General features: G+C 39.2%; 3 protein-coding genes and 1 pseudogene across 6 annotated transcripts; 1 reads left to right on the forward strand and 3 right to left on the reverse strand.

The window, feature by feature from the left end:
- Positions 1 to 43427: 43427 nt before the first annotated feature.
- On the reverse strand, positions 43428 to 287576 carry SPG11 (SPG11 vesicle trafficking associated, spatacsin). 3 transcript variants are annotated; one of them, XM_053718473.1, is made up of 41 exons: positions 287471 to 287576; positions 273087 to 273287; positions 254274 to 254461; positions 252485 to 252712; positions 241425 to 241599; positions 229134 to 229265; positions 215657 to 216009; positions 215340 to 215485; positions 212084 to 212207; positions 201200 to 201355; positions 198640 to 198812; positions 196011 to 196187; positions 194282 to 194353; positions 194082 to 194209; positions 193816 to 193976; positions 193490 to 193700; positions 178280 to 178483; positions 177924 to 178030; positions 177614 to 177759; positions 177351 to 177518; positions 176548 to 176614; positions 176298 to 176463; positions 175520 to 175728; positions 173737 to 173836; positions 139414 to 139558; positions 138519 to 138758; positions 137808 to 138008; positions 137522 to 137629; positions 137018 to 137183; positions 136723 to 136937; positions 135839 to 136589; positions 116873 to 117006; positions 113600 to 113798; positions 112060 to 112197; positions 95661 to 95794; positions 95366 to 95473; positions 95101 to 95269; positions 67915 to 68003; positions 56456 to 56611; positions 56209 to 56360; positions 43428 to 43978 (listed from the first exon to the last, which is right to left on the reverse strand). In XM_053718473.1, exons 2-41 carry the CDS (start codon positions 273278 to 273280, stop codon positions 43798 to 43800), a joined length of 7071 nt encoding a protein of 2356 aa, XP_053574448.1. In that variant the 5' UTR covers positions 273281 to 273287; positions 287471 to 287576; the 3' UTR covers positions 43428 to 43797. The 3 variants fall into 3 exon arrangements, with proteins under 3 accessions (XP_053574448.1, XP_053574446.1, XP_053574447.1); XM_053718471.1 differs by having other exon boundaries at positions 287457 to 287567; XM_053718472.1 differs by having other exon boundaries at positions 287445 to 287551.
- Positions 150996 to 151102, reverse strand: LOC128665321 (uncharacterized; annotated as a pseudogene).
- Positions 287577 to 287628: 52 nt separating the features above from the next.
- Positions 287629 to 338135, forward strand: CIAO2A (cytosolic iron-sulfur assembly component 2A). Its single transcript, XM_053718474.1, has 5 exons — positions 287629 to 287755; positions 290412 to 290576; positions 324400 to 324449; positions 336624 to 336669; positions 337016 to 338135. Exons 1-5 carry the CDS (start codon positions 287659 to 287661, stop codon positions 337111 to 337113), a joined length of 456 nt encoding a protein of 151 aa, XP_053574449.1. The 5' UTR covers positions 287629 to 287658; the 3' UTR covers positions 337114 to 338135.
- Positions 338136 to 351843: 13708 nt separating this feature from the next.
- ADAMTS7 (ADAM metallopeptidase with thrombospondin type 1 motif 7) lies at positions 351844 to 515387 on the reverse strand. Of its 2 annotated transcripts, XM_053718475.1 has the most exons (24): positions 514991 to 515387; positions 493968 to 494323; positions 490533 to 490689; positions 490216 to 490412; positions 483876 to 483959; positions 483244 to 483368; positions 482879 to 483028; positions 482657 to 482800; positions 478052 to 478196; positions 462115 to 462207; positions 456646 to 456791; positions 420922 to 421091; positions 417885 to 418018; positions 417472 to 417592; positions 417112 to 417356; positions 416845 to 416986; positions 416041 to 416167; positions 415634 to 415847; positions 411316 to 413025; positions 410900 to 411052; positions 407835 to 408008; positions 400463 to 400609; positions 400077 to 400236; positions 351844 to 353765 (listed from the first exon to the last, which is right to left on the reverse strand). In XM_053718475.1, the coding sequence occupies exons 1-24, from the start codon at positions 515085 to 515087 to the stop codon at positions 353602 to 353604; spliced, it is 5355 nt and encodes a 1784-aa protein (XP_053574450.1). In that variant the 5' UTR covers positions 515088 to 515387; the 3' UTR covers positions 351844 to 353601. The 2 variants fall into 2 exon arrangements, with proteins under 2 accessions (XP_053574450.1, XP_053574451.1); XM_053718476.1 differs by lacking the exon at positions 400077 to 400236.
- Positions 515388 to 576716: the final 61329 nt, after the last annotated feature.

Raw genomic sequence — 576716 nt, forward strand, 5'->3', positions numbered from 1 at the left:
AAGGGTCCCCTGAATTCTAATTGTTGTTCCTTTCGTAACTTTAAGGGACAGAAGTCTTCCTCTTCCAAGTTGGATCAATCCAAGTCTTCTTGGAGGTCCAGTCAGCCTTGGAATAGGGGGAAGCAAGCTAAGAATCCTTCTGTTGATTCTAAATACACATGAAGGGGCCGCCCCGATCATGTAGTGGATCAAGTGTGGGGGGGGGGGTAGGCTTTCTTTTTTTCAGCAGGCTTGGATATGGGATGTTCCAGATCCCTGGGCCATAGATATAGTATCCCACGGTTACAGAATAGGATTCAAATCTTGTCCTCCCAGGGGCAGGTTCCACCTGTCAAGGTTATCTGTGAATCAGATAAACAGAGAGGCCTTCTTAAACTGCGTAAAGGACCTATCATCCCTGGGAGTGATTGTTCCAGTTCCTCTAGAGGAACAGGGTCTAAGATTCTATTCAAATCTATTTGTAGTTCCCAAGAAGGAGGGCACTTTTCGTCCCATTCTGGACTTAAAGTGTCTCAATCAATTCCTCAGGGTTCCATCCTTCAAGATGGAGACCATCCATTCTATTCTTCCTTTGGTCCAAAAGGGTCAGTTCATAACAATCATAGATCTGAAGGACGCGTATCTTCATGTTCCTATTCACAGGGACGTCAGAAAATCCAAGCTTCATGTTTCTTGCCTGTCTCTCCAGTCTGCTATTCATCCATCTGTGGCTCAATGCATGGAGGTGATTGGACTGATGGTTGCCTCCATGGACATCATTCCTTTTGCTCGGTTCCATCTGCAGCAATGCATACTCAGTCAATGGAAGAGGGACCACTCAGATCTCGCACAGAAGATCAATTTGGATTCCCCAACAAGAGTCTCACTCTCATGGTGGGTTTCACAGGACCATCTGTCTTGGGGCACATGCTTACTGAGGCCTTCCTGGGTGATTGTGACCACGGACGCCAGCCTGTTAGGCTGGGGAGCAGTTTTTTTTTTAAAGACACAGGGTCTGTGGATTCCAGAGTCGTCGTCTCTTCCAATAAACATCTTGGAGTTGAGAGCAATTTTCTATGCTTTAATAGCTTGGCCTCAACTAGCTTTGGTCCGATTTATCAGATTTCAGTCAGACAACATTACCTCGGTGGCCTTCATCAGTCACTAGGGAGGAACTTGGAGTTCTTTGGCAATGAAGGAGGTGTCTCACATTCTCCAGTGGGTGGAGTCTCACGATTGCCATCTCTCTGCCATCCACATACCAGGGGTGGACAACTGGGAGGCGGATTTTCTTAGCAGGCAGACTTTTCATCCCGGAGAGCGGGTTCTCCACCCAGAGGTTTTCACAATGATAACTCTCAGGTGGGGGGTTCCGGAGTTGGATCTGATGTTGTCTCGACAAAACACCAAGCTTCCAAAGTACAGTCCAAGGTCAAGAAATCCTCAAGCCGTTCTGGTAGATGCTCTAGTTGTTCCTTGGAGCTTCAATCTAGCATACCTGTTTCCTTTGTTTGCGTTGCTTCTACGAGTAATTGCTCGCATCAAACAGGAGAGAGCTTCTGTGATTTTAATAGCTCCTGCATGGCCTCGCAGGATCTGGTTTGCGGATCTGGTGACGATGTAATCTCTTCCGCCGTGGAGGTTACCTTTCAGGAAGGACCTTCTATTTCAGGGTCCCTTTCTTCATCCAAATCTGGTTTCTCTGAAGCTGACTGCTTGGAGATTAAACGTATAAGTTTGGCTATACGTGGCTTCTCTGAGAAAGTTATAGATACTATATTTCAGACTCGTAACCGGTTAATCGCAGAATTTACCATAGGGTATGGTGTAAATACCTTCATTGCTGTGATTCAAAAGGTTTTTCTTGCAACAAATAAGGGTTCCTCAAATTTTGGCTTTTCTTCAGGTGGGCCTGGAGATGGGTTTGTCAGTCAGTACTTTGAAGGGTCAGATTTCTGTTCTGTCTATTCTTCTGCATAAAAGTCTGGCAGTTCAGGCCTTGGTCAGCATCAGGCCTGTGTTTAAATCTGTTGCTCCTCCTTGGAGTCTTAACCTTGTTCTTAAAGTTTTGCAGCAGGCTCCGTTTGAGCCAATGCATTCTGTTAGTATTAAATTACTATCTTCGAAGGTTTTGTTTCTTCTTGCTATTTCTTCTGCTCGCAGAGTTTCCGAACTTTCGGCTCTGCAGTGTGATTCCCTTTACCTTATTTTTCATGCTAATAAGGCGGTCCTTCGTACTAAGCTGGGGTTTCTCCCTAAGGTAGTTTCGGATTGCAATATTAATCAGGAAATTGTTGTTCCTTCTTTTTGTCCTAACCCTTGTTCCCAGAAGGAACGTCTTTTGCATAACTTGGATGTTGTGCGTGCTATTAAATTTTACCTTCAAGCAACTAAAGATTTTTGGCAGACTTCTGCCCTGTTTATTGTTTTCTCTGGTAAGCGTAGGGGTCAGAAGGCCACTTCTACCACTCTTTCTCTCTGGTTGAGAAATGTTATCAGTTTAGCTTATGAGACAGCTGGACAGTAGCCTCCTGAGAGAATTACGGCTCATTCCACTAGAGCTGTTTCATCTTCATGGGCTTTCAAAAATGAAGCTTCTGTGGAGCAAACCTGTAAGGCGGCAACTTGGTCCTCTATTCATACTTTTTCCAAATTCTACAAATTTGATACTTTTGCCTCAGCTGAGGCTTCTTTTGGGAGAAAGGTTCTTCAAGCTGTGGTGCTTTCAGTTTAGGTCCGCCTGTCTTGTTTTCCCTCCCTATTCATTCTGTGTCCTCTAGCTTGGGTATTGGTTCCCACTAGTAATTAGAATGTTTCGTAGACTCTCCATGCCATAGGAAAGAAAACAAAATGTATGCTTACCTGATTAAATGTATTTCTTTCCGGCATGTCCACGACCCACCCTTATTCAAATTAAGTTTTTTTGTCTAGTCCTCAGGCACCTCTATACCCTTATGTTATCTTCTTTATCCGTTTCCCTTTGGTCAAATGACTGGGGGTTATGGGTAAGGGAAGTGATACTTAACAGCTCTGCAGGGGTGCTCTTTGCCTCCTCCTGCTGGCCAGGAGTGAATATCCCACTAGTAATTAGAATGTTTTGTGGACTCTCCATGCCCGGAAATAAATAAATTGATCAGGTAAGCACACATTTTGTATTTTTTTTTAGCAAAGAGCCATATTCCACTTATTATTACATTGTCTATTTTTGTGCTAGCAATACATGTGGCCCCTTATTTGATGCGGCTTGGTGTGTACATTCTAGAAATATTTGGTTTATATACTATATGCATCGTCAGTGAAGGGAATTAGAGTCTGAATTCATAGAAAACTCAGCTGCTTCCTCAGCACTGAGAAGCTTAGCCATAGTTATTTTGACAAAATAAATAGATATTTTTAAAGGAATTATGTTGCTAAAAAAATATATAATTTTTATTTAAAAAAATAAGCTTCTTTGAATTAAAAATACAGAAGTTTTGAAAGATGGAGAGAGCTGCGTAAAGAGAGTGTTTTACTCTTCTCCCACGCTAACTAAAAGACTGATTATAAAAATATATAAATAGCATTCCTCTACCATTTATTAATTTTTAACCACATTATCCAGGTAATCATGGGATTACAAATATAACATCGGTCCGTATTGTAAAAGGGAATGCATCATTTCTCAGCTAGGTGATCACTGCGGTAATGCTGGTTACCACGATGATCATTTAGCTATAATAAATAAACTGATATTTATTTTTCAAAAATAAAGTTTATTTTTTCATAAACTGTATTTTGGGGTCTCTAGGCAATTTGATCTTTATTTATGTGCCTTTAGAGACCCCCAAATCCTTTTTTTTCCCTATGGCATAGAGAGTACACGACGTCATTCCAATTACTAGTGGGATATTCAACTCCTGGCCAGCAGGAGGAGGCAAAGAGCACCCCAGCAAAGCTGTTAAGTGTAACTTCCCTTACCCATAATCCCCAGTCATTATCTTTGCCTCTGTCAATGGAGGATGTGCGAAGTTGGTGTCTGAAGATATTTAATCCTTTTATGAGTACTTTTCCCTGGAAGCAAGGATTGGGGTCTAGCTGTGTCCACGTCGATCTCTTTAGTAAGAGTAGTGGTGGATTTTAACAGTTAAAAGTCGACAAGGTAGTCTTTGCTTTACTTTTAATACTTTGCACCCCTTGGTTACTCTGTTCTTTCCTTTCCTACAGGTCCATGACAGGGAGTGGAGTGCCTGTCACACCTATGTAGTGGTTATCTGTCCTGCAGGATCTAAGGTAAGTGCCTTTGCCTTCAAGGTACTGAAGGACAGCAGCACTTAAGAGGTTAATCCTCATATGGATTAATTGTGTGGCAAAGTTCTCCTTTTTAGTTAAAGATACATTTTATGGACAGATTTATTTACATAAAAATAAAGAGTCACAGTAAGAGACATTTTCTGTATTGTTGGAACATAGGAAATGGAACCGAGACCATTCTCATATAATAGGCATTGGTTTTGACATGTTTGGAGATATCAGTTTAGAGAGACTATAATAACGGTTTTGCTTTGAGCCGTTTTTACTATTTTCGTGGTGCAGTTCTTTATTGATCCGCTCACGTGACGCCCGCACTTCCGCTGTATCACCTGAAGAATTCCCCACTCCCGAGGGATGCAAAAAAGATGGAAGCAATTCATCAATTTGTCATCAAATTATTAAATGATCAAGTAATTCAAAGAGTTCCCGTTTATTGCCAGAATCAGGGGTTTTACTCTTCCTGATAAAAAAAGGAGACCAATTCTAGATCTTCGGAAGCTAAATTATTTTCTAGTAACCCAGACTTTCAGGATGGAGACTGCCATTTCTGTTATTAACCTTTTGCCTCTAGGGACATTTCTTCAGTCTGTGGATTTCAAGGATGCTTATTTCCACATTCCTATTGCAGACACACAAAGAAAATATCTAAGGTTTGCAGCGTGTACTCAAGACTTTCAGCTTGCAGCACTGCCCTTTAAGATATCAAGATACAAAGAGTATTCACCAAGGTTCTTGTTCCTCTTGTGGCAGATTTACGTCTAAAGGGCTTGTTTGTCATCTATTACTTAGACAACATTCTTCTCATTGCTGATTCTCTTTATCAAGCAAACGTTCACAGATAAATTTTGATTCGATTTCTTCAGGCTCATGGATGGATCATACATTTTAAAGAGTCATTTAACTCCTTGTGAGAATTTAGTGTTCCTGGGAACTCACTGCAACACCATCAAATGGATAGCATCTCTTCCTCAGCCACGGATTCAGTTACTGAAAAAGTATTTTCTGGGTTTTTGACAAATGAGGTATCTGTCATCTTGCCAGTGGACAAAGTTATTGGGTCACATGGCCTCAGTTATTCATGCTGTCAAATGGGCAAGATGGAGACTGTGTCCTTTTGAAAGTAATTGCCTGAGTAATTTCAGGAAGATATCCAGCCTGTCTCTTCGAATTCCGTTTCCAGAAACCTTAAGAGAGTCTCTTTATTAGTGGGTTCAGAATCTGCAACGGAGCTTTCGCCCAGGGCTTTTGGGGAAGACACATTCAGTCCCTTCCATCCAATCTTTTGTAAAGAAGAGCTATTTACCTTCCACTTCTGCATTTTCAAAGCCAATTAAAGGGGAAATTAATGAAGATTTTGTCAGACATAAGAACTGCAACAGCATACATCCAGTTCCAGGAAGGAACAAGAAGTCAGTCTGTCCTGAAGGAAGTGGCTCAGATATTTGTTTGGGCTCAGCGCAATGTCCAGGGCATAGCAGCCGTTCATGTTCCAGGTCAGGAGAACATAATTGCGGACTTTCTAAGCAAACAGAAAATATCTTCAACAGAGTGGCAACTCAACATTTGGTTATTTTAAATAATCACCAAGAGATGGGGGATGCTGGACATAGACGTTATGGCTTCCAAAGACAACAATCAAGTAGCCAGGTTTTTCAGCCGACAGCCAAAACCGCAAGCATATGGGGTGGATGCCCTTCTTTAGGATTGGTCATTCAACCTGATTTATGTTTTTTCCTCCAATCCCTCTGATTTCTTAGTTATTGAAGAGAATTTGAAGGTAAAAGCAACTTTCATCCTAGTCCTAGCTTTTTTCGCCACTTAGACCATGGTTTCATCTGGTGCAGAGAATGGATATTCTTTCTCCTTGGCACCTTCCAGTTTCTCGGGATATGCTATGTCAGGGTCCAGTTCGCCATTCAAGACCTCAAGAGTTCCATTTAAAGGCATGGTTGCTGAAATAGCCAGATTACGTCAAATTAATATTTCATCCTCTGTTATTGAGACTTTATTGCAGGCCAGGAAAGGCTCCACTTCTAAGATTTACTATATAATCTGGTATACTTTCTCTACCATGATGATCAAGCCTCTACAGCTTCAATTCAACTTTCTCATTTGCTTGAATTTCTTCATGATGGATTTCTTTGAAAACTTAGTTCTCGAACTCTGAAGGTTCAGGTTTCGGCAATCTCTGCAATTTCTGGGATCAAGTTGTTTCAAGATCCTTTGAACATTTTTTCAGGCCTTGGCACATATACAAAATTCTACTAAAACAAATTTTTCACCCAAAATATAGTAACTTCTATATCTTGGCCCATATCCCTGGGTAATACCTACCATGCTCCCTCACAATTTTTTCCTAGACCACCTTTTGGCTGGACATCTCTAGGAGGAGGAGGGGGTACTGTCTGGAAGTCACCTATATAGAGTTAACTAGGGAGTGGTCGGTTCTGTCCATGCCCCTTAGGGGAGGGGTTCTTACTGGTAGTTATTACCCAGGGATATGGGCCAAGATATAGAAATTACTATATTTTGGGTGAAAATTTTTAGTTTTTGCTTCTCTTTAGATTGTGCATAGGTTTTTGCCTTATCAAGGTTGCTCCCAGAAGGTGCCATATGAACTTTCTCTGAAATGTAAGGAATATATTCACAATATTAATGAAGTGTTAGCGGTTATTGGGAGGTGATTCTTCGTTAACCTTTAACTCATCAGAAACTTCCCTTAGGAGTGACCCCCTCTAAGGTAGCCATTGATGTTAGGGGTGTTTGTGACTTCTTCTTCTGAGTATGGTCTTTCTGATACTCAGGACCCTGCTGCTGTGGCAGAAGGCATGTCCTTTAATTTCAGGCTTGAACATATTCATGCTTTGTTATGGGACGTTTTAATTGCTTATGAAGTAGAGGTTATTCCTGCAACAGTTAAGCAACCAGTTAAAATTATTGATAATGTTTTAATGCAGCTCCTAAATAGCCTTTTTCTTCTCCCGTGCCTGATTCAGTTTCTGAACTAATTTCTAAAGAATGGCAAAAACCAGGTATTCTTTTTGTTCTGCCTAAGTTTAAATCTTTGTTTCCTCTTGTAAAGTGGACACAGCTATTTACACTTTTGCTGGGTGTACTACTATTCATTTGGGAGGTTAGTTCCTGTTTTAAGGATCCTTTTGATAGAAAACTTGAGGGTTTTCATAGACAATCCTTTAAGCTTGCAGGTTTTATGTTTAGGCCTGCTGTAAGTGTTCCTTGTGCAGCTGCTGCTAATTCTGTTTGGTGTAAAAACCTTTCAGAACTTGTTTCTGGGCAAACTACTCTATATATAGAAATATGTATTTAAAAATAATAAATCATTTTCCTGTATGTAAAGAACATTGGAATGTGAAACCATAAAACACATTATTAAATAACTAGGCGATAAGCCTGCCCAGAGATTTGCCCCAATTAGTTCTTTATTTAAATAATAATATTTTAATTGTATTTTTCTGAATTTTATGTATTTGAAGGTGTATAGATGCCGGCATCATATCTATTTTGTTTAATATAGATTATCTTGTATTAAATTTGTACATCGCAAACTTTGAGTTTCACTTTTCAGACAGCTCTCTCAGGAGCGCCCGTTTCCTTGTTATGACAAAAATAGTGCAAAAAAAAAGAGCAAGCCTAGTCAGAACAAGAGGAGAGAGACTGGAACCGACACTAGGTTAATTGCAAGGCATGTTAGATGGTCATAAGACAATGATCTATGACGCAGGTGTGTGAGTAAGCAAATTAAAGGGAACTTACACATTCTAAGAAGCTTGGTTAGTGGATGTCATTTAAAGATAGTGAATGCATAGATAGGCTACATGAGCAACTTACTTGTGCAACAGAGATTGTACTGTTTCATGTTTTCCATTTTGATGTTTTGAGGTTTGTGAGCATCCTGCATTAAAACTAAATCAAAGTGTGGGATATCTATCTCAGATAATAGCCTTAGGAAGGGATATACAAATAGCCAAGACAGCAACTAGCATGAAATTGAAAAATAATGTAATATAGTAATATATATACATGACAAGATGTTGAATTCTGATGTGCCCCAAATAAGCCTGACTGCTGATAATACCATTTAAGAACACAAGCAAAGCACTAGGCTTCAAGATAGAGTAAGTGCGCCGTTAGACTAAAAGTATACACACCAGATAGAATTTTTTTTACAAATTTAATAAGAACAGATTCGTACAATATATAAAAAAACTTGTATAGGGACGTCTCCCTGTAAATGCAGATAAAAAATTAAAAAGTAAAATCTAATCTACTCGCTAAGTACAACACGGGCTGGATCCTCAAAATACAATGTGCAATAAGGTGTCATATAATACAATATAATAACGATGGAATATGCATCAAATTGAGGAGTAACCCTCTAAAAAAGATAACATATAAAAAAAAAAAGGATAACATATAAAAACTGTATGGCACAAAGGAGATTATGTAACCGTATGTGACAAATAATAAAGTCTTAAAAAGTTCAGGCTTAAATAGCGGAGAGTTCAAATGTTAGACTGAACTCCTACGGCTATCTGCACTGCAAACAAGTGTATGAAATGACAGCTCAGTTCAGCTTGCTGTAAACATGCTCCACAATAACTTAGCAATATTACTATACCGTGAGTCCAGAGGGTGTTACCAGAAAGTGTGTCCCTTCCGTCAAAACTTGGACCCTAAATGCAACCACCGCCGCTCCTGGGGATAGAGTTGTACAGACCTCTGCACATGTGAGTCGGCGTCTGACGTCACAGATTCCCCGTATGTTCTTCTCAATCCGATGTTCTGACAGCGTAGAGGCAAACAGCTGATCGTTTTGTCTGTATATCAACTTTGTTGATTTATCAGACTTGCCAGCTGTAGGTGTACTCTTTATTCCAATGGAGAGGTTGGGATTCTTCCTCACCCTTAAGTGTGTAGCAATAAAATTAACCTGGGTTAAAAATACAGATAAGACTGCAATACGTTGTCCTTCATTCAAAGTCACAGTGTCACAGGTGCAAGCGATGCGTTTCGCCCTCCCTTGGGCTTTATCAAGATTGATAAAGCCCAAGGGAGGGCTTTTTAGATTTTACTTTTTAATTTTTTATCTGCATTTACAGGGAGACGTCCCTATATAAGTTTTTTATATATTGTACAAATCTGTTCTTATTAAATTTGTAAAAAAAAATTCTATCTGGTGTGTATACTTTTAGCCTAATGGCGCACTTACTCTATCTTGAAGCCTAGTGCTTTGCTTGTGTTCTTAACTAGTATCTGATACATCACAGGGATTGTATCTTTAGAGCAGTGTTTAGTATTACAATCCTGTAGCGCACACTAATCCCTTTTAATTACACATGCTGATAATACCATGTCACCACTGCATAAGTTCCCATTCTTGGTGTTTAGATAAAGCCTTTGCAACTGTGAAAAAATGTAGGATATCCATAGCAACCAGGTTGGACTGCATCCTGAGTAGCTGGTATACCATACTAAACTGCGTAGATGTCGAGGAAGTCACAGTCTCTAGAAAATATTTTATCTTGAACAGACAAATAATGTATATTTATGACAACCTAAGGTAAAAAAAAGTGCATTCTTCAGTAAAAAGTACTATGGCTATCATGAGGTTTAAGGAAAATGTATTGCAGGTAAATGCTTTTGTAAATGTTAAAAATATGCAACAGAATGCCACTTATGTATTCAGAAAAGAATAAAAAAGAGCTGTGGACATACAGGCTCAGTATATTAATTTGCTAATAAAATGTATTTCTAATTGTAATGAGAGTCCACAAGTCCTTATTCTTGGAATTACATCACCTGACCACCAGGAGGAAGCAAAGACAGCCTACACCAAAGCTCTCAAGTATACCTTCAATGGAATGTTCCTGGAAGAGAGGGTTCAGGAAAGTACTGCTAGAGCATTATAATTCTCTTCCCTAGAGTTTTGCTCACAAGCAGGCCATAGGTGTCGCGAGGAAGTTCCTAAGCCGCCTCCTGTATGGCCAGGTGTATGTACTTTCCCAGTAAAGGCTCCTATACTGTAAGAAACAGGACATATTTTCCCTGTTCTGAGACTGTCTTAGCAGAGCGGTGAAGTGGGACTTATTGGTAAGGTAGTACCCAGGATTGTGCTATCCCACTGGATGTGTGAGGGTACTTGTTGGCCATTCACAGGACATACTGTGAGAATCTGGTCCCATTTCAGAGGGAGGTTTGGCAGTTTGTGCACATAGTATAGGTTTGTGTACAAAGTGATAACATGACCAACTGTGTATATATACTGTATATAACTTTTTTTTATTTATTGGGGATTTTCTCTCTTCCATCCTATGTGGGTATAGGGTACCTTACACTTATATGTAATGTGTTTGGTATGGTATAGTAAAATAGGGGTATGGCCCTTCAAATCCTCCTCTTTGTTTGGTACCTCAAGACTCCGGGGCAAGGATAGACCTTCCGGCACACTGAGGAAGCGGTGGTCACTCTGGCTGCTGTCCTTAGCACTCAAGGGTAAGAACCTATTTGGACATGGTATGGATTAAATTATTTCTAAAGTGACAGGGGGCAAGGTTGCCTTTTTCCTCAGGACAAAAAAATCTAGACCTAAGAGTTAATCTGGTGCCCATTTTCATTCCATTCACAAGAACAAGAATCCAAGCTCTTCATCTTCGCAGAAGAATGAGTCATTTAAGCCTACCTGGAGACCAAATCCGGTTTGGAGCAAATCCAAACAACCCAAGAAATCCTCCTCTGGTTCCAAGAACGCATTAAGGTGCAGCCCTGGTTTCTGGTGGGAGGAGCTGACCACGAGCAGAGCACGCCAATCCTTGGCATGGTGCATCGACAGCCTGTGAACCATCCTGTCCTCCCTGCCATCTCTCCCGTTGTTGGTGCGGTTTTTTGCATCCTAGGGAGCTGGGCAGTTACATCAAGAACCCAAGCAGGAAACCTGTGAGAGCTTAATACAGGCTCCGTCGCCAGAGCCACAAGTGGCCACATCACAAGGAAGCGCATTTCATTGGAACTGATCTTCTAACTGTTTACAATAGAGGGTCGCGGTCCTTTACCTACTTACCGCTGACATCTAGGCAGTGTTACCTATCTCATCCCTGCTGTCTCGCATGAGGGAGAACTCGCCTTGCTGTGGAAAACATCAAACATATTTAAAACTGCCCGTCTTACTATTGTATCGGTCCTGTTGTGGGATGGTATTAACCCTAGGGCCCGGTAATCTCTCAATCTATACACTAGTGAGCCGGATCTACTTCGATGGACAAACAGAGCACGGTAGGACACCAGCAGCTTTAACACCGTGTGCATTGGTGTTCCCTGTATAAAGTCATTATTGCCTGATCTCGACAGCTGCTACTCCTAGTATCCAGGTGACAGCCGTTCTAGCTCCATACAGGGACATCCGACGGGTTGATCATAGCAGTGGATCTGGTTAAGTCCATCTTGGCTGAATTCGTTACAACTCAGGATCTGGAAAGCACAAGTATCTGTGTTCCCCTACGGGGGCTTGCTATATAACTGCTCACAATACCTTTTCTCTTCTGCAAGAGATCTGTGTCTACGTTATCATCACATGTTTATAGCTCCACGGATTTAACTCAGTCTAAACAAGCCGTTACAACATGTGGAATTTACACTACCCTATTTAGTACTGCTATTGTCTGCCTTGGTTCATATTTTCTGTAACCAGTACTTTCTTCTGCTCTACGTACTATTTAGACTTGTGCAAAGAGGGCAATATAACATCCAGATAAACTGAATAAAGGCACTGGAATTAGTATGTTGGACTGGTAAGCAGTGGGCTTTACTTTTTGTAATATGTGTTGCCCAGGCATTAAAGATCTGCTTATCAAACTCGAAAGTCTCCTACTGCAGCCTGCGTTATGAAAAATCTGTCTTGTTACTTTCCTAGCGCACAACCAGCAACTTCAGCTCACATCCAGTACTTATCTATTGCTATATACTCCTGTATCCCACAGTCTTATAATTGTAATATTTATTCCTCTGTTCATATAATTGTTTGGTAATTAGATAACTCCTGCTTGTCTAGGAATTTTGGTTATGTGACTGTCTATGTACTAACGTTAATTTCTCTGAGGGACATCCAACAAGTTACAAATTTGTCAAAGATATTCTCCAAACTGATTCTGAAGTAATAATTTCTTAAAAATACTTATTGGGTCAGCTGTTGAATTTACTTTATATGATACATTACGCTTACATTACTTTTCTGTCTCCTCTAGAATATAGATATCTGATGTATCTTTGCACTACGTCTCTGACCGTTATGGTATAGCTCCTATAGCATTATATACAAATCTTGTTCTAAAAAACTGCATATATAAATACTCCCTTTTCCCCATTACATTTTATTCACGGTATACCCACCTATTTAATTTATTCACACCTGTAAATTATTCACACCTGTAACCTCACTTTCTCTACGTGTGCATATGTGTATGTATGTGTGTATATATATATACATATGCGTGTACATACGCTTATTTAGCAGCTAGGCGCTTTAATCATTTTCTAATTATACTTCTCTTTTTTGTTGTGCTGCTTCACAGCCGCAATAGCTGATTTTTCACACATTCGCTGCTCCTTTTTATTGTATTTCTTTTTCACTTTGTATCTCACTCTCTTTTTTGGTAGAGTGCGCACTAAGGGAAAAAGATAGTGTTATATATGGACAGATATATCTCGACTTCTAAATTTAACTCGCCAACCATGCCAGTTAAACAAAGAGACAAAAAGAATCGTGTCTCAGACACTCTGCCTGAAATAGTAAAGGAGACCCCATCCTCTAAAACTGATATTCAACCATTAGTAAATCAGCTATCAGAAATTTTTCTACCTCAATTTGAGCTGTTGCAGTCCCAGATGGGTCAGCCTTACAGCTGAGATTAGACAATTTTCAAATAGACTCAATGAGGTTGAAAACAGAGTTTCTGAAACAGAGGATGTTCTAAATGGTCAAACAACCCAACTGTCAGATCATTCTAAATATATCAAAATTCTACAAGATCGCGTAACAGATCTTGAGGACCGTTCTCGTCGTAACAATTTAAAGATAGTAGGATTACCAGAGTCTAGCGAGTTTACTGATCTATTACATTTTTCTTCTATATGTCTTCCGCAAATATTAGGTCTACAACAACATAACACTCCCTTATTGATTGAAAGAGCACATAGAATAGGCCCTCAGAGGAAAACATTGAAGGGGACAACTTACCATAGAGCGGTTATGATTAAATTCCAAAATTACCAAGACAAAATGTCACTCTTGCGACTCTATAGGAAAATGAACTTAGTGCAGGTAGGGGATGCCAAAATCCTGATTTTTCAGGATTACTCTAGTGAAACTTCTCAAAGAAGGAAAATCATGGCCCCCTTCTGCACTAAGTTAATTAACGCAGGACACAAGGCCAGGTTAATTTACCCAGCCAAAATAATAATAGAAGATAAGGATACTACACATACCCTGCTAAATGAACAAGAAGCTAAACAATTCTGTAATGACTTGAATATTACGTTATAAGATAAGGAAGCTAATTAAAATTAGCAAACATATCATTGGGTCTCTTGTGATGTTGGCACTTGATAGACAAAATTTTATTTTTAGTGTTTTGTTTTTCTCTTCTTTTTTCCCTCTCTTCCCCTTCTCCTTTTTTTTTTCTCTCCCTCCGCCTTGCATCCCTCTCCACTTCTGATTTAAATATAGAGAATAGGAGCTATTTTTAAGTGTGTTTCGTGGAACATTGGGGGAATAACCTCCCCTATTAAAAGGAAGTTGATCCTCAAACAATTAGGTAAACACAATCCTGATCTTGCTTTTTTGCAAGAAACACATCTTAAACCTACAGAGGTAAATAAACTAAAAATGAAATGGGTCGGCCATGTAATTGCATCTACATGTCATAAAAGGAAAAGAGGAGTGGCCATTTTGTTTAACAGAAATTTGTCCTATAAAATACTGAAACAAACCTCGGATTAAGATGACAGGTGGTTGCTGGTTGAGATTGAGATAGGGAATATTAGATACATTTTCTGTAACATATATGGTCCAAACCAAGTAGATGTGGAATTCTGGAATAAACTCATTATGCATCTATCTCAGTACATTGGACAAAACCTGATTCTTGTAGGAGATTTTAATTTAATGCCAACCCCATTGTTAGATAGACCTTCTCCAAATAATTCTCAATTTTCTAATGTGAAGGCCAAAGTATTCCGTCAGATCTGTAACAATTTAAAAGTCCATGATATATGGCGTATCAAATATCCGGACTCCAAAATATTTTCCTGCGAGTCTAAGTCATATAGAGCATTTTCCAGAATAGATTTCTTCTTGATTTCTAGCCCTATGTTAGCAATGAATACTGATGTTCAAATCGCCGATATAGTTATATCTGATCATGCTATTATTTCTTTAAGCATATTTACTCGAAATATAACTGTTAACCCAACAAGTAATTTTTACTTTCCTAACTATCTTTTCCAAGATCAAAAGTTTTCTGACTGGTTAGGTCAGAAGTGGCGAGACTATCAAGACTTTAACAAGGAGTACTTAGAGAAAGTAGAGATATACTGGGAAGCCACCAAAGCGTATCTTAAAGGTGAAATCAAGGCATATATGATAAAAAGGAAAAAAACAATTCAATGCACGGGAAATACAGCTGGCTAACCAACTTAGTAATTCTTACAAAAATTATATTAGTAATACTTCTAGAACTCTCTGGAATAAATACCAAAAGGCTAAACAGGAGCGTGATTTTTTTTAAAAGAGAAAACGTTACGGGAAGACATTAGAATTAACGCAAAGTATAGTAGACAATTTGGCAGATCAGCCAAATTTTTGGCTAGATTAAATAAGGCCAGGAAAAATAATAATATTATTGAAGCTATTAGGGATGGCCAAGAAAGGTATACGGATCCACTAGAGATAAAATAAATGTTTTAAAAGTATTTCCAGAATATTTATGAGGCGGATGAGATTAACTTTGAAAATAAGAATAGTTTCTGGAATAGAGTTAAAATTCCAAAAATCTCCCCACCTTTTCGAGAAGCTTTAAATAGTCCCATAACTTTGCAAGAAGTGGCCGAGGTGATAGATCATGCCAAAACCAACAAAGCCCCCGGCCCTGACCAGCTTCCATCAGAGTTTTATAAGATGATGCGCAGTGAAGTGCTCCCTATCCTGGTCAAATTGTTTAATGAATATTTTATAGCAGGGAAACTTATGTCTGGATATTTCTCGGCGTCGGCTGTTACATTAATACTCAAGAAAGGCAAAGACCCTCTTGAGCCAGCTTCTTATAGACCCATATCACTTTTGAATGTAGATTATAAACTACTTACCTCTATAATGGCAAAAAGGCTTAAATCAGGTATAGAACGAATAATACATGAGGACCAATCCGGCTTTATGCCTGGGAGATCCTCCATTAGAAATATACGTCGTGTTACCACTATACTAGAATATTTTTGGACTAATATGCAAGAGAGCAAACAAGGCATAAAACAAGATTATGCGTTGTTAACAGCCGATGCCGAGAAAGCTTTTGACTCAGTGACTTGGGACCATCTATATACTGCTCTTGATAAATTTGGTTTTAATGGGAACTTCTTATCACAGACTAGGTCTATTTATAATTCACCTACTTCTTATATTCTAGTTAATGGTGTTCCAACTTCTAGGTTTCATATCCATAAAGGGACGAGACAGGGATGCCCCCTCTCTCCCCTCCTATTTAACATTGCTATAGAGCCTCTCGCTATTTTATTAACGAATTGTTCTATCACTTTATGCGGACGATTTATTATTATTCCTACAAAACACTAAAGTAAGTATCCCTCTTGTCCTAAATATATTTAAACAATTTAGTTCTTTCTCGGGATATAAATTAAATCTGAGTAAATCTGAAATTTTATGGATTCATAAAAACAAAGATAGTCGTAAGGAACATCTTTTTCAGGTTACAGAGAATGTAAAGTATCTAGGTATTAATTTACACAGAAATCCTAATTTCTGGTATAACAATAACTTTTCTACCTTTTTTTAAATACATCTGAGAAACTGAGTAGATGGACTTTATTCCCTATCTCTCTCTCGGCCAGAATTATGTTAATTAAGTCTATTCTCCTCCCACAATTAATATACCTTCTTCAAAACCTCCCTCTCTTTATTTCTAATAAAGACTTAAGGCTTTTTAATAAAAACTGCTCATCTTTTGTGTGGAGTAGGAAAAGGCATTTTTTATAGCGAGCTAAATTGTATCAACTACCAGAATTTGGAGGTTTCGCCCTCCCCAATATAAAATTGGTATAATATTTCTATATTAGCACGCTTTTGCCCTTGACTGGATTACAGACACTAACTATTTTACAAATTCTTTAATTGAAAGACAACTGGCCACTCCTTTTTCACTCAAAACTATTATCCATTGCCCAGTTACACAACTACCAATACATATTAAAAAATTATCGGTAATTCGTAATGTGGTTTCAGCGTGGCAAAAGTTATGCGTTGCCCTAGATATAGACCATCGAATATCTTCATACCTCCCTATTAGAGGTAATAATATATTCCTGCCTGGTCTGACTTCTGAAATTTTCATAAAATGGGAAGAGAAGGGGTTAATCTATATATCGCAAGTCCTTGATAATGAGTGCAAAGTAAGAACATTTGAATCTATTCTCCAAGAATATAACCTATCAAATCAAATTTTGTTTGCGTATCCTCAAATTAGACATTTCATAAATGGACTACATAATATCAGACAAGATTATAGAAATTTTGGCGATCTTAGAGATTATATTACTCTACATAAAAATGGCATCCATACTATCTTGCTAATCTATAACATTCTAATGTCGAAACAAGGGCAACTGGGACTAGAATCTTTAGCTGGTATTTGGAGGCCCCACTTCCAAGAAATAACATTAGAAAAAATTAAATTTAGTATTAAACGGGTAAGAGAGGCCAAAATTCCTACTTCCTGGAAAGAATCTCACATTAAATTAATCAATAACTCATACATCACACCGAGAATACTAGCTAAATGGACAGGTAATAAACTAGGTGATTGTTGTAAATGTAAGAAAGCCGATGCTGACCTCTTACACTGTTTTTGGTTTTGTCCTAAAATCAGACAGTTTTGGCTTGAAATATTTTATTGGTCTTCTAAGGCTTTACATGAGAACTTTACATTAGATATATATAGTTTTCTTTTTAACTAACGAAACTACCACTAAAAACTTCAAAACTGTAGATACATTAATTCTGCTAGGTCGTAATTTAATCCTTAGGCATTGGAAAAAGAAGACTGCCCCACCAATTACATTATTTAAACAAGCAGTCTACTCACAAATGATGTTTGAACAACTAAACACTAATTCATTATTACATAACCAGATTCAAGGATTTTTTGATAAATGGCTTACTCTAATCCTAGATCAGCCCAGTAACCTACAATATTCACTAACAAAATGTTTTCACAAATCGGATTTTTTTGGAACCCTGGTCCTGAATAATATCTTTCCTTCTGCCTGGTATTAACAAGGTTCCTGTACCCAGATAAAGAGAGAAGGTTGTGATGTGGAGTTGGAGATAGTGGATTTCTCTCTCCCCTTCCCCCCTTTTTTTTTTTGTTCTTTTTTATTTTAGGTTAATAGAAAACAGCAGCACAATTGTACAATAATAAAAACCTAATAAAAGATTATGGAATCAAATATTGAACTAATAATCGTATTAATGTATTGTATAGAAATTATGATTCTAGGAAGAATTTACCTACTGATTTTCTTTGTTCCTTAGAAAGATAGCCTTGCTTGATGTTAAGGAATTTTTTCAGGTGATAAATATTTGTTTGCTGAAATGTATTTTGTGCTTGGAGATAAATAAATGATTTAAAAAAAGAAAAAGAAAAAAAAAAGGTGCAGCCCTGATCTGGACTCTTCTCCGGTAGGGGGCAGACTAAGCCTTTCTCATGAGGCATGGGCTAGGTCTGTTCAGGATCCTTGGGTAATGGAAATAGTTTTGCAGGAGTACAGTATAGGATTAAGATCTTGGCCTCCACGTGGGAGGTTCATGCTGTCTCACATTTTCAGAAGGACAGAAAAGAGAGTGGCTTTTCTTCCCGTCCCAATCGCAGAGCATAGAAAAGGGTTTTATTCAAACTTATTCATTATTCCAAAAAAGGAGGGGACATTCAGACCAATATTGGATCTAAATACATTTAACAAGTTTTTAGGGGTAACATCTTTCAAAATGGAGACCATCAGGTCGATTCTACCTTTAATACGTAAGGGTCAGTTTATGTCTACAGTAGACCTGAAGGATGCATATCTTCCCATCCCTTTCAATCTAGATAATCATCAGTTCCAACATTTTGCCTCTCTGGACAGGCATTACAAGTTCACTGCTCTACTCTTTGGTTTAGCTACTGCTCGCAGAATTTTTACAAAGGTCCTCGGTGCTCTCCTGTCAGTGATTTGGGCTCAGTAGTGGCTCCTTAACTGGACGATATCTTGGTTCAGGCACCATCTTTACCTTTAGCAACTGCCAACAGCCATAAGTTACTCTGATTTCTTTAGTCATGGTTGGAAGGTGAATGTGGCCAAAATCTCTAACTCCTCAAACAAGTGTAAGTTTTTTGGGAGTATCATAGATTCAGTAACTATGAAACTTTTCCTCACAGACCAACGCAAGCTCAAGCTTCAGCCAGCTTGTCAGAATCTTCAGCTTCTTCCTTATCGCTCTTTGGCCCAGTGCTTGGAGGTAGTAGGTCTCATGGTGGTGATGTCAGACGCCATACCATTTGGAAGGTTTTGTTTATGTCCTCTTATTGTGCACGCTCATACAATGGAATGGAGACAACTCCAATCTGTCTCAGTTGGTGCGCTTAGACCCATCCACCAGACAATCTTTTGGCCTCCAGGCCGGTATCTCTGGGCATGAGGTTCAACCGTACAGTGTGGGAAATAATTACCATGGATGCCAGTCTGTCTGGGTGGGCCTTCAGAGGGTGCAGGAAGTTTGGTTGCCTAATGAAGCAACTCTACCCATCAATGTCTTGGAACTCAGAGCAATAACAATTTAATGTCAACAGTATGCATAGGCTCAAACTGAGCCTGCTGCAAAACACGAAGAATAAGATTGAGGCTCCAAGGCGGAGCCCCAGATCTAAACACAAGTCTGATCCTAGTCAAAGCCTTAACAAAGGACTGCACATCTGGAAGCTCAGCCAATCTCTTGTGCAGTAACACCGACAGGGCGGATATCTGTCCCTTCAGGGAACTAGCAGATAGACCCTTCTCCAGTCCATCCTGTAGAAAAACATAATTTATGTAAGAACTTACCTGATAAATTAATTTCTTTCATATTGGCAAGAGTCCATGAGCTAGTGATGTATGGGATATACATTCCTACCAGGAGGGGGCAAAGTTTCCCAAACCTCAAAATGCCTATAAATACACCCCTCACCACACCCACCAATTCAGTTTAACAAATAGCCAAGAAGTGGGGTGATAAGAAAGTAGCGAAAGCATCAACAAGGAATTGTAATAATTGTGCTTTATACAAAAAAAATCATAACCACCACAAAAAAGGATCTCATGGACTCTTGCCAATATGAAAGAAATGAATTTATCAGGTAAGTTCTTACATAAATTATGTTTTCTTTCATGTAATTGGCAAGAGTCCATGAGCTAGTGACGTATGGGATAGCAAATACCCAAGATGTGGAACTCCACGCAAGAGTCACTAGAGAGGGAGGGATAAAATAAAGACAGCCAATTCCGCTGAAAAAACAATCCACAACCCAAATCAAAAGTTTTAATCTTTATAATGAAAAAAAATGAAATTATAAGCAGAAAAATCAGACTGAAAACAGCTGCCTGAAGTACTTTTCTACCAAAAAACTGCTTCTGAAGAAGAAAAAACATCAAAATGGTAGAATTTAGTAAAAGTATGCAAAGAAGACCAAGTTGCTTGCTTTGCAAATCTGATCAACAGAAGCTTCATTCTTAAAAGCCCAGGAAGTAGAAACTGACCTAGTAGAATGAGCCGTAATCCTTTGAGGCGGGGATTTACCCGACTCCACATAAGCATGATGAATCAAAAGCTTTAACCAAGACGCCAAAGAAATGGCAGAAGCCTTCTGACCTTTCCTAAAACCAGAAAAGATAACAAATAGACTAGAAGTCTTACTGAAATCTTAGTAGCTTCAACATAATATTTCAAAACTCTGACCACATCCAAAGAATGTAAGGATATTTCCAAAGAATTCTTAGGATTTAGGACACAAGGAAGGAACAATAATTCCTCTATTAATGTTGTTAGAATTCACAACTTGAGGTAAAAATTTAAATAAAGACAGCAAAAACCGCCTTATCCTGATGAAAAATCAGAAAAGGAGACTCACAAGAAAGAGCAGATAATTCAAAAACTATTCTAGCAGAAGAGATGGCCAAAAGGAACAATACTTTCCATGAAAGTAATTTAATGTCCAAAGAATGCATATGCTCAAATGGAAGAGCCTGTTATGCCCTCAGAACCAAATTAAGACTCCAAGGAGGAGAAATTGGCTTAATGACATTCTTGATACGAACCAAAGCCTGAACAAAACAATGAATATCAGAAAGATTAGCAATATTTTCTGTGAAACAGCACAGAAAGAGCAGAGATTTGTCCTTTCAAAGAGCTTGCAGACAAAACCTTATGAAGAAACTATAAAATCCTAGGAATTCTAAAAGAATGCCAAGAGAAATTATGAGAAGAGCATCATAAGATGTAAGTCTTCCAAACTCGATAATAAATCTTTCTAGACCCAGATTTACGAACCTGCAACATAGTATTAATCACTGAGTCAGAGAAACCTCTATGACTAAGCACTAAGCATTTTAATTTCCATACCATCAAATTTAATAATTTGATTTCCTGACGGAAAAAAACGAATCTTAAGGTCTGGCATAAAAGGAAGTGACCAAGGTTGGAAACTGGACATCCGAATAAGAACCATATACCAAAACCTGAGCGGCCATGCTGGAGCCACCAGCAGCACAAACGATTGCTCCATGATGATTTTGAAAATCACTCTTAAAAAGAAGAACCAGAAGGAGCCAAAAATATAGGCAGATTGATAACTCCAAGGAAGTGTCAATGGATACACTGCTTCCGCCTGAGGTTCCCCGAACCTGAATAGGTCCCTGGGAAGTTTTCTTGTTTAGATGAGATGCCATCAGAACTATTACTGGAAACCCTCACATCGGAACAATTTGAAAAAACACATCTGGGTAAAGAGACCATTCTCCCGGATGTAAAGCTTGATTGACAGAGATAATCCGCTTCCCAATTGTCTAAACCTGGGATATGGACCGCAGAAATTAGACAGGAGCTGGATTTAGCCCAAGCAAGTATCCGAGATACTTCTTTCACAGCCTAAGGACTGAGAGTCCCACCCTGATGATTGACATACGCCACAGTTGTGACATTGTCTGTCTGAAAAACAATAACGTCTCTCTCTTCAAAAAGAAGCCAAAACTGACGAACTCTGAGAATGCACGGAGTTCCAAAATATTGAATGGTAATCTTGCCTCCTGATATTTCCAAACCCCTTGTGCTGACAGAGATCCCCAGACAGCCTCCCAACCTAAAAGACTCGCATCTGTAGTGATCAAGGTCCAGGTTGGATGAATCGAAGAGACCCGTAGAACTAAATGATGGTGATCTAACCACCAAGTCAAAGATAGTTGAACATTGGAATTCAAAGATATTAAAAATGATATCCTAGAATCCCTGCACCATTAATTCAGCATAAAAAATCTGGAAAGGTTTCATATGAAAATGAGCAAAGGGAATCGAATCCAATGCTGCAGCCATGAGACCTAAAACTTCCATGCATATAGCTACTGAAGGAAATAATAGAGATTGAAGGTTCCGACAAACTAAACCCAATATAATTGTCTCCTGTCTGTTAGAGACAAAGACATTGACACAATCTATCTGGAACCTAAAAAAGGTGACCTTGTCTGAGCAACCAAGGATCTTTTGATAAAAAGATCCTCCAACCATGTCTTAGAAGAAACAACCAAAAGTTGAATCGTATGAGATTCTGGAGAACGAAAAGACTGAGCCAGTACCACGAGATCGTCCAAATAAGCAAACACTGAGAACCTTGAAAAGATTCTCAGAGCTGTCGCTAGACCAGAAGGAAAAGCAACAAATTGGTAATGCTTGTTAAAAAAAGAGAATCTCAGAAAATGAAAATAATCTGAATGAAAACAGAAGAAGAAGATATGCATCTATTGTATCTATTGTAAACAAATAATGTCCTTACTGACCAAAAAGGCAGAATAGACCATATAAACACCCATTCTGAAAGAAGGAACTCTTATATGACAAATCAAAAAGATTTTCTATCCTTTGGGACAATGAATAGTTTTGAACAAAACCCCAAAACCCTGTTCCTGAAATGGAACTGGTATGAATACCCCAGATAACTCCAGGTCTGAGCAACGCCTTGAGACCCCAACGGGTAACCAGCCGCGCCTCACAAGTACCCAACACATACAGATCTGAAACATACTCAGAAAAGTGTGAGCCTTTACTGGAATAGCTGGAATATGCTAGAGAGAAAAAAACTTCTCACAGGCGGTTTTACTCTGAATCTTATTCAGTACCCCAATCTAAGAAGTTTGGACCAAATTGAACCAAACAAATTTAAAAAAAGTCTTAACCTGCCCCTTACCAGCTAAGCTGGAATAAAAAAAAAAACCGCACCTACATGCAAATTTGGGGGCTGACTTTGATCTTTTTAAATAGCTTAAATTCATTCCATGTTGAAGAAAGCTTCCAATTATAAACATGTTACTTGGGGAAGAATTAGGATTATGTTCCTTATTAAGAACAAACTAATATAAGCTTAAGATTTACTCTTAGAACTCAATCTAGAAGCAACAAAAAAACTCCCTTCCCCAGAGTAACAGTTTGAAAAAATTGAATCCAATTGTGAACCAAATAATTGATTACCTTGGAAAAAAAGAAATATGGATTTTAGAAATCAAATTAGCATTCCAAGATTAAGTCACAAAGTTCTTCTAGCCTAAAAATAGCTAAAGACATGATTTAACCTCAATTGTGAAAATATCAAAAAAATGACGACACAAATGAAATTATTAGCATGTTGATCAACTTAACAATGCTAAAACAAATCATAATCCGATACTTGTTGCACTAAAGTATCCAACCAGAAAGTTGAAGCATTTGCAACATCAGCCAAATAAATTGCAGGCCTAAGAAAAGGACCTGAAATAAAATATTTTTCCTTAAATAAGATACAAGTTTCCCATCTGAAGGAAAAAAATAAATACTATTTTCTATAGGAATAGTAGTATGTTTAGCAAGAGTAGAGATAGCCCCATTAACTTTGGGGATCTTTCCTCAAAACTTTTTAAATCTAACTGCCCGGCAAAGGATACAAATTTAAAAACCTTAAAGAAGGAATAAAAGAAGTCCCAGGCCTATTCCATTCCCTAGTATCATGAACTGGGAAAAAAAAACTCTGAAAAAACCACAGGAGTTAATGAGCAGAATTTAAATGTTAGCTAGTCTTAAATCAAAAGAACTAGACCTCCTCAATATCCAATATAATCAACACCTTTCAACAACAAATGTACTCTATTTAAAAATAAAAAAGTAGATTTGTTAGTGTCAAATATCTGATGAAGTATATTCTAAATGAGAAAAAACATCATCAGAGAAGGATAATTTAGTATGTTGTCGGTCATTTGAAAAATTCATCAACTAAATGAGAAGTTTAAAAAAGACCTATAAATTTTATTAGAAGGCGGGGATGTCAGACAAAGCCTTTAGGATAGAATCAGAAAAACATTCTCATAGATTCCAAGTTATATCTTGTACATTAGATGTAAAAAGAATAGCAATAGATAATGCATAAATACTAATGGACTCTGCATGCAAAAATTTTATCATGAAAACTTATTACAAACCATAGCTAAAGATAAAATTTATAACATTAAAATAAATGAACTTAGCTTTGGTAGGTCTGATATCAGTCATCAGGAATCCAACAGTATTTTCTGATCCAGGAACAGTTTTTGGAATATCTTGCAATATGTAATAGAAAAACAACATATAAAGCAAAATTATCAAATTCCTTAAATGACAGTTTCAGGAATGGGAAAAATGCAAACAGAACAAGCCTCTAGAAACCAGAAGCAACTAAAAAGTGAGACTTAAATAATGTAAAAAAATTGGCGCCAAGTATGACGCCCACATATTTTTTGGCGCCAAAAATGTCCGTAACAAACACGCAACTACGTGAAAACTTCGTCGTAGTTGATGCCGGAAATGACGTAATTGACGTCAGACAAACGTCAATCTGGCGCCAAAAAAGTCTCGCGCCAAAAATGACGCAATAAATTCTAGCATTTTTTGCACCCGCGAGCCCTAACAGCCGCAGTTTTAAAGGAAAAAAGTCAATTGAAAATTTTAGGTAAGAAAAATCTTTCATTCATATGCATTTTCCCAAAAAATGAAACTGACAGTCTGAAAGAAGGAAAATAAACTGATTGACCCTGAATCATGGCAAATATAAGTATAAAACATATATTTAGAACTTTACATATAAAGTGCCAAACCATAGCTGAGAGTGTCATAAATAAAATAAGACTTACTTACCCAAAGACACTCATCTGCATAAAGTAGCCAAACCAGTACTGAAACGAGAATCAGTAGAGGTAATGGTATATAAGAGTATATCGTTCGATCTGAAAAGGGAGGTAGGAGAAAAAATCTCTACGACCGATAACAGAGAACCTATGAAATAGATCCCCTAGAGGAAGACCATGGTATTCAAATAGGCAATACTCTCTTCACATTCCCTCTGACATTCACTGCACTCTGAGAGGAAAACCGGGCTTCAGCCTGCTGCGAAGCGCATATCAACGTAGAAATCTAGCACAAACTTACTTCACCACCTCCATGGGAGGCAAAGTTTGTAAAACTGAATTGTGGGTGTGGTGAGGGGTGTATTTTATGGGCATTTTGAGGTTTGGGAAACTTTTGCCCCTACTGGTAGGAATGTATATCCCATACGTCACTGCCAATTACATGAAAGAAAGATATAATTCTGGCGACCTTAACCTTTATGCCAGGAAAGCCACGCTCTTCACACCACTACAAGTAAGTCCTCCACACTTTATTGTAGATACGACAAGTCAGTTGACTTACAAGCTTGAATCAGGAGTGTCGATAACACTCTCAGAAAAACCCTCTCTTGGGCTAAGAACTAAGCGTTTAATCTCCACGCAGTCAGCCTCAGAGAATCTAGATTTTGATGAATGAAGGGACCCTGTATCAGCAGATCTCTATGAAAAGGGTAACCTCCACTGAGGCGATGAGGACATCCCCACCAGATCCGCAAACCACATCCTTCGCGGCCACGATGGAGCAATCAGAATCACTGATGCCTCGCTCCTGCTTAATACGAGCCACCCACACGAGGGAGAAGCGGTAATGGAGGAAAAAGATATGAGTCTGAACCTCTATGGTACTGACAGGGCATCAGTTCCACCTGAGGATCCCTTAACTTCGACCCGTACCTGGATAGCTTGGTATTAAGGCGGGATGCCATGAGATGTATCTCGGGCATCCCCCACTCGCTGCATATCTTTGCAAACACCTCGGGTGGAGAGACCATTCAAATGCAAATGATGCGTGAGCGGCCGCTTCAAGCTCTCTAGTCGGCGTCCAGTTGCTGGCTCAGACGGATGACGTCACAAGCATTACCGTAATCCGCCACTGCGGTTACGGTAACACTTGTGACGTCATCCGTCTGATATATCTACAGCAGGCAGATGAACTTACTAAGAGACTGATTGTTAGAGGTTATGATCCAATTAAATTGGAGAAAACAGGAATTGGAAATCAGCAAATAAAAAATAAGCACAGAGTTGAAAAAGACCACGTCTCTGGCAATTTGATGATAGCATTGTTTTTAACAACTGAATATACCAATCAATTTCTGATATTGTAAGAATATTAAAGAAAAACCTCCCAATACTTGGAGAGGATCAAATCTTGCAGAACTATGTTTCAAGTTGTAGATTTGTATCTAAGAAACCTGTAACATTGGCTGTGAAGCTAGCTCCCAGTTTGGTTTCCAAATTGGGTGACAAATAGAGGGGATACTTGGCTAAGGAAAAAAAGGATGTTATAAGTGTGGAGCAAGAACATGTTTAACATGTAGCATGATGGAAATTACTAATACATTCAGGTCAACTGTGGATGAGAAAGAATATCATATTTCCTTTTATGCTAACTGCAAAACTAAATTTGCAGTGTATTTATTGGAGTGCAATTTTTGTAAAATCCAATATGTAGGAAAGACAACCAGAGAGGTCAATGTGAGAGTAAGGGAACATGTTAATGATATTAAGAACTATGCAAAGATTCCACAGTAGCCAGACATTTCAATCTCACACATTTTACCAATGAAGGCAAATTCAAGGTGAAAATAATTGATATAGCCAAGGTCCCTTTAAGAGGTGGTAATAGGTATAAAATTCTAGATAGGAAAGAATTATACTGGATTTACAAACTAAAAACCAGAATACCCAATGGCCTTAATCTAGAATGGACATAAGCTATTTTGTGTAGATAATTAAATACACATTCATTGAATGACCATGAAACATATCATATCAGTGTCAAACTATGATTTGAAGTGGTCTATTAAATAGCACGTTTATTTTTACTCCAAAATTGATGGTTATAGAGTCCTAGAATTAGGGCTTATTTCATTCCCAGTATTAGACAATATTGTAAATTGTAGGATATAGAGAATAAAGGTACACTTATTTGTGGTGCTATATTTGGGATTAGTATGTTATGAGTTGCTACATAGTTACATAATTTCCATTATTGGAGTATTAAGCAGTTTAATATGTGCATTTAGTATTAACCTTATTCCATCAAGTGCCAATTGTTATTTTACAGTAGTTTAAAAAATGTGATTTGTTTTTTCAAAATTTCTTTCCCTTCTTTCCTTATTATGCTGTAATTAGGAGAGCAGAAGACATATATACTGTGGCATATTTTATGTTTACATATACTTTTAATGTTTTGAAGATGTTTGTGTGTAGTATGACATTAAAGGGTTAAACATGTATCCGCCCATGACCTGAGTATAAGAGGGCCATGGTTAGAACACCTGTAGTCTCTGATGAAACGCCACTAGGGTGGTGTGAAACGCGTCAGACGTTTACTCCAAGTTATACCTGTATGCCTCAAGTGAAGAATAAAGTTTTCTGATTTTTATTGCTATGTGCTTCCAGATCCTTTTTTAACATGGAGAGACCATTCCCCTGGTGAAAGGAATGCCTGCTGAGGAAGTCCGCTTCCCAGTTTGTCCACACCCGGAATGTGGATCACTGACAGCGAACATCTGTTAATCCTCTGCCCATTCTAGTATCTGAGATACTTCTCTCATCGCCAAGTGACTTCTCGTTCCCCCCTGATGGTTGATGTAGGCAACCAAGGTTATATTGTCTGATTGGGAATCTGATAAACTGGGGACGAACCCAGAAGGGACCAAGCCTTCAAGCATTGAAGATTTCCCGGAGGTTCCAATATATTGAGTTCACAGCCCTTGTGTCTTCTTGGCACCCCAAACAGCTCACCAGCCACATAAGCTTGCTTCCATTGTCCACAATCTCCAGGACGGTCTCAAGAAGCAGGTGTCTTGGGACAGATGATCTGGACAGAGCCACAAAGAGAGCGAGTCTCTCGACAGGTTGTCCAGCACGATCTGTTGAGACAGATCTGAATGTAGCCATTTCATTATCTCAGCATGCATAGTTGTAAGGGTCTGAGATGGAATCTGGCAAAGGGAATGATGTCCATACAGGACACCATGAGTCCAATCACCTCCATGCAATGGGCCACTGAGGGTCTCAAGGAGGCCTGGAGGGGTAAGACATGCAGTAGTTAGCTTGCAACGTCTCTGATCTGTGAGAAATATTCTCATGGATATGGAGTCTATTATTGTCCCCAGGAAATTCACCCTTGTACTTGGAGTAAGAGAACTCTTTTCCAAGTTTTATCTTCCATCCATGTGATCGAAGAAGATTGAGAAGGGACTCTGAATGTTCTTCTGCTAGACAAAAAAAATGGTGCCTGTACCAAGATATCATCCAGGTAAGGCGGCTACTGCAATACCTTGTGTTCTGGCAATGGCTAGAAGTGCCCCCAGAACCCTCAAAAAATATCCTTGGAGCAGTTGCTAGGCCAAACAGAAGAGCTATGAACTGGTCCAGAAGGAAAACCTCAGGAACTGAAAATGGTTCCCTGTGTATCGGGACAGGAAGGTATGCATCCTTCAGGTCTATGGTGGTCATAATCTGTCCTTCTTGAACCAGAGGAAGAATTCACCAAATTGTCTCCCATCTTTAAAGAGGGGACACTCAGAAACTTGTTTAGGCACTTTAAAGTCCAGAATTGGATGAAAAAGTTCCCCTCCTTTTTTGGAACCACGAAAAGGTGTGAATAAAAACCCAGACCTCTTTCTGCTGTAGGTACCTGGACAATTACTCCTAGAGAGGACAGATCCTGTACGCAACCTAAGGAAAGTGGAAGACCTATTTAGGGATGTAACAAGTTAAGGGGGTAATTTTTTGTAAGGAAGGAAAAAGCTGGTAAAGGGTTAAAAAGAAAAGGAAGTGTTCCCTGCAGGGCAGGGGGGAGGGGAGCTTTTAGAGGGTGGGGGATTCAGAGCTAACAATAGAGCTGCAGAACTGAAAGTAAAACCACTAACCTGTTTTTTGTCTTGCAGGTTACATCATGGAGAGGTCCAAGCGTTCTGCGAAGGTTCCACGTAGATTGGTTGAAGAGGAGAATGTCCCTGCAAGGAAGAAAAAGACTGTGGTTACTTCCAGTGGTGACATTTCTCTTTCTTCTGTTGTCATTCCTGTAGTTTCTGATCTTTCTGTCTCTCTGCCTGTTTCTGTGCCTGTGTGCCCTGTTTTTGCTTCTTCTGCTTTTATCCCTGTTTATTCTATTTCCCTCCCTGTCTCCTCTGCTCCTGTTTTTCTCACTAATGTAGCTGTGTCTGCCTCTTCCCCCCTGTTACCCCCTCAATTTTCTTCCTCATTTCCCCCTTCATCCGTTCGTTTTTCTGTCCCTAATGCGGCCACTCTGTCCTGATCTAGTTCCTCTCAGGCAGGGGGTTTCGTGGGGCAGCCGGTTCCTAGCTGGAACCCGGCTGTTGTTCCCCAATCTGTAGCGGACGTTCTGCTGTACTCCCCGGAGATGCGTTTTTCTCCGGGGAGCAGGAGTGAGTCACCATCCCCCTCTTTCGTCTCCGGACATTCGTAGAGGCGCCTCATAGTCATGCTGGGAGTGGAGTTACTCTTCTGCGCGTGTCCGTTCGGGCTCCGCCCACCGCACTTCCGGTCGCCATCTTGGGACCTGCCGCGCAACCCATTGAAGTTGCGGCGATGGAAGGAGCAGGAGCGGTTGCGAGTAGCTCCAGGCCCATGGGACATCAGGTCCCTGCGGCCAGTACTAGGCAGGTAGGTGGAGCCACAGGGGGGAACAAGAGGTTCGGAGGGCCTGTCACTCGAGGGACAAAGGGCTCAAAGAAGGGGAATATTAATAAAGGCAGAAATAAGCCTAGTAGGAGTTCTGGTAGGATTCAGGCGGCAAATAAAGGGCCATTAGGGCCCGGTTTGTACTCCCGGTACATGGGAGATCAGTTAGAAAAGTGGGCATATGGATTTATTGCAAGTTTAAGAAAAAGGCTGATATCAAGGCATTTGTCAGGGGGGCAGGCTGCAGGATCTGTGGGATTGAGAGGTGCGACTGGGGGGCTCCCTGGGCAGCTTGTTTCTCCCACTTTTCATTTTGTTCCACAGGTTGCCATTAATGTGGATAAAGCACAGGAGATTGGAGTGGCTGGTGGCAGTGCGGCACAAGGCGGACCGAGAGCAGAGGGAGTATCGACAACAGGAGAGAAGGTGGTTGAAGGTTCCTCTGGATCCACTCCAGACCGGGATGGCAAGTGGAGTGGTAGCAGCATCTGGAAAGGGTGAGCCTGCAATTACACAACACATGGGGGTGGATGATTCATCTAGCTCAAGGGGACTCAGACAGCTCCACGGGACTGAAGGATGAGGGCATCGCAAATTGTTTAGAAAAATAAGAAAGTTGGGTTGATAGAAAAACTAGAAACGTGGGGGTGCGCAGCGTAGGAACTGGCAGTAAAGAGATAGCGGACCCTGGGGCAGTTGCAGTCCTTGGGGGAGGTAGAAAAGGGAAGAAAGGCAGCGTAGCTAGTACAGCTGACACATATCCTTGCATAGTGCATTCTCTGCATTCACATTTAAAACCCAGGATTGCGAGAAAAATCAGGGAAGGGTGCTACGTTAAGATTTTCGAGTTGTCGAGGGCTGCGTATCAGGTTAGGGAAATGGCGGAAGATGGTACAGGGGGATAAGAAGGTAAATAGGCGAGAAACCTTTCAAGAATGGATGAGGGTGCTTTAGGGTCCTTGCATCTTGTTACATAGAAGCCAATCAGATCAGGCAGTTACATCCTTAAGTACATGGAGGTCATTGACGACATCCATGAAAGAGGGAAAGGTACCGCGTGGCGACAGTAGGATGCACAATTTAGGAGAATGTTGGAAGCGAACACGGTTTTAACCTTTGGGATGAAAGAAATGGACCTATGGTCCAATCTTGATCTCTTAGACAATACGGGGCGGGGCCGATGAAAACATTTAGTCCTGGTAAGCAGAACCGATCATTCGAAAGAAAGGGGGCAGGGAATGCTGGCGATTCCAGGAGAAGCTATGCGACAGGGGTACTCAATGCCTCTTTAGGCATGTGTGCATTTACTGCAGTGGTACCCATGCTGGGAATGACTGCAGCAGAAAAGGGACAGTTATACGGGTAAGCAACAATTTATGCAGGGCCCTGCTGGGAAGAATGCACGTGCCGATGAAGCGCGGGGGTCAGCTTTAGGCAATTAGTGAGGGTCTCGGATGAGTGACAGCGGTGGTTTTGCAGGCGGGTTTAATTTATAGTTTAGAAGTTCAGTTGGGAAAGTTGTTGTTCCTTATTCGCAGTTCTTGTTTGAAAACCGGCGTCTCAATTTCAGGTCGCCTTGCAGGAGTAGGTGGATAAGTAGTTAGATTAAGTGGAATGACGGTTCCCCTTTTGGACCTCCGCTGGCCAATGGTGTGGTGTCCCCATTGGGCATTGTGGCCAAGAGGGATTCAGTGAAGTTCGGACTCAGTCCGCATTTGTCGGTGCCCGATAGGGAGTTCAGGGAGGTTGCAGTCGATAGGATTGACATGTCAGTAGACTATCAATTCTTTGAGTTGGCATTGGCCATGTTACAGAGTTTAGGATTAGTACAATGTATTGCGTTAAGGGTTCGCCTACGTGCTTACCGGGCTCTACGTTAGTTCTCCGCCGGGGGAGAATGTTTTAAGGCGGTTAATGCTTGGGGTTTTAGGCACAGTTTCGGTTTAGTTATAAGTTATGGTCTAGGGGTTCAGATTGAGAATGATGTCGCTTTATCGCGGTTTAAAAGGGGGCTAATTTTGAGAGCTAGCACCAAAGGTGGAGGTTTACGGTAACGGGTGTCCAACATATTTCTGACAGGTGGTGAGTTCTGGGGAGCTGCCTTAAGGCTGCTGAGAGGTTCGCTAGCACCTAGGACTTGGCAGGCATACGGTGTGGCTTGGTGTGAGTGGGGTACATTTTTACAGTCTTTTGCTACCACATGGAGTACACCTTCTGTGCAGTTCTTTATTATGTGGTTGGGCTCCTTAGAAAGGCAGGTTTATTCCCCTGGCGCTATAGGTGGTAAGGCAGTGGCATTTTTCTCTAAACTATAATGGGTGGAGGATGTCACTAAGGGCTTTTTGGCTAGGGCTGCGTTAAAGGGGGTACGCAGGTTAGGGGTTAAGAGAAAAGATGCAAGGGAACCAATCACTAGGTGTCGACTAGCACAGCTGATCCAACAGCTTAGGATGGTATGTGACTCTAGTTTTGAGGTACTGTTGTTTTCCGCTAGCATTTTCGGATTGCGTACTTTGCAGCTCTCAGGATTAGTGAATTAGGTAGCGCGATCCAAAACTTCTACGGGAATGGGTTTATTGAATGAACATGTTAGATTAGTGGATCAGGCGGTCCTAGAGTTTGTGGCTAGGTCAAAAACGGATCAGGTAGGAAAGGGTAGATGGCTCAATTTGCTATCACAGTGGAGCCATCGATATGTCCAGTTTTGCTTTGCAAAAAATTTAGGCAAATCAGGCCAGGAGTAGAGGGGCTGTTTTTGGTGCACGAGGACGGGTCCTTTTTATCTCAGTTTCAGTTTAGAGCTGTATTGCGAAAGGTGGTTTGTAGTGTGGGGTGGGATCCAGCGGTGGTAGTTCCTCATTCTTTTCGCATCGGGTCTGCCACCGATGCAGCCAAGGCTATGGGGCCGTTGGTCTTCTGGGCAGTATAAGAAATACATCAGGCCCCTGAAGCAGTGGTAGGTTAGAGAGCATGCTGTTTGTTTGTTCTATGGTTAGTGGATGTGTTTTTTGGTTTTTCTTTGGGAAGCCAGGACCTTTATATTGTTGGTTGATGTTTTTTCAGGTCAGGACACGGGATGCCGAAGAATTTGGATAGTTGGCCATTCATATGTTCATTGGGTGGCCATACGGGCAGCATCCCAGGCGGGAGGTCAGCAGTTGGATTGCCGGCTAACAAAGTGTCAATTAGGTGGCTTGGTAGGGAGGGGCATGTTGTGATCCCATCTGCCCGAACAGATTGGGTGTAGCCAGAAAGAGATGGGGTAGACCTCATGTGATTCTAATTCATTTAGGAGGGAATGATGTGGGAACTATGCCGATGGGAGACCTTGCTGACATCATGGTTTCAGATATTAGGTGGCTGAGGACACAGTTTAAGGGAGTGACCATATATGGTCAAATATTATATCCAGGAACATATGGGAGGCATATTGCTACTAGGAAGGCTGGTTTTCGTGTTAAAGAGGAAGCTAAATACGGATGTCTGTAAAGAGGTTTTGGCTTCAGGTGGGAAGGTAGTGTTGCATGACAATATTCGTATTGATTATGCGGGACTAATTTAGGAAGGATCAGGTACATTTGTCCGATAAAGGTAATGATTTGTTCCTGGCGAATATTCGGCAGGTCCTTGGCTTCTAGCTATGTTTAGTGGGGCAAGAGTACCTTGTCCTCTTTGTGGTGTGGAAAGGGGTGTGGCATAACAATTTAATTGGCCGGTAACATCATAGAAGGAAAGTACAGTGGGCGTGTAGGACCCTAGGTCGCCGAGGGGCTAGGGATAGGTCGGCTCGCTGGTCAATCTTCCTTGGGCGGAGACGTAGGCGGGAATGAGGGCGTCCTCATTTCCAGGGCGGCCACACCCCTTAGAGGGTTAATTAGGACAAGGTCTTCTTGCCAGCTTGGTGGTTTATTCAGTAACTAAAAATGTAACCCCTTAGGAAAGTGGAAGACCTATTTAGGGATGTAACAAGTTAAGGGGTAATTTTTTGTAAGGAAGGAAAAAGCTGGTAAAGGGTTAAAAAGAAAGGAAGTGTTCCCTGCAGGGAAGGGGGAGGGAGCTTTAGAGGGTGGGGATTCAGAGCTAATAATAGAGCTGCAGAACTGAAAGTAAAACCACTAACCTGTTTTTTGTCTTCCCTCCCAGCCCTCCCTGTTTGGCAGTTGTTTGTTATCTAATTTTTTACAGGTCCGGTAGCGGATGGAGGAGTTCAGTTCATAAGCAGCTGGCTTAGTTTCCTTTGGCGGGGGGCTACATAGTCATGTGGACCTTTGTAAGCCCAAAGGCGTTAATTGGTAGTATGGGGTCTCCCTTCGGGACTAACAGTCTTTTGGCTGGGGGACCATTGACTATCCAGTATTGGAGACTCCTTTAACCCTAAATTGACAGGTGGGGTTTGCATGGCGGCATGCTTTCCCAAGTGTGGTGGAAAGGGGTGTGGCATAACAATCTAATTGGCCGGTAACATCATAGAAGGAAAGTACAGTGGGTGTGTAGGACCCTAGTCGCCGAGGAGCTAGGGATAGGTCGGCTCGCTGGTCGATCTTCCTTGGGCGGAGACGTAGGCGGAATGAGGGTGTCCTCATTTCCAGGGTGGCCACACCACTTAGAGGGTTAATTAGGACAAGATCTTCTTGCCAGCTTGGTGGTTATTCAGTATTAAAGTTATTTATTTAATAAAGCAACCCCTCCCCCTGTTGGGGAGGCGTTTTTTCTCCCAACCCTGAGTGTTGTGTTTTTATTGCATATATATATATAAGTTGGTATTGGTAGGGTTGGTGCTATGTTGACTGAATGTAACTAAAAAATTTAACCCCTTAAAAGAGGCAGTCCTCTTTTCTGGTCTTGAAGAGTAGAAATCTGCCCCTGGGTGGATGAGATTTGAATCCTATTTGGTATCCCTGAGATACAACCTCCAGAACCCAAGGATCCTGTATATCCTGGAACCAAACGTCTGAAAAAAGAGACAGTCTGCCCCCTGACCGAGAATAATTTTTGAAAAGTAGACGAGGGGGAATAAGAAGTTCCTATTCTTTCCCATTCGTTACTAATAATGTTTGCCATCTTAACTTGCACAGGAAAAGTCAGAGGGACCTTCCTGTCTTCATAAATCCTGTCTAATTTAGAGATCTTTAGGTTGCTCAGGGAGTTCAGCCTCTGGAACCTCTAGCGTAGACAGAACCTCCGTTAATAAAAAAACGCAGATGCTCAATTTTAAATCTAAAGGAGGGTTCCTCCGCTGAAGGAGATTTAGAAACAGAACTCTCTGACTCAGAAGCTACGGAGGTTAACTCAATCCTCGGATAGCTGGGATATAGTAGCTAAATCCGACAAATATTTAGATGACTCTAGGTCAGGAGAACTATGTTTAACTTTTCTATTACATTTACTAGAAGAAGGTAAGGCACTTAGGGCTGCAGACACTGCTGATTGTAACTGAGCGGTAAAAGTCCACAGGAAAAAAGTCCCTTCCAGATGGAGGATTAGTTGAGCCGTGGGAAACTGCATGTGGAGCGGGTAGTGTAGAAAGGATAGTAATCTCTCGGGACACAGATTCCTGAGAGGTAGATGGCTAATAGTGCTATGAGTATTAGCAGGCTTGTCTCCCTTCTTAGAATTTAGAACTGTGATTAGGCAAATGGAACAAAATTGAGCAGGCGGGTAATCCATGGCGTCCTCACAATATAAACAGGAATTATTAATCAGTACAGAAGGAGCAGAACCTTCTAATTTAGTATCAGAGTCCTCCATAGCTAAGTATATATCCACAGAAGGACAGGCAAAAAAACACTTATAAAAAAAAAAAGGCACCTTTATAATCCCAATAGCTGGGGCACTAACCACCTCCTTGACACACACTCTCCTTAGGAGTGATGTCCGTAGCAGGATCGTAGGAAAATGAAAAACTGCACCCGGTCACGTGGTGTGTAGGACAGGACTTCCCCTGCTATGAAAAAGGCGCTAAGCTATTATGAGCTGCACAACACTCAAAAAAGAAAGTAAAACCTGTTTGTTCCAAGCCAAAAGCACACAGTCTATGAGCCCAAAAACTCTCATTAAAGCAGTTATAAATAACCCCTAGCTGTTAAAATAATCTCCCTGAAGGAGATATTAACCCTTGATCCTATCGAGGCATAAAGGAGCCACACTGTGACCTTGTATAGCAAAATTGTATATATAAAACAATCTAACCCTCCAGGATCCATGCTGTGGAACAGGCACAGCCTCTCAAGTGTGACAGTCTTGCAGTGACGCTCTGACATGGACCTGAGCAATCGTCAACACTGATTGCTCAGGAGCCGTTAGGCGACAGTCTGGATGGGTTCGCAAAAAAACATTCCCTACATTTCCAGACTCTAACTTTCATCAATACTCTCACTGAGAGGTTGACATGATTACTTAAAACTCCAGTCCTTCTTGAAGGGAACATACCCATTCAGGACTATCTAAATCTTCTGACACGTCTCTGCCACCTCCTATAGTGACAAAAGGCAAAGAATGACTGGGGGATAGGGGAAAATGGAGGGATATTTGGCTGGGGTGTCTCTGCCTCCTCCTGGTGGCAAGATGTTTTATTTCCCAACAGTAAGGAATGAAGTTGTGGACTCTCCCTGTCTTATGAAAGGAAATATATCTAAGGTATTGGCATTCACTACCTCCTCAGGTAATGAGTTCCACAATTTTATTGCTCTTAAAGTGAAAAAAACACATTTCCATTGCAGATTAAAGAGACACTAAACCCAATTTTTTCTTTCATGATTCAGATAGAGAATGCAATTTTAAGCAAATTTCTAATTTACTCCTATTATCAATTTTCTTCGTTCTCTTGCTATCTTTATTTGAAGTAATGTGATGCATAGGAGTCGGCCCATTTTTGGTAGAGAACCTGGGTTATGCTTGCTTATTGGTGGGTAAATGTAAGCCTCCAATAAGCAAGTGCTATCCATGGTGCTGAACCTAAAATGGGCTGGCTGCTAAGATTTACATTCCTACTTTTAAAATAAAGATAGCAAGAGAACAAAGAAAAATTGATAATAGGAGTAAATTAGAAATTGCTTAAAATGTCATGCTCTATCTGAATCTGATAGACTGGACAGAACGTGTAGGAAATCCTACAAACTAATATACCTAAAAGCCAAGCAAAATCCTTCACGACTTTTCTCTTGACCACAACCTAACAGACAGTTGGCGCTCGCTTAACAAAGGCATTCGTGATTATACTTACTAATCCCCAATGCATAAAACTCACTTCAGAATCGACTATATATTACTGAGTCAAATCCTAATACCCCTATTGACTAAGGCCACAATTTTGAACTGTTCCTGGTCAGACCACTCCATAGTAGAAATTACCCTAGCGGGTCTGATCAACCCACAGAGATCTAAATCTTGGACATTAAACATAAGTTTACTTCAAGATAGTGTCATTTGAGATAACAAATCAAAATATTGAAGAGTTTATCGCAATTAACAAAAATTCCACTCCCATTCCGATTCATGAATGGGGGGGCCCTGAAGGCTTATGTAAGGTGTCTTATGATGGCGGAATCAAGTAAACAACGCAAACTCCGAGATGCTAAACTGATCGATTTAAAATCAGAGATAAATCTGCTGCGGCTACAGTCCATACAAAACCCGACATTCGCAATAACTAAGCAACTAAAAGCCAAAAATGAGGAATTAGACACACTCTTAAATAAAGAAGCGATTAGATCGATACGAGCAATAGACACACAATATTACATTTACGGTAATAAACCTGATAGGATGCTTGCCAATAAATTAAGACATCACAAAACTCCCGACAGTACCAGTTACAGACCCCAGACAATAAGACCACTAACGACCCTCTAGCTATTGCAAACTTGTTTGCAGATTACTACACTAAATTATACAACTTACCGACAGCTAATAGAGGCATGGACAAAACTTCTGAACTACTAGCTTTTCTAGGTGATAGCACACTGCCGACCATAATAGCGGAAGAACTTGGTTCATTAAATAGCCCCATAACTCATTATTGCAACCCCTATTATTCACCAAAATATTAGAGAATCGTCTTAACCCCCTTCTTATCAAATTAATACACCCAGATCAGGTAGAACTTATAATGAATAGAGAGGTCCCGGATAATACACGTAAAGTTATAGATTTAATTAATATTGCCTCAGTAGGAGGAACGCCTTCTCTGTTCCTTTCCCGGGATGCAGAGAAGGCATTCGAAAGAATTAATTGGGACTTCATGTTTGCGGTGCTAAAGGGAGTGGGCATTACAGGAACTTTCTATGATACCCTCAGATCGATATATTCTTCTCCTACAGCCCTTCTTAAATTATCTGGATATCAGTCCAGACCTATACATATTAATAATGGCACACGACAGGGATGTCCGCTTTCTCCATTGCCATTTGCGTTAAGAATAGAGCCACTTGCAATCAAAATTAGAGATAACGAAGACATATTGGGAATCAGAGTAGGGCAATCAGAGCATAAACTTTCTCAATTCGCAGACGATATAATTCTGACACTAACTAAGCCATTGTTTTCCCTCCCTCCACTCTACTCATTGATACAGCAGTTTGGGACCCTATCAGGGTATAAAATTAATGAAGATAAATGTGAGGCTTTAAGCGTCAAATTACCACACCATACTAAAAAGTAACTGGAACTAAATTTTTCGTTTAAATGGCCAAAAAAATCCACTAAACACCTAGGGATCTTCCCAACAATATCTATTCTCTGTATCAGACAAACTATGTACCCATGTTCAAGCTTATTAGAGGTCTAATAGCGAAATGGATAAAACTTAAAATATCCCTTTATGGGAGAATTATATCCACCAAAATGTCCTTACTTCCCAAACTGCTGTATGTCTTCAGATCCTTACCTATAACAATCCCACTTTCAGAGTTACACAAACTCCAAAAAGATATTTTAAATTTTATATAACAGGGCAAAAGAGCCAGAGTCAACAAAAGAGAGGGGGGAGTAGGTCTTCCGAATCTAATTCCATATTATTACTCGGCCCGAATAGCACAAACTCGCAATGGGTTCATATTGAATCAAGTGTCATGGACACTATACCATTATCTAACTTGCTATGGACTCCAGACACTTCCACAACCCCCGAAAATGCAACTATATTGCAATCCAATACACCCTACACCTATGGAAAAGGCTAAACTCTAAATTCCCCCTAGTTCAAAAGAGATCTGGGATAACTCCTCTGGTAGCCCACACCTCCTCTATTGATTATTATTAGTTATTTGTAGAGTGCCAACAGATTCCGCAGTGCTATAAACAAAGGGGAGTACAACAAAACAATTATAGGGATCAAATGTGTAGAGGGCCCTGCGAAGAGTTGCACTGTTGTAGTCAGCTCTTAAGAAGGTGATCTACAAACAGCTGGATACTTAGGCTTACATGCTAAGGGGGTTCAGGGGATAGCAATGGAGGAGTGGAACTGGTATAAAGTAAGGTTGGCATAGGTTGTATGCATCCCTGAACAGTAGAGTCTTTAGGGAGCACTTGAATCTAACAAAACTAGGGGAGAGTCTTGTGGAGCGAGGCAGAGAGTTCCACAAGATGGGAGCCAGTCTGGAGAAGTTCTGTAAACGGGAGTGCGATGAGGTAACCAGAGAGGAGGAGAGTAGGAGGTCATGAGCAGAGCGAAGGGGACGGGAGGGAGAGTATCTGGAGACAAAGTCTGAGATATAGGGGGAGCAGTGCAGTTGAGGGCTTTGTATGTCAGAGTGAGAATGTTGTGTTTGATCCTAGAGGCAAAAGGAAGCCAGTGAAGGGATTGGCAGAGAGGTGCAGCAGATGAAGAGCGATGTGTAAGGAAGATGAGTCTGGCAGAGGCATTCATTATGGATTGTAAAGGAGCTAGGCAGCAGGTGGAGAGACCAGAGAGGACAGGAAAGAATGAGAGAGTGGATTAAAATCTTAGTTGTGTCTTGTGTAAGGAAGTGTCTAATTTTAGAGATGTTTTTAAGGTGGAAGCGACAGGCTTTAGCCAAGGACTAAATGTGAGGAGTGAAAGATCTGAGTCAATTGTGACTCTGAGACATCAGGCATGCGGGGTAGGGGTAATGATGGAGTTGTCTACAGTTATAGAGATTGGGGTGGAGATTTTGGAAGAAGGGGGGGGAATGAGGAGCTCAGTTTTGGAGAGATTTAGCTTGAGGTAGTGAGAGGACATCCAGGAAGAGATGTGAGAAAGAAAGTTAGTGACACGGGTTAGCAAGGAAGGAGATAGGTCTGGTGCAGAGAAGTAGATTGGAAACCGTGGGACTTTATTAGGGAAACTAGTGATGACGTGTAGATTGAGAAGAGAAGGGGACCAAGGACAGAACCTTGCGGTACTCCGACAGAAAGTGGTGACGGGGCAGAGGAGGCCCCAGAGAAGGCTACACTAAAGGTACGGTTTGACAGGTAGGAAGAGAGCCACGAAAGGGCTGTGTCACAGATGCTGAAGGATTGGAGGGTTTTGGAGCAAAAGAGGGGTGGTCAACAGTGTCAAAGGCTGCGGACAGATCAAAGAGGATAAGCAGAGAGAAGTGGCCTTTTGATTTTGCTCGTTGGTAACCTTAACAATAGCTGTTTCTGTGGAGTGATGGTGACGAAATCCAGATTGCAGTGGGTCAAGAAGGGAGTTTAACGTAAGGAAATGGGATAGGCGTGCATATACTAGTTTTTCGAGAAGCTTTGAGGCAAGAGGGAGGAGGGGAAATCGGGGTGGTAGTTGGATGGGGAGGTAGGATCAAGGGATGGTTTTTGAGGATAGGTGTGACCAGTGCATGTTTCAGTGATGAGGGAAATATACCGGTGCTGAGGGAGAGGTTGAAATTGTGTGTTAGTATAGGGGTAAGGGTAGCAGAGAGGGAGGGGGTAGCTGTGAGGGGATAGGGTCAAGGGGACAGGTAGTGAGGTGAGAGCGCAGTATAAGTGCCGAAACTTCTTCCTCAGTAACAGGGGAGAATGAGCTAAGTCTAAGGTTATGTGGGTTGTAGTTGAGTGAGAGCATTTGAGGGGAAGAGAGAATGGAATTATGATTGAGAGCTGATTTCATTTCTGATGAAGTCGATTTTGTTATTGAAGTGGCTGACAAAGTCTTGAGCTGACAGAGAAGTTGTATTAGGAGGTGGGGGAGGTCGGAGGAGAGTATTGAAAGTGGAGAACAGACGTTTTGGGTTTGAAGAAAGATTAGAGATAAGAGTAGAGAAGTAGTGTTGCTTATGGAGATTAAGGGCAGAATAGTAGGAGTTCAACATGAATTTGTAATGAAGAAAATCAGCTGAACTCCGAGATTTTCTCCAGTGCCGCTCAGCAGTACGGGAACATTTGAGTAGGTACCGTGTCAGAGGAGTATGCCAGGGCTGAGGATGAGTGTGTGATTTCCGAGCTATGGCAAGAGGGGCGAGATTGTCAAGGACGGATATAAGGGTGGAATTAAAGTGGCAGGGCCGGAAAATGAGGAGAAGGATGAGGATGAGAGGAAAGGCTTGAGGGAATTAGCAAGCTGTTGCTGATCTAATGACATAATGCTTCTGTGAAGTTTGGTGTGAGGAGTAGAAGGAGGGAGAGTTGCTAAAAGAATACAACAAAAATGGCTCAACAATGGACTTTACAGAATAGCAGACATCTATAAAGAGGGCAAAATAATATCCTATGAACAATATCAAGCATTAGACTGTGAAGATAAGAACATCTGGTATCACTACTTGCAATTAAAATCTAGAGAACAGGAAATCATAGGCAATGAGATTGTCCCCCCCAAACACAACTTTAGAGACGCTATGTCTCTCTGATCGCCATATTCGTGGAGGGATATCTATTCTATACACTATCTTCAATCGACCCCCAATAGAAAGCAAATCTCAACTTATGACAAAATGGGAACACGACACTGGTAAAACGTCGTCAATTGAGACTTGGACAAAAAAAATCTTGCTAATGGTTTAACCTTCTCACAAAATGCAACACTTAAGGAAAATTTCATTAAGGTAGCTTTCAGATGGGGGGGGGGGGGGGCGGGAGAGCCATTGACCAGATACTGCTACAGAGGATGTGGTGAGACCGGGACATACCCACACATGTGGTGGGAGTGTGGAAAAATTAGGGAGACCTGGAAACACACATCTAACCAATTGAATGCAATATTTCAAAAGAGAGTTACATTGACAATAGAACAAGCGCTGTTACATTTCACGATTCCGGCGCTCACTAAACAAAATAACAAATTAGCTATATGGATTTGCACGATAGTTAGACTAGGCAGAGCCCAATTCTGGAGCGGTACACCTCCTATTTAGAAATAATACAGCAAAAGATGGCATACCACTATGGCAAGGCGAGTGAAGCAGCTGAATTTCTAAACAACAGAGAGGCTTTCTTGTTACAGTGGGAGCCATATATTCTAAACCATGAGGCCTCCTTGAAAGGGGGTGTAGTAGCTAGCTAAGCTAAGTTCTAAGAGTGCGGGAGGGGAGCCGGGGCCCGTATGACAATAGATCAGCGGAAATTTGATAGAGTTAAGTGTCGAGTGACATAATGAATGTCTATCGTATGTTACACACCAACTTGATATGAACTGCTGAAGTAAACTTGAAGACTAGTATTTGACTGTGTATTGATGGAATGTTTGATTTTTGTATAATTCTTTTGTAAAAAATAAATAAAAATTATTTCAACTTTATTGAGAGACAAGATGTCTGTTGGGATACTAGGCTTAGACTGAGACCTTTTTTTGAAGAAGTGGAAATGCCTTATAGAGAGACTGCCCAAAAACAAATTCTTACACCTTTTGCGCATCATGAGATAATGCTGGAGGGGGTCCTGCGAGGAGACTGGACAGGTTTGTCTCTTGGGGAATCCTCCCAAAATAGAGATGGTAACTCAGCTAATTCTGATTGAAGCCTTCTTTTGACCCTTTGTCCTCCCCCCCCCTTTTTTTTTTTTTTTCTTCCGCCCTCACCCTTCTCCAGCGCGTTTACATATATATATACAGGATGCGATAATAACGGGCCCAAATGGACATCACTAAGATATAGAATCTAGTTTGCAGTGTAGTTAGTTGAGTTTATACTAGTTTATAAGGTTAAGTTGATTTATAGGATTATCATAAAATATTGAGGGATACGTGCAAGTTTCCTGCTGTAAGTTAATTACCCCTATTGTCATGTATATCTGGCAGATCTACAGTGCAGCCAGCACATAGGCTCAGACCACATGTTGAATCACTGAAAATACCAATGAATGCATGTAAATATTCTACTTGCTAACTATGTATATATTACTTTCTAAGTATGTTAAACTATTGGCTGTACCTGTGGATTTTGTGACAATTTGTTGTATCCTCAATAATAAAAACGAATTTAAAAAAAAAAAAAAAAAAAAATTATTTCAACATAAAATGACAGTCACAGTTTAAGTGCTAAGCTGCACAATCATTAATTAACCCTGAACAAATTTGGACACCAAGGGTCAGAGACACGGCACTGTGGAATAAGAACAGTTAAATGTGAGAGTAGTAATATAAACAAATATCTTTAATCAGCAGACATGTACAGACACAGGTTATTTGTACAAATGTTGCCGATTTAGTGATCCATCATTGACCATTTTAAGAACAGAAATGTCCCTCCTGCCCCAGTCCTCTATAAAAGATTTTTAAGATGGCTTGATGAAGATGTTTAGGATTCTGTAAGGCATCAAAGAACTGTTTATTGGTCTGGTAAAAGACATATGCAATACCAGTCTACAGTCTCAAACTTTGAAAAGTGCTTTTTGTTCTCGTTGGCTATAAATATTCATAAATGGTAAAATACAAATATATTTTACAACCCCGATGCTGGACCAGAGATATCACTGGGAGTCCTAGTGTCACAATATCAGTTTATCCTAGCGAGAAAGCATATCCGTAAGACAGCAGCGTGTCTGAGAGTCTCTCATAAGAACATCAGTAATGTCATAGAACTGATTCTCAAGGGCCAGTTTGTAACGCATATATGTGTTCTCACAATAACCAATCAATCGCTTTAGATTCTGGAGTCCAGTAGTTCCTGGAGGCTGCAACTTACACCTGAAAAATACAAGTTACATCAGAGTCATGGTTTGTGGCTCTGGGTAGAATACATGCTTGATGAAAGGTACTTGTACAATTATTATAATTTGTAATTAAATTTGCATGCAGTGAACACAAGTTAACATGGACTGTGATCTCTAATGTGGTATGGAATGAACACAATACCTGCTTGGTAAGGTGTGCATTTAATGACAGCTTTGTTTGAGATGATATACACTGAACATAATTGGCTTAATATGTGCATTAGAGTTCTGATATAACACCATAGCATACATTGATTGTGAATTCTGGGCAACATGGCATTCACTTAACATGGCCTCTAAGTAACATCACAAGCAGTCTGGGCATGACCTCTAGGTAACATAGCAAGCAGTCTGGACATGACCACTGGGTAACATTGCAAGCAGTCTGGACATGACCACTGGGCAACATCGCAAGCAGTCTGGACATGACCACTGGGCAACATCGCAAGCAGTCTGGACATGACCTCTAGGTAACATCGCAAGCAGTCTGGGCATGACCTCTAGGTAACATCGCAAGCAGTCTGGGCATGACCTCTAGGTAACATAGCAAGCAGTCTGGACATGACCACTGGGTAACATTGCAAGCAGTCTGGACATGACCACTGGGTAACATTGCAAGCAGTCTGGACATGACCTCTAGGTAACATCGCAAGCAGTCTGGGCATTATCTCTAGGTAACATCGCAAGCAGTCTGGACATGACCTCTAGGTAACATTGCAAGCAGTCTGGGCATGACCTCTAGGTAACATGGGCATGCCCTCTAGGTAACATTGCAAGCAGTCTGGGCATGACCTTTAGGTAACATTGCAAGCAGTCTGGACATGACCTCTAGGTAGCATTGCAAGCAGTCTGGGCATGACCTCTAGGTAACATTACAAGCAGTCTAGACATAACCTCTAGGTAACAAGCCAAGCAGTCTGGGCATGAATTTTGTTTATTGTGCCGTGGACTGAACATAACCTGTGTGTAACTTGAATTGCATTGGAAGTGACTGCTGTTTAACACTGCATGCACTGTGCACAAGCTGTTTATTATATGATGGTCTGAATGTGATCTTATTCAATTATTTTTTGTGTGTCTTGAACTAGGCATGCACCGTTTTATATGGTATACACTAAAAGTCTGTTATGAGTATAATCATTTTATTATTGCATACACTGAATGTGATCTTAGCTGCAGCAAGCAATATTAAATATGAAACACTGTATGCTCTGTTTTTAAGCCATGCATTAAAGAAGGTTGTTTATTATGGAATGCACTGAAAACCAGCTTTATTTCATATGGTATGCACTGATCATGTTCTCTAATATGACCACAATGAACATAAGCCTTTTGTTAATGCATGCAGTAAAAAAAAAAAAAGATTGAATGGACATTAAACTGCTGGGTACAGTTTGTAGGTACAGCCTTGCAGTTGTCTTTAAAACTATTTACTTATTTTAAACTTTTAAATACATAAATTATGCTTACCTGATAATTTAATTTCCATCTGTGGGAGAGTCCACTGCTTCATTCATCACTTGTGGGAAAATAAGAACCTAGCCACCAGGAGGAGGCAAAGACACCCCAGCCAAAGGCTTACATACCTCCCCCACTCCCCTCATCCCCCAGTCATTCTGCCAAGGGAACAAGGAACAGTATCAGAAATATCAGGTTATAAATGGTGCCAAAAGATTAAAAATAAATTTAGGTCCACCCCCCGGAGAACGGGCGGGTGCAGTGGACTCTCCTCCCACAGATAGAAATGAAATTATCAGGTAAGCATAATTTATGTTTTCCATCGTAATGGGAGGAGAGTCCACTGCTTCATTCATCATTTGTGGGAACAAATACCCAAGCTCTAGAGGACACTGAATGAAGAAAACGGGAGGGTAAAGGAGGCGGACCCTATACTGAGGGCACCACAGCCTGCAGAACCTTTATCCCTAAAGCTGCTTCCACCGAAGAAAAAATTTCAAATTTATACAATTTTGCAAAAGTATGTAAGGATGACCAGGTGGCCGCCTTACAAATCTGCTCCATGGAAGCCTCATTCTTAAAGGCCCAAGAAGAGGCCACAGCTCTAGTCGAGTAACCCGTAATCCTCTAAGAAGGCTTTTGTCCCGCTGTCTCATATGCCAGACGGATCATACTCCTCAACCAAAAAGATAGCGAAGTTGCAGAGGCCCTTTGCCCACTGCGCCTTCAAGAATACACAACAAATAAGGACAACGTCTGTCTGAATTCCTTTGTGGCTTGAAGATAAAACTTCAAGGCCCGAACCACATGCAGATTATGAAGTAACCTCTAATTTCAAAGAAGAAGGGTTAGGACACAAGGAAGTAACTACTATTTCCTGATTAATGTTATGACTCAACACTACCTTGGGAAGGAATCCCAAACTAGTGCGAAGAACAGCCTTATCAGCATGAAAAACTAAGTAGGGAGGCTTACATTGCAAGGCCGCCAACTCAGAGACTCTGCGTGCCGATGCAATAGCCAATAACAACAGGACCTTCCATGAGAGAATCTTAATGTCAAGGGCATGCATAGGCTCAAACGGAGCCCTCTGCAAAACCTTAAGAACCAAGTTTAAGCTCCAAGGAGGAGCCGGATTCCTGAAAACCGGTCTGATCCTAACCAGAGCCTGAACAAAGGACTGAATGTCAGGAAGCTCCACAAGCTTCTTATGCAACAGTACAGTTAAAGCCGAGATCAGTCTCCTTAGGGAACTGGTGGCAAGATCCTTATCTAGACTGTCCTGAAGAAAGGCCAAAATCCTGTATACTCTGACCTTATGCCATGGGTATCCTCGTTCCTCACACCAGGACAAGTAGGTTCTCCACACCTTGTGGTAGATGCGTCTAGTGACCGGCTTCCTGGCCTGACGAGAGTGTCAATCACTCTCTCTAAAAATCCTCTCTTGGCTAAGACTAGGCGTTCAATCTCCATGCAGTCAGCCTCAGAGAAGCTTGCCCCTAGCAAAGTAGTCATTTCAAAAGTGAGAAAAAGGAAATCCTCTAACCAATCAGTTTATAGAAGAAATGGTACTTATATATGTGGAGTTAAAATATGTTTTATGTGTAAACATATTACACATAGCTGCACATCCCTCATATCACATGCGACAGGTGAAAAATTTAGAATAAAGGGGAGATTATAATGTAATTCCAATTTTGTAATATATGTTTTAACCTGTGACTGTGGCATGCAATACATAGGCCATACCTCTAGAAAGGTACGTATCAGGTGGAGTGAACACCTTAGAAACGAACAAATTACTTAAACACCCTGTATGTCCAGGCATATTATCAAAGAACACAACAGTGGAAACTGCAAACTCAAAATCACACCTATAGAGAGTATACCACCTAACCTGAGTCACAATAGATATACCAAACTGAGACAATGTGAGACCTACTGGATCTATAGATTCCAATCTCTATTTCCATTAGGTCTCAATGAGGTTATTGACTTGGCTGTGTTTAGTTAGTTAGCTTTGTGGTTCATAGATCAGTATACATAGCTAGTTTGTTTTATTTCACAGTTGACTGTAGTTGTATTTATGCCTTATATATATTAGGGGTTTATTAAAACATTAATACAATTATATTATGTACCTGCACTTATGCACTCTTTATACATCTCATGCTTTCTATATACGTGTATTATAGGTTGTTTAGTTATTTAGATAGTTATATACTTTTGCATTTAGACAATACAGCGTAATAGATAGCTAGAAGTCTTTCACTTATTCACCTTGTATATCGTATATCATTTTATTATTTTCTTTCACAATTATAAGTTACAATACATACTTTCCCACCTTCTGGAGGAATTTAGTACACCCCATGTACATATATATATTATTTTTAAAGGGACAGTCAAGTCCAAAAAAACCTTTCATGATTTAAATAGGGTATGCAATTTTAAACAACTTCCCAATTTACTTTTATCACCAATTTTGCTTTGTTCTCTTGGTATTCTTAGTTGAAAGCTAAAACTAGGAGGTTCATATGCTAATTTCTTAGACCTTGAAGACTGCCTCTAATCTGAATACATTTTGACCACTAGAGGGCATTAGTTGACATATTTCATATAGATAACATTGAGCTCATGCACGTAAACTGACCTAGGACTGAGCACTGATTGGCTAAACTGCATGTCTATCAAAAGAACTGAAATAAGGAGGCAGTCAGCAGAAGCTTAGATACAAGATAATTACAGAGGTAAAAAGTATATTAATATAACTGTGTTGGTTGTGCAAAACTGGGGAATGGGTAATAAAGGGATTATCTTTCTTTTTAAACAACAAAAATTCTGGTGTTGACTGTCCCTTTAAGTAACTTCACATCAAGTATTTGCATATTTTATTCTTCAATATACATATTTTTATATATTTTTTACACAAATCCCCTCTAAGGGGTCTCTTTATTCTTGAGTTAGTTTGTACCACACTAGTATCACAACATTATTATTTGGTTAATTTTAACCTTGTTTTGGCAGTTCCCCTTTTTATATATATTTGTCTTTTGACATATATTCAACGCACACACATCTATTTCTCTCTCGTTTAGGGGTAACTTATTTTTATTCATTTTCACTCTTTTATCATAGGTCTTTCTTATAATAGAGATTCTCTAGTCCACTCACACTATATCTTTTTTTACACCGTAGTGTATATTCACGTTCACATAACGCATCTTTAAGGGTCACTTTTGTATTACACTTCTATTGCTTTGACACTCCAATATATGTTATTGGTTACAAGTGTTTATGACGACTTATTATACGCCCACTTTATACAGATATTACCTGTAAAGAATAACAGCTACACGCCACCATATTAGTGATTCCTTTTATTGCAGCCTCTTCTCTACATAGTAGCACATATTCACGTTCATGTATGGCCCTCCTATGGTCTCTTTTGGAGTACCTGATTGGTTTAGAGATACTAGTAATGTAGCCAGACACACCCTCATACCAACAAACATAACATTATTGGCTGCAAGTAGATATGATGCACTCTAGTATACGCCCATATTTTTGTATGACTCCAAGTTTACTGAAACTTCTCAGGTGAATCAATCACAACACTGAGACACTAAGAGTATGGATTGGTTAGGTTACTCCAGCCCTGGGGGAAGGGCTATCTCTCACCCGATAGGTAGTGTAGCCCTATTTAAGGAATAACCAGATATGTCTGATGAAACAGCCTTAGAGCTGAGAAACGCGTTGCATCTTTTTTGAAGCCTGTACACACAGTTGGTATTTAATGTGTTTGGATTTTACCTGTTTTATCTTGCTGTTTTAATTTTGTTTTTTAAAACAAATACTATAAGATTTTTTTACAAAACACCAGAACTACTGTGTTGATCAACTTAAAACTATGCTACCTTGTCTTTATCTCTCCGGACTGAAGAGACCATAGAAAGCCTTATATTGCTCAGTTCGAGCACAGCGAGCTGGGCTGCTGTTGAAGGACCAGCCTGCACTACTTGTAACATTTGGGTGCCGCTACCTTTGTGAGTACCCAGCATTTGTGCTTATTTCATATGCATCTTTTATTAGATTGATACACACATGTGGTTTGTTTTATTTGTGTCCCCCCCTTATGTACTACCAACACATGAGAATTGGGAGACCCTGGTCTAAGAAGTCAGCGGGCTAGGCTGCTGAAAAAGGTCCAGCCTGTCTCTATTGGCACAAGTGAGTGCCGATAGCACATGTGAGTAATCGGAGCAATCAGAATAGCTGAGGCTTGCTCCTGCTTGATGCAGACCCCTACTCGAGGTAGAAAAGGCAACAGTGAAAATATGTAAATTAGGTTGAAGTCCCAGGGTACTGCCAAGCGTCTGGATCGCGACCCGTATCTGGATGCCATGAGATCTATTTCCGGCGTCCCCCCATCTGCTGCAGATCTCCGCAAACATCTCGGGGTTGAGAGACCATTCCCCTGGATGAAACGTCTGTCTACTCAGAAAATCCACTTCCCAGTTGTCCCCACCCGGAATGTGGATCGCTGAGAGCGAACAATTGTGAGTCTCTGCCCATTCAAGAATCCGAGATACTTCCCTCATTGCTAGGGAGCTTCTCGTCCCTCTCTGGTGGTTAATGTAAGCCACCAAAGTAATGTTGTCCGAATGGAATCTGATGTATTGGGATGACCCCAGAGGGGGCCAAGCCCTCAGTGTGTTGAATATCACTCGAAGTTCCAAAATATTTATAGGTAGACACGATTCCTCTCGAGTCCATCTGCCTTGCGCCTTTCTGGCACCCCAAACGGCTCCCCATCCTGATAGACTTGCATTCCTGGTTACAAACTCCCAGGATGGTCTCAGGAAGGATGTCCCCAGAGACAACTGCCCCGGTCGGGTCCACCAAGACAGGGACTCCCTCACCGGTCTGTCTAGAGATATCTGTTGGGACAAATCTGAATGATTGCCATTCCATTGTCTCAACATGCACAGCTGAAGAGGTCTGAGATGGATCCTGGCGAATGGAATGACATCTATGCTGGATACCATGAGCCCGATTACCTCCATACACCTGGCCACAGATGTCCTTAAGAATGTCTGCAGGGCTAGACAGTTGGACGCAAGCTTGCAACGTCCCTGGTCTGTCAAAAATATCTTCATTGCTGAAGAATCTATTATCGTACCCAGGAACTCCACCCTGTTGCTGGGGACCAATGAACTCTTTCCTTCGTTTATCTTCCACCCGTGGGACCGAAGGAGAAGAGCTCTCGAGTGACCCTCCACCAGACTGTAGGATGGAGCCTGGACCAGGATATCGTCCAGATACGGTGCCGCTGCAATACCTCTGGCTCTCGCTACTACGAGAAGAGCTCCCATAGCCTTTGTAAAGAGTCTTGGGGCAGTTGCCAGACTAAACGGAAGGGCCACAAACTGGAAGTGCTGGTCCAGGAAGGCAAACCTTAGAAATTTGAAGTGATTCTTGTGGATTGGAACATGAAGGTAAGCATCCTTCAGGTCTATAGTCGTCATGAATTGCCCCTCTTGAACCAGGGGCAAAATTGACCTGATTGTCTCCATCTTGAACGATGGAACTGACAGAAACTTGTTTAGGGCCTTTAAAGCCAGAATTGGATGAAACGTGCCCTCCTTCTTTGGGACCACAAAAAAGTTTGAATAATATCCCAGAGCTCTTTCTGCCGGAGGGACTGGGACGATTACTCTGAGAGATGAGAGATCCCTCACACACCCCAGGAAGGCGTTTCTCTTTTCTGGTCTTGAAGAGATGTTTGAAAGGAGGAACCTGCCTTTGGGTGGATACGTTTTGAAACCTATCCTGTACCCCTGGGCGACGACCTCCAGGACCCAAGGGTCTGTAACGTCTCTCCTCCAAGCCTCCGCAAAAAGAGATAGTCTGCCCCCTCCCTGGTCCAATGACGGGTCGGGGGCCGCCCCTTCATGCCGACTTTGACTCGGCGGGTTTCTTGTTCTGGATGGACTTGTTCCAAGAGTTTGCTGGCTTCCAAGATCCCTTGGACTGCTCAGAATTTGCGGAAGGCTGCTGGCGCTGAGACTTGTCCACACAAAAGGGAAGAAAAGTAGATCCCTTAGGTTTAGCTTTCTTATCCTTAAATAAGAAGGCACCCTTGCCACCTGTGACTGTAGATATGATAGAATCCAGGCCCGGGCCAAACAAAACCTTCCCCTTGAATGGCAAGCGAGACTTAGATGTCATGTCAGCAGACCACGATTTTAGCCACAGAGCCTTGTCGGCTAAAACAGAAAACCCTGATGTCTTAGCATTCAGGCGAATAATGTGCATGTTAGCATCACAAATGAACGAATGTGCACTACCCTTAGGGCTTTGATTCAATCCAGAATCTCATTGAGGGGGGTCTCCACCTCGACCATTGCTGATAGTGCGTCACACCAGTAGGTAGCCGCACCAGCCACCGCAGCGACTGCTGCCGCCGGTTGGAAAATGAACCCCGTCATTTGGAACATCTTCCGCAACATGGACTCGATCTTTTTATCCATGGGTTCCTTAAAAAAGGAGCTATCCTCAAGCGGAATGGTCGTTCTCTTAGCGAGTGTGGAGATAGCACCATCCACCTTAGGGACGGTTCCCCGCAGTTCAGTTCAAGCTGTGCGTCCGGAACGGGAAAAAGCTTCTTAAAAGAAAACGAGGGAGAGAAGGGTGAACCCAGTTTCTCCCATTCATTCTTAATAATGTTCGCCATTTTGATAGGAACCAAGAAGGCCTGGGGCACTTCCTGTCCTCGTAAACCCAGTCCAGTTTAGGGATCGAAGGTTCCTCCGGGAGTTTCAGTTCCCGAATCTCCAGCGTAGCAAGCACTTCCTTCAGCAGAAAACGCAAATGCTCCATCTTAAATTTGAAATTTGGTTCCTCCGCGGATGGAGGCCTAGAACTAGCCGATTCCGACCCAAAAGCGCCATCCTCCGAAAAGTCAGAGTTGTCCTCCTCAGCGGAAAATCTGTCTGAGACATCCAGCGGAGTCGAAGACCCCTGAGACGGATAGCAGTGCCGTATCGTCCACTTGTGCTTAGTATGACGAGGCATCGCATTTATGACTGCAGAAATTGCTGTCTACAACTGATCAGCGAAGTCTGGAGGCCAAAGGGCCCCTCTCTTGTAGGGAACGCACCACGCGGGGCGGAGAACCCTCAGAGGTGGAAGGTTCAGTGGTGCTAAATACTTTATTCTTTTTTGATATAGCAATATTGTCAAAGCATGTGGAACAGAGTTATGCCGGTGGTTTGACCAGAACCTCCTCACAGGAGGTTTAGATAACGAGGGAGTATCCTCTAACATATCAGAGTCCTCCATAGCTTGCGCCTTTATTACGGACTTGATCAAATTATTAAATGGCACCTTTATATCCCAATGGCCGGGGCACTCACCACCTCCTATGACCTGGACTACAATAAACAGCTTTCGTCTCCTCCGAACACAGGTCGAGAAAGAGGATGTTACAGAGGCCACACCCGGTCACATGGAGTGCCATGCAGGACCGCCCCTGTACTCGAGAGAGATACGCGCAAAAAAAGCGTGCCTCAATCTCTCTCTAACTGTTTCACACTGACAGAGTCTCATCTCAAACAAGTGCAGCATAAACACAATAAACAATATTATGCATAATAAAATCCCCCCTGTTCCATAACCCCCTTCCGAGGGTATTACCCTAGATTCTATACAGATAAAAGGAGTCACACTGTGACCCTGTCTTGCGTTATCACATATATTATACATATATATAATGAAACGATCTTACCAGAATCAACGCCGTGGAACAGGAACACGGCCCTTCAAGTGTGACAGGTTAGTAGCGTCGCTCCTGACATGGACTTCAGAGAAGAAAAGCAGGAAGTGAAACTCGTCAATGCTAATTGCTTAAGGAGCTGTTAAACATGAGTCAGGATGGTTTTGCAGAAAGACTCTCCCTTCATCTCCGTACTCTAACATTCACCCATGCTCTCACTGAGAGGCTGACAGGACTACTTAAAACTCCAGTCCCATTTCGAAGAGTACTACCCTCCATAAGAGACTACGCTGAATCTTCCGACACTTCTCTGCCAACCTCCTGTGACGAAAGGCAAAGAATGACTGAGTGATGAGGAGAGTGGGGGAGGTATTTAAGCCTTTGGCTGGGGTGTCTTTGCCTCTTCCTGGTGGCCAGGTTCTTATTTTCCCACAAGTGATGAATGAAGTAGTGGACTCTCCTCCCTTTAAGATGGAACATGCTGGTTAGTGATGTTGTCATGTTTATGCATTAAAACACAATATATAGACAGCAATATTTATGTTCACAGTAGTTGTTAAAATTTTATGTGTTAACTTGCTGTTTCTTTATTACAGTGGTTATTAAGACGTGTGGTGCAGGAGGGGTTGGCAGTTTGTTTAGTTAGTAGTTTTTCTGTCATGTCATGTTAAATGGCAGCTGTCGGTAAAGAAGCTCAATAAAGGAGGATTATTCTAAAGCAGTTTGTTAGAAGTTATTTTTAGATCAACAAGTGATGTTCTGCATATTCACACTGGGCGCTACCATCTTGGAATTTAAGTGTGACAGAGGAAGTGCACATTCACATTCAATGATAATTTTGTATTCTTGACAAGCAGTATCATATACTTCAGTTTTGTGTGCACAATATGGTGGGAGCTGTATATTTTTGTAATGGCTGTATTGTCCTATATTATTCCTGAGGGCTTTTTTATATTTGTTAAGTAAATTTGCAAAAGTGTAAGTCTTCTGCTTTCTATTGTGCTAACTAATCCAAAGTGCTCGGTACAGCTGTCAAAACATCACTGATCTGTGAAAGCTCACTGCTTCTGTCACAGAATGCAACAATACGTGTGTACTTAGATGAATAATAAATAGGCTCAGTAGCTGCTGCCTCGTGTGATTGGCTAACCCATGTGCATTCTATTTCTTCTACAAATGATATATATAAAGAATGAAGCAAATTTGATAATAGAAGTACATTGGAATGTTGTTTAAAATTGTATCCTCAATCTGAATCATAAAACAAATATATTGATTTTCATGTTCCTTTAAATACTTTATGCATTGAAAATACAATTTTAGCATGTTTGTATAATGATCGTTCCAATGAAAGCAGTCTTCTTCAAGCAGAAAGGGAGAAGGAAGAGTCAACTGAAAGGGGGGGATATCTGTTAAACAGTTTGCTTGACGTTTCTTTCTTTCTTTAAGTGGGCAACTTACTATTAAACCCAATGTTTGAGAATCACCCTCTGCTTAATCGGAAGTCAAAATAAGCATGCACGATTCTAGGCCCTCTCCCATTCTTGGCTGTTAATTAAAGGGACATGAAACAATTTTTTTCTCCTTTCTGGATTCAGATTTTACACTACAGTACTTTCCAATGTAATTCTATCTTGAAATCCTTTGCTGAAGAAGCAGCAATGCACTACTGAGAGTTAGCTGAACACAACTAGTCAGCCAATCACAAGTGCAGGCACCAATCACCAGCTAGCCCCCACTAGCGTAGGATATGTACATATTCTTTTTTAAGAATGGATACCAAGAGAACTAAGTACAGGTGGCCCTCGGTTTACGCCGGTTCAATTTGCGCCGTTTTAGAATAACAACCTTTTTTGTTTCAATCATGTGCACTAATTAAAATAGCCAGTAGGTGGAGCTGTCCGCTTGTTTTGCAGCAAAGTTATGTAACTTATCATCCTGAAATTGCTCCTCCCTCTCTAAGTACACAGATCAGACCAGACTTATCGAGCCCCAAGTTTTAGCAGGCACTTCCCTATTATCTTCCTGTCCAACAGCTTCAGGTGAGGTTAACTGCTTAATCACTGCAGATTGAAATGCATAGAATAGGTGCAGACCCAATATTATCTAACATGCTTACAATGCAGAGAACTGATTGCAGAAAAATGCAAGTAAAAAACGTTTTTGTTAATTAAACTTAGTTTGATGATGATGCAGTCTGTTGTGCGATTATTTAATTAGGTGATGTTTAGCAAATGTTTTTGTTCATTAAACTTAGTTTGATGATGATGCAGTCTGTTGTGTGCTTATTTAATTAGGTGATGTTTAGCAAATGTTTTTGTTCATTAAACTTAGTTTGATGATGATACAATCTATATTATTAGGGTTATAATACTTTTTAGCATTTAAAGTCTTCATTTCAAAGCTTTAAAAATAATGTATTAGGTGTTACTTATGACAATTTTGAGAGGGGCCTGGAACCTAACTCCCTCACTTCCCATTGACTTACATTATAAACTGGGTTTCAATTTACAACAGTTTTAATTTACAACCATTCCTCCTGGAACCTAACCCCGGCGTAAACTGAGGGCTACCTGTACATTTAAAAAGGTCTTAAAATGACATGCTCAACCTGAATCATGTCAGTTTAATTTTGCCTTTTGTGTCCCTTTAAGTTCCTTATATCCGAGTAAGCTCTGTGGTCAAACCTTTCCTCCAGCACATAATAGTAATGATATCATACACAAGAATACAGGCTATATCTGGGCATGGTTAGGATCTTGACATTGAAGGCAGTTATGGGAGGCATAGAAATAATTTGTATTGCATTAAAGATATATGCTGAAAGATTTTTAGTTTTATTAATCATGCTATGGACTTTTCTTGTTAAGGTTATGATGCCTCTATGTCCTCTCTTCATACAGTAAATCGCTGTACTATTCTTAACTGATATTCATACTGTTATTTTCTCCCTCCTCCATATATCTTACCTTTGCGATATCTGCTCAAATATTCCTCCCTGCAGTAGCCGACGTTGTTTGAACTCTTCTAGATAATGAAAATCACCTCCAATAATGACCTTTTTATATAGAATCTCAGCCCAGTCTGGGAGTAGGTCATAGGCTTCAGTTACAATTACAGCCTGCATAGGATGAGGGAAAGAGAAGTAAAATAGTTAAGGTTAGAGCACACAAATGAATCATTCATTCAAGTGCAGAAAGAATGTAAAATAAGTACTTGGTAGAAACGTGGCAAAGCAACAAGGGGTTCCACCAGACTCTCTCTATCCAGATTAATGAGCCTGGTTTGGTGGCCACTGTTCAACAGATGAAGCTGAAGTGTCAGGAGGCGGGTGAGACGGGCACAGCGCAAAGACTGGCGTACACAAGAATCCTACAAATTAAGTTAGAAAAATACATCAGCCCTCAAAAATACAGACATGTAATACACAGACATCTTGGTGTTTGTGGAAGCTAATAAGCTATTGTTTGTATGTGACATAAAAAGGCTTGTGTGTATGGCAGCTGAACATGTTAGTAATACCACTGTTTGTCAAACAGGCTACATTACCTTAAAGGGACATAAAACCCAATTGTTTTCTTTCATAATTTCGATAGAACATACAATTTTAAACAACTTTCAAATTTACTTCTGTTATCTGCTCCAGAAAGGGAGCTTTTGATATTCTAAACCTCGATTCAGGCAAAATAACCCTTTACGGTGAACACAGCAGTACCGACCTTTGAGGCGGGTCTTGGAAGTTTAGTTTTGCAAGATCAATACTAAACCCGTAAAAGAATACTGCATTGTGTCACCGGGTTTCTAGCCGAATCCTATTTACAGCTTAGCACCCCTGCCCAACATCTAACCCGTACTTTCTGTGGGTGGTCCATGGCACGATCGGTGCTTTGCATATTGGAAGCCGGCTCCTGTTTACTAATATGTGAGTACGGATATACATTTGCTATTTCCAATTGATAACACACTAAGAGGAGTCTCTGTCCGTAGGAGCACAATGTCATCTGTAACGACCAATCGGACGGCTCCATTAAATTTCATGCACTTCCATATAGAGACCGCTAGATTTACATATGTAACAAGTTGAATAAGACTGCCACATTGTAATACAGCCTCGACACAAACTTTTAGGCTCTACGAGGGTATTTTACATCTACTATTTTTGGGATACAAGCCCCAAAAATATACAAAAGATATTTTCAAAGAACTTTTATACCATTATTGTTTTTTAAATATTGTATCTGTATTGTGTATTTAAACTGCAATAGGTCGACCTATATATAATATAATTGTTTATGTAATTAAAACTTTTACATTTTATGTTTTAGTATTCATATATTTTGTTATTACTGTTTTGAATAAATTTGTCTTTGTAACCGGCATCTTCATAGTGGTTATTATTGTTGTGTTTAATCCTGTGTCCACTTTTGTGGTTAATCTTCTGCGCTTGTGAGATATAGGTTTACTCTTAACATTTGATATTTTGAATTTAAATTTATATGTGTCCTATTTAGTTATACTCTTTAGCTCCTGTTGAGCGCTCCCTAGTATTTTTTAGTCACATGTTGGAATCTTTTATAGGCTTTTAGAGGGTGTCCTATTTTCTAGTTGGAGTTTGTAGTATCTTAATTTTGGCGCTGGTCACTATAACTTTTGTTCTATTGACTGTCTGCTTATACAACAGACTGAAAAATGTAAATGTGAGTGGTGCCCTGACTAAAAAAAACAACTCTGTTTGAATGTGTCACATGTCCTAGCACAGTTAAAGGGGCAGTTTACCTAAACATTTTCTCCCCTTTAATGTGTTCCTAATGATCCATTTTACCTGCTGGAGTGTATTAAATTGTTTACAAGTGTGTTTACCCTTATTTATGCATTTGAAATATCTAACTTAGCCTGTGGTATCCCCACCTATACTGAAAGTATCCCTTGTTGAAAAAGAATTACGCACATATCCTACACTAGTGAGAGCTAGCTGCTGATTGGTGCCTGCACACATTTGTCTCTTGTGATTGGCTAACTAGATGTGTTCAGTTAGCTGCCAGTAGTGCAATGCTGTTCCTTTAGCAAAGGATAACAATTGAATGAAATAAATGTGATAATAGAAGTAAATTGAAAAGTTGTTTAAAATTGTATGTTCTATCCAAATCATGAAATAAAGATAACTTATTAAATTATCATTTTCCGTTGTTCTCTCTAAGTACTGAGCTTTGGTTTACAGAAAAATATAAGATAAGGAAGCATGTGTGTGTACACAAAGTGATAACATAATAAGATCTTAAATTATATTCAAGCTCAGCCCATTGTAATAGGCTATGGTTTCATAGCACAAAACCATCTATCTAAATTACACAAATAAACCTGAAAATCCAATTTCTCATACATTTTATACTCTGCAGCTGGTATAACAAGTCATTGGTAATACATTAAGGGATAAACAATTTAACATTATACTGTCCCTAATAGAAGGTAAAAGACAGCAAAAAAAAATGAGGGACAACCATTGTCACCCAATGTCCTAAAGCAGACAGGACAACATTATAGAAAACTACCACAAGACCCAAACCCAGTGCACAAGGATCAGGCAAAATGTGCGATGTTAAAGGAACAGTAAAGTAAAAATTAAACATAAAGGGATATAAAACAGTCTGTTTCATTGTTGAAATAAAAAAAGCACTAAGCAATTGGTTATACCTAATAAAAATCCTTGCAATATTTATTACTATAAAAGCATTTTACCTTTTATTTATTGTTTAAACTTTACGTTTCTAGGGTTCATTATTTCCTGTCACAGCCCACAAGGGGGCAGGGGTCTCTACAGGAAGGCATATATAGCTTGATGGCAAAAATCTTCTAGCGCAACATGATCTGGCTTACTGTTTAGTGAATGATGAGAGAAACAGGAAGTCCGTTTCTTATCAATGCCCAGTAGAGGCAGAATGCATCTTAAAGGAAGATTCCAGCCACAATTGGAATCCACATAGATGCATTTTATTTAGGATATAAGCATTTTGGTAATATACATGATTACCAAAAATGCTTCTAATAAAAGGTATAGCTGTTAAAAAAGTGTATTTAAGTATGCACCGTGCACCAGCATCCATGCAGCCTAAGGTCCTTGTACAATCTGGTAATGACTCAATTTGTTAATTGCTGGCATGATACAAGCCCTATTGGCACACTGAACAGCTGCAGTATTTAAAATGCTGGTGCACTGCAAATCTCTAGCAAATCTCTAGCTATGCTTTACATGCACGTACAGAGACAAATATTGATGATAAAACAGTGATTGCTTTTACTAGAAGCATTTTTGCCAATACATGTATATTGCAAATATGTTTCTATTAATTTATGTGCATTTAAATTGGCCCCGAATGTCCCTTTAATTTAGCAGCATGTCAGCTCCCTTATATCTTATTACTATAAGCAGTGGCTACACTGAGAATTTCTAAGTGCCCATTTTGCAAGAGAACAAGTAAGTTTTTTGCTGCTTTTTAACACAATCTGTTTCTTTTTATGTTTACTTTGATTTAATATTTTTTTTACTAAAGGAGAACTGTTTCATATACCTTTAAATTGACTGGATAGAGCATAATATTTTAAACAAATTTCAAATGATTTTTTGCTTAGTTCTCTTGGCATTCTTTGTTAAAAAGTAATTCTATATAAGCTCAGGATCATGCATATGTCTTTAGCCATCTAACAGTAGTGTTTGCAACAATGTTATACCTAATTGCAAACACTGCTGCCATAGACAGCTAAAAATGCATGCAATCTCCTAAACTCCTATCAGCCTCCCTGGCAATTTGACAATACAAGTAAACTGGAATGTTGTTTAAAATGATATGTTCTATTTGAATCATGAAAGAAACATGTTGAGTTTCATACCCCTTTAAGGGACTGGGGATATCTGATACTGTTAGCTCATGGATAGATAACTGGATAAAACACAGGGAGCAACAAGTTGTAGTTAATGGATCATACTCAGATTGGAGAAAACTAACTAGTGGGGTCCCCCAAGGATCAGTACTGGGCCCTGTTCTTTTTAATATTTTTTATAAATGACTTGGAGGAAGGATTAAATAGCAACATTTATGCAGATGATAGAAGTTATGTAAAGGGATTAGGTTGGAGCAGGATGTAATTGCTCTGCAAGGGGATTTATACAATTTGGCAGAATGGGCTGGTAAATGGCACATGAGGCGTATTACTGGTATATGTAAGTTTCTATATTTTGAAAGTAAAAATATGCAGGCGTCTAAGACAAATAAGATACCTGCATGTATTGAAAGAGGCGTATATACAAAGGAAGAAAGCAGGATTATGTTGCTATATAAATCCCTAGTAAGACCTCACCTTGAGTATGGAGTGCAGTTCTGGGGGACCGATTTAAAAAAAGGACATTGCAGAATTAGAAAAAATTAATAAAAAGGCCACAAAACTCTAGAAAAAGGCACTTGAGAGGTGATATGATTACTTTATACAAATATATTCAAGGGCCATATACATAGTTGGCAGAGGTTTTTTTTTATTCCAAGGCAAATGTTTGCAGCAAGAGGTTACATTTAAGGGAAGAGGAAAACAGAATTTATGCTTACCTGATAAATTTCTTTCTCTTGTGATGTATCGAGTCCACGGATTCATCCATACTTATGGGATATTCTCCTTCCCTACAGGAAGTGGCCGAGAGAGCACCCACAGCAGAGCTGTCCATATAGCTCCTCCCTTAGCTCCACCCCCCAGTCATTTGACCGAAGGATAGGAAGAAAAAGGAGAAACTATAGGGTGCAGTGGTGACTGAAGTTTTTTAAATAAAAATATACTACCTGTCTTAAATAGACAGGGCGGGCCGTGGACTCGATACATCACAAGAGAAAGACATTTATCAGGTAAGCATAAATTCTGTTTTCTCTTCTAAGATGTATCGAGTCCACGGATTCATCCATACTTATGGGATACCAATACCAAAGCTTTAGGACACGGATGATGGGAGGGACAATACAGGTACCTTAAACGGAAGGCACCACTGCTTGTAGAACCTTTCTCCCAAAAATAGCCTCCGAAGAAGCAAAAGTATCAAATTTGTAAAATTTGGAAAAAGTATGAAGCGAAGACCAAGTCGTCGCCTTACAAATCTGTTCAACAGAAGCCTCATTTTTAAAAGCCCATGTGGAAGCCACTGCTCTAGTAGAATGAGCAGTAATTCTTTCCGGAGGCTGCTGGCCAGCAGTCTCATAAGCCAAACGGATGAAGCTTTTCAGCAAAAAGGAAAGAGAGGTAGCCGTAGCCTTTTGACCTCTCCGTTTACCAGAATAAACAACAAACAATGAAGATGTTTGACGGAAATCTTTAGTTGCTTGTAAGTTGAACTTTAAAGCATGAACCACATCAAGATTGTGTAACAGACGTTCCTTCTTTGATGAAGGATTAGGACACAGAGAAGGAACAACAATCTCCTTATTGATATTCCTATTAGAAACAACCTTAGGAAGAAACCCAGGTTTGGTATGCAAAACCACCTTATCTGCATGGAAAACTAGGTAAGGTGAGTCACACTGTAAAGCAGATAACTCAGAAACTCTTCGAGCCGAAGAGATAGCTACTAACAACAAAACTTTCCAAGATAGAAGCTTAATATCTATGGAATGCATAGGTTCAAACGGAACCCCTTGAAGAACTTTAAGAACCAAGTTTAGGCTCCATGGCGGAGCAACAGGTTTAAATACAGGCTTGATCCTGACCAAGGCCTGACTAAATGCTTGAATGACTGGAACATCTGCCAGACGTTTGTGTAAAAGAATAGATAAAGCAGATATTTGTCCCTTTAAGGAACTAGCTGATAATCCCTTCTCCAATCCTTCTTGGGGAAAGGACAAAATTCTAGGAATCCTAATCTTACTCCATGAGTAACCCTTGGATTCACACCAACAAAGATATTTGCGCCAAATCTTATAATAGATTTTCCTGGTAACAGGCTTTCTAGCCTGAATCAGGGTATCAATGACTGACTCAGAGAAACCACGCTTTGATAAAATCAGGTGTTCAATCTCCAAGCAGTCAGACGCAGAGAAATTAGATTTGGATGCTTGAACGGACCTTGGATTAGAAGGTCCTGCCTCATTGGCAGAGTCCACGGTGGAACAGATGACCTGTCCACCAGGTCTGCATACCAAGTCCTGCGTGGCCACGCAGGCGATATCAGAATCACCGAAGCTCTCTCCTGCTTTATTCTGGCAACCAGACGTGGGAGGAGAGGAAACGGTGGAAATACATAAGCCAGATTGAAGGACCAGGGCACTGCTAGAGCATCTATCAGTACCGCCTGAGGATCCCGGGACCTGGACCCGTAACGAGGAAGATTGGCGTTCTGACGGGACGCCATCAGATCCAATTCTGGTGTGCCCCATAGCTGAGTCAGCTGGGCAAATACCTCCGGATGGAGCTCCCACTCCCCCGGATGAAAAGTCTGACGACTTAGGAAATCCGCCTACCAGTTCTCTACCCCTGGGATATGGATTGATGAGAGATGGCAAGAGTGATCCTCAGCCCATCGGATTATTTTGGTTACCTCCATCATCGCTAGAGAACTCTGTGTTCCTCCTTGATGATTAATATAGGTTACAGTCGTGATGTTGTCCGACTGAAATCTGATGAATTTGGCCACAGCTAGCTGAGGCCACGCCTGAAGCGCATCGAATATCACTCTCAGTTCTAGAATGTTTATCGGGAGGAGAGATTCCTCCCGAGACCATAAGCCCTGTGCTTTCAGGGATTTCCAGACTGCACCCCAGCCTAGCAGGCTGGCATCTGTCGTTACTATGAGCCACTCTGGCCTGCGGAAACACATTCCCTAAGACAGGTGGTCCTGAGACAATCACCAGAGAAGAGAATCTCTGGTCTCTTGATGCAGTTGAGGAGATAAATCTGCATAATCCCCATTCCACTGTTTGAGCATGCATAGTTTCAGTGGTCTGAGGTGTAGGCGGGCATAAGGAACTATGTCCATTGCCGCTACCATGAGTCCGATTACCTCCATACACTGAGCCACTGATGGCCGAGGAATGGAATGAAGAGCTCGGCAAGTGATTAAAAGTTTTGATTTTCTGACCTCCGTCAGAAATATTTTCATTTCTACCGAGTCTATCAGAGTCCCTAGGAAGGAAACTCTTGTGAGAGGGACGAGAGAACTCTTTTTTATGTTCACCTTCCACCCGTGAGATCTCAGAAAAGCCAACATGATGTCCGTGTGAGACTTGGCTAGCTGGAAAATCGACGCCTGAATTAAGATGTCGTCTAGATAAGGCGCCACTGCTATACCCCGCGGTCTTAGAACCGCCAAAAGGGACCCTAGCACCTTTGTGAAAATTCTGGGAGCCGTGGCCAACCCGAAGGGAAGGGCCACAAACTGGTAATGCCTGTCCAGAAAGGCTAATCTGAGGAATTGATGATGATCTCTGTGAAAAGGAATGTGTAGATACGCATCCTTTAAGTCCAAATAGTCTCCATCTTGAAAGATGGTACTCTGAGGAATTTGTTTAGAATTTTGAGATCCAAGATTGGTCTGAAAGTTCCCTCTTTTTTTGGGAACCACAAATAGGTTGGAGTAAAAACCTAGCCTTTGTTCCGCTCTTGGAACTGGGCAGATCACTCCCATGGTATGTAGGTCTTCTACACAGCGTAAGAACGCCTCTCTCTTTGTCTGGTTTGCAGACAATTGAGAAATGTGAAATCTCCCCCCGGGGGGGGGGGGGGGGGGAGTCTTTGAAGTCCAGAAGATATCCTTGGGACACAATTTCTAAAGCCCAGGAATCGTGAACATCTCTTGCCCAAGCCTGAGCAAAGAGAAAGAGTCTGCCCCCTACTAGATCCTGTCCCGGATCGGGGGCTACACCTTCATGCTGTCTTAGAGGCAGCAGCAGGCTTCTTGGCCTGTTTACCTTTGTTCCAAGCCTGGTTAGGTCTCCAGACTGACTTGGATTGGACAGAATTCCCCTCTTGTTTTGCTGCAGGGGAAGCTGAAGCGGGACCACCCTTGAAGTTCCGAAAGGAATGAAAATTATTTTGTTTGGTCCTCATCTTATTTGTTTTATCCTGAGGGAGGGCATAGCCTTTCCCTCCAGTGATGTCTGAAATAATTTCTTTCAGTGCAGGCCCGAATAGGGTCTTTCCTTTGAAAGGGATGTTCAACAATTTAGATTTTGATGACACATCAGCAGACCAGGACTTAAGCCATAACGCCCTGCATGCTAAAATGGAAAAACCTGAATTCTTTGCCACTAATTTAGATTTGGAAAGCGGCATCTGTAATGAAAGAATTAGCCAACTTAAGGGCCTCCACCTGGAGAGCCTCAAACCAGAAAGCAGCTGCAGTAGTTACAGGAACAATGCATGCAATAGGTTGGAGAAGAAAACCTTGATGAACAAAAATTTTCTTTAGGAGACCCTCTAATTTTTTATCCATAGGATCTTTGAAAGCACAACTGTCTTCGATAGGTATAGTTGTACGCTTAGCAAGAGTAGAAATAGCTCCCTCCACCTTAGGAACAGTCTGCCACGAGTCCTGTATGGTGTCAGATATGGGAAACATTTTCTTAAAAACAGGAGTGGGAGCGGAGTACCTGGTCTATCCCACTCCTTGGTAACAATAGTCACAATCCTCTTAGGGACTGGAAAAACATCAGTGTAAACAGGAACCTCTAAGTATCTGTCCATTTTACACAATTTCTCTGGGACCACTATAGGGTCACAATCGTCTAGAGTAGCTAATACCTCCTTGAGCAATAAGCGGAGGTGTTCAAGCTTAAATTTAAAGGCCGTCATATCAGAATCTGTCTGAGGGAGCGTCTTTTCTGAATCAGAAATCTCTCCCTCAGATAACAAATCCCTTACCCCTACTTCAGAACATTGTGAGGGTATATCGGATACGGCTACTAAAGTGTCAGATGGCTCAGCATTTGTTCTTAACCCAGAGCTGTCATGCTTTCCTTGTAAACCAGGCAGTTTAGAGAAAACCTCTGTGAGGGTTTTATTCATAACTGTGGCCATGTCTTGTAAAGTAAATGAATTAGACGCACTAGAGTACTTGGCGTCACTTGTGCGGGCGTTACTGGTTGTGACACTTGGGGAGAGCTAGATGCTAAACCCTCATTTCCTTCTAACTGAGAATCATCTATTGCAATATTTTTAAGTGCTAAAATATGCTCTTTATAATTTATAGACATATCAGTGCAAGTGGGACACATTCTAAGAGGGGTTTCCACAATGGCTTCTAAACACATAGAACAAGGATTTTCCTTGGTGTCAGACATGTTAAACAGGCTAGTAATGAAAGCACTTTAATCAAAAAACACTTTAATCAAAGAAAATAACACTTTAAACAAAAACTGTACTGTCCCTTTAAGAGAAAAAAAGCAGCACAAACTCTGCAAAACAGTGTAAAAAAAGCAGTAAACAAAAGGAAATTTTTACAGTAGCATCATAAAGCCTTAGTAACTTTGCACCACTATGCAAATAAACAATTAACCCCTTAATGTAAAAACCGGATCGAAAAAACTTCAAAACCGGTAAAATAACGTTCAGCACCTTGCCACAGCTCTGCTGTGGCGCCTTCCTGCCCTTTAGGAACGATTTGTGGGGAAAAAAAAAACCTCTTTACAGCCCTCAAATACAGCAGGAATCTCTGGAGAAGTAGCTGGATGCTTCTGAGGTAAATAAACTGTGCATCTGAAAATAGGCCCCTCCCACCTCACTCGATGTTATGGGGCCTAAAAAACACCACAGAGTGTTTCTTAAACTAGCCATGTGGGTTAATAACCCTTAAACAAGCCACAAAGACCCCTTAAAGTCCCTCAAAAAACGTTTTATTTGTAATTAAACCAAAACGTTTTTTCCTATTAGTGTCACCAGTAACTATGAGCCCTTTACGCAAGCTTGGATTCCTCTTTTACTGAATACAGCTTACCTTTCCCTCATGGGGATATTACCAGCCTTTTCTAGAAATAACACAGTCTGTCTAGAAAAAAATAGACTGAACATACCTTAATGCAGTTTAGCCTGCAAACTGTTCCCCCAACTGAAGTGTTCCTGTACTCTTCAGCCCTTGTGAGAACAGCAGTGGATCTTAGTTACAAAATGCTAAGATCATCATCCTTCTTGCAGAAATCTTCATCCCTTTTCTGCCAGAGAGTAAATAGTACACACCGGTACCATTTAAAATAACAAACTTTTGCTTGAGAAAATAAAAACTAACATTTTTGTCACCACACTCCCTTTGCCCTTCCTAGCAGTTAAGCAGGCAGAGAGAATGACTGGGGGGTGGAGCTAAGGGAGGAGCTATATGGACAGCTCTGCTGTGGGTGCTCTCTCTGCCACTTCCTGTAGGGAAGGAGAATATCCCATAAGTATGGATGAATCCGTGGACTCGATACATCTAACAAGAGAAAGGAAATTTAATCTCCATCAATGCAAACACTTTTTTTTTACTGGAAGAGCAATTAAATTGTGGACTTCCTTTTCTAAGGAGGCAGTGAATACCAATATCTTTTAATTTAATTTAAAAATGGGCCGCATACATTTTTGGCTGAAAACGAAATTAACAATCTTGCATACATTTGCCTGTAGCTGTCACAAATATACCACAATGAAAGACATGGATACATGCATGTGTCTCTGAGGTCTTGCTTAGAAATGCCAAGCATAGGAGAAAGAGATTTCCTAGTTTCCCAGCAGCAGCCTTCCGTTTGAGAAAGCCAGGAAGTGGTGAAACATGTCAGGGGACAGGGTGGAATTTAGTAGCTTTTAACTAGCAAGGAGAAGCTGGTAATTTAGCAGATATAAGCCGGAAACAAGAGATATAATTACGAAGGACATTCTGCAAATATATGTGCGTGTCCATTAACCTATAACTATTATTATTTTTCCAGCTTGTACACATTTATTGTGGGCATTATCATATATCCGGGGAGGTTCATATAGGCTGTCTGAGTCATACCATTTGGTGTGAGTATCACTATATTAGCCTGAGTAGCACTTTATTCATAATTATACAGGAGATAACACCTGTTATAATAGACTAATATAAATAACAGCACCAGAACAGTAAAATTTACAATGAATATTTTCATTTATAGTTACTTTGACAGCTCTAATTAAGGGGACCGCAGTATATCCAAACACTAGAACCGCACACCGCTTAGTGAGTATAGGTTTATCTCCTTGTATAAACAGTGCTATTATCACATTTTTTGTAAGTATACTCTGCCTGACCTGCATTTAATAATATGTATGTACAGGTTATGGATTAATACCTACATCCTAGGTCTGTATCGTATATGTATTGAAGCACCATCCCTGCCATATATGTGGGTTCATCTACCATTATTTCTTAACAGCAAAAACTCACTTGTGTTTTTAAGGTGTGTGTGTGTATGTTTTTTCATTTTCCCTTTGTATTTTAATTACTGGAAAATTCTGATTAGGTGGCAAAAACATCTCTGAATAACAAATATTTCTGATTAAAAATATAATCATACCTCCTAATTTAACAAAAAATAAGGCTATCCTACTGCAGCTTTTCCAGGCAAGAGAACAGGACCAAACAACCAAGTGAAATAGTTGAACATATTCAGAAGCAGATATTTTGAGTGGGGAACATACAAGTGTGAAAGGTGAGAGGTTACCTTTGAGTAGCTCTCTGCTGCATCAATCAGAAGAGTCAATGCTTTCATTATAGCAGACCTCAACTCAGCCATTTCAGATAACCAGTATTCTGTAAAGGATAGGAAAATAATTCAATCTTTTTATTAATATATTATTTGAAATCTCTTTTTACTCATAAACATATAATTATATATTTAACAAAAAAATTTCTTAATTTAGAATGGTTTCATATATGTTTCTGTCATGGTGGTGAGAGTCCATGAGCCATTAATCCTGTGATTTAACTCATGGCCACTAGGAGGCAAAAATTCACAAAACTCAAAGAGTACTTAATCTCTCCCACCTCTCTGGTAAGCTAATCTTATCTTTGCCTCCCAGGAGGAAGTTGAAGAACTGAGGTGATCCAGAGACTTCATTGAGAGGGGTCCTCAGACTGATTTAAAACAATTTTCCCCTCAGAGAGCTGCTACTGAGAGACAGAAGGGATATTGGAGTATTGGGTAGTGAAACTCACATAGCCCGCAGGCTATCAGCTGGTACACCATTCAATAGATACAATATAACCAGGAGACATTGTTATATACAGACATGCCACTTTACACACTAAACTATTTCTTAAGCAGTCTAGTTTGTTAATGTGAAACTTTGTCTGGGCTATAGTAGATCCTAACAAACAAAAAGTCCCAAGGCTTAACCACAGGTAAAATTCCAAGGTTTATTTTTACCACATAGGTCAGCAGTAAAAAATAAATTAAAAAAAAAACAAAATGTATCCTTACCTGATAAATTTCTTTCTTTTGCGATGTACCGAGCCCACGGATTCATCCTAACTTGTGGGATATTGTCCTTCCTGACAGGAAGTAGCAAAGAGAGCACCACAGCAGAGCTGTCTATACAGGGAGTGCAGAATTATTAGGCAAATGAGTATTTTGACCACATCATCCTCTTTATGCATGTTGTCTTACTCCAAGCTGTATAGGCTTGAAAGCCTACTACCAATTAAGCATATTAGGTGATGTGCATCTCTGTAAAGAGAAGGGGTGTGGTCTAATGACATCAACACCCTTTATCAGGTGTGCATAATTATTAGGCAACTTCCTTTCCTTTGGCAAAATGGGTCAAAAGAAAGACTTGACAGGCTCAGAAAAGTCAAAAATAGTGAGATATCTTGCAGAGGGATGCAGCACTCTTAAAATTGCAAAGCTGGGGGCGGAGCCAGCAACCACAGTGCAAAGACGTGCAGACGCTGAGCTCCTCTACATAAAAACCTAAAACAAAGTTTATATTTATCTTGCTTCGGCAATCCTAGTATAAAACTTAGGGTAACATAAACTAGAAGCCGGCTATTATCATTTGGGGCTAGAATCTATTGATTTTGAGGGACCTGACTGAGTTTTTTTTTACATCGGGCTGGCCACACGCTAGTTTGCCGCCCGCAACACTGAGACTGAGTTTGCCCGCGTTCTGGAGGGTTGGGGCTCCACTCCAGAACGTCAACACGCCATCTCCCCCTTGCTGAACTTAGTCCGGGGAGGCTGTGAGGAGCCGAGAGAAGTCCGCGAGACCAAAAAAAAAGAAAAAGTGTTGCCAGCAGGACAGACCTATCCAAGAGGACACCGACAGAGGACACCTGCAGCTGTTGCTGTGAACCCTGCTTTAAGTGCCGCGGCTGCGGTGGTTCCTGGTCTCCGGAGGGTCGGGGCTCCGCTCCGGACACTTGACTACACCCCTACCAACTTGCCAAGGAAAAGCTGCTTGCCCCTGGGGCCACATTGGTAAACAGTGACTCCCGGCCTAACACCGACCGGAGCTGGACTGCTACCCGGGTTGCTGATCGGGCCCCTCTGGCCGCCCTGGACTGCTGGAGTGAGACAGCGGAGCTGCTGGAGAGCAGGGAGACCCGACAGGTCAAGCCTCTATATCCCCCTTGTTGCGCGGCTCAGAAGCGAGGGCGCGAAAGTTAGCCATCTTGCTGAGTCCGGATCGTCTTCAGGAGTGCTGGGCGGCCGTGGTACGGTGAGTTGTGTTTTGGCCCCTGACCACCTCAGACCTCTTTCACATACACGGCTAGCCTGAGAGACTCATTAGAGGAGGGGAGAACTACAGGGAGTTGAGGCTTTCCCTAGTCTGTGAGTAGGCCTCACCCACGTGGGAGACTGAGGTATTGGCCTCTCAAAATATTATATAAAGGTCCTTGTCAAAACAGACTAGCATTTAACTACATAGGAAGCAGGCAAGGATTTTCTGCATATAGTTTCAATCCGGTCAATTAGGCAGAGACTGCCAGTCCTTTACACACAAATTTACCCTAGCATACAAGACTGTGCACATCTGAATTGCCAAGTCACATAGGAGAACCTTTTTTTTTTTTCTTCTCTGGGAACTCATAAACCCTCAGGACATACTTGATGGACTGAAAATCAGTGTCTGCAGGTTGTTGTGTTTTAAGCTGCTGTGCCAGCATTATTGTCTTTGGGCTTGCGCCCAAAGTGGAGTGTATATTTGCAATGCCTGTTTCATAACGTTCTCGCTTTCTCCCTATAGGATCAGGTGTATAACAGCATTCATAGTGGCCCTGCACACCAATTCTACTGTAAAGGTTTGACCCTTTTTGCCACTACATGCTAGGTATTAACAACTGTAAAATGTGTTGTGTTAACCTTTTACTGCATTTCTAACCATTTATCTTTTGCAGGCATTTGCTATAGCAGTTATTTAAGTTGCAATTTAGACGAGTGTGTACCAATTAATGCGAATTTGTACAAGCTAACCTACTGTGCTTTATGCTTCAGGCCCTATCTTTGTAGTGTGAGAGTAGAGGCCTTTTTGACCTGGTACTAGAAATCGTGGGCTATTGACTTAATCTAGGTGAGGCTTCTTGGCCTCACCATTTTAACATAGCTTGGTGATTGCTGACAGTTTTTTTTTTTCTTTTTTATACTAAAGGCTGCTGCGTCAGCGCAAGTGTCTTAGAGCTCAGAGCCCAAAGTGGAGTGTCATCTCAATTTATGTTTCATAAGTGTATGCCTAATACTTTTTGACTATCCCTACAGGTATAATGGTCCTGTAATTGACACACCTGTTCTAGATCTGAGTACAATTTTTGGGTTGCCCCTAAAAAATTTTTTCATTACAACCTTGTCTTCCCTAACTTGCTGCAGTTTATCTTGGGGGGCCTAGATATATGTCCTCTGGTTATAAAGGGTGTTGAACTGATCTTTGTTAAGTTTGCATATTTAACATTAACCTTATTTCCAGGTTCTAGGTGTGCCCTCTCCTCCCTTTCCCGCCAGGTGGCTACTGGCGGGTCATAACCCCTTTCCTTTTCCCCATCTCGTCCTATGGTGACAACTTCCCCAGGAGAGGGTCGCATATTAATATAAAGATACAGCAGCATACCCCCTAGGGGGGCTTAACCCCCAGTATAGTGGTAGACAAAACTAATACCTCCAGACCTTCTGCAGACCCGGGGATCCCTCCCCTTGAGGGAGACTACATGCCTGCTATACATTGATTTGTGCACCCAAAGTTAGTCAGACACCATTATGTCGGTTTAAAAAGGGCCCTGGAAGCCCCCCCCCCCTTCTCACATAATACAGATTGACAACATCTATATACCAGTTATAGCAGTGACCGGTTTGGTAAGGAAAGACCTAACAACTATGTCGCAGCAAGCGAAGAAGAAACTGAAAGGCAACCTTGGCCCTAAGAAGACGGTGATGGATCACTTCCATCCGAGAGGACAAAGAGATTCAGTCAGATCCGAAGATGAGTTATCTAATACCTCAGATATGCCGGAGGACCACCCCGAGAGCAGACTCTCCACTTCAAATACCCCAGGTAGATTTAAGGGAGACACTCTACCTTTACCACTTGAATCCATCCAGCGCATGTTCGAGACCCAAAATCAGACCCTCAGCAGACGGTTTGACAAGCTGGAAAGAACATTTGAGGATCTGAGACAAGATATCTCCTCTATCAGTGAAAGAACTGATACTATTGAAAGGAAACAGGAAGATCTCATGGTGGACCATACTAATTGGGTGGGCCAAACGCAAAGCCTGATGGATCAAGTATCTTCATTGGAGGCGAAGGTGGCGGATTTAGAGGATAGATCTAGGCGAAATAATGTGAGACTCAGAGGAATCCCAGAGTCGGTTCTCCCGCAAGACTTAGAAGATTATGCACATCGTCTTTTCCAGTCAATCCTCGGTTCAGCTGCTGGAGACATGCATAGAATAGATCGCATCCATCGTACGGCGAGACCTAGAAATCTTCCTCCTGGCAAACCCAGAGACACTATAGCCCGTTTACATTACTACTCATACAAAGATAAATTGATGAGAGCAATGCTGCGCTCCCCCCAGCTTAATGGACAATTCAGAGAGGTCACGCTGTTTCCAGATCTCTCCTCCTACACATTGGCTCAAAGGAGAAGTTTTGCAGAGGTCACCAGAGTCTTGAGAAGTAACCAAGTTCGATATAGATGGGGCTTTCCAACCAAACTAATAGCTACCAAAGATGGAACTCAGCATATCATATTGACTCCCCAACAGGGGCAGGAGCTCCTCAGGACATGGCAATTGCCACGGCAGGCTGGGTCACCGTCAGCCTCCCCGGGGAGACCCCCCATAGAACGTAACCTACCAGCACGTCCACCCAGAAGGAGTCCGGAGCTGAGAGCACATGCCCAAGAATGGAATCCTGGTAGCCCATAGTCTTGAGACTAATTCTGTGCCTGTTAGGGTCTGCATGGGTCTGGCTAGGTTGTGTCCACTTAGAAGTGCACTAGTGGGTATCAACTATGTCATGAAAACTAGTAAAAGTATAAGCTTTGAATGCCACTAGCCTCAGTGAATGTCTATATGTTTCTTAGAAATTGCTGTTTAATGTCAAAGTGGATTTAAATTTTACTGATGTTGAAGGCTTATCAGGCCTGTGTTAAGTCACTGCTGTCCTTATGCACGGTTATAAACTTGTTGATGTTGTCTTAATTTTATATGTCTCTATAGTTACAGGTTTGGGGGGGGGGGGCTATGGGTCTGTTGTTGGCTCCGCCCCCCTCCATTTCTTTTTTGTTTTCTTTTCTTTCCACTTTTCATTTCTCATTTTACATTTTTCATCCTTCACCCTTCACCCCTCACCTATCACTTTTCATATTCCATCTCTCATCCTCTATCCCTCACCCTCCATCTTCCATTCCGCATCCATTACCTCCTTCTCCCATATCTCGCCCCCCCACCCCTCACCATACATCCCCCAACCCTCACCCTCCACTTTTCGCCCTTCATTCTCTGTTTTACACTGTGCACTGCACACCTATCGGCTCATCACAATCTTCTTTCCCCTTCGCCTCTCTACCTAGCCCCCCCCCCATCTTCCAACTTTCGTCCTCTGTCCTTCCACCACATAGTTCCCATCTTACCCCTCCATCTTATAACTCCCTTCCCCCGCTCCCTTCCCATTGTGTCCCATACTAGTTTCTTTGCCTCTCCCGTCCCATCTCGACTATCCCATCCCGTCGTGCTTCTCACTCATTCCTTCTGCCCACTCCTGTTTCCTGTCCCACGCCCCATCCCTCCCCACTTCCCCTCCCCCCCCTGCCCTACCAACACTACCTCACTCCATCTATCCCTGCCCCTATCCTTTCCACCCCAACGCTTCACTCCTCTACATATCACAGTATTTTACATCACTGCTCCCCAACCCGTGAAACATAGGATTCATATGCGGATAGGGGACACTTGGCCCCCCGCATACACCTGGCGGAGTAGAGGACTCTCTGCTAATTCGGGGAGGTGGGGCGTCTGGGGAGGTTGGATCAGCATTCCGAAAACTCTTATTCTATAACTCTCATCCCTCCCTCTCTCCTCTACCCCCTTCCCCCCCCTTTTTTTTTTTTCTTTCTCCCTCTTTCTCTTCTTACACCTAAGGGCCCCCCTCATAGATGCGAGACATGAAACTATGCACTTTAAATACCAGAGGCCTGAACTCTCCGACTAAACGGAGCTTGCTCACTAAATTTCTGAAAAAACACCATATTGACATAGCTCTCCTCCAAGAGACCCACTGGACGGAAGATATAGCCGCCAGATTCAAATCCATACACTACCCAATTTGTATTACATCCACATTTCACAAGAAGGCAAGGGGTGTGACGATACTGATAGGGGATCAAATAGCGTACGAACCTATATACACTGAATGCGATGCTGCAGGGAGGTACGTAATTTGTGTATGCCGGCTTGATTGTATTCTGTATACATTGGTGGCTATATATGTACCCAACACCAATCAAGCTAGCTTCCTTAAGAATCTCCTCCGGAAATTAGATAAAGTGAAACAAGGCCACACCCTACTAGCTGGAGATTTCAACATGATCTGGGACCCAGAGAAAGATAGAAGGGGGAACACTAAACTGTCAGGAGATAGGAATAGAGACTATACCTCTCAAAAATTTAGGGAACTGTCTGCCCAATATGACCTCCATGATGTCTGGAGGGCTCTCCACCCTGACTCCTGTGATCATACCTTCTTCTCGGCTCCCCACTCATCCTTCTCCAGATTAGACTACTTCTTCTGTGACCCTTGGGCACTGAGGAGGGTACAAAGATCTGTTATAATGCCATGCACATGGTCGGATCATGATGCGGTGGTGGTTGCCTTAGAGGCAGGAGGTGCCCGAGAAGGGCCCAGGAGATGGCGCATGCCTGATCATTTATTCCAAGATACTTACATGCCCGAATGGACCAGAGAAACCATAGAATTTCTAAGGGTCAACAACACAGGGGAGACTTCAGTCCCCATAGTCTGGTTGGCACTAAAAGCCTACATGAGGGGGCTCCTTATAAAAAAGGAATCACAGCAGAGAAAACGGAGAAATGAATCCCTGGCACAGTTATACTGCAAGCTGGGAGCATTTAGGAAGAGAGCTGAGAACAGGGCCTCCCCTCTGGATGTTACTAAGTGGCAAGAAATCAAGGCACAAATCCAAAAATTGGAGCTTGAGCAAACGCAAAGAACGCTCAGATATCTGAAAATGAAATTCTACCATAGTGGAAACAAGGCCGACCGCATGCTCGCGAATAAACTTCGCCAAAAAACAATGGCGAACAGAATCTCCTATATCCAGACGGAGGAGGGGAGGTGTTATTCGCCGAGAGCCATAGGCGAAGCATTTGTGGAGTATTATAGCAAGCTCTACCAGATATCCGCATCGGAGGGAAAGCCAAGCCTCCCTAGAGAGGATATAGTGAACTTTCTGCATACCCTCAACCTGCCCAAGGTTCCGAAGGAAGCTGAGGAATCGTTGTCAGCTCTTATTACTGTTTCTGAGGTGACCCAGGCTATAAAGGGGCTGAAACTGCACAAGGCCCCGGGTCCAGATGGATTTTCATCTATCTTCTACAAGAAACTCTCGGGGGAGGTTAGTCCCATCCTAATTTCTGTCTTTAATGCAGCCTTCCAGACTGGGTGTTTTCCCAGAGAATACTTGGAAGCAGAAATTGTGACCATCCCAAAACCGGATAAAGATCCGCGCAGATGTGCAAGTTATAGACCTATATCCTTAATAAATGTGGATATAAAACTTTACTCGAAAATCCTGGCCAACAGACTAGCCAAAATACTCCCCTCCCTGATCCATCTGGACCAGGTGGGGTTTGTCCGGGGCCGTCAGGGTTCGGACAATACGCGCCGCCTTCTGGACATTTTTGCTGAATCTAAGTCTCTGGGGCTCCCACTTGTTGCCCTGTCGTTGGACGCAGAAAAGGCCTTCGACAGGGTGCGGTGGGAGTATATGGAGGAAGTGTTGAGGGCCTTTGGGCTTCCGGTCTGTCTAATTAGTGCGATCATGGCACTGTACTCGGGCCCTTCAGCCAGAATCCGAGGAAAGGGGTTCTGCTCCGATCCCTTTGAGATCAGAAATGGGACTAGGCAGGGGTGCCCGTTGTCTCCACTGCTCTTTGTGCTGTCTATTGAGCCTCTGGCGGCCATGATTAGAAAAACTGCTGGAATTCAGGGAATGTTGATTCATGATACTATGCAGAAACTCGCACTTTTTGCAGACGACCTCACCCTGTTCATCACGGAACCTGAGACCTCATTGCCGGTAGTCTTTGAATGTTTACGGACATTTGGTACGATATCATACTATAAGCTCAACTTTACTAAGACAGAGGCGTTGGTAATAAACCTGCCTACGGAGCAACTTAAGGGGATCAAGGAGACTTACCCATTTGCTTGGTCCACAACTGAATTGAAACATTTGGGGGTTATCCTTTCCCCGGACCCGAAGATAGTAATTCGGGCAAATTACGACCCTCTACTAAAAGAATTTGATTCTCTTACTGCGAAATGGGTTAAATATGAGATATCATGGATCGGGAGAATACAGTCGGTAAAGATGTCCCTTCTCCCCAAGGTCACATACCTCTTTAGGTGTATACCATTGGCTGTCCCGCAATATATTCTTAGTCGTTTCCAGACTATCATAAACAGGTTTATCTGGCAGGGTAAACCCTCGAGGATAGCCATGCAACAATTACAACGGCCTGTTCTACATGGAGGATTGGCAGCACCCAGCAAAGGCAAGTATTATAAGGCGGCTATGCTCTCCCACGTGACTGCGTGGGGGGCCCCAGCTGAAGACACCAGGTGGGGACAGCTTGAGCAAGCTGTGCTCCCCTCAGGTCTGTTGCTAGAAGACCTTATATGGGTCCCTCAACATGCAGATACACTTTTGGGGGTTGAGAATCCTGTCATTAAAGCAGGCATTAAAATATGGAGAGAACTTAGTGGCTTGACCGGAGTGGCTCCGCACCCATCCCCAATCCATTCAATCAGGGCTCTGCTATCCTGCCTGCCGGAATCCCATGCGCAGCTGTGGTCTGGCTGGGGCATCAGGTATGTCAGAGATCTCTATACACCCCGAGGGTTGGCGATCCAAGCTTCGGACTTGTCGGACATAGATATTCCCAAAAAGTTCCACTTTGAGTATTTCAGGCTTATATCATTGTTGATATCCTGGAAGTTCCAAAAGGAGAAACCCAGAGAATTGACACAATGGGAAAAAAGATGGCTAGTGGTCAAGCCCCTACGCAAGGCGTTGACAATACACTATCAACTCCTATTAGATTCCGAAAGATTTACCAAAACCTTCCGCATTGTGGAATGGGAGAGGGATATGAGGAAGGAACACGAGGGGTTGGAGTGGCAACAGGCAGTTCAATACACAAGAGCAGCAATCCACTGTGTCTCATTATATGAGCTTTACATAAAACTAGTCCTACGCTGGCATAGAGTACCAGTCAGCCTCAATAAGATGTTCCCACAGACTTCGGACAGATGCTGGAGGGGGTGTGGCCAAAGGGGTTCTCACTACCATATCTGGTGGAGCTGTGCGGGAGTCAAGGTAATCTGGGACCAAATAGAGGTAATGTTAGATCAATTGGGGTTACTACACAGACTGACACCTGATACTGCCCTGTTCCATTTGGGACTAGGAAAACTGGCACAACCTGAGAGAATGCTTTGTATCACTATACTCTTAGCTACGAAACTAGCAATCGCAAGATGCTGGTTGGGAAAAACACAGGTCACACTTTACATGATACGAGATATCATCGAATATATCCGTTCTATGGAGGAATTCTCTTTGAGATCCATGGGCAGAGTTGGATTACATGGGCAAGTTTGGGCACTCTGGGAAGTAGGAGTCAACAAATAGAAAGACATTTAAAATACAATGGCCTCGAGAGTGGAGACCACAGGAACAGTGTAGAAGATAGCCACCCGCTGTTGGGACTTGGGTCCCCCTCCCCCCCCCCTTTTTTTCTCTTTCCCCTCGCTTCCTCTTTCCCCTCTCTCCCCCCTTCCTCACTCTCTTACTCCTTTCTACACACCCGGACGCCCTGCCGCCCGGGTACATTCTCAACCTTTTTACTGTTGAACAAGGTATAGCCTGCCTGGGTCTAGTTAACTGGGTATTCCATATACACTTTATCTTATATTAGTTAAATCTAGAGGAGGGGCCATGCCCCAGGCAAGGCATGTATGGAACTTCAGTTACTGTTTTGCTTGGTCTATGTTATCTTAACTAAAACTATGATCTCTGAACTGAGCATTGACAGGGATAAGCCTTCAGGTACTAACCACCTCTGTGAGATTATAGGCTTACAGTAGATAACTCAGATGCATGTACTATTCGCTGTCTGTGAATATGAAGTTATGTAAAAAGAGGTATCACTCATGGCTAAGGAACGTCCTCTTTGGATAGCTCGCCAGAACTTTACATAATTCTAATGACATGTCTGTTTTATTGTTCACTTATGTTTGCTTTCTTGATGTGTGTCATATGGACATGTTGCCATGATCCCCTTATGTAAATGTACTGTTTTATTTATGACTTTACCTCAATAAAAAGTATTCTTTAAAAAAAAAAAAAAAAGTAGAACCTATTATGATTGTATATAATGGGTGCAAAAATGCAATTTGTTCTCTATCTCTGTACCAATAAACTTCATTAGACCTTTTCATAGAATTCTCTCCTAAAAAAAAATAAAAAATAAATTGCAAAGCTTCTGAAGCGTGATCATCGAACAATCAAGCGTTTCATTCAAAATAGTCAACAGGGTCGCAAGAAGCGTGTGGAAAAACCAAGGCGCAAAATAACTGCCCATGAACTGAGAAAAGTCAAGCGTGCAGCTGCCAAGATGCCACTTGCCACCAGTTTGGCCATATTTCAGAGCTGCAACATCACTGGAGTGCCCAAAAGCACAAGGTGTGCAATACTCAGAGACATGGCCAAGGTAAGAAAGGCTGAAACAAGACACACAAGCTGAAACGTCAAGACTGGGCCAAGAAATATCTCAAGACTGATTTTTCTAAGGTTTTATGGACTGATGAAATGTGAGTGAGTCTTGATGGGCCAGATGGATGGGCCCGTGGCTGGATTGGTAAAGGGCAGAGAGCTCCAGTCCGACTCAGACGCCAGCAAGGTGGAGGTGGAGTACTGGTTTGGGCTGGTATCATCAAAGATGAGCTTGTGGGGCCTTTTTGGGTTGAGGATGGAGTCAAGCTCAACTCCCAGTCCTACTGCCAGTTTCTGGAAGACACCTTCTTCAAGCAGTGGTACAGGAAGAAGTCTGCATCCTTCAAGAAAAACATGATTTTCATGCAGGACAATGCTCCATCACACGCGTCCAAGTACTCCACAGCGTGGCTGGCAAGAAAGGGTATAAAAGAAGAAAATCTAATGACATGGCCTCCTTGTTCACCTGATCTGAACCCCATTGAGAACCTGTGGTCCATCATCAAATGTGAGATTTACAAGGAGGGAAAACAGTACACCTCTCTGAACAGTGTCTGGGAGGCTGTGGTTGCTGCTGCACGCAATGTTGATGGTGAACAGATCAAAACACTGACAGAATCCATGGATGGCAGGCTTTTGAGTGTCCTTGCAAAGAAAGGTGGCTATATTGGTCACTGATTTGTTTTTGTTTTGAATGTCAGAAATGTATATTTGTGAATGTTGAGATGTTATATTGGTTTCACTGTTAAAAATAAATAATTAAAATGGGTATATATTTGTTTGTTGTTAAGTTGCCTAATAATTATGCACAGTAATAGTCACCTGCACACACAGATATCCCCCTAAAATAGCTATAACTAAAAACAAACTAAAAACTACTTCCAAAACTATTCAGCTTTGATATTAATGAGTTTTTTGGGTTCATTGAGAACATGGTTGTTGTTCAATAATAAAATTAATCCTCAAAAATACAACTTGCCTAATAATTCTGCACTCCCTGTATAGCTCCCCCTTAACTCCACCCCCAGTCATTCTCTTTGCTGGCTCTAAGCAGGAAGAGTAAAGAGAAGAGGTGTTAAACTGTTTTATTTTATCTTCAATCAAGTGTTTGTTATTTTTAAATGGTACCGGTGTTGTACTATTTACTCTCAGGCAGGACATAGATGAAGATTTCTGCCTGGAGGATGATGATCTTAGCATTTGTAACTAAGGTCCATTGCTGTTCCCACAGAAGCTGAGGAGTACAGGAAAACTTCAGTGTGAGGAATGGTTTCTTGCTATGCAGCAATGAGGTATGTTCAGTCATATTTTCTGCAGAGACTGTGTTAACTCAGAAAGGCTGACAGTGTCCCCTTTAGGGGAAGGGTAAGCAGTAATCCTAGTGTTATCAGAGGTTTTTACTAGCTTGCATAAAGGGTTATTTTTTTGTGGGCACTCAGTTTGTTATGTGAATTTGGGACAAACGTTTTTGTGTCTGGGAGTAACGTTTTCTGTTTTATGGGACATTTGCTTGAGGGTTCTTTGGGGTTGTTTATAACCCACATGGCTTTCAGGCAGGGTTTGTTAGTTTTGTGTAGGCCCCAGCAACATCGAGTGAGGTGGGCGGGGCCTACATTTACAAGCAGCAAGCAACTTCTCCTGAGGTCCTGATAGTCTTCTGAGGGACTAATTGAAGCTTTAAACCCCATATTATCGCTTCCTAAGGGCAGGTAGGGCCACAGCAGAGCTGTGGCAAGGTGCTTTAGGGGTTTTTAACCGGTTTTAGACATATTTCAATCCATTTTTTTTTCATTTGGGGGTTTATTGCTTATTAACTTGTGGTGCAATCCTTCTAAAGTACACTGTTAAAATTTCAGAAAAATTGAAGCAATTTTAACCTGTTTTGCAGTTTGTGTATGCCTTTTTTTCTCTTAAAGGTACAGTACCGTTTTTGCAAATTTTGTTTTTTTCATTAAATAAAGTGTTTTCCAAGCTTGCTTGCTTTATTACTAGTCTGTTAAACATGTCTGACACTGAGAAAACTCATTGTTCAATTTGTTTAGAAGCCAATGTTGTATGAAGGACAATATCCCACAAGTTAGGATTAATCCGTGGACTCGGTACATCATGCAAAAGATATATATATATATATATATATATATATATATATATATATATATATATATATATATATATATATATATATATATATATAGTAGATCCTATATTTGTGATATTTTTCTTTCCCAAAAAGTCTATAACGTTATTTTTATGTTTGCAATTTTCATAGCCCAGTTTTTACTTTGGTCGCTCCAGTTATTTTACCTCATTTTATACTTAGTCCTCATTATTTTAAATAGATATTTATTTATTTAGTTTAAGTTAGCAGTGCGGCGGGAAAAGATTACTGACCACTCTGCCTATTTTTCTGAAGTAACGGTCTCTGCACTCTTGGCGGCCATCTCTGCTCTAAATTGCTGTGTGGAAGGGGTACGATTTCCATTCTATATAGATAATTATAATTTTATTTAATTTGCTCACACTTTATAAAAAAGTTTCTGGGTCTTTACTGTTCAGGATTCAAATGCTTTTTCTCTCACGGTCTCCATATATTTATTTGTTCTTATGGTATTTTTTTTCTATTTGTATTACTTTTATTATTTTGGATCATTCTGGAACTGTCACCAATAACATATCTTTAACCCTTTAGAGGGGAGATTCTCTGATCACTTATCTACCCATTTTAAGTGTATTTATTGCAAACGTGTAGCTGTAGTCCCTCCAGCTCAGCTTTGCAATTCTTATATGGATCACTTTATGTATGCTAACCAATCTACTGCTGCTCTTGCCTCTAAAGGACTCTATTCTCCCTCTGTCTGTTCTGTAGGGAGTTCTTCATATTTTGGTTCAGGATTTAAAGATTTTGTGCTTTCCTCCAATTAAGTGGAAAAGGACTGCGTGTGTCTGACGCACAACTTAAAGTTAATCTAGCAGCCCTAAATCCCAAAGGTTTAGATCAGCTAAATACTTTCTTATTAATTCAAACTCTGACTCTTTAGATTTGTCTTCTGAAAGTGAAATAATTTCAGATGATAAGAGTTCGATAATTTTCAAGTTTGAACATCTTTGCTCTCCACTAAAAGAGGTTTTATGTACTTTAGGTGTACAGGATTCTAAACCTTAGAAGGAAAAGTCTATCAAAAAACTGGACTTAATTTTCAAACCTTCTGCTGAGATTCCAGAAGTTTTTACAGGTTCATTAAGCTATTACAGAAATAATTACTAAGGAATGGTTCAAACCATGTATTCTTTATAAATCAGCTTCAAATTTTAAAAGGATGTTTCCTTTATCAGCTTCTAGTTTTCAGCTTTGGGGAAATAATCCTAAGGTGGATAGGGCTATCTTCAATTTAGCTAAATGCACTACTATTCCATTAGAGGAAAGTACTTCTTTTAATGATCCAATGTACTGGAAATTAGAGTATTTTCATAGAAAGGCTTTTGAACAAGCAAGTTTTCTGTTCAGACCAGCAATCACTTGTGTGGCTGCAGAGGAAGATTGTCAACATAAATTGAAACTTTTTTCAAGATTATAGCTATAAATATGACATTATCTGTTCTGAAGGGCCTTGGTTGGTTGAAATCATGGTCAGCTGACATGGTTTGCAACACTAGACCTTTATCTCTCCCTTTTCAGGGAAAAATATTTTTGGGCCTGGTCTAGATGCAATCATTTCTAATTTTACTAGAGGAAATGGAGCCTTCCTCCCCTCAGGACGAAAAGGGAAAGAATAGAACATTCTGTTGTTTTTGTTCCTTTCGTAAATCAAGGAACCAAAAGTCATCTTCCTCATCACAGAAACATGGAAGTCCAATCCTAATGGAACAAGGCCAAACAGTCCAAAAAGTCTATTTCCTCTTCCAAATCTGAATTAAGGTGCGGCCCACGATCCAGATCTTCTTCTTGTAGGGGGCAAATTACACCTTTTTCAGGATGCTTGGTCTCAATCTGTTCAGGTTCCTTGGGTTCTAAATATAGTTTCCCTCTGGTAAAGAATAGGTCTCAAATCAAGACCTCTCAGAAGAAGGTTTCTTTTAAGCAAATGCCTTTTTTCAAAGCGTTTCAGTCCTGGAAGTCATGGGACCCTGTGTTGGAAATAGGCCAAAGGTTTTACTTAAGCTTATTTATTGTTCTTAAGAACGAAGGAACTTACAGGCCTATTTTAGTTTTCAAAACTCTAAACAAGTTTGTTGTCACAGTTCCCACTATCAAGATGGAAACAATTCAGACCATTCTCCCTCTGGTATAGCAGAGTTAAAGGGACATGAAACCCAACATTTTTCTTTCATGATTCAGATAGAGAATACAATTTTAAACAACTTTCTAATTTACTTCTATTATTTAATTTGCTTCCTGCTCTTGTTATCCTTTGCTGAACGGTTTATCTTGGCAACCTCAGGAGCAGCAAAGAAGCTAGGTTCTAGCTGCTGATTGGTCACTGCATATATATACCGATTGTCATTGGCTCACCATGTCTTCAGTTAGACACTCGTAGTGCATTGCAGCCCCTTCAACAAATGATACCAAGAGAATTAAACAAATTAGATAATAGAAGTAAATTAGAAAGTTGTTTAAAATTGTATTCTCTATCTGAATCATGAAAACATAATTTATGCTTACCTGATAAATTTATTTCTCTTGTAGTGTGTTCAGTCCACGGGTCATCCATTACTTATGGGATATATTCTCCTTCCCAACAGGAAGTTGCAAGAGGATCACCCAAGCAGAGATGCTATATAGCTCCTCCCCTCACATGTCATATCCAGTCATTCGACCGAAACAAGACGAGAAAGGAGAAACTATAAGGTGCAGTGGTGACTGGAGTTATAATTTTAAAATTTAGAACCTGCCTTAAAAAGACAGGGCGGGCCGTGGACTGAACACACTACAAGAGAAATAAATTTATCAGGTAAGCATAAATTATGTTTTCTCTTGTTAAGTGTGTTCAGTCTACGGGTCATCCATTACTTATGGGATACCCATACCAAAGCTAAGTACACGGATGAAGGGAGGGACAAGGCAGGAACATTAAACAGAAGGAACCACTGCCTGTAGAACCTTTCTCCCAAAACCAGCCTCCGAAGAAGCGAAAGTGTCAAATTTGTAAAATTTGGAAAAAGTATGAAGTGAAGACCAAGTTGCAGCCTTGCAAATCTGTTCAACAGAGGCCTCATTCTTAAAGGCCCAGGTGGAAGCCACAGCTCTAGTGGAATGAGCTGTAATTCTTTCAGGAGGCTGCTGTCCAGCAGTCTCATAGGCTAAACGTATTATGCTACAAAGCCAAAAAGAGAGAGAGGTAGCCGAAGCCTTTTGACCTCTCCTCTGTCCAGAGTAAACGACAAACAGAGAAGAAGTTTGTCTAAAATCTTTAGTTGCCTGTAAGTAGAACTTCAGAGCACGGACCACGTCCAGATTATGCAAAAGACGTTCCTTCTTTGAAGAAGGATTAGGACATAATGATGGAACAACAATCTCTTGATTGATATTCCTGTTAGAAACAACCTTAGGTAAAAACCCAGGTTTAGTACGCAGTACTACCTTGTCTGAATGAAAGATCAGATAAGGAGAATCACAATGTAAGGCAGATAACTCAGAGACTCTTCGAGCCGAGGAAATAGCCATCAAAAACAAAACTTTCCAAGATAAAAGCTTAATATCAATGGAATGAAGGGGTTCAAACGGAACACCCTGAAGAACTTTAAGAACCAAGTTTAAGCTCCATGGAGGAGCAACAGCTTTAAACACAGGCTTAATTCTAGCCAAAGCCTGACAAAAGGCCTGGACGTCTGGATTCTCTGCCAGAAGTTTGTGTAAAAGAATAGACAGAGCTGAAATCTGTCCCTTTAGCGAACTAGCGGACAAACCTTTTTCTAAACCCTCTTGTAGAAAAGCCAATATCCTAGGAATCCTAACCTTACTCCATGAGTAACTCTTGGATTCGCACCAATATAAATATTTACGCCATATCTTATGGTAAATCTTTCTGGTCACAGGTTTCCGAGCCTGTATTAATGTATCAATAACCGAATCCGAAAACCCCCGCTTAGATAGAATCAAGCGTTCAATTTCCAGGCAGTCAGCCTCAGAGAAATTAGGTTTGGATGGTTGAAAGGACCCTGAATTAGAAGGTCCTGCCTCAGAGGAAGAGACCATGGTGGACAGGACGACATGTCCACTAGGTCTGCATACCAGGTCCTGCGTGGCCACGCAGGTGCTATCAGAATTACCGATGCCCTCTCCTGTTTGATCCTGGCAATCAGTCGAGGTAGCAACGGAAATGGTGGAAACACATAAGCTATGTTGAAAACCCAAGGGGCTGCTAATGCATCTACCAGCACCGCTCCCGGGTCCCTGGACCTGGATCAGTAACAAGGAAGCTTCAAGTTCTGGCGAGATGCCATGAGATCCAGATCCGGTTTGCCCCAACGACGAATCAGTTGAGCAAATACCTCCGGGTGAAGTTCCCACTCTCCTGGATGAAAAGTCTGGCGACTTAGGAAATCCGCCTCCCAGTTCTCTACGCCTGGGATGTAAATCGCTGACAGGTGGCAAGAGTGAGACTCTGCCCAGCGAATTATCTTCGAGACTTCCAACATCGCTAGGGAACTCCTGGTTCCCCCTTGATGATTGATGTAAGCCACAGTCGTGATATTGTCCGACTGAAATCTGATGAACTTCAGTCTTGCTAACTGAGGCCAAGCTAGAAGAGCATTGAATATTGCTCTTAATTCCAGAATGTTTATTGGAAGGAGTCTCTCCTCCTGAGTCCACGAACCCTGAGCCTTCAGGGAATTCCAGACTGCTCCCCAGCCTAGAAGGCTGGCATCCGTTGTTACAATCGTCCAATCTGGTCTGCGAAAGGTCATTCCTTTGGACAGATGAACCGGTGACAACCACCAGAGAAGAGAATCTCTGGTCTCCTGGTCCAGATTTAGCAAAGGGGACAGATCTGAGTAATCCCCGTTCCATTGACTGAGCATGCATAGTTGCAGCGGTCTGAGATGCAGGCGCGCAAATGGCACTATGTCCATTGCCGCGACCATTAAGCCGATTACCTCCATGCGCTGAGCTACTGATGGGCTTGGAATGGAATGAAGGACACGGCAAGCATTGAGAAACTTTGATAACCTGGACTCCGTCAGGTAAATCTTCATCTCTACAGAATCTATAAGAGTCCCTAGAAAAGGAACCCTTGTGAGTGGTAACAGAGAACTCTTTTCCACGTTCACTTTCCACCCATGCGACCTCAGAAATGCAAGAACTATCTCTGTATGAGACTTTACATTCTGAAAACTTGACGCTTGTATCAGAATGTCGTCTAGGTACGGAGCCACCGCTATGCCTCGTGGTCTTAGTACCGCCAGAAGTGAGCCCAGAACCTTCGTAAAAATTCTCGGGGCCGTGGCTAACCCAAAGGGAAGAGCCACAAACTGGTAATGCCTGTCTAGAAAGGCAAACCTTAGGTACCGATAATGATCTTTGTGAATCGGTATGTGAAGGTAAGCATCCTTTAAGTCCACTGTGGTCATATATTGACCCTCTTGGATCATGGGTAGGATGGTTCGAATGGTTTCAATCTTGAACGATGGTACCCTTAGGAATTTGTTTAAGATCTTTAAGTCCAAGATTGGTCTGAAGGTTCCCTCTTTTTTGGGAACCACAAATAGATTTGAGTAAAATCCTTGTCCCTGTTCCGATCGCGGAACTGAGTGGATCACTCCCATGATTAAGAGGTCTTGTACACATTGTAGAAATGCCTCTCTCTTTACTAGGTTTGTTGATAACCTCGAAAGATGGAACCTCCCTTGTGGTGGAGAGGTTTTGAAATCCAGAAGGTATCCCTGAGATATAATCTTCAACGTCCAGGGATCCTGCACATCTCTTGCCCAAGCCTGGGCGAAGAGAGAAAGTCTGCCCCCCACTAAATCCGTCTCCGGATAGGGGGCCCTGTCTTCATGCTGTCTTAGGGGCGGAAGTAGGCTTTCTTGCCTGCTTGCCCTTGTTCCATGACTGGTTGCCTTTCCAACCCTGTCTGTAACGAGCAGTAGTTCCTTCCTGTTTTGGAGCGGAGGAAGTTGATGCTGCTCCTGCCTTGAAGTTACGAAAGGCACGAAAATTAGACTGTTTGGCCTTCGGTTTGGCCCTGTCCTGAGGAAGGGCGTGGCCCTTACCTCCCGTAATGTCAGCAATAATTTCCTTCAAGCCGGGCCCGAATAAGGTCTGCCCTTTGAAAGGAATGTTAAGTAGCTTAGACTTGGAAGTTACATCCGCTCACCAGGATTTAAGCCAGAGCGCTCTGCGCGCCTGTATGGCGAATCCGGAATTTTTAGCCGTAAGTTTGGTTAGATGTACTACGGCATCTGAAACAAACGCATTAGCTTGCTTAAGGGTTCTAACTTTGCTCAAAGCCTCATCCAATGGCTCTGTGCGAATCGCCTCTTCCAGAGACTCAAACCAGAATGCCGCTGCAGCCGTGACAGGCGCAATGCATGCAAGTGGCTGCAAAATAAAACCCTGTTGAACAAACATTTTCTTAAGATAACCCTCTAATTTTTTATCCATTGGATCTGAGAAAGCACAGCTATCCTCCACCGGGATAGTGGTACGCTTGGCTAAAGTAGAAACTGCTCCCTCCACCTTAGGGACCGTCTGCCATAAGTCTCGTGTGGTGGCGTCTATAGGAAACATTTTTCTGAATATCGGGGGAGGGGAAAAAGGCACACCGGGTCTACCCCACTCCTTACTAATAATTTCTGTAAGTCTTTTTGGTATAGGAAAGACGTCAGTACACACCGGTACCGCATAGTATCTATCCAACCTACACAATTTCTCTGGGATTGCCACCGTGTCGCAATCATTCAGAGCCGCTAATACCTCCCCTAGTAACACACGGAGGTTCTCAAGCTTAAATTTAAAATTTGAAATTTCTGAATCCGGTCTCCCCGGATCAGAACCGTCACCGACAGAATGAAGCTCACCGTCCTCATGTTCTGCACATTGTGACGCAGTATCAGACATGGCTCTCGTGTCATCAGCGCGCTCTGTCCTTAACCCAGAGCTATCGCGCTTGCCCCTCAATTCGGGCATATTATATAATACTTCTTTCATAACATTAGCCATATCATGTAAAGTGATTTGTAAGGGCCTAGATGTACTTGGCGTCTCAATCCTACGCATCTCCCGAGCGGGAGACGCAGGTACTGACACGTGAGGAGAGTTAGGCGGCATAACTTCCCCCTCGTTGTCTGGTGATAGTTTCTCTATCGGTACAGATTGACTTTTATTCAAAGCAATATCAATACAATTGGTACACATCGTTCTATTGGGCTCCACATTGGCTTTTGAACATGATGAACAAACAGTTTCCTCTGAATCAGACATGTTTAAACAGATGTAGCAATGAAACTAGCAAGCTTGGAAATCACTTTCAATAAGTTTACAAGCAATATAAAAAATGCTGCAGCGCTTCAAAAATACAGATATAATTAAACAATTCTTAACAAGAAGTGTAATATTAGCAGAGGATTGCACCCATTAGCAAAAGGATGATTAACCCCTCAATACCCAAAACGGATAAAACGGATATCAATTAAGATTTAACGCTTTTAATCACAGTCAAGCACACTGTCACAGATCTGCTGTGACTGATTACCTCCCTCAAAAATGAATTTTGCAGACCCCTGAGCTCTCTAGAGACGTCCTGGATCAAGGAGGAAGAAGCAGGAAGACTGTGCTTGAATTATAACTGCGCAACAAGGCGCTAAAACAAGGTCCCTCCCACTCCTATCACAACAGTGGGAGCCCTGATATAACGGTTTCCATGCAGAAAATATATGTCAGCCATGTGGAAAAAAATCATGCCCAAAGAGATTTATCACCAAAGTACCTCACAAAAACGAATAACATGCCAGTAAACGTTTTATTAAAAAATAACATTTTCCAATGTCATGCAAAGTTATCACTAAGCCTGCTACCAGTCGCTACCACTACAGATAAGGCTTAAGTATTATTTCAGTTTTAACAGTATTTTCTCAGTCAAATTCTAGTCCCTAGAAAATAACTTGACTGCGCATACATTTATCAGCCTGATACCAGTTACCACTACTGCATTTAAGGCTGTACTTACATCATACGGTAACAGCAGTATTTTCTTAGTCAATTCCATTCCCAGAAAATAATGTACCGCACATACCTCATTTGCGGAGGACCCCGCATGCTATTCCCATTTTCTGAAGTTACCCCACTCCTCAGAATGTCGAGAACAGCCAGTGGATCTTAGTTACGCCTGCTAAGATCATAGAAAAAAACGCAGGCAGTTTCTTCTTCCAAATACTGCCTGAGATAGAAAAACAGCACACTCCGGTGCCATTTAAAATAACAAACTTTTGATTGAAGAATAGTTAAGTAAAAACTCCAGCTCCTCTCGCGACCTCCTTCTTTGTTGAGGGTTGCAAGAGAATGACTGGATATGACATGTGAGGGGAGGAGCTATATAGCAGCTCTGCTTGGGTGATCCTCTTGCAACTTCCTGTTGGGAAGGAGAATATATCCCATAAGTAATGGATGACCCGTGGACTGAACACACTTAACAAGAGAAAGAACATTTTTGGGTTTCATGTCCCTTTAATATACAGGGAGTGCAGAATTATTAGGCAAGTTGTATTTTTGAGGATTAATTTTATTATTGAACAACAACCATGTTCTCAATGAACCCAAAAAACTCATTAATATCAAAGCTGAATAGTTTTGGAAGTAGTTTTTAGTTTGTTTTTAGTTATAGCTATTTTAGGGGGATATCTGTGTGTGCAGGTGACTATTACTGTGCATAATTATTAGGCAACTTAACAAAAAACAAATATATACCCATTTCAATTATTTATTTTTTACCAGTGAAACCAATATAACATCTCAACATTCACAAATATACATTTCTGGCATTCAAAAACAAAACAAAAACAAATCAGTGACCAATATAGCCACCTTTCTTTGCAAGGACACTCAAAAGCCTGCCATCCATGGATTCTGTCAGTGTTTTGATCTGTTCACCATCAACATTGCGTGCAGCAGCAACAACAGCCTCCCAGACACTGTTCAGAGAGGTGTACTGTTTTCCCTCCTTGTAAATCTCACATTTGATGATGGACCACAGGTTCTCAATGGGGTTCAGATCAGGTGAACAAGGAGGCCATGTTATTAGATTTTCTTCTTTTATACCCTTTCTTGCCAGCCACGCTGTGGAGTACTTGGACGCGTGTGATGGAGCATTGTCCTGCATGAAAATCATGTTTTTCTTGAAGGATGCAGACTTCTTCCTGTACCACTGCTTGAAGAAGGTGTCTTCCAGAAACTGGCAGTAGGACTGGGAGTTGAGCTTGACTCCATCCTCAACCCGAAAAGGCCCCACAAGCTCATCTTTGATGATACCAGCCCAAACCAGTACTCCACCTCCACCTTGCTGGCGTCTGAGTCGGACTGGAGCTCTCTGCCCTTTACCAATCCAGCCACGGGCCCATCCATCTGGCCCATCAAGACTCACTCTCATTTCATCAGTACATAAAACCTTAGAAAAATCAGTCTTGAGATATTTCTTGGCCCAGTCTTGACGTTTCAGCTTGTGTGTCTTGTTCTGTGGTGGTCGTCTTTCAGCCTTTCTTACCTTGGCCATGTCTCTGAGTATTGCACACCTTGTGCTTTTGGGCACTCCAGTGATGTTGCAGCTCTGAAATATGGCCAAACTGGTGGCAAGTGGCATCTTGGCAGCTGCACGCTTGACTTTTCTCAGTTCATGGGCAGTTATTTTGCACCTTGGTTTTTCCACACGCTTCTTGCGACCCTGTTGACTATTTTGAATGAAACGCTTGATTGTTCGATGATCACGCTTCAGAAGCTTTGCAATTTTAAGAGTGCTGCATCCCTCTGCTAGATATCTCACTATTTTTGACTTTTCTGAGCCTGTCAAGTCCTTCTTTTGACCCATTTTGCCAAAGGAAAGGAAGTTGCCTAATAATTATGCACACCTGATATAGGGTGTTGATGTCATTAGACCACCCCCTTCTCATTACAGAGATGCACATCACCTAATATGCTTAATTGGTAGTAGGCTTTCGAGCCTATACAGCTTGGAGTAAGACAACATGCATAAAGAGGATGATGTGGTCAAAATACTCATTTGCCTAATAATTCTGCACTCCCTGTATGTCCATGATAGATTTGAAGAATGCTTACCTTCATATCTCTATTCACGAAGACCAATTTTTAAGGTTTGCGTTCAAGACCTGCACTCATTTTGTCGCTCTTCTATTTGGTCTAGCTACAACTCTTAGAATTTTTACCAAAGTCCTGGGAACTCTCCTGTCTGTAATACGGGCTCAAGGTATTTTGGTGGCTCCATACCTGGACGTTATCTTTGTTTAGGTTTCATCATTACCTTAAAGGGGCACTGAACAAACATTTTTTATTTCGTGATTCAGATAGAGCATGCAATTTTAAGCAACTTTCTAATTTACTCCTATTAACAATTTTTCTTCGTTCTCTTGCTATCTTTATTTTTATTGGTGGATTAGCAAGAACAACCCAGGTTGTTCACCAAAAATGGGCTGGCATCTTAAAGGATTACTTTTTGTTATAATTTTTAAGCCAAACAACTAACATATTAAAGTTAATAAACATTAATTAAAACCTACTGACCTATATTTTCTCCAAAACGAAGTTTCATAACGTTATAAAAGTTATATCTTTTATTCCCCGATGATGTCACATTATCCTGCCCACTATTTTCAGCACTGTGTGTTCAAAATACTTAAACCAATGAAATTGTGTTTAAAGCGCCATTTTGAAACCTAGGTATTGTAAACGGATTGGTACAGAGCAAAGGATACCCACAGAGTGGGTTTGGAAAACAATTAAATTTGCAGACAAGATTTCTGATATACGGTAGAGATATGTTAATGTAATGCTATTGATAAAAAGCGTATTTGGGGTAGTTAGTTAGTAACAGGCATAGAAAATATTTACTTACAGTGGCCCTTTAACTTACATTTTTGCATTTCAAATAAAGATACCAAGAGAATGAAGAAAATTTGATAATAGGAGTAAATTAGAAAGTTGCTTAAAATTTCATGCTCTACCTGAATCACTAAAGAAAAAAATTGGGTTCAGTGTCCCTTTAAGTTGTTCCTCATTCAAAAAAACTTTTGTTGTTTCTGCGAAGGCAGAGTTGGGGAATCAACGTTCCAAAGAGTTATATTTCACCACAGATCAGGGTCTCTTTTCTAGGAGTCATTATCGACTCGATTTCTCTTAGACTTTCCTAATGGATAAAATGAGATAAAAGCTTCAGCCTGTGTCCCTCATAAGTCTCTTTCTAATTCTACAGTAGCTCTGTGCATAGAAGTGTTACGTCTGATGATGATAGCATCAGGTGATATTATTTTTCCATGTTTCACTTGAGAACTCTTCAACTCTGCATGTACGTCTATGGTGCAAGGACTATACATAGCTTTCTCATAGAATCTGCTTGTATTTCAAAGTGAGACAGTCTCTGTCCTGGTGGAAAAATCACCAGTTCTTTTCTCTGGGGGCATCCTTTGTACGCCCAACCTGAACTATAGTCACTAAAGATGCAAGTCTCTTGAGTGGGGTTGTAGTATGGGGGACCAGGAGAGCACAAGGAGTTTGGTCTCCTCAGGATGTGAGGTCTACCAGATTGTAAATCTAAGGGGTCTACCAGAGATAGACCTAATGGCTTCTTGTTTGAACAATACACTTCCCAGATACTTTGCAAGATCCAGGAATCCACAGGCAGAGTTAATAGATGCTCTAGAAGCTCACTGGTCTTTAATCTTGCTTACATTTTTCCTCCAAATGTCCTACTATGAAACAAGCTCTCTTCTATATCCCGACAAAATGCATTACAGTCCATTCGACTAGATCAGTTTCCATTTCCTGGGCTTTCAATGTTAGGCTTCTATTAAACAAATTTGCAAGGCAGCAACATGGTCATCCTTACATACCTTTACTAGATTCCACCACTTAGATGTTTTTACTTCTTCTAAAGGGGCCTTTTGATAGGAAAATCCTCCAGACAGCAATGTCTGGAAATTAGGTTCCTGCCTTTTAAAAAAATGTTTTGTCCTGCCCAAATTACTTGTGGACTCCACAGCTTGGGTATTAGTTCACAGGAGGAATGGCTCGTAGAGTCTCACCACATTATGAAAAAAAAACCTAAATTAATGCTTACATGATAAACTCATTTCTTTCCACGAGACCCACCCATTTTCTATAAATGTATGTAATTTTTTTCTGGCGGAAGTTCTAGCTTGCACCTCTTTTTACCTGCTTTTTCCTTTCCTACCTTTATACTTATCCTTCTTGGCTATACATAAGAGTAGCATTAAAAAGAGAATGGAGGGATTCAAGTGATGGTAAATTCACTTAAGTAATTTTGCATATTTTGAAAGTATTTTTAATCATAAGCATATTGATGTGCTTATTTATGTCCCCCTTTTATTCAGCTCCGTTACCTGCTTCAATTCTGCCTCTATCTCACAATTTCTTATACTTCCGTTTGACAGGCAGATGTTGCAGCCAATAGGAGCTGCACCATACACCCTATGTAAGCTACTGCCAGCACGCTCCCGTGCTGGTAACTTGAAGCTGACTCAGCCGTGAAGTAGAACTGCGCAACTCCTATTGGTTGCAGCAGCTGCCTGTCAAACGAAAGTATAAGAAATTGTTAGACAGAGGCAGCATTGAAGCAGGTAACAGAGCCAAATAAAAAGGGGAATAAAATGAAGGTTCTGGAGTGGACATCTCAGTCTCCTGACCTCAATATCATTGAGCCACTCTGGGGAGATCTCAAACGTGCAATTCATGCAAGACAGCCCAAGAATTTACAGAAACTGGAGGCTTTTTGCCAGGAAGAATGAGCAGCTTTACCATATGAGAAGATAAAGAGCCAAAGTCCAAAAAACTTTCATGATTTCAATAGGGAATGCAATTTTAAACAACTTTCCAATTTACTTTTATCACCAATTTTGCTTTGTTCTCTTGGTATTCTTAGTTGAAAGCTAAACCTAGGCGGTTCATATGCTAATTTCTTAGACCTTGAAGACTGCCTCTAATCTAAATGCATTTTGACCACTAGAGGGTATTAGTTCATGTGTTTCATATAGATAACATTGAGCTCATGCACGTGAAGTTACCCTGGAGTGAGCAGTGATTGGCTAAAATGCAAGTCTGTTAGAACAACTGAAACAAGGGGGCAGTTTGCAGAGGCCGAGATCCAAGGTAATCACAGAGGTAAAAAGTGTATTTCTATAACAGTGTTGGTTATGCAAAACTGGGGAACGGGTAATAAAGGGATTATCTTTCTTTTTAAACAACAAAAATTCTGGTGTTGACTGTCCCTTTAAGAACTGGGTATGTAAACTTTTGATCAGGGTCATTTGGGTAGTTTCTGTTGTAATTATGATTTAAAAAGAGTAAACACAGTTGATTGATAATACATGGCTTCAGCCAAACACTTATCATGAGTGAAAGAAAAGTTTTTGTGTTATCATTCATATTCTCTGAAAAATGGCCAAGAAATCATAAATTCTGTCAGGGTATGTAAACTTATGAGCACAATTGTACATAAGCACATTGATATGCTTATAATTAAAAGTACTTTGAAAATATGCAAAATTTCTTAGATGAATTTACCATCACTTTAAATAGTCTTGGGAATCTTTACCTCCTTCTAGTGGCCAGGAGTTAAATCTCAGGAGTAACGGCTCATGGACTCTCAACACCATAAAATAATTTATCAGGTAAGCATACATTTTGTTTTGTATTTTTATACAAATTTTCAACTACTTATACATCAGATAAGCTTGAATCTTCATTATCTAGTGCCAATACATTTGTTGTTTTATTGCAGAGATATTCATAATATTATTGTGGATAATTCTTTAGATATCTGGTAATCTAGCTTTATCATGTTTTTCATATTTTAGCAACAAAGATGTTATGACAAATGCGTATGGATATTTATTAGCTACAGACATATACCACTCATTTCTACACATCTTTTTCTTTCTCAAGCTTCAATCTATCAACCTGATCTACGGTCTCTGTAAAAGAAGCCAAAAGTACTAATTATTTCCAATACCACAAACAGAATATACTAATCACTCACTGTTGTAAAGGGTCAAAGGTTTTATACTTGTCTGTTCATCAAAACAGCAATTTACTCTTTCAGGCCACAACTGCAGTCAATCCTGTTCTGCGCCACTAGCACAATTTGCATTTACAACTCCCACTATGTAAGTGTCTTCCCTCTGTGACTACAGGCACATACAATATTCTCACACTCACCCCAGGGCTGAGACTGTATAAGTCTAAGTTGGATAAGTGCAGCATGCTCATGATTGTGGCCAATGTCACGGTGTAAACTGAAGCATAGTGCTGTCATGTTGTGCTTCTCACTATCCCCTGGGTGACAGCGCTTAATGTACTCCAGGAGTGCAGTTTGTAGGCCCCCTTTCTGTAAGGACACAGAATGTATAATGGATAGATATCCTAAATGGAAAGGAGTGACAAAATTGGTATGAAAGAATCATTACATGGCATCACAACATACTGTATCAAGCTGTTTCCTCAACAGAGCTTCAAAGTGCTGGTTTTTGTGCAGAATATCAAACACGTAAACCATGTCATTATACCGACCAATGCCAGAAAGCAGCCGAACCTAGAAATAGACAGAGAAAAAAAAAACGATTGCTGTGAGAGAAAGACCACACAGATTTCAATAACATGGTAGTGAGGGAAGAAAAATGGGCAGATCATCAAAATGGGAACTCGGTATGAAACAATCAAATACTGGGAAGGTAGGTAAGAAATTAAATGGGAAAGAATGGAAAAGTTGGCTTTCACACCATAAGTCTGTATTCTTGGTTGGGTGCCAAATGCATCTCAGTTAGGTGGCGACAAGCCTGCAGAACACGGCGAATACCTTCCATGTGGCAAGTTAGACTAAAGCAATCGTGGGCAGATATCAAAAGTTCAATTACTGAAAAACAAAAGAATGTTACAAAATGTAAAAGTTGTGATAAAAAAACATAATTTATGTAAGAATTTACCTGATAAATTAATTTCTTTCATATTGGCAAGAGTCCATGAGCTAGTGACGTATGGGATATACAATCCTACCAGGAGGGGCAAAGTTTCCCAAACCTCAAAATGCCTATAAATACACCCCTCACCACACCCACAATTCAGTTTAACGAATAGCCAAGAAGTGGAGTGATAAAGAAAGGAGTAAAAAGCATCAACAAAAGAATTTGGAAATAATTGTGCTTTATACAAAAAAATCATAACCACCATAAAAAATGGTGGGCCTTATGGAATCTTGCCAATATGAAAGAAATGAATTTATCAGGTAAGTTCTTATATAAATTATGTTTTCTTTCATGTAATTGGCAAGAGTCCATGAGCTAGTGATGTATGGGATAGCAATACCCAAGATGTGGAACTCCACGCAAGAGTCACTAGAGAGGGAGGGACAAAATAAAAACAGCCATTTCGCTGAAAAAAATAAATCCACAACACAAATATAAGTTTATTCTCAAAAAAGAAAAAGAAAAACTTAAATCATAAGCAGAAGAATCAAACTGAAACAGCTGCCTGAAGAACTTTCCTACCAAAAACTGCTTCCGAAGAAGCAAACACATCAAAATGGTAGAATTCAGTAAATGTATGCAAAAAGACCAAGTTGCTGCTTTGCAAATCTGATCAACTTCTTAAAAGCCCAAGAAGTGGAAACTGATCTAGTAGAATGAGCTGTAATTCTCTCAGGTGGGGCTTTACCCAACTCCAGATAAGCTTGATGAATCAAAAGCTTTAACAACGATGCCAAAGAAACGGCAGAAGCCTTCTGACCTTTCCTGGAACCAGAAAAGATAACAAATAGACTAGAAGTCTTCCTGAAATCTTTAGTGGCTTCAACGTAATATTTCAGAGCTCTCACCACATCCAAAGAATGTAAAGATCTCTCCAAAGAATTCTTAGGATTAGGACACAAAGAAGGGACAACAATTTCTCTATTAATGTTGTTAGAATTCACAACCTTAGGTAAGAATTTAAATGAAGTCCGCAAAACTGCCTTATCCTGATGAAAAATCAGAAAAGGAGATTCACACGAGAGCAGATAATTCAGAAACTCTTCTAGCAGAAGAGATGGCCAAAAGGAACAACACTTTCCAGGAAAGTAGTTTAATGTCCAAAGAATGCATAGGCTCAAATGGAGGAGACTGTAAAGCCTTCAAAACCAAATTAAGACTCCAAGGAGGAGAGATTGATTTAATGACAGGCTTGATACGAACCAACGCCTGAACAAAACAATGAATATCGCATATTACTACATAAAGACATTCCGTTCAAACATATACAAACAAACAGAGATCAGGAGGGTAGGTTCCTGGGAGTGTTTGGCTTATTGTATGGCATCCCGACAACACTAGTTAACCTATATGCACCAAATACCAAACAACTACAGTTCTTTAGGAAATCCTTCAATAGAATACTAGATATCACAAAGGGAATACTATTGGTGGGGGCGACTTTAATTTACCGCTAAATCCTCCAATGGACACCTCGAATCTGAGTAAAAATACCACCAAAAAAAACATTAGGTATTTAGGAAAGATGATAAGGGACTGTAATCTTCATGATATCTGGAGATTTATGCACCCAAATAGAAGAGACTATACCTTCTTTTCTCACCCACACCATACATACAGCAGGCTTGACTATTTACTCGCAAATGCAGATGGCCTATCACTCACGCAGACAACCAGAATCTCTCACACTAGTTGGTCTGATCATTCAGCGATAATTACACAATTCAAATGGCCTAATACACCTCTGCACCCCTATATCTGGAAACTAGATGATACCCTGTTAGAATCGCCCATCCTATTAGAACAGGCTGCAAAAGCCCTAACCGAATACTTCACCTTTAATTCTTTAGAAGAATGTGACCCTTACACGGTATGGGAAGCACATAAATGCTTTATGAGGGGGGAATTCATCAAGACGAAATCACAAATTAAAAAGAAAGCCAGACACCAATATATAACCCTATCCCAATCCCTAGCAACCGCAGAATTTAAACACAAACAGAACCCAAAGGACCAGCAACTGTACCTACAATTACACAAGACCAGAAAAGAGCTGCAAGACCTATTGCTTAGAGAGCATAATCTGATAGCTCAACGTACCAAACAAAAATTTCACTTCGAAAGCAATAGAGCAGGAAAAATGTTAGCACAAACATTGAAGCTAAAAAAAAAACTTAAAACCGTCATACATAGTATTAAAACAAAGACCAATACGCTAGTACACACTACCCCAGACATAATGCACCAATTTGAAGCTTATTACAAAGGTCTGTATAATATCAAAAACAAATAACATTACACATTACCCCCACTGGATTTAACCGCATACCTTGAGACCATGAATCTACCTCAACTAACTAAGGAACAAAAAGATTCAATAGACAGCCCCATCTCGGAGTCTAATATTAAGATAGCCATTACCCTAATGAACACTGGTAAAAGTCCTGGACCGGACGGTTTTACAGTAAAATATTATAAAAAACTCCAACACATATTGATACCTCACTTAAAAACAATCTTAAATAAAATTGACAACCAGACTCAAATTCCCCACACGATCCTGGAAGCCCAAATCTCGGTTTTACCAAAGCCGGGGAAGCCACCTGACACAACTCCAAATTTCAGACCAATTTCACTATTAAATGTTGATATACGCTAGAATCATTGCAACACGCATTAATAGAATACTACCACAACTAATTTACTTTAACCAAGTGGGCTTTGTACCACACCAGGAAGCCACAACACCCTTAAAGGTACTTCAATTACTAGACTTTGCGCAAACAAGTAAAATACCAACTGCCCTGCTGGCAATAGATGCTGAAAAAGCCTTTGACCGGCTGAACTGGTCTTTTCTAAAAGCTACTCTTGATAGGTTTGGAAACATAACGATCAACAGAATATTGGCATTATATTCCAACCCTACGGCGCGCATAAAACTTAATGATTCACTATCGGATAAAATAACTAAGGCAAAATGACGACATACAAGGATTGGCGATAGGCACCAAGCAATATAAAATGTCCCTTTATGCGGATGATGTACTACTAACGCTAACATCCCCAATAAGCTCCCTAGAAGCCCTTAAAATTGAATGCGACCTGTATGGTTCTCTGTCATATTATAAAATTAACACCACTAAATCAGAACTCCTAAGCATAGCAATACCAGAGTCTGAACTCCGACAGATTAAAAACACATATCACTTTTCCATCCAGCAGAATTCCATCAAATACTTAGGGATCCAGATAGCGAAAACCTCACAAGAATTATTCACACTAAAGTATAAAAAATTACTCAAAGACCTACAGACGGATTTCCAGAATTGGAGCCTGAAACCTTTCTCTTGGCTCGGATGTATTCACGCCTTTAAAACGACCATGCTACCCAAAATCCTCTACCTCTTCCAAACGTTACCTATACAGGTTCCAGAGACATATATCAAATCTTTACAAAATCTATCCTTTGGGTTTATATGGCATAATAAGCAGCCCAGATTAGCAAAACTTCATATGTTCCGGGATCGAGATAATGGTGGCCTAGGGGTACCAAACCTCTCTTACTACAGGATAGCAGTCCATCTTACAAGAATAATAGACTGGAGTAAACATATAGATCATAAAGAATGGGTGGGACTAGAACATACTTTAACAGAATGTCTGAGCCTAAGTAGTACCTGCTGGATTCATAAAATGAAACGTCAACTCTCCCCTCTAACCTCGAAAATCACTCTAGAAACCCTTAATATGTGGGACAAACTACTCAGAGGGAAAAAGGAGATATCTAGTGTAACTTCTCCGTTAACACCACTATTGTTTAACCCAGACATCCCAGCATTACAGACAAAACACAAACCCACTACAGCAAACATTTATGCACATATTCCAGTATATGCAATACTGAATAATGGGAAACTATTACCAGAGTCAGAGATTAGGGATAAAATCCCATTTATAGCGCAGAATTGGTACATATTTAATAAATTGCTCACGTTATACAAAGCAACACGAATAAACAAGACCTAACTAGACCATTAATGCCTTTCGAGATTCTTTGTCATTCCCCGGGACCCTCTAAAAAGGGCTTATCTCTATCCTATAGAATATTGTTAGAACTCCAATCAAAACCCCTACCAAAATACACTAAAGCCTGGGAAAAAGAACTCAACATCACAATACCCCCCAAAGAGTGGCAAATTATATTTAAACATATGGGAAAATCACCCTCCTCGATGAGCATCACAGAGACCAACATGAAACTACTAACCAGATGGTATTTATATCAAGAGAGGTTAAGTAAAATGTTCCCACACACTAGCAAATTGTGCTGGAGGGGATGCGGGCAAGATGGTACACTGGCACATGTATGGTGGAGCTGCCCACATGTTGTTAAATATTGGGAAGCTGTGAGTAAAGAAATATCAATAGTAGTAGCACAGAATTTAGATTTAGACCCAAAGATATTCATATTCAATAAACCACCAAAGCTTACATGACACTATAGACTGGCCTTATTGTATATAATGATTAGTGGGGCTAAGCAGTTAATACCTAGGCTATGGAAGACACCACAAATACCAACAATCTCGGAATGGAGACAAAATGTCACTAGACTCCTTTCATTAGACAAATATCACTTTCAACAAACTAACCGGCTCAACTTTTATAATCTCATGGTATTCTATTGGGATGAATATATAGCTACCCTAGAGGCGCCCTAACGTCTCCAAATTTACCAACTGATACCTTACACTTGGAACACTAGCCAATACACACAAATAATGAGGCGTAGGGGATTAATGATAAGTAAGCTAAGCGGATACCTTGAAGGCATAAACATTATATATACGAAGTAATACGTATGGGATGCAGGCAAAAATGGACTATAGAGGATGACCCAGAAGCAGCACACTTGAATATATATATTTTTCATGTAACTAGCGTATGTGACAACTGAGTGACGACCTTATATAATTTTGATTGTATTGTTTTACAATTTTTGTTTTCTTGATTTATTTTCAGTTGGTTTAAACTGTATTGTATCATTCTACTTTCAAATAAAGCTTTTGAAAAACGAAAAAAAAAAAATGAATATCAGGAAGTTTAGCAATTTTCCTGTGGAATAAAACAGAAAGAGCAGAGATTTGTCCTTTTAAGGAACTTGCAGACAAACCTTTATCCAAACCATCCTGAAGAAACTGTAAAATTCTAGGAATTCTAAAAGAATGCCAAGAGAATTTATGAGAAGAACACCATGAAATGTAAGTCTTCCAAACTCGATAATAAATCTTTCTAGAAACAGATTTACGAGCCTATGACTAAGCACTAAGTGTTCAATTTCCATACCTTCAAATTTAATGATTTGAGATCCTGATGGAAAAATGGACCTTGAAATAGAAGGTCTGGCCTTAATGGAAGTGGCCAAGGTTGGCAACTGGACATCCGAACAAGATCCGCATACCAAAACCTGTGAGGCCATGCTGGAGCCATCAGCAGCACAAACGATTGCTCCATGATGATTTTGGAGATCATTTTTGGAAGAAGAACTAGAGGCGGAAAAATATAAGCCGGTTGATAACACCAAGGAAGTTTCAACGTATCCACTGCTTCCGCTTGAGGATCCCTGGACCTGGACAGGCACCTGGGAAGTTTTTTGTTTAGATGAGAAGCCATCAGATCTATTTCTGGAAGCCCCCACATCTGAACAATTTGAGAAAACACATCTGGATGGAGAAACCATTCTCCCGGATGTAAAGTCTGACGACTGAGATAATCCGCTTCCCAATTGTCTATACTTGGGATATGAAACGCAGAAATTAGACAGGAGCTGGATTCCGCCCAAACAAGTATCCGAGATACTTCTTTCATAGCTTGAGGACTGTGAGTCCCACCCTGATGATTGACATATGCTACAGTTGTGATATTGTCTGTCTGAAAACAAATGAACGGTTCTCTCTTCAACAGAGGCCAAAACTGAAGAGCCCTGAGAATTGTACGGCGTTCCAAAATATTGATTGGTAATCTCGCCTCTTGAGATTTTTAAACCCCTTGTGCTGTCAGAGATCCCCAAACAGCTCCCCAACCTGAAAGACTTGCATCTGTTGTGATAACAGTCCAGGCTGGACGAACGAAAGAGGCCCCTAAAATTATACGATGGTGATCTAACCACCAAGTCAGAGAAAGTCAAACATTGGGATTTCAGGATATCAATTGTGACATCCTTGTATAATCCCTGCACCATTGGTTCAGCATACAAAGCTGAAGAGGTCTCGTGAAAACGAGCAAAGGGGATCGCGTCCGATGCTGCAGTCATGAGACCTAAAACTTCCATGCACATAGCTACTGAAGGGATTGACTGAGACTGAAGGTTCCGACTGGCTGCAACCAATTTTAAACGTCTCTTGTCTGTTAGAGACAAAGTAATGGACACTGAATCTATCTGGAAACCTAAAAAGGTTACCCTTGTCTGAGGAATCAAATAACTTTTTGGTAAACTGATCCTCCAACCATGACTTTGAAGAAACAACACTAGTTGATTCATGTGAGATTCTGCAGAACGTAAAGACTGAGGGAGTACAAAGATATCGTCCAAATAAGGAAACACTGCAATACCCCGCTCTCTGATTACAGAGAGTAGGCCACCGAGAACCTTTGAAAAGATTCTTGGAGCTGTTGCCAGGCCAAAAGGAAGAGCAACAAATTGGTCATGCTTGTCTAGAAAAGAGAATCTCAGGAACTGATAGTGATCCGGATGAATCGGAATGTGAAGATATGCATCCTGTAAGTCTATTGTGGACATATAATGCCCTTGCTGAACAAAAGGCAGAATAGTCCTTATAGTCACCATCTTGAAAGTTGGTACTCTTACATATCGATTGAAAATCTTTAGATCCAAAACTGGTCTGAATGAATTTTCTTTCTTTGGAACAATGAATAGATTTGAATAAAACCCCAGGCCCTGTTCCTGAAACGGAACTGGCATGATTACCCCTGATAACTCCAGGTCTGAAACACACTTCAGGAAAGCCTGAGCCTTTACTGGGTTCGCCGGAATGCGTGAGAGAAAAAATCTTCTCACAGGTGGTCTTACTAAGAATCCTATTCTGTACCCCTGAGAGACAATACTCTGAATCCAATGATTTTGGACCGCATTGATCCAAACATCTTTGAAGAATTTTAATCTGCCCCCTACCAGCTGAGCTGGAATGAACCTTCATGCGGATTTGGGGGCTGGCTTTGATCTCTTAAAAGGCTTGGATTTATTCCAATTTGAGGAAGGCTTCCAATTGGAAACAGATTCCTTTGGGGAAGGATTAGATTTCTGTTCCTTATTATGTCGAAAGGAACAAAATTGGTTAGAAGCTTTAGATTTACCTTTAGGTTTTTTTATCCTGAGGCAAAAAAACTCCCTTCCCCCCAGTTACAGTTGAAATTATTGAATCCAACTGAGAATCAAATAATTTATTACCTTAGAAAGAAAGAGAAAGCAATCTGGACTTAGAAGTCATATCAGCATTCCAAGATTTGAGCCACAAAGCTCTTCTAGCTAAAATAGCTAAAACAAAATTTATGCTTACCTGATAAATTCATTTCTCCTGTAGTGTGGTCAGTCCACGGGTCATCATTACTTCTGGGATATTATCTCCTCCCCTACAGGAAGTGCAAGAGGATTCACCCAGCAGAGCTGCTATATAGCTCCTCCCCTCTACGTCACCTCCAGTCATTCGACCAAAGGACCAACGAGAAAGGAGAAGCCCAAGGGTGTAGTGGTGACTGGAGTATAATCCAAAAAATTTTTTAGCCTGCCATAAAAAACAGGGCGGGCCGTGGACTGACCACACTACAGGAGAAATGAATTTATCAGGTAAGCATAAATTTTGTTTTCTCCTGTTAAGTGTGGTCAGTCCACGGGTCATCATTACTTCTGGGATACCAATACCAAAGCAAAAGTACACGGATGACGGGAGGGACAGGCAGGCTCTTTATACGGAGGGAACCACTGCCTGAAGAACCTTTCTCCCAAAAACAGCCTCCGAAGAAGCAAAAGTGTCAAATTTGTAAAATTTGGAAAAAGTATGAAGAGAAGACCAAGTTGCAGCCTTGCAAATCTGTTCAACAGAAGCCTCATTCTTAAAGGCCCAAGTGGAAGCCACAGCTCTAGTAGAATGAGCTGTAATTCTTTCAGGAGGCTGCTGTCCAGCAGTCTCATAGGCTAATCGTATTATGCTACGAAGCCAAAAAGAGAGAGAGGTAGCCAAAGCTTTTTGACCTCTCCTCTGACCAGAATAAACGACAAACAGGGAAGACGTTTGACGAAAATCCTTAGTTGCCTGTAGATAAAATTTCAGGGCACGGACTACATCTAGATTGTGTAGCAGACGTTCCTTCTTCGAGGAAGGATTAGGACACAAAGATGGAACAACAATCTCTTGATTGATATTCCTGTTAGTGACCACCTTAGGTAGGAACCCAGGTTTAGTACGCAGAACTACCTTGTCTGAATGAAAAATCAGATAAGGAGAATCACAATGTAAGGCAGATAACTCAGAAACTCTTCGAGCCGAGGAAATAGCCATTAAAAACAGAACTTTCCAAGATAACAACTTGATATCAATGGAATGAAGGGGTTCAAACGGAACACCCTGTAAAACATTAAGAACTAAGTTCAAACTCCATGGCGGAGCAACAGTTTTAAACACAGGCTTGATCCTAGCTAAAGCCTGACAAAAAGCTTGAACGTCCGGAACTTCTGACAGACGTTTGTGTAAAAGAATGGACAGAGCTGAAATCTATCCCTTTAAAGAACTAGCGGATAACCCCTTTTCTAAACCTTCTTGTAGAAAAGACAATATCCTTGGAATCCTAACCTTACTCCATGAGTAACTCTTGGATTCGCACCAATATAAGTATTTACGCCATATTTTATGGTAAATCCTTCTGGTAACAGGCTTCCTAGCCTGTATTAAGGTATCAATAACTGGCTCAGAAAAACCACGTTTTGATAAAATCAAGCGTTCAATTTCCAAGCAGTCAGCTTCAGAGAAGTTAGATTTTGATGTTTGAATGGACCCTGGATCAGAAGGTCCTGTTTCAGAGGTAGAGACCAAGGCGGACAGGATGACATGTCCACTAGATCTGCATACCAAGTCCTGCGTGGCCATGCAGGTGCTATTAGAATCACTGATGCTCTCTCCTGTTTGATTCTGGCAATCAATCGAGGAAGCATCGGGAAGGGTGGAAACACATAAGCCATCCCGAAGGTCCAAGGTGCTGTCAAAGCATCTATCAGAACCGCTCCCGGATCCCTGGATCTGGACCCGTAGCGAGGAAGCTTGGCGTTCTGACGAGACGCCATGAGATTTATCTCTGGTTTGCCCCAACGTCGAAGTATCTGGGCAAAGACCTCCGGATGAAGTTCCCACTCCCCCGGATGAAAAGTCTGACGACTTAAGAAATCCGCCTCCCAGTTCTCCACTCCCGGGATGTGGATTGCAGACAGGTGGCAAGAGTGAGACTCTGCCCAGCGAATTATCTTTGATACTTCCATCATTGCTAGGGAGCTTCTTGTCCCTCCCTGATGGTTGATGTAAGCTACAGTCGTGATGTTGTCCGACTGAAACCTGATGAACCCCCGAGTTGTTAACTGGGGCCAAGCCAGAAGGGCATTGAGAACTGCTCTCAATTCCAGAATGTTTATTGGAAGGAGACTCTCCTCCTGATTCCATAGTCCCTGAGCCTTCAGAGAATTCCAGACAGCGCCCCAACCTAGTAGGCTGGCGTCTGTTGTTACAATTGTCCAGTCTGGCCTGCTGAATGGCATCCCCCTGGACAGGTGTGGCCGATAAAGCCACCATAGAAGAGAATTTCTGGTCTCTTGATTCAGATTCAGAGTGGGGGACAAATCTGAGTAATCCCCATTCCACTGACTTAGCATGCACAATTGCAGCGGTCTGAGATGTAGGCGTGCAAAAGGTACTATGTCCATTGCCGCTACCATTAAGCCGATCACCTCCATGCATTGAGCTACTGACGGGTGTTGAATGGAATGAAGGACACGGCATGCATTTTGAAGCTTTGTTAACCTGTCTTCTGTCAGGTAAATCTTCATTTCTACAAAATCTATCAGAGTCCCTAAGAAGGGAACTCTTGTGAGTGGAAAGAGAGAACTCTTCTTTTCGTTCACCTTCCATCCATGCGACCTTAGAAATGCCAGTACTAACTCTGTATGAGACTTGGCAGTTTGAAAGCTTGAAGTTTGTATCAGAATGTCGTCTAGGTACGGAGCTACCGAAATTCCTCGCGGTCTTAGTACCGCCAGAAGAGTACCCAGAACCTTTGTGAAGATTCTTGGAACCGTAGCCAATCCGAATGGAAGAGCTACAAACTGGTAATGCCTGTCTAGAAAGGCAAACCTTAGATACCGGTAATGATTTCTGTGAATCGGTATGTGAAGGTAAGCATCCTTTAAATCCACTGTGGTCATGTACTGACCCTCTTGGATCATGGGCAAAATTGTTCGAATAGTTTCCATCTTGAACGATGGAACTCTTAGGAATTTGTTTAGGATCTTTAAATCCAAGATTGGCCTGAAAGTTCCCTCTTTTTTGGGAACTACAAACAGATTTGAGTAAAACCCTTGTCCTTGTTCCGACCGCGGAACTGGATGGATCACTCCCATTAATAAAAGATCTTGTACGCAGCGTAGGAACGCTTCTTTCTTTATTTGGTTTGTTGACAACCTTGACAGATGAAATCTCCCTCTTGGGGGAGAGGATTTGAAGTCCAGAAGGTATCCCTGAGATATGATCTCTAACGCCCAGGGATCCTGAACATCTCTTGCCCAAGCCTGGGCGAAGAGAGAAAGTCTGCCCCCTACTAGAACCGGTCCCGGATCGGGGGCCCTCGATTCATGCTGTCTTAGGGGCAGCAGCAGGTTTCCTGGCCTGCTTGCCCTTGTTCCAGGACTGGTTAGGTTTCCAGCCTTGTCTGTAGCGAGCAACAGCTCCTTCCTGTTTTGGTGCAGAGGAAGTTGATGCTGTTCCTGCTTTGAAATTACGAAAGGAACGAAAATTAGACTGTCTAGCCCTAGGTTTGGCTTTGTCCTGAGGCAGGGCATGGCCTTTACCTCCTGTAATGTCAGCGATAATCTCTTTCAACCCGGGCCCGAATAAGGTCTGCCCTTTGAAAGGTATATTAAGCAATTTAGATTTAGAAGTAACATCAGCTGACCAGGATTTTAGCCACAGTGCTCTGCGTGCCTGAATGGCAAATCCGGAATTCTTAGCCGTAAGTTTAGTTAAATGTACTACGGCATCTGAAATAAATGAGTTAGCTAACTTAAGGGCTTTAAGTTTGTGTGTAATCTCATCTAGTGTAGATGATTGAAGTGTCTCTTCCAGAGACTCAAACCAAAATGCTGCTGCAGCCGTGACAGGCGCAATACATGCAAGAGGTTGCAATATAAAACCTTGTTGAACAAACATTTTCTTAAGGTAACCCTCTAATTTCTTATCCATTGGATCTGAAAAAGCACAGCTATCCTCCACCGGGATAGTGGTACGCTTAGCTAAAGTAGAAACTGCTCCCTCCACCTTAGGGACCGTTTGCCATAAGTCCCGTGTGGTGGCGTCTATTGGAAACATTTTTCTAAATATCGGAGGAGGTGAGAACGGCACACCGGGCCTATCCCACTCCTTAGTAACAATTTCAGTAAGTCTCTTAGGTATAGGAAAAACATCAGTACTCGCCGGTACTGCAAAATATTTATCCAACCTACACATTTTCTCTGGTATTGCAACTGTGTTACAATCATTCAGAGCCGCTAACACCTCCCCTAGTAATACACAGAGGTTTTCCAGCTTAAATTTAAAATTTGAAATATCTGAATCCAGTCTGTTTGGATCAGAACCGTCACCCACAGAATGAAGTTCTCCGTCCTCATGTTCTGCCACCTGTGACGCAGTGTCTGACATGGCCCTAATATTATCAGCGCACTCTGTTCTCACCCCAGAGTGATCACGCTTGCCTCTAAGTTCTGGTAATTTAGCCAAAACTTCAGTCATAACAGTAGCCATATCCTGTAATGTGATTTGAAATGGCCGCCCAGATGTACTCGGCGCTACAATATCACGCACCTCCCGAGCGGGAGATGCAGGTACTGACACGTGAGGCGAGTTAGTCGGCATAACTCTCCCCTCGTTGTTAGGTGAAATATGTTCAGTTTGTACAGATTGACTTTTATTTAAAGTAACATCAATACAATTAGTACATAAATTTCTATTGGGCTCCACTTTGGCATTAGCACATATAGCACATGTATCTTTCTCTGAATCAGACATGTTTAACACACTAGCAATAAACTAGCAACTTGGAAATGCTTTTCAAGTAATTTACAATAATATGAAAACGAACTGTGCCTAAAAGAAGCACAGAAAAAATTATGACAGTTGAAAATAAATAAGTTATAGCATCAAATCTTTGTAAGAAATATACAATTTTAGCAAAGGATTGTTCCCATTATCAAAGGATAACTAACCCTGACAGCAGAAAAAATACACAAATAAACGTTTTTTATCACAGTCAACTACAATCTTCACAGCTCTGCTGTGAATGATTACCTCCCTCAAAACAAGCTTTGGAGATCCCTGAGTTCTGTAGAGATGAACCGGATCATGCAGGAAGAAAATGAACTTCTGACTGAGTTTTTTGATGCGTAGTAAAAGCGCCAAAAATGGCCCCTCCCCCTCACACATAACAGTGAGAGAGATCAGTAAACTGCTTTAATTTAAACAAAACTATTGCCAAGTGGAAAAAATAGTGCCCAAAACATTTTTTCACCCAGTACCTCAGAGAAATAAACGATTTTACATGCCAGCAAAAAAAAAACGTTTAACCTCAATAAATTAATTGTTATTTAAAACCTATTGCAAGTCCCTGCAAATTAGGTTAAGTCTATGCATACAGTATAAATCCAGTGAAGTACCATTCCCCAGAATACTGAAGTGTAAAATATACATACATGACAGCCTGATACCAGCTACATCTACTGCATTTAAGGCTGAGTTTACATTATAACGGTATGGCAGGATTTTCTCATCAATTCCATGTCAGAAAATAATAAACTGCTACATACCTCTTTGCAGATTAATCTGCCCGCTGTCCCCTGATCTGAAGTTTACCTCTCCTCAGATGGCCGAGAAACAGCAATATGATCTTAACTACTCCGGCTAAAATCATAGAAAAAACTCAGGTAGATTCTTCTTCAAATTCTACCAGAGAATGAATAACACACTCCGGTGCTATTATAAAATAACAAACTTTTGATTGAAGGTAATAAACTAATTAAAATCACCACAGTCCTCTCACACATCCTATCTATTCGTTGGGTGCAAGAGAATGACTGGAGGTGACGTAGAGGGGAGGAGCTATATAGCAGCTCTGCTGGGTGAATCCTCTTGCACTTCCTGTAGGGGAGGAGAAAATATCCCAGAAGTAATGATGACCCGTGGACTGACCACACTTAACAGGAGAAAGACATATATCTAACATCAATTTTGAGAATATAAAAAATGGCATCACAAATGACATTATTAGCATGTTGAATCAACTTAACAATGCTAGACAAATCATGATCCGATACTTGTTGCGGTAAAGTTTCCAACCAAAAAGTTGAAGCAGCTGTAACATCAGCCAAAGAAATTGCAGGCCTAAGAAGATGACCTGAATATAAATAAGCCTTCCTTAGATAATATTCAAGTTCCCTATCTAAAGGATCTTTAAAAGACGTACTATCTTCCGTAGGAATAGTAGTTCGTTTAGTAAGAGTAGAGAAAGCCCCATCAACTTTGGGGATCTTTTCCCAAAACTCCAATCTAACTGCTGGCAAAGGATACAATTTTTTAAACCTTGAAGAAGGAATAAAAGAAGTACCAGGCCTATTCCATTCTTTAGAAATCATATCAGAAATAACATCAGGAACTGGAAAAACCTCTGGAATAACCACAGGAGGTTTATAAACAGAATTTAAACGTTTACTAGGTTTAATATCAAGAGGACTAGTTTCCTCCATATCCAATGTAATCAACACTTCTTTTAATAAAGAATGAATATACTCCATTTTAAATAAATAAGAGGATTTGTCAGTGTCAATAACTGAGGCAGGATCTTCTGAATCAGACAGATCCTCATCAGAGAAGGATAAATCAGTATGTTGCCGGTCATTTGAAATTTCATCAACTCTATGAGATGTTTTTAAAGACCTTTTACGTTTATTAGAAGGCGGGATGGCAGACAAAGCTTTCTGAATAGAATCAGAAATAAATTCTTTTAAATTTACAGTTATATCTTGTGCATTAGATGTTGAGGGAACAGCAATAGGTAATGAACTACTACTGATGGATACATTTTCTGCATGTAAAAGTTTATCATGACAACTATTACAAACCACAGCAGGAGGTATTGGGGCATATGTATCAAGCTCCGAATGGAGCTTGATGCCCCGTGTTTCTGGCGAGTCATCAGACTCGCCAGAAACAGCAGTTATGAAGCAGCGGTCACAAAGACCGCTGCTCCATAACCTGTCCGCCTGCTCTGAGCAGGCGGACAGACATCGCCACAATACAACCCGATCGAGTAAAGGAAGCTTACTATGAAATCTCATGACAGTTAAGTCAAATCTCATGAGATCACAGTAAGAGTTCATGACCTCAGCACTGCTGATGCTGATTGGCTGCTGTTCATTTCTTCATTTTTTTTTATTTTTACCTGCAGCTGGGAGTAGGTGAAGTATAACTTTTTACACAGAACTCACTCTGCTGAGCTGAGGAAATTGTGAGGTAAAATATCTTCCTTTTTTACATAGAGATGCTCAGGTAATATTTTCCTGTCAGCTTTTTACAGTTATACTGCATCAGTTTCAAGCGATTTAGCATATGAGTATTATGTCCCTTTAAGTAATTTATTATTATTATTATTCTTTATTTATAAAGCGCCAACAGATTCCGCAGTGCTGCCCATGGGTACAAGGATAACAGTACAAAGGGGAAACAATACGATAAAAGACAACATTTTACTGACAAAATACAGGGGGAATTGAAGGCCCTATTCCCGTGGGAACTTACAATCTAAATGGGTAGGAGGATGGGAAACAGGAGGTGGGGACTGCAAAGGTGAAAATGATATTAGTGAGGAGATAATGAAAACATACTTACCAAAAAGACACCCATCCACATATAGCAGATAGCCAAACCAGTACTGAAACGGTTATCAGTAGAGGTAATGGAATATGAGAGTATATCGTTGATCTGAAAAGGGAGGTAGGTGATGAATCTCTACGACCGATAACAGAGAACCTATGAAATAGATCCCAGTGAGGAAAACCATTGCATTCAATAGGCGATACTCCCTTCACATCCCTCTGACATTCACTGTACTCTGAGAGGAATCTGGCTTAAAAAATGCTGAGAAGCGCATATCAACGTAGAAATCTTAGCACAAACTTACTTCACCACCTCCATAGGAGGCAAAGTTTGTAAAACTGAATTGTGGGTGTGGTGAGGGGTGTATTTATAGGCATTTTGAGGTTTGGGAAACTTTGCCCCTCCTGGTAGGATTGTATATCCCATACGTCACTAGCTCATGGACTCTTGCCAATTACATGAAAGAAAGAAGAGCCGCTGAAAGAGAATAAATGTATTGGAAGAGGCGGTATAAATGCTTATTTAAAAGACAGGGAAGAAGAAAAGCACTTAAGTCCTAGAAAGAGAGGAAGAATAACATAGATAGCTAAAGAACCTTCATTCTATGTCTAGTTATTGGACCAATCTGTTTTTCATCTTTAAAGGACAACACACATTCTGACCTTTATATTTAATTTAAAAAAATAAATAAATATTCAGCTCATTTTCATTATAAGAAAAGTTATTGATATGACATTTAAAAAAAAAAGATGGCCAGAATAAAATCAGTAAAGGGGATAACGAAAGAAAAGCAAGGTAGAAATACGATGTAAGAAAAAAGAAGAGAGGAAAATGAATTAAAACAAGTAGGCAAGTTTGGAGAATAGAGAACTGTTGAAATAAAAGATAAGAGAAATAGGAATTATAAGATGTATGGGTAAAGAGCATAAGGAAAAGGAAAGTAAAGAGATAGTACTCACTGCACTGCAGATTGGTAAGGGGTACACTCTCCAAATGGTCCAACAGTGTTAAACCAACCAGAGTTGGATCTGGGCAAAGCTTTGCAAGCTGCAAGAAGTTATTTCTCATCTCAGAAATATTATTCATCTCGGCTAGTCCTGTACACCCCACAAAAAAAATAAAAAAATTAGCTACACAGCTTTTTTGTTATGTATATATACAATAATTACACAATTATATATATACTGTGTATATATATATATATATACATACACACATATGTGCGTGTGTATGTATGAATGTATGTATGTGTGTGTATATATATATATATATATATATATATACATACACACATACATACATACACACACACACACACACACACACACACACACATATATATATATATATATATATATATATATATATACACACACATAAGCTATGTTTTTGCAAAATTTGTTATTCAGATATTCATATGAATTCCGAATATGGCTGCGGGTAGCAACATTTGGCTATTTTCGGTGCTGGATATATTAGTGTTAAAATGCAGCATACAGCGATCTGGATTTGCACAGATCTTTGTTTGTTACACTTAAACACTAATACACAAATTTTGCACATACCTAACACACTATATAGCCAAAAGTATTTAGACACCTGACCATCATACCTAAAAAATCTTGTTGGACATACCATTATTAATTAAGAATTGTTTTAAATTCTCAATTAAAAACAAGACACGTGTTTCTTGAATTCAAGCCTGAGGAAACAACTTATATGGTCTGATAGGCTTACAGGATTCCAATCTGACCAGCCTGCTCATATAGAACTTTTTTAGATAGGTTTAGATAGGTGCAAGATCATTGTATTATTCCATTTGTTTGTGTGTTGTGCTCATTAACACTTGAGGTACTGTGTAAAGGTCTTTCTGTTTTCTATCTCTTCTAAACAGATCGGGAACGGAGGATCAGTCAGCTGGTCCTTGTCTGCCAATCAGTCACAGAAGTTTTAAGGGGCTTCCGAAGAAGTTGACTGTCTTTCCTTCTCTCTTTTCCAATTTGGGACTTCACATTTTGGGATGTTTTTCTACTAATAATTTATTGCCTAAATGGTATATATATATATATATATATATATATATTGCCCCCACCACCTTTAGTGTATCTAGTATAAGACATATTGCAAGAAGGAATTGTCCTCTCCCTTTTTAAGATTTTTCTTGTCTGTAAATAAACACCCTTTAACACCCAGTGTGCCCACTCTGAGTTTGTGTGGTTTACCACTTCATGATTGGAATATTGTTGCTCCTAGATGCTTTCATTTCACAATAATAAAACTTACAATTGACCAGGACCTATCTAGTAGGGCAGACATTTCATCAACTGACTTGTGGCATCCTATGACCATGTCACATTCAAAAGCTACTGAGCTCTTCAATATGACCCATTGTACTTCCAATGTTTGTGTAAGTTGATTTCATGGCTATGTGCTGGATTTAATGCACCTGTCAACAGTTGGTGTGGCTGAAACAACAAATACACCCGCTCTTGAGTTTACCTTTGTCTTCACCCAGTGTCATCCAGCTTTTTAATCCTTCCTCAGACACAATCTGTGCTACTGTATGTGGGGGAATTGAATGTGAGCTGATGACTGCTTGTGCTCTGTCACTAAGCTCATGGCGATGACAAGAAAGCAGAGACCGTAGAATATCTCCTGCATCTCGAGAGGATACCTCTGAGAATGAACATCCTAAATCCTGCAAATAAGAAAGTGATAACAGTAAATGAGAGGGAGTGTGTGGAGGTGTGAATGGTGCAGCCTGTAGACACACTTATGTGACTAAAACTGTACATAAACCTCTTTTCTTTCATACAGGTGATGAGAGTCCACGATCCATTACACTTGGGAAATTACTCTTCAAGCCGGAGTCTCAGCGTCCCTCCACATGGGACGCTGAGATGAACATGAAGCTATTCTCGGGATCGGCTGAAACCAGAGGGGCTGGCCCGGGAACTCCTGGTAGATCCCTGACATTTTCTTCCTCAGGAGAAAAAATCTAAATGGAAATACAAAGCTTCTAATCGTTTTCGTTTCTTTCTTCAGAGTAAGGAACAAAAAGTTGACTTATCTGTTCAAAAGATTAAGCCTTTTTCAGGGGGCTCGGTTTCAGTCTGTTCCAGTCCCCTTGGTTCTGAATATAGTTTCTCAGGGATATTGAACAGGTTTCAGAACAAGGCCTCCCAGAGGAAGGTTTTTTCTATCCAATGTTCCAAGGAAAACTGTAAAAGCTTAAGCTTTTTTCCAGTCTGTCTCAGATCTGGAAGCTATGGGAGTAATTGTACCAGTTCCTTTGCAGGAACAGGGGACGGGATTTTATTTAAATCTCTTCATTCTTCATATATGGGTTGTGTGTTTAATTACTCAGTGAAAAAATATATTCTTAAAATCCCTCCCTTTATGTTATTACTCGTGGACTCCACCATCTTGAGTATTAGTTCCCAAGAGTAATGGATAATGGACTCTCACCACCTGTATGAAATTAAAGAAAACATAATTTATGCTTACCTGATAAATTCAGTTCTTTCATGGTGGTGAGAGTCCAGAAGACATCACCCTTATGTTTTTTTTTTGTTTTGTTTTTTTTGGGGGGGGGGGGATAGTTTTTTTCTTTAGCACATCTTTTTACCCCTGCTCCTTTTATGGCTCTTATTCCTTTTTTTACCTCACTTTGCTTGGCTATACGTTAGACTAAGGTATGTGTGAGGGGTTTTATAGAGCTCTTGGGGTTTGGGAATCTCTGCTTCCTCCTAGTGGTAGAGAAGAGTAATTCCCAAGAGTAATGGATTGTGGACTCTCACCATTATGAAAGAAATTAATTTATCAGGTAAGCATAAATTATGTTTTTACATGGTTCACTGCACACACACACACAAACACTTAAAATAGCTTGTATACAACACTTGCATAAGACAAATTACATATAAACAAACACTTCCCACATACATGCATTTATTGATGTTACTGAACCACTGTACACACACATATAAACGCACTACACAAACTTTTATTAAACAGCTTAAAATGATGAGTTGTTGGAATAAAATAAGAACTACATATGACACGTTAGATGCACACCAAGTGCACGTCTCAGAGTCAATTCCTAGCATAAAAGTAGTTAAAGTAACATGGAAGTCAAAATTAAAAACTTTCATGACTCAGATATAGCAAGACATTTTTAAGAAACTTTCCAATTTACTTCCATTAAAAGACTGTATACAGTCTTGTTATGTGCACACTCTGCTGAACCTGTTCTTACAGAGAATGTGCAAGAGTTCACAGTGTCTACACATAAGAATCTATGATTGGCTGATGGCTGTCACATGATGCAGGGGACAGGGAAATGAAAGAAAAATTAGATTTGTCAGAAAAAAAATCTACTGCTCATTTGAAGTTCAAAGTAAATGTTATTGCATGCATTATTAATTATGCAAATCTACTGTATTTAATGGTCCTTTAAAATAAATGAGCCTAGTCATATAAGAAAATTCCAATGATTAACGGTTTCAAACCTTTTAATCATCTCCTAATAATGTAAAGGACCATATAAGATGCATATAAAGCTATTAATGGATTTAATAAAAATTTTTATTTTATATTCTATTATAAAGCACCTATCACATAAAGTCTAATCTCAATATATAATACGGAAACTGTTCTGTTCAGTTGGGCTTAATGTTAATAAAGGATATAACAAAGCATATATTGCAGGGTATGGAATAATGATTAATTTGGTAAATGATAAAACTATTAAACCATTAGTCCCTATTTGTAAAAAGCAACAGGCTGAAAAGAGGCAAGGGAATTTGGAGAAAAATATAGCTCTCATTGATACTTATTTATATATTTGTAATTGCAAATGTAACATGTTATATAAACAATTCAATTATAATTTCGTTAGCGAACCTGTTGTGTTCGTTTTAGAGCAGACCATGGACATAATTCTTAAAGGGATATTAAACAGTAAATAAAAGCTAGAAATATTGATGTATTCCAAGCAAATATTAGCAAAGCTGTTAGAATAAGATGCATAATTTTACAATTATATTAATTGTTTCAATATTGAAAGTATAAGTGTAAAGGTTTAGAGGTCAATTTATCAAGCTGCGGTGGACAGGGGCGCATATACGCGCCCCTGTCCACCGCATCTCCCCTCTGGCGAGCTAAATTCCCCTGGCGGAATTCAGCATTGCACACTAGCGCTATTTTGCGCTCGCGTGCAATCCCGCCCCCTGCCCGCGTACAGCGATTCATGCACAGGCAGGAGCTGTCAATCTCTCCTGTCGGACGAAACCCAGTAGATTGAAATTCTCCATCTAAGAGGTGGCGAAAGGGTAGGGAAGTAGGCAAAAGCCTGACGAAGAGGATGATAAATCGACCCCTTAGTTTCTATAAAGTACTTTAGGTTTCTATAAAGAAATTGGCACCACCATGATTTAACTAGTTTTCTATTTATCTTAGCTTGTGCAAACAAAGCTGTGTGGAATCCCTTCTTTTATTGCCTGTATCTGTCCCTAATTGTTTTCAGCAGGGAGAAACAGATAAGGAGCCACTCAAGTACAAACATGGCGGCCCCCATTACTTTACAGAAACTCAGTGGAATTTAGAAAACCAACAACTTTCAGAGTTAAATTACAGGAAAAGGGGACAAAATAAATATATATTGAAAGTATATTGCAAACTTTGTAGTAGTTTTTTAATATACACGATTAACTGTTTTTGGGAAATGTAATAGCATAAACACAAATTTATCTGGCTCATTCTATCACTTACCTGACTCAGCTCATACACACACAGCAGTTGTCGACAGAAAGTCTTTCCATGAGTGCACTCATTCTTCAGAATCTCCAGGTCTGTGAGAACACGATCAGTGGGTAGTTGGGAAGATCTACTTTCCAGGCTGGAGGCTGATATCAAAATTAAGAAAGAGTTAGGGCACTGTCAGCTGTGGCAATGACTGTGTGTTATGCTTAATATGCAGCTTTATTCTATATACTTTATAAAGAACTGTCAAATATTTATTCTTCTGTGTCCTAAAAAACAAAATTTATGCTTACGTGATAAATTTATTTATTTCCGGGCATGGAGAGTCCACAACGTCATTCCAATTACTAGTGGGATATTCAACTCCTGGCCAGCAGGAGGAGGCAAAGAGGACCATGATACCCAAATGTTGAAACACTTGAAAGTGATGCAGCATAGCTGTAAAAAGCTGACTAGAAAATATCACCTGAACATCTCTATGTAAAAAAGAAAGATATTTTACCTCAAAAATTCCTCAGTAGCCACATCCCATTGTAAAGGACTTCTAAGCAGCAAATCAGTATGTCTGTCCAGGGACAGCTAAGGGAGTGAGCTTATGTGCACACTCATCTTATTTCCCTATCCAGTTTAAGGAAGTTTACTATGAAATTTCATGAGAGTTAAGTCAAATCTCATGAGATCACAGTAAAAGAGTTCATGACCTCACCACTGTTAATGCTGATTGGCTGCTGTTCATTTCTTAATTTACTTATTTTTTACCTGCAGCTGGCCAGCAGCTGAGTATAACTTTTTACACAGAACTTACTCTGCTGAGCTGAGGAGATTGTGAGGTACAATATCTTCCTTTTTTACATAGAGATGCTCAGGTGATATTTTCCTGTCAGCTTTTTACAGTTATACTGCATCAGTTTCAAGTGATTTAGCATATGAGTATTATGTCCCTTTAAGTGTAACTTCCCTTACCCATAATCCCCAGTCATTCAGCCAAAGGAAAATGGAAAAAGAAGAAACACAAAGTTGAAAAAGGTGCCTGAGGTTTACTCAAAAAAACCTGCTGAATTTTAATTAAAAAACAGGGCGGGTCGTGGATTCTCCATGCCAGGAAAGAAAGAATTTTATCAGGTAAGCATACATTTTGTTTTCTTTTCTATGGCATGGAGAGTCCACAACGTCATTCCAATTACTAGTGGAAACCAATACCCAAGCTAGAGGACATGGAATGAAAAGGGAGGGAAAATAAGGCAGGAGGACCTAAACAGAAGGCACCACCGCTTGAAGAACCTTTCTCCCAAGTGGAATGAGCCGTAATTCTCTCAGGAGGCTGCTGTCCAGCAGGCTCATAATCAAAACTAATCACACTTCTTAACCAGAGGGAAAGAGTAGTAGAAGTGGCCTTCTGACCCTTACACTTTCCAGAGAAAACAACAAACAGGGCAGAAGATTGCCGAAAATCCTTAGTAGCTTGTAAGTAAAATTTTAGAGCACGCACAACATCCAAGTTATGCAAAAGACGTTCCTTATGAGAAGGAGGATTAGGACAGAAAGAAGGAACAGCAATTTCCTGATTAATGTTTCGATCCGACACCACTTTAGGGAGTGTAATAACTGTATAACTGGAAAATCACATTTTGCTATAGTAAGAAAAGCTGAACCCTTTTGAATAAACTACTTTCCAAAGAGATAATATCAAGCAACTAAACCCCCAAGACCTGTACAGAAGGATCAAAGGCTACCATCCAATGTAGATAAGACAGGTGAGAACTGCTCTCCTTCCTGAGGACAGAAACACAAATGTCATAAAGCTTCAAAGGACACAGGACAGGACAAGGGGGTCATAAATCTTCAAAAGATAAGGTTAGTCCTGGGATGGGTCACTAAGGTCAGATGGCATTAGGAAAACTCATTTCCTGGACAACAGCAACATCAACAGGCAGTTAACTCAACAGAAGAATTGTTATAAAACAGATGATGAATGGATTTTATTGGCTGGGACTAACTTCATGGTGTGGCTGTTTGGTTATAAATATGTTTTGAGAAGCAGCTAGGAAAAAAGAAAAAGAAAGGATAAAATAAAAGAGACAGACTTCATCTTTCTTTGCATGCACACACTAACAGTCATTAGTCTATAGTGTGGATAGATTAGAAGAATAAAGCCTTGTATGTTAGACGCTTCTCTCACCACTCATGTATAGAGCTGTAATTTAATAAATTCATCTTTTTACAAGACTGGTGTAAGTATCTTTCTTTAAATAAGGTAAATGGTATATAAAGGAAAAGCCTGACACAGATTTTAGTCACTGACTCAATATTAGAAAAGGGGCTTTTTCACAGGGAGAAATCCCAATTTAAGTTACGGGGAATCCCACTGCAGAGCTGTAAGCTCAGAAACTCTGCGAGCGGAAGAAATAGCAAGTAGAAACAAAACCTTCCAAGATAATAATTTTATATCAACAACGTGCATTGGCTCAAACAGAGCCTGCTGCAAAACTTTAAGAACTAGGTTAAGGCTCCAAGGAGGAGCAACAGGTTTAAACACAGCCCTGATACTTACCAAGGCCTGAGCAAAATCTTAAACATCTGGTAATTCTGCCAGACGTTTGTGCAAAAGGATAGACAGAGCAGAAATCTGACCTTCAGAGTACTAACTGACAAACCCTTCTCCAGGCCATCCTAAAGAAAAGATAAAATTTGAGGAATCCTCACCCGACTCCAAGAAAAACCTTTAGCGTCACACCAAAAAAGGTATTTACGCCATATCTTATGTTAAATCTTACGAGTAACAGGTTTACGAGCCTGAAGCATAGTATCAATGACTGCCTCCAAAAAACTGCGCTTAGACAGGAATAGGCGTTCAATCTCAGACACTCTCTCCTGCTTGATACGAGCAATGACTCGTGGAAGGAGAGCAAATGGAGGAAACTCTATCAGAGACGCCATCAGATCTAACTCCGGAAACCCCCACATGAGGATTATACTGGAGAACACTTCCCGATGGAGAGCGCACTCCCCGGGATGAAAAGTCTGTCTGCTCAGAAAATTCCATCCACTGCAGTATGCGAGTCACCTCCTTCAGGGCCAAGGAACTGCGAGTTCCTCCCTGGTGGTTGATGTAAGCCACTGAGGTGATGTTGTTTGACTGGAATCTGATAAACCGGACTAAAGATAATTGAGGCCAAGCTGTCAAGGCATTGAATATTGCTCTTAATTTCCAAGATGTTTATGGGAAGAGAAGACTCTTCCTGAGACCACAGGACCTGAGCCTTCAGAGAACCCCAAACAGCTCCCCAGCCTGACGTCCATAGTCAAAATCACCCAGGAAAGTCTCAGGAAGCAAGTGCCCAAAACAGATTTTCCTGAGAAATAAACCACAAAAAAAGAGTCTCTTGTTAGGGGGTCCAGATTTATCCTCTGCGATAAATCTGAATGGTGTCCATTCCATTGACAGAGCAAGCAAAGCTGCAGCGGTCGCAGATGTAACTGAGCAAAATGAATGATGTCCATGGAAGCCACCATTAGACCAATCACCTTGATGCATAAACAAATTGATGGACTAAAGGCAGACTGGAGGGAAAGGCAAGAAGAAAGAAGTTTGGATTTTCTGACGTCCATCAGGAAAATCTTCATGGACAGAGAATCTATGGTTGACCCTAGGAAAATCACTGTTTTAGTTGGAACTAGAGAAGTCTTCTCTAGATTCATTTTCCACCCGTGGGAACGTAGAAAAGACAACAACATCTCTGTATGAGATTTTGCTAGTTGAAAAGATGACGCCTAGATATCACTGCCAATAGAGCTCCCAGAACCTTTGTGAATACTCTGGGAGCTGTGGCAAGACAAAACGTAAGTGCAATAAACTGGAAATGCTTGTCCAGAAAGGCAAACCTTAGAAACTGGTAATGATCCCTGTGAATGGGAACGTGTAAGTAGGCGTCTTTCAGGTCTATGGTCGTCATGCACTGACCTTCCTGAAACAATGGAAGAATGGAACAAATAGTTTCCATCTTGAAGGATGGAACCCTGAGAAATTTGTTGAGGCACTTTAGATCTAGGATAGGGCAAAAAGCTCACTCCTTTTCGGGAACCACAAATAGATTTGAATAGAATACTAGACCCTGTTCCTCTAGAGGGACTGGTACGATTACTCCCAGGGAGGATAGGTCCTTTATGCAATTTAAGAAGGCCTCCCTCTTTACCTGGTTTGAGGATAGTCTTGACAGGAGAAATCTGGCCCTTAGAGGGCAAGACTTGAATCCTATTTTGCAACTCTGGTATACTATGTCCACAGCCCATGAATCTGGGACATCGTGTATCCAAGCCTCTCGAAAAAGAGAAAGACTGCCCCCCACCTGATCTAAAATTGGATCGGGGCAGACCCTTCATGCTGTGTGTGACATGCCTCAGCTTTCTCCTCAAATGTCCCAAGCCTTGATGGTTTCCCATACTGTGCCTTCTGTGTCCTCTCAACCTCCTGCGGGTGTTTATTTACCTGGGGATTTTGCCGTTCAGATCACTTCTGCAGTATTGGCGGCTTTGTCAGCTTTCCCTTCTTTGGGTAAGCATAAGAGAAAATCTAAACATTTGTCCGCTAGTAAGACTTCTGACTCCTCTAATTCTGCGCTGGTCAACCTTTCTCAATTGTCTGATGAGGAGAATACTTCAATAGCTTCTGAAGGTAAAATTTCAGACTGTGACACTTTGGGGGCAAAATCTTCAGAATCTGAAGAGGTTGATTTGAATAGCCAATAGAATTTCAGTAGTTCTCATCCTATTGGCTGATTTGAACAGCCAATAGGATTTCAGTAGCTCTCATCCTATTGGCTGATTTGAATTTCCAAAATCAAATCAGTCAATAGGAATGCAAAGGACGCTATTTTAAATTGTGTATCTTGCATTGAATATTCAGTATATGGCAGCGACCGTATGAAGAGGATGCTCCGCACCGGATGTCTTCAGGATGGACCCGCTCCGCGCGCCGGGATGAAGATAGAAGACGCCGCCGGGATGAAGATAGATGATGGAGGCACCTGCCGCCTGGATGAAGATGGAGACACCTGGGTGAAGATTGTGCCGCCGGGAAGAAGATCCTTCAAGCGGGACTTCAGCAACTGTAAGTGGATCTTCGGGGGTTAGTGTTAGGATTTTTGAAACTTTTTTGGGTGGGTTTTTTTTTAGTTTAGGGTTTGGGCTTTTCGTAAAAGAACTAAATGCCCTTTTCAGGGCAATGCAAAAGAGCTAAATGCCCTTTTAAAGGCAATGCCCATACAAATGCCCTTTTCAGGACAATGGGTAGATTAGGTTTTTTTTATTATTTTTTTTTTATTTTGTTTGTGTGTGTGGGGGGGGTCTTTGTAATTTTTTTCAGGTAAAAGAGCTGTTTAACTTAGGGCAATGTCCTACAAAAGGCCCTTGGTAGTTTTTTTATAGATTAGTTTTTTATTTTGGGGTGTTTTTTTTTTTTTAAAATGGGTATTAGAATAGGAATAATTGTTATTATTTTTGATAATTCGTTTGTTATTTTGTGTAATGCTTTTTTTTTTCGTTTTGGGGTGGGTTTTTCTTTTTAGAATAGCCATTTTTTATTTTTAATGGGCAGCAAAAGAGCTGAATGCTCTTTTAAGGGCAATGCCCATACAAATGCCCTTTCAGGGCAATGGGCAGATTAGGTTTTACTTTAATTTTATTTTGTGGGTTTGGGGGGTGGGGGTCTGTATACTGTTAGGGGGTGTTTAATTTTCTTTTTTTAGCAAAAGAGCTGTTAACTTTAGGGCAATGCCCTACAAAAGGCCCTTTTAAGGGCCCTTGGTAGTTAATTATAGATTAGGGTTTTTTATTTTGGGGTGTTTTTTTTAAAGGGTATTAGAATAGAAATAATTTTTATTGTTTTGGATACTTTCGTTTGTTATTTTTTGTAATGGTATTTTTTTTTATTTTTTTGTAATTTTAGTGTTTTTTATTTTTTGTAATGTTAGGTTTTAGTGTAAGGCAGCTTAGGTTTTATTTCACAGGTAAGTTTATTTAGTTACTAAATAGTTAATAACTATTTACTAACTAGTCTACCTAGTTAAAATAAATACAAACTTACCTGTGAAATAAAAATAAAACATAAGCTATTAGTTATATTGTAGCTAGCTTAGGTTTTATTTCACAGGTAAGTATGTATTTGGTTTATTTAGTTAATAATTGTAACTTTAATTTATCTCTATTTTAATTATGTTAAAGTTAGGGGGTGTTAGGGTTAGGGTTACTTAATTATAAAAATATAATCTGTCTTAAATTGACAGGGCGGGCCGTGGACTCGTTGTATCTTAGAAGAAATCAATTTATCAGGTAAGCAGAAATTTCCTTTTCTTCTACAAGATACGACAAGTCCGCGGATTCATCCTTTACTTGTGGGATACAATACCAAAGCTACAGGACACGGATGAACGGGAGGGACAAGACATATACCTAAACAGAAGGCACCACTGCTTGAAGAACATTTCTCCCAAAAATAGCCTCAGAAGAAGCAAAAGTATATAATTTGGAAAATTTGGAAAAGGTATGAAGGGAAGACCAAGTCGCAGCCTTACAAATCTGTTCAACAGAAGCATCAATTTTAAAAGCCCATGTGGAAGCCACCGCTCTAGTAGAATGAGCTGTAATCTTTTCAGGAGGCTGCTGTCCAGCAGTCTCGTATGCCAAACGGATGATGCTTTTCAGCCAAAAAGAGAGGTAGCCGTAGCTTTTTGACCTCTACGTTTTCCAGAATAGACAACAAACAGAGAAGATGTTTGACGGAAATCCTTGGTCGCTTGCAAGTAAAACTTCAAGGCACGATCCACGTCCAAGTTATGTAACAGACGCTCCTTCTTAGAAGAAGGGTTAGGACACAGAGAAGGAACAACAATTTCCTGAGGAAGGAAATACAGGTTTAGTGCGCAAATTGACCTAATCAGAATGGAATATAAGATAAGGTGAGTCGCATTGTAACGCAAATAGCTCAGAAACTCTTCGAGCAGAAGAGATAGCAACTAAAAACAGAACTTTCCAAGATAGAATTTTAATATCTATGGAATGCATAGGTTCAAACGGAACCCCTTGAAGAACATTATTAACTAAATTTAAACTCCATGGCGGAGCAACAGGTTTAAACACAGGCTTAATTCTAACCAAAGTCTGACAAAACGACTGAACGTCTGGGAGATCTGCCAGACGCTTGTGTAGTAAGATTGACAAAGCAGAAATCTGTCCCTTTAAGGAACTACCTGACAACCGCATCTCCAATCCTTCTCGGAGAAAGGACAAAATCCTAGGAATCCTGATCTTACTCCATGAGTAGCCTTTGGATTTGCACCAATAAAGATATTTACGCCATATCATATGGTAAATTTTCCTAGTGACAGGCTTTCGAGCCTGAATCAAGGTATCAATGACCGACTCAAAGAATCCCCGCTTAGATAAAATCAAACGTTCAATCTGCAGGCAATCAGTTGCAGAGAAATTAGATTTGGATGCTGGAACGGACCCTGAATGAGAAGGTCCTGTCTCAGTGGCAGTTTCCACGGTGGCAGAGATGACATCTCCACCAGGTCTGCATACCAAGTCCTGCGTGGCCACGCAGGCACTATCAAGATTACCGAAGCCCTCTCCTGTTTGATTCTGGCAATCAGACGAGGAAGAAGAGGAAAAGGCGGAAACACATAAGCCAGGTTGAACGAGAGCATCTATCAGTACTGCTTGAGGATCCCTTGATCTGGACCCGTAACAAGGAAGTTTGGCATTCTGACGAGATGCCATCAGATCCAATTCCGGTGTGCCCCATTGATGAATCAATTGTGCAAACACCTCCGGATGGAGCTCCTACTCCCCCGGATGAAAAGTCTGACGACTTAGAAAATCTGCTTCCCAGTTCTCCACTCCTGGGATATATATTGCTGATAGATGGCAAGAGTGAGTCTCTGCTCATCGAATTATTTTGGAAACCTCTATCATCGCTAGAGAACTCTTTGTTCCCCCTTGATGATTGATATATGCTACAGTCGTGATATTGTCCGACTGGAATCTTATGAATTTGGCCGAAACCAGCTCAGGCCACGCTTGAAGCGCATTGAATATCGCTCTCAGTTCCAGAATATTTATTGGTAGTAGGGACTCCTCCTGAGTCCACACACCCTGAGCCTTCAGGGAATTCCAGACTGCACCCCAGCCCAAGAGGCTGGCGTCTGTCGTCACTATGACCCATGCTGGCCTGCGGAAGCACATTCCCTGGGACAGATGATCCTGTGACAACCACCAATGAAGAGAGTCTCTGGTCTCTAGATTCAGATTTATCCACAGAGATAAATCCGCATAATCCCCATTCCACTGTCTGAGAATGCACAGCTGCAGTGGTCTGAGATGTAAGCCGGCAAACGGAACTATGTCTATTGCCGCTACCATTAATCCAATTACCTCCATACACTAAGCCACTGACGGCCGAGGAATGGAATGAAGTGCTCGGCAAGTAGTTAAGATCTTTGATTTTCTGACCTCCGTCAGAAAAATCTTCATGTCTATCAAGTCTATCAGAGTTCCTAGGAATGGAACTCTTGTCAGAGGAACAAGTGAACTCTTTTTTATGTTCACCTTCCACCCGTGAGTTCTTAGAAAAACCAACACAATGTCCATGTGGGATTTGGCTAGATGGTAAGTTGATGCCTGAATCAAGATATCGTCCAGATAGGGCGTCACTGCTATGCCCCGCGGCCTTAGAACTGCCAGAAGGGACCCTAGCACCTTTGTGAAAATTCTGGGAGCTGTGGCCAACCAGAAAGAAAGGGCCACAAACTGGAAATGTTTGTTCAGAAAAGCGAAGCTGAAGACCTGGTGATGATCTTTGTGGATACTAATGTGAAGATACACATCCTTCAAATCCACGGTGGTCACACAGGTATACCCCACTTTACAGCGCTTCGCTAATACAGCGCTTTGTGGAGCTGAAGTTAATCCTTCAAGGATTTTGAAACAGTACTGTAATCATCGTGAGATTGCGAGAAAAGTGACTGGCACCATTTTGTTATGCTAAGTTCACTCTGTTTACAGCATTACAGTGCAATCTGTGTCTCAGTGCTATAATCCAGCAAATTTTACTATAGTCATTGTCACTATTTTACAGGTACAGTATTTATTGAATACTAATTGAATACTGTGCTGTGCTAGTGTTAAACTAAACATAGCATTATTGTACCCCTAATATATGTTAGTTCAAACATGTTTTCAAGTTTTTAAACACACTGGCAAGTGAAAAGAAAGCTAAAACTACCTTGTTTCACTTTAAGGCGGTTTTCACTTTACAGCGGGACTCTGGTCCCTAACCCGCTGTATGAGCGGGGTATACCTGTATATTGACCCTCCTGGATCATTGGTAAGATTGTTCGAATGGTCTCCATCTTGAACGATGGGACTCTGAGAAATTTGTTTAGACTTTTGAGATCTGGGCAGATTACACCCATGGTATATAGGTCTTCTACACAGCGTAAGAATGCCTCTCTTTTTGTCTGGTCTACAGATAAACGTGAAAGATTAAATCTCCCCCTTGGGAGAGAATCCTTGATTTTTAGACGATACCCCTGGGTCACTATTTCTAATGCCCAGGAATCCTGAACGTCTCTTGCCCAAGCCTGAGCGAAGAGAGAAAGTCTGCCCCCTACTAGATCCGGTCCTGGATCGGGGGCTGCCCCTTCATTCTTGGTAGCAGCAGCGGGCTTCTTGGCCTGTTTACCTTTATTCCAGGTCTGGTTAGGTCTCCAGACTGACTTGGATTGAGCAAAGTTCCCCTCCTGCTTGGAGGCGGATGAGGAAGTAGAGGGACCGCCTTTAAAGTTTCAAAAGGAACGAAAATTATTCTGTTTGGTCCTCATTTTAACCGTCTTGTCCTGAGGAAGGGCATGACCTTTACCTCCAGTAATGTCAGAAATAATCTCCTTTAGTTCAGGCCCGAATAGGGTCTTACCCTTAAAGGGAATAGCTAAAAGCTTGGATTTAGATGACACATCAGCAGACCACGACTTAAGCCATAACGCTCTACGTCCTAAAATGGCAAAGACTGCATTCTTTGCCGCTAATTTAGCCATTTGGAAAGCGGCATCTGTAATAAAAGAATTAGCTAGCTTGAGAGCCTTAATTCTATCCAAAATATCATCTAATGGGGTCTCAACCTTGAGAGACTCCTCTAGAGCCTCGAACCAAAAAGCTGCTGCAGTAGTTACTGGAACAATGCACGCTATAGGTTGTAGAAGAAAACCCTGATGAATAAACAATTTCTTTAGAAGCCCCTCTAATTTTTTATCCATAGGATCTTTGAAAGCACAACTGTCCTCAATAGGTATAGTTGTACACTTAGCCAGGGTAGAAAACATAATTTATGCTTACCTGATAAATTTATTTCTCTTGTAGTGTAGTCAGTCCACGGGTCATCCATTACTTATGGGATTATATCTCCTTCCCAACAGGAAGTTGCAAGAGGATCACCCAAGCAGAGCTGCTACATAGCTCCTCCCCTCACATGTCATATCCAGTCATTCGACCGAAACAAGACAAGAAAGGAGAAACCATAGGGTGCAGTGGTGACTGGAGTTTAATTAAAAATTAGATCTGCCTTAAAGACAGGGCGGGCCGTGGACTGAACACACTACAAGAGAAATAAATTTATCAGGTAAGCATAAATTGTGTTTTCTCTTGTTAAGTGTAGTCAGTCCACGGGTCATCCATTACTTGGATACCAATACCAAAGCTAAAGTACACGGATGATGGGAGGGACAAGGCAGGAACTTTAAACGGAAGGAACCACTGCCTGAAGAACCTTTCTCCCAAAAATAGCCTCCGAAGAAGCAAAAGTGTCAAATTTGTAAAATTTCGAAAAAGTGTGAAGTGAAGACCAAGTTGCAGCCTTGCAAATCTGTTCAACAGAGGCCTCATTCTTAAAGGCCCAGGTGGAAGCCACAGCTCTAGTGGAATGAGCTGTAATTCTTTCAGGAGGCTGCTGTCCAGCAGTCTCATAGGCTAAACGTATTATGCTACGAAGCCAAAAGGAGAGAGAGGTAGCCGAAGCCTTTTGACCTCTCCTCTGTCCAGAGTAAACGACAAACAGAGAAGAAGTTTGACGAAAATCTTTAGTTGCCTGCAAATAGAACTTCAGGGCACGGACTACGACCAGTTTATGCAAAAGTCGTTCCTTCTTTGAAGAAGGGTTAGGACACAAAGATGGAACAACAATCTCTTGATTGATATTCCTGTTAGAAACTACCTTAGGTAAGAACCCAGGTTTAGTACGCAGAACTACCTTGTCTGAATGAAAAATTAGATAAGGAGAATCACAATGTAAGGCAGATAACTCAGAGACTCTTCGAGCCGAGGAAATAGCCATCAAAAACAGAACTTTCCAAGATAACAGCTTGATATCAATGGAATGAAGGGGTTCAAATGGAACACCTTGCAAAACGTTAAGAACTAAGTTTAAGCTCCACGGCGGAGCAACAGTCTTAAACACAGGCTTAATCCTAGCCAAAGCCTGACAAAAAGCCTGAACATCTGGAACTTCTGCCAAACGTTTGTGTAGAAGAATAGACAGAGCCGAAATCTGTCCCTTTAACGAACTAGCAGATAAGCCCTTTTCTAAACCCTCTTGTAGAAAAGACAATATCCTAGGAATCCTAACCTTACTCCATGAGTAACTCTTGGATTCGCACCAATATAAATATTTACGCCATATATTATGGTAAATTTTTCTGGTAACAGGTTTCCGAGCCTGTATTAAGGTATCAATAACCGACTCCGAGAAGCCACGCTTTGATAGAATCAAGCGTTCAATCTCCATGCAGTCAGCCTCAGAGAAATTAGATTTGGATGGTTGAAAGGACCCTGAATTTGAAGGTCCTGCCTCAGAGGCAGAGACCATGGTGGACAGGACGACATGTCCACTAGGTCTGCATACCAGGTCCTGCGTGGCCACGCAGGCGCTATCAAAATCACCGATGCTCTCTCCTGTTTGATCTTGGCAATCAGTCGAGGCAGCATCGGAAATGGTGGAAACACATAAGCCATGTTGAAGACCCAAGGGGCTGTCAGAGCATCTATCAGCACCGCTCCCGGGTCCCTGGATCTGGATCCGTAACAAGGAAGCTTGGCGTTCTGGCGAGACGCCATGAGATCCAGATCTGGTTTGCCCCAACGATGAATCAGTTGAGCGAAGACCTCCGGATGAAGTTCCCACTCCCCCGGATGAAAAGACTGGCGACTTAGAAAATCCGCCTCCCAGTTCTCCACGCCTGGGATGTAGATCGCTGACAGGTGGCAAGAGTGGGACTCTGCCCAGCGAATTATCTTTGAGACTTCCAACATCGCTAGGGAACTCCTGGTTCCCCCTTGATGGTTGATGTAAGCCACAGTCGTGATGTTGTCCGACTGAAATCTGATGAACCTCAGAGTTGCTAACTGAGGCCAAGCTAGAAGAGCATTGAATATTGCTCTTAACTCCAGAATATTTATTGGGAGGAGTTTCTCCTCCTGAGTCCATGATCCCTGAGCCTTCAGGGAATTCCAGACTGCGCCCCAAACTAAAAGGCTGGCGTCTGTTGTTACAATCGTCCAATCTGGCCTGCGAAAGGTCATCCCCTTGAACAGATGGGGCAGAGAAAGACACCATAGAAGAGAATCTCTGGTCTCTTGATCCAGATTTAGTAGAGGGGACAAATCTGAGTAATCCCCATTCCACTGACTGAGCATGCACAATTGCAGTGGTCTGAGATGCAGGCGCGCAAATGGTACTATGTCCATTGCCGCTACCATTAAGCCGATTACTTCCATGCACTGAGCTACTGACGGGTGTGGAATGGAATGAAGGGCACGGCAAGTATTTTGAAGCTTTAATAACCTGGACTCCGTCAGGTAAATTTTCATCTCTATAGAATCTATAAGAGTCCCTAGGAAGGGAACCCTTGTGAGTGGTAATAGAGAACTCTTTTCCACGTTCACCTTCCACCTATGCGACCTCAGAAATGCCAGAACTATCTCTGTATGAGACTTGGCAATTTGAAAACTTGACGCTTGTATCAGAATGTCGTCTAGGTACGGAGCCACCGCTATGCCTCGCGGTCTTAGTACCGCCAGAAGAGAGCCCAGAACCTTTGTAAAAATTCTCGGGGCCGTACCTAAGCCGAAGGGAAGAGCTACAAACTGGTAATGCCTGTCTAGGAAGGCAAATCTTAGGTACCGATAATGATCTTTGTGAATCGGTATGTGAAGGTAGGCATCCTTTAAGTCCACTGTGGTCATGTATTGACCCTCTTGGATCATGGGTAGGATGGTTCAAATAGTTTCCATTTTGAATGATGGAACTCTTAGGAATTTGTTTAAGATTTTTAGGTCCAAGATTGGTCTGAAAGTTCCCTCTTTCTTGGGGACCACAAACAGATTTGAGTAAAATCCTTGCCCTTGTTCCGTCCGCGGAACTGGGTGGATCACCCCCATTAATAAGAGGTCTTGGACACAGCGTAGAAACGCCTCTTTCTTTATTTGGTTTGCTGATAACCTTGAAAGATGAAATCTCCCTTGTGGAGGAGAAGCTTTGAAGTCCAGAAGGTATCCCTGAGATATGATCTCCAACGCCCAGGGATCCTGGACATCTCTTGCCCAAGCCTGGGCGAAGAGAGATAGTCTGCCCCCCACTAGATCCGTTTCCGGATAGGGGGCCCTCTCTTCATGCTGTCTTAGGGGCAGAAGCAGGTTTTCTGGCCTGCTTGCCCTTGTTCCAGGACTGGTTAGTTTCCCAGCCCTGTCTGTAACGAGCAACAGTTCCTTCCTGTTTTGGAGTGGAGGAAGTTGATGCTGCTCCTGTCTTGAAGTTACGAAAGGCACGAAAATTAGACTGTTTGGCCTTTGATTTGGCCTTGTCCTGAGGAAGAGTATGACCCTTACCTCCAGTAATGTCAGCAATAATTTCTTTCAAGCCGGGCCCGAATAAGGTCTGCCCTTTGAAAGGAATATTAAGCAATTTAGATTTAGAAGTCACGTCAGCTGACCATGATTTAAGCCATAGCGCTCTGCGCGCTTGGATGGCGAATCCAGAGTTCTTAGCCGTTAGTTTGGTTAAATGTACAACAGCATCAGAAACAAATGCGTTAGCTAGCTTAAGTGCTTTAAGCTTGTTCATAATCTCATCCAATGGAGCTGTGCGAATGGCCTCTTCCAGAGACTCCAACCAGAATCCCGCACAGCAGTGACAGGCGCAATGCATGCAAGGGGCTGTAAGATAAAACCTTGTTGAACAAACATTTTCTTAAGGTAACCTTCTAATTTTTTATCCATTGGATCTGAAAAAGCACAACTATCCTCCACCGGGATAGTGGTACGCTTAGCCAAAGTAGAAACTGCTCCCTCCACCTTAGGGACCGTCTGCCATAAGTCCCGTGTGGTGGCGTCTATTGGAAACATTTTCCTAAATATAGGAGGGGGGGAAAAGGGCACACCGGGCCTATCCCACTCCTTGCTAATAATCTCTGTAAGCCTCTTAGGTATAGGAAAAACGTCAGTACACACCGGTACCGCATAGTATCTATCCAGCCTACATAATTTCTCTGGAATTGCAACCGTGTTACAATCATTCAGAGCCGCTAATACCTCCCCTAGCAATACGCGGAGGTTCTCAAGCTTAAATTTAAAATTAGAAATCTCTGAATCCAATCTCCCTGGATCAGATCCGTCACCCACAGAATGAAGCTCTCCGTCCTCATGTTCTGCAAATTGTGACGCAGTATCGGACATGGCTCTCCCATCATCAGCGCGCTCTGTCCTTAACCCAGAGCAATCGCGCTTGCCTCTCAATTCTGGCAATTTAGATAATACTTCTGTCATAACAGTAGCCATGTCTTGCAAAGTGATTTGTATGGGCCTCTCTGATGTACTTGGCGCCACAATATCACGCACCTCCTGAGCGGGAGGCAAAGGTACTGACAACACGTGAGGAGAGTTAGTCGGCATAACTTCCCCCTCGTTGTCTGGTGATAATTTCTTTACATGTAAAGATTGACTTTTATTTAAAGTGACATCAATGCATTTAGTACACAAATTTCTATGGGGCTCCACATTGGCCTTCAAACATAGTGAACAAACAGATTCATCTGTGTCAGACATGTTTAAACAGACTAGCAATGAGACTAGCAAGCTTGGAAAATACTTTCAAATAAATTTACAAGCAATATAAAAAAACGCTACTGCGCCTTTAAGAAGCACAAAAAGCTGTCACAGTTGAAATAACAATGAACCAAATTAGTTATAGCAACCAAATTTTCACAGTAAATGTATTAAGTTAGCAAAGGATTGCACCCAACAGCAAATGGATGATTAACCCCTTAATACCCAAAAACGGATATCAATTTAACAAATAACGTTTTTATCACAGTCAAACACACTGTCACAGGTCTGCTGTGACTGATTACCTCCCTCAAAATGAATTTTGAAGACCCCTGAGCTCTCTAGAGACGTCCTGGATCATGGAGGATGAAGTAGGAAGACTGTGACTGAATTTTTACTGCACAAAAAAGCGCTAAAATAGGCCCCTCCCACTCATATTACAACAGTGGGAAATCTCAGTTAACTGTTTCTATGCAGAAATAAACGTTAGCCATGTGGAAAAATCATGCCCCAATAAGTTTTATCACCAAGTACCTCACAAAAAAAAAAAGATTAACATGCCAGTAAACGTTTTGAACATTTTAAAGATTATGAAGTGTTATTAATAAGCCTGCTACCAGTTGCTTTTACTGCAGTTAAGGCTCATACATTACTTCAGTATTAACAGTATTTTCTTAGTCAAATTCCATTCCCTAGAAAAATACTTCAGTGCACGTACACTCATCAGCCTAATACCAGTCGCTACCACTGCATTTAAGGCTGTACTTACATTACATTGGTATCAGCAGTATTTTCTAGTCAATTCCATTCCTTAGAAAAATAATTTACTGCACATACCTCGTTTGCAGGGGGCCCCCGCATGCTATTCCCCTTTCTGAAGTTACCTCACTCCTCAGAATGAGCGAGAAACAGCCAGTGGATCTTAGTTACTTCTGCTAAGATCATAGAAAACGCAGGCAGATTCTTCTTCTAATACTGCCTGAGAACAAACAGCACACTCCGGTGCCATTTAAAATAACAAACTTTTGATTGAATAAATAAACTAAGTTTAAAAAACACCACAGACCTCTCACAACGACCTATCTAGTTGAGTTGCAAGAGAATGACTGGATATGACATGTGAGGGGAGGAGCTATGTAGCAGCTCTGCTTGGGTGATCCTCTTGCAACTTCCTGTTGGGAAGGAGATATAATCCCATAAGTAATGGATGACCCGTGGACTGACTACACTTAACAAGAGAAATAGCTCCCTCCACCTTAGGGACCGTCTGCCACGAATCCCGAATGGTGTCAGATATGGGAAACATTTTCTTAAAAGTAGGAGGGGGAGAGAACGGAATGCCTGGTCTATCCCATTCCTTAGTAACAATGTCCGAAATTCTTGTAGGGACTGGAAAAACATTAGTGTAAGTTGGGACCTCTAGATATTTATCCATTTTACACAGTTTCTCTGGTGGTATGACAATAGGGTCACAATCATCCAGAGTCGCTAAGACCTCCCTGAGTAACAAGCGGAGGTGTTCAAGCTTAAACTTAAAGGCTGTCACATCTGAGTCTGTTTGAGGAAACATCTTTCCTGAATCAGAAAGCTCTCCCTCAGACAGCAATTCCCCCACCCCTAGATCAGAACACTGTGAGGGTACATCGGAGATGGCCAATAAATCATCAGAGGGCTCAGCATTTATTCTAATGCCTGACCTGCTGCACTTACCCTGTAAACCTGGCAGTTTAGATAATACCTCTGTAAGGGTAGTAGACATAACTGCAGCCATATCTTGCAGGGTGAAAGAAGTACATGGCGTCGCTTGGGCGGGCGTTAAAGGTTGCGACACTTGGGGAGAAGCAGATGGCATAACCTGATTCTCTTCTGACTGAGAATCATCCTGAGACATACTTTTATCAGCTAAAATATGTGATTTGCAATGTAAGGCCCTTTCAGTACATGAGGGACACATTTGAAGTGGGGGTTCCACAATGGCTTCTAAACACATGGAACATTGGCTTTCCTCAATGTCAGACATGTTAAACAGGCTAGTAATAACCACAAACAAGCTTGAAAACACTTTATTTAGTGAAAAAAATAACAATCTGAAAAAACGGTACTGCGCCTTTAAGAGAAAAAAACATACCATTTTTCCAAAACTGCTTCAAAATGATAAAATTATCTCAATTTTATGATATATATATCCTAACTTGCCAGCTAAGATTGCACCACAAGAAAAGGATCACTTAACTCTTATGTATTAAAACGTTATGATCAGTCAAAAAAAACCCCTGCACCTCGCCACAGCCCTGCTGTGGCGCCTACCTGCCCTCGGGCGTCTGCAAAATCGGATTAACTTTTCGATTAGGCCCAAACTTTCTTGAAGGGCCCACCGGAGCTGGAGCTTGCTGCTTGCATGGGGAATACAACTGCGCAACTGAGGCGCGAAAATAGGCCCCGCCCATCTACTCGATGTCTCACAGCCTTGCAAAAGAACCGCTCCAAAGCGGTCTAAAAATCTAGCCATGTGGGTTCATATACCCAAGTCTAACTGAAGCCATGTGTACCCTCCATTGCCAATAAAAATGAAAACGTTTGTCACAAAAAACGTTAATTTATCTCCCAACATATAATCGTTTGCCCACAAACATTATGTTATCAGTGTCAACCATTTTTTTACAGCCCAACATACAGGTCCAGTAATACCCTTCTTTTTCACAATAGGATTTCTGCTTACCCCTTCCCTCATGGGGATACTGTCAGCCAATTCTGAAATAACATTCTCTCCAGAAAAAAATGACTGAACATACCTCAATGCTTGTAGCATGAAAACCGTTCCTCACACTGAAGTTTCTTAAGTACTCCTCAGCTATTCTGTGGGAACTACTCTGGATCTTAGTAACAACTGCTAAGATCATCAGTCTCCAGGCAGAAATCTTCATACATTTGCTGCCTGGGAAAAAATAGCACTCACCGGTACCATTTAAAATAAAAAAGTCTTGCTTGAAGAAAATAAAAACTAACATTTTATCACCTCTTTCACTTTACCCTTCCTATTACTTAGTATAGGCAAAGAGAATGACTGGGGGGTGGAGTCAAGGGAGGAGCTATATAGACATCTCTGCTGTGGTGTTCTTTGCCACTTCCTGTTAGCAGGAGGATAATATCCCACAAGTAAAGGATGAATCCGTGGACTCGTCGTATCTTGTAGAAGAAACATATATTATTGAATGTCTGTTTGTGCCGCTTATCCTTATAAGTCACTAAAACAGAACAACAGTGCGACAAAAATTAATCAAGAAAGACTATGAATCAAAAGTTTCAAGTTCAAAGATTTCATATTGCAACATTTCTGCATAACATTTACTTTACTCTGCACTGAAATAAATATATAAAAAGCTGTTCAGCTGTCTTTTATATGGGACATTATTAGGGCTGCAACAACAACCAATCGGTAAGATTGGTCATAATTACAGATTAGTTGTTGCAGCCCTAGACATTATTATAACTTGAAATTCAAATACATCAAACAGAGAGAGAAAACAAAAACTAACGTTATATACTGCATTATTGTGTCATGTTTCGCTTTTGCTCTCTCTACATGTTTTGGATTCCATTGATCTGAATGGGAACTAAATCTGTAAAATGTTGTACATGTCTCTTGATTAATTTTTATGCACTACTATTAACTGTGTTTTATACATTATTTGAAAACTCTGCACAAACGTGAGAGACTTCAAACTTAGAATAGACAACCTACAGAAAACAATGGTCTGGTATAAGCTTGTGATAATGTCAGGGGTTGTGTGATCTTTGTGGTAATTGTAAATTGTCTGTCAAACTCACAGCTGTGAAGCCGTTTTCTCCGGTTCAGTATATTCTCTTGCATTTCTCTATTTCCTTTAAGAATGGCTTGTATATCTGGATGTAGCTGATCTTGCGCTGTCTCCCCTGTTGCTAGACTCCTGCAGTTCAGAACCAACCATAGATCATGATGGGGCAGCTGAAAGTATCTACACACCCTGCTTGCCTCATGCACACGGCTCTCATCTAGAAGTTGGTCTATTAGGGAGCTCAGTGCTGAGGATTCCTCTGTATCCAGCATCCCACTTGTGCCATGGAGTGGGGGCAGACTGGAGACATCAAGAAGTGCTGGAGGGTTTAGTACAGGCAGAGAAGAAAAAGAGAATTGTGAGGCAAGATTAGTAAAAGAAGGAATAGTGACACTGAGGTGAGAGAAGCAGGGGTGACATATTCTCCCACCAGTCCTACTTCTAACCCTTTGTAAAATACGGCATTTCCAGATTTGCTGCTCCAGCTCTTCCAACGACTTCAACTGTACAGAATCACTGAGAGATAACCAGTGCCCAGCAAGGGTTAGCAGCAGTTCCTTTTCTGCCATATCCTCAGCTTCTTCTCCATCTAAGGTCCCAGATGATGAGGAGCCACTAGCCTGAGAGAGGAAAAAGTCTGATGCTACCTCTGAGGATAAATCGTTGTTGTTAAACATCTGGTGACATTTCCTCCAGTATTGCGCTCGGCTCTGTATACTCTGCCACTGTCCAATCTCCTGCAGGAGACGCTGGTCTTGCAGCACCTGTAATGCAAAAAGGATATTATTTCTTATATCTCGCCACACAACAAATCACAGGTTACAGTCATTATACATAAACACTTTTCTAGGAGGCTTTAAATTATTATTATTTCAGTTGACAGTGGATAAGATTTACCTCTTCAACTACCAGGTTGTCTGTCTGCAGCTCTCCAAGTTCTGCTACTTTCCGTGCTAAGGAGAAGTGCCCGCCATTTTGTAGTATCTGCACCAGCCGCTGGCACTCGCTGTGCAATGCAGAAGGACTGTACTCACACAGTAGGTCCTTGCTGATGCAGATAGGGTGATCCTGCAGTAACTGAGTGAGGACACTCAGTTTATGAACATCTGTGTCTGGAAGATCAGATAGGAGATAAGGATAAGACTTAACATTAAGAGGCTTTTTAGTGGTTTAGCAATTTTTTTTATCATACCTCCAGATATGTGCTGGCTTTCAGTTTCACAAAAAAGCTGCAATACTTTTCTTAACTCGTACAGCGTCTTACTCTGCACAAGGAGAAATCGTAGAAGCTGAGATGCCCGATCTTGTATCCAGCTGACTGAAGGGAATGAAGAGAAAGAGGCCTCCTCAGACTTAAGCTGTGAAACAAAGATGAATGTATATTTATTTATTATACTACTGTTTATGATACAAACATGTACATGAAATAGGCACCACTATATGTAGAACAATGTGTTCTGGAAGTATTACGAGCACAAACACTGAAGAAAATGCAGAATTCCTAGAATAAATTAAATGCTATCTAGAGTAATATTTAGGACTAAGCCTCAAAGGTAGATAAAATAAAAAATAACTAAATTAGACAGCAGGTAATTCATAACTATGTTTTACGGTGTACCCAGACCTCCTTGATAACCCGATTTTTCACACATGGTAATATCATGGTATTTTCAAGGTCACATCACAAATAACTTACACTCAAAAAAGTGCTCAGAAAATCTTGCATCTTCTGCTTGGCCATCTCGTAATTTTTTTGTTGCAAACACAGCAGATACACATCAAGTAGAAGCAGTAGAGGGCAGTCCTACAAATAAACAGAAGACATTGTAAAGTCACTCAGGATCCAGATACACCTGTTTCTCTTCCTTTATTCTTCCCACTTGATCCCCATATCCCTCAGTCCATTTGCATATTCCATCATGTTGTGACTCTAAAGCCACAAACCCATATAGTTATTCCCCCCAGGATGCTTCATGATATACCTCAATAAAAATGCTAAATGCTTTGTGAAGGGTTCTGCTGTCCTCCTTCTCAAGTAGCATGCCCCAGATACATGTTAGATCTTTCAAGTCCCACTGATGTTCTGAAGAAGCCGATAATGAGTGTGTGATTTCCGCGTAGGTCACAGGATCCACAGAGGTGACAATCCATGCACACAGGCAGGAAACACAATCTGTATCTTGCTATGAAGACAAAACAGCTGGCTTAGATGCAAGGATTAAAGAATATTCATGTACACTCAATTTTACTAAAAGGGATACAAAACCCACATTTTTTCTTTCATGATTCAGATAGCAATTTACAGCAACTTTCTGATTTACTCCTATTAATAATTGTTCTTTGTTCTCTTGCTATCTTTATTTGAAAAAACAGGAATGTGAGCATTGGAGCCGGCCCATTCTTGGTTCAGCACCTGGGTAGCACCTGCTGATTGGATGCTAAATCTAGCCACTAATCAGGAAGCACTACCCAGGTGCTGAATCAAAAATGGGTCAGCTCCAATAATTACATTCCTGCTTTTTCAAATAAAGATAGCAAAAGAACAAAGAAAAATTTATAATAGGAGTAAATTAGAAAGTTGCTTAAAATTGCCTGCTCTATCTGAACCACAAAAGAAAAAAAGTGGGTTTTATGTCCCTTTAACTATCTTGCACAAGACACCAATAGAGCTTTCACTCTTTCTGATCACTCACTTGCAAGCAAGCAGCCAGCACACTTAGCAGTGGAACTCTGTATCTCACACACACTTTCAAGAGAGCTAATTCCGGCTGCTCCATTTTTTGACACTGGAGTAACACGTGATGCAGACTGTAAGGATCCAAATCACTGCTTGTAATAATGCCATCAAGCTGAGAGTCTGGGGGTACATTCTGTAAAGCCAAAGCCATGTGGCTTCTCAATGCTGGTTCCAAATCTTCAAGGACAGAAGCAACCTGAAAACAGTAGCGCAAGAGACACTTAAAAAAAAGAAAACATTTAAACTTAAAAATTAATTTTCCCATTGAGCGTAACAACATATTTTAACAGATCCATACAGAAAGAGATATTTGGTTCTTGCTTGCTTGGGAAAGTACAGATCATAATTTTTGGCTTCTCCTTTTCCATACTGCATCTTATCTCATGAGTTTATTTTGTTTGTTGAAGCTATAGGAGAATGAAAAGAGACGCACAAAGGTCCAATATAAAACATGAGAAACGGCATTTGCACAAAGGTAAACCTCTTTAACTTGGTGGGATCCCATGTACTTTGGCTATAAAGAAACAGATTTAGAACTGGAATCAATAAGGGAATGAGAATGCGGAAGGGACAGAGACAGAAAATGTGTTTAATGTCTCTGACTAGCATGAAACTGATAACTAGAACAGTAATTACTTACTTCCGTGTTATTACAAAACAATATAAGAGTATAGCAAATAAAAAAGCAACAGAAAAGTAGCAATAGAAAAACCCATGACTTACATGAGTTCAATTACTGTTTACTTTATCAGCTATTTAGTAGCACAGCAACCAATAACCAGTTGCGCTAAATTAGACTAAATAATGTAAGCAAATAGGAAATGAAGAGAGAGTTATAATTGTACACTGACCTGCTCCTGAGTGTGAGTGTACACAAGCAACTGCAGCCAGTCCTGGTTCTGAGCACAGTTCCTCAGATATGTGGTGCTCAGGGGAATAGAGTGCAGAAGACAGAACTGCAGGACAGGAATCCACAAGGAAGTGAAAAGACTTGAGCTGTAGGTAGAATAAGGAAAGTCTACTTGTCTATTAGAACATCAGCACCAAAGTTCTTTATTTCATAGACATATATTTTGTAATATGGGATTTATATCAAATGAAACTTCATGAGTTAATCAGAAATTTACTTTGTGGATTCACTAAACTGCTTGAAACTCAATCAAAACAATTGACTTTGAAGAGTTTTAATTAAAAAAAAAAAAGCTACAGGAAGTGCATATTACATATCCATTGTCTCTGCTGTTTGGGAAGAGCTTTTCTCTCTGAGAAAGGTGGAAAGCCAGACAACATTATCTACACTCGGTACAGACAAAAAAAAAAGTTTAAAATGAAAGTCACAGTCCAAAGATAATAAACTAAATTTATGCTTACCTGATAAATTTCTTTCTTTCGGGGTATGGTGAGTCCACGGCGTCCTCAATTACTGTTGGTAATATCACTCTTGGCCAGCAGGAGGAGGCAAAGAGCACCACAGCAAAGCTGTTAAAGGGCCATTATACACTCATTTTTTCTTTTTATAAATGTTTTGTAGATGATCTATTTATAAAGCCCATAAAGTTAGTTTTTTAAAAAAAAATGTATATTTTTGCTTATTTTTAAATAACATTGCTCTGATTTTCAGACTCCTAACCAAGCCCCAAAGTTTTATTTGAATACCGTCAGCTACCTTCTCCAGCTTGCTCCTGTTTGTGTAAAGGGTCTTTTCATATGCAAAAGAAGGGGGAGGGGGGAGTGTCTTATTTACCACTTGCAGTGGGCTTTCCAACAGAGCTAAACTGAAAGCTTCTAAGTAAGTTTTTAAACCATTTTATACTGGATTTATATATCAGTATCTGTGCATCTTATTCTTTATAGTAGTGTCTATTACATGCAGTTATATGAAAATGAGTGTATACTGTCCCTTTAAGTATCACTCCCCTTCCTACAAACCCCAGTCATTCGACCGAAGGAAAAAGGAGAAAAGGAGTAACACAAGGTGTAGAGGTGCCTAAGGTTTAATAAAAAAAACTGTCTTAGATAAAGGGTGGGGCCGTGGACTAACCATATCCGGAAAGAAATACATTTATTAGGTAAGCATACGTACGTTTTCTTTCCTAAGATATGGTGAGTCCACGGCATCCTCAATTACTGTTGGGAATCAATATCCAAGTTAAAAGGACAAGGAGGACTAGGGAGGGACAAGACAGGTGGACCTAAACAGAAGGCACCACTGCTTGAAGAACCGTTCTCCTAAAAGAAGCCTCAGCTGAGGCAAAAGTATCAAATTTAGAAAAAGTATGCAAAGAGGACCAAGTTGCAGGCTTGCAAATCTGTTCCACAAAAGCTTCATTTTTGAAAACCCAAGAAGAAGAGACATTCCTAGTGGAATGAGCTGTGATTATCTCAGGAGGCTGCTGTCTAGCAGTCTCATATGCCAAACGAATAATACTTCTCAACTACAGAGAAAGAGAAGTAGCAGTAGCTTTCTGATCTTTACGTCTCCCAGAAAAACAAACAAACAATGCAGAAGAATTTAAGATCACACACAACATCTAGGTTGTGAAACAAATGTTCTTTATGAGAAGAAGGATTAGGACAGAGGGAAGGAACAACAATTTCCTGAATAATATTTCTATTTGAAACAACCTTAGGAAGAAACCCAAACTTGGTACGAAGAACTGCCTTATCTGCATGAAAGATGAGATAAGGCAAATTGCACTGCAAAGCGAATAGATCCGAAACTCTCAGAGCAGAAGAAATAACAATAGGAAAGAAAACCTTCCAAGATAACAACTTAATATCTAAGGAATGCATTGGCTCAAACGGAGCCTGTTGCAAAACTTTAAGAACAAGGTTAAGGCTCCAAGGTGAAGCAACAGACAGGCCTGATTCTGACCACGGCCTGACAAAAAGATTGCACATCCGCCAGACGCTTGTGCAGCATAATAGATAGAGCAGAAATCTGAAACTTCAGGGTACTGACAGATAATCCCCTTCTCCAGACCTTCCTGGAGAAAAGGCAAAATTCTTGTAATCCTGACCCTACTCCAAGAGTAGCCCTTGGATTCACACCAATAAAGATATTTACGCCATATCTTATGGTAAATCTTTCAAGTAACAGGCTTACGAGCCTGAATCATGGTCTCAATGACCAACTCAGAAAAAGAACGCTTAGACAGAATTAAGAGTTCAATCTCCAAGCCGTCAGCTTCAGAGAAACGAGATTTGGATGAAGGAAGGGACCTTGAAGTAGAAGGTCCTTCCTCAGGGGTAGTCTCCACAGTGGCAGAGACAACATTTACACTAGGTCTGCATACTAGATCCTGCGAGGCCCCGCCGGAGCTATTAGAATCACTGATGCTCGCTCCTGCTTGATACGAGCAATGACTTGTGGAAGGAGAGCAAATGGAGGAGATAGGTATGCCATCCTGAAGTTCCAAGGAACTGCCAGAGCATATATCAGGAAGGCCTGAGGATACCTTGACCTTTCACCGTACTTTGGAAGCTTGGCGTTCTGTCAAGACGCCATCAGATCCAACTCCGGTACCCCCATTTGATGGTTAACCTGGAGAATACCTTCGGATGGAGTTCCCACTCCCCGGGATGAAAAGTCTGTCTGCTCAGGAAATCCGCTTCCCAGTTGTCCACTACTGGAATGTGGATGGCAGAAAGTCAGCAATTGTGAGCTTCCGCCCACTGAATGATCCGAGCCACCTCCTTCATGGCTAAGGAACTCCCTAGTGGTTGATGTAAGCCACTGAGGTTATGTTGTCTGACTGGAACCTGATAAACCGGGGTTAAGGCCAGCTGAGGCCAAGCCATCAAGGCATTGAAGATCGCTCTCAACTCCAATATGTTTATGGGGAGAGCAGATTCCTCCTGAGACCAAAGTCCCTGCGCCTTCAACGAGTCCCAAACTGCTCCCCAGCACATCAGGCTGGCGTCTGTGGTCACAATCAGCCAGGAGGGTCTCCGGAAACATGTCCCCTGAGACAGATGTTCCTGAGACAGCCACAACGGAAGAGAGTTTCTCGTTGACTGATCTAGAACTATCTTCTGAGACATATCTGCATAATCCCCATTCCATTGACTGAGCATGCATAACTGTAGAGCTCTCAGATGGAATCGAGCAAAGGGCACTATGCCCATGGAAGCCACCATCAAACCAATTACCTCCATACATTGGGCCACTGATGGCCGTACCGCAGACTGTTGAGATAGGCAAGAGGAAAGAATCTTGGCTCTTCTGACTTCCGTCAGAAATATTTTCATTGATAGAGAATTTATAATGGTTTCTAAGAAGATCACCCTTGTAGCAGAAACAAGGGAACTCTTTTCCAAATTCACCTTCCATCCGTTGGGAACAAAGAAAAGACAACAAGATCTCTGTGTGAGGATTTTGCTAGTTGAAAAGATGGCGCCTGAACCAGAATGTCGTCCAGATAAGGTGCCGCTGTAATTCCCTGTGACCGAATCACTGTCAAAAGAGCCCCCAGGACCTTTGAGAAAATTCTGGGAGCTGTGGCCAGGCCAAATGGAAGAGCCACAAACTAAAAGTGTTTGTCCAGAAAGGCAAATCTCAGAAACCTATGATGATCCCTGTGAATGGGAACATGGAGGTACACATTCTTCAGGTCTATGGTCATCATGAACTGACCCTCTTGCACTAATAGAAGAATGGAACGTATAGTTTCCATTTTGAAGGACGGCACTCTGTGAAACTTGTTTAAAAACTTTAGATCTAGAATAGGTCTGAAAGTTTCCTCTTTTTTGGGAACCACAAACACATTGGAATAGAACCCTAGACCCTGTTCCTGTACTGGGACTGGAACTATCACTCCCAGGAGGGAAAGATCCTAAACACATTTCAAGAACTCTCTTTTTATCTGGTCTGCAGATAATCTTGAGAGGTGGAACCTGCCCCTGGGAGGAAAGGTCTTGATTTCTAATTTGTAACCCTGGAATACTATGTCCAGGGCCCACGGATCTGGGACATCTCATATCCATGCTTGAGAAAACTGAGAAAGTCTGCCCCCCACTTGATCCGATCCCAATCTTATTCCAAGACTGACTGTCCTAGATTTAGAGTTGGGCGGTAGCCGTCAAAACCAGCGTTAGAGGCTCCTAACACTGGTTTTGGGCTACCGCCGGTATTTGGAGTCAGTCAGGAAAGGGTCTAACGCTCACTTTCCAGCCGCGACTTTTCCATACCGCAGATCCCCTTACGTCAATTGCGTATCCTATCTTTTCAATGGGATCTTTCTAACGCCGGTATTTAGAGTCGTGGCTGAAGTGAGCGTTAGAAATCTAACGACAAAACTCCAGCCGCAGAAAAAAGTCATTAGTTAAGAGCTTTCTGGGCTAACGCCGGTTTATAAAGCTCTTAACTACTGTGCTCTAAAGTACACTAACACCCATAAACTACCTATGTACCCCTAAACCGAGGTCCCCCCACATCGCCGCCACTATATTTAAATTTTTTAACCCCTAATCTTCCGCTCCGTACACTGCCGCCAACTACGTTATCCCTATGTACCCCTAATCTGCTGCCCCTAACACCGCCGACCCCTATATTATATTTATTAACCCCTAATCTGCGCCCCTCAACGTCGCCTCCACCTGCCAACACTTATTAACCCCTAATCTGCCGAGCGGACCGCACCGCTACTATAATAAAGTTATTAACCCCTAATCCGCCTCACTCCCGCCTCAATAACCCTATAATAAATAGTATTAACCCCTAATCTGCCCTCCCTAACATCGCCGACACCTAACTTCAATTAGTAACCCCTAATCTGCCGACCGAATCTCGCCGCTACTGTAATAAATGGATTAACCCCTAAAGCTAAGTCTAACCCTAACACCCCCCTAAATTAAATATAATTTAAATCTAACGAAATAAATTAACTCTTATTAAATAAATTATTCCTATTTAAAGCTAAATACTTACCTGTAAAATAAACCCTAATATAGCTACAATATAAATTATAATTATATTATAGCTATTTTAGGATTTATATTTATTTTACAGGTAACTTTGTATTTATTTTAACCAGGTACAATAGCTATTAAATAGTTAAGAACTATTTAATAGCTAAAATAGTTAAAATAATTACAAAATTACCTGTAAAATAAATCCTAACCTAAGTTACAATTAAACCTAACACTACACTATCAATAAATTAATTAATTAAATAAAATACCTACAATTACCTACAATTAAACCTAACACTACACTATCAATACATTAATTGAATACAATACCTACAAATAAATACAATGAAATAACTAAAGTACAAAAAATAAAAAAGAACTAAGTTACAAAAAATAAAAAAATATTTACAAACATCAGAAAAATATTACAACAATTTTAAACTAATTACACCTACTCTAAGCCCCCTAATAAAATAACAAAGCCCCCCAAAATAAAAAAATGCCCTACCCTATTCTAAATTAAAAAAGTTCAAAGATCTTTTACCTTACCAGCCCTTAAAAGGACCTTTTGTGGGGCATGCCCCAAAGAATTCAGCTCTTTTGCCTGTAAAAAAAAACATACAATACCCCCCCCCAACATTACAACCCACCACCCACATACCCCTAATCTAACCTAAACCCCCCTTAAATAAACCTAACACTAAGCCCCTGAAGATCTTCCTACCTTATCTTCACCTCGCCGGGTATCACCGATCGGTCCTGGCTCCAAAATCTTCATCCAACCCAAGCGGGGGCTAGACATCCATAATCCTGCGGCTGAAGAGGTCCAGAAGAGGCTCCAAAGTCTTCATCCTATCTGGGAAGAAGAGGCGATCCAAACCGGCAACCATCTTGAAGATAGAAGATGCCGCTTGGATCAAGATGGTTGCCGGTCTGGATCGCCTCTTCTTCCCGGATAGGATGAAGATTTTGGAGCCTCTTCTGGACCTCTTCAGCCGCAGGATTATGGATCGCCAGCCCCCGCTTGGGTTGGATGAAGATATCGGAGCCAGGACCGATCCGTGATACCCGGCAAGGTGAAGATAAGGTAGGGAGATCTTCAGGGGCTTAGTGTTAGGTTTATTTAAGGGGGGTTTGGGTTAGATTAGGGGTATGTGGGTGGTGGGTTGCAATGTTGGGGGGGGTATTGTATGTTTTTTTTTACAGGCAAAAGAGCTGAATTTCTTGGGGCATGCCCCACAAAAGGTCCTTTTAAGGGCTGGTAAGGTAAAAGAGCTTTGAACTTTTTTAATTTAGAATAGGGTAGGGCATTTTTTTATTTTGGGGGGCTTTGTAATTTTATTAGGGGGCTTAGAGTAGGTGTAATTAGTTTTAAATTGTTGTAATATTTTTCTAATGTTTGTAAATATTTTTTTATTTTTTGTAACTTAGTTCTTTTTTATTTTTTGTACTTTAGTTAGTTTATTTAATTGTAGTTATTTGTAGGTATTGTATTTAATTAATGTATTGATAGTGTAGTGTTAGGTTTAATTGTAGGTAATTGTAGGTATTTTATTTAATTTATTTATTGATAGTGTAGTGTTAGGTTTAATTGTAACTTAGGTTAGGATTTATTTTACAGGTAATTTTGTAATTATTTTAACTATTTTAGCTATTAAATAGTTCTTAACTATTTAATAGCTATTGTACCTGGTTAAAATAAATACAAAGTTACCTGTAAAATAAATATAAATCCTAAAATAGCTATAATATAATTATAATTTATATTGTAGCTATATATTAGGGTTTATTTTACAGGTAAGTATTTAGCTTTAAATAGGAATAATTTATTTAATAAGAGTTAATTTATTTCGTTAGATTTAAATTATATTTAAGTTAGGGGGGTGTTAGGGTTAGACTTAGCTTTAGGGGTTAATCCATTTATTACAGTAGCGGCGAGATTCGGTCGGCAGATTAGGGGTTAATAATTGAAGTTAGATGTCGGCAATGTTAGGGAGGGCAGATTAGGGGTTAATACTATTTATTATAGGGTTATTGAGGCGGGAGTGAGGCGGATTAGGGGTTAATACATTTATTATAGTAGCGCTCAGGTCCGGTCGGCAGATTAGGGGTTAATAAGTGTAGTTAGGTGGAGGCGACGTTGGGGGCGGCAGATTAGGGGTTAATAAATATAATATAGGGGTCGGCGATGTTAGGGCAGCAGATTAGGGGTACATAGCTATAATGTAGGTGGCGGGGGTGTACGGAGCGGCAGATTAGGGGTTAAAAATAATATGCAGGGGTCAGCGATAGCGGGAGCGGCAGATTAAGGGTAAATAAGTGTAAGGTTAGGGGTGTTTAGACTCGGGGTACATGTTAGAGTGTTAGGTGCAGACGTAGGAAGTGTTTCCCCATAGAAAACAATGGGGCTGCGTTAGGAGCTGAACGCGGCTTTTTTGCAGGTGTTAGGGTTTTTTTCAGCTCAAATGGCCCCATTGTTTTCTATGGGGATATCGTGCACGAGCACGTTTTTGAAGCTGGCCGCGTCCGTAAGCACCGCTGGTATCCAGAGTTGCAGTGGCGTTAAATTATGCTCTACGCTCCCTTTTTGGAGCCTAACGCACTGAAAACCCAGCCATTCTGTGAACTCTAAATACCAGCGGTATTTAAAAGGTGCGTGGGAAAAAAAGCAAGCGTAGCTAACGCACCCCTTTGGCCGCAGAACTCTAAATCTAGGCGACTGGGTTTCCAAGAAGGTTTGGACTGTTCCTGCTTGGCAGAGGAGGGGGAAGACTTACCTCTGAAGTTACAAAAGAAAATGAAAATTACTCTGATGTCCTTTCGGCCTATTATTCTTATCTTGTGGTAGAAAAGATCCTTTACCACCCGTGATATCGGAAATCATTTCTGCCAAACCCGGTCCAAACATGGTCTTACCCTTGTAATGACTCGCCAAAAGCTTAGACTTAAATTAAACATCTACTGACCAAGATTTCAGTCATACCACTCTATGCGCCAAAATCGCGAAACCAGATATTTTGGCTCCCAACTTAATGACCTGTAATGAGGCGTCAGTAATAAAGGAACTGGCTAACTTAAGTGCCATAATCCTATCCTGGATCTCCTCCAAAGGAGTCTCTTCTTGAAGCGACTCAGACAATGCGTCAAACCAATAAGCTTCTGCACTTGTCATGGTAGCGATACACACCGCAGGTTGCCATTGGAGACCTTGATGAATATACATCTTTTTCAAGTAAGCCTCCAGCTTCTTGTCCATTGGATCTTTGAAAGAGCAGCTATCCTCAAAAGGAGTAGTAGTTCTTTGAGCCAAAGTAGAAACCGCCCCTTCCACCTTGGGCACCGTCTGCCATGACTCCTTAATGGAGTCAGCCACCAGAAACATCTTTCTAAAAACCGCGAACGGGGAAGAAGGAATTCCGGGTCTCTCCCATTCCCGGGCAATAATCTCCGTAGCACGGTCTGGCACAGGAAACACCTCCACAGTGGAGGGAACATCAAAGTATCTATTTAATTTGCTAGATTTCTTAGGGCTGACAACGACAGGAGTGTCGGAGTCATCCAGGGTAGCCAAAACCTTCATTAACAAAACACGAAGGTGTTCAAACTTTAATCTGAAGAATACAACTTCAGCATCAGAAGAAGGAATTAAACTATCCGAATTTGAGATCTCACCCTCAGAAGCTACCAATGTATCTTCCTCTTCAGATTTATGAGAAAGAGCAACTTGGTTAGTTGGGACTGGATTATAAACCTTATTATCTGAATCTTTATGTTTCCTCTTGTCTTCCCTGTAGCATGGGAATGGCAGCTAATGTCTCAGATACCACCGAGGATACCTGGGCAGCAATTTCTGCATGCAAAAAGAGACTCCTCCAGGAGATTGTGAGGAACCGCAGTGCACTCTATGTGATGTTGTCAGGGCTTGGGACGTTTGAGGAGAAAGCTGCGGCATTGCCTGACCAGCATCAACAAGTCTATCTTTATACATTAATGTTTTTTCAATACAAGAAGAACAAAAGGGCAAAGGAGGTTCTACTTGGGTATCTAGACAAAGCTTGCATTCAGCAGAAGGCACCAACTCTTGGTTCATATTGCAATAAAATTGACAGATCAAAACAACAAAACACAAAAAAAACTTTTTTTTTTTAACACTGTCCCTTTAAGAACATTTGTTCCCAAAACAATTAAAGACAGTCAGAAAGGGCTATGAAATAAACTTTAAGATGCCCAATATTTTCAAGACAAATTAAATGCCAATACCTCCCTCTATTAAGCACCTCTACACCTCAGCGTAATTACGGAGGTGCCTAACTGTCCCCTCTGCACTCCGGAATAATAAACAACTCTCTGCTCTGCATGCAGCAGCTCCGGATAATCTCTGCAGAGGAATAAGGTGATTCACTACAAGCTGCGCCACAATCAGTGAAATTTGCGGGCTTTTAGCCAGAAATACCGCCTCAGAGAAGTATCCGCATCCTAACATATGTCAGAGGCGGTCCCAGCGGCCATTAAACTATCCATCGGAACTCTGTTCCGTTAATTGATAGAAGATATTATTCACACAATGAGATACAAAATTCACCCATACATTTTCTAAACAGAATCCCAGTGAAAAACATATAACCTACTGAGCCACCAGTGATTCTAACCCAAACTCTGTTCGTAACTGAATCACCTCTCTAAGTCACAGTGCTCCATGCCATTATGAGTCCTGTTCATTAAGACAGGAATGTAGTCCCAAAAAAAGTGCGGTTTAATCTGTATTAGTGCCAGTGTTCTTTTTCCCATAAAAAACAGAAAATGGCACTTACCGGCACCTCTGGCTATCCGGCAGGAGGACAGCTCACCCGGCATGAGAGGAAGCCACTCCTCACAGAGACCTGTGAAAACACGAAAGGACAGAGTAAACTTACTCTGGCTTTCTATACAAGGGCAGCAACCTGTTAGGAAATCGCAGTGAGGCCCACCTCACAAGTTCCTAACTGCTTAAAAGCTACCACTGCCCTACCGAAGAGACTAACATGGAGTACAGCTAGATCCAATCTTTATAGAAAAGATCAGAGCAAACCTACTCTGGCTTTCAAAATAATAAAATCTTGATTGAAGAAAAATCTTTTACAGATATCAAACTTCACCTCCTCCTTGCACTGAAGGCAAAGAGAATGACTGGGGTTTGTAGTAAGGGGAGTGATACTTAACAACTTTGCTGTGGTGCTCTTTGCCTCCTCCTGCTGGCCAGGAGTAATATTCTCAACAGTAATTGAGGACACCGTGGACTCACCATATCTTAGGAAAGAAATACGTTTAATGAATACAGATTCTTATTTTATAATTGAATCTGATGAAAATGTTATTAATATTGCAAATCAATTTAAATGTACATAAAATTTACCTACATTTGAATTTTAAAGTAATGCTAGAAATCTACAATTGATTGTTTGTTAACAATTATGGCAATAAATAAATTATACAAGTGTTACTAATTCTATGAAATAAAGTAATGGTGTACAAATTAAAGGGACATGAAACACGATCGTTGAAGCACATGAAAGTGATGCAGCATAGCTGTAAATAGCTGACTAGAAAATATTACCTGAACATCTCTATGTAAGAAAGGAAGATTTTACCTCACATTTCCTAAGTATTCACATTCCACTGTAAAGGGACTCCTGGCCAGCAGGTGGAGGCAAAGAGCACCCCAGCAAAACTGTTAAATGTAACTTTTCTTACCCATAATCCCCAGTCATTAAGCCGAAGGAAAATAGAAAAAGAAGAAACACAAGGGTATAGAGGTGCCTGAGGTTTACTCAAAAAAACTGCCAAATTTTATTAAAAAGAGGGCGGGGGAATGGACTCTCCATGCCCGGAAAGAAAGAAATTTATCAGGTAAGCATACATTTTGTTTTCTTTCCTATGGCATACCAATACCCAAGCTAGAGGACATAGAATGAAAAGAGAGGGAGAACAAGGCAGGTGGACCTAAACAGAAGGCACCACTGCTTGAAGAACCTTTCTCCCAAAAGAGGCCTTAGTTGAGGCAAAAGTATCAAATTTGTAAAATTTGGAAAAAGTATGCAAAGAGGACCATGTTGCTGCCTTGCAAATCTGCTCGACAGAAGCTTCATTTTTTAAAGCCCATGATGAGGAGACAGTCCAAATGGAATGAGCCATAATTCTCTCAGGAGGCTGCTGCCCAGCTGTCTCATAACTTGCCAGAGAGAACCACAAACAGGGCAGAAAATCTGTAGATGCTTGGATGTAAAATTTTAGAGCACACACAACATCCTGGTTATGCAATAGACGTTCTTTCTGAAAAGAAGGATTAGGTAAAAAGAAGGAACAACAATTTCCTGATTAATGTTTCGATCCGACACAACCTGGATTGAAGAAAAAAGCAATAAACCAGAAAATTTTATTTTTTTGACATTTAAATTTTCGTCCCCAAAAAGCATGGTACGGATGCCACTGGAGTCTCTCTTGATAGGCCTTACCTGGGAATGAACCCAGGACTCCATTTTTCAGTTCTACGGAATAGAACCTTTAAAAATTGGCAAAAACTCATGGTTGCTCCTCTCCACGGAAATCTTTAGAAAAAGATTTATACGATCTGATGAGAGACCAGAGAATATTACCAAAGACTAAGGATGACCAAAGGGACAAGTCCTTCAAGAAAAACAGCCCAAAGGTTGAACAAAATTTCCAGGTCCCACTGGAGATAGGGATTGAAGAGGGTTCACTTGAAAGTCAGAAAATAATCCTGATAAAGGAATCTCTCCATAAGAGATAAATAGCATCTCTTCAGAAAGGATAACAAACCCGCCATGACATGGGTTTGTGAAAACAATCAGAGAATCTGTAAAACATGTTCAAGATAGAGAATTCGGCAAAATATTACAATTACTCACTGGTAATAGTAATAAGCTACAGAATTTAAGAAGAATCCCTAAGCATAACGTACCTGGAGTTCCCAAGCGGTCCCCATTCAGGAACTGACCAGGCCAGGCCCTGCTTAGCTTCCGAGATAAAACTTGATCGGGTGTATTCAGGGCAGAGTGTCGGTAGACAGCAAGAAATTCCCCTAAATATAAGAAATAGATAGAGCCAAACAGACAGGGTGATATAAACTGAAAGGACATCAGATGTCAGCCAAGTACACATAAAGGACATGAAGACCTGAGCTAAAAATCATCTCATCTCTCTTAAACAATAACATACAAATATCCTCATTGGAGAAATAAAGTACTATTGCACAGCAATATATACAGATAAAGAAAGCGGATCACAAGAATCCCTTTTTTTTTAATCATATTAGAGAAATCACCTCAGAATGAGAGAAATCCCAATCTGGTCATATATCTAAAAAAAGGAACACGAGGAAAACATTCAAGTTCCATGCTTACTAAGACTACATGCATGGGGCATAGAAAAACGACCGAAATCGCAGGCCCTAGCCGTACAAACCTTAATAAGGAATATAATAACAGAATTTATGCTTACCTGATAAATTACTTTCTCCAACGGTGTGTCCGGTCCACGGCGTCATCCATAATTTGTGGGATATTCTCCTCCCCTACAGGGAATGGCAAGGAGAGCACACAGCAAGAGTTGTCCATATAGCCCCTCCCAGGCTCCGCCCCCCCAGTCATTCGACCGACGGTTAGGAGAAAAAAAGGAGAAACTATAGGGTGCCGTGGTGACTGTAGTGTATAGAGAAAGAAATTTTTAAACCTGATTAAAAAACCAGGGCGGGCCGTGGACCGGACACACCGTTGGAGAAAGTAATTTATCAGGTAAGCATAAATTCTGTTTTCTCCAACATTGGTGTGTCCGGTCCACGGCGTCATCCATAACTTGTGGGAACCAATACCAAAGCTTTAGGACACGGATGAAGGGAGGGAGCAAATCAGGTTACCTAAACAGAAGGCACCACGGCTTGCAAAACCTTTCTCCCAAAAATAGCCTCCGAAGAAGCATAAGTATCAAATTTGTAGAATTTGGCAAAAGTGTGCAGAGAAGACCCAGTCGCTGCCTTACATATCTGATCAACAGAAGCCTCGTTCTTGAAGGCCCGTGTGGAAGCCACAGCCCTAGTAGAGTGAGCTGTGATACGTTCAGGAGGCTGCCGTCCGGCAGTATCATAAGCCAATCGGATGATGCTTTTCAGCCAGAAAGAGAGGTAGCAGTAGCCTTTTGTCCTCTCCTCTTACCAGAATAAACGACAAACAAAGAAGAAGTTTGTCTGAAATCCTTTGTTGCTTCTAAATAGAACTCTAAAGCACGGACTACATCTAAATTGTGTAACAAACGTTCCTTCTTTGAAACTGGAAGGAACAACTATTTCCTGGTTAATATTCTTGTTGAAAACAACTTTTGGAAGAAAACCAGGTTTGGTACACAAAACAACCTTATCTGAATGGAACACCAGATAGGGTAAATCACACTGCAAAGCAGATAATTCAGAAACTCTTCTAGCAGAAGAGATGGCAACCAAAAACAGAACTTTCCAAGATAGTAACTTGATATCTATGGAATGTAAAGGTTCAAACGGAACCCCTTGAAGAACTGAAAGAACTAAATTTAGACTCCAGGGAGGAGTCAAGGGTCTGTAAACAGGCTTGATTCTGACCAAAGCCTGTACAAAAGCTTGTACATCTGGCACAGCTGCCAGTCGTTTGTATAACAAGACAGATAAAGCAGAAATCTGCCCTTTAAAAGAACTCGCTGACAATCCCTTATCCAAACCTTCTTGGAGAAAGGAGAGGATCTTAGGAATTTTAATCTTATTCCAGGAGAATCTTTTGGATTCACACCAACAGATATATCTTTTCCATATTTTATGGTAAATCTTTCTAGTCACAGTTTTTGTGGCTTGGACCAGAGTGTCTATCACTGAATCTGAAAAACCCACGTTTGGATAAAATCAAACGTTCAATTTCCAAGCAGTCAGCTGCAGAGAAACTAGATTTGGATGTTCGAATGGACCTTGTACTAGAAGATCCTGTCTCAAAGGTAGCTTCCATGGTGGAGCCGATGACATATTCACCAGGTCTGCATACCAAGTCCTGCGCGGCCACGCAGGAGTTATAAGAATCACTGAGGCCTTCTCCTGTTTGATCCTGGCTACAAGCCTGGGAAGGAGAGGGAACGGTGGAAACGCATAAGCTAGGTTGAACGACCAAGGCGCAACTAATGCATCCACTAGAGTCGCCTTGGGATCCCTGGATCTGGACCCGTAGCAAGGAACCTTGAAGTTCTGACGAGACGCCATCAGATCCATGTCTGGAATGCCCCATAAGTGAGTCAACTGGGCAAAAACCTCCAGGTGGAGTTCCCACTCCCCCGGATGGAAAGTCTGACGACTCAGATAATCCGCCTCCCAGTTGTCTACTCCTGGGATGTGAATTGCAGATAGGTGGCAGGAGTGATCCTCCGCCCATTTGATGATTTTGGATACCTCTCTCATAGCCAAGGAACTCCTTGTTCCCCCATGATGGTTGATGTAAGCTACAGTCGTCATGTTGTCTGACTGGAATCTTATGAATCCGGCCTTCGCTAGTTGAGGCCAAGCCCGGAGAGCATTGAATATCGCTCTCAGTTCCAGCATGTTTATCGGGAGAAGAGACTCTTCCCGAGACCATAGACCCTGAGCTTTCAGGGAATTCCAGACCGCGCCCCAGCCTAATAGACTGGCGTCGGTCGTGACAATGACCCACTCTGGCCTGCGGAAACTCATTCCCTGAGACAGGTGATCCTGGGACAACCACCAACGGAGTGAGTCTCTGGTCATCTGGTCTACTTGAATCTTTGGAGACAAGTCTGTATAGTCCCCATTCCACTGCTTGAGCATGCACAGTTGTAATGGTAGAAGAAAGGGGGAAGTAATACAAAGATTCTACACTCAGACTCCTTGCTGATCCCGAAGGTGGTGTAACCTCTAAACAAACACTGACACCTAAATGTAATATAGAAGAAAGAGAAGGGGGGTTGGGATAGCGCTTAAACAGCTTGAGTCTTGTGAAATAAGTGAAAGTATGTGATCTTAGATGAGTCAGTGACTACAGAAATGAGGGTATCCCTGATTTTTATTCTCGATTGTGAGGCTAGCTGCCTAGGTATATTAAATGGGAGTATCTGTTTATTTTGTGGTTTTTTTGTCATGTGACCAGAGTTTATGCAGATAGTTCTTATATCTCAGATAGTGCCTATATCTCAAAAAATGTAAACTAACCTTATATCTTACGATTTTATATCATACATATGTGGTAAACTATATTTATAGTATTGTGTTTTTATAAAAAACCAAAGAGAGGAGTATTGTATTTACAAATAAGTTTTATTCTAATACAGATGAGAGTCCTAACGTAAATAGAGAAACAATAAAATCTAACACTTGGATGCCGGCATCTGATTCTATTTCTTAAAACATCGCTAAAATTACAGTAGCATTAAAAATAAATTAAATTCCTATATATATAAAAAATTGCTGCTATTCTCTGGCAACAATTACAATTTCTAAGAAGCGACTTATGCTTGTATACAAATCTTATGGTTACTTTATCTAGTACACATGTATCATAAGATCTTAATTGTATCTTTCTATCGGTATCCTTTGTATATCGTTACGGATACAGGTTAGCAATAACATAATTTATGCTTACCTGATAAATTCCTTTCTTCTGTAGTGTGATCAGTCCACGGGTCATCATTACTTGTGGGATATTAACTGCTCCCCTACAGGAAGTGCAAGAGGATTCACCCAGCAGAGTTGCTATATAGCTCCTCTCCTCTACGTCACCTCCAGTCATTCGACCAAGGACCAACGAGAAAGGAGAAGCCAAGGGTGTAGTGGTGACTGGAGTATAATTTAAAAAATATTTACCTGCCTTAAAAAACAGGGCGGGCCGTGGACTGATCACACTACAGAAGAAAGGAATTTATCAGGTAAGCATAAATTATGTTTTCTTCTGTTAAGTGTGATCAGTCCACGGGTCATCATTACTTGTGGGATACCAATACCAAAGCAAAAGTACACGGATGACGGGAGGGATAGGCAGGCTCTTTATACAGAAGGAACCACTGCCTGAAGAACCTTTCTCCCAAAAATAGCCTCCGAGGAAGCAAAAGTGTCAAATTTGTAAAATTTGGAAAAAGTATGAAGCGAAGACCAAGTTGCAGCCTTGCAAATCTGTTCAACAGAGGCCTCATTCTTAAAGGCCCAAGTGGAAGCCACAGCTCTAGTGGAATGAGCTGTAATTCTTTCAGGAGGCTGCTGTCCAGCAGTCTCATAAGCTAAACGAATTATGCTACGAAGCCAAAAAGAGAGAGAGATAGCAGAAGCTTTTTGACCTCTCCTCTGACCAGAGTAAACGACAAACAGGGAAGACGTTTGTCGAAAATCTTTAGTTGCCTGTAAATAAAATTTAAGGGCACGAACTACATCCAGATTGTGCAAAAGACGTTCCTTCCTCGAAGAAGGATTTGGGCACAAGGATGGAACAACAATCTCCTGATTGATATTCCTGTTAGTGACTACCTTAGGTAAGAACCCAGGCTTAGTACGCAGAACTACCTTATCCGAGTGAAAAATCAAATAAGTAGAATCACAATGTAAGGCTGATAACTCAGAGACTCTTCGAGCCGAGGAAATAGCCATTAAAAATAGAACTTTCCAAGATAACAACTTTATATCAATGGAATGAAGGGGTTCAAACGGAACACCCTGTAAAACGTTAAGAACAAGGTTTAAACTCCATGGTGGATCCACAGCTTTAAACACAGGTTTAATCCTGGCCAAAGCCTGACAAAAAGCCTGAACATCTGGAACTTCTGACAGACGCTTGTGTAACAGAATGGACAGAGCTGAGATCTGTCCCTTTAAGGAACTAGCGGATAACCCCTTTTCTAAACCTTCTTGTAGAAAAGACAATATCCTAGGAATCCTAACCTTACTCCAAGAGTAACCTTTGGATTCGCACCAATATAGGTATTTACGCCATATTTTATGGTAAATCTTTCTGGTGACAGGCTTCCTAGCCTGTATTAAGGTATCAATAACTGACTCAGAAAAACCACGCTTTGATAAGATCAAGCGTTCAATTTCCAAGCAGTCAGCTTCAGAGAAGTTAGATTTTGATGTTTGAAAGGACCCTGAATCAGAAGGTCCTGTTTCAGAGGTAACGACCAAGGTGGACAGAATGACATGTCCACCAGATCTGTATACCAAGTCCTGCGTGGCCATGCAGGCGCTATTAGAATCACTGATGCTTTCTCCTGTTTGATTCTGGCAATCAATCGAGGAAGCATCGGGAAAGGTGGAAACACATAAGCCATCCTGAAGGTCCATGGTGCTGTCAAGGCATCTATCAGGACCGCTCCCGGATCCCTGGATCTGGACCCGTAGCGCGGAAGCTTGGCGTTCTGTCGAGACGTCATGAGATCTATCTCTGGTTTGCCCCAACGTGGAAGTATTTGGGCAAAGACCTCTGGATGAAGTTCCCACTCCCCCGGATGAAAAGTCTGACGACTTAAGAAATCCGCCTCCCAGTTCTCCACTCCCGGGATGTGGATTGCAGACAGGTGGCAAGAGTGAGACTCTGCCCAGCGAATTATCTTCGATACTTCCATCATTGCTAGGGAGCTTCTTGTCCCTCCCTGATGGTTGATATAAGCTACAGTCGTGATGTTGTCCGACTGGAACCTGATGAACCCCCGAGTTGCTAACTGGGGCCAAGCCAGAAGAGCATTGAGGACTGCTCTCAATTCCAGAATGTTTATTGGAAGAAGACTCTCCTCCTGATTCCATAGTCCCTGAGCCTTCAGAGAATTCCAGACAGCACCCCAACCTAGTAGGCTGGCGTCTGTTGTTACAATTGACCAGTCTGGCCTGCTGAATGGCATTCCCCTGGACAGATGTGGCCGATAAAGCCACCATAGAAGAGAATTTCTGGTCTCTTGAATGGAATGAAGGACACGGCATGCATTTTGAAGTTTTGTTAACCTGTCCTCTGTCAGGTAAATCTTCATTTCTACAGAATCTATCAGAGTCCCCAGGAAGGGAACTCTTGTGAGTGGAAAGAGAGAACTTTTCTCTTCGTTCACTTTCCATCCATGCGACCTTAGAAATGCCAGTACTATCTCTGTATGAGATTTGGCAGTTTGAAAGCTTGAAGCTTGTATCAGTATGTCGTCTAAGTACGGAGCTACTGAAATTCCTCGCGGTCTTAGTACCGCCAGAAGAGTGCCCAGAACCTTTGTGAAGATTCTTGGAGCCGTAGCCAGTCCGAATGGAAGAGCTACAAACTGGTAATGCCTGTCTAAAAAGGCAAACCTTAGATACCGGTAATGACTTCTGTGAATCGGTATGTGAAGGTAAGCATCCTTTAAATCCACTGTGGTCAAGTACTGACCCTCTTGGATCATGGGCAAAATTGTTCGAATAGTTTCCATCTTGAACGATGGAACTCTTAGGAATTTGTTTAGGATCTTTAAATCCAAGATTGGCCTGAAGGTTCCCTCTTTTTTGGGAACTACAAACAGATTTGAGTAAAACCCTTGTCCTTGTTCCAACCGCGGAACTGGATGGATCACTCCCATTAATAAAAGATCTTGTACGCAGCGTAGAAACGCTTCCTTCTTTGTTAGGTTTGTTGACAACCTTGACAGATGAAATCTCCCTCTTGGGGGAGAGGATTTGAAGTCCAGAAGGTATCCCTGAGATATGATCTCTAACGCCCAGGGATCCTGAACATCTCTTGCCCAAGCCTGGGCGAAGAGGGAAAGTCTGCCCCCCACTAGATCCGGTCCCGGATCGGGGGCCCTCAATTCATGCTGTCTTAGGGGCAGCAGCAGGTTTTCTGGCCTGTTTGCCCCTGTTCCAGGACTGGTTAGGTTTCCAGCCTTGTCTGTAGCGAGCAACAGCTCCTTCCTGTTTTGGTGCAGAGGAAGTTGATGCTGCTCCTGCTTGAAATTACGAAAGGAACGAAAATTGGACTGTCTAGCCTTGGCTTTGGCCTTGTCCTGAGGCAGGGCATGACCTTTACCTCCTGTAATGTCATCAATAATCTCTTTCAAGCCGGGCCCGAATAAGGTCTGCCCTTTGAAAGGAATATTAAGCAATTTAGATTTAGACGTAACATCAGCTGACCAGGATTTTAGCCACAGAGCTCTGCGTGCCTGAATGGCGAATCCTGAATTTTTAGCCGCAAGTTTAGTTAAATGTACTACGGCATCTGAAATAAATGAATTAGCTAACTTAAGGAATTTAAGTTTGTGTGTGATGTCATCTAGTGTGGATGATTGAAGTGTCTCTTCCAGAGACTCAAACCAAAATGCTGCTGCAGCCGTGACAGGCGCAATACATGCAAGAGGTTGCAATATAAACCCTTGTTGAACAAACATTTTCTTAAGGTAACCCTCTAATTTTTTATCCATTGGATCTGAAAAAGCACAGCTATCCTCCACTGGGATAGTGGTACGCTTAGCTAAAGTAGAAACTGCTCCCTCCACCTTAGGGACCATTTGCCATAAGTCCCGTGTGGCGGCGTCTATTGGAAACATTTTTCTGAATATAGGAGGGGGTGAGAAAGGCACACCGGGTCTATCCCACTCCTTAGTAACAATGTCAGTAAGTCTCTTAGGTATAGGAAAAACGTCAGTACTCGTCGGTACCGCAAAATATTTATCCAACCTACACATTTTTTCTGGGATTGCAACTGTGTTACAATCATTCAGAGCCGCTAATACCTCCCCTAGTAACACACGGAGGTTCTCAAGCTTAAATTTAAAATTTGAAATGTCTGAGTCCAGTTTATTTGGATCAGAACCGTCACCCACAGAATGAAGCTCTCCGTCTTCACGTTCTGCAAACTGTGACGCAGTATCAGACATGGCCCTTGCATTATCAGCGCACTCTGTTCTCATCCCAGAGTGATCACGTTTACCTCTTAGTTCTGGTAGTTTAGCCAAAACTTCAGTCATAACAGTAGCCATATCTTGTAATGTGATTTGTAATGGCCGCCCAGATGCACTCGGCGCTACAATATCACGCACCTCCTGAGCGGGAGATGCAGGTACTGACACGTGAGGCGAGTTAGTCGGCATAACTCTCCCCTCGTTGTTTGGTGAAATATGTTCAATTTGTACAGATTGACTATTTTTTAAAGTAGCATCAATACATTTAGTACATAAATTTCTATTGGGCTCCACTTTGGCATTAACACATATAGCACAGAGATATTCCTCTGAATCAGACATGTTTAACACACTAGCAAATAAACAGCAACTTGGAAATACTTTTCAAAGTAATTTACAAATAATATGAAAACGAACTGTGCCTTTAAGAAGCACAGAAAATATTATAACAGATAAAATAATTAAGTTATAGCATCAATCTTTGTCAGAATATACAGTTTTAGCAAAGGATTGTTCCCCTCAGCAAATGATAACTAACCCAGGCAGCAGAAAAAAAATACACAAATAAACGTTTTTTTATATCACAGTCAATACAATCAGCACAGCTCTGCTGTAATGATTACTTCCCTCAAAAAAGACTCTTGAGATCCCTGAACTCTGTAGAGATGAACCGGATCATGCAGGAAGAAAATGAACCTCTGACTGAGTTTTTCTGATGCATAGTAAAAGTGCCAAAAATGGCCCCTCCCCCACACACATAACAGTGAGAGGGATCAGTGAACTGCTCTAATTTAAATCAAAACTATTGCCAAGTGGAAAAAAAGTGCCCAAAACATTTTTTCACCCAGTACCTCAGAGAAAAAAACGTTTTTACATGCCAGCAAAAAAACGTTTTACCTCAATAATTAATTGTCATTTAAAACCTATTGCAAGTCCCTGCAAAATTGGTTAAGTCTATGTATACAGTTTAAAAGCCAGAGAAGTACCATTTCCCAGAAAACTGAAGTGTAAAATATACATACATGACAGCCTGATATCAGCTACATCTACTGCATTCAAGGCTGAGTTTACATTATAACGGTATGGCAGGATTTTCTCATCAATTCCATGTCAGAAAATAATAAACTGCTACATACCTCTTTGCAGATTAATCTGCCTGCTGTCCCCTGATCTGAAGTTTACCTCTCCTCAGATGGCCGAGAAACAGCAATATGATCTTAACTACTCCGGCTAAAATCATAGAAAAACTCAGGTAGATTCTTCTTCAAATTCTACCAGAGAAGGAATAACACACTCCGGTGCTATTATAAAATAACAAACTTTTGATTGAAGATATAAAAACTAAATATATCACCATAGTCCTCTCACACATCCTATCTAGTCGTTGGGTGCAAGAGAATGACTGGAGGTGACGTAGAGGGGAGGAGCTATATAGCAACTCTGCTGGGTGAATCCTCTTGCACTTCCTGTAGGGGAGCAGTTAATATCCCACAAGTAATGATGACCCGTGGACTGATCACACTTAACAGAAGAAATATTTGCTTGGTGTATATTTGTGCTCATAACATAGATGTTCCAGGTCTACGGTGGTTATCACAGTTGCAAATAGTTGTGAAAAAAAGAGTGTCTCTTATTTTAAAAAAGTGTCTCTTATTATAAAAACCTTGATTTATTGTCCATATTCTGGGTTCCTCATTAAAGTGGTGACCGGCCGGTCTTTTGTTTGTGAAGTGGTTCCTTGTATTCTCCTTTGCTGTTTTTCTCAGGGTTTTAGATCCGGGTCCTTAAAGTTTTCCAGAAATGTTGTTGTAATTCTCTTCTTGTCTATGTAACCCTTAGCTAGGTGATTGGGGCTGGAACGACTACTGGGTCCTGGGGCAGGGATTAAACATATAGAGTCTGTCCCTGAGAAGTGGGATATGGCTCAATGTACCTGACCTAGCCAGTTCGAACTCAAAAGAAGCCTCTCAACCTGCTGGGTTCTGGTTCTTGTATATCCAGTAAGGACCCGGATCTAAAACCCTGAGAAAAACAGCAAAGGAGAATACAAGGAACCACTTCACAAACAAAAGACCGTCCGGTCACCACTTTAATGAGGAACCCAGAATATGGACAATAAATCAAGGTTTTTATAATAAGAGACACTTTTTTAAAATAAGAGACACTCTTTTTTTCACAACTATTTGCAACTGTGATAACCACCGTAGACCTGGAACATCTATGTTATGAGCACAAATATACACCAAGCAAATATATTGCTAACCTGTATCCGTAACGATATACAAAGGATACCGATAGAAAGATACAATTAAGATCTTATGATACATGTGTACTAGATAAAGTAACCATAAGATTTGTATACAAGCATAAGTCGCTTCTTAGAAATTGTAATTGTTGCCAGAGAATAGCAGCAATTTTTTATATATATATAGGAATTTAATTTATTTTTAATGCTACTGTAATTTTAGCGATGTTTTAAGAAATAGAATCAGATGCCGGCATCCAAGTGTTAGATTTTATTGTTTCTCTATTTACGTTAGGACTCTCATCTGTATTAGAATAAAACTTATTTGTAAATACAATACTCCTCTCTTTGGTTTTTTATAAAAACACAATACTATAAATATAGTTTACCACATATGTATGATATAAAATCGTAAGATATAAGGTTAGTTTACATTTTTTGAGATATAGGCACTATCTGAGATATAAGAACTATCTGCATAAACTCTGGTCACATGACAAAAAAACCACAAAATAAACAGATACTCCCATTTAATATACCTAGGCAGCTAGCCTCACAATCGAGAATAAAAATCAGGGATACCCTCATTTCTGTAGTCACTGACTCATCTAAGATCACATACTTTCACTTATTTCACAAGACTCAAGCTGTTTAAGCGCTATCCCAACCCCCCTTCTCTTTCTTCTATATCACAGTTGTAATGGTCTTAGATGAATTCGAGCAAAAGGAACTATGTCCATTGCTGCAACCATCAACCCTACTGCTTCCATGCACTGAGCTATGGAAGGCTGCAGAATAGAGAGAAGAACTTGACAAGCGTTTAGAAGCTTTGACTTTCTGACCTCTGTTAAGAAGATCTTCATTTCTAAAGAATCTATTATTGTTCCCAAAAAGGGAACTCTTGTCGACGGAGACAGGGAACTCTTTTCTACGTTCACCTTCCACCCGTGAGATCTTAGAAAGGCTAGAACAATGTCTGTATGAGCCTTTGCCTTGGAAAGAGATGACGCTTGAATTAGAATGTCGTCCAGATAAGGTGCCACTGCAATACCCCTTGGTCTTAGAACCGCTAGAAGGGACCCGAGCACCTTTGTGAAAATTCTGGGAGCAGTGGCTAGCCCGAATGGGAAAGCCACGAACTGATAATGTTTGTCCAGAAGGCGAACCTTAGGAACTGATGATGATCTTTGTGGATAGGAATATGTAGATATGCATCCTTTAAATCCACGGTAGTCATATATTGACCCTCCTGGATTGTAGGTAAAATTGTTCGAATGGTTTCCATTTTGAACGATGGAACTCTGAGAAATTTGTTTAGAATTTTTAAATCCAGAATTGGTCTGAAAGTTCCCTCTTTTTTGGGAACTACAAACAGATTTCAGTAAAACCCCTGACCTTGTTCCACAGATGGAACTGGGTGTATCACTCCCATCTTTAACAGGTCTTATACACAATGTAAGAATGCCTGTCTCTTTATTTAGTTTGAAGATAAGTGAGACATGTGGAACCTTCCCCATGGGGGTAGTTCCTTGAATTCTAGAAGATAACCCTGAGAGACTATTTCTAGTGCCCAGGGATCCTGAACATCTCTTGCCCAAGCCTGAGCAAAGAGAGAGTCTGCCCCCTACTAGATCCGGTCCCGGATCGGGGGCTACCCCTTCATGCTGTTTTGGTAACAGCAGCAGGCTTCTTGGCCTGTTTACCCTTGTTCCAGCCTTGCATTGGTTTCCAAGCTGGTTTAGTCTGGGAAGCGTTACCCTCTTGTCTAGAGGCTGCAGAGTTGGAAGCCGGTCCGTTCCTGAAATTGCGAAAGGAACGAATATTGGACTTATTCTTAACCTTAAAAGGTCTATCTTGTGGGAGGGCATGGCCCTTTCCCCCAGTGATGTCTGAAATAATCTCTTTCAATTCTGGCCCAAAAAGGGTCTTACCTTTGAAAGGGATATTAAGCAATTTTGTCTTGGAAGATACGTCCGCCGACCAAGACTTTAGCCAGAGCGCTCTGCACGGCACAATTGCAAACCCTGAATTTTTCGCCGCTAACCTCGCTAACTGCAAGCGGCGTCTAAAATAAAGGAATTAGCTAACTTAAGTGCGTGAATTCTGTCCATGACTTCCTCATACGGAGTCTCCTTACTGAGCGACTTTTCCAGTTCCTCGAACCAGAACCACGCCGCTGTAGTGACAGGAATAATGCACGAAATAGGTTGAAGGAGGTAACCTTGCTGTACAAAAAACTTTTTAAGCAAACCCTCCAACGTTTTATCCATAGGATCTTTGAAAGCACAATTGTCCTCAATGGGAATGTTCGTGCGTTTTGGCTAGTGTAGAAACCGCCCCCTCGACCTTAGAGACTGTTTTTCCTTCCTGGGGTCGACCATAGGGAACAATTTCTTAAATATAGGAGGAGGGACAAAAGGTATGCCTGGCTTCTCCCACTCCTTATTCACTATGTCCGCCACCCGTTTAGGTATCGGAAATGCATCAGGGTGCACCGGGACCTCTAGGAATTTGTCCATCTTGCACAATTTTTCTGGAATGACCAAAGAGTCACAATCATCCAGCGTAGTTAGTACCTCCTTAAGTAATGCGCGGAGATGCTCTAACTTAAATTTAAATGTCACAACATCAGGTTCTGCCTGCTGAGAAATTCTCCCTGTATCAGAAATTTCTCCATCTGACAAACCCTCCCTCACTGCCACTTCAGACTGGTGTGAGGGTATGACAGAAAAAATATCATCAGCGCCCTCCTGCTCTACAGTGTTTAAAACAGAGCAATCGCGCTTTCTCTGAAATGCTGGCATTTTGGATAAAATATTAGCTATGGAGTTATCCATTACTGCCGTCAATTGTTGCATAGTAACAAGCATTGGCGCGCTAGAAGTACTAGGGGTCGCCTGCGCGGGCATAACTGGTATAGACAGAGAAGGAGAGGATGTAGAACTATCTCTACTTCCTTCATCTGAGGAATCATCCAGGGCAACTTTACTATTTGTGACAGTACTTACTATGTTTGGACGCTATGGCACAATTATCACATATATTTGAATGAGGAACCACATTGGCTACCATACATACAGAACATGATCTATCTGAAGTTACAGACATATTAAACAGGTTTAAACTGGTTAATAAAGCACAAAAACCGTTTTAAAACAAAACCGTTACTGTCTCTTTAAATGTTAAACAGGGCACACTTTATTACTGAATATGTGAAAAACTTTGAAGGAATTATCCAATCTTTACCAAAGTGTCTTAATACATTCAAAGTATTGCACCCCAATTTTCAAGCTGTTAACCCTTAATGTGGAAACCGGAGCCATTTGCAATTTTAACCCCACTACACTCCCAGCCACAGCCTTTGTTGCGACTTCATCTATCCCAGGGGGGTTCTAGGAAAGTTTTCAGTGGATACCAGACCCTCACACATGCAGCTGCATGCACTGCACTCAAAAGAAACTGCGCAATAATGGCGCGAAAATGAGGCTCTGCCTACTAAAGTGAAAGGCCCTTCCTGACTGGAAAGGTGTCTTAACTAGTGCCTGGCGATAAAAACGTTCCCCAAACAATAAAAGTGTGAAAACCATTTCAAACTTTAAAAAACAACTTAAATAAACAATCGATTTAGCCCTTAAGAGTGTCCACCAGTTAATAGCCCATAATAAGCCCTTTATTCTTTCTGAGTCTAAGAAAATGGCTTACCGATCCCCATGAGGGAAAATGACAGCCTTCCAGCATTACACAGTCTTGTTAGAAAAATGGCTAGTCATACCTTGAGCAGAAAAGTCTGCAAACTGTTCCCCCCAACTGAAGTTCTCTCAGCTCAACAGTCCTGCGTGGGAACAGCAACTGATTTTAGTTACTGCTGCTAAAATCATACTCCTCTTTTAAACAGAACTCTTCATCTCTTTCTGTTTCAGAGTAAATAGTACATACCAGTACTATTTCAAAATAACAAACTCTTCATAGAAGAAATAAAAAACTACAACTAAACACCACATACTCTTCACCATCCCCGTGGAGATGCTACTTGTTCAGAGCGGCAAGGAGAATGACTGGGGGGGCGGAGCCTGGGAGGGGCTATATGGACAACTCTTGCTGTGTGCTCTCCTTGCCATTCCCTGTAGGGGAGGAGAATATCCCACAAGTTATGGATGACGCTGTGGACCGGACACACCAATGTTGGAGAAAAAAACCTATTAATGTCCTAAGACCAATAAAAAAAATTGTGTCTCAAGATCACCAATAAATAGATATATGATAGGAATGGAAAACATGACGTCACAGACATAAGACCATAGTTTAGCCCTTATACATAAAATAGGGTAACAAAAATAAATATATTAATGTCTTAAGAGCATTAAGAAAATAGTATGTATTACACCCTGGAGAAAACCCGGTGACAGACATAAGGAGAAGTTATCTCAGCATGAGAAACTATAGCGTTGATTCATATACAAAATTATAAAGATAATCCTTAATCCTTAGGGTCTTATGTAAGGAATATATATATATATATATATATACACACACACTGTATATTCATAGAAAAAATATGACTATGTGAGAGGGCACAGATCATCTCAATATAAAAGAGATTGCACTCATGAGCCCACATAAAAAAGGGAGGCACATAACAATACCAAACTAAAGTCCCAAGATCTTTGTATTATATAAGATCTATAGGATTACACGAGGAGCCCTCAAAAAATCCAGAAATCACCACATTTCATTAAAGTGAAAGTAAATCCTAGCGTTGTACAAATGCTAGGATTTACTATTGAAACAAATAAAGGGGACTTTCATTCATGAAGTATAAGATACTTCATGTAGAAATCTCCTTTATTTGATTCAATCGATCGCTACTCTTAGCTGCTACAGCAGCCCACGGCTAAATAATTTTTTGGCTGAGAGGTGACGTTTTCACCTCTTAGCCAATAGCAGTGCGGTAAATCCGGCTTGGCACCCATGGGATTTACTTTCACTTTAAAAGGAAAAAAATAAAATGTATACCTGATAAATGTATTTCTTATTTAAAAACGATGAGTCCACGGATCATCTTAATTACTAATGGGATATTCACCTCCTGGTCAGCAGGAGGCGGCAAAGAGCACCACAGCAAAGCTGTTAAATAGCTCCTCCCTTCCCTCCCACTCTAGTCATTCGACCAAAGTTATTAAGGAAAGAAAGGAAAAACCAAGGTGCAGAGGTGTCTGAAGTTTAAAATAACCAACAACCTGTCTTACAAGAACAGGGCGGGCCGTGGACTCATCGTGTCAAAAAAGAAATAAATTTATCAGGTAAGCATAAATTTTCTTTTCTTTTTAATGACACGTATCATCTGTGTACTCTACCCAAGCTAGAGTACACAGATGATACGGGAGGGACAAGACAGGGAACCTAAACGGAAGGCACCACTGCTTGAAGAACCTTTCTCCCAAAAGCGGCCTCAGCCGAGGAAAAAGTGTCAAATTTGTAGAATTTTGAAAAAGTGTGAAGAGAGGACCAAGTTGCAGCCTTGCAAATCTGTTCCACAGAAGCTTCATTTTTGAATGCCCATGAGGAAGCAACAGCCCTTGTGGAATGAGCCGTAACACTCTCAGGAGGCTGCTGTCCAGCAGTCTCATATGCAAAACTTTAAAGCACGGACCACGTCCAAATTAAGCAAAAGTCGTTCTTTCTGAGAAGGATTAGGACACAAAGAAGGAACAACAATCTCCTGATTAATGTTGCGATCAGAAACAACTTTAGGAAGAAATCCCAATTTGGTATGCAAAACTACCTTATCTGAATGGAAAAATCAGATAAGGAGACTCAAACTGTAACGCTGAGAGCTCTGACACTCTCCAAGCGGAAGAAATGGCAACAAGAAATAAAACTTTCCAAGATAACTTAATATCTAAGGAATGCATAGGCTCAAATGGAGCCCCTTGAAGAACTTTGAGAACTAAATTAAGACTCCACGGAGGAGTAACTGGTTTGAACACAGGCCTGATCCTGACCAAGGCCTGACAAAATCATTGCACATCTGGGACATCCGCCAGACGTTTGTGTAACAAAATAGATAAGGCCAAGATTTGACCCTTTAGGGAACATGTCGATAATCCTTTCTCCAAACCCTCTTGGAGAAAGGACAAAATTCTAGGAATCCTAACTCTACTCCATGAGTAGCCCTTGGATTCGCACCGATATATTTACGCCAAATCTTATGATAAATCTTTCTAGTTACAGGCTTACGAGCCTGAATCATGGTCTCTATGAACGAGTCAGAAAACCCCCACTTGGATAAAATTAAGCGTTCAATCTCCAAGCAGTCAGCTTCAGAGAAACTAGATTTGGGTGAAGGAAGGGCCCCTGAATCAGAAGGTCCTCCCTCAACGGAAGTCTCCAAGGTGGCACAGATGCCATCTCCACCAGATATGCATACCAAATCCTGCGAGGCCAGGCCGGTGCTATGAGAATCCCTGAGGCCCTCTCCTGTTTGATTCGAGCAATTACCCGAGGAAGAAGAGCAAACAGAGTAAATATGTATGCTAGACGGAAGTTCCAAGGGACCGCCAGAGCATCTATCAGTTCCGCCTGGGGGTCCCTGGACCCCGACCCGTATCTCAGGAGCTTGGCATTCTGTCGAGATGCCATGAGATCCAATTCTGGTTGACCCCACTTGAGAATCAAGTTGGAGAACACTTCCGGATGGAGTTCCCACTCCCCCGGATGAAAGGTCTGCCTGCTCAAGAAATCCGCTTCCCAATTGTCCACCCCTGGGAAGTGGATCGCCGACAGCAAGAGTGGGATTCTGCCCACTGGATTATTTTGGTTACTTTGGTCATTGCTCAGGAACTCCTTGTTCCTCCCTGATGATTGATGTAAGCCGGACCGTGGCTAACTGGGGCCAGGCCAGGAGAGCATTGAAAATCGCTCTCAGTTCCAAAATGTTTATAGGAAGAGCAGATTCTGACCGAGTCCAAACTCCCTGAGCTTTTAGGGAGCCCCAGACTGCCCCCCACCCTTCGAAGGCTGTCGTCTGTTGTCACAATCACCCAAGATGGTCTGAGAAAGCAAGTTCCCTGGGAGAGATGATCTAGAGACAACCACCATTGGATAGAATCCCTTGTCTCCTGACCCAGTAGTATTCGAGGAGACAAGTCCGCATAATCTCCATTCCATTGTCTGAGCATGCTTAACTGCAGAGGTCTGAGATGGAAGCGAGCAAACGGGATGATGTCCATTGCCGCCACCATCAGCCCGATTAACTCCATGCACTGAGCCACTGATGGCCGAGGAGTGGACTGAAGGACTAGACAAGTATTGATAATCTTTAATTTCCTGACTTCTGTCAGAAAAATCTTCATAGACAGGGAGTCTATTATGGTTCCTAAGAAAGTTACTCTTGTATTTGGAACTGAGAAACTCTTTTCCAAATTTACCTTCCACCTGTGAGATCATAGGAAGGACAACACCAAGTCTGTGTGGGATCTTGTTAGTTGAAAAGATGGCGCCTGGACTAGGATGTCATCCAGATAGGGCGCCACTGCAATTCCACGTGATCGAAGCAATGCCAACAGAGATCCCAGAACCGTTGTGAAAATTCTAGGAGCTGTGGCAAGACTGAAAGGAAGAGCCACAAACTGGAAGCGTTTGTCCAGAAAGGCAAACCTTAGAAACTTGTGATGATCCCTGTGAATGGGAACATGTAGGTGCGCGTTCTTTAAATCCAATGTTGTCATAAATTCACCCTTTTGGATCAAGGGAAGAAGGGAACGAATAGTTTCCATCTTGAAGGACGGTACCCTGAGAAATTTGTTTAGACTCTTGAGGTCTAAAATTGGTCTGAAGGTTCCCTCCTTTTTGGGAACCACGAACAGAATAAAACCCCAGACCCTGTTCCTGTACTGGAACGGGAACAATCACTCCCAGGGCGGAGAGGTCTCCTACGCAGTGTAAGAACGCCTCTCTCTTTGTCTGGTCTGCAGATAATCTTGAAAGTAGAAACCTGCCTCTGGGAGGAAAATTTTTGAACTCCAGTTTGTATCCCTGAGACACTATTTCTATTGCCCAGGGATCCTGAACATCCCGAACCCAAGCTTGAACAAAGAAGGAAAGTCTGCCCCCTACCAGATCCGGTCCCGGATCGGGGGCATGCCCTTCATGCTGTCTTGGATTCACTAGTAGGCTTCTTGGATTGCTTTCCCTTATTCCAAGACTGGTTGGGTCTCCATGCAGTTTTAGATTGTCCCTGCTTAGAGGAGGAAGAGGAAGAATTTCCCTTGAAATTTCGAAAGAAACGAAAATTACTCTGTCGTCATTTTTGTTTGTTTCTCTTATCTTGAGGGAGGAGATGACCCTTACCTCCCGTGATAGAGATAATTTCCGTCAGGCCAGGTCCAAACAAGGTCTTCCCCTTGTAAGGAATAGCTAGAAGCTAAGACTTAGATGACACATCCGCAGACCAAGGCTTTAACCATAAGGCCCTGCGAGCTAGAATAGAGAAACCCAAAACCTTAGCTCCCAGCTTGATAACTTGAAGGGAAGCGTCCGAAATAAAGGCATTAGCTGGTTTAAGAGCCTTTATCTTATCTTGGATCTCATCCAAAGAACCCATAAAAGGATTAAATATCTTCAGACACCGTCTTCACACATCCTCCATTGACAAAGACAAAGAGAATGACTGGGTATTATGGGTAAGGGAAGTTACACTTAACAGCTTTGCTGGGGTGCTCTTTGCCTCCTCCTGCTATCCCACTAGTAACTGTAGTACATTGGTGAGCTGAAGAAATTGTGATTTAAATATTTTCCATTCTTAAATAGAGATGTTCAGGTAATAGTTTCTAGTCAGCTTTTGAGTTATGCTGCATCACTTTCAAGTGATTTAGCATATGAGTATTATCTCCCTTTAAAGATCAGCTACCACGTAATAATGGGTTGTTTAACAGTGTCTCAAATTAAAAGAACAACAACATATTTTGAAAAATGCTTAAGATTAATGAGAGCAACATAAGATTAGTAAAATGCAATGTAATCACTTAATGAATACAATGGTGAAATCTAGTGGACATAATGAGTACCACACATTCAAAAAAATAAAGGCAAAGTGGTACTGTCCCTGCAATTCAAGGGACAGTAAAGTGAAAATTAAATTGTCATAATTTTCCAGTTTATTTCTATTATCTAATTTGTTCTTTTGGTATCCTTTGTTGAAAAGCATATCTAAGTAGGCTCAGGAACATCAGTAAACTACAGGGAGGTTTGCTACTGATTGATGGCTGTCTCTTATCATTTGCTTCCTGATGGGTTCAGCTAGCTTCCAGTAGTGCATTGCTGCTCCTTCCACAAAGAATACCAAGAGAAGGAAGCAAAATTGATCATAGACGAACATTTGAAAGCTGTGTACACTATCTGAATCATAAAAAAATGTGGGTTTCATGTCCATTTATGTTTTTGTAGCACATTTTAAACAGCATAGACTCTAGATACAGTTTTAAGGACATTGCATGCTGGTGTGTTATAAAGGTATTTATGGGAATTTAATCCTCAGACATGAAATTATCACTACAAGTCCATGAGACAAATTAAAATGGGCTCCCCTTCTCTTTAGTAGTCCAAACTCTTATATTTTCCCCCACAAAACCCCTCCCTTCCATGCTTCCTGACCTAAAACAGTCAGGTATAATAGGTCTCATCTTTCCTTGCCCATTTCCTAGATTTAACTTAAAATAAAAATGGTATACAGACTATTGAGGTGTAAATACTACTTATGGTACTGAAATGCCGTCTGCATGACAGGCTTATTAATACTCAACTGCAACTGGCTTCAGGGGCTTAAATACAGGGGTCTCAGAGGTCCACAGCTTTAGGGGGCCCATATGGTCCTACAATCAGGAGTGTCGTCACTGTCGGGGGCATGGTAGGCCTTAAGCTCCACCTGCATCATGCCTGACCTCTCTGGGTTCACAGTTTATAGAAAGGGTTTGGATTTGCCTTTATAAAATGTGGTAGTAGGGTTTACAAGATGGCTGCCACAATGTTTAAAAAGTGCATATCCTCTGGCATGGACACACCAAGGTAGAAGTAACATAGTAACATAGTAACATAGTAGATAAGGTTGAAAAAAGACTGAGGTCCATCGAGTTCAACCTATACAAATCTAAAATACTTACAAAAAGCTCCAGTTAAGCTTAAATAACCCCATTAAAATGTGACCCATTTAATACTAGCAATCATATCCATGAATTTTGTTTATATACAGAAATTTATCCAGACTATTTTTAAATGAATCTATGGTATTGGCATTCACTACCTCCTTTGGTAAGGAGTTCCACAATTTTATTGCTCTTACAGTGAAAAAACGTTTCCGTTGCAGGAGATTAAATCTCCTTTCCTCCAACCTTAAATTATGACCTCTTGTCAGAAACAATTTTCTTGGAATAAAAAGAGCTTCTGCCATCTCTGTATATGGGCCTTGAATATATTTATATAAAGTAATCATGTCACCTCTCAAGCGCCTTTTTTCTAAAGAGAACAGACCCAGTTTGGCTAGCCTCTCCTCATAGGTTAATTTCTCCAATCCCCTTATTAGCTTTGTGGCCCTTCTCTGAACTTTTTCTAGTTCTGCAATATCTTTTTTAGCAATCGGTCCCCAGAACTGCACTCCAAACTCAAGGTGAGGTCTTACCAGGGCTTTATATAATGACAGAATTATGCTTTCCTCCCTTGAATCAATGCCTCTTTTAATACATGCTAGTATCTTATTAGCCTTAGAAGCCGCTGCCCTGCATTGTGCACTCATCTTTAGCTTGTTATCTATTACTACTCCCAAATCCCTTTCCTCCTGTGTTTGGCTAAGTCTTGTCCCATTTAAAAAATACGTAGCCTGCTTATTTTTACTTCCAAAATGTAGAACCTTACATTTTTCCGTATTAAATCTCATTTTCCATTCACTTGCCCATAGTTCTAATTTTAGCAAATCCCTTTGTAAAGAGAGTTCGTCCTGCTCTGACCTAATGACCTTACTTAACTTAGTATCATCTGCAAAAATAGAGATGTCGCTATTTAATCCTTGCTCCAAGTCATTTATAAAAATATTAAAAAGAACAGGGCCCAGCTTCTTTTCACAATCCGAGAAAAGAAGCTCCTCTTGCTCCTATGTTGCTGTCAGCTTAAGACAAATGAAACAGCCTTTGCCCAGGGGCCAGTGAGGTTCAGTTATGCCCCTGACTGGCTTGTAAACAAATGTCACACCCAGTATTTGTTTTTATGTATATTCCACATATAACTGGGGTTTAATTGATATCACTTGTACAATGCACCTTTCTTTTTTTGTGCAATGTTCTTCTCAAAGGGACATGAAACCAAAAAAATATTTCATGATTCAGATAGAACATACAATTTTAAACAACTTTCCAATTTAATTCTATTATTTCTTTTGCTTCCTTCTCTTGTTATCATTTGCTGAAAAGTTGATCATGGAAAGCTCAGGAGAAGCAAATAACTTAGGTTCTAGCTGCTGATTGGTGGCTGCAAATACATGCCTATTGTCATTGGCTCACCCATGTGGTCAGTTAGTAACCAGTAGTGCATTGCTGCTCCTTTAACAAAGCATACCAAGAGAACAAAGAAAAAATGAAAATATAAGAGTAAATTAGAAAGTTACTTAAAATTCCACCTTACGTGTCATTCTACACTAATTCATCAACTTTCAAATTTTCCCTCCTCTCTTCCCTCAGTAAGGGTTCGATTTTCTAAAGCTATCTAGTCTAGTTAGATTATCGAAGAGGTCTTGCTCGTACTGCAAGGCCCCTTAACGTATTTTAGACTGGCAAATTTTAACTTGAGAACTTTTTATCTCACTATGCAGGGTTCTTGATTGGAAAGAGTGACACCAACATTACAATTTAATGCACCTCAAAAACCCCAACATTTTTTTACTGATTTCACTTCATGCGAGCAAATGTTTAAAACCAGGCCATAAGTTACTGTATTCTTTTACTCACCCTTCTTACTGTGCCCTGTCTCTCACCTGTATCACTGGGCACTCATCCTTCTACACTCACCCATATGCATTCCTGTTCTACTTTCACTTGTCTTTTTCGGCCACTTGTACACTCACCCATTTTCTTTTTCTCTCTCTAGAGTTGCTTCCTCCAGGGTCAAAAGAAGATCTCTTGCTGCCTCTGCCTCATTGTCTACCAGCCTGGACAGTTTCTGGGCTGAAAAAAAGAGAAAACGATTAAAAATAAGCACACACAAACGTACTGCAACCCAGTCTGTAAAATTTACTAGAAGGCCTTTCTAGACTCTCCAGCATCAGTACCATGTTATATAAAAAAAAATGTATTATTCTTTATTTGAGTTTAGTAAATACAAAAACAAAACAAAATAAACAATACAGAGTTGTAGGTTCACTCCCCGACATATATATTAAGATCAAATAAAACATATTAGGAGCATCAACAATCAAGCAAATGATCAGTCTGAGTTTTGACGATTCTCTTATTCATGAAATGTTCAATGGTAAGAACCTGGACCAAAACCAAAGTTCACACCTATAAAGTTCAACAATTGAAATAAAAAGTCAGTTTGTATCTGAGATTGCACTCTCTCATGACCTTATAGTCCAGTTCTATAAATATAAATTATCAAATAATAAAATCTCCTTTCTCCTAACATATAAAGGTCAACCTGTGTAATGACTCTAACTCTCAACACATATAACAGAACTATGCAACCAATTGGATGAAACAAAACATAATACAATTCCTGTCACTAAAGTACCAATCTTGAACATAGGAAATATTTTTGGTTTATAATCTAGTTTAACCGCTCATTTGAGCAAAAGCCAGATACTGACTTCTTAGGATATAAGTTGGGTGAATGGGAACAGAGTTTCCTTGAAAATTCGGAGCTTGGTGCGAACCTTGTGCTATTTAAAAGGTACATAGATGACATAGTGTTTATATGGAAGGGTAATGAGGAATCTTTAATTGAATTTCTTCTGTCTATGAATAATAATGATAGAGGGATCAATTTTACTTACCATTATAGTCGTAATAACATCACTTTTTAGATTTGGATATTAAGGTGGAATCCAACCAGCTTGAGACTAGTACACACTTCAAACCGGTGGATTCCAATAACTTAATACATGCCTCAAGTTGCCCTTTTTATAAATGGAAGGAAAATATACCAGTAGGATAATGTCTTAGGGTAAGGAAAAATTGTTCCAAATATGAAGATTTTGAAACCCAGATTGCTATAATACAAGGAAGGTTTAAAGAACGAGGCTATAAACCAGAAATTATAGACACAGCTATAAATAGAGCAAAACACACAGAAAGAAAGGAACTACTCAAACCTAAAACAAGAATAAATACTAGAAAATTTAATGAGTATGATATACCCTTTACCAATGACTATAGTCAAGACCATGATATAATGAGAAAGATATTGCGTAAACACTGGCATTTAATCAAAAGTGACCCAATTATAGGAGACAAAGTACAACCCTACCCTAGAATGCTATTTAGAAAAGCTAGAAATCTCAAGACTATACTAGCCCCAAGTGAATTCAAATCTAAACAGAAGAAGTTAATAGAGAAAGATTTGATGGGTTGTAATGTAAAAGGGTTATTTCCCTGTCTCCTCTGTCGAGCATGTCAATACAGCTCAAAAAAGAAATCTATTGCAATCCCCGGGCAAAAAGATAACTTTATAATTCCTAGCAATAATCTCTGTAGCCCGATCAGGTACAGGGAAAATCTCCAACATGGAAGGTACATCAAAATACTTGTTTAGCTTGCTAGACTTCTTAGGATTGACTATGACCGTAGAGTTGGAGTCGTCCAAGGTAGCCAAAACCTGCACACAGTAACAACAATAATATGTTAACTTACCCAATGATTGTGTTTGACACCCATGTATCACATCCTCCTGCATAAATTCTTTGTGGTTCAAGATCAAGTTTGCAATGTTCACATCTATACGGAGTTTGTGGCTGCTAAGACCAAGTAACTCAAGGAAGATGACACAGGAAGCAACTACTGAGGAGACGTGGAAACATGACAGCGCCAAGGAGTATACTTCATCAGCAGTCTGTTGAATTCTACAGTAGGGAAAATGACATCATACAAAGGAAACTAGGAAATCTTATAAAAGAGCAGATGTCTATAATCTAAGTATGGAGAGAAACAGGGGGAAGTATATATTAAAAGGAGGCCAAAAAAATAAAAGTGCACTGAATGGGGGGTTTAAGAAATACAAATTAAACTGAATACATGTTGGAGAAGGGTAAAATATCAATTAACTGGAAAGAGAAGAAAAGGATAAAAAATATAAAAGACTGCGGCTAAAATGTTGATGGGATAGCAGATACTGTACTCAAATTTGATAAATGTAAAGTTAATCACTGGTGAGAGATATTAAACAGTAAATACATTCTAGGCATCATTATGTAGTCTTAGAATAATATGTAGATGTATTTTTACCTTTATAGAAACTAAACTTATATTTTCAATATTTAAATAACTAATATAAAGTACTCTAGCTTCTATAAAGTAATTAAACATTTTATATTACCATCTCATTCTGTTTAATATCCTTTTAAGAGTGTGACAGATTAAGGAAATGTTTGCAAATAATGCAGAGTAAAATCTTGCATTAATCCTGACTTACAGAAGTTGGGGTGCTTTGCTTTTCATGAGCTGCTGAACCACAAATGTTGCAAAAGCAACTGCTGGCCGCCCACTGCGCAGTAGGAACCAGACATCTAGATACTCTCTAGCTGATATTTTGTTCACCAACCATGGACAAGAGCAGTGTGGAAGCTCCAATCTGTTGTCTGGGAGTAAAACAGAAACTTACTGCAAATTCTTGTTTGGAATAATCAGGGAAATTCCCTTTGTTACACTCCGAGATTACTCACCTCCTGAAACTAAAGTGTTTGCAATCTGCCAGGTGAAGAAACGCGTTGGATGGAATGGGGTCAGAGACTAAAAGTAAGTGATAAAGAAGGACATTAGTTAAAGATCATGTATTTGAAGTGTAACAGTGCAACTGTTGGGCAATTGACATTTACTTAAGTTGGATGAGTAAAAAAGACACTAGCATTCATTGTGACAGCACATTATGAAATTACAGCAGTAATTTGGACAGGTAGAAAAATTCATGAGAATGTTAGGCCCCTTCCTTTTAAATGATATGACTTATTTATTCTGGGTATCCTGGTGTAGGAGTGGAAGCATGTGAAACATATCTCAAAAACCGGTGATTGATATTTAATTAGTATGACTTGAAATTCAGTCCAAGAAGGCTTGTCCATATTCCCATAGTAATTTGAGTGGCTTTGATACCATTTCCCCCCCACACACACACACAATTTTTCAAGTGAAGAACAAAAAAAAGAATGTTTTACTTAAGAACTCTCGCCATATTAGAGAGGGCACTCTTTTGACGTTTTAAGCATTTGGGAATGATGAATGGATATAAAGTTTGTAAGTCATAGTTGCTGTTTTCAGCACAAGGTTATAATCTAATTGAATTATTTAACTAATTTATGTAAATGGTATAGTTTTTTTTTAAAGCATTGTTGGTATAAATCTCCAATGCTGATAAGCAAAATCACTAGGCAAAACCCCCCCATATATAAATAGAATGTTACTGTATTACCAGCGAGCAACATTTGAGACCTTATACGTATTTATGATGTGCGAAACTTTCTTCAGGTACCTGCAAGAGATGATATAGGGAGATGTCAGAGGGGATAGGTCCTGAGGAAGATGGGTGCTGACTAAAGAGAGCTGCCTTGAGCTTGGGGTATGGAGCCAAAGCCATCTTCAGAAGCTGGGGGTCCACATTCCTGTTACAGGGGGCTGTCTCATCACGCTGCTCTAATACCTTGGGAAAAGACACAAAAAAGGCAAAGGGAGAAATTGATCCAGAGAGAAAGAAACTGACAAATATGGAAATGTAAGTTATAGTTGAAAAGTTACCTTATCAATACCACCTGGTGCATACATATTCGTTGCGAGAGCAAGTAGAGTATGCCCCTCCAACAACATGTTACTCACACTAGGCTGGTACCCTGGCATTACCATGTGGGAATTGGATAGACTGGCATAAAACATCTGTTTGTAATCTGAAGTAGAAAGTTTAAACACATTGGACAGGCAGTAACTACAGAAGGTTGGAAGAATATCATGGTAAGCACAGCAGACAAACTTGAGAGCTCAATAAAATAATGGTATAACCAGCACAGTGGTTTGTTAGCATCGGTCCCATGAAGAGTTCAGCTCCACTTACCCTCTGGGTTTGCTTCAATTTGTCTCATTTGAACCAAAAATCCAAACCAGGGCTTAGTTTCATGAAGAGCAGTATTGGCCAGAATAGGACAAATCTCAGGGTGCAATCTTAAAAAGGGAGAAAATGTAGAGGTCAATTCTTCTTTTCGAGCCAATTAAGGGTATTCTTGCTACGTACAGTCCCAACTATGCACAACATTCACCTCTACAGAAGTCCACAACTGAGCCAAAACTTTATTGACCTTCAAACCTGCCTCATACACACACATCAATCTAAGGCCCCCACAATATTGTAAACAAATTATTACTGTCCTCATCCTCACTTACAAATGCATCATCTGTATTATTGGATGGTACCTGTGATAATCTAGGTAAGTGTACAGCAGGTAGTGTAGATAACGGTCTGCACACAACTGCACAAACTGGGTATGATGCTCCGTATCTTCAGAGTCACAGCTCTGTAGACGATGATGATTCAGTGGCATAAGCCCCCTGCTAACTGCCAACCGCTCAATATGTCTTTCAAAATCCTTTATCTCAGATGGTACAAAGACTCCAACACTACAAGAGACAAAACTTGTTATTGGGCACAAAGGAAAAAAAAAGGCTAAATGTCTATATTAATATTGACTTCCTTTGCCATTCATTCACAGAATTTTTATTTTTATAAGTTATTACTGTACATACACCAGAGAGACAGTAATATTCTCTTTGTTTTAGTTTTTCAATTGTAAAAGGGGGCATTTTAAAATGTATTTCATTTTTTTATTTTTTTAAATGTTCATATGACCCCATCTACCAACAGAACTATTAGTGGTGAGTTTTCTCAAATAAGCTTGTTCCCATTGGTTTCATCAGATCTGTCTGCAGTTGAATGTTACTCTTATACAAACACTGAGCTTTAGCTAACTTAAAGGGACATTCTAGTGTAAAACTGAAATCCTCTATTTAAGTCTAACAATTTAATGAATTCCCCTTTCTTACTGTGTGTCAAACCCTGCAAAGGAGTAAAATACATAGTCAAAGACATAAACGATGCACTCCCAGTGCTGCTCCAAATAGGGATACTTCTGATAAACCAATCAGAAGCAGATATACATATGTAAGCTTCATTCACTGGCTGCTTGTTCATAAAAAGCACAGGGGATTCAAGTGTACAAATCTATTTTAGAGTTTAAACACATAGTAACAAAATAGAATTTATTTTAAAAAAAATTGTATAAATAAATACAGCAATGCATTTTATTTTTACACTGGAATGCCCTTAAAAAGGGACATAAAAGTCAGAATTAAACTTTTATGATTCAGACATAGCATGTTTTTAAAAACAAAATTTATGCTTACCTGATAAATTTATTTCTCTTGTGGTGTATCCAGTCCACGGATTCATCCATTACTTGTGGGATATTCTCCTTCCCAACAGGGAGCTGCAAGAGGATCACCCACAGCAGAGCTGTCTATATAGCTCCTCCCCCAACTGCCACCTCCCAGTCATTCGACCGAAGACAAGCAAGAAAAAGGAGAAACTATAGGGTGCAGTGGTGACTGTAGTTTTAAAAAAATAAATAACACCTGCCTTAAAATGACAATGCGGGCCGTGGACTGGATACACCACAAGAGAAAGAAATTTATCAGGTAAGCATAAATTTTGTTTTCTCTTGTAAGGTGTATCCAGTCCACGGATTCATCCATTACTTGTGGGATACCAATACCAAAGCTATAGGACACGGATGAAGGGAGGGACAAGGCAGGCGCTTAAACGGAGGGCACGACTGCCTGTAAGACCTTTCTCCCAAAAACAGCCTCCGAAGAAGCAAAAGTATCAAATTTGTAGAATTTAGAAAAGGTATGAAGCAAAGACCAAGTCGCCGCCTTACAAATCTGTTCAACAGAAGCCTCATTTTTAAAAGCCCATGTGGAAGCTATTGCTCTAGTGGAATGAGCTGTAATTCTCTCAGGAGGCTGCTGGCCAGCAGTCTCATACGCTAAGCGGATTATACTTCTTAGCCAAAAAGAAAGAGAAGTTGCTGAAGCCTTTTGGCCTCTCCTCTGTCCAGAGTAGACAACAAACAATGCAGATGTTTGACGAAAATCTCTAGTAGCTTGTAAATAAAACTTTAAAGCACGAACCACGTCAAGATTGTGTAATAGACGTTCCTTCTTTGAAGAAGGATTAGAACACAGTGACGGAACAACAATCTCCTGATTTATATTCTTATTAGATACTACCTTAGGTTTGGTACGTAACACTACCTTATCTGCATGGAAAACGAGATAAAGGGAATCACATTGTAAAGCAGATAACTCCGAAACTCTTCAAGCCGAGGAGATAGCTACTAAAAACAGAACTTTCCAAGATAAGAGCTTAATATCTATGGAATGCAAAGGTTCAAACGGAACCCCTTGAAAAACTTTAAGAACTAAATTTAAACTCCATGGCGGAGCAACGGGTTTAAACACAGGCTTGATTCTAACCAGAGCCTGACAAAACGCCTGAACATCTGGAACCTCAGCCAGACGTTTGTGCAAAAGAATAGACAGAGCAGAAATCTGTCCCTTTAAGGAACTAGCTGACAAACCATTCTCCAATCCTTCTTGGAGAAAGGATAATATCCTAGGAATCCTGACTTTATTCCATGAGTAACCCTTGGATTCACACAAATGAAGATATTTACACCATATTTTATGATAGATTTTCCTGGTGACAGGCTTTCGCGCCTGTATTAAGGTATAAATGACCGACTCGGAGAAACCACGCTTTGATAAAATCAAACGTTCAATCTCCAAGCAGTCAGACGCAGAGAAATTAGATTTGGATGGTTGAAAGGACCCTGAAGTAGAAGGTCCTGTCTCAGCGGCAGAGTCCATAGTGGAAAGGATGACATGTCCACCAGATCTGCATACCAAGTCCTGCATGGCCACGTAGGTGCTATCAAAATCACCGAAGCTCTCTCCTGCTTGATCTTGGCAATCAGACGAGGGAGCAGAGAAAACGGTGGAAACACATAAGCCAGGTTGAAGGACCAAGGCGCTGCTAGAGCATCTATCAGTGCTGCCTTGGGATCCCTGGACCTGGATCCGTAACAAGGAAGCTTGGCGTTCTGACGAGACGCCATGAGATCCAGTTCTGGTTTGCCCCAAAGTTGAATCAACTGTGCAAATACCTCCGGATGGAGCTCCCACTCCCCCGGATGAAAAGTCTGTCGACTTAGAAAATCCGCCTCCCAGTTCTCTACTCCTGGGATATGGATACCTGATAGATGGCAAGAGTGAATCTCTGCCCATAGAATTATCTTTGAAACCTCCAACATTGCTAGGGAACTCCTTGTTCCCCCTTGATGGTTGATGTAAGCTACAGTCGTGATGTTGTCCGACTGAAATCTGATGAACCTGACCACAGCTAGCTGAGGCCAAGCCTGAAGAGCATTGAATATCGCTCTTAGTTCCAGAATGTTTATCGGAAGGAGTGCCTCCTCCTGAGTCCACGATCCCTGAGCCTTCAGGGAGTTCCAGACTGCACCCCAGCCCAGAAGGCTGGCATCTGTTGTTACTATTGTCCAATCTGGCCTGCGGAAGGTCATACCTTTGGACAGATGGACCCGAGATATCCACCAGAGAAGAGAATCCCTGGTCTCTTGATCCAGATTTAGTAGAGGGGACAAATCTGTGTAATCCCCATTCCACTGACTGAGCATGCAGAGTTGCAGCGGTCTGAGATGTAGGCGGGCAAACGGCACTATGTCCATTGCCGCTACCATTAAGCCAATTACTTCCATACACTGAGCCACTGAAGGGCGAGAAGTAGAATAAAGAACACGGCAGGAATTTAGAAGTTTTGACAACCTGGCCTCTGTCAGGTAAATCTTCATTTCTACAGAATCTATCAGAGTTCGTTCACTTTCCACCCCTGAGACCTCAGAAATGCCAGAACAATGTCCGTATGGGACTTGGCAATTTGAAAATTCGATGCCTGTATCAGAATGTCGTCTAGGTAAGGGGCTACTGCTATACCCCGCGGCCTTAGGACCGCCAGAAGTGACCCCAGAACCTTTGTAAAGATTCTTGGTGCCGTAGCTAACCCAAAGGGAAGAGCTACAAACTGGTAATGTCTGTCTAGGAAGGCGAACCTGAGAAACCGATGATGATCTCTGTGTATCGGAATGTGAAGATAAGCATCCTTTAAGTCCACGGTAGTCATATATTGACCCTCCTGGATCATAGGTAGGATGGTTCAAATAGTCTCCATTTTGAAGGATGGGACCCTGAGAAATTTGTTTAGGATCTTGAGATCTAAGATTGGTCTGAAGGTTCCCTCTTTCTTGGGAACCACAAACAGATTTGAATAGAAGCCTTGCCCCTGTTCCTCCCTTGGAACTGGGTGGATCACTCCCATAACTAGGAGGTCTTGAACACAATGTAATAATGCCTCTCTCTTTATCTGGTTTGCAGATAATTGTGAGAGGTGAAATCTTCCTTTTGGGGAAGAAGCTTTGAAGTCCAGAAGATACCCCTGGGACACAATTTCCAACACCCAGGGATCCTGGACATCTCTTGCCCAAGCCTGGGCGAAGAGAGAAAGTCTGCCCCCTACTAGATCCGTTATCGGATCGGGGTCTGATCTTTCATGCTGTCTTAGAGGCAGCAGCAGGCTTTTTGGCCTGCCTTCCTTTGTTCCAAGCCTGGTTAGGTCTCCAGACCGGCTTGGACTGGGCAAAATTTCCCTCTTGTTTTGTATTAGAGGAAGTTGATGCTGCGCCAGTCTTGAAGTTTCGAAAGGCATGAAAATTAGTCTGTTTGGTCCTTAATTTGTTGGACCTATCCTGAGGAAGGGCGTGACCTTTTCTTCCAGTAATATCAGAAATTATATCTTCAGTCCGGGCCCGAATAGGGTCTGCCCCTTGAAGGGAATATTGAGAAGCTTAGACTTTGAAGTAACATCAGCTGACCAGGATTTAAGCCATAACGCCCTACGCGCTTGAATAGCAAAACCTGAGTTCTTAGCCGTTAGTTTGGTTAAATGAACAACGGCGTCAGAAACAAATGAATTGGCTAGCTTAAGAGTTTTAAGCTTGTCAAGTATATCATCCAATGGGGTTTCTACCTGTAGAGCCTCTTCCAGAGACTCAAACCAGAAGGCCGCAGCAGCAGTGACAGGGTCAATGCATGCAAGAGGCTGGAGAATAAAACCCTGTTGAATAAACATTTTCTTAAGGTAACCCTCTAACTTTTTATCCATTGGATCTAGGAAAGCACAACTGTCCTCGACGGGGATAGTTGTACGCTTAGCTAGGGTAGAGACTGCTCCCTCCACCTTAGGGACCGTTTGCCATAAGTCCCATGTAGCGGCATCTATGGGAAACATCTTTTTAAAAACAGGAGGGGGAGAGAACGGTACACCTGGTCTATCCCACTCCTTAGTAATAATTTCTGAAAACCTCTTAAGTATTGGAAAAAACATAATTTATGTAAGAACTTACCTGATAAATTCATTTCTTTCATATTAACAAGAGTCCATGAGCTAGTGACGTATGGGATATACATTCCTACCAGGAGGGGCAAAGTTTCCCAAACCTTAAAATGCCTATAAATACACCCCTCACCACACCCACAAATCAGTTTAACGAATAGCCAAGAAGTGGGGTGATAAGAAAAAAGTGCGAAGCATATAAAATAAGGAATTGGAATAATTGTGCTTTATACAAAAAAATCATAACCACCACAAAAAAGGGTGGGCCTCATGGACTCTTGTTAATATGAAAGAAATGAATTTATCAGGTAAGTTCTTACATAAATTATGTTTTCTTTCATGTAATTAACAAGAGTCCATGAGCTAGTGACGTATGGGATAATGAATACCCAAGATGTGGATCTTTCCACACAAGAGTCACTAGAGAGGGAGGGATAAAATAAAGACAGCCAATTCCTGCTGAAAATAATCCACACCCAAAATAAAGTTTAATGAAAAACATAAGCAGAAGATTCAAACCGAAACCACTGCCTGAAGTACCTTTCTACCAAAAACTGCTTCAGAAGAAGAGAATACATCAAAATGGTAGAATTTAGTAAAAGTATGCAAAGAGGACCAAGTCGCTGCTTTGCAAATCTGATCAACTGAAGCTTCATTCCTAAACGCCCAGGAAGTAGAAACTGACCTAGTAGAATGAGCTGTAATCCTCTGAGGCGGAGTCTTACCCGATTTAACATAGGCAAGATGAATTAAAGATTTCAACCAGGATGCCAAAGAAATGGCAGAAGCTTTCTGGCCTTTTCTAGAACCAGAAAAGATGACAAATAGACTAGAAGTCTTTCGGAAAGATTTAGTAGCTTCAACATAATATTTCAAAGCTCTAACAACATCCAAAGAATGTAACGATTTCTCCTTAGAATTCTTAGGATTAGGACATAATGAAGGAACCACGATTTCTCTACTAATGTTGTTGGAATTCACAACCTTAGGTAAAAATTCAAAAGAAGTTCGCAACACCGCCTTATCCTGATGAAAAATCAGAAAAGGAGACTCACAAGAAAGAGCAGATAATTCAGAAACTCTTCTGGCAGAAGAGATGGCCAAAAGGAACAAAACTTTCCAAGAAAGCAATTTAATGTCCAATGAATGCATAGGTTCAAACGGAGGAGCTTGAAGAGCTCCCAGAACCAAATTCAAACTCCATGGAGGAGAAATTGACTTAATGACAGGTTTTATACGAATCAAAGCTTGTACAAAACAATGAATATCAGGAAGAATAGCAATCTTTCTGTGAAAAAGAACAGAAAGAGCAGAGATTTGTCCTTTCAAGGAACTTGCAGACAAACCCTTATCTAAACCATCCTGAAGAAATTGTAATATTCTCGGAATTCTAAAAGAATACCAAGAAAAATGATGAGTAAGACACCAAGAAATATAAGTCTTCCAGACTCTATAATATATCTCTCTAGATACAGATTTACGAGCCTGTAACATAGTATCAATCACAGAGTCAGAGAAACCTCTTTGACTAAGAATCAAGCGTTCAATCTCCATACCTTTAAATTTAAGGATTTCAGATCCGGATGGAAAAAAGGACCTTGCGACAGAAGGTCTGGTCTTAACGGAAGAGTCCATGGTTGGCAAGATGCCATCCGGACAAGATCCGCATACCAAAACCTGTGAGGCCATGCCGGAGCTATTAGCAGAACAAACGAGCATTCCCTCAGAATCTTGGAGATTACTCTTGGAAGAAGAACTAGAGGCGGAAAGATATAGGCAGGATGATACTTCCAAGGAAGTGATAATGCATCCACTGCCTCCGCCTGAGGATCCCGGGATCTGGACAGATACCTGGGAAGTTTCTTGTTTAGATGAGAGGCCATCAGATCTATCTCTGGAAGCCCCCACATTTGAACAATCTGAAGAAATACCTCTGGGTGAAGAGACCATTCGCCCGGATGCAACGTTTGGCGACTGAGATAATCCGCTTCCCAATTGTCTACACCTGGGATATGAACCGCAGAGATTAGACAGGAGCTGGATTCCGCCCAAACCAAAATTCGAGATACTTCTTTCATAGCCAGAGGACTGTGAGTCCCTCCTTGATGATTGATGTATGCCACAGTTGTGACATTGTCTGTCTGAAAACAAATGAACGATTCTCTCTTCAGAAGAGGCCAAAACTGAAGAGCTCTGAAAATTGCACGGAGTTCCAAAATATTGATCGGTAATCTCACCTCCTGAGATTCCCAAACTCCCTGTGCCGTCAGAGATCCCCACACAGCTCCCCAACCTGTGAGACTTGCATCTGTTGAAATTACAGTCCAGGTCGGAAGAACAAAAGAAGCCCCCTGAATTAAACGATGGTGATCTGTCCACCACGTTAGAGAGTGTCGAACAATCGGTTTTAAAGATATTAATTGATATATCTTCGTGTAATCCCTGCACCATTGGTTCAGCATACAGAGCTGAAGAGGTTGCATGTGAAAACGAGCAAAGGGGATCGCATCCGATGCAGCAGTCATAAGACCTAGAATTTCCATGCATAAGGCTACCGAAGGGAATGATTGAGACTGAAGGTTTCGACAAGCTGTAATCAATTTTAGACGTCTCTTGTCTGTTAAAGACAGAGTCATGGACACTGAATCTATCTGGAAACCCAGAAAGGTTACCCTTGTTTGAGGAATCAAAGAACTTTTTGGTAAATTGATCCTCCAACCATGATCTTGAAGAAACAACACAAGTCGATTCGTATGAGACTCTGCTAAATGTAAAGACTGAGCAAGTACCAAGATATCGTCCAAATAAGGAAATACCACAATACCCTGTTCTCTGATTACAGACAGAAGGGCACCGAGAATCTTTGTGAAAATTCTCGGAGCTGTAGCAAGGCCAAACGGTAGAGCCACAAAAATCGTAATGCTTGTCTAGAAAAGAGAATCTCAGGAACTGAAAATGATCTGGATGAATCGGAATATGCAGATATGCATCCTGTAAATCTATTGTGGACATATAATTCCCTTGCTGAACAAAAGGCAATATAGTCCTTACAGTTACCATCTTGAACGTTGGTATCCTTACATAACGATTCAATAATTTTAGATCCAGAACTGGTCTGAAGGAATTCTCCTTCTTTGGTACAATGAAGAGATTTGAATAAAACCCCATCCCCTGTTCCGGAACTGGAACTGGCATAATTACTCCAGCCAACTCTAGATCTGAAACACAATTCAGAAATGCTTGAGCTTTCACTGGATTTACTGGGACACGGGAAAGAAAAAATCTCTTTGCAGGAGGTCTCATCTTGAAACCAATTCTGTACCCTTCTGAAACAATGCTCTGAATCCAAAGATTGTGAACAGAATTGATCCAAATTTCTTTGAAAAAACGTAACCTGCCCCCTACCAGCTGAACTGGAATGAGGGCCGTACCTTCATGTGAACTTAGAAGCAGGCTTTGCCTTTCTAGCAGGCTTGGATTTATTCCAGACTGGAGATGGTTTCCAAACTGATACTGCTCCTGAGGACGAAGGATCAGGCTTTTGTTCTTTGTTGAAACGAAAGGAACGAAAACGATTGTTAGCCCTGTTTTTACCTTTAGATTTTTTATCCTGTGGTAAAAAAGTTCCTTTCCCACCAGTAACAGTTGAAATAATAGAATCCAACTGAGAACCAAATAATTTGTTTCCCTGGAAAGAAATGGAAAGTAGAGTTGATTTAGAAGCCATATCAGCATTCCAAGTCTTAAGCCATAAAGCTCTTCTGGCTAAGATAGCTAGAGACATAAACCTAACATCAACTCTAATAATATCAAAAATGGCATCACAGATAAAATTATTAGCATGCTGAAGAAGAATAATAATATCATGAGAATCACGATTTGCTACTTGTTGCGCTAGGGTTTCCAACCAAAAAGTTGAAGCTGCAGCAACATCAGCCAATGATATAGCAGGTCTAAGAAGATTACCTGAACACAGATAAGCTTTTCTTAGAAAGGATTCAATTTTTCTATCTAAAGGATCCTTAAACGAGGTACCATCTGACGTAGGAATGGTAGTACGTTTAGCAAGGGTAGAAATAGCCCCATCAACTTTAGGGATTTTGTCCCAAAATTCTAACCTGTCAGGCGGAACAGGATATAATTGCTTAAAACGTTTAGAAGGAGTAAATGAATTACCCAATTTATCCCATTCTTTGGAAATCACTGCAGAAATAGCATTAGGAACAGGAAAAACTTCTCGAATAACCGCAGGAGCTTTAAAAACCTTATCCAAACGTATAGAATTAGTATCAAGAGGACTAGAATCCTCTATTTCTAAAGCAATTAGTACTTCTTTAAGTAAAGAGCGAATAAATTCCATCTTAAATAAATATGAAGATTTATCAGCATCAATCTCTGAGATAGAATCCTCTGAACCAGAAGAGTCCAAAGAATCAGAATGATGGTGTTCATTTAAAAATTCATCTGTAGAGAGAGAAGATTTAAAAGACTTTTTACGTTTACTAGAAGGAGAAATAACAGACAAAGCCTTCTTTATGGATTCAGAAACAAAATCTCTTATGTTATCAGGAACATTCTGCACCTTAGATGTTGAGGGAACTGCAACAGGCAATGGTACATTACTAAAGGAAATATTATCTGCTTTAACAAGTTTGTCATGACAATTATTACAAACAACAGCTGGAGGAATAGCTACCAAAAATTTACAGCAGATACACTTAGCTTTGGTAGATCCAGCAGGCAGTGATTTTCCTGTAGTATCTTCTGGCTCAGATGCAACGTGAGACATCTTGCAATATGTAAGAGAAAAAACAACATATAAAGCAAAATAGATCAAATTAATTATAAGACAGTTTCAGGAATGGGAAAGAATGCCAAATATCAAGCTTCTAGCAACTAGAAGCAATTGAAAAATGAGACTGAAATAATGTGGAGACAAAAGCGACGCCCATATTTTTTAGCGCCAAAATGCTTTTGGCGCCAAAAATGACGCCACATCCGGAACGCCGACATTTTTGGCGCAAAATAACGTCAAAAAATGACGTAACTTCCGGCGACACGTATGACGCCGGAAACGGAAAAGAATTTTTGCGCCAAAAAAGTCCGCGCCAAGAATGACGCAATAAAATGAAGCATTTTCAGCCCCCGCGAGCCTAACAGCCCACAGGGAAAAAAGTCAAATTTTTGAGGTAAGAAAAAATATGATAATTCAATGCATAATCCCAAATATGAAACTGACTGTCTGAAAATAAGGAAAGTTGAACATTCTGAGTCAAGGCAAATAAATGTTTGAAAACATATATTTAGAACTTTATAAATAAAGTGCCCAACCATAGCTTAGAGTGTCACAGAAAATAAGACTTACTTACCCCAGGACACTCATCTACATGTTTGTAGAAAGCCAAACCAGTACTGAAACGAGAATCAGTAGAGGTAATGGTAAATATAAGAGTATATCGTCGATCTGAAAAGGGAGGTAAGAGATGAATCTCTACGACCGATAACAGAGAACCTTATGAAATAGACCCCGTAGAAGGAGATCACTGCATTCAATAGGCAATACTCTCTTCACATCCCTCTGACATTCACTGCACGCTGAGAGGAAAACCGGGCTCCAACTTGCTGCGGAGCGCATATCAACGTAGAATCTAGCACAAACTTACTTCACCACCTCCCTTGGAGGCAAAGTTTGTAAAACTGATTTGTGGGTGTGGTGAGGGGTGTATTTATAGGCATTTTAAGGTTTGGGAAACTTTGCCCCTCCTGGTAGGAATGTATATCCCATACGTCACTAGCTCATGGACTCTTGTTAATTACATGAAAGAAACATAAGTGTAAACAGGCACTGCATAGTATTTATCCAATCTACACAATTTCTCTGGGACCATAATGGTGTCAGAGCAGCTAAAACCTCCCTGAGCAACACGCGGAGGTGTTCAAGCTTAAATTTCAATGTAGACATATCAGAATCAGGTTGAATTATCTTCCCTGAGTCAGAAAAATCACCCACTGATAGAAGCTCTCGTTCCTCAGCTTCTGCATATTGTGAGGGGATATCAGACATAGCTACTAAAGCGTCAGAGTGCTCTGTATTTTTCCTAGCCCCAGAGCTGTCTCGCTTTCCTTGTAACCCTGGTAGTTTGGACAATACCGCTGTAAGGGTATGATCCATAACTGCCGCCATGTCTTGTAAGGTAAACGCTATGGGCGCGCTAGATGTACTGGGCGCCTCTAGAGCGGGCGTCCCTTGAGCGGGAGTCATAGGTTCTGACACGTGGGGAGAGTTAGTCGGCATAACTTCCCCCTTGTCAGTTTCCTCTGGTGATAAATCTTTTAAAGCCAGAATATGATCTTTATAACTTATAGTAAGATCAGTGCATTTGGTACACATTCTAAGAGGGGGTTCCACAATGGCTTCTAAACATAATGAACAATGAGTTTCCTCTATGTCAGACATGTTTAAACAGACTAGTAATGAGACCAGCAAGCTTGGAAAACACTTTAATAACTGTGAACAAGCAAAAAATAAAAACGGTACTGTGCCTTTAAGAGAAAAACACAATCACAGAAACTGCAAAACAGTGAAAAAAGCAGTAAATTTTACGAAATTTTTACAGTGTGTATAATAGACTGAAATAGCATTGCACCCACTTGCAAATGGATGATTAACCCCTTAGTTTCAAAACCGGATCAAAAAAACTATATAAACTTTTTTAAACAGTCACAACCAACTGCCACAGCTCTACTGTGGCTCCTACCTGCCCATACAACGACTTTGGAAGGCACAAAAACCCTTTAGAGAGGTCCTATATGTTCAGGGGACTCCTTCAGGGAAGCTGGATGTCTCAAGCTGCAAAAACTACTGCGCAATTTAATTTAGGCACGAAATTAGGCCCCTCCCAACCTGTACTCACAGTGAGAGGGCCTTAAAAAACTATCCCTAGGCAAAATCTAGTCAGCCATGTGGAAAAACTGGGCCCCAGAATAAAGTTTTATCACCATTTGTAATAAACGTTTATATACATCAAGCAAACGTTATATCTATTCAGTAATGAGAGTAAATAACAAAAATATTACCCTTTACAGCAAGCATGATACCAGTCGTTATTAAATCACTGTAATCAGGCTTACCTTAAATAAATCAGGTACTGTCAGCATTTTCTAGCTTATCATCTCTCTAGAAAAATTTAAAACTGCACATACCTCAGAGCAGGTAACCCTGCACGCTATTCCCCCAGCTGAAGTTACTCATCTCTTCAGTTATGTGTGAGAACAGCAGTGGATCTTAGTTACAAACCACTAAGATCATCAAAAACCTCAGGCAGACTCTTCTTCAACTTTCTGCCTGAGGCTAAGATAGTACAACTCCGGTACCATTTGAAAATAATAAACTTTGATTGAAGATAAACTACATTAATGCACCACATCTCTCTATTTACTACCCTTGTCGAGAGCTGCAAGAGAATGACTGGGAGGTGGCAGTTGGGGGAGGAGCTATATAGACAGCTCTGCTGTGGGTGATCCTCTTGCAGCTCCCTGTTGGGAAGGAGAATATCCCACAAGTAATGGATGAATCCGTGGACTGGATACACCTTACAAGAGAAAATCCTATTATTACATTATCTTGGTTCTTTTGGTATACGGTGTTGAACAGCATACTTAGGAAGGCTAAGGAGTGGCAATGCACTACTAAGAGCTAGCTAGTGATTGGTGACTATGCACATATGCCTTTTTTATCACTGGCTTGCCAGATGTGATCAGCTAGTTCACAGTAGTCCATTGCTGCTCTGGACCTGATTTAAACTATGTTTAACTCTTTAGCAGGTGTTAAACACATGGTTATAGACAAGCAATAGTGCAATAATACAATGATCTAAGACATAAGAGGATGTTCTTTTCACAATTTTATGTCCCTTTATCAATACTAGACAAACCAGTGGAAAAAAGAAACTAGAATATTAAAAATTACATTTTGGAAATATTTCTTCTGACTCGATTTTTTGAATACTCAATAGATGTATGATCTTTATAAACCGTACTAAACACACTGTGTTATCCCGCTACTCCAGAGAGAGGACTTGAAAAATAAGTTTAAAAGTAAGTTCAAATTTTATTTGTCAAAAAAGTTAAAAGTTTAAAAACAACAATCACAGGCCTGCAACAAGATGTTCAGGACTAAAATAGCCAAACATGTTTCGGGCCAAATCTTAGCCCTTGTTCACTGGCATAGTTTGTGTCCACACCTACTAGTACTATTTAAAGGTAAAGGATTAAAATAATTGCAGGCACCTGTATTCTATTAACCCCTTATGGGCGGGGACCTGTGTCAAAAATTTTTTGTTGAATAAGACTAATTAGAGCAAAAAAACTTTATATTTGAAATATTTGAATTATAATGCATACTAACATTGGAGACTTCACATTTGGAATAATTTGGAGCTAGCTAGTGATTGGTGACTATGCACATATGCCTTTTTTTATCACTGGCTTGCCAGATGTGATCAGCTAGTTCACAGTAGTCCATTGCTGCTCTGGACCTGGCTTAAACTATGTGTTTAACTCTTTAGCAGGTGTTAAACACATGGTTATAGACAAGCAATAGTGCAATAATACAATGATCTAAGACATAAGAGGATGTTCTTTTCACAATTTTATGTCCCTTTATCAATACTAGACAAACCAGTGGAAAAAAGAAACTAGAATATTAAAAATTACATTTTGGAAATATTTCTTCTGACTCGATTTTTTGAATACTCAATAGATGTATGATCTTTATAAACCGACTATTTATTATTGGGGGGTTCTTTCTGACTTCATTCAATACAGACTGGGCACAAAATTTGAATCATCCCATTTACTCATCAGTAAAAGCCCATCAGAAATGATCACATCCCCTTCCCATTTTAAAAGGACATTAAAGTTAAAATCAAACTTTCATGATTCAGAAAAAGCAATGTGGTTTTAAATAAATCAAATTTACTTATATTATCAAATTTACTTTGTTCTATTTTTACCCTTTGCTGAAAAGGGTACCTAGGTAGGTGTGTGCACATCTTATATATTGAAACAAATAATAAAATACCTGGACTTAGTCTAATCCTCTTAGTCTCTCAAAAAATTATACTGTGATCTCTCTACACAGTTGTAAATAAATCAGAGCAGAAAAAAGTTATTGAGTGGCACTAATAAAAAATGAGGATATATAATATAAAATATAAAAGGAAAAATATCTCCTAAATTGTCTATAGAAAAATCGGAGTCAGTTCAATAATTAAAAAAAAGGTTTATTAACCCTATATATAAAAGTATAATGCTTGTCTAAAATTAGCAAGAGAGTACCAAACAGAAATAAATAAATAAATAAATAAAAGATAGAATAAAAACCTAACGTTGTGGCCACAACATATATCTCTTAGAAGTGTATATAAAAGAACTAAGACAGTAATGTTAAACCGTTTATCATATAGAAATGGTTAAGGCTTAAAAATGAGCCTTCAGAGCATAGGATGGTATAATCTCTCAGGTTGGGCTTATAATATAGATTTACTATGACAAATATGTGGAGCTGTTTACCAACCTAAAAAGTTAATGCTTAGTAAGACCGTCTGAGCATAACGGAGTATAACCTTTAGGTTTTTATTCTAACTTTTCTTTATTTCTGTTTGGTACTCTCTTGCTAATTTTAGACAGGCATTATACTTTTATATATAGGGTTAATAAACTTTTTTTTAAATTATTGAACTCCGATTTTTCTATAGACAATTTAGGAGATATTTTTCCTTTTATATTTTATATTATATATCCTCAGCTTTCATTAGCGCCACTCAATAACTTTTTTCTGCTCTTTTTTCCATATCTTATATATTGTTACAAACACTATTGCCGTATTGTGCTCTTGACACATGCACGCTCTTGTTACTGCATAAGTATATTCTTCAACAAAGGATACCAAGAAAGAAGCAAAAAAGAAATACATTTAAGATGTTTTGCTTGCATGCCCTATCTAAATCATGAAGGTTTCATTTTGACTTTACTGTCACTTTAATATTTCATGTTAGTAACCTGTATGTTCCACACAATCTTTCTTCTGCCCACAGTACCTTGCTAGTAGGTCCAGGATTTTCTGTTGTGTATAGTCACAGCAAAGGGTGTGTTCTTCCACTAGTGTTGGGGTTAATGGGGGCCAGTGAGTAGACTTATTGTCCTCATTCTCACTTTTTGCACCAGAATTCTCAATCCATAATCTGATCTTTGGCCACGTGTGCCACAATGTGAGGTGGCGCCAAAGAATATCAGGATGAGAGGAATGTCCTGTAAAAAATAACAGCAGCAAAGTGATAAATAAGGAGAAAATAAATGTGAAAAGACAGAGATAGTGGAGTCTGTTGAATGGCCTGTTGGTTTTGTTATTAGTAACAGTTCTTACCCTGATCATCCCTCTGTGGTAAAACGATTGATTCCTGGATTTTTGAATCCCAGCCCTTAGCCCAGTGTAAAAGCAGGGTTTGTGACTCATCCCCCAAATCTGTTAAAGCTTCCTGTAAAATCGCCTGCTCCTTGGACACACGACGAACATTCCATGCTGGTCTGCAAGACACAGTATTCTTAATATGTCACTCAGACATCAGTCTGTAGCAACACAATATTAAGAAAATGCAGCAAAAAATGGAGCAAAATTTCTATTGACATTACCGCCGATGCTTCTGCTTCTTCTCAGTGATCTTGTTATTGGCAAAGTACAATTCCTCCACTCGGCACACAGTGCCGATCTCTTCCTGCTCATGCTCTGATAAATACCCCTTTGTCTCTAGGAGATCAACCTAATGAAAGGGAGGAGCACTATTAGAGGGACAGCTGAGAGGAGATATCAGAGCAGAGTTTTATGCACTCACCAGCATGGTCCGGATCCCCCGATCACATGTGTGTAAACAGATACGATGAAGTTCGCTAAATACAGAAAAACCCTAATAAATAAAAAATAAACATTTATAATGAACTCTTTGTTATAATTAATTATGAAAGGATCAGAGATATTCTCATTAAAAGTAATTTAATAACATTGATGCACTTAGAAACTATTTGGAGCATACGTTTTTAAAGAAAAAGACAATTACTTATATGAAAAAAACTTATGGTTCAAGAAAACACCCTGGTGGGCCTTAGGAACTTTTCAGAAATAAGTTTTGTTAAAAATGGTTTCATAGATTTGATGTACAAGATGCAAATTTTGTAAACAAGCAGAATGGTGTGAAAGTTTTTTTTTAAATGATAGAAAGTTCTGAACATGTATTTTAAGAAACCTAAAATTAAAAAGAAATTGCATCAATCATAAATTTACAAAAGTGTGAAGGGAAAGTAAACACCTTGTATTACAAGACATTTCTGTTTTCTTGCTATAGAATAACATATCAGCCAAGTCTAATGTCTTTAGAACAAATATTCATCCTTTTTACTGCAATTATTTTACAATACCCAAACTCCACCCACTCTTTGCCTTACTTGGAGAAGCTAATCTGGGCTTTAGTCTGCAGACAACAAGGCTAAACGCAGTCATAAAGTTAGTATAAAATATGCCGTTTTTATCAGATAAATGCAATTAGGAAACATATGTAGCAGAGTTAGCTTTGAGAAGTCAGCAGAACTAGAAATTGCTAAATTATCAGAGCTAAATTACATGAAAAGTGGGCAAAATAAATAGTGAACAATAGTAAAGAGTTGTTTCATTACACATAACTAAACATTTCATACAAAAGACTTAAAGGGACATAAAATCCAAATTTTTTTTCTCTCATGATTCATATAGAACATACACTTTTAAACTTTCCAATGTACTTCTATTGTCAAATTTTCTTTGTTTTCATGTTATCCTTTCTTGAAAATGTGCCTTTCTAAATATCTTAGAGAGACCTCACTATACTGGTGAGATTTCTTAGATAATCAAGCCAGAACTGAAAGGTTTAGAGCATCTGGCCATTAAAGGGACAGTCAACACTAACATTGGTATTGTTTAAAAAGATAGCTAAATGCCTTTACTACCAATTTCCCAGCTTTGTACAACCAACATTGATATATTAATATACTTTATAACATTTAAACCTCTAAATTTCCGCCTGTTTCTAAGCCACAATAGACAGCCTATTATCACATGCTTTTTTATTTGCTTTTCACAACAGGAGACTGCTAGTTCATGTGGGCCATATAGATAACATTGTGCTCACGCCCGTGGAGTTATTTATGAGTAATTGGCTAAAATGCAAGTCAATAGATAATAAATAAAAAGTCATGTAATCAGGGGGCTGTCAGAAGATGCTTAGATACAAGATAATCACAGCGGTAAAAAGTGTATCAATATAACAGTGTTGGCTGTGCAAAACTGGGGAATGGGTAATAAAGGGATTATCTATCTTTTTAAACAATAAAAACATGTTAGTTGACTGTCCCTTTAATGACTGAACAATTACTTTATTCTCTCAAGTACGGAATCACAGGTATTTGAGATAAAGTTACAATATTCTACCTGGGAAGTTATAAAAGCATAACATAGTTGTCTCTAGTCACTAAGAAAAGTATAGTTTGATAGGCACAAAATGTTAGAAATGTAAACTGAGCATCTGTACACACCATGTTCTGGAGAAGTTTACATGCGTCCTGTACACGTGTCTCCAAAAGGCTCTTGTAAACCAGACGCAAACCCTGTTGTTTAATCCATGTCAAGCTGGCAGTAGGGTGGTTCTGTAAACGAAGGAACGTCTGAGCCTCAGGAATACGATTTTCCAGGATGGCATCAGATATAATGTGCTGGGAGAAAAACAAACACAAATGAAGCATTTATAGGGAAGCTAAAAGCAAATGAAACAAAATCCAGTGTTGGTAGTGCTGGGAAATAAAAAGCAGCACCTCTCTCAGTTTGATGTAGTGTGTGCAAGATAAACTAAAACATACGGTCCTCATAAAGGTGGCTTGGGATAATGTGGTTTACTAAGATGGTCTACGTGACAGTCTGTCCAGGAATTGAATTAATCCCCCACCTCCACCAGAAAGAGGGCAGGGAGTATCTGGCAAATCTACTATTATTGAGCTGTATAAAATAAGAGCACTGCACCATTTGTTTGGGGTGCATGGAAAGCTGCGTAAAACCTTACCCCACAGATTTTGAGGATCTTCCATTGTTATGAGTGTTTTATACAATTAAGTAATTGGGGTATCATATGTAGGTATGCTGGTAAAAAAATTTTTTGTTGATTTAGAGAGGCAGTTATGGTTATGATTCAGACAGAGCATACAATAAAAAAAACAATGTAATTGTATTCTTTGTCTTGCTTGGTATTCTTCATTGAAGAGCATATGTAGGTAGGTAGGTACAGCAATAGCATGCACAAGTCTAGAGCACTATATGACTGTAGTTTTGAAACAATGCTCTTAACAAGGTTATAAATTGTTGCTGCCATTTAGTGCTCAAAAGTGTATGAATCAACCACCCATTATCTAATATGCTAAAACAAATCACTGCTGAACCTTCTCATTTAGAAAATAAGATCTTGACCTATTGTTAAAAAGGGTATAACTTCGCTGTCAGGAGTTTAAAGGGACAGGAAACCCCAAAATTTTATTTCATGACACAGATAGAACATACAATTTTAAACAACTTTCCAATTTATTTCTATTATCAAATTTGCGACATTCTATTGTAATTATTTGCTGAAGAAACAGCATTGCACTAATGGCAGCTAGCTGAACTCATCTAGTTAGCCAATCACAAGAGACAAGTGTGTGTAGGCACCAATCAGCAGTTAGCTTCCACTTGTTAAAAGGACACTGAACCCAAATGTTTTCTTTCGTGATTCAGATAGAGCATGCAATTTTAAGCAACTTTCTAATTTACTCCTATTATCAACTTTTCTTTGTTCTCTTGCTATCTTTATTTGAAAGAGAAGACATCTAAGCTTTTTTTTGGTTCAGATCTGTGGACAGCATTTTTTTATTGGTGGATGAATTTATCCACCGATCAGCAAGAACAACCCAGGTTGTTCACCAAAAATGGGCTGGCATCTAAACTTAAATTATTGCATTTCAAATAAAGATACCAAGAGAATGAATTAAATTTGATAATAGGAGTAAATTAGAAAGTTGCTTAAAATTGTATGCTCTATCTGAATCACAAAAGAAAATTTTTGGGTTCAGTGTCCTTTTAAGGATATGTGCGTATTCTTTTTCAACAAGGTATACCAAGAGAACTAAACACATTTGAAAATGGAAGTGAATTTAAACGTGACTTAAAATTACTTGCTCTATTTGAATCTTGCAGGTTTCATTTTGACTTTCCTATCCCTTTAACTATTTACCTTGTTGCTTTTAATAAATATTATCAACATTCTACTTCAATCGATGCTGAATGTTTAGTGCAATAAAGTTTTGTGCTGCAGAGCCGATGAGTTAGGCCAGCATTCCCCCCCAGCGAGATCGTTTGTTCCTGAGATTGGAGTGTTCCTCCTAAGACCGGAGCAACAGTGAGCTGGTCCACTGCTAACAGCCCAGCCTGTTTATAGTAGCACTAACAAGTGCTGCTCTCTATGTGAATACATTTTTGCTGATTATGCTACATTCTATATGTGGTTCACACTGTGTGGCAACTTCTTACTGTTTCTTTTTAGGGTTTTTGGTATTGGCTTCGGATTTGAAGAAAAGGAAGAACTGTGTATACTGACTGTAGACACTCGGTGACCCCAATTTGGACACGTTGTGCACTTTTTAGCACCTCTTACCTTCTTTAGTTTATGGGAGTTTGGTTTAAAAGTAGCATTATCTATGCTGTTTCTAATTGGTCTATTGAATAACTGCATTAGATTGAGAGTATTTACTTACTGTGATTTTTTTTTTAAATATCAATGAGTACACCTAACAGTTTAGAAGCAAAGGGCCATATGGGTCTAGCCATTAAATGCCATGATCCCGGAAATGGGAACATGAAACAGATTCCTAGCAGAGGCAGTAGATAGTATTTAGTTATTTATTTAAATAAAAAATATAAAAAGATTTTAAAAACAAAGGGATTTACAAGACAGCACAGTAAAAAAACAGTGCCAAACTTCACTTTACATGCAGTAAATCTGTAGAGGCAAAGTGCGACCAAAAACTTTCTGTGTTCATCTTTCTGAAAAACATGTTTTTTGTATAAAATAGTGCTACTACACTGAAGCAGTTAATATACATTTCTTAAACAACTGCAGTATATGTAGTGGCAGTCACTCACCTCCACAGACATATTTTTCCACCTGTGGTTTCCTCTCAGAACTATTTCAAAGGGAGAGGCTGTAGGGATCTCTACAGCCTGTGGCTGCTGTACAAATTTTTTCATGAAGGGACGCAATTCCGTGATATAACCCGTCAGAATCCCAACACTATGACGCAGTGAGGAATCTGTTTCTGCAGAAAAAGGAGAGATTAGGAATCATGAATATAAGCAGTAACTGACACAGGCAAAACTTTGTCATTATTATGTGCACTGAAGATATTGTGGGAGTATGAATTGGCACAATGAGTGTAGTTAAACTTAAAGGGATACTAAACCCAATTTTTTTTTATTTTATGATTCAGAGCATCCAATTTTAAGCAACTTTCTAAATTACTCCTATTATCAAATTTTCTCCGTTCTCTTGCTATCTTTATTTTAGGTTTCAGCACCCTGGATAGCGCTTGCTTATTGGTGGCTACATTTAGCCACCAATAAACAAGTGTTACCCAGGTCTTGAACCAAAAATGGGCCAGCTCCTAAGATTTACAATTCGTAAATTAGAAAGTTGTTTAAAATCGCATGCTCTATCTGAATCATTAAAGAAAAAAAATGGGTTTAGTATCCCTTTAAGTGAAAGTCAATCCAATTAAAAGGACAACTGCTGAGTTTGTCTAATCAGGGTTGTGCTGATTAATCTGAAACCTAATTTTAATTTGCATAGAAGTTCATGTCACTAATGTCCCTAGCAGAGAGGAAAGTCACTGACTTTAAAACAAAGCTAATAATAAAATGTCACATAACATAGAAGGCTGCCTGGTTCTAAGCATATTCTTGCAGACATACAATAAACACAGTTTGTGTTATTTAATGGTTTCTGATAGTTGAGAGTCTTTTCTAATGAGATAGCTTTTTCCCTCTATGATTACCTTGTATCTAAGCCTCTGCAGACTGTCCCCTTATTTCAGTTCTTTTGACAGACTTGCATTTTAGCCAATCAGTGCCCTCTCTTATGTAACTCCACGGGTCATTAGCACAATGTTATCTATATGGCACACATGAACTAAAGCCCTCTACCTGTGAAAAACTGTCAAATGCATTGATATAAGAGGTGGCCTTCAAGGGCTTAGATATTAGCATATGACCCATCTAGGTTTAGCTTTCAACATTGAATACCAAGAGAACAAAGCAAATTTGATAATATAAGTGAATTGGAATGTTGTTTAAAATTGCATGCCCTATCTGAATCATGAAAGTTTAATTTTGACTAGACTGTCCCTTTAACTAACTTGCATGACTAGTGCCATGGTTAAATTCAAGGCTAAAAGGTTAACCTTTTCATGTGCTAGTCCCATGTCTAGGAAGGACACAGGAACCTACTGTTCCCATAGTCAGCGAAAATACTAATGTACAGTCTTCTCAGTAATGTATATCTGTTGTATGTCGCTAAATTCTTTCATCATCTCCATGCAAAACTGAGAAAGAGAGACACTTTGTGGTCTATAATTTGTAGTGAGAGAACTATGACGTGCCTTGCTGAGAAACTTCCCCATATATGACCATCACAGTTAACTTCTGTTTAGACCTGACAAGTCCAAGATGAGTCTACAGAAACAGTCTCACAATCATGGACTGATGCTACTACATTCCTGGGGAACATGAACTCCAAGACATAGGCCAAATAGAAATAGGAACAGAACAACTGTGAGTTAGGGTCTGCAAAAACAATAACTACAGCTGTAGGAATGTGGGGCAATAAACCCTCAGCAGGAGCAAATATTTATCTTACATTCATCTGTCTTTATAAATCTTCTGTACTTTCTTAAACTAATAAAATGTTAATCATTTGGAGCAGAATATCAATCAACAACTTTATTAAATTAAAGTGACAGTCTACACTAGAATTTTTATTGTTTAAAAAGATAGGTAATCCTTTTATTACCCATTCCCCAGTTTTGCATGACCAACACAGTTATATTAATATTCTTTTTACCTCTGTGATTACCTTGTATCTAAGCCTCTGCACACTGCTCCCAATCTAAGTTCTTTTTACAGACTTGCATTTAAGCCAATCTGTGCTGGCTCCTGGCTAACTCCACGGGCGTGAGCACAATGTTATCTATATGGCACATGTGAACTAACGCTCTCTAGCTGTGAAAAAACGGTCAAAATGCCCTGAGATGAGAGGCGGCCTTTAAGGGCTTAGAAATTGGCATATTAGCCTGCCTAGGTATAGCTTTAAACTAATAATACCAAGAGAACAAAGCAAATTGAATGATAAAAGTGAATTGGAAAGCTGTTTAAAATTGCGTGCCCTATCTAAATCATTAAAATGTTATTTTGACTTGACTGTCTCTTTAATAAACTAAACTGAAAATTGTAGGATAATGTGATGGCAACGGTCACTTAAAATGTCTCTGTAAACTTTAACAAACTCATGTTAAGATATAGACAGACAGATGGCTGAAAGCATAGCTAGCTAACGAATCCGTCTAAAGTGTCCTATCTTGGAAGTATATTAGAATGTAAAGCACAGTATTAGCACAAGCTAAACAATCCAGATGATGACTATGACACATACCTGATAGAAGGGAGCAAAGCTTTTGTAGCTGTTCATGCACAAAGTGCAGAGTCAGCTGCAGCAATTGTTCTGAGAAATGTTTACTTTGAGTCTCCTGGTCTGTATCTCGGATGTAGGATAAAAGCAGGTCGAGAGCAGGGAGAAGTTCTTGCACATCTTAAAAGAAAGTGTTAGTGGTGACAGTTATTAGAGAAGCTTAAAACAAAAGCAAATGTGAGAGACTACAAACACAGAGGGTTTGTATGTGAAGGTGCAGAAATAAGACAATGGGGTAAAGAACAATGGAAAAATAGAAGAATTTATTTATATATATATATATATATATATATATATATATATATATGAGATTCTAACAGTCTCTCTCTGTAAAAGCTTAGGTGAAACGCGTCAGATGACGCCATGGAGTCAGTGAGTGAGTCTGCTACTTCGAAACTGTAACGGCTAGATTTAGAGTTTTGTCGGTAAGGACCCGCGTAGCTAACGCTGGCTTTTTTCTGGCCGCACCTTTAAAATAACTCTGGTATTGAGAGTCCACAGAATGGCTGCGTTAGGCTCCAAAAAAGGAGCGTAGAGCATATTTAACGCCACTGCAACTCTCAATACCAGAGTTGCTTACGGACGCGGCCAGCCTCCAAAACGTGCTCGTGCACGATTCCCCCATAGGAAACAATGGGGCTGTTTGAGCTGAAAAAAAATCTAACACCTGCAAAAAAGCCGCGTTCAGCTCCTAACGCAGCCCCATTGTTTGCTATGGGGAAACACTTCCTACGTCTGCACCTAACACTCTAACATGTACCCCGAGTCTAAACACCCCTAACCTTACACTTATTAACCCCTATTCTGCCGCCCCCGCTATCGCTGACCCCTGCATATTATTATTAACCCCTACTCTGCCGCTCCGTAAACCGCCGCTACTTACATTATCCCTATGTACCCCTAATCTGCTGCCCCTAACACCGCCGACCCCTATATTATATTTATTAACCCCTAATCTGCCCCCCACAACGTCGCCTCCACCTGCCTACACTTATTAACCCCTAATCTGCCGACCGGACCTGAGCGCTACTATAATAAAGTTATTAACCCCTAATCCGCCTCACTAACCCTATAATAAATAGTATTAACCCCTAATCTGCCCTCCCTAACATCACCGACACCTAACTTCAATTATTAACCCCTAATCTGCCGACTGGAGCTCACCGCTATTCTAATAAATGTATTAACCCCTAAAGCTAAGTCTAACCCTAACACTTAAACCCCCCTAAGTTAAATATAATTTACATCTAACGAAATTAATTATCTCTTATTAAATAAATTATTCATATTTAAAGCTAAATACTTACCTGTAAAATAAATCCTAATATAGCTACACTATAAATTATAATTATATTATAGCTATTTTAGGATTAATATTTATTTTACAGGTAACTTTGTAATTATTTTAACCAGGTACAATAGCTATTAAATAGTTAATAACTATTTAATAGTTACCTAGTTAAAATAATAAAAAAATTACCTGTAAAATAAATCCTAACCTAAGTTACAATTAAACCTAACACTACACTATCATTAAATTAATTAAATAAAATATCTACAATTACCTACAATTAAACCTAACACTACACTATCAATACATTAATTAAATACAATATTTACAAATAACTACAATGACATAAACTAACTAAAGTACAAAAAATAAAAAAGAACTAAGTTACAAAAAATAAAAAAATATTTACAAACATAAGGAAAATCTTACAACAATTTTAAACTAATTACACCTACTCTAAGCCCCCTAATAAAATAACAAAGCCCCCCAAAATAAAAAATGCCCTACCCTATTCTAAATTACTAAAGTTCAAAGCTCTTTTACCTTACCAGCCCTGAACAGGGCCCTTTGCGGGGCATGCCCCAAAGAATTCAGCTCTTTTGCCTGTAAAAAAAAACCATACAATACCCCCCCCCCCAACATTACAACCCACCACCCACATACCCCTAATCTAACCCAAACCCCCCTTAAATAAACCTAACACTAAGCCCCTGAAGATCATCCTACCTTGTCTTCACCATACCAGGTTCACCGATCCGTCCTGGCTCCAAAATCTTCATCCAACCCAAGCGGGGGCTGGCGATCCATCATCCGGCGGCTGAAGAGGTCCAGAAGAGGCTCCAAAGTCTTCATCCTATCCGGGAAGAAGAGTAGATCCGGACCGGCAACCATCATCTTCCAAGCGGCATCTTCTATCTTCATCCGATGAGGACCGGCTCCATCCTGAAGACCTCCACCGCGGACCCATCTTCATCCGGCGATGTCCAACTGAAGAATGACGGTTCCTTTAAGGGACGTCATCCAAGATGGCGTCCCTCGAATTCCGATTGGCTGATAGGATTCTATCAGCCAATCGGAATTAAGGTAGGAATATTCTGATTGGCTGATGGAATCAGCCAATCAGAATCAAGTTCAATCCGAATATTCCTACCTTAATTCCGATTGGCTGATGGAATCCTATCAACCAATCGGAATTCGAGGGACGCCATCTTGGATGACGTCCCTTAAAGGAACCGTCATTCTTCAGTTGGACGTCGCCGGATGAAGATGGGTCCGCGGTGGAGGTCTTCAGGATGGAGCCGGTCCTCATCGGATGAAGATAGAAGATGCCGCTTGGAAGATGATGGTTGCCGGTCCGGATCTACTCTTCTTGCCGGATAGGATGAAGACTTTGGAGCCTCTTCTGGACCTCTTCAGCCGCCGGATGATGGATCGCCAGCCCCCGCTTGGGTTGGATGAAGATTTTGGAGCCAGGACGGATCAGTGAACCTGGTATGGTGAAGACAAGGTAGGATGATCTTCAGGGGCTTAGTGTTAGGTTTATTTAAGGGGGGGTTGGGTTAGATTAGGGGTATGTGGGTGGTGGGTTGTAATGTTGGGGGGGGTATTGTATGTTTTTTTTTACAGGCAAAAGAGCTGAATTCTTTGGGGCATGCCCCGCAAAGGGCCCTGTTCAGGGCTGGTAAGGTAAAAGAGCTTTGAACTTTAGTAATTTAGAATAGGGTAGGGCATTTTTTATTTTGGGGGGCTTTGTTATTTTATTAGGGGGCTTAGAGTAGGTGTAATTAGTTTAAAATTGTTGTAAGATTTTCCTTATGTTTGTAAATTTTTTATTTTTTTTTGTAACTTAGTTCTTTTTTATTTTTTGTACTTTAGTTAGTTTATGTCATTGTAGTTATTTGTAGGTATTGTATTTAATTAATGTATTGATAGTGTAGTGTTAGGTTTAATTGTAGGTAATTGTAGGTATTTTATTTAATTTATTTATTGATAGTGTAGTGTTAGGTTTAATTGTAACTTAGGTTAGGATTTATTTTACAGGTAATTTTGTAATTATTTTAACTATTTTAGCTATTAAATAGTTCTTAACTATTTAATAGCTATTGTACCTGGTTAAAATAAATACAAAGTTACCTGTAAAATAAATATTAATCCTAAAATAGCTATAATATAATTATAATTTATATTGTAGCTATATTAGGATTTATTTTACAGGTAAGTATTTAGCTTTAAATAGGAATAATTTATTTAATAAGAGTTAATTTATTTCGTTAGATTTAAATTATATTTAAGTTAGGGGGGGTGTTAGTGTTAGGGTTAGACTTAGCTTTAGGGGTTAATACATTTATTAGAATAGCGGTGAGCTCCAGTCGGCAGATTAGGGGTTAATGTTTGAAGTTAGGTGTCGGCGATGTTAGGGAGGGCAGATTAGGGGTTAATACTATTTATTATAGGGTTAGTGAGGCGGATTAGGGGTTAATAACTTTATTATGATAGCGGTGTGGTCCGCTCGGCAGATTAGGGGTTAATAAGTGTAGGCAGGTGGAGGCGACGTTGTGGGGGGCAGATTAGGGGTTAATAAATATAATATAGGGGTCGGCGGTGTTAGGGGCAGCAGATTAGGGGTACATAGCTATAATGTAGGTGGCGGCTCTTTGCGGTCGGCAGATTAGGGGTTAATTATTGTAGGTAGCTGGCTGCGACGTTGTGGGGGGCAGGTTAGGGGTTAATAAATATAATATAGGGGTCGGCGTTGTTAGGGGCAGCAGATTAGGGGTACATAAGGATAACGTAGATGGCGGTCGGCAGATTAGGGGTTAAAAAAATTAAATCGAGTGGCGGCGATGTGGGGGGGCCTCGGTTTAGGGGTACATAGGTAGTTTATGGGTGTTAGTGTACTTTAGAGTACAGTAGTTAAGAGCTTTATGAACCGGCGTTAGCCCAGAAAGCTCTTAACTACTGACTTTTTTCTGCGGCTGGAGTTTTGTCGTTAGATTTCTAACGCTCACTTCAGCCACGACTCTAAATACCGGAGTTAGAAAAAACAGAATTTATGTTTACCTGATAAATTTCTTTCTCCAACGGTGTGTCCGGTCCACGGCGTCATCCTTACTTGTGGGATATTCTCTTCCCCAACAGGAAATGGCAAAGAGCCCAGCAAAGCTGGTCACATGATCCCTCCTAGGCTCCGCCTACCCCAGTCATTCGACCGACGTTAAGGAGGAATATTTGCATAGGAGAAACCATATGGTACCGTGGTGACTGTAGTTAAAGAAAATAAAATATCAGACCTGATTAAAAAAACCAGGGCGGGCCGTGGACCGGACACACCGTTGGAGAAAGAAATTTATCAGGTAAACATAAATTCTGTTTTCTCCAACATAGGTGTGTCCGGTCCACGGCGTCATCCTTACTTGTGGGAACCAATACCAAAGCTTTAGGACACGGATGAAGGGAGGGAGCAAATCAGGTCACCTAAATGGAAGGCACCACGGCTTGCAAAACCTTTCTCCCAAAAATAGCCTCAGAAGAAGCAAAAGTATCAAACTTGTAAAATTTGGTAAAAGTGTGCAGTGAAGACCAAGTCGCTGCCCTACATATCTGATCAACAGAAGCCTCGTTCTTGAAGGCCCATGTGGAAGCCACAGCCCTAGTGGAATGAGCTGTGATTCTTTCGGGAGGCTGCCGTCCGGCAGTCTCGTAAGCCAATCTGATGATGCTTTTAATCCAAAAAGAGAGAGAGGTAGAAGTTGCTTTTTGACCTCTCCTTTTACCTGAATAAACAACAAACAAGGAAGATGTTTGTCTAAAATCCTTTGTAGCATCTAAATAGAATTTTAGAGCGCGAACAACATCCAAATTGTGCAACAAACGTTCCTTCTTTGAAACTGGTTTTGGACACAGAGAAGGTACGATAATCTCCTGGTTAATGTTTTTGTTAGAAACAACTTTTGGAAGAAAACCAGGTTTAGTACGTAAAACCACCTTATCTGCATGGAACACCAGATAAGGAGGAGAACACTGCAGAGCAGATAATTCTGAGACTCTTCTAGCAGAAGAAATCGCAACTAAAAACAAAACTTTCCAAGATAATAACTTAATATCAACGGAATGTAAGGGTTCAAACGGAACCCCCTGAAGAACTGAAAGAACTAAATTGAGACTCCAAGGAGGAGTCAAAGGTTTGTAAACAGGCTTGATTCTAACCAGAGCCTGAACAAAGGCTTGAACATCTGGCACAGCTGCCAGCTTTTTGTGAAGTAATACCGACAAGGCAGAAATCTGTCCCTTCAGGGAACTTGCCGATAATCCTTTTTCCAATCCTTCTTGAAGGAAGGATAGAATCCTAGGAATCTTAACCTTGTCCCAAGGGAATCCTTTAGATTCACACCAACAGATATATTTTTTCCAAATTTTGTGGTAAATCTTTCTAGTCACAGGCTTTCTGGCCTGAACAAGAGTATCGATCACAGAATCTGAGAACCCTCGCTTCGATAAAATCAAGCGTTCAATCTCCACGCAGTCAGCTGGAGTGAAACCAGATTCGGATGTTCGAATGGACCCTGAACAAGAAGGTCTCGTCTCAAAGGTAGCTTCCAAGGTGGAGCCGATGACATATTCACCAGATCTGCATACCAAGTCCTGCGTGGCCACGCAGGAGCTATCAAAATCACCGACGCCCTCTCCTGCTTGATCCTGGCTATCAGCCTGGGGATGAGAGGAAATGGCGGGAACACATAAGCTAGTTTGAAGGTCCAAGGTGCTACTAGTGCATCCACTAGAGCCGCCTTGGGATCCCTGGATCTGGCCCCGTAGCAAGGAACTTTGAAGTTCTGACGAGAGGCCATCAGATCCATGTCTGGAATGCCCCACAGGTGAGTGACTTGGGCAAAGATTTCCGGATGGAGTTCCCACTCCCCCGGATGCAATGTCTGACGACTCAGAAAATCCGCTTCCCAATTTTCCACTCCTGGGATGTGGATAGCAGACAGGTGGCAGGAGTGAGACTCCGCCCAAAGAATAATTTTGGTTACTTCTTCCATCGCTAGGGAACTCCTTGTTCCCCCCTGATGGTTGATGTACGCAACAGTCGTCATGTTGTCTGATTGAAACCGAATGAACCTGGTCCTCGCAAGCTGGGGCCAGGCCTGGAGCGCATTGAATATCGCTCTCAGTTCCAGAATATTTATCGGTAGAAGAGATTCTTCCCGAGACCAAAGACCCTGAGCTTTCAGGGATCCCCAGACCGCGCCCCAGCCTATCAGACTGGCGTCGGTCGTGACAATGACCCACTCTGGTCTGTGGAACATCATCCCTTGAGACAGATTGTCCAGGGACAGCCACCAACGGAGTGAGTCTCTGGTCCTCTGATTTACTTGTATCTTCGGAGACAAGTCTGTATAGTCCCCATTCCACTGACTGAGCATGCACAGTTGTAATGGTCTTAGATGAATGCGCGCAAAAGGAACTATGTCCATCGCCGCCACCATCAACCCGATCACTTCCATGCACTGAGCTATGGAAGGAAGAGGAACGGAATGAAGTATCCGACAAGAGTCCAGAAGCTTTGTTTTTCTGGCCTCTGTTAGAAAGATCCTCATTTCTAAGGAGTCTATAATTGTTCCCAAGAAGGGAACCCTTGTTGACGGGGATAGAGAACTCTTTTCCACGTTCACTTTCCAGCCGTGAGATCTGAGAAAGGCCAGGACAATGTCCGTGTGAGCCTTTGCTTGAGGAAGGGACGACGCTTGAATCAGAATGTCGTCCAGGTAAGGTACTACTGCAATGCCCCTTGGTCTTAGCACCGCTAGAAGGGACCCTAGTACCTTTGTGAAAATCCTTGGAGCAGTGGCTAATCCGAAAGGAAGCGCCACGAACTGGTAATGTTTGTCCAGGAATGCAAACCTTAGGAACCGATGATGTTCCTTGTGGATAGGAATATGTAGATACGCATCCTTTAAATCCACCGTGGTCATGAATTGACCTACCTGGATGGAAGGAAGGATAGTTCGAATGGTTTCCATCTTGAACGATGGGACCTTGAGAAATTTGTTTAAGATCTTGAGATCTAGGATTGGTCTGAACGTTCCCTCTTTTTTGGGAACTATGAACAGATTGGAGTAGAACCCCATCCCTTGTTCTCTTAATGGAACAGGATGAATCACTCCCATTTTTAACAGGTCTTCTACACAATGTAAGAACGCCTGTCTTTTTATGTGGTCTGAAGACAACTGCGACCTGTGGAACCTCCCCCTTGGGGGAAGTCCCTTGAATTCCAGAAGATAACCCTGGGAGACTATTTCTAGCGCCCAAGGATCCAGAACATCTCTTGCCCAAGCCTGAGCGAAGAGAGAGAGTCTGCCCCCCACCAGATCCGGTCCCGGATCGGGGGCCAATATTTCATGCTGTCTTGGTAGCAGTGGCAGGTTTCTTGGCCTGCTTTCCCTTGTTCCAGCCTTGCATTGGTCTCCAAGCTGGCTTGGCCTGAGAAGAATTACCCTCTTGCTTAGAGGACGTAGCACCTTGGGCTGGTCCGTTTTTACGAAAGGGACGAAAATTAGGTCTATTTTTTGCCTTGAAAGGCCGATCCTGAGGAAGGGCGTGGCCCTTACCCCCAGTGATATCAGAGATAATCTCTTTCAAGTCAGGACCAAACAACGTTTTCCCCTTGAAAGGAATGTTTAGTAGCTTGTTCTTGGAAGACGCATCAGCCGACCAAGATTTCAACCAAAGCGCTCTGCGCGCCACAATAGCAAACCCAGAGTTCTTAGCCGCTAACTTAGCCAATTGCAAAGAGGCGTCTAGAGTGAAAGAATTAGCCAATTTGAGAGCATTGATTCTGTCCATAATCTCCTCATAAGGAGGAGAGTCACTATCGAGCACCTTAAGCAGTTCATCAAACCAGAAATATGCGGCAGTAGTGACAGGGACAATGCATGAAATGGGTTGTAGAAGGTAACCCTGCTGAACAAACATCTTTTTAAGCAAACCTTCTAATTTTTTATCCATAGGATCTTTGAAAGCACAACTATCCTCTATGGGAATAGTGGTGCGTTTGTTTAAAGTAGAAACCGCTCCCTCGACCTTGGGGACTGACTGCCATAAGTCCTTTCTAGGGTCGACCATAGGAAACAATTTTTTAAATATGGGGGGAGGGACGAAAGGAATACCGGGCCTTTCCCATTCTTTATTAACAATGTCCGCCACCCGCTTGGGTATAGGAAAAGCTTCTGGGAGCCCCGGCACCTCTAAGAACTTGTCCATTTTACATAGTTTCTCTGGGATGACTAAATTTTCACAATCATCCAGAGTGGATAATACCTCCTTAAGCAAAATGCGGAGATGTTCCAATTTAAATTTAAATGTAATCACATCAGATTCAGCCTGCTGAGAAATGTTCCCTAAATCAGTAATTTCTCCCTCAGACAAAACCTCCCTGGCCCCCTCAGATTGGGTTAGGGGCCCTTCAGAGATATTAATATCAGCGTCGTCATGCTCTTCAGTAACTAAAACAGAGCAGCCACGCTTACGCTGACAAGGGTTCATTTTGGCTAAAATGTTTTTGACAGAATTATCCATTACAGCCGTTAATTGTTGCATAGTAAGGAGTATTGGCGCGCTAGATGTACTAGGGGCCTCCTGAGTGGGCAAGACTCGTGTAGACGAAGGAGGGAATGATGCAGTACCATGCTTACTCCCCTCACTTGAGGAATCATCTTGGGCATCATTGTCATTATCACATAAATCACATTTATTTAAATGAATAGGAATTCTGGCTTCCCCCACATTCAGAACACAGTCTATCTGGTAGCTCAGACATGTTAAACAGGCATAAACTTGATCAGAAAGTACAAAAAACGTTTTAAAATAAAACCGTTACTGTCACTTTAAATTTTAAACTGAACACACTTTATTACTGCAATTGCGAAAAAACATGAAGGAATTGTTCAAAATTCACCAAATTTTCACCACAGCGTCTTAAAGCTTTGAAAATATTGCACACCAATTTTGGAAGCTTTAACCCTTAAAATAACGGAACCGGAGCCGTTTTAAGCTTTAACCCCTTTACAGTCCCTGGTATCTGCTTTGCTGAGACCCAACCAAACCCAAAGGGGAATACGATACCAAATGACGCCTTCAGAAGTCCTTTATAAGTATCAGAGCTCCTCTCACATGCGACTGCATGCCATGCCTCTCAAAAACAAGTGCGCAACACCGGCGCGAAAATGAGACTCTGCCTATGCTTTGGGAAAGCCCCTAAAGAATAAGGTGTCTAAAACAGTGCCTGCCGATATTATTATATCAAAATACCCAGATAAAATGATTCCTCAAGGCTAAATATGTGTTAATAATCAATCGATTTAGCCCAGAAAAAGTCTACAGTTTAAATAAGCCCTTGTGAAGCCCTTATTTACAATCGTAATAAACATGGCTTACCGGATCCCATAGGGAAAATGACAGCTTCCAGCATTACATCGTCTTGTTAGAATGTGTCATACCTCAAGCAGTAAGAGACTGCACTCTGTTCCCCCAACTGAAGTTAATTGCTCTCAACAGTCCTGTGTGGAACAGCCAAAAAAACTCTAAGCCATCTCCGTGGAGATGTTGCCTGTACAACGGCAAAGAGAATGACTGGGGTAGGCGGAGCCTAGGAGGGATCATGTGACCAGCTTTGCTGGGCTCTTTGCCATTTCCTGTTGGGGAAGAGAATATCCCACAAGTAAGGATGACGCCGTGGACCGGACACACCTATGTTGGAGAAATCCCATTGAAAAGATAGGATACGCAATTGACGTAAGGGGATCTGCGCTATGGAAAAGTCGCGGCTGAAAAGTGAGCGTTAGACCCTTTTTTGAGTGACTCCAAATACCGGAGGTAGCCTAAAACCAGCGTTAGGAGCCTCTAACGCTGGTTTTCACGGCTACCGCCAAACTCCAAATCTAGGCCTTAGTTATTTACTACTTGTTTTTTTTGTTTTTGATTTTTTTTTACAAATGCAACAAATAAAGTTGTATGTCTTAACTCATCTCACTGTGGAACAACACTGAAAAAAGGATTGTTATTTACACAGTAACATTGGACTGGTATAAGCATATATACAAAGAGCTTCTCATGATATTTTAATATTTTTTATTATTCTGCTTGTTTGTGGAATGTGCTTTTTCAGCCGTTGTGGGTCAGGCTGTTGCGTATGGAGAAGCTAGTAGTGAACATTATGATATGTGTCCCTCATGGATTCATAGTAAGCAAGGCCTAAGAATATTTCTTAAGAAGTAAAGGGGCACCGAAGCCGGAAGCAGAAGAGAGGTAAATAGAAATGAGAAACAGTTGAGTAGGGTTTAAAGACAAAAATGGGAAATGTACAGGTTTGGTATTCAAAAGAGATGAGGATGACAAACCAGTGGATAAGGAAATGATTAAAATGTGAAGGCGCACAGATGAGAGTTGTAAGGGATACAAGGATGAGACAGAAACAATAGAAAGAATGAAGACAAAGACTGTTAGGGGAATGTGTGTAGGGCCCAAGAAACTCAGATGAAACAAGTGAGGATGCTTACGATGCAGATAGCTCTCTGATTGGATGCTACCACTTGAGTCCCTGGAGATTAAAGGGGTTAGAATACTTTCTTTGCTTTTTAAGAAAAAATTAACTGTATCCAACTGTCTGTTTTCTAAGCCAGCCTACAAGAAAAGAGAATACAAAACAATGATGAAGGGGAATGAATGTGAGAAGAGTACAGTAAAATAAGAGAAAAAGTAGGAAAGGATAGAAATGTTAAGAGAAGTTGTAACACAACAGAATGAAAAGGAAGAAGACTGAAAATACTATAGAAAAAAAAAGGGGTCCGATTTTTATGAGCTTGTAAATTTAACAACGGGTAGTAATGGCAAAACTATTTATTTTATTAAACTTTTTGTTTCATTTAACAAGAATATTTTAAAACATATTGGGCTTAATTACAAGTGAAGCGCAAAAATATTAGCGCTAAGACCTCTAAGCTTAAATCAACAGCACTCTTATTCTTGCGTTTATATTACAAGGTGAAAGTTAAAAATGTTTCTCTCAAACAAAAGCCTCAGATGTGCTAACATCTAGAGGTTGGATAGCGCTACAACTGCCTGTTCTGACTTTCACTCGAGCACCAAACTGAAGGTGCGCTAAGCCATGTGCGCTAAAGCCAAAAGGTGCGTTAGGAAATAAATAGCGTTGTTCTCCACTCAGAAGAAAACGTTATTTTTATCATCTATTTTTAATTTAAAGTGATATGGTACATGACATAGGCATGTGTGAAAAAATGCTGTAAAGTAAGAATGCTTTCAAAAATAGAAAGGTAATAGTCTTATCAATTAACAAAATGTAAAGTGAGTGAACAGAAGAAAAATGTAAATCAAATCATTATTTGGTGTGACCACCCTTTGACTTCAAAACATCATCAATTCTTCTAGGAACACTTGTGCAAAATCAGGGATTTTGTAGGCATATAGTTAAGTGCATGATTAAACAATTATACCAAACAGGTGCTAATGATCATACATTTAATATGTACGTTGAAACACAATCATTAACTGAAACAGTTGTGTAGAAGAAATAAAACTGGGTAAGAAACAGCCAAACTCTGCTAACAAGATGAGGTTGCTGAAGACGGTTTAATGGCAAAAGTTATACACTATGGTAATACTGAGTCCAGCAACAAGACGCAGAGTAGTTTTACTGCATCAGCAAGGTCTCTCTCCCAGGCAGAAATGTCAAGGCAGACAAGGGTTTCCAGCTCTTCTGAAGAAGCACAAAGAAAAAGCTAGTGTTGAGGACCTACAGGCAATGGTCTGCCAAAGAAACTTAGTGCAGCAGTTGAAAGACACAGAAGATGCCCAGCAGTGCCATCAGCTCAAAATTGTCAGGAAACCAGTAGGACCCTGGTACACTTATCTACAGTCCGGAAAAGTCTGGACAGAAGTGGTCTTAATAGAAAACTTACAGCCAAAAAGCCATACCTCTGATCTGGAAACAAGTCCAAGCAACTCAGCTGTGCATGAAAACACAGGAACTGCGGTTCAAAAAGATGGCAGCAGAACCTCTGGACTGATGAGTCAAAATTTGAAATATTTGGCTGTAGCAGAAGGCAGTTTCATTTTGTTTGCCGAAGGGTTGGAGAGCGGATAAGTGTCTGCAGGCAATAGTGAAGCATGGTGGAGGTTCCTTGCAAGTTTAGAGCTAAATTTCTGCAAATGGAGTGAGGGATTTAGTCAGAAATAATTGTCTCCTCAATGCTTTGTACAGGCAGATACTTATCCATCATGCAATAACATCAGGAAGACACCTGATTGGCCCCAAAATTATTCTGCAGCATGATGACGATCCTAAACATACAGCCAAAGACATAATAATATCCTAAATCATTTGAAAGGAATGCAGCATAACTGTAAAAAGCTGACTAGAAAATATAACCTGACCATCTTATTGTAGAAGAGGAAAATATTTACCTAAAAATTTCTTCGGCTCACTATAGTAAGTGTTCTGTGAACAGCTATCCTTCAGTTACAGTCAGCTGCATGTTGAAAAAAGCAAAACAACAACAGCCAATCAGGTAATTCAGTGCTGTAATTTTACTGTGATCTCATGAGATTTCAATGAAATTGTGTGAGATTTCATAGTAAACTTACTTAAACGAAGGAAAAAACATGACTAAGGCTGCATATGCCAGATGCACGCTCCCTTGCAAGTCCTAGGACTAGCATCCTGATTGACTGCTTAATGTTTACAATGGGGTGTGGCTACTAAAGAAATTTTGAGGCAAAATATCTTCCTATTTTACATAGAGATGATCACGTGATATTTTCTACTCAGCTTTTTACATATATACTGTATCTCTTTCAAGTGCTTCAACATTTTGGTATAATTTCCCTTTAAGCACTATCTTCAGCGTAAAAAGGAACTGGAAGTGATGGTATGCCCCCACAGAGTCTTGATCTCAACATGATTTAGTGTGTCTGGGATTACACGAAGAAACAGAAGCAACTGAGGCTGCCTAAATCCACAGACAAACTGTGGTTAGTTCTCCAAGATGTTTGGAACAACCTACCTGCTGCAACCTACTGTGTGCAAGTGTACCTAAAAGAATTGATGCTGTTTTGGTGGTCACACCATATATTGATTTGATTTAGATTTTTTACTGTTCACTCACATTGCATTTTGTTAAAAATAAACTAATAACAACATTTCTATTTTTTACATCTGCCTAAAACTTTGGCACAGTACTGTATATTTGTGCATATTTATATGTGTATTGATATATGTGTGTGTTTAGCACTACACATTCTCTGGTAATTCTGTTTTACCATTCACTAGTAATACCAGATTGTGTGCTATTCTGAGCATGGGCCTACAATATTGGTAGTGCACCCAGTGCTATCAATTTAAGAAAAAAACTGTGGTGCGTACACTTGTCCCTGACACTAACAGAGCTGATGAGAGTTGTACTTAGTAAGTGAGCAACTGGTACATGAGTATCGACTCAAGCAAATATGCCTTTTTTGTTGATTAAAAATCAATTAAACCAGCTTTTTATCTTTTACATGCAATAATTATTTTACTGCTACTGATACACACGTATGACTTTTTGAGTTTACTGTCCTTTTAAGCCCATATAGGTTTATAGTGTTATATCCAGCTATTGCACAGTGTACAGCTACAATACAATCTAGCCCTCATATTCTGGCAGCAGCTAAATGCCAATAGGCAAACATATGAACCAGACATGCATATATCAGATAGTGTGGTGAGATAGAAATTGCCTAATTACAATGACACATTACCTCCAATGCATGAATAGGTACAGAACAACGGCCCCAGTTATTTAGATGACATAGGGTGTCCGCAGTACTTGCGCTGCCATGAATCATCAGTCTAGTCAGGAACTCATTCTGGGATGCAGAAAACAGTACCAGGGAAAGGCCTTGATCTGATGGATGGAAATAAGCTTTCAGTTATCAATAATATACAATTAAGTAAAACCTGGTTTGTAGCGCACAAGCGACAATAAACTCTACCCACTGTCTACATTTGATATACAGCTACAATACCATATCAGTGAGACATAAAGAGCTGATGGTTTAGGAGTCCGTCTGCTCACCTGTAATTACGAGCATTGCGTCCTCCTGCATACAGTCCACACAAGAAGCCTTCCCCAAGTGATGGAAAGTGATTCTCTGGGTCTCCAGGTCCCATCGTATTACAGTGAGACCACTGTTCATTCCCCATGTACAAAACATAGCACTAAAAGGAGACACAGACCAGGTCTGCATATTTGCAGGACTATCTGTAAACTCCTGAAGAATCCTCACCCAGCCCTGCCCCACTGGTGATGCACTGAGACGCTCTCGCGAACGTTGTCTGGGGAGTGAGAAATAGGACATCTGAGACAGAATGGTGTCTACATCATTCCTGGTCCTCTGGTACAGTGATGTAAGTGTGGCATCCCAAGACCTTGAGAGGGAGAGAAATGTTCTATTTGACTAACAAAATCATTTTCTTATTGAACTGAGTGGGGAGGTTTTTTTAAACCATAATATTAAGTTAATTGATTTGATTCATTACTCCTAATACAGCATACAACTAAATTTGAATGCCTAAGCCCAGCCATAACATGCTAGGAAAACTGTTTGGATAGGAAAACAGAATTTATGTTTACCTGATAAATTACTTTCTCCAACGGTGTGTCCGGTCCACGGCGTCATCCTTACTTGTGGGATATTCTCTTCCCCAACAGGAAATGGCAAAGAGCCCAGCAAAGCTGGTCACATGATCCCTCCTAGGCTCCGCCTACCCCAGTCATTCGACCGACGTTAAGGAGGAATATTTGCATAGGAGAAACCATATGTTACCGTGGTGACTGTAGTTAAAGAAAATAAATTATCAGACCTGATTAAAAAAACCAGGGCGGGCCGTGGACCGGACACACCGTTGGAGAAAGTAATTTATCAGGTAAACATAAATTCTGTTTTCTCCAACATAGGTGTGTCCGGTCCACGGCGTCATCCTTACTTGTGGGAACCAATACCAAAGCTTTAGGACACGGATGAAGGGAGGGAGCAAATCAGGTCACCTAAATGGAAGGCACCACGGCTTGCAAAACCTTTCTCCCAAAAATAGCCTCAGAAGAAGCAAAAGTATCAAATTTGTAAAATTTAGAAAAAGTGTGCAGTGAAGACCAAGTCGCTGCCTTACATATCTGATCAACAGAAGCCTCGTTCTTGAAGGCCCATGTGGAAGCCACAGCCCTAGTGGAGTGAGCTGTGATTCTTTCAGGAGGCTGCCGTCCGGCAGTCTCATAAGCCAATCGGATAATGCTTTTAATCCAGAAGGAGAGAGAGGTAGAAGTTGCTTTTTGACCTCTCCGTTTACCAGAATAAACAACAAACAAAGACAAAGTTTGTCTGAAATCCTTAGTAGCTGCTAAGTAAAATTTGAGAGCACGAACTACATCCAAGTTGTGCAACAAACGTTCCTTCTTTGAAACTGGATTAGGACACAAAGAAGGCACAACTATCTCCTGGTTAATGTTTTTGTTAGAAACAACTTTTGGAAGAAAACCAGGTTTAGTACGCAAAACCACCTTATCTGCATGGAACACCAGATAAGGAGAAGAACACTGCAGAGCAGATATTCTGAAACTCTTCTAGCAGAAGAAATTGCAACCAAAAACAAAACTTTCCAAGATAATAACTTAATATCAACGGAATGTAAGGGTTCAAACGGAACCCCCTGAAGAACTGAAAGAACTAGGTTGAGACTCCAAGGAGGAGTCAAAATTTTGTAAACAGGCTTGATTCTAACCAGAGCCTGAACAAAGGCTAGAACATCTGGCACAGCTGCCAGCTTTTTGTGAAGTAACACAGACAAGGCAGAAATCTGTCCCATCAAGGAACTTGCAGATAATCCTTTTTCCAATCCTTCTCGAAGGAAGGATAGACTCTTAGGAATCTTAACCTTGTCCCAAGGGAATCCTGCAGATTCACACCAACAGATATACCAAATTATGTGGTAATTTTTCTGGTTACAGGCTTTCAGGCCTGAACAAGAGTATTAATAACAGAATCTGAGAACCCTCGCTTTGATAAGATCAAGCGTTCAATCTCCAAGCAGTCAGCTGGAGTGGGTCGAACGGACCTAGAACAAGAAGGTCTCGTCTCAAAGGTAGCTTCCATGGTGGAGCCGATGACATATTCACCAGATCTGCATACCAAGTCCTGCGTGGCCACGCAGGAGCTATCAAAATCACCGACGCCCTCTCCTGATTGATCCTGGCTACCAGCCTGGGGATGAGAGGAAACGGCGGGAACACATAAGCTAGTTTGAAGGTCCAAGGTGCTACTAGTGCATCCACTAGAGCCGCCTTGGGATCCCTGGATCTGTACCCGTAGTAAGGAACTCTGAAGTTCTGACGAGAGGCCATCAGATCCATGTCTGGAATGCCCCACGGTTGAGTGACTTGGGCAAAGATTTCCGGATGGAGTTCCCACTCCCCCGGATGCAATGTCTGACGACTCAGAAAATCCGCTTCCCAATTTTCCACTCCTGGGATGTGGATAGCAGACAGGTGGCAGGAGTGAGACTCCGCCCATAGAATGATTTTGGTCACTTCTTCCATCGCTAGGGAACTCCTTGTTCCCCCCTGATGGTTGATGTATGAACTTGGCCCTCGCTAGCTGAGGCCAAGCTTTGAGAGCATTGAATATCGCTCTCAGTTCCAGAATATTTATCGGTAGAAGAGATTCTACCCGAGACCAAAGACCCTGAGCTTTCAGGGATCCCCAGACCGCGCCCCAGCCCATCAGACTGGCGTCGGTCGTGACAATGACCCACTCTGGTCTGCGGAAGGTCATCCCTTGTGACAGGTTGTCCAGGGACAGCCACCAACGGAATGAGTCTCTGGTCCTCTGATTTACTTGTATCTTCGGAGACAAGTCTGAATAGTCCCCATTCCACTGACTGAGCATGAACAGTTGTAATGGTCTTAGATGAATGCGCACAAAAGGAACTATGTCCATTGCCGCTACCATCAAACCTATCACTTCCATGCACTGCGCTATGGAAGGAAGAGGAACGGAATGAAGTATCCGACAAGAGTCTAGAAGTTTTGTTTTTCTGGCTTCTGTCAGAAAAATCCTCATTTCTAAGGAGTCTATTATAGTTCCCAAGAAGGGAACCCTCGTTGACGGAGATAGAGAACTCTTTTCCACGTTCACTTTCCATCCGTGAGATCTGAGAAAGGCCAGGACAATGTCCGTGTGAGCCTTTACTTGAGGAAGGGACGACGCTCGAATCAGAATGTCGTCCAAGTAAGGTACTACAGCAATGCCCCTTGGTCTTAGCACCGCCAGAAGGGACCCTAGTACCTATGAGAAAATCCTAGGAGCAGTGGCTAATCCGAAAGAAAACGCCACGAACTGGAAATGCTTGTCCAGGAATTCAAACCTTAGGAACCGATGATGTTCCTTGTGGATAGGAATATGTAGATACGCATCCTTGAAATCCACCTTGGTCATGAATTGACCTTCCTGGATGGAAGGAAGAAGTGTTCGAATGGTTTCCATCTTGAACGATGGAACCTTGAGAAACTTGTTCAAGATCTTGAGATCTAAGATTGGTCTGAACGTTCCCTCTTTTTTGGGAACTATGAACAGATTGGAGTAGAACCCCATCCCTTGTTCTCCTAATGGAACAGGATGAATCACTCCCATTTTTAGCAGGTCTTCTACCCAATGTAAGAATGCCTGTCTTCTTATGTGGTCTGAAGACAACTGAGACCTGTGGAACCTCCCCCTTGGAGGAAGCCCCTTGAACTCCAGAGAATAACCTTGGGAGACTATTTCTAGCGCCCAAGGATCCAGAACATCTCTTGCCCCAGCCTGAGCGAAGAGAGAGAGTCTGCCCCCCACCAGATCCGGTCCCGGATCGGGGGCCCGCATTTCATGCTGTCTTGGTAGCAGTGGCAGGTTTCCTGGCCTGCTTTCCTTTGTTCCAGCCTTGCATAGGTCTCCAGGCTGGATTGGCTTGAGAAGTATTACCTTCCTGCTTAGAGGACGTAGCCCTTGGGGCTGATCCGTTTCTGCGAAAGGGACGAAACTTAGGTTTATTTTTGGTCTTGAAAAGACCTATCCTGAGGAAGGGCGTGGCCCTTGCCCCCAGTGATATCAGAGATAATCTCTTTCAAGTCAGGGCCAAAGAGTGTTTTCCCCTTGAAAGGAATGTCAAGCAATTTGTTCTTGGAAGACGCATCCGCTGCCCAAGATTTTAACCAAAGCGCTCTGCGCCACAATAGCAAACCCAGAATTTTTTCGCCGCTAACCTAGCCAATTGCAAGGTGGCGTCTAGGGTGAAAGAATTAGCCAATTTAAGAGCACGAATTCTGTCCATAATCTCCTCATAAGAAGAAGAATTACTAATAATCGCCTTTCCTAGCTCATCAAACTAGAAACACGCGGCTGCAGTGACAGGGACAATGCATGCAATTGGTTGTAGAAGGGAACCTTGCTGAACAAACATCTTTAGCAGACCTTCTAATTTTTTATCCATAGGATCTTGGAAAGCACAACTATCTTCTATGGGTATAGTGGCGCGCTTGTGTAGAGTAGAAACCGCCCCCTCGACCTTGGGGACTGTCTGCCATCAGTCCTTTCTGGGGTCGACTATAGGAAAACAATTTTATAAATATGGGGGGAGGTACTAAAGGTATACCGGGCCTGTCCCATTCTTTACTAACAATGTACGCCACCCGCTTGGATATAGGAAAAGCTTCGGGGGGCCCCGGGGCCTCTAAGAACTTTTCCATTTTACATAGTGGTTCTGGAATGACCAGATAATCACAATCATCCAAATTGGATAACACCTCCTTAAGCAGAGCGCGGAGATGTTCCAACTTAAATTTAAAAGTAATCACATCAGGTTCAGCTTGTTGAGAAATGTTTCCTGAATCTGAAATTTCTCCCTCAGACAAAACCTCCCTGGCCCCCTCAGACTGGTGTAGGGGCCCTTCAGAAACCATATCATCAGCGTTCTCATGCTCTACAGAATTTTCTAAAACAGAGCAGTCGCGCTTTCGCTGATAAGTGGGCATATTGGCTAAAATGTTTTTGATAGAATTATCCATTACAGCCGTTAAATGTTGCATAGTAAGGAGTATTGGCGCACTAGATGTACTAGGGGCCTCCTGTATGGGCAAGACTGGTGTAGACGAAGGAGGGGATGATGCAGTACCATGCTTACTCCCCTCACTTGAGGAATCATCTTGGGCATCATTTTTACTAAATTTTTTTATGACATAAAATACATATAGTTAAATGAGAAGGAACCTTGGTTTCCCCACAGTCAGAACACAATCTATCTGGTAGTTCAGACATGTTAAACAGGCATAAACTTGATAACAAAGCACAAAAAACGTTTTAAAATAAAACCGTTACTGTCACTTTAAATTTTAAACTAAACACACTTTATTACTGCAATTGCGAAAAAGTATGAAGGAATTGTTCAAAATTCACCAAAATTTCACCACAGTGTCTTAAAGCCTTAAAAGTATTGCACACCAAATTTGGAAGCTTTAACCCTTAAAATAACGGAACCGGAGCCGTTTTTATATTTAACCCCTTTACAGTCCCTGGAATCTGCTTTGCTGAGACCCAACCAAGCCCAAAGGGGAATACGATACCAAATGATGCCTTCAGAAAGACTTTTCTATGTATCAGAGCTCCACACACATGCAGCTGCATGCCATGCTGTCCTCAAAAACAAGTGCGCCATACCGGCGCGAAAATGAGGCTCTGACTATGATTAGGGAAAGCCCCTAAAGAATAAGGTGTCAAAAACAGTGCCTGCCGATATAATCATATCAAAATACCCAGAATAAATGATTCCTCAAGGCTAAATATGTGTTAATAATGAATCGATTTAGCCCAGAAAAAGTCTACAGTCTTAATAAGCCCTTGTGAAGCCCTTATTTACTATCTTAATAAACATGGCTTACCGGATCCCATAGGGAAAATGACAGCTTCCAGCATTACATCGTCTTGTTAGAATGTGTCATACCTCAAGCAGTAAGAGACTGCACACTGTTCCCCCAACTGAAGTTAATTGCTCTCAACAGTCCTGTGTGGAACAGCCATGGATTTTAGTTACGGTGCTAAAATCATTTTCCTCATACAAACAGAAATCTTCATCTCTTTTCTGTTTCTGAGTAAATAGTACATACCAGCACTATTTTAAAATAACAAACTCTTGATTGAATAATAAAAACTACAGTTAAACACTAAAAAACTCTAAGCCATCTCCGTGGAGATGTTGCCTGTACAACGGCAAAGAGAATGACTGGGGTAGGCGGAGCCTAGGAGGGATCATGTGACCAGCTTTGCTGGGCTCTTTGCCATTTCCTGTTGGGGAAGAGAATATCCCACAAGTAAGGATGACGCCGTGGACCGGACACACCTATGTTGGAGAAAACAAGGTTGCAATACAGGTACAATTTAATTTGAATTACTCAAAAAAATTATTCAATAAAAAGTATACACAAACAAAGGGTATGCTTGATGGGAAATTACACATTAAAGAGACATTAAATTCAAAATGTAATTCCCCATACAATGTTTGTTTACGCTTTTATTGTCTCCAGAGAGGGTGGCGAGCATCTTGCAAAATTCAGTATTCTGAATCTGCAACTTTCTACACAGTGACTGCTTGATTGCCACTGCAAATGATACACTCAGGAGGCTTATCTAGGAGTATGTCCCTGAACTAGTAAAACAATCCACATTTTGCTATCAAAAACATAATTTATGTAAGAACTTACCTGATAAATTCATTTCTTTCATATTGGCAAGAGTCCATGAGCTAGTGACATTTGGGATATACAATCCTACCAGGAGGGGCAAAGTTTCCCAAACCTCAAAATGCCTATAAATACACCTCTCACCACACCCACAATTCAGTTTAACGAATAGCCAAGCAGTGGGGTGATAAAGAAAGGAGTAGAAAGCATCAACAAAAGGAAATTTGAAAATAATTGTGCTTTATACAAAAAATCATAACCACCATAAAAAGGGTGGGACTCATGGACTCTTGCCAATATGAAAGAAATGAATTTATCAGGTAAGTTCTTACATAAATTATGTTTTCTTTCATGTAATTGGCAAGAGTCCATGAGCTAGTGACACTAGAGAGGGAGGGAATAAAATAAAAACAGCCATAATCTGCTGAAAATTAATCCACAACCCAAAAATATAAGTTTATTTCATTTGAAAGAAAAAAAACTTAAATCAAAAGCAGAAGAATCAAACTGAAACAGCTGCCTAAAAAACTTTTCTACCAAAAACTGCTTCCAAAGAAGCAAATACATCAAAACGGTAGAATTTAGTAAATGAATGCAAAGAGGACCAAGTTGCAGCTTTGCAAATCTGATCAACTGAAGCTTCATTCTTAAAAGCCCACAAAGTGGAGACTGATCTAGTAGAATGAGCTGTAATTCTCTGAGGCGGGGCCTGACCCGACTCAAAATAAACTTGATGAATCAAAAGTTTCAACCAAGAAGCCAAGGAAATAGCAGAAGCCTTCTGACCTTTCCTAGGACCAGAAAATAAAGCAAATAGACTGGAAGTCTTCCTGAAATCTTTAGTAGCTTCCACATAATATTTCAAAGCTCTTACCATATCCAAAGAATGTAAGGAAGGGACAACAATTTCTCTACTAATGTTGTTAGAATTCACAACCTTAGGAAAAAATTAAAAAGAAGTCCTCAAAACTGCCTTATCCTGATGAAAAAAATCAGAAAAAGGAGATAATTCAGAAACTCTTCTAGCAGAAGAGATGGCCAAAAGGAACAACACTTTCCAAGAAAGTAGTATAATGTCCAAAAAATGCATAGGTTCAAATGGAAGAACCTGTAAAGCCGTCAGAACCAAATTAAGACTCCAAGGAGGAGAAATTTATTAAATAACAGACTTAATAAGAACTAAAGCCTGTATAAAACAGTGTATATCAGGAAGTATAGCAATCTTTCTGTGAAATAAAACAGAAAGAGCGGAGATTTGTCCTTTCAAGGAACTTGCAGACAAACCCTTATCCAAACCGTCCTGAAGAACCTGTAAAATTCTAGGAATTCTAAAAGAATGCCAGGAGAATTTTTGAGAAGAACACCATGAAATGTAAGTCTTCCAAATTCTATAATAAATCTTTCTAGAAACAGATTTACGAGCTTGTAACATAGTATTAATCACTGAGTCCGAGAAACCTCTATGACTTAGAACTAAGCGTTCAATTTCCATACCTTCAAATTTAATGATTTGAGATCCTGATGGAAAAACAGTTCTTGAGATAGTAGGTCTGGCCGAACGGAAGTGGCCAAAGCGGGCAACTGGACATGCAAACCAGATCCGCATACCAAAACCTGTGTGGCCATGCTGGAGCCACCAGCAACACAAATGATTGTTCCATGATGATTTTGGAGATCACTCTTGGAAGGAGAACTAGAGGCGGGAAAATGTAATCAAGATGATAACACCAAGGAAGTGTCAGCGCATCCCCTGCTTCCGCCTGAACATCCCTGGACCTGGACAGGTATCTGGGAAGATTCTTGTTTAGATGAGAGGCCATGAGATCTATCTCTGGAAGACCCCACAACTGAACAATCTAAGAAAACACATCTGGATGGAGAGACCACTCCTCTGGATGTAAAGTCTGGCGGCTGAGATAATCCACCTCCCAATTGTCTACACCTGGGATAAGCACCGCAGAGATTAGACAAGAGCCGGATTCCGCCCAAACAAGTATCCGAGATACTTTTTTCATAGCTTGGGGACTGTGAGTCCCACCCTGATGATTGACATATGCCACTGTTGTGATATTGTCAGTCTGAAAACAAATGAACGGTTCTCTCTTTAGCAGAGGCCAAAACTGAAGAGCTCTGAGAATTGCACGGAGTTCTAAAATATTTATTGTTAATCTCGCCTCTTGAGATTTCCAAACCCCTTGTGCTGTCAGAGATCCAATAAACAGCTCCCCAACCTGAAAGACTCGCATCTCTTGTGAGCACAGTCCAGGTTGGCCGAACAAAAGAATCCCCTTGAACTAAACAATGGTGATCTATCCACCATGTCAGAGAGTGTCGTACATTGATTCAGCATACAAAGCTGTAGAGGTCTCATGTGAAAACGAGCAAAGGGGATCGCGTCCGATGCTGCAGTCATGAGACCTAAAACTTCCATGCACATAGCCACTGAAGGGAATGACTGAGACTGAAGGTGCCGGCATGCTGCAACCAATTTAAAACGTCTTTTGTCTTTTAGATTCAGTGTCCATGACTCTGTCTCTATCTGGAAGCCTAAAAAGGTGACCCTTGTCTGAGGAATCAAGAAACTTTTGGTAAATTGATCCTCCAACCATGTTTCCAAAGAAACAACACTAGTAGATTTGTGTGAGATTCTGCAGTACACAAAGACTGAGCTAGTACCAAGATATCATCCAAATAAGGAAACCGCAATACCCTGCTCTCTGATTACAGAGAGTAGGGCACCCAGAACCTTTGAAAAGATTCTTGGAGCTGTTGCTAGGCCAAATGGAAGAGCAACAAATTGGTAATGCTTGTTTAGAAAAGAGAATCTCAGAAACTGATAATGTTCTGGATGAATCGGAATATGAAGGTATGCATCCTGCAAGTCTATTGTGGACATATAATCTCCTTGCTGAACAAAAGGCAGAATAGTCCTTATAGTCACCATCTTGAAAGTTGGTACTCTTACATAACGAATCAAAATTTTTCAGATCCAGAACTGGTCTGAATAAATTTTCCTTCTTTGGTACAATGAATAGATTTGAATAAAACTCCAAACCTTGTTCCTGAAGAGGAACTGGCATGATTACCCCTGAAGACTCCAGGTCTGAAACACACTTCAGGAAAGCCTGAGCTTTTACTGGATTTACTGGGATACGTGAGAGAAAAAAATCTTCTCACAGGAGGTCTTACTCTGAATCCTATTTGATACCCTTGAGACAATGCTCTGAATCCATTGATTTTGGACAGATTTTATCCAAATATCTTGAAAAACCTTAATCTGCCCCCTACCAGCTGAGCTGGAATGAGGGCCGCACCTTCATGCGGACTTAGGGGCTGACTTTGGTTTCCTAAATGGCTTGGATTTAATCCAACTTGAGGAAGGCTTCCAATTGGAAGCAGACTCCTGGGGGGAAGATTGAGTTTTTGTTCCTTATTCTCACGAAAAGGAACGAAAATGGTTAGAAGCCTTAGATTTACCCTTAGGTTTTTAATCCTGAGGCAGAAAAACTCCCTTCCCCCAGTGACAGTTGAAATAATAGAATCCAACTGAGAACCAAATAAATTATTACCTTGGAAAGAAAGAGATAGTAATCTAGATTAGATGTCATATCAGCATTCCAAGATTTAAGCCACAAAGCTCTTCTAGCTAAAATAGATAAAGACATGGATCTAACATCAATTTTGATAATATCAAAAATTGCATCACAATAAAATGATTAGCATATTGCAATAGGCGAATAATGCTAGATAAGTCAGAATCCAATTCCTGTTGCGCTAAATTCTCCAACCAGAAGGTTGATACAGCCGCCGCAACATCAGCCAAAGAAATTGCAGGTCTGAGAAGATGACCTGAATATAAATAGGCCTTCCTTAGATAAAATTCAAGCTTCCTATCAAAAGGATCCTTAAAAGGAAGTACTATCTTCCATAGGAATAGTGGTACATTTAGCAAGAGTAGAAATAGCCCCATCAACTTTGGGGATTTTTTCCCAAAACTCTATAGATTTTGCTGGTAAAGGGTACAATTTTTTAAACCTTGAAGAAGGAATAAAAGAAGTACCTGGCTTATTCCATTCCCTAGAAATCATATCAGAAATAGCCTCAGGAATAGGAAAAACCCCTGGAGAAACCACAGGAGGTTTAAAAACAGCATTTAAACGTTTATTAGACTGAACGTCAATAGGATTGGTTACCTCAATATCCAAAATAATTAACACTTCTTTTAATAAAGAACGCACATACTCTATTTTAAATAAATAAGTAGATTTGTCAGTGTCAATGTCTGAGGAAGGAACTTCTGTATCAGATAGATCCTCATCAGAAGAGGATAAATTATGTTGTTGGTCATTTGAAATTTCATCAACTAAATGAGAAGTTTTAAAAGACCTTTACATTTATTCGAAGGTGGAAATGCAGACAAAACCTTCAAAATAGAATCAGAAACAAATTCTTAAAAATGTACAGGTATATCATGCACATTAGAAGTTGAAGGAACTACAACTGGCAATGTGCTATTACTGATGGATACACTAACTGCATGTAAAAGTTTAACATGATAACTATTAGAAATGACATTCGGCGAAATAATTTCAACAATTTTACAACAAATGCACTTAGCTTTGGTAGGACCGATGTCAGGCAGCAATGTTCCAGCAGAAACTTCTGAGGCAGGATCAGATAAAGACATCTTGCAAAATGTAAGAGAAAAAACAACATAAAAAGCAAAATTATCTATTTCCTTATATGACAGTTTCAGGAATGGGAAAAAAAGCAAATAGCATAGGCCTCTGATAGAGAAAAAATCAAGAGGCAAACATCAATGGGGTATTGAAATAATGAAAAAGTTAAAAAAGTATGACGCACAACGTAACGTAAACTTTTTGGCGCCAAAACATAACCGGAAATGACACACTTGCGTCACTAATGACGCAACCATGTGAAAGGTCTCGGCGTCAAGTATGACGCTGGAAATGACGAAGTTGCGTCATAGACGTATTTTTCCGCGACAAAAATATTTTCGCGCCAAGAATGACGCAATAAAGTTTAGCATTTGACGCACCCGTGGGCCTAATGCCACCCTCAATTTGCAAGAAATAGTCAATTGAAAAAAGACTAAACCCCAGGTAAGAAAAACATTTCTATAAAAGATGTTTATATTACCCAAATATGAAACTAACAGTCTGCAGAAGGAAATACATGAACCTGACTCATGGCAAATATAAGTACAATACATATATTTAGAACTTTATATAAATGCATAAAGTGCCAAACCATAGTTGAGGTGTCTTAAAGGGACAGTCAACGCCAGAATTTTTGTTGTTTAAAAAGATAGATAATCCCTTTATTACCCATTCCCCAGTTTTGCAAAACCAACACTGTTATATTAATACACTTTTTACTTCTGTGACTAACTTGTATATAAGCATCTTCTGACCGCCCCTAATCACATGACTTTTAGTTATTATCTATTGACTTGCATTTTAGCCAATTAGTGCAGTGTCTGCCACTAGCCACGGGCGTGATCACAATGCTATCTATATGACCTACATGAGCTAGCTTTCCCCTGCTGTGAAAAGTAAATAAAATAGAGGCGGCCTTCAAGGGCTTAAAAATTATCATATGAGCCTTCCTAGGTTTGCTTTCAACTAGAATACCAAGAGAACAAAGCAAAATTGTTGATAAAAGTAGATTGGAAAGTTGTTTAAAATGACATACCCTATTTGAAAAATGAAAGGTTTTTTTGGACTTGACTGTCCCTTTAAGTAATAAAAAACATACTTACCAAAAGACACCTATCCACATATAGCAGATAGCCAAACCAGTACAGAAACAGTTATCAGAAGAGGTAATGGTAAATTGAGAGTATATCGTCGATCTGAAAAGGGAGGTAGGAGATGAATCTCTACGACCGATAACAGAGAACCCATGAAATAGACCCCCGTTAGGGAAATCATTGTATTCAATAAGTGATACTCCCTTCACGTCCCTCTGACATTCGCTGTACTCTGAGAGGAATCGGGCTTCAACAATGCTGAGAAGCGCATATCAACATAGAATCTAGCACAAACTTACTTCACCACCTCCATAGGAGGCAAAGTTTGTAAAACTGAATTGTGGGTGTGGTGAGGGGTGTATTTATAGGCATTATGAGGTTTGGGAAACTTTGCCCCTTCTGGTAGGATTGTATATCCCATATGTCACTAGCTCATGGACTCTTGCCAATTACATGAAAGAAATTACAGTTTCAGATGCTTTTAAAACAAGTTTTCTGTGGTATTGTTGATAAACTTAGCAACAATTATATATTGTTCAACTATTTATCAGGAATTACAAATAAAATGTATGTCAATTCCACTTTAAACTGAAGACATACTTTTCCATGTTCCTTTAAAGGGGACATGAAAGTAAAAACTGATTTCATGATAAAGCATTTCAATTTACTTTAATTATCAAATGTACTTTATTTTTTTGGTATTGTTTGTTTAAAAGCATACCTGGGTAGGCTCAGGAGCTGCAATGCACTACTGTGAGCTAGCTGGTGATTGGTGGCTAGACACATATGCCTCTTGTCATTGGCTCACAATCTGTTATTAGCTACAGCCCAGTAATACATTGCTGCTCTAAAGCTGACAATATATGTATTAAACACATAATTATGTGCAATAATACAATGCTCTACCGCTAGATCATTTACATTTATGTTCCTTTAAGGGAGCTGACAAACTACTTTTAAATAATTCAGATTATTCTTTAGAAATAAACAGTACCCAAAACAAATGGAGCATCTTACCTATCTGTGCGGAAGCTATGTCCAATTAGACACAGGTTCAGGTTACTGCTACTTATGTCATCCTCATCAGTGCCAGGTGCATCCCGAATGTGATCATCATGCCAGTCAGGCTTAGGGTCTCCTAAATTCTGCCTGTGAGAGACTTAAATGTCACAATCACCCATGATACATGATGCTTTACAATACAATACAATGTATTATATGAGCTAACAACCCAGACCATCAGTGGGATTTAAATAGATTCCCCACATCATCAAAATATACATCCAAACGAGTCAAGCTATATGCTTATGTTGTTGCATATTCATAAAAATGAAACAAAAACTACATTTATGCTTACCTGATAAATTATTTTCTTTCCTGGCATGGAGAGTCCACAAATCCATTCAATTACTAGTGGGAATTTAACTCCTGGCCACCAGGGGGAAGCAAAGAACACCCCAACAGAGTTGTAAAGTATCACTCCCACTTCCCATAACTCCCAGTCATTCAGCTGAAGGAACATGGAAAGATAAGATGACACAAGGGTATAGAGGTGCCTGAGGTTTAAAATAGACAAACGCTGTCTTAAAAATAACTTTAGGGCGGGTCGTGGACTCTCCATGCCAGGAAAGAAAAGAATTTATCAGGTAAGCATAAATTTTGTTTATTTTCCAATGGCATGGAGAGTCCACAAATCCATTCAATTACTAGTGGGAACCAATACCCAAGCTAGAGGACACAGAATGGAAGGGAGGGGGAACAAGACGGGTGATCTAAACAGAAGGCACCACCGCTAGAAGAACTTTCCTCCAAAAAGAAGCCACAGCTGAGGCAAAAGTGGAAAATTTTGTAAACATTGGAAAATTATGCAGCAAGGACCAAAAAGCCGCCTTGCAGATCTGTCCACAGAAGCCTTATTTTTAAGGACCCAGGGAAGAAAAAGAGACAGCCCCAGAAGGATAAACCGTAATCCTCTCAGGAGACTGTTGCCCAGCTGACCCATATGTTCACCGATACACTTCTCAACCAAAAAGAAAGAGTAGAAGAAGTGGCCTTCTGGCCCTACGGTAACTAGAGAATACAACAAAAAAGGCAGAAGATTGTCGACAATCTCTAGTAGGTGAGATAGAACTACAGAGCGCGCACAATGGCTAGGTGATGCAGACTATCCTTATTGAGAAGAAGGAAAAGGACAGAAAAATCTAAGGGACATCCAGCAGATTAATAGGAACCAAAGTCCTTTGAGTTGCAAAGCCCAAAAGCTAACCATTAGACTACATTGGTTACTTGCAGCAACTGCCAGATGCAATTTGAAACCCTTGACTAGTGAGGAAGTGCTACCCACTAGGATACACCAGCTAGATACAACAAGGTCTTGATTAATTTTGAGGACCTGAAACCACCTAGGAAGAAATTCCAATTTGGTACGAAGGACCACCTTATCCTAAGATAAAGGTAAGATACAGTACAGAGTCGAAAGCTCTGAGAATCTGCGAGCATTAGAATGAGCGAGAAGAAACAAAACTTTCCAAGATAATAAATTAATATCAATAGAGAGTAGAGGCTCAAACAGAGCCTGCTGCAGAACTCTAATAACAAAATTAAGACTCCATGGAGGAGCAACAAATTGAAACACAGGCCTGATACTGACTACGGCCTGAACAAAGATAGACCATCTGGTAAGTCAGTCAAGCATCTACTAGGACTGCACGATTAATCGCGGATGCGGTTTTAAACCGCAATTAATCGCTGCGGTTTCAAAACCGCAAGTGTACGCAATTTAAAAAATAAATAAATCTCAGATGTGTCTGTACTGCATTGATTTGTATGTGATTTCTTGCAAACCAGCTCCATCTAGTGGTTGCTTTTAGAATGGCTGTTTTACTTTCATTTTCTGTTTGATCTCAGTAGCAGCCGATCAATCTATTGAAGTCTAAAAGCAAAGCCCATGCAGGAGAGTAAAGAGGAGGCGAAGCCACTTACTTATATTTCCCCCTAGGAACGTCTGTAGTCTGAAACTTAGGGTATGTAATCATTATGGAACCTCTCACACAATCTCCTGCTCTCTGAGAAACGGCTCAAATACATTAATGCAGTTAACCCCATGGCTGCCAAAAAGGCTAAATCTGCAGTCCCCTCTGCTAGCTAGCTGCTGGGTTAACTGCATCTACAATGTATTTGATATCAGCAAGGCACAGCATTTCTGAAAGGAGCAGCCCTCCACCCCTACTGCTATATGCCTGTATTGTATCTCCTGGACAGGAGCAGGGCTCATTTTCAGTTAAGATAAAATGTTTAAAAAAATAAGAAAAATAATAATAATAATAATAATATACATATACACACAAACACACACACACATATACATACACACATATGTGGTTTGTATTTTTATGCTCCCAGAGTGTATCGGACATTGAGAAACATGCACATTCAAATTCTGTAGTGCTAAATACATTATTTAGTGAAAAATTAAGGTGTTATAGTAATTTTTAAGAAAATCACGATTAAATCACAATCGCGTTGTTTTTTAAAAAAAATTGCAATTTCCACCCCCTCCCATATCGCCCAGCCCTAGCGTCTATGCAAGAGATCGAAAGGGCAGAGATCTGGCCCTTTAGAGTACTGACTGACAAACCCATCTCCAAGCCCTTCAGAAAAAAGGACAGACTGCAGATAACCCTTACATGACTCCAAGAGAAAAAAAACCTTTCACACCAGAAAAAGTATGTACGCCATACTTTCATGGTAAATCTACAAATTACTGGCTTACGAGCTTTAAACAGCTTAGCAAATACCTAACACGTCCAGACAAAACTAGGTAATCAATCTCCAAACAGTCAGCTTCAGAGAGTATGGATTTGGCTATAGAAAAAGACCCTGAAGTAGAAATCATCCCAAATCCTCAAATCAAATATTGCGAGATCAAGTTAAACAGATTGCGAACACACATTCAAGGATTAAAAAGCTATAGCCGAGCAAGATGGGCAGATGTAGCTAGGATTATGTCCTACTTTGAGCAAATGGAATCCCCAATATTCACTCAACAGAATAGGGTAGTCCTACACTCCCAGATTTGGGACTCCTGGAGATTGATAACAGACCCACCGGGAGGACCCTAAGGCGGAACTCTATCCTTCAGAAATCTGGAATACCCAATGAATACCTTAAGTATAACGAAGAGACGGCTAATACTGAGTTCTTTTACTAGAAGCATTTGAACATATATAATCCCTTTTTTTTTTTTCTTCTCCTTCCCCCTGGCTCTCTTCTCTCCCACCCTCTTCTTCCCATCCCTTTCCTTCCCTCCTCACTCCTTGCCACCCCCTGTTTGGGTCATCTAGATCATCAGTCAGTACAGTACATTAATTATCTTGTTGGCACTGTTATTTGTCCTTCTTATTCACAGATATATGATATAACGCAAGATTATAGAAAAAACTGAGGTCGCCTGTTGTTTATTGCTTTCACTCTGTATGCTTTCATGTATTGTTTGCATAGCACTGTTAAATATAATGAGCATTGGAGTTGTTCATTTAATTTTGGATGTATGATCAGTACCTTGTTATTTTTTCGTGCTGTAATTTTTGACCTCAATAAAAATTCATTAAAAAAAAAAAAAAAAAGCTATAGCCGATTCAAACCGCAAACCTTCCGCTAGCAAGGCAGCAAAGCTCTACAGCTGGCCCGCCTGAAACGTGTTTCAGTCGAAAACAGGCAAACGCCCAAGGAAGGAGGGCAAACAGAGGAAATAGAAAAATGAGACTGAAATCCCAAGGAGCCACCAGAGCATCGACCAGAACTATAGAGTATCTGTATCCTGGAAGTTTGACCTTTAGAGGATACACAATCAAATTCAACTCTGAAAACTCCCCACCTGAGAGTTATCATAGAGAACACTTTCAGAAGACCGCACTCTCCTGGAGAAAAAACTGCTTGCTCAGATAGTCTGTTTCACAGAGGACCACCCCTGGAATGTGGAAGGCAGCTACGAAGCAATAAAGAGACTCCACCCACTGAAGAACGCAAGTCACCTCCTTCATAAGTTAAAGGGTTCCGTGATTTTAAAGGCCCAGGAAGAGAGGACAGATTATCCCTGGAGGATTATATACGCCACATCAGAGAGAAGTCCAATTGAAAGTCTGCTTCTCTCTGATACAACCGGACCAACATCAGTTGGGGTCACACTATCAGTGCAATAAAGATTGCTCTTAACTCTAGGATATTCTTGGAAGGTAGTCCAAGTCCCTGAGTTCCTAAGGAACCTCAAACTGCTCCCCAGCCAGAAAGGCTGGCATCCGAGGTCACAATCTCCCAAGAAAGACTCAGAAAGCATGAGGCCTAGGTCAGATAGATCTGAGAGAACCCCCAGGACAGAGATTGTTTGTCCTAATATCGAAGACTATCTTCTGAAAAAAAAAACGGAGGGTCCGTACCATAGGTTGACCCTGTCTAATTGTACAGGTCTCAAAAGGAAAAGAGAGAGAGGAAAAATGTCAGTGGAAACCACCATTAGTCCAACAACCGCAAGATTATATCCATTGACTGGAAAGAAATACAAAATCCCTGGGTATTTTATCTGTAATTCAGAATATGTGATTTATTTAATTAAGTGTCCTTGCTCCAAAATATATATAGGTGAGTCGACAAAGAGGATAAGAGATAGAATTGTCGAACATAGGTCAAATATACGCTGTAATAACAGGGATGCTCCAGTTTCTAATCACTTCTTGCAGGCAGGGCATACCATTTCACAACTAAGGTATCAGATTATTGAACAGATTAAGAGACCTAGGAGGGGAGGTGATAGACAGCAAATCCTTAAATGTAGGGAAACATATTGGATTTATACTTTATAAACATTAATCCCTCTAGGAATGAGTAGGGAGATAGACTGGCAAGTTACCTTGTAAGAAGGTCCGGTGAAATAGAGAAACTGTTTTTGAAATATTGTAAATTGAATATTGTTGTGAATATAGGGAGGTAACTTTCTTGAACTGTAATTTTCTTGAACTGTAACTTTTTGAACTACTATTTATATTAATATTGATGTAAAGGTAATGATAGACGTGTATATTGTGTTTTTCAGGTTAATATAGATTGATAAGATGAGATGTGCTTAACCACTAGAGGGAGTATGGAGAAATGTATCCTGGTCTATAAAAAGGGGTTAACAAAAAGTACAATGCCTACACAGGTAGTAGAAACTCCGCCTCCTATGGCTACATAAAGAGTGGTTTTGGGCATATGTGTATACAACATGATTAAGGTCAGGTGCTGACCGAAACGTTTGTTTTTTATGATGTCTCTGATTAAAAGCAATTGAAATATCTACAGTTTGGTGCTGCTTTCTACTTTAATTTGCTGTTACCTATTGGGGTTAGTGCATGAACCCCTATAGCGTGCACCGGATGTCTGATGGTGAGTGCTGGGCTTACTCTTTATTTATCTACATTGCTTTATTTTGTCCCATTGCTTACGATATGCAGCCAGATGCACAACCTTTGTAGTATGGTTAGGTGAAGATTTGTGCGGCCAATACTTCTCATGGTTTTTCAATAGCTATTCCAGACAATATACTGGGTATGGAAAAAGTGCAAGACCACATTGTTTATTGCAACAATTAACACATCCGAGGAAGTGTCACATACACAACATATATACATGTGCTGCTGGTTTATGTAAGATGAAGAGCTATCTTCCAATGAAACAGAATCAAAAGTGCAAAAAACTGAACTTTAAAATAACTAATCAATAAACCTTTATCTATGCCAAATTAGAAAAGTTCTGAAATATGCAAAACTAACAAGAGATATCAAGGAAGAGCTAGGTTCTAACTAAGGTTAACAAGAGCATTGTAAGTAGTAGACACTATTTGAATCACAAAAGTTTAATTTTGATTTCCATGGTCCTTTAAGAACATTAACTAAATTCTGCAGAAAAAAAGTAAACAAAAATCACAGAACTATGTATTGTCTAAAGCTACAAGAGGAATGTTAAAGAGACATGGAAATCATTTTTTTTATTTCATAATTCATAGAGAGTAAACAATTTTAAACAACTTTCTAATTCTACAATTTGCTCCATTATTTTGATATCATTTGTTAAAGGAGCAGCAATGCACTACTGGAAGTTAGCTGAACACATTGGCTGAGCCAACAAAAACAGCCACATATGTGCAGCCACCATAGATATTCTTTTTCAACAAAGGATAGCAGAAGAAAAAAAGCAAATTAGATAATAGAAGTCATTTGGAAAGTTGATTAAAATTGTATGCTCTGTTTGAGTTCCATGTCCCTTTTTAAAGTGATATTTTTCTTTGTTGCATTAGTTTTATTTTATTTTTTTAAAGTGACAGTCCTGTCAAAAATAAAATAACTTTTTTATATTTATAGTTATGGAGAGATGTGCCTGTTTACCAAAAGAGCAGTAGGACTTATCATTATCAGCTAGTAAATCATCTGTCCCAAAGAATAAACATGCAGTTCCTGTTACTTACAATAATAATACAATTTACCATGAACTTTTTTATTAAAACAAATCTATATATTTTACATGAACTTTTTTATTAAAACAAATCTATATATTTTACATGAAATTTTTTATTAAAACAAATCTATATATTTTACATGAACTTTTTTATTAAAACAAATCTATATATTTTACATGAACTTTTTTATTAAAACAAATCTATATATTTTACATGAACTTTTTTATTAAAACAAATCTATATATTTTACATGAGTGTGAATTTAATGAGCCTTCAGATTACTTCTACATTGAAATGCAGACCTAGCTCTCAGAGAAAAACAAGCAACATAGATGGTCTAGACCTTAAAATGTAAAGGTGAGGTAAGCTCTGCAGAAAAGAGAGGAATCCCTAAAAATACAAAGATCATGAATATCCGAGACCCCTCAGGTATATCCTTAAAGGACCATTAAATGAAGAATTGCATAACCAACAGGTACATAATAAAAATACAACACATTTCAAAATGTATTTCAATTTGCCATGCCCCTGTATCATGTGACAGCCATCAGCCAATGAGAGACTGATATATGAATACACTGAACTTTTGCACATGCTCAGTAGTAGCTGGTGCCTCAGTAAGTGTCCATATAAAAAAAGACTGGACGCAATTTGATAATGAAAGTAAATTGGAAAGTCTCTTAAAACTGCATGTTCTGTTTGAATCATGAAAGTTTCATTTTGACTTTATTGTCCCATGAAACACAAAAATTTTCTTTCGTAATTCAGACAGAGCATAGCATTTAAAAAATGTTTTAATTTACTTCTATTATCTAATTGACTTTGTAGTCATGGTATTTTTTGTTGAAGAGTATCTACATAGGTAGCGTACACATTTCTGGAGCTGTACATGACAGGAAACACTGCTGACATCTACTGTTCTTGAAAATGTATATCATGCTGCCATATATTGCTCCAGTCACGTGCACGCTCCTACACCCGAATCATGAAAAAGATGGGTTTTTGGAGTTTTATATCCTAAAGCACTTTATGGCAGCAACTGTGTATAACACCGTGACAGACATTGTGGCAAATACAGTTGTCATTGAATGATAGACACGTACATGCTATTGAGCTCCTATGAGCCTAAAAACAATACCAAGAGAATGAAGCAAAATTTGATAATAAAGTAAAATGAAAAGTTGTATAAAACTGTGTGTTCTGTCTAAAGCGTGTAAGTTTAATTTTGGCTTTACTATACCTTTAAAACACAAAAAAAAGTTCTAGGCCAAAATGAGGCACTAATGCTGTACCTACTGCAAATGTTCAGCAAATAAATTGCAAATTTCTAATGATGAGTGACAATTTATGCTAAACGTCTCCCAAATATGGAATATCTGTGTTATGAATAATTATCTGTCAAATATGCATATTAAACAATAAGTAGTAAAATCTAAAATATTATAGAATATAATATATATATATAATATATAGAAATATTATAGAAATTAAAAGTGCACATGAACAAACAAAAGTAATATGGAGCAAAATATTTGACCAATAACAAGTAATAAAAAAAGCAAGACTGAATTATTCACACATTGGTACAATTGAGCTGAAGAGCGTATGAATATTTTCATCGGCCCTCGCCCAACGTCTTCTTACTGTGCTGTATCAGCCAGCAGCTGCAGAGTCCATAATCACAGTCCATATGTCCCTGGGAAAAACCACAAGCAATGTTATTGCATGTCAGGGAGTGGCATGATGAGAGAACCCATAGACTCCAAGCTATCTTAATGGGGGTCATCACAGGGTGCCCGGACACTAGCAGTATAATGCCTGCTGTACTGAGATAGCTCAAAATTCTTCTTCCAACATATTTCTCTACAAAGTAAATAACTCTTCAGCTAGAGCAGAGCTAGAGCCTTTGACTTCTGACTCAAAAAGACAGGAACAGATCTGAAGTTGTCAGGATGAGTAGAGGTCATACAGACTTCTTGTAACAATTCAAACATTCTTCCTTAGATTCTTTCTTTAAATATGTCAAATATCTCAGCATTTCTCTATCAAGATTAAATGTGTTATCCCAAATGTCTCATAAAAACAATGACTGCTGTTATTATGAATTTAATTTAGGATGTTTTATATAGCTTATAGTTAACACAGCATATGTGACTGAGATATGCTGTAGTTAACGTTTAGCCGGTAAATGTAATACAAGTTGAGCAAGTAGAATGAACTTTCACAATTTTTAGCAAATAGATGTCAGATAAATGCAATCAAATAATGTGTTTGGATTCTGAATTAGTATGGAGATAGGTTCGCTTACCAAGCGTGGTCAAAGGATATGTGAACGGCTTGAGAGAGACCAGTGAGAGAGGTGTTTGCTTTGCAGAGCTGAACAAGCAGCGGAAGGAAGCCGGAGCCAGGATCTGTAGCGTGGCGTGTGCGGAGGTGATCGGAGCGGCCGTCGGTGACGTCACCCGCCTGTCAGTTGTTGCTCCGGAGCAGAGATATGGAGTCTGAGTGAGAGATGTCCAGAGCGAAGTCCGGAGGTAATTGATTTAGCTGGAAATGCTGCCTGACTAAGTTGGAGAGAGATGCTCAGGAGTAGACTTGATATAAGTAGGAGTTTTGATCCAAAAAGGAGCAGAAAGGCTAGTAACCAGGTGAGATCCTTAATACCAAGCAAAGGTATTAGGAAAGGGCGTTCCTTATAAAGGATAAGTGATTTGAAAAGGAGGCAAAAAGGATTAACCCCTTAGAGAGAGGAAGGTTGTTACAGAGGGCCCCCCAAAAATGAACCACTCCGAGGTTCAAGGACGAGGCCGATCCGGATTCCGACGATGAAATAGCGACACCAACCTTGGGGCAGATAGATTAACTGACGGCTCCCAAGAGTCTTCATCGGATGAGTAACCCTTCCAATGGATGAGGTATTGTAACCTACCAGAAACTTTCCTAGAGTCAAGTACTTTCTCCACTTCAAACTCACAGTCAGGGACAATGGGTACCTGTGGACTAGTTCTCAAGGATGTGTTCCTGAGTTCTTTATATGGTTTGAGTAAGTTAACATGAAAGGTGGGATGTATCCTGTATTTTACAGGGAGGTCCAATGTCACAGCATTAGAATTTACAATCTTTTTAATTGGAAATGGACCAATGTAGAACCTATTCAGTTTCTAACGAAAAAGATACCTGCTCCTGCCGGAGAGGTTGAAGGTCTTATGAACCCTTTTCGGAGATTCTCATTGATGTATGTTTTTAAATGTGACAATTCGGATTCTGATAATGGGAATATGTGCCCATATGGTATGTCAGATCCAGGAATTAAATCAATTGGGCAATCATATGGCCGGTGGGGTGGTAGTGATTCAGCCTCTTTTTTACAAAATACTAATTCAAAATCTGTATACTCTTTTGGAATTTTAGTTTCAGTGATCGTTAGTAAGGGTATATGTGGTAAACAGGTGGTCTTACAGTAGCTGGAAGTAAATTGTATGTTATTAGATTCCCAAATTATTGTTGGTTGATGTAATTTTAACCATTGTAATCCCAATACAAGTGAGAATATGGGTGATGACAACACATCGAATGTAATATATTCATGATGGTTGTTTTGTGATATAACCTTAATAGGTACTGTTTGGTGTGTAATAGGCCCGGATTCTAGTTGTTTACCGTCAATGAGACGCACTAATACAGGCTTTTGCTTTTTAACAAGTGGAATTTTATTCAACAATACAAGTGCAGAATCTATATAACAAGAATATGCCCCAGAATCGATTACAGCTTCAGAGCACAGGCGGTGGTGGTCCCACTGTAAAGAGACGGAAATAAGACAGTTTGTTACCTGAGTGTTAGTTAATTTCAGGATTAACTCAGTGTCTGTTTTCTTACCCTTTTTAACTCTTTTAAGTACTGGGCAATTAGAGACATCATGATCCTTTGAAGCACAATACAGGCATAAATGATTGAGTCTACGTCTGATCTTTTCATCTGAAGTTAAAGGTCCTTTGATGGTCCCTATATCCATGGGTTCCTCTGTACCCTTTGTATTCTGCAGTGATGCTCTTGAGTCATGATATCTGATATTGGTGTCATGGGAAAACTTTTCCTGTTTCCTCTCTCTAAGTCTGTGATCTATCTTTATACTTAACTGCATTAAAGCTTCTAAGTCATCTGGTAAATCTAATCTGGCAAATTCATCTTTAATAGGTTCTGATAAACCCAATCTAAATTGACTCTTTAAGGAAACCTGGTTCCATCCAGAGTCTATTTGCCAGATTTTAAACTCTGAGATATAATCCTCCACAGCCCTTTTATTCTGTTTTAAACCTCTGAGTTTATGTTCAGCAGTACTCTGTCTGTGTGGATCTTCATAAAGGGAGGATAATGAGCTAAGAAAATTATCCAAAGAATTAATTATTGGATTATTTTGTTCATAGAGTGAATCTGCCCAGACACGGGGTTCACCTCTTAGATAAGATATTATTGTTAAAACCTTAATTTTATCATTAATAAAAGTTTTAGGTTTTAAAGTGAAAAATAATGTGCAAGCATTGATAAATTGTCTGAATTGTTTCCTGTCTCCACTAAATTTGTCTGGTGGACTTACAGGTGGTTCTGGGGGGGAATCAGTGTGTTGGTGTGCTGGGGTTAGGCCTTCTTTGATGATATTTTTTAGAGTCTGATTTTCTATCTGTAAATCTCTAAGGCCCTGATTTAGTTGATCAACCTTTTGGCCTAAGGTAACCACATAGTTTGAGAGTTCCACAGGATCCATCACACTTTATCTTGTTTTTATAGGCTTGGTATTCTGTAACAATTCAAACATTCTTCCTTAGATTCTTTCTTTAAATATGTCAAATATCTCAGCATTTCTCTATCAAGATTAAATGTGTTATCCCAAATGTCTCATAAAAACAATGCTGTTATTATGAATTTAATTTAGGATGTTTTATATAGCTTATAGTTAACACAGCATATGTGACTGAGATATGCTGTAGTTAACGTTTAGCCGGTAAATGTAATACAAGTTGAGCAAGTAGAATGAACTTTCACAATTTTTAGCAAATAGATGTCAGATAAATGCAATCAAATAATGTGTTTGGATTCTGAATTAGTATGGAGATAGGTTCGCTTACCAAGCGTGGTCAAAGGATATGTGAACGGCTTGAGAGAGACCAGTGAGAGAGGTGTTTGCTTTGCAGAGCTAAACAAGCAGCGGAAGGAAGCCGGAGCCAGGATCTGTAGCGTGGCGTGTGCGGAGGTGATCGGAGCGGCCGTCGGTGACGTCACCCGCCTGTCAGTTGTTGCTCCGGAGCAGAGATATGGAGTCTGAGTGAGAGATGTCCAGAGCGAAGTCCGGAGGTAATTGATTTAGCTGGAAATGCTGCCTGACTAAGTTGGAGAGAGATGCTCAGGAGTAGACTTGATATAAGTAGGAGTTTTGATCCAAAAAGGAGCAGAAAGGCTAGTAACCAGGTGAGATCCTTAATACCAAGCAAAGGTATTAGGAAAGGGCGTTCCTTATAAAGGATAAGTGATTTGAAAAGGAGGCAAAAAGGATTAACCCCTTAGAGAGAGGAAGGTTGTTACACTTCTATGGGTGTGTTTACCGACTTCTAGAAAGGATGAGGTAGTATATCCCATAATCCCACAAGTACATGAATATATGTCACCATATAAGCATGAGAGACACAAGCTGACACTAAATTAGCACAATGTTCTACTTAGTGAATATGATGAATAGTACTATAATTTAATCATGCAATCTATAAAATATGTATAGGATGTATAAGACATTTTTACTTAAAAAGCCACCCCATATACTCTACCTAAAGCCTTCACCCAGACACATAGGGAGGGCCCAGCAACTGGCAGAAGACACAACGGCTAGACTCAGGTCAGGGGAAATACGTAGGCTGCTCAAAGGGTCTGATGCCCCCTCCTCTGATCTCAGTGGAAGTTCCAAGTCACTCAAATGTAATCCGTCTAATGTATCATAAACATCTGTAATTCTATGTTAAGGTTTTGTTTTTTTAAAACACATCACAACAGATATTTGAGCTTCAATTTGACAGCACTGATTTTACAGTGAAAATAAATATCAGACATCAGGCATTTTTGCGCTGGCCACATTGGAATTTTTATTGCGAATAACGTTTTTGAAAAGCTTTTATGGAAACTAATTTGAAATGTGCAGAAACCCAGAAACATATGTGCAGGATTATCATAGTAAGGACAGAAATTAATTATTTGCAGATAAGAGAGGTTTTGTAAGTAAGACAGATCTAAATATACTAAAAAGGTAATGTGTACAATATATATATATATATATATATATATATATATATATATATATATAAAGCAGGTGTACAATATAAATGTATAGCAAAGGTAAGATATAAAAATCTTATGCCCGTTTGGCAAGGTTTTTAAATGAAAACATTCTCTTCAAATTCTGTGTGCTTAATTATGCATAGTTTAATAAATAAAAAAACTTTGTAATGTGTTATCATTATTTATTTATTTATTTATTTTGCTTGCTTTTTCTGTAATTTAAGATTGAAAATTGTAGTGTTTCCACTCCCCTGAGAGGGTGAAGTGCATTATAAAAAATTCCAAAACCCTGATACTACTAAATTCTGCACTGTAATTGGTTGATAGGTACAGGGGCTTTTTAATATATAAATATCCCTAATTGGCAATAGCAAAGGAAGTAAGATAAATAGCATTCAAGAAGCTTTTCAATTGGTGTGTCCTGTGCCTAAAAATATGCATTTTTTTCTTCAAACAAAATGACAGTTTTAAATGCTTTTAAAAAATGTATTTAGCAAATTGATCTTTTGTAATGCAAAGGATGTTTGATGTGTTAGTAGCAGCAGTCTTAAGACTGCAGCTACTTAACTAACGTTTCAGAGCTTCGAAGCTGCATTTGCAGATTAACCCCTTAATGACCGCAGCACTTTTCCATTTTCTGTCCGTTTGGGACCAAGGCTATTTTTACATTTCTGCGGTGTTTGTGTTTAGCTGTAATTTTCCTCTTACTCATTTACTGTACCCACACATATTATATACCGTTTTTCTCGCCATTAAATGGACTTTCTAAAGATACCATTATTTTCATCATATCTTATAATTTACTATAAAAAAATTTATAAAATATGAGGAAAAAATTGAAAAAAACACACTTTTTTAACTTTGACCCTCAAAATCTCCTACACTTCAACAACTACCAAAAAACTCCCATGCTAAATAGTTTCTAAATTTTGTCCTGAGTTTAGAAATACTCAATGTTTACATGTTCTTTGCTTTTTTTGCAAGTTATAGGGCAATAAGTACAAGTAGCACTTTGCTATTTCCAAAAAATTTTTAAAAAAATTAGCGATAGTTACATTGGAACACTGATATCTGTCAGGAATCCCTGATTAACCCTTCACATATATATATTTTTTAAAAGAACACAACCTAAGGTATTAAACATGGAGTATTTTGACTCTTTCCATGCAACTATTTTACCACCAATCTATGCCAAAGTTTGAAAAAAAAAAAAAAAATGGTGATTTTTTGACAAAATAGCAATTCAAGAATACATTTACTGAGAACGTTAAGGGTTACTGCCAAATAACACCCCAATATGTCTTCAGCAGCATCTCCTGAGTACAGTGATACCACCCATGTATAGGTCTGTTGGGTTCTCTGGGGGCTAAAAGGCCTTATTTTTAGGGGGCGCATTCCAGTTTTTTAATTTGGAATTTTCACATCTGTCGTCATGCACCCATGTCCTATTTGGGACATTTCTGAAGCCGGACAATGCAAATTACCCCCATCAAACCATATATTTTTAAAAAGTAGACACCCTAGGGTATTTCAAATGCTGGTATTTTAACACTTTGCATGCACTAATTCAACCACCAGTCTTTGTCAAACTTTTGGGTAGTCATTTTGGTGTGTTATTTTTCACACGCATTGTACTTTAGGCATGGATTCTCAGTTCCTGTTATATGTTACTGAGCAAAAACACCTCAATATGTGTTCAACAACAACTTCTGAGTACAGTGATACCCCCCATGTATAGGTGTGTCGGGTTCTCTGGGGGCTAAAAGGCCTTAATTTTAGGGGGCGCATTCCAGTTTTTCAACTTGGAATTTTCATATCTGTCATCATGCACCCATGTCCTATTTGGGACATTTCTGAAGCCGGCCAATGTAAATTACCCCCATCAAACCATATATTTTTGAAAAGTAGACATCCTAGGGTATTTCAAATGCTGGTATTTTAACACTTTCCATGCACTAATTCAACCACTAGTCTTTGTCAAACTTTTAGGTAGTCATTTTTTTGCATTATTTTTCACACACATTGTACTTTAGGCATATATTCTCAGTCCCTGTTATGTGTTACTGCCAAAAAAAACCTCAATATGTATTCAACAACATCTCCTGAGTACAGTGATACCCCCCATGTATAGGTGTGTCGGGTTCTCTGGGGGCTAAAAGGCCTTAATTTTAGGGGGCGCATTCCAGTTTTTCAACTTGGAATTTTCACATCTGTCATCATGCACCCATGTCCTATTTGGGACATTTCTGAAGCCGGCCAATGTAAATTACCCCCATCAAACCATATATTTTTGAAAAGTAGACACCCTAGGGTATTTCAAATGCTGGTATTTTAACACTTTCCATGCACTAATTCAACCACTAGTCTTTGTCAAACTTTTAGGTAGTCATTTTTTTGCATTATTTTTCACACACATTGTACTTTAGGCATATATTCTCAGTCCCTGTTATGTGTTACTGCCAAAAAAAACCTCAATATGTATTCAACAACATCTCCTGAGTACAGTGATACCCCCCATGTATAGGTGTGTCGGGTTCTCTGGGGGCTAAAAGGCCTTAATTTTAGGGGGCGCATTCCAGTTTTTCAACTTGGAATTTTCACATCTGTCATCATGCACCCATGTCCTATTTGGGACATTTCTGAAGCCGGCCAATGTAAATTACCCCCATCAAACCATATATTTTTGAAAAGTAGACACCCTAGGGTATTTCAAATGCTGGTATTTTAACACTTTCCATGCACTAATTCAACCACTAGTCTTTGTCAAACTTTTAGGTAGTCATTTTTTTGCATTATTTTTCACACACATTGTACTTTAGGCATATATTCTCAGTCCCTGTTATGTGTTACTGCCAAAAAAAACCTCAATATGTATTCAACAACATCTCCTGAGTACAGTGATACCCCCCATGTATAGGTGTGTCGGGTTCTCTGGGGGCTAAAAGGCCTTAATTTTAGGGGGCGCATTCCAGTTTTTCAACTTGGAATTTTCACATCTGTCATCATGCACCCATGTCCTATTTGGGACATTTCTGAAGCCGGCCAATGTAAATTACCCCCATCAAACCATATATTTTTGAAAAGTAGACACCCTAGGGTATTTCAAATGCTGGTATTTTAACACTTTCCATGCACTAATTCAACCACTAGTCTTTGTCAAACTTTTAGGTAGTCATTTTTTTGCATTATTTTTCACACACATTGTACTTTAGGCATATATTCTCAGTCCCTGTTATGTGTTACTGCCAAAAAAAACCTCAATATGTATTCAACAACATCTCCTGAGTACAGTGATACCCCCCATGTATAGGTGTGTCGGGTTCTCTGGGGGCTAAAAGGCCTTAATTTTAGGGGGCGCATTCCAGTTTTTCAACTTGGAATTTTCACATCTGTCATCATGCACCCATGTCCTATTTGGGACATTTCTGAAGCCGGCCAATGTAAATTACCCCCATCAAACCATATATTTTTGAAAAGTAGACACCCTAGGGTATTTCAAATGCTGGTATTTTAACACTTTCCATGCACTAATTCAACCACTAGTCTTTGTCAAACTTTTAGGTAGTCATTTTTTTGCATTATTTTTCACACACATTGTACTTTAGGCATATATTCTCAGTCCCTGTTATGTGTTACTGCCAAAAAAAACCTCAATATGTATTCAACAACATCTCCTGAGTACAGTGATACCCCCCATGTATAGGTGTGTCGGGTTCTCTGGGGGCTAAAAGGCCTTAATTTTAGGGGGCGCATTCCAGTTTTTCAACTTGGAATTTTCACATCTGTCATCATGCACCCATGTCCTATTTGGGACATTTCTGAAGCCGGCCAATGTAAATTACCCCCATCAAACCATATATTTTTGAAAAGTAGACACCCTAGGGTATTTCAAATGCTGGTATTTTAACACTTTCCATGCACTAATTCAACCACTAGTCTTTGTCAAACTTTTAGGTAGTCATTTTTTTGCATTATTTTTCACACACATTGTACTTTAGGCATATATTCTCAGTCCATGTTATGTGTTACTGCCAAAAAAAACCTCAATATGTATTCAACAACATCTCCTGAGTACAGTGATACCACCCATGTATAGGTGTGTTGGGTTCTCTGGGGGCTAAAAGGCCTTATTTTTAGGGGGCGCATTCCAGTTTTTCAACTTGGAATTTTCACATCCCATGCACCCATGTCCTATGTAGGACATTTCTGAAGCCGGCCAATGTAATTTACCCCCATCAAACCATATATTTTTGAAAAGTAGACACCCTAGGGTATTTCAAATGCTGGTATTTTAACACTTTCCATGCACTAATTCTTTGTCAAACTATTAGGCAGTCATTTTTTGTGTGTTATTTTTCACACACATTGTACTTTAGACATGAATTCTCAGCTCCTGTTATGTGTTACTGCCAAAGAAGACCCCAATATGTGTTCACCAACATCTCCTGAGTACAGTGATACCACCTATGCATAAGTTTCTTGGCTTGTTCGGGGGGTGTAATGCCAAATGTCCAACATGCGTTTGTGATTTTTTTTTCACATTTAACATATTTTCTTTGCCTATTGTCTTTTTGGGGGTATTTTAACATACCCCAATTTATTTGTTTCCATGAATGTGCATATTTTTGAAATGTTGACACCCCAAGGTATTGTATATGGTGTGCTTTGATGCATTTGAAGTAACTGTTTTAGCTAAAAAAATTGGAGAAAGTGTATGGTGGCATTTTTTCAATTTTCATTTTTACACACACATTGCTTTTTGACTATGATTTAGGAGAGACTGTTGTAAGTTAGTGCAAAAAAATACTTCAGGTTGTTTTCTGCTAGGCACCCTGAGTACACCTATGCCCCCCATGCATAGGTTTGCCAGGATTTTGGGAAGGTTATGTTACAATTTTATGACTTGTGATTTTAGTTATTAAGTGAGAGTATTTCTTCTGATAGGCCTATCTTTAGTTTGGGGCCTATTGTAAACCCCACTTTTATTTATTGCCATGAATGTGCATATTTTTGAAATGTTGACACCCCAAGGTATTGTATATGGTGTGCTTTGATGCATTTGAAGTAACTGTTTTAGCTAAAAAAATTGGAGAAAGTGTATGGTGGCATTTTTTCAATTTTCATTTTTACACACACATTGCTTTTTGACTATGATTTAGGAGAGACTGTTGTAAGTTAGTGCAAAAAAAATACTACAGGTTGTTTTCTGCTAGGCACCCTGAGTACACCTATGTCCCCATGCATAGGTTTGACAGGGGTTTTTGTAAAAAAAAAAAAAAGAACAGCCCCATTTTAGAAAAAAAAATATATTAGTGAAATGTAAAAATCTGGCACATTAAAAGTAAAAAAATAACAAAAAATTTAACAGTAAACATAACAAAAAAAAAAAATAACAGCAAATTTATTTATTTTTTAAAAATTGACCATTGTATGGTACCGCTTGAAGCAGTCCCCAATGCAGAGTCCAGGCTGTCCAGGGCAATCAGGACAGTGATATACAGTGTCCCTTCTCTGCCCCCTCTTGGTACAGACTCTGCATTTTTTTTGTGGTCTCTGCTTTGCGGCAGTAGGGGGGATTTTAAAAATAAAATGAGTAGCCCCAACTCTGCTCTCTCCCATCACCGCCCGGGGAGCAGGTGCATCATGGTACAAAATCCCCGAAATGATCTGGAGCTGAAATTGTAAAAAAGTCAGTTTCATTCCGGGGTTTGCTTTTTTGAACAACAAAAAAGCGTTGTGGGTTGCAATCTGCATTAGGTAAATTGCAACCTTTTTGTACCAGGCCCTTGTCTTCCGCATTATTAGGTAGGGCTGCAGCAGCTGATCTGCCAGATCAACCCCACCCATATGCCGGTTATAAGATTTGATGCACACTGGCTTCCTTATGATCTCAGCTCTGCCACGTACAGAGACCGCCACCGTCCTCTCTGTGTGGATGGTGGTAAGAAGGTATACATCCTTCTTGTCTCTGTACTTCAGTGCCAACAGCTCCTCTTGGCGCAGAGCAGAGGTCTCCCCCCTTCGTAGCCGGGTGCGTACAAGTTGTCCTGGGAAACCTTTGCGGTTCTTTTTAATAGTACCGCAAGCTACTGTATCAAAGCAATACAGTAGCTTGAACAAAAGGACACTTGTATAAAAATTGTCTAAGTACAAGTGATACCCTTTGTTCATTAGGGGTAATATCAGGTCCCAGACAATCTTGCCAGTGGTTCCCATATGTTCTGGGCAACCTGGAGGGTCAAGGTGGCTATCCTTTCCCTCATACACCCGGAAGGCCTGAGTATACCCAGTCTCGCTCTCACAGAGCTTATACACCTTTACCCCATACCTGGAGCGCTTGGAAGGAATATACTGCTTGAATCCCAGCCTTCCCTTATACTTCATCAGGGATTCATCAACGCATATATTCCTTCCAGGTGTATAAGCCTCTGCAAACCTGGCAGAAAAGTGGGTAATCAGGGGGCGGATTTTATACAGCCTGTCAAATTGGGGATGCTCCCTAGGGGGGCACAGGCTGTTGTCGCTGAAGTGCATGAAATGAAGAATCATTTCATATCTCTGCCTCGACATACTCTGGGAGAAAATGGGGGTAGAGCAGATGGGGCTACTGCTCCAGTAGGAGCGAACGGAGGGTTTCTTTATGATGCCCATCAGCATAGTCAATGCCCAGAATTTTTTAAATTCTGGCACATTGATGGGGGCCCATTGCTGCTTTGCCAAATATGTTTCAGGCTTTGCAGCACGGTACTGATGGGCATATAAATTAGTTTGGGCGACAATGTTCCCCAATACATCATCACCCAGAAACACCTCCAGAAACTGTTGGGGGCTAAAACCTGCCACATCTATATTTATGCCAGCATTTGCTGTGAAGGGTGGGATATCTGGCCTCTGGAGATGAGGCGTTACCCACTCTTCAGCGGCAATGGCAGCAACACGCCTCCTTCTAGCAGGGGGGCTGGCAGGGGGGCTAGCAGGGGGGCTGGCAGGGGGGCTAGCAGCCACAGATACATCACTATCAGTTGAGACTGCATCTAATGATGTATCTGAGCATATGGCAGGGTCAAAATTGGGGTCTGAGTCAGACATAGAGGCATCTGACTCTGACGCAAGGATGGCATACGCCTCCTCAACACTATATCTTTTCTGTGACATTTTTGTATCTGTCACAGAAAACCAAAATTAATTAATTAACTAAATGGCCTTTGGGTTTTTTTTAAAAAAAGTACAGCTATGCTAATGCCAGTGATTTATAGCGATCACTGGCAAGCTAGGGGTTAAATACTCTTTAAATTAAATTAACTAAATGGCCTTTGGGTTTTTTTTAAAAAAAGTACAGCTATGCTAATGCCAGTGATTTATAGCGATCACTGGCAAGCTAGGGGTTAAATACTCTTTAAATTAAATTAACTAAATGGCCTTTGGGTTTTTTTTAAAAAAAGTACAGCTATGCTAATGCCAGTGATTTATAGCGATCACTGGCAAGCTAGGGGTTAAATACTCTTTAAATCAAATTAAATTAGCTAAATGGCTCTGAAAGGAGCGTTTAGGTTTTTAAAAAATTACAACAACAAAAATTAACCCCTAAAAAAATGCACAGACAGCAAAAATGTAGAGCTATGCTAATGCCAGTGATTTATAGCGATCACTGGCAAGCTAGGGGTTAAATACTCTTTAAATTAAATTAAATTAGCTAAATGGCTCTGAAAGGAGCCTTTGGTTTTTTTAAAAATTACAACAACACAAATTAACCCCTAAAAAAATTCACAGACAGCAAAAAAGTACAGCTATGCTAATGCCAGTGATGTATAGCGATCACTGGCAAGCTAGGGGTTAAATACTATTTAAATTAAATTAAATTAGCTAAATGGCTCTGAAAGGAGCGTTTAGGTTTTTAAAAAATTACAACAACAAAAATTAACCCCTAAAAAATGCACAGACAGCAAAAAATTACAGCTATGCTTATGCCAGTGATGTATAGCGATCACTGGCAAGCTAGGGGTTAAATAGTCTTTAAATTAAATTAAATTAGCTAAATGGCTCTGAAAGGAGCCTTTGAGTTTTTAAAAAAAAATACAACAACAAAAATTAACCCCTAAAAAAATGCACAGACAGCAAAAAAAAGTGCAGCTGTGCTACTGCCAGTGATTTATAGTGATCACTGGCAAGCTAGGGGTTAATGGCTCTGAAAAGAGCCTTTGGATTTTAAATTTTTTAACAAATAAAAGAAATAAATCTCTCTCTGCTAAAATACAGGTCTCTCTCTTTCTCCAACAAAATGGCAAGTGAGGAGAGGGAGGGAGATCCACACTGATCAGAGTCAATATTTACAAATATTGACATGATCAGACAAATGGGGTATTTTATTATTATTATTTTTTTTTTCTAAGAAGGCTCAGATTGGGTGACCCTAGCTTGCCCCTATGGTGAGACAGGCTAGGGACACCCCCAGATGCCCCATGATGCACCGGGCATCGCCATTTTGGAAGCCTCATGGGGGAGGGGGGGGGCGCTATATGTGGGGCTTTTTAATATTATATAATATTTTTTTTTTTAAATTTTTAATTTTATTTATATACTAACTAAGTGCCTCGACCCACCGAGGCACTTAGCACACTAGCAGAGCATCGGAAGCGTGTCCGATCGCTTCCGATGCTCTGCTGCACTGCCGGGCTCCACGTGGAGCAAAACCGGAAGTGATCACTCAAGGGGGAGTGATCGCTCCGGTCCCGGCACTCCGTAACAGCACTGCAGGGATGCCCAGACATCGAGGCATCCCTGCAGTACTGTAATAGTGCCTGGAAGCGATCTTGATCGCTTCCAGCACTCACTTTAGCCGAGGACGTGCAGGGTACGTCGTCAGGCGTTAACTGCCTTTTTTTTTCAGACATACCCTGCACGTCCTCGGTCACTAAGGGGTTAATAAATGGAACTCTATGTGTTTCATTCCTGCAAAGGGGGTAAACACATAGTTAAAGAACTACTTGAGTGCCCCTAAGCCATTCAGCAGTGCTTGTTGCACAGATGAGTAGTGTGACTTGCTCTGTTGATTAAAGGAACAGGAAAGTCAAAATTAAATTTTCATGATTCAGATAGAGCAAGACATTTTAAGACACTTTTAAATTCACTTCTACTTACCAATGTGATTTGTTCTCTTAGTATCCCTAGTTGAAAAAGAATACACACATATCCTATACTAGTGGGAGCTAACTGCTGATTGGTACCTGCACACATTTGTTTTTTGTGATTGGCTAACTAAATGTGTTCAGCTAGCTGCCTGTAGTACAATGCTGTACATTCCGCAATGGACAATAACAGAATGAAGCAAATTTGATAATATAAGTAAATTGGAAAGTTGTTTGAAATTGTGCGTTCTATCGTAATCATGAAAAAAAATTGCGTTTTCCTGTCCCTTTAAGCCAGCAGCAGTTTCTGCTTGGGTTCTCTGCAGACCACCTGAGCAGTACTTTAAATGATGTGTTTAGCTCTTTTGTAGTGGTTAAACACATAGTATCAAACAGTAATTAGTGATAAAATGTCATGATCTAACGAATTAGAGCATGTCATTTGTTCACTATAATTTCCATTTAATTAAAGGGACATAATACTCATATTCTAAATCACTTGAAACTGATGCAGTATAACTGTAAAAAGCTGACAGGAAAATATCACCTGAGCGTCTCTATGTAAAAAAGGAAGATATTTACCTCACAATTTCCTCAACTCACCAGAGTAAGTTCTGTGTAAAAAGTTATACTTCAGCTGCTGCTTAGCTGCAGGAAAAAAAAAAAATGAAGAAATGAACAGCAGCCAATCAGCATCAGCAGTGCTGAGGTCATTAACTCTTTTACTGTGATCTCATGATATTTCACTTAACTCTCATGAGATTTCATAGTAAACATCTTTAAACTGAATAGGGAAATAATATGAGTGTGCACAAAGCTCACTCCCTTGGCTGTCCCGGGTCAGACATACTGATTTGCTGCTTAAAGTCCTTTGCAATGGGGTGTGAATACTTAGGACATTTTGAGATAAAATATCTTTGTTTTTTACATAGAGATGTTCAGGTGATATTTTCTAGTCAGCTTTTTACAGTTATGCTGCATCGCTTTCAAGTGTTTCAACATTTGGGTATCATGGCCCTTTAAGGGCTGATATAGATAATCAGAAGCTCTATTAACAGAGAGGAGTAGAGGGATGGACAGATGTTGGTAAAGATAAAAAAAAAGCTTGTAGCATACTGTATGTGTTCTGTTAAAATTATTAAATCTCTGTACATTGATAAAAAATGATATACAGACTTATTTTCATAACATACTACTCCCACATACATATTATATCACCCATGTCCCCCTCGAGATTACAATTTTCCATACATACAATTCTACAATTATTAATAGGTATTCAATAAAATATGTCTTATAGCCTTATTAAAATCTAAATAAAGTAACTGAATCACCCTGATCTATTTCCTGTAAACCAGATAATCTGGCCTAGTCTTCTATAGTTGTTATGTGCTGCTCTGCACTGTTTTACTTGATACAAAGAAGGATACACACAAACCCAGAGCTGTCAAGCAGAAACAAGATCCCGCTTCTCAGACACACATCTGAAATGCGCAAAGTAGCTTCTGGGTCCAGGTCTAGAGAGAAGCAGGAAAGAACTTGCAGCTTTTGATCTTTTCCAGTACAACAAAGATGAAGCAGAATAGAACTACTTAAAAGCAAAAGGATGTGGTCGCCCTTCAGGGACAGGAGCCGGACTGTGCATGTTGAGGAGACACCTGGGAAAAAAACAAACTTTAGTACAAATGATACAACATTTTTCTCTGATTATAAATCACATTATTAGGCCCATTTATCAAGCTCCGTATGGAGCTTGTGGGCCCGTGTTTCTGGCGAGTCTTCAGCTTCGCCAGAAACAGCAGTTATGAAGCAGCGGTCTAAAGACCGCTGCTCCATAACCTGTCCGCCTGCTCTAAACAGGCGGACAGGAATCGCCACAATTCAACACGATCGAGTACGATCGGGTTGATTGACACCTCCCTGCTGGCGGCCGATTGGCCACGAGTCTGCAGGGGGCGGCGTTGCACCAGCAGCTCTTGTGAGCTGCTGGTGCAAGGCTGAATACAGAGAGCGTATTGCTCTCCGCATTCAGCGAGGTCTTGCGGACCTGTTCCGCACTGTCGGATCAGGTCCGCAAGACCTTTGATACATAGGCCTAAAACACTTAAAGGGACATGAAACCCTTTTTCTTTCATAAATTCAGATAAAGTATACAATTTTCTTTCCAACTGACTTCTGTTATCAAATTTGCTTCATTCTTTTGGTATCCTTTCTTGAAGAAGTAATGCACTACTGAGAGATAGCTGAATGCAGTGTGTGTCGATGAAAAGAGACATATACATGCATCCACCCATTAGTAGGTAGCTCCCAGTAGTCATTGCTGCTACTGAGCCTACCTAGGTTTGCTTTTCAACAAAGGTTACCAAGAGAACAAAGCACACTAGATAATAGCCGTAAATTAAATAGATGTTTAAAATTGCATGCTCTCTTTAAATCATGAAAGCTTAAATTTTTAGTCTTCTATTTTACGATTTGCTATTTTTTAACATGTTATGACACAAGATCAAATAACATAGAAACATAGAATTTGACGGTAGATAAGAACCAAAAAGGCCCATCAAGGCTACCCATATTACATGTTACTTTTTCCTAGGATAGCCTTATGCATGTCCCAGGCATTTTTGAATTCCTTTACAGTCTTTGTGTTTACCACCTCAAATGGAAGTTTATTCCATGAATCCACCACCCTTTCTGTAAAAAATGCTTCCTCAAATTTCTCCTGATTCTGCTACCCTCTAACTTTAGATTGTGACCCCTTGTTTTGGCATTTATTTTTTTGTGAAAAATGCTTTCAGCTTCTATTTTATTAAGTCCCTTCATATATTTGAAGGTTTCTATCATGTCACCTCTTTCCCGTCTATCCTCTAAACTATACATATTTAGTTTATAGAGTCTTTCTTTGTACGTTTTATATTTTAGATCATGTACCATTTTAGTAGCCCTCCTTTGGACAGCTTCTAGTTTATTTATATCTTTCTGAAGATATGGTCTCCAGAACTGTACACAGTATTCCAGATTTGGTCTAACTAATGATCTGTAAAGTGGCATAAGAACCTTGCTATTTCTGCTACTAATACCTCTTCCAATGCAACCAAGTATATGACTGGCATTACTGGCTGCACTGCTGTATTGTGTACCACATTTTGAACCATATGAAATAATAATTCCCAAAGTTGGGGAATAGAGGTCAAAAAAAGGGAAAGCATCTGTCACACTTACACACATGTTTATCAGCACAAAGGTGTTTCAGTGTATCCTCATCACAGCAATAAAGGGTGCTCAGTTCTGTGTGTCTGTCTGTACTATATGTCTCATACACAGTGATCTTGTTGTCCTGGTGCAGAGTAAGGAGTCGGGGACCTCGATCCAGAACATCCTCACAGCCGTCTGTATCCTCCCAAAGGAACCTAAACCAATAAAATAGTGAGAGCTGTTTAACACCTTTGCTGCAGAGACATTTTCACATTTCTTGGTGCTGTTTTTAGTTGTTTGGTCCTCATTAATTTTACACATAAATTGCAACTTTTCTTTCCTGTAAGATGCCCACACAAATCATACCTCATTTTTTCAGAACCTAGGTTATGCTTGCTTATTGGTTTGCTAAATGTAGCCACCAATAAGCAAGAGCTATCCAGGGTGCTGAACATAAAATGGACTGGCTCCTAAGCTTTAAATTTCTACTTTTTAAATAAAGATAGCAAGAGAAAGAAGAAAAAAGAATAGTAGGAGTAAATTAGAAAGTTGCTTAAAATTGCATGCTCTATCTGAATCATAAACGAAAAAAATGTGGGTTTAGTGTCCCTTTAAGTTTGCAGAAATATCATAATATATGAAAACGCCACCATATAAATGCAAAGAAGAAATACATTTGCGTGTCTTTTTTTTTTTTTTTTAGCAGACCAAGACGTTTTAGAAAATAATTTAATAATAGGTTTCCAGAAATAGCATAATATAGGAAAACCATATAAATGAAAAAAGAAATAGATTTTTGTGTCTTTTTGTATGGTGAGAGTCATCATGTCCTAAATAAAAGTTATTGGACAATATGTATCATCATTTCACCATTTCAAAACAACAAATTTAGGATGCGATATCCACAGCTGCCACGTTCCTTTTCTTTTTGTTTAATTTTAAACTATATAACTAAAATTTAGCTGGCTCCACCCTATTTCTTTAAAGAATGTTGCATGTTTTATTACAATTATATTATTGATATCACTTTACGTTTTCCCTCCATTTGTTATTGTCAAAGAATAAAGCCTGATGCTTTCATGAACCTGTACTGGGCACTACCTCTTACTTATGTTTCTCTATGATTCAGACACACCTAAGATTTTTCTCGCAGCCATAGGTTTCACTTCAATTCACAATAGAAAATTCTCAACTATGAGCCAAAAGTCAGTTCCCTTGTTTATGAAGCCGCCTTTGTTTTGTTAATCAGCACATAAGAATTAATGGGAGCTGGTGCACATTAACGAGTTGGCTGCTGGTGTATGTAGTCCGTTTGCTACCATTTACTTGTACCGCTGCAAGTGATTACGCAACATAACTCCACGTGACAATACATTTACAGTTAAAATTTAGTGCGCAATTGAGAGCATGGGCTTTGTTTGCAAGAGCTTTGTGTGTTTGACTCAGTGTTTGTTGCATTCCCTTGTTCAGAGGAGAATCCCCTTGCATTCTGGGGATGGGAATGTCTTCTTTGCAGGATGAAAGAAAAAGGCGTCAATCACAATGTATCGGCCCATCTTTTTCAACTCAATTTCAAGCCAATAAAAATCGCTGTTTTTCCATCGTTTTATGGACCTGAAAATGTATTATCGGCTTGCAGGAAAAGATCCCATATATAACATGGGACAGCCGTGTTCAAGGTGATAATTCAATTTCTAGATACTTTTCAATGGATTTCCAGGATCATGTTTCACTTATCCAATTCAACAGCTAAAGGCACTTAAAGGGACAGTAAACTTAATAAAATAATGTTACCTAATTCTGCACATATTGTAGCTCACTCCTGCTACCAGACCAAAGCGGGAGCGAGCTTCATTTAGTTCAATAGCGCGATTGGGCGCAATGCGATTAGACAGTGCGTCCACAAACCGCTTTAGAAAGGAAGACCTGATCAGAAGAGCCTAGAGAGGAAACAAGGTAAGTTTCACATTGGGGGCTAAAATCTCTAAAATCTTTTGATTTTTAAAGCTGTCGCTAAGATAATGTTACATAATTCTGCAATATGTGCAGAAATATGTAACATTATTTTTTAAGTTTACTGTCCCTTTAACATTCCAAACTTGCCTCTTCAACTTGTTTGCAAGAATGTAAATACAAAGTTACTTTGCACATGGCAATATAAACTGAAAATAGCCAATGATGCCATTTTGGATGTACATATCAATATATGGAATAGATTTATTAAGCCTCTCTTCATCTCTCTTGAATATCACTGGTAGGCAGTCCTGAAATTTACATATGCAAATATAAAAGACCCTAATTGTTTTAGGGGGAGTTTTTCCCTCTAATTTTTATTGGTGTGTTGGAAATGTTATTATTTGTATTAATATAATGTGACTCTGTTATTTCAACTTTTGTGGGTTCATGATGCAGTCGGGTAAGGCCTGATTTCCTAAAAAATTTTAATACAATTTTTCATGGACAGGATTGTGGGACGTTACTATTATTGTACATGACTTGGATGTTTATATTAACACAAGGGTTTAAAGAATGTAAAAAGGATTGGATAAATGGTCAGACCTGAAGAAGAGAGAGGAATTTAATCTTTATCTTTGGGCTGAACACTAAAGTCTTACCACCTGACTAGTTGTATGGTTATTTTAGCTTAATGTCAATGTATATTGGTATATTGTTCTAAATATATATATATTTTTTTATGGAAAGATATTTGATATCTAAAATGTCTTCCAAAAATAAAGCGAGTTACGGAGTACCTCACCATCACTCCATGCTTCTTTGCTGTACAACTGAGTTGTATATTATCCTGTTTTGTGAATAAACATTATCATATCCCGGATCCGGTGCTCCTATCTGTTGGTGTATTGCTGGCCAAAAAAAGATAAGGTCTAATGCGCTCAGATATCTTATTTCATCTCCTGGATGCCTTAACTGATGTGTCACCTTCTAGCTCATTTATTACACAGATAACGAAGGACTTGGTAGTTAATATTGAAAGTATTCAAATAGAATTGCGAAAAGACTTGCAAACCCTTACGAAAGAAGTTATGCAATTTAATAACAGGCTTTCTGAAGATGACAATCTCAGATCTAGAGGATAAATATATTAATTTGGAGAACAAAGTAGAAGATCTAATAAAACATAATAATTTCTAAATGGAAGACCCCCTGGAAAACAGGAGTAGAAAGAAAAAACTAGGGTTGTTAGGTTGGACTGAATCAGTTAAACCCTCGGAAATAATAACTTTTGTACAATCACAGGGTCATATATTTTCCTCTGCCCCTTTATCTCTCACTATCCTATCACCTTTCGTTTTGCACCTTTCTTCTCTTCTCAAGCTTCGGATGCCTCTCGCATGCTGTAAATAGCTACCAGAAGTTGCGGTACGTGCGCACATCGAGAGCATGCCGGAGGTGAACAGCTGACAAGCTGTGAACGCAGGCATGAGATTGAAACACGATCCAGAATTAAATATATAACAATGTTACCTTAAAGGTGCACAATCACAGTAACTATTTACTCTGTGCAAGTACTACTTGTTCACTTCAGTGATTGTTCAACTCTCAAGGTAACATTGTTATATATTTAATTCCGGATTGTCAGCTGTTCACCGCCGGCATGCTCTCAATGTGCGCACGTACCGCAACTTCTGGTAACTGTTTACACAAGCTTTACTAAAGGCATTACTTGCTCAAGTCCGTTATTGATATTCCTGCTGCAACTTCTGGTAACTGTTTACACAAGCTTTACTAAAGGCATTACTTGCTCAAGTCCGTTATTGATATTCCTGCTGCAACTTCTGGTAACTGTTTACACAAGCTTTACTAAAGGCATTACTTGCTCAAGTCCGTTATTGATATTCCTGCTGCAACTTCTGGTAACTGTTTACACAAGCTTTACTAAAGGCATTACTTGCTCAAGTCCGTTATTGATATTCTCTCTTTGCAACCTAAGTGCTGTGCAGCTGTATCTATCATCAGCAATTACCTGTTTTATAGCAAGCTCTGTGTTCACTTGTTCCTGCAATACTACAGAATGCCACTTGGGGCAATATTACTGTTTTAAAAGATAGATAATCCCTTTATTATCCATTCCCCAGTTTTGCATAACCAACACAGTCATAATAAAACACGATTTACCTCTGTAATTACCTTGTATCTAAGCCTCTGCAAACTGCCCCCTTATTTCAGTTCTTTTGACAGACTTGCATTTTAGCCAATCAGTGCTCACACCTCGGTACATTTACGTGCATGAGCTCAATGTTATCTAAATGAAACACATGAACTAATGCCCTCTAGTGGTGAAAAACTGTCAAAATGCATTTAGATTAGAGGTGGCCTTCAAGGTCTAAGAAATTAGCATATGAACCTCCTAGATTTAGCTTTTAACTAAGAATACCAAGAGAACAAAGCAAAATTGGTGATAAAAGTAAATTGGAAAGTGGTTTAAAATTGCATTCTCTATCTGAATCATGAAAGTTTTTTTTGTATTTGACTGTCCCTTTAATAAAGGTTTGAAGGCCTATGTAATCTATCCAGCAAAACTCAAAGTTTACCTCCCTAACAGTCCTAGAATTTATGATAATAAAGTGGAATCCTTGCTCCTTCAATAAAAGGTTTTATTTTTTGGCCTGGTAATTTGATGAGAACCAGAGGGTAGGCTAAATATATGTTTCTTTTAACCCTCTGACAGTAACATAATAATAATTGGACATAATAATTGGACATAATAATAAATTAATTTTTTTTAATCTATCTCACGTGAATTAATCATTGAATAGTATATCAACTTTTTATACACTGATTACTGATTCACATCTATTTATCTTTTTTCCTCTATCTTCATGTGAATCGGTTATTGAAAAACATATCCACATTTCACTTACTGATTAGTCACTCACATCTCCATCCCTCTGGTCTCACTCAAACATTCTTTGGTGCATTTAAATATAATCTAAAGCAGGGATGTCCAAACTTTGCTCTCCAGAGGTTTTGGAACTAAATTTCCCATGATGCTCAGCTAGATAAAATGCTGGCTGAGCATCATCGGAAATGTAGTTCCAAAACCTCTGGAGAGCAAAGTTTGGACACTCCTGATCTAAAGGAATGAGGGTGGAATAAGTTCACCTATAAAAAGGAAGTCTACTTTCAAACATCTAAATAGAATAAGAGCAGATATTTTCTATAAGAAATATACAAATAAAATGAAATTACTGGCACTAGTTAAAGTAAATATAGGAATTAATGGAATAACATTAGTATATTCCTGTGCTACCGCCATATAATATATACAATCAGGATTATTGGGAAAGAACCTAAGTGGGGGTTTAAAAGAGCACTCCTTCCTATGGATTACGTATTAAAAGTCAAAACTTTAATGGTGTTAAGTTAAAATGGAGAGTATAATCTCCTAAAATGTCAAATAAGCCAACCAAAAATAAACGATATTGCTGTTATTTAAAGTCATCCCCCTGCATACCTCGACTTCAGGTGACTAACATATAGAAAAAAGTTTAAAATTAGTGCAAAAGAACGTGCACTATAGGCAGAAACGTGTTTCGGCTGTCTTAGCAGCCTTTCTCAATGTGAAATGACAAACCGAGGCCCGGGTGCTACCCTTTAATATACCTAAACCTATACCTTAATTATCCAATAATATCGTTATAAGAATTCTACGCCCCCTGGTTGACCAATCAGGTACAACTACATGTCATGTGGTGGGCGTGTAATTAAACTGTGTTGCAATTGGTTACCGGCTTGTGTGTGTCATATTGTTGTTTATATGCGTGTAGTATCTTGCCTGTCGCGATCTAATAGTTATCGATATCCAAGACATAAGGCTTGTAATGACATTGTGGTGCTTAGAAGTCAAGCATTTACTATACACGCATCACATAATAAACTGAGTCCGATCCGGTGGTAACAAGTACCTAGAGTTAATGTGGATACGCATATGCTTTCCTATACATCTGTATGTGTGTATTACGGTGTACAGCCTCTACATATAGATACACATTGGTGTCAGGGTGCCAGGAATCAGACTAAGACGGGAAGTGCAAAAATAATCACACCTTTATTAATAGCAAAAATTAATAAAAAGTCCACAAGTCAAATAACAAGCCAGGAATCAAAACCAGAGCTGGTAGTCAGACGAGCCGAGTCAGGAGCCAAAGCGAATAGTCAGACGAGCCGGAATCAGGATCAAGGAGAACAGCAGAGTCAGGAACAAGCCAGGGATCAGGAACCAGGGGGGACGTCAGACAGCCAGGTAATACACAGGGGCTCTCACAAACAGGTCTGAGACAACGCAAGGGCAAAGCATACTGAACAGAGGCCCTTTAAATAAGTGATGACATCACAATTCTGAGACTGCATCCTGTCTCACACGGATGATGTACACCAGTCTGGCCATAAAAGGAAGTGCAGGAAATGAGCAGCATCACACAGTATGCACCAGAGTCAGCAAGAGAGGTGAGTAAAATGGCTGCCAGCAGCACATGGCAAACAAGGCAGGGAAAAAACCCTGACAATTGGTACATAGGTTTTGCCATCCTGTATGATACTGGAATTACACTTATTCACAATGCTATTTCCGCAGTGCACTAGTTATCATTTTTCAATGGGCGTGTTATATGGCCATACAATGATTACGTGCTGGTTAGAGCCAGTCATATGAGTGTTTCCTTAATGTACATTTTTGCCCTCTATGTTTAGTTATCTATATGTATTCATTTTGTTAGTATTATGACATATTAGCTAGACATAGTAGAGATTCACTGTGTTTCTGGTTATCCTAGTGTCATGTCATTACCATTATGTTGACATATGGACTGAATAATACACATTTACTTAATCTGTTTACGGGTTCATATGAGAGGTAATTATTACCCACCATGGCGATCTTTAATTTATTCATTGTTACTACCTTAAAACCAAGGCAATCTATTGTAGTAAATCAATGTAATCGCTCTCTAAGTACTCTCATATAGTGGGCATAAGAGTCTCTCTTCCTCACCCTTGGGAAGCAGCAGTACCCACATAATCTGATACAGAGAGTCATTGAACACTATCATCTCTTTCCACCAGCCCAGGTATATATTAGCATAAGTCGGTGCACATGATGTGCCCAAAGCAGTGCCACAAACTTGCAAGAAGAATTTGTCATCGAAAATAAAATAATTGTGGGTAAGGATAAACTTTAAGAGTCTGATAATGAAGTCCTTAGTTGCCACATCTAGATCAGCTTCTTTTTTTCTAAGTAGTGTGCTACTGCTTTAATTCCTCATTCAGTTTTGATGCTCGTGTATAGTGACTCAACTTCACAAGTAACCAGTAAAGAGTGTTGGTTAATTTGAATGTCTTGCATCTTATTTAACATATGCATAGTATCCCTCGTATAGAATGGGAGGTTTTCCACAATATAAGTCTAGCATCAACGTATTTGCTAGCTTTTTCTGTTAGAGACCCAATTCCAGAGACAATGGGTCTCCCAGGTGTCACAATAGGTATAACTGAGTAAAAGATCCATGTTAACATACACTGATACCTTATATCATAATAAGATTTAGATATGATAACTTGATCCTGAATAATACAAAGAAATAACTAACTACTATATGATACATAATACACTGAAAGGAATTTCACCATCATAAAGTGCTGCCCATACCAAACCTATATCATTTTAAATATATTTTTTATATTGATTTCTATATCACGAGTATTGTGCAAATGGTAGTGTATCAGACTATGTGGGTACTGCTGCTTCCCAATGGTGAGGAAAAGAGGCTCTTATGCCCACTATATGAGAGTACTTAGAGAGCGATTACATTGATTTACTACAATAGATTGCCTTGGTTTTAAGGTAATAACAATGAATAAATGAAAAATCGCTATGGTGGGTAATAATTACCTCTCATATGACCCAGTAAACAGATTAAGTAAATGTGTATTATTCAGTCCATATGTCAACATAATGGTAATGACATGACACTAGGATAACCAGAAACACAGTTAATCTCTACTATGTCTAGCTAATATGTCATAATACTAACAGAATTAATACATATAGATAACTAAACATAGAGGGCAAAAATGTACATTACGGAAACACTCATATGACTGGCTCTAACCAGCACGTAATCATTATATGGCCATATAACACGCCCATTGAAAAATGATAACAAGTGCACTGCGGAAATAGCATTGTGAATAAGTGTAATTCCAGTATCATACAGGATGGCAAAACCTATGCACAAATGTGTATCTATATGTAGAGGCTGTACACCGTAATACACACATACAGATGTATAGGAAAGCATATGCGTATCCACATTAACTCTAGGTACTTGACACCACCGGATCATACTCAGTTTATTATGTGATGCGTGTATAGTAAAAGCTTGACTTCTAAGCACCACAATGTCATTACAAGTCTTAAGTCTTGGATATCGATAACTATTAGATCGGGACAGGCAGGATACTACACGCCTATAACATGTAGTTGTGTCATGAATTTTTCCATAGGTCAGTGAAAAAACCACTTATGAGCAACAAAAATATATATGTCTCTATATGTATCTACCTCTTTTAGGTGTGATAGTGTATGTGCATGGGCCGTTATGGGTCCAGTGAAAGTTGAAGTGTTAACGTGTAATATTACTTCTTTCTACTATGACAAAATTGATCGTGAAAAGGTGGACTATACCTACAAAATAAGAAAAAAGGAAAAAAAAAAGAAATAAAACAATATCTTTAAGTGAACGTGCGTGTGAACAAACAAAAAAAAAAAAAAAAAAACACAAAAAATAGAGTGGACCCCCCTATAAGGAACAAGATTTGCTCTGCTCGGGATTTTAAACTTCTTTCTTTTCCTTCCTCCCTTCCTTCTGTCCTCTCTCTGCCTCCCCCTCTCTCTTCCTCTCTCAGAAAAAGAACCTCATTAATGGTAAGGGGCTAAATTTATAAATACTTCTTAGACAGCAATGATCTATTAATTGCCCTTTATAAAAGAATTTTTCTTCTCTTATCTCTCTTTTCTCACCTTTTCCTACTCCTTACACCCTTTTCCTGTGGGGAATTGCTCTTTCAAGAATCTCTTTTGGGCTTTACATAAGTATACTTTTACTCAAATACTGAGAATATAAACTTAAAAAACGAGCTGATTATTATGTCACAATACACCAGTCCTAACTCTCTGATGGCTGCTTTATTACTTTTAATATTATTCTTGTTTTTTTGTTTTTTTTTTCCCCTTTTAATATAAAAATAAATTTCTGAAAAAAATACAAACAATCCACAAGAAGCTGGTTCTACTTTATAGCTGAATCTAATTTCAGCTTTGCAATTTACGAACTGAGATATTTATTCAAACACTAAGAATAGGAACCTTTTAGCAAAGAGCTAACAATATTGTGTCCAATGCGGCAGTCCTAATTCTCTAATGGCAGCCGTAATACTTTTGATACTATTCTTTCTACTTTAGCACCATGGAGAGACACATGAGGATTAATAGCACACTTAGGTCTTTTTAGCAATGTTCAACTTGTAAATATCTTCTCCATATATCAGAAACTTCAGGTAACCAGGTGAGTCTCTGAATAAAGTATGAGCAGATCACGAAAAGCTGATACTGCTTTATCCCTTCAGTAGTTGCACAAAAGAAAGATACTGTGAAGCTATAGATACTCCAAATAAAAAGCTGGTAGACTCTGCAACAACGATCCCAAAATTTGGTAATGATTAATGTAATTGTCACATAGTCAGCTATCAGTATAGCAGTAACGGTTGTCACCTCAACAGCAAACATACAATGTCAGGCACCCTCCATTCATGAGCCCACCGGCTCAAGTGTAAGATACTGGGAACCAGGACTTGGTGTAATACTTGCAGTTTCTTGGGGAGTATAAGGATCCAAACCAATACCACAGCCTGAGTTTCCACTTTGAGAGATCTGAAGAGAGAGCGCGTGCCCACTTGAAGCAAGGTACTGCTTACGGCCGATGATCCGTGTCTCGTCAAACAAGAGGTGTTCTTTCGGTAGCCGGCGGGCAGAAGGTTTACTCCCAGGGGATGACACTTGGATCTCTCCGTGAGTCAGCAACCCCTCTCAACCACAAGCGAGCAACTTCCGCCTCCCGGCCTGGGGCTCGTCCTTTACTTTCGACCGGACCACTGCTTCAGTATCGGATATCCCTCTGGTGGATCACTTGCGTCTGTGTGATACTTCTGTAACAGCAGCGGATTACACTGCACGTCTTTTAGGCTTCCTGCAGCTTGACGCCAGAAGGCGATTCTGTGCCCAAACAAGCCCAGGTGAGTGTAGGCCTCGGGGCTGTAAGCGTGGGGAGATGGAGCGCGGGTACTCGGTTCCAGCAACCGCTCTGGAGGATCACTGTGACGTGAAGGCTCCTCCCCAAACAGGAAGTCTAGGAGTTTCTTCAGTAGAGCCCTGTTGCTCTTTCCTTAACGACCAATTTATTAGCCTTCATGACAACAAAATGGAATAAAAAAATCACTGGCCCTGTTCACATCACCAAACTGTGGAAAAATTCATGACACAAGGGAAACACAGTTCACCAAAAATGCCCCCCAAAATAAAAGATCGAAAAACAAAAGCTCAAGATACTAGTGGCTCAGAGGTTAATCAAGAGATGGGTAACCCTTTACCAGACCCACAGTCTATATTAACACAATTATCTGAGTTGATAGCGCCTCAATTCAATGATATCAAAACGGAACTAGCTAATATCTCTACCAACATCCTAGCTCTCTCCACCGAAGTGAGACATTTTTCTAATAGATTGGCAGAGGCTGAGAATAGGATCTCAGACTTAGAGGATTTAACCAACACCCAAGACTCGCAAATTCATGCACAAGAAGCTCAAATTAATACCCTACTTAATCGCCTGGAGGATCTGGAGGATCGCTCCAGGCGAAATAATGTAAGAATTATAGGTTTGCCTGAAATGATAGAATATAAAGACCTAATGAAATTTACATCAGTAACGCTCCCACAAGCTTTAGGTTTTGCCCCTGCTCTATTACCGCTAACTGTGGAAAGAGCCCACAGGATAGGTCCCCCCAAAAATAATTCAAATGGTTCACCCCGAAATAGGATGAGTATAGTTAAATATTTGAAATTCCAGGACAAAGTGGAAATTATGAAAGCCTATAAGAAAAAGGATGCCCTTATAATAGATAACAACAAACTATTATTATTTCAAGATTTCTCTAGCGAAACCTCATCTAAGAGGAAATTAATGGCCCCTTACTGCTCCCAGCTTATTCATAATGGCTTTAAGGCCCGTCTATTATATCCGGCTAAAATTGTCTTGGAATTTCAAGACAAACAAATCACGCTCAATACTATAGGTGAAGCGCAGGAATTTTTGGCAGCAAGGAATATCGTAGGGACTAATTGACCGTGTATGGAGTTTTATTTGAAGGAAGGGGGAGGAGGTAAAGGAAAAGGAAATATAAGGGAAAGACTCCCCGAAAGGAATATAGATAGTTATTTTGAAAATCCTACGTGGTTCATCTATATTATGTCTGAATGCCTTAGCATATATAAGAATTTAGATAAATGGTACGTTGTTGTAGTACTGGTGTTTTTTCTTTTTAGTATTTTAGAAATATGGTTTCCCCCCCCCCCCCATCTTTTTTTTTTTTTTTTTTTCCTCTGCTCTCTCTTCCCCTCGCTCCCTGCTCCCCTCTTCCCTCCACACGGGTCGCGTGTATGGCTCTTTTATCCGTCTTGCTCCAGTAAAGCTGATTGATTTTAAATATGTGCCAAAACCTTAATATACTTTCATGGAACGTAGGTGGCATAACTTCCCCAATGAAACATAAACTTATTATTAAAACATTAGCTAAACATCACCCAGAGGTAGTATTTTTACAAGAGACACATCTAAAAGATTCAGAGATTCTGAAATTAAAGATAAAATGGGTGGGAGAGGTCATTGCCACCCCAGTCAATAATAGAAAGGCAGGTGTAGCTATTCTCTTACATAAAAATCTGGAGTATACAATTAAAAAAGTGGAACGTGACCCGCAAGCTAGATTCATTATTTTACAAATTGTGATTAACAATGTTGACTTTGTTTTTTGTAATATTTATGGACCAAATGCTCATACTTCCATATTTTGGGAGGAAATCAAACTTAAACTATTTCCATTCGTTTCTCAGAATCTGATTCTAGGGGGTGATTTTAATATCGCTGCATGCCCTGAAATAGATAGATTAACTCAGAAACATTCAAAAGAGTATAACAAAAGGGCAAAATGTTTGAAACAATTTTCGCAGAAACTTAAACTCCTAGACATCTGGCGTATTGAGAATCCAGATTCGATAACATTTTCCTGTGAGTCTAAAGTATACAATAAATTTTCAAGAATTGACATGTTTTTAATTTCAGAATCTCTCTCCATTCTAAAAGTTAAACCTGAAATTAATGATATAGTTATATCAGATCATGCTATTATCTCATTAGCCTTCCCATCTTTGCACAAGCCAAAAGACAAAAAGCAAGGTTTTATATTCCCGAGGTTTCTTTATAATAATCCTAGATTTGTTTTCTGGCTAAAGCAAAAATGGAGGGATTATGTCACCTTTAATATTGCCCAACTAAATGACATCGAGCTATTCTGGGAGGCCTCTAAGGCTGTATTGAGAGGGGAAATTAAATCTTATTTATACACTTTGAATAAAAAAAATAGGGCAACCGAAATTCAATTAGCACACCATGTGAAAAACGCTCTTAAAAATTTCTACAATACCAAGTCAGCTAGTAACTGGAATAAGTATTGCGAAGCCAAAAATAATCGTGAGGTCTTCCTCAAGCAAAGATCGCATAGAGAAGAACTTAAATTGAACCTAAAGTTTAAAGGATACCACGGGATTTCAGCAAAACATCTCGCTAACTTAACAAGGAATAGGAAGAGTAAAAACTTCATTATGGCTATTAAAGATGGTAACCAAAGATACAGGGATAGTGAAAACATTAGAAAGGTTTTTCATAACTTTTACCAAAATCTCTACAATAAAACAGATGTTAATTTGTTAAACATGGATAACTTCTTATCAAAGATCAAACTTCCCCAATTGTCCAAAGATCGTCTCTTAGAACTAAATGCACACATCACGGGGGAAGAAATTCTTAAGGCAATAGAAAAAACAAAACTAAATAAGGCAGCTGGACCTGACTTTCTCCCCTCAGAATATTATAAAATACTTTCTCATGAGGTCATTTTCACATTGGAAAGGCTATACAATGCCTACTTCTCTTCTAATAAAACCATGTCTAATCTATTTACAGCTGCTAATATTACCCTAATTCTTAAAAAAGATAAGGAAAGAGAAGATCCATCATCATATAGACCAATATCGGTGCTTAACACCTATTATAAAATCTTAACCTCCATCATTGCAGATAGACTGGCGAAAGGATTAGGTGAGATTATACACCCAGATCAGACGGGTTTCATTCAGGGACGCAATTCTATTAAAAATATACGCAAAGTAGTCATGCTTCTGGACTACATGTGGAACAAAGAGAAAATTAAAAAAAATCGAGCTCCCACAGATATGGCTATTCTGACGTTAGACGCAGAAAAAGCCTTTGACTCCATTACATGGCAGTATCTTTTTCGGGTTCTAGAGCAATTTGGGTTTCACGATCAATTTATGAACTTGGTGCATAAAATATATAGGGCACCAATATCATATCTTTTAATCAATAACATATTATCTCCTAGGATATTATTAGGCAGGGGAACAAGACAGGGATGCCCGCTGTCACCCCTGCTATTCGATATTGCTCTAGAACCTTTGGCTATTTGGTTAAGGCAAAAATTATCCGGAATATCAATAGGGCCACACACTCTCAGAACCCTTCTTTATGCTGACGACCTCTTATTGTTCCTAGAGAAAACAAAAGTGCAGATACCCTTAGTATTACAAATTCTGACAGATTTTAGTTCTTTTTCAGGGTACAAAGTTAATTATGGAAAAAGTGAACTATTGTGGATCTCCAAGTCAAGGGTAAGTTGCTCTAATCACCCCTTTAAAGTGGTAGATAGACTTAAATATCTTGGGATTATTTTTCACAGAGACCCGTTGAAATGGTATAATTTGAATTTTGAACCATTGTTAGAGAAGCTCAAGAGTAATCTTGAATTATGGGCCTCCTTTCCCTTATCTATCTCAGCACGAGTAAACTTAATAAAAGTCATCGTATTCCCCCAGATACTGTATCTCTTACAAAACTTACCGTTATTTCTCTCAAAAAAGGATTTAAATAAGTTTGATCAAAATATAGTTAAATTTATATGGGGTAAAAAGAAGTCTCGAATATCCCTGATGAAATTGACTCAAAAAAAATCTTCTGCTGGCCTAGCCCTTCCTAGCTTAAAACTGTATAATATTGCTACGCTAGCTAAATTTGCATTTGATTGGCTAACCGATTCAAACTGCTTCTCGACAATTGAACTAGAAGAACAATGCATTGCCCCGTTTTCTTTAAAAGCGGTCGTGCATAATGTAATTAAACATCTTCCCCCTAAAATTAAATCATTATCTTCGGTTAAAAACATAATAGTGGCCTGGCAGAAATTCTGTAAAATTTTAGAAGTTGATCCTCATTTCTCAAGATTCTTGCCTATAAGAGGCAATCCTGAGTTTATGCCTGGGGTACAATACAAGGTATTTGAGAAATGGGAAGAGAATGGTTTGTCACGGGTCGCTCAAGTCTTTTCAGAAACTCAACTCATAAGTCCATATGGTTCGTTGTTTCAACTTTATAAGTTACCCAGGGACAATCTGTTCGCTTATTTTCAACATAGGCATTTTGTAAGTAAGCATCCCCCACCAGAGGACTGGGTGTCCCGGTGGACCGAAATTAACACTTGTTTTGATAAATTTAGAAAAGGTTACACTTCAATTTCACTTACATATGACATAATGTTGGCTAAACAAGGGGCATTAACAGTAGATAAAATCTGTAAAAGTTGGGAGAATACATTCACCGCTATCACTCCTGAATGGATCTTGCAGTGTTTGGAGAGAGTATACAAATGTATGGTTCCTGTGTCAGTAAAAGAGTCTCATTTTAAACTTACTAATAAATATTATTTCCCCCCTTCCAGAATGGCGCGTTGTTACCCTTCACAAATCTTCCCTTGTCCGCGTTGTTCGCATCCGAACGCTAATATAATTCACATGTTTTGGTCTTGCCCAAAAATAAGGCAATTTTGGCTGAAAATCCAGTACTGGGTCAATCGGTCTTTCGATCTAACTAGCTGTCTTACTGCTGACATGGTATTTTTTTTTAGAATAAATACACATCTAGAAAGATCTCTGGTAGACTCGTATACAACTATTATCCTTGTGGCCAGATGTCTTATAACTAAAAATTGGCGTTCGTATAAGGCCCCATCCTTTACTCTTTTTCTTAGAGAAATCCAGTTCCAAATAACTTATGAAGCTTTTCATTTTCAGCTCTCCTCCGAAAAACTCATTGGTAAATTTATGCATAGATGGCTTCCTATAATCAAGTCCTACCCATTGTCAGTGCAAAAGAGTATATTGAAGCCATTTCTGAGCTCCCAGACCTTTGCAGACCTAGTTCTCCATGGGTTGTTTCCGCCCTTATGGGTGTCCAATGCCAGAGAGGTGGGATAGAGCGGGGGACGCATGGGGGTGAGGGGGGAGAGGCGACAGGAGAAGCCCCATTCCCTCTCCCCTAATATTTTTTTTTTTTTCCTTTTTTTTTTCCCCGAAGGATGGTTAAGACGATCAACCTAAGTATTAGGAGTTTTGGGTAGTTCTAATTTTTTGGTCAATGTTTATCTAACATTTTTGATTTCTACTGTATCCCAGAAGGGGTTTCTTTTTTGTATAAGTAAATCTTCCTAAGAGATGACAATCGAATATGATGTAATGTTCATTTGACAAAATATGTATATGTTTTCATTTGGTTAATGGTATCCTATAAGGTATTTGTATTTTCGATTATGTTTCATGTATGATTTTACCACCAAAGTGGTTATTTTATTTTTCATCCCGTTCTTTTTTTCGATTGTCTTATTTTGTCTTTTTAATTTTATTACTGTAAAAATACCCCAATAAAAATGAATTTAAAAAAAAAAAAAAAAAAAAAACACATGTAGTTGTACCTGATTGGTAAACCAGGGGGCGTAGAATTCTTATAACGATATTATTGGATAATTAAGGTATAGGTTTTGGTATATTAAAGGGTAGCACCCGGGCCTCGGTTTGTCATTTCACATTGATAAAGGCTACTAAGACAGCCGAAACGCGTTTGTGCCTATAGTGCACGTTCTTTTGCACTAATTTTAAACTTTTTCTATATGTTGGTCAACCCTGTCACCTGAAGCCGAGGTATGCTGTTATCGGCCAGGAAACAGGGGGATGACTTTACATCACAGCAATATTGTTTATCTTGGTTGGATTATTTGACATTTTAGGAGATTATACTCTCCATTTTAACTTAACACCATTAAAGTTTTGACTTTTAATACTAAATCCATAGGAAGGAGTTCTCTTTTAAACCCCCACTTAGGTTCTTTCCCAATAATCCTGATTTTCTATAAGAAACCCATTTTACGTAAATAGAACATGCTAAATTGAGAAGGAAATGGGTTAATCAAGCAGTGTATGAATCTTTTTAGAACACTAGCAGGTGGTAGCTATTTTATTCAGAAAAAAAAAATTATGATATTAAAGTGATAGATCCCCAAGGAAGATTTATTCTACTACATATCACAGTCGAGAACAAACCATTGGTTCTCTGTAAAATATATGGTCCCTATGCTAAAATAAGGACTTTTGGTTTGAGTTTATGAACAAGCTAATGAAATTTATGGATTTTAAGATTATCCTGGGTGGTGACTAAAAGGGATACTAAACCCAATTTTTTTCTTTCATGATTCAGATAGCGCATGCCATTTTAAGCAACTTTCTAATGTATTCCTATTATCATTTTTTCTTTGTTCTCTTGCTATATTTATTTGAAAAAGCAGGAATCTAAACTAAGTAACTGGCCCTTTTTTGGTTCAGAACCATTGATAGTGCTTACAGATTGGTGGGTACATTTAGCCACCAATCACCAAGTGCAACCCAGGTGCTGAATCAAAAAATGAGCCGGCTCCTTAGCTTAGATTACTGCTTTTTCAAATAAAGATAGCAAGAGAACGAAGAAAATCGATAATAAATAATTTATAAATTAGAAAGTTGCTTAAAATTGCATGATCTATCTGAATCATGAAATAAATAATGTGGGTTTAGTATCCCTTAAATTTGGCACCCACTGCTCTATTAGATAGCTGGTCAAATAAATCCAAGGCTTTATAAATGGATACAAGTTTTGAGAATCCATTTTTTTCATCATTTAAAAGGGACAGTCACGTCCAAAATAAACTTTCATGATTCAAATAGGGCATGTCATTTTAAACAACTTTCCAATTTACTTTTATCAACAATTTTGCTTGTACTCTTGGTATTCTTAGTTAAAAGCTAAACCTAGGAGGTTCATATGCTAATTTTTTAGACCTTGAAGGCCGCCTCTAATCTTAAAGCATTTTGACAGTTTTCACCACTAGAGGGCATTAGTTCATGTGTTTCACATAGATAATATTGAGCTCATGCACGTGAATTTACCGAGGAGTGAGCACTGATTGGCTAAAAAATTCAAGTCTGTCAAATGAACTGAAATAAGGGGACAGTCTGCAGAGGCTTCGATACAAGGTAATTACAGAGGTAAAACGTGTATTATTATAACTGTGTTGGTTATGCAAAACTGGGGAATGGGTAATAAAGGTATCCATTTTATTAAACAACAACATTTCTGGTGTTGACTGTCCCTTTAATAAAGATTTTGGATTAATAGATGTGCAGAGATATCTCAATCCCCTGGATAAGGAGTATACTTGTATGTCAAAATCAGGTAACTCCCTCTCTATAATTGATATTTTTTTAATTTTCTAGGAATTTAATTGATATGGTTAAAAACACAATTAACAATTAATTAGATTAACAAAGATCTTGGATTAATAGATGTGTGGAGATATCGCAATCCCCTGAATAAGGAGTATACTTGTATATCAAAATAAGCTCTCTCCAAAAAAATATATATATATCTAGGAATTTAATTACTATGGTTAAAATACAATTAACAATTAATGAGATTATAATCTCAGACCATGTTCCAATCCAGTTTAATTTGATAATGAAACCATTTTATAAGAAGCTTAATCATTTTAGTTACCCGAGATTTTTATCATTTAAAAACCTTTTTTTTGGTTCAGCGCCCTGGATAGTGCTTGCTGATTGGTGGATAGCTAAAATGGGCCGGCTCTTAAGCTTTCATTCCTACTTTTTAAATAGAGATCCCAAGAGAACAAAGAAAAATTGATAATAAGAGTAAATTAGAAAAGTTGCTTAAGACTGCTTGCTCTATCTGAATCATGCAATAAAAAAATTGGGTTTAGTATCAAAGTACAGAGCACACATATTTGTTGAAAAGTGAGGTTTATTTATAAAGCAATTAGATTCAACTTTACATAGAAAAATACTATCTCCTTTTTATAACTAAAGGGTCATTTTGTTTTTGCAAAAATCACAGACTTATGGTTAATTATCAGGAGTTTTAAACCTGTTTTTCTCATGACACCACTTGAATGTTATTATTTATTATTGGGGGGGGGGGTTGTACATGACTGTATGCATTGTAATTATGGTCTGTAATTATTGTAATATTATGGCATTAAGAAAGAAAAAAAATATGCCACAAATATTATTTTAATGACAAATAGAAATCTTACTGAATGAAGGGTCCATCGAGGCGAGTATGATAGCTGGAGATGCCTCCCACAGGAAGCGTGGTAAGTTGTAGAGACCCATTAGGAAGCAGGCCACACAGGATCAGGTTCTTCTGCCTGGTCAGTGACAATCTCACTGGTCTCTCTGATCCTTCCTGTAGGGTCAACCCAGGAGCCAAAAGGATGTTCAAGTCCATCTTACAGCTGCATTATAAGAGGAGAGATGCACACAGTTATATACATAACCCAGTCATCTGTATATTCATCCTATCCCCAGCAGCTGTGCCAAAAAAACAGCATCATTTAAAATGATGGATTGAGAGATACTAACGATTCCAGAGCATTTGTTCCTCCCTCTTGTGGCCAATATAAGTCCCCTCACAAGCTAAGCATTGCAACTGCCTGCACAGGGTGTATTTGTTATCTCCCATCCATAATATATATTATACCAGGTTCAATTTAGATGCTGTGTCAGCAAATCATCCGGTACACATAAAGGTACAGTCAATTCAAAATGACATTTTCATGAATCAAAAGCAGCATCATGTCATGTATACAATGCTTCAATTTACTTCTATTAAAAACTTTGCTCAGTATCTTTTGTTGAAGAGCACATCTAGGTAGGCTCAGGAACAGCAATGCACTACTAGTAGCTAACTGATGATTGGTGGCTGCACATATATTGCCTCTTGTTGTTGGCTCACCACGTGTTCAGCTAGCTCCCTTTATTGCACTACTGCTCCTAAACCAACTCTTCAACACAGGATACCAAAAGAACAAAGCAAATCTGATAATAGAAGTAAAATGGAAAGTTGTTTAACAGGACAGTAAAGTCAAAATGAAACTTTCATGATGCAGAATGAGCATGCAATTTAAGCAACTATCCAATTTACTTCTATTCGCTTTTGTTTTCTTGGTATCTTTTGATGAAAATTACCTAGACACAGGCTCAAGAGTAGCAATGCACTACTGGGAATTAGGTGCTGATTGGTAGCTGAACATATATGCCTCTTGTCGTTTGCTTGCCAGATGTGGTCAGCTAGCTCCCAGTAGTGCAGTGCTGCGCTTTCAACAAATAATACCAAGAGAATGACGCAAATCTGATAATAACAATAAACTTGACAGTCGTTTAGAAAATGTATGTTCCATCTGAAGCGTGAAATAAAAGTTTTGTGTTTCGTGTCACTTTAAAATGGTAAGCCTTATTTTAATCATGAGTTTCATTTTAACTTTACCGCCCCTTTATTGAAGTCACCTCTCTTAGGACAGATATACGTTTGTGTACTCTACAATACTGTCCCTTGAACACCTTTACAACTTGTATTTATTTGACTTTTCTACTGTTACAAATACTCTGCTGCTTCCACCCTTCTTGTAGATCTGAGCAGTATTCAAATAACATCTCACATTTTAGCATTATTAAAGGACCATTATAATGGATTACTGACCCTCCATCTCTATGTGTTTAACCCCTGTAAAGGGTTTAAACACATAGTTAAATACCCAATCAGTAGCGTTAGTCACACAAAACTGCTGTGTGAGAAGTGTTGCTGTTTGGCTCAGCAGCAGTTTTTTCACTCCAAATCCCCTCTACTGATCTTGATCAATACCTCTTCTGATTATCTATATCAGCCTTTAATAAAAGGACCATTATAGTGAGAGAAAAAAGACATTTGTTAGAACATGTAATTTTATCACTATTGACCATGCGATGCTATGGGTTTAACCCTTTCAAATGTAAGTATTGACGTGAGCTGCAGAGAACTGCTGGTACCAGGTGGAAACTGACCCAATCGGCAGCACTAGCTGCATGACCCAGCTGTGTAACTAGTGCTACTGATTGGTTCAGTAGACCTTTTATGCTCAGAACCAGCAGTTCTCCGCAGCTTGCGAGCGGTACTTTGACTATGTATTGAACCCCTTTGGGGGGATAAAAACATAGAGGTGCAGTGTTGCTAGTCTTAAAATTACATTCTCTAACGAATTAGAGCATGTCATTTTTCGATTATAATGGCCCTTTATGTTCTCAGACTGGTAGCTGTCATCTAAAAGCCTAAATCCCTCATCAAAAATATATTTTGCTCTATGCTTCATTCAACCCACCTCTCTGTGATGTTCTAACATATTCCTTAAAGGGATACTAAGCCCAATTTTTTAATTTCAGGATCCAGATGCAATTTTAAGCAACTTTCTAATTTACTCCTATTATCAATTTTTCTTTGTTCTCTTGCTATCTTTATTTTAAAATGCAGGAATGTAAGCTTAAGAGCCGGACCATTTTTGGTTTAGGACCTGGGTAGCGCTTGCTGATTGGTGGCTAAATGTAGCAAACCAATCAGCAAGCTCTACCCAGGTGCTTAACCAAAAATGGGCCAGATCCTAACCTTACATTCCTGCTTTTTCGAATAAAAATAGAAAGAGAATGAAGATAAAAATGATAATAGGAGTGAATTAGAAAGCTGCTTAGAATTGCATGCTCTATCTGAATCATGAAATAAATAAATTGGGTTTAGTGTCCCTTTAAAATACACAACCCAAAAAGTTGATTTAGTTCAACAATGACTGAAGACAGACAACTGATTATTTACTGTTATAGTCAGAACAATATATAGACTGCTCTTTTTTTAAAGCCTTTATATGTGATGATGCAATTTGAATGTGAAAGTTGCATTATCTATCTACATCATAGTTAATGAGAAACACTGAACTAGATGACATCTAGCAGTTTCCAAGTAAAGTATACCAAATGCTAAAAGCTTTAAATAAACTATCTTTATAAGAACATAGCAACAACAATGACCTGTATATACTGTATACATAAATCTGTTTGCTGGTTATTGATCTGATAACTTGTTAAAGTTAGAATGAGTGTAACTGATGCAAAATATAATATCGCAATACGCTGGACAGAGGTTCTCTACACATTTTGATCTGCTTCATCTGACATTTTACTTGAAATTCTGGTAACAACATCTGTTTTAAATGCCTATAAGACCACAAAAACCTTGCTATTGATATAGAATAAACAAAAAAATAAAATAAAATTTGCTAAGTTAGTATATATATATATATATATATATATATATATATATATATATATATATATATATATATATATATATATTGGTGGGAAGAGTGGTATTAAGGCGCACTGTTCATAAAAATAATAACCAATGTATTATTAATAGTGGTGTCAGAGTAGTGGGTATAGTGCAACAATCAGAATATTTTGATGTAGATTGTTCTATATGGTATATATAGTACATATAGTACAAATATTTGAACCAGCTGCGTCTGGATGAGTTATACCCAAAAGTGTTTACTAATTGTATAATGTATAGGTATAGGATGGGGTACCTGCCAGGTCAGTATGACATCCTAAAAAATACCTTCCTTCACAATTCAAAATATGGATAAACCTTTAGTATAACATAATAAAGTTCACAAAGTTCACAGGTGTTCTTAGTCCCAAAGGTCCAGTAGATATATGTAGAGTTAATGAATAAAAAATAATAATAAATAAAAAGTTCTCTGTCTAATCCTTATGTTGTAAGTAAATGCCCACTTACTAGATAAAACCTCAATCCTATGAGGTAAGTGGGAAGCGTCTTTGGTAAATACAGTTGTCCCCCAGCAATCCGGAACCACTGCTTCTCTGCCTCTTTGGTGTGGTTAGAAACACTGCTTTCCTGCTTCCTTAGGCCTAGATTTGGAGTTTGGCGTTAGCCATGAAAACCAGCGTTAGAGGCTCCTAACGCTGGTTTTAGGCTACCGCCGGTATTTGGAGTCAGTGATTAAAGGGTCTAACGCTCACTTTTCAGCCGCGACTTTTCCATACCGCAGATCCCCTTACGTCAATTGCGTATCCTATCTTTTCAATGGGATCTTTCTAACTCCGGTATTTAGAGTCGTTTCTGAAGTGAGCGTTAGAGCTCTAACGACAAAACTCCAGCCGCAGGAAAAAAGCAGGAGTTAAGAGCTTTCTGGGCTAACGCCGGTTCATAAAGCTCTTAACTACTGTACCCTAAAGTACACTAACACCTATAAACTACCTATGTACCCCTAAACCGAGTTCCCCCCACATCGCCGCCACTCGATTAAATTTTTTTAACCCCTAATCTGCCGACCGCCACCTACGTTATACTTATGTACCCCTAATCTGCTGCCCCAACCCCGCCGACCCCTGTATTATATTTATTAACCCCTAACCTGCCCCCCACAACGTCGCCGCCAGCTACTTACAATAATTAACCCCTAATCTTCCGACCGCAAAGCGCCGCCACCTACGTTATCCTTATGTACCCCTAATCTGCTGCCCCTAACACCGCCGACCCCTATATTATATTTATTAACCCCTAATCTGCCCCCCTCAACGTCGCCGACACCTGCCTACACTTATTAACCCCTAATCTGCCGAGCGGACTTGAGCGCTACTATAATAAAGTAATTAACCCCTAATCCGCCTCACTAACCCTATCATAAATAGTATTAACCCCTAATCTGCCCTCCCTAACATCGCCGACACCTACCTTCAATTATTAACCCCTAATCTGAAGACCGGAGCTCATCGCTACTATAATAAATGGATTAACCCCTAAAGCTAAGTCTAACCCTAACACTAACACCCCCCTAACTTAAATATAATTTAAATCTAACGAAATTAATTAACTCTTATTAAATAAATTATTCCTATTTAAAGATAAATACTTACCTGTAAAATAAATCCTAATATAGCTACAATATAAATTATAATTACATTGTAGCTATTTTAGGATTAATATTTATTTTACAGGCAACTTTGTAATTATTTTAACCAGGTACAATAGCTATTAAATAGTTAAGAACTATTTAATAGTTACCTAGTTAAAATAATAACAAATTTACCTGTAAAATAAATCCTAACCTAAGTTATAATTAAACCTAACACTACCCTATCAATAAATTAATTAAATAAACTACCTACGATTACCTACAATTAACCTAACACTACACTATCAATAAATAAATTAAATACAATTGCTACAAATAACTACAATTACATAAACTAACTAAAGTACAAAAAATAAAAAAGAACTAAGTTACAAAAAATAAAAAAATATTTACAAACATAAGAAAAATATTACAACAATTTTAAACTAATTACACCTACTCTAAGCCCCCTAATAAAATAACAAAGACCCCCAAAATAAAAAAATGCCCTACCCTATTCTAAATTAATAGAGTTAAAAGCTCTTTTACCTTACCAGCCCTGAACAGGGCCCTTTGCGGGGCATGCCCCAAGAAAATCAGCTCTTTTGCCTGTAAAAAAAAACATCCAAGATGGCGTCCCTCGAATTCCGATTGGCTGATAGGATTCTATCAGCCAATCGGAATTAAGGTAGGAATATTCTGATTGGCTGATGGAATCAGCCAATCAGAATCAAGTTCAATCCTATTGGCTGATCCAATCAGCCAATCAGATTGAGCTCGCATTCTATTGGCTGATCCGATCAGCCAATAGAATGCGAGCTCAATCTGATTGGCTGATTGGATCAGCCAATAGGATTGAACTTGATTCTGATTGGCTGATTCCATCAGCCAATCAGAATTTTCCTACCTTAATTCCGATTGGCTGATAGAATCCTATCAGCCAATCGGAATTCGAGGGACGCCATCTTCGATGACGTCCCTTAAAGGAACCGTCATTCGTCGGGAGACGCCGGAAGAAGAGGATGGATCCGCGTCGGCTGCTTCAAGATGGACCCGCTCCGCACCGGATGGAAGAAGATCGAAGATGCCGCTTGGAGAAGATGTTTGCCGGTCCGGATGTCCTCTTCTTGCCGGATAGGAGGAAGACTTTGGAGCCTCTTCTGGACCTCTTCAGCACCGGATGCCAGGACGGATCGGTGATACCTGGATGGTGAAGACAAGGTAGGAAGATCTTCAGGGGCTTAGTGTTAGGTTTATTTAAGGGGGGTTTGGGTTAGATTAGGGGTATGTGGGTGGTGGGTTGTAATGTTGGGGGGGGGGTATTGTATGTTTTTTTTTACAGGCAAAAGAGCTGATTTTCTTGGGGCATGCCCCGCAAAGGGCCCTGTTCAGGGCTGGTAAGGTAAAAGAGCTTTTAACTCTATTAATTTAGAATAGGGTAGGGCATTTTTTTATTTTGGGGGTCTTTGTTATTTTATTAGGGGGCTTAGAGTAGGTGTAATTAGTTTAAAATTGTTGTAATATTTTTCTTATGTTTGTAAATATTTTTTTATTTTTTGTAACTTAGTTCTTTTTTATTTTTTGTACTTTAGTTAGTTTATTTAATTGTAGTTATTTGTAGATATTGTATTTAATTTATTTATTGATAATGTAGTGTTAGGTTTTATTGTAGGTAATTGTAGGTATTTTATTTAATTAATATATTGATAGGGTAGTGTTAGGTTTAATTATAACTTAGGTTAGGACTTATTTTACAGGTAATTTTGTTATTATTTTAACTAGGTAACTATTAAATAGTTCTTAACTATTTAATAGCTATTGTACCTGGCTAAAATAATTACAAAGTTGCCTGTAAAATAAATATTAATCCTAAAATAGCTACAATGTAATTATAATTTATATTGTAGCTATATTAGGATTTATTTTACAGGTAAGTATTTAGCTTTAAATAGGAATAATTTATTTAATAAGAGTTAATTAATTTCGTTAGATGTAAATTATATTTAAGTTAGGGGGGTTTAGTGTTAGGGTTAGACTTAGCTTTAGGGGTTAATCCATTTATTATAGTAGCAATGAGCTCCGGTCTTCAGATTAGGGGTTAATAATTGAAGTTAGGTGTCGGCGATGTTAGGGAGGGCAGATTAGGGGTTAATACTATTTATGATAGGGTTAGTGAGGCGGGTTAGGGGTTAATAACTTTATTATAGTAGCGCTCAGGTCCGCTCGGCAGATTAGGGGTTAATAAGTGTAGGCAGGTGTCGGCGACGTTGAGGGGGGCAGATTAGGGCTTAATAAATATAATATAGGGGTCGGCGGTGTTAGGGGCAGCAGATTAGGGGTACATAAGGATAACGTAGGTGGCGGCGCTTTGCGGTCGGCAGATTAGGGGTTAATTATTGTAAGTAGCTGGCGGCGACGTTGTGGGGGGCAGATTAGGGGTTAATAAATATAATATAGGGGTCGGCGGTGTTAGGGGCAGCAGATTAGGGGTACATAGGGATAACGTAGGTTGCGGCGGTGTACGGAGCGGCAGATTAGGGGTTAATAATAATATGCAGGGGTCAGCGATAGCGGGGGCGGCAGATTAGGGGTTAATAAGTGTAAGGTTAGGGGTGTTTAGACTCGGGGTACATGTTAGGGTGTTAGGTGCAGACGTAGGAAGTGTTTCCCCATAGGAAACAATGGGGCTGCGTTAGGAGCTGAACGCTGCTTTTTTGCAGGTGTTAGGTTTTTTTACAGCTCAAACAGCCCCATTGTTTCCTATGGGAGAATCGTGCACGAGCACGTTTTTGAGGCTGGCCGCATCCGTAAGCAACTCTGGTATCGAGAGTTGCATTTGCGGTAAAAATGCTCTACGCTCCTTTTTTGGAGCCTAACGCAGCATTTTTTTGAACTCTCGATACCAGAGTTAATTTTATGGTGCGGCCAGAAAAAAGCCCGCGGAGCGTTAACAGCCCATCTACCGCCAAACTCCAAATCTAGGCCTTAGTATGGTAGAGATATCTTTCTCCCTCCTTCTAATTGGCTTAGATATTCACTCAGCTCCCAGTAGTCCGTGATGTGGAATACATAAATAGGGGAACACAAATATGGAAAGCATAGTGCAACACTGTTGTACAAGTTTAAAACATATATTTATTTCATATGTAAAAAATGCTCACATTCTTCCGGGGAAGAGGTTGGGAAAGAAACTATAAAGAAATACATAATAATAGATCTTATGACTACTACAAAGACGAAAGAAATGATGGGAGACAAAATAGAAATAGAAACATCATCCCAGATAGGGAGGATATATTTGGGCAAAACCATCAAATCCAGTATCAACACAATGGCCATTGGAATTGGAATAGAAGGAACCAATCGCCCTACATCAATAATAAGAACAACCAAAGGAAAGATGGTAACTATAGAAGAAACTCTGTCCAATTTGACACCAACTCCAAACAGCATTTTTTAGGGTACGGACAGAGGGAATACCGCCCCACGGATCCGAAAGTCATTCTCCAGGAACCACCAGGACTGAGAGAAGTGGGAACACATCAACAAGAACATCCCATGAGGCTAGAGCCACAATGGAGACAAAGAGGGCAAAAAAGACAAATCACAGAGGATGCAGAGGAGGGAGAAGACATGGAAAGAAAGAAACAGAAATCAACACCAATGTGGGAAACGAAGATGTGAAGGCAAAAGTTTTCAACCTTTCCACAAGAATCCTAACAAAAGAAGAAACAACTATACTAGAGAAAGGCTTATCTTTTGCCCCCACAAAGGGACCAAATTCTTTCCAACTATTCATTGATCTTCATAAATTCACCCGGAAGCTAACCCTGAAGAGACATTTTAACAAATTGTCCAGTAAAGACGAGGGAACAGGGCAGAATATGTTGACAGAAACTGAGTCTGATCTTCTAAATATCTTAGAAGATCTGGAAAATGAAAGTGCAACTCCCGCTGAAAAAGTTCCACTAAAAAGACACACCGCACTAAAACCCCATTCCACTTTCTACCCAGTCCACTCAAAGGGAAACCTGATTGCGGTTTTTTCGAACCTGGTACAAGCAGATGTTAACCAACTCTGCGAGGGGTATAAAATAAAAAAAGACAATCTCTCGAGGAAAGAAAAAACCCTCATAAAAAACCTGGAAGAAGACAGCAATCTAATCATAAGAGAGGCAGATAAAGGAGGGGGTATCGTTATCCAAGACAGAGTGGACTATATAAAAGAAGCATACAACCTCCTGAAGGACGAAACAAACTACAGGAAACTTCCAGGAGATCCCACCAACATCTTCCTAAAGGAATATCACCATATATTGGACAATGTCAAGGAAGGGAAAGTCCTGAATGAAGATGAATTAGCCTATCTGAAAAACGATAACCCCACAACAGCGATTTTCTATCACCTTCCAAAAGTGCATACAAATATGAAGATACCTCCAGGGAGACCAATCGTTTTAGGCATAAATTCCCTAACCTCAAAACTATCAGAGTACATAGACAACTTTCTCCAACCGCTAGTACCAAGACTAAAATCTTTTTTGAGGGATACCCCTGACACAATCGGAAAAATGACAGAAGTGGTTTGGAAAGAGAATTTCATTTGGGTCACCATGGACGTAAGCGCTTTATATACAAACATACCACACGAGAAAGGGATAGAAGCTGTGGATTTTTGGCTAAAAACCCTTACTGACCTCCCAAAAGAAACATGCAAGTTTCTCCTAAATTCTATAAAATTTGTTCTGGAAAAAAAACTTCTTTCTATTTGAAAAGGAATATTTCCTACAGCTCCAAGGCACAGCTATGGGAACTCGTTTTGCACCCAGCTTTGCCAACCTCTACATGGGGCTATGGGAGGAATGCCATATATGGTCCAATAATCCATTTAGTAAGTACATTATTAAATGGGCAAGATACATTGATGATATTATCATGATCTGGGAAGGCCCTGACAATATTCTGAGTGACTTTGTAAAAACCCTAAATGTAAATGATTTCAACCTCACTTTCACAGAGAAAAGGAACAAAGTAGAGATTGATTTTCTCGATATTATATTGTTCCATGAAGAAGGTTCAATTCATACCAAACTCCATAAAAAACCAACCGACACCAATAAATACCTACTAGCCTCCAGTGGCCATAACCAGGAATGGATAAAAACATTCCATACGGCCAATTTCAACGCCTTAGACGAAACTGCTCCAAAATGGAACACTTCGAACAAGAAGCAGTCTTATTGAAGAAGAGGTTTATAGAAAGAGGCTACAATGAAACAGAACTGAACAAAGCCTACAAGAAAGTAAAATGCATTGAGAGAAATTCTCTTCTACAAAAGAAACAAAAGAAAAAACAAGAGAAAGGAAACATGCAACAGGACACAGCTAACTTTATTACAACATATAATGAAGGTTCTAAAGAAATTAAAATGATTCTGAGGAAACATTGGCATCTATTGGAAAAAGATGACCTTTTAAAAACAATTATTCCGAAAGAACCTAAATTGATTTTTCGCAAAAACAAAAATTTGAAAAATACTCTTGCACCAAGCAAATTGAAACAGCCAAAAAAACAAAATTGGCTGGGCAAATTGTCTATAGGCTTTTTTAAATGCAACCGCCTAAATTGTGTCGCATGCGAGCATCACTATAGCGGACAAAAATCCACCAAAGAAGTTAGTTCTAGTAGCAATGGTAAATTATGTAAAATCAATGCCGCTTGCAATTGCAAAACGGATCATGTTGTCTACTTGATCGAATGCACATGCGGTCTTCAATACATAGGACGCACTACACGACCCTTTAAGAAAAGGGTAGCAGAACATCTAACGAATATAAAAGCAGGAGAAAAATCGCACAATCTGTCACTCCATTATAGGAATTATCACGATAAAGATCCAGAAGGTTTAAAAGCTACTATTTTAGAATGTATACCGGTGAATGAGAGACGTGGGGATAGAGGACTACACCTTAGACGAAGGGAAACCTTCTGGATACATACCCTACATTCACAAATTCCTTTTGGCTTGAACAAAGATATTGATTTGGCAGCCTTTTTAGTGGAAAAATAGAACATATATGGAATAGTATATATATATACTAATACATCTGTATATAACCATATGCTTCCACCTACCACCCTCGATATGTATGAAAATATTCTAAGGGAATGTACTTTTGGCCATCAATATACATACTAGGATATAGATACTTACTTCATATCATTTGTAAACAATCTTCATTTTTAAAAGAACACTGTAGACAATTTTACAGATCTTTAATGAAATCACTTATTAAATTCTCTAATAACCATGTGATATATGTAACCAAACTGTAATCCACCCTTTCTGGGAGGCGGACTTGGTCTCTAAAAATAATGTAGATTTTTATAATACTCTTTGTCTTAAAAACGTTTTTACAACTAGTGGAAACTTAAATATATTTATTATGTTCGTTCCTTTATGTATATAAGAACTGTTTTTATGTATAGAAGAACTTTTTTAATATGTAATATTTTATATCTCATAGTTTTAAATATGTTTAGAATCTCTTTCAAAGCATATAACGTTTTAATTCTTCTCATGTATACACAATGCCCTAATCAACTAAAAGGATGTAACAATGTATCCACCATTTGGAATGAGCTGTAATATTAAGATGGTTCAAATCATTCCTTACCGAAAACTACACTACCCCTATTAAAGTGTATTTATTGAAAAACCGGCACTCTATCATAGGTTGATATATCAGATCAACCAATTCACCTAGCCCAGTGTTTGAAAAGATTGAGAACATTACAAATATAACGCTTATACAATGGAGCATTGACGTAAGCCCCAATAGATCTGTCAAAAGCAGATAGGTAAATACACGCATGCGCTATAATTAGCCACATGTTTGGGCATACGTATTACCATCATATATAATTGTTTTTACAAATTGGCGTTCAGTAGTATGTCCTAAATACCCCCAAAATAATCACTTATATACGCCATCTAAGGAGCAGAAATGCTTAGCGATCGGGGATGTTTAACGCAATCAATTTCCGATTCTCTAATTTGATTGGCTCATCTGAACACACCCCCGCCGCATTTACTAATACATTGAATAGACAGTATTACGCATGCGCTAAAACTTCTCATCTGCGCTTCTAAATACTTCCTTATACTACAGACAAATTAACCAACGAAGTAAATTAAAAATACACTTTAGATAAACTTTGAATAGATAGTTTTAGTTTTTTGACTCCTTCACTTAAAAATATCCTGAAAGTCAAAACAAAAGAAATACGATCTAACAGGCCAGTGATAGGCAGATTAGCCCACACACCTCTTATATCATATGACCACAAAGAGCCAATCAGAGCTCTGGAAAATCGTAATCACTCAGGTAAACCCTATTTAAAGTCCCTAATGAATTACCAGCAATCACACTCAAAAATTTCCTCTGATGAAGAAGGTAACCCATTATTTGAAACCTTTGAAACGCGTAAGGAGAGATTTGAACAAAGATATACTGAACTGTATCTCATTAACTGCTTGTATGCCGTTTTTCCTGCATTTCTGATTATTCACTTTTTGGATTTTTGCAACTGTTTTAATGCACTACTATGCCTAACTGATACCTCATATTGGATTGAGGTGGAAGAATGTGAGCATTTTTTACATATGAAATAAATATATGTTTTAAACTTGTACAACAGTGTTGCACTATCCTTTCCATATTTGTGTTCCCCTATTTATGTATTCCACATCACGGACTACTGGGAGCTGAGTGAATATCTAAGCCAATTAGAAGGAGGGAGAAAGAAATCTCTACCATACTAAGGAAGCAGGAAAGCAGTGTTTCTAACCACACCAAAGAGGCAGAGAAGCAGTGGTTCCGGATTGCTGGGGGACAACTGTATTTACCAAAGACGCTTCCCACTTACCTCATAGGATTGAGGTTTTATCTAGTAAGTGGGCATTTACTTACAACATAAGGATTAGACAGAGAACTTTTTATTTATTATTATTTTTTATTCATTAACTCTACATATATCTACTGGACCTTTGGGACTAAGAACACCTGTGAACTTTGTGAACTTTATTATGTTATACTAAAGGTTTATCCATATTTTGAATTGTGAAGGAAGGTATTTTTTAGGATGTCATACTGACCTGGCAGGTACCCCATCCTATACCTATACATTATACAATTAGTAAACATTTTTGGGTATAACTCATCCAGACGCCGCTGGTACAAATATTTGTACTATATATACCATATAGAACAATCTACATCAAAATATTCTGATTGTTGCACTATACCCACTACTCTGACACCACTATTAATAATACATTGGTTATTATTTTTATGAACAGTGCGCCTTAATACCACTCTTCCCACCAATAGTTTTTTCTATAAATTGAAATAGGACAGTGCAGGGTGGGGACCCTGCAATTGCCCTCATTTCAGGTACAAGGGCAGCCAGTTCATTCATTCACGTTACAAATAAAACACTTCTCGGGGGGGACACCTAGCGCCGAATCATCTCTTTTTCTCTCTCAACACAACAAATTATATATATATATATATATATATATATATATATATATATATATATATATATATATGAGCAAAATGTCCAAAAGGGTCACGAAAGCCAAATTTTCATGATTCTGACAGAGCATGAAATTTTAAGAGGATTTTCAATTTGCTTGTAATATCAAATGTACTTTGCTTGTTTTCGTTGTTGAAAAGCATACCTTGATAGGCTCAGGAGAAGTGATGATGCACTATTGTGAGCTAGCTGGTGACTGGTACCTAGGCTAGTTCCCCATGTACAACAAGTAATAGAGCAGTAATGAAATGATATAACATATATGTATGTTTGTTTTGCAATTTTATAAATGTCTAATAAAAGAAAAATAACCTTGTTAGAAATGAGAGAAGTCATTTTCAGTTATAATACAATGTCAATACTGTACAGTAACTGACTAAATTTGTGATCAAATGTATGTCATATGTTTTCAGTCCAAATTCTGTGTGATACACCACACTGATTAAAGGGACAGTCTACACTAAAATTGTTATTGTTTAAAAAAGTAGAAAATGCCTTTACTACCCATTCCACAGATTTGCACAACCAACATTGATATATAATATATTTTATAACATTTAAACCTCAAAAATTTCTGCCTGTTTCTTAACCATTACAGACAGCCTCTTATCACATGCTTTTTATTTGCTTTTCACAACAGGAGACTGCTAGTTCATGTAGGCCATATAGATAACATTGTATTCACAACACAGTACTAAATGCAAGTCAATAGATAATAATTAAAAAGTCATGTGATCAGGGGGCTGTCAGAAGATGCTTAGATACAAGGTAATCAGTGGGCTGTCAGAAGATGCTTAGCTACAAGGTAATCACAGCAGTAAAAAGTATCTTTATATAACAGTGTTGGCTGTGCAAAACTGGTAAATGGGTAATAAAGGGATTATTTATCTTTAAAAACAATAAAACAATATATTGTAGACTGTCCCTTTAAGTATGAGAGAGTGTGTTTTTAGGAAATCTCTCTCATTCCCCAATCAATTTCTAATCTTCCCTGATAATTCTACCCATCACTGACTGGTTCCACTTTATCTTTTATGTTCTGTTGCCCATCTCCACTACCATACACTCGCCTGTTTATTTACATTTTCTCAGTTACCATATCAGGGGGCCGCCATCTTGCCTGGTGGTGTCACGGGTTGACAGGCGAGCCCGGAAAAGTTTCCATCACAGCAGGCTAAAGGGAGGCGCGGTTTCGATAACTGGGTGGTAGGCAGGTTGCTCATTGGTTCTGTAAGTCTCTTTGGGTATGTCCTACTGTTACGGTGCCCGGTGGGCGTGCCGAGCATGGAGTTGCTCTCCGGGCTGCTAGCTGCTTTTCGTGGGGTGAAGGAAAACAAAGTCCAACCCCGGATTATGGAGGAGAGGGCGCTGGAAGTTTACGGTAATGTGGGATTCTGCTGCTAGTCGTTACTTAAATGTCAGCGCGACATCTAGAGAGGAGTGTGTCATTCATCACGAGTCATGACCCATGAGGAAGTAGTGTGTGATGGCAACACACACATTATATAAAGTTGTATATTTCACAGCTATAGAGGTTTGTGTGTGACCAGAGATGTGTGTCACCCAAAGAAAAGAGAGACTGTGTGTCACCCAAAGAAAAGAGAGACTGTGTGTCACCCAAAGAAAAGAGAGACTGTGTGTCACCCAAAGAAAAGAGAAACTGTGTGTGTCACCCAAAGAAAAGAGAAACTGTGTGTGTCACCCAAAGAAAAGAGAAACTGTGTGTGTCACCCAAAGAAAAGAGAAACTGTGTGTGTCACCCAAAGAAAAGAGAAACTGTGTGTGTGTGTCTCCCAAAGGAAAGAGAGACTGTGTGTCACCCAAAGAAAATAGAAACTGTGTGTGTGTCACCAAAGAAAAGAGAAACTGTGTGTGTCACCCAAAGAAAAAGAGAAACTGTGTCACCCAAAGAAAAGAGAAAATGTGTGTCTATCACCCAAAGAAACGAGAAAATGTGTGTCTGTATCACCTAAAGAAAATAGAAAATGTGTGTCACCCAAAAAAAGAGATGTGTGTGTGTCACCCAAAGAAAAGAGAAAGTGTGTGTGTCACCCAAAGAAAAGAGAAAATGTGTGTGTCACCCAAAGAAAAGAGAAAATGTGTGAGTCGCTGTCACCCAAAGAAAAGAGAAAATGTTTGTGTCACTGTCACCCAAATAAAAGAAAATGTGTGCACTGTCACTGTCAACCAATTAAAAGATAATGTGTGTGTAGCCTAAAGAAAAAAACAAAAAGCTGTGTGTTCCCACCAGTCAAGTAACTGCAAAAACTTAAAGGGTTATGAAACTCACATTTTTTTCTTTAATGGTTTAGAAAGAGCATGCAATTTTAAACAACTTTCCAATTTACTTCTATTATCTAATTTGCTTCATTCTTTTTATATCTTTTTTTTAAAAGTATATCTAAATAGACTCAGTAGCTGCTGATTGGTGGATGCACATAGATGCTTTGTGTGATTGGTTCATCCATGTGCATTGCTATTTCTTTAACAAAGGATATCTAAAGAATAAAGCAAATTAGATAATAGAAGTATATTGGAATGTTGTTTAAAATTTGTATTCTCTGTCTGAATCATGAAAGAAAATGTCTGGGTTTCATGTCCCTTTAAGAAAGCCCTCAAGAAAGTTCAATTGCCAGTGGATGTTGCTGGGTGTGTATAAAACGTATTTTAAAAAAACGCTTAACCATTTCCCACCGTTAGGACGTTCCATGCCGTCCTAACTGCTCTGGGCCATTACTATGCTGAAACCATAGCAGCAGTGCATTACTGGAAGCTATCTGCTGATTGGTAGCTGCACATATATGCCTGTTGTCATTGGCTTAACTGATGTGTTCAGCTAGCTATCAGTAGTGCATTGCTGCTTCTTTAACAAAGGATAGCAAGAGAATGAAACACATTTGATAATATAAATGAATTGGAAAGTTGTTTAAATTTGTATTCTTTATCAAAATCAAAAACATATGATCGCAAAACGGAAGTATTTTTGGTAACCTAGCAATGTAGCCTCACGTAGAAATAAAACACCAGGAAAATATTTAATGCAAAACTGAGATTATTTTTTTCTCCCACTAATTGTGGTCAGAAGGTATGTGTGTGAGTGTGAACAAAAGTAGTTGCCAGTGGCTTTGGCAAGTTTCCAATTTTACTCGCCTGCAAGGAATTTTAGTTGCATTTAGCAACTGGACTGGTCTATTCATATGCACTGTGTATGTGTGTGAGTGTGAACAAAAGAGATGATCTTAGTGTGAGAGAGAGAAGGTTTGTGTGTCAACAAGAAAGAAGGGATGTCTTGTGTGTGTGTGTGACGGCTAGTGAGCATCATGTGTGTATGCCCAAACAGTCTGCATGAGAGAGCAAAAATAACACGTATTGAATAGACACAGAACATAAAGTGTAAACTCATATAAGCTTCTTAAAGGGGCAGTTAATATAATATATAATATAAAATGTTTAATTATACGTAGTAAAAAAACATTGCAATATATTTTAAATATTTATTTTTCCCCCTTTTCCTGTAATTTATGCCCTACATTTGTGGCTTTTTCAGTGAGCTCTGCAGGTCCTGAGCGTTACTTCTTTTAATGCAGAGTCGCTAGTCTTAAAATTACATACTCTAACGAATTGGAGCATATCATTTTTAGATTATTATGTCCTTTTAACACAGAGAGTGAATATCCCTGTCTACTTTTAGGTGCAAGTCCAGATAAGCTTCTACAAATATGGAAAGTGGTTGGTGGAATTTTACCATTAAACAAAACAGCTATAGCAAAAAAAAAGTGTTAATATCAGATCCTACTGATATGTAAATGATATGAGAGCTTACAGATAAATGGTGTGATTACAAAGTATGACTGTCACATGACTGAGCAAACACATATAAAATGCAAAAAAAAACAACTTATAACAAGTTGCAAATATCATAAAAATACATTATTTCTTAGTATTGTGATATTTCATAAATGTAAACCATTTTTAACCATCCTGATTTGTTATCAGTCACAAAATAAAGAGCTAATTGTGTTTATTCTCCTATGCAGATATAATAAGGACAATCCGTGATCCAGAGAAGCCCAGTACACTAGAAGATCTGGATGTTGTATCTGAAAGTTGTGTGTCCGTTGAAGAGGTAGCAGAGGATTTATATTGTGTGACCATTAAATTCACACCGACTGTACCACATTGCTCACTGGCCACACTTATTGGTAAGAAGCATAAGCAATTTCTAAATCTGTAATAATTGGGAATGGGACATCCAGGCCCTTCTGCTGTGCTTTGGTAGTCATGGAAAAAAATATTTGTATTTTTTTTAAGATTATGTAACTGAGGTTTCTGTTTTGAGGTCAATATGTTTTCCAACTTTGTGTTTGTACAGTTTACTCATGTCTATATAAAGTGGATATCTTGCCCTTATGGAAATGTTATCTCGCTCTTCCTTTTGTAAGAACAATGCAATACACTCTTGAGCAGGACACAGCTGGGACTTGATAGCCTATGCACATATTCTGCGCCCTCCCCCTGGTTTGCTTACCAGCCTTGTCCTGCTCAGGAGTAGCAGTGCATTGACACTCCAAAGAGACTTTAGGTTGTGTTTATCCCCTGTGGGGTTAAAGGGACATGAAATCCAAAAGATTTGTTTTAATGATTTAGATAGAGCATGTGATTTTAAACAACTTTCCACTTTGATTGTATTATAGAATTTGCCTCATTCGTTTGATAACGGAGCAGCAGTGCACGACTGGGAACTAGCTGAACACATCTGGTGAACCAATGAAAGAGACATATGTGCAGCGACCAAATAGCAGCTGGCTCACAGTAATGCATTGCTGCTCCTTAAACTACCCAGGTATGGTTTTTCAACTAAGGATACAAAGAGAAGGAAGCAAATTAGATAATAGTTGTAAATTGAAAGTTGTTTAAAATCGCATGCTCTGTCAGACTCATGAAAGAACAATTTTGGGTTTCATGTTTCTTTAACAGTAGAAGCTGTGTTCTTAGAGTGATGACCTGTGTTGTCTTTACACTAATGATATATTTAGGAAATATGGCTCAGACCACATCTTTTTTTTTTTTTTACATGTCTTCTGGGGCCTGAATGCTACTCCTTGAACTATATATATATATATATATATATATATATATATATATATATATATATATATATATATATATATATATATATATATATATATATATATATTTATATAATATAATCTATCTATCTATATATAGTCAGTATATGGCCGGGTTATAACACAATATATTTAATAATGATTCTTTAAAATAAACCCTTAATCAATATGCATATACTAGAAACCATAAAATTAATATAAATTCCTGAATTATTTTTTATTAGTTGATATCTATAAACACATTGAAATATATTTGTTGGAACCAGGATATGAATCAATACTATACACGTTTGAAACTATTAAAATATGCTATGCAAAGTTCATAAAAGTTGCCTTATTCACAATAGCCTCCCAAATCAGAGTTGCATTTAAAATATCACAACGAGACTCCAATATATTCAGCTACTAACATTCAAGCAATGCACTCAGCTATTTAGCTACGATTTATTCTAATACAATTCTAATTAGGACACTAAAAGTACATATATTCTTAATGTAAACAGTTACCTTAAATGTCCATTTACTTAAACTGAAATAAATTCTCAGTTACTTATAATTAAAACCAATTCTCATATATATATATATATATATATATATATATTTTGCAAAGATAAACAACTTGAAATTTAGGATTAGTTTAAAATATACAGGCTATGAATACAAGCTAAAATATAAACTGCTCTCTTTAATCTATTACTTACAATTTGACTATGGTTTTACCAATTACCTTTGTTTAAAATATTAAAAAAAAATTATAACAACCATACATCACCAGTTTGAACCAAATTGTAGTTCAATCTCCCAAAAACTTTGTTTATCCAATTCGTCTCAGAATACCAAAATTGAGTTTTTGCATGTGGAAAAGAAGGTAGCTATTATGCCTTTTCTAACTGTAGGTAACGCAGCCAAGTTTTTAGCAGTCACAGTTTTTGCACACAGACAGCCTCCAGCCTTTTCTATGCTTGAGGTTTTTTATCATGTGATATTACCCCACCCCTTTTTGTTTTGTACCATCACTGACCAATTGGATAGCCCTTACGGATCCTTGTCCCTTCTGATTGGACAACCTGGGATATATGGTTGTTAGGGAAAAATGCATCTTTGTTAACAACCAATTTCTTTTGGCTGTAATTCTTGCATCGCAACACCGGATTTTGGCCATCGGGGGCAACATGGCAAACAAAACAGATTCATTCTTAAAGGGAAATTAAACACTAAATACATGCTAGATAGAATGATGCATTCAGAATTTCAAAGAAAAGATTAGTCCATGACTAACATGTAGATGTAATTTTTAAAGTTTCATTAGTTGTTTAAAAAGTGACAAAATAAGTGTAAAGTTTTAGTGTCTATAAAACACTGGGAGCTGCCATGTTGTAACTTGTGTTACCTTCTCTGCTGTGGCCAATTAGGGACAGTTATACATAGGTCACTAGAGTGTGCAGCCAATGGTTGTGCTGGATTTAACAGTGTTCTGCACTCCATTTCTAACAGGAACTGAAAAGCTCACAATTTCAGAATGGAATTACAGGCAAAGAGGACAAAATAAATAATGAAAGTATATTGCAGAGCTGTTTTATATATACAATTTATCATTTTATATTACCATCTCAAAGTGTTTAATGTCCCTTTAACATTCATCTTTGCTACATTTCAAATATCTCCCATATAATGATCATTTTAAACATACTCTAATTTATTGCATTAATAAATTACAATATTAATTATAGATGGGGTAGTATCATATCATTTTCCCCGATACCAAATATATTATGTTTTTAACATTATATTATATCAAAGGAATTTATACTGCTAACTATTATCTTTAAATCCATTTAAGATGTCACCAGTATCCTGGCATTTATATACAAATACAGCCTATTTCATATTCAGTGCTGCACTGCATCCCAACATGAATATAATATATTTCATATTTCTAATAAATCTTGAATGCCTGAATCTTGTCTATGGTCCATATTCATAGGACATCTTGTTATTATATGTCTGAAAAATAAAGAGATTCAGAGGTTATTATTCTGACACAGTTAAACATTTTAGACCGACTAAAATAGTCACCTATCAAGCTTAGCAAATCTTCATGTAATATTAGAAAATTAGACAATCTCCCAAATTTCTATATTCATATATAATATGTTGTCTGAATATATATATATATATATATATATATATATATATATATTCATTTGATTACCTTGACTAAATGAAGATATTATTTATTTATTCTTATTTATGCCATACAGAGACTTTAAATGTCAATTTGTCTGTTCTCTGTACATGGGGAAACTCAATAGGGGATCATTTAACTTGTGGATGTTAAAATTACAGTCCCTGAGAATGTTTGTGTTTTTCAAACCTTCTCACCTTGGCAGGAAACCCATATATGGGCATGTATTTTTGAGGCTCCAGCATGCTAATTTCCACTTCCTTGAAATTGTAAACATCTCATCAGGTCTTAAATTAAATGTTTTAGACATTTACGTCTCTATTCACTGTATGGGGTAATCTATTTTATAATCTGGTTCTCCTATGTGGGCCTTTCTACAGGAAAGGAACCTCTAAGCATTTTATGTATTATTGATAGTGGTATTAGTGCATATTTTTTCAAAAAGTGTAGGATATTCTGTTTATATGGGCTAGTATTAATTGCATGTCTAATTTGAAAATATGAATACCAACTATTGAAAGGAGGTCCTAATTCTTCCATCAATGAGATTCTATCCTTAACAGAGCTAGAATCAGACATTAAAAATATAGGAAGGTTTTGAAAATTTTCAATCACGTTTATATGAGTAAAGGAGTGATGCTGTAGGAAGAGGCGGTTGTTCAATAATGGGGACAAGGGAGATATTGGAGTGGATATACCCTTTATATGAGCAGTGACATAATCTCAGAACTCAAGTGTAGCTTTAATATATCAATTGTTTAGTAAAGTGTTTGGCCTAGTCGATTTAGGGAGCCAGTTGATATCTCTTATAAATTTAGTGTTAGATAGGGAAGCTTCAATCTGAATTCATAAGTTGGAATGGCATGCATGATTCCAAGCTATTATTCTAGTTAAATGAGCTGCTCTATAATAATTAGTTGTATTGGGGACATTAAGTCCTCCATCCTCCTTAATGTATCATGAGCAATTCTTGTTTTTTTTAAAGGACCAAATGAAAGAGTTTATGATTTTTTTTTTTTTGGGGGTCTAAGGTAAGAATAAGGTAAAGCTATTGGTAACATTTGAAATAGATACAGATACTTAGGTATAACCATCATTTTAACCGTGTTAATTCTACCCATGTAGGATAAATTACCCTGTTTATGCCAGGTTTCTAGAAGCTTCCGTATATTGGCTTGTAGTGCTATAAAATTGATGTGGAATAAATCGTGTGCCTTTTTCGGGAACATCAGGCCTAAATATTTAAATCTATCATTAATGATGAATTTGGTATTGTGGGCTACAAACTCTAGATCCTTTGGCAGTAGATTAATTGGCATAAGTCCAGATTTCCCTATATTTATGGAGAAATTCGAGGCTTGTTTGTAATTTTTTAGTGTATGTATTAATGCAGGTAGTGACGTAGATGGGGATTGAAGAGTAAAAACTACATCATCCACGAATAAAAGTCATTTTTGGGTGAGATTGATATATTGTACACCTTGAATAGCTGGGCTCTTCCTAATCTGGATTGCTAAAATTTCCACTGTAAGGGCAAATGGTAAAGGGGACAATGGGCAAACTTGGCGTGTGCAATTAGAAACTGGAAATGCTTGTGAAATATTATTATTGACTTTAATTTTTGCACAAGGATAGTTGTATAAATCTTGAATTCTGTTAATGAAAACATTTTGAAAAGACAAATTTCGATAGGGTTTTCCACATAAAATGTCAGTCCACCCTATTGAAAGCTTTCTCCGCATCTGTGGAAAGAAGGGTAAGGGGGGTGTTGTTATCTACGGCTAGTTGCAATGAGTGTAAGACTCTTATAGTATTATCGTTTGCCTCCCTACCTCTTATAAACCCCACTTGATCTGGGTGTATCACCTTTGGCAGCATCACATTCGTCCACGTCGCAAGTATCTTAGCATATATTTTTATGTCTAAATTTATGAGGGATATAGGTCTATAATTCCCTACTTGGTCTCTTGGTTTGTCTGGCTTTGGAATTACCGTTATTAAAGCCTCCAATAATGGCTGGGAAAAAAGCATTACCCTGATCAATGGAGGTAAAGAGATCGAGTAAATGTGGACCAATTTGGTTTTGTAATATTTGATAGAATTTTGCCGTGAGTCCATCTGGACCAGGGGATTTACCTATTGGTAATGATTTTGTTATAGTTTTAATTTCTTGAAGCGTTATTGGTGAGTCTAGTGATTGTTTATCTTCTTCTGAAAAGGAAGGGGTTTCTAATGTTGCTAGGTATTTTTCTATATAATTAATTTTGTCAGGCATAACATCAGAGTTAAGATTATATAGGTTGGAGTAATAAAATACAAAGGCATCTGCTATATCCTCATTTTTAGTAATACACCTACCGGAGGTATGTGTAAGGTTTCTAATAAATGCGCTATAATTTTGTTTTTTGAGGGATCTCGCCAATAGATGACCTGCCTTGTTACTCTCCACGTAGAATTTTGATTTAGTAGTAAGGGCTCGCATATGAGCATTTAGTATTAAAAATGTTTTAAGATTGTCTCTTGCTATGGTAAGATTGGTACGTTTTTGAGTGGATGTCGGATCTAATTTATGAATTTGTTCCTGGGTGTTAAGATCTTTTTTTAGGGAGGTAAATTGCATCATTCTGAGTTTCCTTTGTTTAGCGTTATATTTTTTATTAAGACACCTCGTATAAAACATTTTGTATGCTTCCCAGTTATTGGTGATTGAGGTATCTTCAGATCTGTTAATGAGAAAGTATTCATCAGTGTATTTTATTATTTTATGTACCGTGTCCTGATTCGTGAGGATAGAATCATTGAGTCTCCAATTAAATGTATTTTGTGATTTGGAAGACCACTTAAAGATGGTGATTACCATATTGTGGTCTGACCAAGGTGTATGGGAAATAGTGGAGTGAAGGAGATTTGTGAGTAATGCTTGGTTGCAAAAAATATAATCTAACCTGGAATATGAATGTTGGGGATGGGAGAAGAATGTGTAATCCTTACGTGTTGTGTGGACTGTCCTCCATGTGTTGATGAAGGTAATTGATTGCAAAATTGCACAATTATTTTTCAATTGAGTATTGCAAAGGTATGATTTACCAGTTGAGGTGTCCAATGTAGGGTTGATAGGAAAATTAGAATCGCCTCCAAAAATAATTGAGCCCTTAGAAATGTCCAGCAGCACATTAACCAGCGATTTAAAGAAGAGGGGGGGTCGGCTTATTTGGAGCGTAAATATTTGCTTATGTAATGGGGCTGCCATAATACAGGCCTAACAAAATCAATATTCTCCCAAAAGGGAGTGTGGTGTTTAAAGGAGATACAAACTCGGTTTTTACGATTTGGGCCTGAACTAAAAAAAAGTGTTGATTGTAATATCTGTTGGATAAAGTGGGTTTATTAATTTTTTTTAAACGAGTTTCTTGAGTCATGATAATATCAATTCCTTTTTTATGGAAGTCAAAATAGGCTATTGATCTTTTTTTCTGCAGATAAGAAGCCTTTCACATTTTGGCTAGCTATTTTAAAGGGCAATTATACCCAAATGTTGAAACACTTGAAAGTGATGCAGCATAGCTGTAAAAAGCTGACTAGTAAATATCACCTGAACATCTCTATGTAAAAAAGAAAGATATTTTACCTAAAAAAATCCTCAGTATCCACATCCCATTGTAAAGGACTTCTAAGCAGCAAATCAGTATGTCTGTCCCGGGACAGCTAAGGGAGTGAGCTTACGTGCACATTCATCTTATTTCCCTATTCAATTTAAGGAAGTTTACTGTGAAATCTCATGAGATCACAGTAAAAGAGTTCATGACCTCAGTACTGCTGATGCTGATTGGCTGCTGTTCATTTTTTCATTTTAATTTTTTTTACCTGCAGCTGAGCAACAGCTGAAGTATATTTTTTTTACATAGAACTAACTCTGCTGAGCTGAAGAAATTGTGAGGTAAATATCTTCCTTTTTTACATAGAGATGCTCAGGTGATATTTTCCTGTCAGTTTTTTACAGTTATACTGCATCAGTTTCAAGTGATTTAGCATATGAGTATTATGTCCCTTTTAAGTGTTCTTTCTTTAGTGTATGTTGCCATGGTTATCAACAGTAGGTATGGAGTGATGAGTAATAGAGTATTTCAAAGGGTTTTATAGGATAAATATAGGTAATAAGATAGCAGGCAAATATTCACACGGGGATGAGGGAAATTAACTAAAAATAAATAGTTCAGAAATTTATCCTGTAAGCGTCGGACAGCTTCCTGAGGTACCTGTTTACGTGGGGAACTACATAGCGAACTGGGTGAAAAGATATTTAAAGATCATAATGTAAAAAGAAAACCAAACAGCATTCTTAAACACTTATGCTAGAAAATAAATACTAAAATATGAAACATAAGCATAAATTAGCAAAACATTTCTAATATAGCACTCTATATGAAGCATCATGTATAACCTTAATGTCAACTGGGTCTATGCAACCTATTTCTTTAATGAAGATCTTGAGTAAAAAGAAATTTAATCTACAGTATTTTATGTATTTTGTATCTTGTGGTTCTTATTGCTTTGCAACAACAGATTTTTTTTTTCCTCTGAGATACTACTGTATTTTATTTATTTTGTACTGTTATTTATTGCCTTGCAATATCCCATCTTTCCCTCTAAGAGTCTATGGGATACTACAGTATTTTACTTCTATTGAACGGTTGTTATTTATTGCTATGCAATAATATATTTTTCCATCTATGGAATACTTCAGTTTATTACATATCTTGTAATATTGTTCTTATTGCTTTGCAACAACATATTTTTTTTCTCTATGAGATACTACAGTATTTTATTTATTTTGTACTGTTATTACAATAATCTATTTTCCCTCTTTGGGATACTACAGTATTTTACATATTTGGTGGTGTTCTTATTTATATCTGTGCAATAACATGTGTTTCCCTCTATATGATACTACCGTATTTTATATTCTGTTTACTGTTGCTGCTTGTTTAGTACTGTGCAGTAACATAATTCTCTCCATGCCAGGAGTCAACAAATTTGTATAAAATTTAGGAGCCAGTAAGAATATTTAGGAGCCAGTCATGAGTCATGCTTTTAGGAGCCAGACAGTGGTATTTGTATATAGAAATATGGAGAATAACCCAAAAAGTTAGTAGCTAGGGGTAAAATTCTAGGAGCCATAGTCTACCTGGCTGCTGGGCTTTGCCAATCTCTGCTCTATTATTATTATTATTATTATTATATAGTATTTTGTGTATCTTGTAATGTTGTTTATTGCTATGCTGTGCAATAACTTTTTTATTTTTTAGTTTCTCTGGTTCATAACAATACTTTTAAAAAGTACATAATACTTTTGTTTTAGAGGGACTCTCAGTTTTGGCTGTCTAATTATATTTATTATATGTGTAGACCCTCAATTCTTTTCAATCTTGTATGGATGTTATTGTGCAATATTAGGCACCTGGGCTGATGCGTCTATATTTTCCATATTTGCCCTACTGTACTACTATTATTTACTGCTGTGCAATAGAATACTGTTATTTATTGCCTTGTACTCCGGTACATGGCTAATTTTTGCTGTTCAAGTCTAGTATTATTCTTATTGCTGTGCAATCATTTGCTTTTTTTTGGGGGGGGGGGGGTCAGCTAGGTCAGGATTACCATATCTCCTTCTTTACCTTTCTGGCCGTGCAATTCCGAGAACTTTTTTTTTTTATGTTCCATGCTTGGTTCTACTATAATTTATTTCTATGCTCTGTTACATCTTTATTGGTATAATGATGTGTCTGTATCCTTTTTCATTGGTCTCTGCTATGGTATTCTATAGTATCAATCACGTTGTGCTATTGTTGCACATAGCTGTACTTCTGTATAGTACTTATAGGAAATTATGTTAGCGGATCTTGTTTATTGAGTTCCTGTTATTTACGACTTACTGTTGAGTAGTGATGCACCGAAATGGAAATTCTGGACCGAATCCGAAAATCTGTGATGCACTTGACCGAAAACCGAAACAGATACCGAAAATGTATTTTTTCAATTTTTTTTTTTTTTTTTTTTTTTTTTTCATAAATTAGAGCCAATAAAAAAAAGTCCACACTTTTATTGAAAGTAACACACTTAAATTGGACAAAAATATCTTAAAACAATAATATGCTACACAATAATTTTACCAAGAAAAAAATAAAAACAGGCAAAAAATAATGCCATTTTCAGCCAAAATGTTTCTGCGACCAAAATGTTGGTGCATCCCTACTTAAAACAATTATAAATATCAATATACTATATTATTCTTCATTTAGTTCTATGTAACAGAATCCTATTTAACAGGTTTTTTTTTTTACCATGTATCCAAATATAGTATAGTCCTAGAAAACTCATTATATGCAGAACAGTAAGTCAAGTAATAAACTTAAACAGCAGCTCTATGCTAGCATCAAATTTGAAACATGCTACACAATTTTACCGAAAATAACAGGCATAAAAAACGAAAAACGAAATAGCCAAAAATGCCATTTTCGGCCGAAACTTTCTGCGGACGAAATTTCGGTGCATCCCTACTGTTGAGGTTCCATCCTCTTCCCATGATTAGGGCTGTGGGTTTTCTCTTTCCTAAGGAATATATGCCAGTCTGGATTTTTATCTGTTTGATATCTCCTCAAGGGGTAGATCTTCTGGTTATATTTTCATTATGGATCTCAGAGTCCTCCAGTGGTTCAGGAGGGAAGGTTACTGGCCAGAGACCGAAGGTCCCAGGATCAACTCAGGGCACAGCCGTGACACTCAGTGCCGAGGTCTCACTTCTTTCGGGTTGTTCCTCCTATTGAGTGATCAGTTTTTCTTTTTAAGAATGTATGATATCCTTAGCATTTAGGTTCAGAAATCTCCTGGGTTTTTCAAATAGTTCATAAGCAACATAAAAGTCTACCTGTTATCTCCTAATGCATAGGAATGATAGGGGGTTTTCCCAGTTTTCTGGAAATTCTCCTCTAGGATTTATATCCACCTTTTGGTCTGGACAGCCTTCACATTGTTTATTCTGTCTCCTGTATTCATGGAGAGAGAGTCTTCCTTTTGGAGTTTGCGGGATCAGGAGGCTTAGAGGGTGTCATCCCTATTTTGGGGGGGTTTCCTCTTGTTTCCACATGTTTGACTAGTTACTTTCTGTTGAGCATTTGTTGCTCAGTAATTAGGTCAGCTGCCTTGCAGTCTAGAGGTCTTTTTCTAAATCTATGACACTCAAATACAGGAGCATAAGCTTGTCTTCTGATGTAGACTTCATAAGGTGTGGAAGGTATTTTATCTTAGAGTGCTGAAAGTGTTTTTGTCCCGGATCAGAGTGCAAATTCTGCGTATACTTCAGTTCCTTTTCTTTCCTATGGCATGGTGAGTCCACGACGTCATTCCAATTACTAATGGGATATTCAACTCCTGGCCAGCAGGAGGAGGCAAAGAGCACCCCTGCAAAGCTGTTAAGTGTATCTTCCCTTTCCCATAATACCCAGTCATTCTCTTTGCCGCTGTCAATGGAGGATGTGTGAAGTTGGTGTCTGAAGATATTTAATCCTTTTATGGGTACTTTTCCCTGCTTGCAAGGATTGGGGTTTAGCTGTGTCCACGTCAATCTCTTTAGTAAGAGTAGTGGTGGCTTTTAGCAGTTAGAAGTAAAGCAAAGACTACCTCGCCGCCTTCTAACACCTTTGCTACCTCTTTGCAGAAAGCCAGAGTTGGTTACTCTGTTCTTTCTTTTACTACAGGTCCATGACAGGGAGAGAAGTACCTGTCACACCTCAGTAGCTGTGATCTACCCTGCAGCTGGATCCAAAGGTAAGTGCTTTTGCCTTCTAGGTACTGAAGGATAGCACTTCAGAGGTTAACCCTCAAGTGGATATCTTTCTGGGACATAGTTATCCTTTTTAGTTTAAGGGTACTTTTTATGGGCAGTTAATTACCGGCACTTTGTATGTGGGATCTGATTTTACACAGAATGCCATACCTTTATTATCATGAAGGGATTCTGAGAGAAATATGGGGTTAATACTAAGCTGAGCTTATAATTTTAACCTTTTTATTCACTGGCTGAAGGGTTATAGGGGTTTTAACAATTTCCCCATTATTATGAAGCCCGTTTTCGGATTTAGTATTGCGGCTCAGTTTACTTTAGTTTTTTAAACAGTAGACTTTGCACGCTTGTAGTCTGTGGCGCATTTTTATTTCCACAATCCGTTCATGTGACTCTCCGCTCTTCTGAATGCTTTTCAAGAGTGGAGCTTAGTCAGTCTTGAAGAGACGGCTTGGCACCTTGTGTTTGACGATTGGATCGTCTTCCAGGAGGAGAGCATTTCTGTTATCAACTGCAGAGTCTCGCTTCCTATTACTGGTGGTATTCAATTGCTGACCGCGGTAGGAGCCTCAGGCAATCTGAGGTTGTTTTTAAAGTTTGAATTTTTTTTGTCTTAGTTTAATAAACTTTTCCATAATAGTCTGTTTAAAATTTATTTTTGTTTTTTATTCGTGGCTATGTAGCTATGGACACATAACAGAATTCTTCTGCTTCTTTTGATAAATGCTTACTCCCTTCTGAGCTAGGTGTCTCTCAGGATACTGCTGTACGTGACATGCCTCAGCTTTCTCCTCAAACGTCCCATGCCTTATTTGTTTCTCATACTGTGCCTTCTGTGTCCTCTCAACCTCCTGGTGGTGTTTATTTACCTGGGGATTTTGCCACTCAGATTACTTCTGCAGTATCTGCGGCTTTGTCTGCATTTCCTGTCTTTGGGTAAGCAAAAGAGGAAATCTAAACATTTGTCTGCTAACAAGGTTTCTGAATCTAAAACTGCGCTGGTCAACCTTTTTCAGATGTCTGATGAGGAGGATACTTCAGTAGCTTCTGAAGCTGAAATCTCAGACTCTGATACTATGGGAGAAAAGTCTTGTGAATCTGAAGAAGTTAATTTCAGATTTAAGCTTGAACATCTCTGTTTACTACTGAAGGAGGTTCTAGCTACTTTGGTTGACTCTGAAACTTCGATTGCTGTCAATCCTAAAAAGTCTTCTAAACTTAACAGAGTTTATGATTCTCCCTCTTCTGAGGATGTTTTTCCTGTTCCAGACAAGATGTCTGAAATTATAGCTCAGGAATGGGACAAGCCAGGGGTTCCTTTTTTTCCTTCACCTGTTTTTAAAAAGATGTTTCCTGTTGCTGACTCCATTCATGACTCATGGCGTACTGTACCTAAAGTAGAAGGAGCTATCTCTACTCTAGCTAAAAGAACTACCATTCCTATAGCCGATAGTTGTTCCTTTAAAGATCCCATGGATAAGAAGCTAGAGGCTTACTTAAAAAAGATGTACATCCATCAAGGATTACAGTGGCAACCTGCGGCAAGTATTGCTAAGGTTGCGGGAGCAGCATCTTATTGTTGCAATGCCCTGTCTGATTTGATATTGGAGGAGACTACGATTGAGGAGAGATCCAAGGTAGGATTAAGGCTCTTAAATTGGCTAATACCTTTATCTGCGATGCGAACATGCAGGTAATTAGGCTGGGAGCTAAGATGGCTAGCTTCACTGTCCTAGTTTGTAGAGCTCTGCGGTTAAAATTTTGGTCTGCTGATGGCTCTTCAAAAGCCAAGCTTTTGGCTTTACCTAATAAGGGTAAAACCTTATTCGGTCCTGGTCTGGCAAAAATCATTTCAGAGATTATGGGAGGAAAGGGATCTTTCCTTCCTCAGGTCAACAAGAATAGATCTAAGGGTCGACATACTTCTAATTTTCGTTCCTTTCGCAAATTTAAGGGACAGAAGTCTTCCTCTTCTTCTTCTAAACCAGACCAATCCAGGTCCTCTTGGAAGTCCAGCCAGCCTTGGAATATCAGAAAAAAACAAGAAGCTTTCCGCTAATTCTAATTCAGCATAAAGGATCCGCCCCGATTCGATTTTTGATCAAGTGGGGGGGCAGGCTTTCCTTTTTTTGACAAGCTTGGATACGCAATGTCCCATATCCGTGGGCTGTGGACATAGTATCCCAGGGTTAAAAGATAGGATTCAAGACTTGCCCTGCAAGGGGCAGATTTCTCTTATCAAGACTATCCTCAAACCAGGTAAAGAGGGAGGCGTTCTTAAATTGCATAGAGGACCTCTCCTCTCTCGGAGTTATTGTACCAGTCCCTCTAGAGGAACAAAGATTTTATTCAAATCTAGGGAACTTTCCGTCCAATCGAAGACTTAAAGTGCCTCAACAAATTTCTCAGAGTTCCCTCCTTCAAGATGGAAACTATTCATTCCATTCTTCCATTGGTTCAGAAAGGTCAGTTCATGATGACTATAGACCTGAAGGACGTGTATTTACACGTTCCCATTCACAAGGATCATCACCAGTTTTTAAGGTTTGCTTTTCTGGACAAGCATTTCCAGTTTGTTGCACTCCATTTTGGCCTTTGTTGCAGTCACTTTTGGTCTTGCCATGGCTCCCAGAATATTCACAAAGATTCTTGGGGCTATATTGGCAGTGATCAGATCCCAGGGTATTGCTGTGGCGCCTTATCTAGATGACATCTTGGTTCAGGCGTCATCTTTTCATCTTGCAAAATCTCATACAGAGATGTTGTTGTCTTTTCTACGTTCCCACGGGTGGAAAGTGAATCTGGAGAAGAGTTCTCTAGTTCCAGATACAAGAGTGTGTTTCCTAGGGACAATCATAGATTCCCTGTCCATGAAGATTTTCCTGACGGATGTCAGAAAATCTCTCCCCTTAAACATCTTGTAGTTGAGAGCAATCTTCAATGCTTTGGTAGCTTGGCCTCAATTATCTTTAGTCCGGGTTATCAGATTCCAGTCGGACAACATCACCTTAGTGAACTTTAAAAGGTTGGGTTGGGGTATTGCTATTCTATAATAACACCCAGACTTTGCCTCCTTAATAAATACAAATTATCCCAAAATTCATTTGTAAATAACAAATACTTCAAAAAACATAAAGGATGGTGCAGTTACTGCTGGAATGGGTAAAGGATGATTTAATTAAAGAACAAAAGTATAAAAAATGTTCACCACAAATAAAAATTCAACAAGAACTTGGTACCATTACTACTTCAAATGCTGTTTTTAGTCACAATATATTAATATAAAAGTTATATGTTCTAAAATAGCTCAGTTGCTACTGTAATACGTATACAAATGTATCAAATATTCAAATGGTGATAGTAACTATTTGAAATTTATTTGATATCATCACTATGATGATATTCTCTGGGAATTGGAGTAAAAATGACAGTGAAATTACAGTTTAGTATAAAAATGTATTCTAGCAAAAAAGCAATATCTCCTTATAGATAAAAAGTTAGACTCTTAAACGATACATATTATCATACACCTGTAATCCATTCATACTTGTAACCTAATATTTGGGCTACTAGATTGGGCAAATACAATTTAATTTAAAAAGCAAACACTACAAAATGACTGCACTTTAAAAACCTTCAAGGTGTGTGCAAATTCCAATGGGCTATGATTCCGTCTATGCACTATCCTACTAAGAAGTCCTTAGTTCTTACGAAGATTGTTATTTCTTCAAGTGTTATAATTATATAGATGCAGGGACTCGAAGGGACATAGTGTAATTAAAGTCCTTTGTAGATATTATGAGAAAATGTTCTCTGTTTAAACTGTTATTATCCTGTTAGTCCTTCAACCTATGCTGGTAACGATTAGGAGATGTGGGTGTTTGTATTAATGCTTGTGTATTAACACGCTTCCCTCATACCTCCTGTGACCTTATCGAAACACTCCTGTGTAAGTCACTATGCCGCCAGGAGCTGCGCCGTCAGCCGATGTAATCCTCAATCTCTGGTTCTTTATTCGTTGTGCACCTCTCCGGGTGGTAAAATTGCCACTATGTAGCGACCACACTCTCTATATTGAACCTTCTCGCTGTGTTTCCTGGATGGATCACGTGACCTCAGGTAGCCAATCTCTTCCTGGATACACCCTGCGTCAGGTATAGATCCGCTTCTGTTCGTTTGGGATATGCCAAAAAGTAAAGTTATTTCTGTGAGCGCTCATCTTTCAACTTCTTTTTTAAAAATCCCACAATTCTTCTTTAGAAATGCTCCTTGAAGTGATTTTTTAAAACAAAGAATATGGCTTTCTCAACATGTTTCGGCTAGTGTGCCTTTATCAAGATGCCATATTTAATCATGTTAGTACTTTTATAGCCTGTGTAATCGCCGCCTCCTGTGATCCTTGAATTGTTTCCAGGATATTAACCCTTCAAGTCTTCTTGCCCTTAAAAAGAAATGTGTGTGTGTATATATATGTGTGTGTATATATATATATATGTATATATATATATATATATATATATATATTCTCTATAATTACCATAAATATACCATAATACATCACTCCTACATTTAATTTAAACATTTATTTTCATCCTCACTGTTCGTTGTTATATTATATATATATATATATATATATATATACCTCTGATGAAGCGCATGTGCGAAACGCGTCAGGTGTTAATGTTCTGGCTTCGCCTCTGTACCTGCACTCTTCCAATACACTGGTTTTGAACTGACCTTGGATGTAGCTTCGGCCTCTATTTGTCCTCCTTTGGGGATTTCCTCCTTTATATATATATATATATATATATATATATATATATATATATATATATATATATATATATATATATATATATATATATAATTTATTGTGCAGTTAATTCTATCTATCATTCAAAGTGAATACATCACTATATTAAACTGCAAAAATACACATATATAATTACACACACATATATATATATATATATATATATATATATATATATATACACACATATATACATATATACACACGATTCACTATAAATTCCCCAGCTAAAATGGCCTAGTGTACATCTGATACAAAAAATGTATATAAAAAAAATATAAAAAATGACTATCTCATAATACAAGTGACATAGTTATATTTAGGAAAGAAAAAATCTCTTACTTTTTAAAAAAAAATCTCCCACAATCTATTATCATAATATTAAAACTTCATATAACCCTATTTAATAGTGTATAACCCATTTTATAAATATGTCTGTGATAATTACCATTCATAAAAATATATACATAAATAATATAAATATAAATAATAATTGTATAAATATAAGTGTATAAAAAAAATATGTGTTCTAATTCAAGTGAATTGACCATATTTGTGCACTATTTTGCTTGTTTCAGCTCTCATTCTAAAATTAGCCATCTATTAAGTTCTTGACATCTTAGAACCCTAATTCAAAACTATATTAATCTAACATCAACCCTCACACTTTTATAGTGATAGTTAATTAGTCATAACAGAGTTTTAATTAAACTCTTATCAAGTACTTATATCTACTCCAATCCTAAAAGGTCATCAATAGAAATCTGAGTGTTATATATTATACTTCATTTGGGACCCTTACCCTATATGTGGCTGTCTAAAAACCAACCAAATGAGATATGATTCCATAAGTCCACAATAATTCTATCATTCAATAATATAATTCAAAACTAATTCACTGTTCAAGCCTTTGGGATATAAAGTCCCAAATTTATAAATAAGTTCAACCTCTTGTCTTAATAACCTGTATTCCATATTGCCCCCTCTATTGTTTTAACTAATTTCTTTTCCCCCCAGAACATGAGATCCCTGGGGTTCTTATGATGTTTCTCATAGAAGTGTTTGTATAGTCTTGTGTCTGTTTTACCTTGTTCAATACTACTAATATGCTCTCTGATTCTATCACGGAGCATTCTACTCGTCTGCCCCAAATATTGAAAGTTACATGAATATTGAAGTAGGTAAATTACATTAGTATCAGAACATCTTATTGTTTCTTTTATGATATAATCCTCTTTATTATTTTGTGATTTCACCAAGTTCGTTTTTTTTTACTATAAGTGCATGACTTGCATGTGTGACGGGGATAAAACCCCAGTATCTTTTCTCCGAATAAGCTCCTGTCTATTTCCTTTATCCCTGCTTTATACTCACTCGGGGAAAGAATATTCTTAGTTTTTTTCACTTTTCTAAAAATAAATTCAGGTTTCTTACTTATTCTTTGACCTATTAGTGGATCGCTTTTTATCAAATGCCAGTGTCGAGCTATAATTTTCTCAATCTGTCTATGTTGAGATGAATAATTTGTTATAAAAGGTACTTTCATATCACTATCTTCTACCTTATTTCTTTTTAACGATTTCTCATTTTTTTTTAAATTTTCCCTATCCATTTGTCTAACTTCTTTTATTGTTTTTTTAATGGTTTCTATGTTGTACCCTTTTTGTACAAATCTTTCTTGCAAAATTTTGGATTGTTTATCAAAATCATTAATGTTAGAAAAGTTACGTGTAATCCTCAATATTTGCCTTTGTGGAATGTTTTGTTTCCACCTTCTATGATGGTTACTTTTATAATCTATATAATTATTGGCGTCAACTTTTTTAAAAAAACGGTGGCTGTGGTTATTTCATTCTCAATAATATTGATCTCTATATCTAGAAAATAAATTGTTCTACTACTAAAGTCATGAATAAATTTTAGACCTAACTTATTTGTATTCAAATCTTCTATAAATAAGTGGAGTAGTTCCACATCTCCCCTCCAAATAAAGAACATATCGTCTATAAAACGCTTATAGAGCACAAGATTCGCACCCCATAGTGTAGTTTCAAAAAAGATCTTCTCAAAATAGCCCATAAACAAATTGGCATAACTGGGTGCGAATCTCGTGCCCATAGCTGTTCGCTGAATTTGTTGGTAATAATGCCCATCAAACTTAAAATAATTATTTGTTAGAATAAAAAGAATACATTCAGGTAAAAAGTCTCCGTTTACAAAGGCCATTTCCTCATCTTCTCTAATATAGTGTTTAACAGCCTCTAAACCTAGATCATGTTTTATAGATGTATAGAGGGAGCTCACATCACACGTGACCAGTATAAAATTTCTCTCCCATTTTATATCATTCAATATATTCAAAAAATGTGTAGTGTCTTTTAGATATGATGGAATTTTCTTTACATATTTTTGTAAATATTGATCTGTATATTGTGATAAGTTTGATGTTATTGAGTCAATACCCGATATTATGGGTCTCCCCGGTGGGTTCTCCATATTCTTATGTACTTTTGGGAGAAAATAGAATATTGGGGTTCTAGGGTGTTTTATTAATAAAAAATGTCTTCATTCTCTAAAATGATATTATTCAGGTTATACAGGTTATTAAGACAAGAGGCTGGACTTATTTATACATTTGGGACTTTATATCCCAAAGGCTTGAACAGTGAATTAGATTTTAATCATATTATTGAATGATAGAATTATTGTGGACTTATGGAATCATATCTCATTAGGTTGGTTTTTAGACAGCCACATATAGGATAAGTGTCCCAAATGAAGTATAATATATAACACTCAGATTTCTATTGATGACCTTTTAGGATTGGAGTAGATATAAGTACTTGATAAGTGTTAAATTAAAACTCTGTTATGACTAATTAACTATCACTATAAAAGTGTGAGGGTTGATGTTAGATTAATATAGTTTTGAATTAGGGTTCTAAGATGTCAAGAACTTAATAGATGGCTAATTTTAGAATGAGAGCTGATACAAGTAAAATAGTGCACGAATATGGTCAATTCACTTGAATTAGAACTCTTATATATATATTTTTTATACACTTATTTTTTATACACTTATATTTATACAATTTATTATTTATATTTATGTATATATTTTTATAAATGGTAATTATCACAGACACATTTATAAAATGGGTTATACACTATTAAATAGGGTTATATGAAATATTAATATTATGATAATAGATTGTGGGAGATTTTTTTTTAAAAGTAAGAGATTTTTTCTTTCCTAAATATAACTATGTCACTTGTATTATGAGAGTCATTTTTTTATATATTTTATATACATTTTTTGTATCAGATGTACACTAGGCCATTTTAGCTGGGGAATTTATAGTGAATCGTGTGTATATATGTGTGTGTGTGTATATATATATATGTGTGTGTGTGTATAATTATATATGTGTATTTTAGCAGTTTAATATAGTGATGTATTCACTTTGAATGATAGAGAGAATTAACTGCACAATAAATTAGAGAAATATATATATATATATAGCAGGAAATCCCCAACGGAGGACAAATAGACGGCGAAGCTACATCCAAGGTCAGTTCAATTATTTATATTTATGTATATATTTTTATAAATGGTAATTATCACAGACACATTTATAAAATGGGTTATATGAAATATTAATATTATGATAATAGATTGTGGGAGATTTTTTTAAAAAGTAAGAGATTTTTTCTTTCCTAAATATCACTATGTCACTTGTATTATGAGAGAGTCATTTTTTGATATAGATTTTTTTTTTAACTTTATTTATAATCCAGACTCTTCACAACATGGAAAACACATGTACAGAAATAAAGTTTTCACATTTATAATAGCATAGAAAATGCGACACCCTTCCCACCCTGTGGGTGGGCGAATGCCGTCATATGTAGCTTATCTCCACGTCAAGATGCAAATCTGGTGTTTTGTTTTTATTTATAAACAAATAACGTAAACCATAAAACAACATAACACAAAATATAGAAAGAGTTTTACCATTTTGAGCCCTCCATTCCGGGGGGGGGGGGGGGGGCACATTGGCACCCTGACACACTTGACGGCAAGTAATAGTGTAGCATGATGTAATCTGTGTTTTGATCAAATTGTGGGGGGGGAGGGGGGCACTGTAAACTACTGATCAGAGGGGGGGAGGGGAGAGGGGGGGCACCATCTGCCACATAGGTTCTCTGCCAGTATAAACGATGAGTTACGAAAGGGGTAAAGTATTCTATTTCTTAAGTGTGGAGAGATGTGCAATAGATAGGGCTCCCACTTGTGGACAAAAGCTTTAATTCTCCTATCAAGGTCTCCCTGTACATCCGCCTGCTCCAAGAGCACTTGAGTATGTATTGAGTATATCAATTTCTTAAAAGGAGGGGCTTTATTGGCCGCCCAGTATTGTAAGATTAATCTCCTAGTGAGCAGAATCACAGAGTATAGAAATTTCTGGCGCTGCGGTGCAACGTCTAGGTCATGCAAAAAAATAATATTGGATGGTGTTAAAACTACACTTTCCTGTAAGATTTTCTGGAGCCAATATCTGACCTTACTACATAGTCTCTTAAGTTTGGGACAATCCCAGATAAGATGTGCAAGGTCGGGAGATATAAGGGAGCATTTGTTACATATATCTACTGCTTGTGGGACCCATTTGGCTCTCAATTTTGGGAAATGTATGCTTGGTGAATTAATTTAGTGTGCGCTTCTCTCGAGTAGGCAGAGAGAGTGGCTTTATGGACCCTTGGAAAGCTTGCTGCAACCTCCTGTAGAGTAATTGAAATATCTCTTGTCCCCTGCCACTTATTGTGTATTGTTTGCAAAACAGATTGCTCTAGGTGAGTTGTGATCTCATTATAGATGCGAGTGATGGAGTGCGACCCCTGTTGGAATTCGTGGCTGTGAGCTGATTGGCTGAGATAAGAGCCTGGACATAATGCCTGCACTGGAAATATGCAAACATAGTGTCAGAAGGATTACCATAAGTTTCCCGCAGGCTATGGAAGGGGAGAATTTGGGACGTAGTTGGATTAAGTATATGCTCAATAGATGTCAGACCACAGGTCTTCCATCTTTGCAAGGCCCGTGTGGTATAACCAGGGATGAACTTTGCGTTTCCCTGTATGGGTAGATATCTGGTCACTTTATGGTCCACTTTCCAGAATCCACACAGCTTGTGCCATGCTCTTAACGGGTCTCGAAACAGTATATTCTGAGAGATGTGATGGGGGAGGGCAGACAGGTTGCGATATGGAAGGTAAGCTAAGTTAAACGGCGCTACACTATCAGACTCTATAGCAGGGCTGAAGTATTCAGATCTGGTTAACCATCCCAGAACTAATTTAGCTAGTGTCGCCCAGTTGTACAATTGAATATTTGGAAATTTAAGACCCCCTGCACACAGTGGCATAGATAGTTTAGTTATGTTAATCCTATGTTTCTTTTGGTTCCATACAAATGAGGCATTTTTTATATATTTTATATACATTTTTTTGTATCAGATGTACACTAGGCCATTTTAGCTGGGGAATTTATAGTGAATCATGTGTATATGTGTGTGTGTGTGTATATATATATATATATATATATATATATATATATATATATATATATATATATATATATATATATATATATATATATATTTCTCTTGTTAAGTGTGTTCAGTCCACGGGTCATCCATTACTTATGGGATATATTCTCCTCCCCAACAGGAAGTTGCAAGAGGATCACCCAAGCAGAGCTGCTATATAGCTCCTCCCCTCACATGTCATATCCGGTCATTCTCTTGCAACCCTCAACAAAGAAGGAGGTCGCGGGAGGAGTTGGAGTTTTTACTTAATTATTCTTCAATCAAAAGTTTGTTATTTTAAATGTGCTGTTTTTTCTATCTCAGGCAGTATTTGGAAGAAGAAACTGCCTGCGTTTTCTATGATCTTAGCAGGCGTAACTAAGATCCACTGGCTGTTCTCGACATTCTGAGGAGTGGGGTAACTTCAGAACATGGGAATAGCATGCGGGGTCCACCGCAAATGAGGTATGTGCAGTACAATATTTTCTGGGAATGGAATTGACTACGAAAATACTGCTGTTACCCGTATGATGTAAGTACAGCCTTAAATGCAGTAGTAGTGACTGGTATCAGGCTGATAAATGTATGCACAGTAGAGTTATTTTCTAGGGACTAGAATTTGACTGTGAAAATACTGTTAATACTGAAATAATGCTTAAGCCTTATCTGCAGTGGTAGCGACTGGTTGCAGGCTTAGTAATAACTTTGCATGACATTTAAAGAAGTTTATTTTCAAAACATTTACTGGCATGTTATTCGTTTTGTGAGGTACTTTGGTGATAAATCCTTTGGGCATGAATTTTTTTCCACATGGCTAACGTATATTTCTGCATAGAAACCGTTATATCAGGTCTCCCACTGTTGTAAATGAGCGGGAGGGGCCTCTTTTTAGCGCCTTGTTGCGCAGTTAAAATTCTAGCACAGTCTTCCTGCTTCTTCCTCCTTGATCCAGGACGTCTCTAGAGAGCTCAGGGGTCTTCAAAATTCGTTTTTTGAGGGAGGTAATCAGTCACAGCAGACCTGTGACAGTGTGTTAGACTGTGATAAAAACGTTTTATATTAATTTGATATCCGTTTTTTTGGGTACTGAGGGGTTAATCATCCGGTTGCTAATGGGTGCAATCCTCTGCTAATTAATACATTTAAAGAATTGTTGACTATAACTGAATTATTCTTTAGTTACTCAACTGTGTTTTTTAAAGAGCGCTGCAGCGTTTTTTATATTGCTTGCAAACTTATTGAAAGTATTTTCCAAGCTTGCTAGCTTCATTGCTAGTCTGTTTAAACATGTCTGATACAGAGGAATCTGCTTGTTCATTATGTTTAAAAGCCGTTGTGGAGCCCAATAGAAATATGTGTACCAATTGTATTGATGTTACTTTGAAAAATCAATCTGTACCGCTTAAAAAATTATCACCAGACAACGAGGGGGCAGTTATGCCGTCTATCTCTCCTCACGTGTCAGTACCTTCGTCTCCCGCTCGGGAGGTGCGTGAGATTGAGGCGCCAAGTACATCAAGGCCCTTACAAATCACTTTACATGATATGGCTAATGTTATGAAAGAAGTATTATACAATATGCCAGAGTTAAGAGGCAAGCGCGACAGTTCTGGGTTAAGGACAGAGCGCGCCGATGACACGAGAGCCATGTCTGATACTGCGTCACAATTTGCAGAACATGAGGACGGAGAGCTTCATTCTGTGGGTGACGGTTCTGATTCGGGGAGACCGGATTCAGAAATCTCAAATTTTAAATTTAAGCTTGAGAACCTCCGCGTGTTGCTAGGGGAGGTGTTAGCGGCTCTGAATGATTGTGACACGGTGGCAATCCCAGAGAAATTATGTAAGCTGGATAAATACTATGCGTGCCGGTGTGTACTGACGTTTTTCCTATACCAAAGAGGCTTACAGAGATTATTAGTAAGGAGTGGGATAGACCCGGTGTGCCTTTTTCCCCTCCTCCGATATTTAGAAAAATGTTCCCTATAGACGCCACCACACGAGACTTATGGCAGACGGTCCCTAAGGTGGAGGGAGCAGTGTCTACTTTAGCCAAGCGTACCACTATCCCGGTGGAGGATAGCTGTGCTTTCTCAGATCCAATGGATAAAAAATTAGAGGGTTATCTTAAGAAAATGTTTATTCAACAAGGTTTTATATTACAGCCTCTTGCATGCATTGCGCCTGTCACTGCTGCAGCGGCATTCTGGTTTGAGTCTCTGGAAGAGGCGATTCGCACAGCACCATTGGATGAGTCTCTGAGCAAGATTAGAACCCTTAAGCTGGCTAATGCGTTTGTTTCGGGTGCCGTAGTGTAATTTCTCTGAGGCTGACTGCTTGGAAATTGAACGCTTGATTCTATCAAAGCGTGGGTTTTCGGATTCGGTTATTGATACATTAATACAGGCTCGGAAACCTGTTACCAGAAAAATTTACCACAAGATATGGCGTAAATATTTATATTGGTGTGAATCCAAGAGTTACTCATGGAGTAAGGTTAGGATTCCTAGGATATTGTTTTTTCTACAAGAGGGTTTAGAAAAGGGCTTATCCGCTAGTTCACTAAAGGGACAGATTTCTGCTCTGTCTATTCTTTTACACAAGCGTCTGGCAGAGAATCCAGACGTCCAGGCTTTTTGTCAGGCTTTGGCTAGGATTAAGCCTGTGTTTAAAGCTGTTTCTCCTCCGTGGAGCTTAAACTTGGTTCTTAAAGTTCTCCAGGGTGTTCCGTTTGAACCCCTTCATTCCATTGATATTAAGCTTTTATCTTGGAAAGTTCTGTTTTTGATGGCTATTTCCTCGGCTCGAAGAGTCTCTGAGTTATCTGCCTTACATTGTGATTCTCCTTATCTGATCTTTCATTCAGACAAGGTAGTCCTGCGTACTAAACCTGGGTTTTTACCTAAGGTTGTTTCTAACAAGAATATCAATCAAGAGATTGTTGTTCCATCTTTATGTCCTAATCCTTCTTCAAAGAAGGAACGTCTTTTGCATAATCTAGACGTGGTCCGTGCTCTGAAGTTCTACTTACAGGCAACTAAAGATTTTCGACAAACTTCTTCTCTGTTTGTCGTTTACTCTGGACAGAGGAGAGGTCAAAAGGCTTCGGCTACCTCTCTCTCTTTTTGGCTTCGTAGCATAATACGCTTAGCCTATGAGACTGCTGGACAGCAGCCTCCTGAAAGAATTACAGCTCATTCCACTAGAGCTGTGGCTTCCACCTGGGCCTTTAAGAATGAGGCCTCTGTTCAACAGATTTGCAAGGCTGCAACTTGGTCTTCCCTTCATACTTTTTCCAAAATTTACAAATTTGACACTTTTGCTTCTTCGGAGGCTGTTTTTGGGAGAAAGGTTCTACAGGCAGTGGTTCCTTCTGTCTAATGTTCCTGCCTTGTCCCTCCCATCATCCGTGTACTTAAGCTTTGGTATTGGTATCCCATAAGTAATGGATGACCCGTGGACTGAACACACTTAACAAGAGAAAACATAATTTATGCTTACCTGATAAATTTATTTCTCGTGTAGTGTGTTCAGTCCACGGCCCGCCCTGTCTATTTGAGGCAGGTTCTAAATTTTAAATTATAACTCCAGTCGCCACTGCACCCTATAGTTTCTCCTTTCTCGTCTTGTTTCGGTCGAATGACTGGATATGACATGTGAGGGGAGGAGCTATATAGCAGCTCTGCTTGGGTGATCCTCTTGCAACTTCCTGTTGGGGAGGAGAATATATCCCATAAGTAATGGATGACCCGTGGACTGAACACACTACAAGAGAAATAAATTTATCAGGTAAGCATAAATTATGTTATATATAATGTGTGTGTGTATTTTAGCAGTTTAATATAGTGATGTATTCACTTTGAATGATAGAGAGAATGAACTGCACAATAAATTGGAGAAATATATGTATATATATGATATAACAACGAACAGTGAGGATGAAAATAAATGTTTAAATTTAATGTAGGAGTGATGTATTATGGTAATTATAGAGAGTATGTATGTATACATGTTTCTTTTTAAGGGCAAGAAGAATTAATATTTATAGAAATCACTAAGAAATAAACTAAGCACCAACAGGGACTTGAAGGGTTAATATCATGGAAACAATTCAAGGATCACAGGAGGCGGCGATTACACAGGCTATAAAAGCACTAACATGATTAAATATGGCATCTTGATAAAGGCACTCTAGCCGAAACATGTTGAGAAAGCCATATTCTTTGTTTTAAACAATCGCTTCAAGGAGCATTTCTAAAGAAGAATTGTGGGATTTTTAAAAAAGAAGTTTAAAGATCAGCGCTCACAGAAATAACTTTACTTTTTGGCATATCCCAAACGAACAGAAGCGGATCTAGACGTGACGCAGGGTGTATCCAGGAAGAGATTGGCTACCTGCGGTCACGTGAGCCATCCAGGAAACACAGAGAGAAGGTTCAATATAGTGAGTGTGGTCGCTACATAGTGTCAATTTTACCACCCGGAGAGGTGCACAACGAATAAAGAACCAGAGATTGAGGATTACATCTGCTGACGGCGCAGCTCCTGGCGGCATAGTGACCTACACAGGAGTTTTTCGATAAGGTCACAGGAGGTATGAGGGAAGTGTGTTAATACACAAGCATTAATACAAACACCCACTTAACAGATATTGCCACATCTCCTAATTGTTACCAGCACAGGTTGAAGGACTAACAGCATAATAACAGTTTAAATAGAGAACATTTTCTCATAATATCTACAAAGGACTTTAATTACACTATGTCCCTTCGAGTCCCTGCATCTATATAATTATAACACTTGAAGAAATAACAATCTTCGTAAGAACTAAGGACTTATTAGTAGGATAGTGCTTAGACGAAATCATAGCCCATTGGAATTTGCACACACCTTGAAGGTTTTTAACGTGCAGTCATTTTGTAGTGTTTGCTTTTTAAATTATATTGTATTTGCCCAGTCTAGTAGCCCAAATATTAGGTTACAAGTATGAATGGATACACCGGTGTATGATAATATGTATTGTTTAAGAGTCTAACTTTTTATCTATAAGGAGATGTTGCTTTTTTGCTAGAATACATTTTTATACTAAACTGTCATTTCACTGTCATTTTTACTCTGATTCCCAGAGAATATCATCATAGTAACTATTTGAAATTTATTTGATATCATCACTATCATCATTTGAACATTTGATGCATTTGTATACGTATTACAGTAGCAATTGAGCTATCCGATATATTTTACTTTTATAGAGTAATATTTGTACCCTATCACATAAGTATTGAATCTCTTTACACATCATTTTAGAACATATAACTTTTATATTAATATATTGTGACTAAAAACAGTGTATTCCTGAACAGCATTTAAAGTAGTAATGGTACTAAGTTCTTGTTGAATTTTTATTTGTGGTGAACATTTTTTATACTTTTGTTGTTTAATTAAATCATCCTTTACCCATTCCAGCAGTAACTGCGCCATCCTTTGTTTTTTGAAACATCACCTTAGTGGCTTACATCAACCAGTTCGGAGTCCTTGACTATGAAGTAGGTGACTCGCATTCTACAGTGAACGAGAGCTCACTGTTGTCTACTATCTGCCCTCCAAATTCCAGGAGTGGACAACTGGGAGGCGGATTTTCTGAACAGACAGACTTTTCATCCCGGAGAGTGGGCTTTCCACCTGGAAGTGTTCTCTCAGATAACCCTCAAATTGGGGGTTCCAGAGTTGGATCTAATGGTGTCTCGTCAGAACGCCAAGCTTCCAAAGTATGGTTCAAGGTCAAGAGAGCCTCAGGCCGCTCTGGTAGATGCTCTGCCTATTACTTGGATCTTCTCTCTGGCATACCTGTTTCCTCCGTTTGCTCTTCTTCTACAAGTCATTGCGCGTATCAAACAGGGGAGAGCATCGGTAATTCTAATAGCACTTGCATGGCCTCGCAGGATCTGGTTCGTGGATCTAGTGAAGATGTCATCTCTTCCACCTTGGAGGTTACCTCTGAGGAAGGACCTTCTAATTCAGGGTCCATTCCTCCATCCAAACCTGGATTCTCTGCAGCTGACTGCTTGGAGATTGAACGCCTAGTTCTGTCTAGATGTGTTTTTTCTGAAGTGGTCATTGATAATGAAGTGCTACTCGCAGAATTTACCATAAGGTATGGCGTAAATACCTTCCTTGGTGCAAATCTAAGGGTTTCTCTTAATACCGGGTGAGGATTCACCAAATTTTATCCTTTCTTCAGGATGGCCTGGAGAAAGGTTTGTCAGTCAGAACTCTGAAGGGTCAGATTTCTTCACTGTCTATTCTTTTGCACAAACATTTGGCAGATTTGCCAGATGTTCAAGCTTTTTTTCAGGCCTTTTTTCAGAATCAGGCCTGTGTTTAAACCTGTTGCTCCTCCTTGGAGCCTTAATCTAGTTCTCAAAGATTTGCAGCAGGCTCCGTTTGAGCCAATGCATGTTGATATAAAATTGTTATCTTGGAAGGTTTCGTTTCTCCTTGCTATTTCTTCCGCTCGCAGAGTTTCTGAGCTTTCAGCTCTGCAGTGTGATTCCCTGTACCTTTTTTGTCATGCTGATAAGGTGGTCCTTCATACTAAATTAGGGTTTCTCCCTATGGTGGGGTTGGACCGAAACATTAATCAGGAAATTGTCGTTCCTTCTTTTTGTCCTAATCCTTCTTCCCATAAGGAACGTCTTTTGCATAACCTGGATGTGTGCATGCTTTAAAATGTTACCTACAAGCTACAAAAAGATTTTCGGCAATCTTCTGCCCTGTTGGTTGTTTTCTCTTGAAAGCGTAAGGGTCAGAAGGCCACTTCTATGTCTCTTTCCCTCTGGTTAAGAAGTATGATTCGTTTTGCTTATGAGACTGCTGGACAGCAGCCTCCTGAGAGAATTACGGCTCATTCCACTAGGGCTGTCTCCTCCTCTTGGGCTTTCAAAAATGAAGCTTCTATGGAACAGATTTGCAAGGCGGCAACATGGTCCTCTTTGCATACTTTGTCCAAATTCTACAAATTTGATACTTTTGCTTTGACCGAGGCCTCTTTTGGGAGAAAGGTTCTTCAAGGTGGTGCCTTCTATTAAGGTCCTCCTGCCTTGTTCTGCCTCCCTGTTCATTCCGTGTCCTTTAGCTTGGGTATTGGTTCCCACTATTAATTGCAATGACGTTGTGGACTCTCCATGCCATAGGAAAGAAAAACAAATTTATGCTTACCTGATCAATTTCTTTCTTTCCGGGCATGGAGTCCACGACCTTACCCTCTTTTTAAATTATAATTTGGCAGGTTTTTTTAGTTAACCTCAGGCACCTCTATACCCTTGTGTTTCTTCTTTTTCCATTTTACTTTGGCTGAATGACTGGGAATTATGGGTAAGGGAAGTTACACTTAACAGCTTTGCTGGGGTGCTCTTTGCCTCCTCCTGCTGGCCAGGAGTTGAATATCCCTCTAGTAATTGGAATGACGTTGTGGACTCTCCGTGCCCGGAAATAAATTTATCAGGTAAGCATAAATTTAGTTTTTATTAGGACTTGAAAATGACCTTTTGGGTGATCTATTATGAGCCAGATATCAACCCTTTACTATTTTTTTTTTCATAGGAAGTTGGCACGCTTACCTGATTCTCTATCTTATTCAAGCTATGTTTCGGTATGGTTTTAATTTCAAGCTTATTACTCCTTGGAATCCTTTCTTGGTATCTGTTTTCTATATGGAAGACTGGCGTTCTCTTCTACTGCGCAATTTCAGAAGTGTCTGCTCTTCAGAGTGATCCTTCTTATGGGACTTTACCAGGATAGCATTTTCAACGGACAATGTTGGTTTTCCTACCTAAAGGTGCAGTAGAAGGATAGGATTTCTCTGCAAATGTTGTACCATCCTTTTTGCTTTAATTTTGATTCTTCTATTGATAGTTTTTTAAACATCCATTCCTGGATGTGGTTTGGGCATTAAAGCTCCTCCTTATATTTCTAGCTTTTTTTTCCATCCTTCTTTCCTGTATTGTGTTTTTCGCTGGCAAGCGTAAGGATCTATGGATTATTGCGGTTTTCTTGATCTTTGATTGAGAAGTATTATTTGTGCGACTTACTCAGAGGCATGTCTCAAGCCTTTGGATCATTTTCTATCCATTCTACATTTTTTAAGAATGGTCCCTCAGATCTACTAGTCTGCCTCCTGATCTTTACATATTTTCTCAAAATTTTCCAGTTTTACGCTCTTTTTGTCTTGGCAGAGGCATCATTTGGGAGAAAAGTTTTTCAAGCGGTGGTGCCTAGTATACTCCACAACTTGAGAATAGATTCACAAATGTAAGAATAGGATTCTGTGGACTCTCACTACCAAAATAAAATGTATTCTTACCTGATCAATTATTTTCTTTCTTGGTAGTGATAGTCCACGAACCCGCCCTGAAATGTTTTGGTGGTGGCAGTTATGTTGCACCTCTTGACCCCTGTTATCTCCTTTGCTTTTCCCTGTCCTCGGTTTGAACTACTGGGGAAGTAGGAGGGATAATTGAATATTTTTTGTTTGGGGTGTCTTTGGCTCCTCCTGGTGTCTTTGGCTCCTCCTGGTGGCCAGGAGATGAATTCTTAATTTATCAGGTAAGAATACATGCTGATATGACATCTAAATCTAGATTACTATCTCTTTCTTTCCAAGGTAATAATTTATTTGGTTCTCAGTTGGATTCTATTATTTCAACTGTTACTGGGGGAAAGGGAGTTTTTCTGCCTCAGGATAAAAAACCTAAGGGTAAATCTAAGGCTTCTAACCGTTTTCGTTCCTTTTGTCAGAATAAGGAACAATAACTCAATCCTCCCCCCAAGGAATCTGCCTCCAATTGGAAGCCTTCCTCAAATTGGAATAAATCCAAGCCTTTTAGGAAACCAAAGTCAGCCCCTAAGTCCGCATGAAGGTGCGGCCCTCATTCCAGCTCAGCTGGTCGGGGGCAGATTAAGGTTTTTCAAGGATATTTGGATAAAATCTGTTCAAAATCAATGGATTCAGAGCATTGTCTCTCAAGAGTAAGACCTCCTGTGAGAAGATTTTTTCTCTCACGTATCCCAGTAAATCCAGTAAAAGCTCAGGCTTTCCTGAAGTGTGTTTCAGACCTGGAGTCTTCAGGGGAATTCATGCCAGTTCCTCTTCTGGAAAAAGGTTTGGGGTTTTATTCAAATCTATTCATTGTCCCAAAGAAGGAAAATTTATTCAGACCAGTTCTGGATCTGAAAATTTTGAATCGTTATGTAAGAGTACCAACTTTCAAGATGGTGACTATAAGGACTATTCTGCCTTTTGTTCAGCGAGGACATTATATGTCCACAATAGACTTGCAGGATGCATACCTTCATATTCCGATTCATCCAGAACATTATCAGTTTCTGAGATTCTCTTTTCTAGACAAGCATTACCAATTTGTTGCTCTTCCATTTGGCCTAGCAACCGCTCCAAGAATCTTTTCAAAGGTTCTGGGTGTCCTATTCTCTGTAATCAGAGAACAGGGTATTGTGGTGTTTCTTTATTTGAACGATATCTTGGTACTAGCTCAGTCTTTACGTACTGCAGAATCTCACACAAATCAACTAGTGTTGTTTCTTCGGAAACATGGTTGGAGGATCAATTTACCAAAAAGTTTCTTGATTCCTCAGACAAGGGTCACCTTTTTAGGCTTCCAGATAGATTCAGGGTCCATGACTCTGTGTCTAACAGACAATAGACGTTTAAAATTGGTTGCAGCCTGCCGGCACCTTCAGTCTCAGTCATTCCCTTCAGTGGCTATGTGCATGGAAGTTTTAGGTCTCATGACTGCAGCATCGGACGTGATCCCCTTTGCTCGTTTTCACATGTGACCTCTTCAGCTTTGTATGCTGAATCAATGGTGCAGGGATTATACAAAGATATCACAATTAATTTCCTTAAATCCCAATGTACGACACTCTCTGACATGGTGGATAGATCACCATCGTTTAGTTCAAGGGGCTTCTTTTGTTCGGCCAACCTGGACTGTGATCACAACAGATGCGAGTCTTTCAGGTTGGGGAGCTGTTTGAGGATCTCTGACAGCACAAGGGGTTTGGAAATTTCAAGAGGCGAGATTTCCAATAAATATTTTAGAACTCCGTGCAATTCTCAGAGCTCTTCAGTTTTGGCCTCTGTTAAAGAGAGAACCGTTCTTTTGTTTTCATACAGACATTATCACAACAGTGGCATATGTCAATCATCAGGGTGGGACTCACAGTCCCCAAGCTATGAAAGAAGTATCTCGAATACTTGTTTGGGCGGAATCCAGCTCCTGTCTAATCTATGCGGTGCATATCCCAGGTGTAGACAATTGGGAAGCGGATTATCTCAGCCGCCAGACTTTACATCCAGGGGAGTGGTCTCTCCATCCAGATGTTTTTTCTCAGATTGTTCAGATGTGGGATCTTCCAGAGATAGATCTCATGGCCTCTCATCTAAACAATAAACTTCCCAGATACCTGTCCAGGTCCATGGATGTTCAGGCGGAAGCAGTGGATGCGCTGATACTTCCTTGGTGTTATCATCCTGCTTACATCTTTCCGCCTCTAGTTCTCCTTCCAAGAGTGATTTCCAAAATAATCATGGAACAATCATTTGTGTTGCTGGTAGCGCCAGCATGGCCACACAGGTTTTGGTATGCGGATCTGGTTCGGATATCCAGTTGCCCGCCTTGGTCACTTCCGTTACGGCCAGACCTACTTTCTCAAGGTCCGTTTTTCCATCAGGATCTCAAATCATTAAATTTGAAGGTATGGAAATTGAACACTTAGTACTAAGTAATAGAGGTTTCTCTGACTCAGTGATTGATACTATGTTACAAGCTCGTAAATCAGTCTCTAGGAAGATTTATTATAGAGTTTGGAAGACTTACATTTCATGGTGTTTTTCTCATAAATTCTCCTGGCATTCTTTTAGAATTCCTAGAATTTTACAGTTTCTTCAGGATGGTTTGGATAAGGGTTTGTCTACAAGTTCCTTGAAAGGACAAATCTCCGCTCTTTCTGTTTTATTTCACAGAAAGATTGCTATACTTCCTGATATACACTGTTTTGTACAGGCTTTAGTTCGTATTAAGCCTGTCATTAAATCAATTTCTCCTCCTTGGAGTCTTAATTTGGTTCTGAAGGCTTTACAGGCTCCTCCATTTGAGCCTATGCATTCTTTGGACATTAAACTATTTTCTTGGAAAGTGTTGTTCCTTTTGGCTATCTCTTCTGCTAGAAGAGTTTCTGAGCTATCTGCTCTTTCTTGTGAATCTCCTTTTCTGATTTTCATCAGGATAAGGCGGGTTTTGCGGACTTCATTTGAATTTTTACCTAAGGTTGTGAATTCTAACAACATTAGTAGAGAAATTGTTGTCCCTTCCTTGTGTCCTAATACTAAGAATCCTTTGGAAAGATCCTTACATTCTTTGGATGTGGTGAGAGCTTTGAAATATTATGTTAAAGCTACTAAAAATTTCAGGAAGACTTCTAGTCTATTTTATATATTTTCTGGTCCTAGGAAAGGTCAGAAGGCCTCTGCTATTTCCTTGGCCTCTTGGTTAAAGCTTTTGATTCATCAAGCTTATTTGGAGTCGGGTCAAGCCCTGCCTCAGAGAATTATAGCTCATTCTACTAGATTAGTCTCCACTTCGTGGGCTTTTAAGAATGAAGCTTCAGTTGATCAGATTTGCAAAGCAGCGACTTGGTCCTCTTTGCATACATTTACTAAATTCTACCGTTTTTATGTATTTGCTTCTTCTGAAGCAGTTTTTGGTAGAAAAGTTCTTCAGGCAGCTGTTTCAGTTTGATTCTTCTGCTTTTGGTTTAAGTTTTTTTCTTTCAAAAATGAAAATAAACTTATTTTTTTGGGTTGTGGATTAATTTTTTCAGCGGTATATGGCTGTTTTTATTTTATTCCCTCCCTCTCTAGTGACTCTTGAGTGGAGATCCACATCTTGGGTATTGATATCCCATATGTCACTAGCTCATGGACTCTTGCCAATTACATGAAAGAAAACATAATTTATGTAAGAACTTACCTGATAAATTAATTTCTTTCATATTGGCAAGAGTCCATGAGGCCCACCCTTTTTTTGGTGGTTATGATTTTTTGTATAAAGCACAATTATTTCCAAATTTCCTTTGTTGATGCTTTCTACTCCTTTCTTTTTCACCCCACTGCTTGGCTATTTGTTAAACTGAATTGTGGGTGTGGTGAGGGGTGTATTTATAGGCATTTTGAGGTTTGGGAAACTTTGCCCCTCCTGGTGGTATTATTGTATATCCCATATGTCACTAGCTCATGGACTCTTGCCAATATGAAAGAAATGAATTTATCAGGTAAGTTCTTACATAAATTATGTTTTTTAAATCGTCAAAACAAAATTCGCTAGTATAAAGTATAAAGTAAATGTTTTTTATAATTTACAGTACGTTTCATGGGAATGTTTCTTTCTATACAGGGCTGTGTTTGCGAGTGAAGCTACAGAGATGTTTGTCTTTTAAACACAAGGTGAGTCTCAACACAAACAATTTTTCTCCTTATATTGAAGGGACATTAAACACTTTAAGATGGTAACATAAAAAGATTAATCATATATGAAATAAGAATCTCTGCAATATATTTTCATTATTTATTTTGTCCCCTTTTTATGTAATTCCATTCTGAAATTGTGAGCTTTTCAGTTGCTGTTAGAAATGAAAGTGCAGAGCACTGTTATATTCCGCACAGCCATTGGCTGCACACTCTAATGACCTATGTATAACTGTCCCTAATTGGCCACAGCAGAGAAAGTAACCTAAGTTACAACATGGCAGCTCCTATTGTTTTATAGACACTTATTTTGTAAATGTATAAACAGCTAATGAAGCTTTAAAATACATCTACATGCTATTCTCAGACTAATCTTTTCTTTAATTGCTTCATTTTATCTAGCATGGTTGGTTGTTGTTTATTTTGCAGTCTTGCAATAAACTAGCATGCATGATGTCTTTAAAAATATCTTCAGTGCATTATCATTTTGTTTGCTGCATCTGTTTTTTTTAGTAGTAGTCAAATTCCTCCCACCGCTTGCCTTACTTGGATCCACATAGGACATATTAGTTTAGTAGAGACAGCTAGCAACTGTCATTTTGTATCATCTATGCCAAAGTCAAATTGGGACATACAGGGTGGATTTAATTTAAATCACTACTATTAAAGGGACAGTCAACCCAAAATTTGTCATGTCATTCCTATAAAGCTGCAAACGCTTATTATTTTCAACTATAGCCCAATTTTCTAACATAAATCGTTTATAAGTAATAGTACTTACTTTTTGCGCCTCTGCCTGTTTAAAATGTCCACCTGCCCCCTCCCCTATTTCGTCACAGGTATCGTCATCGTGTGGCAGTGCTCAGTTATTTTTTCGGCCGTACGCGATGCGCCGATAACACTGCTAACCAAAATCCTCTTCCAAACTAGATTGTGCTTTATCACCTGCTTTAGTATCTGAAGCCATCACATCTTTATAGAAAAATCCAAGGAACACCAGCGAGTCAAACAACAAGCGCTAAAAACAAAATATTTATTCACAAGATCTCACAGGGTAAAATCCACATAGATACAAAAGTATTCAGCTTATCCTGATACATCTTACGCGTTTCGGCCCCCAGGCTTTATTCATAGACATCACATCTTTATAGTAATGAGATAGGAGGCACTTAAAAAAACATATATCCTAAATAACTGTAACATATAATGCTTAGTTTATGTCCCCAGAGATTGGCTGAACATAATAAAAAGATCATCTAATCTGGCTACTATAGAGTACTACTGGGGTGGAAAAACATAAGCAGACAAATCCGGTCATCAAGATCTGTTCATAACACAAATAAAACCAGCCCCAACAGACAAAAAATGTACTCAGGCTCTGAAGGGTGCTCACATGTGCAGTATAAAATATGCTACAGGAATACACATATATTGTACAGTAAACAGTACACACAAAGCGAAGCAGAGCCGATGAAAACTGTCCATCCTTTAATGAAAGTATAATGCCAAATTTATTTTGACCACAAAAGCGTACGTGATAAAAGCTGATATGTAAGTTGGCATATGACTGCAAATACGCTGGCCAGCAGGAATGATGACGTTTGTGGGCTGGTTAGAGTGTGATGTAGCTGAACATGATAAAGCTATTGGATCAGTGTCTTTGGAATGGAGGTCCTTTAGTCCCATTGGCTACTCTGTTTGGCAAATCATATTTTCTGCTTGAGTCTCAATACACTAAAGTGCTAGCTCTCTATTAAGTTATTACTTTTTTTCATCTGTGCTGTCATCATTACTGTATTCGAATTATTTGACTAGGAGTTGTGTATGACTCGCATGCTAGAAAATAAAGCTGTTATTAATTTGTTCTATTCATAGACTTTTATTTTCATTATAGCTGTTATATTATGGTATCCCTGAAGTTACAATGCACTTCCAGCCTCACATCCCACCATGTTTTTCCCTGTTCATTAAAGGATGGACAGTTTTCATCGGCTCTGCTTTGCTTTGTGGGTACTGTTTACTGTATATAAATGTAAGCTGTTTATTGCAATATATGTGTATTCCTGTAGCATATCTTATACTGCACATGTGAGCACCCTTCAGAGCCTGAGTATGTTTTTCCACCCCAATATTACTCTATAGTAGCCAGATTAGATGATCTTTTTATTATGTTCAGCCAATGTCTGGGGAAATAAGCTAAGCATTGTATGTTGCAGTTATTTAGGATATATGTTTTTTTTAAGTGCCTCCTATCTCATTGCTATAAAGATGTGATGGCTTCAGATACTAAAGCAGGTGATGAAGCACAATCTAGTTTGGAAGAGGATTTTGGTTAGCAGTCTTTTTTTTTTTTTTTTTAATAATTTTTTTATTGAAGGTTTTTCATAATGACAACAAAAAAAAACTGGCATATACATGTTTCAGAACATAGCAATAATTGTCGCAATAACTATATGACAGACAAAAAAATACAAAATAAAGAAATATATATAATGAATGCCAAAATACATCTGAAAAACCTAATTTTATGATTTTATCTAATAATATTTGAGACCATTGATTAAATAAACCGGAACAGCTATGTAAGGTCTCTATACCTTGTCTCTATTTGATCTGATCTTTGTCTTAACTCCTGAGTTCCTCTAACTTGTCTAAATCTTGGATCTGGCGTGGCCTTTATTTGCATACTGTGCAGATCCTTTCCTGTCTACTCTACCCTATACTCAGGATTTTCTTTCGTAAATTATAGAATAAAAATACTCTTACCACTCAGTGAAACAAAGGGGGGGGGGGGGGAGGGAGAGAAAGACTGAGAAAAGAAAAGGAAGAAGAGGAGAAAAAAAAAAAAAAAAACCTGCCGGTGAGTTCCTGGTTGGTTTTACCAGTCTACTAACCCCACCTTAATGACGGTGTGCCCAGCTTGCCGGTAATGATCCGTCTAGGATTAACTCCAAGAAAGGTATAGTACCTTGAAAAGACGAGAGAATATACTGTTGGACTGTTACAGGTTCTCCCTGAATATACTTTTTCCATTTCTTAAAGAATAACTGAACCTGCTTAGCTGCTCCTTTGTCTAGTCCTATTATCTCTATCGAAATCTGACTTCTCATGGCGTTTATGAATTCAGTAATTGAGGGAGCATCTTTTTGCTTCCACCTTTTGCATAGCTGGTTCCTTACAATCAAAATTGCTAAATTTATGAAAAGTCTATCTCCTATATTCTGTGATGGATACAGAAAGAATATATGTTGCGCCTCGAATTCTAGCTTGACTCTAACTTTCCTGTTAATCCAAAATTGGATTCTATTCCAATATTGCAAAGTTTTCGGGCAAGACCAGAAATAATGCAACAAGTCCGCGTTTACTTTCTGGCATTTGGGGCACCGAACCTGTGATTGAGACCAATTAGCAATTCTGGCTGGGGTTAGGTAGAAATTGTTTATTACCTTGGCTTGTGATTCTCTTAGGTTAGTTCTGCTTGTAGCTTCTCTTGCTCTCTCGAGACTATCCATTATATCCTCATCTTGAAGTTCGGGAAAGAAAGGTGCATATCTCTGTTTGCATTGATTGATATGCAGCTCTCCTTCTTTATTCATTATGTACTGGTACCAAATCGATAAGGCTCTGAAACCAGCTTTGTATAAGGATATCCCTGCTTCCATCTTTAGTTGTGCCCAGTGCATACTGAACCTGCTATCATAATCATTTATGAAGTGACGTACCTGAAGATATGCATAAAAATGTTTGGGTGGTAAACTGTATATCTGCGCCAGATTCTCAAATGTTCTGATATGCCCGGTGAGAGGATCTTTGAGCTGGGATAGATATATCAGTGCTTTGGATTCCCAGATTTGAAATATACTGTTGCTATATCCTGGTGGGAAGACTGGGTTGCCAGTGATCGGTAAAAGTCTAGACGTCTGAAACTCTATCCCCAATGTTTTACAGTATTTCTGCCAAGCAATTACTACATTTGTAATTGTTACCAATCTAGTTATATTACTTGGGAGTTTTCTGTATGGGCAGTGAAGTATTGCCTGTGGGTTAAAGGGTTTGATTAATTCTGTTTCATAATCGGAATAAGTAACATGGTCTGATTTGCTGAGCCAGTCTACCCCAAATTTAGCCACAGAGACCATATTATAATATTTTATATTCGGGCATGAAAAACCTCCAAACCGAATTCCCTGAGACAATTTATTAAAGGCGATACGTGAGGTCTTTTTCCCCCAAATAAAGAAAGCACAAGCCTTATTATAATTGTCAATGTCTTTTTTGTATAATAAGAGGGGTAAATTTTGTAACAGGAATAGGAATTTGGGAAAGATGATAGTCTTAATGACATTAATACGAGCAGAAATAGATAGATAGTATAAGTTCCATTTTGCAAGATCGCTTTGCAGATTCTGAAATGGTTCTTTGAAATTAAGCTGGTACCATGATGCTGGGTTCTTGCTAATCTTAATACCAAGATAGTTAATACTCTGAACTTCTCTAAAACTGTCAGAGTAACTATCTCTGTTTTTCCTGATCCAGAGGATTTCTGATTTATTAATGTTTATTTTATATCCCGAGAAGGAACTGAAGGAGTTTAATATCTGCAGAAAACAAGGTATGGATTGCTTTGTATGTTGTAAAAAAACCAAAAGATCATCTGCGTAGAGTGTCACCGACACTTTCTGATTGCCTACCAGTATTGGTGGAAGAGTCTTCCTAAGATATATGGCGAGAGGTTCTAATGCGATGTCAAATAATAATGGCGAGAGTGGGCATCCCTGACGTGTCCCCTTGCCTAGAGTGATGCTTTGTAGTAATTCACCGTTAATGAGGAGTTGAGACCTTGGTTTTTTGTATATTAACCCAATCAGGTCGACCAGGGCGCCGGAGAAACCGAACTTCTCCAGTGAATTTGTTAGATGGTCCCAGATGATCGAATCAAAGGCCTTCTCTGCGTCTACGGTGAGTAGGGCTACGTCATCTCCCTGAGTTCTCTCTCCGGCGTCCTGGTCGGCACGATGGAGAAAGTCCACTGTAGTGAGAACTCTGCGCATGTTCCTAACTGCGTTTCTTCCTGCGATGAACCCTGCCTGGTCAGGATGGATAATTTCTATAATAAATTTCTTTAACCTTTCTGCAATAAGAGACATTAGTATTTTGTAGTCCTGGTTAAGTAGCGAAATCGGGCGATATGACGCTACATTAGTTGGATCCTTCGCTTTCTTATGAATCAAGGTAACTACAGAGTCAGAAAAGTAGATTGATTTCATGTCCTTCTGCAAATAGTACTGATTGAACAATTTAGTAAGGGTACCTGCTATTTCAAGCGCCGTGATTTTGTAAAACTCTGCGGTAAGACCGTCCGGCCCTGCCGCTTTACCGAGTTTGGACTTCTTTATTACTTCTAATATTTCTGTTTCAGTTATAGGGGCATTAATTAACTGTAGGGCTTCTTGCGATATTTGAGGGACTTCTAACCCATGCCAGAATTGCTCTTTTTGCTTCTCATTCACTTCTACCCTTGCATAAAGATTACGGTAATACTCAAGAAAAATCTTGCTGATATCTTCTTTATTACTATAGAGTTTCCCTTCAGACCTAATTGAGAATATCTGATTAGATTTTCTTCTAAATTTAACCAGCCTTGCCAGATGTTTAGCCGAAATTCCCTGACTACCCTGAAATGTCGCCCTGTTCCTCAGTTCTTCATGAGCCCCAATCTTTGTTAAGTAGTATTCTCTTTCAGTTCTTGCTGTTTTATATGAATCCCAATTCTCTTTATTGGGCGTTCTACGATACTTCGTGTATTTATTTTTAAGTTGGTTTGATAATTGTATCTCTCTAGCTTTATTTTCTTTATTTTTTTTAATCATGTAGGCTCTTACTTCCCCGCGCATGACCGCTTTCCCTGCTTCCCAGAACACCTCAACTTTATTTATGTAATCCCTGTTTTGTGTGGAGTATTCTCCCCATTTTTGCTGAAGCCAGTTTACAAACTTAACGTTACTATGCATATAATGAGGGAAACGAAAAGTGTTCGCAGTTTTTTTGGAGAGAGTACTCCACACAATCCTTAGGCCGATTATCGCATGATCTGACAAAATAATTTCTGAAATCTGCGACTCAATATTATTTCTCATAATGTACTCATCTACCAGAAACATATCAATTCGGGAGAAATTTTTATGGGCTCCTGACTCACAGGTGAATTCCCGAGTGTCTGGATGTTGGATTCGCCAGGCATCGTGAAGTTTTAGGTTGCGTGCAAAACTCTGCAGATATTTAGCTTCCCTATAATTGGCCGCCCTGCTCTTAATTCTAAACCTATCTAGCTCGGGGCACATGGTGTTGTTAAAATCTCCTGCTACTATCAGATTCTGCCCAATATATGGAACTATAGCCTTTGTCAATTTCTCCCAGAACTGAAAGTCCCAGCTGTTCGGAGCATATATGTTACATAATGTCCAGATCCTTTGGTCTATCTTCAGTTGTACTATTATATATCTCCCCCCTGGGTCTAAATCCTGCTTTAGTATCGTATATGCTAAGTCCCTGCCCAACATAATTGCTACGCCTCTTTTACGTTTTTCACATGGTGTAGCAATTATCTCAGCAATCCAGTTAGTTTTCAATTTTCCTATTTCTATTTTCTTAAGATGTAGCTCTTGGAGTAAAATAATATCTGGGTGTTGTTTCTTTACTAGCTTGAGAACATTCTTACGTTTACTTGGAGATGTTATTCCCCCTACATTCCAGGAGATTATGTTTAGTGAATTACTCATTTATTCTAAATAAAGAACCCTTAGTATGAATCAATTCAGAAAAAAAAAAAAAAAAAAAAAAAGGGAAAAGCCAAAAAGGACAGAGAACCCAGTCCCTCCCCCCCCCTACCCTTAAGTCCTAATAAAGTCACCAATATGGTCTCTAGGGCCATTGATTGCCCTATTCTTTGAAAACTGCTTATACCTCTATGTTATTGTCCCTACAGAACTCCTTAGCCTCCTCAATTGTGTTTAGGGCAATGACACCATCCATGCCCAGTACCGTGATTTTTGCTGGGTACTTCATAGTTGCCTTCAACCCTGCCTTAATTAGGCCTGAGCAGAATGGTGCCATTGCGCGTCTTTTTGTCGAGGTTTCTATAGAGTAATCCTGGAATAACAAAATCTGTTTGTTGTCTATAGTGAGCGTCTGGATCTGTCTGTATTTCTGCATAATTCTAACTTTGTCTTGAAAATTTAAGTATTTTATCATGATCATTCTTGGTCGCATACTACCATCTTTAAACTGTCTTGGCGAGCCCACCCTATGTGCTCTCTCTACCTGGAGTTCGCCTTCTGCGCCTTGTAAACCTAATAATTTAGGTAAAGTCTGGGAGCTGAACAGTAGGAGGTCTTCAAATTCTCTGGACTCTGGTAATCCTATGACTCGCACATTACTCCTCCTGGACCTATCTTCTAGATCCTCAATCTTAGCCTTTAATGCGTTTATCTAATCTGAGTGTGTTTCGATAGTGGATTCCTGCTTGAAATGTCTGTCCTCAATACTCGAAATTCGATTTTCTACTTCTACCAGTCTACTTGAAAATTGCTTAATTTCGCTCGAGATCTCTGCGATCTCGCCCTTGATTATCTCAAATTGAGGCAGTATTAAATCTGCCAACTGATTCGTAGTGAGTTGTTTTTCTATATTCAAGTCTGGGCTTCTAAAAGAAACTTCTTGTGAAGTCTCCTGAAGATTTTTTTGTTTTTTATCCCTCCTCGGAGGCATAGCTGGAGATTTGTTTTTGGGGTTTGTAATGTATTTCTCCATCTATACAAAAACAAGCTACCCTAATTAGCCCCTAGATGGATATAAGGAGAGGTTTAACTGGTTCAGTGGTCCCTAATCCAAGACAGAAAAAGGCCTTTACTATGGTGAACCCCTAGGCCTCTGTCAAAATATAGCAATGGACCCTCCTTAATCTGCGGCCTGCCCTTTATATACAACTTAATCCATACAGATTTTTTATATGTAGGGTTACACAATCGAACTTAGTTTTGTATGGGACAGAACCGGGGCCTAGATTAGCCTTTCAGTTTAGCCTATCAACTCTTCAGATATGATATGATCTTTAATTGTCCTAGATTGCAGATATCAAAACCTATATGCAACAACTAAAAATACAAAACAGTTCCTCACTTTCATACGTGGCACAATTTCATGATATCAAAGTGACAACATTTGACCCTCTTAAGTCTCCCTTGACCACAGATTCATAGTAAACTTTTACACTGTATAGGTTATAATTACTGGACTATACCAATATAATACATGGCCCGTATAGTTTACTTTGTACAGCCTACTGTCTCTAGTATCCAGGTGTGTTTCTGTTTAGCAGCAAGTTCTATGAACTCATAAGGGCAAGAACAAGAGCCCACAGCCTGGCCTTTATATACAACTTAATCCAAACGGATCTTTTACATGTAAGGTTACACCGTCAAAATTAGTTATGTAGAGGGCAAGACCAGGGCCTAAATTAGCCTTTCAGTTTAGCTAAACCACTATTCAGATACGATGTGGCTCATAACTAACCTGGATAGCTTGTATCTGAATCTACATGCAACAAGTACAAATGCTAAATGGCTCTTCTCTTTCATACGTGGCACAGTTTCACGATATCAACATATATTCATTTGACTCTCTTAAATCTCCCTTAACCACATATTCATAGAGAGGTTATACACTATGCTGATTTAAGTTACTATACGATGCCAATATGATACAAGTCCCATATAGTTTGCAATATACAGCCTGCTGTCTCTAGTATCCAGGTACGTTTCTACATAGCAGCCAGTTCTATGGACTCATAAGGGCCAGAGCCCATACCATCAAATAAAACGTGATTCTCTGGCTGATAATAGCAAGCAAAGGGGGGCACCAAGGAGATTGGTAATGTTCTGTCCTCTCTTTTTTTCAGGGATACAGATATAAATGGGAGTCCTTTCCAGCCTCCAGTTATCTCCCTTAAGTTGTGTAGAGTTACTGATGACACAAACTGTATGGCTGAGTTTATATGTAGACCAACTCCTATCTCTCAGAAATAACACGATTACTTCAATGTCTGAGCCTTTAGCCTTCTCGTATCTCCTTTAACCAAATCTATAAAGAAAGATTTTACACTACGCAGACAGGCTTTACCAGACTGGCCCAGTATAATAATTGGCCCACTTAGCTTTTTTGACCAGCCTGCTATATCTGGACACCATGTGCACTACTCTTAAAGTATAACAAATAGCAGATTTTTCTGGTTGTTGCAAGCAAGCAAGGGATAACAGCCATAACCTCAGTAGTGTTCTGTCCTCTATGTTTCCACAGGCAGAGTTATAAGTGACTGCAATTTCCAGAAATCACCCATACGATATGCTTCAAACTGATACAACCACAAACAGGACCAAACTTCCTCCAGCCGCACAGATTAACTCTGTCTGGGGGCTGCAACGGCTTCCAAGCTCAGACCCACTGTGAAATGTCCCAGGGTAAATATTAACTTAGGCTTTAATGTACTTACCCCCCCCCTCAACTTCACGGCACGTCGTGTCCGGACCTTGGTGGCTAGGTTTCACAGGGAGCTCTCTCTCCTCGAGCTCCAGGCGTATCTGGCAACCTTGCAGCACTAGCCGAACACACCTGCGACACCGGCTTCCAGCGTCGCGCTCTGACGTCAGAGCAACTCACCGACTTACTGGAGGGGGGGGAGCGGCGTTCGAAAAGCTGATCCTCGGCGTCCGCCGGCCGCTTCCAGCCTGGAGTGAGATGAGTGGTAAGTATATGATTAACTTCACACCGACTCCTGCTCCCGGTCCTGCTTGTAGTGTCACAGTATTATATCACTCGCTTGAATGTCTCGCTGCCCCTGGCTGTCTTACGTCTCTCAGAGCAGGGCTGTACGGTAGACCTCGCAGGGCTGTCCAATCTTTCCAGCCATGACACTTAGCTTGTTTATTTTTTTTTTTTTACAGTCTTAACAGTCATAAGAGGTAGAGTGCAAATGGTGACTTGTAGCAGTGCAAATTGGCTGTTCCCAACCAGCCTTACGGGACTCAGAGAGTTTCCTAAAGCCCTGTTTATGCCTCCAGCGAGGCTTGTTGGAAAGCACCCTCGCAATAAGGCTTACTGGCTTGGGAGAAAGAAAGCTGTTATTGCTCACACCGGTCCATACAGGTGAGCTTGAGCGTGCACCTCCACCTTCACGCTCCTCCCACAGGAAACTCGTCTCACCGAAAGTTGAACTTTCTTTGGTTAGCAGTCTTATCGGCGCATTGCACATGCGCAAATCACGGGAGCGTGTATGGCCGAAAAATAACTCTGAGCACTGCACCATGATGACGATACCTGGGACGAAATAGGGGAGGGGGCAGGCGGACATTTTACACAGGCAGAGGCGCAAAAAGTGAGTACTATTAAGATTTATGTTAGAAAAAGTTGAAAATAATAAGCTTTGCAGCTTTATAGGAATGACTTATGACAAATTTTGGGTTGACTGTCCCTTTAAGACTCGATTTATATCACGTTTTTTTTTTTTTAGAATAATGACTTTTGAGATAATTTTCCAGTTCAATCAGAAATCTACTGATTTTATATACCATTAAAAATACATGGCTAGATCATTGAGATTATTGGGAGGTGAACTATTTCCAGTTTCTAGGTTCATATTTAAAGCTGTACTTTATTAGAAGGAGAAAAATACATTTATTTAACTAAAACAATAACAATATATTTCATGTTTTACTGCTTGCCCCTCTCTCCTCTTAGGTCCTTGTGCAGATCTTTATTGAGCTTCTTGAAACTTAGTAGGAGTTGACTCTGTGTTGAAACAACTTTCAAATTTACATCTTATCTAACTTGCTTCGTTCTCTTGATATTTATTGTTGAAAATCATACATCGGTAACCTCAGGAGCAACGCACTACAGTGAGCTAGCTGCTTGTCATTGGGTCACCCAGTTGCTCTCCTTCAACATAGGATACCAAGAGAATGAAGCACATTTGATAAAAGTAAATCTGAAAATTGTATGCTGTATCTGAAATATGAAAGACAAATGTTGTGTTTATGTCCCTTTAGGGTCTATTTCTCAACCCCTGTATGTTTTGTTTATTTTCTAACATTTTGCTGTGAAGAAGAGGCATGTTCTTTCTGCAGACACAATTTTCTCTTTACTGTGCTAGAGTAGTTTACTTTTGCATAAACAAATTTACACTAGTCCCAGATGAGTAAAAAATATTGAAGCGGACGAGTAAGAATTCTGGACTTTGCCTATATTTAATATTGAGGGGACTAATAATTTTTGCTCTCTGAACTAGTAACTTTTCCTTTAACTGGTAAACTATAGTCATATTGTTTAAGTCCTGCATACAACTATGTGTTTAATCCATGCAATGAGGTTAAACACATAGTAAAAAGTCGACTTCAGAGCAGAAATGCAATACTCAGAGCTACCTAAACGTACATGGTGAGTTAATGACAAGAGGCATATGTGCGTAGCCGACAATCACCAGCTATCTCCCTTTAGTGCTTTGCTGCACCTGAGCCTACCTAGATACTTTTTCAACAAAAGGTACCAAGAAAAATTAAGTACATTTAATAGTAGAAGTAAACTAAACATTTCACATGCTCTATCTTAATCAGGAATGTTTAATTTAGTCCCTTTAAAGTGGCTACTATCCCATTTAACATCTAGAGAACTTTTATTCGCTGCAATTTGTACATTCACCACTTGGTGGCACTCACATGACACACTAACATACATTTAATCTGCATGTAGAATGCCTCTTCCCTACAATGCAGGCACATAACTGCTGATAGTTTAACATCTCATATGCTGATGTTTTGAGCACATTGTAGTGTGGAGGAGTTAATGACAAATCCTGGTTTCACACACCCACTGGTTTGGCACAGGAGTTTGGACCGCAGGGATATTTGGCATTTACTCTGCATTCTTATTCAGGCTTTGGTTAAATTTTGATCAGTATATTCTTTGGATTTTAGTGGAAAACTTGTGTCACAATCCTCCCACAAACAATTAAATAAAATGAGCAACCTTGTACTTGCTAGCTGCTTCTCTGCTATGTTTTCAATCCGCTTCCATGTATTAGGCTCATGTTGTTCTGTTTTACAGCTGGAGATCTATATTTCTGAGGGCACCCATTCCACAGAAGAAGATAGTAAGTCACAGCTTATGTTGCTAAGAGGAAGGTAGATTGCAAGGGGGCATTTAGTGTTTTGAATACAATTAATCAGAAATTCATTCATATATATATATATATATATATATATATATATATATATATATATATATATATATAGTATAAATCTGCAATTAAGCACTGCATGGAAAAAAATTATCTACATAGAAAATTATATTTGTACCTACTTGGAAATCCTGGTTCTCCTTTGCATCAGATATGACATGTAAATGAGTTTGTGCACTACTCTAAGCAGTCACTTTGTAGTATGTAGCATACACAGGGTACGCTAAATCTTCTCTCTAACGGGTGTCTTTTCTGTCAGTAAATAAACAGATAAATGATAAGGAACGCGTTTCAGCAGCCATGGAGAACCCAAGCCTGCGAGAAATTGTGGAACAGTGCGTTACAGAACCTGACTAACCCCAGGCAAGAGAAGGCTCCTCTGCACGTATGAGGGGCGCAACCATCATTTATCCAAGATCAAAGGAAACCATAATACTGCAGTGCGTGAGAAGCAAGAAACGTAGCGTGCAGTAAGTCACAAGACGACAACTAATGACCCTAATAGGGTTACCAATCCTTCTGCACCATAGTTATGAACAATAGCAATTTCCTCTTCTCTCTTGGACTGCTTCCCACAGATGCAAATAGCCTGATAAAGTATGAAATTAGGTTTTTATCGGTCCTCATATATGCTCTTGGCAACTGGTTGGTACAGATGCACTGATCATCATGAATAAACCTGTGAATATGCCCAAGTAATAAGTGAATTGAAGCACTGTGTAGCTGTGTATCAAAAAAGCGTATACAGGTAGAAAACCCTTTATCCAAACTGCTTGGGACCGGATTTCCGAATATTTGCATCGTTAAAATAGGACAGTTTAGAGAGGGGATGGAACTAAATGTATACAACATCGTATGTCATTTAGGCAATATTTACATGTCACAATACAGCTTATATATGAAACCTAAAGGTAGTTTTATATCATTTTAATACTTTTGTATACATAGTTCTATCAGAAACTGTATTTTTTTTATCATTCTGTTAAAAAAAACAAAAACAAAAAATTTTGGATTTCAAATAAGTTTGGATTTTGGAAATTTGGATTTGGGAATATGTACCTGTAGTCCCAATTGGTGAGACTTCCTTGTGAAGTATCACAGATCGTAGCTTATATAATTTTTTTATACACAGTTACACCGTGTTTGTGATTCACTTATTACTTGGACACTTTTTTTCTTTTTAAAGGAACGCTCACTGTTAAGTGATATATATTATTTTGTATAGTTAAACCTGTCAATATGTCTGGACCACAAGGGGTTATCTGAGGAGAATACTGCTCATGTATAGGTATGAAAAAAATAACTGGTGACTGGATCTCACCAGTTGTATTAAACTGTACTGTACAGACAGAATCAAATAAAATATTTGACACCACTTACATCAGACTCTCTCACTAAAATGTTTCATATTTGTGCTACCTCAGGCATTTAGATAATTAATGCTTTTCTAAACAGGTTTACAGCCCCCAGGTTAGCAGTCTGAGTTACCCGATACACAGTCAGAGCTCTTCATTGCAGTGTATTTAGCAAGTGACCTGTGACATTACTATTGCTGATCTCTAACCCTATGCAAAGTCTGGGCTGACCTCCTGGAGCCACAGGGTTGGACAGCAACTCATAATATTTGTTAGGAGCTTTTGATCTAAACAGAATCTGTCTGGTCAACACATTTTGCCCCCAGTGTGTAACAACTAATAATATTAATTACATCTACGTTCTAGTCTACCTAAAAACCAGTAAACTTGAATGTTAGAATGGTTCTGTCTTGCATAGATTTTTGAATAGCTAAACTGTACTTGTTCCTTTTAGTTTCTTTTTTTTTTTTTTTTTTTAAATAATTTTTATTAAAGTTTAAGTTCAGGCATACAATGAGTATATATTAATCAAACAGTACAAGGAGAATAAATGGTTACAGTACAGCTTAGAGGTGTTTAGTACTCCAAGATAGCTAACATAAGAATGGTACTGATCTTAAAGGGACAGTATACAGTAAAATAGTTTTTTCCTTAATGTGTTTACAATTGCTTTTTTACCAACTGCAGAGTAAAACATGTATGAAAATTAGCTTTTTAAGGTTTATTTGTGTATATTAAAGCTCTGATTTTGTGTTTTGAAGCCACAGCCTAATAAAATAGGTTGAGCTTGTAGGTATAATCAGATCTCATTACTGTATCACATTGTGTACATATACCTGCTTCTTTATCTTATATCTGTCCATAAACAATCACCAGTACTTTTAGAGAACAATGGAAAATCAACATTGTATTACCTTATCTCTGCTATAGCCCACTGGGAGTATAATTTCTTCTGCTGGCTGTGTTTACAAAGCTTATCTATAGCTTGGACCTGCGGCCACAAACTTTCAGAATAGGTGGGGATACCACATGCTAAATCAACTATTTCAAATGCCAATATAAGGGTAAAGGAGCTACTTGTAAACAATTTAATACACTCCAGCAGGTAAAGTGGATCATTGGGAACAAATTAAAGGGGAGAAAATTTTTGAGTAAACTGTCCCTTTAAACATTCTATATTGCATATTAAAGGGACATTAAACCCAAAAAAAATTCTTTCGTGAAGAGCGTGCCATTTTAAACAACTTTCTAATTTACTTCTATTGTCTAATTTGTTTCATTCTCTTTATATACTTTGCTGAAAAGCATATCTAGATAGGCTCAGTAGCTGCTGATTGGTTGCTGCACATAGATGCCTCATCTAATTGGCTCACCCATGTGCATTGCTATTTCTTCAACAAAGGATATCTAAAGAATGAAGCAAATTAGATAATAGAAGTAAATTGGAATGTTGTTTAAAATTGTATTCTCTATCTCAGTGTTTTTCAACCAGTGTGCCGTGGCACACTAGTGTGCCGTGAGAGATCCTCAGGTGTGCCACGGCCGACTGACAACAGTGTGACATATTTTTTAAACTTTGCTTGTTTTTTACTCCCAGTGCAGGGGTAGTTTGTAGGAGGCATGGCATAACAGCATAATACATACAGTATGTGTGAGTTTGTGTGTATGTGTATATATATAAGCTGTATTAGGCTACAATGTGTGATTTTTTTAAAAATTTTGGGATGGTGGTGTGCCACAGGATTTTTTAATGTAAAAAAGTGTGCCACGGCAAAAAAAAGGTTAAAAATCACTGCTCTATCTGAACCATTAAAGAACATTTTTGGGTTTAGTGTCCCTTTAAGGCTCAAAAGACAGATGTAGTACTTAATATCCATAAAGGATGCCAGACTTATAAGCCTTCAAACAAATTAACACAGGAGGCCATTCTTGGACCTCAGATGTTTAAGGTGGCAATAACCGTAATAGAAGGAATCTTAATGTGGGAAGACCACTTATGGGTCTCATCTTGTAAACCTCGTTTTTATAGTTTATTATTAGATTTGTATAACATCAATAAAGTAGGTAAGCATAACTAGGGATCTGCCTGTGGTGTGGATATAGTAGGAAGTTTTTTACAGATACAGTTTAAGGTGGAGCCGTGCCTTGCCCATAATTCTGTAATTATAAAATATATATAGGATCCAATTAACAGAAGAATCCTAGTTAACCTGTGAGACTTTGTAATTATCACAAGAGAGATCTGTAGAGTTGAGCTAAGCGTGGATTGCACATATAAAGTAAAGGGAGACCTTGCTGCTACAAATAAAGAAGTGTATATTTGTTATCTAATTCGGATCCTTTACTTACACTATAGCAAAGTATCAGCAATAGGCTGAATAATTATTAGGAATAATAAAGTGACCATGGAAAGTGACAGTTAAATACTAATATATATCTATGACTATAGTTTTATCAAGATGCAGCATCTATACCATATATTGCATTGCTAATAATTGTAGATGTTGGAGCACTGATTGGGTCCAATAAACACATAGATACTAAAGTAAAAAGGGAGCCATCACGCCATATCGGCCGCTGACAGCATGGTGACATCCCAAATTGTTGGGCTGAACCACTAGAGAGATAAATAGATAAGCATAACTTGATAACTTTAAGATATTCTGGGTTATATTTGGAGAAGTGGTTCTATATGTCTATATGTATAGTGGTAGATAATAGCAGGGTCACATGGAATATTGAGGGTCATAAAGTGCAAAACAGACAGTGTGTCATATGAAATTGAACCCTAAATAAGTAACTATAGGATCCAATAATAGTCATGTATCGGTTACTAATGCATTTTATGCTTAACTGAGGTAACAGAGAAAACAATTTCAGTATGAAAAACAACGGACAATAAAGAAAGAGTCACCATACAAGTGCTTAGTAGCTATTTGGAGTCTTGTTCATTGTAGCTGGTATCACACTTTAACAGCCACTGTGGGTATAGAGGTCCACTGTGGATCGTCACAATTTCTTCCGATGTTCGCTAATGACAGCCTAGAGTGGACCGCCAGGGAATCAACTCAAGTGTAGCAAAACTGCACGAAAACGGGTAGTAGAAAATAAAGGTTGCAAACCAAAAGGTCCTCCATCAATCGCCAGCACCTCTTGACGTGGTCACAAAGAGCAGTCTGAGGCAAACCGCCAGGGTCCCAGTTAGAGTGCGGCAAGACTGCATGGGAACGTAAAGTTGGTGAGGTGCTTGTGGGATCTGCGCTACTCACGGCTGTATGGATCTGTTGATCTGAATGTAGTCTGCTGTCTCCATCAGAATATGCATCATAGGTATCTGCTGCGGGTCAAAAGTTGATCAGCTTGAGTCGGTAGCTTTTTCACAAGCTCTCACCCATGGAGCACTGCTTTCCATGTCGTTGACAATTTGGTCAGGCCCATTATCCCAAATCGCAGGCTTTATAGAAGCAGACTTTAAGTCTCTCTGTGGTTTACTGTTTTGGCGGGCAGCAAACGTTGAGGCTTAGAGGCGCTGTCATTTATATGGTCCCCTGGGAACATTTCAGTCAGAGTAGGGAGTTGAATAGTGTAATGTATGCTAGTACTTTCTTTTTGTGTTTTCAGTAGGCAGCGCAACTCCTCCAAAATACTTATGGCAGTCTCCATAGTTCAGCAGGAGTATGGCAGGCAGGTAAAATATGTTTTACAATAGAGATAGAGAAGTTCTTGTGGGGTATCACTGCTTCATAACGACAGCGGCACGCAACCCTTGTAGTATTCCGGTGGTCTGAATCTGACATCCGATCTAGGTAAAAGGATCGTTTGAAGGAGCTTGCTTTGCTGCAGAATTATTAGCAAAAGGTGGTGCTTGATGAGTTAGCATACAGTGGATTGTGTATAGATTTGTGTTAGGGCTTGTAGCAAAAGTCAGCTTCGCAAACTGTCATGGCCGCTGCCCGGAAGTTCCTCTTTTTTAGAAGGTTTTTTTTTCTCCACATATCTACTACTCTTTGGAAATTAGTACTTTTGTAAACGCCACCCTTTAAATATATTCTGCCCATTGTTTTGGTATGAATTTTTTTATGTAAAAATATACTTTTTAATATTCAAATCCCTTTCTGCCATTCTCAATATGTTGTTATGATTTTGTTTTCTTTAAACAAAAATTATGGATATGCAATGGGAATTTTTAGCATGGTGTCTCTATTGAAAACACTCATTAAAGGGATACTAAAACCCTTTTTTTCTCTTGTTAAGTGTATCCAGTCCACGGATCCATTACTTGTGGGATATTCTCCTTCCCAACAGGAAGTTGCAAGAGTATCACCCACAGCAGAGCTGCTATATAGCTCCTCCCCTCACTGCCATACCCAGTCATTCTCTTGCAACTCTCAACTAAGATGGAGGTCGTAAGAGGACTGTGGTGTTTTATACTTAGTTTATTTCTTCAATCAAAAGTTTGTTATTTTTAAATGGTACCGGAGTGTACTGTTTATCTCAGGCAGTATTTAGAAGAAGAATCTGCCTGCGTTTTCTATGATCTTAGCAGAAGTAACTAAGATCCTTTGCTGTTCTCACATATTCTGAGGAGTGAGGTAACTTCAGAGGGGGAATAGCGTGCAGTTTTTCCTGCAATAAGGTATGTGCAGTTAAAATATTTTTCTAGGGATGGAATTTGCTAGAAAATGCTGCTGATACCGAAGTAATGTAAGTAAAGCCTTAAATGCAGTGATAGCGACTGGTATCAGGCTTATTAATAGAGATACATACTCTTATAAAAGTGTAGTTTAAAACGTTTGCTGGCATGTTTAATCGTTTTTTACATATGTTTGGTGATAAAACTTATTGGGGCCTAGTTTTTTCCACATGGCTGGCTTGAATTTTGCCTAGAAACAGTTCCCTGAGGCTTCCCACTGTTGTAATATGAGTGGGAGGGGCCTATTTTAGCATTTTTTTGCACAGCAAAAATTAAAGACACAGACATCCAGCTTCTTCCTGCATGATCCAGGACTTCTCTGAAGGGCTCAAAAGGCTTCAAAAGTCGTATTGAGGGAGGTAAAAAGCCACAGTAGAGCTGTGGCAGTTGTTGTGACTGTTTAAAAAACGTTTTTGTCATTTGTTATTCCGTTTTTGGTATTAAGGGGTTAATCATCCATTTGCAAGTGGGTGCAATGCTCTGCTAACTTATTACATACACTGTAAAAATTTCGTTAGTGTAACTGCATTTTTTCACTGTTATTTCAAAATTTGGGAAAATGTGTGTTTCTTAAAGGCGCAGTAACGTTTTTTATATTGCTTGTAAACTTGTTTTAAAGTGTTTTCCAAGCTTGCTAGTCTCATTGCTAGTCTGTTTAAACATGTCTGACACAGAGGAACCTACTTGTTCATTATATTTGAAAGCCATGGTGGAGCCCCATAGGAGAATGTGTACTAAATGTATTGATTTCACCTTAAACAGTAAAGATCAGTCTTTATCTATAAAAGAATTATCACCAGAGGGTTCTGTCGAGGGGGAAGTTATGCCAACTAACTCTCCCCACGTGTCAGACCCTTCGCCTCCCGCTCAAGGGACGTACGCTAATATGGCGCCAATTACATCAGGGACGCCCATAGCGATTACCTTGCATGGCTGCAATCATGAATAATACCCTGTCAGAGGTATTATCTAGATTGCCTGAATTAAGAGGCAAGCGCGATAGCTCTGGGGTTAGGAGAGATACAGAGCGCGCAAATGCTGTTAGAGCCATGTCTGATACTGCGTCAAAGTATGCAGAACATGAGGACGGAGAGCTTCAGTCTGTGGGTGACATCTCTGACTCGGGGAAACCTGATTCAGAGATTTCTAATTTTAAATTTAAGCTTGAGAACCTCCGTGTATTGCTTGGGGAGGTATTAGCTGCTCTGAATGACTGTAACACAGTTGCAATTCCAGAGAAATTGTGTAGGCTGGATAGATACTATGCGGTGCCGGTGTGTACTGACGTTTTTCCTATACCTAAAAGGCTTACAGAAATTATTAGCAAGGAGTGGGATAGAACCGGTGTGCCCTTTTCCCCACCTCCTATATTTAGCCACTACACGGGACTTATGGCAGACGGTCCCTAAGGTGGAGGGAGCAGTTTCTACTTTAGCAAAGCTTACCACTATCCCGGTTGAGGACAGTTGTGCCTTTTCAGATCCAATGGATAAAAAATTGGAGGGTTACCTTAAGAAAATATTTATTCAACAAGGTTTTATTTTACAGCCCCTTGCATGCATTGCGCCTGTCACTGCTGCGGCGGCATTCTGGTTTGAGGCCCTGGAAGAGGCCATCCAGACAGCTCCATTGAATGAAATTATTGACAAGCTTAGAACGCTTAAGCTAGCTAACTCATTTGTTTCTGATGCCATTGTTCATTTGACTAAACTAACGGCTAAGAATTCCGGATTCGCCATCCAGGCGCGTAGAGCACTATGGCTTAAATCCTGGTCAGCTGACGTGACTTCAAAGTCTAAATTACTCAACATTCCTTTCAAGGGGCAGACCTTATTCGGGCCTGGCTTGAAGGAAATTATTGCTGACATTACTGGAGGCAAGGGTCATACCCTTCCTCAGGACTGGGCCAAATCAAAGGCAAAACAGTCTAATTTTCGTGCCTTTCGAAATTTCAAGGCAGGAGCAGCATCAACTTCCTCCGCTTCAAAACAAGAGGGAACTGTTGCTCATTCCAGACAGGCCTGGTAACCTAACCAGTCCTGGAACAAGGGCAAGCAGGCCAGGAAGCCTGCTGCTGCCCCCAGGACAGCATGAAGGAACGGCCCCCTATCCGGAAACGGATCTAGTGGGGGGCAGACTTTCTCTCTTCGCCCAGGCGTGGGCAAGAGATGTTCAGGATCCCTGGGCGTTGGAGATCATATCTCAGGGATATCTTCTGGACTTCAAAGCTTCTCCTCCACAAGGGAGATTTCATTTTTCAAGGTTATCAGCAAACCAGATTAAGAAAGAGGCATTCCTAAGCTGTGTTCAAGACCTCCTAGTAATGGGAGTGATCCATCCAGTTCCGCGGATGGAACAAGGATAGGGATTTTATTCAAATCTGTTTGTGGTTCCCAAGAAAGAGGGAACCTTAAGACCAATCTTGGATCTAAAGATCTTAAACAAATTCCTCAGAGTTCCATCATTCAAAATGGAAACTATTCGGACCATCCTACCCATGAACCAAGAGGGTCAGTACATGACCACAGTGGACTTAAAGGATGCCTACCTTCACATACCGATTCACAAAGATCATCATCGGTTCCTAAGGTTTGCCTTTCTAGACAGGCATTACCAATTTGTAGCTCTTCCCTTCGGGTTGGCCACTGCCCCGAGAATTTTTACAAAGGTTCTGGGCTCACTTCTGGCGGTTCTAAGACCGCGAGGCATAGCGGTGGCTCTGTATCTAGACGACATCCTGATACAGGCGTCAAGCTTTCAAATTGCCAAGTCTCATACAGAGATAGTTCTGGCATTTCTGAGGTCGCATGGGTGGAAAGTGAACGTGGAAAAGAGTTCTCTATCATCACTCACAAGAGTCTCCTTCCTAGGGACTCTTATAGATTCTGTAGAGATGAAAATTTACCTGACGGAGTCCAGGTTATCAAAACTTCTAAATGCTTGCCGTGTCCTTCATTCCATTCCACGCCCATCAGTGGCTCAGTGCATGGAAGTAATCGGCTTAATGGTAGCGGCAATGGACATAGTGCCATTTGCGCGCCTGCATCTCAGACCGCTGCAATTATGCATGCTAAGTCAGTGGAATGGGGATTACTCAGATTTGTCCCCTCTACTAAATCTGGATCAAGAGACCAGAGATTCTCTTCTCTGGTGGCTTTCTCGGGTCCATCTGTCCAAGGGTATGACCTTTCGCAGGCCAGATTGGACGATTGTAACAACAGATGCCAGCCTTCTAGGTTGGGGCGCAGTCTGGAACTCCCTGAAGGCTCAGGGATCGTGGACTCAGGAGGAGAAACTCCTCCCAATAAATATTCTGGAGTTAAGAGCAATATTCAATGCTCTTCTAGCTTGGCCTCAGTTAGCAACACTGAGGTTCATCAGATTTCAGTCGGACAACATCACGACTGTGGCTTACATCAACCATCAAGGGGGAACCAGGAGTTCCCTAGCGATGTTAGAAGTCTCAAAGATAATTCGCTGGGCAGAGTCTCACTCTTGCCACCTGTCAGCGATCCACATCCCAGACGAAGAGAACTGGGAGGCGGATTTTCTAAGTCGTCAGACTTTTCATCCTGGGGAGTGGGAACTCCATCCGGAGGTGTTTGCTCAACTGGTCCATCGTTGGGGCAAACCAGAACTGGATCTCATGGCGTCTCGCCAGAACGCCAAGCTTCCTTGTTACGGATCCAGGTCCAGGGACCCGGGAGCAACGCTGATAGATGCTCTAGCAGCTCCTTGGTTCTTCAACCTGGCCTATGTGTTTCCACCGTTTCCTCTGCTCCCTCGACTGATTGCCAAAATCAAACAGGAGAGAGCATCAGTGATTCTGATAGCGCCTTCGTGGCCACGCAGGACCTGGTATGCAGACCTAGTGGACATGTCATCTCTTCCACCATGGACTCTGCCTCTGAGGCAGGACCTTCTAATACAAGGTCCTTTCAATCATCCAAATCTAATTTCTCTGAGACTGACTGCATGGAGATTGAACGCTTGATTCTATCAAGGCGTGGCTTCTCTGAGTCAGTCATTGATACCTTAATACAGGCTCGGAAGCCTGTCACCAGGAAAATCTACCATAAGATATGGCGTAAATATCTTTATTGGTGTGAATCCAAGAGTTACTCATGGAGTAAGGTTAGGATTCCTCGGATATTGTCCTTTCTCCAAGAGGGTTTGGACAAAGGCTTATCAGCTAGTTCTTTAAAAGGACAGATCTCTGCTCTGTCTATTCTTTTGCACAAGCGTCTGGCAGAAGTTCCAGACGTCCAGGCATTTTGTCAGGCTTTGGTTAGGATTAAGCCTGTGTTTAAAACTGTTGCTCCCCCGTGGAGCTTAAACTTGTTTCTTAAAGTTCTTCAGGGAGTTCCGTTTGAACCCCTTCATTCCATTGATATTAAACTTTTATCTTGGAAAGTTCTGTTTTTGATGGCTATTTCCTCGGCTCGAAGAGTCTCTGAGTTATCTGCCTTACATTGTGATTCTCCTTATCTGATTTTTCATTCAGACAAGGTAGTTCTGCGTACCAAACCTGGGTTTTTACCTAAGGTGGTTTCTAACAGGAATATCAATCAAGAGATTGTTGTTCCATCATTGTGTCCTAATCCTTCTTCAAAGAAGGAACGTCTTTTGCATAATCTGGACGTAGTCCATGCCTTGATGTTTTACTTACAGGCTACTAAAGATTTTCGTCAAACATCTGCCCTGTTTGTCGTTTACTCTGGACAGAGGAGAGGTCAAAAAGCTTTGGCAACCTCTCTCTCCTTTTGGCTTCGGAGCATAATACGCTTAGCCTATGAGACTGCTGGACAGCAGCCCCCTGAAAGGATTACAGCTCATTCTACTAGAGCTGTGGCTTCCACCTGGGCCTTTAAAAATGAGGCCTCTGTTGAACAGATTTGCAAGGCTGCGACTTGGTCTTCGCTTCACACCTTTTCAAAATTTTACAAATTTTACACTTTTGCTTCTTCGGAGGCTGTTTTTGGGAGAAAGGTTCTACAGGCAGTGGTTCCTTCCGTTTAAGTTCCTGCCTTGTCCCTCCCATCATCCGTGTACTTTAGCTTTGGTATTGGTATCCCACAAGTAATGGATGATCCGTGGACTGGATACACTTAACAAGAGAAAACATAATTTATGCTTACCTGATAAATTTATTTCTCTTGTAGTGTATCCAGTCCACGGCCCGCCCTGTCCTTTTAAGGCAGGTCTAAATTTTAATTAAACTACAGTCACCACTGCACCCTATGGTTTCTCCTTTCTCGTCTTGTTTCGGTCGAATGACTGGATATGGCAGTGAGGGGAGGAGCTATATAGCAGCTCTGCTGTGGGTGATCCTCTTGCAACTTCCTGTTGGGAAGGAGAATATCCCACAAGTAATGGATGATCCGTGGACTGGATACACTACAAGAGAAATAAATTTATCAGGTAAGCATAAATTAGGTTTTTATTCAGATAGAGCATGCAATTTTAAGCAACTTTCTAATTTACTCCTTTTATCAATTTTTCTTCGTTCTCTTGGTATTTTTATTTGAAAAAGCAGAAATGTAAGCTTAGCAACAGTCCCATTTTTGGTTCAGTACCCTGGATAGAACTTGCTGAATGGTGGGTACATTTAGCTACTAATTAGCAAGTGCAACACAGGTGCTGAACCAAAAATGGGGCGGCTCCTAAGCTTTTATTCCTGCTTTTTAAATAAAGATACGAAGAAAAATAGCTAATCGGAGTAAATTTGAAAGTTGCTTAAAATTGCATGCTGTATCTGAATGTTTAGTATCCCTTTAACTGTAGCTTAGTTCCCATTCTATTTTAGTAGTAAATAAATTCCAACAACATAAGAATGTGCATTACTAGTGCGACAAAAAAGAGACATTCTGTATCTTTCGGAGCATTCACTCCTTCCTCAGACCACAGACTGGACAGTGTTCATTGAGAGATTTTGCACCCTGGTATTTGTCTCATGAGCGAGTGGGAGTGTGCTTCTTCACGTACATTGAGATATATATATATATATATATATATATATATATATATATATATACCTGTGTGTGTTTACATACCACCATTTTTACAATGTGCATTACTGGGTCATGTTAAGATGCAGTTACAGCTTGATGATAGAGAAGGTATTTGGTAAATACATCAAACAGTTTGTTACCTTGCTATAAATACTGACAATTGTTTTCCAGTGTTTGCTCAGTAAAATGAAAAAAAATCAGTAACAGCAATAAGAAAGGAGAGCAACTTTGGAAGGAAGCAAAAAAGGTTCCTTGAGTCTTCTGGGAATCTTTGCTTTTCCTCTTTCTTTCCCTTAGATTTTTACACATCCGGTGAATCCAGTGACACATGTGTCTATAAATACACCTATTGTGTGTTCTGTGCCTAGCTTAATTCTTCCTGGAATCACTGAATCAGAATCTATCCAAGCAGAATCTAAAGGGCTGAATGCTGTCCACAGTTCACTGATCTCACCTTAACATTATGTCATAGAAAGGCTCTGCAAACCAGCATGCATGCTTAGCCCCACCAACTTTTCTCAGGATAAATGTGAAGCATTTGCAAACTTCTTCAGAGACAAGATTTCCTCAATCCAAACCACTATCACAGCAGGCCAAACAGTTACACACCAGAACCACTACAATGGAATGCCAGATTGCCCCAGTTTATGGTCCACTTTTACAAATGTGGATATAAAAGGAGTTAAAAACACCATAGAAAAGTTGTACCCTACTACGTGTGACTTAGACCCTGCTCCAACTCGGCTTATATCTGGATGCATTGAAACACTCGCCCCAGCCCTCACAAAAATAGTGCAGTGTTCACTAAAAACAGGAGACTTCCCATATCCTCTAAAAGAAGCTGTGGTAAAACCACTCCTAAAGAAACCTTTATTAGACCCAGACTGCATGACTAATTACAGACCAGTATCCAACCTCCCATTTCTGGTGAAAATAATTGAAAAAGTAGTGGCAACTTAACTGGAAGCCCATCTATCACGCCTGAACATATTCTATCCTTTCCAGTCAGGCTTCAGATGCCGCCAAAGCACTGAAACAGCGCTAGTCTGAGTGCTAAATGGTCTCCGCATGGCAAGAGACAAAGGTGATTACTCCATTCTAATACTTCTGGATCTCTCAGCTGCATTTGACACCATTGACCATAGGATTCTAATAGAACGCTTGCAGCACATCTGTGGTCTAGGAGGCACAGTCCTTAACTGGTTTAAATCTTTCCTCGCTGGTAGATCACAGAGAGTAATATAAGGATCAAGCTCATCAGCACCAACAGAACTGGCCTGCAGAGTTCCACAAGGATCCATCCTGTCTCCCATGCTATTCGCAATTTACTTGCTACCACTGAGGGACTTCATTAACCGACATGGTCTAGGGTAGCATTGTTACGCTGATGACACACAACTCTACTTCTCCTTTGCTTCAGATACTACAGACCCAGCAAGCCGCATAAACAGTTGCTTAACAGACCTCATAGAATGGATGAATGCTAACTGTCTCAAAGTGAACCCGGACAAAACAGAGTTACTCTTGGTGAGGGGACCCCGGACATCAAAAATATCCCATGATCACCCAACTGGCCTGGAGCTTGGAGGCTATGAACTCGTTAGTTCAGCAAAGGTACGACGCTGAAAAACATATCCAGGATACAACACTTAATTCCACCGGATGATATGCCAACATTAATCCATGCATTTGTATCCTCTAGGCTAGATTACTGCAATGCACTCTACTTGGGCCTCCCAAAAAAAGAACTCTATCGCTTTCAGACGGTACAAAACGCAGCAATCAGACTACTGACCAATCAAACTCGCTTCTGCCACATAACACCTGTTCTTCACTCCCTGCATTGGCTTCCAATTAAATGGCTAACATATTTTAAAATTGGCCTGCTGACCTTCACAGCCTTAAACAACCAAGGCATACAGTACCTGAAAGAGCTCCTGACACCCTACATCCCATCCCGCTTACTTAGGTCAGCCAACACATCCCTCCTCTCAGTGCCAAGAATAAAGACAAACTCGAAACTCGAGCTCCAGAGCATTCGGCCACGCTGCCCCTGCTTTCTGGAACTCTTTACTGTGTGCAATCAGAGAGGCACCGTCCTTACAGACTTTTTAAAAAAAGCTAAAGACCCACCTCTTCCATTGGGCCTTCAGTCCGCTTATCTGACCTTCAGAAACTCCTAACGTTTATGTCTTTATGTTGGTATATTTGTAAAGTGCTTTGAGTCTCAAAGGGAGAAAAGCACTATATAAATCACAAATTATTATTATAATTATTATAGGTCTTTCACATTATACTTGTCTTTGATGGTACAAATGCATGGGTATATACTTTGGCAACATTCTTGACTATTACAAAGTGTAAAGTTCAGCTAAAGATGAATTGTCTATTACATAGTATAGAACCTAATTGTGGAGCACACCTCACTCATTCTTCTCTACAATTTGCACTCAGTTTGTTCTCAGACAGGTCTGTTCTTATACACAAAACAAGAAAGAAATTGAACCAGTAAAAAGCACAAAAGCATGTTCTGTGGCTAGTCACCAGGCCTGGGGCATCCTCTTTTTGCCCAGCATGTGCCATTTACAGAGAGACATGGCAACCCCAGATCAGAAAAGTAATTAAAAAACAATTTGGCCCTATGGCAAAATATCAGGCATGATCCCCTTTATCCTTTCCCTCGATTCATATTTTTTCCTTCATGATTCAGATTTGCGTAGTCTAGTCTTGATATCTTTTGTTTAAAAACATACCTAGGTATGTTTATGGGCTGTGAGCTAGCTGCTGATTTGCTGGATGCACATATATGCCTCTTTTTATTGGCTTACTGATGTGTTCAGCTAGCTCCCAGTAGTACCTTCCTCCTCCTTCAACAAAGGATACCAAGAAAATGAAGCAAAATTGGAAATTGAAGTAAATTGTAAAGTTGTTTAAAAATGTATGCTCTTTCTGAATCATGAAAAAAATAATTTGGGTTTCATCTCCCATTTAAATTAATTTGTGTTGTAAAGATGACATAAGAAGGTCATAAGAATTAGAGTTCTTTATTTAACATGTGGGTTGTAAAATGGTTAAAATGGTCAAATAAATCAGTTGTAGAACATTGGTACAATCACTGATCATGTGTGATCACTCTAAAAAGAAGACTTCTCCACAGGACATTCATATTATTAAATACAAGTTTCCACTAGACTGTGTTATTCCTTTAATTTAGCACCACATAAACTTAATAATTCCCTGGTATAAGTGTAGGGTGCCCCTGGAGTTTGAGATGCATCTGAATTAGGTGGTTATTGTTGTAAAAGCTGGACATATGTGGGTGAGAAAAGCAGTCCAGTTTGACTTCTCGTTTGTTTTAAGCTGGAGTAAGGACTGATAACTTGAGTCAGTCTTTTCCACTTCAGAACACGCACATTCTATAGAAGTGTATTATATACAGTATATACTGTGCCCTTTGCTGTATTCCTATCCCATATAGCATTTACACAAAATACAGACTCTTTGTAATAAAGATAGTAATCTTTGTGTTCCTAAAAACCCAAGGAAGATCATGATTTTTTGTCATAATTTAAAAGCAAAATTTACACATTAGTTTACATTTTACATGAAAAATAGGTGGTATAAAATTAGCTGATATCAAAAAACATTCCTCGGGGGGAGACAATTGGTCCGTTAATCCAAAAATGTATACATTGAATTACATTCTAGTCACATGTCATAACACCATCCTTAAGAAGTAAAAGCTAATCATGTCATATTACCTTGTGTATATAAAGGACGATAAAAGACACAACTTAACTACCCAAAGTTCATCCCAATCAGTGTATGTAGCAGAATGAAACTTGCTGAAGCAGCGCCTTTGTGTGCCTCTAGGTTTGGTTTCATATAAACATCGCTATATTAAATGTGTAATAGAAATTATTTGATCTATTTTTCTTGACATGAAGATCTTGGCACAAGTTGAACTAATTTATCCTCACATAGTAATTCAGACCAGAAAAAACATTGACACTAGAGGGTTATTCATAAACACTCAGACAAGATAAGGAGAAGATAAGTTGTCATCCTTGTCTCACACACATCACCTTACAAGGGCAAGATTTGCCAGCAGATGTCTGATATGTGCGGGTGATTTTTACATCTAATAAAGACAATAGGTCAGATGATTGTGTTAAATGAGAAAAAATAATATTAACTATTGTTGGGGTTAATAACAACACACTTGTAGCATCTGCTGTCTCAATCTCCAGGGGATACTTCAATGACTGAGATAACCACCTTTTGTTACTAATCACAAATATTAGAATCTTGTTTAGTAGGAGCTTTGAATGCATTGTATATATGGGGCTACCTGACAGAATGCAAAATGAATACAACAATTAATAATATACAATGATCTGATATCTATCTAGAGCACCAAAGGTGGTATTACATTCCCTCACTGGCCAGCCAGAAGGGAACTGATAATGAAAGGTTGAATATAATAGCTGTCCATTAGCACCAAGGGTTGGCTAGGAGGCTAGACATTCTTGGACGGTTTTCCTGGAGACAGGCGTTTCGAAGAAAACATTACAAGTTAAACCATTCCCTGCTAAATCCTTACTTTCTTCTGATTCCTGAACCCTGTAATCTGAAGATATTTTCCAAAAACAGCAGGTTCAGTTACAGGAAGAAACCCACAAACGTTCTCCAGTTCTAACAGTAATAACCCATTACATCAGAGCAGTGATAATATCCTGACACTATGCTTTGGTGTCGTCATCCCTGAGAGAGTGGACTGCCACCATCACCTCCGGGACAGCCGCTGGTTACTGTGTTCACGCGGACTATGGACTTCAGACTGGCAAGTTTGGCAACACTGAGCCTGGACTGTTGGCAGAGAGCATCGTCCCAGAATCCTCAGTATGTGACAGAATCTGAAGGTGAGTCTGTCACGGAAGCAGGTGTTGCCTGCAGGAAAAAAGAAGCAAAAATTTTTTAGGAAAACAGTACCCTGGCCCAATAGCATGTAAAGATTAAAATGTGGATCAACAGGAGCCATTTCAATTGGACAGGTTATATGGAGAGATTATAATTATATAGAATAATAGGAGGATATGGTTCAACAGGAGTTTTAATGAGGTTCCATGTAGAAATAGTAGGAGTTATATGAAAATCTAATATGGAGCAATATAAATTATAGAGATAGATTATAAAAAGAAGTTAGATGAGTTGTAGTGAGAGATTACGGATAGATCAAAGACAGAGAAAATAGAGCAGTTTTATTGTATAATATGAGGAGTTATATACCACAGGACACATTATGTACTTTGTGTAGCAGTTTATAGTGGCATTCTATGATCTATCAAATTGACAAAATCATCCATATGTAAAACACAGAGATATAAATATTAATTTAATTGGGCTCAATTTATCTAATGTTGAGCAGACATGATTTGCTATAGTGAGTCATGTCCACTAAACATTGCTGCTGGCGGACAGCATATGCTGTCTGCATTTATCATTGCACAAGCATTTCACCCCTCTCACTAGCGGCCAATTATCCTCTAGCAGGGGCTGTCAATCATCTCTATCATATCGGATGATTTCAATCCACCAACTAAACATGCAAAAACTTTAATAATAAAAAAATGCTGTGAAAAATAAAAAAAATATAGATATGCAGCTAAAAGCAGGCCATACATTTTGTTTGTAACGGGTTAACACTGTAGAATTGTAAAAGAAAAAAAATATGCAAAATTTTGCTGGGAAAGTGTTTTCTGATGGACAGGAATACCAGTGTCATATTGTCCCCATGCAAGGTATATAGAAAAATGTAATACCACAAAAGCTTGTTATAGCTGGTTTATTGCAGGGTTTTCTAATGCATTGCAATTACTTTAAATTTGAAAATTCTATCAAAAGCAATTGCAATTTGGATGGAAATGCTGATGGAGTTTCTGAAATCGAGCAGCAAAATGGAGCTGATAATTTAATTTGAACCCGTTTTTCATAGACATTTATGTTTGTTTTCAGACAAATGCTTAAATAACCTAATTTTTTTGCTAATTTTTTCATTTGTCAGAAATATGATAAACAAGCAGCCCTTTTAATGAGTAAAAAAAAAATAATATTAAAAAATGTGCTAAACCCTTTACTCAAACAGGTGAGAAAGGAAATATACACTATTTTTCATCTGAAGGTGAGTTGCTGCACACGTGCAAACCCGTCAGCATTGAAAGCTAGATTTCAACATGGCAGCACCCATGACAGGAAGTAGGTAGGGAATTACCTCAATATAATGCTTATAAAATATATTTAGTTTTTAACGTCCCTTTAAAATACACAACTGCTCCTTTGCTGGGAACACATTGTAGTTAAAATATTACATTCTAAGAGAATATCAGACCAAAAGAAAGAATTTTCTTTGTGACAAACAAGAAGTTAAAAAAAAAAAAAAAAAACATTTTTGTCTCTGCATGTCTATTTTTTAATCCAATCGATGTGTTATTAAAGGTGATATTTCAGCTCAGTATACTATATTCTATTAAAGTCTTCAGTATGATTTGGCATTTGAGCTGTTCAACTTTATACACAAGACAAATGCAAGTGACCGATCAGTAAATCACTTATATACAGATAAACAAATCTATCATCACTTTGTTCCCACTGCACTGTGTCCTTGACAAGTTAATGAGGAAATAGAACTGTTTGAATGTGATTTTCTTTGGGGCCCTTGAAACTCCCCAGTAAGTTAAAGGGACATTAAACCCAATTTTTTTCTTTCATCATTTAGAAAGAGCATGCCATTTTAAACCACTTTCTAATTCATTTCTATGATCTAATTTGCTTCATTATCTTAATAGCCTTTGCTGAAAAGCATATCTAGATAGGCTCAGAAGCTGCTGATTCGTGGATGCACATAGATGAGATTGGCTCACCCATCTGCATTGCTTTTTCTTCAACAAAGGAAATCTAAAATATGAACTCAAATTAGAAAATAGAAGTAAATTGGAATGTTGTTTAAAATTGTATTCTCTATCTGAATAATGAAAGAAAAAATGTGGGTTTAATGTCCCTTTAATATATACAGCTCAGCCTGCAATACAGTCTGGATACCACTTTATGTCTTTAATATGAAGAACATCCATGAAAGTTGGGAGGGGGGGGGGGGTAAAACATAAAAATCTGGATATCCTTCAAGTTCCAAAAATCTGGGACAGACATTTACATGGCATGAGAAGGTGATATTGTTCTCTTTCTATTTACTCAGTATGTCAAGTTGTTAAGGAAACTGCTGGAATCGGAACTGGCTGTCTTAAAGTACATCTCTGAGATCCAAGTCTAATGTGGGCTGTGCATCCTGTGTCCCTTCACATATACCCTGATGATGTAAAGATCGGTCGACAGCACTAATTAAATGTTCACTTTATTGGAAACAGATAAACACAAATAAAATGGTATGATTAAGGAGGCAACTCCGAAACGTCACCTTTTATTCGTGTTTATCTGTTTCCAATAAAGTGAACATTTTAATTAGTGCTGTCGACCGATCTTTACATCATTGCTGTTGTTTGGGGATTTGGCATTTGTCCCCAGGTCTTCACGAGCATTAACCCACTGGTGCTGTATCCATCTGTCAATACATATTCACATGTACCGTGTGTCTTGTATACTGTCAGCTGTGCATCCTGTGTCCCTTCACATGTACCCTGGGTCGTGTATACTGTCAGCTGTGCATCCTGTGTCCCTTCACATGTACCCTGGGTCGTGTATACTGTCAGCTGTGCATCCTGTGTCCCTTCACATGTATCCTGTGTCTTGTATACTGTCAGCTGTGCATCCTGTGTCCCTTCACATGTACCCTGTGTCTTGTATACTGTCAGCTGTGCATCCTGTGTCCCTTCACATGTATCCTGTGTCTTGTATACTGTCAGCTGTGCATCCTGTGTCCCTTCACATGTACCCTGTGTCTTGTATACTGTCAGCTGTGCATCCTGTGTCCCTTCACATGTACCCTGTGTCTTGTATACTGTCAGCTGTGCATCCTGTGTCCCTTCACATGTACCCTGTGTCTTGTATACTGTCAGCTGTGCATCCTGTGTCCCTTCACATGTACCCTGGGTCGTGTATACTGTCAGCTGTGCATCCTGTGTCCCTTCACATGTACCCTGGGTCGTGTATACTGTCAGCTGTGCTTCCTGTGTCCCTTCACATGTACCCTGTGTCTTGTATACTGTCAGCTGTGCATCCTGTGTCGCTTCACATGTACCCTGTGTCTTGTATACTGTCAGCTGTGCATCCTGTGTCCCTTCACATGTACCCTGTGTCTTGTATACTGTCAGCTGTGCATCCTGTGTCCCTTCACATGTACCCTGGGTCGTGTATACTGTCAGCTGTGCATCCTGTGTCCCTTCACATGTACCCTGGGTCGTGTATACTGTCAGCTGTGCATCCTGTGTCCCTTCACATGTACCCTGGGTCGTGTATACTGTCAGCTGTGCTTAATGTGTCCCTTCACATGTACCCTGGGTCGTGTATACTGTCAGCTGTGCATCCTGTGTCCCTTCACATGTACCCTTGGTTGTGTATACTGTCAGCTGTGCATCCTGTGCGTCTTCAGATGTATCCTGTGTCTTGTATACTGTCAGCTTTGCATCCTGTGTCCCTTCACATATACCCTGTATCTTGTATACTGTCAGCTGTGCCTCTTCAGATGTACCCTGTGTCTTGTATACTGTCAGCTGTGCATCCTGTGTCCCTTCAAATGTACCCTGTGTCTTGTATACTGTCAGCTGTGCTTCCTGTGTCTTCCACATGTACCTTGGGTCTTGTATACTGTCAGCTGTGCTTCCTGTGTCTTCCACATCTACCTTGGGTCGTGTATACTGTCAGCTGTGCATCCTGTGTCCCTTCACATGTACCCTGGGTCGTGTATACTGTCAGCTGTGCATCCTGTGTCCCTTCACATGTACCCTGTGTCTTGTATACTGTCAGCTGTGCATCCTGTGTCCCTTCACATGTACCCTGGGTCGTGTATACTGTCAGCTGTGCTTCCTGTGTCCCTTCACATGTACCCTGGGTCGTGTATACTGTCAGCTGTGCTTCCTGTGTCCCTTCACATGTACCCTGGGTTGTGTATACTGTCAGCTGTGCCTCTTCAGATGTACCCTGTGTCTTGTATACTGTCAGCTGTGCATCCTGTGTCCCTTCACATGTACCCTGTGTCTTGTATACTGTCAGCTGTGCTTCCTGTGTCTTCCACATGTACCTTGGGTCTTGTATACTGTCAGCTGTGCTTCCTGTGTCTTCCACATCTACCTTGGGTCGTGTATACTGTCAGCTGTGCATCCTGTGTCCCTTCACATGTACCCTGGGTCGTGTATACTGTCAGCTGTGCATCCTGTGTCCCTTCACATATACCCTTGGCAGTGTATACTGTCAGCTGTGCATCCTGTGCCTCTTCAGATGTACCCTGTGTCTTGTATACTGTCAGCTGTGCGTCCTGTGTCCCTTCACATATACCCTGGGCCTTGTATACTGTCAGCTGTGCTTCCTGTGTCTTCCCCATATACCCTGGGTCTTGTATACTGTCAGCTGTGCTTCCTGTTTCTTCCACATGTACCTTGGGTCTTGTAACATAGTAGATAAGGTTGAAAAAAGACTGAAGTCCATCGAGTTCAACCTATACAAATCTAAAATACTTACAAAAAGCTCCAGTTAAGCTTAAATAACCCCATTAAAATGTGACCCATTTAATACTAGCAATCATATCCATGAATTTTGTTTATATACAGAAATTTATCCAGACTATTTTTAAATGTATCTATGGTATTGGCATTCACTACCTCCTTTGGTAATGAGTTCCACAATTTTATTGCTCTTACAGTGAAAAAACGTTTCCGTTGCAGGAGATTAAATCTCCTTTCCTCCAACCTTAAATTATGACCTCTTGTCAGAAACAATTTTCTTGGAATAAACAGAGCTTCTGCCATCTCTGTATAAGGGCCTTGAATATATTTATATAAAGTAATCATGTCACCTCTCAAGCGCCTTTTTTCTAAAGAAAACAGACCCAGTTTGGCTAGCCTCTCCTCATAGGTTAATTTCTCCAATCCCCTTATTAGCTTTGTGGCCCTTCTCTGAACTTTTTCTAGTTCTGCAATATCTTTTTTAGCAATTGGTCCCCAGAACTGCACTCCAAACTCAAGGTGAGGTCTTACGAGGGCTTTATATAATGACAGAATTATGCTTTCCTCCCTTGAATCAATGCCTCTTTTAATACATGCTAGTATCTTATTAGCCTTTGAAGCCGCTGCCCTGCATTGTGCACCCATCTTTAGCTTGTTATCTATTACTACTCCCAAATCCCTTTCCTCCTGTGTTTGGCTAAGTCTTGTCCCATTTAAAAAATACGTAGCCTGCTTATTTTTACTTCCAAAATGTAGAACCTTGCATTTTTCCGTATTAAATCTCATTTTCCATTCACTTGCCCATAGTTCTAATTTTAGCAAATCCCTTTGTAAAGAGAGTTCGTCCTGCTCTGACCTTATGACCTTACTTAACTTAGTATCATCTGCAAAAATAGAGATGTCGCTATTTAATCCTTGCTCCAAGTCATTTATAAAAATATTAAAAAGAACAGGGCCCAGTACTGATCCCTGGGGGACGCCACTGATTACCTTTGTCCAATCTGAGTATGATCCATTTACTACTACTCGTTGCTCCCTATCTTTTATCCAGTTATTTATCCATGAGCTAACATTTTCAGCTATTCCCAGTCCCTTAATTTTGTGCATTAATCTCTCATGTGGCACTGTATCAAATGCCTTTGCAAAATCTAAGTATATCACATCAACTGATTCCCCTTTATCTATATTTTTACTTACTTCCTCGTAGAATCTAATTAGATTAGTTTGACATGATCTATTTCTCCTAAAGCCATGCTGATTAGAACTCATAATCTTGTTTACACGAATATGCTCATCAATATAATCCCTTCAAATATCTTCCCCACTATTGATGTCAGACTAACTGGTCTATAGCTTCCTGGATCATCCCTGCTTCCCTTTTTGAAGAGTGGCACCACATCAGCTTTACGCCAATCCTGGGGTACCATGCCTGAGGATAATGAGTCTTGAAAAATTAAGAGTAAAGGTTTGTCTATAACAGTGCTAAATTCCCTTAACACCCTTGGGTGTATTCCATCTGGGCCTGGAGTTTTATTTACCTTAATATTTTCCAGTTTTTTCCTGATATCCTCTAAACAAAACCCAGTTAGTGGTATGGACTGGCATGTTCTATTCTGTTCCAAAGTAGCATTCAATGGTTCCTCTCTTGTGTATACTGAAGAAAAAAACTGGTTTAGTACCTCAGCCTTCTCCCTGTCATTATTTATCATGCTACCCTCCACGCATTTTAATGTACCTATATTATCCTTCTTAGATTTTTTGCTATTTATGTACTTAAAGAACCTTTTAGGGTTAGACTTAGAATCCTTGGCAATTAATTTTTCATTTTCAATTTTGGCTAATTTGATTGCTTTTTTGCATGCTTTGTTACATTCCTTATAAATATTGTATGCTGAGTCTGTACTATTTTCTTTTAATAATTTAAATGCCCTACGTTTTTTCCTAATTTCTCTTAACACATTTTTATTTAGCCATAACGGCTTTGTTTTTTTATTTTTATTTTTATAACCATATGGTATGTGTTGATATGTATATTTATTTAACACATTTTTAAATATTATCCATTTATTCTCTGTATTTTTATTAGAAAATACATTGTCCCAATTTATATTATTTAATGATTTCCTTAAATCGTTGAATTTTGCTTTCTTGAAATTAAAAGTCTTAGTTAAGCCTTTAAAACACGGCATTTGAAAATAGATTTCAAATGTGACCATGTTATGATCACTGTTACCCAAATGTTCTTTAACTTCTATGTTTGATATTATATCTGTATTGTTTGATAGCACTAAATCCAATATAGCTTTACTCCTAGTTGGCTCCTCTATTAATTGTGACAAGAAGTTATCCCTGAGAACATTTAAAAATCTATCCCCCTTAGCTGAATTACTAGTTTCATTGGCCCAGTTTATATCAGGGTAGTTAAAATCTCCCATAATTACAGCACTGTTATTAGCAGCCTTACCTATTTGGATAAGTAGTTGAGTTTCCTCCGGGTCACTAATGTTGGGAGGCTTGTAGCATGTTCCTAGTAATATTTTTTTAGGATTTTTCCCCCCACTCTTTATTTCAACCCACAGGGTCTCTACATTGTCACTTGTATCATAAATATCTTCCCTTATTGTAGGTTTAAGGTCAGGTTTAATATACATGCAGATTCCTCCACCCCTTTTGTTATTCCTGTCCCTCCTAAATAATGTATACCCCTCTAAGTTAACTGCCCAGTCATGTGAATCATCCCACCAAGTTTCAGTTATACTGATAACATCATAGTCCTCTTCTGCAACTAAGAGCGTCAGCTCCCCCATTTTACCCCGTCATGCTTCTTGCATTTGTTGTCATACATTTAATTTTCATGTGCTTTCTGCTGCTACTTGGTGTGCTTTCCTCTGTATACTGTCAGCTGTGCTTCCTGTGTCTTCCACATGTATCCTGTGTCTTGTATACTGTCAGCTGTGCTTCCTGTGTCTTCCACATGTACCCTGGGTCGTGTATACTGTCAGCTGTGCATCCTGTGCCTCTTCAGATGTACCCTGTGTCTTGTATACTGTCAGCTGTGCATCCTGTGTCCCTTCACATGTATCCTGTGTCTTGTATACTGTCAGCTGTGCATCCTGTGCCTCTTCAGATGTACCCTGTGTCTTGTATACTGTCAGCTGTGCATCCTGTGTCTCTTCAGATGTACCCTGTGTCTTGTATACTGTCAGCTGTGCATCCTGTGCCTCTTCAGATGTACCCTGTGTCTTGTATACTGTCAGCTGTGCATCCTGTGTCCCTTCACATATACCCTGTGTCTTGTATACTGTCAGCTGTGCATCCTGTGTCTCTTCAGATGTACCCTTTGTCTTGTATACTGTCAGCTGTGCTTCCTGTGTCTCTTCAGATGTACCCTGTGTCTTGTATACTGTCAGCTGTGCATCCTGTGTCTCTTCAGATGTACCCTGTGTCTTGTATACTGTCAGCTGTGCATCCTGTGTCTCTTCAGATGTACCCTGTGTCTTGTATACTGTCAGCTGTGCATCCTGTGTCTCTTCAGATGTACCCTGTGTCTTGCATACTGTCAGCTGTTCTTCTTTTGTCTCTCCACAAGTAACCTGTGTCTAGTATACTGTCAGCTGTGCTTCCTGTGAATCTCACATATATCCTGTGCTCTGAGTCCTATATTCTGTGGGAAGTATGCCTCAAATCCTGATCACTATGCCTTGTGTACCATGGGCAGTATGTTTATCCCCATTAGTACAGCGCTCTGTATACAGCGGATATTATGGGCCAGATTACAAGTGATGCAGTCCTTTTTATTTTCCGCTTGCGCGCAAACACAACTCAAAATAAGTTTTAACACAGATGGGTTAGCACGCGTATTATACGTTGAAAGTAAATTGTTTGCATGCGAGTGAAATCCGATGCACACTAACTTCAGAACTTTTAATATTACAATCACGTTAACTTCTTCTCCGCATTGACTTCAATGGAGTGCGCTGAAGAAAAAACCTAAATTGTATGAATCACATGCTAACCCGACACCACGTTAGACCTACAGCACTTAACCCGAAGGTAGTTAAAATATTTTACATTCCAATGTTCTTCACATAGAAGGAAATGTTCTTTTTATTTTTAAATATATTTATACATATGATAATTTTTTTATATACATATGTAGCGGGTAATGTAAGAAATTAGGTAATCCTAGCATTACCCGGCTAATCCTGACATTACCTAAGCGGCTATGGGTAAAGCCCGATGTAAGATAAATCTCAGAGTGCATCAAGTCACCACATCAAACATATATACGATGCACTGTAATTCACACATCTTCACTATCTTTTTTGCTTCCACCAGGGTTCAAGGGGGGCAGAGCCCCATTGTAAGCCTAATTCCCCAAGTTTCACTTGGGGTGGATGCCAGAGGATCGGCTGGGCGTCTTCCTTGAATCCCCCAGACAGAGGCAAAAAAAATAGTGTAGATGGTGGAATTACATTACATCAGGCTTTACCCACAGCCGCTTGGGTAATTTCAGGTTTACCCGGGTAATCCTAGGATTACCCAGATTTCTGACTTTACCCGTAACACATATATAAATACACATATACATACAACCATACACATATTCAGACATATATATATATATACACACACACACATACACATTATTGCCTTTTCCAGTCAAATACCTTGTCATATACTATATACGTAACCTTTTTAACCCTTATAAAAATATATATATTAATATTTACGTTAAGAATTTTTATCAGAAAGTGCATATATAAGAGTAACACTTTATTTTAATGTATTTATGTTGTGTTTGTCACACTTTTTTTTTACCCCATACACTTTACGCTAGGACTTCAGTTGCGCTAACCCAACGAGCGCAAACACTCGTTTACTTTCAACTTGTAATACACACACAAGTTAGCGCAGTTGCAATATTGCCTTTCGCCATACCTTGATAACTTCAGCGCACCACTTGAAATCAAGCCCTATGTCTCTTTTCCAGCACATTGTGCCCTGTTTAATGTGGGCAATCATCTCTCTATCTAAGCACAGTTCCCATTATACTGTGGAAAGTATATCCTCCTGAGCATCGTGCCCTGTATTCTGTGGGTGGTAGCGCTCTCCCTTAGCACAGTTAATTGTATACTGTAGACAGTATCTATCTCACCCTGAGCACTGTGCCTGGTATACTTAGTAATGTGCTATTTAAAGTGGACAGTAGGTTCTTTCCCTCTGAGCACTATACTATGTATAGATTGACAATTTTGGCAGTATCTCACCTTGTGCCCTCTCTTATGAAGTGTGATTATATCACACAGTAATTGCTAATAAAAGTGGGACTGCATGAGTGGTTGATGGATGTACATGATGTATTGTTCATTTGTTCCAAATATATAACTTGTGCTTATACATGTTTTCCTGTTAATCTTAACCAAAGACTGGGGAGTCTTATAGTGCTTACAGACAGACGACCAGGAGATCTTCGTGTTCTCTTATGTGGGAGATAGTAAAAGGCATTTGGGCCAGATTACGAATAGAGTGAAACATTTGCATGCAAGCGATAAGGGGTTTATCGCAGGGGTTTGCGCTCATCGGCCTTATTCCAAGTTGAAAGTAAATGCGATTGCTTGAGCATAATTGCAATTTACACTAGAATGATTATTGCAACTTCAGAGCTGTGGTTAACTGTTTCTCAAAACTAAAAAGTTAAACAAAATACATGAAAAATACACTTGAAAAGTATAGTTAACTCATAATAATACTAATAAAAAATATTTTAAAAAAATATTGCACACAAAACATATGAGATCTCAGGTGTTTGAGAAAAAAAAAGGCAGGCAAAGGGCTTTAACACAGATATACATACATATACATGTCTAAAGATGTAAATGTACTATATGTATGTGTGTGTATATATATATATATTTGTGTTCCTATGTATTTATGTGTATGTGTGTGTGTATATATATATATATATATATATATATATATATTTGTGTTCCTATGTATTTATGTGTGTATATATATATATATATATATATATATATATTTGTGTTCCTATGTATTTATGTGTGTATATATATATATATATATATATATATTTGTGTTCCTATGTATTTATGTGTATGTGTGTATATATATATATATATATATATATTTGTGTTCCTATGTATTTATGTGTGTATATATATATATATATATATATATATATATATATATATGTGTGTGTGTGTGTGTGTGTGTGTGAAAAAAGAGAACAGCACTCCTGAGATAGAACAAAAGCTAGAATGACTTCCATGCCTGTTCATTTAAATTGCAACTCAGGGTGCGCGTTCTTTTTGCACACTATGCCCCTTCACAGAGAAAAAATATCCTGTAGCATATCAGTCTGATCCTGCCCAATGACAGTCCAGCACCGCAATACCAGGCAAGGGAAACAACAACCCCAGACAATCGTTTCGGCCTTCTGTGGGCCTCGTCAGTGAGGTGCAGTTGTATCTCTCTAAGGGCATGTGTGCACGGGCTCCACGTCTGGCTTACCCATTACTCTTAGGGAGACCCAAGAGTAATTTACATAAATGTGGAAAAAGAGAAAGAGAACAGCACTCCTGAGATAGAACAAAAGCTAGAATAACTTCCATGCCTGTTCATTTAAATTGCAACTGCTGTTCTCTTTCTCTTTTTTTCACACACACACACACACATATATATATATATATATATATATATATATATATATATATATAGTATATATGTAATTACAGACATATACACATATAAACACATACATACATGTTTACATATATAGACATATATAAGTGCTTTGGAGCCCTTTGCAGTTAAAGTGAATGTAAAGTTTCATCAATTAGTGCCCAGTTTTTAAAAATACTATTAAAAACAGGGGCACTTCCATTGATGAAACTTTACATTGCACCATATTTGTAGAAATACTTAACTTTTACTTCTCCAAATCCGGATCGCCGATCCCCCGCCTCAGCTCCTCTGTACTTACATCAGAAATGATGAAACCGGCTTCCTCCAATCATGGCTTCCCCCCCAAAGCGTCCTTCTTGTGATGACCTGCTGTGATTGGAGGAAGCCAGTTTCGTCATTGCTGTGTAAGTACAGCAAGAAGAAGCAGGTGGGGGATCGGCGATCCGGCTTTGGAGAAGTAAAAGGTAAGTATTTCTACAAATACGGTGCAAAGTTTCATCAGTGAAAGTGCCCCTGTTTTTAATAGTATTTTTTAAAAACCGGGCACTAATTAATGAAACTTTGCATTCACTTTAAGTAGATGAAAACATGAAAAAAACATATTTTTTCAATATTCATTTTTAATAAAGGTTTTAACTGTATTTACTGTAAATATTTCACATTTGAATGTTCTGTACATAGCAGAATATGTTGTAAGTATTTTAGATAGATATTCCTATATATATATGACTATATCTATACCCATATATAATCAATCATGTGTGTGTATATATATATATTTACACAGTATATTGTTCAAATAAAACATCAGATATATGTAGAAATATTCATGTATGAATAAATAGAACATACTGTATTCTTCTATGTTAAAAACATTGGAATGTGAAATATTCATATTGCCATGTCGGGTTAGCGCACATGAGAATATGCGATCGGGTGTGTGTGCGAGTGGGGTGTTTCTTTTCCACTTTCTTTTCTCTATTGACTTCTATGGCGGACTATGTGAAAGTGCATGCAAAATATTCTAAGTTTGTTTTTTTTTGCGATTGTTGGGTTAGCGCACAAGCAAAATCAGTTTCCTTTCAACTCCTAATACGAGTGCAACCCAACGTATTCAAAAAGCTTACTTCTTGCGCAATTAACACTCAATCTTCAAGTAAACTTAAAGGGATAGTAAAGCCAAATTAAACTTTCATGATTCAGATAATTTTAAACAACTTTCTAATTTACTTTTATCATCAAATGTCCCTTGTTCTCTTAGTTGAAAGCTAATTTCTAAGCCCTTGAAGGCCGCCTCTCAACTGAATGCATTTGACAGTTTTTCACCACTAGAGGGCGTTAGTTCATGTGTTTCATATAGATAACTGTGCTCATGCACATGAAGTTATTTAAGAGTCAGCACTAATTGCCTGAAATACAAGTCTGTCAAAAGATCTGAGATAAGGAGGCAGAACTTCCACTGAAAGTCTCAAACAATATGCCATATAGATATTATACAGGGCTCAACATTTCCACTTGCCCACTAGCCATTGGCAAGTGAAAATTTAACTGTGGCGAGTGAAATTTAGTGAGTGAAGTTGAATCAACATTCACTCACTGTGGGGTGTTGTAAGTAGAAAAGTTAGCACATTGTATTTGCAAAATGTACTCTCCTACTGCAACATTGACACACATTTTGGGCTATGTGCTAAAAATATTATCTGAAGGAATATTATACATCCATGAAAGGTTATTCCTCTAGAAATGTAGAGACCCCATTAGTGCTTAGAGTAGACTGTTACTTCTGAGAGGGTAAACAGGGGCAGAGAAAGGGATTGGAGAGCAAAGTGAAAGTGGAGAAGAAAGAATTAAGAGAGTGGAGAGAAACAAAGAAATAGAGAAGATACTGTATATGAGAGAGGAGAAACCCCTAGGTTGATGTTGATAACTGCTATGCACTTATTTTTGTTAATTTATTACTGTATGTAGCATAATTTAATTTGTTATGATAGAAAATAAAACCAATATTAAAAATTACTGCACAATAAGGTATTTCACAATGGCTAAATATATGCAAAGGGAGGTGGAGTATTGGGTGTGGCATGGGCGTGTAGTGGGTGTGGTGTGGGCATGTAGTGAGTGGGATCAGAAGTGGCGAGTAACATTTTGCCCTGGCTAGTAGCTAAGGACGTTGAGCCCTGTAGATAACACTGTGCTCATGCCTGTGAAGTTACTTATGAGAGGGCACTGATTGGCTAAGAGGTAAAAAGTATGTTAATATAACCGTGTTGGTTATGCAAAACTGAGGAATAGGTAATAAAGGGAGTATCTATCTTTTCAAACAATAAAAATTCTCGAGTAGACTGTGCCTTTAAGTAACTTATGGCTTCACTTTCTAAGCAATTCCAATCCAGTTGAATAGCCACCTTTCACAACAGAGAAAATGCCTGAGTTGTGGATACAATATACAAGGAAAATCTGCTTAAGCACACAAAAACTAGAAAAAACAGGAGTTTAATAGATTTTAATATATTGCTGTCATGTTGCTTAAATCTGATTGGTTGTGTACATTCAAGGTCACACTAATTTCCAAAGAAAAAAAATATATCTTTTTGTACAGCATCATTTTATAAAAAAAAATGTCTTTTCCTACATTATACTTTTTTTTAAAATTATTTTTATTGCCATGCTCTCCATAACCTCAGACACAGTTAATGTGTAATCAGATGTAGACTAAAGTTTAACTAGCAAGCTCTGAGGGGCATAAAAAACATAGACATGAAAAAGCTCACTCTGCACTCGTAAGTTCCTTGTTTTCCCTCAGTATAATCACAGCTTTAGTGACAGCATTTACTGTGTGCGCAACCTGCAAAGCATAAGGTTACAGGTTGTGTGCGTTCCCTGATCACGTACCGTACAATCATGTGTGCTCTATATGCCAGAGGGGACGTATATTATACTGTCACCAGCACTCAGCATGCATGAATGCTCATGCACGCAACCAATAGCCCTCTATTTTTACAAATGCCAAGTACATTCCACTAGAATGCACCTTTAAATGACATTACAGTGTACTGTAAAATTGGTTTCTCATTAGTGTGTTTACAATGATCTGTTATACTGGGAACAGAGTTTAAAATGTATGAGAAATTGTCCCTTTAGGTATATTTTTGTATATGAAGTAGCTCAATGAAATGGGCTGAGCGGAGACAAAAATCTTATCTTATCTCTCTATACACAGTGAGAACAATACTTAGGGACTGATGATCTAAAGATCTCCACTATGTAAACATTATCTAAGAAGTCTTGTCAGATCTGTGAGGTCCCTCAAAGAATTTTAGGAAGGTAAATTTTAGCTTGAGGGCCATTTATTCCTTTATGCAGGTTCTGGATGTAAGGTAGAGACACATACATTGCAAAATAATGCTAAAAAAAAGAAGCCCCCAAAGATTTGTGATACTTCTCTCCAAGCTGCTAAGTTTTAAAGTATAACGCCATTAGAGAGAACAGTGGAAAATTTATATTTTAGTACTTCTCTGTCCAACCCCCCACTGGGAGCATAATTTATTTATAAAAATTCTTGTTTACATAGCTTTTCTATAACCATTACTTAAATGACCACTAAATACAGTAGCATTTAATAATTGACAAACACTATAAATAGACAATTTAATAGCACAGTTAATTCAATTTTTCCTCCCCTTGTATCATGTGACAGCCATGAGCCAATCACAAAATGCATATACTCTATACTGCAATTTTGCACATGCTCAGTAGGAAATGGAGCCTTAAAAAGTGCATCTAAAAATAATGTGCACTTTTTGATCATCAAAGTATATTGGAAAGTATTTTTTTTCTAATTGCATACTCTATGTGAATCATGAAACCTTAATTTTAAATTTAGTGGCCCCCTAAGTATTTAAATTTTCAGTATAGGTGGAGATATAGCAGGAAAAAATAGCTATTTTAGATGACAAAATAAAGTTAAAAGAGCTATCTGAATATCATTTAATACACTTCAGCAGCTAAAATGGATCAAGGGGAGCACACTAAGGGCTAGATAACAAGTGGAGCACAAATTAGCACTCCTGTTCAAGTAAGCTTTTTGTGTGTTTTAGGTAGCGCACGTACTACAAGTTAAAAGTAAAGAGTTTTTGCACAAGCACTAACCAGGCACATATAAAAAGACGCACTTGGAATATCGCAAATGTGTGAACGTATGCCCCCGTGGACTTCAATGGCAAACATGAAAAAAAAAACTAACACCCTTACTCGTGCGTTAACCTGATCACGTTTACTCAAGTGTGCTAACCCGACATAATATATGAATATTTCACATTTCAATGTTCTTCACATAGCAGAATATGTTCTATTTATTCTTAAAGGGACACTAAACCCAATTTTTTTTCTTTCATGATTCAGATAGAGCATGCAATTTTAAGCAACTTTCTAATTTACTTCTATTATCAAATTTGTCTTCGTTCTCTTGCTATCTTTATTTGAAAAAGAAGGCATCTAAGCTAAGGAGCCAGCAAATGTTTGGTTCAGAACTTGGACATCACTTTTTGTTGGTTATGTCCAATCAGCAAGGACTACTCAGGTTGTTCACCAAAAATGGGCCGACATCTAAACTTACATTCTTGCTTTTCAAATAAAGATACCAAGAGAATGAAGAACATTTTATGCTAGGAGTAAATTAGAAAGTTGCTTAAAATTGCATGCTCTATCTGAATCATGAAAGAAAATATTTGGATTCAGTGTACCTTTAAATAAAAATTATATATATATATATATATATATATATATATATATATATATATGTTTTTTGGTAAAAAAAATATATATATAGATAGATAGATAGATAGATAGATATAGGAACATCAATATAAAAATATTTAGAACAAATTCTCCTATGTGAAGAACATTGGAATTTGAAATATTTACAGTAAATATACAGTTACACTTTATAAATATGAATATTGCATAAATATAATTTTTCATGTTTTAAGCTACTTGACTGCAAAGGACTACAATGCACTTATATATATATATATATATATATCTCTGCAAATACATACAGTATACACACATATAAATACATACAGTGGATATAAAAAGCCTACAAAAAAATGAGACAAAGATAAATCATTTCAGAACTTTTTCCACCTTTAATGTGACCTATAAACTGTACAACTCAATTGAAAAACAAACTGAAATCTTTTAGGTGAAGGGAAGTAAAAATAAAATAATATGGTTGCATAAGTGTGCACACCTTTAAACTAATACTTTGTTGGAGCACCTTTTGTTTTTATTAAGCACTCAGTCTTTTTGGGTATGAGTCTATCAGCATGGCACATCTTGACTTGGCAAGATTTGCCCACTCTTCTTTGCAAAAACACTCCAAATCTGTCAGAATGTTAGGGTATCTCCTGTGCACAGCCCTCTTCAGATCACTCCACAGATTTTCGATTGGATTCAGGTCTGGGCTCTGGCTGGGCCATTCCAAAACTTTAATCTTCTTCTGGTGAAGCCATTCGTTGTCATGCTGAAAGATGAAGTTCCATTACCATACCATTGACTGGTATTTGGAACTGTTCATAATTCCCTCTACCTTGACTAAGGCCCCAGTTCCAGCTGAAGAAAAACAGACCCAAAGCATGATGCTACCACCACCATGCTTCACTGTGGGTATGGTGTTCTTTTGGTGATATGTGTAATGAATATATCATAATGGGTTGTTCCAGTTGTTGCAGTTCATATATTCTAACACTAGGGACAAGCATGAGGTATACCAGTGAAATAGATGTGTTATCTTCAGTTAATAAAAAGTTCTTGAAGTTGAACAATGGTGCCTTCATGAGTTCTGTGCATTCTATAACAGGAGATCTTTACATGGTGTCAGAAGTAAACAGATTTATTTCAGTTTGATTGTCATGGCTGCAAGCAGACAGCAAGTGCCTCCTGTGGACTTTGATAAAGGCAATGTATGTGAGCACTTGACAAGATGGATATTATTTGCTGGCCCTGATGCTGACAAGTGGACACAGGAGCAGAAGGCTGCACAGTTTCTCATTTGCATTGGAGAGAAAGGCAGAGATATTTGCAGATCATGGAGTGCAAGTGGAGCTATATCTGCTGAAGGTAAAAAGGATCCCAATGTGTTATTTGAGAAATTTGAGGCATACTGTAATCCTAAGAAAAACAAAACTGTACAGAGAAAAGTGTTTTATGAAAGACATCAGGGTAAAACAGAATCTATAGACGAGTGGGCCACACAGCTACATCTCATAGCTAAAGACTGTGCCTTTCAGGACTCTGATGCTATGATAAAAGATAGAATTGTGATGGAATCAAATTCTAGAGAAGTACAGGAAAAATTACTGCTAGAAGAGGATCTAACCATAAACTCTGCAGTAAAAATAGCTAGAGCATATGAAACATCCAGAGCTCACATGCAGTTAATTCATAGTGACACAGAAGTCTTACACATGGTGTAAAGGAAAAGTGAAAGTAATCTGATCCATAGCAGAAAAGCAAATAACCTGCAGGATTGTGCAGAGCAAACTCTTTGTAGAAGCTGTACTAAATGTGGTACAAAACACACTAAGAATACACAGTGTCCAGCACAGGGAAAAATATGCTACAAATGTCAGAAAAACAACCATTTTGCCAGGGTGTGCAGAAACAACACTATAAAGTATAGGAAGTCAGTGAATCAAGTGGAGCAAGATGAAAATGAAACTGATAGTGACATTGATCAAAGTACAATATTTCTAGCTATGGTGGATAAAACAAATGTAGAACAAGATGAAGTATATGTTGAGATTCTTGTGAGCACACAAAACATACCAATTAAATTCAAGATTGATACAGGTGCACAAGTAAATTGCATTCCTGCTAGCACATATTATGAAAAACTGGCAAACATATGTGAGCTTGAAAAGTCTGGTCTGTCAAAACTTGTTGGTTATGGAGGACACCGGCTACATGTACTGGGAAAGTGCTCATATCAATGCATGTTACAAAACAAAAAACTTAATTTGGAATTTTATGTTATAGACACCCCAGCAAAGCCTGTTTTAGGGTTAAGTGCCTGCAAACAGCTAAATCTTATACAAATAGTCATGACTGTTGATCAGTATAACAAAGGTTTATCTAAGCAACAAGTTGAGGAACTATTTTCAGATGTGTTTCAAGGGGTAGGTTGTTTGCCTGGTGAATGCAGCATTACACTAAAACCAGATGCACATCCAGTAATTCATTCACCAAGAAGGATTCCTATTGCCATAAAAGACAAACTCAAAGAGGAACTGGATCGCATGGTAAATTTAGGAGTGCTGGAAAAAAGTAGATGAGCCCACTGAGTGGGTGAGTTCAATGGTTGCAGTAGAAAAGAAAAACTCAGGTGCTTTAAGAATATGCATTGATCCAAGAGATTTAAACAGAGAAATCATGCGAGAACACTACAGTTTACCAACTCTAGATGACATCACACACAAGTTAGCACATGCAAAATTCTTCAGTGTATTAGATGCTCAGTCAGGATATTGGATGCTCAAATTAGATGAATAGAGCAGCAGGCTCACCACTTTTAATTCACCATTTGGAAGATGGCGCTTTACTAGAGTTCCCTTTGGTATTGCCTCAGCACAAGAAATATTTCAGAAAAAAGCACATGAAACCATTGAAGGCCTTCATGGTGTAGATGTAATCATAAATGATCTTCTGGTATATGGATCTACACGGAAAGAACATGATCAAAATCTGTGTGCAATATTGGAACGGTGTCGAGAGAGAAACATGAAGTTAAACCCAGGTAAAATGCAAATCGGTGTTACCCAAGTTAAATATTTTGGTCATATTCTGTCACAAGATGGGCTAAAAGCAGACCCAGAGAAAATAGCAGCAATACAACATCTGGATCCTCCTACCTCTAAGAATGAATTAGAAACCATTCTGGGTATGTTTAATTATCTGTCAAGGTTTGTTCCTGGACTAGCAGAAGCTACAGCTCCACTAAGAGAACCACTCCAAAAGCATGCACTATGGAGCTGGAATGACTCAATAAATAATGTTTTTGAAGATGTCAAAGGTCTTATTGTGCGTTCATCAGAAACTGGATTACAATATTTTGACCCCAAGAAGGAGGTAACAATACAGGTTGATGCCTCTCAGTTCGGTTTAGGAGCAGTCCTAATGCAGGAAGGCAGGCCTGTTGCATATGCTTCCAGATCAATGACTCCTACGCAACGCAACTATGCCCAAATAGAAAAAGAAATGTTGGCCATTGTAATTGGTTGTGAAAAGTTTCATCAATACATCTATGGGCAGAAAGTCACAGTTGAGACTGATCATAAACCACTTATGAGCATCATGGAAGAACCACTTGTGTCCGCTCCACCAAGGCTGCAAAGAATCATCCTAAGAATACAAAAATATGATATGCATGTAGTATATGTACATGGCAATAGAATTCCAGTAGCTGATATGCTTTCAAGGACATTTAAGCCTGGACAAGACGAAAGAGAGGAAAGGGACTTGGAAGAGCATGTGCACTCTGTACTTTCACAATTATATGCTACTGATGAGAAACTTAAAGAACTACAGCTAGCAACAGAAAGGGATGCAACTATGGCCAATTTGATTACAATAATAAGGCAAGGATGGCAAAACTCACTTAAAACCTTACTGGAATGTAAGAAAAGAACTGTCAATAATTGATGGGATTATTTTTAAAGGGGAGAGAATTGTGATTCCCCCAGAGCTCAGGAAAGAAATAATAAGAAAACTGCATATAGGGCATTTTGGAATAGCCTTGTGTAAAAGAAGTGCTAGGGATCTCTTATATTGACCTGGAATGAATTCACAGATTGAAGACATGGTCAATAATTGTACAACATGTCAAGAAAATCAAAGAGCAAACCAAAAGGAGCCAATGGTAACAAGAGTACAGCCAGAGAGAGCTTGGCAAAGAATTGCATCAGACCTATTTACATGGAACCATAACAACTATCTTATAATGGTAGACTACTACAGTCGCTACTTTGAACTAGTTTAACTAAGAGACACTAAGTCTAGTGCAGTGATGTCATTAAATCTGTCTTGGCAAGACATGGCATATGTGATGTGTTAATATCAGATAATGGTCCTCAGTACTCCTCAATGGAATTCGCAAACTTTGCAAAAGAATGGGGTTTCAAACACACATTGTCCAGCCCACATTACCCACAGTCAAATGGCTTAGCTGAAAAATATGTACAAATTGTAAAGAACATTTTGGAAAAAGCAGCCCAAACTAATCAAGATCCATACCTGTGTATTCTAAACTACCGTAACACCCCAATAGATGGAATTGCATCACCTTCACAATTACTAATGAGTAGACGTTTGAAATCAGTTTTGCCTTCAACACCTACACAACTTGCCTCCAAAGTACAGAATCCTGCAATGGTTAAACAGCGAGTGGAATCATTAAAAAACAGGCAGAAACAGTACTATAATCGTGGGTCTAAATTTCTAAAAACTTGTGAGCTTGGCGATAGGGTAAGGATGCAAAATTTAGAAGGAAGGTGGAAACCTGCAGTGGTAACCAAAGTAACAAGTGCACCACGCTCATATATTGTCCTCACCGAGAATGGCAAAGATTACCGGCGCAACAGAGTACATCTGCGTCATAACAGAGGTACAAATACAGGAGTTACAAATATTCCAGATGCAGTGCTTCATGTACCACCAAGGATGTCACATAATGATATAAATGAGACTCTAAGCTCAACTGATGCTTCACATGTGGACATACAGGAGGGACAATTACTGAGTACAACACCATCTGCACAACTCTCTGATCACAGCTCCAATGTGATTCTTCCTAGCACAACAGAAACAGCACAAGTTGAGCCACCCAGTAGATTCTCAAGATATGGACGGAGAATCAAGCCAAAGTATTGGGAAGATTATAACACTACATAACTGTGTTTTGTTTGTTTGTTTTTTGTGCTTGTGTGTTTTTTTTTTTTTGTTTTTTTTTTAAATGTATATTCCTTTATATCTAATATATATTGTTTTATTTTTTATTTATTTTATAAGAATGGAGATGTAATGAATATATCATAATGGTTTGTTCCAGTTGTTGCAGTTCATATATTCTAACACTAGGGACAAGCATGAGGTATAACAGTGAAATAGATGTGTTATCTTCAGTTAATAAAAAGTTCTTGAAGTTGAACAATGGTGCCTTCATGAGTTCTGTGCATTCTATAACAGGAGATCTTTACAATATGCAGTGTTGTTTTTGCGCCAAACATGTCTTTTGGAATTATTGCCAAAAAGTTCAACCTTGGTTTCATCAGACCATAACACCTTTTCTCACATGCTTTCAGGCCCGGACTGGCCATAGGGCAGACCGGGCATTTGCCCGGTGGGCCGCGGGGTAGTTTAGCCACGCCCACTGTGACAGTGGGCGGGGCTTTACACAGTATACAAAAAAAAATTTGAGATTTCTTTTTTTTTTTTTTTTTTTTTTTTAAATTTTGAAAAAGCTTTATTGAAAGTTAACAAAATACAATTCACAAATAAAGAGAGATTTCTTTTTTTATGTTGCTTTGGAATTGGAAATATTTAATATAACAAATAAATATTGTTTATTTAATATAACAAATAAAATGTTAATGTTTAACTTCAATAATTGGAATTTGGTCAATGGTCACACACACAGAAGTAGTCGTCTAGTACTCAGTTCACTTCACAGGGCCACTTAAACCGCCATACAAGCTGCTGCTGGCTGCAGCACACAAACATTGATACAAGTTGCTCAGTGCCACTGCTCATCATAATACTTACTATATAATTTAATTTTACTAACTACTACTGCAAACAACATTCATTCATTCCAATGGCATTCCAGCGGCTGCGGCACCATTTCCCAATTCTGATCGGCCGAGCAGAGCCGCACACACAGGCGCACTACACTACTTCCGCCGGAAGATTTCCGGCCTGGCTGGGTCTGACTGAGGCTGTGCACGCACGCACTGTGAGTGATGTCACACTCACACGCGCCCAGGGACACCCTTTACACGGCTGCACACTCATGCCAGCGTGCCGGGTGGTCCACGTGACACAGAGGCTCAGGCTGCGAGGGGGCTGGTAGACTAGTGCTGCGGGCCGGGCCGGGGCAGCCTGTGTCTCACGTGATGTGGGTGTCAGTGTGGAGGCCAGGAGGAGGCCTCAGGCCTGAACTTAAAAACAATGTTACCGCCGGGCCGGGCCGTGGGTCCCCTGAGTCCTCCCTGGGGCTGGGGATTGATGACGACTCGATGCTCAAGCAGGCTGGCTTCAACTTAGCAGGGCAGGTAGGAGGTCACTCTGCTGGTCTCAGACAGGGACTTAGAGGACCTTTTCTTTTGAGTTGGCAATGGTCGGTGTAGTAAAACATTACTGTATATATAACTTATAATTATATAACTATATACATAACATGATTGATGATGAATAATTGATTGATTCATTTACTATCCTAACTTGAACTAACTTAGTTCCAGTCCTAGCTAGTACTACAGGCTGCTTAGGCAGCCTAAGCAGCCTGTAGTACTAGGCTATATTTGTACAAAAATTCACTGTTTCTCTGAGAGTCTCTCCTCTGCTGTGGGCTACAGCAGCCTTATGGGGATTACACTGTTACACACACACGTGCCATGGACTTCACTTCAGTCTCCTCAATGTCATGTGGCTGCACCATAGCACAACAATATTATCTATTTATTGGTGGGCTGCTGGTCCTCGGTGGGTGGGGACTGGGGAATATTGCACTTTATTTATTTTTTATTATTATTATTTTTTTAATATTTTACTTAATTTTTTCATAACAACCATTTGACAAAATCAAATGAGAAATGGTATGGGTAGGGGGGTTGGGCCTCTTTGCCCTAAAATGCCCGGGCCTCTTTTTGGTCCCAGTCCGGCCCTGCATGCTTTTGAGAGAATTCAGATGTGTTTTTGCTAAATTTAGCTGGGCTTGGATGCTTTTCTTCGTAAGAAAAGGCTTCCGTCTTGCCGTCTACCCCAAAGCCCAAACATATGAAGAATACGGGAGATTGTTGTCACATGTACTACACAGCCAGTACTTGCCAGATATTCCTGCAGCTCCTTTAATGTTGCTGTAGGCCTCTTGGTAGCCTCCCAAACCAGTTTTCTTCTCGTCTTTTCATCAATTTTTGGAGGGACATCCAGTTCTTGGTAATGTCATTGTTGTGCCATATGTTCTCCACTTGGTGACTGTCTTAACTGTTCCATGGTATATCTAATGCCTTGGAAATTCTTTTGTACCCTTCTCCTGACTGATACCTTTTAACAATGAGATCCCTCTAATGCTTTGGAAGCTTTATGCGGACCATGGCTTTTGTGTAAGAAAATGTCAAGAAAGACCTACTAAAGACCATATTTTGGTTTTGAATGTTATTGCTTAATTCTGAACACAGCTACATCCCCAGTTATAAGAGGGTGTGCACACTTATGCAACCACAATATTTTAGATTTTTTGTTTACTTCCCTCCACCTTAAAGATTTCAGTTTGTTTTTCAATTGAATAGTGTAGTTAATAGGTCACATTAAAAGTGGAAAAAGTTCTGAAAGGATTTATCTTTGTCTCATTTTTTTACATCACAGAAACCTGCCATTTTAACAGGGGTGTGTAGACTTTTTATATCCACTGTATATATATATATATATATATATATATATATATATATATATATATATATATATATATATATTTACACATGTGTATATATGTATCTCTATGTTAATGCCCTTTGCCTGCCTCATATCTTTGAGCCCATATAATTTTTTTAAACAATATTTTATTTTAATAATTTTTATTAAACTATCAGCCAGATTACGTGTTTTGCGTTATGGCTGACTCGCTAATAACTTGTACGTTATTTTCACCGCTCACCTTTAATAGTGCTGCTATTACAGGTTCTCAAAAACCCGGCTTGTGCGGGCAATATGGTTGCGTTGAGCTCCATACCTCACCCAAATACAAGCGGTGTTTTGACGTGCTCGTTCCCCATTTCCCCTTATAAACATCAATGGGGAGAGCCGGCTAAAAAAAGCCTAACACCTGCAATCGCGGAGCGTAAAGCTCCGTAACGCAGCCCCATTGATGTCTATGGGGGAAAAAAATGTATGTTTAAACCTAACACCCTAACATAAACTCTGAGTCTAAACACCCCTAATCTGCTGCCCCTGACATCGCCGACACCTACATTACACTTATTAACCCCTAATCTGCCGCCCCCAATGTCGCCACCACCTACCTACACTTATAAACCCCTAATCTGCCGCCCCCGACATCGCTGACACCAACATTACACTTATTAACCCCTAATCTGCCTCCCCCAATGTCGCCGCCACCTACCTACACTTATTAACCCCTAATCTGCCGCCCCCAATATCGCCACCACCTACCTACACTTATTAACCCCTAATCTGCCGTCCCCAGTGTCGCCGCCACCACTATACTAAAGTTATTAACCCCTAAACCTCTGGCCCCCCACATCACTAACACTAAATAAATATATTAACCCCTAACGTAACCCTAACACCCCCTAACTTTAACATAATTAAAATAAATCTAAATGAAACCTACTATTATTACCTAAATAATTCCTATTTAAAACTAAATACAAACTTACTTACTTACGGTTCGTTTCGGATCACTTCGGATGTTTTCGAATTTTGGATCGATTCAAATTCGGATACATTCGAATGCATTCGTTTCGGATTCGTTCGGATTCGAATAAATTCGGATGTATTCAGTTCGGATTCGATTCGTAAAGGTGGGATGTGCTGTGTATTAGACTAGTATTATGTACTGTAATATTAAGTGTAACCCCATAGCAGAGTGATATAACCTAATATACAGTACAATACTAGTGTAATTGTGATTAGTCCATGGCCATCTGAATGTTATGAATAAATCCGAACTAATTCGGATTTATTCGTTAGATTCGGTTCTACGGTAATTCGGAAATTCGAATCAATCCGAATCTTCGAATTTTAGAAATTCGTCCGAATTTAAATTTGAAACGAAACGCACATGTCTAGCTACAATATAACTAATAGTTATATTGTAGCTATCTTAGGTTTTATTTTTATTTCACAGCTAATTTTGTATTTATTTTAACTAGGTAGACTAGTTAGTAAATAGTTATTAACTACTGTATTTAATAACTACCTAGTTAAAATAAATACAAATTTACCTGTAAAATAAAACCTAACCTGAGTTACATTAACACCTAACACTACAATAAATTAAATATTGGAATAGCCAATAGAATGCAAGCTCAATCCTATTGGCTGATTGAAATAGCCAATAGAATGCGAGCTCAATCCTATTGGCTGGTTGGATCAGCCAATAGGATGAAAGCTCAATTCTATTGGCTGTTTGCAATTCTATCAGCCAATTGGAAAGTAAGGGACGCCATCTTGGATGACGTCATTTAAAGGGAAACTTCATTCTTCAGCAACAATCGTAAGAAGAGGATGCTCCGCGCCGGATGTCTTGAAAATGGACACGCTCCGCGCCGGATGGATGAAGATAAAAGATGCCGTCTGGATGAAGACTTCTGCCGGCTTCGAGGAGGACTTCTGCCGCCGGGATGATGATGGATGTCCGGTCTTCAAAAACTGTAAGTGGATCGTCGGGGGTTAGTGTTAGTTTTTTTTAGGGTTTATTGGGTGGGTTTTATTTTTAGCTTAGGGTTTTAGGCAATGTAAAAGAGCTAAATTCCCTTTTAAGGGCAATGCCCATCTGAATGCCCTTTTCAGGGCAATGGGGAGCTTAGGTTTATTTAGATAGGGTTTTATTTGGGGGGTTTGGTTGTGTGGGTGGTGGGTTTTACTATTGGGGGGTTGTTTGTATTTTTTTTTACAGGTAAAAGAGCTGATTTCTTTGGGGCAATGCCCCTCAAAAGGCCCTTTTAAGGGCCATTGGCAGTTTAGTGTAGGCTAGGTTTTTTTTTTATTTTAGGGGGCTTTTTTATTTTGATTGGGCTATTAGATTAGGAGTATTTCGTTTTTATTTTTGATCATTTCGTTTTTTATTTTGTGTAATTTAGTGTTTATTTTTTTTTGTAATTTAGATAATTGTATTTTGTTAATTTAATTTATTGTTAGGTGTTACACACACACACTAGACTAAAAAATTAGCGCAACTCTCACCCAGTGACCTATTTATTCCCAGTTTATTTATGCTAGTAATATCTATAAATATAGTGTTTCAGACCATATATCAAAACATATATCAATATTAAGTTATATACTGAGATAAGTAATTAAAAAATGATATTGGTAATTATGTTGAAACTATACAAGATCACAATTGTACATAAAACCATTAGAAGTATGGTAATTGAGCATATACAGCCACAGTCCTGATGGAAAATATGAACAGTCTTACTGCTGGTAGGAAACTTCCAGGAAACTCCTTTAAGATCACAGATGCAGCTCCTCCAAAAAACACTGCTTGTCATGCAGCCGTAGCACAAAAACACTTTACTCCAAAGGGACAGCGCAATCTGGGAAGGAATAGAGCCCCAGATAGTGTAATATCGTTTGCAATGCACAATATTTATTTACAAGAAAATTCCAGGTACTCAAAATATAAAATGAATAAAAGTTCACATAAAGATTTCTTTACGAATCTCCGTTAAAAATGAGTCCTCAATGGCTAGAGGCCTCATAATTCGCAAACAGAGCCAATTGAGAAAGTTGGCCGGCTTAACGCTTGCGCAGGCGCACACCAAACTCAGAAACCTGGAAACATGCAACCGGGTCTCTATCTCAGCAGACGTGACAGAGCAAATTAGAGTAGTTAGGGACCATATCAACCAATTGGAGTTAAAGCGAACCCAGTGCACCCTATCTAAGCTAAAACAACTCTTTTATCATAAGGGAAACAAGGCTGATACTCTTCTAGCAAATAAATTACGGAACAAACATAGTGCTACCCGCATTTCACAAATCCTCCATAATAATAGACTACATAAGAAACCGTCCCTGATAGGTGAAAGTTTTGCTGACTTCTATTCCAAACTATATAACATTGTCACTGCGGAGAACTCAAAGCCTTCCTCCATACACAATATCAAAAGGTACTTGTCTGCCCTAAAACTACCCACGCTCACGGCAGAGCAGCAAACCACGCTCACCATGCCAATCTCGCTGCTTGAAATTAAGCAAACCATCAAGCGCCTGAAACCTTTTAAGGCCCCTGGTCCTGACGGGTTTTCTGCCCAATTTTATAAACAGTATATTCACGAACTTGCTGGATACCTGCTTAGGTTTTTTGATTTAGCAGGAAAGGATGGGTCTTTCAAGGAAGAGTTTTTATAGGCTGCTATTGTTACGATACCCAAACCGGACAAGGACCCTTCTCTCTGTTTAAATTACAGACCGATTTCCCCGATCAACACGGATATTAAGATCTATTCCAAGGTTTTAGCTACCCGCATCGGCAAACTATTACCGGATCTAATTAACCCTTATCAGGTAGGGTTTATCTACAACCGAGAGGGTCCGGATAACACTAGGCGCCTCATTAATATCATAAGCGAGTCAACCAGGATGCATAAGCCCTTCTCAGTCATCCCTTTAGATGCTGAGAAGGCTTTTGACCGAGTTCGGTGGGAATACCTGTGGGAAACACTCCAAGCCTTTAATTTTCCATCCGCAACCTGTACGGCCATCAAAGCTTTGTATTCGACTCCAACGGCTTTTGTTAGAGGTTTAGGATTTCGGACCTCGCCGTTTAGCATATTCGAATGGCACTAGACATGGGTGTCCACTCTCGCCCCTGTTATTTGCCTTAGCGATCGAACCTCTGGCCATGACAATTCGGTCAGATGCGTCCTTACCAGGGATTAGACTTTCGGGCACACTGCACAAAATTGCACTGTTTGCGGATGACGTCACCATATTTACCGCAGACCCCGCCAAAGCTATCCCTAGATTGTTAGATACCTTGAGGATATTTGGAGATCTCTCCTTTTATAGACTTAACGCGCACAAAACTGACATTTTTTGGTGGGGATACCCGCAATCCTACATCCGTAAACTGAAAGACAGATTCAATTTCAAGTGGTTGACTGAGTGGATTACCCATTTAGGAGTAAAACGGTCTAATAGTGTCCCACAAATGATAAAGGATAATTACCTCCCCTTACTAACAGAATTACGTAACTTAAAGGGACACTGTACCCAAAAAAATTCTTTCGTGATTCAGATTGAGCATGAAATTTTAAGCAACTTTCTAATTTACTACTATTATCAAATTTTCTTTAATCTCTTGGTATCTTTATTTGAAATGCAAGAATGTAGGTTTAGATGCCGGCCCATTTTTGGTGAACAACCTGGGTTGTCCTTGCTGATTGGTGGATAAATTCATCCACCAATAAAAAAGTGCTGTCCAGAGTACTGAAACCAAAAAAAAGCTTAGATGCCTTCTTTTTCAAATAATGATAGCAAGAGAACGAAGAAAAATTGATAATAGGAGTAAATTAGAAAGTTGCTTAAAATTGCATGCTCTATCTGAATCACAAAAGAAAAAATTTGGGTTCAGTGTCCCTTTAGGAAACACATGGGACCATAAGTCCATTTCATGGATGGGAAGAATAGCTTCTCTCAAAATGTCTTTCCTCCCTAAATTAACCTACCTGTTTCGCTGTTTACCAATTAGAGTCCCTATGCATCTCCTCTTTCAATTCCAGAGTGAGATCACAAAGTTCATTTGGCAAGGTTAGACCCCCCGAATTGCCCATAGGACTTTGCAATTCCCCATCCGCTCAGGCGGACTCGCATCTCCGTCGGTAGTGAAATACTACAAAGGAGCCATGCTTATGCATATCTCCCAATGGGGAGTACTCCAGTCCTGTGACAGGTGGAGAGAACTTGAGCAGGCATCCTTGCCACCCAGTGTTCTCCTTAGAGATGTTATTTGGATCCCACCACACAGCCGTAGAACATTGGGCATAAGTAACCTGGTCATTCTGGAGTGCTTATCAACCTGGGATAAGCTTAGGCATCGCCAGCTCATTGCTCCCCATCCCTCTCCTATAACTTCGGTAGCCGGACTACTCACGAGCTTACCTGACACTCACCCTAACACGTGGGCTCGGATACGGATTACTAAAGTTTCAGACTTTTGGTCTGTCACACAACCGGATGAATTTATAACCTTAACGCAGCTAAATCAACAGGTAGCCAACCCTAAGTTCCTCACCTTTGAAATGGTTAGGATCCAGAGCTTTTTGAAAAGCTTGGGCTTCCTTCCACCTCCCGCTCCCCTACTCCCTGGGAATCTGTCTGGCAAGGAGGACGCAGACTTGTCAGGCCACTTTCGATACACTATGCCCTTCTGGACAGCACTTCCCCGCCTGCTCTGGCTCCGCATCTCTTTAGATGGGACACCCTCCTCTGCATCGAAACCTCCACTGACTCTTGGCAAAGGGCCATCCAACTGACAAAAAAGACCTTGCATTGTGTAACAATGTTCGAGACATATTACAAAGTTCTCTCACATTGGTACCTTGTTCCTACCCGATTGTCTAAAATGTTCCCAGGAACGTCTCCCCTATGTTGGAGAGGCTGTGGCCTTCATGGTAGTTTGCTACACATTTGGTCGGAGTGCCCCATTATTAGACCCTTGTGGGAAAGAGGAATACGCACCCTTACTGATTACGGCTTTAGAGTATCTGCTGGACCAGCGCTTGCCCTTCTTCATCTAGGCCTTCACGTCCTTCCCAAGCACCAAGGTCTCTTTGGCGTTTACCTATTGGCCTCGATCAAAACTAATTTAACCAGGGCTTGGAAAAGAGATTCTTCTCCTAGCTGGAAGGATATTGTCCACACAATGGCCTACTTGTACACTATGGAAAAGACTATATACTTTGATCTTAACAAATCTGACCTGTTTGAAATGGCTTGGGCTGACTGGAAAGACAACCACAACACTAAATGGCATCCACAAACTCTGGCAAATTACGCCCAAACTGACAGCGACCTGACTACTCTCCTTGACTGACATTATGCACAGATGTCTAGAAGTATTGACTGTAGCATACCTCCCCCCTCCCTTTTCCACACATATGTGCCCCCCCTTCTCTTCCCTGTACTCAATATATTTAAGCTGAAGTGCTCTACTATATTATCATTGATCCGCTCACCCTCACAAGAAATAACCTGTAATCTCACTCTGCACAGGGTGAGACCAACTTGATTTATTCGAATTTGGTTGGCCTTATTTTGTTTCTTTTCTTTTTTTTTTTTTTTATGAACAGAACTTTCTGTATAGGGTTAGAAGACCCAATATTCTACTTAATTTTACTGTTGAAAAGGGGTCCTGCGAGTCCCCAATAGTTATGTTATTGATTTGCAAAATTTTGAATAAAAACAATATTAAAAAAAAATAAAAAATTACATGCTGTAGCTGAATCATGAAATACATTTTTTTTTTTTGTTTAATGTCTCTTTAAAAAAAAAAAAAAAGAAAAAAAAAAAAAGAGTCCTCATGTGATGAGCACAAACTCCCAGGTAGCAGGCAGTCGATGTTCCCGGTCGGCGTGTGACATCAACACCCGACAACAGCTGATTCTGTAAGTGGATCATTGGTAGGGAGAAAACGCCCAGTAGGGGGCGAGAAACGCGTTGAGGCAGTGATCCTTTGAGCCCATGTGTACAGACTTTGCTGGAGCAGAATCAGCTGTTGTCGGGTGTTGAAATAAATACAAACTTAGCTGTGAAATAAAAATAAAACCTAAGATAGCTACAATATAACTATTAGTTATATTGTAGCTAGCTTAGGGTTTATTTTACAGGTAAGTTTGTATTTAGTTTTAAATAGGAATTATTTAGGTAATAATAGTAGGTTTTATTTAGATTTATTTTAATTATATTTAAGTCAGTGGGTGTTAGGTTTAGGGGTTAATAGGTTTATTATAGCGGCGGAGTGGGCGGACGGCAGATTAGGGGTTAAATATATTTAAATAGTGTTTTTAATGTGGGAGGGCAGCGGTTTAGGGGTTAATATTTTTATTATAGTGGCGCCTATGTTGGGGAGCAGCGGAAAAGGGGTTAATACATTTTTTAAGTGGCGGCGATGTCCGGAGCGGCAGACTAGGGGTCAATAATTTTATTTTAGTGTTTGCGATGCGGGAGGGCCTTGGTTTAGGGGTTAATATGTAGTTTATGTGTGTTAGTGTACTTTTTAACACTTTAGTTATGAGTTTTATGTTACAGCTTTGTAACGTAAAACTCATAACTACTGACTTTAGATAGCGGTACGGATCTTGTCATTATAGGGTGTACCGCTCACTTTTTGGCCTCCCAGGCAAACTCGTAATATCGGCGCTATGGAAGTCCCATTGAAAAATGACTTTTTAAAAGTGCGGTACTGACATTGCGTGACGGCCAAAAAAGCGTGCAGTACAGCTATTCTGACAAGATTTGTAATAGCAGCGGTAGGGAAAAAGCATCGTTATGGGCCATAACAATGCTTTTTCACTCATAACGCTGAACTCGTAATCTGGCTGAGTGTTATGAGTGTAACTGTACTGTAGCTCTGAACTCACGCTAACCCAACGCAAGTTAAATTCAATTGTGCTCAGGCAAACGTGTTTAATTTCAACTTGTAATATGCACGCTACTTCCGACGTGTGCAAAGAGCCTGATAAACCCTTTATTGCTCACACACAACAGCCACTCGTAATCTAGCCCTAGAGCAGAAAAAAATAATAATCACAGTATCAAAAAATTAATAAATTACTTTTAATATATGACTTCCAAGTCTTGCCACAGTTCTCATACATTTTATCTTTTTCTTACTTTTTGCATTTTTAAAAATAATAATTTAAACTTAAATTTAAAGGAATATTACGCTGCTTGTTAGATAGGAACATCATTTTAAAAGGATATTGTAGTCTGATGTAGACAATGGGCCTGATGATGAAAAACTTGCAGGTATGGAGAGAAATCAGACCATGGGGGATATAGCGAATCATGTCCGCTGCACATCGATAAATGCCGACAGCCTACGCTCTCTGCATTTATCATTGCACCAGCAGTTCTTGTGAACTGCTGGTGCAATGCCGCCCCCTGCAGATTCGCCACCAATTGACCGCTAGCAGGGGGTGTCAATCAACCCGATCGTATTCGATCGGGTTGATTTCTGTCCTCCGCCTCAAAACAGGTGGACAGGTTATGGAGCGGCGGTCTTTAGACCGCTGCTTCATAACTTCTGTTCCCGGCGAGCTTGGAAACACGGGGCATCAAGCTCTATACGGAGCTTGATAAATATGCCCCCATATCTCTTTTTTGAGCATTATATTGTAATGTAGGTGTCTCAGAAGCAAAATTGTTGGAGTGAGTCTTCCACTACACAGGTGTTACAGAATATTGTTCTTACTTGCAGGTGAATAATGGATTCCAAGCAGAAGCAACATGCTGTCATTGAGTTCTTGACATAGGTGAAGTGCAGGCTGTCCGACATCCACAGAAGGCTACAGAATGTGCACAGGTGGATGAAGAAGTTTATAGAAGGGAAAACCAGCATTGAAGACAAACCGCTCAGTGGGAGACCATCAACTGCGACCACTGACACAGAGATGTTTATTCGCACGGACACAAGTGTCAGAATCCGAGAGCTTGCTGCACAACTGGACTGTGGTCACAATGCCATACAGAAGATGATGGGAAACTTATGGTATCGGAAAGTGTGTGCAAAGTGTGCACCTCGGCAGTTGACACTTGATTTGAAGGAGAGCAGGGTGGAAATCTGCTCTGATCTGATTGAAGCCAAAGAAGACACATTTTTTTCTGATCTGGTGACAGGGGATGAAACGTGGGACTTCTTCCTGTTCGGTCCAATGAAGGACAGTCTTCGGGGACAATAATTGGATGACAAAGACAAGGTGAAAGTGGCTGTGAAGAAGTGGGTACGACAGTGTACGCCTGAATTTTTTCAGAGAGGATTCGAGATTTGGGTTCAACGATGGCGCAAATGCATTGCTTGTAATGGAGACTTTGTTGAGTAGGACCTTTGTATAGAGGAAGAGTTATTCCATCAACATGTGCAATTTGAACAACCTACGTCATTTAATAAAAAAGTTATGCCCACTTTTGTATTACTTTCGGTACAGCCCTCGTATGACTTGCACACATTTCACATTCAGCCCTTTAGCGGCTTTTAGTTTATCACATGCAAACGTAAATGGGTTTAAAATTTCAGTTGCCTCTCTTAGGAGTAAAGGCTTAAAATGTAATTTACAACTGATATTTCAATATGTGAAATACATTTAAAACATGTAAATCACACACATATTTTTGAAAATCACAATATATAGTTAGAGTGAATGTAAATTTTGATTCATCAAAATTTACATTTCACTCGTGTTGTGAAAAAATATTTACCTTTTAATCTTGACAGCCGATCCAGCTTCCTCCAACCGTCACAAAGCCTCTTCCTGGGTCTAAAATGAGCAATCCGGCTTCCTCCAATCATGGTGTTGAATCAGACACTGATTTCCCCCAGTGGGGAAGCCGTGATTGGAGGATGACCTATCCATCATTTCTGACGTCAGAAATGGCATGCGACGACCAGAGAAAGCTGGAGCTGCTGTCAAGTTTAAAAGGTAATTTTTTTTTCACAACACGAGTGAAATGTAAATTTTGATAAATTAAAGTGCCTCTGTTTTTAATCAAATTTATAAAAACCGGGCACTTTAGCATCAAAATTTACATTCACTTTAAGAATTATGTTGGATATTTAGAATGCACGGAGGTGAAGGTTGAAAGTGCACACTGCGTCTTTTACCCCATCTTGTTAGAGTTGCTAAGCAACATACTATAAGACACTAATTTTACTCTCAAAATTACAGACGGGGTAGGGTTAAACTTAACACCTTACAAAATCTTCATGCAGTTGTAAAATGGAAAAGAACAGGTACAAAAGGAAGCCACTATGTTAAGACTTTACAGCTCAAGGTTAACACTTTTTTTTTTATTATTTTAAAATATGTAAACCTGCAAAATGGAGTGAGCTTCAGGTACAGTGACTCTCCAGTTTGCAAAGTTTCTGTTCACTATAACTGGGCAAAACTAATTAACTAAAACAGTTTTAGCTAATAGGCTGCATAGCCATATAAAAAACATAATTTATGCTTACCAGATAAATTCCTTTCCTTCCTGGCAGGGAGAGTCCACGACTTAATTCCTTACTGTTGGGAAATACAACACCTGGCCACCAGGAGGAGGCAAAGACACCCCAGCCAAAGGCTTAAATATCTCTCCCACTTCCCCTATCCCCCAGTCATTCTGCCGAGGGAACAAGGAAAAGTAGGAGAAACATGAGGGTATAAAAGGGGTGGGGTTGTGGACTCTCCCTGCCAGGAAGGAAAGGAATTTATCTGGTAAAATTATGCTTTCCTTTCATAAGGCAGGGAGAGTCCACAACTTAATTCCTTACTGTTGGGAAAACTATACCCAAGCTCCAGGGGACACTGAATGAATAACGGGAGGGAACAGAAAAAAGAGGCAGACCCTATTCTGAGGGCACCACAGCCTGCAAAACTTTTCTCCCGAAAGCTGCTTCAGCCGAAGCAAACACATCAAACTTGTAAAATTTAGAAAAAGTGTGAAAGGAGGACGAGGTAGCCGCCTTACAAATCTGATCCATTGAGGTTTCGTTTTTAAAAGCCCAAGATGAAGCCACTGCTCTAGTGGAATGAGCCGTTATTCTCTCAGGAGGATGTCGTTGCGCTGTCTCATAAGCTAAGCGGATGACACTTCTTAACCAGAAAGATAGAGAAGTCGTAGTTGTCTTCTGCCCCTTAAGCTTCTTTGCATAGATGACAAACAAAGAGGAAGATTGTCTGAATTCCTTAGTAGCCTGAAGATAGAACTTCAAGGCACAAACCACATCTAGAATGTGAAGCAAACGTTCCTTTGCTGAAAAAGGATTAGGACACAAGAAAGGAACAACAATTTCTTGATTAATGTTACAATTCGACACCCCCTTAGGGAGGAACCCTTGTTTAGTGCGTAAAACCACCTTATCAGCATTAAAAACCAGATAAGGGGGATCACACTGCGAAGCAGAAATCTCAGAATCTCTGCATGCAGAGGCAATGCCAACAAAAAAAGAACCTTCCAAGATAACAATTTAATGTCAACAGTATGCATAGGCTCAAACGGAGCCTTCTGCAAAACACTAAGAACAGGATTGAGGCTCCAAGGCGGAGCCCCAGATCTAAACACAAGTCTGACCCTAGCCAGAGCCTTAACAAAGGACTCCACATCCAGAAACTCAGACAATCTTTTGTGAAGTAACACCGACAGGGTCGATATCTGTCCCTTCAGCGAACTAGCAGATAAACCATTCAGTGACCAGTCTATCCTGGAGGAAAGCTAAAATTCTGGCAACCTTATGCCAGGAAAAGCCACGCTTTTCACACCAGTACAAATAAGTCCTCCACACTTGATGGTAGATACGATGAGTAACTGGCTTACGAGCTTGACAGAGAGTGTCAATAACACTCTCAGAAAACCCTCTCTTGGCTAAGACTAAGCATTCAATCTCCACGCAATCAGCCTCAGAGAATCTAGATTTTGATGAACAAAGAGACCCTGTATCAGCAGATCTCTGTGACAAGGTAACCTCCACTGAGGAGATGAGGGCATCCCCACCAGATCCACAAACCACGTCCTTCGCGGCCACGATGGAGCAATTAGAATCACTGATGCTCGCTCCTGCTTGATGCGAGCCACCACACAAGGGAGAAGCGGTAATGGAGGAAAAAGAAATATGAGTTTGAACCTCCATAGTATTGATAGGGCATCTATCAGTTCCACCTGAGGTTCCCTTGACCTCGACCCGTACCTGGATAGCTTGGTATTGAGGCGGGATGCCATGAGATCTATTTCCGGCGTCCCCCACTTGCTGCATATCTCTGTAAACACCTCGAGGTGAAGAGACCATTCCCCTGAGTGAAAGGATTGCCTGCTGAGGAAGTCCGCTTCCCAGTTGTCCACACCTAGAATGTGGATCGCTGACAGCGTACATTTGTGAGTCTCCACCTACTCTAGTATCTGAAATACTTCTCTCATCACCAAGGAACTTCTCATTCCCCCCTGATGGTTGATATAGCAACCGAGGTTATATTGTCTGATTGGAATCTGATAAACTTGGACGAACCCAGAAGGGGCCAAGCCTTTAAGGCATTGAAGATTGTCCGGAGTTCCAAAATATTAATTGGAAGGGAGGACTCCTCCTGAGTCCACAGACCTTGTGCCTTCTTGGCATCCCAAATGGCTACCCAGCCAGAAAGGTTTGCGTCCGTAGTCACAATCTCCCAGGACAGTCTCAAAAAGCACGTGCCTTGGGACACATGATCTGGACAGAGCCATCAATAGAGTGTGTCTCGACAGGCTGTCCAGCACGATCTGTTGAGACAGATCTGAATGGTCGCCGTTCCATTGTCTCAGCATGCATAGTTTTAATGGTCTGAGATGGAATCTGGCCAAAGGAATAATGTCCATGCAGGACATCATGAGTCTGATTACCTGATACACTGAACCACTGAGGGTCTCAAGGAGGCCTGTAGGGCAAGACATGCAGAAGTTAGCTTGCAACATCTCTGATCTGTGAGGAATATTCTCATTTATATGGAGTCTATTATAGCTCCCAGAAAATTCACCCTTGTACTTGGAGTAAGAGAACTCTTTTCCAATTTATCTTCCATCCATGTGATCGAAGAAGATTGAGAAGGGACTGCGAATGTTCTTCCTCTAGATGAAAAGATGGTGCCTGTACCAAGATATCGTCCAGTTAAGGTGCTACTGCAATACCTCATGTTCTGCCAACAGCTAGAAGAGCCCCCAGAACCTTTGTAAATATCATTGGAGCAATAGCTAGGCCAAACGGAAGAGCTATGAACTGAAAGTGCTGGTCGAGAAAAGCAAACCTCAGGAACTGAAAATGTTCCCTGTGAATTGGGACATGAAGGTATGCATCCTTCAAGCCTATATTGGTCATAAACTCTCCTTCCTGAACCAGAGGAAGGATTGACCGCATTGTCTCCATCTTGAAAGAGGGAACACTCAGAAACTTGTTTAGGCACTTTAGGTCCAGAATTGGACGAAAAGTTCCCTCCTTCTTTGGAACCACGAAAAAGGTTTGAATAAAACCCCAAACCTCTTTCTACTGTAGGTACTGGGACAATTAATCCTAGAGAGGAGATATCCCGTACGCAAACTAAGAAGGCAGCCCTCTTTTCTTGTTTTGTAGCCAGACTGGAGAGAAGGAATCTGCCCCTGGGCAGATGAGACTTGAATCCTATTCTTTATCCTTGAGATACAACCTCCAGGACCCAAGGGTCCTGTACATCCTGGAACCAAGGGTCTGAAAAAAGAGACAGTCTGCTACCTACCCGATCCGATCCCGGATCGGGGGCCGTCCCTTCATGACGATTTGTTCTCGGCTGGCTTCTTAGTCCGTTTGGACTTATTCCAGGAGTGAGCCAGCTTCCAAGTACTCTTGGGCTTCTCGGACTTGGAAAAGAACTGCTGTTGTTGTGACTTGTCAGCATGAAAGGAACGAAAATTAGACAGTTGCCGTCCCTTAGGCCTATTCTTCTTATCCTGAAATAGGAAGGCACCTTTCCTTCCGGTAACCGTATAGATCATGGAGTCCAGCCCTGGACTGAATAAAATCTTCCCCTTGAAGGGAAGAGAAAGGAGTCTGGATTTAGAAGTCATATCCGCAGACCAAGACTTCAACCAGAGAGCACGGCGGGCTAGAACTGAAAAGCCAGCAGCCTTTGCATTTATGCGAATAATCTGCATATTCACGTCACAGTTGAAGGAGTTAGCAACTCTCAGTGCTTTAAGTCTCTCCTGAATATCCTCGATGGGAGTCTCCACCTCAATGAGCTCCAACAGAGTGTCGCACCAGTAGGTAGCTCCTCCAGCAACCGTGGCTACAGCTGCCACCGGTTGAAATAAAAACCCTGTATGTTGAAACATCTTCTTCAGAAAAGTTTCCATTTTCTTATCCATAGACTCTCTAAAAGAAGAACTATCCTCCAGAGGGATAGCAGTATGCTTAGCCAGCGTAGAGATAGCGCCATCCACCTTAGGGATGGAGCCCCACAAATCTAATTGAGGGTCAGGGACCGGGAATAATTTTTGTAAAGTAGACGAGGGGGAAAAAGAAGTTCCTACTTTTTCTCATTCATTACTAATAATGTTTGCCATCTTAACTGGCACAGGAAAAGTCAGAGGGACCTTCCTATCTTTATAAACCATGTCTAATTAAGAACCTTAGGTTCCACAGGGAGTGTAGCCTCTGGAACATTTAGTGTAGACAGAACCTCCTTTAATAAAAAAACGCAGATGCTCAATTTTAAATCTAAAGGAGCGTTTCTCCGCTAAAGGAGGTTTAGAAACTGAAGTCTCTGACTCAGAAAGTTCACCCTCTGAAGCTACAGAGGTTAACTCATCCTCGGATAGCTGAGATATAGTAGCTAAATCTGACAGATATTTAGATGACTCTAGGTCAGGAGAACTATGTTTAACCTTTCTCTTGCGTTTGTTAGAGCGAGGTAAGGCACTCAGGGCCGCAGACAACGCTGATTGTAACTGCGTGGTAAAGTCAGCTGGGAAAAGGCCCCCTCCAGATTGAGGATTAGTTGAGCCGTGGGGAACTGCATGTGGAGCGGGTAATGTAGAAAGGGTAGTAATTTCTCGGGACCCAGATTCCTGAGGAGTAGACGGCTCAGAAGGGCTAATAGCGCTATGAGTATTAGCAGGCTTGTCTCCCTTCTTAGACTTTAGAACAGTTTTTAGGCAAATGGAACAAAATTGAGCAGGTGGGCAAACCACAGCCTCCTCACAATATAAACAGGAATTATTAATCAGTACAGAAGGAGCAGAACCTTCTAATGTAGTATCAGAGTCCTCCATAGCTTTGTATATACCCACAGAAGGACAAAAAAAAAAAAAAACGCTTTTATTTAAAAAAACGGCACCTTTATACTCCCAATGGCTGGGGCACTCACCACCTCCTAGACCCAGACAGCTAACAGCGAAAACGCTCTCCTCAGGAATGATGTCTGCAGCATGATCTTAGGAAATAAAAGAGACTGCACCCAGTCACGTGGTACGTAAGACAGGACTCCTCCTGCTATAAAAAAGGGCGCTAAGCTATTATGAGCTGCGCAACACTTCAAAAACGAAAGTGAAACCTGTTTGTTCCAAGCCAAAAAACACAGTCTATGAGCCCAAAAAAACTCTCACATTAAGCAGATATAAATCCCCAAGCTGTTCAAATAATCTCCCTGAAGGAGATATTAACCCTTGATCCGAGGTATAAAGGAGCCACACTGTGACCCTGTATATCGTTTTAAAGTGTATATATAAAAACGGTCTTACCCTCCAGGATCCATGCTGTGGAATAGGCACAGCCTCTCAAGTGTGAGAGTCTTGCAGCAGCGCTTCTGGCATGGACTTGAGTGTGTAACAGCAAGCAGTGAAACTTGTCGACACTGATTGCTCAGGAGCTGTTAGCGACAGTCTGGATGGGTTCGCAGAAAAACTTTCCCTGCATCTCCAGACTCTAACTTTCAACAATACTCTCATTGAGAGGTTGACATGATTACTTAAAACTCCAGTCCTTTCTTGAAGGGAACATACCCATTACAGAACTATCCAAATCTTCTGACTTTTCTTTGCCACCTCCTATAGTGACGAAAGGCATGAAGAATGACTGGGGGATAGGGGAAGGGGGAGGGATATTTAAGCCTTTGGCTGGGGTGTCTTTGCCTCCTCCTGGTGGCCAGGTGTTGTATTTCCCAACAGTAAGGAATGAAGTTGTGGACTCTCCCTGCCTTATGGAAGGAAACACAGAAATCACATTACTATAGCCATTTTGAAAAACAAAATGTAAGTTTATACTTGAAATCCACTCACCAGAAAAAAACAAAACAAGGGAAAATGTCCCTTTGATCTTTAATTAAACAGGAAATCATGCCTGTTCCCTAAATATATTTTTTGACTTTGAAGCTAAGATGAAATAGGTGTGTACAATTTAAAATTATTTAATATTTTCACTCCAAAATTTTATGTTAGACCTATGACTGTTATTTGAGTCAATGATAAAATCTGGGCATTTTAGTCATTGTTAAATGGACAGTCTACACCAGAATGTTTATTATTTTAAAAGATAGATAATCCCTTTATCACCCATTTCCCAGTTTTGCATAACCAACACAGTTATAATTATATACTTTTAACCTCTGTGATTATCTTGTATCTAAGCCTCTGCAAACTGCCCCTTTTTTCAGTTCTTTTGACAGACTTGCAGTCTAGCCAATCAGTGCCTGCTCCCAGATAACTTCTCGTGCACGAGCACAGTGTTATCTATATGAAATACGTGAACTAACACCCTCTAGTGGTGAAAAACTGTTAAAATGCAATCTGAAAGAGGTGGGCTTCAAGGTCTAAGAAATTAGCATATGAACCTCCTAGGTTAAGCTTTCAACTAAGAATACCAAGAGAACAAAGCAAAATTGGTGATAAAAGTAAATTGGAAAATTGTTTAAAATTACATGCTCTATCTGAATCATGAAAGTTTATTTTGGCCTAGACTGTCCCTTTAATGGCAGAAAAAGTCAATGACAAAACTTTTGTCACACAATAAGTGTGATGCCCTTTGAAAAGAACTCACCACTTATCAAATAGTACTAATACATGGGGGCTGATTTACCATTTTGCTTGTGCATTGATAGATGCCGACAGCGTATGCTGTCGGCATTTATCGATGTGCAGCGGACATGATCCGCAACAGCGGATCATGTCTGCTGCACATCCATAAATTCCAACAGCATATGCTGTCGGCATCTATCATTGCACAAGCATTTCTAGAGAAATGCTTGTGCAATGCCGGCCCCGCAGATTCGTGGCCAATCGAACGCTGGCAGGGGGTGTCAATCAACCCGATCGTGTCCGATTGGGCAGAGGTGGAGGATGAGTTATGGAGCAGCGATCTTAAGACCGCTGCTTCTTAACTCCTGTTTCCAGTGAGCCTGAAGGCTCGGGCGGAAACAGATGCATAGGGCTGAATACGGGGCATGATAAATCAGCCCTATGGGCTCCAGCATCTTGTATACTTTGATCTAGGCTACTTTATATTGTACATTTCTAAAGCTTTAGCATGGTGTTAAATTTGTTATATGCCAACATATATAGTAGATATATAGTTGACACCCGTAAGAAACATCCTCCTCCATATATAGATATAGCATTTACATTCCGATATTATCATTATAGAAGAGGCTATTAATGTGCCATACTAGTTTATGGGTTCAATGATTTCTATGTGAAGTTATATTTTTCTAAGGTATAAAAGTGACTATTGAGATGACTATTTTTTTACTTACTATGCCATTGTAAGGCCCAAGAGACTCCCTTACACAGCATAGATGAATGGGGTGGGGTCCAAGAGTTGCCCCTTGCTGATAGAGGGAGGATCTTAATTTGGAAAAAATTCCTACAGGTCACATTACCTACAGGTCACATTAATTCATAGAATATTGATGTATATGTCTCTGCCATTGTTCTGTTGAATGTATAATTTGTATTATTTACGAGACACTATGGTTTATGTGTATTGACCTTACATACCTGTTTGTCATTGATAAAACCTCAATAAAAGAAAGTGATGTTTAAAAATAAATAGAATTCCTCCCACCTTACTGGAAACTAGTCTTTTCTTTGCCTTCACAGGAAGAAGGTCAAGAATCTAGGTGCTCCAGGTGTTTGTGAGAAGGATTCTCAAACCGATTTAAAGGGACACAAAACCCACTTTTTTTTTTTCATGATTCAGATAGAGCATGTAATCTTAAGCAACTTTCTAATTTACTCCTATTATAAATTTGTCTTTGTTCTCTTGCTATCTTTATTTGAAAACGCAGGAATGTAAACATAGGAGCTGGCCCATGTTTGGTTTAGCACCTGGTAGAGCTTGCTGATTGGTGGCTATTTGTAGGAAAAAGTCAAATGTATAAATAATCTGCTGCAATTTCTAAGTCGTCCGACTCAATGGGACCAGTAATTTCTGCTGTAAGGAAAAATAAATAGCTATTATCCCTAAACTGAATTAGCCTTGGCATTCACATTTTAGCATAGATTTTAATATCTCAGTTTAACAGAGGAATTGGTCTAAAATTAGAGCATACTGTTAGATCTTTTTTTTACTGGCATTGGAATTATAATATTTTTATTCAGGCTCTCTAAAGGAAAACAGTTGTTTAAAATAACGAAATTAAACCCTGGCAATGTTGATATATACATATAATCAGCCAGATTTTTTTTATATACCAGCTAAATTGTTTTATGTCCAGAGGTGTTAAATTAACCTTAACATTTTATATTTTTTTTATAGAATTTGGCAAATGTCCCACAATGTTCTTGTAATTCCATAAATACGCTGTGTGTTTCCCTCTGAACTTTAGATGTTTGTTTTATAAAACAGCAGTATATGCACTTTGTAGGGTTACTATATATTCTTCAAACTGGCTAAACAGAGCTTATAATTCTGTTTCAGGTACATTTTTGGTCTATTAAAGGGACTTGCAAAAGTCATGTATATAAAAGATCAGTACTTGCACATGTTAAAAAAAATTTTGGCATGAAAAAGGTTAAACAAAAACATAGCCAATACTGCTGTATTTATGCTCACTGGCTGATAAGTGATAGAGACACAGCTGGTCAAATCCAACAAAAATGATCTATTAAAGAGACACCAAAGTAAAACTTAAACTTTCATGATTCAGATAGAGCATGCAATAAAACAAACATTCCAATATAGTTCCATTATAAAATTGTGCATAGTCTTGTTATATGCACAGTTTATACTTATTTGCATTTGTGATTGGATGATGGCGGTCACATGATGCATGGGGAGGGAAAATGGAAGTAACTTTGAAATGTGTCTGAAAAAAAAGCTGCTACTCATCTGAAATTCGGCATAAAGGCTTGATGATCAAAAACTCACCGGCATGGAGAGAAATCACACAAAATATTTGGGGGCTTTTATTGAGCATTATATTGCAATGTATGTATCTCCCCTCACATGCAGAGCCTGCCTAACTAGATAAACATATTTTTAAAATGATTTGAGGGACGTCTCAGCACTGAGAAGACCTCTTCGATGATCTTGCCAGAGTGGAGAGCTTTACAGCATCAGGCACTGAGGGTTATCTAGAGTTCTATGGGGTAGATTTAATAAAGGGCGAGCGGACATGATTCACTGTAGCGAATCATGTCCGCTACTCTGTCTGCATTTAACATTGCACAAGCATGGTGGCGGACAAGTTAAGGGAAACTTCGGGCGGAAACAGCAGCATCCGCTGCTTACTAAATCCAACCCTATATGTGAAGGAAAGAAACCTACATTACAAATTGTATAATGCTTAATAAAAGCCTCCAAAGATTTTGTGTGATTTCTCTCCATGCCCAAAGTGTTGTTGCTTTGTCTTTATAGTATGTATTTGTTTATTATGGAATTATTCTGTATATAATGGTTCTATAAGCATATAAAGATAGATACAGCTATTTAAAAAAAATAAAAAATACTGTAGTATCTTAGAAATCATGTCAGATAGAAAATAAAAAAATAGTACAGTGTTCCTTTAAAGGGCTATCATAGTTGAAAATTGACATGCTCTTATTTGTTATGGCATGTAATTTTAGGATCAACCCTATATTACTGTGTGTTTAACTCCAGCAAAGGGGTTAAACACACAGTAGAAGCGTCGCTAGGGACTCGCAAGACACTGTTGGTCCCGAGTGAAAACTGACACTGATCCAATGAGCAGAGCTAGTTGAATATCTTAGCCGTGCGACAAGTGCTGCTGATTAGATTTTTGTCATTGTCCGCTCAGGACCAGCTGTGCTCTGCGAGTCCCTAGCGGTACATTTATTATGTGTTTTGTTTATCCCCTTTAAACACAGAGCAATGCAGTGTTAGTAGTCTGAAAATGACATGCTCAGCTGACCACTTAAAAAGGCATTGTAGTGTAAAAATAAAATGCTCTGTCTCCTTAGAGTGTTTCATATTTAAAAGAAATGAGAAAACATTTCAACGCCTATGCCTCTATGGGGTCATCTTTCCATATCTGCTTAACAATGATAGTCTGTATATTAGTTGATTACTTAGAGCCAGCACAGGATGTGTTTCTGATTACCTTGTGAATATGTTTCGACATGAACTAGGCAAAAAGTATTTATCACACCTTACACAGCTAACCACAAACAATGTTCTTTGTCCAACTTTTTTTTTTTTTATGAAAAAGTTTCTACAATACAATAAGATGTTGCTGAATACTAAATGCTCCCATTCATACATTTTCTGCAAACCCACATGTGGCCATTGATATGCAGTGCTGCCAGCTCCCTATAGCCCGCAGGAGGTAAGCCAGACACTGCTCCACCCATCCCGCTAACAAGGGCACGCTCCTTATGCTCTGCGTAACACCAAAGGATCCTATACATTGGTACATTCATAGGATATTATTCAGGCTCTATGCAGAGGTTAGAGTCTAGGGGCTGAAGTGCAGTATTTGAATAGCTGTACCCCCATCTGTTAAAAAGTAAAAAAGGCTATGAACTGGGAGCTGGTGGACCAGCATATAAATATTCTACAAAAAAAACTAATAGATAAATAAATAAATAGTGCTGCCTGTGGCTCACAGGCCACCAACTAGATACCCTAAGTAGTGCTTCTTCTTTTCTCTCTTATTCTGGATATGAGAAGTTGAGCTTTCTATGGTATTTCCATATCTATGTTTGGGCAACACTGTTAACTATCTCTAACTTCCCCTTTAATTACACGGGGTGCAAACTTTACAAGCGTTTCCCCTAAAGCATTTATGCCCTTCATTGTGTCATATGGTCTGTCTCTTCACACCTCCTCCAAATATATTGCAGCTAAATAAAGTCAGAAAGATGAGTAGTAAAGTTCTTGCTCTGTGTATTAGGTGAGAGGTACATTATATCATGTCTGTACATTCTGAGGAGGTAAAAGGTAACTATGCGGGTTCATGCTTGTGTATTAGGCGGTATCACCATTAATATCCTCCTGGTGTCTCTGTATTACAAATAAACAGTTCCCTGCTATGTGTATTAGCACAAGATAAAACATATATATATCACAGATGTTTGTGAGTTAATAAGAGGCAAGAAGTAGGTAAAACTTATATCTGTTTATTAGCAGGAAGTGAGAAGTCTATTTCCTGATTTTAGCAATAGGTAGCATGAAAGGTGCCAGTCCTGGGTTGCTGTATTATGTGTAGAGAGGTCCATCTCTTGATGTCTATTCTGAGCAGCAATGTGTGTATCCCAGATTTGGAAATATTGGAAAGTAAATATTCCAGATGTAACATGTGTAAGAAGGTAATAGTTGTGTGTCCCATATATTTATGTATTAACAAAAAAAGGATAAAAGGTATTTGTTTCTAATATTTGTGTATTGTGAGGAGGTGAGAATAGATGTACATACCTAAAACATATTAGTAGGATTCGAGAATTAAGTGGCCTGATGAATATATACATCAGAAGTAGGTGAAATGTCTGTGTATTAGGAAAAGGTGTGGGATAAATGTCCTGATTTGTATGTTATTAGGATCAGTTGACAGAGAAGTGTAGCTGATATATTATGATAAATCATGAGGTACATGTGCCTAATATCCTTGTACAAGGGGGTAGTGAGTCTTATGTCTATTGTTTGTATATATGAATGAGTTATGTGCTTTATATCTGTGTGTTACAAGTCCATAGTCAGATGAGATGACACACTTACTGGTGTTGTGAAGCTGGCATTCCTGAGGGTTGCATTTTTGGACATTTTCAGGCCATGGCTTGTGATCACACAGGCTGTTATCTTCCTCTGTAGCTCCCGTTCGAGTGTTTAGACACTTCACTTGCCGCCTCTGAATGCCACCGCCGCATGATGCCGTGCACTGTGTACAGCCAAGCATGATTGTGACCAGAGAAGCAAAAGATAGAGAAATAGGCTGTGAGGGGGCATAATGCTTCAAACTAGATTTCTCCAGTGAAGTAAGGTAATAGAGCAGCCCATGGTTTAAACAGGTTAGTATAAAGAAAGTAAAAAATGTGTTAGTACAGCAATGCATTGCAGGCTTCAGCACAGATCTATTAATGATATATACAACATACTGCACTCACCTGGCCCCAGGGTCCCACTGCCCACGTAGTGCAGGGGTGTTCATTACATGAGCGGCTGCTATTGGGCTTCAGATTTTCGTTGCATTGTCCTGTTTGTGGACATGTTACAAGTCTGTGTTGCATCCCACCGCCACACTCCTCTGAGCACTACAGTAACACAGAACAAGAACACAGCAAGTTGCTATGAATTACTAACTTTAATCACTTTTGTTAGTAACTATCTTAAGATCTTGCCTGAAAGCACATTTTATTATTCAATCTCTTAAAAGTTGAAACATCAAATTCATTTCACAGTTATATTATTTTATCATTTTTTTTAAAGGCACACTAAAGTCAGAATGAAACTTTCATATAGGTGGTGAGAGTCCACAAGCTGTTACCTATGGGATATACATTCCTACCAGGAAGAGGCAAAGTTTCCCAAACCTCAAAAGCCTATAAATACCCCTCCCACCTCACACATACCTCAGTTTTAAACTTCGAAGTATGATGATGTGCTTGTTTTCTTCAGGCAGATGTCTCAGTTTGATAATTGTGCCTATAATTTGAGGGGGGTCATAAAAGACATTATTTGGGGCTTTGGATTTAATTTAACATCTTTTTTCCTGATCTTCTTTATAGTTTTTTACTCTTTAAACACCTCACCATTTGGATTTTTGTAAAACTGAGGTATGTGTGAGATGGGAGGGGTATTTATAGGCTTTTGAGGTTTGGGAAACTTTGCCTCCTCCTGGTATGAATGTATATCCCATACGTAACAGCTCGTGGACTCTGGCCACCATGAAAGAAATTAATTTATCAGGTAAGTTCTTACATAAATTATGTTTTCTTGCTTTAGATAGAGCATGCAATTAATAAAAAATTCCTAATTTACTTATATTATTAAACTGTGCACAATCTGTTTATATACACACTTTATTATTATTATTATTATTATCATTTATTTGTAGAACGCCAACAGATTCAACAGAGCTATAAAAATAGGCGGTATAAAAGGTAACATTTATAGGGATGAAATGGGTAGAGGGCCCTGCCGAGAGTTGCACAGTTAACGGCCTTGTATGTCAGAGTCAGAATTTTGTGTTTAATCTTGGAGGCAAGAGGAAGCCAGAGAAGATGCCAGTGGCAGAGAGGTGCGGCAGATGAAGAGCAACGTGTAAGGAAGATGAGCCTGGAAGAGGCATTCATTATGGATTGTAAAGGAGCTATGCGGCAGCTTGGGAGACCAGAGAGCACGGAGTTGCAGTAGTCGAGGCGGGAAAGGATGAGAGAGTGGATTAAAATCTTAGTTGTGTCTTGTGTAAGGAAATGTCTAATTTTAGAGATATTTTTAAGGTGGAAGCGGCAGGATTTAGCCAAGCACTTAATGTGAGGAGTGAAAGAAAGATCTGAGTCAAATGTGACCCCAAGACATCGGGCATGCGGTGTAGGGGTAGTGATGGGAGTTGTCGAGAGTTATAGAAAGATGGGGGTGAAGAATTTGGAAGAAGAGGGGGGAATAAGGAGCTCAGTTTTGGAGATATTTAGCTTAAGGTAGTGAGAGGACATCCAGGATGAGATGTGAGAAAGACAGTTAGTGACACATGCTAGCAAGGAAGGAGATATGTCTGGTGCAGAGAGGTAGATTTGGATGTCATTGGCATACAAATGATAGTGAAACCTGTGGGACTTTATTAAGAAACCTAATGATGACGTGTAGATTGGGAAGAGAAGGGGACCAACGACAGAGCCTTGCGGTACCCCAACAGAAAGTGGTAACGGGGCAGAGGGAGCCCCAGAAAAGGCTACACTAAAGGTACGGTTAGACAAGTAGGAAGAGAATCACAAGAGGGCTGTGTCACAAATGCCAAAGGATTAGAGGGTTTGGAGCTAAAGAGGGTGACCAACAGTATCAAAGGCTGCAGACAGATCAAGGAGGATAAGCAGAGAAAAGTAGCCTTTGGATTTTGCTGTAAGTAGGTCGTTGGTAACCTTAACGATCGCTGTCTCTGTGGAGTGATGGGGCGAAATCCAGATTGCAGTGGGTCAAGGAGGGAGTTTAATGCAAGGAAATAGGATAGGCGTGCATATACTTTTCAAGAAGCTTTGAGGCAAGAGGAAGTAGGGAAATAAGGCGGTAGTTGGATGGGGAGGTTGGATCGAGAGAAGGTTTTTTGAGGATAGTGTGACCAGTGCATGTTTTAGAGATGAGGGAAATATAGCGGTGCTGAGAGAGAGTTTGAAAATGTGTGGGAGTATAGGGGTAAGAGTAGAAGACTTTCTAAAGCATCGGCTCCTACTGAGCATGTGCAAGGTTTAACAATATATACATATATGAGTCTGTGATTGGTTGATGGTTGTTACATGATAAAGGGAGAAGGAAATTAAAAGTATACGAAACAGTGAACCTTTAGAAAAAAAAAAATGTTAGACCCAAAATGAAACAGATTGTGTAAAAAAAATAGCAAACAACTTAATTGTTTTCTTGCTAAATAAGCACTTTCAGTAATTCAGTAATGTTCAGTATAGCCACTGTCTGTAGCTAGATAAGGGAGCTGACATTAAAGAACTTAAAGGAACATTAAACCCACACATTTTCTCTCATAATTCAGATAGAGGATACAATTGTAAACAACATTCCGATTTACTTCTATTATCTAATTTGCTTCATTCTTTAGATATCCTTAGTTGAAGAAATAGCAATGCATATTGGTGAGCCAATCACACGAGGCATCGATGTGCAGCCACTAATCAGATATGCTTTTCAGTAACGGATATCAAGAGAATGACGCAAATTAGATAATAGAAGTAAATTAGAAAGATGTTTAAAATTGCATGGTCTTTCTAAATCATAAAATAAAAAACATGGGTTTCATGCCCCTTTAAAGAGACACTCAAGTCAAAATTAAACTTTCATGATTCAGGTAGAGCATGCAGTTTCAAGAGACTTTCCAATTTGCTTCCATTATCAAATTGGGTCTTTTCATATGCACACTTTCTGAGCTCCGACTGGGCATGAGCAAGAATTTACAATGTATATATATATATGAGTTTGTGATTTGCTGATGGCTGTCACATGATACAGGGGGTGGTAAATTAAAGTAAATTTTTTAAAAAAATCTCATTTAAAATTTAGATTAAAGGGACAGGCTACACCTTAGTCATCGTAAAGGGACATGAAACCCAAAATTGTTCTTTTATGATTAAAATAGAGCATACATTTTAAAACATTTTTCCATTGTACTTCTATTATCAATTGTGCTTCATTCTCTTGGTATCCTTAATTGAAAGAGAAGCAATGCATACTAGGAGCTAGCCTAGGTATGCTTCACAACAAAGGATGTCAATACAACTGAGCAAATTATATAATACAAGTCAATTAGAAAGTTGTTTTAAATTGTGTGCTCTATCTGAATCATAAAGAAAAAATTGGGGTTTCGTGTAGCTTGAATGCACACTACTGTGACCTAAAAACATTTCTATTCTTTTTTAACACTGGACGGAAGTTGAGAAGAGCTAAACTCTTTTCCAAGCTTGACCCTCAACAAGCCCACAGATAGATACACATAAGGCAAGATGGCAAAAGACTACATTCCATATCTGCTATGGATATTTAGAATTTCTGTTTATGCAGTATTGGCTCTGCACTGCACTACTGACTAGACACATTCCAAAATGTTATTAATGATATTTTCAGGTATCTGTTAGATCATTTTGTTACACCTCCACCAAATAAAAAAGGTCCTGTTATATCTGCAAACTCATAAAACCTATGCCAAGGCTAAAAAAAAAAATATGTTTATTTGTAATTAATATTGTGAGATTCATCTTTCATCTGCTTGAAAGGTATCTGCTATCCTTGACTGACCTGTTCACTCCAATTGACTTTTGTTTTGTTTTTTGTTTTTTTTTTGTTTTTTTTAGACAAGCTTTATTGAAAATATATCATATTCATTACATAGATGCAAGGAGAGGCTCACAATCTGTAAAAAATGGTAAAAAACAACATTAACATGGTGCACATGAAGTCCAAAGATGTTTCAAGATAGAGACACTTTTTCCATTGTCTCATTATTAAAGTGTCCGGGTTCATGTCTTCTGTGGGTATAAAAGTCTCTCCATCTAGTTAAGGCTTGTGGGTATTTTTCTTCTTTATTTTTAGGAACAAAACAATCAACTTTGAAAACAACCTAACCATGCTACTTATTAATCAACTTTACATTTGTTGTTGTAAAACAAGTTCTCTATGGTTAGCATCTATAAACGAGGCTGGGTGTGTGTATGTTTCTTTTTCGGGTATTATCTAGGTGTATAGAATATATTATGTCAATCTTGGCTACTTCTCTATGTGCTTCCAAGGGGCTACAGGTAATGTAGTTCTATTTATTATTAGATGTCCGGAGATCCGAGCGAGCCTATTTTTACTACTGAGCAATCTAATTCTAAGTGTGATATATTATTGCGAATCAAAAAGCAGGGTGTGGTGAGATGTCAACTGGTGAGTAGTAAAGTGAAGTGAGGATAGGCTAAGGGTGTCTAGGTGGGGTATAGCTATAAATCCTAGTCCCTACCATTTGCCCGGTGCGGAGGACTAAATGATGTGTCATTATTCTGTTAGGGGTGTCTAGATAGATATGTTGTCTGTATCGGTATAGATATATGTTTCCCAATATAAGGACATTGCACCGTAAAAATCCATTCTATCAGTGTTAATATAATGGTATCTTTCAAGGGTCAAAAGATATGTAACATTTTGGGACCATTCTTGTTTGGACGGGGTCCTGCTCTGTTTCCAGAGTCTTGGGATTAATTGTTTTGCGCTGCTAAGCATGATGTATAGTAATGTGGATTTATATTTACACTTAATCTTAGGGGGCTTATTGAATAATAGCGTTAGGGGGTCAAATGGGATCTTTTGTGAGAGGACTTTCTGTATTTCTTCGTGTACGTCCCGCCAATATGCCCGGAGTATAGGGCACTCCCACCATAAGTGGAATAACGTGCCCGTCTGTGTGCAATTTCTCCAACAAAGGGGATCTGAGTGTTGAAACATCCTTGCCAGCCTGCTTGGGTAAAGGTACCACCTCCCTAACAATTTCATATTTGTTTCAGTGATTCCCATTGATGAGGGTGCTTTGCCCATTTGTTGAAAGATGGTATTCCATGTTTCTAAGGGGACCGTGATTCCAATTGACTTTTATATGGAGATTAGCCACACCATTTGAAAGATTACTCAGCTTTGCTTTGACTTGGCAACATCTTTCCTACCAGTGGTTTTCAAGAGCCAAGCTTCATTTGAATGGCTAATATTATATTTCATCTCAACCTTTCTCTTGGTTCTTTCCAGGTTAACACCTCAATATTTGTTATCATAGCAGATAGGGAATGTAGTCTTTTGTCATCTTGCCTTATGTGTATCAGTTTGTGGGCTTGTTGAGGGTCAAGCTTGGAAAATAGTTTAGCTCTTCTCAACTTCCTCCCAGTGTTAAATAAAGAATGGAAATGTTTTTAATCAGGATTTTTTTTAGGTCAAAGTAGTGTGCATTCAAGGGACATGAAACCACATTTTTTTCTTTCATGATTCAAATAGAGCATACAATTTAAAACAACTTTCCAATTGACTTCTATTATATAATTTGCTCAGTTCTATTGACATCCTTTGTTGTAAAGCATACCTAGGTAGGCTTAGGAGCTGATTGGTTGCTGCACATATATGCCTCTTTTTATTGGCTAGCTCCTAGTATGCATTGCTTCTCTTTCAATTAAGGATACCAAGAGAATGAAGCACAATTGATAATAGAAGTAAAATGGAAAAATGTTTTAAAAAGTATGCTCTATTTTAATCATAAAAGATCAATTTTGGGTTCTATGTCCCTTTAAGAAGGGAAGAGAGAGAGAGTGCAATGCAATGCAGGTGCATCCTCGGATATATATTAGCTTGGGTAAAAACTGGACATACTGGATCGATAGGACAGTATTGTGGCAAAATGAAAGCTTCATCGGGTCACGTGTGATTTAAGGTTCCTCTTTATGTATTTCCTGAAATACTGCAAGCTCAGCCTCTGACAATATTAAATAAATATTTTTTAATTCTTTTAATCCTGGAAATTGTATACATTCTTTGACGCAACCATACTGAGCAAAATTTCAAAGTTGCAAAACTAAGATTTTCTCACAGCTAACACCACAGCTTGAAGGAAGAGCCTCAGGAAGGATCCTGTTTGACAGTGTACTAGCCACTGATTTAAGTGCTAGCAGGCGAGATTGTACTGGTCACAGCACAGTACCACAGTTTTTGGTAAGCGCATTACCTTTCTACATTTGTATCATTCTCTATGAAACAATATCACACTATGTGGCGCCCTCTCTATCTTATTTTCTAACAGCTACATCCCCGCTCTCTGGGAACAAGAGGAGCTGCCTTCACAAAAAGCATCGACTATTAAGATCACTGAAAACAAACGGACTCAAATTATTTTTGCTTTACAGCCATCAGCCGAGTAAGACATACTCGACAAAGAGCAAAGTAACTATTTGTTAAAATATTTTTTGTTCAGGACTTTATTTTTCATTATCCATTATATATGTCTTTTTAGCCCATAACAGCGCGCCTTTGTATCCCCCTATGAGATACTATACACCAGCCTCTGACAATGGCTAATTCTGTTCATGTTACATATATGAATTGGGCAAAGCTTGATAGAACTATAATACATTTTGTTTAGGTTATAGAACAAGGAAAATCATGCACATTGCTGCCACATAGTGCCTAAGACACGTGTATGCTCCTGAGTCTACCTCAGTATGCCCTCATAGAAAATAAATATGTGCTAACTAAAGAGAATTACATAATTAGATAGCAGATGTATATTGAAACTTTCATTATTTTACCCCAGAATTGTAAGTTCTATCAGAAAAGTCTCATTTTGATTTCCACCGCCTTTTAACACCAATTTGCACATGTCTAGTTGTGTATCACTATAATTAATGGATTATATAGGAAGTTATTATTTTCTTTTTAGAAACAACTCATTTGGCAGCCTGCTTTATCTTATCCCATCGTTGATACCTCCATCTTATTACTGCAGTCTTACTTGTAGCCATTGTTCTATTACATTTTTTTAAAAATCTTGTCCTTCAGCCCTTTCCCTTTCACCCGAACCTAAAAGTCCTTTCTGTAGCACTCTCATGCTTTTAAACCAATTATTTTACAACCCTCCTGCTCTCATTCCACTCCGTACTGCATATTCATCCTCTCATTTCTGTTTGTCATGAAACCATAACCATTGATTGTTCCAGTCTGTGCCAGTGCCAGGTAGGGTGACCTGAAGCTCCCTTGCTATTTGTTTTACAGTTACAAAGGTGTAACCCTTGTTTGTCCTGTTATCCTCACCTCTCTCCAGGATGAGACATACCACTCCATGCACTGCTGTTCATAACAGGGTATCTGGGCAAGTGGTTTGTAGGAAGTATTCTGGCAGTGAAATGGTCGCAGGAGCTTCTTGCCCCGAGTGTCTACACATTGAACATCTCTCATCTTAATTCCAGCACCACAGCTCTTTGAACACTAAATAGAACACAGGTTTTAGCTATATATTAAAAAAAAATTACACTTGCATCTTTTAAATCAAGATTGTATATACTTTAATTAATCAGTGTTTACTATTTTTTGAAGTTTGTCAGAGTGAGATATATATATATCCATATACAAAACATAAAGAAACTAATAAAAAAAAACACAGCACTTTTTAATATTCTTGTGTGGAATCAAATCAAGGCTTATCTTTTTTATTAGATGTTATAATTGTTCAAAGGATACTTGTGCAATATACATTGATACATTTAATTACCTTAAACCCCTACAGCTACTCCTGGCTGGGATGAAAATGCTGGATTACGATCTATAGGTCTACTAGTTAACGCATCATGAACGTACTAATCAATAGCACTATCTGATATTTACTTAAAGGGCCATAATACCCAAATGTTTAAACACTTGAAAGTGATGCAGCATAGCTGTAAAAAGCTGACTAGAAAATATCACCTGAACATCTCTATGTAAAAAAGAAAGATATTTTACCTCAAAAGTTTCTCAGTAGCCACATCCCATTGTAAAGGACTTCTAAGCAACAAATCAGTATGTCTGTTCCGGGACAGCGGAAGGAGCGAGCTTTTGTGCACTCTCATCTTATTTCCCTATTCAGTGTAAGGAAGTTTACAATGAAATCTCATGAGAGTTAAGTGAAATCTCATGAGATCATAGTAAAAGAGTTCATGACCTCAGCACTGCTGATGCTGATTGGCTGCTGTTCATTTCTTCATTATTATTTTTTTTACCTGCAGCTGAGCAGCAGCTGAGTATAACTTTTTACACAGAACTTACTCTGCTGAGCTGAGAAAATTGTGAGGTAAAATATCTTCCTTTTTTACATAGAGATGCTCAGGTGATATTTTCCTGCATCAGTTTCAAGTGATTTAGAATATGAGTATTATGTCCCTTTAATGCAAGGCAAATATATATTTAACATAAAAATGTGTTAATTAAAGGGACAGTCAAGTAAAAAAAAAACTTTCATGATTTAAATAGGGCATGTAATTTTTAACAACTTTCCCATTTACTTTTATTAATAATTGTGCTTTGTTCTCTTGGTATTCTTAGTTGAAATCTAAACCTAGGAGGTTCTTATGCTAATTTCTTAGACCTTGAAGGCCGCCTCTAATCTGAAAGCATGTTGACAGTTTTTCACCACTAGAGGGCGTTAGTTCATGTGTTTCATATAAATAACATTGAGCTCAGGCATGTGAAGCTCCTAGGAGTCAGCATTGATTGGCTAAAAATGCAAGTCTGTCAAAAGATCTGAAATAAAGGGGCAGTTTGCAGAGGCTTAGATACAAGGTAATCACAGAGGTGAAAAGTGTATTCATATAACTGTGTTGGTTATGCAAAACTGGGGAATGGGTAATAAAGGGATTATCTACCTTTTTAAACAACAAAAATTCTGGTGTTTACTGTCCCTTTAAGAAAACCCTATGAAAGTTGATGCTGAGATTATGAGGCCGAATTATCAAATGTCTGTCGGACCTGATCCGACAGTGCGGATCAGGTCCGACAGACATCGCTGAATGCAATACACTCTCCATATTCAGCATTGCACCAGCAGCTCACAAGAGCTACTGGTGCAACGCCGCCCCCCTGCAGACTCGCGGTTAATGGGCCGCCAGCAGGGAGGTGTCATTCAACCCGATCGTACTCGATCGGGTTGAATTGTGGCGATTCCTGTCCGCCTCATCAGAGCAGGTGGACAGGATTATGGAGCAGCGGTCTTGAAACACGGGGTCTCAAGCTCCATTCGGAGCTTGATAGATAGGCCCTGATGCCTTAAAAAACTTTTTATAATATCTGTCTACAGAAATATCAATACATATTGGTCCAGAGATCTCTTGGACTTATAAGTATATTGCCAAGTCAAACCTATTAGTATATGCTAATAAGAACAAATGTTTGTAACCATATATTTAATAAGCTTTCAATTTACATGTAAAAACTTATCATTTCAGTACTGTATAAACATAAAACCAATTCCTAAAACATATCAATTTAATGAGATTTTCAAGTGTATCACACTTCCGCTAGTATATCATCATGCACATTAGTGTGTTATAAGAGGTATTCAAACTTAAGCATCTGATAAAACTTCGAAATACACTACCTGCGACCTTATATTATATCTGTCTAAATGTCAAGTACAACCAATTATAAGCTGGGGAATGTACAGGATGTCCATAAGTGAATATATGTTTGTGCATTTTTATGGAGGCATTAAAATTACTTTTTATATATGTACCAGAGATTAATCACTGTATTGTGTTAAAGAACTGCATGCCAAACAATGGTTTTAAAATAATTTAAAACTGTTTTTGTTTTATTAGCAACATTTGTGTTGTTTTGCAATCCAGTGACACACCCCTAGAAAAGCCTTTTAAGTGTTGTTTATCTTATCTCCTTCTGTGTAGCCATTTAGGGAGAGATGTAAATGGAATCTTGCACTGATCAAACAAACCGCCATAAAGTATGTAGCAGGTCAGGGTTTTAAATTCCATGCACTGCGCATCATCCTCTCTACAAGAAAAGCGGCTAAATAAATAATAAAAGTGCATTGCAATCTTTTTCTCTATGCAAAATTCAATTTTATGGGGAATTAAAATTCTGAATTTACTGTACTTTAAATAGTGAGCGCAAATGGTAACAGCTACATCATTGGATTGAAACATATCCTGAGGTATATGTGGTGTAAATTATGCATTATATAAGGCTGCATCTCCTGACACAGATATCAAAAGCTGACCACTATGACAATGGAGCTTTCTCATTGGCTATTAATAAAGTTTGAGAAGGAGACACTCCTATAAATCACAATATATCTCTTTAGAAATAAATATTAAGATCATGCAGTTTACCTTACTCCAATTCCCTACTGTCCATGATGCACAAGGCCTCAGATAACAACGGCGAGCTGGTGCAGGCTTTGTCTCAGGATCACAGTAATCTTTGTTTTCTGCTTTGCAGGAAACAGAACGCCACATTGCACCCAGACCGCAGGAGGTGGAGCACTAGGACAAAGATGCAGTAAACATATGTCATAGCACATCTCAAAGTACACTTCAAAGACACTGCATCTGCTATGCATCCTAGAGCAAACAATATACTCTACAATGTATCACCTACTACCCAGAACATAATGTAGGTTATGCAATCTGGAACCAATCTGCACAACATATGCTATTAAATGTATTACTTAAAGGCATAATTAAACATATATCTCATCAGAATCTGACATAGTCAAGTCTTTCCATAGACTACATGTTACACTCACCTCACTCCAGTTTCCAACTTCCCAGTAACTTTTCTGTGATTCCTTGCTTTCCAGTGATGGGAGTTGCTGCCAAGTGATAGGAGCTGTTGATGTTGTAATTGTAGAGGCAGTAATCGTACTTGTCGATTCCCCAGTATTTGTTGCACTGACATCGGTAAGAGAGCCTCCTTCCATTTTGACATTTAACAATTGGGCATTAACTGAGACTGTATTTACAGATGATGTGGCATAGGGAACTATGTGAACCATGTTATCTAGTTCTGATAATGTTGAGGGCAGGTTGTACAAGAGGTCTTCTGGTAATGCAGTTGTTATATCAACATTTGGAATTTTAGCATTTTCAATGATGGATGATGGAAAATGCCTCAATAAATCTGGGGATAGATCCTGAGTAGTGGCCACATTTTTTTTATTTGCTGTGAGATCATGTGGCAAAGGAAGTGTATAGTCTTCTACTTGAATTTCTGATACATTTTCTTGAAGTGATGATTCTGTTAAAAGATCATCATTTTTATGATCTTGCGATGAATCAGTTGCTGAATATGTTACAAGAGCATGTGCTGGATCAAGTGAAGGGTTTAGTGTTGAGTACGGTAAAGACCTATGTGATAAGTCTGTTGAGGATCCAGGTGCTGGGTATGGCAAAATATATTGTGGTGGAACTGGTAAAGAACCAGCAGTTGGATATGATGTAGGATTCTCAGTAGGTTCTGCTGAAGAGAGTAATGCTAAACCTGAATGGCTATTGGGTAAGGATTGTTCTGTGGCAAGGTGTACTACATCCTGTGGGGCATCAGAAATGGCATGAGGCAATCCATCCTCTGCTAATTCCAGTGATGGATCTTGAGATATTCTATAGATGGAGATATCTGGAAAGTTACTAATTAAAAGTGTAGGGGATATTTCTGAAGAAATACTCTCAGTAGTAGGTATCAATTGGTTTTGGTACCATTGAGTGGTTGCCTTGTTTGACTTGACCAATCCTTTTTGGTCCTTATCTGGATGAGACAATATTGTTATATTTGCAGGATCTGTTACAAGAAGTGTTGCTTCTGTACTGGGCGTTAAAATATTCTTAATGACAGTTTTAGCTATAGTACTGATAGAGTTACTTGGTGTCTGATGCTGACCACTAACGATGAATATGTCCATTGGCCTGGTTACTGCAGGGTTTTGAGGAGTTGCTGTAATATCTTTTATGGGTTCCGTGCTTCTGTCATCCTGCCTTTCATTCTTCTTCTCCAACTCTTTCTCAGTTGGTGGCACCTGTGTAAGAAGCTCTTTCCCTTGTGGCTCCAATTTGCTACCCAACTTAATATCATTGTCCTCCAAAGGGTCATAGCTCAAATCCTCATGAAAATTGATAAAATTGTAGTCATAGTAGAAATCATCAACAATTGCTCGTCCATCTTTTGCCTGTCCTCCTTCACCATGGCTGGAAAAATCAGCTTCTGAAATTGTGTTGTCTTCTTGAGAGTGTAAAAACCCTGAAGGAATTTGCAATTTGTCTAGAAGGATTTCATTAATCTCCTTGCTGGAACCTCCACTTCCAGTCCAGTCAATTGTACTAAAAATTTGTGGCTGGCATGAGGTTAGCTGACATGTACGCTTAGTGTCGGGCCGTTCTGAAGGGTCACACACCATTTGTTCTGTACCATTGATGCAATAAACGTTCCGGAGCTGCACTCCCTCACCGCATGATGCCGAACACTGCAAAGGGGAAGTTTTTAGAGATTTAAAAAGGAAAGGAAAAAATGGCCATACTATAATTTTACATTTTGCACCTGACTACATTGTTGGGACTTATTGTCAACACTTGGAACTATGAGGCCTAATTATCAAGCTCCGAATGGAGCTTGATGCCCCTGTTTCCACGCAAGCCTTCAGGCTCGACCAGAAACAGAAGTTATGAGGCAGTGGTCTAAAGACTGCTGCTCCATAACTTGTCCGCCTGCTCTGAGGCTGCGGACATCAATCCGCCCGATCCTATACGATCGGGCTGATTGACACCCCTGCTAGCGGCCGGTTGGCCGTGAATCTGCAGGGGGCGGCATTGCACAAGCAGTTCACAAGAACTGCTTGTGCAATGATAAATGCCGACAGCGTATGCTGTCAGCATTTATCGATGTGCGGCGGAAATGATACACTACATTGTATCATGTCCGTCTGCACTTTAATAAATTGGCCCCTGAGATTGTAAGTGCTGCTCAAACTGTATTTTAGCCATTTAAAGTACATGTTCAGCAGTGAGGATATCCACTCTGTGTTTTTTATCTCAAGATGTCACATGAGTTTTTTGCAAATAATAATTAACTATTAAACACATATAGTGTGTAACTTTACCATTCTTTGAAGGGGTGCTATGGTAAACACCTCTTTTTTTCTTTGATGTGTTTTTTTTTAATTCTGCTTGTAAGCATCATAATTAGTGTTCATTAAGTAATTATCTATATCTGATGTACCATTGAAATTTCCTTTTTTTGGAAAAATAAAATCTTCTAATTTGTTTTTATTACTAGTGTCCCTCAGTCAAGGGGAGCATGGCAAATGATTGGTGGCTACATTTATAGCTCACGCCGCACTACCTGCCCGCTTGACCCTATCCCTTCCCATCTAATACCCTCCCTGTCTTCCACCCTCACTCCTGATCGTACTGACATCTTCAACCTATATCTCTCTAGCTACTCATTCCCATCTTCTTTCAAACATGCAAAAGTCACTCCCATACTTAAAAACCCTCCCTCAACCCTAATTCTCCTGAAAGCTACCGCCCCATATCACTGCTTCCACTAACATCAAAACTCCTTGAAAAACTAGTTTACAATCATCTAACCCACTCCCTGTCCACCAACTCCTTGCTTGACCCCTTGCAATCTGGATTCCACCCCAAACACTCAACTGAGACTGCCCTTACCAAGGTTACTAACGAATCGATCTTCTCTCTGCTAAAAATATTGGCCACTACTCTATACTCATCTTACTTGACCTCTCAGCTGCCTTCGATACAGTTGACCACCCCCTCCTCCTACAGACCCTTAGCTCTTTTGGCCTCTGTGACACTGCTTTTTCTTGGATTCACTCCTATCTTTCTCACAGGTCTTTTTCTATGTCATTTGCCGGCAACTCCTCCTCTCCAATCATGTCCGACAGGCCTTTCATAAATAGGTCCCCAAGTCCGCTGCCTCAGAGTTACACTTGACTCAAATATATCCTTCGTCCCCCACATCCAATCGCTTTCTACATCCTGCCGCAACCACCTACGCAATATTTCCAAGATTCGCCCTTTTCTGAGAGCTAACACCACAAAGCAAATAATCCACTCCCTTGTTATTTCCCGACTTGACTACTGCAATAACCTACTTACTAGCCTTCCTCTTTCCCACTTCTCCCCCCTTCAATCCATCCTAAATGCCTCTGCCAGGCTAATCCACCTTTCCCGTCACTCTGTATCTGCTGCACCTGTCTGCGAGTCCCTTCATTGGCTCCCCATTCACAGAAGAATTAAATTAAAAATTCTCACCCTTACATACAAAGCTCTCACCAACGCTGCTCCCCACTATCTATCCTCTCTAATAAACAAGTATACTCCAGCCCGCCCACTAAGATCCAACAATGACCTGCTCCTTGCATCTTCGGCTATCACCTCTTCCCATGCTAGACTGCAGGACTTCTGTCGTGCAGCACCTACCTTCTGGAACACTCTCCCTTGTGCTGTTAGACTTTGCCCTAATCTTTCTTCCTTTAAATGCTCCCTGAATACTTTTTTGTTCAGAGAAGCCTACCAATTTCACTTACCTAACAACATTTCCCTCATTTAACTCTGCATTAACCTCATTCTCAATCTTGCAGTCCTCACCTCCTGTTTGTCAACCTCCTACCCTTCTAGATTGTAAGTTCCCACGGGAATAGGGCCCTTAATTCCTCCTGTATGTGTTTGTAAATTTTGTCCTGTCTCTTACAAGTTTTATATCATTGTTTTATTTAAATGAATTATGCCCATGGACAGTGCTGCGGAATATGTTGGCACTTCATAAATAAAGTATAATAATAATAATATGCTGTTCCTAATTGGTTCAACAGTCTTGAACTGCTCAAGAGCAAGGGGCACTAGTATTTAAAATAAAATGCTGAAACAAATAAGATCATTTTACATTTTTTTTGTAATTAAAATGTTCATTTAAAGAATTTTAAAAAAATCAGAAGGTGAAGTAATGTTTCAGGTAATCTTGTAGGAGTGTTTCTAAAATTTATAAATATCTTATCTTGTATTGACTGTAGGATTTTCATTAACTTTTCTATCCCATTTTTATATGCTCACCTGGCTCCAGTTGCCTTGGTGCCAGACAGCAGGACAGAGCACATTGTGGTTGCATGGAATATTGGCCTCTGGTTTGGGGATATGCTGGCACTCTGTGGGTTGCAGTGCTCGCTGCTCGTCAAGCCCCACACGTTGGATACATAGAACAGTTCTTTTCTGTTGACCATTTGGCCCACAAGTAGTGGTACACTGCTGCCATTCTCCCACCCACCATCTATAAAAGACATAAATCAAGTTTACAAAGTCATAGAGGAAGGGGTTGCCAATTTGAGCTCGAGAAGTAATGCTAATAAGCTAATCTCAAAGATTTGGTGTGTGTATCTACCTATCCATAAATCTAATGGGGAAGCTCATTCATGGAAAGCAACCAGACAGACGTTAATGAGCTCAGTATTGAGGAAATTTACCGGGGGGGACATGGCTCCTCATTACAGTTTCGCTGCTTGTCATCAGGTCTTGTAAGAAAGTCACAATATCTCTCTTCCACCAAGCCAGCCAGTTTCTCTACACAATGCACCAGCTGCCTTTGTATTCCTACAACAGATTAGGAATCAATGGAATGAAGAAAAACACACATATATTACACAGAGTTAGAAAAAATATAACTATAGAATACCTATCAGGGGAAAAGTTACTCACCAGCAGAGAAAGTTGCTAGTCCATTGTCATTACTAATAATTTGGAAAAGTACTAATTTCCTACCCGTCCTCTGCATTTAGCAATGCATTTTTATAGATGAAGGATGTCCAACCTAAAGCCATAATTCCGCCCTCTGTGACATTGTATCCACCACTATTCCTCTTCCTATTTATTTTTTTGCAATACACAGTGCTACTCCTCTACTTTGCAAATGTTTCATTCCTGTCCTCACTGGTAACCCATGGAATATTTGTGTGACAGATTACATAGGTGTTTGGTTCTTACTTTGCAAACTAATCACTTATTTGAAATTTGCTTATATTAGTATATACGGAAGCCCTGTTTAGTAGAAATTCCTGGAATGAGAAAAAGAAATTACCAACCCTGTGAGGTAAATTCAGATTACATTTCTTCTTGGACACCCCTGGTTAAATGTGTTTGTGATTCCACAATTTATGAAGGACATGACAAGGTGAGATAATGAAACTATCTACACATTTAACGTTCAAATTCAGTGCCTTAAATTGTTTCTTGTTCTACAATCACCGGTTATTTGGTGGGGCTGCTCTCACCAGTTCCACAAGTTGCTGAACATCCAGTCCACGAGCCATAGCGCCAAGAGAAATCTGGAGGTTGGATCTCGTTGCTGCTGTCTGCATCCCTTCTGACAGTATACTGATAACGAACACCGGGATTTTTCTCCTGGAACAGCAGCTAAAGCCAAATTAATTGATTATTTGTTGATAATTGGGTACATTTGTAAAGTATTGTAGAGTATTTACGCACATTTATGTATTAAAGTGTAGGTGCTTAATGAGCTATATATCCAACCCGATTACCTGAATCCATACAGGCTCATATGTGGGTCCAGGTGCAGTGAGATTCTCCAGATTCCCAGTACGTGTGTACGTGAAGATTGTACCTGCAGCTTGATAATCTCCATTCCACTGAATGGTCCATTTCCCATTTAGAAAATATGTCTCTGGGTCTTCACTGCGTAGAGCCAGGAAATTTCCAGCTTCCGCCACCTCCTCAATGCGTATCTCACGGGCACCAGGGGGTATGAGTCCAATATCCACATATCCTATAAAATTACATAGATGGATATCTAGGACTCCACTTTTGTTCTAAAAACTGATCATATAATGAATTCCTATAATCTAACAGTTTACCCCTTCCCCATTCACCCAGAACCTCACCTAATCCATCGCTGTCCTCAAATGTTTTGCTTACAGTGTGACAGGAGGATGCATCCCCATGACACACTCCACAGCGATCTTCAACCGCGTTGGAATCAATCTCATAGTCACAGCCAACATTCTGCATTAAAGTAGAGAAGCTTATAATGGCCAAAGGGACAGAAGGGCTGTAAGATGTCTTTGTACAGGTTGATCCATTACCACTGGAAGGAGAAAATAGTCTATGATCTGTTTTCTGAGAGTGTTTTAATAATAGATTCCCCCCAGGTTGGAAAGGTGTTTGAAAGTGATGCTCATATAAAAGACTTTAATCTACAGGAAATTAGAACAAGTTAATCAAGTGCCTCTATCAATACTGGAAGTCTATTAGTCCTCTTTTTCATGTGCTTGCAAGATGAAAGAGCTAAGTATACCTTGCATATACCATTGATACACAGGTCCCGACTTCTATTGCCTTCATAACATGGAGTACCATCAATCACAGCATCCAATAGCTTCTCTGAAAAGTATTCACCATCGGCTCTGCAGTGTAGCTCACATGGATTAACTATTTAAGACAAATAGGACCAAGGTTAAATCAGTTAGAAACCAAAAGATCAGTCTATGAAGAGCAAGAATAAACCAATGATACCCAAAACAACCCAAGTGTCCAATTGAATTATAAAACACAAATATTAGAGTTGTAAATATTCATACAGGTTTCTGTTGGGTTTTCAAATTATTAAAGGGCCAAGATAACCAATCTACCTAAAATATAACTGTTATTACAGGGGTACAAGAACAGTAGAAACTTTGAAGGGTTCCATTTTAGATGCAAATTCATTCTCTGGCTCTGATGATCAATACATCCTCAGACCCATGAGAAATGCCTTTATAACCTCACCAGTCTCACAATCTGTGGGTTTGGCAATATATTCAAACAAAGTGTGCTGACCCTCTCTGTTCCGACAAGTGTGTCTCCCATAGGAAATAATAACGTCTGCCAACATTGCTAGTATTACATTCTGGAGCATATCAAATTGTTCATAAATAGTTGCTTTAGTCTATTTTGTCATTTAAATTAGCTGTGTTTGTTTGTTAAAATCCGCACCTATACTAAAAATATGAATAGTTTAGTATTCTCTACAGAAAGGTTATGTAAACAAGAAGCAGCAAGCATCAACCAAGTTCCCAGTGGGGGTTGGAAGAAATAGGTAATAAAATATCCTTTTCAATTGATCGCTCAAAGTATTGGCTATTGTCTAAAGATAGAGAGTTAAAATAAGAAACCTTTAATGAAAAGAGAGGTAGATAGACCACTGCTCCTTAACTTCTGAAGCAGCGGACAGCAATCAGCTCGATCGAATACAATCGGGTTGATTGACATCCCCTGCTAGCGGCCTATTAGCTGCGAATCTGCAGCGGCGGCATTGCACAATCATTTCACTAGAAATGTTTGTGCAATGATAAATGCCGACAGCGTATGCTGTCGCCATTTATCGGTGTGCGGCGGACATGATCCTGCACATTAGTAAATCGGCCTCTATGTGACTAAAAGACAAATGAGAATAATTATTTCAGATTTTTGAAAAACAATGAAGTACTAAGCTGAGTAAGACCAGTAGAATGCCTAGTTGTGTATATGTAGAGGTATTTGGAGCAGAAAATGTAAGGTACTTATGCAACTTTACAGATCACTAGTTAGACCATAGGGCCGATTTATCAATGTCTGGCAGACATGATCTGTTGTAGTGGATCATGTCCGCCAGATATCGATAAATGCCGACAGCAAACACTGTCGGCATTTATCATTGCACAAGCAGTTCTGGTGAATTGCTTGTGCAATGCCACCCCCTGCAGATTCGCGGCCAAGGGGTGTCAATCAACCTGATTGCATTCGCCTCAGAGGTGGCATATGAGTTAAGGAGCAGCAGTCTTAAGACCGCTGCTTCTTAACTCCTGTTTCTGATAAGCCTGAAGACTTGCACAGTACATGCCCGGCGCTTGCATAAGGCAGGCTTGGAAGCCGCCTTCATGCACCCATGTAGGGGGGTACAATCTTGGAGAAACAACACTGATATGTTTTTTACATTTTTTTTTTATTTAGTGCGCCTATTTTATTTTCATTTGCTGCAGAGCACGCATTAAAGAAAAAGTGCAATTGCAGTTTCCCATTATCATATTCCTTAAGGGGCGCTGCCAGAAGTTTTTGACTTTATTTTCATTTAAAAAAACTCATGGCAGCCATCACAGCCAAGGGCTGAATAAATTTCATGACGGGGCCGGGCTATTGGCAATATGTTGCGCTGTGCAGTGCACAAAGTGTTGTCTGCCTGCCTGTGCCTCCTGGGGTAAAAAACGTAGTCTGCACATCAGTCTGTAGTTGGTTTGATGTATGTGACTTTGACGTGGAGACTGCAGAGCCAGGAGCCCAATGCTTGAGCTGAAGTGTCTAGCCCACGCTTTGGACACCGGGCCCCATCCAGCAATGCTAGTTAGTTCTAAAACAGGGGTTACATACATGATGTGCTGCCCTCCCTTACTCTGTGCTCCTTGGATGGCTGGGTGTTTCATTCTCAAGCTATATGAAGAATGGCACTGGTGTGTGTGTCCAGAGGGGAGAAGAACATATCAATATGGAGGTACCACTGTTTGATTTACATTTAGCTACCAATCTGCAAGCACTGCTCCTAAGCTTACATTCCTGATTTTCAAATACAGATACCAAGAGAATGAAAAAAAATTGATAATAGGAGTCAATTAGAAAGTTGCTTAAAATGTCATGCTCTATCTGAATCAGTTCCCTTTAACTAGCAATGGGATGGTATGTAATCAGGGGGGGTCGGCAAAATGTATCTTCGTCTGTGTGGCCAAAAATCCTAGCACCAGCCCGGCGCGCGGAAACAATTACATTTTCCCTCAATACTGGCAGTGATAAATCGATCCCCATAGCTTGAGTATTGTGTGCAGTTTTGGAGGCCATATAACCAGAAGGATATAAATAAACTGGAATCTGTTTAACCCTTTAAGGACACAGCTTTCAGTTTGCTCAATTGTTTTATGACGGAAAAATTCCGTCATATGTCCTTAAGAGGTTAATTAATCTGTTTAATGTTGCCCTTTTTGGCTTATGACTTATCATTAAAGGGACATTAAACTCATCCTTTTAACTGAACAAAATCCAATAAATATGTATTAAGGAAAAACACCCTAAATGACCCAAATGTATTTGCACATCACAAATAAACCTAATTCTGCTAACATGTAACCAGACCGTGAAAGCTGTAGCATAAGAACATATGTAAGCAGCATAAAAATGTATGTATGCAGATTAAGATGAACAAAATAGAGGTTACAATTAAGAACTTTTTTCCAATTTCATAATGCTTATAATTTGTAAAAAAATTTGCTAAATGATTTCCAAATATACTTCTTTAGCAAAAAAGTTGGAAGGTCTGATTAGTTACTTACTGCTGTTATACACAGGGCTCCAGCGATGCTGCTTTCCTCTGTAGGGAACAGGGTTAAACTGAGCACACTGCAAGTGTCGGAACGAAGGAGTATCCAGTAGGCAGGCCCCAATATTGCACAAGCGGAATCTCTTTCGTTCTCCTAGACAGTAACGTCCTCCATATTTGGGGCTGCAAAGGTCAAAGGGTAACATTTATGCTTTAAAGTAAAAAATAATTTAAAGGGGCATTTAAAGGGACATAAAACAAGTTGGAATAGAGACAAAATATAATAATATGTACTTTACCTGCAAATGTATACTGCAGTGCCTCACCATTAAAGGGATAGTAAACCCAAAATTTTTTTTTACATCTTTCAAAACAACTTACTAAGTACTTTAATATTGCAAATAACATGTATTAGCCAATTTGAATAGTTTACCTTTATTTTCCTGACAAAATTATTATTGCTGCCAAACCCTTCAGGAACCTCATTATGCACAGCAAATTACTGTGTTCTACCTGAGTAGAACAATCATGGCGGCCCGCATGCGCATTTCCTATCGATTCTGGCCCAGGCATGCGCAAATTTGATCTTTCTGTGTCAGCTGGCGCAGCATCATCCCTACGCTGTTGTTCTGTCGAAATATGCGACCGTGATGTCACTCCATTTCTGAGTGCACACATGACTGGTTGCAAAATCTGACAGAATAGATGTCTGTCATCAGATTTTGCAACCACAATGTGCGCATGGGACAAACGGGTCACAGAATCTGACAGGCAGCCGCTCTTGCTCACCGGTTTGTACCTACCCCTCAGCCCCCATTCTCCATTTATTAGTAGTACAGGTCAGGGAACTGAAGGAGCATTTCAGATGAAATGTGCCTGTTAGAATATTGTCAGTTTAAGAGAAGGGTGTCTCTCAGTCACAAAGTGCTGGGCTGTATGCTCTGGAACCGATCACTGTTTAGGCTCAGCACTCCCCCTCAATTACAGCTTGTGTCACGCACGGCTGGGGTGGGTACGATGTTGGGGATGGCAGTGAATAGGGGTAATTGACTCCATCACACCTAATTGGTTTCAGTAAATGAAGATTCTATTTGTAGAAAAATAAAAATGCTGAAGGTAGTTAAGGTAAACAGCAAGTATGTGGGCAGCGGTTGTTTTTAAATTGTACAGCGCATGCGATCTTTCAAGTGGCATAACATAATGAATATTCAAATTGGAGACATGAAACTGCGGTGCGATTGGAGTATGTGAGAGCCTGAATAATTCTGAATTCCAGCCCTTTTTTGGGGGCGGTCTTTAGAGCCATTTATAGAAGATATAAAAATATGAATTATATATAAGAAGAAGCTTTGTTTTGGGATAAAAGTAAATGCATTTAAAACTTTTAGCATTGCAGTATCTTATAATGTATTTGTTATTCATACAAATTAGAAACAACCCTTTAACCCTTTCTTTTAAGTTTCCAAATTATACAGCTCTAACTCCTGACACACAATTCCATTTATGGCTACATCTATATCCACCTTTGATTTGGTAGAATGCAAGACTTTAACACTCATTATCTGCTGGATCATGCCTACAAGCAAATAAGCTGCTGTGAACTTTGAAATACAATGCCTGTGTTTCTGATGCTAAACACTAATAAGGGGGGTGGATCAGACTACTCCAGACAGCATGGCTATGTAATTAGTTTTGCTTATTTTTTAAAATTATTTTAAAAATACTTGCCAGCAATTTTTTTAAACCTTTTTCTGATGCAAACTATTTTTTACTTAATTAGCCCTTTTAGGAAATGCGCAGATCTCAACATGTTTTATGGCACTTTCACTCTAAATAAATGCTAGATATATTGATGTAATAAAATGTAGAGATTAACCTGATAAAAAAAATATGGAGATGTATTAAAAAAAATAAATAAAAAAATATATAATATATTATATTATTATTAAAGTAATGGATGCCGCCATACTGAAAACTATTTTTCTCTAATCCAATTACTGTGTGGAATACAGCTGTGTCTGCACTTCCATGTTTAACATGACTTGTAAAGTCCACTATATTCAGAATTAAATTTCAGGAAAGGAGAACAAAATAAATTCTGAAAGTATATTGCATCTCTGTTTTACTACATGTAATTAAACAATGTATATTAATATCTTGAGGTGTTTAATGTCCCTTTAAATTTAGTTTATGAGATCACAAAAGTATTCTGTAGCTGTACTAGTGAGACTGTGTGCCACTGCCAACCCAAGCTCAATATTCTTGAAAAGGGATAGTCTAGTTAAAATTAAACTTTCATTATTCAGATAGAGCATGCAATTCTAACCAACTTTCTAATGTACTCTTTATTTGAACGTAAGCTTAGGAGCCGCCCCATTTTTTGTTCAGAACCTGGGTAGCTCTAGCTGATTGGTGGCTACATTTAGCATTTTACAATCAGAAAGTGCTACCCAGGTGATGAACCAAAAATGGGTCGGCTCCTATTCTTACATTCTTGTTTTTCAAATAAAGATACCAAGAGAATGAAGAAAAAATTATAACAGGAGTAAATTAGAAAGGTGCTTAAAATTGCCTGCTCTGTCTGAATCATGAGAGTTTAATTTTGACTAGACAATTTCTTTAAGCTAATATTCTGCTTGTTTTATTGTTAATAGCTAAAATCTAATAATCAAACAGAGGAGGACAATAAAACCAGGATATTGAGTTTGCTATACCTGAGGGAAGTCCCAACATGATGTTTGAACAAAAAACTTCTATAGATTACAAGAGTATGAGCTTGCAAACTAAACTGAATGTCTATCAAGTAGGCCCAGTCAGATATGACCCCACAGGGCAAGCAGTGTTATCTTGATGACAGCTTTTATTATGTTTGCTAGGCTGCTTTATTACTAAAAGGGGACATAAAAGTCAAAAATATTTTGTCATTAATCAGATACTGCATTTTAAGAGTGTTAAATATACTTTCTTCTCTTGAATCAATGCCCTACTGTGAGCTAACTGGTGATTGGTAGATTCATACGAATGCTTTTTGTCATTGGCTAACAGTATACGTTCAGATAGGGCCAAATAATGCATTGCTGTTCTGGAGCTGACTCTGCAAAAAAACTGCTGCCATATACTGCTCCAGAAATGAGCAGATTCTTAAGCATGCGTCCCGGCTTTTAAACAAAAGATACCAAGTGAACAAAGATAATTTGATAATAGAAGTAAACTAGAAAGTTGTTTAAAATCGCATTCTCTATCAGAATCATGAAATAATTTTTGGGGGTTTCATGTCCCTTTAAATGTAGTCAGCTTTTCTTAAACTATTTTTTTAAATCAATAAAATACTGGGATGTTCTATAGAAAATCCCTGTTTCATATAATGGTCAACTGTTGTAGCTTCATTCAATATGGTTGTAACCCTATAAGATCATATTTACACTCAAGCAGAAAACCAGGATTGCGCCACAAAACCGAGTGTATATACCATTGTTGTAACCCTTACAATGTCCCTGTCTTGAATTATGCTGCCAGGAACTCTTTATGCACCGCCCCTATAACTATACTAGCTTCACTATATTATTTTGATATTAGTTGATGGATTTCATAAATACAGGAAATCTGTCATTTATCATATGACAGTTCATTTATTTTCCTATTTATTTATGTACCTTGTTATTAATCTGTATGGTATATAACTCTTTATCTTCTGTGTTAGGTCAAAAATATTAATAAAAACATTATACTTAAAAAGTTTAATATCCAAATGCTATTCCTTCACGTGATTACTTGTTGGCTGACATTTACATGTCAGGAAGAATGTTTTGTGGGCACTATAAACAGTAATATTGGAATCTTCCCCATGCAATAAAATATTAGACTTTAAAGTTTTATAAATTATATATATGTTGCATTATAGACATTTGAAGATGTACGCTGGGGCCAGTTATGAATTTATTATACATACTTTTTGCCTATTTGTAGATCTTGGCCCACTGCCTTAGGGTGGTGCAACTCCATACAGATTTTACAAACACTTTCTGGAGATGAATTCTTATTATTTTATCCATCCCTGTTCGGGCAGGAACAGATTAAGTCCCTTAAAATTCCCAGCGCTTATCTTTTGTATAAATTAAAAAATATACTTGTCCTTTGTATATATGCATAGTATATATTAGCAATTTAAGGGAAGTCAACACCAGAATTTTTGTTGTTTTAAAAGATAGATAATCCCTTTATTACCCATTCCCCAGTTTTGCACAGCCATCACGGTTATATTAATATACTTTTTAGCTCTGTGATTAACTTGTATCTAAGCATCTTCTGACAGCCCATGATCACATGACATTTTATTTATTATCTATTGACTTTAATTTTAGCCAATTAGTGCAGTGTCTGTCACAAGCCACGGGCGTGATCACAATGTTATCTATATGGTTTACCTGAACTAGCTCTCTCCTGTTGTGAAAAGAAAATAAAAAAGCATGTGATTAGAGGCGGCCTTCAAGGACTTAGAAATTATCATATGAGCCTTCCAAGGTTTAGCTTTCAACTATGAATACCAAGAGAACAAAGCACAATTGGTGATAAAAGTAATTTGGAAAGTTGTTTGCAATTACATACCCTATTTGAAACATGAAAGGTTTTTTTTTTACTTGACTGTCCCTTTAGGCACTGTGTTGCATAGATCTGCTTGCAAAGTAAAGCAAAATGTATATTCTTTTACAGACCATAAATACTGCTTAAAAAGAGTCTTTATAGATATTTATCTTTACTTTACTCCTTTACTTTTACATCTAGCCAATTAGGGACAACTGTATTGAGTTCCAGCACTGATAAAGTAATTACTGGACGGCATGTTGCAGGGACAGATTTGAAATTGTTCAGGATGTGATCCAGCCATATTGGAAAGTGCAAAAAATAAATAAATAATAGTTACGTTTTAATTACAGAAAAACATGACAAAATATACATATATAGTTTGATTATGCATAACATTTTATGTGGAATTCTGTTTTGAATGTGGTGTTCCTTTAACTGTCATGTGTGTTGGTATATTTTTAAATGAGAACCAATTAAATTAAATTAAAGCTTAATGTTGGAAAAATAATTTTTCAAATCAGATCCAGAGTGCAGGAGCAGCCTCTCAAGGGTTAAAAACTACTCACTAACAGCAATCTAGTGTAAGCACAGTATAGCAGGCTTCAAGAACAGAGACCTTGGACCTGGACGACCCGAACTTCTCCCCATGACTGCTTGACTCTGCATAAGTGGCAGTGCTGTATCTGCTCAGAGTTTTATAAATCCAGACCACTGTACCTAGAAACTTATTATATTCTGAGGGATTCTGACCTTTTTCCTCTCTATTTTATGACTTTCTTTCATCCTCCTTATTTTATTATTTTTGTCTTCTTTTTTTAAGTAATTTTTACTGAGATGGATAAACAAAACATTACAAGCAAATCAAGTGACAGTGTGGTCATACATTAGATATGCATACATACATAAGGTCATGTCAATATTGTAAAACCACAAAGACTCATACTGTACTTGATATATATAATATCTTAAATAATTTAACACATACCTGCATGGAACATATCCAATATCTGCCTCATGGTTTAAAATGTGTTATCCTCAATCTACAACTAACTGATAAGGGAAAGATAGCCCCTTCTGAACAAGTAGGGGTCTCTCTTGGAAGCCCGAACACACAATCAAATCTTAAAGGGGAAATAAAAATGATATAGGAACACATTTGGGTCTTTAATGGTGCCAAGTGGAAAAAAGATATAAGAAATGATCTACAGTATATCTAGTATTATAATTCCATTAGGGAGTATTAGCATGTGGGTGAATATAATAAACGCATATCGATATTAATTGAAAAACTCAGCCACTAGACAAAATATGATATACAGTACATAACCTAAGATGCACTCATGGTCCTGTTAATACTTCTCAGAAGAATCATACTGGGACAAAAAGGACTTAGTCAAACTTGAAAGCAGTTTTATGCATAAATATAACAATAATATTTGAGCATTGTCACACAGATTCTCAAGTACACAGATATAGTATGACTATTAACCCAGCAGCTGTATAAAGACTGAAACCGAGTAGCATATAATAATATACATTTAAACTCAGCATGTTTTAATCATCACAGATCCAGCACCCCTTTTGTAAATAATGTAATTAGCATCTTAACTGACAGCAAGGCAGCAACATACTAATCAAAGGAAGAGTGTACTGTCAACTAAACGAACATAAATGGAAGAATCTCAATAATATCAATATATACATCCATATACTTGCAGAGTATACTAACCTAGTATCAGATTATGAGTGGAGTGGTAATTATCGCTCACGTGCTAACTCCGCTAGAAGTAAGATTTTTGCGCGCATCGAATACCGAGCGTATTACAAGTTTAGAGACAAACTCCGCTCTATGAGCGATCTCACCCAGTCCTCCAGGGGTTTATGCACAAATGATCCTCCTCATCAGCATGGTATGCCATCCTGACTACAAGTAATACCCTTCAGTTGTGAGAAATACCGCTTCACAATAAAGGCAGCACAGAGGCATCACAGAGGTTTCAAAGCTCCCGCTTGTATCTGCTCAGTCTGGCATCTGACATCACACACACAGGCAACACGCATTTCGGGCTCCGCCCTTCCACTTGGCCTGTTGATCCAGGTAGCCACTCGACTATTTAAGCAAATCTCACAAGATGAAGTATGCCATCTAGTGGCAGACACTCATGATGCAATTGTAAAGGGTTGCTCATATGATTTTGGCTGGAAAAATGATCCACAGCATAACATAAGTTATTTTGCAAAGGGCAATTATTCGGCAAACACCTTACATAAGCTTAAATGTGTACAATAATTCATCTTATATACAAAAACAAAAAAGCAGCTTCTATGTAATAATGAAAAATAATAAAACTTGAAAAGTTAACACAGAATGGCACTCAATTTTCAAAGCCATAAAAAAGTCAGCACACTCAGCTAAACTCATAGAAACTAACACAAAATTGCTAACCAGGTTGTATCTTACACCACAGAGACTCAAACACCTCTTCCCTGGCTCCTCTAACCGCTGTTGGAGACAGTGCAGGGAGGAAGGCACCCTGTTTCACATCTGGTGGGCCTGTCCCAAAATTCAAGCATTTTGGACATCCATTATACCATACATTCAGAACACCATTGGCACTCTGCTACCTCACGACCCAATTATATATCTGTTCCACAAATATCCTAAACTCAACTAAAAACTGCATTCTAGATTGTTACAAATAATGATTAATAGTGCACATCAATTAATCCCAAGACTGTGGAAAAAAGAGTCAGTCCCTACCCTACCAATGTGGATCCAAGAGATACAGCTCAACCTCAAGCTAGAAATATATCATTATCTCTTACTGAACAAAGTTAGACACTCATGCAGAGATAATGTTCCTCTGGGACTCCAGACCCACATAAAGGTCTCAACATGACTCCATTTTATACACTGTCCCATTACATACAAGTTACTCATGACGACTCCTTCTCCACATGTCACCCTGGACCTTCACACTTTAGACTCGGGCGTTAATATCAGATTACACAATGCATAGGTAATAGACATATTTGCTTAGCTGAAGCTATATGTATGCACTTATACTTTGACTAGAAATAAATAGGGAAACATGGAAACCATAACTGTTTAATGTTTATTGTTATTAGTTTAATTTGTTATAAAAGGAAAGATAAATTCTGAAAATGTATGGCCCATAATGTTGGGAACTTTATATGTTTATTTGCCAGAAGAGCCCTATAATCAGCACTTTATTGAACTTTTATATAGACTCACTTCTATGTGCTGCAAATGGACTCCATATCCCACTTGAGGGCGATAATTCTGTTCCTAATTTTGTTATTGTTTACTGCATTGAAAAACATAATAATAGAGAATAATAAAGAATTAAGTGATTGTACTTGAGTGTGAAACTCACTCTCAGTGTCAACATAATCCTCATGTTTAGCTGCTTGTGGATGAGTGGTGAAAAAGGCTTTAAATCTAATATTCCTAAAAAAAACTCTGCAGATCAGTTTCAATCTTAAAGGAATTAGGAGTGAATGTAGGGATCAAAGATAAGCCCTTCTGTAAAAGAGAAGTTTTAATTTCATCAAGTGTAACAGGTTGAAATTACAACAATTACAAGCAGCTAAACATGAGGATTATGTTGACACTGAGAGTGAGTTTCACACTCAAGTACAATCACTTAAATCTAAAAGTACAGCCCATGCACCACTAACCAACAACACAAAAGAATCCTTTATCATATTGGTAAAAATAGATATGAAAAAATGAGAAAGAAGGGGGTGACGTTGGGTAAACTTAATCTTGGTTTGGCTGAAAGGAGGGCTCTTGATACTTTAAAATCCAGAACCGACCTTGTCATCAAGCCTTCTGACAAGGGCGGGGCTCTGGTAATTATGGATGAATCTCAATATATGGATAAATATATTATATCAATTAGGGGTTGTGGGTAATTATTCCATATTGACATTCAATCCAACAGTAACATTTCAGACATATATACAAACTGTTATTGATGAAGCTCTGGAAAATTGTATCATAACTAAAAAATAAGCAGATTTTTTTATTCAAAAAGATCCGGTGATACCTGTAGTCTATTGTTTACCAAAAGTGCATAAAAGCCTTGACAATCCCCCCGGTAGGCCGATAGTGGCCAGTATGAATTCAATCTTTCAACCCCTTAGACAAATTGTTGCATCCCCTGTTGGAGAATGTCCCCTCATACTTGGAAGATACTCAAAGAAACATTGAGACTTTACAGATCAGTGATAATTCAATTTTGGTGACTTTAGACATCAAAAGTCTGCATATATCAATACCCCATAAAGAAGGTCTTAAATGTATTGGTGGGCAACTGAATGCAATGAAGCTTTATTCCCCTGGAGAACTGATGTTCATCATAGACCACCTGGAGATAGTGTTGACAATGAATTATTTCCTCTTTGAAGATTCATTTTACCTACAAACCAAAGGTACTGCAATGGGGGCAAATATGGCCCCCACATATGGAACTCTTTTTGTACATGAATTTGAACAAAGATTTCTATACACACGATAACTTCATAAGACATTGTAAATTGTGGAAGAGATACATCGATGACATCTTTATGATCTGGACAGGTGATCTCAACACCTTACTAGAGTTCTTTGAGGAACTCAACAAAATTGATGAAAATCTCCAATTCACTATGGAATATTACTGTAATACTCAAAATGTCTTGGAAACTACAGTAATAAGAGGGGCTAATTCCTTGTCAACAGAAAACACGCTGATAGAAATAATCTTCTTGAGTTTACAAGTTTTTACCCTTCACAGACTCTCAAGAGCCTTCCTTTCAGCCAACATTTAAGGGCGAAAAGGATTATTAATGATGAGTCACGATTGAATCAACAATTCAATGACTTTTCAAAAGGTTTGAGAGTAGAGGATATCCAACTGCCCTATTAGAAACCACACAAAAAAGAGTGGATCAGATCCCTCGGGAGCAATTAATTCATACAAGGCAAAAGAGACAGAATTTGGGGGGTAGAATTCCCTTTGTTGTACCATATATCTATCATATAAAACCATTGAAAAAGATCTTTAAGAGACACTGGACATTGCTATCAGAGGATAGGACATTAGCAGCTACCATTAAAGACTTCCCTTTATTCTCTTATAAAAGAAATCATAATCTGAGAGACAACTTGGTTAAGGCCGATATGGGCTCAAGCAGAGATGCAACTGCTCAGGATAGTCCAGTTATATCAAATGGAACCTTCCCTTGTAATAATTGTGCACAGTGCAATTCGATTCAAACAGGTAACATTGTCACACATCCTAGATCTGTGAAGCATTTACCCATCAGAGGTCACTACACTTTTAAGTCACAATTTGTTGTTTACGTTATCAAAAGCCCATGTGGCTTGGCCTTCGTTGATGAAACAACAAAATGCATTAAAGATAAGATAAGGCAACATAAAACAGCAATAGGTAAATTACATCCGTCTGCCCCAGTAGCCCACCATTTTACACTGTATGGACACAACAAGAGTCAATTGAGATTTCAGGTAGTGGATGGTGTAGGTCCCCTGAGGAGAGGAGGTAATAGGCAAAAATTGCTATTTAAAAAAGAAACATTATGGATCCAAAAATTGGACTCTATAATCTGCTATGGTCTAAATAGGGAGATCACATGGGGCACTTTTTTATAGGGACTGTGGTTCATCTGAAAATTCAGGTGGAGTTATCCCAAATCTTTCTGTATAATTAATTTAGCAGGTCATCATCTCATTTGAGATTGATTGTGAGCTTTATGGTTAGATAGGAGTAGTAAAATCACGATTAATTTATAATATAGATCCTAGGGAATAGGTTTTTATATTATTAACGTACAATAGTTAAAAATTGAGTGGAAGTATTTGGTATATGTACCCCTTTCTGTTTTCATTATTATTCTTTATTATTCTCTATTATTATGTTATTCAATTTAAACATCTACACCTAGATTACGAGTCTTGCGTTAGCCTTAAAAAGCAGCGTTGAGGGATCCGCTGGTATTACGAGTCAGGCAGGTACAGGTTTACCGCTCACTTTTTTCCGCAATTTTAGCTTACCGCAAATCCCCTTACGTCAATTGCGTATCCTATCTTTTTAATGGGATTTTCCTAATGCCGGTATTACGATCACTGGAAAAAGTGAGCGGTAGACCCTCTCCTGTCAAGACTCCTACCGCATTTAAAAGTCAGTAGTTAAGAGTTTTATGGGCTAACGCCGGAACATAAAACTCTTAACTAAAGTGCTAAAAAGTACACTAACACCCATAAACTACCTATTAACCCCTAAACCGAGCCCCCCCACATCGGAAACACTTAACTAAAATGTTTAACCCCTAATCTGCCGACCGGACATCGCCGCCACTTTAATAAATTTATTAACCCCTAAACCGCCACTAGATGACATACTTCATTTTGTGAGATTTGCTTAAATAGTCGAGTGGCTATCTGGATCAACTGGCCAAGTGGAAGGGCAGAGCCCGAAATGCGTGTCGGCTGTGTGTGACGTCAGGCGCCAGACTGAGTCGATGCAAGCGGGAGCTTTGAAACCTCTGTGATGCCTCTGTGCTGCCTTTAATGTGAAGCGGTATTTCTCACAACTGAAGGGTATTACTTGTAGTCAGGATGGTATACCATGCTGGTGAGGAGGATCATTTGTGCATAAACCCCTGGAGAACTGGGTGAGATCGCTCATAGAGCGGAGTTTGTCTCTTTCTCTCTGGCCTATTGCTGCTGCATACGTACTGGCGGAGTGTTGTCCTTAAGTGCCGGTATTACTCCTTACACCTTGCATGTGAGATGTGTGCTGAGGACATCGGTACCTACATTAACCACATGCTTCTAATAAGGCAATCTTTCTGCATGAACTGCTTAATTAATACGCTTAAAGCTCTGCATTTCTAACCGCTTGCATATAACCCTTCTGCACCTGTATTCAAGTTTACAGTTTACCTATACACTGATGGCACATGTTGTCTATAACTGGACACTCTTGATAAGGGCTTGGCTCATTTTATGTCATGGACTAACGTCTATTAGGGTTTTATATGACTGGGGATGTCCAGTGATACTGTTTTTTACTATGTTTTTGCTTCCTTGCAGAATTGTGAATTATATATGTATTTTCACTACTGTATATTAAATAAGTCGTTTTTCAATTCAGCATGCATATGACTAGATATGACTTTTATTTGCATACTGATTCTTTGTTAGTGCGGGGCCACCAATATTTATTTATATACATATGTATGTATGTGTTTAAATGTGTTTTACTATATATTTACTGTACATATTTAACATTCCAATGTTCTTTACTTTCAGGATAATGTACTTTTTTATTTTTAAATACATATTTCTATACATGTGTGTATATACCTATACGTGTACATCTATTCTTATAGATATAGATATGTATTTTACATGAACAGTATGATATATATATATATATATATATATATATATATATATATATATATATATAAAAATATATATATATAATAAGTAATATTATTTTCTATGTGAGGAACATAGGAATGTAAAATATGTGTTTAGTGCATTGATCTTAACACGGTCGGGTAAGCACACAAAAATTTAAAGGGATACATAAAGGGCAAGCCAGAAACTTTGGAGTATATTGCAGCATGCGCTGCTTGATAAATCTACCCCTTGGCCTGAAAGCCACATCTACACAGCAGGCGGGCAGAAAAATTTAAAATAGTTGTGGTCTGCATAACATGAGGAATAGGGGATAACATAAGCAGGATATTGGGGGTGGTATATGAACCACCCTGATGTTACAAGTCGCAGTAAATTTGCACCTGCTGCACCTTTTTTTTCACTCCTGTTGATAATATAGACTTCTGGGTATAATACAGATACATACACATAACTTTATACTAATAATGCAAACATGAATCTGTATACCCTATCGCTAAAACATATATGGGCAACAAATCAACATAATTAGTAGTGAATTTAGTTTTCTACATTTCAGCAGCTCTTTTTGTATCCATGACTCTGTGCCTTTTCCATCTCTGAACACAAAGACACCCACAATCCTGGCACTAATTACTCTAATGAAGCTTGTCTGGAATCCACATTCATTAAAACAATAGCAGCTTTCACAGGGTGAACTTTGAAAACCTTGTGTGAGATATACATCATTACATACAAGCTTGGAGCTAACAGGAAACATTATCAATGTGACAAAGCACTGACACATAGCAAATGCACTGTAATAATTTTCTACACTAGTCAAGTGTCAAACATACCCAGCTATTCCACTAGCATCAGTGACATAGAGAAAAAAGGTCTGGGACCCTAAACCTCCTCTTGTGGGGTAACAATGACATAGAGAGATAGGATTTTGCACTCTCTTCCTCCCCGACTACGCTCTCTAAGGTAGAGAGGAGACTCCTCCCCAGCAAGGTATCAGAAACATAAGCAGAGAGGGGGCTCTGGTCCTCAGTGTGATACACAGAGATTATTAGTTGAGCACCAATACATTAAGAATTGTAACAGGTTTCTCATTTAGAGTAAATATTGTGTCTGCACCAACATATAAAGAATTGCAGCAGGCTTCTCATTTAGAGCAAATATTGTGTCTGCACCAACATATAAAGAATTGCAACAGGCTTCTCATTTAGAGTAAATATTGTGTCTGCACCAACATATAAAGAATTGCAGCAGGCTTCTCATTTAGAGCAAATATTGTGTCTGCACCAACAGATAAAGAATTGCAACAGGCTTCTCATTTAGAGTGAATATTGTGTCTGCTTTTAGCATCTCACTAGCCTGTTTAAACACAGTAAAACACACAATACATTTTTCATCCCAGGTATGAGGTGGTGGGAAAGCAATGACAAAAATACACTTGAATGTAGACTTTTACCACAACACGATACCAATCTAATATGCAGAGGTACAGTTCTCTATAAGATTTTTTTTATTTTTTTTTAAACAACCAACAAATTGTGACTCTGTTGGGAAACAGTTACAATAAGCAGGGACAATGCCTTTTAATTAAAAAACAGAATTTATGCTTACCTGATAAATTACTTTCTCCAACGGTGTGTCCGGTCCACGGCGTCATCCTTACTTGTGGGATATTCTCTTCCCCAACAGGAAATGGCAAAGAGTCCCAGCAAAGCTGGTCACATGATCCCTCCTAGGCTCCGCCCACCCCAGTCATTCGACCGACGGACAGGAGGAAATATATATAGGAGAAACCATATGATACCGTGGTGACTGTAGTTAGAGAAAATAATTCATCAGACCTGATTAAAAAACCAGGGCGGGCCGTGGACCGGACACACCGTTGGAGAAAGTAATTTATCAGGTAAGCATAAATTCTGTTTTCTCCAACATTGGTGTGTCCGGTCCACGGCGTCATCCTTACTTGTGGGAACCAATACCAAAGCTTTAGGACACGGATGAAGGGAGGGAGCAAATCAGGTCACCTAAATGGAAGGCACCACGGCTTGCAAAACCTTTCTCCCAAAAATAGCCTCCGAAGAAGCAAAAGTATCAAATTTGTAAAATTTGGCAAAAGTGTGCAGTGAAGACCAAGTCGCTGCCTTACATATCTGGTCAACAGAAGCCTCGTTCTTGAAGGCCCATGTGGAAGCCACAGCCCTAGTGGAGTGAGCTGTGATTCTTTCAGGAGGCTGCCGTCCGGCAGTCTCATAAGCCAATCGGATAATGCTTTTAAGCCAAAAGGAAAGAGAGGTAGAAGTCGCTTTTTGACCTCTCCTTTTACCAGAATAAACAACAAACAAGGAAGATGTTTGTCTGAAATCTTTAGTAGCCTCTAAATAGAATTTTAGAGCACGGACTACGTCCAAATTGTGTAACAAACGTTCCTTCTTTGAAACTGGATTCGGACACAAAGAAGGTACAACTATCTCCTGGTTAATATTTTTGTTGGAAACAACTTTCGGAAGAAAACCAGGCTTAGTACGCAAAACCACCTTATCTGCATGGAACACCAGATAGGGCTGAGAACACTGCAGAGCAGATAACTCTGAAACTCTTCTAGCAGAAGAAATTGCAACCAAAAACAAAATTTTCCAAGATAATAAGTTAATATCTACGGAATGTAAGGGTTCAAACGGAACCCCTTGAAGAACTGAAAGAACTAGATTTAGACTCCAGGGAGGAGTCAAAGGTCTGTAAACAGGCTTGATCCTAACCAGAGCCTGAACAAATGCTTGAACATCTGGCACAGTTGCCAGTCTTTTGTGAAGTAAAACAGATAAAGCAGAGATCTGTCCCTTCAGAGAACTTGCAGATAATCCTTTCTCCAAACCTTCTTGTAGAAAGGATAGAATCTTAGGAATTTTTATCTTGTTCCATGGGAATCCTTTAGATTCACACCAACAGATATATTTTTTCCATATTTTATGGTAAATTTTTCTAGTTACAGGCTTTCTAGCCTGAATCAGAGTATCTATTACAGAATCTGAAAACCCACGCTTTGATAAAATCAAGCGTTCAATCTCCAAGCCGTCAGTTGGAGGGAAACCAGATTCGGATGTTCGAATGGACCCTGAACAAGAAGGTCCTGTCTCAAAGGTAGCTTCCATGGTGGAGCCGATGACATATTCACCAGGTCTGCATACCAAGTCCTGCGTGGCCACGCAGGAGCTATCAAGATCACCGAGGCCCTCTCCTGATTGATCCTGGCTACCAGCCTGGGGATGAGAGGAAACGGTGGGAATACATAAGCTAGGTTGAAGGTCCAAGGTGCTACTAGTGCATCTACTAGAGTCGCCTTGGGATCCCTGGATCTGGACCCGTAGCAAGGAACCTTGAAGTTCTGACGAGACGCCATCAGATCCATGTCTGGAATGCCCCATAATTGAGTTATTTGGGCAAAGATTTCCGGATGGAGTTCCCACTCCCCCGGATGGAATGTCTGACGACTTAGAAAATCCGCTTCCCAATTTTCCACTCCTGGGATGTGGATCGCAGACAAGTGGCAGGAGTGATCCTCCACCCATTGAATTATGTTGGTCACTTCTTTCATCGCCAGGGAACTCCTTGTTCCCCCCTGATGATTGATATATGCAACGGTCGTCATGTTGTGTGACTGAAACCTTATGAATTTGGCCTTTGCTAGTTGAGGCCAAGCTCTGAGAGCATTGAATATCGCTCTCAGTTCCAGAATGTTTATCGGGAGAAGAGACTCTTCCCGAGACCATAGACCCTGAGCTTTCAGGGATTCCCAGACCGCGCCCCAGCCCACTAGGCTGGCGTCGGTCGTGACAATGACCCACTCTGGTCTGCGGAAGCTCATTCCCTGTGACAGATTTCCAGGGTCAGCCACCAACGGAGTGAATCTCTGGTCTTTTGATCTACTTGAATCGTCGGAGACAAGTCTGTATAATCCCCATTCCACTGTCTGAGCATGCACAGTTGTAATGGTCTTAGATGAATTCGTGCAAAAGGAACTATGTCCATTGTTGCAACCATCAATCCTATTACTTCCATGCACTGCGCTATGGAAGGACGAGGAACAGAATTAAGTACTTGACAAGAGCTTAGAAGTTTTGATTTTCTGACTTCTGTCAGAAAAATTCTCATTTCTAAGGAATCTATTATTGTTCCCAAGAAGGGAACTCTTGTTGACGGGGACAGAGAACTTTTTTCTTTGTTCACTTTCCATCCGTGAGATCTGAGAAAGGCTAGGACGATGTCCGTAAGAGCCTTTGCTTTTGACATGGATGACGCTTGAATCAGGATGTCGTCCAAGTAAGGTACTACTGCAATGCCCCTTGGTCTTAGAACCGCTAGAAGGGACCCTAGTACCTTTGTGAAAATCCTTGGAGCAGTGGCTAATCCGAATGGAAGTGCCACAAACTGGTAATGCTTGTCCAGAAAAGCGAACCTTAGGAACTGATGATGTTCCTTGTGGATAGGAATATGTAGGTACGCATCCTTTAAATCCACGGTAGTCATAAATTGATTTTCCTGGATAGTAGGTAGGATCGTTCGAATAGTTTCCATTTTGAACGATGGTACCCTGAGAAATTTGTTTAGGATCTTTAGATCCAAAATTGGTCTGAATGTTCCCTCTTTTTTGGGAACTATGAACAGATTGGAATAAAAACCCATTCCTTGTTCTCTTATTGGAACTGGATGTATCACTCCCATCTTTAACAGGTCTTCTACACAATGTAAGAATGCCTGTCTCTTTATTTGGTTTGAAGATAATTGAGACCTGTGGAACCTTACCCTTGGGGGTAGTTCCATGAATTCCAGGAGATAACCTTGAGAAACTATTTCTAGCGCCCAAGGATCCTGAACATCTCTTGCCCAAGCCTGAGCAAAGAGAGAAAGTCTGCCCCCCACTAGATCCGGTCCCGGATCGGGGGCTATCCCTTCATGCTGTTTTGGTAGCAGTGGTAGGCTTCTTGGCCTGCTTACCCTTGTTCCAGCCTTGCATTGGTTTCCAGGCTGGTTTGGGTTGTGAAGTATTACCCTCTTGCTTAGAGGATACAGAATTAGAGACTGGTCCGTTTCTGCGAAAGGGACGAAAATTAGGCTTATTTTTAGCCTTAAAAGACCTATCCTGTGGGAGGGCGTGGCCCTTTCCCCCAGTGATGTCTGAAATAATCTCTTTCAAATCAGGTCCAAATAATGTTTTACCTTTGAAAGGAATGTTAAGCAATTTTGTCTTGGAAGACACATCCGCTGACCAAGACTTTAGCCAAAGCGCTCTGCGCGCCACGATAGCAAACCCTGAATTTTTCGCCGCTAATCTAGCTAAGTGCAAAGCGGCATCTAAAACAAAAGAGTTAGCCAATTTAAGTGCTTGAACTCTGTCCATAACCTCCTCATACGAAGATCCTTTACTGAGCGATTTTTCTAGTTCCTCGAACCAGAAACACGCTGCCGTAGTGACAGGAACAATGCATGAAATTGGTTGTAGAAGGTAACCTTGCTGTACAAAAATCTTTTTAAGCAAACCCTCTAATTTCTTATCCATAGGATCTTTGAAAGCACAACTATCTTCGATAGGAATAGTAGTGCGTTTGTTTAGAGTAGAAACCGCCCCCTCGACCTTGGGGACTGTCTGCCATAAGTCCTTTCTGGGGTCGACTATAGGAAATAATTTCTTAAATATAGGGGGGGGAACAAAAGGTATGCCGGGCCTTTCCCACTCTTTATTTACTATGTCCGCCACCCGCTTGGGTATAGGAAAAGCGTCGGGGGGCACCGGAACCTCTAGGAACTTGTCCATCTTACATAATTTCTCTGGAATTACCAAATTGTCACAATCATCCAGAGTAGATAACACCTCCTTAAGCAGTGCGCGGAGATGTTCTAATTTAAATGTCACAACATCAGGTTCAGCTTGATGAGAAATTTTTCCTGAATCTGAAATTTCTCCATCAGACAAAACCTCCCTCATGGCCCCTTGAGATTGGTGTGAGGGTATGTCAGAACAGTTATCATCAGCGTCCTCTTGCTCTTCAGTGTTTAAAACAGAGCAATCGCGCTTTCTCTGATAAGTAGGCATTTTGGATAAAAGATTTGCTATGGAGTTATCCATTACAGCCGTTAATTGTTGCATGGTAATAAGTATAGGCGCACTAGATGTACTAGGGGCCTCCTGTGTGGGCATAACTGGTGTAGACACAGTAGGGGATGATGTAGTATCATGTTTACTCCCCTCATTTGAGGAATCATCTTGGGCAATATCATTATCTGTGGCATTACTGTCCTTACTTTGTTTGGACACTATGGCACAATTATCACATAAATTTAAATGGGGAGACACATTGGCTTTCATACATATAGAACATAGCTTATCTGATGGTACAGACATGTTAAACAGGCTTAAACTTGTCAACAAAGCACAAAAAGCGTTTTAAAATAAAACCGTTTCTGTCACTTTAAATTTCAAACTGAAAACACTTTATTACTGAATATGTGAAAAAGTATGAAGGAATTGTTCAAAATTCACCAAAATTTCACCACAGTGTCTTAAAGCATTAAAAGTATTGCACACCAAATTTCAGAGCTTTAACCCTTAAATTAACGGAACCGGAGCCGTTTTTACATTTAACCCCTATACAGTCCCAGCTATATGCTTTGCTGAGACCCAACCAAGCCCAGAGGGGAATACGATACCAAATGACGCCTTCTATAAGCTTTTTCAGTGATTCTTAGCTCCGGACACATGCATCTGCATGCCTTGCTCTCCAAAAACAACTGCGCATTAATGGCGCGAAAATGAGGCTCTGTCTATAACTAGAAAGGCCCCCATCTGAAAAAGGTGTCCAACACAGTGCCTGCCGTTTTTCTAAACGTTCCCCAAGATTATAAAACCAATTATTAGTTAGAATCTGCATAATATGCCTAGTAAAGCAATCGTTTTAGCCCAGAAAAATGTCTACCAGTTTTGAAGCCCTTTTTGAAGCCCTTTATTCTTTTATGTTTAACTAAGAAAATGGCTTACCGGTCCCCATGAGGGGAAATGACAGCCTTCCAGCATTACATGGTCTTGTTAGAAATATGGCTAGTCATACCTTAAGCAGAAAAGTCTGCTAACTGTTTCCCCCAACTGAAGTTACTTCATCTCAACAGTCCTGTGTGGAAACAGCAATCGATTTTAGTTACTGTCTGCTAAAATCATCTTCCTCTTACAAACAGAAATCTTCATCCTTTTCTGTTTCAGAGTAAATAGTACATACCAGCACTATTTTAAAATAACAAACACTTGATAGAAGAATAAAACTACATTTAACACCAAAAAACTCTTAACCATCTCCGTGGAGATGTTGCCTGTGCAACGGCAAAGAGAATGACTGGGGTGGGCGGAGCCTAGGAGGGATCATGTGACCAGCTTTGCTGGGACTCTTTGCCATTTCCTGTTGGGGAAGAGAATATCCCACAAGTAAGGATGACGCCGTGGACCAGACACACCAATGTTGGAGAAAATACATTATTTTGGTTCATGCAGGGTCAGCAACCGATGGCACATCTGCCAAGTGCCCCACTCTGAGTCACTTTAAACAGCACTTGGAGTGGTGCACTGAGGACTGACACACCCATGTCATGTTTCTGCCACTACATGCTTGTAAACCCAAAGGAACAGACTTAAACTAGTAAGGCATTTGCAAAGTAAGGACCATTAAAAGGACAGTGTACACCAATTTTCATATAACTACATGTAATAGATAATACTATAAAGAATAATATGCACAGATACTGATCTAAAAATCCAGTATAAAACTTTTTCAAAACGTACTTAGAAGCTCCCAGTTTAGCACTGTTGATGAGGTTAGGCTTGGACATCCAGTGAAAGGGTCTGGGAAAGCAGGAACAGCAGATGCTCCCCCTCTCCCCCCTCCCCTGCATACGAAAAGACAGATTACAAGAACAGGAGCAAGCTGGAGCCTATAGACATTAGTACAAATCTAAAACTTTGGGGCTTGGTTAGGAGTCTCAAAATCAGCACAATGTAACTTAAAAAAAACGAAACTATACATTTTTACAAAAACACTCCCAGATGGGTTATATAAATGGATCATCTACAAAACATTTATACAAATGATTTAGTGTACAGTGTCCCTTTAAACTTGACATTTCAACAACAAATACAATGTTTCAGTATTACAAGTGAAACATTATTGCAATATACATTCATTGGTTACTTTGCTGATACTTAAATATAGAGAAACTTTTTTTGCACTGTTCTTTATAACCATTTCTACATAACTAGTGTAGCTAAAGAAAAATACCTACACATAAATTCATTATGTTGTCCTGATTTTAGGAATATCCCATATGTAGAGGTTTCCAAAGAATTTATATCAAATATAGGCCAAATGCTACAAAAATTGAATTATCGGTTTAATCCAATTCAAAACTGCTGCACAAAAGTACATAAGAATACGACCCCAGGGTATTTACCTAGAGCTATTGTGACACTTTGTAGTTAACCCCTCTATTGCCAAGGGCAGAAAATATAATTTAGCGGCAGAAAAAAACCCCACAAACAAAACTTTATTAAAATAAAATTTAAAAAATAAATAAATACACTGTATTAAAATAAAATGCATTTTATAAAAAAAAATTATAAATAAATGTAACCATTTCTTTTACTGTACATGTTCACAGTGACATGTGATCACTATGACTGGCTGTCACAGTGATCACATGACCATAGGACACTTTTTTTGGGCATCACTAGACTGCCTCACTCTTGAGGCATCCAGTGATTGGCCACTGAGCCTGATACTAGAATGCATTGCAGCATGCTGATATCTAGGCTGCTTTTAAAGTATACAGTCACTGCGACTGGCTGTCACAATGTTTGTATACACAGTAACAGTCAAACATGACTGTTAATGCACTGTTGCCAGATGCCTCACATGCAGGCATCCAGCAACAGCATGAGAGACACCCTGATCTCAGCGTGTCTCTTATGTTACCAGGGCACCATAATCTGAGCACTAATAGGCATGGGGTGGCCTGTATACTGCTATTTCTGCATTGCCTCACTTGTGGGGCATACATACAGGGAGTGCAGAATTATTAGGCAAGTTGTATTTTTGAGGATTCATTTTATTATTGAACAACAACCATGTTCTCAATGAACCCAAAAAACTCATTAATATCAAAGCTGAATAGTTTTGGAAGTAGTTTTTAGTTTGTTTTTAGTTATAGCTATTTTAGGGGGATATCTGTGTGTGCAGGTGACTATTACTGTGCATAATTATTAGGCAACTTAACAAAAAACAAATATATACCCATTTCAATTATTTATTTTTACCAGTGAAACCAATATAACATCTCAACATTCACAAATATACATTTCTGACATTCAAAAACAAAACAAAAACAAATCAGTGACCAATATAGCCACCTTTCTTTGCAAGGACACTCAAAAGCCTGCCATCCATGGATTCTGTCAGTGTTTTGATCTGTTCACCATCAACATTGCGTGCAGCAGCAACCACAGCCTCCCAGACACTGTTCAGAGAGGTGTACTGTTTTCCCTCCTTGTAAATCTCACATTTGATGATGGACCACAGGTTCTCAATGGGGTTCAGATCAGGTGAACAAGGAGGCCATGTCATTAGATTTTCTTCTTTTATACCCTTTCTTGCCAGCCACGCTGTGGAGTACTTGGACGCGTGTGATGGAGCATTGTCTTGCATGAAAATCATGTTTTTCTTGAAGGATGCAGACTTCTTCCTGTACCACTGCTTGAAGAAGGTGTCTTCCAGAAACTGGCAGTAGGACTGGGAGTTGAGCTTGACTCCATCCTCAACCCGAAAAGGCCCCACAAGCTCTTTGATGATACCAGCCCAAACCAGTACTCCACCTCCACCTTGCTGGCGTCTGAGTCGGACTGGAGCTCTCTGCCCTTTACCAATCCAGTCACGGGCCCATCCATCTGGCCCATCAAGACTCACTCTCATTTCATCAGTCTATAAAACCTTAGAAAAATCAGTCTTGAGATATTTCTTGGCCCAGTCTTGACGTTTCAGCTTGTGTGTCTTGTTCAGTGGTGGTCGTCTTTCAGCCTTTCTTACCTTGGCCATGTCTCTGAGTATTGCACACCTTGTGCTTTTGGGCACTCCAGTGATGTTGCAGCTCTGAAATATGGCCAAACTGGTGGCAAGTGGCATCTTGGCAGCTGCACGCTTGACTTTTCTCAGTTCATGGGCAGTTATTTTGCGCCTTGGTTTTTCCACACGCTTCTTGCGACCCTGTTGACTATTTTGAATGAAATGCTTGATTGTTCGATGATCACGCTTCAGAAGCTTTGCAATTTTAAGAGTGCTGCATCCCTCTGCAAGATATCTCACTATTTTTGACTTTTCTGAGCCTGTCAAGTCCTTCTTTTGACCCATTTTGCCAAAGGAAAGGAAGTTGCCTAATAATTATACACACCTGATATAGGGTGTTAATGTCATTAGACCACACCCCTTCTCATTACAGAGATGCACATCACCTAATATGCTTAATTGGTAGTAGGCTTTCGAGCCTATACAGCTTGGAGTAAGACAACATGCATAAAGAGGATGATGTGGTCAAAATACTCATTTGCCTAATAATTCTGCACTCCCTGTAAATAGTGTGGTCTTGCCACTGATAAGGAGACTAGCCGCTGTAAGAGCTCAGGACATCAGCACCATACAGGATAGGGTGCTTGTCCTTAAGGACTAAACAACAATCGTTAAGGGGTTAAAGGAGATCATGTCATTCAGGGGATTATTGTATGGTGCATTATTTTTGGACCAATTGAAGCTCTCCAGAATGTTAGTACCTTGCCATGGTCATTTAAAGTAAAAGATGATTTTTCACCACACCACACCATTGGTTATATTTATTTAAATCTTTTTTTTTTTTTGTAGAAGAGATAACTAATAAAATAATAATTTTCCATTGTTCTCTCTAAGGACCTGATATTCAAACGCTCTCTGCTCAGGTGAGATGATCTAAGACATCTCATCAGCATGGAGAGGTTCCTAAAGAAATGTTAGAAACAAAAATTTTAATTGAAAGATATTTATCTCACTATACAGGCTTCATGATATGAAGGAGAGACACCTAAATCACAGTATAATGTCTAAAAAAATACAAAAGATTTTGCATGATTTCTCTCCATGCCAGTGACCTTTTAAATATCAGGCCCTCATTATTGGGATTTAGTTTACAAACAAATATAAGATAAGGAAGCAAGTGTGTGTACACAAAGTGATAACATAATGAGATATGATATAACCTGCAAGCTCAACCCATTGTAAGAGGCTGTAGTTTCAAAGCACAAAACCAGCAATTTCATGTACACAAATACACCTGGAAATGCAATTTCTCATACATTCTATACTCTGCAGCTGGTATAACAAGTCTTTGGAAATACATTATGGGACAATCAATTTTACAGTATACTTTCCCTTTAAGTACATGGACTGAAATAAATATTACTGTAAAGCATGGGTTAATAGTGAATGAGAAATAGGTAGGGCTTGGATGAACAAAAAGTACCATGCAGCTAGAGATGGACTTGGAAGCCTCTAATTTTAGGTCACCCTAAGAGAAAAAGGGGTAACTAGACGTGGCCTCCTTGCACACATGCCTTAGAGGGATGCAACTACACCTCACTGATGAGGCCCATAGAGGCCGAAACGTACGTCTGGGGTTTGTTTCTTTTCTCTTGTTCAAAGGAGATTTGCCTGGTATTTCGGTGCTGGACTGTTATTTGGCAGGGCCAGACTGATATGCTACAGGAGATATTACCTTTGTGAAAGGCTTAGGCCTCTATTTATCAAGGTCTGTCGGACCTGATCCGACAGTGCGGATCAGGTCCGACAGACCTAGCTGAATACGGCGAGCAATACGCTCACCGTATTCAACATGGTGCAGCGCCGCCCCCTGCAGACTCGCGGCCAATCAGCCAGCAGGGAGGTGTCAATCAACCTGATCGTACTCGATCGGGTTAATTTCCGGCGATGTCTGTCCGCCTGCTCAGAGCAGGCGGACAGGTTATGGAGCAGCGGTCTTTGTGGCCGCTGATTCATAACTGCTGTTTCTGGCGAGCCTGCAGGCTCGCCAGAAACACGGGGCATCAAGCTCCATTCGGAGCTTGATAAATATGCCCCCTAGTGTGCAGAAAGAGTTTGCACCCTGGGAGTAAGGAGGGACTAAGCAAGGAAGTATTTCCAGCTTCAGTTCTAAGCCTAGTTGAGTGCATCTCTGTTTATTTCTGTATGAACAAATGTACCATGCAGCTAGAGATGGACTTGGAAGCCTCTAATTTTGAAATCACCTCTTTAAATTTGTGTTTTATCTTCTCTTTGTTGTGCAAATGTTTTGTTTATTTATGTATTTATTTTTCTAATTTTTCACCCTTATATACATGGAATTGACTGTGCTAAGTTTGTTCTTTGTTGCATATTTTTTTTTCTTTCTTTTAGATCTGTAATCTTATGGGTATTTGCTGTTTTTTGTTTTTTTAAATTGAAATATGTTTTTATCTATACAAGACGTTCAAACTTGAAGATATTAATACATTGTGGACTGTTTCCCTTCGATGACAGTTCGGTTATCCTTCCAAAGATCTCAACTCCCTATGGACTATTTACTTGTAGGATGTTTGGTTACTTGACGTACGGCCAGAATGGTTACAGATATACTTTTTATTCCACTGTAACCGGAATAATGTTTAATAAAGTATTTTGAAAATACAAAAAATATATTGTAGGTGATTTTGCTTGTTGCACTTTAGTTTCATGAGAATCTGTAGGAATACATTACTTTATTTATAGGTCTCTATTATAGGACATCTTTTTGCATCATATGTTAAACCAAAATCTCCTGCCATTAATGTCTGCCTAGTACTGATACATAGTCCTATTCCACCATCCTATATATATACTGGCAAGCTATAGACTTGTGTGAGGGGCTCAAGAGTTGCACCTATGTATAACATGCTATTATGTTGTTTTAACACTCCTTTTTGTTGACTTCTGTTGTTCATAAACCATACTATGGGGTAGATTCATTAAGCAGCAGATATTGCAATCTGCCCCCGAAGTTTCCGGCTTGCCGGAAACAGAAGTTAAGAAGCAGCGGTCGTAAGACTGCTGCTCCCTAACTTATCTGCCACCTCTCAGGTTGCAGATAATGGATGATTGACACCCCCTGCTCCGCAAATGTGCAGGAGCGGCATTGCACAAGCATTTCACCAGAAATGCTTGTGCAATGTTAAATGCCGACAGTGTATGCTGTCTGCATTTAGCAATGTCGGGCGGACATGATTCGCTACAATGAATCAGGTCCGCCCGCCATTTGATAAATCGGCCCCTATGCCACACCTTAGGCCTATTTTTCAATATTTTTTAATTTTATTTTACCCCCCTCTCCACCAGACAATTCTTTTTGGCAGGGTCTAAATCTGCATTTAATTTGGTTTCTGCGATACTCGGAGGCAGGATTATCTACTCTTACCTTGCTTAAAGGAATGCTAGAAGTCAAAATTAAACTTTCATGATTTAGATAGAGTAGGCAATTAAAAAAAAAACAGCTTTCCAATTCACTTCCATTATCTAAATGTACATAATTATTTTATACGCACACTTTCTGAGGCACCAGCTCCTACTGAGAAAGAATGTGCAAGAATTCACAGAATATACATATATGCATTTTGCGATTGACTGATGGCTGTTCACATAATGCAGGGTAAGGCAAATGGAGCTAACTGAAATTTATCAGAAAATAATTGTATAACTCATTTGAAATTCAAACTAAGGGGCCAATTTATCATGTGTCTGGTGAACTGCTTGTGCAATGCTGCTCCCTGCAGATCTGCGTCCAATCGGCCACTAGCAGGGGGTGTCAATCAACCCGATCGTATGCGATCGGACGGATGGCTGTCCGTCACCTCAGAGGCGGCATACAAGTTAAGGAGCAGCAGTCTTAAGACCGCTGCTTCTTAACTCCTGTTTCCGGCAAGCCTGATGGCTCGCACAGAAACAGATGTATTTGGCCTCATTCGGGCCATGAAAAATCAGCCCCTAAGTGCATTTGCATTATCTTTTCGTTATGCATTTGTTGATTATGCATTTCTACTGTATTTAAGACATATGCACAATTCTAAGCTCATATCAGCATACCTAGAATTACTCTTCAACAAAGGACACAGAAAGGAACAAAGCAACTTTGATAACAGAAGTAAAATTGCATACTGGATATGAATCATGAACATTTAATTTTGACTTTGCTGTCCCTTTAATTTAAGACCAGATTTCCCTGCCTCTCCTCCATTTGTTTTCATTCAAATAATAACAGTACTTAATCCTTCTCCTTCCATGTTGGTTAACCCCTTCATGCCTAGGGAAAGTGTAACCCCTTGAGTGCTAACGACGGCTCTAAACCATCGCAGAGTTTCCCACTCTGGTACTAACGACGGCTCAGAGCCGTTGCTAGCACTCTCCCACCTTGAGGGAGATCTGGGGTCTACCACCCGCTCCTAGTGACAGACCTCGCCGGGGCTTCACATTTTGTGCGGTGATGTCACGCGCAATGAAGTAATGACGTCACCGCACAACTTTATTAAAAATGTACAATACAAAGTATAGGGAAAGGGGGCATGCTGCTTAGATGCCTGTATCTCAGGCATCTAAGCAGCTACAGACCCCCAAGACCCACTGTTGGAAAGGTAATCGCCTTTCCAACGGTGTAAGTATTGGGGATCTGGAAAAAAAAAGTTAAAAAAAAAAATGTCACCCAGGTGGGAAAGTGCTTAGCACTCAAAAGGGTAAACACTTGCTTGAAAAATAAAATCACGCAAAAGTCCATGTGATCACTTGATTTCAAGGCCGGGTTCAAATCATGGGAGACTGCCATGATGCTAGGCACGCCCCCCCCCCCGTCTGATTTTGCATTAAACAAAAGGAGGAGGCTGAAGGACGCCAAAAAAGGTAGGATTTTCCATGCCGTCCTAAGGACATTAAAGCCCAGCGAAGTTAGGATGTTATGGAACATCCTAAGGGCGTGAAGGGGTTGAGCATGGTTAACTTAAAAGATTATTGTGCTCCTAAATTCAGCTTTGAGAGCAATATAAAACATGTTTGGTATCTATTGGGAAAATAAAAATAAACTATACCTTATGCTAGTGAGAGAAATAATGAAATAATAATGCACTCATTTTGTTTACTGTTAAGCTTTCCGGCCTTTCCTCTTGTGTTCGTATATTTTAGAAAGTTTTTGAGTGGTCTTGCTATTCATGGAAGGAATATTAACAACTGGAGGTTGGAATCATTGTCTCATGTTGTCAGGATATCTGTTAGTGTTATTAAATAATATATATATATATATATATATATATATATATATATATATATATATATATATATATATATATATTTATCTACACCAAATAATTCATTTATTTGTGAAGCTGTAACACAACCCCCCTTTCTCGTTTGTCAAGGACACATCGCAAACCTTTGTCCCAATTCATCAAAGAAATTGCTTTCAAATTAATCTTAGAATGACACTCTCAAGTTTGAACGCCCATATATGGATTTCCTGCCCAAGATGTGTAATAAAGTTACAGACCCCTGAAGTGATCTTTGAAGCTAGCTGAATCTCAGAGGATGTAGCTCTTATCATCTAGGTGTTAAATTGTCACATACTGAGTTCAAATACACGAAGCAGGAGAAAACAGAGAAACATCTTTATCCCTGTGAGTGTTGAAAGCATATAAGAATTTAAATCTTGGTTTTAAAATGAGAAGTTAGAAATTCATCTACAGTATATGATCTGTATAATTCTCAAAGATTTCATTGATACTCAGACTGTATAAATTATATATATATATATATATATATATATATATATATATATATATATATATATATATATAATGTAGAAATGACTGCAGCCTGTATGTTCACTGCTTGTAATTAAAAATCCTTAAAATACAACCGGAGTGCTGCAGTCATTTCTACATTTTATATTAATATCTGTTGGAGGTGAGACAGAGACTGCTTGCACCCATATACCAAGGTGAATTGGTGCTGGACTTTCTCTTATATATATATATATATATATATATCCATGGATCTGAGAAATGCATTTCAGGTTTGTAACAGATTTATTTTATTTTAAAATATATAAAATATATATACCCTATTTTAAAATATATATACCATAAATAACATATTTTTGTTTTTCTATCTTCCAGACATCTGAGGGACAGATTGGGCTCCAGATGGGGCTAATAGATTCTGACACAGGATTGCCTGTATGGTGTGCCCTGAGTCATATCATATAATTATGAACTAATTATTTCTAATAACCTTAAAAAGATTAATTAGATCCATGCTAAATGTATTATAATCTTTCTAAATCCTTTCATAGAAAATATGACGTTTAAACATATTTTTAAAATACTATAAGTAATATACTCATGTTTAGTATGAAAATACTCAGGTTAAATAGTATTATATGGTCCCACACATATTGGACATATTATTTGCTGATACTGGAAATTAAAGTGTATTTAATAAACACTTTAAAAGTTAGATATTAAACTGTTAGCAATATTGATAATGAAAATGCATTTCTAGTTGTCTGCTGCCCTCTGGTGGTTTATGTGAGAATTACAGCCAAATGGGTTGACTTAAAACCCATACATTCCCAGTAAGCCAATGAGATTTTCAGCTTTGTAGGGCCAATGGAAAGACAGTTTCGTTAGAGTGAATGGGAGACAAGCTTTGGTAAGGGCCTATCAAATTCTTGTGGGAATGATTGAAGAAAAGGGGGAGTGGTTTATCTTGAATAAGAACCCACACACACTAGACAAAGGGACAGAAACAAGCAGCATAACTTTTGACTCAGAGAGAAACACACAGATTTGTGCTAAGTACCTCTCTGCAATTTTGGGACACTTTCTTAGGAGAAACAGAATTTATGCTTACCTGATAAATTACTTTCTCCAACGGTGTGTCCGGTCCACGGTGTCATCCATTACTTGTGGGATATTCTCCTCCCCCACAGGGAAAGGCAAGGAGAGCACACAGCAAGAGCTGTCCATATAGTCCCTCCCAGGCTCCGCCCCCCCAGTCATTCGACCGACGGTTAGGAGAAAAAAAGGAGAAACTATAGTGTGCCGTGGTGACTGTAGTGTATAGAGAAAGAAATTCTTCAAACCTGATTAAAAAACCAGGGCGGGCCGTAGACCGGACACACCGTTGGAGAAAGTAATTTATCAGGTAAGCATAAATTCTGTTTTCTCCAACATTGGTGTGTCCGGTCCACGGTGTCATCCATTACTTGTGGGAACCAATACCAAAGCTTTAGGACACGGATGAAGGGAGGGAGCAAATCAGGTTACCTAAACAGAAGGCACCACGGCTTGCAAAACCTTTCTACCAAAAATAGCCTCCGAAGAAGCAAAAGTATAAAATTTGTAGAATTTGGACAAAGTGTGCAGAGAAGACCAGGTCGCTGCCTTACATATCTGATGAACAGAAGCCTCGTTCTTGAAGGCCCATGTGGAAGCCACAGCCCTAGTAGAGTGAGCTGTGATTCGTTCAGGAGGCTGCCGTCCGGCAGTCTCGTAAGCCAATCGTATGATGCTTTTCAGCCAAAAGGAAAGAGAGGTAGCAGTAGCTTTTTTGACCTCTCCTCTTGCCAGAATAAACTACAAACAGAGAAGACGTTTGTCTGAAATCCTTTGTTGCTTCTAAATAGAACTTTAAAGCACGGACTACATCTAAATTGTGTAACAAGCGTTCCTTCTTTGAAACTGGATTCAGACACAAAGAAGGCACAACTATTTCCTGGTTAATATTCTTGTTGGAAACAACCTTTGGAAGGAAACCAGGTTTAGTACTCAAAACAACCTTATATGAATGGAACACCAGATAGGGCGGATTACACTGCAGAGCAGATAATGCAGAAACTCTTCTAGCAGAAGAATAGCAACCAAAAACAGAACTTTCCAAGATAACAACTTGATATCTATGGAATGTAAGGGTTCAAACGGAACCCCTTGAAGAACTGAAAGAACCAAATTTAGACTCCAGGGAGGAGTCAAGGGTCTGTAAACAGGCTTGATCCTGACCAAAGCCTGAACAAAAGCTTGAATTGTGTAACAAGACAGATAAAGCAGAAATCTGTCCTTTTAGAGAACTCGCTGATAATCCCTTATCCAAACCTTCTTGGAGAAAGGAAAGGATCCTAGGAATTTTAATCTTACTCCATGAGAATCCCTTGGATTCACACCAACAGATATATCTTTTCCATATTTTATGGTAATCTTTCTAGTCACAGGTTTTCTGGCTTATACCAGAGTATCTATCACAGAATCCGAAAACCCACGCTTAGACAAAATCAAGCGTTCAATTTCCAAGCAGTCAGCTGGAGAGAAACTAGATTTGGATGTTCGAATGGACCTTGTACTAGATGATCCTGTCTCAAAGGTAGCTTCCATGGTGGAGCCGATGACATATTCACCAGGTCTGCATACCAAGTCCTGCGTGGCCACGCAGGAGCTATCAAAATCACAGAGGCCTTCTCCTGTTTGATCCTGGCTACCAGCCTGGGAATGAGAAGGAACGGTGGAAACGCATAAGCTAGGTTGAAAGTCCAAGGCGCCACTAATGCATCCACTAGAGTCGCCTTGGGATCCCTGGATCTGGACCCGTAGCAAGGAACCTTGAAGTTCTGACGAGACGCCATCAGATCCATGTCTGGAATGCCCCATAATTGGGTTCCCACTCCCCCGGATGAAAGGTCTGACGACTCAGATAATCCGCCTCCCAGTTTTCCACTCCTGGGATGTGGATCGCAGACAGGTGGTAGGAGTGATCCTCCGCCCATTTGATGATCTTGGTCACCTCTCTCATCGCCAGGGAACTCCTTGTTCCCCCCTGATGGTTGAAGTAAGCAACAGTCGTCATGTTGTCTGATTGGAATCTTATGAATCTGGCCTTTGCTAGTTGAGGCCAAGCCCGGAGAGCATTGAATATCGCTCTCAGTTCCAGGATGTTTATCGGGAGAAGGGACTCTTCCCGAGACCATAGACCCTGAGCTTTCAGGGAATCCCAGACCGCGCCCCAGCCTAATAGACTGGCGTCGGTCGTGACAATGACCCACTCTGGTCTGCGGAAGCTCATTCCCTGGGACAGGTGATCCTGAGTCAGCCACCAACGGAGTGAGTCTCTGGTCTTCTGATCTACTTGAATCACTGGAGACAAGTCTGTATAGTCCCCATTCCACTGTTTGAGCATGCACAGTTGTAATGGTCTTAGATGAATTCGCGCAAAAGGAACTATGTCCATTGCTGCAACCATCAACCCTACTACTTCCATGCACTGAGCTATGGAAGGCCGTAGAACAGAGTGAAGAACTTGACAAGCGTTTAGAAGCTTTGACTCTCTGACATCTGTCAGGAAAATCTTCATTTCTAAAGAATCTATTATTGTTCCCAAGAAAGGGACTCTTGTTGACGGAGACGGGGAACATTTTTCTATGTTCACCTACCACCCGTGAGATCTGAGAAAGGCTAGAACAATGTGTGAGCCTTTGTCTTTGAAAGAGACAACGCTTGAATTAGGATGTCGTCCAAGTAAGGTGCCACTGCAATGCCCCTGGGTCTTAGAACCGCTAGTAGGGACCCGAGCACCTTTGTGAAAATCCTTGGAGCAGTGGCTAGTCCGAATGGGAGAGCCACAATAGGTAATGTTTGTCCAGAAAGGCGAACCTTAGGAACTGATGATGATCTTTGTGGATAGGAATATGCAGATACGCATCCTCTAGATCCACGGTAGTCATAAATTGACCCTCCTGGATTGTAGGTAAAATCGTTCAAATAGTTTCCATTTTGAACGATGGCACTCTGAGAAATTTGTTTAGAATTTTTAAATCCAGAATTGGTCTGAAAGTTCCCTCTTTTTTTTTTTTTTGGGAACTACAAACAGATTTGAGTAAAACCCCTGACCTTGTTCCACAGTTGGAACTGGGAGTATCACTCCCATCTTTAACAGGTCTTCTACACAATGTAAGAATGCCTGTCTCTTTACTTGGTTTGAAGATAAGTGAGACATGTGGAACCTTCCCCTTGGGGGTAGTTCCTTGAATTCTAGAAGATAACCCTGAGAGACTATTTCTAGTGCCCAGGGATCCTGAACATCTCTTGCCCAAGCCTGAGCAAAGAGAGAGAGTCTGCCCCCTACTAGATCCGGTTCCGGATCGGGGGCTACCTCTTCATGCTGTCTTGGTAGCAGCAGCAGGTTTCTTGGCCTGTTTACCCATGTTCCAGCCTTGCATTGATTTCCAAGCTGGTTTAGTCTGGGAAGCGTTACCCTCTTGTCTAGAGGCTGCCGAGTTGGAAGCCGGTCCGTTCCTGAAATTGCGAAAGGAACGAAAATTGGACTTATTCTTAGCCTTGAAAGGTTTATCTTGTGGGAGGGCATGGCCCTTTCCCCCAGTGATGACTGAAATAATCTCTTTCAATTCTGGCCCAAAAGGGGTCTTACCTTTGAAAGGGGTATTAAGCAATTTTGTCTTGGAAGATACATCCGCCGACCAAGACTTTAGCCAGAGCGCTCTGCGCGCCACAATTGTAAACCCTGAATTTTTTGCCGCTAACCTTGTTAACTGCAAAGCGGCGTCTAAAATAAAGGAATTAAGTGCGTAAATTCTGTCCATGACTTCCTCATATGGAGTCTCCCTACTGAGCGACTTTTCCAGTTCCTCGAACCAGAACCACGCCGCTGTAGTGACAGGAATAATGCACGAAATAGGTTGAAGGAGGTAACCTTGCTGTACAAAAATCTTTTTAAGCAAACCCTCCAATTTTTTATCCATAGGATCTTTGAAAGCACAATTGTCCTCAATAGGAGTGGTCGTGCGCTTGGCTAGAGTAGAAAACTCCCCCTCGACCTTAGGGACTGTTTGCCATGTGTCCTTCCTGGGGTCGACCATAGGGAACAATTTCTTAAATATAGGAGGAGGGACAAAAGGTATGCCTGGCTTCTCCCACTCCTTATTCACTATGTCCGCCACCCGTTTAGGTATCGGAAAAGCATCAGGGTGCACCGGGACCTCAAGGAACTGTCCATCTTGCACAATTTTTCTGGGTTGACCAGATTGTCACAATCATCCAGAGTAGATAGTACCTCCTTAAGTAATGCGCGGAGATGCTCTAATTTAAATTTAAATGTCACAACATCAGGTTCTGCCTGCTGAGAAATTCTTCCTGTATCAGAAATTTCCCCATCTGACAAACCCTCCCTCACTGCCACTTCAGATTGGTGTGAGGGTATGACAGAAAAATTATCATCAGCGCTCTCCTGCTCTACAGTGTTTAAAACAGAGCAATCGCGCTTTCTCTGAAATGCTGGCATTTTGGATAAAATATTAGCTATGGAGTTATCCATTACTGCCGTCAATTACTGCATAGTAACAAGCATTGGCGCGCTAGAAGTACTAGGGGTCGCCTGCGCGGGCATAACTGGTATAGACACAGAAGGAGATGATGTAGAACTATGTCTACTTCCTTCATCTGAGGAATCATCCTGGGCAACTTTACAATTTGTGACAGTTCTGTCCTTACTTTGTTTGGACGCAATGGCACAATTATCACACTATATTTGAATGGGGAACCACATTGGCTACCATACATACAGAACATGATCTATCTGAAGGTACAGACATGTTAAACAGGCTTAAACTGGTTAATAAAGCACAAAAACCGTTTTAAAACAAAACCGTTACTGTCTCTTTAAATGTTAAACAGGGCACACTTTATTACTGAATATGTGAAAAACTATGAAGGAATTATCCAATCTTTACCAAATTTTCACCACAGTGTCTTAATACATTCAAAGTATTGCACCCCAATTTTCAAGCTGTTAACCCTTAAAATGTGGAAACCGGAGCCGTTTTTAATTTTAACCCCCTTACAGTGTTATAAAAGTGTGAAATACAACTTCAAACTGCATATAATACTTAAATAAAGCAATCGATTTAGCCCCTAAAAGTGTCTACCAGTTTATAGCCCATAATAAGCCCTTTATTCTGTTTGTTTAACTAAGAAAATGGCTTACCGGTCCCCATGAGGGGAAATGACAGCCTTCCAGCATTACACAGTCTTGTTAGAAATATGGCTAGTCATACCTTAAGCAGAAGAGCCTGCTAACTGTTTCCCCCAACTGAAGTTATCTCATCTCAACAGTCCTATGTGGAAACAGCAAAGGATTTTAGTTACTGTCTGCTAAAATCATCTTCCTCTCACAAACAGAAATCTTCATCCCTTTCTGTTTCAGAGTAAATAGTACATACCAGCACTATTTTAAAATAACAAACTCTTGATAGAAGAATAAAAAACTACAACTAAACACCACAAACTTCTCACTATCCCCGAGGAGATGCTACTTGTTCAGAGCGGCAAGGAGAATGACTGGGGGGGCGGAGCCTGGGAGGGACTATATGGACAGCTCTTGCTGTGTGCTCTCCTTGCCTTTCCCTGTGGGGGAGGAGAATATCCCACAAGTAATGGATGACACCGTGGACCGGACACACCAATGTTGGAGAAAGAAAGATTATCATTTGAGGCCTGTACCCTTGCGAATAGTGGATAAAACCTTCTTATATGACCTACAAGAAACTCCAGAAGCTGAATTCTCATACTGGTTATTTGGTAAGCTATACTGGTATTTAAATATTAATGTTTAGAAATAATTTTTGTATTTTAATATCATAAGTTAATTACAGTTATTGTTATATATATATTGGAATGTATTTTATTGTGGCTGAATAAGAGGTTATTCCAGGCCTGACATATTGGCATATAAATTGGCTGTTGCATTAATAATACATATAATTTCTGGTGTTTTAATTGAAGTTATATAGAACCATTTGTGGACTAAAAAGTTTAATTATACTTTGCTGGAAGTAATCTTAAATTTATTGAGATTTAGTAAGATTGTGTGAAGAATCTTGTTATATTGTTTAACTAAACACTGTTAAGTTAACGCTCCATATTCTGGTATTTTTATTGTGATATTTTAATGTGATTCATTGTGAGTAAAAGGTTCATTTTAGAGATATATTTTTATGATCTGTTGTATAGAATATTGTAACGGAATAAGCGTGCATAATTGATTCATAATCTAGTTTCTACATAAATATAATTCAATGTGTCTATAAAGCTAACTAATCAAAAGCTAAGGAATAAGTAATTGGAGGTTACTGCTAAGATAATAATAAATAATCATTTTGTAACCCAGTAATATTCCAACAATGTATAATCAAGTGCTTCCTTGCATCTTCAGTCTCTTTATTTTCTTATAGCTAATAATTTGAGGTTAACTGATAGCATAATCTCCTAAACTGTTTTCTGTGGATATTTTACTATTACTTCATTTGGTGTTAATATGTATGGCCTTGCTTTTTCCCCCTCATGTTATGTGATGTGCGTATTGTATTTTCTGTAACCTCAATGAAAATTAAAGAATAAATAAAATGCAGATGATATAGTGATAGAAATCATGAAAGTACTGCAAAAACAAAATCACAAGAGTACTAAACACAGCAGTATATTTACTGTCAGGTAGAGATATATATGTATTACAGACTGCCCCTACGTTTACATACGTTGGACTGTTGCACTGACGCTCTGCGCTCTGCACTCCAGCTCCACAAGTCCGCGTACATGACGACCACATACTCCATGAGCTCCACATGCCATCAACAGGTTCATGGCGATGTCCAACTGGTACACAGTCTCCATTAAAGCACCACTGCAAAAAAGTCATACAAAAGATATGTTAGATATTCTATATTACAAAATTATATCAACCAATAATCCATAAATACGACAGACTTACTACAAGCAAATAATATGTCATGTAAACCACACACCAATACATCTCCAGATCCTCTAACAAATATTGTACCAGCATCAGCACATGAAGACAGATCTCCAATACTTCAATAATCCATCCCAAGACTGTACCAACCCTTGCCCACTAAGATTGTGTGCCTAACATGTAAATAAGCCTTCTCAATCCCCATCAATAGTCTAACCAAATAAATATAAATATATTGAATACTAAGATCTTGCTAAAACTGGAAGACATTTTCTTCTTTAAGTGCATTACTCATCTAAAACAAAATCAGTAACGTGAGTTAAATATAATTCAGATACCCTTTTTTTGTTCTTTATTATTTAGACAGAGAATACTAATTAAAATAACTTTCCAATTTACTACCATTATCAATTTTGCTTCATTTTCTTAATATCTTTTATTGAAAGAGCAGCAACACACTACTGGGAGCTTTTACTTTTATCATCAAATTTGCTTTGTTCTCCAGGTTTTCATTGTTGAAAGCTAAACCTAAGTAGGCTCATTTCTAAGACTTTGAAAGCAGCCTCTTATCTCAGTGCATTTTGACAGATATTCACAGCTAGACAGTGCTAGTTCATGTGAGCCATATAGATAATAGTGTGCTCACTCCTGTGGAGTTATTTATGAGTCAGCACTGATTGGCTAAAATGCAAGTTTGTCAAAACAACTGAAATATGGAGTCAGCCTGCAGAAGCTTAGATAGAAGGTAATTACAGAGGTAAAATGTATATTAATATAACTTTGTTGGTTATGCAAAACTAGGGAATGGGTAATAAAGGGATTATCTTTCTTTTTTAAACAATAACAATTCTGGAGTAGACTGTCCCTTTAAGTTAAAACAAGGTGGGGATTATTACTTTATAGAAACTCAGTGGATTTAGAAAACCATAAGTTTTCCGATTTAAAGGCACAGTAAACACCTTGTAATTACAAGCTAATTCTGTTGTGTTGCTATAGAATAACCTATCAGCCAAGTCTTAACGTTTTTAAAGCAAATTAACAACCTTTTTAAGGCAATTATTTTTCAATACCCAAACTCCATCCCCCATTTGCCTTATTTGGAGAGGCCAATCTGGTCAGGCTAGCCCAAGTTATAAAGTTAGTATAAAGCAAATTGGTTTGCAGTTGTTATCTGATAAAGCCAATTAGACCCAGATTTATAACAGTTAGGGGCTGATTTATCAAGTGTCTGGCGGACATGATCCGCTGTAGCGAATCATGTCCGCCAGACATCGATAAATGCAGACAGCGTATGCAATAGGCATTTATCATTGCCCTAGCAGTTCTGATGAACTGCTTGTGCAATGCCGCCCCCTGCAGATTCGTGGCTAATCGGCCACTAGCAGGGGGTGTCAATCAACCCAATTGTATGAGATCGTGCGGATTGATGTCAGAGGAGGCGTACGAGTTAAGGAGCAGTGGTCTTAAGACCGCTGCTTCTTAACTCCTGTTTCCGGTGAGCCTGAAGGCTTGTGCTGAAACAAGGATATACGGCCCCATTCGGGCCATGATAAATCGGCGCCTTAGTCTTGAAAAGTCAACAGGGTGCATTTCAAGTCCTGTGAATTAGAAATTCCTAAATTTTCAAAGCTAAATTACATGAAAAGGTGATAAAATAAATAATGAAAATATACGTAATATAAGTAACATAACTAAACATTATATTAAAAAAAATATTGCAAGGTGTTTACTGTCTCTTTAAATTACAACTAAATAATAATGAAAGTATATTGCAGCTTATTTTTACTTTTTTCCTATGTATGACATGAACATTTTATATTACAATTTCACACTGTTTAATATCCCTTCAAACTGTGCTATATATTATTTGCTCCACTTCAGCTCAGTTCTAAAAGTATTTTCTGCCTAAGAGCTGTAAAACATTGTTTATTCAATGACCTTGCTTTCATAGATTGGCTTTTTTATAGTCATCCCAAACTGAAATTAAGTTCTCTGTCTTTTTTCTGTAATATTTTCCACATTTCATTTGCTGTATTGAAGTCTATTTCTGCATGCAACATATACTGTATTTTGGTTCCCACACACAGAGACTCAAGCAAGCCATAACAGAAAAACATATTGGTATTTCAAAGCAACTTTTTTGAGCAATTTAATTCAATCCATCTTTTGGATAGATCTCAGGCTTATCACATTTTCATGAATTTCCCTTGGTATTTAGACTTTGATGTCATATGATATACCACTGCCTTTCACTGCATACAGTTAACAAATTTTGTCTGTGCAAAATTAAATGCTTATTTATGCCAAGACAGGAGTGCTACCTTACTTGAGTTTACATATTTTCTTCTTACATTGATGGAATTCACCCTATTGAATGATCTAAGCAGTATGAAGGTCAAACCGCTAGACTAATAAACAAGCATGTTCGAGTAACATCTTAACAAAATGTTGTCTGCTTTTAAACTCCATTGAAGTGATTGCATTAGAATGTCTACTGGTTTCAGAAGATACAATAATACATTATATCCCATCTGTAGCGATCTTGTGTAGAGTAACCATATTGAAACCAGATGGTGCTTAGAACACTCATATTCTCCCTTGTGAAGCTGTCACAGCTGTTATATTTCTGCTATTTCTGTTGAAAGATGTTCCACATTATTGAAGTTTACATTTGTGCAAAAGAAAAAAGGAGCTCATATATTATAGAAAACAGATATAGGCATGGTTCCAAGAATATATTGTGCATTAAGGATTACAATACCTCCATCAAGGTCTTTATTGAATATCTATATTTTAGTCTCTTGGCTGTGATGAAACACCAATGTAGGTAAGTAATTCATATAGTGGTAACCCTTTCAATTCCAGTTGTAATAGAAAAACCAACAGGCAAGACTAAGGATGTTTGTCATTGTATCAAAATCTACCCAGACCACCCTCTGTGAAAAGACACTGTTCTTAAGATTCTAGGTATTTTAATATTTTTGGTGAATTATGAAGATACATTTTTATTTTATCTTTTTTTTATTTTACATTTACTTAGGTGTTTAAATTTTTGTAGCTTTCTGAACTTTTTAATCTGTCATTTTTTTCTAAAACAGTAAAACAGAATAATAAGTAACTGGGTAATATTTATATTATGAGCTCAAAAAATCTTTCCCCATGTTCCAGCCCACTTTAAAACATCTGAAGCACACCCCTTGCCAACAACAGGTATAAAGTTCAAGATTAAAATTAAGTTTTGAAAAGGGGATATTAAAGGGACAATCTACACAAGAATTGTTATTGTTTTAAAAGATAGATAATCCCTTGTTTACCCATTCCCTAGTTTTGCATAACCAACACAGTTATATTTATATATTTTTTACCTCTGTGATTATCTTGTATCTAAGCCTCTGCAGACTGCCCCTTTATTTCAGTTCTTTTGACAGACTTGCAGTTTAGCCAATCAGTGATGGCTCCCAGGTAAATTCACGTGCATGAGCACAGTGTTATCTATATGAAAAACATAAACTAACACCCTCTAGTGGTGAAAAACCTGTTAAAATGCATTCTTAAGAGGCAGCCTTCAAGGTCTAAGAAATTAGCATATGAACCTCCTAGGTTAAGCTTTCAACTAAGAATACCAAGAGAACAAAGAAAAATTGGTGATAAGAGTAAATTGGAAAATTGTTTAAAAATTACATGCCCTATCTGAATCATGAAAGTTTTTTTTGGACTAGACTGTCCCTTTAAGTTTATTCTTCAATGTCATTGGGCTCAGTAGAAATAGTCTAACTCTTACCATGATAAAGTGGTTTTTAAAGTGTGAGGCAGGTATCTCTAGGGGGCACAAGAGCACATCAAGAGATCAGTGACACTTCAAACTAACCTATGGATTAAGAGGCCACAATGACACTTGCCATGTCATGGTGGAATAAGGCAAAAGGTGCGATGTATGTTTCATATAAACTAAACATAACATCCATAACAATGTAGATGGAAGAAAGGCACTGAGGTCTTAATTGCTCAGAGACTGCGTTGCGTTTGTTGTCTTGATCAGTAACTTGCATTTAATGTTAAATTGAAACATGCGTGAAAGACTCTTTTGGTTAAGCAAAATTAGCCCTCAACAGCTGTGTGTGAACCATGGATCAGAGTATGTATATTCCCCAAATTAAAACTAATAATAAATATTACAATTTTCTTTAAAAAGAAGAAAATAAAATAACATTAGTAATTGGGGGGCTATTTTGTAAATTTTGTCAGGGGGAAGCCCACTGCCTTTGATTTTGAAAACCACTCAAAGCTTATGATCATTAAAAACACATTAGGAGAAGTCCCACCAGAATCTGTTCCAAACTTTATCAAGTTTAACAGTGCCAAACAGTGTGTCAAGTACTGTGTGCTGTTGTTCAGTGATCCAGATAAGCTGTGTATGGAATGATATCAGATACAGGCCTCACAATTGTCTGGGAGATCCTGTGGGATTGTTACAAATTGGGAGGCCCGTCCACTAATACATTCAAGAATTTTCCTATTTCACTGTTGCTTGCCTAGGCTTAAAGGGACAGTCTAGGCCAAAATAAACTTTCATGATTCAGATAGAGCATGTAATTTTAAACAATTTTCCAATGTACTTTTATCACCAATTTTGCTTTGTTCTCATGGTATTCTTAGTTGAAAGCTTAACCTAGGAGGTTCATATGCTAATTTCTTAGACCTTGAAGCCCACCTCTTTCAGATTGCATTTTAATAGTTTTTCACCACTAGAGGGTGTTAGTTCACATATTTCATATAGATAACACTGTGCTCGTGCACGTGAAGTAATCTGGGAGCAGGCACTGATTGGCTAGACTGCAAGTCTGTTAAAAAAACTGAAAAAGGGGCAGTTTGCAGAGGCTTAGATACAAGATAATCACAGAGGTTAAAAGTATATTATTATAACTGTGTTGGTTATGCAAAACTGGGAAATGGGTCATAAAGGGATTATCTATCTTTTAAAACAATAAAAATTCTGGTGTAGACTGTCCCTTTAAGTGTTCCATAAAGGGGTTAAACACAGAGCTGAACATGGCTGATGGGTCAATCAGAGATGACATGTGCATAACTGCCAATCACCAACCATGTTCAGCTCAGATCATGGGATAAACTGCTTAAACACAAATATATATGCAAGTAATTGTGCAATAAGAAAATGCTTGAGCACATTTTTGTATGTCCCTCTAAATGCATATAACTGGTCCCTTTATCCCAGACTTAATCCAGTATTCCGTACCTTGTTCTCACCGCAAGTTGTTCCGTCCACTGCAGCATCCAATTTGGAGTGGCACGTGGATCCCACAGAGCACCAGAGTGTGTTACACACATCCTACAAGGTTAAAAATGACACAGTTATAGGGAAAAATAATTCAAAATAACTATACTTTCTACAAATATTTTCCCTTCATTTGTACAAATATGCTTTGGTCATTGTTTGATCATGTAAAATTTTATCTCGCCATGGGCATGTGCATCCAGAGATGGTTAATGCCACCCTGGCTTTGGCACATGTCTAGAGTCTTATCCTGAGGTAGGGCAGTGAAAGATGCCTACATTTTTCTCATCTTTAATTTGTCCCCAATGATTAATTTGTCTTGCTAAGGTGTATTAAATTGTTGACAAATAGCTCCTTTGCCTTTATATTAACATTTGAAATAGATTTTGCCTGTGGTATCCCTGCCTATACTGAAAGTTTCTATACTTAAAGGAACATGAAAACCAAAATTTGTCTTTTATTATTCAGGTAAAGCATACATTTTTAAACAACTTTCCAATTTACTTCTATTACCAAATCTGCTTCTTTATCATTTATTGAAAGAGCAGCAATGCACTACTGAGAGCTAGCTGAACACATTGGTAAGCCAATGAAAACATAATTTATGCTTACCTGATAAATTTATTTCTCTTGTAGTGTATCCAGTCCACGGATCATCCATTACTTATGGGATATTAACTCCTCCCCAACAGGAAGTGCAAGAGGATTCACCCAGCAGAGCTGCTATATAGCTCCTCCCCTAACTGCCATTACCAGTCATTCGACCGAAAACATGCAGAGAAAGGAAAACCATAGGGTACAGTGGTGACTGTAGTTTAATGGAAAAATTACCTGCCTTAAAGTGACAGGGCGGGCCGTGGACTGGATACACTACAAGAGAAATAAATTTATCAGGTAAGCATAAATTATGTTTTCTCTTGTTAAGTGTATCCAGTCCACGGATCATCCATTACTTATGGGATACCAATACCAAAGCTAAAGTACACGGATGACGGGAGGGACAGGCAGGCTCTTTATACGGAAGGAACCACTGCCTGAAGAACCTTTCTCCCAAAAACAGCCTCTGAAGAAGCAAAAGTGTCAAATTTGTAAAATTTGGAAAAAGTATGAAGAGAAGACCAAGTTGCAGCCTTGCAAATCTGTTCAACAGAAGCCTCATTCTTAAAGGCCCAAGTGGAAGCCACAGCTCTAGTAGAATGTGCTGTAATTCTTTCAGGAGGCTGCTGTCCAGCAGTCTCATAGGCTAACCGTATTATGCTACGAAGCCAAAAGGAGAGAGAGGTAGCCGAAGCTTTTTGACCTCTCCTCTGACCAGAATAAACGACAAACAGGGAAGACGTTTGTCGAAAATCCTTAGTTGCCTGTAGATAAAATTTCAGGGCACGGACTACATCTAGATTGTGTAGCAGACGTTCCTTTTTCGAAGAAGGATTAGGACACAAAGATGTAACCACAATCTCTTGATTGATATTCCTGTTAGTGACCACCTTAGGTAGGAACCCAGGTTTAGTACGCAGAACTACCTTGTCTGAATGAAAAATCAGATAAGGAGAATCACAATGTAAGGCAGATAACTCAGAGACTCTTCGAGCCGAGGAAATTGCCATTAAAAACAGAACTTTCCAAGATAACAACTTGATATCAATGGAATGAAGGGGTTCAAACGGAACCCCCTGTAAAACATTAAGAACTAAGTTCAAACTCCATGGTGGAGCAACAGTTTTAAACACAGGCTTGATCCTAGCTAAAGCCTGACAAAAAGCTTGAACGTCCGGAACTTCTGACAGACGTTTGTGTAAAAGAATGGACAGAGCTGAAATCTGTCCCTTTAAGGAACTAGCGGATAAACCCTTTTCTAAACCTTCTTGTAGAAAAGACAATATCCTCGGAATCCTAACCTTACTCCATGAGTAACTCTTGGATTCGCACCAATATAAGTATTTGCGCCATATCTTATGGTAAATCTTTCTGGTAACAGGCTTCCTAGCCTGTATTAAGGTATCAATAACTGACTCAGAAAAACCACGTTTGGATAAAATCAAGCGTTCAATTTCCAAGCAGTCAGCTTCAGAGAAATTAGATTTTGATGTTTGAAGGGACCCTGGATCAGAAGGTCCTGTTTCAGAGGTAGCGACCAAGGTGGACAGGATGACATGTCCACTAGATCTGCATACCAAGTCCTGCGTGGCCATGCAGGCGTTATTAGAATCACTGATGCTCTCTCCTGTTTGATTCTGGCAATCAATCGAGGAAGCATCGGGAAGGGTGGAAACACATAAGCCATCCCGAAGGTCCAAGGTGCTGTCAAAGCATCTATCAGAACCGCTCCCGGATCCCTGGATCTGGACCCGTAACGAGGAAGCTTGGCGTTCTGTCGAGACGCCATGAGATCTATCTCTGGTTTGCCCCAACGTCGAAGTATTTGGGCAAAGACCTCCGGATGAAGTTCCCACTCCCCCGGATGAAAAGTCTGACGACTTAAGAAATCCGCCTCCCAGTTCTCCACTCCCGGGATGTGGATTGCTGACAGGTGGCAAGAGTGAGACTCTGCCCAGCGAATTATCTTTGATACTTCCATCATTGCTAGGGAGCTTCTTGTCCCTCCCTGATGGTTGATGTAAGCTACAGTCGTGATGTTGTCCGACTGAAACCTGATGAACCCCCGAGTTGTTAACTGGGGCCAAGCCAGAAGGGCATTGAGAACTGCTCTCAATTCCAGAATGTTTATTGGTAGGAGACTCTCCTCCTGATTCCATTGTCCCTGAGCCTTCAGAGAATTCCAGACAGCGCCCCAACCTAGTAGGCTGGCGTCTGTTGTTACAATTGTCCAGTCCGGCCTGCTGAATGGCATCCCCCTGGACAGATGTGGCCGAGAAAGCCACCATAGAAGAGAATTTCTGGTCTCTTGATCCAGATTCAGAGTAGGGGACAAGTCTGAGTAATCCCCATTCCACTGACTTAGCATGCACAATTGCAGCGGTCTGAGATGTAGACGTGCAAAGGGTACTATGTCCATTGCTGCTACCATTAAGCCGATCACCTCCATGCATTGAGCTACTGACGGGTGTTGAATGGAATGAAGGACACGGCATGCATTTTGAAGCTTTGTTAACCTGTCTTCTGTCAGGTAAATCTTCATTTCTACAGAATCTATAAGAGTCCCCAAGAAGGGAACTCTTGTGAGTGGAAAGAGAGAACTCTTCTTTTCGTTCACCTTCCATCCATGCGACCTTAGAAATGCCATTACTAACTCTGTATGAGACTTGGCAGTTTGAAAGCTTGAAGCTTGTATCAGAATGTCGTCTAGGTACGGAGCTACCGCAATTCCTCGCGGTCTTAGTACCGCCAGAAGAGCACCCAGAAACTTTGTGAAGATTCTCGGAGCCGTAGCCAATCCGAATGGAAGAGCTACAAACTGGTAATGCCTGTCTAGAAAGGCAAACCTTAGATACCGGTAATGATCTTTGTGAATCGGTATGTGAAGGTAAGCATCCTTTAAATCCACTGTGGTCATGTACTGACCCTTTTGGATCATGGGTAAAATTGTCCGAATAGTTTCCATTTTGAACGATGGAACTCTTAGGAATTTGTTTATGATCTTTAAATCCAAGATTGGCCTGAAAGTTCCCTCTTTTTTGGGAACCACAAACAGATTTGAGTAAAACCCTTGTCCTTGTTCCGACCGCGGAACCGGATGGATCACTCCCATTAATAAAAGATCTTGTACGCAGCGTAGAAACGCCTCTTTCTTTATTTGGTTTGTTGAAAACCTTGACAGATGAAATCTCCCTCTTGGGGGAGAGAATTTGAAGTCTAGAAGGTATCCCTGAGATATGATCTCTAACGCCCAGGGATCCTGGACATCTCTTGCCCAAGCCTGGGCGAAGAGAGAAAGTCTGCCCCCCACTAGATCCGTTCCCAGATCGGGGGCCCTCGATTCATGCTGTCTTAGGGGCAGCAGCAGGTTTCCTGGCCTGCTTGCCCTTGTTCCAGGACTGGTTAGGTCTCCAGCCTTGTCTGTAGCGAGCAACAGCTCCTTCCTGTTTTGGTGCAGAGGAAGTTGATGCTGCTCCTGCTTTGAAATTACGAAAGGAACGAAAATTAGACTGTCTAGCCTTAGGTTTGGCTCTGTCTTGAGGCAGGGCATGGCCTTTACCTCCTGTAATGTCAGCGATAATTTCTTTCAACCCGGGCCCGAATAAGGTCTGCCCTTTGAAAGGTATATTAAGCAATTTAGATTTAGAAGTAACGTCAGCTGACCAGGATTTTAGCCACAGTGCTCTGCGTGCCTGAATGGCGAATCCGGAATTCTTAGCCGTAAGTTTAGTTAAATGTACTACGGCATCTGAAATAAATGAGTTAGCTAACTTAAGGGCTTTAAGCTTATGTGTAATCTCATCTAATGGAGCTGATTCAAGTGTCTCTTCCAGAGACTCAAACCAAAATGCTGCTGCAGCCGTGACAGGCGCAATGCATGCAAGAGGTTGCAATATAAAACCTTGTTGAACAAACATTTTCTTAAGGTAACCCTCTAACTTTTTATCCATTGGATCTGAAAAGGCACAGCTATCCTCCACCGGGATAGTGGTACGCTTAGCTAAAGTAGAAACTGCTCCCTCCACCTTAGGGACCGTTTGCCATAAGTCCCGTGTGGTGGCGTCTATTGGAAACATCTTTCTAAATATCGGAGGGGGTGAGAACGGCACACTGGGTCTATCCCACTCCTTAGTAACAATTTCAGTAAGTCTCTTAGGTATAGGAAAAACGTCAGTACTCGCCGGTACCGCAAAATATTTATCCAACCTACACATTTTCTCTGGTATTGCAACTGTGTTACAATCATTCAGAGCCGCTAACACCTCCCCTAGTAATACACGGAGGTTTTCCAGCTTAAATTTAAAATTTTAAATATCTGAATCCAGTTTGTTTGGATCAGAACCGTCACCCGCAGAATGAAGCTCTCCGTCCTCATGTTCTGCAAATTGTGACGCAGTGTCTGACATGGCCCTAATATTATCAGCGCACTCTGTTCTCACCCCAGAGTGATCACGCTTACCTCTTAGTTCTGGTAATTTAGCCAAAACTTCAGTCATAACAGTAGCCATATCCTGTAATGTGATTTGTAATGGCCGCCCAGATGTACTCGGCGCTACAATATCACGCACCTCCCGAGCGGGAGATGCAGGTACTGACACGTGAGGCGAGTTAGTCGGCATAACTCTCCCCTCGTTGTTTGGTGAAATATGTTCCATTTGTACAGATTGACTTTTATTTAAAGTAGCATCAATACAGTTAGTACATAAATTTCTATTGGGCTCCACTTTGGCTTTAGCACATATAGCACAGATATCTTCCTCTGAATCAGACATGTTTAACACACTAGCAAATAAACTAGCAACTTGGAAATACTTTTCAAGTAATTTACTATAATATGAAAACGTACTGTGCCTATAAGAAGCACAGAAAAGTTATGACAGTTGAAAATTAATAAACTGAAAAGTTATAGCATCAAATCTTTGTAAAAAACACAATTTTAGCAAAGGATTGCTCCCATTAGTAAAGGATAACTAACCCTGATAGCAGAAAAAAAAATAAAAAAAAATACAGAAATAAACTTTTTTTTTTTTTTATCACAGTCAACTACAATCTCACAGCTCTGCTGTGAGTGATTACCTCCCTCAAAACAAGTTTTGAAGACCCCTGAGTTCTGTAGAGATGAACCGGATCATGCAGGGAAGACAATAAACTTCTGACTGAATTTTTTGATGCGTAGCAAAAGCACCAAAAAAGGTCCCTCCCCCTCACACATAACAGTGAGAGAGATCAGTAAACTGTCATAAATTAAATAAAACGACTGCCAAGTGGAAAAAAATAGTGCCCAAAACATTTTTTCACCCAGTACCTCAGAAAATTAAATGATTTAACATGCCAGCAAAAAACGTTTAACATTAATAAATTGAGTGTTATTAAAAAGCCTGTTGCTAGTCCCTGCAAATTAGGCTAAAGTTTTATGCATACAGTATAATTCCAGTGAAGTGCCATTCCCCAGAATACTGAAGTGTAAAATATACATACATGACAGCCTGATACCAGTTGCTGCTACTGCATTTAAGGCTGAGTTTACATTATATCGGTATGGCAGAATTTTCTCATCAATTCCATTGTCAGAAAATAATAAGCTGCTACATACCTCTTTGCAGATTAATCTGCCCGCTGTCCCCTGATCTGAAGTTTACCTCTCCTCAGATGGCCGAGAAACAGCAATATGATCTTAACTACTCCGGCTAAAATCATAGAAAAACTCAGGTAGATTCTTCTTCAAATTCTACCAGAGAAGGAATAACACACTCCGGTGCTATTATAAAATAACAAACTTTTGATTGAAGGTATGAAACTAAGTATAATCACCACAGTCCTCTCACACATCCTATCTATTCGTTGGGTGCAAGAGAATGACTGGTAATGGCAGTTAGGGGAGGAGCTATATAGCAGCTCTGCTGGGTGAATCCTCTTGCACTTCCTGTTGGGGAGGAGTTAATATCCCATAAGTAATGGATGATCCGTGGACTGGATACACTTAACAAGAGAAAAGGGGCGTATATGTGCAGCCACCAATCAACAGCAGCCACCAATCAACAGCTAGCGATCAGTTCCTGAGCCTACCTAGGTATGCTTTTTGACAACGAATACCAAGAGAACTAAGCAAATTAGATAACAGAAAAACAATTGGAGTTTCATCTCCTTTTAACTATAGGCTATTGACAAGCTATGTAAACACATCCAGCAGAAAAAATTACATTCCCAGTGTTAATTTTTAATATTTTTTTCTAAGTATTTAGAGGCAGATATAACAAAGGGAAACATTTGAGTGATAAGATAAGGATGTATGATCTCTCTACAAGCTTAATTTTGATGGGTCGTGGTTTCAAAAGAGAACATTCAGCTATTTAATTTACAAAAAGAAACATAAAGTAACAATTTATCACACATTTTATACTCTGAAGCTGGTTTAATAGGAACACATTAAGGGGAACCTAATTCTTACTTAAAATTCCATGCTCTATCTGATTCATGATAGAAAAAATGTGGGTTTGGTATCCCTTTAACGACCAAGGACATACAGGGTACGTCCTACAAAAACTTTCACTTAATGACCAAGGACGTACCCTGTACGTCCTCAGAATTTTCAAGTGCTGGAAGCTTTCAGGTTATTGCAGTGATGCCTCGATATTGAGGCATCCTGCAATAACCTTTTTTAAGCATATGATGCAGAGAGAGCCACTCTATGGCCCTCTCTGCATCGGCCAGCGATGGTGCCGATCGTTGGTGGGTGGGAGCCATAGCAGGGAGAAGGGTAGGCAGCCCATCGCTGGTGCATGTTCCGGATCCTATTCCTAAGTGTCCAGGAGCGCAATAGGAGGTGGGGGGCGGGGCTCGGGAGCACGCCCGCGCACACCAACATCAACAGACATCCATAAGGAGGGAGGGGGAAAGAGAAAGGGAGAGGGAGGGGGAAATTTTTTTTGGAAGGGATCCGGGAGGGGGTAGGGTATTGAGGGGGGGGGCAGCTACATTACAGAAAATGGGGTGTTCATATTTTCTTTTTCAAAAAGGGCAAATTTGTAAGTAAACTGGGTACTGGCAGACAGCTGCCAGTACCTAAGATGGCGGCCAATAGGTCGAGGGGGGGGTTTAGAGAGCTGTTTGGAGGGAATTAGGGAGGTTGGGGGGATATGGGGGGGTCTTACAGTTCAAAATATATATTAAAAAAAAATCTTAAAAAAACAAACAAAAGACCTTTATTTTTATACTGGCAGTACTTAAGATGGCGGTGACAATTGTGAGGTGGGGGAAGGAAGAGAGCTGTTTGAGGGAGGTCAGGGTGGGATGTGTCAGGTGGGAAGCTGATCTCTACACTAAAGCTAAAATTAACCCTACAAGCTACCTAATTAACCACTTAACTGTTAGGCATAATACAAGTGTGGTGCACAGCGGCATTTAGCGGCCTTCTAATTACCAAAAAGCAACGCCAAAGTCATATATGTCTGCTATTTCTGAACAAAGGGGATCCCAGAGAAACATTTACAACCATTTGTGCCATAATTGCACAAGCTGTTTGTAAATAATTTCAGTGAGAAACCTAAAGTTTGTGAAAAAGTTAGTGAAAAAGTAAATGGTGGCATAAAATATACCAAAATGGGCCTAGATCAATACTTTGGGTTGTCTACTACACTACAATAAAGATAAAATTAACCCTACAAGCTACCTAATTAACCCCTTCACTGCTGGGCATAACACAAGTGTGGTGCGCAGCAGCCTTCTAATTACCAAAAAGTAATGCCAAAGCCATACATGTCTGCTATTTCTGAACAAAGGGTATCCCAGAGAAGCATTTACAACAATTTGTGCCATAATTGCACAAGCTGTTTGTACATAATTTCAGTGAGAAACCAAAACTTTGTGAAAACGATTTTTTTTATTTGATCGCATTTGATGGTGAAATATACCAAAATGGGCCTAGATCAATACTTTGGGTTGTCTACTAAAAAAAATATATATACACGTCAAGGGATATTCAGTGTTCCAATGTAACTATCGCTAATTTTGGGGGGAAAATGGTTTGGAAATAGCAAAGTGCTACTTGTACTTATTGCCCTATAACTTGCAAAGAAAACAAATTACATGTAAACATTGGGTATTTCTAAACTCAGGACAAAATTTAGAAACTATTTAGCATGGGTGTTTTTTGGTGGTTGTAGATGTCTAACAGATTTTGGGGGTCAAAGTTAGAAAAAAGTGTGTTTTTTCCATTTTTTCATCATATTTTATAAAAAAATGTATAGTAAGTTATAAGATATGATGAAAATAATGGTATCTTTAGAAAGTCCATTTAATGGCGAGAAAAAACGGTATATAATATGTGTGGGTACAGTAAATGAGTAAGAGGAAAATTACAGCTAAACACAAACACAGAAGAAATGTGAAAACAGTCCTGGTCAAGAAAATTGAAAAATGGTCTGCTCCTTATGGGGTTAATGACCCAATTTATCTTTCAGAAACTTTAGATAATGCAAACTCTGCAGCAGAAGGCCTAATCCGTACCCAGTACACTTACTTGCTTTAAAAGTTAATGTTGTTTCATGAGTCAAGTAACTGAAGCATTAACGTTAAAGGAATCTTCAAAGGGAGGCTGCAGCATGCGGTGCTAAATCACAGCAGGGAACACCTACAGCTATGCTTTAACTTATTATTCACCTATCCAAGGAGAATGCATTCTCAGTTTATGTTCAGTCTTCTTTATTAAAGGGACAGTCTACAATAGAATTGTTATTTCTTTAAAAGATAGATAATCCCTTTATTACCCATTCACAGTTTTGCATAACCAACACAGTTTTGTGTAGGCACTTTTTAACTCTGTGATTACCTTTTATCTAAGCATCTTCTGACAGCCCCCTGATCACATGACTTTTTATTTATTATCTATTGACTTGCATTTAGTACTGTGTCGTGCTAACGCTTAAATAATTCCTTGGGCGTGAACACAATGTTATCTATATGGCTCACATGAACTAGCAGCCTCCTGTTGTGAAAAGCAAATAAAAAAGCATGTGATAAGAGGCTGTATATAGTGGCTTAGAAACTGGCAGAAATTTAGAGGTTTAAATGTTATAAAGTATATTAATATATCAATGTTGGTTGTGCAAAGCTGGGAAATGGGTAGTAAAGGCATTATCTATATTTTTAAACAATAAACAATTAGTGTAGACTGCCCCTTTAAATAGTGCTTTTAGCTATATAGCACTAGCCTAGTTCACCATAGAGTTTTGTCATAGATTGGCTAAAGCTACTGCACTCTAAAGCTCCCTCTACTGGTTGCCTGTATAACATTGCTACACACTCCTGAACCTACTTTAGTAGCAGAAAGGAACCACATTTCAACAAACAATACCAAGAGGTAAACTTTTGAGTACAGGTATACCCCGCTCATACAGCGGGTTATGGACCAGAGCCCCGCTGTAAAGTAAAAACCGCCTTAAAGTGAGTCAAGGCATTTTTCACTTGTTTTTCACTTGCCAGTGTGTTTAAAAGCTTAAAAACATGTTTGAAATAACATATATAGGTGGAGATCTGACACCATGCCATACAGTACTGTACAGTACTAAAGTAGGTTATGTTTTATGGTATGGTATACAGTGGCGTCACTAGGGGGGGGCGGGCCGCACCCGGGTGACACCCTCCAGGGGGTGACACCAAAAAAAAAAAAATTTTTTTTTTTTTTTTTTTACATTTTATTGAAATTCAAAGAAATACAATGTTGAGATGCATAGATTTTTTTTTATTAGAGGGGCTGGCATTTGTGAACATTGGTGGGACTGGGGAAGTTGTAGACACACAATTTTTTTGCCCCTTGAGCCAGTGCTGCAATTTCAACAAATAGTTTTCCCGGCTGCTTTTGCTTGTTTGTACTTTGCTTCTCCCCTGCCCAATTTCGCTATGAATGTTGTGGGCATGCCGTGGGGCTTGCAAAGTTGCGCTGCTAGCCTAAACCTGCCTGCCTATCTGTGCTCACTGCTCAGTGACATGTGGAGCAGTGGAGTCACTCACTGCTGTGCTGTCTCTCTAAACGGGAACTGGCAAATCATGAGGGGATGCCTGGCACCTGACCGCATGACTGTTTGACACTGTCTTTAAAGTGAAGGAGCCACGTATGATGCCCACCAGACCATTACGGTTACGGTACACTAAGTGCACACTGAACAGGTAGGAGGGCGGGCGGGGGTCTGGGGGTGGGCAGAGTGCAGATGTGATTGGCCATAAGAAGCGGTAGGCACGCGGCCCGGGGCTGTGAACTGACAGGCTTGGAACAGAGTCAGAGAGCAGAATTTTCATAGTTTGCGCCTAAACCTTTTCTTTAGTGATTTATTTTTAGAGTGCTCTGTTTATCTTTCATTTGATGCTCTGCTGAGCCAGGGAGCAGCTCTAGGCATGCGCTTTATAATTAATGCAGTGCAGTTTACATATTTTGTAAGTGTGAGTGTCTGAGTTTTTGTGTGTGTGTGTGTCTCAGTGTTTTTGTGTGTGTGTTTTTGTGTGTGTGTTTTTGTGTGTGAGTCTAAGTGTGTTTCCGAGTGTTTGTGTGTGCATCTGAGTATGTTTTTAAGTGTGTCTGAGTGTTTGTATGTGTGTGTGCCTGTGTTTTTGTGTGTGTCTGCTTTCTGGGGGGGGGGGTGACACCATAACTTACCGCACCGGGTGACACCAACCCTAGTGACGCCACTGATGGTATATGAGATGAAGGAGGCATATGAAATGCTTACCTGTACTATTCAAGGTAAGCACAAAAGGTATTATAACAATAATACAGTATATAGTACACTACATACAATATACAGTATCCGCAAGACCTATGATAAATAGGCCTCTATATCTGAAATATATTTAATGTCCATCTCTCTTTAATGTATCACATTCCATAAAGAAAAGTTTAAAAATCATGTTTCATTTGTGTTAAAGCAAACTTACCTTTAAAGGGATTAAACACCGTTTTCTTTGCAAATTAGAAGTAATAATTTAAGTTAATGCATTACTTTTATATACCCTTATTTAGATCAATCAATCTGAATTCTGCTTTCCGGCATGGTGTGAGTTTATATATATATATATATATATATATATATATATATATATACAGTACATACATAGGGCGTTTGTTTATGAACACATTTAGCTTCAGAGTATTTCTATTGTGAAACATTGCTGACATAATGATTCTGCTGCATGAGATGAAAGCTTAGTTTACAGATCACGTAAGGCCCAGCAGTTATTATGTTTGAGCATAATAAAAAAATAATCTGCAAATGATCCAGTTTATTTCTGAACATATCAACTTTACACAGGAAAATACTAAAATAATACAGTAAATGTTTACACTAAATTGCTCTCCCTTTCCCTACAGGCCTTGTCATATGATGTAGACTTTCCATATCTTTTCACTGCCCTTTGGCATTTCATATTTTGTTATCAATGGTATCGTAAAGTTCTTTAAGAGGTCTCTAAAGCCTCTCCAGCTTCACAGGCGTCTATAGTTTCCTCTGTTTCTATGTCATTCTGTTCAGTTGGTTTATTAAACTTCTCATCTTTCTGTGGTTTAGCTGAATGGATCATAGGAACTGGTGAAAGTGATGAAGCCTAAGGGACTAACTTTGCCAGATAGTAAGTTTGTCTTTAGAGATGAGTTGTGTACCCACATGTATTTCCTGTTAATTTACATTTTTACAGCTACAACTTGAACTTTTTTTGCGCCACCAAACACTGTGTTTAAGTACTACTTTTTCTTATGCATGATATACATTTTTTATGTAATTTTAAAGGGTTCTGGGACTAGGTTGTCTGAGGTTGGCGTTTGGATGCTGCATGCGCGGACATGTGCAGTCATGTGAGCAGTATACTGCATGCTGGAGGCAGTCTATGGTTTAATAGAAGACTGGACCTAAACATTGTGTGTGTGTGGGGGGGGCGGGGGGTCGGCTGCAGGAAGGACAATAGGATTTAGCTCTCAGCCAATGGTGATCCTGAAAAATTTGGGACGGCGGGGAAGTAAATAAAATCCCTTTCTGTGAACAGGTGATTTGAAAGGTTTCAAGAAAAGATATCTGAAAATTATAGCTTGATGAACAGCTTTAGGACAATATCCCCTCCCATGAGTTCTGCTTAGTGATTATACAAATAATAGCAAAAGCAATATAACTCTCTAATGATGGTGCTCTGTATTAAAGTCTAGTTGTTGCAGCTTCTAACTGTGACGAGCAGCTATGAATACAAAATGTGAAATGCCATGGGACGGTTTTGTTCTAAAGGGCTAGATTACGGGTGGAATGCAACATAGTGTTCCACTTCCCACTCGAGCAATAACATCGCTAGAAGGAAGCTTTTTGTGTTTGTTGTCTTGCACTGGTATTATGAGTTGAAGCTAAAAGTGCATGAGCGAAAACCTGACGTGTGCAAAAAGTTACTTCCAGAGACTTCAATGGAGTGCAAAAACTGAAGAAGAAGAAAAAAACACTGATACTCGCAAGCTAACTTGTTTATTTAAGTGCGCTCAACCCAACATGAATTATGAATATTTCATATTCCAATGTTCTTTACATAGAAGAATATGTCCTATTTATTCTTAAATAAATATTTCTATATAAATATCTTATGGTTTTTTTTTTGGTAAAATATATATCTATACCTCTATATATATATTTAAATATATATGTACACACATACATACATACATGCATACTTATACATATTTAGACGTGTTTGTATGCAGATATATGTTAAATCTCTTTGCATGCCTTTTTTTTACTTAAGCACCTACGACCTCATATCTTTGAACCCTTATAACTTTTTATTGCAATTTTGTATTTAATTATTTTTATCAGACATTGTTAATTTGAGTTTAACTGTACTTTTAAATGTATTTATGTGTTTTTATGCTACCTTTTAGTCTCACGTAACAGTTAACCAAAGCTCTAAAGTCGTGCTAACCCGATGCACATTTAATTCCCAAAAGAGCCTCAAAATACCCCTTATTGCTTGCACGCTACAGTTAGTTCACCACTCAGACTGAGGAGGAAGCATGTAGGTGCAGGCAAATATAAGTTTACTGACTGGAACAGCAGAACTACTATGGGAAGCTGTCAAATCTGAGACAGAGAGAAAAAAATATATAAAAATAAACCTTACCTTAATGTGTGAAGTATCAGCATGATACTATACATCATCCACATCAGCACATGTCACTTCTCTGCTAGGTACAAGTTCCCTCTCACCCTGCACTAGACGATGCTGAATGGGGGAGGGGCGTGTGAGCACTCACTTATTCTTTCCACTGACACCTTTCTACAAAGCACTGTTCCCTTAACAAACTTCAGTTAGTTGATCTGAGGGCCACAGCAGAAAGAGCAGGGCTAAGAGAACAAGTAGACTGGAGGCTGTTTGTCCAAGGCTGCAGGGATACAGTGTAAGACGAGTCACAGTGCACACCCTCAAGACTGAAGAGAGCAGTGTCTGCAGCTGCACAGATGTCCAAATTCTCACGTGCCTGCCGCTCTAGCTTTCTGCTGCAAGCGCCTACAGTCAGCTCTACCCTTAACAATCCCCACCACCAGAGCAGTTACCTGGTAACAGTGGTAACCCCAGCAGGACCTTTTTTGATGCAGTGGGATTGGCTGGGTTCCAAGCTTGGCATGTCACATGACACCGGCACGGTCTGGCACAGTTTCTCACAAATAAATATAAGCAGAGAACTTTTGACTTTGACAGTATTACGACTGACTGTGTGTATCCTCCATGTCACATGACATCAGCATTCTGGCATGGACCAAGGACTCTTGGGCCCCACGACAAAGACTGGGCCCTGGGCAGCTGCCCCTTTTGCCCTGTGTTAAAGTCAGTCCTGAGAATCACATTCAAAAGCATCAGCTTGATTGATTAGATGATCCATAGCTGATCTTGTTCTCACCAAATGTCAGGATTCCCCCTTACAGGTCAAACACACCTTAGTATACTGCACAGTGCACACATACTTTGTATTTTTAATATTGGCCCCAGTACAGATTACTAGAGCCTTTTCCACTTTCATTGAAAATAAAAAAACACCCCATCTAAATGAATTCTGTGAGATGCCATTTAGTTGTCGTTTATTTAACGTGTGCTATTTGTTATGCCAAGTGTGGTTATATTATTATGTATGCTTTTAAGTATGTGTGTGTAAGAGGGAATGTGTGTATATGTAGTATTTGTATATGTACATGTATATGATTATATAGAGTATGTACATAAATTTGTGTGTGCCCTGTAGTGTGTGTTTGTGTGTACATGTATATGTGTATGCTTTGTAGTATGTGTTGTGTGTACATGTATATGTGTATGCTCTGGAGAGTGTGTGTTTGTGCGTACATGTGTATGCTCTGGAGAGTGTATGTTTGTGTGTACATGTATATGTGTATGCTCTGGAGAGTGTGTGTACATGTGTATGCTCTGGAGAGTGTGTGTTTGTGTGTGTATGTGTATGCTCCGTAGTATGTGTTGTGTGTACATGTATATGTGTATGCTCTGGAGAGTGTGTGTTTGTGTGTACATGTATATGTGTATGCTCTGGAGAGTGTATGTTTGTGTGTACATGTATATGTGTATGCTCTGGAGAGTGTGTGTGTGTACATGTATATGTGTATGCTCTGGAGAGTGTGTGTGTGTGTACATGTATATGTGTATGCTCTGGAGTGTGTGTGTGTGTGTGTACATGTATATGTGTATGTTCTGGAGATTGTGTGTTTGTGTGTACATGTATATGCTCTGTAGTGTGTCTTTGTGTGTACATGTATATGTGTATGCTCTGTAGAGTGTGTGTTTGTGTGTACATGTATATGCTCTGTAGTGTGTCTTTGTGTGTACATGTATATGTGTATGCTCTGTAGTGTGTGTTTGTGTGTACATGTGTATGTGTATGCTCTGTAGTGTGTGTTTGTGTGTACATGTATATGTGTATGCTCTGTAGTGTGTGTTTGTGTGTACATGTATATGTGTATGCTCTGTAGAGTGTGTGTTTGTGTGCACATGTGCATGCTCTGGACAGTGTGTGTTTGTGTGCACATGTGCATGCTCTGGACAGTGTGTGTTTGTGTGCACATGTATATGCTCTGTAGTGTGAGTTAATCATTTAAAAAACGATTAAAAATAATAATAAAAATGTTTTAAAATAAATTGATTTACTTGTTTTTGGGGATGTTGGGGTGGAGAGCGAAATTGCATGGGGGGGGGCAAGAAAATGTTTGCCCATGGTCCATTCAATATTAAAAACGGCCCTGCGTGACACACTTTATAAGATATTAATTACAACAGGTCTTACATCAATATCCTGACAGAAGCTGGATTGCGCCCCATACTGTAGTCGGCACTGGTGCCCTAAGTCATATAGCACACCAGGGGGCACAGAGGGGAAGTTCAGGAGTTCCTTACTTGGAGGGTCATCTAGACAAAGCCCCCATCCGCGGCTGTAAGAAAAGAAAAGAAAGCTATATCACCTCTAAGGAATATGACCATGAAGAAAACAGGAGCACAAGGGGACAAGACAATACACCCACACACTGAATGTGAGGTCTGATATATTACATAGTAATCTATCACAGTTATATTGCAAAGCTATATGTCACTGGGAAGAGACAGGAAGTGGATGATCCCCCTGTTTTTGTTTGAAAACATTAGAGGAAGTTTGTGGGGGCAGAATGTGGAGGATGCAAGTGTGTGGCCAGCACAAGGGAGCACGGGCTCCACACAGAGATTTATATTTGTGTAAATAAAGTCAGATAAAATTAGCAAAACCTTGGCTGAGATTCAGCAGGAAAAAGAAAAAGAATCCTATTCAACACACAGCGTCTTTTCCCCCTTTTATGAAGCTGAATTATTCTAGAGCTAAAAGAAAATAGATTCAGTAACGTCAGCGTTATGAGAGGCAGATGGTTTGCCGATCTAAAGAAGTCTGCTGGGAATAGAGCAGAGAATCCTACATAATAACGAGTGATCTACCTAAACTCACAGTGAGTGCTAAATGTATCCATTCATCACTTTTGTTTATGTTTAACGAGGCATAAACCTGCAAAAAGAAAATGCTCTGTTAGTGCATTTTATTATTGCACTTTTGTTTGCATATAACCATGTGTTTAACTCTCGTAAAACACACAGTTACCCTCAGCTCCAGGGCAGCAATACTGGGACCTACCTAAACACATCTGTAGAGCAAATGACAAGAGGCATGTGTGCAGCACCAGTCACCAGCTAGGTCCCAGCAGTGTATTGCTGCTCCTGGTACCATCTAGGTATGCTTTTCAATAAACTATACCAAGAGAATGAAGTTAATCTAATAATAAAATAAAATTTCATGCTCTTAAACATTTCATTTTAAATTTATTTTTATTTTCATTTAAATTATTACTATTTAAAGGGTTGTCCACAATGTGACCTTCCAGTGTTTTCTGTCTGGCCCCCCATTCAACCATATTATTCCTGCTCTCAATATGTTAATACAATGGGGCCAATTTACCAAGCCCCGTCGTATGCATCTGTTTCCGCGCGAACCTTCAGGCTCGCCGGAAACAGGAGTTAAGAAGCAGCAGTCTTAAGACCGATGCTCCTTAACTCGTCCGCCACCTATGAAACGGCAGACAGCAATGAGCCCGATCGGATACGATCGGGTTGATTGACACCCCCTGCTAGCAGCCGATTGTACAATGTGCTTGTGCAATGATACATGCGGCATTTATCGATGTGAGGCGGACATGATCCACTACAGTGGATCATGTCCGCCCGCACATTAGTAAATTGGCCCCCTTGTGTATGTTTTGGCAAAAGATTTGGTCTCTTATATATGAAAGAGTTTGATACCACTGATCTATTAGTGATTACTGGTGGACATGGAGTTATATGGCGTAGATTTTAGGCCTCATATGTACCAAATACATACAAGCAGATAAATTAAAGGGACATGAAACTCAAAACTTTTCTTTCATGATTCAGATAGAGCATGCGTCTGTAAATAACTTTCCAATTTACTTATATAAATTTTGCTTCATCCTCTTGGTATCCTTCCTTGGAGGAGCAGCAATGCACTACTGGGACATAGCTTAACGCATTGGTAAGCCAATCACAAGAGGCTTATATGTGCAGCTACCAATCAGCAGCGAGCTCCCAGCTCCTGAGATTACCTAGGTCTACTTTTTAGCAAAGGATATCAAAAGAACTAAGCAAATTAGATAATAGAAGTAAATTGGAAAGTTTTTTTTAAAATTGAATGTGTTATCTGAATCACAAAAGAAAAAAATTGTGTTTCATGTCCCTTTAATAGAGAATTATTATGTTGTATATAGGGAATATGCCTGTTCACTACATCCTGTCAGGGATTTTTAATTATGAAAGAGTTAAAGGTCAGGAATTTCCCACACAGCATTTTAGGCAATGAAGCACAGTTCTGTTAACATCTAACTTGACCATATATTATTATTTTTTTTAACAAATTCAAATTGATTTATGTTTTTTTTTTTTTCAGTTTAACCTGCAAACACATGAAAAGTAACTGAGCCAGCGACATGGAAATAGAACAATATTTGTTGCATAGAGAGCAAAAACAGCTTTTCTTGGACATGTCAAGAAAGTGTTTTGACAGAAGAAGCTGTTGTGATAAAGATATTGAAACAATTTTGTTGGAGCAGTAATGACAGCTGTGCTTGAGAATGGGAGAGAGCTCTCTGTATAAAAACAAGAAAGATGTGGAAATCTGAAAACATCCTGGTTTAGGAGTTATTTTAAACCCCCAGTTATGTATTCAATACAATTATATTTTATTTGCAAAGAATATTACACTTGTTGTAAAAGTCAAATTTGAAATGTACAGCACTGTATTATTACATTTTAATGTAAGCATTTTTGAAATAAATATTTATTTCCAAAAAATATTTCTACTTAAAGGGGCACAGACCCGCACTTTTTCTTTTATGATTCAGATAGAGCATGCAATTTTAAGAAACTTTCTAATTTACTCCTATGAAAAAAAAATATTCGTTCTCTTGCTATCTTTATTTGAAAAATCTGGAATGTAAGCCTAGGAGCCGGCCCATTTTTGTTCAGCACCTGGGTAGCGCTTGCTGATTGGTGGCTACATTTAGAATGAAGACAAATTTATAATAGGAGTAATTAAGAAAAAAATGCATGCTCTATCTGAATCATGAAAAAAAGGGTTTTATGTCCCTTTAACTTAGCACAATAATCAAGGACAAAAATACACATAAGAAAAATGATCTTTGTCTTTCTTGAGAAAATCAGACAACAATGGAAGTCTGTGCCCTGCTACTCAACTCTGGACATTTATAAGATAATTAGTATAATTATCACTTATTTGTAGAACACTGCCTAAATGATGTAGCACTGAGTAAGGAGACACAATGACATTCAGGCATGGTAAAAATTAGATGTGGAATAGCTTATCATGTGCACAATAGTTGTTTAGGGTGAAGGAAAGAATTGAGAGGATAGGTGGTAAGCCTCACTAAATAGGTGGGTGTTTAAAGGGACACTCAAGTCAATTACATTTTTGTGATTTAGATAGAACATGCAATTTTAAAAAAACTTTCCAATTTTCTTCTATTAACAAAATATGCACAGTCTTTTTATATTTACACTTTTTGAGTCACCAGCTCCTACTGAGCATGTGAAAGAATTCATAGACTATTGGTATATGCATTTGTGATTGGCTGATGGCTGTCACATGATACAGGAGGATTGAAAATAGACATAACTTTGTCAGAAAAAAAATCTACTACTCATTTGAAGTTCAGACTAAGTGCTATTGCATTGTAATTGTATCATGCATTTGTTGATTATGCAAATCTACTGTATTTACTGGTCCTTTAAAAGAGTACTAAAATGTGGGATGGTGCAGATTTGTGGAGAGTTCAAGAGAGTAGGAGTGGCATCGGGGATAGTCAGGAGAGGGGAGTAGTAATGATGGGAACAGATAGGTATACAACAGAGATTGACCAAAAATGGTGGCATGAGACAAGTATGGAAATATAGTTGTATGTCAGGCTGTTGAAAGCTATAAAGGTTAGGATCAATCATTTTAATGTAATTTTAAAGCTTATGGAGAGACAGTGTAGGGGCTGTCAGTCTGAGGAACCTGAAGTATGTCAGTGACTTTAGGTAGATAAAAGAAGCGGAGGCATTCTGGATAGATTGGAGAGGGAAATGTGAAGTTGGTAAAGCCCCTTAGGAGTAGGTTGTAGGAGTTAATAACACAAGACAATATAAGATTCTGAAAACTGATCACCTCCGATGCCTTAAATCCCCAAAAGGAAATTGTGTTCATTCATTTGTACAGTGGGAGAAACAGGGAACATCCACATAAGGAGACAAAACAGTAAATCAAAAGCTACATTTTTGTGAAAGAGTGAAATTATCAGAAAAGTATTCAAATGTGCAGATAATCCTGATGCTCTTGGTAGATCACCAGACATGTAAATATAAGCTGCCTTTCAAATGTATGGGTTGTTCAACACCTCTGCAGGAACCATCACCGCTTGCTATATATTAGCGCCCTGACACACTTTATCTCTCTCTTTTTGTAGCAAACTTCTCAGCTTTACATTGCACCAGGGGCGTATTTAGGTTTTATGCTGCCCTAGGCACTCAAAAAAGGGTCTACCTGGCAAATCTGTGGGTGTTGACACCTTTAAGTGCTAGCCCCCCATAGACAGATAAAACCCCAAAACTTAATTAAAACTAGTGACAATGGTTATTTTGGGCTTTTGTTTATCTCAACACTTGTGGTTTAGCAACATTCACTGGTAAGACCATGAGGTAATGCTAAATAAATAACATATAAAGAAAGACCTAGTCTATTTTCTGATGTACATAAAGAAGCTATAATTTGGTGACACAATGTGACATAAATATAAAAACTTACTCAAGGAATCGGGTGATGTAATCTCGACTACAGTGGGACCAAGTCAGAGGTGATGTATCATACAGCATTTGTGGGGACATGATATGGGGCCTCTTCCCTTGTGGTTCACAGTCATTCCCGCTGCCGTCATGCTGTACCCCAAAACTAGAAAAAAAGAACTTGATAGTGAGCAGTATGAGAACAATCATCAGATAGTTCTGAATAATAAACTGAGTATTATACCTGTGTCCCAATTCATGAGTGACAGTGAATGCAGTGGGCAGGCCAGTATCCTCATTAATATTGCAGCTGCGGTGTGGCTGGCACATGCCTGACACATGAGATAGGCCAAGAGTCTCACAAGGACGGTTCATAGCAGCACAGAGGTCTTTCCTGTAATAAATAGGAACTTTTAATAAATGTACTTAGACTTGTGTTATATGTTTGGCATATGTGTGTAATCCATTCATGTGTGGTTATAAGCATTTGCTTTGTGAACCTCTGTTGACAGATAGTAGGTAACCCAATGCTATGTAGTCTGTTAATATTGTCCTTAGCACACAGATTTGTGGAGGATGATATGGATTGAAAGCAGATTTTGCAATCACCTGGTCAGCAGCACAGCAACATCATGGTGCAGAGGTTGATTCTCCCCCTTCATATTGACACCTTTTTGCCACTTACAGAAGCTGCGCAGAGTGTTGTCAGCATGATGCGTAATCTTTAAATCCTCCTATTAGGCCAATCAAAGGTGGAACAAATAAAGATTCTATATCAACATCTGCTTAGTAATATGAAACTTCTAACATATCTCCCATACATTTTTTGTTACAAATAAAATATAAATACATAAGATTTGCCGTACTCATCCATTTTATCGTTCAAAATGTTTAATCTTAGCAACTTTTATGGGAGTTCTAAAAAAATACACTTTCTTTTTTCTCTGGCCCATAAATGCTGGTGCAATCATCAAAACAATGACCCTGCAACATGGTACACAGCAATTGCTTGACTGGTGCAGGATCTCCTTTATATCTATCTGTAGCTGGTAACAGCAAAGTAGATATGATAAAAGTCTCCCATATTTTTATTTCCATTAAATTCCTCTTTTTTGTATTTTAACATTTTTTTCTCTTTCATATAAACTTTCTCTTTTTCTCAACATCACAAATTTATCGCTCTTTTTTTTTTTTTTTTTTTTTTTACTACTTTAAACTGTATTCCAATATTTCCATATTACCTCTTCACTCTCCAAAAGTATCAGGCGTACAATAACAATATTTATTCGGTTTCCAATGCTGGCATCGTGAAAAAGTCCAGCCACCTGGGGGGACAATTATCATTTGTAAGAAAGGTAGTAACAGATTATTGTTTTTATAGTTTAAAGTAATATGAAACCCAAAAATTGCATTTTGTAATTCAGACAGAGTTTACCATTTTAATAAAGATTTCCAATTTACTTCTATTATCAAATTTGCTTCATTCCCATAATATTCTTTGTTGAAAAGATAGGTAGGTAGGTGTCTGGAGCAATACATAACAGGAAATAGTGCTGCCATATAGTGTTCCAGAAATGGGCAGGCTCCTAGGCATACGTCCCTGCTTTTCAACAAAAGATACCAAGAGAAAAACTGATAATAGCATGCTGTATTTGAATCATGAAAGAAACATTTTGGGTTTTATGTTCCTTTTATGATGTACAGAATTTATATCATAACAGTGAATTAATTGCCGTAATTTAAATGCATGATGTTATAACTCTTAATTAAAGGGACACTCAAGTCAAAATTAAACTTTCATTATTCCGATAGAGCGTGTAATTTTAAACAACTTTCCAATTTTCTTCCATTAAAAAAAGTACACAGTCTTTTTATATTTAAGTTTTTGAGTCACCAGCTCCTACTGAGCATGTGCAAGAATTCACAGAATAAGCGTATATGCATTTGTGATTGATTGGCTGATGGCTATAACATGGTATGTGTATGCATTTGTGATTGGCTGAAGGCTGTCACATGGTACAGGGGGAGTGGAAATAGACATAACTTTTAAAATTGTAAGAAAAAAATCTACTATTCATTTGAAGTTCAGACTAAGAGCTATTGCATTGTCTTATTATCTTGCATTTGTTGATTATGCAAATCTACTGTGTTGACTGGTCCTTTAACTCTTATAACTCCTTTAATTTACAGAGTTTAACTGAAATGTGAGTGTGATAAAATGTTTGTCAAGAAACACTAATTAGGTACCTACAAGATGAAAATACAAAATATACACAATATAATAGCTAATGTCTTTCATTCAAAAGTAAATGCTTAAAATATGTTTTATAGTTTATCTGCTTGAAAATAAGAAACATAGACATATGTGGGAGGAGCTAAAATATTTTGCACTTATAGAAAAGTCTAAGTTGAATTTAAAAAAATAATTAAAATTGAAGATTGAAGAGTTAAAGGCTATTTGCCCTCTCTAATTTTTTTTTTGGTCAGTGTAACTATTAACCTTAAAGGGACAGTATAGTCAAAATTACACTTTCATTATTTGGATAGAGAATCCAATTTTAAACTTAACAATTTACTTACATTTTCTAAATTGCTTTGTGTTTTTCATATCAATTGTTGAAAAGTATACCCAGGTAGGCAAAGGCACTACTAGGAACTAGCTGCTTATTATTGGCTGCATATATATGCTTCTTGTCATTGGCTTACCCAATGTCTTCTGATAGAAGTAAATTGGAAATTTGTTAAAAATTCAATGCTTTATCCAATCAATTTAAAGGGAGAGTTTACTCAAAAATTATCCACTTTACCTGCTGGAGCGTATTAAATTGTTTACAAGTATTTCCATTACCCTTATATTGGCATTTGAAATAGTTGATTTAGCCTGTAGTATCCCCACCCATCCTGAAAGTTTTTGGTCTCAAGGCCAAGCTGTGTTAACACAGCCAATAGAGGAAATTACACTCCCAGTGGGGTATAGAAGAGATAAGGTAATAAAATGTTAATTTTCCATTGTTCTCTTCAAGTATTGGTTTATGGACAGATATACGATAAAGAACCAGGTATATGTACACAATGTGATAAAGTAATGAGATCTGAGTATACCTACAAGCTCAACCCATTTTATACAAGCTCAACCAATTATATTAGGCTGTGGCTTCAAAACACAAAATAAGCTAATTCATATACACAAATCAGCCTTAAAAGGCAAATCTCATACATTTTATACTCTGCAGCTGGTAAAAAAAGAATTGGAAACACATTAAGGAAAAAACAATTTTATAGTATACTGTCCCTTTAAGTTTTATTTTTACTTTACTGTCCCTTAAATAAGCTTGTGATATTGCAAATGGATTACTATACATATACTATAATTAACTGGTGTATTACCTTAAATGGTAACATAACAATAAAAAAATGCAGTATATCAAATATTTTTATTTATTTTTAAACAAATTAATTTGTATTAAGTGAAATGCTTAAAGGGACATAATACTCATATGCTAAATCACTTGAAACTGATGCAGGAGAAATGTAAAAAGCTGACAGGAAAATATCACCTGAGCATCTCTATGTAAAAAAGGAAGATATTTTACCTCACAATCTCCTCAGCTCAGTAGAATAAGTTCTGTGTAAAAAGTTATATGCAGGTAAAAAAATGAAAAAAAATGAAGAAATGAACAGCAGCCAATCAGCATCAGCAGTGCTGAGGTCATGAACTCTTACTGTGATCTCATGAGATTTGACTTAACTCTCATGAGATTTCATAGTAAGCTTCCTTTACCTGATTGGTGAAATAATATGAGAGTGCACGATGCTCATCCCTTCAGATGTCCCATGACAGACACACTAAAATGCTGCTTAGAAATCCTTTACAATGGGAGGTGGCTACTGAGGAACTTTTGAGGTGAAATATCTTTCTTTTTTACATAGAGATGTTCAGGTGATATTTTCTAATCAGCTTTTTACAGCTATGCTGCATCACTTTCAAGTGTTTAAACATTTGGGTATTATGGCCCTTTAACATTTTTCTTGATTTACTATGACAAAAAAATACCTTTGTTATTTCATGCAGCCTATTCACTAATGGGGAGACAAAATGGACTTTAGTGTCAAGATTGCTTGGAACAAAGGTATTTGAGAGACTAGAGAGAGACTTATCACTTTAATAAATCTAGTAGACAAGATCTGATTCATGTGATTAAAGGGACACTCAAGTCAAAATTAAACTTTCCTGATTCAGATAGAACATGCAATATTAAACAACTTTCCAATTAACTTCCATTAACAAAATGTGCAGCCTTTTTATATTTACACTTTTTGTGTCACCAACTCCTACTGAGCATGTGCAAGAATTCACAGAATATACGTATGTGCATCTGTGATTGGCTGATGGCTGTCACATGGTACAGGGGGAGTGGAAATAGCCATAACTAGAATTTGTCAGAAAAAAATCTACTACTCATTTGAAGTGTTATTGCCTTGTCTTTTTATATCAGGCATATGTTGATTATACAAATATGCTGTATTTACTGGTACTTTAAAGTGAGTGATTATTGTAGTCTGAAAGTCTTGTGCTAATTTCAAAGTGACTGCTTGTTAATTATTATTTGTTGTTGTTGTTGCAAAAAACGTTTTTTTGAGTGCATTTGTAATTGTTTCTTTTGTAATAAACTTAATAACAGTAAATACTACAAGCAATTGTAGTATTAAATCTATCCCTTGGTGTATAAAAAGCTTGCAGGGGTTTTCTCAGAGTAACACAAATACTGACTGTAAGTGATAACTGCTAATTCAATACAAGCTGGCAAAAAAAAAAGTGCCAAGTTTTGGAAGACATACGTGGAACATTTTGGGAAAACTCTAAGAGGAAAGAAACTCTTGGGATAGATAAGAAGCAGCCGTTCCAGTACAGACAAGCCTGCCCAGGTGGTATGAGGGGACTACAAAGGAGATGATATCATCACAATATGTGTAGGAGGGTGCAAGGGAAATCATTGTCTACTTCCTTAAAGGGACACTAGACCCAAAATTATTATTTCATGATTCAGGTAGAGATTACAATTTTAAACAATATTCCAATTTACTTCTATTATCTAACTTGCTTAATTCTTTAGATATATTTTGTTGAAGAAATAGCAATGCACATGGGTGAGTCATTCACATGAGGCATCTATGTGCAACCACCAATCAGCAGCTATCTAGGTATGCTTTTCAGCAAGGATATCAAGAGAATGAAGCAAATTAGGAAATAGAAGTAAATTGTAAAGTTGTTTAAAACTGCATGCTCTTTCTAAATCATGAAAGAAAAAATTTGGGTTTCATGTCCCTTTAACTGTAATATAATGTATTATGCAATATGTTGTTTCCTATCTATTTATACTTTGCAGAGTGTCTTACTAAAGCAATATCCATTTGTATTAGCTCTCTAATATCCACATAATTTCATGCACACACATACGACAAATGAGAAAAAAACATGTTAATCATTTTACATTTAAAGGGACATACCCAAACTTTTTCTTTCATATTTTTTAACAACTTTCCAATTGACTTCTATTTTTGGCTTCCTATTGGCTGATTTGCTTTTTTTTCTATTTGCTGATTTAAATTTAAAAATGAAAATCAGCCAATAGGAATGCAAGGGTACCCCTATATAAAGGGGGTACCTCACATTTAAAATTCAGTGTGTGGCAGATGACCGCAGGAAGAGGACATCGGGAACGGAAGATCTGAAGATAAGAAGATGGATGAAGAAGATAGAGGACTACCACTGGGATGAAGATAGAAGACAGCTGCCGGGATGAAGATGGAGTGCCGGAGGCTTTGGTGAGTACAATCTTTGGGGTTTAGAATTATTATTTTTTTGGACAGCAAAAGAGCTCAATACCCTTCTAAGGGCAATGCCCAATCAAATGATCTTTCAGGGCAATTTTTAGAGTAGGATTTTTTCAGATAGCCTCTTTTTTTTGGGGGGGTGGGTTACTTCTAGATTGTGATAGTATTTATAATTTATTGAAAAAGAGCTAAATCACTTTAGGGCAATGCACTACAAATAGCCCCTTTAAGGGATATTGCTATATTCTGGTTTAGTGTTAGTATTGGTTTTTCATTTTCGGATGTTTTTTTGTTTTTAAGTAGGGCTTTAGTTTTAGAAAAGGCATAACAGGTTTTTTTTATTTCTGGTAAAAAAAAATAATAATCTGTAATGGTAATTTTTTTTATTTCAGGTAAGGATAGGTATTTGTTTGTTTGCTTTTTAGGTAAGGTGCTCCAGTTCAGATATCCTCAAAATGTGGCCTGTTGGGGAGGACTGAGGACAGGTTTGAAAACCAGTGATCTAGGGATTATTAGAGTAGGGGTTTTATGGCGATTAGGATTAGTGCGCTACTTAGGGTGTTAATTTTTTTTCCCTTTTTTCTCTCTCCATTTAAAGGGTCACTGAACCCACATTTTTTCTTTCATGATTCAGATAGAGCATGAAATTTTAAGCAACTTTCTAATTTACTCCTATTATCAAATTTTCTTCATTATTTTGGTATCTTTATTTGAAATGCAAGAATGTACGTTTAGATGCCGGCCCATTTTTGGTGAACAACCTGGGTTGTTCTTGCTGATTGGTGAATAAGTTCATCCACTAATAATAAAAGTGCTGTCCAGTGTTTGAACCAAAAAAACTTAGATGCCTTCTTTTTCAAATAAAGATAGCAAGAGAACAAAGAAAAATTGATAATAGGAGTAAATTAGAAAGTTGCTTAAAATTGCATGCTCTATCTGAATAACAAAAGAAAAAAATTGGGTTCAGTGTCCCTTAAAGTCTATGGGGTGTATGTTAACGTGGTCGTGATATTCTTACTTCTGCTCTTACTTTCAACTTGTAATGCGCACGCTATTCAACGCGCTCAAAGAGCAGAAGTCGATCGGAGTTAGCGTGCAATATAAATTCATTATTTATTTTGTCTGATCTTTCTTTAGCTCACTGATTTATAATTCACCAGGGCAATTAAAACCAGATAAATAGATATATTTAAAGGGACAGCCTACTTTTTTTTATTGTTTAAAAAGATAGATAACACCTTTACTACCCATTCCCCAGCTTTGTACAACCAACATGGTTATATTAATATACTTTATAACCTCTAAATTTCTTCCTATTTCTAAGTACCTGCAGGCAGCCTCTTTTTTATTTTATTTGCTTTTCACAGCCAGACAGTGCTAGTTCATGTGTGCCATTTAGATAACAGTGTGCTTACTTCTGTGGAGTTATGCATGAACCAGCCCTAATAGGCTAAAATGCAGGTTTGTAAAAAGCACTGAGACAAGGGTGCAGTCTGCAGAGGCTTAGATACAAGGTAATCACAGAGGTAAAAAGTATATTAATATAACCGTGTTGGTTATGCAAAACTGAGGAACTAAAAGCAACTAAAGCAGTGAGATTGTACAAAATGGCTCAGAGACCCAACAACAAGATTGTTTGCTAAAATGTTATGTTAATTATTAAAGGGTTTAGCAACTGCATGCTTGGGGGAGTAAAACAGAGGGTAAAAAAAGGAAAATAATCTAGTAGTAAACTTGCTTTCTTACCATATTCATGATAGTTAGGACGTAGTTCTCCACTTGGTCTCTACCATGGTATTCCACCATCTTTTTGTCTGCCACCACCAGTGTCTCCACCCACTTCTCTTTGCTGATAGATCGAGGCCGAATTCTGCGTTCCCTTTGCTTTGCTTGCTCCCATCGTTCTCTTCTTCTCTCCCATTTTTCTTGGGAGTTTGGGTTATCTGACAGAAGAAAGTAGCAATATAAAGAAAGAAAACACACGATGGAGACAGACAAATGGAGATAAAAAGCAATGTATTATGATGAGTATTTCTTCATCCACTTTCCTGTTCATATCTTACCTTTCACTCCACAGCTCATGTTCCCAGCCTTCTCCTCTATATTGGGCTCTGCTGCATGACGTCTATAGATGCGATGGGGCATGGCTTCCCCAGATCCTACACTCGTTAATACTGGCTCGATCATAAAATCATCATGTTCCATCTGGAAAACTCCTCTCTAAAATTGTAAAAATAATAATAATAAAAATTAAAAGGCCAGTTAAGAACAACACACGTATACAGGGGTGGACTGAGACCAATCAGGTCCCCGGGTAAAAACTAGGGAAGGACGCCCATTGTCTCACACTGACCCAGATGTATTCAAATGTATGCAAATGAACATGGTAGCCTACCTGCCCTGCCTCCACCAGGGCCCCCAACCTCCAGGGGCAGGACCTCCAACCTCAAGAGCAAGAGAAAGGGCTCACAACCTGTAAGGCCAGACCCCATACTCCATGACCCTCACAGGGACAGACCCCGACTGGACCCCCCACTCTAGGGCCCCTACATCCACACACAAGGCCCCCACTCTGGGGCCAGGGCCCTACTAAACCAAAACTGAACTGCTTAGTTATTGATAGGGCAGCTGTCAACCTGAGCTTAAGCAGCACACCAGGAGCCATAGAGATGTCATTTGTGGGCCCCCCTACATGCTGGGCCCTCGGTCCAGGTCCTATTTGCCCGGGGGATCAGTCTGCCCCTAAATGTATAGATAGATAGATAGATAGATAGATAGATAGATAGATAGATAGATAGATAGATACAAAAGCATAGGTGAAATTGCAGTAAAATGCAAGTTAGGTGCAATGCGAACGCGAACTTGCGTTCGCATTGCATGGAAGCTTTGTGCTCACAAAAAAGTGCTTTCATTGGCTCCAATGGGAGTCTTGTTCTCATGCCATTAGACATGACGTGAACCTAGAACAGCAAAGGGGGTAAGTCGTGCAAAGTACATTTCTTGTGGCAATCTACATGAATTATTTCATGTCACACACAATTCAATATTTTCATCCAAAAGTAAGGGTCTTCATCAGAAACAAACCTATCTTTTATATTTAAACACATAGCTGTACAAATAAAAATATCAGCAATGGTAATGACTGTACTTCTGCACTCTATTACTTAAGTCTACAACTAAAGAATACAAGAATAGCATGATAGATATTCTGAAGTCCACTTTGTCTATTAAAGAGTTAACCAAGGATTATAGCACTGAGTATTTCCCCTGGGGGAATAGAAGGGGTTGAGAAGTGCAGAATGTCTGACAAAACACATCAAAACAGATGGATGAGCAAGTCAAACCCTGCAAACCTGAGATCCCCAAATATGCTACAGACCTGGCTTATTAAGGGTCAACCTCTAGATATGCTATTCAGTTTGTAAACACCTGGAATCTCTTCCCTAAATGTACTTATGAGGTCCTACACACCTGGGAAACAGCTTGACTTATAGACCCTGCACAAGTGGGAATTCCCCACTAAAACACACATACTTAAAACAACCAGATTGCTCTAATAATCAGGATGCCATTACTTTTTCTTAGAAACGTGTCACATCTCGTCATCAGAATTTTCTATCACATTTAGAACTCAGAACTAACAGTCAGAATTCACCAAACTTACAAACCAGGGATTCAGATACCATGCAGACACTTACAATATTTTACCTTTTCTATAGTGTTATCCACTGTAAAAGTTACAGAAACATATTTTCAAGCAAAGCTCTTTAAGAATGTCACTTTTTAAAGTTGGTAGCTACTTGCATATGCTTCTTGTCATTGGCTCACTGAATATGTGCAGCTATTTCCCAATAGTTCTTTGCTGCTCTAGATTTGTGTTTAAACCCTTTGCAGGAGTTGAAATTATAGAATTTATATAGATTTTAATTATTCCACTATTGCTTGCACAAAACCAGCATTTTTCTTTTTGCACTTATTATGTCCTTTTAATTGCTAATATATGCTATGCACATATAAAATTTTAAATTTATTATCCCTATAATGATGGAAAAGGCAGGGTGAGATGTGAGTTGAGAAAGTGGTTATTTGAGCATAAAGAAGGAGACTAGAGTTGAGAGAGTGAGAAGATATTGTAGACAAAGCTTTATTAGTACAAATGTTTCAGCAGCGCGATTTTTGAACATTACAAGAAGAGACAGGTGATATTTACATGTAGGTTTGCCAGGTGTCCAGTATTGATCTGGACAGACCAGTATTTTAGCAGGCTGTCCAGTAAAATATTCACAGAAATACTGGACACATAAATGTCTGTTTTTTTATTTCAAAAAAGTCCCTGTCTGTTAGCTAAATGTAAAAGACCTCCTGTGCCTCAACACATTACACATTTGTAGCAGAAGTGAGGGCAGTCAAGGGTGTCAAATTGCTTCTGTTTCCATGTTTTGTAGGTTACTGACAGTCATGGGATAAAATGACTGCTTAGTCAAGAAAAATATACATGGTTGGTTCAAGAGTGGCTAATGTAGAGTTTTTGGGGGAGGCATAGGGGTAGATTTACTAGATTTCGTCGTAGGGAATCATGTCTGTACGACCTCGCTTAATTTAACATTGCACAAGCATTTCTTGTGAAATGGTTGTGCAATGCCGCCCCCTGCCCACTCGCGGCCAATCATTCGCTAGCAGGGGGTGTCAATCATCCCACTGCTTCTTAACTTCATTTCTGGCGGACCAGAAACTGCTTTTTAAATCAGCCCCATAGTGTGATCCCACCTACCGTCGTGCGTAGGTTAGGGAATGACTCGGACAGTTCAGGTTTCCATTTGTGTGTCCGGGTTTGAAGCTGAGTCAGGCCCAGTCATGCAAATGTCCAGGTTTGGTAGGAAAAAGCCACAGCCGCCAAAAATGTAGCTTTTGCAACTTACTGCACATGCCTACAGTTATTTCCCTCTCGTGTGTGTTCGCCTTTGTGTGGGAGTGTGTCTGAGTGTGTGCCTGTGTGTGTAAGTGTCTTTGTGTTTGTGTCTTTTTGTGTGTGTGAGTTTGTGTGTGAAAGAGTGAGTGTATTTGTGTGTGTGTTAGTGTGTAAGAGAGTGTTAGTGCATTTGTGTGTGTGATAGAGAGAGTATGTGTCTGTGTTAGAGCATGTGAGATAGAGAGTATGTGAGATTGTGAATATCTATGTGCGAGTTTGTGTTTATGTACTTTTATATATAGTGTATATGCTATAAAAAAAAGAAGTTGCAGTGCACGGTGCAGGGGTGTCATGAACTAAAGGTGGCAACCATAATCGTGCCCAGTCACCAACAGATTGCCCAGTTTTTTTGTGGAGGACCGCTGGCAACACTAGTTATGGGTTAAATGGAAATTGTACCAAAAAATGATTCTATCGTGCATGTAAAAAAACAGCATTTACACATGTCAAAAAATTATTTTGCCTTAAAATACAGTAAAAGGGACTATGCAGATTAGCATTCTGCAAAACTCTAATTGTCGTTACTTACCAGTCCATTACATATACTGATTGCTGCATTCCCCACAAATTGGTTCTCTGTTTGCACATTTCCCATAAGGTGGCAAGGGCTATGTTGCTTGCTCTGGATTCTCGCTTCTTGGATCCCTCCACTGCGCCATTCGGTCACATAACCAGGAGCTAGTAGCTGATTATTCTGACTAAGGTTAAAGGTCAGCTCCATTCCTTGAAAACTTATCTCATAGAAGGTAGAGGTAGGTTTGTGATGGGACACCCCACGCTTCTTTACAATCCGGGGGGACAAGTCAAAGGTTAAGAAAGAACCATGTTCATCCACTCGGATAGGGTGTACAATGTCTGATTCTAGAGAGAAGCTAAGTGGAAGATCTGTAAGTGAAACAGAATTTGGTTAAAGGGACATTCCGGTCAAAATTTAAATGCACATTGATGAATTACATCTATGTATAGAAGCATATTTCCAATATACATGTATTAGCAAAAATGCTTTTTTTTTTACATTTTTATTGAAAATCATGGTTTAACTATGGTGTAAAAGCGACTTACAGCAAAGGTTACATTGTAATGTGGTAAGAAAAGCAAAACATAGATAATATCTCTTCACTGATTTGGATATTCAGTCATTAAAGTGAATGTAAATTTTGATGCTAAAGTGCCCGGTTTTTAAAAATTCGATTAAAAACAGGGGCACTTTAATTCATCAAAATTTACATTTCACTCCTGTTGTGAAAAAAAACTTACCTTTTAAACTTGACAGCTGCTCCAGCTTCCTCCGGGCCGTCGCAAGCCATTTCTGATGTCAGAAATGATGTATAGGACGGTCATCCTCCAATCACGGCTTCCCCCCGGGGGAATCAGTGTCTGATTCAACGCGGTGATTGGAGGAAGCCGGATTCCTCATTTTAGACCCAGGAAGAGGCTTTGCGACGTGTGGAGGAAGCTGGATCGGCTATCAAGATTAAAAGGTAAGTATTTTTTCACAACACGAGTGAAATGTAAATTTTGACGAATTAAAGTGCCCCTGTTTTTAATCAAATTTTTAAAAACCGGGCACTTTAGCATCAAAATTTACATTCACTTTAACTCTGGAATCACTTAGAAGAATATTGCTTATCAGGGAGACAGTCCTTTTTGCTCAGTGATCCATTAGGATCCTTAGAGTAAGGAAAAATGTACATTTGATGTGCCTATATTCTAATACAGTACTCTGCATCAGTCATGTATTACAAGGAAAAGAAAAAGAACAGAAAGAAACAGCAGGGTAAGGGGGTAAGGAGAAGTGTCACATTAAAGGGACAGTATACTATAAAATTGTTTTTCCCTTAAAGGGACACTGAACCCAAATTTTTTCTTTTGTGGTTCAGATAGAGCATGACATTTTAAGCAACTTTCTAATTTACTCCTATTATCAAATGTTCTTCATTCTCTTGGTATCTTTATTTGAAATGCAAGAATGTAAGTTTAGATGTCGGACCATTTTTGGTGAACAACCTGGGTTGTTCTTGCTGATTGGTGGATAAATTCATCCACCAATAAAAAAGCTCATTCCAGAGTTCTGAACAAAAAAAAAGCTTAGATGCCTTCTTTTTCAAATGAAGATAGCAAGAGAACGAAGAAAAATTGATAATAGGAGTAAATTAGAAAGTTGCTTAAAATTGCATGCTCTATCTGAATCACAAAATAAAACATTTGGGTTCAGTGTCCCTTTAATGTGTTTCCAATTACTTTTTTTTTACCAGCTGCAGAGTATGAAATGTATGAGATTTGCTTTTTTAAGGCTTATTTGTGTTTATGAATTAGCTGATTTTGTGTTTTGAAGCCACAACCTAATAAAATGGGTTGAGTTTGTAGGTATAATCAGATCTCATTACTTTATCACATTGTGTAAATATACCTGCTTCTTTATCTTATATCTGTCCATAAAGCAATCACCAATACTTGGAGAGAACAATGGAAAATTAACATTTTATTACCTTATCTCTTCTATAACCCACTGGGAGTGTAATTTCTTCTACTGGTTGTGTTAACACAGCTTGATCTCAAGGCCAAAAACTTTCAGGATAGGTGGGGATACCACAGGCTAAATAAACTAATTCAAATGCCAATATAAGGGTAATGGAAATACTTGTAAACAATTTAATACACTCCAGCAGGTTAAGTGGATCATTGGGAACAAATTAAAGGGGAGAAAATTTGAGTAAACTGTCCCTTTAATCCAATTTAAGTTATATATTTTAGGTCCGGTATCCACTAGATTTGAAGTCCGTCCCACAGGTCCAAAAGCCCCTGATGAAATTCTAGCTTCTTTATTTTTAGATAGTGGAAGCGTTCGAGTTGAAATATATCTGTAGCTTGTGAGTGTCATTCGTGGAGCGTAGGTGGTTTACTTGATTTCGACTGTTTAGGAATTAGTTTCTTAGCGCTATTAATCATTATGGGGAAGATGGTCATGTTTAGTTTGTTCTGTAACTTAGAAATTTTCAGGAATAATAATAGATGCAAATTGGTTATGATGGTAATACCTATTACCGAGGAGATAGATTTAAAAACACCTTTTCAGAAGTCTATGATGTTGGGACAAGACCACCAAATGTGGTGCATTGTGCCCGTTTGTCTGCATCCTCGTCTCCAGCATTTGTTGCTAATTTGAGGATTAGATTTGTGTAGTCTGGAGGGTGTTAAGTACCATCTGCTGATAAACTTAAAGTGCATTTCCTGTATAGTGACGGATGGTGAGGCTTTTTTGGCTAATTGAAACGACTTATACCATATTTTTGGGTCGTATTCAGAATCTATTTCAGTATGCCACAACCTAGCATAAGTAGGCAGTGTCATTTCATTGGGCAATAATTGTATTTTATATAATAGGGAAACAGTGTGTCTTGGGGGGAGTTTGCTGGGTGCACAATCTTTCAAAGGGTGTAAGGTCTCTTTGCATTTTAGATTTTTGTCTGTGTGTTGATATGTAGTGAACTATTTGTGTTCGGGTTAGCCTTGTAGGAAACATTTTTGTATCCCATTGTTGCAATTTTTCTAGGGGTAATAAAGTCCCCTGTTCGATTGCAAAATGTAGGTTACCCTCTCTCAGTTTATATGTTGGTCTGTGTGAGGTACCAGTTGTACCCAAAGGTAGATCTGCATTTTCTCTGATGGGGAGAAGTGGTCCAATTTTGGAGGAAATGTGCGGGTTGGTGGCAATGGTTTTGTCCCATTCTAAATGTTTCCGATATGGTGGAGTAAAACTGCATAATGTCTGGGCGTTTTCTAGTTTCCGTCCATGAAAGTGATTCAACGTTACCCATTTCAAGAATGTGATTATCTAAGTGAACCAGGCCTTTTGATCTGAGTTGTGGCTCCAGTCTAAGATCTGTTACAGCAATATGGCTCTTCTATATAGAGTAAGATTCGGCATGCCTAGGCCTCCCCTCTCCCTGGGTAAGAACATAGTTTGTCTATAATAGTTTGTAATTGTGGCATAAAATGGGTGGGTAAGCAAAAAATGCTTTTAGTAAAAGTTAGCACTGTTTTACTGTAATCATTTTTCTCTGCACGTGCATGTGAAGCATAGCTAGATATTCTCAGTGCACCAGCATTGTAAGCACTTGAGCTGCTCAGAGCACCAGTGGGGCTTGTTTGATGTTAGCAATTAACAAATTGAGTTATTACAAGATGGTAGAAGCACCTTAGGCTCTCTGAGCATGTGCTGTGTTTGAAATGCCTGTGAAGGGTGTATACATGTCTAGTCAAAATTAAACTTTCATGATTCAGATAGGGCATGCAATTTTAAACAACTTTCCAATTTACTTTTATCATCAAATTTGCTTTGTTCTCTTGGTATTCTTAGTTAAAAGCTAAACTTAGGTAGGCTCATATGCTAATTTCTAAGCCCTTAAAGGACGCCTCTTATCTGAATGAATTTGACAGTTTTTCCCAGCTAGAGGGTGTTAGTTCATGTCTGCCACATATATAACATTGTGCTCACACCCGTTGAGTTACCTAGGAGTCAGCACTGCTTGGCTTAAATGCAAGTCTGTTAAAATAACTGAAATAAAGGGGCAGCCTGCAGAGCTTAGTTCTACTGTAATCACAGCGGTAAAAAGAATATATTAATATAACCGTGTTGGTTATGCAAAACTGGGGAATAGGTAATAAAGGGATTATCTATCTTTTTAAAAAAATATAAATTCTAAAGTAGTCTCTCCCTTTAAAGGGACACTGAACCCAAAAAATTTTTTTTCGTGATTCAGATAGAGCATGAAATTTTAAGCAACTTTCTAATTTACTCCTACTATCAATTTTTCTTCATGCTCTTGGTATCTTTATTTGAAATGCAAGAATGTAAGTTTAGATGCCGGCCCATTTTTGGTTAACAACCTGCATTGTCCTTGCTGATTGGTGGATAAATTCATCCACCAATAAAAAAGTTCTGTCCAGAGTTCTGAACCATAAAAAAAGCTTAGATGCCTTCTTTTTCAAATAAAGATAGCAAGAGAACGAAGAAAAATTGCTAATAGGAGTAAATTAGAAAGTTGCTTAAAATTGCATGCTCTATCTGAATCACAAAAGAAAAAAATTGGGTTCAGTGTCCCTTTAAGTAAAGCATTATGTTTAGAGGGACTTAAAGTGTAAAAAGAAAAAGTCAAAATTAAACATTTGTAATTCAACTACATGAAAGCTTAAAGGGACATGAAACCCATTTTTTTTTTCTTTCATGATATAGAAAGAGCATGCAATTTTAAATAACTTTTTAATTTACTTCTATTATCTAAATTGTTTTATTCTCTTGATATTCTTTGCTGAAAAACATATCTAGATAGACTCAGCAGCTGCTGATTGGCTGTTGCACTTAGAAGCCTCATGTGATTGGCTCACCCATGTGCATTGCTTTTTCTTCAACTAAGGATATCTAAAAAATAAAGCAAAATAAATAATAGAAGTAAATTGGATTGTTGTTTAAATTTGTATTCTCTTTCTGAATCATGAAATAATTTTTTTGGGTTTAGTGTCCCTTTAATTTGACTTTACTGTCCCTTTAAGCCCTGCATAGGGTTAAACACATAGATAAATTAATATCCAGAGTGGAAATGCAAAACACTTTATTTATTTTCCATGTTGAATTAAAAACCCTGATTTACCAACATGTTGCACTGTGATTGCTTGAATATCATTTAGATCTGTCCAAATTGGCCACTGCAGAGGATATAAAAATATTTACACTTTTGAGGTTTATCAAGGGTTTCTTCCTAGACTGCAAAACAATTATTTTTTGATAACATGAGGAAAGTTTTTAAAATCAGAAATTTTGGAATGCAGTAGTTTATTTCTGATGCAGACATATAAAAAAAATACAATCGGCTAGATTACGAGTTGTGCGTTAGGCTGAAAAAGCAGCATTAACAGGTCCTAACGCTGCTTTTTCACTACCGCTGCTATTACGAGTCTTGCAGGTTTAGGGGCACTGCACACTTTTTTGGCCTTTTCTATGGGACTTCCATAGCACTGATATTACGAGTCTGTCCTGGGAGGACAAAAAGTGAGCAGTATTTCCTCTACCTCCAAGATCCCTAACGCATTTAAAAGTCAATAGTTAAGAGTTTTACACTACAACGCTGTAGCATAAAACTCATAACTAAAGTGCTAAAAAGTACACTAACACCCATAAACTACCTATTAACCCCTAAACCGAGGCCCTCCCGCAACGCAAACACTAAAAATAAAATTTTTAACCCCTAATCTGCCGCTCCGGACATCGCTGCAACTATAATAAACATATTAACACCTAAACCGCCGCACTCCCGCCTCGCAAACACTAGTTAAATATTAATAACCCCTAATCTTCCGTCCCTAACATCGCCGCCACCTACATTATACTTATTAACCCCTAATCTGCCGCTCCAGACACCGCCGCCACCTACATTATATGTATCTGCTGCCCCCAACATCGCCGACACCTACATTATATTTATTAACCCCTAATCTGCCTCCCCCAATGTCACCGCAACCTACCTACACTTATTAACCCCTAATCTGCCGCCCCCAACGTCGCTGCCACTATACTAAATGCATTAACCACTAAACCTAAGTCTAACCCTAACACCCCCTAACTTAAATATAATTACAATAAATCTAAATAAAAATTAATATTATTACCTAAATAATTGCTATTTAAAACTAAATACTTACCTATAAAATAAACCCTAATCTAGCTACAATATAACTAATAGTTACATTGTAGCTATCTTAGGGTTTATTTTTATTTTACAGGCAAATTTGTATTTATTTTAACTAGGTAGAATAGTTATTAAATAGTTATTAACTATTTAATAACTACCTAGCTAAAATAAATACAAAAGTACCTGTGAAATAAAACCTAACCTAAGTTACCATAACACCTAACACTACACTATAATTAAATAAATTAACTAAATTAAAAACAATTAAATAAATTAAATTAAATTAGCTAAAGTACAAACCCCCCCCCCCCACTAAATTACAGAAAATAATAAACAAATTACAATATATTTAAACTAATTACACCTAATCTAATAGCCCTATCAAAATAAAAAAAAGCCCCTCAAAATAAAAAAAAACCCTAGCCTAAACTGGAACAGCCAATAGAATGCGAGCTCAATCCTATTGATTTATTGGATCAGCCAATAGGATTGAACTTCAATCCTATTGGTTGATTGCATCAGCCAATAGGATTTTTTCTACCTTAATTACGATTAGCTGATAGAATTCTATCAGCCAATTGGAATCTAAGGGACGCCATCTTGGATGACGTCACTTAAAGGAACCGTCATTCAGTAAGAAGACTTCGTTTGAAGAGGATGCTCCACGTCGGATGGATAAAGATAGAAGATGCCGTCTGGAAAAAGTATTTTATTTGGGGGGTTGGTTGTATGGGTGGTGGGTTTTACTGTTGGGGGGTTGTTTGTATTTTTTTTTACAGGTAAAAGAGCTGATTACTTTGGGGCAATGCCCCGCAAAAGGCCCTTTTAAAGGCTATTGATAGTTTAGTTTAGGCTAGGGTTTTTTTTTATTTTGGGGGGATTTTTTATTTTGATGGGGCTATTAGATTAGGTGTAATTAGTTTAAATATCTTGTAATTTGTTTATTATTTTTTGTAATTTAGTGTTTGTTTTTGTACTTTAGCTAATTTAATTTATTTAATTGTTGTTAATTTAGTTAATTTATTTAATTATAGTGTAGCGTTAGGTGTTATTGTAACTTAGGTTAGGTTTTATTTTACAGGTACTTATTGTAGCTAGGTAGTTATTAAATAGTTAATAACTATTTAATAACTATTCTACGTAGTTAAAATAAATACAAACTTGCCTGTAAAATAAAAATAAATCCTAACATAGCTGTAACTATTAGTTATATTGTAGCTAGCTTGGGGTTTATTTTATCGGTAAGTATTTAGTTTTAAATAGGAATAATTTAGGTAATAATATTAATTTTTATTTAGATTTATTGTAATTATATTTAAGTTAGGGGGTGTTAGGGTTAGACTTAGGTTTAGGGGTTAATACATTTAGTATAGTGGCGGCGACGTTGGGGGCGGCAGATTAGGGGTTAATAAATGTAGGAAGGTGGCGGCGATGTTAGGGACGGCAGATTAGGGGTTAATAATATTTAACTAATGTTTGCGAGGCGGGAGTGCGGCGGTTTTGGGGTTAATAAGTTTATTATAGTGGCGGCGACGTTGGGGCGGCAGATTAGGGGTTAATAAGTGTAGGTAGGTTGCGGCAACATTGGGGCGGCAGATTAGGGGTTAATAAATATAATGTAGGTGGCGGCGATGTTGGGGGCAGCAGATTAGGGGATAATACATATAATGTAGGTGGCGGCGGTGTCCGGAGCGGCAGATTAGGGGTTAATAAGTATAATGTAGGTGTCGGCGATGTTGGGGGTGGCAGATTAGGGGTTAATAAGTGTAAGATTAGGGGTGTTTAGACTCGGGGTTCATGTTAGGTGTAAACATAAATTTTATTTCCCCATAGGAATCAATGGGGCTGCGTTACTGAGTTTTACGCTGCTTTTTTGCAGGTGTTAGACTTTTTCTCAGCCGGCTCTCCCCGTTGATTCCTATGGGGAAATCGTGCACGAGCACGTACGACCAGCTCACCACTGACTTAAGCAGCGCTGGTATTGGATTTTGCTCAACGCTCACTTCTTGCCTTTTAATGCCGGGCTTGTAAAAACCTGTAATACCAGCGCTGCAGGTAAGTGAGCGGTGAGAGAAAACTGCACCGAATAGCCTCTAACGCAAAACTCGTAATCTAGCCGAATGTTCTTTTAAAAGCTGTGCTATTATAAATGATGTAAATTAAGGTTTTGTTATACTAATTTATGGTTACCTATAACAAGAGAGACATAGAAGCATGGCTCACCAGCACATCAATACCATTATTATGACAAGACACAATATTGTCTCACCACAAAATAAGGCCATAAGCAGGGTCCAGATATTTAACTGGTTTACAGAGGATAAAAAAAATACTTACTAGTAGGGAGAACTTGCGGGCAGTGGCCATGATCAGTCACATAGCTGCATGCCGCTCCAGCTTTTCAATAATACTTTTAAGATATTGTCGAATAAAGGAACCATCCGTTTAAGACATTAAAGGGACATAAAACACTAAGGGCCATATTACAAGTGGAGTGCTAAATATCGCGTTTGTACGCTGTTATTACAAGTTGATTGCGCTCATGAGAGCGTGCTTCCATAGGCTCCAATGGGAGCCTCGTTCTCATGCCGTGACCAGGGATAGGCAAGGTGTCCATACACGGACACTGGTGTCCGTGACTAGCCCTTGCAGTGGCCGCCACAAACTTAGTATATCTTTTCTTTCTGATTAAATAAAAGGAATAAAAAAATATGTAGTGTGAATAAAGTTAGTGGCTTGTCAAAAGACTGCTAGCGATATTGGGTGATAAGTTATGAAATAAATAAAGCCTGAGTGAAATACTGGATGTGTATCTGCATCTGTATAATAACATCCAGCTCTATACAAAGACGCAGCAGTGACACTGGCACATCCGTATAGCCAGACAAGGGCTGGTTATAGGTTCAGTGGTATCTGCATCAGTATAATAACACCCAGCGCTATATAATGACACAGTTGTGACACTGGTACATGGGTATAGCCAGAGGAGGGCTGGTTATAGGATCAGTGGTATCTGCATCAGTATAATAACACTCAGCACTATATAATTACACAGTAGTAACACTGGCTCATGGGTATAGCCAGACAAGGGCTGGTTATAGGGTCAGTGGTATCTGCATCTGTATAATAACACCCAGCTCTATACAAAGACGCAGCAGTGACACTGGCACATGGGTATAGCCAGACAAGGGCTGGTTATAGGGTCAGTGGTATCTGCATCAGTATAATAACACTCAGCACTATATAATGACACAGTAGTGACACTGGCACATGGGTATAGCTAGAGGAGGGCTGGTTATAGGATCAGTGGTATCTGCATCAGTATAATAACTCCCAGCGCTATATAATGACACAGTAGTGACACTGGCTCATGGGTATAGCCAGAGGAGGGCTGGTTATAGGATCAGTGGTATCTGCATCAGTATAATAACACCCAGAGCTATATAATGACACAGTAGTGACACTGGCTCATGGGTATAGCCAGAGGAGGGCTGGTTATAGGGTCAGTGGTATCTGCATCAGTATAATAACATCAAGCACTATACAAAGACACAGTAGTGACACTGGCACATGGGTATAGCCAAAGGAGGGTTGCTTATAGGATCAGTGGTGTCTGCATCAGTATAATAACACCAAGCACTATACAAAGACACAGTAGTGACACTGGCACATGGGTATAGCCAGAGGAGGGCTGGTTATAGGATCAGTGGTATCTGCATCTGTATAATAACACCCAGCACTGTATAATGACACAGTAGTGACACTGACTCATGGGTATAGCCAGAGGAGGGCTGGTTATAGGGTCAGTGGTATCTGCATCAGTATAATAACACCCAGCACTATATAATGACACAGTAGTGACACTGGCTCATGGGTATAGCCAGAGGAGGGCTGGTTATAGGATCAGTGGTATCTGCATCAGTATAATAACACCCAGCACTATATAATGACACAGTAGTGACACTGGAACATGGGTATAGCCAGACAAGGGATGGTTATAGGATCAGTGGTATCTGCATCTGTATAATAACACCAAGCACTATACAAAGACACAGTAGTGACACTGGCACATGGGTATAGCCAGAGGAGGGCTGGTTATAGGATCAGTGGTATCTGCATCAGTATAATAACACCCAGCACTATATAATGACACAGCAGTGACACTGGCACATGGGTATAGCCAGAGGAGGGCTGCTTATAGGATCAGTGGTATCTGCATCAGTATAATAACACCCAGCTCTATACAAAGACACAGTAGTGACACTGACTAATGGGTATAGCCAGAGGAGGGCTGGTTATAGGATCAGTAGTATCTGCATCAGTATAATAACACCCAGCTCTATACAAAGACACAGTAGTGACACTGACTAATGGGTATAGCCAGAGGAGGGCTGGTTATAGGATCAGTGGTATCTGCATCAGTATAATAACACCCAGCTCTATACAAAGACACAGTAGTGACACTGACTAATGGGTATAGCCAGAGGAGGGCTGGTTATAGGGTCAGTGGTATCTGCATCAGTATAATAACATCAAGCACTATACAAAGACACAGTAGTGACACTGGCACATGGGTATAGCCAGAGGAGGGTTGCTTATAGGATCAGTGGTGTCTGCATCAGTATAATAACACCAAGCACTATACAAAGACACAGTAGTGACACTGGCACATGGGTATAGCCAGAGGAGGGCTGGTTATAGGATCAGTGGTATCTGCATCTGTATAATAACACCCAGCACTGTATAATGACACAGTAGTGACACTGACTCATGGGTATAGCCAGAGGAGGGCTGGTTATAGGGTCAGTGGTATCTGCATCAGTATAATAACACCCAGCACTATATAATGACACAGTAGTGACACTGGCTCATGGGTATAGCCAGAGGAGGGCTGGTTATAGGATCAGTGGTATCTGCATCAGTATAATAACACCCAGCACTATATAATGACACAGTAGTGACACTGGAACATGGGTATAGCCAGACAAGGGCTGGTTATAGGATCAGTGGTATCTGCATCTGTATAATAACACCAAGCACTATACAAAGACACAGTAGTGACACTGGCACATGGGTATAGCCAGAGGAGGGCTGGTTATAGGATCAGTGGTATCTGCATCAGTATAATAACACCCAGCACTATATAATGACACAGCAGTGACACTGGCACATGGGTATAGCCAGAGGAGGGCTGCTTATAGGATCAGTGGTATCTGCATCAGTATAATAACACCCAGCTCTATACAAAGACACAGTAGTGACACTGACTAATGGGTATAGCCAGAGGAGGGCTGGTTATAGGGTCAGTGGTATCTGCATCAGTATAATAACACCCAGCACTGTATAATGACACAGTAGTGACACTGACTCATGGGTATAGCCAGAGGAGGGCTGGTTATAGGGTCAGTGGTATCTGTATCAGTATAATAACACCCAGCACTATATAATGACACAGTAGTGACACTGGCTCATGGGTATAGCCAGAGAAGGGCTGGTTATAGGATCAGTGGTATCTGCATCAGTATAATAACACCCAGCACTATATAATGACACAGTAGTGACACTGGAACATGGGTATAGCCAGACAAGGGCTGGTTATAGGATCAGTGGTATCTGCATCTGTATAATAACACCAAGCACTATACAAAGACACAGTAGTGACACTGGCACATGGGTATAGCAAGACAAGGGCTGGTTATAGGATCAGTGGTATCTCCATCAGTATAATAACACCCAGCGCTATATAATGACACAGTAGTGACACTGGAACATGGGTATAGCCAGACAAGGGCTGGTTATAGGATCAGTGGTATCTCCATCAGTATAATAACACCCAGCACTATATAATGACACAGCAGTGACACTGGCACATGGGTATAGCCAGAGGAGGGCTGCTTATAGGATCAGTGGTATCTGCATCTGATTAATAACACCAAGCACTATACAAAGACACAGTAGTGACACTGGCACATGGGTATAGCAAGACAAGGGCTGGTTATAGGATCAGTGGTATCTCCATCAGTATAATAACACCCAGCACTATATAATGACACAGCAGTGACACTGGCACATGGGTATAGCCAGAGGAGGGCTGGTTATAGGATCAGTGGTATCTGCATCAGTATAATAACACCCAGCACTATATAATGACACAGTAGTGACACTGACTAATGGGTATAGCCAGAGGAGAACACCAACAATCAGCGCACCCAGTAAGGCTGAGAAAAGCAAACGATGGTAAGCAGTGAACTATCTGTTTATTGTTTAGCTCAAACAAATGCTCAATATAATAGGTAAATATCCATACAATGCCAAACAGTTAAAAAAGGCATAAGTGGTAAGTGACAGGCAAAATAAGGCAGGAAAAATTAGGTCATGACCTAATTTTTCCTGCCTTATTTTGCCTGTCACTTACCACTTATGCCTTTGTTTGAGCATTTGTTTGAGCTAAACAATAAACAGGTAGTTCACTGCTTACCATCGTTTGCTTTTCTCAGCCTTACTGGGTGCGCTGATTGTTGGTGTTGTTCTATTAATTGAGCGTGGATGGAAGCGCTCTTTTCTCCACACCAGGACAGCTGAGTATTCTGAGAATACGTCACCACTACGTCAAGGGGGTGTGTCTGACTACGTGAAGTGCACTGATCGTCGGGGACTTTACTCACAGTTAGTGTTTGAATGTTTGAGCGCTTCCCGGTTGTTGCATGCATATAGCCAGAGGAGGGCTGGTTATAGGGTCAGTGGTATCTGCATCAGTATAATAACAGCAAGCACTATAAAATGTTTTTAATTTCAAATATACCTTGGTGTCCTTCACTAAGGTGTGTACTTTGGAAAATGTCTGCCACAGCCTTTGGGGCATATCTTTTTAAGCTCCGTATGGAGCTTGATGCACGTGTTTCTCGCCGGAAACAGAAGTTATGAAGCAGCGGTTTAAAGACCGCTGCTCCATAACCAGTCCGCCTGCACTGAGGCGGCGGACAGAAATCGCCAGAATCAACCAGATTGAATACGACTGGGTTGATTGACACCCCCTGAACTGCTGGTGCAATGATAAATGCAGAGAGCGTATGCTGTCGGCATTTATCGATGTGCAGCAGACATGATCCACAATATCGGATCATGTCCGCTCGCACATTAATAAATAGGCACTTTTGTCTGTGCCTATCCCTGGCCGTAACACACAAAGTGATGATAATTTATTTGGCCCAAGTATTAAAAAGATCTCTATATATAAATTATATATATAAATCTCGTTGGCACTTTCACAAAGCTTTTATATGCATTCAGCACCTGTAAGACTTTGTTTCCTTATCATGTCAAATTCATCTGGATAAAGAGGTAGTTGCTTAACTCTGAAGCCCTTATATACTTGTGTTTTCTAGCTACTAACACGTCAAGCTGATATTCCCTTTTACAGAAGGCATATTTTACCTTGACCTCAAATTTATACTTAGAAACATCTGTCTCTTATATTTTTGGGGCCGCTTAATTTATTCACTTTTGTAGCCCTCCCCAGCAAGCTTTAAATTGATGGTAAAGTTCATGCTTCCTCAATACTTCCTAGATTCCTGATGTCCCATAGATTAAAGTCGCTATTTTTTTTTTTTTAAATTACTTCTAAACATTTAAAACATATATTTTATAAAACCCTGGTAACCATGCCTTCCTCCGCCCCATTGAATGTCTGGATATAGAGAGTTTGTGATGTGACGCTTTCTACATAGACATACAAGCGAGCTCCTGAGTATGTAAAGTATGCGCATGCGCAAACCTCTGCTCTCTGCTCCAATGTAAACAATGACTCACAAGATTCATTGTTTACTGCTGGAGCAGAGAGCAGTGTTGCGGTATCAATTTACTTGTGATTATGATCACCTTGACTAGCAATTTATACAAGAAGTGCTGTTCGTGATCACAGTTGCAAAAATATTGCACAAAAAAGTTATAAGGGCTCAAAGATATGAGAAAAAAATTGGGAAAGCGCAACTTACGAAAATGCGATCGTGTTTGTGCGATACTTGAGTGTTAGTTTTTTCCCACTTTTTTTTCTCCATTGACTTATATGGGGGAAATTGTGAATGCACACACGATATTCAATGTTCAGATTTTTGCGCTAGTTGGTTTACTGCTTGAGCAAAATAAAACAAATTTCAACTTGTAATGCAAGCGCAACCCAACAAGCACAAAAATCTTAACTCTAGCTGAGTTTTCATGATCGCAAAAATGAAAGATACTGCGCTACTTGTAATCTAGCCCTTAAAGTGAAGGTCCATTTTGATGAATTAGTGCCCAGTTTTTAATAAACCTATTAAAAACAAGGGCACTTTAATTCATCAAAATTGACATTTCACTGTTTTCTTCAAAAACTTACCTTTTAATCCTGGCAGCCGCTCCAGCACTTCCTCCGCCCGTCGCAAGCCATCTTTGCGGGTCCAAAATGATGAATCCTGCTTCCTCCAATCACAGTGTTGCATCAGGCCAAGATTCCCCCGGGGGGAAGCTGTGATTTGAGAAAGCCTGATTCTCATTTCTGACATTTTCAGAGGCTTCCGATGGCCAGGGGAATCGCTGGAGCGGCATTCAGGATTAAAAGGTAAGTTTTTGAAGAAACTGTGTGAAATTTCAATTTTAATGAATTAAAGTGCCCTTGTTTTTAATGGGTTTATTAAAAACCGGGCACTAATTCATCAAAATGGACCTTCACTTTAATGGTTTGGCTGGTAACCAATATAGAGTATGTTATATTTTTTCAGGGGTCCATGAGTGGTCCAAAATCTTGTACTGCAATTCCTATTTATACCTACTCGCACTGGGTTTCAAGCTGGTTGAGTCTACCATTTTGTTAATATTTTGTATTTAGTAGTATAAACTTTTTATTTTATATTAAAATAGGAATGGAGAAATCGCTATTTGCTCCACAGTTTACTATAATATACAAATCTGAGGTTTCTGTTATGAGATCCACAAGTGGTCTCCTTTATTTTAGGTTACCTTCTCTTGATATAATCAATCCTAAATTAAAAAGAGTGGCCTTTTGAGTTAGAGAGAGGGTTCAAAATCTGTCTGTCATGTCTTCCATAAACTCTATTATTGTCCAATATTTTTTTGTTTTTTTCTGTACCCTGAAAGCAGCTAGATTCTTCTTTCATTCTTGAATTGGTCTTGAATTGGTCCTTGTAAAACATGTTTAATTAATAAAATATTGTATTGTAATTGAGTTTGGCTACAATTTATTGTTTGTATGCCAATAACTAAACCTCAATAAGAATTATTTAAAAAACAAAACAAAAAACTTGCTAGTAGTTAAATTAACAATGAACAGCAACATTGTGGACAATAAACCTCAAATACTCCATAAGAGCTGCTGTGAGACATTATCACAGTAGTATCAATGCAACCACCCCAGCATAAAGGTCATCAATTTAAGGCAACACAATAAACACTAAGAGAACTGTTCAGACAGGGGCGTTGCTAAGTTCTAAGAAGATCTTGGGCTACAGCCCAAAGACAAAACTCAATACCCTAGTCAGATTCCACCCTCCTCTTTAGTTATTTCCAAGCCACTGTCCCTTATGTACATTGTCTAGAATCCCATAAACTGAAGTCAGTTTTGTAGCATGTAATTCTGTTTACGTAGGAAAGTTGCACAGATTGCAATCACAAACGGGAATGGTTATATTTTGTGGTTGGTAACTGCCAAAAGGAAAGTTACTTAGAATTGTATTCAAGGTCAAATGGGGCTTCAACCCCTAGAAGCCTCCCCTCAACAATGTGCCTGGTTTCAGATCCTAAAGGACCAAAAGGCAAAAACTGTATAAATCTACCAGAAGTTGTATTTGGAATTCACATTAAAATGTCCTTCTCCAATTTGGCAAACTACCTACAATTATTCAGAATTCAGTCAACTAACAACAAGCTCATCACTACAAATTCTACTGATTGAAAATTATTTTGACCTATACTCAGCCATATACACATATTAACACAAATATATATATATATATATATATATATATATATAAATAAGCATATACATATATATTTACTGGGAATACACAGCTCCCATAGACTGCAATATAAAGACACTTTTCAGTGCTGTTTTTTTCTAACACCCCACTCCCGTCAACTTTAAAGCCCCAAAGCTACATTTTTTTTAAATTAAAAAACTATAATGCCTTCTATTTTGAGGGCATTTGGGGCACTTTTAGAAAATTAACCAGAGCTTGCGGTAGCAATAACCAGCCACTTGTAATGGCTGGTAATTTATTGCGCGCCCGAAAACATCATTTAGCACTCCACTTGTAATCTAGCCCTTAGTGTGTAAGGACATACACAGCCATTTACATACAGCAAATGAATGTGGGACACCACCGAAGTTTCTACAACTGGAGCTCTTATTAAAGTAATAGTATAAATATATTATCTTGTTTCGTGGGTCCCTGAAAAGCCAAGCTCATAGCCATAAGGCTGACTCTCTTGTTTTCTGAATCTATCTGACATCTTTCACCTTCTCCGTCAGATTGGACTGCTCCACCTGGACTTCACTGTTTTTGTAAGCGTCCAATGATCAAAAACTTGTCAGGCATGGAGAGAAATCACAGAAAATCTGCATAGTGAGATAAACAGCTCTCATTCTAAAATTTGAGGTTCTGAAATTTTTGGAGAGACCTTCGGATATTGAAGAGGCTACTTAGATGTTCTTCCCGGAATAGAGAGCCTTCGATTAGTGCATGTGTGTTTGTGTGCGTGTGTAAATGTGTATGTGCGTACATATTCATGTGTGCATGTGTTTGTGTACTTATGTGTGTGTATGTATGTACATATGTGTGTGTGTGTGTATGTATGTACATATGTATGTGTGTGTGTACATGTGTTTGTACATATGCATGTGTGCATGTGTTTGTGTACATGTGTATATGTGTGTGTACGTGTTTGTATATATGCATGTGTGTTTGTACATGCGTATGTGTGTATATGTGTATGTATCTGTTTGCACATGTGTGTGTACATGTGTTTGTACATATGCATTTGTATGTATATATTTTATGCCCTTTTTAAATATATACAAAGGGCCCTTTTAAATTAATATTTTGGCACATGCACTATTAACTCACCACTGAGGAGATACCATCATTGGTGTGTGTATCCATAGATAAAGTGAATATTTAAAAAACGCTCATGTAAGCAATCATCAAGCTAATCAAAACATCTAAAAGCTAATTACTAATACATCCGTTTTTAGCTAAATTTCTTTACAAATGTGTTACTAGCTAAATGCAAAATTGTTTTTAATACAATAATTTGACCCACTAAAATTCCTCATCAGATATTGCTGATAAAGGTAAGCATAAATTATATAGAAGGGTAAGCATGTAAAGCTAAATGTCCGTTATCCAATATTACAGCTAAAGGTAAGCATTCCAATCATATATAGAGAAGGGTTTTAGCATGTAATGTTTTGTGTTCCTGATCATATATTATAGACAGTGATATGTATGTAAAGATAAGCATCCCTGATCAGATGTTACCAATAAAGGTAAGTAACCCTGCTTATATATTTCAGATAAAGGTAAGCCATACTTATTAGCTATAACAGATACAGATAAGGGATTAATACTCAGGTATTACAGATGTAGCTGAGGGGTCTCTGGTCTAATATTACTCCAGAAGATACAAATAAAAGTATCTGCTAACAAATTACTGATACAAGTCAGGAGAGTCAGGAGACTAGTACATCCCTACTCAGATATTTATTGTACAGATACATATGTGGTGTCCTTGATCAGACACTACAGATACAGTTGACAGGTCCCTTAGAAAGTTTTACAATCATAGACACAGTTATCTGCCCAAATATTACCAAGAGATAACTTAAAGAGACAGTCTACTTGATAAGGTTGTGCTCACTCCCGTGGAGAATGATAATGGTTATGCAAGAACCAGCACTGATTGGCTAAAATGCAAGATTGTAAAAAGCCTTGAGATAAGGGGCAGTCTGCATGGGGCTTAGATACAGGTAATCATTGATGTAAAAAGTATTAACAGGGTCTGTTATGCAAAACTGCGGAATGGGTAATAAAGGGACTATCTATCTTTTTAAACAAGTAGACTTACCCTTTAAAGGGACATTGTCCTGTAAAATGTTATCCCTTTTAATGTGTCCAAATTGATCCATTTTACCATCTGGAGGGTAATAATGTATAGAAATAGATCATTTACCTTTATTTTGTCATTTGAAATAGCTATTTTGCTTATTTAACCTGTCACCTATGATGAAAATGTCAGAACTGTAGTACTGGCTATATAAAAGCTAGACACAAGAGGTAGCAGCAGAAATCAACTCCAAAGTGGGGTTGGAGATAGAGAGTCCAGCCCATTTGAAAACTTATTCCTGCCACTGATATCAGCTGCTTGCTCTAGTACATTGTCTCTTTAACCGTTCTTCATGCAAAAAAAATATTTTTTTAGCATGCTCTTTCATATTCATAATAAAATGAGTACAATATATAACAAGCACAGGGTCTATGTTCAGATTGTATTGGTGTAGATACAGACAAGGGATCATTGCTCAGTTTTACAACAACAGATGTGAGAGGCACCTGTTCATAAATTGCCAATACCTGATCAGAAATACAAATAGAGTTGAGGGGTCCATGATGAGATATTACAGAAATTAGGATAAAAATAAATCTTGGACAAAATCTTTCTTTGTTCTTGTCTATCGCACTCTTTCTAGTTTAACTATTGGACTCATTTGATCTTTCTCATTCCCCTTCCTCCCACTGCCCTGAATAAACACCCTTTGTGCTCATACATATCATGTTCCTCTGGGAATTCAGTGTGCACACGTGCAATGGAATCAACACCTGCAATGTTCTACAGAATTTACAGTACCTATGAATTGTTTCAAGCTTGGAATGTTTTGAAAAAAGGGTGTCCAGAGCTCACTGTCACATATGCAAGGTGTAAAAAATGAGAATAGCTTAATCTGCAATGACATTAATCTTAAAAGGATATTAAACCCAACATTAAACTTGTATGATTCAGATAGAGCGTGTAATTTTAAGACACTAATTCTATTTCCATATGTGCTTTGTTCTCTAAGAAACCCTTGTTGAAAAAGAATATGCATATATCCTACACTAGTGGGAGCTAGCTGCTGATTGGTGCCTGCACACATTTGTCTCTTGGGATTGGCTAACCAGATGTGTTCAGCTAGATGCCTTTGTTCCTTCAACAAAGGATGCCTAGAGAATGAAGGTAATTGGAAAGTTGATTAAAATATTATGTTCTATCCGAATCATGAAAGAACATGTTGGGGTTTCCTGTCCTTTTAATAGAAAATCAAAATAAAATGAAGAAAAAAAATGTAACTGGAAACATTCTATGTGTTCTATGAAGGTATTTTATTTTATAAGTTTAAATACATAAGTATATTTTGATAAACTAAACAATATATAACTATAGATTACACTGCTTCTTTTATACACACAATTTATGTATGTATGTGTGTGTACGTAGATATGCATAGCAGTATATATCTGTTTGCACTAAATCAATAAACCAAGCAGAGCAGCAAGAATATAATATGCAGAGCTGTCTATACCCATACTAAGTAAAACACAGTAAATGTATATAGCAAGCAAAGTAGAGAGAACATCTATGACAAAGTTGTGTGTATCTATAGTAAGCAGAGTAAAGTTCATCTGTATAGAAAACAGAGAAGAATATACCCTTACTAAACAGAGTTGTGAGTATTTATACAAAACAGGGCAGTTTGTGTCTCTGCTAAGAAGAGAATATTGAATCTATACACCAAGCAGAACACATTGCATACATTAAATATAGAATATATATATATATATATATATATATATATATATATATATATATATATATATATATATATATAGTCCTACTAAACAAAATTGTCTGTATATATACCAGACCAGGAGAGCACAGTGCATTTGTATACCAGGCAGAATTCAGGGTATCTATATTTATACAGGGGCAGTATGTACAAAAATCAAGATTAGTTTGTAAATTTCTATAACATGAAGAGGTTTAATATAATCCAGTTATTCCCAACTGACTCTTAAAACTGCTGTGTCAAAGACAGAAGCTATAAATTCCACAGACATCATGGCTGATGGCCAAATATATAAATAAAGTAATACCAAATTGCTTGTGGGGTTTCTTTGAGCAATTACTCATCTTAGATCTAATAAATTGCACACATTGGGTAATGTTGCCTATATATTCTACTTAATTCTACCATTCTTAATTGTATGTCCCACAGCAAAGCAATATTTTAACTACTTATGTAATATATCCAATGAGCACTTTGTGTCAGAATTTAATGAAAACAATTGGCCAGATTCACAAAGACATCATCACTCAGTTAAAACAAATGTTCCAGTTCCTGAATAGCAATAATGTATGCAGAGTTTTTTGTATGTGTATTGGTTACCATGCACTGCAAATGATATATTTAGCCTTTACTAAACAATAGGAAAATCCTCTTGTTCTTTGCTGACAGCAAGTTCTGAATGAGTTAAGTGATTACTCTCCCAAGTGCAGTGTGGGTAGATCCTGAATAAGGGAGGGGGTTTGCTCCACTGTTAACTCTTTATAATTCATTTTATCCACTGTACATTTTACTGATTTCCAAAATATGAAATGATAATGGTGGAAAACAATAAGATCCAAGACTTCTGCAATTAGTTTGCACCTAACAGCACAGCCAGTGTTTTTAGGAAAGGAAGATGAAAAGATGGGGATCAAGAAAGGAGAGATATTAATAAGGGCAGAACTGAGTGCTTTATTGTATTGTTTTGCAGGGTGCTGGAATATAACTGACCTGACACCAGAGGGGCCACATCCAGGGGTACAATGCAGAAGAGAACCAGCGGCAGCAACATTTTGGAGGTCAATAACAACCACGGTTCAGGGGTCATTCAGAATGTCATTAGATGGTCCGGGGAGATAGACTGGTCCAGCAGCTGATAAATTGTGTGCTATGTTAGAGCAGCCTGAGATAGTGACAATGGTGTGTGCAGTGTGTGGGGGGTCTGTGTGCTTGCAGTATGTACAATGGGAGGGATCATTCCTCGTTGTCTCTGTCCCTTGTCAAAGAGGCTGTTTCTGTCCCTTATCACCCGGCTGGTGTGTTTGTCCTTGACACACAGCCTGCCTCCCTGTACCTCTCCCCAGTGACAGCCTGTGTTCAGCATCCGTGGGATTCTCCAACTCTTTGTCTCTTTTCATCTGTTTCTTGTTCTGAACTCCAAACTTCACAGACCCTCCTCCTGCACTCCCCCACTTCTCCCCTCCTCTTGCACTGCCCCCCTCTATACCAGGCCTGCCCCTTTATAGTACTTCTGCCTTTTATTCTTTTCTCACTGCATATCCCCCGCTACAGCACTGCCTCTCATATAACTCCCCCCCCCCACCCCATCATATATGCTGCCTTTTCTTCTAGTGGCCCTAATTTTCTTTTCTTTCTCTGTTTTTATTTCATATAATTTCCCTCTTGTGTTGAGAAACACAATTATTTATTGTCATTTTTTATTGTTTTCGGGTGCATATTTCCAGCAGCACACATCTGGGTGCAAACATGGGGCTGTCTTGCTGGGCTCTTTGTCGCCCCCTGCGGGAAAAAGTTTGCAACAGCAGGTGACCAAAATCTAGTTTGCAAACCACACATTGTTACAAATTAGTGTATAATTACAAAATCTTTCAAATTATAGGGATGTGCTTAGATACTCTAATCTAATGTATTTTTTTTTTCCATCTCAAAGGCTCCAGTACGCGTTTTGGAAAAATCCAGATTTGTGAAATTGACAATTATACAGATCATTTAATGTTGCAATTAGCAGTCTACACGTATGATCCGAACATAAGACCGCTACATTTAGCAATATTTTGTCAAGACTTCTTTTGCAGGCAAGGATAAAAATATAATTATGCTGAACACATATTTTCCAGGGTTGTGAGTTTCATCGTACATAATCCATAACGAATTCATGTTTCACTTAAATGAGCAGGACCTTTTTTGTATCAATTCTAAGTCATCTTTTTTATTGTTACAATTCTATAGACTTGCAGAATATGCTTAAAGGTGTAGGAAACCCCAAATTTTTCTTTCATGAGTTAGATAAAACATACAATTTAGAACAACTTTCAAATTTACTTCTATTATCAAATTTGCTTCATTATCTTGTTATCCTTTGCTGAAGGAACAAAATTGTACTACTGACAGCTAGGTGAACACATCTAGTTAGCCAATCATAAGAGACAAATGTATGCAGCCAGGCACCAATCAGAAGCTAGCTTCCACTAGAGTAGGATATGTGTGTATTCTTTTTCAACAAGGGATACTAAGATAATGAAGTACATTTGAAAATATGCTTTATCTGAATAAGGCAAGTTTAATTTTGAGTTTCCTGAAATAGGGATAGGAAAGTCAAAATTATACTTGCATGATTTAGGTAGCGCATGTCATTTTAAGACACTTTTAAATTCACTTCTGTTTTCAAGTGTACTTTATTCTCTTCCATTCTTGAAAACAAATATGTAAATACCCTATACTAGTGGGAGCTGCTTCTTCAGGACAGAATATCAAAGGAATGAAGGAAATTTGATAACAGAAGTAAATTGGAAAGTTGTTAAAAAATGCATGTTCTAACCAAATACTGAAAAAAGGGTTTAATGTCACTTTAAACATTACAACTAAATACACCAGAGCCTGACCTGTAGAATTAATTCAAAAGATTTCCTTTATTCATTTTTAAAAAAAATATTATTAAAGGAGATGTAGTTTAAATTAAATTCCTGAAAAGTATATGGGGGTAAAATTACGCACATTATTAGAGTTAAAGTACAGAAGAGGGGGTAAAAATTTTTTTATAGAAATATATTGCACAGTGTTTTTATTACACATAAACATTTTATATTGCAATAACAATCACGTAGAATTAATTAAAAAAAAGGAATAATTTACCCCAACTTGAAAATTACATACTTTATAAAGATTTGTACAGTACCTGCCCCTCACCACAGCCAATAGCAGGGCATCACTCTTCATTCTAATCAATGGAGCCACATATATATATATATATATATATATATATATATATATATATATATATTATTACAGCTTTATTAAAGATCAAAGCATCAAAGTCTCATCAAGGAAAGTAGTAAATAACCAGCTGCATCATTTTAAAATAGTATAAAAACATTATATGAAATATAATATTAAATCTAAGTATAACAAAACAGAGTCCACTAAAGTTGTTGCCCATAAATTCCAATTTGTTGGTGATCCCCCACCTTATCTATGTAAATTATGTAAAAACTATACAATCAATTATGCTTTAAAGGGCCTTAAACCATGTATATGCTAGTTCAATTATTGAGTGCAAAAAGTATGTTTCCTTTAAGATATAAGTATCTCTAGACTTTTTTCCTAAAATAAAATTCCTCAGGGTCTATCAGTTCTGATATATTTTTCCTCCTACTGAAGAAGACTCTTTACACTTCCAGTTTTTAGCAACAAGAAAATGGACATCATTCAGCATATAGGGCATTTTGGGTAATTTTTCTAGGGAGCGTGTCCGTAGAGCGTTCCAGGTAGGACACATTTCCGAAGAGCTCCAGAGGATAACTCCATAATCTGCCAATTAACGGAACTTTGCAACAGCATCCACAATAGATTTTTAAAAAAATAAATAAAATACTATTGCCTTTCTCAGAGAGATCGGCTATGTGTCTTTATATGCTGCTTTAATGGCATTGGTGCCACGGATTGGAAGTAATAGGCCTAGAGCAGCGGCTCCTATATAGGCAGTAACCACCTCCCGGGCAATCCGGGTTCCCTGTGTAGTCTACTTGGGACTGACTATTTATATCTATCTTCAACAATGGAGAACAAAAGACATCTTTGTCTAACTCAGCAGATAAACAAAATTGTGAAGAAAAGATCACTATAATGGTGGCCATAATAGATGATGTGACATCACAGACCATAGAGGACCGCTTAACTAAACTAGAAAGTCTTCTACTACACATCATGCAAAAATGTTTGCCCAGCTGCAATGTGGAAGTCGAAGAACCTCCATTATAACAGATGATAGAGCGGAGTTGTGAACTGGTATTTTATTAGCGACAAGAGGGGTAAGCTTGGCCTAGGCACTGAGTATGCAGATAACAAAGTAATGGAGCATATATATATATATATATATATATATATATATGTCTTACCAGCTAAGCAAGAGCATTGGATGCTGCCTAAAGATGCACTGAGTAGATCTTGCTGCCCATCTGCTACATTAATCAACCAGACACAGCTGCACCGGGATCTTTCGGGTCCTTGTTTGCTAACACAAAATACTCCATTCATACAAAAATGTTTGTCCAGCTATAATGTGGAAGTAAAAAAAATCTCTAATACAACTGCTGATAGCGGAGAGTTGTGAACCGGACTTCACCAGCAACAAGAAGGGTGAGTGCGGCCTAAGTGCTGAGTGCGCCAATAACAGAGCACTGGAGCATACATATGTCTTACCAATGACGCAAGAAGATCGGATATGTCTTACAGCCCATTTGCTACACCAGATGCAGCCGCACCGGGATCTTTCAGTTCCTTGTTTCATGGGGTCCAATAAGTTAATTCTACTTGCTTTGCTAACAAAAAAACTCCATCCGGGCCTGGGGACGGATTTGCTAGACATAGCCTGCAGGCCCTACCTGAAATAATGCGTTCAACATTGTCTGGGATTTTTTCTAATGTTAAGACTGGTGTTGTGAATTTACAGGAATATGTTGTACAATCAGAATCCTCTGACAATATCACTCACGTGGGATCGCTGTCATGTACAGATGTTGCACTATTCACCTTACCCCTTAAGCACTTAAAAATCACACAGCTTGGGTAATATTAGCCTTTAAAGCTGAGTTGGGCTAGAGAGAACATACGACAATCGCTGTCTCTCTGTTGTCCAGAAATTAAGTTATATTTACAGTTTATGTGGTTCTATTCATATGACAAGGTTATGTTTCTATGTTTATTGTATGTTGTAATTCCATTTTTTTTTTTAGAATCTATCTTTATTTTCATGAGATATAAATACTTATTTAGCTAAACATTTTGCAAATATAAGGTTAAATGGATAGAGGGGAAGAAGGTAGTTTATATATGGTAATAGCTCAAAATCCAGGATACAGGTACATAGCTAGTTCCCAGTGCAATGTGACTAAAACAATTTCATTATAACTTAATTTATATAATATAACTTAAAGGAACCAGCTACACTAAAATTGTTATTGTTTAAAAAGATAGATAACGCCTTTACTACCCATTCCCCAGCTTTGCACAACCAACATTGTTAGATTAATATACTTTATAACATTTAAACCACTTAATTTCTGCCTGTTTCTAATACTCTATAGACAGCCTCTTAATCACATGCTTTTTATTTGCTTTTCACAAAAGAAGACTGCTAATTCATGTGGGCCATATAGATAACAATGTGTTCACGCCTGAGAAGTTATTAGCACGACACAGTACTAAATGCAAGTCAATAGATAATAAATAGTCACAGTCATGTGATCAGGGGGCTGTCAGAAGATGCTTAGATACAAGGTTATCACAGAGGTAAAAAGTATATTAATTATTAATATAACTGTGTTGGTTTAAGGGTTATGCAAAACTGTGGAATGAGTAATAAAGGGATTATGTATATTTTAAAACAATAAAAATTCTATTGTAGACTGTCCATGTAATCCCCCCCTGCTATTTTTATTTAAAGGAGAGGAAGAAACTCTCATATTCCATCTAAGTATGTATACTTTCATGAGTTGTAGTATTTGATGGGCCTATTTTAGTTCCTCTGTCTGTGGCCGAGACAGGGACTGAGAAGGGCCGATGATCTTACTATACAACTTTCAGTGTATTCCCCCTGATTTGACCGGAATGTGCTAAATACGCTTTATAATTTAATCTAGCCCCTCTCTCAATGATAATTATTTTAATATGTTTATTAACCTTATCCTGTATTTTATAAAGCCACACATGGTTAATCTCTATTTTGCTAGTTTTATGTACAATTCTTGTTTTTCTTTTATCTGCGGCTTAATTTTCTTTGATAGGTGTTGAGGAGTATATACCAGCTGCTTATGCTTATCACTACATTTTGGGTCTAAGAATGGCCCTATTTAATTTTCCTTTATTTTTCTTTCACATAATCCCCACAATATATCAAGATGTTATATATAAAGACCCAAGAGAGTCAGTTATCTATAGTGGTGGGTGACATGTTATTACATTTGAATACTTATACCTTATAAAATGTTGAGCATTATTTTAATTTGCACCAATGTTTATAATAATATCACAATGTTAGATTGTGTAACCATGTAACTGGACTTTGTACTGAAGTAAACTTATTTGTTCTTTTCTCTCTCTTTCATGTATAGAATGTTGTATGCATATGTAGGTTCTATTTTGATTCCTCAATAAAAATATTAATAAAAAAAAAAATCCAGATTGGGTTTCCATAGGGAGAGTTACATTGAGTGCCTTTTCTATTTCTGTAATCACATTTAACCAATATGTAGAGATTATTAGATACCACCACCACCACATATGTCCCATATTGCTTTTAACATATCCACACCTCCAGCATTTATTATTTTGGTTGGAGGATCAATTTACCAAAAAGTTCTTTGATTCCTCAGACAAGGCTAAGCTTTTTAGGTTTCCAGATATATTCAGTGTCCATGACTTTGTCTCTAACAGACAAGAGACGTTTGAAATTGGTTGCAGCCTGTCGGAACCTTCAGTCTCTGTCATTCCCTTCAGTAGCTATGTGCATGGAAGTTTTAGGTCTCATGACTGCAGCATCGGACGCGATCCCCTTTGCTCGTTTTCATTTGAGACCTCTCCAGCTTTGTATGCTGAACCAATGGTGCAGGGATTATACAAGGATATCACAATTAATATCCTTAAATCCCAATGTTTGACTTTCTCTGACTTGGTGGTTAGATCACCATCGTATAATTTTAGGGGCCTCTTTCGTCCGTCCAACCTGGACTGTGATCACAACAGATGCGAGTCTTTCAGGTTGGGGAGCTGTTTGGGGATCTCTGACAGCACAAGGAGTTTGCAAATCTCAAGAGGCGAGATTACGATCAATATTTTGGAACTCCGTGCGATTCTCAGGGCTCTTCAATTTTGGCCTCTGTTGAAGAGAGAACCGTTCATTTGTTTTCAGACAGACAATGTCACAACTGTGGCATATGTCAATCATCAGGGTGGGACTCACAGTCCTCAAGCTATGAAAGAAGTATCTTGGATACTTGTTTGGGCGGAACCCAGCTCCTGTCTAATTTCTGCGGTTTATATCCTAGGTATAGACAATTGGGAAGTGGATTACCTCAGTCATGAGACTTTACATCTGGGAGAATGGTCTCTCCATGCAGATGTGTTTTCTCAAATTGTTCAGATGTGGGGGCTTCCAGAAATAGATCTGATGGCATCTCATCTAAACAAAAAACTTCCCAGGTACCTGTCCAGGTCCAGGGATCCCCAGGCAGAAGCAGTAGATGCATTGACACTTCCTTGGTGTTATCAACCTGCTTATATTTTCCCGTCTCTAGTTCTTCTTCCAAGAGTGATCTCCAAGATCATCATGGAGCAATTGTTTGTGCTGGTGGTAGCTCCAGCATGGCCTCATAAGTTTTGGTATGCGGATCTTTTCCGAATATCCAGTTGCCAACCTTGGCCACTTCCACTAAGGCCAGACCTTCTATCTCAAGGTCTGTTTTTCCATCAGGATCTCAAATCATTAAATTTGAAGGTATGGAGATTGGATGATTAGTGCTTAGTCATAGAGGTTTCTCTGACTCAGTGATTAATACTATGTTACAGGCTCGTAAATCTGTTTCTAGAAAGATTTATTATCGAGTTTGGAAGACTTACATTTCATGGTGTTCTCATAAATTCTCTTGGCATTCTTTTAGAATTCATATAATTTTACAGTTTCTTCAGGATGGTTTGGATAAAGGTTTGTCTGCAAGTTCCTTAAAAGGACAAATCTCTGCTCTTTCTGTTTTATTTCACAGAAAGATTGCTAAACTTCCTGATATTCATTGTTTTGTGCAGGTTTTGGTTCGTATCAAGCCTGTCATTAAATCAATCTCTCTTAATTTAGTTTGGAAGGCTTTACAGGCTCCTCCGTTTGAGCCTATGCATTCTTTGGGCATTAAACTACTTTCTTGGAAAGTGTTGTTTCTTTTGGCCATCTCTTCTGCTAGAAGAGTTTATGAATTATCCGCTCTCTCTTGTGAATTTCCTTTTCTGATTTTTCATCAGGATAAGGTGGTTTTGCGGACTTCATTTAAATTCTTACTTAAGGTTGTGAATTCTAACAACATTAATGGAGAAATTGTTGTTCCTTCCTTGTGTCCTAATCCTAAGAATTCTTTGGAGAGATCCTTACATTCTTTGGATGTGGTAAGAGCTTTGAAATATTATGTTGACGCTACTAAAGATTTCAGGAAGACTTCTAGTCTATTTGTTATCTTTTCTGGTTCTAGGAAAGGTCAGAAGGCTTCTGCTGTTTCCTTGGCTTCGTGTTTAAAGTTTTTGATTCATCAAGCTTATTTGGAGTCGGGTCAAGCCCCGCCTCAGAGAATTACAGCTTATGCTACTAGATCAGTCTCTACTTCGTGGGCTTTTAAGAATGAAGCTTCAGTTGATCAGATTTGCAAAGCAGCAACTTGGTCTTCTTTACATACATTTACTAAATTCTACCGCAGTTTTTGGTAGAAAAGTTCTTCGGGCAGCTGTTTCAGTTTGATTCTTCTGCTTTCGATTTAAGTTTTTTCCTTTCATTTATGAAAATAAACTTATTTTTTGGGTTGTGGATTAATTTTTTCAGCGGAAAATTGCGGTTTTTATTTTTATCCCTCCCTCTCTAGTGACTCTTGCGTGGAGTTCCACATCTTGGGTATTGCTATCCCATAAGTCACTAGCTCATGGACTCTTGTTAATTACATGAAAGAAAACATAATTTATGTAAGAACTTACCTGATAAATTCATTTCTTTCATATTGGCAAGAGTCCATGAGGCCCACCCTTTTTATGGTGGTTATGATTTTTTTGTATAAAGCACAATTATTGCCAAATTCCTTTGTTTATGCTTTTTACTCCTTTCTTTATCACCCCACTATTTGGCTATTCATGAAAGTGAATTGTGGGTGTGGTGAGGGGTGTATTTATAGGCATTTTGAGGTTTGGGAAACTTTGCCCCTCCTGGTAGGATTGTATATCCCATACGTCACTAGCTCATGGACTCTTGCCAATATGAAATAAATTAATTTATCAGGTAAGTTCTTACATAAATTATGTTTTTGTAATTTTTTAAATTATTTTTTAACTATTTGGTGGCATGGTCCACATTTATTTTATATTCCTTATTAAATGTTAAATTTTAATTTACCTATACTCCACACACTAAAATGCTTCCTTTCATCCTTTTGTTTTTCTAAATCATATTATAGTGGCATTAGGCATTACCTGTCTTAACTTACATAGGCTTTTTTAAGGAGGTTATAGGGTGGTTATAATTACCCCACCTTCCCTAGAGATTTCTAGGGGTCTTTTGTTACTTTCAAATAAAGATACCAAGAGAACAAAGAACATTTGATAATTGGAGTAAATTAGAACGTTGCTTAAAATTGCTTGCTCTATCTGAATAATGAAAGAAAAAAAAATTGGTTTCATATCCCTTTAACAATGAAATGCATTGTGCATACACTGCTGCCATCTAGTGTTTAAAAGTATATAACATTGTTAGAAGCAGTTGCAAAACTAATGTCATATAGTGTCCCAGATATGTGAATGCTCCTGAGTCTACCTACATATGCTCTCCAATAAAGAATACCAACAGTATAAAGTAAACCGATGTGAAACAGTTTAAAATATTAATAGTTGAATGCACACTTTCTGAACTTAAACAAAATGACCTTTATTTAAAGGTAACTATTACAAAATGTTAGTGATGTTTCAGGGCCAGCATGCTTGTTCCTCTGACCAACCATAAGTGAATACAAAGCAAGCATAGAAAGTCCTAAAAGTGTAAACTAAATAGTGATAGGCTCCCTAACACTTCAAACATGTAAACTGATGATTAAACAGTATAATTAGTGCACCAAAAGAACTATACCGCTAAAACGCGTTATAGGTAGAAAAAACCTTATGTGAATATAGTGCAATAAGCACACAACATAAATAGCACTATTCAATAGCGCAGATGCACTAAGTGAAAATAAAGATATTATTAGCAATTAGTATGGGTGAGCTAACTCTAAGGCTGTCCTTTAGGGCACTTTAATATCACTAAGAAGGATGTCACTGTTGGATAATGTGGGAGCGCTAAAATATAGTAAAATAATGCCATATAAGATCAAGATGGCTAACTATATGTCAAGATAGCGCAGTAGTGCTCTACACATAATAGTGCTACAAAGGTTATCCTCTACAATTATATCCTAGGAGTGGTAATACTAAATGACACAACCACCCCTTATTACCAAAATTTGTTCAGGAACTTTACGGATCTTTAAGTGATCAAGTATAGTCATTCATCCAGCAGACAAGGGTGGAGCTATTGTTATCTTGGATTACTGCTATTATTCTAATGAGATTAAGAAACAATTAAATCAAGATACTGTCAGTAATATTTTGTTATAGTTACCTTCAAATAAAGGTCATTGTGTTTTTTAAGTTCACAGAGTGAGCATTCAACTATTCCATATTTTTTATATATATATATATATATATATATATATATACAAGCCCAAAGTTTTCAGCAAAAAGAGCAAAATAGCGGTAAAAACATAAACTTTATTCAAGTGTAGTCACACTCATTAAAACATGGGGGTATCAGCATAAAAATAGAACAAAAAACAAAAATCAAACATGAGAACAAATAGCTGACATGTTTCGGCACACAGCCGTAATCATAGCTAATGGGCACACCTGTGTTAGACATTTAGTACCCTTCTCTAAATTCTCATTGGTTGCAATAAAATCATGTTGAAAATTGTCACTCCTCCTTATTATTTATTAATAACTTACAATACAATCTTGATTAAATCTAATAGGATAGAACTCTTAACTGGAGGAACATAATTCTAACAAAATTGCGTCTATTACATTTGATATAAATTCAAACTTAAACACTTAGCCAGACTAACGTTACAATAAGAATGAATGATAACTAGATGGATAGCAGCAGTTCTAATATCTTGTATATTAATAATAAAAAACCTTAGTAGATAGTAGAAAAAGTTGTAACCATACAATTCCTTCATTAAAGATATATTAAAAAAAAAACTTATTGCATCCAAATGTGTAGATAAAGAATGTATGAAAATTCCATGAAAAAAGTGTAAAGTGTTTTTGAAACACCAAATACAGCAATGAATCCGGACTTGGTATGTAGTTAATGAATCAACTAATAAGATCAAATGTATTCATTCAGGATTATCCTGTCTTTGTTTAAGTATATACCACACCAAATCCACATTCCTTACAGTAACACAAATTAAGAAAGATTGGAAGAAATCTATTTCCAATAGTTAATTAAGTCAAACTCAGAGTTCAAACCTGAGGGGACTCTGGTGCCCAATCTAAATATCCAGAACATCTCCCTCTTGCCCAGCAATTTATCTCTGTCCCCTCCCCTAGGGGGGGGTAGCCACCCTTTCAATAGCCTGCCAGCGAAAAGTGGTCAAAGTCTTATTGTGCCTTTTAGCAAAGTGCTGGACAAGAGGGGTTGTTGCTGTTCCTGAACTGATCGTGGATAAATGGTTCCTAATTCTCGTGTTGGCATCATTTGAGGTTAGTCCTACATACTGTAGGGAACACTCTATACATGTTATTAAATAAATAACATAAGTAGTGGTACAGTTGAGACATGTATCAATCTTAAATGTTTCTCCTGTACTAGTCGAATGGAAGCTGTCAGAAAATATTGCGTATTCACAAGGTCTGCATTTACGTTTACCACACTTATATAGCCCTTTGTGTTGTATCCACGAGCTCTCAGACTTTCTATTAGATTTCGGTAAACAAGAAGGGGACAGAATGTTACCCAAAGTTCTACATTTCCTATATGAACATTTTAGGCCTCTGTCCACACACTCTACTAGACCATCGTCTGCTGCCAACATTTTAAAGTGTTTTTTCACTATTCTACAAATATCTCTGTATTGGGCGCTGTACTCAGTGACAAAATAAGACTCTCTCTTTTTCACTGGGTTGATGTTATCTGTTCTCTTTCTTGTATTGAGCAATTTCTTCCTATCTATCCTGGCTACCTGCCCCTGTGCTTTATCCAGGATAGTATCTGCATAGCCTCTCTCTTTGAGTCTTTTTCTCAAATCCTCACTTTGCATGCTAAAAGCTCCATCCTCCGTACAATTTCTCTTTAACCTTATAAATTGTCCCTTAGCCACTGAAAAGGGTACATGTGGAGGATGGCAACTCCTAGCATGCAAAAGTGTGTTGCGTGTTATTGGCTTGCGATATGTGTCACATACTATGCGCCCAATTCCAGTACCAGTCAAAGTCAAGTCTAAGAAGCAAGTGCTCTCTTTGTGATGTTCGAAGGTAAAGTTCAAACCCACATCATTATTATTGATCACGGAAATGAAATTGTTCAACTCATCTTCCGTACCCTTCCAAATAAGGAAATTAAATTGCAATATGATATTTGGACTTTTGAAAGATACCTGAAATTAAATATGATACCAAGAGGACTTAGGCTCAATAAGTTTCCAACCTTTGAAGTTCAAGATGAGGAATTTATTGAAACCTGGAATAGTATTCTCACTGAGTGTTCAGTTCGATTAATGTTACATTTGATATCATATAAAGTTAAATTGCTAACAACAGTAAGAGAGGAAATTGGGGTACTGCAAATTGAAATGAATAGCAGAAAAAATGAGATAGATTTCCCTAAGTTTGATAATATTTTGAAAACATCTCTTACTGAGATTAAAACTTCTGTCTTGAATTTAAAGCACACAAAATATGTGAGAGATAAAACAGATTTCGACAATAAGAATGTTTATGTTTGGAACAAGACAGATAGAACAAACACAAGGAGATCGCAGAATAGGGGTAGATCCAGGAGTAGGAATAGGAGTAGCAATAGACATAATAGGTCTCCAAGTAATACACTTACACCTGTACCCCATTCTGAAAGCAATAAGAGTTCAGAAGTATTAAAACAACAAGAAGAAAGTAATCAGGGTCAGAGCACACAGACTGGTATCTTAAAGCCCAGTATACATCATAGTGTTAATTTTCAGACTCCAGACTCACAAGTAGTTATATATAATGATGATCAGGGAGCGAGACAGAAGGCGATAGTGCCACAAGCAGCAGCTAGCAGCAAAGGCTCTAAATATGTGATGAGTCAACATGCTAAACAATCTGGTCAGGCAAACCAAGATAAAGCAGAATTTGATAAGGTTTTTCACATAGCATCAGAAAAAACAGGTATAGGTCACGAGCAAATAAGGTACCCAGTAAGAGGGAACAGGACCAACACGAAATACAAATAAACAATGTAATAAACCTTTCATCTAGAATACTCACTAAAGAACATCTTAATGTGCTGAGCCTGGGTCTCAACTTTGCACCTACTAATATGTTTAATGTTTTTGAGACTATGTTAGATCTAAATAAATTGATAAGGAACTTAACTTTACAGAAATTTTTTAGGGAATCACCATTGGAGGAGGAAACTAGGGTTGGAGTTGGGATACCTGAAGTATGCGAAGTTAACTGTACCTCTTTTAAGGATGCTTGTGACATTACCACCCTTAATGCTTTGTCTATTGAAGGTCATATTGATCAGGACCAGCATTCTGTAAATGAGTTCAGTGGGTTTAAACCCTCATCTGACTTTTACCCTATACATTATAGGGGTACAATATTAGAGACCTTTTACAGAAGGGTGGAAAATGATCTTTTGAGTCTAAAAGAAACGGCTGTTTCTAATGATAACCTATCACGCAATGCAAAAAGGGCGTTAAATGAATTGAAAAGAATGGATGATATTACAATACGCAAGGCAGATAAGGGTGGTTCAATAGTCGTTCTTGACAGGACTGATTATGTTAAAGAGGCCTTACGCCAATTACAGAATACTGACAATTATGTTCCATTACCAGGTGACCCTACACAGATGTACCAAGCTACTCTAAAGACCATTTTGGATGATGGTTTGGAGGATGGGCACATTAATGAATCCACGAGGGATTATCTATATGTAACATGTCCCGTTGTGCCCATCTTCCATCATCTTCCCAAGGTGCACAAGAGTATTGATGACGTTAAAGGCCGCCCGATTGTGAGCGGTATAGGTTCTGTATCAGAGCATTTATCAGAGTGGTTGGACTCTATTCTGAATCCATTAGTTCTCAGGTTACAAAGTTATTTAAGAGACACTAAACATGTCATTAATCTCTTGGAAGGAGAGAAGTGGGTGGAGGGAGAGTACAGTTGGGTGACAATTGATGTCACATCACTGTACTCTTCCATACCACATGAGAAAGGGCTTGAAGCTATAACATATTTTCTGCACAATTTTACCAATTTTTCTGATGAATTAAAGGATTACGTACGAAGAGTCACTATGTATCTCCTGACACACAATTACTTCAAGTTTGAAGGACTATTCTATCTCCAGAGGTGTGGGACAGCAATGGGTGCCAAGTTTGCACCATCTTTCGCCAACCTGTATATGGGTTGGTGGGAGCTGTCCCACATCTTTGGGGATAAGAATGCATTTAATGATCAGATTGTGTTTTACAGGAGATACATAGATGACCTGCTTCTTATTTGGAAGGGTACGGAAGATGAGTTGAACAATTTCATTTCCGTGATCAATAATAATGATGTGGGTTTGAACTTTACCTTCGAACATCACAAAGAGAGCACTTGCTTCTTAGACTTGACTTTGACTGGTACTGGAATTGGGCGCATAGTATGTGACACATATCGCAAGCCAATAACACGCAACACACTTTTGCATGCTAGGAGTTGCCATCCTCCACATGTACCCTTTTCAGTGGCTAAGGGACAATTTATAAGGTTAAAGAGAAATTGTACGGAGGATGGAGCTTTTAGCATGCAAAGTGAGGATTTGAGAAAAAGACTCAAAGAGAGAGGCTATGCAGATACTATCCTGGATAAAGCACAGGGGCAGGTAGCCAGGATAGATAGGAAGAAATTGCTCAATACAAGAAAGAGAACAGATAACATCAACCCAGTGAAAAAGAGAGAGTCTTATTTTGTCACTGAGTACAGCGCCCAATACAGAGATATTTGTAGAATAGTGAAAAAACACTTTAAAATGTTGGCAGCAGACGATGGTCTAGTAGAGTGTGTGGACAGAGGCCTAAAATGTTCATATAGGAAATGTAGAACTTTGGGTAACATTCTGTCCCCTTCTTGTTTACCGAAATCTAATAGAAAGTCTGAGAGCTCGTGGATACAACACAAAGGGCTATATAAGTGTGGTAAACGTAAATGCAGACCTTGTGAATACGCAATATTTTCTGACAGCTTCCATTCGACTAGTACAGGAGAAACATTTAAGATTGATACATGTCTCAACTGTACCACTACTTATGTTATTTATTTAATAACATGTATAGAGTGTTCCCTACAGTATGTAGGACTAACCTCAAATGATGCCAACACGAGAATTAGGAACCATTTATCCACGATCAGTTCAGGAACAGCAACAACCCCTCTTGTCCAGCACTTTGCTAAAAGGCACAATAAGACTTTGACCACTTTTCGCTGGCAGGCTATTGAAAGGGTGGCTACCCCCCCTAGGGGAGGGGACAGAGATAAATTGCTGGGCAAGAGGGAGATGTTCTGGATATTTAGATTGGGCACCAGAGTCCCCTCAGGTTTGAACTCTGAGTTTGACTTAATTAACTATTGGAAATAGATTTCTTCCAATCTTTCTTAATTTGTGTTACTGTAAGGAATGTGGATTTGGTGTGGTATATACTTAAACAAAGACAGGATAATCCTGAATGAATACATTTGATCTTATTAGTTGATTCATTAACTACATACCAAGTCCGGATTCATTGCTGTATTTGGTGTTTCAAAAACACTTTACACTTTTTTCATGGAATTTTCATACATTCTTTATCTACACATTTGGATGCAATAAGTTTTTTTTTTAATATATCTTTAATGAAGGAATTGTATGGTTACAACTTTTTCTACTATCTACTAAGGTTTTTTTATTATTAATATACAAGATATTAGAACTGCTGCTATCCATCTAGTTATCATTCATTCTTATTGTAACGTTAGTCTGGCTAAGTGTTTAAGTTTGAATTTATATCAAATGTAATAGACGCAATTTTGTTAGAATTATGTTCCTCCAGTTAAGAGTTCTATCCTATTAGATTTAATCAAGATTGTATTGTAAGTTATTAATAAATAATAAGGAGGAGTGACAATTTTCAACATGATTTTATTGCAACCAATGAGAATTTAGAGAAGGGTACTAAATGTCTAACACAGGTGTGCCCATTAGCTATGATTACGGCTGTGTGCCGAAACATGTCAGCTATTTGTTCTCATGTTTGATTTTTGTTTTTTGTTCTATTTTTATGCTGATACCCCCATGTTTTAATGAGTGTGACTACACTTGAATAAAGTTTATGTTTTTACCGCTATTTTGCTCTTTTTGCTGAAAACTTTGGGCTTGTGGATTCGTGAACTTTTCAGGTCAGCAGTTGTGCAATAGCGGTATTAAGTGCTCTATTTACACCCCAGTTTGGCTTGGACAGCTAGACTTCCCTATTGAGGCTTATTTTCATTCAAGAAAGGTGTCCCGGATTCTCTCCAATCTGATTGGACGAGTACGTACACGTGGTACGTTACACACGCATCTACACGTATCCACGCTGTTTCCAGTGCGTGGATATCGGATTGGCATTGGAAGTACAGAGGGCTGCTCCAATGCTGAAGTAAAAAGACGGACATAGCGGTGGATAACAACTTCCAGGACGCCAAGAGCAATCACCCATCGAGGAAATATCCGGTGAGGTCGGTAAGTGGGTAGCCGCATAGCGGTTTCTTGCATGAGTAAGACACATTTTAAGGAAGATTGTGTATTAGACCCACACCGACATTTACTCACAACAGAGATTATGCTCCTTGATTGATCTAATTGTTTCAGATGAGACTGTTGTTGCCTCTCAAATGAAGTCTTAGGGCAATAGCCATGTGGGGTTATTAAAGGATAAGACTATCTTTGGACATATACATATTATTAAAGGAGGATTGAAAACCACTTTCTTTATTTTGTTTAATTATCTGTGCATACCTGATAAAGCACAGTTTTTTCATATCCTCATTTATCTAATTTGTCCATGAGCACTTCCAACATGGAGGGTACAGAGAATTTAAATTTTTATTCACTTATGCCAGTGACTGATAGAGAATGTATGGATTTGGACAGAATTTTTTCCACGAATATTATGGATTACAACTTGAGTTGCTTATTTGATGAAATGGAGAAACTGCTCATTAAGGAAATGAAATTGCAATATGATATTTGGACTTTTGAAAGATACCTGAAATTAAATATGATACCAAGAGGACTTAGGCTCAATAAGTTTCCAACCTTTGAAGTTCAAGATGAGGAATTTATTGAAACCTGGAATAGTATTCTCACTGAGTGTTCAGTTCGATTAATGTTACATTTGATATCATATAAAGTTAAATTGCTAACAACAGTAAGAGAGGAAATTGGGGTACTGCAAATTGAAATGAATAGCAGAAAAAATGAGATAGATTTCCCTAAGTTTGATAATATTTTGAAAACATCTCTTACTGAGATTAAAACTTCTGTCTTGAATTTAAAGCACACAAAATATGTGAGAGATAAAACAGATTTCGACAATAAGAATGTTTATGTTTGGAACAAGACAGATAGAACAAACACAAGGAGATCGCAGAATAGGGGTAGATCCAGGAGTAGGAATAGGAGTAGCAATAGACATAATAGGTCTCCAAGTAATACACTTACACCTGTACCCCATTCTGAAAGCAATAAGAGTTCAGAAGTATTAAAACAACAAGAAGAAAGTAATCAGGGTCAGAGCACACAGACTGGTATCTTAAAGCCCAGTATACATCATAGTGTTAATTTTCAGACTCCAGACTCACAAGTAGTTATATATAATGATGATCAGGGAGCGAGACAGAAGGCGATAGTGCCACAAGCAGCAGCTAGCAGCAAAGGCTCTAAATATGTGATGAGTCAACATGCTAAACAATCTGGTCAGGCAAACCAAGATAAAGCAGAATTTGATAAGGTTTTTCACATAGCATCAGAAAAAACAGGTATAGGTCACGAGCAAATAAGGTACCCAGTAAGAGGGAACAGGACCAACACGAAATACAAATAAACAATGTAATAAACCTTTCATCTAGAATACTCACTAAAGAACATCTTAATGTGCTGAGCCTGGGTCTCAACTTTGCACCTACTAATATGTTTAATGTTTTTGAGACTATGTTAGATCTAAATAAATTGATAAGGAACTTAACTTTACAGAAATTTTTTAGGGAATCACCATTGGAGGAGGAAACTAGGGTTGGAGTTGGGATACCTGAAGTATGCGAAGTTAACTGTACCTCTTTTAAGGATGCTTGTGACATTACCACCCTTAATGCTTTGTCTATTGAAGGTCATATTGATCAGGACCAGCATTCTGTAAATGAGTTCAGTGGGTTTAAACCCTCATCTGACTTTTACCCTATACATTATAGGGGTACAATATTAGAGACCTTTTACAGAAGGGTGGAAAATGATCTTTTGAGTCTAAAAGAAACGGCTGTTTCTAATGATAACCTATCACGCAATGCAAAAAGGGCGTTAAATGAATTGAAAAGAATGGATGATATTACAATACGCAAGGCAGATAAGGGTGGTTCAATAGTCGTTCTTGACAGGACTGATTATGTTAAAGAGGCCTTACGCCAATTACAGAATACTGACAATTATGTTCCATTACCAGGTGACCCTACACAGATGTACCAAGCTACTCTAAAGACCATTTTGGATGATGGTTTGGAGGATGGGCACATTAATGAATCCACGAGGGATTATCTATATGTAACATGTCCCGTTGTGCCCATCTTCCATCATCTTCCCAAGGTGCACAAGAGTATTGATGACGTTAAAGGCCGCCCGATTGTGAGCGGTATAGGTTCTGTATCAGAGCATTTATCAGAGTGGTTGGACTCTATTCTGAATCCATTAGTTCTCAGGTTACAAAGTTATTTAAGAGACACTAAACATGTCATTAATCTCTTGGAAGGAGAGAAGTGGGTGGAGGGAGAGTACAGTTGGGTGACAATTGATGTCACATCACTGTACTCTTCCATACCACATGAGAAAGGGCTTGAAGCTATAACATATTTTCTGCACAATTTTACCAATTTTTCTGATGAATTAAAGGATTACGTACGAAGAGTCACTATGTATCTCCTGACACACAATTACTTCAAGTTTGAAGGACTATTCTATCTCCAGAGGTGTGGGACAGCAATGGGTGCCAAGTTTGCACCATCTTTCGCCAACCTGTATATGGGTTGGTGGGAGCTGTCCCACATCTTTGGGGATAAGAATGCATTTAAAGATCAGATTGTGTTTTACAGGAGATACATAGATGACCTGCTTCTTATTTGGAAGGGTACGGAAGATGAGTTGAACAATTTCATTTCCGTGATCAATAATAATGATGTGGGTTTGAACTTTACCTTCGAACATCACAAAGAGAGCACTTGCTTCTTAGACTTGACTTTGACTGGTACTGGAATTGGGCGCATAGTATGTGACACATATCGCAAGCCAATAACACGCAACACACTTTTGCATGCTAGGAGTTGCCATCCTCCACATGTACCCTTTTCAGTGGCTAAGGGACAATTTATAAGGTTAAAGAGAAATTGTACGGAGGATGGAGCTTTTAGCATGCAAAGTGAGGATTTGAGAAAAAGACTCAAAGAGAGAGGCTATGCAGATACTATCCTGGATAAAGCACAGGGGCAGGTAGCCAGGATAGATAGGAAGAAATTGCTCAATACAAGAAAGAGAACAGATAACATCAACCCAGTGAAAAAGAGAGAGTCTTATTTTGTCACTGAGTACAGCGCCCAATACAGAGATATTTGTAGAATAGTGAAAAAACACTTTAAAATGTTGGCAGCAGACGATGGTCTAGTAGAGTGTGTGGACAGAGGCCTAAAATGTTCATATAGGAAATGTAGAACTTTGGGTAACATTCTGTCCCCTTCTTGTTTACCGAAATCTAATAGAAAGTCTGAGAGCTCGTGGATACAACACAAAGGGCTATATAAGTGTGGTAAACGTAAATGCAGACCTTGTGAATACGCAATATTTTCTGACAGCTTCCATTCGACTAGTACAGGAGAAACATTTAAGATTGATACATGTCTCAACTGTACCACTACTTATGTTATTTATTTAATAACATGTATAGAGTGTTCCCTACAGTATGTAGGACTAACCTCAAATGATGCCAACACGAGAATTAGGAACCATTTATCCACGATCAGTTCAGGAACAGCAACAACCCCTCTTGTCCAGCACTTTGCTAAAAGGCACAATAAGACTTTGACCACTTTTCGCTGGCAGGCTATTGAAAGGGTGGCTACCCCCCCTAGGGGAGGGGACAGAGATAAATTGCTGGGCAAGAGGGAGATGTTCTGGATATTTAGATTGGGCACCAGAGTCCCCTCAGGTTTGAACTCTGAGTTTGACTTAATTAACTATTGGAAATAGATTTCTTCCAATCTTTCTTAATTTGTGTTACTGTAAGGAATGTGGATTTGGTGTGGTATATACTTAAACAAAGACAGGATAATCCTGAATGAATACATTTGATCTTATTAGTTGATTCATTAACTACATACCAAGTCCGGATTCATTGCTGTATTTGGTGTTTCAAAAACACTTTACACTTTTTTCATGGAATTTTCATACATTCTTTATCTACACATTTGGATGCAATAAGTTTTTTTTTTAATATATCTTTAATGAAGGAATTGTATGGTTACAACTTTTTCTACTATCTACTAAGGTTTTTTTATTATTAATATACAAGATATTAGAACTGCTGCTATCCATCTAGTTATCATTCATTCTTATTGTAACGTTAGTCTGGCTAAGTGTTTAAGTTTGAATTTATATCAAATGTAATAGACGCAATTTTGTTAGAATTATGTTCCTCCAGTTAAGAGTTCTATCCTATTAGATTTAATCAAGATTGTATTGTAAGTTATTAATAAATAATAAGGAGGAGTGACAATTTTCAACATGATTTTATTGCAACCAATGAGAATTTAGAGAAGGGTACTAAATGTCTAACACAGGTGTGCCCATTAGCTATGATTACGGCTGTGTGCCGAAACATGTCAGCTATTTGTTCTCATGTTTGATTTTTGTTTTTTGTTCTATTTTTATGCTGATACCCCCATGTTTTAATGAGTGTGACTACACTTGAATAAAGTTTATGTTTTTACCACTATTTTGCTCTTTTTGCTGAAAACTTTGGGCTTGTGGATTCGTGAACTTTTCAGGTCAGCAGTTGTGCAATAGCGGTATTAAGTGCTCTATTTACACCCCAGTTTGGCTTGGACAGCTAGACTTCCCTATTGAGGCTTATTTTCATTCAAGAAAGGTGTCCCGGATTCTCTCCAATCTGATTGGACGAGTACGTACACGTGGTACGTTACACACGCATCTACACGTATCCACGCTGTTTCCAGTGCGTGGATATCGGATTGGCATTGGAAGTACAGAGGGCTGCTCCAATGCTGAAGTAAAAAGACGGACATAGCGGTGGATAACAACTTCCAGGACGCCAAGAGCAATCACCCATCGAGGAAATATCCGGTGAGGTCGGTAAGTGGGTAGCCGCATAGCGGTTTCTTGCATGAGTAAGACACATTTTAAGGAAGATTGTGTATTAGACCCACACCGACATTTACTCACAACAGAGATTATGCTCCTTGATTGATCTAATTGTTTCAGATGAGACTGTTGTTGCCTCTCAAATGAAGTCTTAGGGCAATAGCCATGTGGGGTTATTAAAGGATAAGACTATCTTTGGACATATACATATTATTAAAGGAGGATTGAAAACCACTTTCTTTATTTTATATATATATATATATATATATATATATATATATATATATATATATATATTTACTGTGTGTTCCCATTAATGCAATGTAAAGGCACTTTTCAGTGCTATTGTTTTCTAACACCCCACTCCCACCAACTTTAGCCCCAAAATACTGTCTAGTGCAGTAATTTTATTAAAAAATAAAGATGCTGCTATCTTTATGTTTTAATAAAATGCACTTGGATGTATTTTGGGGCATTTCGAGCACATTTAAAAAATTAACTAGAGATCTGATCTCAGGTTAATTTTATAAGTGCTAATTGCTACTGCAAGCTCACGGTAGCAATAACCAGCCACTTGTTATGACTGGTTAATTATCGCACACTTGCAAACGGGCTAATTTGCCCATTTGTGGGAGCGCGATAATTAAGCGCTCCACTTGTAATCTAGCCCCAAAACTTCACACTTATTTTGTCAATATTTAAACAGCTAATAAAACTTTAAAAAATACATCCACATGTTATTTTCAAACTAATCTTTGCTTTGAATGCATCAATACTATCTAGCATTTATTTAGTGCTAAATGTCTCTTTAAGAGTAAGGGAGGTGATGAGGAGGAGCTTAATGATTTCCCCTGCATTAAAGGCTATAATAGTGCAAAAAATAACAATAAAAAATCTCATCTGTTTAACCTCTGAAAAGGGATTAAATACATAGTTAAAGTAATCACCAGTGCAGCAATGTACTACTGGCAGCTAGTTGAGGACATCTGGTGAGCCAATGACAAAAGACAAATGTGTTTAGCCACCAATCACCAGTGGTGCATTGCTGTTGCTGAGGATATGCACACATTATTTTTAACAAAGGTACCCAAGAGGACAAATTACATTTAAAAATTAAAAGCTTTATCAAAATCATTAAAGATTACATTTGACTCTCTTGTCACTTTAAGCAATCAGTATGGTTAATTATAAAACTAGTATATGAGCTTGTTATGGTGGTCTGAGTGGGTGGAGCTTTGCAAACTGTAAATGGATGTGGCTCTGCTGCAAAGTGTGCCTGCAATATTTTTTTTCTTTTAAATGTTGGCAACTATGCATATTTTCAGAAGGAGTTGATGCCTCAGAAAGTGTGCATATAAAAGGACTGTACATTTTGATAGTGGAATTAAATAGAAAGTGTTTTAAAATTGCATGATCTATCTAAATCATAAAAGGTTCTTGCTTGTCACTCTGGGTGTTAAGAAAAAAAGCAAAACAAACGCAAAGACAGAGTGTAGTATAGGTCTAATCTATCTAAACACATAACGTTCTATCTAAATGTTAACATAAGGATATAATGTTCCAAAATAAAAATGTTATCATTATTGTAAACAACATTTAACTTGTACACATAAACAAGCCTCAAAAACACACCCTTAGAATCACAGTAAATGTATAAGACATAAGCACTATTTATTAAAGGAACAGCTTTAGCAGATTAATTATAAGGCATTAAAGGGACACTGAACCAAATTTTTTCTTTCGTGATTCAGAAAGAGCATGCAATTTTAAGCAACTTTCTAATTTACTCCTTTTATCAATTTTTCTTCGTTCTCTTGCTATCTTTATTTGAAAAAGAATGTCCAGAACCCTGGACAGCACTTCTTTATTGGTGGATGAATTTATCCACCAATCAGCAAGAACAACCCAGGTTGTTCTTAAAAAATGGGCCGGCATCTAAACGTACTTTTTTGCTTTTCAAATAAAAATACCAAGAGAATGAAGAACATTGGATAATAGGAGTAAATTAGAAAGTTGCTTAAAATTACATGCTCTATCTGAATCACAAAAGAAAAAATTTGGGTTCAGTGTCCCTTTAATACATGATGTCTAAATAAACTCTCTTCCCCAGTATTTTTTTTATTTTTTTTTATTTTGGGCCATAATAATAAATAAAGTCCACGTGTGTCAGAGATTAATAAAATAGTTGGATTCATTAAATATAGAATCTTAGATGTGAATATGGTGATCAGTTCAGACTCCACTACAATAAACCAAACTCATCAGACTCAGGCTTGTCTGACTATTAATAACCTAACCATGACCCAGTCCCCTCTGCTCATAACTTTAACCATGATTGCCCCTAACCACAGCTCACCCTGGCTGACCTACGCTAGCTTGATGCTGCAATTTCCCCTTCTCATTATAGTGCCCTATGACTTCCCTATCTATCTATCTATCTATCTATCTATCTATCTATCTATCTATCTATATCTCTATCTATCTATCTATCTATCTATCTATCTATCTATCTATCTATCTATCTATATCTCTATCTATCTATCTGTCTATCTCTCTCTCTCTCTATCTATATCTATCTATCTATCTATCTATCTATCTATCTATCTCTCTCTATCTATCTATCTATCTATCTATCGCAATTGAAAAATACCACACTCTCTGGATTTCTTCACAGGTTACAAATTACCTTTATTCGAAAGGTATCTTCTTATATTTGCAACAGAAATGTCTGGCACTCGCTGAATTTTCCAAGTGCTTTATTGCACACCAATAACAATGTTTCAGGGATCTCATCCCTTCATCAAACAAGTGCAAATAACAATGATAGCAAACAATTTATATCATTTGACCCCACCCCCTAATTGAGAAAAAATAGTGTGGGGCCAACTCTGTGCAACATATACAAATTAGATACATAAGAGCTCACTCTTTTTGCTTCCAAGTATTGTGTTTAACCACAATAATCCCCTTTATGCGGTCGGTGCAGCACCCAGAGTTCCCTGGTGCATTGTCAACAATGTATATAGAGTTCTTCTGGAGATAAGCAAGTGGGTATACTCACCTAGATTTGCTTATTTTCTAAACAATAATTATATGGCTCACATATATATATATAAATATTCCTGTAATAAATAACATTAAAAGAGTGATTCATGTTTTAGTAATTAGATGAATTAATTATCTAATCTTATAAACTTCCTTTTGGGAGTGCTATATTAATGTTCTGTAGTAAAACTAACATGCGGTTATTTCTGTTGATCTAAGCAGTTACTTACAGTGGTTTTGGTAAACAACAGCTGTCTGATGTGCACATCTGTACATCCTTTTTTTTTTTAAAAGTAAAAGCACTGCAAGGAAACACACGCCTAGATTACGGGTCCCAACGTTGCTTTTTAACGCCCGCTGGTATTACGAGTCAGGCAGGTACAGGTGTACCGCTCACTTTTTTTCCGCGATTTTAGCATACCGCAAATCCCCTTACGTCAATTGCCTATCCTATCTTTTTAATGGGATTTTCCTAACGCCGGTATTATGATTGCTGGAAAAAGTGAGCGGTACACCCTCTCCTGCCCAGACTCCTACCGCATTTAAAAGTCAGTAGTTAAGAGTTTTATGGGCTAACGCCGTAACATAAAACTCTTAACTAAAGTGCTAAAAGTACACTAACACCCATAAACTACCTATTAACCCCTAAACCGAGGCCCCCCCACACACATCGCAAACACTTAACCCCTAATCTGCTGACCGGACATCGCCACCACTTTAATAAATATATTAACCCCTAAACCGCCGCACTCCCGCCTCGCAAACACTAGTTACATTTTATTAACCCCTAATCTGCCGGCCCTAACATCTCCGACACCTACCTACATTTATTAACCCCTAATCTGCTGCCCCCAACGTCGCCGCTACTATATTAAATGTATTAACCCCTCAATCTAAATCTAACCCTAACCCTAACACCCCCCTAACTTAAATATAATTTTAAAAATATATAAATAAAATTACTACAATTAATTAAATTATTCCTATTTAAAACTAAATACTTACCTGTAAAATAAACCCTAAGATAGCTACAATATAACTAATAGTTACATTGTAGCTAGCTTAGGGTTTATTTTTATTTTACAGCGTTGTATTTATTTTAACTAGGTACAATAGTTATTAAATAGTTATTAACTATTTAATAACTACCTAGCTAAAATAAAGACAAATTTACCTGTAAAATAAACCCTAACCTAAGTTACAATTACACCTAACACTACACTATAATTAAATTAATTACCTAAACTAACTACAATTAATTACAATTAAATTAAATAAACTAAATTACGATAAAAAACAAACACTAAATTACAGAAAAGAAAAAAGAAATTACAAATTTTTAAACTAATTACAACTAATCTAATCCCCCTAAAAAAATAAAAAAGCCCCCCAAAATAAAAAAAATTCCCTACCCTATACTAAATTACAAATAGCCCTTAGAAGGGCCTTTTGCGGGGCTTTGCCCCAAAGTAATCAGCTCTTTTACCTGTAAAAAAAAATACAATACCTCCCCCAACATTAAAACCCACCACCCACACACCCAACCCTACTCTAAAACCCACCCAATCCCCCCTTAATAAAACCTAACACTACCTCCTTGAAGATCACCCTACCTTGAGACGTCTTCACCCAGCCAGGTACAAGTGGACCTCCAGAGGGGCAGAAGTCTTCATCCGATCCGGCCAGAAGAGGACATCCAGACCGGCAGAGATCTTCATCCAGGCGGCATTTTCTATCTTCTTCCATCCGGAGTGGAGTGGGTCCATCTTGAAGACATCCGACGTGGAGCATCCTCTTCCATGCGACGGCGACTGAAGAATGAAGGTTCCTTTAAGTGACGTCATCCAAGATGGCGTCCCTTCAATTCCGATTGGCTGATAGAATCCTATCAGCCAATCGGAATTAAGGTAGGAAAAATCCTATTGGCTGATGCAATCAGCCAATAGAATTGAGCTCGCATTCTATTGGCTGATTGGAACAGCCAATAGAATGCAAGCTCAATCCTATTGGCTGTATGGATCAGTTAGGGGGGTGTTAGGGTTAGGGTTAGACTTAGGTTTAGGGGTTAATAAATTTATTATAGTGGCGGCGATGTTGGTGGCGGCAGATTAGGGGTTAATAAATTTAATATAGTTGCGGCGACTATTTCCTGTTTGAGGGGGAGTTCTTTCTCCAGAGGCGTGGGACAGCGATGGGGGCCAAATTTGCCCCCTCCTACGCCAACCTTTTCATGGGTTGGTGGGAGCTCTCCCACGTCTTTGGGGAGCGGAACCTGTTCAAACAGGAGATAGTGTGGTATAGGCGCTTTATTGACGACCTCCTTTTCATTTGGCAAGGCTCCCATAATGATCTAGAGAAGTTTGTAGAGGGACTAAACAACAACAACGTAGGCATTAGCTTTACATCCGAGATACAAGAACACACAGTAAATTTTTTGGACATCACACTAAAGGGAAAAACAGGTCAGAAGATCATCACAGAGACCTATCGGAAGCCGATCACAGGGAACTCTTTGCTGCACGCCTCAAGTTGCCACCCAAGGAGGGTGTTTAGGGGTGTAGCTAGAGGACAGTTCATTCGCCTGAAAAGGAACTGTACTAATTATAGTACATATGAGAAACAGGCCGATGAACTGTCTGTTAGACTCATAGAGAGAGGCTATCCAAGGTCAATAATTACAAAGGAGAGGAACGCTATCACTAAAATTAACAGAGTTGATCTTTTGAAACAAAAAAAGTTCAAAAAAGGGACAAAAGGGACTGTGGACAGGAAAATCTTATTCACGACAGAATATTCACAGCAGTACACACAAATATGTCAGATTATTAGAAATAATTACAATCTTTTGTCAGCGGATGATGCTCTAAAAGAGACAGTAACTGAAGGCATTAGGTGTACCTACAAAAGAAACAGAACAATAGGCAATATGATTGCACCCACGAGATTAAGGAGGGAACAGACAGATGGGTCTTCCTGGTTGAGATTAAATGGGACCTATAGGTGCAACCATTTATCCTGCAAAGCTTGCGAGAAAGTAACTGTAGGGGACTCCTTTAGCTCTCTGGCTACGGGAGAACAATTTCAGAAGAATTTATGTCTTAACTGTAGGTCTACCTTTGTAGTGTATTTGATTTCATGCACCCATTGTGCCCTCCAATATGTAGGCCTCACGACAAGGGAAGCTAGGGTAAGGATAAAAGAACACCTAGCGGACATCAAGGCTGGGGTTCTCACAACGCCACTTATTAATCATTTTTCAATTACACATAACAAAGATAATTCTTTCTTTTCTTGGACCATTATAGAGAAGGTACCAGTCCAGACAAAAGGGGGTGACAGAACCCGTAAATTGGGTGAAAGAGAGGCCTTCTGGATCTTTCGTTTGAAAACGAGGATTCCAGACGGCCTCAATTCAGAATTCGACCTTATCAGTTTTTGGTAATTTTCACTTGGAATAATATTAATTGACTTGTACATCTACATTTTATCAGAGGAAATTTAGGTCATAATATACTTAAAATGTAAACATATTTTTACTAACACATTGAAGACATTTACCTCAAAATAAGCACATAGATAAAGCACAAACATCCCAGGTCCTTGGTAAGAAGTAGCTCATTTATGATCTGAACGTTAATATGTGTTTATTATAAGTGTATTGTATCAGAGGAAATTTAGGTCATAATACACTTAAAACGTAAACATAATTTTACCAACTCATTAAAGACATTCATCTCAAAATAAGCACATAGATAAAGCACAAGTACCTCAGGTCCTTGATAAGAAGCAGCTCATTTATGATCTGAACGTTAATCTGTGTTTATTATAAGTGTATTGTATCAGAGGAAATTTAGGTCATAATACACTTAAAATGTAAACATATTTTTACCAACCTATTGAAGACATTTACTTCAAAATAAGCACATAGATAAAGTATAATTACCCCAGGCCCTTGATAAGGAGTAGCTCATTTATGATCTGAACGTTAATCTGTGCTTATCACAAGTGTATTGTATCAGAGGAAATTTAGGTCATAATACACTTAAAATGTAAAAATAAAAATATTTCATTAACTCATTGAAGACATTTACCTCAAAATAAGCACATAGATAAAGTATAAACATCCCAGGTCCAAGACAAGAAGTAGCCCTTTTATGATCTGAATGTTAATACGAGTTTATTATAAATGTAAGGAAACCTCCCCCCCCAACACTAGTTTATCCGGCTCTAACAATCTATAATACAGGTTGGAGCCCACACCTAAGCTATCAAGCACACTCAAATCATGTAAATGCACATAGTACAGGTAGTGACTACATAACATACATTCCAGAATGGTGCTCACGAGTCACGAACACATAGTGTTAATAATAGGAGTGACCATGGCCTGAACAGCTGACAGCTTGGGAAGGGTAGAATACTTTACACACGATGTTGTGTTGTGACAGGCTACGTTTGATTGGCGCATAAACACGATATTCGACCAATCAGGATCAAGCAAATAGAGACCTGTAGTTTTCTTCAAGACTCCACGCATTGTGCTGGGGTTTGTTAGACCGCATCTGATTGGCTGATACATACGTTATCTGTCCAATAAGGATTTAGTAAATAGTTTCCAGCAGTTAATAGTAAACACGATCGAACACAGATTTGGAAGCATAATACATTTGTCCTATAATGACGCAAGGCGGTCTAAGATGAACACACCAAAATAGGAACCGCTACTAGGTAGGAGCAGTAAGATCTGTTTAAAAGATAAAGTAAATACCAGGAATACATAATACAAATATCTATATATAAAGCGGTTAGGTCCTAAGACAGATTTCCTATAAAGTGATGTAAAGTAAATGTTTATTAGACTTATTTAATAATTTCTTCCATTTTTTCCACTGTTTTCCTCTTTTTGAATATTAATGACAAGTAGGAAGTTAGAAATAGATTGTTAGTAAACATATATGTATAGGTAAATCAATAGGACAATTTCAGCTGTAATTGAAAGGAGGGTTGATTGATTTAAGCTGAAGGGAATACTAATCAGGGGTGTGAGTTCCTGAACCAATAGGATTTCAGATGATGGTTTTTAAATCAGGGAACTGCTAGACAGTTTTAAGCAGGCTAGGAGTAAGGCAACAGCCGAAACCGGCTTTTTTTTCATCTAACAGACGAAACCAGCCTTTTTTTCATCTGTTTGACTATTATATATGTATGTTCTTACCCAGGGGTTAAGATACCCTTTATGTTCTAATAAAGTTTGATGTTTTATCCATATACCTGGTGCTCCTGTTATACATTTTTTCTGAAGCTTAGCTAATCAGCTCTTTTACCTGTAAAAAAAATACAATACCTCCCCCAACATTAAAACCCACCACCCACACACCCAACCCTACTCTAAAACCCACCCAATCCCCCCTTAATAAAACCTAACACTACCCCCTTGAAGATCACCCTACCTTGAGACGTCTTCACCCAGCCAGGTACAAGTGGACCTCCAGAGGGGCAGAAGTCTTCATCCGATCCGGCCAGAAGAGGACATCCAGACCAGCAGAAGTCTTCATCCAGGCGGCATATTCTATCTTCTTCCATCCGGAGTGGAGTGGGTCCATCTTGAAGACATCCGACGTGGAGCATCCTCATTCCATGCGACGGCGACTGAAGAATGAAGGTTCCTTTAAGTGACGTCATCCAAGATGGCGTCCCTTCAATTCCGATTGGCTGATAGAATCCTATCAGCCAATCGGAATTAAGGTAGGAAAAATCCTATTGGCTGATGCAATCAGCCAATAGAATTGAGCTCGCATTCTATTGGCTGATTGGAACAGCCAATAGAATGCAAGCTCAATCCTATTGGCTGTATGGATCAGTTAGGGGGGTGTTAGGGTTAGGGTTAGACTTAGGTTTAGGGGTTAATAAATTTATTATAGTGGCGGCGATGTTGGTGGCGGCAGATTAGGGGTTAATAAATTTAATATAGTTGCGGCGACGTTGGGGGGGCAGATTAGGGGTTAATAAATAAAATGTAGGGTTTGGCGATGTTGGGGGCATCAGATTAGGGGTTCATAAGTATAATGTAGGTGGCGGCGGTGTCCGGAGCGGCAGATTAGGGGTTAATAATATAATGTAGGTGGCAACGATGCCGGGGCGGCAGATTAGGGGTTAATAAGTGTAAGATTAGGGGTGTTTAGACTCGGGGTTCATGTTAGGGTGTTAGGTGTAGACATAACTTTTATTTCCCCATAGGAAACAATGGGGCTGCGTTAGGAGCTGAACGCTGCTTTTTTGCAGGTGTTAGGTTTTTTTCAGCCAGCTCAGCCCCATTGTTTCCTATGGGGAAATCGTGCACGAGTACGTTTTACCTGCTTACCGCTAACGTAAGCAGCACTGGTATTGAGGTGAGATGTGGAGCTAAATTTTGCTCAACGCTCACTTTTCTGAGGCTAACGCCGGCTTGCAGAAAACTCGTAATACCAGCGTTGTCTTAAGTGAGCGGTGAGAAAAAAAGGAGCGTTAGCACCGCACACCATTACCGACAAAAACTCGTAATCTAGCCGACAGTGTCTTGAGAATTTGTTTGTATCAATATGCATTTTTATTATGCGGGTAATAATATCACTCCATGCTAATATGTAGGACTCTAATTAGGGGCTAGATTCCAAGTGGTGCGCTATTTAGTGCTTTCGCTCGAGCGATAACCTAGGCAGAAGTAAAGATTTTTTGTGCGGGTTAGCAGGCGTATTACAAGTTGAAAGTTAAAGTTTTGCACACAGTAACTAAAGGACTTCGGATATTGTGACCCTGCTAACTTCTTCTCCTCATATACTTCAATGGAGAGTGCAGAAGAAAAAACTAACGCTTATTGCTTGCGCACTTACCCAACAGGAGTTATTATTATTTCACATTCCAATGTTCTTCACATACAGGCAAATTGTAATTATAATAGATATTTCTATATATATCTACCTTTACCTGTATATATATTCATATAGATATATAGGTATAGATACATATTTTTTTTTTTTTTTTTTTTTTTTTTTTTTTAAATAGTTTTTATTGAGGTAAATCACAAGGCATACAGCTTATGCATCATAACAAAGTAAATAACAATATATCACAGTACATAAACTACATAACATGGGGCGTATTACCGCCTCAATTGGTACACGTACCTCGTTTTTACAGAGGCCGTCAGTTAGGATCTTACTAGACAATATGGAGCTTAGTGGCTCTTTTTAGTGAATATACAACTGGGACGGCTTTTGGGTTAGCATATAGGATTGTTAGGACTATGTGATAGGGGAATATTGCAGGCGCAGCTGGGATGAGCATGTATGGGGGTTTAGTTTATTGCACCACGCATCTTGTGGGGGTCAAGGGAGGCCATAGTAACACCATCACCAGCTCCCTTGGGTGTCCCATATCCGGTCTCCTCGTATAGCAGGATGTGGGGGAATGGTTGTAAAGGTATGGTGGCAGTGTCAAATGTCAGGTAGTCTAGTTGCGTACATTATGGGACATAAGAGTGTCCCATGGTTCCCAGATAAGGCAGAAATCAGTCAGTGTTTTGCGCTCTCCATATACATAATTTTCCATACTTCTGATGTAATTCATACAGTCTACTACTCCCTGCCATCTGGGGGGCTGGCTTTTCTTCCAATTTCTGGCTACAAGTAGTTTGGTGGAGATGAGGATGTATATTAGTAGGTTTCGTTTAGCTCTAGGGAGCAGGTCCACTCCCAAATGTAGTATCGCCAAGGCCGGGCTGACTGTTTCCACCAGCTCAAGGTCCTTACATAGGGCTTCCACCCTTTTCCATAGACCTGACAGTTTTGGGCATGACCACCAAATATGTGTCGGGGAGCCCCTCTCTCCACACTCTCGCCAGCACATGGGGGAGTGATCAGGGTAGAGCTTCTGCAGTTTAGTAGGTACTAAATGCCATCTTGTAAGTAGCTTAAAATAAAGCTCATATAGGGTGACACAATGGGTGGCCTTTTTGGTGATACTAATTGCTTCCTCCCAAGCCTCTAGTGGGCAGTTGAGTTGTAGGTCTTTCTCCCAGGCCTCCATGTGGATAGTTTTGGAGGGGACAGGGTCTCCCAGTAGGCACTGGTAATGTACCGAGAGAGGCTTGTGGAGTTGAAGGTTAGCCTTCCAGCGTAATTCCCATAGGGTAGGGTCTCTCAGCGCATCTTCTAAAAAGCCCCAAGAACGCATTAACGCTCGAAGGCGAAGAAGTGTAAAATGGAGCCTCGGGGTTACAGAGGGTAGAGCCAACATGGCCGTATGGGTTTTCAACTTCTTATTATCATAGAAGTCTGCTAGAGAGTTCACTTCCGTGGTAGACCAGGAGTTGACAGGGATATCAGGCAAACCCATAAGGAGGCCTCTGATAGAATGTGTGGGTGAGGGGTGTGGGGCTATGAGTCTGTTATGTCTCAATTTCAGCCAGGTCTCCTGGCACTCCTTAACTATGTTATTAGGGATGCAAATTTTTGTCCGCCAATGTGGAGGGAACCACAGAAGGTCCTCCAGTTCCATCAGTGCCGGCAGGGATGCCCGTTCTAGCTCCTTCCATCTGGTCTCTGGAAGGTCGTTACCCCACGCTGAAGCATGGGTGACCATTGCTGCCTCATGGTATTTCCTCACGTTAGGAAGGCCCGCACCTCCTCTCTCTATGGGAGCTTGCAGTATGTGGGCTGCGACTCGTGGTCTCTTGTTATGCCAAGTGTAGGCATTAAAGAGAGTCTGGAACTTCCGGATCAAAGATACTGGAATTGGGATAGGAATACATCGGAACGCGTATGTGAGTCTAGGCAGGACCATCATTTTGAGAGCCGCTATTCTGCCAAACCATGAGATCTCGCCATACCTATTGGTATTCAATTCGAGTGTGATCTCCTTTAGTAATTTCTCATAGTTTTCTCTTATAATGATCCGTTTGGAATGAGATAGAAATATGCCTAGATGTTTAATGCCCGTTCTGGACCAATTGAAAGGATAAAGGAGCCGAATGTTGCGTTCCTCTTCCAAAGGGAGATTGAGGGAATATACCTCAGTTTTACTAACATTTATTTTGTAATATGAGAGTTCGCCAAATTTCTGCAGTAGGTGGAACAATGAAGGGAGAGAATCTAGGGGCTCCGTAAGGAAGACCGTAAGGTCGTCCGCGAATAGAGCTAGTTTCTGAATGGTGTCATGGAGCTGGAGTCCCTGTATTTCAGGGCACTTCCTAATGGCTGCGCCTAGCGGTTCGATTGCCAGCACGAACAGGAGGGGGGACAGGGGACACCCCTGTCTTGTCCCGTTCGTGATCCGTATCGTGGGGGAGCAGAAACCCAAGCCTCTCACCACAGCTGTGGGGGATGAGTAAAGCGCCATGGTAGCTTTGATATAAGCATCAGGGATCCCAAATGCCATCAGGGTCTGAGTCAGATAATCCCATCTCACTCTGTCAAACGCTTTTTCAGCGTCGAGTGACAGAGTGAGCATGGGTAGGCCTAGGTCCGCTACCTCTGAATATATGTTCAGGAGACGGCGCGTATTATCAGAGCCTTGTCTATTGAGGACAAAACCTACTTGATCTAAATGTATTAGTGTCTGTAGGTGTGTGTTTAGTCTGTTGGCAAGGATCTTGGCGTAGATCTTGGCGTCAACATTTATGAGGGAGATGGGCCTATAGCTAGAGCATAGCGATGGGTCTTTGCCATCTTTGTGGATCGTAGTGATGTTAGCCTCCAGGAATTCTGGGAGGAATTCACCGCGTTGAGCCACTCTATTGAAGAGACGAAGCAGAAATGGAGAGAGTGAGGAGCTAAGGGCCTGATAGAAGGCGACAGTGAAGCCATCTGGTCCCGGGGCTTTGTGGGGTGCCAGATCAGCTATGGCCATGCTGACCTCCCTTAATGTAAACTGCTTTGCTAGTGCGGCCTTGGCATCAGCTGTCAGCATAGGTAGGTCTAGTCCCTCCAGGAACTGACGGATGTCATCTGGAGTGGCTTTAGTCGTCAGCTCAGCTGACGCGATGTTATAGAGGGAGGAGTAATATTCTGCGAAGGCTACTCCTATTGCTTTGGGGGAGTGGACCGGTCCCTTCTGAGTTGTGATAGAGGCTATCCTGCTCTGCTGTGTGCGCTTTCTGAGTTTATTGGCTAACAGCCTGTCTGCCCTATTGCCTTTGTAATAATATAGCTGCTTAAGTCTATGTAAACTGTCCTGCACTCGCAAGGTTTCTCTTCTGGCAATTTCATCTCTAATGCGGCCTATCTGTTGGGCTAATAGGGATTCGGGGCATGATATGTTAGTAGCCTCTAAAGAATAAAGCTCCCCATAGAGCTTGGCTAAGGGCTGGTATCCTGTCTTACGACGGTGAGCTAACGTCTTGATGAAATATCCTCTTAAGAATGCCTTAAGGGCTGCCCAGACCATGTCTAGGGTAGTGGAGCCTGTGTCATTGTGTGTCAGGAAGTCAGTTAATTCCCTGAGAAGTGAGGGTAGCTCTCTCTCAGTCAATAGTTGGTCAGGGAGTTTCCAAGGGGGTCTACTAGTCAAGGTCTGTAATTCAGAGAAGTCTAAATAGACCATATCATGGTCTGACCATGTGCATGGTTGGATAGTCGGATTTGTCATCTTATCAAGGGACCAGGAGTCACATATAACAAAGTCGATCCTCGAAGAGGAATTGTGTGCTTTGGAATAGTGTGTGAAATCTATAACAGTAGGGGCTAGGCACCTCCATGCATCGTATAGACAATGTTGGAACATGAGTTTTCTGAAGGCATTGGAGGTTGACAAGGTATTTCTATCTGAGTGAGTGATGAGGGGGGATCTCTTATCTCTATGTGGGTCCCACACCATGTTGAGGTCTCCCCCAATGATTAGGTGGCCTCTCTTTAGTTGGTCTATCCTGGCTAGGACCTGCCTTACAAAGGGGATCTGCTTTGTATTTGGTGCGTATACTGAGGCTAGGGTGTATTGGACGCCATTAAGTTTACAGATTAGTATGAGGAATCTACCTTCTGAATCTTTCTCAATGTGCTCTAATGTGTAGGTTAGATCTCTACTGAGTAGAATTGCCACTCCTCGTGTCTTCCATGTGTTATTAGAAGCGATTTCACAGATAGGGTAATGTCGCGTGCCCTTAATGGTATTAGTTTCTCCTGACCAATGTGTCTCCTGGAGGAACAGAATGTGGATCTTGTGTGTACGGATATAATTTTGCAAGAGTTTCCTCTTCGTAGGGGAATTGAGTCCCTGCGCATTGAGAGTAGCTATTCTGATCGGTGCCATTGCTAGGTCAGTTTAGGGATAGAGGAAGGGGTACAACCTGAGTGGAAGGTAAAGGGAATGTGGGGGCTGCTATCGAGGAGGCCGGAACGGTAGTCTGTCAAGCTGTGGTGCCTGCTATAGTCTAGAAATCGGGTGTCCTAAATATTATTCTTATGAAAGAGTAATGAAAGGTTGAGGGAGAAAAAAGTGTCAAGAATCACTTTCGCAATGAGTGTCTCTCCTGATGTCTATCAGGGGGGCACAACTATTTTTGTGGGGCGGAGAGGTGCAGAGGTCAGCCGTTACCTCCGCCAAACCCAATAACAATACTGCGTTTAGAATACAACATAAATATAACGTAACATACTTAAATAGATATACAACATGTTAAACAGTATTAGACAAGAACATATAATAAAACTATCAAACCAGAGGGGGAATGTGCTCTGTCATCTGGCCAAGTGACACCTTAATAAAAGGTAGTAGATATCTGTCAATTAGAGCTGTAGAAGTACCTGGCTTATCGTGTAGGACCTAATCAAGGAGGGGACATGATTTTCTGGTTGGGTGAACAGCCTTACAGAGATGGAAAAGTGATAGGTAGCTAAGTCTGTGTTAGTGAGCTGCTTCTGTATAAGGTCGGGGGTTGTGGTTCTAATTAACTTATATATATACTCTGGTCTTACTTCCTCTAGTAGCCATATTGTAACTTGTGTCACCTATAATCGGGTGTAAGTATATTGTCATTTAGGGGTAAGTCGAGTGTAGGCTAGCAGGGTGTAAGGGTCAGGAGGAAAGCCAGAAGATGTAGTGCGGAGTCAGCTGGTCAGATCTCTGTCAGCGTATCCTGTTGTTAAGTAGACAGAGCAAACATTTCAAAGCAATATGAGGAACATACTTAGGGAAATAACATAACTAGGGTGAGACATTACAGTTTATCCTTCATTCAATCAACAATAAACATAGGGGTAATCATGTCTGATTATATTGGGCACTATCAATGTATATATTGTGTATATTGAATGTTCTATGGTTAGATCGTTAACAGGGAGAGCAAGTACAACTTGTATTTAAACCATAGTACCCAGTGAGGTTATCAGTTCAACTACAAAACTATGGAAATGTGAAAGTACATAGTTTAAGTTAGCATGAAATCTGGATGTCTCACCCATCTTCATCTGTGGCTTTAGTTTCCTTTTAGAAAGCGTGCGTGGGAGAAGCCCACAAAAGTCTCTGGATCGATGCAAAACTGTATTAAGAAAGCTGTAAACGGATTCCCTATGTATCTTCAGCTAAGGATAAGTCCCTTGAGTCTAGGGGTCTTTTGGAAGTGGGTGTCGGCCGTTGTGGCAACGGTCTCCAGGTTGGTGCAGAGGCCCTAAGTCCGCTGTTCTCAGCAGGGCCAGGATCACGGTCTCCTACGTCTCGTGGGAGCAATTCCCATTTCAGTAAAAGTTCTCTGGCCTGTTGTGGCGTCGTTGCGAGGTATTGTTGGCTGTCTTTGGTGATGAACAGTCGAACTGGATAGCCCCATCTATATTTAAGGCCCTTATCTCTGAGAATCTTGGTATACGGATGGTAGTGTCTACGAATTTGGAGTGTGTGCGGGGAGAGGTCAGGGTAAATCTGTAGATCAGCATACTTTTCTGGTAATGACTTTTCTCTTGCAAGAACTCGGATGATCTTTTCTCGGAATGTGTAATAGTGAAGCTTGGCTATTACATCACGGGGCTTCCCCTCATCTGCAGATCTGGGTCTGACCGCTCTATGTGCTCTGTCAATTAGGGTTTCATTGCCCAGGTCAGCGCCCAGTGTTGCTTTGAACAGGTCTTGCAGGTAAGCATCTAGATCCTGTGGTTGGACAGTCTCTGGAATACCTTTAATTCGATTGTTATTGCGGCGTGACCTGTCTTCCAGGTCCGCTAGCTTTAGTTCTAGGTCTGTTATTTGACCAGCCAAGCATTGGGAGTAACTCAGAAGATTGGTATGATCCACTGCAAGGTCTTCCTGCCTGCGCTCCAGCGCATCTGTTCGCTCTCCAATGCTGCCTATATCCTTTTTAAGGTCAGCATGGGATTTGTCGAATTTTCTTGACAGGGAATCATGGTGGCTTGCTAGTAGTGTTGTGATAGAGTCCATCAGATTGTTAGGGGCACCTTCTATGGATGGTAATCTGGAAACTCTTTTTGTTAAGGTTTTGCCAGGTTGGGTGTCTGACAGGCTCCCAGTATCAGAACCATCATCCTCAGATCGTGCATGAGTCATTCTGGTCGGGTGCTGGAAATGGTCAACGACCGTTCTTTTAGGGGTGGCGTGTGGTTTTTGCTTTCTTTTATGGAGTTGAGACATTATAGGCCTGGGCTCTTAAGTGTGGCCTTAAGCTGTTTCGTTGCTGTGTGGTTGCTTTAGTGGGAATCCGTTTACTTCTAGTATGTTGGTTAGGTGATCATGGGTTGGCGGGGTCGTGGGCTGTTGCTAAGGGACTTACATGTTAATGTGTCTTAGAGCCTCTTAGTAAAAAAGAGTATGCTGCAAGTGGACAGCAGGGTCTCAGTTGCTATGGTAACATGGGATGATCTGCAGCCTTGCTTCGAAGTGTCTAATCTCTCTCCCAGGGAGTTGCCCCTGCAGGGCGATGTGGGTCAGGGTATTTGGGTCATGACCCGCAGGCAAGAGGGCCGGCGGGAAAGGGGGGAGAGAGATCAAAATCCCAAGCGCACAACAGTATCAGCGGACCTCCAGCAGGGGAAAAGGAGAGCGGGTATGACCCGTGGGTATGTAAGCCAACAGGAAAGGGAGAAGAGAGTCTTGTTATCTGATAGTAGATATTATTATATCATTAACTGTAGTAAATAACACGGGGAATATGATCCACTATTGCCTTTATTAATATACTATTTGGACTTCAGCAATTATGATGAGGTACCCCTTTAAATATGAGCTTGATTGTAGATCCTCACTTGCACAGTTTATTTCTGTAGCTTTTTTTTTTTTTTTTTTTGTGGTGCAATCCTGATAACATGGAATACTGCAGTTCAAATGCAAAAGACAGTCTTTTTTGTTTTGTATAAATCAATTGTGATGCTAGATATCACTAAAAGGAGGATATGTGTATGTTCTTGTCAATGTATTTCACAATCATCTATTGCTGTTTTAGAATCCCACATGGGGCAGATAAGCTTTGCAGCAGTCGCCTCCTCAATCTGCCTGTACTTTCTTCTCCTCAATTTATAGGAAAACTGATGAAATTATATCCTGTCAGTATCACTTAAAGCACAGTCTCTAGCAATAATTGGTAAAGTGTGAAAGCCTTAAGTTGCTGTGTTATAATATGAAGCTCAAGCCACTCTTATGTATTCTGGTGGTAGTAAGAGAAATAGCTGTCCCTGTTAGCCACTTGCAGGCCTCAAAGTCTGATGAGGGAGCACAATAAGCTTAGTACTGGGATTATTAATATTGCCAATGTACAGTGGTTATATAAAGGTCTTACCCACCATGTAGTTCTGAGGATCAGTAGTTATTGATATTCCTGGGCCAGTGCCAGTTAAATACTTTTCGGTTTTTCTCCCTGAGGTGTGGAGAAATGGCGGATGTTCGCGCCAGGATTGAAATGGCGCACCTGTGGGCTAACGGGCCTTACTTGCGGTTGTATCGTGTCACCACCGATCGCCGAGCTCAGCCAGAATCTCCGGTCAATGGTCAGCCCTGAGGATTGTGGGTTGATCCGGTAAGTCGTGGTCAGGGATGTAGGTGATCGCCGAAATATTCGGCAACTGAAGTACCTCTAGCTTCTGGTGGTCACGATGCTGGTTGTAGATAGATGGTGTCCTAGCACTCCGGAGCGGAGCCCCGACCCTCCGGAGTGAGGTTGAGCCACAAAACTAGTCCTCAGTGGTGTGAAGAGCTCACTTAGATTAGCTGCTCCGGATAGCAAAATGAAATGCGCAACACGCCAGCTCCGCTCACTAGTCAGATAAAGTTGCACGAAATCCTCAGTTAGATCTCTCTGATGTCCCAGACTGTCTTAGGAGCAGGAAATCTACTATTTATCTTGTAGATATGGGTTTTTAGCTTTGATTTTAGGTAGTTTTAGGCAAAAAAGAGAGGAGCTCTCAGGTAACACGTCCTCTCACTCTGGCAGTCAACTCCGCCCCCCCATAGATACATATTTTACATTAAAGTGAATATAAACTTTCATGAATTAGTGCCCAGTTTTTAAAAATAGTAATAAAAACTGGCGCACTTTTATTCATGAATATTTACATTGCAGTGTATTTTTACAAAAACGTATCTTTCTCTTAAGCAAAAGCCGGATCGACGGTCCCCCGCCCGCAGCACCTCTGTACTTACATCATTGCTGTGTAAGTACAGCATGAGAAGCGAGCGGGAGAGAGCGGGAGAGAGCAGAAGAGAGCGGGAGAGAGAAAAGGAAAGTATTTGTAAAAATACACTGCAATGTAAACTTTCATGGATGTAAGTGCCCCTGTTTTTAATAGTATTTTTAAAAAACTGGCACTAATTCTTGAAAGTTTACATTCACTTTAACATTATCATATATATATATATATATATATATATATATATACATACAGTATATATATATACAGGTAGCCCTCAGTTTATGCCGGGGTTAGGTTCCAGAAGGAATGGTTGTAAATCGAAACCGTTGTAAATTGAAACCCAGTTTATAATGTAAGTCAATGGGAAGTGAGGGACATAGGTTCCAGGCCCCTCTCAAAATTGTCATAAGTAACACCTAATACATTATTTTTAAAGCTTTGAAATGAAGACTTTAAATGCTAAACAGCATTATAAACCTAATAAAATAATCACACAACACAGAATATATAATTAAACTAAGCTAAATGAACAAAAACATTTGCTAAACAGCAGTATAAACCTAATAAAATAATCAAACAACACAGACTTCACTTGTATTTTTCTGCAAACAGTTCTTTCTATGCATTCCAATCTGGACTGATTTATAGACGGGAAGATCTTGTTCCTTTGAAATCTGCTCAATAGCTCAGGTTTGGTTAAACTGATTAATTTCAGCTTGCTTGGCTTTGCTGCAACACAAGCGAACAGCTCCACCTACTGGCTATTTTAATAAATGCACTGCTTCTCAATGCTTTTCAATAGTCACATGACTGGAAAAAAAAGGTTGTTATTCTGAAACGGTGTGAATTGAACCATTGTAAAACGAGGGCCACCTGTATGTATATATATATATATATATATATATATATATAGTTAAAAAACATTTCTACGGGAAGTAAGCTAGAATGTAAAATATGCGTAATGCACTTTGGGTTGTGCACTGTAGTTCTAACGCAGTGTCGGGTTAGCGCACATGAAGAATTAGTTATCTTAAGGCGCATTATGTAAATATTAAATATAAAATATTGAAAAAAATATTAATAATAATTATTAATAATGATTATAGTGACTGTAATGTATATATATATATATATATTTGCGCACATAAGCCCAACAGGTGTACACTAATTCTTCATGTGCACCAACCCGACATGAGTTATATTAAGGTGCATTATGTATTCATTAAATAATTAAATATAAAATATTGAAAAATATTAATAATTCATGTAAATAATTATTATAGAGGTACTAAAATATTCTTTAAGAATCAATAGAATATATATATTTTTTCAGCAACTATAATAATTATGAATAATTATTGTTAATATTTTTTCAAGATTTTATATTTAATATTTACATAACGTGCCTTAAGATAACTAATTCTTCATGTGCGCTAACCCAACACTGTGATAGACCTACAGCATGCAAACTGAAGCGTGTTGCGTATATTTTAAATTCCAATGTTCTTCACATAAAAAAATGTTCTTTTTATTTGTAAATATATAATTATATATAAAGTCAGGTGGGAATGGCACACACCAACCATAAACAACTCCCGGGAGCTCTGTAGATCAATAATGTAGATTCCCAGTAGTATCCAAGATTCGGCAGTAAACCTTCAGATACAAAGCAGATATACACAGGTAAAGTAGATCCAAAGCCTTAAGTGCTGATCCCTCATGTCATCACTCTGAATCTTTAACCAACTATATAGAAACATATATAAAACATGTCTCCCCTTCAGACCTTTGAATAAACACACTACACAAAGAGCTGGGTATAAAACATATGATGGTCGCATTTAATTGTAATAACAAATGTTTTTAACATTTAAACTTGGCTTCATAAGCCTTAACCTATGGTGGCGGCAAGTAGGACCCTAAGAATTAACCCCATGACCCCTTAAGGGAAGCTTATTGATTGGATAGGGGGAGGGACCTATGAGGACCCTGACCACGAGCATGAGTACAGACGCCCTGGGGATCTTCAGCCAGCAGACCTGCGGGTCGGGGCACCCGCCCATTAGCCCAACTGTCACCCTTACGGACTCTGTACTCTAACATTGTAGGGCCATGACCTCCTGCCACAAGATACAGACCTACTTAAGGCAGGGACTGACTCTTGCCGCCCCCGTAAACATAAATAGAAACATATATAGCTTTTTTTTAAATATTTGGGCTGCCAACGCTGCTTTCAGGTCGGCCAAAAATATTTGCAACCCCTCGTCTGAGAGGTGCACTCCGTCCTGTCTGTACAGGAACTTCTTGTACACAGAAAGGCAGTCGGGCCGGACCACGAACCCACCTGCACCAATACAGCTCTACCCAGCTCTCTGTTCACCTTCTTCCTAACTCTGCAGGCTGACTTGGGAGTAGGGAAGTTCCTCTAGTGCAACCTGGCCACTGTGTTGGGCCATCCTATCTTGACACCTGGGAAAGTCGTACTAATCCACCGGACGTCAGACCTCATGTTAATGAGGTCTAGCGTGGGCGCACTGCCTAAGTCATTCCCCCTCATGTGCAGCAAGATGATATTAGGTCTTCCCCATCTGCGCTGGGCATCTAACAGGAGGGATGGTAAGGCGGGCCACTTCATGCCTCTACGGCCTAACCACCTCACTAAGGCTGAGGAGACCCCAATTGCTGACTAACCATGTACGGCATGTGAATGGCCACCCAGTGGACAAAGGAATGGCCCATGATCCATATCCTGGTAGGGCCTGTGGTTGCACCTGAAAATAGACAATAGCGTTACAATTGTCCCCTGACCACGCTTGTCTTCCATCCCTTCCCAGCACACACAGACCCATAGCTGCTGTGCTTGTGGCCGCTCCTATCCGAAACGAATTAGGGGTGATCTTACATTCCCTCTAAACCTGCGCTCTAACTGCCTGATGCAGCACCGAAGCATATTGGAATCGAGATAGGTTGGACCCATCCAGATGCACGTAAAACTGAGGGGAAAGGGACGGCTGGACCCATATATACTCTCCCAAGAGTCTTACGGGACAAGCTCCTGGACTGGCTGGCAATGATAGCCAAGTACCTCTAGCGTCCTGGTCTGTTTTTGAACTTGGAATGCACAGGAGCATTGCACTTTCTGTAAGTCTAACGTGTTGCGCCTGCACCCCTGACCCTTTGCTCATCTTTGAAAGTGCAACCAACTCGCCTGGATGCAATGCCCCATAGAACACGAAGGTAAAAGCTGCCTTGAACAGCTTCACCTCATATTCGGAGGAACAAACCTCCTCCAGCGCACCCAGCAGGGTGATGAGACACGTTAGTATGACTGGTTCCCTTGAGTCAGGCTTCGCACCTTCTAACCTATCCCAGCTCTTCACTGCCTGGCGCACTGCAAAGGCAGTGGTAGCGTTCTGATACCCAAAAAGTTTGTTAAAAAACTGCCCACCGCACCCCTCTTCACTCCTTTCTGTCTCAAACACTCAAGTGCTTCAAGCAGTGTTACCTGGGACCCATGGGATACCTCACACTGCAGGGACACGCACAATTGCTTCCAATCTGCCCAGTGCTGGGTATATGTTCTCTACATCATTGGAGAAACGGAAGCACAAAATAGGTGAATGAATGGGACCCATGGCTTGCCATCTGCCAAAGAGTTCAGGAGTTGGGAGCTGTTGTGCAGAGGTGTCAGGTTCTGGGCTTAAACTTGTGTTTTGTCTGCGTGTGTCTTTCCTTTTTGGCATAATTAAACAGGTACAAGGTTTTAGGAAATAAAGGTGATGGTTTTATTTATAGGATAATTAGCAATGCAGAGATATGCAATTAGATAAGGCAATGTCTATAGGCTGTAGTATTAGGCAGGAATACAGATCTTTGTAATAACAGGCAGGATAGTTGCATATGCTGTAGATTGGAACTGTAATAACAGGCTGGAATGCAGAGCTTTGTAATAACAGGCAGGATACTTGCATATGCTGTAGACTAGAACTGTGTAATAACAGCCTGGAATGCAGAGCTTTGTAATAACAGGCAGGATACTTGCATATGCTGTAGACTGGAACTGTGTAATAACAGGCAGGAATGCAGGGCTTTGTATAACAGGCAGGATACTTGCATATGCTGTAGACTGGAACTGTGTAATAACAGGCAGAAATGCAGAGCTTTGTATAACAGGCAGGATACTTGCATATGCTGTAGACTGGTACTGTGTTATAACAGGCAGGAATGTAGAGCTTTGTAATAACAGACAGGATACTTGCATATGCTGTAGACTGGAACTGTGTAATAACAGGCAGGAATGCAGTGCTTTGTATAACAGGCAGGATACTTGCATATGCTGTAGACTGGAACTGTGTAATAACAGGCAGGAATGCAGTGCTTTGTATAACAGGCAGGATACTTGCATATGCTGTAGACTGGAACTGTGTTATAACAGGCAGGAATGCAGGGCTTTGTAATAACAGACAGGATACTTGCATATGCTGTAGACTGGAACTGTGTAATAACAGGCAGGGATGCAGGGCTTTGTATAACAGGCAGGATACTTGCATATGCTGTAGACTGGAACTGTTTAATAACAGGCAGGAATGCAGTGCTTTGTATATCAGGCAGGATATTTGCATATGCTGTAGACTGGAACTGTGTAATAACAGGCAGGAATGCAGTGCTTTGTATATCAGGCAGGATATTTGCATATGCTGTAGACTGGAACTGTGTAAAAACAAACAGGAAACTTGCATAGACTGCAAACTGGAACTCTATAGTATCAGGTAACAAGCAAGCAAAAGTACCTGAGTCAGTCTTTAGGAAATAGAGAATTAGGCAAGATCAATTGCCAGGAAATCAGTCCAAAAACGAAACACAGTGCCAAGGGAATATCCAGAAGAGTAGTCAGGAAATGAAGCAGAAATCAGGAACCAGGAAATCCAACAAATCTGTATTTCACTCAGGAAACAGGACCAAAGGGTCTTTCAGAGTATAACACTCAATGTCAAGGCCCAGAACTGAAAACAAACCTCCCAGATATAGCAGGCTGCTGATTATATGATTTGTTTCAGCTGGAAAGCAGGTGAAGCCAGAGAGCCAAAGTTGCAGCAAACAGAAAAACCCAATATTCTTAGCCTGTGATCAAGCCATCTGGTGGCAGAGAGGCAAGACAACAGGCTGGGAAAGAACAGCAACAGAAATAGAAACAGGTCCCAGGTTCAATTCCAGGCTGGGTCATGACAGACATGGCAAGCCGTAAGCTGCTGCTTGAGGTACAAGCCTCCTAAACTGCTCCCATTGGAAGCGTGATAACGCATCTGCCACTACGTTATTCACCCTCGGACATGCTTAGCTAGAAAGTTGATGTTATACCATAAGCATCTAAGCACTAAATGTCTGAGAAACCATACCACCACCGGGGAATCCGCGGACAAGTGATTAATGGCGAACGCCACACTAATGTCCGTGCAAAAAAAACAATAAAGCTATCTCTCATGCCCCACCCCCATAGTGAGATTGCCACTACGATGGGAAAGAGTTCCAGGAGTGTCAAGTTCCTGGTTAGGCCTGCTATAGCCCACTCTTCTGGCCATGCTTCAGCACTCCATGCACCTCACAGGTAGTCGCCGTACCCGAAACTTCCTGCAGCATCTGTAAACAAGTGAAGGGCCTGAATGGACTCAGGCGGCTTCCTCCAAAGGAGGACACCATTGAAGTCCTGCAGGAATACCTCCCACACTGCCAAGTCCTCCCTCATCTCCCTTGTTACCTTCACCGAATGTTAACCCTGAGTATTTCCTTTAAGGTGTTCTTCAAGCTGCCTATTAAATACCCTACCCATCGGAATCACCTTACAGGCGAAGTTGAGAAGAACCAAAACAGATTGTAGGTCTCTCAGCGGCATACGCTGTGCTGCAGCAGCGCTTTCAGCCACTCCCAGCTGCAATGACATTAACCAGTATTTCACTTTGATTAGACTGATTAAATGCAAAAGAAGATATACTTTTAATTTGGTGTATGTAGCTATTTCATAAATCATCTCAATATAAGATTAGAAAGCTGAAACAGAGATGAATTAGCAATATAGTCTTAATCAGAGATGTCAAGGTATTTGAAATATTATTAAATAATATATAGAAGTATATTTGTCTTTATTTAATAAGTCTGTGGATGTGCACATTGTTTGTAGAACAAAGGATTGTTTCTAAGAGATCTCCCACACTCAATATGCTAAATTATGCAATTGTATAAACACAAGGAACTGAAAATTAACACAGGTAAAATTCTGAATACACATCTCCAGAATGTCTCCAAAGGCTTGACACTAAGGCATTTGTTTTAATTAAAATGTAGCCACAGTTTCAGAAACCATATGTGTGATTGCTTGGGAATGTGAGATAAAATCTATTTACCCCTCCCAATGTACCTAAGAATCTAGCTCAGGTGACAAGTCGTGTGAGAGTTTCAGCATTTGCACTTAGGTACAGGGGACCCCATGTGGTGAGTAAGAGACAAAAAGTCTGGAGACTGAGTACTGAAAGGGCAGCAAAGACGTTAGGATAACAGCACATGATTTCAAAACAACTATGTTATGGGCAAGTAAAATACATTTCAGCATTATAAGAATATATATATATTTTTAATGGATATGTGACGGTCTTTTATATGATAATAAATATAAACGCATTGTATTAATAGATAATTGCTGCATGGGATATTTATATAGGAAATAAATTCAGAATTAGTATAGATTGAATAACCATTTTAATAATCCCATATTTGAAGTGCATATATATAACATAAATTTTCTATTTTTCAGATGGATCATAGAGAACACAATGCAGACAGAACTATTGGAAATATAAAAATAAGCTGTTATTTGTATATAAATGCCAGGATACTGATAAAATTATAATGCATTTTAAGCTAATAATTAGCAGTATTAAATTGCCTTAATATAATAAAATGTTAATAATATAAAACATGATGTTTCATATCAAAACGATCAGGAAATTGATCTGATGCTGCTTCACCTATAATTAATATTGGGAGAGATTAATACAAGAAATGATGGCAGTTATTACATAGTTTAAAGAAATAATAATTTCACTGTCTAAAAATGCTGTATGTATTGCTGTGTTGTACTGTCTGCTGCCACCTGGTGTTATGATGCGAAATTGCAGTCATGAGATGATTGGTTGTTGCAAAGATACATTTCCTTGACAACACACTTACCAAATAAACCAATCCATGTTCAGTTGCAAAGAACCAATCCTAGACAAGGCTCCGTGGGCATTTCCAATACTCACCAATGACTGATAATAATCAAAAAAGGGGAGGGGTGAAATCAGATGATTTAAACCCCAGCATAGAGACTGATGAAAAGGTTGTTGGCTACTCCAGAAGGAATAACTACTGTGGTTATTATTAAAGCACACACCTACTATTGGACTCCATATGCATTATCCCCAATTTTGAATTTCTGAGGTGAAATTGGATCTGTTGAGAAACATTGGAAACTGGATTGCTGTTTATTTGGTAATGTATACAAGGCTTTTGGTAAGATAAGTTATATGTATAGTCATACATAGCCTATGTATTGTTAAACTAATCCCAATCTTAAATTGTTTATCTATGCAAACACATAATAATAATTCAGAAGTGTATATTGAATTTTAAATTGGTAGTCACAGCCTATATATTGTTTAAATCTGTATCTGATTGGCTAAGTAACTCATCTGTGCAAGTTCTGATATTGTAAATTAATATTGTATTAGGATAAATTACAGTTAAATAGCAGAATATATATATATTATCCTATTGTTTATAAGCACAGTTTAGAATTGTACTGCTTGGATGTTAAAGGTTTTCAGTCCCATTGTGTTAACTAAATAAAAGGCTATTTGTAAATAAGGCTGATTTGTGAAGGTATATTTTTCTGGGTTTTGTAAAAGGGATAGCATATCTTAAATAGTTGTCAAGCGCATATAATATTATTTCATATTCCTTTTATTACAAATATATTTCAAAAATGTTCATGGATATTAACTAAATAAAAGAATTCAGATATTTATATTAATTGTATGGTTTATAGTAGATGCATGTTGATTAAGGGTTTCTATTTTTAAGTATATTGTGTTGTAACCCTGCCATAAGCTGATATATTATTTGGAGAGCACTACTTAGATTTTCATAAATATACTGACAGAGATTATCATATAAGAGTCTTAAATATATGATATCTCAGAAAGTAGTAACTGAGTATAAAGATATCCAGATAATGGAATTTAGCAGAGGTTAGTTTAGACTTGAGTTATAGGTACTTTGAGAAAGGAGGTACTCTTAGTATCTTTGTTTCTCTAGTATAAATAATAAACAAATAAAGTTAAATGAATCAGAAACTCTCATATAACTTTGGAAACAGATAAATGCACAGTCCTATGAATAAGGATCAATTGATGTAATGGGTTTTGGTAGCACAGTTCATTACATGCCAATAAACGAGCAGAGAAACCTTTCAGTTTAGACTCCAAGTTGGAGTATACTTGCGGTCTTGCTGATATGATGTTCCCGAACCAGTGTGTTGCACTTAAGGAGTCTGTGAAGAACTGAAGTGATGAGATCCTGCATTCAGAATGCATGTGAGCAGAAAGGCAAACACTGACTAAGCTGTGGCAACAGGCAGTGAGGCACAGACCGATGTCAGGCCTGGATGATGTCACAAGATCAACGTGAAACCGGAGCTGCAAGAGATTCCTCTGTGTGCTACTGCAGGAGAATCTTATTAGTCTGCAAAATTAGGTAAAAGTGGCTGCTATAGACTACAGTTGAAGTGGCTGAGAAGAGAACTTGAGAGAAGCTGAGACTGTCAGACAAAAGTGGATTCTCAAATAAGAAACTGGAATAGGAGAAATAACAATCAGTTAAGCTTGCAAATTTTCAAGCAAGTTGTGATTGTCCAGACTGCTCTTAAATAAGTTAAAGAGGTGGGTGGAGATTCCGGGTTAAATGCATAGGTGGTCATGACAGATCCTCTATGAGGATTCAGGTTTAGGTTTAGTGGGAAATTTATTATGAAGGGATGAGATAAGTCGGGTAGCATGGAGATCATTATGAGGGACCCAAGAATCTTCTTCATCACCATAACTTTGCCAGTGTACCAAGTATACCAGTCTTCTCCATCTTACATGGGAATCCAAGATACGTTCTACTTCGTATTCAGTATGGTCATCAACTACGACCGGAAGTGCAGGAGTCTTTTGCCGGGATGGATCATTATCTTTGACGTAAGGTTTCAGGAGGGACACATGGAAGGATGGGTGAATCCTGTAGGAAGATGGGAGAGAGAGTATGACAGCATTAGAATTGATGATTTTCTAAATTGGGACAGTCCAATAAACTGGTTTTTCAACTTCTTCGATGGAACATTAATTCTCACATTTTTTTTGGAAAGCCACACTAAGTTGCCTGTTTTGTAAGAGGGGCTTGGCCTATGTCTGTTATCAAAATAGAATTTTTGTTTTTGTTTAGCTTCAACCAAATGTTTCTTTAGTAGATCAAGAGTTTGTTTTATGTTAGTGGAGAAGTCGTGAGCAGCTGGGGAATTTTCCACTGTCTTTATGGTGGGAAGTGTAGTGTAAGGATTCCAGTCCTGCTTTTACCTTTTGCTTCAACTCACCTCCCTCACCTGTACTTAAGGCATCACCACGCCCCAAACAAATGCTTAGTTATTGAGTATTGTTTGCTAAGATCAGTGCTCTGTTTCTTATAAGCTAAATTCATATAAAGAGAAAATTTACTTTTACTATTTCAACTTATGGATTACAATTACCAGCTGCAGTTTGGTCTCATTAAGGACTGATAACAACTAGTTACATTTCATCCTGAAAAGTATTACTCCTGGAAGTAACAACCTATATCAACTTAACATCTCTACAGGAATTGCTACTTTGTCACCAACAAAAGGATTCTACTTACTGCCGCTACGGTATTTGTATCACTTCTATTTATTTCCTTGGAAGCCTAATCTAAGGCTAATATCAAATGTCATTATTCTCTTGAACATTTCTAAACTGACTTTGTCTCAGAAATACTCCTAACAATTGCAACGTTTGTTTCATGATAATGTTTAACCATACTTTGATTCATTTCCATACCGGACAGTAACGGACTTTCTGTGACGTAACACAGCTTCACATATCAGCGTGTCAGACAGCTTTTTACAACTCAGCGTGTCTCACTGCTCTCAATACACTCTCTAGTCTGTGTTCAATTATCCACGCTGCAAACACTATTCAGTGTGCTGTGTCTCGCATCAGGTCACGCCCCTGTCAGCACCTGCAGTTGTCTATCTCATGTCTCTCACGTTTCAGTGGTTATTACAATGAACTATATCTCTCCTATATGGGCTTGAACTATATAAATGTCAAAAGTTGTTATTAATATTATTACTTATTTTCAGTCTCATATTACTTATATGGTATAGCATCAATATATAACCATATAAAGTCTTCCTGCATTTCCTTATAAAAATCACTCTGAGTAAATACAGTCTATGCTGATATAATAGCCTGTACTCCAGTTGTGAAACATATATAATTTATTTAAACTCTGCAGTTGTGATTCAAATAAGCAAGGAACCTGATATGTAGTTGGATGATATCCATAGGTTGCATAAAATGGGGATGTTTTCATTGATGAGTTAAGAGAATTGTTGTAGGAGGCAAATTCTGCCATAGATATCCAATGAGACCAGTCTTCTTGCAGGTGTGAGATGTAACAACTGAGATATTGTTCCAATATCTGGTTCACTCTCTCAGACCATTTGTTTGGGAATGGTAAGCAGTTGAAAGTTTTGAACTGATTTTAAGGATACAACATAATTCTCTCCAAAATTTCAAGGTGAACTGTGTTCCTCTATCTGAAATGATGGAAGTCGGTAATCCATGTAATCTCACAATATGATAAAAGAAAATCTTGGCTGTTGCTACAGCATTTGGTAACTGTTTCAGAGGAATGAAGTGTGCTAATTTGGTAAAGTTAAAATGATTAGATGGAGGTAAGTCCACGATAAAATCCATAGATATCAAGGGTTATGGTGTCTCAGGTATGGGTAATGGATTTAGATAACCAAAAGTTTTGTTATGATCCAGTTTGTTTCTAGCACAAACTTGGAATGTTTGAACATATGTATGCACATCTTGAGCTAATTTTGGCCACCAGAAATATCTGCCTATTAATTCTTTTGTTTTAGTAATCCCCGGATGCCCTGATAGAGGGGAATCATGGAATCGTTGGAGAAGCTAATTTCTGATTGATGAGGGTACATATATTTGATTTTCATGGAGGTAAAGTCCAGAAGGAGTCTGTTTGAGATGGGTATATGGTATTTCAGAATCAGTCCTCAAAATAGATACTATTTCGGATTGAAGAGAGCTTGTCAGACCAATCATTTTCTCAGGAGTAATTAAGTAATGATGTTTCTCCCTTTCAGGTAATTCTTGGAAGCATTGTGACAAGGCATCGGCTTTGACATTTCTTGCACCCTGTCTGTATGTTATGATAAAATCAAACCTGTCTAAGAATAAAACCCAGCGAACCTGTCTGGAGGAGAGAGTCTTGTTTTTCTGTAAATATTCCAAATTTTTATGGTCCGTGAAGATGAAAAGGTTTCATAGTTTCTTCTAATAAACGTCGCCAAGTTTCGAGGTTGCACTTAATTGCGAGAAGCTCTTTATATCCAACAGAATAATTTATTTCTGGATAGTAATCTGGAAAAATAGGCAACAGGGTGTAAAGCTGAGGAATTCAGGCTTCGCTTTGAAAGGATTGCACCAATTCCTACAGTAGAAGCATCAACTTCGACCGAGAATTGATGACTTGGATCCAGGGCCATCTTTAACACAGGGCAAAAGGGGCAGCTGCCCAGGGCCCAGTCTATGTTGTGGGGCCCAAGAGTCCTAAAAAAAAATAATGTAAAAACAAATATTTTTTTGTTCATGCCAGACTGCTGATGTCATGTGACATGGGGGGGCACACACAGTCAGTCCTAATACTGTCACAGTCAAAAGTTATCTGCTTATATTTATTTGTGAGAAACTGTGCCTGACCATGCCGGTGTCATGTGACATGCCAAGCTAGTACCATGTGCTGTTTTAGGTATGCACTGTGCAGCACTGATTGCTAAGCCCTAACTCGGCATGCAGCCAATCCCACTGCATCAGAAAATGTCCTGCTGGGGTTGACTCACTGTAGGTGCATGCAGGAGAAAGCTGGAGTGGCAGGCACATGTGGAGTAGAACATCTGCAGCTGCAGACACTGCTCTCTTTAGTCTTGTGGCTTTGTGACTTGTCTCACACTGTGTCCCTGCAGCCTTGGACAGACAGCATCCAGTCTGCTGGTCCCCTTAGCCCTGCTCTTTCTGCTGTGGCCCTCAAATAAACTAACTGAAGTTTGTTAGGGGAACAGTGCTTTGTAGAAAGGTATCAGTGGAAAGAATAAGTGAGTGCTCACATACCCCTCCCCCATGCAGCATTGTCTTGTGCAGGGTGAGAGGGAACTTGAAACTAGCAGAGAAGTGACATGTGCTGCTGTGGCTGATGTATAATGACATGCTGATACTTCACACATTAAGGTAAGGATTTTATAGATTTTTTTTCTCTGTCTCAGATTTTACAGCTTCCCATAGTAGTTCTGCTGTTCCAGTGAGTAAACTTATATTTGTCTGCACCTCCATGCTTCCTCCTCAGTCTTTACCTTGCTTTGCTCCTGTTGGCTGCCCCATATCTCTTTAACCAGCTAACCTCACACCAGAATCACATTCAAAAACATCAGCTTGTTTGATTAGATGATCCATAGCTGATCTTGTTTTCCCCAAATGTCAGGCTTCCCCCTTATAGGTCAGAGACAGCTCAGTATACTGTACAGTGCACATATACTTTGTATTTTTAATATTGGCCCCAGTACAGATTACTAGAGCCTTTTTCCACTTTCATTGAAAATAAAAAAACACCCCATCTAAATTAATTCTGTGAGATGCCATTTAGTTGTTGTTTATTTAATGTGTGCTATTTGTTATGTCAAGTGTGGTTATATTATTATGTATGCTGTAAAGTATGTGTGTGTGTAAGAGGGAATGTGTGTGCTTGTGTGTACATGTATATGTGTATGCTCTGTAGTGTGTGGCATGTATTTGTGTATGTTCTGGAGAGTGTGTGTTTGTGTGTACATATCTATGCTCTGGAGAGTGTGTGTTTGTGTGTACATGTGTATGCTCTGGAGAGTGTGTGTGTATATGTGTATGCTCTGGAGAGTGTATGTACATGTATATGCTCTGGAGAGTGTGTGTTTGTGTGTACATGTGTATGCTCTGGAGAGTGTGTGTTTGTGTATATGTGTATGCTCTGGAGTGTGTGTGTGTATATGGGTTAGGGGAGTTTGTTATGTTAGGCATTCCATTGGTATTCATGAAAGGGGTAATTTTGCTGTACAGTGGCTGTCTAAACAATAAATATGTAGTGAATATCCCAAAACTGGTGAGATGCTTTTAGAGGGGCCCAAAATAAATTCTTGCACCGGGGCCCTGTAGACATCAGGTTCGCCACTGATTTTATGTACTATATAATATATAAATAAATTAAAAACCAATATATAAATAAATTAAAAAACAACATTTAATTAATCAATTAATTAATTAATTACCGCTAGATTTAGAGTTCTGCGGCCAAAGGGGTGCGTTAGCTACGCGTGCTTTTTCCCCCCCGCACCTTTTAAATACCGCTGGTATTTAGTGTTCACAGAAGGGCTGCGTTAGGCTCCAAAAAGGGAGCGTAGAGGATATTTACCGCCACTTCAACTCTCAATACCAGCGGTGCTTACGGACGCGGCCAGCATCAAAAACGTGTTCGTGCACGATTCCCCCATAGGAAACAATGGGGCAGTTTGAGCTGAAAAAAAACCTAACACCTGCAAAAAAGCAGCGTTCAGCTCCTAATGCAGCCCCGTTGTTTCCTATGGGGAAACACTTCCTAAGTCTGCACCTAACACCCTAACATGAACCCCGAGTCTACACACCCCCTAGCCTTACACTTATTAACCCCTAATCTGCCGCCCCCGCTATCGCTGACTCCTGCATATTATTTTTAACCCCTAATCTGCCGCTCCGTACACCGCCGCAACCTACGTTATCCCTATGTACCCCTAATCTGCTGCCCCTAACATCGCCGACCCCTATATTATATTTATTACCCCCTAATCTGCCCCCCCCACCGTCACCGTCACCTACCTACACTTATTAACCCCTAATCTGCCGACCGGACCTCACCGCTACTCTAATAAATGTATTAACCCCTAAAGCTAAATCTAACCCTAACCCTAACACCCCCCTAAGTTAAATATAATTTTTATCTAACTTGGGCCTAGATTTAGAGTTTGGCGGTAGCCGTGAAAACCAGCGTTAGAGGCTCCTAACGCTGGTTTTAGGCTACCTCAGGTATTTGGAGTCACTCAAAAAAGGGTCTAACGCTCACTTTTCAGCCGCGACTTTTTCATACCGCAGATCCCCTTACGTCAATTGCGTATCCTATCTTTCAATGGGATTTTTCTAACTCCGGTATTTAGAGTCGTGTCTGAAGTGAGCGTTAGAATTCTAACGACAAAACTCCAGCCGCAGAAAAAAGTCAGTAGTTAAGAGCTTTCTGGGCTAACGCCGGTTCATAAAGCTCTTAACTACTGTACTCTAAAGTACACTAACACCCATAAACTACCTATGTACCCCTAAACCGAGGCCCCCCACATCGCCGCCACTCAATTAAATTTTTTTAACCCCTAATCTGCCGACCGCCACCTACGTTATCCTTATGTACCCCTAATCTGCTGCCCCTAACACCGCCAATGCTTATATTATATTTATTAACCCCTAACCTGCCCCCCACAACGTCGCAGCCAGCTATCTACAATAATTAACCCCTAATCTGCCGACCGCAAAGCGCCGCTACTTAAGTTATCCTTATGTACCCCTAATCTGCTGCCCCTAACACCGCCGACCCCTATATTATATTTATTAACCCCTAATCTGCCCCCCCTCAACGTCGCCTCCACCTGCCTCCACTTATTAACCCCTAATCTGCCGAGCGGACCGCACCGCTACTATAATAAAGTTATTAACCCCTAATCTGCCTCACTAACCCTATAATAAATAGTATTAACCCCTAATCTGCCCTCCCTAACATCGCCGATACCTAACTTCAATTATTAACCCCTAATCTGCCGACCGGAGCTCACCGCTATTCTAATAAATGTATTAACCCCTAAAGCTAAGTCTAACCCTAACACTAACACCAACCTAACTTAAATATAATTTAAATCTAACGAAATTAATTAACTCTTATTAAATAAATTATTCCTATTTAAAGCCAAATACTTACCTGTAAAATAAATCCTAATATAGCTACAATACAAATTATAATTATATTATAGCTATTTTAGGATTAATATTTATTTTACAGGTAACTTTGTATTTATTTTAACCAGGTACAATAGCTATTAAATAGTTAAGAACTATTTAATAGCTAAAATAGTTAAAATAATTACAAAATTACCTGTAAAATAAATCCTAACCTAAGTTACAATTAAACCTAACACTATACTATCATTAAATTAATTAAATAAAATACCTACAATTACCTACAATTAAACCTAACACTACACTATCAATACATTAATTAAATACAATACCTACAAATAACTACAATGAAATAAACTAACTAAAGTACAAAAAATAAAAAAGAACTAAGTTACAAAAAATAAAAAAATATTTACAAACATAAGAAAAATATTACAACAATTTTAAACTAATTACACCTACTCTAAGCCCCCTAATAAAATAACAAAGACCCCCAAAATAAAAAATGCCCTACCCTATTCTAAATTACTAAAGTTCAAAGCTCTTTTACCTTACCAGCCCTGAACAGGGCCCTTTGCGGGGCATGCCCCAAGAAGTTCAGCTCTTTTGCCTGTAAAAAAAACATACAATACCCCCCCCCAACATTACAACCCACCACCCACATACCCCTAATCTAACCCAAACCCCCCTTAAATAAACCTAACACTAAGCCCCTGAAGTTCATCCTACCTTGTCTTCACCTCACCGGGTATCACCGATCGGTCCTGGCTCCAAAATCTTCATCCAACCCAAGCGGGGGCTAGACATCCATCATCCAATGGCTGAAGAAGTCCAGAAGAGGCTCCAAAGTCTTCATCCTATCCGGGAAGAAGAGTAGATCCGGACCGGCAACCATCTTCTTCCAAGCGGCATCTTCTATCTTCATCCGATGAGGACCGGCTCCATCCTGAAGACCTCCACCGCGGACCCATCTTCATCCGGCGACGTCCAACTGAAGAATGACGGTTCCTTTAAGGGATGTCATCCAAGATGGCGTCCCTCGAATTCCGATTGGCTGATAGGATTCTATCAGCCAATCGGAATTAAGGTAGGAATATTCTGATTGGCTGATGGAATCAGCCAATCAGAATCAAGTTCAATCCGATTGGCTGATCCAATCAGCCAATCAGATTGAGCTTGCGTTCTATTGGCTGATCGGAACAGCCAATAGAATGCGAGCTCAATCTGATTGGCTGATTGGATCAGCCAATCGGATTGAACTTGATTCTGATTGGCTGATTTCATCAGCCAATCAGAATATTCCTACCTTAATTCCGATTGGCTGATAGAATCCTATCAGCCAATCGGAATTCGAGGGACGCCATCTTGGATGACGTCCCTTAAAGGAACCGTCATTCTTCAGTTGGACGTCAACGGATGAAGATGGGTCCGCGGTGGAGGTCTTCAGGATGGAGCCGGTCCTCATCGGATGAAGATAGAAGATGCTGCTTGGAAGAAGATGGTTGCCGGTCCGGATCTACTCTTCTTCCCGGATAGGATGAAGACTTTGGACCCTCTTCTGGACTTCTTCAGCCATCGGATGATGGATGTCTAGCCCCCTCTTGGGTTGGATGAAGATATCGGAGCCAGGACGGATCGGTGTGATACCCGGTGAGGTGAAGACAAGGTAGGAAGATCTTCAGGGGCTTAGTGTTAGGTTTATTTAAGGGGGGTTTGGGTTAGATTAGGGGTATGTGGGTGGTGGGTTGTAATGTTGGGGGGGTATTGTATGGTTTTTTTTACAGGCAAAAGAGCTGAATTCTTTGGGGCATGCCCCGCAAAGGGCCCTGTTCAGGGCTGGTAAGGTAAAAGAGCTTTGAACTTTAGTAATTTAGAATACGGTAGGGCATTTTTTATTTTGGGGGGCTTTGTTATTTTATTAGGGGGCTTAGAGTAGGTGTAATTAGTTTAAAATTGTTGTAAGATTTTCCTTATGTTTGTAAATATTTTTTTATTTTTTGTAACTTAGTTCTTTTTTATTTTTTGTACTTTAGTTAGTTTATTTCATTGTAGTTATTTGTAGATATTTTATTTAATTAATGTATTGATAGTGTAGTGTTAGGTTTAATTTTAGGTAATTGTAGATATTTTATTTAATTAATTTAATGATAGTGTAGTGTTAGGTTTAATTGTAACTTAGGTTAGGATTTAGTTTACAGGTAATTTTGCTATTATTTTAACTAGGTAACTATTAAATAGTTATTAACTATTTAATAGCTATTGTACCTGGTTAAAATAATTACAAAGTTACCTGTAAAATAAATATTAATCCTAAAATAGCTATAATATAATTATAATTTATATTGTAGCTATATTAGGATTTATTTTACAGGTAAGTATTTAGCTTTAAATAGGAATAATTTATTTAATAAGAGTTAATTAATTTCGTTAGATTAAAATTATATTTAAGTTAGGGGGGTGTTAGTGTTAGGGTTAGACTTAGCTTTAGGGGTTAATACATTTATTAGAATAGCTGTGAGCTCCAGTCGGCAGATTAGGGGTTAATAATTGAAGTTAGGTGTCGGCGATGTTAGGGAGGGCAGATTAGGGGTTAATACTATTTATTATAGGGTTAGTGAGGCGGATTAGGGGTTAATAACTTTATTATAGTAGCGCTCAGGTCCGGTCGGCAGATTAGGGGTTAATAAGTGTAGGCAGGTGGAGGCGACGTTGAGGGGGGCAGATTAGGGGTTAATAAATATAATATAGGGGTTGGCGGTGTTAGGGGCAGCAGATTAGGGGTACATAGGGATAATGTAAGTAGCCGCGGTTTACGGAGCGGCAGATTAGGGGTTAATAATAATAATATGCAGGGGTCAGCGATAGTGGGGGCGGCAGATTAGGGGTTAATAAGTGTAAGGCTAGGGGTGTTTAGACTCGGGGTACATGTTAGAGTGTTAGGTGCAGACGTAGGAAGTGTTTCCCCATTGGAAACAATGGTGCTGCGTTAGGAGCTGAACGCGGCTTTTTTGCAGGTGTTAGGTTTTTTTTCAGCTCAAACAGCCCCATTGTTTCCTATGGGGGAATCGTGCACGAGCACGTTTTTGAGGCTGGCCGCGTCCGTAAGCAACTCTGGTATCGAGAGTTGAAGCTGCATTAAATATGCTCTACGCTCCTTTTTTGGAGCCTAATGCAGCCTTTATGTGGACTCTCAATACCAGAGTTATTTTTATGGTGCGGCCAGAAAAAAGCCGGCGTTAGCTACGCGGGTCCTTACCGACAAAACTCTAAATCTAGCCGAAAATAAATTATTTCTTATTAAATAAATTATTCCTATTTAAAGCTAAATACTTACCTGTAAAATAAACCCTAATATAGCTACAATATAAATTATAATTATATTGTAGCTATTTTAGGATTAATATTTATTTTACAGGCAACTTTGTATTTATTTTAAGCAGGTACAATAGCTATTAAATAGTTAATAACTATTTAATAGCTACCTAGTTAAAATAATTACAAAAGTACCTGTAAAATAAATCCTAACCTAAGTTACAATTAAACCTAACACTACACTATCAATAAATTAATTAAACTACCTACAATTATCTACAATTAATCCTAACACTACACTATCAATAAATAAATTAAATACAAATACCTACAAATAAATACACTAACTAAAGTACAAGAAATAAAAAAAAGATCTAAGTTACAAAAAAATAAAAAAGAACTAAGTTACAAAAAATAAAAAAATAATTTACAAACATTATAAAAATATTACAACAATTTTAAGCTAATTACACCTGCTCTAAGCCCCCTAATAAAATAACAAAGCCCCCAAAACAAAAAAATGCCCTACCCTATTCTAAAATACAAATAGAAAAGCTCTTTTACCTTACCAGCCCTTAAAAGGGCCTTTTGCAGGGCATGCCCCAAAGAATTCTGCTCTTTTGCCTGTAAAAAAAAACATACAATACCCCCCCAACATTACAACCCACCACCCACATACCCCTAATCTAACCCAAACCCACCTTAAATAAACCTAACACTAAGCCCCTGAAGATCTCCCTACCTTATCTTCACCACGCCGGTTATCACCGATCTGTCCAGGGGAGGCTCCGAAGTCTTCATCCAAGCCCAAGCAGGGGCTGAAGAGATCCATCATCGGGCTGAAGAGATCCATCATCGGGCTGAAGAGATCCATCATCCGGCTGAAGAGGTCCATCATCGGGCTGAAGAGATCCATCATCCGGCTGAAGAGGTCCATCATCGGGCTGAAGTCTTCTATCAAGCGGCATCTGCAATCTTCTTTCTTCCGGATCCATCTTCATCCCGCCGACGCGGAACATCCATCCTGGATGGCGTCCCTCGAATTCCGATTGGCTGATAGGATTCTATCAGCCAATCGGAATTAAGGTAGGACAATTCTTATTGGCTGATGAAATCAGCCAATCAGATTGAGCTTGCATTCTATTGGCTGTTCCGATCAGCCAATAGAATGTGAGCTCAATCTGATTGGCTGATTGGATCAGCCAATCGGATTGAACTTGAATTTCGTCGGCCTGGATGGATGTTCCGCGTCGGCGGGATGAAGATGGATCCGGAAGAAAGAAGCTTGAAGATGCCGCTTGATAGAAGACTTCAGCCCGATGATGGACCTCTTCAGCCGGATGATGGATCTCTTCAGCTGGATGATGGATCTCTTCAGCCCGATGATGGACCTCTTCAGCCGGATGATGGATCTCTTCAGCCCGATGATAGACCTCTTCAGCCAGATGATGGATCTCTTCAGCCCGATGATGGATCTCTTCAGCCCCCGTTTGGGCTTGGATGAAGACTTCGGAGCCTCCTCTGGACAGATCGGTGATACCCAGCATGGTGAAGATAAGGTAGGGAGATCTTCAGGGTCTAAGTGTTAGGTTTATTTAAGGGGGGTTTGGGTTAGATTAGGGGTATGTGGGTGGTGGTTGTAATGTTGGGGGGGTATTGTATGTTTCTTTTTACAGCCAAAAGTGCAGAATTCTTTGGGGAATGCCCCGCAAAAGGCCCTTTTAAGGGCTGGTAAGGTAAAATAGCTTTTCTGTATTTTAGAATAGGGTAGGGCATTTTTTTATTTTGGGGGGCTTTGTTATTTTATTAGGGGGCTTAGAGTAGGTGTAATTAGCTTAAAATAGTTGTAATATTTTTCTGTTTGTAAATTATTTTTTTATTTTTTGTAACTTAGTTCTTTTTTTATTTTTTGCACTTTAGTTAGTTTATTTAATTGCATTTATTTGTAGGTATTTGTATTTAATTTATTTATTGATAGTGTAGTGTTAGGTTTAATTGTAGATAATTGTAGCAGGTTTAATTGTAACTTAGGTTAGGATTTATTTTACAGGTAATTTTGTAATTATTTTAACTAGGTAGCTATTAAATAGTTATTAACTATTTAATAGCTATTGTACCTGGCTAAAATAAATACAAAGTTGCCTGTAAAATAAATATTAATCCTAAAATAGCTACAATATAATTATAATTTATATTGTAGCTATATTAGGGTTTATTTTACAGGTAAGTATTTAGCTTTAAATAGGAATAATTTATTTAATAAGAAATAATTTATTTAGTTAGATAAAAATTATATTTAACTTAGGGGGATGTTAGGGTTAGGGTTAGACTTAGCTTTAGGGGTTAATACATTTATTATAGTAGCAGTGAGGTCCAGTCAGCAGATTAGGAGTTAATAATTGTAGGTAGGTGGCGGCGACGTTGGGGGGTGGCAGATTAGGGGTTAATAAATATAATATAGGGGTTGGCGGTGTTAGGGGCAGCAGATTAGGGGTACATAGGGATAACGTAGGTTGCGGCGGTGTGCGGTCGGCAGATTAGGGGTTAAAAAAAATTAATAGAGTGGCGGTGATGTGGGGGGCCTCGGTTTAGGGGTGCATAGGTAGTTTATGGGTGTTAGTGTACTTTAGAGCACAGTAGTTTAGAGCTTTATGAACTGGCGTTAGCCCAGAAAGCTCTTAACCCCTGGCTTTTCTCTGCGGCTGGAGTCTTGTCGTTAGATTTCTAACGCTCACTTCAGCCAAGACTCTAAATACCAGTGTTAGAAAGATCCCATTGAAAAGATAGTATACGCAATTGGCGTAAGGGGATATGCGGTATGGAAAAGTCACGGCTGCAAAGTGAGCATTAGACCCTTTTCTGACTGACTCTAAATACCAGCGGGTGGCCAAAACCAGCGTTAGGAGCCCCTAACGCTGGTTTTGACGGCTAACGCAGAACTCTAAATCTAGCGGTTAGTAAATAAATATATTAAATGAAACCACAGTAGACAAATTTATATATTTATTTACTTATTAGTACTGCTTAGGTCCAGTTTCACATATTGCAATTTATTTCATTTTTTTTTTTAAATGATTAGCCCAGCAGTGGATGATTCACTGCTGGGCTAATCATTTTTTTTTTAAAAAATTGATTTAGTTGTTTTTTGGGATATTGGGGTGGAGAGCGAAATTGCATGG

This window comes from Bombina bombina, chromosome 6 (genome assembly GCF_027579735.1).
Source record: "Bombina bombina isolate aBomBom1 chromosome 6, aBomBom1.pri, whole genome shotgun sequence".
Taxonomy (NCBI): Eukaryota; Metazoa; Chordata; class Amphibia; order Anura; family Bombinatoridae; genus Bombina; species Bombina bombina.

Bases quoted from the DNA above. Each gene is read 5' to 3' on its own strand.
- SPG11 (XM_053718471.1), bottom strand. The intron at 215,486-215,656 runs GTGAGCAGACGG...TCCATCCATCAG, and splicing joins CGCAATGCTCGTAATTACAG to ATCAAGGCCTTTCCCTGGTA. The intron at 193,977-194,081 runs GTAATGTCAATA...TGTGTCTTGCAG, and splicing joins AAGAAGCAGAAGCATCGGCG to ACCAGCATGGAATGTTCGTC.
- CIAO2A (XM_053718474.1), top strand. From the start codon at position 287,659: ATGGAGTTGCTCTCCGGGCTGCTAGCTGCTTTTCGTGGGGTGAAGGAA. The intron at 287,756-290,411 runs GTAATGTGGGAT...TCTCCTATGCAG, and splicing joins GAGGGCGCTGGAAGTTTACG to ATATAATAAGGACAATCCGT. The intron at 336,670-337,015 runs GTAAGTCACAGC...CTTTTCTGTCAG, and splicing joins CCATTCCACAGAAGAAGATA to TAAATAAACAGATAAATGAT.
- ADAMTS7 (XM_053718475.1), bottom strand. From the start codon at position 515,087: ATGACCCCTGAACCGTGGTTGTTATTGACCTCCAAAATGTTGCTGCCG. The intron at 494,324-514,990 runs GTCAGTTATATT...TTTCACTTACAG, and splicing joins TGTGGCCCCTCTGGTGTCAG to ATCTTCCACTTAGCTTCTCT. The intron at 483,369-483,875 runs GTAATATGGAAA...TTGGCCTAATAG, and splicing joins TACTTTTGGAGAGTGAAGAG to GAGGATTTAAAGATTACGCA.